This window comes from Gambusia affinis, linkage group LG15, assembly GCF_019740435.1.
Source record: "Gambusia affinis linkage group LG15, SWU_Gaff_1.0, whole genome shotgun sequence".
NCBI classification, from domain to species: Eukaryota; Metazoa; Chordata; class Actinopteri; order Cyprinodontiformes; family Poeciliidae; genus Gambusia; species Gambusia affinis.
Window position 1 is genome coordinate 17,980,277 of NC_057882.1, and position 569,311 is coordinate 18,549,587.

General features: G+C 40.0%; 10 protein-coding genes across 37 annotated transcripts; 3 read left to right on the top strand and 7 right to left on the bottom strand.

The window, feature by feature from the left end:
* The first annotated feature begins 44,839 nt into the window (after window positions 1-44,839).
* On the top strand, window positions 44,840-381,135 carry auts2a (activator of transcription and developmental regulator AUTS2 a). 19 transcript variants are annotated; one of them, XM_044141275.1, is made up of 19 exons: window positions 44,840-45,077; window positions 48,203-48,876; window positions 105,957-106,169; window positions 174,542-174,643; window positions 254,504-254,533; window positions 341,207-341,255; window positions 365,583-366,132; window positions 367,653-367,936; window positions 370,443-370,675; window positions 371,612-371,656; window positions 372,941-373,036; window positions 374,007-374,078; window positions 374,173-374,202; window positions 374,860-374,931; window positions 376,236-376,377; window positions 376,499-376,600; window positions 376,676-376,759; window positions 376,892-377,129; window positions 378,053-381,135. In XM_044141275.1, exons 2-19 carry the CDS (start codon window positions 48,589-48,591, stop codon window positions 379,281-379,283), a joined length of 3,861 nt encoding a protein of 1,286 aa, XP_043997210.1. In that variant the 5' UTR covers window positions 44,840-45,077; window positions 48,203-48,588; the 3' UTR covers window positions 379,284-381,135. The 19 variants fall into 19 exon arrangements, with proteins under 19 accessions (XP_043997210.1, XP_043997209.1, XP_043997215.1 ...); XM_044141274.1 differs by having other exon boundaries at window positions 376,239-376,377; window positions 376,880-377,129; XM_044141280.1 differs by having other exon boundaries at window positions 376,239-376,377; window positions 376,499-376,579.
* Window positions 381,136-396,712: 15,577 nt separating this feature from the next.
* On the bottom strand, window positions 396,713-446,117 carry cxadr (CXADR Ig-like cell adhesion molecule). The gene is made up of 7 exons (XM_044141288.1): window positions 445,912-446,117; window positions 415,822-415,991; window positions 408,754-408,958; window positions 403,550-403,705; window positions 403,329-403,451; window positions 402,036-402,174; window positions 396,713-399,549 (listed from the first exon to the last, which is right to left on the bottom strand). Exons 1-7 carry the CDS (start codon window positions 445,961-445,963, stop codon window positions 399,246-399,248), a joined length of 1,149 nt encoding a protein of 382 aa, XP_043997223.1. The 5' UTR covers window positions 445,964-446,117; the 3' UTR covers window positions 396,713-399,245.
* Window positions 446,118-448,734: 2,617 nt separating this feature from the next.
* btg3 (B-cell translocation gene 3) lies at window positions 448,735-453,558 on the bottom strand. Of its 3 annotated transcripts, none has more exons than XM_044140427.1 (5): window positions 453,439-453,558; window positions 451,615-451,820; window positions 451,368-451,505; window positions 450,466-450,658; window positions 448,735-449,278 (listed from the first exon to the last, which is right to left on the bottom strand). In XM_044140427.1, the coding sequence occupies exons 2-5, from the start codon at window positions 451,785-451,787 to the stop codon at window positions 449,075-449,077; spliced, it is 708 nt and encodes a 235-aa protein (XP_043996362.1). In that variant the 5' UTR covers window positions 451,788-451,820; window positions 453,439-453,558; the 3' UTR covers window positions 448,735-449,074. The 3 variants fall into 3 exon arrangements, with proteins under 3 accessions (XP_043996362.1, XP_043996365.1, XP_043996364.1); XM_044140430.1 differs by lacking the exon at window positions 453,439-453,558 and adding an exon at window positions 453,291-453,380; XM_044140429.1 differs by lacking the exon at window positions 453,439-453,558 and adding an exon at window positions 452,850-453,163.
* A 2,286-nt stretch (window positions 453,559-455,844) lies between these two features.
* On the bottom strand, window positions 455,845-470,861 carry lg15h21orf91 (linkage group 15 C21orf91 homolog). The gene is made up of 5 exons (XM_044140790.1): window positions 470,714-470,861; window positions 468,957-469,093; window positions 459,471-459,971; window positions 459,179-459,241; window positions 455,845-458,181 (listed from the first exon to the last, which is right to left on the bottom strand). The coding sequence occupies exons 2-5, from the start codon at window positions 469,081-469,083 to the stop codon at window positions 458,009-458,011; spliced, it is 864 nt and encodes a 287-aa protein (XP_043996725.1). The 5' UTR covers window positions 469,084-469,093; window positions 470,714-470,861; the 3' UTR covers window positions 455,845-458,008.
* A 7,602-nt stretch (window positions 470,862-478,463) lies between these two features.
* ripk4 (receptor-interacting serine-threonine kinase 4) lies at window positions 478,464-490,806 on the bottom strand. Its single transcript, XM_044140825.1, is given in 9 exon segments — window positions 478,464-480,520; window positions 480,613-480,853; window positions 483,068-483,186; window positions 483,335-483,493; window positions 484,169-484,218; window positions 485,464-485,612; window positions 486,176-486,467; window positions 490,323-490,588; window positions 490,591-490,806. Coding segments are annotated over 9 exon segments (2,691 nt in total). The 5' UTR covers window positions 490,708-490,806; the 3' UTR covers window positions 478,464-479,222.
* A 2,650-nt stretch (window positions 490,807-493,456) lies between these two features.
* Window positions 493,457-507,186, bottom strand: prdm15 (PR domain containing 15). 4 transcript variants are annotated; one of them, XM_044141207.1, is made up of 24 exons: window positions 507,151-507,186; window positions 505,533-505,572; window positions 505,355-505,448; window positions 503,455-503,608; window positions 503,200-503,352; window positions 503,016-503,118; window positions 501,669-501,743; window positions 501,304-501,477; window positions 500,745-500,951; window positions 500,535-500,629; window positions 500,370-500,457; window positions 500,099-500,266; window positions 499,085-499,182; window positions 498,831-498,962; window positions 498,596-498,736; window positions 498,257-498,420; window positions 498,079-498,158; window positions 497,365-497,484; window positions 497,135-497,266; window positions 496,965-497,048; window positions 495,919-496,094; window positions 494,977-495,057; window positions 494,624-494,845; window positions 493,457-494,407 (listed from the first exon to the last, which is right to left on the bottom strand). In XM_044141207.1, the coding sequence occupies exons 2-24, from the start codon at window positions 505,561-505,563 to the stop codon at window positions 493,883-493,885; spliced, it is 3,297 nt and encodes a 1,098-aa protein (XP_043997142.1). In that variant the 5' UTR covers window positions 505,564-505,572; window positions 507,151-507,186; the 3' UTR covers window positions 493,457-493,882. The 4 variants fall into 4 exon arrangements, with proteins under 4 accessions (XP_043997142.1, XP_043997140.1, XP_043997138.1 ...); XM_044141205.1 differs by lacking the exon at window positions 507,151-507,186 and adding an exon at window positions 506,122-506,579; XM_044141203.1 differs by lacking the exon at window positions 507,151-507,186 and adding an exon at window positions 505,663-505,854.
* A 1,104-nt stretch (window positions 507,187-508,290) lies between these two features.
* On the bottom strand, window positions 508,291-534,173 carry LOC122844606 (C2 domain-containing protein 2). 2 transcript variants are annotated; one of them, XR_006372900.1, is made up of 14 exons: window positions 533,369-534,065; window positions 532,996-533,091; window positions 528,960-529,073; window positions 525,191-525,292; window positions 523,895-524,011; window positions 522,467-522,575; window positions 515,137-515,245; window positions 514,957-515,021; window positions 514,749-514,864; window positions 514,501-514,666; window positions 513,782-514,023; window positions 513,296-513,563; window positions 510,737-511,440; window positions 508,291-508,953 (listed from the first exon to the last, which is right to left on the bottom strand). XR_006372900.1 is itself a non-coding variant. In XM_044140238.1 (13 exons), exons 1-13 carry the CDS (start codon window positions 533,669-533,671, stop codon window positions 511,211-511,213), a joined length of 2,037 nt encoding a protein of 678 aa, XP_043996173.1. In that variant the 5' UTR covers window positions 533,672-534,173; the 3' UTR covers window positions 508,291-511,210. The 2 variants fall into 2 exon arrangements, 1 of the variants encoding a protein (XP_043996173.1); XM_044140238.1 differs by having other exon boundaries at window positions 508,291-511,440; window positions 533,369-534,173.
* A 1,139-nt stretch (window positions 534,174-535,312) lies between these two features.
* atg101 (autophagy related 101) lies at window positions 535,313-536,848 on the top strand. The gene is made up of 3 exons (XM_044140239.1): window positions 535,313-535,331; window positions 535,549-535,861; window positions 535,967-536,848. Exons 2-3 carry the CDS (start codon window positions 535,610-535,612, stop codon window positions 536,360-536,362), a joined length of 648 nt encoding a protein of 215 aa, XP_043996174.1. The 5' UTR covers window positions 535,313-535,331; window positions 535,549-535,609; the 3' UTR covers window positions 536,363-536,848.
* Window positions 536,849-537,158: 310 nt separating this feature from the next.
* On the bottom strand, window positions 537,159-567,062 carry zbtb21 (zinc finger and BTB domain containing 21). 4 transcript variants are annotated; one of them, XR_006372899.1, is made up of 4 exons: window positions 566,953-567,043; window positions 566,746-566,885; window positions 561,280-561,391; window positions 557,057-557,142 (listed from the first exon to the last, which is right to left on the bottom strand). XR_006372899.1 is itself a non-coding variant. In XM_044140237.1 (3 exons), the coding sequence occupies exon 3, from the start codon at window positions 542,207-542,209 to the stop codon at window positions 539,165-539,167; it is 3,045 nt and encodes a 1,014-aa protein (XP_043996172.1). In that variant the 5' UTR covers window positions 542,210-542,211; window positions 561,280-561,391; window positions 566,746-566,758; the 3' UTR covers window positions 537,159-539,164. The 4 variants fall into 4 exon arrangements, 2 of the variants coding, with proteins under 2 accessions (XP_043996172.1, XP_043996171.1); XM_044140237.1 differs by lacking the exons at window positions 557,057-557,142; window positions 566,953-567,043 and adding an exon at window positions 537,159-542,211 and having other exon boundaries at window positions 566,746-566,758; XR_006372898.1 differs by lacking the exons at window positions 557,057-557,142; window positions 561,280-561,391 and adding an exon at window positions 564,628-564,736 and having other exon boundaries at window positions 566,953-567,062.
* Window positions 548,075-566,979, top strand: umodl1 (uromodulin-like 1). Its single transcript, XM_044140240.1, has 17 exons — window positions 548,075-548,387; window positions 548,778-549,020; window positions 549,291-549,449; window positions 550,567-550,694; window positions 551,520-551,703; window positions 552,395-552,535; window positions 556,849-557,094; window positions 559,979-560,236; window positions 560,518-560,630; window positions 561,202-561,421; window positions 561,949-562,086; window positions 562,181-562,908; window positions 563,001-563,161; window positions 564,604-564,840; window positions 565,774-565,930; window positions 566,080-566,164; window positions 566,783-566,979. The coding sequence occupies exons 1-17, from the start codon at window positions 548,312-548,314 to the stop codon at window positions 566,968-566,970; spliced, it is 3,462 nt and encodes a 1,153-aa protein (XP_043996175.1). The 5' UTR covers window positions 548,075-548,311; the 3' UTR covers window positions 566,971-566,979.
* Window positions 567,063-569,311: the final 2,249 nt, after the last annotated feature.

Below are 569,311 nucleotides of genomic sequence, written 5' to 3' on the forward strand. Positions count from 1 at the left end.
AGCAGTAAAACTCCTGCAGGCGAGCTCCACCGGTTGTAATGTGGCTCAGTCAAATCAGGGGAAACTGAGAAATCTGCAGGCGAGGCCTCTGATTAATGACTGATACTCTGGGCCGCAGAGTGCTCTGTCCTATGTGGTGCGTTACGGTGGCGTAAGGAAAATGATGTGTAGGGAATCGATTTGTTTTTAGGAACAAGGACAAAAAGTATTTCCAGTAGAAGTTTATAAAAACATATTACCCTCCTTAATAATTCATTCTACTTAAATATTTTAGATTATCAGTTTTTTTTTTAAGTATCAGACAAATGTAACCTATATGGCAGTATTTTGTATTTTCCAGGCATACTGTGGTGTTTAATTGCACAATAATATAACTATGTGAGCTTCAGTTGCTATAAAAATGCTGAATAAATCAAATGTGATTAAAATTACAAAGTCAAATTTCTTTTAACACCTTGAAATTGGGCCAATGTCTCTTTAAGAAATTTGCTCTAGCACTCAGACTTCAGGAAGTCATCATAACATCACACCTCTATTAACCCTTTAACAATGTTTTACCAACTTTGCACTGAGAAGTAGCTTGTACAATGAGCTCAGCAGATGCACAGTTTCACAAGGTGTTTGCTAATTGCTGCTGGCTAGTCTGAAGGAGCTGAGTGGGGAGTCGCAGGGTGAGGCAGAAGCTTGGAAACTGCAGCTGAAAGGAGGAGGAATTTCCTTAAAGACATCACTCGGTCCACTCAGGCGTTTTGCACAGCTGACTGGTTGCCATGGGAGATTAAAGGATTTCTCAAACATGCATGAAAGAATCAATTCCCCAACTCATCAGGAAAAGTAGAAGTTTTCTGCATCCTTCTAATAAAAATGATGCATGACATCCAGACAAGCACATTATTACTTATATATATATAAATAATAATAATAATTCCCTTCTCACCCACAGCGGGTGCTGTTCTCTCTTTCTTCCTCTGAGTTCGGGTCCTCTACCAGAGGCCTGGGAGGTTGAAGGTTCTGCGCAGTATCTTGGCTGTGCCTAGACTACACATTTCTGGACTGAGATGTCTGATGTTGTTCCTGGGATCTGTTGCAGCCACCTCTCCAGTTTGGGGGTGACTTCCCTGAGGACCCCGATGACCACAGGCACCACTGTGGTCTTCACCTTCCAGGCCCTCTCCAGTTCCTCCATTAGGCCCTGGTATCTCTCCAGTTTCTCATGCTCCTTTTTCCTGATGTTGAAGTCACTTGGTATTGCTACATCCACCACAACGGCTTTCCTCCGTTGTTTATCCACTACGACAATGTCCGGTTGGTTCGCCCTTACCCTATATATATATATGTATATATATATATATATATATATATATATATATATATAAACATTCAGACTCGTTCGCTTTTTGCGGCAGCTTGACCATTTTATCCCTCGACTATCTCAGCTTTCCTGAATGGCAATGCATCGCTCTGCACTTCTCTAATTTAAAACAACTCCTTCTGCCTAATGTCGTGACACGGCTGCTCTGAATTAGCAGACAGAGAGCATTTTCATGTATACAAGTGTGACGACAGGAGGAGCGTCACCCTCGGCGGCACAAGTCTGAAATATTCCTCCCTGCTCTGTTGACTCGGTAAGATTGGTTATTTCCATTTACATATATTGTGAGGATATGCAAGCAAATGAGGTAGGCAAATTGGAAGAAAGGAAAAGCCAAAGTGGTTCCAGGTGGTGCTCTGTGATTTTAACAGGAGTGGAATAATTGGATGTATTATAAAGTCATAAAAGATTCATTACAGCAGCTATACAGGAAATGGGATGAGAGTGGAGGGAGGAGGTGGGCTGTTTGTTCTGTGCAGAGGAAACGTAAAAATCGGTGGCATGGACAGGAGGATGTGGAATTTAAATGAAAGAGCATAAAGTGTTTATGAGATAGTTTATCTTAAACAAAAACATTGTTCATATCCTTGTAATGTTGCTCTTTTTATGTGCAACTCTTTTTATGAGGTTTAGGCCCAAAACTAGCAAGAGAGAGGAAGTCGGAAATAATCCATTTGTGTTTCTTGTCGTGCAGATTTTGAGATGAACCGCTTCAGTTTTTAATTTTTTTTAAAGAACAAAAATGACATGCTAAAAACTCAAAAGTGACCAAAGTCGTGCCAGCAGGTGTTCAGGGGAGTGGCAGTAGATGGGAATGTGCAGGGAGTCAGCAGCTCTGACCAACAGACACACCAGATTTCAGTCTCTGTATGTCAGCAATCGAGGATGGAAAAACAGAAGTCATTGACACAGATGTGGTACTGAGTGAAGAGTTGCTGAAGTATAGAACTGTTTGGATATTGTAAACAACCAAATGTATGTGTTTAAATATGAATAACCCACAACCCTGATAAAATGAAATGTTAGAGGAGGGCAGATAGGTACAAAAATATTGATATCAATACCAATCGGAATCAGTTTCAGATTGACACCAGCATGGAAAGATCAACACTTTAGCTTCAGATTCCTTCTTGAAATTTGATTTTATTTCAGTACTGTAGATTCTCACATCTACCTCATAAAATATTTTGCTTTGATTTGCTTCATATTACATATTTTTTGTACTTCGTTAATTCAGGAAAAAACGCAGACAAATTTGTTTTGTTTCTCTGTTTATCATGCTCAAATTTGATTATTTTTATTTTTATCAAGAGTTTTGAAAACACTTATAAAGTCTGTAAATTCTGTCCTGGATTTTAACAAAATACTTATAATGACAAAAAAACACCTAAAGGTCAGAAGTCAGATGACATATTAAACTAAAATAATAAAAAGTATTGGTATCGGTATCAGTATCGGCGATACCAGCCCTGTGCTTACTTGGTATCAGATCGATACCAAAAGAGACGTTTTATTTGACAGTGTGTTTAGTTTTCTACTGTACTTCAGTTTGGGACCTTCGGATCTATTCAATAATTTAGAATATTATCAAAAAGCCCATTATTTCAGAAACCTTATCATTTAATGAAACATGCTTTATTGATTCATTAAACATAAATGAGTGTTTGAAGGCTTTTGTTTTTGTTAATTATGATAATTTTAAGATTACAGTTCATAAAAACATAACATTTTAAATTAGTATATAAAACCCTATTTTTTAAAACCAGAAATGTCAAAAATTATGTTTAATACCTGCTTAAATGTACTTTAAACCAAAAAAAATTATTAAATATTGCTATACTTCTTGAAAAGTGCTACATAAATAAACTTTTGACTTCACTTGTCATCACACATCCTCTCCCCTAAATGTGACGGTTTCCATTTGCTGTGGTTACACAGAAAAATAGGTACAGTAATATATAAATACCCAGCATCTGTGAGTGGTGAAGAATTTATGAACGCTAATTAAGTCTTGTCGGTTTAATAGGCATGGGGTATGTTCATCATTAGTGGACTCATCACATATTAATTATCAACCTAATTGTGTGTCTTCCTTCCAGCCCTCGATCCAAAAAAAGCTTTTACATTGAACATTTGCTCTGCTTTTCTGCGTATAGCTCGTTATGTCTTCAGGCTACGTGTTGAAATGAATGCTTAATGGTTTCTCTATGACTACAGGCACTGAGCAGTAGGCTCTGGCTCGTTGGCACTGAAGCCTGTTTTTTCTGTTAACTGTACAGAATGTGTCCCCAAGTGAAAAGAAATATACTTTAGTATATTTCAAATATACTTACGTTTGTGTAACTACATTTTAAGTATACTAAGTATTAAGTGTACTACCTATAAATATATGCAAAGTATACTAAAAGCATGCTTGTACCAATTTTGACATTATAACTTTAAACACACTTGAATATAATTGTACCGAAATACACTTTTAAGAACTATATTAAATAAAAGTATACTTTGAGTGAACAAAATATGTAGTTGCCCAAGAGTAGATATACGCTTGCTCAAGTGTATATTTAAAAGATATTTAAAATATACACAAAATATCTGTCAAAGATATTTTGAAGATATTTTAAAATATAAGTTCAAAACAGAATTTTTTAAAATTCACTTAAAATTCTTTTAACACTTACTTAAAATGCAAATTATCTTTGTTTAATTATAAACAGTGCACTACCAATGTAGACAAACGTACGTTGGTTTCAGAAATAGTTATTTTATCAATTTTATTGTGACTTTTAGGATAATTACTATAACAATCATTCAGCTTCATGTTATAACTGTACTAAGGGAGGAGTAATATCATTATGTTTGTCTGCAGTAATACTGGAATACTGACATTGTATTTTTTTTAAAAGTGAAATATTCTTCACATTTCCTCTAAAGTGTACCTATTGTTGCATTGTGCTAATTTTCAGAAGCATGTTGTCTGTAAACTTTGAATATATTGACAATTTGTACAATTCTGTGGTAGTATGTTGGCAATGTATTCTTGAAGAATGTGGGTAAGACTATATTTGTCAGGGTGTGCAAAAGACTGACATGATACTGTCATAAACATGACATAACACCTGTTAGGAACAGGCCAACAGGTGTCATGAAGTGTTATTCAGTAAATAGTGACACGTTTAATGCAAAGTTACTTTAAAAGTTGGGTTAAAAGTCCATTAAAAGTGACAACTTTGCATTATTTTGTAAATAATGACACTTCAATGGGAAGTTGGCACTTTTAATGGACTTTTAAAGTAACTTTGCATTAAACGTGTCGCTATTTACCAAATGACACTTCATGAAAACAGTCATAGTTTATGACAGTGTCATGTCAGTCTTATGCACACCCCATCAAATAAAGTGTTACCAAAATGGTAATATATTGAAAGCACAATGTAATCAGTTTCACCGGTAAAGTGAAACTAATTACATTGTTTAATTGATCTTTCTGTGTTCTGGTAGCCTGATATGTTTGCACTTCTGTAGTGTGTATGAAGTATGTAATGCACAAAGTGGCAAAGCAGAATAATAAAAGACATTAAGTAACTAAAAAGTGTACTTCATTAGCAATTATAATAAATCAAAAGTGTAATTGTAGCATACTGTAATCACACTAATATATAAAATATGTAATGCCAATATACTTAAAATACATTCTAAGTTTATCTTAAAGGTAATTCAATCACAAAAATAGTGCACTCAAAATATACTAATCAAGCATATTTAAATTACATAAAAATCAATATACTTAAAGTAAACTAAGTTTAACTTAAGTTGTCCAAAAAAAGTACATTGAAGTACACTTAGTGCGATTTAAATTGTGCTTTAATACAATTTAAATACTATTAAGGTACACTAAGCACAAAATTAGTTGTTCCAAAATGTCATACTTTAAGTTAACTAATCCCAAGTGAACTTGAAGTACTTAGAGTATGCTCAAGTATGTTAAAATTTAACATATTTAGTATATTAAGTTTTCAGCAGGCTCTCTAACAAAACCGTCTGTAAAATACGTCCTGCAGGGAAACCAGAATGCTTTTTTTGCATTTCATTTCCAGCTGAGGTTGGCTTTTTGATGCACAGTAGTAATATCTCCTCCAGTCGATAGTCTTTCTGTCGTAGGGGAGAAAAAAAGAGGTGATTTTAAAATTCATACAGATGCTTTGTTTGAAAAACTTATTGTCCTCCCTGTCAATACAATTGACATGGAATACAAGGTCAGCTAAGGCTGTGCTCACATTGTTCATAGCAACATTAATACAAACAGTTCCGCTCACATTATTATTATCAAGTATGCTTAAGATTGCTACCCAGTAGTTACAAATGTACGGCATCATTAAGTACCGATAACCACAGCAGAATTTCGCTTTTTAAAAAGTGAAAACTAGTAAAAAGAAGAAGAAAAAAAGAATGCCGCAAAAACACAAAATCTTACTAAGGATTTTTGTCTAGTTTACAAGTAATTTTCTAGCAACATATAGGAGCTTCTTTTGAGCTCCTTTATCTCCTATATATTAGGACAGTAATTATTGACATTAAGTCAATAATTCCTTAATGTTGATAAAACAAAAGTACTAGTTCTTCTAGCAGATTATTTCACTTTTAATTTCACAAAAATACTTGGTAATAGTCTGCGTTTTCCCAGTGTAATAAACACTTCGATAGACTGGGTAAGCGACAGATTTTGAAGCGTTGAACTTATTTTGATTTCAAGAGTTTTAACCAGAATCTATAACTCTGGCTATATATTTGAGCCAGAGTTGATGGCAAAGCTGAAAGAAACACATATGATGACATTCATTATCCTCAACCTAAACTGAAATAAAATTGACAAATTCTTGTTTGAATGACTGGTTTCTTGTGAAATGCGAAAAATGGTTTATTCTTGTTTTACAATCTTAAATAAACAAGCAATTTCCACTGGCACTGCTAGCTGTCTGAGGAAGTGTATTCTTTTGAACCGTTAGGAAATGGTAGCTTTTTTTTATTATTACGTCTCTCCTCTAGTGTTGACTGATGATGGTGTAGTCTGTGCAGCAGGCAGGTCCATCCTCGCAGGATGGACTCATTATGAAGAAACATGTTCGGCTGTAGTAGAGGGTGATTCAGCAGTTCTGCAGGAAACAACATTGGGACAGCAAAAATCATTGCAGTGAAAAGCATCACCCAAAGCAAACAACTTCACTGGAATTTATCGTTTGTGATATAATCATCTGGTCTTTTACGTCTGGTTTGGTTCTCCCCACAAACCATTTCCATGGGTTTTATTAGTGCCGAGTGAATTTCTAATATTCATTCACAAATATGGCTCAGACTTTTCGCTGGAGCTGTGCAGAATGAAGAAGTTTCATCAAAAACAGGCAAAGAAAGTGAAACGTAACGAGGAAATGCAAATTGGTAAACTCAGTCAGATGTCAAGTGTCTCTAAATCTTTTCCCATGCGAGGCAAATATGTCAAGTTTAAGATACTTAATCATTAAAAGAAATAATTAAAATTGCAAAAACAGTTTAATTTACATTTCTTTTTCTGCTCAACACACTAAGCCTGAAATGTGGGAAAGGGATCTCACTGTAGATGAGAAACATAAAACAAAGGGTCTTGCATGTAATATTTTCCGGTAGATTATCATCATCTGGTTTTTAATTAACAAGAATACCATTTGGGTCACTTTTTCTTTATTTATTCAAACTGCATGCGCCCAAATCTGGTTTTCAGTCGAAGTCACCAGATATTAGTGGTCCCAAGCTTTCACCTCACTCTGCGCTCCTTCAAACTAGCAGGCAGCAATTAGCAAACACCTGGTGAAACTGCGTATCTGTTGAGCTCATTGCATGAGCGACTTCTCAGTTCAACGCTGGTGAAAAAGTTGCTAAAGGGTTAATAAAGGAGCAATGTTGGGATGACTTCCTGAAGGCGGAGTTTTTAAAGAGACAGAGGCCTAATTTCAAGGCACTAAGTGATAAAGTAAAATTTCTTTTAAGTCATATTTGTTAGCTTTTTTTTTTTTAATCAAATCGAGTTTATATAGTTACTTGATTGTGCTGTCAAGTGATAGTTACATAAAAGTTTGCCAGCTTAAGTCAAACGGAGGGCAACCAAAAGATTTGGAAGTTTTACGGTAATGTTTTATTTTACTGTTATTTCAAATAGGTAAATGCAAAAACAAATACTCAAAATTAATTGTCTTAAGCAACTATGAAGAGGTTTACCTGTTATTATCCTTCATCGATAGTTCCAGGTTTAAGCTGGTCTTTAATCATGGATGTCCAGCAAAAGCAAGCCAATTAAATCTTTTCTTATTGCCAGTAGTAGAGTATTATTGTAAACTACATCCAGCAATTTCCCCCTTCCTCCTGAGGGACAAGCCAGTGATCTACAGTCATAAAGAAAAGCCTTCACAGAATGTTATGGTCTGCAGATTTTAATAGACATGATTTTGAGATAATTAGGTTAGTTTATCATTTTTGTGCAGTTTGGGGGAACCTCACACAGTGGAGAATCAGCTCCGCTGCAGACTAATAAATTAGATCAGTCCGGTTTCGTGGCCTCCACGACGACAGCAAGATTCTAATTGTAAATGCATGTTTCTGTGGAGGAAGAGAGCGCCGGGCCCACTCGTGTTGCTCTCTGAACAGCACCTTCAGATGAGCTGCTTTGTTCTTATGAATACTGATCGAAGCAAGAACCGGTAAATCCCAGCGGCAGTTTGCAGTGCCGTTTGAGAGAAGACGAACCGTGGACGAAACACTTTCTAGTTACCAGACTGCTGGTGGGGGGTTTGATCAGAAGGAAGAGCTCACGTTTTTATTGTGTGTAAAATCTAGTAATAAAATGTTTCCTTGTGTGATGACCTGATTCTACTTGCACCGCAGAATATTTAGGACACAACGAGAAAGAACAGCTGTGGCCACATTTTTAGAACAAAATGATTGCATGTGTGACAAAAATGTGACACAACACTTTACACTAGTGTTTTACATATACATTAGCCATAAGGTTCAACTTATTTGATCAAGATTTTATTTTTGCAGACAGTAGCCATAGTTTTGGCTTAATAACTATGTTGTCTTTCAGAAATGTACCTTTTTTTGAGTCTGTATGTTCAACGATTAATCGATAACTTAATCGGTTATTTCAATAGCAAAGTCATTGTGATTAATATGATTAATCATTTGTGATGTTTGTTCTTGAATGTTCATCATCAAACAGCTAAATCACTCACATCTAGATGAGTGAGTGACTTTTTAGGTGACTTTTGGTGGCACGTTTTTTTTTTTTTTCCAGAGTAAAGAGCATTAAAAATAAATAAATTTCCCATTTTAAATATTTTTATTGGTACAAACATCCTTCCATAAGCCATCTGTTTTCCTTCAACTAAAATACACTAAATCAGTGTTTCTCAATTCCAGTCCTCACGCCCCCCTGCCCTGCATGTTTTAGGTGTTTCCCTTCTGCCACACACCTGGATTGAATATGTGGGTGATTAACAGGCTTCTGCAGCACTTGATGGTCATGCAATCATTTGAATCAGCTGCTCTGGAGTAGAGGTACATCTAAAACATACAGAGCAGGGGGGCCTGAGGACTGGAATTGAGAAGCGCTGCACTAAAGGTTTGTGGTTGCAACAAAATCAAAAACGTTGGAAATTGAAGGGCTGTTCTTCTGGATAAGAAATCTGCTTATATTCAGCTCCTAGATATACCGCCTGAAGTTGGTTTCTCAGGCAGTTTCCTTTTTAATCGCTGTAAGCACAAAACCCAGATTCTAATCAAAAGCAACCCTTTCCCCGTGAAGTCATATTCCCGAACAGCCTGACGTTAATTAGACTCCACCTACTGTACAATCATTGAGTTTGGTGTTGTCTGCTAAATGTTGTCACACACAAAACAAAACATTTGTAATGAACATCTGCTGTTTTAACAAAGATGCTGGCTCAGTGGATGCCATCGCGCTGCTGTGTGTCAACGCCAAATCGTTTGCAGCATGTAGATGTTCTGCGTGTGGAAGACATGGTGCGAATGTCACTCGCAGCAACGTTTACTGTGATTCCCACCATATGCTAAATGGCAGCAGCGGTGGAGCAACACATGAACCTTGGGCTTCATCTTGATGCCTTGCTAGATGATTTTACGGCATGATGTAAACAATGACTCTTGACGTGACGGCGCTATAAATAATTCATTTCAGGAGCGACTGCACGGGGGATCGCGAAAGGTCACGGAAAGTTTGCACGGTGATACGCGGCAGATGGAGGGGGGAAAAAATCCAAGAGTGAATAATTTAACGGGGGAAACTGACAGCGGGGTGATAGGAGGGCAACGCAGAATTAATCTGGTTTACAGTTTTTTCTGCCTAAAACAGCTGCATGTCTGTCACAAGTAAGGCTTGGTTTGGCTTAACCTTTAGTTAGCAGATAAAATCTGGATTCTCTAGTCCAGATCAGCAGTTGATTTAACCCTATAATGTCAAACAGACAGAGAAGTGAAAAGGTATTCACCTCCTAACCAATGTTTTATGAAACAAATTTTACAATAAGACAGAGATAACCTTAGTAAAACTTAAATTCTTCCAAACCAATCTAGTACTCTACAAAACCAAGACAGTTTTAAAGCATAAATTAGCTTTAATTACTTTGTTTTTTTTTGTTCAATGTCTCTAACCACACATGTAGAACTGATAGTTTTGATTCAAGAAATAACCAAAACAGAGCCTGTCTGACAACATGAACTAGGTGAAACGATTTCCAACACCAATATGTCATTCAGTTCTGCGTCTAAGTGTGTTCTGCTAAATGAACATCTCTGAAACTATTTTTAAAGGCAGGGCTCACTTGCTTCATATATAGGAAATGTGTATGAACGGACAACAAGAGAGAAACAGAGTTAACAAAATTAAATCCATTGTTGAGTTCCAAGACCAAAGCTACAGCAGACCGCAAAGGCCAGTCTCACATTTGATTAAAAAAGATTATCCCGATGGTTACTCAGGTCTTTAGGAAAATAATCTTTGGACTAAAGTGGAATCGAGTTACATCCTCCATCTTTTAGAAAAGCAAATCATATCAATATTGAAACATGGTGGCAGAACTGCAATGGTCTTGAACTGGACAACTTCCCATAACTAATGGAAGCATAAATTCTGCTTTTTAAGGGTGGTATTACGTAAAATCTTATCACGTTTGAGCCTTATATTATGTCATAACCTTATCAAACACATACCTGGAGTGTTGGTTTATTTCCACAAAGCCCACATGGGGCCTGAAGTCTCCAAACTGAGCCTTCTGGATCGGCAAGTTTACCTCTGAATATCCCTGAAAGTGGCCTATGAAGGCTGGATTTTCATGCTCAAAAACCCTCAAATGTGGCTGAATTTGTATCTTCACATAGACTTAAACCTATTGGAAAGAAATCTATCCTGATCAGAGCTGTTGTAATTTCTCAGCCACTGTTTATATGGCTATAAATATTTAGATATGTCTTCTTAAAAAGCATCTAGTAAACAGTTTGATTTTTAAAGAGCAGAATTTCCTGGCTCTCCTGTCAGGCGTTTAAAGGGTTATTACAGACGGCCTCTAAGCCAGCTTCAAACCACAGAGATCAAATCCAATATCAGTCATGGTAAAAATGATTATTGAGCCAGTCTGTCAGAACCGTTATCCGACAAGCCCAATCACAGCTTCAACTGTAACATTAGTTCCATCATGGATGTCAACAGGCGTACTTACACCCTGTAGTATGAAGAAACAAAGCTGTCTGCTGTGTTGTTAAAATCTCACGCACCTCATCGATTCGCCGTGGCGGCAGCGGCGGCTACGCAACAGTAACTGGGCCGCTTTCCGCCCTCCACAACAGCAAAAAAAGCAGCATAACGCAACCACAGCAGCACATTTCAAATGCCAATCTCTCCTAAAACGTTTTTTTTTTTTTTTTTTTTTTTTCCCGTCAGACATGTACTTTGTGACCATGCGAGCGTGTTATGAGGTTGTACCTGCATGTGTACCTGAAACTGCATTTGAGAACTCTGGACACATGTCAGGTCCTTTCATGTTTTATGAAGGTGCTAGCCTGGAGCTTGTTCACAGCGTGAGCTAAAGGCACAACAAGGGCACCTGTCACTTGATAGCACGGCTTTTGTGCACAGACTTTCTCCCAAGCCCCGTTTTAAAAAGAAGCCCTTAAGAGATGGAGGAGGAGACGGTAGGGGGATGGAGGATGATGGAAGGAAAAAAAACAAAACAAACAGAAAAACAGGCTTTTATCTCTCACCTCAGCCCACTGCTACCCCAGTAAAGACCAGAGGTTACGATAGAGAGCAACAGTTTGACTTAGCAAAGGATCCGCTGCATCTCAGTATGCTGAGGCTGAGTTCCACATTAAAACATTAAAATCCCCTGAAGAATGCGCAGAGGCATCCGGTTTTTCAACAAGCTTTGGTTATTCATCTGAGGTCATTACCGAGGTTGAATCATTACTTTTATTGTAAAACCCACATCGTCCTCCACTATTATCATGATCATTGTACGTGATTGGGTTTTAATACTGGTGTCACGTCGGGTCAGCCATTTGCTGCTGTTTGAAAATGTTTCTGGTACAGTTGAGACTCATCTGGTCTGACGGCGATGAGAAAAGCGCATCTACCTGCTGGTGTAAATATGGAGGTCAGAGGACAAATAGAATCACCTCTGAGATGTTAACATATAGCACCGTGATAAAGTATTTACAGTTTTTGACAATGAACATTTAAAGATAAATGTGGTGGATTATTCCTGTTTAAGGTCACGCCTCAGCATCTATATCAGACTCAAGCTAAACCTTAAGCTAGCCAAAAAAAAAAACTTCCTTTTTTTTTTTTAAGTCCACAGACGTTGTTTAGGCCTGGGTTGGTTTTATAATAGTTCCAGATGGCATGAAGGAAGAAATTTCAACTACATATCTAATAAGAATCCCTTACTAATCTAAAAAATATCACATGTATCACAAAAAAATTGCTTATTAGTTTCCTTTTCTTCTGTGTTCACTGCAAAGTACACCTGCCTATCCTATTAGCTCTTTTAAAATGGAAAATGTGCGAGTAAGAGCTGATTTTTCTGGAAGTGTCTAAGTTTCCCTCTGTTGCTTCAGTTAAAGCAAAGCTGAGCTGCTTCCTTAAAACAGAATGAGACCTAATGAATTAAGGTGGCCTGAAATGCTTCCGTCATAACTTTTTAAAGGGACTTACCTATGTATTTTGCAGATACACCATTTTATAGCACAACTAAGTAGCTATGATACCTGTGATAGTTATTGCAATGTTCTATATATCAAAAACAACGTTAAAGAAATTAGACTTTTCTTCATAACTGGATCTGAAGCCTTGAGATTGGTCTGTTTCTTTAAGAGCCTCATATCTTTTTCAACACACCCATTGAAAAAGGTACGAGACTCCTTAATGACTCCTTTTACAAGAGTGCTTCTCCTTAATGCTATTTATAATCGCTTCTAGGAGCAAAAAAGCAAGAACAAGAAATCAGGAAGAGTTTTTTTCCACTGCACCACTTTAAAATATATAAAATACAAGGCATTTGTAAGATCTAGTCATAATTTTTACTGCAAAATACACATTATCCTCCATCACCAGTCAGACCAATACACATGATAACTTCTTGATTTTAAATCTCTCATTGGCTCCGCTGCTATCTGCAGTTCACTGTGTTTGAAGCTCAAACTTCTGATGTAAATACAGACGTCAGCTCCATAGCCAGGCTTGAACAGTTGTTTTAAACTCTGTTTATTCCATGTGAGTGCCTGTTAATTGCATTGAGGTTGTGGAAAACCAATAAAGAAGCAGTCTGGTGGCTTGTAGCAGCTGCTGTTTTGAGTGTGTTTTCTAAATGCAGTAAATGAACCAATTTTCCGCTGTGATTTTTGGAAAAGCAAAAACAAAATAATAATAATAAAAAAAGAGACCTCTTCCAGATAAGCTGGAATAAAAACACTTTGTTCTATATTTATTTTGTAGTTATTGAAGACAGCAGAATTTGTTTTCCTTCATAATGAATAGAAGTCGTCTGTAACAAACTAGTTTTTCAGCAGAACCTTACATTTAGCAGCATTTTAATTTCCTAAAATGTAGTAGAGCATGACAAACATATCACTTGTTTGAGCAAGAGGTAGAGTCTCCACTGGGCTTTCTTCCAAACAGTAGCTACGTGTGAAAACCAGCAGCATAACCACTAATAAACCATAATGATGTCTCCCTGGAGATTATGCTTGTAACTGGGTAACTTAATAAATCACATCCAGAGAACCGCTCCCTTCCTAACAGTGTTCAGATTTGACAGTCGACAAACACTGATCAACCGCTCAGCCCAGTCCCACCAATTAAAGTATTATTTCACTCACCAAAGCTGGAGGAGGAATGAAGCACAGCTTTTCATCCTCTGGGATAACGTTGACATTAACACCATGGAGATGCAGAATGGGCCGGCACAGTCGAGTCATGGCTCCACCTGCCTGCTGTAATGATCAAAGGCATTAGGAACATGAGGTTCCCCCTTTACGCCCTGGTGAGAGCCGCAGGTTTTCAAGATGGACAAGACGGTGTCAAACCACGCATCTTTATTTTTATATTTTGAACCATGCAAATATATTTTATTTGATCTTGTTTCCTGTATCTGGCCAAAATGAGTGTAATGGAGAGTATACCATTTTAAAAAATGGCAGCCAACTTAAATTTAAATGTCTAATGGAAAATATGAAAAAACAGGAACGGAGGGGTGAGCGCTCCCATCTTATTGGTGACAGTATATCATAATAATCCCTGTACTAAAGAATTTTCCTTTATGTTGAAAACCACACGGCTGCATTGCTTCTCTTTATTTTCAGCCTAGGAAACTTAAACATGAGTTCATATGAACAACCATAGAGCTGCATGGCTTCAAAGCGTCTTTACCATTTTCCTTTAAGAAACTCTTTGTTTCCCTTATGTTTCTTTACCACATTCGTAACGACTGAGTCGATTTTAGTGCAGCGTGCCACATTACATTAACTTAATGGAAATGCCTGAAAGCATCGCTTGGAGCAGTTAAAACAGCGCCCAGCCAACGGCTCGGCAGCAGAGCTCAGGGCAGAGAAATGACACGCCGTACATCTGTTTCTGCGTATGCTCCCAGAGTCTGTGCATGCTCCCAGAGTCTGTGCAAATGAACTGACTGGTACTTATGTTCCATTTCTGAAGGACAGAGAAAGCTCCTTAGGCACAGAGCGAACACCTGATAGGAACAGAACAAGATGGCATTAATAGGACTTTTTAAAAGAAACCCTCGCAGGGGATTTTAAAATCCCCTGACATGTGTTCTTGTTCACGCTTTAATCTGCAGCAGCAACTCTGACGATATGAGACAATGTGACAGTTCATCACAAAAGACTGACATTTATTTTTTAAGAAATGCAGCTGGCTTTTGTTTCTCTTGTTAAAACGAAAACTGTTCCCAATTGTAATTATTTAATATGCTTTAGAGCATTTATTGTGACTAATTTGCTCTCTGTTTGGCTCGGTCATAACTGTGGATTTATGGTTCATAAACACTGTGTTGCTTAACACTTTAATGGGTTTAATACACTGTGAACACAGAGTGCCAGACGATTTCTGGCCACAGCACAGTAGCAACAGTAATTATTTCATCAGCAGGGTTAGTTTAGGGTCTGGCAGGCTGGCATAGGACAATCCACAGTCATGGCCAGAATGTTTGGCAGCAACACAATAGTTGCATTTTGCAAACCTTGAGGCTTGGGTTCGACTTGATTTTAGATTTTGTACAAATTAGTCATTGCAAAAGGAGTTTATTGACAACCATGCAAAAACAGCATTTACCCCACCAGAGCAAATGGGCAGCAATCTTTTTTTCAACATAGTTAAATCATGAAAACAGGAAAAGCTACAAAAGCAACCAGCATTAACCTAATTAGCAAACTGACTACTGTATCAAATGGGCAGATGTAACTAATTATCTAGAAGTCGTTACTTCTGAAGAAAAGGATGAAGCCATGAATGCTTAGGATGAAATGTGCCACATTTTCTGTATTCCCTATTATTAGAGGGGGGGTATTATGTAAAAGCTATTTTGGAGACCTCTATAAGATATCTGGAAATCAAAGTTACTTTGATTCTATTATTTCAGAAATCCTTCAGTCTCCCATGGCAACTGTTTTAGGGGCAACGAAACGAAAGTTTTACCCAAACTCCGCCTTGGTGCTCAAGTCCCCAGCTGACCCCCCCCCGCTCACACACACACACACACACACGCGCACACACACACGCACAACTCCCCCAGATTTGTGGCAAGGACCTTCTTAAAGAGACAGAGGCCAATTTTAAGGCGTCAAACATTTAAGTCTAATTTTGTTATTCTAAGTTATTTCTAACATATATAGCATTTTCACAATAACTGAAGACAACAGAATCCACAGTAATTTTCTCCTGCGAAGTGCACTGTGGGATTGCGTTTCCACCAGTGTAGAGATTGTTTAACGTTGGCAGCCAGAGTGGATTTGGAAGCACAGTGAGATGAACCCTTTTGGACTGCATCCTTCTGACAAGGAGGGCAGCCAAAAACAGTTTTTTTTTTCCCAAAAGAAAAACATCCAGAACAGACAGTAAATCTCTGGGAAAAGCAAGGATGAGCAAAGACTACTGCAAAGTCATTTTCTCTGATGAATATCCCTTCCAGTTGTATGTAATGTAAGTCATTTGTCTGGTGAGGACAAGGCATACGTTACCTTGAGTGCTGCACTCTGCAAGCTATGATACATCGGTCCATGTGTCAGACTGCTTCTCAAAACTAAACAAAACGATCAGCTCAGAACACATAGTAGTAATTTTATTTTTTTTAAAAAAAAGAACAAAACAGGTTGCACTGTAAATAACTCACAAAGCAGTTCTGCTATGAACCCTTTGGCTGTTTCTAAACTCAACAATCAAGACAGCAATGTCTCACGCCAGTGCTTTTAGAAATTCTTCAAATATTCTGAGAACTTAAGGAGACGGGGAGTGAAACGATGCAGTTCGATTTATGGTCTGGTGTCAAAAGTTTTTCTACTCTCTTGCATAATTTACTGAATATTAAAGAAAGCACCCTTGACTGACGTCAAGCGTGGTTCTGTTTCAGTAGTGTGATCCATCCCATGAGAAGCTTGACCTACCCGTTTTCCACGATCCTGGTGTTTTTATTAATACGCAACAGAAACCGCCTCAGGACCAATAAAACACACAGCTTGGCACCGGGTGAATTCAGAGCAGTCAATTTTATTCATACCCTTAGGTAGATTTGGCTACAGTAGACACAATAAATAACAGGGTTAAAAATGGCCCACTCCTCAACACTTTAAAACCATTTGTGGAATAACTAAATGTATGTCTTTACCTCACATCCCCTTCTTCCTCAAGGATCAAGTATTATGCCAGAAGCATGTGATTTTTAAATTGAATTATCTCCGTTTCAATGGAACCGTTGGTAAAATACATTATCTTTGTAGAACTCTGCCTGTTCATGTGGATTTTTTAACCTGCAGCGTTTTGTTTTTTTTAATTTTGTTGGGTAATAGTTGAACAACCAGTACAGTATCCTCATTAGGACAAGATAAAAAAAAAAGAATTAAACCTATGCCAAATTTGGAAACTTATGGCAACAGGAACAAAATGAGTTTTATACTGCTTAGCTTTACATCTGGGAATCAAATATCTGCATCCAGACTTCCTCTTGCGTCTGTGTCATATTACATCTTTTTGCTACTGGATTCTGCAGGAGTTTATATAGGCAACAGCACAGGTGAGAGCAATCAGCAATCAGCAGCTAGCAGGAGGCACAGGTGGAAGCTATGAGCTAATCAGTGAGTGAGGGAGGGTCTGTGTGCAGAGGACGGCATGAATCATGGCTGGACACATAAGAAATAGGAAGGGTAAGTCTTGGTACTTTTAATGGTTTGAGGCACTGTTTAATAAGGTAGTATAATAACAAATAAAAAGGTTATTTGACACACACTCATATTCATTAAATCACAATATGTGCCCCCTTGTGGCTTGTTAGTCAGATTAAAAGTTCCATTTTAAAATTACTTCATAAGCCCATATTTTTGTATCTAAATGTTTTTTTTATTATTGCTTTGGCATAATATTATAATCATAAATGTCATATTTTCATTAGCTACAAGCAGAGAATCATCATAATTAACTGAAAGCGTGAAGAAGAGAGCTTGAACATATTAGTCTGTGTGAAATTAATCTGTATAAAGTGTTTCACATAAGATAAATGAACTTTTCATTCATACTCTCATGAATTAAATTGGAATGCATGTTTTGTACATTAGTAATTAATTTTTCAGACAACTTCACATGATTTTCAATAGTGATTGATTTAAGCAACAAGAACATCTAAAGAGCCACTTTTGAGTGTAAAGAAAGCTTTTTTTACTTTTTTTTTTTACTGAACCTTACTGCTACATACGTCAGTTGATAAGGAGCTGTGAGTCTAACTCGCTTGATATAAAAAGGTAAAAATGTGTCCAGCTTTCAGTGTTACTTCAAAGTACTTTTGAAACTTAATGCAATGTTGATGTATGATTTTGATTTAAGTACTAAATGTCTCTAAAAATGTTTAAATTAATATTTTTTCTAGTTTTTTTGATTGCCACAATTTATTTTTGTAGTTTCAATTTGTGCAATTTTATGGTTAATGGGAACGCAGCTATACTGTGTCCAGTTCGAAACATCTTTCTTGCTGAAAGGAAATCCTCCCGTTTGCTTTTGGTAAAAATAAAAATTCTTCTTTGCCAGTTTCGTGTGTGTTTTGAGCGATGTGTCTCAGTCGGCGTCCACTGAGAGCCATCTCCTTAATAGACGCCATCAAGCAGAAGTTAAAGAAATCAGTTAAACACACTTCACTTGATCAAACGGCATCCTTCAGCCAATTGAAGCCCAGCTGTCAGTCAGTCTGCCAGGCGGAGCGTGTGCGGCTTGCCTGGATCCCTGACAGCTGTGACACCGGCTCTCTTTAGCTTAATGCTTAACCCAGTGGGGGAACTCCAGCAGAGAGCATTGCGCATGAATTATTTTCCCCGCGACTTATCAACATAACACAAGTGCACTACTTTCAAGTTGAAGAGACACAAATTAGACGAGCCAAATGGGCTCTTTCACCGTGCAGTTTTGCTTGCAGACGTAGGGGCGCGTCTCATTTTTTCTCAGCTTTGCACCGACGGCTCGGTCGCCATTTTGTGTGGCAAGACCTGGTGGTGACGGGACGCGTGCGAAGCTTCTCGAGACTCAACGGGGAGATCGTCTGGAAGAGAGGTTAAAACTCTGAGCCGGGTAAAAACGCGTCTAGGGAGGCAGAAGCTTGGGGCCCTGTCTTTTTCTCCGGAGGATAGCGCCTGAAATGAGAGTTAGGGCTGAGGTTTCTGTGACTCTTCAGAATATAACCTGGGAGATTGAAACCATCAAACTGATTCAGCCTTGTAGTATTCACACGGCATTGGCCGAAAGCAACATAGTAAAGATTTATACTCCTCAGCTTCTCTTTGAGCCATTTCCTCCCCATTAAGCTCCTTTCATCCAGGAACTACGACACATCTAAGGGTATGAACATGTTCTTTAGGACATGAAAACTGTGGGATGGAAACAGCTAAAACAAACAAAAGTGGTGGAGTTCATCTATAATTCATGGATAGTTCCCATAAGCAGAAAGTAATCAATATTACTCCCTGTCTGTGTGTTAATTTCATTGCAGTCCAGTCAGCATGCTTAAACAAGACACAAAGCATCTTCATGCAGCGATAAGTAAATTGATAGATTGATAAAGAAAAAGTGTCCGCAGAAGACATGAATGTTTAAATCAAAAGTTTATAATGCAAGTAAAATCAGTCTGCATGTAGGACATGAATGTACAGAAATATGAAAACGTAATCCCTCTGTATCTCCCGTTAGAGGTTTCTTCAATTTTTTGCTTTTTTTGTCTTCCTCAAATGTTTCAGATGATAAAAACCCAATTTAGGATAAATATCATTTTTGTAAATACAAAAGGTACTTTCCAAACAATGATTTAATTTAATATGTCAAGTTTACTCACATATCACCGATCAGCAACAAGGTAGTTGAAAGTGCTTTGCACTATAAAATATAATACAGTAACCAGTCAAAGCACGGATTGTGAAAGAGGAATTAGATGTCTGTAGATGTTTTAACTGAGGAACCTTTTAAGTAATTTATTTGTCATGGTGTTAAACTTTTCTGTTTGTTCTGTAAACTGTTCACTTCTGCCAAGATTTGGCCAGGATTCTCTTGCAAAATAGATTTTTAATCTTAATGGGATTATTCTGGTGAAATAGCTAATAATGAGAATTGTGAAATAAGCAAGAAACATGACATTTTGTCAAATACCATTATCAAAATCTTCAAGCAAACACACTTCAAATATATTGATCAGTGTTCTAGTTAATAGATTTTAACTCTGAAGATATTTGGATATTATGAGTTATAACATTTAGTAGAACTTTTCAGGATAGATTAAGAATTTTAAATCAAAGCGGTTTTTTAAAGAGCCATTAGTGAACATGAAGACAGAGGAGCACAAAAGGGAGAAAGTTGTGGAGAAGTTAATTTGAGGTTAGGTTGTAGTTTTTTTCCACCGCTTCTGTATTTGAACGCAAAATAGTGACTTTTGTGGAGTGTCAGTGACGTTCAGGTTAGATGAATGCAACCTAGCTGTACAGACACATGTTGCTTTTGAAAAAACTCAGATATGTATCGGATTCAGAACAATAAATCTAAATGGTCTGGATTGCATTTCTAAAAATGTGATCTGTGTTGTTCAAAAATCGGAATAATATCGGCAAAAAACCCCAAAACAATCGGATTTGGGTCTTTTCAGGTTGCTGTTTGAATACAAAGGAGCACAGAACAACGAATGTACAAACCTACAAACACAGAAAAAACCCTGACAGGTGTAAAGTAACAAAACATGAGTCAGTATGAATACTTTTACAAGATGGTGTAAAGTAATTTCATGCTTCATGTTCTTATTCTGTAAGAATCAGTTTCTAATGTCTCATCCAACGCCTCTAACTTCAGGCATAATCAACCCTGGTGTATTTTACAGGAAATAACTTATCGACACACTTACAGTTGTAAGTCAGGTATGGTTTACTTTCAGCCTCTCCATCCCCACATCTCTCCACCGTTGAAACACATACACTGTCTCATTGGGTCACCTTCTCCTCTCATTACTGTCACCAACTGCTCCTCTTCGCTCTCTGCCGTCTCAGAACTGTTGCGTTCCGATGGCGACCGCTTTCCCCGGCCACCTAATATGAAACGAGGGACGGCGTCAAAGCCGCACGACTTCAGAAGCCAAACGCACAGCCGTCCAGATTAGTATGCATGAGCTCACAGTGGAAGACTGATAGATGTCTGCTGCGAGCCTTCTGCTGCCTCCATCCCCTGCATGTCCCTATCAGGCCTAATGACTCACTCAGGACCTGATCTGAAAATCAAATCCCGCTGGATGGTTTGGAATATGCCATTAAACAAGCAACAGCACATTATGCTCCGGGTCAGTCAGAGCCATTAGAGGAATTGCATTAGTTTTTAGGTTCATTACCTCTGCGAGGGCCGGACTCTCAGCAGCCTCGCTGGAACATTTCGGTCCTGTTTGGGGGCCAGGTCACATACGTTCTTTGCCCTGTTAAGCACATAATACCGAGCTAATGCTTAAAATGAAGAGTGCGCTTTGGAGAATCGCGGGAATTTAATAAAGCGGTGCTCTTTCTGTTCTGGAAGGCCACTAAACAGAATTATCTGTGTAACTATTAAGAGTGAATACTGTTAGAAAAGGCTCTAATACATGGTTAAAAAGCATTTTACCACATTTTTTTTAAACTAGCTTAAATAACAACTATCAATTAAGATCAGATTAGACTTGAAATTGGATAAAAGAGTGAAACCAACCAAATGTTTTTTCGTGTGTGTGTGTGTGTTTCATCTGATAGCTTTGATGCAAATCTATTAGTGTATAGTTGTGAAATCCAAGGTTAATTTTTCACTTTTGATGGAAACATTTCATTTTTCAAAAATAGCTAAGTCACAAAGAATGGAGGGAATTTTCAATTCTCATCCCAGAATTTGGTCTGGACTTTGACTGGACCTTCCGCACTGATTTAATGCAGCCCACGACTGCAATTCAAGAATTATACAAATTCCAGCATGTTTTGATTCACACCAGATCTGCTTTTAATGGTTTTAGTAAACCTACCTACAGACTCTTAATTAAAAGTGACCTATTTTTATTGTCACTCTTGTTTTTATTGTTCAGGCGAAAAAATTTTTACATTGTTTTCAGTCGAGATGTAAGAACAAAATCCACAAAGTGGACGCTTTTCTTTTAATTAAACATCAACGTTTTTCGACGTCGTGCATCTGTAATTTCTCTCACAAATAGACAACTAACTAAATTATTGCAGCTTAGATTAGTTTTGAGCAGGTTGAAAAAAAAAATCACAGCAATTAGTATATTTTCTTCTTCTTTTTTGTCCTTTTTTTTCACCTTATGGTTTCGCACATATTCCAACATGTCGCTTTCCCGTCTCTTCTTGCCATGCTTCCAGAAAGCCCTGATTTGTTAAGCGCATAATGACAGTTGAATCCTTTTACCACATGCTAGATCTGTGATGTCACAGCTTTGATGCTTTCCAGGCAATGTTAAAAAAAATAAATAAAACATTCCATTCGCCTATAAAGCAGCTGTCAGAAATATGACTCAGCTCAAATGGGAGTACTTCTGTTGTAGAGTGGTTTCAGTGTTCAGATGTTTGGAGTTCCTGAGTGTTTCATCTTTTTTTCATAAAGCCAGTTCAAACACGAGCGGTATTTTTCTCTCTCTGTCACTAATGCCATGTACAGACATTAAAACCAGATACAGCAAAGCTTTGATGCGAGCATTTTGGATATTTACAAGATTTTTGACGAATGGCTTGAAAGTTCAAACCACGACAGAAGCACTCCTTCATCCAGGTTGAAGTCTTTATAAAGCAACAAGATGGAATATTGCAGTTATCCACAGCAAAAGGAACAGACGCCCACTCTGCAGAAAATATATTCTCCGACAGACAAACCTTCTGGGGCCCATGATCTTGCATGTTGTTTCTTCTTCAGGTTTCTCAATCTGCTTATTTCAGGCCTCTTGCATCACATGTGCCAAATATCACAGAGATTTCTTTCCTTTAGACACGCTCGCTTCTGCTGTTGATCGACGCAGTCTTCTGTTGGGAGAAGGAGCTGGGGAGAAAGTTAAACAGGCTGCTAAAAGCGAACTTCAACAGAAATTACCTCCCAACCCAAATCTAAGATGAAGTTGTGAAGTCTTTTGCAGAAAAGACCGTTGTATTCTTGTACATGTTGTATTTTATGTTGCAAATATTTTCAAGGGTTTTATTCATCTCTATGTGGAGTTAAAGACTGAGAGAAGCATTTTATTATCACAGGAAATGTATGCCATGCTATTCCTGTGTGGCAGCTCCACTGATCCATTTACATTCTTAAAGGGACGGTGTTGTCTATTTTCCAGGAACATAGTCACTATGTTCCCTTCAGTTCTTATAAAAATACTGTGTATATCAAATATGACTTAAAAGAAATTTGATGCCTTGAAATTGGTTTCTGCCTCTTTAAGAAGCTCCTACTCTTTCTGAAACGCCGCCTTCAGGACGTCATAACAACAATGCCTTTACAACCGTTCTTAGCAACTGTGGACTGAGAAGTAGTTGCTATGATGAGGTCAGTAAATGTGCCGTTTCAGTAGGTTTATGCTAATTCCTAACTCATCTTTTTCTAACACAGAAAAAGATGAGTCCTTACACAGAATTCAGATTCTGTGTAAAGACATAATCTGAATGGATTTAGTACTTTTAAAAGATATGTTATCATTTACATAGATTTTTATAGACATTTTATGGACACGTGATGTTTGTAATAAATATTGCGTCATTTGTAAACTTTAAGAGAATCTCTACACGTGAAAAAAACAAGTGTTTTCTATAACATATTTGGATTTAACATAAGAGATCCATTTGAATGGCTGTGTGAAATAAAAGTAAAATTATTTAACAAGAAAATCAAAGAAAAGACCTGTTCAACTGTTGTGCAAAATGGAAGAAAACAATACAAATCCTGGTGCGGAATAAATTAGGAGTAAATCACACATCATCTCCATTGCACGATACAAAAATATATACAAACAAATTTCTGGAGTAATGTTTTATTGACAGATGAGTCTACATTTGAATCATTAGGCCAGATTAACAATTTGTTAGGTTTAAAACAAATATAATGTTCCATTTAATAAATTTTAAAAAATTGTACAGAACCATAAGTAACAGTTTGTAGATGCTTTGTTGCAGTAAAATTAGGCCGGCTCACTATCATAGAGAATTCATAATAGATGTATCAGAGTCCTTGAGGAAAATGTGAAACCATCTGCTGAGAGAAAAAAAGATCAATTCTAAATCAGAACTGGGACCCTCGACATAAAAATGATCTAAAATATGTCAGGAAAGGGAATTCAGACATGGGAAGTCTGAATGGAAGTGGAATTCAAACAGGACGAGTCTAATTTCACATCTTGATTAAGTTTTGTTGAACTACTTTGTTTAAATAGTAAACCAAGGTTAATTTTAGGTGTTTACCTGCAGTGCAAAAAAACTTTCCCTACCAGAGATGGTAGATATTGGCTGATATTGGATGCAATGTTGATATTTGAACATTTCAACTACAGTTCCAAACTGAGTAAATTCAGGATGAAAGTGTTGCTTTCTGCAGACTGCCTGGTTTCTTTGGCCTCCAGCAAGCTCTGGTGCAGCTTACAGCCAAGTCACAGGCCAGGCTCCTCAAGATGGTGAAAGCACCGAATGCCAATTCCACACTGGGACCCAAATGCTGCCTTATTGGGATGACTCCTAATCTGCAGCTTCCTCTGTGACCAAAGCAGTGAAAGGTTTTGTTCGTCGTAGCAGCATTGATGTCGAGCATGTTTTAGAGTGATTTGCCTTAAATTGCTGATTTTTGCGGTTTGTAAATTGAAAGAAGTCAAAATGCACAACTTGAAAGATGTATGAAAACTAGAAATGACAAGGAGACAAAATGACCAGGATAGTGAACAACAGGAGTCTCCATTAAAGAGAAAAAAAAAGTGATTACTGGAGCAAGAAAGAGTTGAATATAATAATAATAACAAAAAAATACTAGTAGCCTATGCATTAGTGTGTATTATGTTGATTTTATAAGATTGTAGTTAGTTATCACTTGCATTTTGCTTATTTCATTATAAATACTATCAGTGCAAAAATACTGAGTAGAATTGACTTTTTACTTAAAACTGAAGTTCTGAAAATGTGTTCAGTTTTCTTGTCTTTTTGTTGCCATATTGATTTTTAAGTAGACATTTATTACACGTTTCTGAGTGCATAAGAAAGATGTGGGTGAAATAAAAAAAATTAACCAAGATAGTAACAAATTCCACACAACTGGTTCTAATGTCCGAACACTATTCACAAAGGGATAACGTCACACTGATTTCTGAAAACACCACCATCCACGGTCAAGTGGGAAACAGTAACTGCTGCTTTAGAATGATGGAACTGATTGGAGAAGATACATCAGACGACATTTACTCAATTAAACCCAAATGAAATGCCTCCAATAGTAAAACTTATTTAACCTTGAGTATTTAAGTGATCAGGAGTGTTATCGACTGATCATCCTGCTTGTTTCTCCACAGGAGAAAACAGGCAAAAATTAAAGGATGTAATGAGCCGTCATGCTGCGTGCTTGTGCGTGTACCGCACAGCAGTATGCTGGTCTTTTACTCCACTTTTCTCATCTGTATTGTTGACATTCATCTGCAGTTTACCTTTCATTCTCACAGTGATTGCATTGTTAGTGGTCAGCATGTTTCACTATTGAAAAAAGTGGTTCTGGCTTCAAACTAATCAAACCACAGGCGAGAACACAGACAAGACAAAGGGAACATTAACCTTTTCATTCAGAACCCAGCAGGTTGGTAGCAGGGATCGGAGCACAGCTGAACAAAAACTGTAGCGTATTCTGACAAGTGGCTTTGGGAGGATCTGTGTGCATCCATTCCTGGTACTTCCCAGATGTGTTTATAAAAATAAAAAAAATAGAGTCTTAGATTGTGAAACTGACACGCTGTCAAACACTCATTAAGTAAACAGTTATACTCAAAATACGGTAAAGGAACAGTTTTACTTATTTTGAGTTTTACACCATTTTATGTTATTCCCTCACCAAAAGCGTACATGTAGTTTTGCCTTCATGTTTGAGAAATACTTTCATCTCCCGTGGCAATCATTCAGCTGTGCAAAATGACTTGGTGGGATCTAGTCTTTGAGACCCACCCCAGAAAACTTTTCAAGCTTTCGAGTTTCCACGTGACAAAGCAGCCCTCTGCTGAAACGTTCCCACTCCACTCCTTCAGACTAGCCAGAAGCAATTAGCAAATATCTGGTGGAACTGATCTGCTGAGCTCATTATGTGAGCTACTTCTCAGTGCAGCTCTGGTAAAAATGTTAAAGGGTTGTGATGACTTCCTGAAGGCGGAGCTTCAGATAGAAAAGAAGTTTTTAAAGAGACACAGACTCTAAATTGCAAAGTCAATTTTCCTTTAAGCCGTATTTTATATATATATATATATATATATATATATATATATATATATCAAACCACAGGCTTGATAAATATATATATATATATATATATATATATATATATATATAGTTTCTGTAAGAACTTAAGGTAACATGGCGATTTGCTGGTGCAATAAAATGGCTCTATGTGCTTGGAAAATACATAGTACTTCCTTTTTAAATAATTTTTTGAGCTTAAATTCCTTAGGTGTAATGCGTGTAGGAAATATATATATATTGCTTCATTTGCCAAACAGCACTCTAGCTTTGACATCCCCAGACTTTTCTGTTTTCTATTCCTCTGCAATGATGCAACATTCACCAACATCACGTAGGGCTTTGGTTAGGCTGAGGGACCTGGCCTCCTTCCTCCTGCCTCTTTGTCTCCTCCTCCGTCATTCTTCCTCACCATTCTGCTGCTATCTTTTCCTGACATGTCTCATTACACACACACACACACACACACACACGCACACTCACATGCACGCAGCCAGTTCATTGGACTGAAGCCATGTTTCTTTCACAGATAAGGAGGGGTAGAGAGCAAAGGTTTGACAAGAGACCGCAGGCTGCTGCTTGACAGACTGAGTGGTGAAATGCAGGCAGTGTAATTGCAATGAAGGGATAATTTGACAGGTGCTTGGTTATGATAGCTGGCAATTCTCCTGTTCTCTGAAAGTCCTGACACTGACACATGTGTGCACACAGACACAGTAAGTGCCTACATGCATAAAGCATGAAGCAGCCCCTTAACAGCACTGTTCATGTCTGTCATGTTTTCTCCTCTTTAAACTGTTACAATATCTATACAATAGATGTGAGACATGAGATGTTGCATAAACGACAAGCTGTGTGTAATTTTTAAGTGGAAGCAGAAGGATTCGCACCTTTAGGATTTTGGTTTTGGTTGTTTTTACATAAATTGCACTTTCTGTGTTTGCACATCAAGAGACCAAATAAGACCATGTAGCATAATGCTAGTTGGTGCAAATGTTTTCAATTTATTTTTCCTTTTCCTTCAGCACTATATTAAAATGTGGATATGAATACTTATAAGTGAGTTTAAATATTATTTTTCAAGGTTTTCAGTTCTTATTTTACCTCCTCTGATGGCAAAATTCATCACTTTCAGGTCTCCTCGAAGACATCCTTTGAACAACGTCTGCACATCATCGCTCAAGGACTAAAGGAATGAGCACTGCATTCCAGCCAAACATTTCGTCTACTTCCCTTTCTCTGTTTTCTGGAGGGAGAAAAATGAAGCCGTCTCGTTCGGCTTTCTGTCTGCCCCCGCTCAAGGACACGGATGGAACTAAATAAAACATTACAAACATCCTGTCGCCGCAAAGGATGGGCCGAGAATGAGAGTGGAAATAGAAAAATCTCACCTTTGCCTCGCCCGTCATTAGTCCAATCAAAAGTGTGGCGTGTTTAAATTTTTATTCCACGCTCGGCTGTTACAAAAAAGAAGAGTTCCCAATCTGTCTGCTTTTATCAGAGCAGTCAGTGACATCTTTAGCTCATGAATTATAACTGTAGATTCATTGATTATTCAGGCAATTTCCCAGGCTTGTCGTGGCTCTGTTAATAGTTATGCTTTATGTCTCAGTAATCACAATCGTCTTCTGATCTTAATCAAACACTGATCTTATCCCTTATTGAACATTCTCCTTCCACCCTCGGTGCTGCTGGCTCTTTTACTGCACTTGCTCACTTCATTTGTTCTTCCGCGTGAGACTGTCACCAACTCAGACCCCACACACTCAATGCTAAAGCATCACTGTGTGAAAATTCTGCAGTGAGAATAAAACCTTTCTGTAGATGCATTGCATTACAAGGCATCAATGAATTGGGGGTCAATTACAGTTTTACATGGCGTCAGGTTGGCCAGGATAGTTTCTTTGTAAATAAAGTAAACTATTATTTGTCTGATTTCATCATTTGTTTGATGATCTCTAACACTTAGATGTCACAAAAACACACAGATTGAACAAATGTTTTGTCACATAAACCAAAATGTTTTCAAACTCAATCACTGAAAATTTCAGGATCTTTGTTGATGATTTTGCAGTCTTCTAAACCAAAGATGTTGACTTTTTTTCCCCGATGCTGATAACTGCAGTTAGGAGGATTATAATGCCATCCTCCTAACTTATGCAGAGCTTTGTGACCTGACTCCATCCCCCATTTTTGATCGGTTGCTTAATGACCCGTGCTGTGGTGAATCTGTCTGGACAGACCCAGGGATGCTGCTCACAGTTCAAATGATTCTGTCGTGGTGTTACAGCATGTCAAATGGACATGCAGACTTTCACCTTGCAGCGTATTACACTATATCCCTGGATGATGTTAAACTGGGTGTCATTCCATTCAAATCTTCAGCCTCAACAGACTTATGGCAATGGATTTAAAAAGTACTTGCAACCTTGAACTATTTCACATTTTGCCATGTTCCCAGCAACAAACCTCTGTTTTCTTCATTGGAATTGTATGTGAGAGATAAACATGAGGAATGATGTGATCCACACTGAGCTTTTTTTGGCCAATATGTGAAATGATGAGGGATGGTTTTTTTTTGTTTTTTTCATCAGCAGTAGATGGCTGGTCAGAGTTGATGGGAAGATGGATGAAGCTCAAAACTGTCATAATGTGTAGTCGAGGTAGAACCAAGGTGCAGACAGATGCTCAAATTAGGCCTTTTATTTTTTTAAAAAAGCTACTAACTGGTCTTTGAATGTGAAAATGTAGAGCATGGATGGAGAAACAAATGAACCCACTGGAGAACAACAAAAAATCAGGAGCTTAAATTCTGAAAATGGTGAGACAACCGAATGAGCTAATAGGGGGAGATGTGTAACAGCTGTGGCAGGGAGAATAGCAGGGAAACTGAGGCAGGGAACTAATTAACCCACAGGAGGCTCGAAGAACTAAAATGAGAAAAGGCCTTACAATAATAGAGCTAAATAAATTCAACAAGAACAGATGACAAAAATAAACTCAGAAACTAAGCCTAGTTTGGCAACAACCTTAACATCAGTAATAAACACGGAGAAAAGAACTGAATATGGGAAGACCTGTACAACCCAAACAAATAAACAAAATGTGACAAAAACAGAAGAACTATGGAAGAAAGCACTCCTCTTCCAGTGCTCTCCATCCAGTCTGACATGGGTTGATCCACTTTAATAACAAGAATTGCTATAAATATCCATCTTCATATGGACAATTTGGTCAGAGACACTCCCCAAATGACAGCAGACCCTAGGGCACCTGACAGTCTCTAACATCCCAGTCTGCCACTCCTCTGACTTTGTCCTGGAGACCCAACAAGACATCCCTACTACTACCCAGCTTTAGTTACAATAAAGCTGGGTATATAAATAAATGCTCTCACCTTGCTTCAGTTCTTAATGTTCCATGTGGGCCCATTGGAGCCTTTCAGGACCGCCCCATTACCTGTGGAGCTGTGAGATCATGCATGTCACTACAAGCTGTGATGACAACCCTCACCTCGGGGACAAAGAGTACAAAAATCGCCCCCTGTGGCAATCCCACTGTGTTTTTATGTGTCACAGCTGGCTAACAGATCCCAATTTATCTTTGAGACACAATTACCAAATTGTCTGTGTACACACTCAAAAAGCAGGTGATTATGCAACACCTTGCTCCTGCAGCTGTCATGCCAGTCTCTTGTATGGAGGCAGTGTATTGTTGGATAAACTCTCTGCTTGCATTGCTTCATTATTTTTGCAATGGCTTTGAAAGGAAACAATGGGTCTCTACAAAGATGAACAACTAATGTTAAGACTGGAACGGAGACAAGTCTTTGTGCTGTTTGCTGCGGTTTCATTTTGATCTATAAATTGCTGGTTTCTAAGAGCACAGTTGTTTCTAGCCGAGTGGTTTGGGTTTAAACAAAAACAGCAGCAGATCATGCCGCAGTTGATGATGGGTTTGGCTTTTTGCTTTGACTAAACTCAAAAACAACAAAATTAGAAGTCTTTTCTTTCCTCCCTCTTTTACACTTTCCTTGAACTCGTGTGAACACCCGTACCTGCAGCGTTTACCCACAGTGCCTCTAGACACTCATCTCTGGCATGAATGGCTTCCAAAACCAATTACAATGTTTGTTTGGGATGATTATCCCAGTTCTGTTCAAGGTTTCAACAATGTTGATTTCCTGTGAGGAGTTTGGAGATTGTCCTCAGTCTTTAGTATTTACATTCATTCACTCTCTGCACCCGTACTTCTGGCAGTAATTCAAACTCTGTTCATGATGCTACGGTTACCATGTTTTATAGTTGTGCAGTTTTGAAAGCCTCGTCTTTACATTCATCCTGTTATTGTGACCAAACCACTGAATCTTTGTGTTAACCAAGAATTCCAGTCTTTTCACTTCTGCTTCAAAAAAGTGCTGAGTTTGAAGCTGGTGTTTCTTTCTTGGTCCAGTTTGTGAGAGTGTTGAAGGTTGGTGAATACTGGATTCTGATTAGCAAATTCAATTCATTTCTTTTCTTTTTTTGGAGGTCAGATAATTGAAATTTAGACATGACTAGGTGTTTTGACATAGACAATGCTCCTGAACAAACATCAAAACTAGTTTGGCAATGAAAAAAAACAAGCTAACATTTAGCTGTTGAAAAAGACCCAACCACATCTCTATTGAGAATATGTGGATTAATCTTAAAAAGTCTGGTCTGTGCTATGAACCCAACCAATTTCAAACAGCTCTACCAATTCTGGTAAGAACAGAGAAACTACTAATATTAGGTTAAAGTGACTTCAACCTAATATTAGCAGAAGGTACGTATATATTTGGCATCATATGGTAGAAACAAAATTTTTAAAACCAATTGAAGCTCTATGCTGAGTGATGATTCTACGCTCAGAATAAAAACTGTTGAAATATATAATTTAATGCCCAAAATGAATATAACATTCATACTAATGATACATTCATGTAAACTTTTGACTGGTTCTGTAAGTGTTTTATGTCTCTGACATCTCATGAATAATAACCAAATGGAATCAGTCTGGTCTGCTGAACATGTTGAAAGAATCTAGCAAATGGAGGATTTTGCACTAACTGCCATGTAAATAGATTTAATAATCCCTTTTCGCGCTCCTGCTGTTAAGATGGTTCATTTGGTTCAAAATGCATATTGCATTTTTAATTGGCAGCAATATGCTGCTGAGAGAAATATTGATTTAAAAAAAGAAAGAAAATATCAACAAACATCCTTGTATGACTTCAGTAGGCTTCAGCAGCATAGATATTTTTTCTTGAGTTCATACAAATTTCCTGAAACGGCGTCTCCCAGGAAAATAAGCGAGCTGAGTGAGAGTGTGCACCTGCATCATCGGCCATTTTGCCTCATGTGCAGATGCTGTGAGGTTACGGGGGAATTTCTTTTTCATCTGATTTGAGAATTCTGCGTATGGTTCAGTGCGCGGTGGGGCCAGGTCGGTTTTTGAACCGTTATATTGACTACTAAGCCAGCGGACACAGAACCTGTGAAGCATGTACCGGTTTACTCAGACGGACAGCAAGGTCAAAAGAAGCCCGGCTCCCTTACAGCGGCGACACGAAGCCTCCTCTACCCTCAGAGTAAACAGCTGGGGTGCCATACACAGGCTGGATGGAAGCAGGTTTTCCAGCCAATTTCTCCTAGTGTGATCCTGGTGAGTGGAAAACCACTAAAATTACAACTTTTAATATCAATTGAAACTAATTCTTCTAGAGTTGTGAGAGTGGCACAGCTCATAGCCATGATTTGAACACAGTACTTCTTTTTCTCCTGCTAAATAACAGTGGCAACACCAATGCCAGTCCCTGAGTGCAGTCTGTGAATTTAACAATTGTACAAATTTGGAATGTTATTGACTATTTCCTTTTTTCCCCAAATCTGGTCAAATGTTGACCATATTTCTCACACTGTTTTGTTGTGGCCCCCCTTTAGTTTCTATCCAATTACCGTTCGTGTCTTTCTTGTCCAGAAATATTTGGAGACATTGAGAAATTTTCTGTTTTGTGAGCAAGCAGAAAATACAGTAATGCACTTTTTGACACAGCGGTGTGTGGCAATAGGTTGGGGAGGGGATGACTCCAATTGCACACTTTTTTAAAACTGAGTATGTTCTTTTTATTACACTATATAATAGTGTAATATTTAAAAAAACATATAAAACTGTACAATGTCTCCTATGTTGAAAATTTGCCACTACGTTACAGTAGTAGTGACTTTTTTCATTTACCTTTATATAAATATGGATTCTTCCACTTACCTTTAGCTTGCTGCTGGTACACTTGAATTTCCCAGCTGTGGGACAGTAAGAAATATTTAAATTATTTCATATTTAAATATTTCACATTTTTTCCCACTTAAGCTTTCAACTTTTTGGGAACTTCAAATTTGGTTAAACAAACTTTCAAATTTGTCACCTTCTTGTTCTGCGTCAGGGTTTAAGACTAAATATTTCAGGACAAACTAATTTCCAATGAGTAACTGTCCTCCACAGAACATATTTACATATTCAGTAATGTAAATTATGAATTCTGATGAGACTGGTTTGTCAGATTAAATGTACATTTTGAAAATAAAAACTTTTAAGCAGATAGTACACATACTTATAAATAAACACTTTTATATTATTATAATTATAATTTTAAATGTCATGTTCTTAATAGTTAAGTGGAAAATTGTCATCATTTGCAGAAATAAAGGATTGAAAACATCAATCTGAGTTTAATTAATCCATATAATGTGAATAGACTTACTGAAATAAATGGAGCTTTCAATAACATTCTCATTTATTAATTTATTTATCACTGTATATTTTAGTGAATTTAGTTGCTGCTTCCGTCCTTTCTATGATGTTTACTTACATGTTTTGAAGTTGCTCCTCCTCCATAAATTCACTGAAACAGAAATAATAATTCAATTCAAATCAAATTAGAATAATTACAAGCCAACGCTGCACTTCATCACACTTCTCAACTAGGACTGTCGCACATTGATGCACTTGATTTAATTTAAATCTTTTTACACTTGATGTTTCTTAATTGCAGACTACATCAAATTGAGGCTAAGTAAAATCCTCTTCTCTTTTTACAGAACGAGCACTCCAGAAACAGATAATCCTTCTGATCCTTTTAATCTTTCTAGATTAAAAGGATCAGAATTCTTCTCTGTTATGAAAAATAGAAACCATAAACACCACCACTTTTTTCCCCTCCCCCCTCTTCCCTCAGGCTTTCTTGCAACTGCGTGATATCCTCTGATCCACAATTATTGCACAGTCCAGTGTTTGTTGTTTGTTTTTGTTTTTTAAAATCTCTACAAACTGTTTCCTTATTTCTATTACAGGTTGTTTATGTGCACGTAGTGAAACACGCAGTAAAACCACCAGTTGCCCCTGTGGTTCTGTTCTGATGACGGCAGCTCCCTCCATAATGGGCTGCTTCGCAAGGTGGGCCACTAAATTAATGACTGTAAAACGACTCATCTCCAGTAATGCAAGCCGGCAACTTATTACAGCGAGGAGAGAAACGGGGATGAAATGGAGCGGCAGTGCATTCACCACAGTCATTTCACCATTTCTGCTCCCTGCAGGACATTTTTCCTTTCCTGGAGTGGGAGAGGAAACAAAAAGGAAAAAAAAAAAAAAAAGGAAGAAAAACAAACCTTCTCATGTCACTTACAATCCACTTCACCTGCAGGTTTACAAATTCTATTAGAATGATCTTCTGCATTGCTTGAAAATGCTGCAGCGGGATGAAAGGGGAGGGCTGCCTGTTGGGGGGGATAAGTGAACTCCACTTGCCTCCTCTTCAGAGGCTGGGCGATGGGTAGAGTAAGTGGAAAACATCACAGCAGATAGACCCCCCACCTATACTTTCATACACAAGCCCCCATCCTCTCTCTCTCTCTCTCTCTCTCTCGCCATTGCTCAGTGAAGCGCAATTTCTTCTCTGTGATGTGAGTGCAAGATAAATACAAATGTAGGCTATCAACTGGATCAGAACCAGGATTGACCGCCGGTGGTCAGCAACAGTGTCATGAAGCTGTCTTCGCCCCTTTATACAGTTTATGTTTAAATGTGTCAGGAACAAAATGGAAACAGTTGTATTTGTTGTTGATGAACAAAGCTGTCCAAATCAACCCGACTTTATGTGACAAAGTAATTCTTCGCTAAACCTATAAACCTGGTTGTGGCAACCGTGACAACGACTCCCATCAAGTACCGTACTTTTTCAAGCAGAGTTGCTATAATTCTGGGTTTTTGAGAGCAACAGTCTGCTAAAGGTCAAGTTCAAGACTTAAGTCTTCAATAGGCTTTTCAGAAATGTTGATTTTTATCTTTTTGGACCATTCCATTGTTTGGATCTTTGTCCCTCTGCATAACCCTTAACTGTTAAATCAAAATCAAATCAAATCAAATAAAATAAAATTTTATTTGTGTAGCACATTTCAGCAGCAAGGCATTTCAAAGTGCTTTGCATCTGGTTCTGGTCAGAGCAGACCAGAACCAGAAGACCTGAGAGGTCTGGGATGTTGATACAACAACAGCAGATCTTTAATGTATTGTGGTGCTAAGCTGTTCAGTAATTAGTAAACTAACAACAGTATTTTAAAGTCTATTCTTTGAGCTATAGGGAGCCAGTGGAGGGGCTTTAAAACTGGTGTTATGTGCTCTATCTTCCTGGTTTTAGTGAGAACGCAGCAGCATTCTGGATCAGCTGCAGCTGTTTGATTGATTTTTTGGACAGACCTGTGAAGACGCCGTTACAATAATCAATACGACTGAAGATAAACGCATGGATGAGTTTCTCTAGATCTGGCTCAGACATTAGTCCTTTAATCCTGGAAATGTTCTTCAGGTGATAGAAGGCTGACTTTTTAATTGTCTTTATGTGGCTCTGGAAGTTCAGGTCAGAGTCCATCCCTACTTAAGGTCACAAATTGATTATTGAATTTCCCAGAATTCTTCCAAAATGAAATTAGACTGGAAAAGAAAAAGAAACATGAACCAGGTCCAAAAGGTATTTGACACACATCTGTTGTAGCTGCATGAAAATCCAGCTTTAATTTCAAGCCGTCATTATTTGTGAATTCAACAATGCCAAAATACTGAATTCCAGACCTCGCGGTCCCTCCGAAGGCTCCCCATGACTTCATTATATTGGAATTGAGAACACATGTTCCTATCTGGCCTCAGTTATTTTAACATGAGCAACACAGACCTGATTCTCCCTCTTTCGCTTCTTGGGGCTGAACTAGATGTTGGATCGCTCATGAATTAGTAAATGCTGAATGTTTCTGTGATTGAGCTGTGCTGCTTACTTGAAGCGGTCAAAGCTTTGTGTTGGTTTAATACTCACACTGTTATTGTAGGAAGGAATTTACAGATTTGTCTTTTGTTTCACATTGATCAAGGTACCATGTAAGGTTTGTTATTTTCTGTTTCCATCCCCTTTCTCTATCTCTCTGTGAGGCTATATTTGGAAACTCTTTTATCGGCACAGATGTCAAATAGAAAATTGCTGTGCAGGAGTACAAGGATAAAAGAATACTACTGATATTCAGAGGGAGAAGGAAAAAAATGCATATAGTCATCTTCTGAAACGATGGCAATAAAGGTCTATGATTACATTTTGGAGTTGAAATGTGCACTGAAAGGTCATCCGTGCAATGTGAAATGGGAGGACTTGCACAAAATGGCCTTAAGGACAACACATATCAGAAGCTGTTGTAAAAAAAAATCTAAAAAAAAACTTTGATTCATCCAGAATGAACCCTGTGCACCAGAACGCCCATGTGCCGTTTTTTCATTGTATTTTCTGGGGGTAAGGGATAAGGTTTTAAACTCTGCTAGTGTCCATTACGATGCTTTTATATGGCAAGATAGAGCCGGTCTCGATTGACACCGCATTCGACCAAGAATGTTGTGAAATGGCTTTTTCCGAGCCAATAATATCCAGGGGGCGACTTGAGCTCATTTTGACATGCCTGTATTCTTTCTGGAATATTTCTGACTGGTCAACTCTGAGACTAAATCTAAAGCCACCGATGTGTAGCCAACACGTCTTCTGTCACATGGATTTAAGGCATTTTGTTTCGACATGAATCCACTAGCTGCATGCGTTACCATGCACATCATGGAGAGGGGAAAGTCAGGCTCTGTGCACCTGAAATTTAGCTTGTCATCTTCTGTAAGGGACCAACCTTTTGCATGTATTCCAAAATGTTCAAGAACAGCAGCTGATTTCATTGAGGTATTACTTTTCAGGTGTTTTTGGTGATTTCAGGGGAGAGAGTCAAGGGGTTAAAGCTGCAGTATGTAACTATTATAAAAAGATTTTTTTTTCTTTTACATATTTGTTTAAGCTGTTAGCATATTGTGACAGTATGAGGCAGATAATCTGTGAAAAGTTTGGTCTCCTCCACCTCAATCCTGAGCTACTGTTGTCATGTAAGAAAATGCACCACATCTGACCTTAAACAGCCAATCAGAGCCTGGGGGAGGGTTTTGCTGCTAAATGCTAAATGTGCTAATGGTGGAGAAACAACTCATGATTATCCACCATCATTTGAGGCCATGCTATCTTGCCTGAGCATTCATAACAGGCTCAGCTGATGAAGAAAAGCTGAAATTGACTTGATTGACAGCGCTAAGGCCCTCCTCCTGGCTCTGATTGGTTGTTTCTATTTAGCAATAGAAGCACTGGGAAAAGGCAACTTCACAGATTAGCTGTATCACACTATACTGTCACGACACAGTGACCGTTTCAACAAATATGTCAAAAATATATTTTATATATATGTATATATATATAAGTTACATACTGCAGCTTTAAGGAGTACCAAAAAAAAAAATCATGTGAAGTAAATCTCCTTTCCCTCCTTCCTGCAGTGGTGAATGTAGGTCTCACTCTATCCAAATCCTAAAGAGTCAACAGTGATTGATTGTGTAAGCCAGCAGAGGAACCACGAGCTAAGAGGAATTTGACAGTCCCTATATATTAAGACCAGAGAGCTTTTTCAGTCCCGGCTGTCATCATTACAAGAACAAGCCTCACTCAAACTGATCTTCCAGCCTATAATAAATCACTCTAATTTAACTTTTGGTTGTAAGAACAATTCAGTCTCGGTGCTGCTGCCTTATTTTTAATCTGACGATGGAGACACACTAACATTATTCATAATTCAGGTCAGCTTTTGAACAGCAGTTCATGTGTCGCAATTTAGTGGTGAATATGTCATGAGCTTGTCGTGTATTACAGGCACGTTAAGGGCATTAAGCACTTGTAGGGCCTTCAGGGACAAGTCATTAGTGATGAATATTAAACCTCCCACATGTGGCGCGTTAGAGACACTTGCGTCCCCACTATACCTTTGATGAATAGCATCATCTAATCATATTTGCCACTGGAACATAACAGGGGAAGAACAAAGCTTCGTCTCCTGTAACTCTGCACGGCTACAGAGGAGAACATTCAAGCATTATTGTTCTGCACTCGAAGTGTAAGTAATAGGGGCTATTATAGAGCTCATAGACAGACCTGTAGGAGGAGGATATTAGAATCTGAGATTACCTAGAAAACCTTTGTTTCTACAAGTACTCAGCAATGCAATGTGCATTATGCCCTTAGTGCCATTACATGCCACTTGAGTCTCCCTCCTGACAAGCAGAGATAATAAGGATGAAGACACCCAAATAAGATAAAGGTAAAAGCTACAAACAAGCAGGTGAGAATGTTTTTATTTTGCAAATCAGATCCTCTAATTACCACCATCTGTTGTCTGAAGAGTGGTGGGGATGGGGGAGTGGATGAAGTGTTGCGTTCTGAATTGGCAATTAAAGATAAATAAGCAGTGCAACAGAAGGAATCTATTATTTTTCCTATGAGGGTAACACATGCAGATTAGGTGCATTTGACACATTTTGGTTTCTTTAAGCAATATTCTCTCTTGTACTTTTGTTCTTTTTTCATTCATGTGGTCTCTGTTAAATACATGATGATAAAAGCTTTTAATTTATACATAGCTTCTGATGTAATAATAATGGTTCAAATAATGTAATCCTTACAGAACACGTAAAATAAAATAAAATAAAATGTAAAAATCCTTCGACTGTGGACACGGACATTATTGTTGGGAACGTCTGTGCTACACACACACACACACACACACATATATATATATATATATATATATATATATATATATATATATATATATATATATATATATATATATATATATATATATATATATATATATATATATATATATATATATATTTTTTTTTCACTCCCAGAAGGAACAATAGCAGACATAGAGGAAGGTTACAAATACCTGGGAATATCACAAGCAAATGGCAACCTTGATGAGATCACAAGAAAAAGAGCCACAACCAAATACCTCCAACGAATAAGACAAGTCCTGAGAAGCCAGCTCAATGGCAAGAACAAGATCCGTGCTATGCCCTACCAGTAATCAGATACCCTGCAGGAATAATTAGCTGGCCAAAGGAGGAGATACAGGCCACAGATGTTAAGACCCGAAACTACTAACAATGCACGGAGGGTTCCACCCCAAATCCAGCACACTGAGACTATACACGAACCGCAAAGAAGGAGGCAGAGGACTAGTGAGTGTGAGAACCACTATCCAAGACGAGACATCCAAGATCCATAGATACATCAGGGACAAAGCCTCAACAGACAATGTGCTCAGTGAATGTCTCAAACAATGGGGAACAGAACCTGAGGTGCCGGAGGAACCATCATGGGAGGACAAGCCCTGCATGGGATGTACCACCGCAACAAATAAGTGGCTGACATCAGAAAATCCTACCAATGGCTGGAAAAAGCTGGACTGAAGGACAGCACAGAGGCCCTCATCATGGCCGCCCAGGAACAGGCCCTAAACACCAGAGCAATTGAGGCCCAGATCTACCACACCAGACAAGACCCAAGGTGTAGGTTGTGCAAGGAGGCCCCTGAGACAGTCCAACACATAACAGCAGGGTGCAAGATACTGGCAGGGAAAGAATACATGGAACGACACAACCAAGTGGCAGGCATAGTGTACAGAAACATCTGTGCAGAATATGGACTGGAATCCACAAGATCAAAGTGGGAAACACCTCAAGGTAGTGGAGAATGACCGAGCTAAGATCCTGTGGGACTTCCAGATCCAGACAGACAAAATGGTGAGGGCGAACCAACCAGACATAGTCGGTGGATAAACAACAGAGGAAAGCCGTTGTGGTGGATGTGGCAATACCAAGTGACTGCAACATCAGGAAAAGGAGCATGAGAAACTAGAGAAATACCAGGGCCTAAGGGAGGAACTGGAGAGGGCCTGGAAGGTGAAGACCACAGTGGTGCCTGTGGTCATCGGGACCCTCAGGGCAGTCACCCCAAACTGGAACAGTGGCTACAACAGATCCCAGGAACAACATCAGACATCTCAGTCCAGAAATGTGCAGTCCTAGGCACAGCCAAGATACTGCAGAACCCTCAAGCTCCCAGGCCTCTGGTAGAGGACCCGAGCTAAGAGGAAGAAGAATCACCACCGGTGGGTGAGAAGGGAATTTTATATATATATATCTATATATATATATCTATATATCTATATATATATATATATATATATATATATATATATATATATATAGATATATATATATGTAAGTTTGTGGTGCTGTCAATTGATTAAAAGACTTACTCTGGTTAGTCACACACTTGCACTGTGATTAATCATTATTAATCACTATGTTTAGCTTTGTAAGATCAAAATGTATAAAATGCACTCTTTCAAAAAATGTTTAAGAAAATGTTTCATTCTCTTAAACCAAACATCTTGGTTTTCCAAGTTTTTATACTCAGGTTTAAAACAAGTAATTTTTTTAACATTAGTTTACAAATGTTAACTATAAATTGATTGTTTTTTATTTGAACAATAATTTACCATTGTAATAAGTAGGCTACATACTTCCCTGGTCTTATCCAGACATCTGTCGTAGTGGTTTTTTTCGCAAATCTTTTCACTCCCGTTTGAAACTCTGTGTCATTGACCACAGTATAAGATTGTGTAACACATTGCTGTTAACTACGTAACCCTCTGCGGGTGAAAGGCCTTCAGGTAACCTCTTAGATTAATCACATGTATTCATCCATTAACTTTGGCATCGCATATATATTGCATAGATGTTGGAGGATGTTAAACATTTTCGGTGTGACAAAACAAAAGTCAAAACCGAACCAATCCGCTAAGACCTAAAGTGTTTTTCACAGCACTGATTTCCATCTGTACGGACTTCAATCCCCTGGATGGAGATAGTTGTGTGGCAGTTAGTGGAGCTGTGGAGGCAGATGAAGTTTAGGCGAAGGTGTAATTAAAGCTGATTATAGCAAGGCAGACGGGAGGGGAGAGCAGCACATTTGTCTTCCCCACAAATGAGCTGAGTCTAGGGGGAGCTAAGAATTAGCTGCCTCTCTGTCGCCTGGTCCCCGCCACACCACTTTGTCACAAGGACACTCTTCCAAGAAGATCAGACAGGGTCAAGTGCATGTGTATCACTTGGCATTATTCTTTCGGATAGGCGGGCGGACTCACCGCTGCACCAAGCACAGCGGACTGAGGCAGTTTAAGCAAGCTCAGAGCTGTACCACTTGGCCCCTATTTAAAAATCTGGGTTGAGAATCACTGGACTCTCAGTGCACATTGAAGCTTTTTAATCAGGAGATGTACAACACCTCATATTTAGTACGGAATACACGACACAGTGCACAAATTTTCCGATTTGTTATTATCAAACCAAATTCAGAGATGTGTTTACAATGTTATTATTATTCACAAGTTAGGATGTCAACATGGCTAACATGTGTGTCCCGTAGCAGTTTTTGATTATGGGCAATCTGGCTTTCTACCTAGAGCAGAAGATATGAACAAACAACTAACTGTAATTTCCTCCCTGAATATGTTCTCTATTACTAAATATTCTTGTGTCCAGTCAATGAGAATGAGCGCCTCTTGTGGTCTGCAATATAAAAAATATTTTTACACACCAACATAAGTGGCTGACGACAACAAAGTTGTTGTGAGAATTGAAGCGTATAATTTGATGATAAATCGTAGTGCTATTACAGTATTTTTAAAGTAGTTTGTAGTTCAAAATCAGACGCATTTACAAGAGAGCTTCATGCAAGAATCAAGAGTCATCAGAGCTTAAGTGAATATGTTGCAACTCATAATTCTAGAATTTACATTTCTTTCTAACATTTTCATCTGCTAGTGTAATTATGTTTAATTCAAGGTTGTTCCATTAAAACATTACGAAGAAAAAAGATACTCTGTCACATTCCAAAACCTGATTAACTCTCAGGGGTTTTTTTTAAATTTCTTTATAGATCAAGTGTGGAAAAAAAAAAAAGCATTTAGCACAACAATATTAAGTAAACAGTTACTGCTCATCATTGATACTGAAACAAAAAACCCTACGCAAAGTAACCTCTTTAAAGAAACCAGACTAAAGTGGGAATATGGATTTGTTCCGGGCAAACGATGCATTTTATGGATTTTAAATAACCGCTCTCTTACATAATCATGTTTGTCTCTCTCATTCTCTCAAGGGCAACATCAATACAACATCAACTGCAACATCAATACAACACAACTCAGACCCTTTACTTTCCAACAACTGTATTACCTATCGGTTAAATATTCCCAGTCAGCCCCTCTAGAATACAACAGAGAAAACCATCCCTCTAAGGTAAATGCTTTCTTTAAATGTTGAAAGGAGACTCTAAAAGTATTTGGTGCTTATTGTGATACATTATTTACCGCTGCATTTCCCTTAGAACAGACTTCAGTGGGCGTTTGTTACATGAGGTGCTGAAGTTAGCTTGGCCCCAGGTGTCCCTGCAGCAAGAAGCTTAGGGGTGCTTTCATTGCACAAATCATGAGCTGACAACTCAGCTGCAGTATTAATCCTACAGAGAAATTCCCCAGCCATATGTTGGCAATGTCAGAAAGATGCATCCATCAGGCTTTTCCAAGCATATATCGCCAATTGTAAATCTGGTGTGCCGATTCCAGTTTTGACAGATTCTGATTTTTTTTTTTTTTTTAAGGACTAGAATTCATAAAGGAGAGAAACTGGGCTAGAGATACTTTGAAATAGGGAACTGAACTGAATTACAAGAAATCTCTATGTGATTTCTAGAGTTTAAGAAAATGCGAGAAATTTCAGTTTTGAAGCATTCTACTAGAAAAAAGTCTGCAACACATTGCTGAAAATGCTAAAAGACCTACGCTGCCACAAGTAGGCGAGACATAAAAAAATGACAGCTCTGTCCCGTCAATTTACCTGTTTCATCTCCAGTCTGGTCTGTTGTGCAGGTGGCACCGAGGTATTGATTCTCCCCCCTTTGCCTCCACTTCTTCTGTCATGATGAAAACATTCTTCGACATATTCCTGCTTCTCCTATGATCCATAACAGCATCAGTTGTCTCATTCACATTCAAGATATGATTGTTTCCACTTTGTTTTGCGCTGGAAGTATGATGTGTGCAGAGTAAAAAACAAAACTGTGGTGCTCCACCTGGTTAGACACGTGACTCTTCACACTCCAAAATATTAGTTCTGTTTGGTAGTGATTGATCCAGGGGATTGTTGAGGCCTCCTCCTGTGTATTCTGGAGTTTCTGACAAAGGAAATCAGGTTGAATTGTGTTAAATGCACTGGAGAAATAATAATAATAATAATAATAATAACATATTCCCTACAGTGCTGCCTGCTTTGTCCAGACTCAGGTGCATGACATCATCTTCAACTCTAACTCCTGCAAGGTGGCTGTTTGCTTACTCAAGTGGTTTTAGTCAGCAATGAGAGACGGCGTTCATCGAACCAGCCAGGTAGTTTTCTGCAACTCTGAGGACTTCTTTACTTTTCTACAAAGTGACAGCATTTGTCTTCTACGGGTCAGAGAACTATTACATAGACATGAAGAGACTTTATTGTTGTTCGAATTTACCTTTAAAATGTATATATTGAAGAACATTCCATTGCAAGGGTCCAATGTTAATAATAAATGAACAATAATATAAATTTGTACAATAAAAATCTTTATGGGAGTCTAGTAGTCTTATTGTTGTTATGAGGTTTGCTTATTCTGTGTTCTTTACTCTCTTTTTTTATTAGATCAGACTTGTTTTTGTTTTACTTTATTAGCTCAGTCCTTTGTAATTCTAGTTTATGTTTATTTCTCGTGTCTTGTTATTCTTTGTTACTCTAGCTTAATTATGTTTCTTAGTTCCAGTTATTCTTAAGTGTTAGATTTATTTTCTTGTGTACTCTCCATCGCCCTCCATGCCACATTTTCTCCCTCCTCTCACACCTGCAACTCATTTCTAATCAGCCATCTGGTCCTTGATCAGTTATCAACCTCCCCAGTACTCATTCTCAGTTCCTCCCGGTATACTCTGCTATTTTTCCTGTTTGTTTTGTTGTCGTCTCTACTGGCTTTTCACTCCTGGATTATTGTTTTTGTTCTGCTCTGGCTCCCTGTGTTCCCTGCGATTTTTGTTGTCGTTGTTCATAATTTTTTAATAAACATCCTTTATCTACTAGCTGCCTTTCTGCATCTGGGTCCACTTTAAAAGAACACACCATGACACTTATAGTTTGATGGATGAAGGTGTTGTCGAATCTGGTTGATCTGCATTTGAAACAGTTTAACCTTCTATTTGCATTCTTTTAACACTTATTGGCTGGTTCAAACTTTATAAAAAGCTTACAGGGGTGGTATCCCAAAGCCCCAAATTGTGGAAAACCCAAAGATTATTTTTGTATTGAATGCATACTTTCCAACCACTGTAAATTAAATAAAATCCACAGATTGACATCATGTGAGTTGTATTATTTTTGGATTTTTATGAACTTGAATGACACTAAAGAGCTATAACATTTTGAAAATACATATTTGCAGGAAAAATATGCATCCCATGGCCAAGTTATTCATTTAACCAAACCTATATAGAGCCTACAGGCTGTTATTTGATGTGTATGTAGTTCTTTGTTCTACCAGCTTTAATAAATAGGGGGAAACATTTAAGATTTTTGGTTTTTGATTTAACCAGATGATCCAAAGTCATTACTCGTCACTGGAAAAGAGGTTGATTCTGGTTTCTCACCAGTTGATTGGTGCATCGGTGCAACATCATGAATTTCTCAATACCAGTGATATTATGAACAGGCCAGATGTTCATTATGTAGGATGATTTACTCATATTGCACAGATTTTCATTTTTTCTCGATGAAAATAAAACGTATCCTTGTGTACATAAAAGGCTACATGCACATCTCTTAAAAAGTGAAAGAGAGGTTCACAAAGTAATTGTAAAAGAAATACTATTATTCTACTATAGCAAAATAAATTATTTCCATACACATTATTACAAACCTTTATTGTTTTATTCACAATTACTTCTACCTATTTTTCATTTTTGACAGATTCAGATAATAAATACACATTTCTCCGACGCTACACAGCCTTGTATCTACTACATCTCATTAGAAACTCTGTCTGTGCCCCCAGGTACACGGTGTTGTCGGCGTTCTCTTCTAAATAATGACCCGACGTGTGTCCAGAGGCAGCACTATTTGCGCCGAGGAGGAAGCGCTCAGCCTGTAAAGCGGCACTGCGGCATCGCCAGTATCACTGCGCCCCGGTCTCCCTTCTCCGGGATCCTGAAGCTCGGATCTGGGGAGAGGAGGAGGAGGAGGAGGTGCCCTCTGATTTTCCTTTGCGGGGATTTATTTCGCCAGCTCCAAACCTTCTTGTGCGTTATCTATTTTTTCCCCCCTCCTCTTCTGACCAAGAGGCCTTCAACTTGTCCGGACGGTCCCTTCCTCACTCGCAAGGGTTTGCATTTCTTGGTTTTGCATGACGTGTCTTGGAGCTCTTAAAGAAAAAAAAAAAAGAAAAAAAGAGGCTTGCTTTTGTTGTGGGTTCTTATAGTGGAAAATGAGGCTTGAAGAGGGGGAGAGAAAGAGAGAGAGGGAGCGCGAGCCGGAGCAGGAGGCAGTGCCAGTCCGCTGCTGCTGCCGCTGCTGTGGGCTGGACTGTGTTCCAGAGCCAGAGATCTGTACTGACAGCACAGGCGGACAAAAAGGGACTGTGAGCGAAGACGAGGCAAAGAGTCTTCACTGAGGAGGAAAAGCCAGGGAGAGTGCTGGAACACAGTTTGTTTCAAATAAGCAATAGCATGGGAGCTGTGTGTGCAGTGCGCGCGTGTCACCAGATGAGTGTCGGCACGAGGCTTCAGGGTTAAATGCATAGTTTAAGAAAAAGAAAAAAAAGACAAAACGCAGACGGTGACGTTACAGTAAAGGTGTTTTTTTTTTATGTTTTTTTTTTCTTCAGATTGGCATAACTGCATGAACTGTGTCCTGAAATGATCCCTGCATCTATAAATGCTTGCATGGTGGCTTAGTAGATGTGCCTTTGTTTTGGATTTTTGTTTTTGTTTAATGTTAAAACTGAACATTTTCCACTTTGCAGGGTGTAGCAGAGTGTGTGCATGTGCTGCAGAATTCCAGATGAGCTCCATGGCATTGTCTCCTTGGACACACTGGCTGTCATGTAAAGTTGGGAATGATGGTTGACTGAGACAAATCAGTTCTGGTTTGTCTGGTGATGCAGAAAGACGTGTCTCCTCTTTGTTCCTACCTATTGCTTTGAGGGACTCTTCAGAAAAAGCTTTAAGTTTGTGGGTTAAGTTTTCTTGAGTGATGTAATGGGTCAGAATTGTTATTTTTGGATGTGTTACAGGACAATGTCAGAATGATTTTCTGGGGATTTGTTACTACCCTCTTGGCTAAATTCTTGAGATGGATGCAAAATAGGCCTGCAAGCTGTTGAATGTTGCAGAGTAATCTTATAAAGCACCCAAATGCCTTCAGTGTCAGAGACTGGAGGTATGCACTGGTGAGTGGTGTGGTTCAGTGCAGAATGACATCACTAAAGAGTCACGGCATTTGTCTGGATTTCCATTCTCTTTGGTAGTTTTTTTTTTTCATTGCTAGATGACAGAAATGTAGCAAAAGTGTTCATTTGGTGTGTGCTTTCTGTATTTTGTTTTGGTTTTTGGTCAACACCAATGCAGATGTGATTTCAAACTGCTGATAAGTTAATGTTTTCGGTGGAGGCGCACCGATCACCAATCTTTAAAAATACCTGACTGGCCGATTCCGATTCTCGTATCGATTTTCCTGTCTGAAAAAAGAACAGTGGGGTGACTATTGTTTCACAAGTAGATGAGATTGGTGGATATTATTGGTTTCTCATGCAAGTATCATCTGATCCGATCGTGGATCACCTAAAATTAAGAAAATTTGGGCTAATTTATTAATTTATTGATGAGGAACAGGAATTCTTGAGGTTTACCTTTGATACTAAAAAGCTTATTTTTAGAAATTTTTTTGGAAATTTCAAAGCCTTCATGGCACTATACAGAACACTGATCCAAATAATGCATAGAAAGATACAAAATTTAACTCCAAGTGTTCTAGTTCTGCATCTAATTTAGGAACCTCTGCCAGTATACTTGTATAGTATGCTATGTTAGTTAATTAATCAACCTGTCCCATCAGATAGTGAGTCTGCAGTCAGGCTTCTTAACAGACATCCGGCTTGCAGCTTTCCAATAGCAATTTTTAGCAGCTTTATTTTACTTGGAGTCACTGGTGCTGCTTGTTATTTCTTTCACATCTTCCAGAACCAAATTAATCTTTCGGCCACCAAACGTGCGGCCATCTCACCAGCAATGAGCAGCAACAGGTTGGGGAGGGAGCAGTACTCGGTTTTTGTATGGTCCACAGAGCAGGAGAGAGTTCACAGTCGCATAATCCTTTATTTAGGGTTTAATTAAAAAGGTTTTTAATCATAGTTATATTTTTAGCAGTTTTGAATCCATTAGTCTTCCTACATAAGACTAATCACTAATGCTCCTCCATAGCATTTCACACCTGCAGAGGAGCATCTAAATCTTTTTCCTTTTTAACAATGTTCTTCATCAGAAATACAAAACTCTTTCACAAAATGCTTAGAGCCTAGATGTAGTCTTAGTATCTTTTTTGAAAAGATAAAAGGCACTGGTGGATTAAAGTCAACCTGTGGCTGCTGCGCATCTAAGACTTCAAGTAAGATCCAACTTTTCTAGCTTATTCGATTCAGTTAATCTTAAAAGTAAATCCTAAATGGAAACTAAATGTTCTAGTAACTCACTAATACATGTCTGTATTGACAGGTAAATGCTAGAAGTTATTCACACACAATTACCATATTTATTCCTGTTTTTTAAATGCGTATTTGGAGATGCCTTACACATTTTATGAGTACCACTCCACAGGAAAAAAGAGCCAAACTTATGTAGCATCTTTCTAGTCCTACTGACCTCACAAAACACTTATGTTCTATGACACTCATCCACCAAGCCAATCTTTCAAGCCTTCATACACCGAATTGTTGCCTTTAAATGCCATGCCTTTCAAGAAGACATGTACATGTGGCGCAGAACCCTAGAATCAAACCCCCAACCTTCTGACTGCCATACAGCTACTCTCCTGACTCTACCAAGTATCGCTCCACGCTTCCTTTTGTTCTGCCGGCTTGGTCTTCGAAAGCTTGTGTGTGTGTGCAGGATATCGATGGGCTGATTAGTGATTTATGAATGACCAGAGGCAGCTTCCATCTCATCTTTGTGTGTATATAAGCAGAGTGTTCTGTTAAAGAGGCAACAGTTTAGCATCCAGTTTGGTAAAGGTTGCAGACAGTTACAATCTCTATTCCGAGCTCAAAGACCCGGTTGTTTAAGAACCCAGAGTTTACTCACCAGATGTGATTCTAGCTGTCCTCATAAAACATTCATACCGAGTTGTGCACAGTAGCATGCAGCATCCTCTACAACAGTAATTGTTGACCTTTGCAGAGTGAACATGTGCAAATGCATGCTCTCTCTCTCACTTTTTCTGTCTTGATTTTTGCAGGTGTGCGGTTGCCGTCCCTAGGCCAGAGGTGTCAGTCGGGGAAGAAAAATGTGGCAGCACTTGTTCACCTTACTCTGGAGGGATAAGTTCACTGAACAGACATTTGCTTTAACTTGAAGAGGCGCTCCTTTGATGGAATTGGGAGCTTGGTGATGGCATGATGGATTTGATGGACTGCCTTTGGGAATCTTCAAGTGGAACCCAGCTTGATTGAGTGACTTAATGCAGTTTGGAATTTCCTCTAAAAGTTTTTATCTCTTGGATATTATCCATTTGCATTGGATCTAACCGACTGACAACACCTTCTAGGATATTGTGGAAGTTCTCCTTCAGAGGCTTTTCACTCAAAGGTTTGAGTCTTTCTAGGGTGGTGGGTTTTTACTTGGATGTTCGCCATGAAGGATGTGGACGGACCTCGATCTAGCAACCAGCGGAAAAAGAGGAAGTCAAGGTCGGAGAGGAATCGGGAGAGGAGATCGAACGGGATAAGGAGCAACCACGTCAAAGGCTCGGTGTTTCGCCTCTCTTCCGACTCCGAGCGAGAGGCGGAGCGGGAGCCCTCCTCATCCCGGCCTCGACCTCCGCGGAGGAAGCGAAAGGAGTCTACTTCGGCTGAGGAGGACATCATTGATGGATTCTCCATCACGGGCTTTGTCACCCTTGAGGCTCTAGAGGTGAGTCACTGACTTTTTAAAATTTGTTTTTATCTTTGCCTTTAAATTGAACCCAGGACCCTTTAATTTTCAAGATAAGGTTTGGCTGTGTACTTGGAAGTCCAAGCGTGTTGGCTTCTCTCTGCATATTTGGCTGCTCTGTGAGCTGGTGTTGAGCAGATGTTGCTTTAAATGCACTGCTGTAGCCAGAGATTACTATCTGTGTCACAAAAAAGGGCTGCTATTGTTGCTGAATGTACTGCTCTGGTTATGCTTTCACAACTTCTCCAGCAGATAAGGAGCTGTGCAGCTATGGCAGCAGTGAGTCTTTGTGCACTTCGAAGAGAAAAAGCAATTTGATCCACGCTACGACAATTTATTCTGAGAGGGAGTGATTTATTGTATGCTGGCTATCCATTTTCCTCGATATCCAAACGCAGCCAAGGCTGTGTTCCAGAGGTCTGAATTATGACTTGTAAAGCACAACTGTTACATTTTTCTATTATAAATATGTGATGGCCAAGGGAGCAATGTTTTATTAAGACACCGGGACTCCAAAAGCCACTAGAGCATCTTGAGTGTCTCTTTGGGTGTGGAATCTGAAAATTGTACAAGATATTTTCAAATATATCGGTTGTTTTGGTGATTAACTATTAACCATCATATATATCAGACTTGTTAATCTGCTCACTGCACAGGTAAATTACATCTGGAGACTGTAGAGGAGGGATAGTATTTTTAGCCCTCTATGTGTGTCAGTTCTTGCTGTGATAGTACCAGTAAGACTTTTCGTGGGTGATACGGTGTTATTGTAAATTATGATATGATTTTCCTGATTAAAAAAATTAAAGATTATTCTAATTTAACTATTTCTAGATTAATTATGCAGATTTTTATGGGGACATGTTTACTAGAAGACACATGGGGAGCATTCACACCAGCCCTGTTTAGTCCGCTTTAATCGTATTCTAGTTTGTTTGACCAGAAAGTCTGGTTTGTTTGTGGAGGTGTGAATGTGTAATCAAACTCTGATGTCGACCGAAAAAATTATCTCAGGTCTGCCTGCAAACTTTAGGTCTTGACTCGGTTGACGTGAACTCTGGTGCAGTTTGAATGCATATGTCAATAGCAAGCGGGCCGGAGAGCACTTCAAAAGCATGAAGTGGACCATAGCACAGGGCATTCTGGGTAAATACAACTAAAACAAATGCGCATCTCTTGGGCTAGCGCTTGTCCTCCGCTCATATTCAGCCGAGTACTGAAGAGTGTTTGCTTGGCGCATTTGCTAAAGGCAAAGAGCAATCCTACAACTGCTAAAAATCTGACTGCACTCCATTTTTGTTTATGTTTTGTGAAGAAGAAAGTTGCTCACAGTTTCTTGATGACAAGTTTTCTTATCATTTTCTTCAGTGGTTCTTGGTGCAGCGCCACCAGAGGCAAGGTGCTCAAGGGGTTTGGTTCTTTTACTAAAGTAAGCACAAAATGAAAGCAAATAAGCTGGTAAGCCTTTAAATTGTTTACAATAAGTGATTTCTTTCTGTTCCAGTTGTGTTAGAACCTAATTACTTCTTTCAAAATTTAGATGAACAGATGTTGAACCAGACATCTTCAGTCTGCAGGTCAGACTAGCATGAGCCACCTGGGTTTGTGAAGTACGTTCTTAGTTTAGCAAGTGACTTGTTAAAGAAAGAAAAAGACAAAACCAATGGTTACTTGGTAACATGTTCAGTGGAGCTGAAACTAAACAGACATAAAGGGGAGATGGTGGATGAACTTGTTCATATTTGTAGTTATGTTCCATGTTTTGTTAAAGGGAAATTTGGTTGCAAAAAGAAGCCAATTGAACTGTACCGGTGTGTGTCTGTGATCATGTGTTGGAGGCTGAGAGCTTTCATTAGGATGTATTAAATTCAGAGTAAGATAATCTGTAACTGGATGTTGTCCCAGAAACCTTGACATCTTGCCCTAATCTTATGCTTGAAGGGGCACCAGGTGGCCGTACCCCGTCTCCTGATTTGTTCTTCAGTTGAAAAGGTTTCTTTAGTCTATTTTTAGATACTGTCTGAGGTTTTTACGGTTTCACCGTTCTCAGTAGCATATTACGATTATGCCTCTTTTTTTTTTATTATTCATACTTAGCACAAAGGCTATATATCTTTTGTTGTTTGTGTTACATAAGCAGATAGACCATCAGCACTTGTGACTACAATATGAAGTAGTCACCCTGGTTGTCTGTTATTGTCATACTCACTACCTGCTTCAGCTTGAATCTCTCCCTGCTGCAGAAAATGGAGCAGGGAGGAACAGCAACGGTGTCATCGTGACCCAGCTCAGAGGTTCATGATAAACCGGGAGATACACCATGTGCAAGAGACTTTAAAAACACATTTAATCAAGTTAAGGTTAAAGCAAAAGTTTCTAATATGAAGTGTAAAATTAGATGGATCTGGCCAGGAGTGACTGAGGAAGAACTGGTTAGAATGGGCTTTAGAGCGGCAGCTTTTGAAAAAAGAAGCTCACATCCTGGACCAATAACACATCAGATGATTTGACTGGTCCAATGTCTCATTAGACTGCAAATGAAAAAATAAAAAGAATTCTCCCCAAGAACTGTGCTTAAATTTGAATAGAGAGTATGATGATGAAAATTATCATGATAAATTTCTTATGACAAGAATTTTGATTTATTGTTGGCTCAATAAATTCCAATTATTTCTATAATATGATTATATGCAGTTACTGTGAGCAATTAATGATACAAATCAGACTTATTTATGTGAAAATAACTAATGGTTTTTAATTATAATTTTTATTATCATCACCATAGCATCACAAAATATCAGGATAAAACTTTATGTTCATGTCATCCGCCCACTATAAAGAGTAGAAAATAAAACTTTTTGTGGACAATGTCTTTAGCTGAAAACAGCCTCTTCTAATTCCCACTGTGGTCATTTATTCTGAGATTATCACTTCATTCATCCCTTAAAGATGAGTAATAATAAATGAGCTAAGGATTATTTCAAAAGCCCTACGCTAGAAAAAAACAATCGATGTATCTAAACAACCTGCTTTTTAATCATAACTCTAAAGAAAACGCTGCATTTTTGAAGATCACAAGAATATCATTTGTGGATAAAGAGATAATTTCAGATCAACATAAAGTAATGATGAAGGCCATTTAAATAAAACCTTTGTAGAAGTAATTGAAATGTTGAAGAAAAGTCAGAATTGAGTTTTCATACACAGACTAAATAAATGGATAACAGAAAATGTGGAGTATGGGTTAATGGACAATTTCGTCTTTCAACTGAGATCAAAAACGGGGAACAGTGACGAGTGTCTTTTTGTTATTCCTTTGCAGAAACATTTTCATCACCTTAAAACACCTTAGCAGCAGCTCATATGAGCATTTGTATCTCCCTGGTGTGTGTTCAGCTGAGAGATTTCCACTCCTCTGTATTAATGGATATTGAGGCACATTTAGAGACAGGCTCAAATATTTGGATTTTAGCTATCTACTCTAAACTGTTTGAATTACATTTACTTTGTAAAATACAGAATTCTGATTGAATTTGAAGCAAAAGAAAAGAGAAATTTGGGGAAAAATTATATTTCATATCTGAATACTGGATACTCTGACAAAAAGTCAATTAAATGGATCATTAAAAATTGTGTCTGAAGGAAGAGAAATGTTTATTATTATTATTATTATTATTATTATTATTATTATTATTATTATTATTATTATTATTATTATTATTATTATAAGGTTGTGAAAATCCTCCACTTGTATTTTTCTGTTCTTGACATTTTTGTTTTCCTTCCTCTGACACACAGCCAGGATTTGGTGTATTCTATTTACCTTCCAGCTTCGATCTAATGTCTGCTGCCCCAAACAATTATTAGGCTTTATGAGGATTCCACCTGAAATAAGGTGGAGATTACTGGGGTTATGTTGAGTGTGTGTGCGTGGGGAGGATTTTGATGACTCAAGATGTGAAATTAATTGATAACTTGCTATACCTGATTGGCTCTTCACACTGAGAATTAACACCGGTTAGAGATCCACCAATCAATTGTGGAGAGACCAAGTGATACATTTTTTGCTGATTTCCTGTGACTGGGGATCGTTAGGGGTGTAACGATACATAAAACTTACAAGACGAGATGAAAAGCCATATGGAGTTCACGAAAACAAGATGGGACAAGATTGTAATAATTCTTGTAGAGAAAAATTAAAAGATAAAATTTATGCTGCTAAAAACGTCTTTGCATTTTTAAAGGTTTTGCCACAAGCTCAACAACCTGATATCTTTGTATTTCTGATTTCTTGAAACTCTTCAGGCCATAGGACAGTTCAAACAACATTCCCCAGTTGAAACTGAAAGTGAACGCTGTGATTGTGACGTATTTGAATGTACCCTGTTCAATGTACATCGTTATAGTGATGCTATCGACTTCCACTATCGTCTGAACAACAAATAATTTAGAAGTTGTTGGGGTAGCGTCTTTACAACTTCACCAGGAAAATTGTAACCTTGTGCTTTCTCGCAAACTAATACTCGCGAGACAGCGGTCGCCTCCATGAGAAATATGGCGTTGTCTCTGTACGACAAGCTATTGCTACAATCCGCACGATCTGTACTTCAAATGTTGAAAAATTTGATTTTTTTTTTCTGCTTTTCAGTAAGTACATGAAAACAAAGAAGTCCTAACATTGTGGATGTAGTATGTTGCATTTTTGAGTTTAGCAAAAACTGAAAGGTCAGTGACGAGGGCTTTGATGGATTGATGGAGATAAATCTCTATTTTCTTTTAGTTTATAAACTAAGACCTTGACCAAAGAAGATAGCAATTTCTTTGTCTGCATTCCTAAAAGAAAAGTAAAAGGAATCAATCTAAGTCAGAAGCCCCATGTCAGAACTGAAAGTAGACCGGAAATCACTATCGAGTAAATAAAGAGTGTTGCTCTCACACAGTCCTGTACGGACGATTGGTTTCCACTTAATAATGTGGCATTTTCTGCTCTGTTCTGTTCATGGGATGATTCTGTCAGCATGCCAGCTTTTTCGAAACAATTGACATGTCTGGCACAGGCCCAGAAGTCTGCTGGTTGGAGGTTCTAAAGACAGGTAGTGGGAAACACACCGATTAATAATGAACAGCAAGAAACAAGCTAATGGTAAATCAAATGCATCAGCAGAATAGAAAAACAAAACTGGACAATTCAGAGACAGACACTTTGTTAAGCTTTGTTTCACAAATCAAAGCAGGTTAGACAAGAACTTGATCATGGAGCCGGTTTTATAGAACAGTTCTTGTTGGACCATGCTGCCTTGACAGATGCTTGTGTCTGCTTAATAGATCCACTCTTTCAGCCTTTTTATTTTTCCATCTTCTAGAGACTTGTGTGTTCGGAAAAGACGCATAATTTGTTTGTGCATGTTCCCTTTTAAGTCCAGCAACGGGTTTGCTATAAATTTTATATGACCTCAAAGAAACAAACGTATTGCTGTGTCTCCTGGCTGTAAAAACGTCATCACTCCTTGATGAAGCAGATCGACGTGTTCTGGTGCTGTTCCCTCTCGGTGTGCAGTAGTTTAACAGGCTCAGGATGTCTTTTATTGGGAAATGAGCTGACTCGGGGGTTCTTTATAAACTCTGTACATTCAGCATTCTGTTTGTGGATTGGATCTCTTTGGCTGATAGTGTACCACGGTGTTACTCAGCTGACTGAGAACTTTGTTGGCTCAAATGCGGTGGATATACTGTATGTATTCCACGTGACGGAGCTTTGTCCTACATAATCAGATGAAACACAAGACAAAGAAATGTCCTGTTGCTTTATGACTCTGCTTAAATTAATTGACTTTTAAGTAGAACAGACTCAAACAAACACTTAGTTTTAAAAGGGGAAATTATTTCAAGCGCCACTTTGTTGCCTAATTAGCATGGTCTGGTTTTTTAATTAGTGAACATGTTGTCCCATTTTTCTCAGCACTGCTTGCTCATCAGGCGTTTTATGTGACCTTGTGTAATTTTTGATATACAGTAGCTAAAAAAACTTTCCCTACATGTTCCCCTTCATTCAAATTTGCATCCTAGTCTTTACATTTAAGTGAGAGATTTGGTAATAAAGCTGATGCTAAAAAAAAAAATTCATGAAAAAAATTCATGAAAAAAAATCATGAATTTATTCATGATGAATGAATAAATTCATCATGTTCTGGATGCCAGATCCTAGTTCCCATGTTTTTATCTCAAAGTGGAATCAGAACATTGAATTTACTGGTTACTTGTGGTCACGAGCTGCATTTCCATTGCAAATGTGCTTGAAAGTTTGTCAAAACACGATTTTGTAATTGCTCTGTTTCCAGTTCAGAAATAAACAAATCTCAAATTGCTAAAAAACCCACTTTATACAAGTGCCAAAATGTTCTATTGAATCACAAGACCTTTTTTTTTTCAAAGGTGGCCAACTTTCTCACAAAACAGGTGGTTTATATGTAGTTTAACAATATAAAAATAATTCAAAGAGGATTAAATATTAACTTCTGCACTAGCATCATAATGGCTTACAGAATGAACTACAGCATATTGTGGTACATTTGGTTTATGTAAACTTACAAAATGGCCAATTTTAATCATTTTTAGAGGGAGTCTTATGAATCTGCAGCCATCTATTCATAGGAATTGAAATTTGCCGACATAAAGACCTGGTTTGGTCAAGCTCTCTTTCTCCATCCCAGTAGAAGAATAAAACTGTAATATTCTAAAATAGCAGAATAAAATGAGAAGGGGGAGTCCTCTCTACTTTATTTTGATGATGCTTTTAAAGTTTTTGGTGGTGTAAAATATAGTTCTGCACTTCAGTTCCGCACAGAAATGTACAAATAACAGAAAACAGTTCTGTTAACAATAACAGAAAACAGGATCGTTTTCGATCGGTACCCATACATAGTGACGTTTTCAATACAAATGCATGTACCATTATTACTGTGCAGATTTAGATATTTTAACCTCAGTTAAGAAATTTATTCTTCCAGTATGAATGCCAATAGCAGTCATTGAGTCCAGGGCATTTTGTTTCATATTTCTTTTGGCAGGTTCTTTCACACTAAATATTTGATGAATATGAATATTTGTCGAGGCTGAATGTGAAGTGGTCTTCTTGAAGTAGAGCCATAGCTGGTGTCGGACTCAGCTTTTTCTTGATTAATTTATCCCATTGTTAAACATTTTGAGAAGTATTTTTCCTCCAGGGTAGAGCTGTTGCCTTGCAGCAAGAAGGTCCTGGGTTCGATTCCCAGTCTGGGGTCTTTCTGCATGGAGTTTGCATGTTCTCCCTGTGCATGCGTGGGTTCTCTCCGGGTTCTCCGGCTTCCTCCCACAGTCCAAAAACATGACTGTCAGGTTAATTGGTTTCTCTAAATTCTCCCTGTGTGTGAGTGTGTTGTTTGTCTTGTATGTCTTTGTGTTGCCCTGCGACAGACTGGCGACCTGTCCAGGGTGAACCCCGCCTCTCGCCCGGGACGCAGCTGGAGATAGGCACCAGCAACCCTCCTGACCCCATTAGGGAAGAAGGGTGTTCAGATAATGGATGGATGGATTTTTCCTCCATTTTTATTTATTTTTTCTTCATTGCTTAACTGCACATCTCGTAATGATGCAGCATCACCGCCATGATCCTTGCAGACTTGTGGCAACACATCACACTTTGAGTCACCATCTGCTTCTAGTCAATGTTTTATATTTTCTTTAGGTATTTCTTATTAGAATATGTGACAGGCAAGCTTTCTGGACATTAGATAAGTGGTCAAGCTATTTTCCAGAAGAAGTCAAAATTTATTTCTTTATATTTTTTGTTTAGCTAGAAAGTTGCACTGTTGCATAGATTTGCAGAACTACTTCACTTTGAATATACATCCCTAAGGAACATTGAAAGTAAAGCTGCTTTTTTCCATGTGGTTCTTCGTGGAGATGCACTGATCAGACATTTCATGTTCTGGATTCAAATTATGGGGTTTATAAGGAGGTTTCTGCCTTTCATCAAATAACCATTAGAAATGGACAACCCCCCCGCTCCTGTGACAGTTACAGACAATGGAGACATGGATTCTCTGTAAGAGCTACAAATAACAGAACTCTTCTTTGCTGCCCTCTGGATAAATGTAATATTTAACCGTCTCAACAATAAAATGTTACAACAGTGATTTCTTAAATAAAAACAGCCCACAGTACGGAGCTGTCAGACAACAGAACTGAAAAAATTATATAAAATAAAATTCTCCAGGTCATTGGGCAGAGGGGTCCAAAAAGGAAACCCAATGGACAAGAAGTAAAATATTTCTCCTTTTTCTGTTTTACAAAAAACAGAAAAAGTATATATTTTTTAAACATGTGAAAACAAAACCTGTGCCACATGATGAGATCTTTTGACTTCCTTCAACAGCTTCAAAATTGGACACATTTGGGGTATAAAAAAAGCTTCAATTTGCTGCTGTGTGAAACTGCTAAACTATTTATTAATTTATTATAACTATACAGGAGCCATAAGGAACCTTTCTGTGATGGATCATTAGCTTTATGGTAATAATTTATATCAGAACCAGAGGCAGCATTGCACACAGTGTGGGTTATAGTGCGAGGGAGAGAGAGAGAGAGAGAAGAATTGGTGATAAACAGGAACATTGTGCAACTCGCAACCTGGCAGTTATAAAGCACGGTGCAGCTGCTGATCGGAAATGCATCGGACTTGTAGCTTCTGACCATCCAGTCACCGCTTGGGGCCTGTGAAGCATTAAAAGAGTCTGCTTCTGATCACCATAAACCACAGACAACTATCAGACGCTGGAGGAGAAGTCCTGACACCGAGGCTTTCGGCTGGAGCTTGTCAGTATCCCCAAACCTGCTCAGCACCTCTCCCCCTGAGCAATCCCACAGCTGGAAGGAATGTAGTTGCAGTCCAAGTTGTGTTCAGTGTTTGGAAGTACTGAAAGTTAAATAATGTGTTCTATACACGCCATTGTGCACCTCTGTACCAGAGAATGTTTTTATGTACGTTGTCATTTGAGTGCGACATCTTGTACTGCTGATAAAGGGGATGCCTAATATAAGTGGCACTCTTTTATAGAAGTAGGAATGAGAGAATTTTGATTGCTTGAACATGTGTAGTGCCTCAAAGTAATAGAAGTGTGTAATAACTTAGTGTGTGTTTGTGTTTGCTGAAGGATTTTGTGACTATTTATATGAAAGTTATTCTTGTTTGACGCGATAGGCCAATGTGAATTGACAAGGCAGGATCTGAAAGTTTATATGGCGGGGTAATGGATGAGTTTCCATTTCGGAAGCTGCTGCTTTGTGTGAAGACTTGAGGAAAATAAACGTATAGATGTCGGTTCAGTCAAGTTAAAGTGGCCTCTCATCTTTTCCACAAGACACCTCTCCATCCATCCATCCATCGATTATCCAACACTTTTGTTCCTTGTGGAGTCACGATGGGTGCTGGTGCCTATCTCCAGTGGTTATGTAACAACTAGTCAGGTCTAATTCTATCTACGGTAATTTGTGTCCCTCAACTTCATATACCAGAGATCCTTCTTGAGGTGACATTTCAAACCCCCAAAACCAACAAAGCCTCTGGGATTAAAAGGCTTCTCAGGCCTCTGTTCAGGTCGAGGTGGTGGGACCACAAAGGGGACAATTAATAGAAGTTATTTTAAGCTGAATTTGATTTAAGTATTGTTGATGTGAACAATCTAATATGACTTTCTTTGCTTTAGAGCTCGAGCATGCTCCGATTTTTGAGACTTGAGTCTGTTGGTTGTGTGTTTCATTAAGTGTGTTTTGTAAATGGGAGGTTTGCACAGCGAATCAAAAGGTGCTCTTATGTAAATGCCAGCAGGATCTTTGTTGATTTAGCACTTCTCATTGTGTGTTATGTGAAGGACACACACACACATTTTCCCTTGCTTGAATTACCACACTCTCTCTAGCAAAGCCGGGTCTTACGATGGATTTAGTTTTGCCAGTTAATAGCAAGGTATCAGCCGTAGAGTAGAGGCAGTATGAGGAAGCAACCCACAGGCTGTCCATATGGGTCTTATCACTCTGCAAGCAGACCCAATGATAAGCTATTATGTTTTTCCACAATAGTCTGCTCTGTTTTCTCCTCTTTGTCTAGTTACCCCGCAGCACATGCTTGAACAACCCAAGGCTCCCAATTAAATAGACTGACTGTGTTAGTGATGTTTAAGACTCTGCTAGGATGTACACAACATTTTGAAGCTTGCTAGTAGTTGAGTACTTGGAGTGTTTCTCTGTATGGGTGTTCTCTGGTATTTTTTTCCACACAAAAAAATAAATTGTTTGTCATTTTTACAGTTAAGGCTAGAATCATCTTGTGTACATTATCCACACAGCAAGGTGATTGTTGGCAACAAGAGAAAATGAAAACCGTGATTTTTTTTTTTTCTCTCCGTCTCTCCCCGTCTGCATTTGCTTAGATGTGCGACGTTACCAAACGACTTCATTCTGAGAGGAAATGACTCCTGCTTCACTCGCAGGCACATACGCTAATGTATTTAAACAAAAGTGTTGCTAAAACCCACAGTGGAGAGGTTAGAATAGAGTATTTAATTCAAAGTAATTTGTTTTCTGCTGTAAATCTCTGACCAAAGATGTAACAATCAGCTCTCTGTATTGCAGTTTTCTGCTGTATTGAAATGTTTGCATGTTTACAGTCGACCTGCCATGCAGAAATATGACGGTAGAAAATGTCATATCTTTTATATTCGTTGTTTATACAGATACTTTGACTTCAGCTCATAACTGATAGCTCTGAGTGATATTGTAAGCTTAGTCAAAGTGAAAATTTCTGTTCCTTCACAACAACCAACTGACTTAGATTAAATCTGTTTTAATACTGATATAAGAAACGCTAGATTTTATTTGATCACTTTCTTTGTTGAAACAAAGAATAATTATTTAGGGAATTAATCAGTTAAGGCCATATCCAGTCAGAGATTATGCGGCTCATAAACAGTGTTTGATTTTGTAAACTTCTAATCCATCGGCACCAATTGTAGCCAATTTTAGTTTCCATTTAGAAATAATAGTGTTCTAATAAATAGGTTATTTTATGCTTTCTGGGTTCCTTAAAAAATTTAACATTCTTTTTTCAATGTTTAAAATCAGATAAAACTATGGATTCTGAGCACCATCTGTTCATCTAAATATTTATTTCATATCTATGGAAGGATGGATGAGAGGAGAAGAAAACCCTCACTGTGATCTGCCAATATTAATTTATTCTGGCCAGAGACAGACTCATTCTTTTAGTTACAGAGTCGTTCAGATTACTCAGCTCTGCAGAGGAAGTGGATTCCATTATTAATGCAAAATAAAGATTAAAGGATTGCCCAATTCATACTCCACACATTATGTAGTGTTTATTTCATGCAATTAGTGGAGCTTTAAATATGCTGATAGAACTGGACTGCTAAAATGAATGAAACGGTACCGAATTGGTGGAATCTGTTCACCTTTTCCTATATCTGCTAGTCCAGGTGCTTCTTTAAAAGTCACCACTTGAATTAGCCACCAACCATTCAGTTATGCTAAAAATGGCCTACTTTGAGTGTTTTTCTGCTTCTGTAACAACTTCCACACCAAAGTGTGTTGAGAGACCTTCCAGAACTCTCAGGTCTTCTGGTTCTGGTCTGCTCTGCATTCCCAGAACCAGAACCAAATGAGGAGAAGCGGCATTCAGCATCTATGCACCAAAAATCTGGAACAAACTTCCAGAAAACTGCAAAACAGCTGAAACACTGACTTCCTTTAAATCTCAACTAAAAATCCACTTGTTTAGAGTTGTATTTGAAACGTAATCAATTGCAAATTTATTGACGGAATCTGACTTGATGTTGTGTTTTTATTGTTGATTCTGTGTTGCATTGTTTTTTTGTGTTTGATTTGATGTAAAGCACTTTGAAATGCCTTGCTGCTGAAATGTGCTATACAAATAAAGTTTGTTTGATTGATTGATTGATTGTTTGCTTAGGTGTGCTTTGTTCACAGATCAGACAAAAAAGATTACTTTTGGAGTTTGACTGGCTGATCATCAATCAGAGCCTATCAAACATACTAAACTCCAATGATTAGCCAAATATTTTAACTATTTTCCTCTATTTCATTGATACAACATTTAAAAAACAAATCACATTTCTTTGGTCTTTTAGACAGAATAGTCTACCATGGATTCCCAGCTTTCAGGCCTTCACCTCTGGATAAATGGGCCTGTAAATGCAGCTCTTAGAAAAGAGAGCTTTCTGTTGATATTGCTGGCTCTTGCAGCTGTTTGTCAACTGCTCTTCAGTGTCTGCAGGGCTATCATCATTGCGATTCCCCCTCAGGGACTCGAGCTTCAGTCTGGCCCTTGAGTCTGTGTATTTTTAAGATGGTCGATCCCCATCTCTTTTCCTCCTCTGAGTGGCCTTTCCCCCAGTAGGACTCCTGTGAAATGAAGCATTGATTGCCCCTGTGCAGACAGAGCATAATACATAATGATATTGCCCTGCTTCCCACCTTTCTCTTTTAAAGGTTAGAGAAACCATCATGGCCAATTTAGCTGGCATTAGACACTTAGATTGCCTCAGAAAATAACAGTTTTCCTCAAATATATATATTTATATATATTCTTTGCTCCGGTAGTAAAGTTTTAAGATGGTCACAGCACACTGAGATCTGTACAAGATCTGGATTTTGAATCGGCCTTCCCATTTTTAGGTTGTCTCCTCATCCCTGGTGAATTTACTGTTATATTTGGTGTAATCACGTTTTAATGTCATTTTCCTTAACCACCTTTGATGCATATTACAATTTATGTTGGAATCTATGATGGTGAGCTGATCCTCACCATCATAAAGTCCAAACAAAAAGCATTACCACACCATTACACTTCCACCTCCATGCTTCATAGATGGTGTGTTTTTTTTTCTTTCTGGAATGTTATATTTTGATTATGCCAAATACTAATGTCCACATTATTTAATTCTAATCTCCAAAATATTTTTTTTTTCAAGAATTTCCCTGAAAGAAATTCACGACTACTTGTGTAATATTAATATAATAATAGACTTTATTTGAGAAATATTTCTTTCAGATGTGAAAACTATACATCTGAGTAGATGATGAATGCTAGGTGTAACAAAGCTAGCTGCTTCCTGCCAGAACTGTGAGTTTTGCGCATTGAGTAACGTTTAGCCATTTAAACTTGAAACGCAGAGTGTTGAAATAGCAGCCAATGCAAAAGTGACGAGGGGAAATGGAACTGAGGGCAACCAAATGGAGGAAAATGTAGTGTTTGTTGTGTTGTTGCTTAGAAATGCTGCAAAGAGCGCTAGGTTCTAACTGAAGCTGTTTATGGTAAGCATCTGAATCAAAATATTTTCAGAAATATGTTGTAATGGTGTCTTAGAAAGCCTTAAAGATGCACCTTAAAAACTAACTTATTATACTCCAATTTCTCTTTGTTTCATGTTAGCTCCTGCTAAAGGTACTAGCTTTAGCTATTATAGTAAACAGTAGTTAACAAGTCTATCAGATCTGTTTCAACAGATATCTCGTGTGTAATGGCAAATGAAAACTTTGAGGCAGCTTTCCTCAGTCAACATTATGTTTTTGGAAGCCCTCATTGTCCTTACTAACATAATCCTTCTTGTGTTTTGCTTATAGACTCAACTCCACTGTTAGCTTGCCACTTTATCAGTCTTACATGTGAAAAATACTGACCTCTGTAAGTTAAAAACAAATCTAATCAAGACATACTACAATCATGTCCAGTCTGCTTTGTCAGATCCATTGCTGATTGGGAATCTCCTGCTTCTGCTTCTAAATTACTGAATCTCTGTGGTAACCTCAGGCAGTCATTGATATCTGTTCAACCTGTTCCCCATCATCATTGCATCATCTGCTGTAGTGCACCACATGAAGTGTGCTGATTAAAATGAATTTGAAAGTAGTGACTTTGTCCTGGAGCTCCAGCAGTCATTATTGGGTCAAGTGGAAGGTTTTTAAGTGAGGGATATAATTTATTTTAGCCTGAATTGATGCCATTTGTGGGGTTTTTTTTGTTGTTTTTTTTTGTTTGCTAAGAGTCAGCTGCCATCCAGCAAGATAATAATCTTTATTATTGTTTTTGCATTAAATACTTATGGTAGTCCTATTTGCTGTTCCATTCATTAGGGACATACTGTGTGTTGAAGTGCAGTGGTGCCTGCTAGAAATCAGCTTGCCTATAAAAATCTTACTTCTACTGATCTGTCAGATCAGCAGGTGAGGGTGAAACTATAGATTGGAGAAATTTTTTTTTATGTCTTTGTCGCCCTGCTACTTTATTATTTTTATTATTACATTTAATATAACTTCAAATATTTGTGTAATTTTTGGTCCGTTGACTTAAAAATTTGTTACTTTTGTTACAGGTTGGTTTGTGAAGCTACAGAAAAGTAATTGTTGAGGATTCACAATTTGGACCAATATTGACGTTCAATATTCGTACTGCTGTCATGACAGTTTAACAATATTTTATTTAATTAATTTTTTTATTTGATTAATCAATTAATTGTCACAATAATCAACAGATTACTTGATTACTAAAATTATAATTTACGGTGGTATCTTTTTAAAATATCATTTTGTGTTATAGAGCGATCCACACCACACACGTTTCAACAGTCTAAATATCGTTTGGATTTAAGTTGGTTCGAATGCCAAGACAAGCTTCAGAAATTATCCTCCGATTTATAAAATACAGGGTACCATAAAACTCAATTTTAAATAATCTCTGTTCAGGGCAGCTATCACACTTAGAAAGGCTGTGATGCAGGAACTTACTACAAACCTGTAGAGCTGGATTTTGTTAAGCAAAAAAAGGAGGGAAAAAAAACTAATGAGGTGATTTGATCAAAGAGGAACAGCTTTGGAGCTCAGGGGACTGGGTTTTGTTTCTGCCAGAGAGCAGAGGAGTGTTGGTGAGTGATCCAAAACGTTTATGATAATTATCGCACAAAGAATTTAGGACGGTGTTGGAGAGGAATTGCAGATTGCCAGGCAGCTACAGATCAAAGTAGTGGAGGCAGAGGAATAGTGACGCATGCGACTGCCAAATGACTGGCTGGTGACTGGGATGGAGCAAACAGACCAGTAAATGATGGCTTAAAGGAGATCCATGTGAGTGGTTGACTTGGGGGGTCGAGGGGGGCCTGGTCTTACTCCTGATCATAACCTTAGAAAAATGTACTATAAAATATTACTTGATTGAAATGTGTTTATTTTCCCTTTTACTTTGCATTGTGAGTTGGTTGTTTGAACACCTACCAAACCTCATAAACAGTAACCGAAACTAAAAAAAAACTGTTATTTGCTGATAATCAGGTTGTGTCTCGACTTGCTAATTTTGGCATAAATGACACATTTTGTTTATAACTGCCTTCAGTGCTTATTAATCGCTATTTGTAGTCAATGCGTACACAACATTGTGTATGTTAGCATTTGTCTAATACTCTTTTCCATCTCTTCATGGACACAATAATGCATTTGGCTCGTCAAGACGTTCATTTCCAGAGTGTTGAGTACAATCTCTGGCAAAGTCCTGATGCACAACAGTGTCGATCATTGTTCTGTCTGCCTCCAACCTGTAAGATTTAATGTTCTGACCGAAATCAGTCCAGCAAAGCACTTAGTAGGGCTCTCTTCTCTACAGTGTCTTGATCAGAACCTTGTTCTTCTTTGCTGTGTCAGGCACTGAAGGACGGCTTTCCCTTTCAGTAGAAAAGGAGGAAATAGCAGGGTACAACACGTTGATACAAATCAAATTCTTGTCTGGGTGATTGAAGCCAAACAAGAAGTCTTTCCGTGAACGTGTTCAGACTTTGTCAGTCTTCGTTGTTATGTGTTGGTCGAGTCTGGTGTCCTGTTGTCGACAGGAAAGTCATCTGAATGTTTTTGATATTAACTGATAAAAAAAAAGAATACTTTTTTATAATTTTTTTAACCCTCCCTTTCTTCTAGAAAACGCAGCAAAAAAAAAAAGAAATGGTGGTTTATTTTCAGTCCAGTTGAAGTTTCTTATTGGGGTCAAGCTATAAAGCCTGACTGTCAAGTGAAGTAACAGTTACAGATTAGATGAGACTGATTTATGTTCAGATAATAGCGTCACCTGTACATGTCTGCTAATCAGAGGTTCTTGTAAAACACTGCTTAATGCAACGAGACTGACAGGATGCGCCATTTACTAGTTTATCTGAGCGTTGCACCCTCTCAGAGCAAAAACACAGACGGGACTTCTAAACTGCAGACCTTGTATCTGATCTGTAAGCTTGACAATTATTATAAAACTTGTTTTAGAAGGATTTGTGCTACCTTTACCATCTTCTTTGTCCTAAACTTAATCCTCTCATCTGGCTGTCTGATGAGGGTTTGTAGTTTGCATGCTGATGAGGCTGGGGAGGGACGGAGACCGAGGGTGTTTGTAAGAGGAATTACAACTGGGTGCAAGTATTCGTAGATTAAAAACCCCACCGAGCAATTAGCTCAACGCTGAGCAACGCTGTTAGACAATCTTCATTAGCTGTCAAGAAATGAATAAGAACCAAATTGACTGTCAATTATAGACCAAAAAACGGCACAGAGATTATCTGTAAGCCATTACTCCCAATTTATCAAACGGGAAATGTGCAGGCAGATGGTAATGATGTGGTACGAGTGCAGAAGTGTCATAATGTTGAAAGAAAAAGTGAGCTGTAATTCAATGAGGGGAACTGCAGGCAGCATTTTCCCCTGAGCCAGATGATTAAGATGATGTTAATGCTGTTGTCAGGACACATGAGGGTGCGCAGCGGTGCATGTATGACCCACCGGGCGACAACAAAGCTGGGAGAAGTTCTTTTAAAACATTTTTGGACTGGTTGTGTTACGGTGTTATGTTTGTGGAAGTGAATGTGAATAAATGAAAAAAATCCGCCGATCCTGGTAGTTTTGGATCAATCTTTTCTAAAGCTCAATGCTGATTTACTGGCTGATCCTCTAACTTTCATTCTTAATCTTAATCTAAGCCTCAACACGAACAAAGTTGCTAAAGTTGCATTTGTCTTTCCATGGCTAAAAGGATCTGAACCCTCAATTGTGAATAATGACAGGCCAATCTCAAAACTCTGTATTCAGGCAAGTGTATTTGGAAAAGTGGCCTGTGATAAACAGAATGAATTTTAAGAATCAAATATTATTTAAAACCCTCTTCGGTCAGGCTTTAGGTTTTTGCGTTGCTCTGTTTATTGACTTATCCCAGGTATGTGATAATTTGCTAGAGATCCTTCTCCATGTCGCCAAACAAGCTTCCTGTTGATTTGCAGATTATGTGGCAAGTAGGACACGATGCAGAGTTAGTGCCACATTTCTCGAGATCACAAATGGTGTAGTCCAAGGTTCAGTCCTGGGACCCATTATACTCACAGTCAATATTTCTGATATGTGTGCCAGCTTGTCAAATGCCTCCTATAACTTTCATGCAGATAAATGTGTAATTTAGTGTTGTTCGCATGCAAGTGCTCAAGCGTTTCAATTTTTCCAGGCCGCTTTTGATGCAGTGCAGATTTGCAAAAACTGGTTGTATGTACTGAAAAATTCAAAAATAATGTGTCTTTCAAATTCATCCATCTCTTCAGAAAATATTCACTAATTAAAAGGCCAAAATAAAGTTCTTGAGCCGGTCACTAGTTAAAACTACCTTGGGATAATTGTGAAGTGTATGCTGAAGCTGGATGACTCTGGTGTGCAAAGCTCTTATTGGCGTACTTTCTATTTATTTCTGCACTTTTCTTCGGAGATCCGAAAGCTGTTATTCCTCACGCGGTAATAGCAGTTTGTATCTCTGTGATCACACTGAAAAAGGGGAAGAAGGCTTTCCATTTTCTGCCTCCCTCTGCTTGGAACACCCTGCGATCTGAACTGAAATGCTCCATTTCAAGAAACCAACAATGGTCCCAAACAGTGCCTGTGTTTCAAAACACTTCCATGCAAGTCGATAGGCCCATGAAAACACCGGTGTTGTCATGAGAATATTAAATTGTCACTGTTTTTTTTTTTAAATACTCCAATGAAGTAGTTAATAGAGGTACTAACTTAAATTCAGATGGATGAATGAACTTGAAATACAAAGTTTGACATTATGGAATTACCAACTCAACAGGTCATTTTTTTTCTTTTTTTTTTTGTTTTAAATCCTTAAGTTTTGGCAGTCATGAGGTTACATTTTCATACTTTCATATACTTCAAACAATATTATTGTCGGGTGTTGTCTTCCTGTGCTGGCAGGAAGTCTTTGAGTTTATTAAACTCAATCGTGAGACGTCAACTCTTCCTGTGTCTGACGATAAATGAAGTTATCGTTCATCGTCTCAGTTTTTTTAAAGATAGCTACGACAGCTGCCCTGATACATTCCTGTAGATCTTCAGACTCCTTGACCATTTATCATTGCTAATGTCCATAATTCATCATCACTGTTTCGTATTAGACACAATCTCTTCTTTGGCGAGAAGAGGGACCTTGTCTATCGTCTTCCTCGTAGTTAAAAGTCGACCATATTCCAACCGCTAAACATCCTGTTGAAAAATCCTACTCTGACGGGAACATACACGCATTTAATGCAGTTCCAAGCAGCGGGCGCATAAGAAGGTTATTGCTTAAATAAATTGTGTGGAGACATTGTTGGCTATATAAATGTGTGGTAAATCTTTTTCTCCTTTCCCTAAATAGCAGCAGTAATTGATATTGATGTCTGCTACGAGCAGCGCTCCTAAATCAGAGTCAGACCCGGGGGGTGTGCATTTAGCAGTTCCAAAGTAGTGTGAGTAATGTGTGAATTAACCAACTTTGTCAATGATATGTTGTTGCTCTGTACGGCAGCTGTGGAGCCCTGACAAGCCTGATGGATGAACTGGACTGCACGGGCCCTCATGAAGTCACCAAGGTGCTTTTCATCAATAGTCTATTAGAACCTCTGACCATGCTGACGGTGGGGGAAAAACTATTTACGCTTGATTTTTTATTTTTTTTTTGTATTTAATGCATAAATACACACAATTATATATGCGCTATTTATCAAGTGGGCTGACACTTTGTCTAAGTTATAATTATCTATATGAGTATCTGTGTGTTTTTGTAAAATGTCATGTAAGCTGCTATGAATCTCCAGGAGAATTCAGCAGACAGCGATGAAAAGCGTTTTTTGTTTCGTCAGCGTGTCGGAGCAACATTTGGGCTGTTTGCAGTTGCAGTATTTGCTCACCCATCTGTTCTTATGGAGTCTGCGTCATGAATCACATAAAAACACTGAATGTGTGGTTCTGTTGTGACTTTTTCGAATTATCCTGAAACAAAAGCCATCAGGTTGAGGTTAATTGAGTCGCGTCTTTGTCGGCTTTCGGATTCACTGAAACTAAATCATTAGCTGTGTTTCCATTACAAGCGTGCGCAAAACTTTGTCAATTTGTCGACTGTTTTTGCATTTGCAGTGTTGCTATTAAACAAGAAACACAATCAAAATCACACTCGAATAAGTTTGTTCACACAATAAGTCATTGACACACTGACAAAATGTTTTAGCGAAAAACAAGAGTTTTGTTTTTTTTTCCCTGAAATTGCCGTGCTGTCAATAACAAAATATCAAATTGCACAATTATATGGTCATTGGGAACGCAGCTATTGGACAGAAGGAAACACATACATAGTAATAATTATAGTTATATAGCATACATTGTCATAGATTTTTCAACTACACACTATTCAGTAGCTTAAAGAAGCACATTTAGCCGGAATGACAAAGAAATCGGCATGATTTTGTTTTCTTACTTTGTGGTATTGATATTTTATTAGTGCTGGAACTATTGAAATTATTATTTTACTTTTATGATTACTTAGAGCTAAATTTGAAAACAGTGTAAACTACAAAAACACAATGCTTACTGATTATCTTTTCTATATTCTGCTTTGCAGATACAATCATTTTTGCTCCTGATTCCATTTTAAGCAGCAAGGATAATTTATTTATTTATTTTTTTAACTAACTTTTCCCTGTTACCTAATGGTCAGAAGCTGCTTGTCTCAGACTTTTGCACTATTTTTATTTTTTTATAACGTGTTGCATAGTTATAATGGATAGTTGTGGGGGTGGGAGCTGGCAGATGAAGGAACGGAGTTGCCAGCACAGAACATCATTTGTTTTGTTGAAGTGCTCCTGGGGACTTTCATCACGAGAGGAGCAAAGAGAGAGGAAAAAATGGATGTTTGTTTTACAAGAAGACTTTGTTGTGTGGGTGTGTGTGTGTGTGTGTGTTGTGGAGAAGCCAGGAGGGAGAGGCAGACATTAGAGTGGCAGGAAACAGACAGGCAAAGGTGTACGGACAAGAGGAGGTAGATTGGACGGAGCTGACTGACAAGCAAACATCTAGAGAGATAAAGGCAAGCGAACTAACAGACACCCTGACAGTTGGAGGATATGTGGGCTCAGGCACTGCTGGCGAAGATGGGCAGCTCCTCCGCGCTGCTACCTGCATGGAACACAAACATGGCAGAGAAGAGAGAAACACGGCTACAAGCGATCGAGGCAGAAATCATTTCTCTTCACAATATCTGTTTTACATTTCGTAGGCCTTCATCTACTGGAGGAACCCCCCGCCCCCGACATCCAGCCTCCCTTCATTTAGACTGCCGCACAAAAACCCTAAAGCCGAGGAAAAGCTCTACGGTCACTCAATTTCATCAAACTCTAACGTGACTCAGCAGAATAAAAATAAAAGTTTCGGTGCAAGATTTTATTTACGTTTTTTCAGTTTTAGACAAATAGTATTGATGTGTTTTTTTGTGCATTTGAAAGAGGTCCTTATTTTCATTTAATTTAATAAAGGTATAATTCTGCTCCAGAAATTTAGGACTGATTGTTACAGACTGTTAAAATTAAGAGTAAATTCAAGCGGAAGAAACTCTTGCTTGCTGTTAATTTCATTTATTGTAACCATAACATAGCCTGAAGCAGTCGGCGTGTCGTGATGGATTATTAAACATGTCTGATGAACAGAGGCATTTCTATGCTATAGGTGAGAGAGGGCAAATTATCATTTTAATTAACTTTTTATAAATTGTTCACTGTTTTCTCCATCAGAGCTGCAATACATTCCAATATGAAAGCCAACAAACAATATATATCAGGCATCAGAGAAGTGCTTGTGTTTCCCATATTATTTATTGCCTAAAAAGACCTCTGTAGATATTTAAGTATTGATTATCATAACTATTATCATCAACCCAACAAATGGAAAATAAATAACGTGATATCAAATACTATGTCCTGGATTCGTAGGTCTCACATTTAATTTCACTTGGGATAAATAAAATATTTCTGAATCGAACTGAATAGGCCTGGAGAACAAAAGGGTTTCTCTATTGTGTATTTAGAACTGTCTTTAACTGATGACGATACAAGAAAAATCTGAAATATCGGCCCAAAATATTGCCTGGCTGATGTCTGCGTTGACCTCTAGTAAGTTCAAACAACTGCTACCTTCAGTTGTTATCAAAATGCAAAATGAATATGAATCAATTAATTTAGCATCTTAAAGTTGGGCGTCTTTCTCTTTAAGAAAGTCTTGCCCTTTCCAACACTCTGCCCTCATTAAGTCGTCACAACATCGCTCCTCTATTGACCCTTTAACGTTTTTACCAGCATTACACTGAGACTCAGCTCCTATTAAGAGCTCAGCAGAGGCGCGGTTCCACCAGCTGTTTGCTAATTGCTGCTGACTAGTCTGAAGGAGCTGAGTGGAGGAGTCACGAGGGAGAACTACTCTGTGGATGGTGAGCTTGGAAACTGCAGCTCAGAGGAGGAACTTTGTCTCGAAGGCGGAGCTAATTCCACCCAGAAATTTTACACAGCTCAACGGTTGCCACGGGAGATTAGGAGATTTCTCAGACATCCATGGAAAAAACCCCTGGTATGTTTTGATGACAGAATAACATTACATAATGCAAAGCTGGAAAAAAGTTGATTTTACACAACAGTGGCCCATTAAAGCATGTCCAGTTATCTTGGCTACCATGACATATATGTAAAAGATTCATACATAAAATATTCAAGGTTGTATATAAGAAATTCTGAATAGCAAATTATTTGTTCATTAGTTTTTTTTTCCCCCCAGTAAAACTTTATTTACACCGGCACTGACATTTATTTATTTAATTTCTTCTGGAGTTTTATTCCACTTATGTGTGAATAGCGGTGGACTCCACCGAGGCAACACGCATGAGTCCTCGCTCCCACGCTTAACACACAGCATCTGATTTTCTGTTACTGGCAGAGCACCAAGGAAACCCTGCAGTGAAGTTTTCTGTGGCGACCAGGTAATTGCAGTATCTGTTTCACCTGAGCGTTAGTCATTCCGGGGAGCTCTGAACTGTGTGTGGGCGTGTGTATATGTGTGTGAAAGTTCAGCTTGCCTTGTAAAAGTTGATGGCAAGCCAAGCAGCATGGCGAGACGTACTTCATCTCCCCCCCGCTGAGCGTTTTGATTAGAATTTCAGATGTGTCATTCATTGCATTCTTCGCCCTGTGTCCCTGCGTCTACTTTTCTTTTTTTTCCTTCGCCCACCTTCAGCGTCTCACCAGAAAATTATGGCGCCTGGTGAGAAGTGACAGCAGAGGGGCGTACACGTGTTGTTGGCTGTTAACATGTGCAATGAGGAGCAATTAGCCCACATATTGTTTCACTGCATTGACGTCCGATAAGTAACAGATGGTTTTTATTACACCGACCGTACTGAAGGCCGAGCATATGTGTGGCGTTCCATATCTGCCAGACAGCTTTCCTCTCACCTAGAACTCTGCAGAGGATTGAGGCAGAAAGGAGCTTAATGTATCCCTTTGTGTAATGGCTCCTGAAAATGGGTCAGTAAAGTTTTAAATTCAGCAGATAACATTTGATTTATACTGTGTGCTAATATGTGATGTAAGGACCGGATCGCTTGAGGAAAAGCAGTTGACCTCAATTATGTCTGATCCACTGAGGATATACTTTTTTCATGTCTCCTATTTATAAAGAGTGTGATTTTAAAGCTCTGCGTCTCTTTAGGTAGCTCAGTTTACTTTGTATTGACTTCGGTGTTAGCATACTTAAGAAACCAATTTTAACGACCGCCACCTGGCCACGTCTGCATGTGTGCGTTTATTAAGTCACTCCACTCTTGCCAACTTAGCAACTTTTGTGCCTTTAACATTCCAAAACAATTTTTGGAAAATCGGAATCGGCATGTCAAGCTTCTTAAAGATCAGTGAGTGGCCAGAAAGCTGCATTCGGTGCACCCCCAATTTTTATTACTCCTCTGCTCATTTGTGTGTCTGATAAAGCCAATTTCCTGTTCATGCTGCTGAGAATAGACTACACTTTTTTCTTGGCCAAGTGAACGGAGAGCAATTAAAGAATCATCCTGTGCTTCTAAAAATAGATTTCATCTCCCACCCGATCACAGTAACCAATTAACCAATTAAAGGCATGAAAATTAAAATGAATTCTGTAATTTCCAATCTGATGATTAATATATTTTTTAACGTCAGTTTTGTTTAGCGACGTCATAATCCACTGTATTTATGGTTTCAGTTGTTTGTGATTTTTATTTCCTTTTTTAAAATTGATTTGGTAGTTGTGTTTTATTTTGGTCATTTAAAACATCTTCCAGTTCTGGTGTAGCATGTTCTATACAAAATTAGAGTTTATTAGTCTTTCAAATGGCGAACCTCCATTATTTTGCCTCTATATTAATTGAAAAATAGCGTCAAGACGACGATAATACCATTAATCGCCATAATTTCTGGGACAATTTATCATCCAGCAAAATTTATCATTGAGACACTTCCACTTCCCAACCCTCTGTGGAAATCTCTCTTCTCCTGTCGTATCCTCTCAACCTGTTGTGCTTCCTCTGACTTCTTCTCCCTGATTTTACACTAGCTGACTGACTCTTGCTCACTTAGTGAGATCTGTCACACAAAGCTCTTGCACTGTAATTAATTCAGTGTCTCACATCCTACATTCTTAGTGTGCAGGAGTGTGTAAAGTCATGCATAATGCATCCACCGTAAAAAAATTCAAGTCCTGACAAATATACTCAGTTCACAGTGTACTCATTAGTTGTGTTGTCCTTAATTGAACTTTAATATGCATTTGTTCCTTTTATATTTTCTTGTGTATATTGATTCTAAATGGAGTTGCAACTAACAATTATTAGTTAGTGATTGATTCTTCTGACAATAAATTAGATCATTTCTGCTTGACTTAACATCAATGCCGGGCAGGGCTGATCTGTTGATTATTTTTTGGATTAACTAATTTATACTTGGATTGCAAAAGTCTTTTTTTTTTGTTTTTTGTTTTTTTTTTACAGAATTTGAACCAGGTGAGTCTAAAACTATGGCATTTTTTTTTATCTGAATTGCAAAGTGTGTGCTATTTGTACAGTTTTGGCTTAATTACTGCTCTGATAATGTTTATCTTTCAATAATTGGCTTTTTTTTTTACTTTGAATACTCCAGTTAATAATTAAACGATTACTAAATTAGTTGACGATTCTTTCTTCTTTTTTTATAATATAGTGACAAAAAGCAAAAAGAAGTAATGATCTCCAAAATAATTAACCAGATAATAGAATGAATAACAGCAATAGAAATCAAATATCCAAACAAAAAGAACAAAAAAACTAAACAAAAAAAAAAACCGTAAAAAAAGGAAGTATACACTGACGATTATTTCAACAATCGATTCATCGCAATTAATCGTTCTAAAAATAGGTTAGCTGTCACAGGAGGAGAAAATAGTGTCTTCTTATCTTCAATACCTCGCTGGATCGTCTTTAAGTTCGATCAAAATAAGCAGGTTTACCGTTTTTACTCCATGTTGTGCTGACAGTAATGCTTCTAATTATCCTTCCCAGTGTGTTTTTATAACTGGGACAACATGAGGTGTTGATTCATTTGCAGATAAAGTGTGTAAATGACTAATGACTTCCTTTATTTTGGCACCGGCGCTGACCCAGTCCAGTTCATAATGACGAGCAACATCTTCAGGAATCTGGTTGGATTGTTGTCGGTTGAGCTCAAGCAGACTACAAATAAAGTCCTTTGATTAGAAGTAACTTCTAACTGATTCACAATCACTTGTTAAACTTGGCTTCTCGTTCATGTTATTTTGCCTTTTTGTGTCTTTTTGACTGCTGTGCTCCCTGCCAGCCTGCCGCTGCACCGTCCTCAGCATTCACTTCACACGTTCTCAAGGACGGCCCTGCCTTGTCAACTCTCTAAGACGTCTTTGTCTTTTTTTTTTTTATTCACTTTTGTTATTTGCCTTTCACGGTATTTCTGTCGTTTTTGTTCAGCTGTCAGTTCAAATGGGCTTCTTGGAGTGCATTATAATAATTGGGATCAGTGTGATCATTAAGAGCTCATAATCCCAGATTAGCCATTTCTGTTTACAGTGCTAGCCTTGTTATATTATTGCTTTGTGCACTCTAAGCAAACTGCACAGAGAGGAGGATTTATGTACAAGCAGTTCTTCAATGTGTTGTGATTCTTAGTTGTTAATTAGGAGTACTCTATTGGACTATCGCTAAGGAGTTAGCCATGGTCGCTAACTGTAGGAAAATTGATGCGTTTACTGCATATTTGATGGTACTGCTTCAAAAGATGAAATGGTTGCGAGTTTGAATGTGCAGATGATTTATTTATTTATTTTTGCATATTTGGTCCAACTGTATGTAATATGAAGACAGAAAGGTTGCCAATGTTTCTTTTTTCATCTAAAATTGGAAAAATGGATGTGGTGTTCTCATTTAGGCTTTATATGGAGTTCTGACACGGGTGTGGTTCTAACTAGGGATGCACCGATCCACTTTTTCTAGTGGCACTTTTTCTATTGTGCGTGTGAGTCTTTTGTTTCCATCTTTGTGGAAGATGTTGATGTCATCTGGAAGATGACCAGAAAAGCTGTTTGTGGTTTTAGAAGACTTCTTCTAAAACCACAAACAGCTTTTCTCACTCACTGGGGCGTCTTCGTATCTGCAGAGCACATATCCATCCCATTCGACGTGTCGCCTTCAGACAGGTTTGACGATGGGGGCGCGGTGTGAATGGTGGGCTGTTTGCCTTTAGTGGGTGTGCGAGGAAACGGGCAGTCTGGATGGATTTTTCTCATTCCTGAGCTCTTCACCCTTGACTGTCACAAGAGAGCGTTTCATCTTCCTTTTCATTCATCTTGGACACAAGGAGCTGCGAAGGGCATAAATAATGCACTTTATTCCTCTGGCTGCCTCAGACGCTCCAACAATGCACATGGGCTATATATTGGTGCCGTTTATGGCTGGCCTGCACACATTGTTGCATGATATAAGGATATGAGATAAAGGCCCATGAGGTGCAGCGATGTCTGTGTTTTAGCGGGGCTGCCCTGCTGAGTTGAGCCAGTGAGGTAGCTTAATAGTGCGCCGTTATGCTCTTTAAGGAAAGAGCTTCTTATCCCAACTGAACAGTTAAAACTGGATCTGTGTGTTCATGGAATATAAACCTTTATTTGAAATGCCGCCATTGAGCTCCCTGCATCCCAATGAGATGCAGGAAGGTCTTCCCTGGTGTGGGAAGGTTCACCAGATTGGATTTCCATCCATCCATCCATTTTCTGTTCACCCTTGTCCCTAATGGGGTCAGGAGGGTTGCTGGTTCCTATCTCCAGCTACATTCCGGGCGAGAGGCGGGGTTCACTCTGGACAGGTCGCCAGTCTGTCGCAGGGCAACACAGAGACAGACAGGACACACAACCATTCACACTCACACCTAAGGAGAATTTAGAGAGACCAATTAACCTAACATGTTTTCGGACTGTGGGAAGAAGCCGGAGAACCCGGAGAGAACCCACACATGCACAGGAAGAACCTGCAAACTCCATGCAGAAAGACCCGGGGCCAGGAATCGAACCCAGGACCTCCTTGCTGCTAGGCAACAGCTCTACCAACTGTGCCACTGTGCAGCCCTATTTATTTATTTATTTATTTATTTATTTTTGATGAGGAGAGAGAATAAATCAAGTTTCCATTGTTCAACTGACAGCTTCATTGTGCTGAATGAATAGCACTCAGGTAGCGATGATTGAGATGGACAGGCCAATTCAGAAATGGCATGGGTAGATTAGAGAGAAGTATATTAATTTGCCTTGGTTCTAGTGCATAATCTTTCAACTTTTACTGCAGTTCCAACACATGCATAGGGATTTCAGCAGGTTTCTTGCATTTTTCATAATGAATATATCAGCTTTAATTGATATAGCTGATATGTACCATTTGCATAAACTTCAGTTGAAGATACAGTCACAAAAATAATAGCAGTCTAACACCACTCACCGGATCGAAGGAACCGTATCTTGAATCAACTCAATGAGGAATTAATGTCCTCAATGATTTAAAAATATAATATTATTTGTTTGTTCCATGCTTCTTATACATTGTCCCCTGTGTAGTAAATGATGAACCATAAATATTTTTCATGCTCCATATGTCCTTTGAGGTATTTTAGGTAGCCAAAAGTAACACGTCTCTAAACAGACTTTCTGCCAGCTCTCCTTCCTCCTCTTATCTAAGTTCCTTCTAAGTGTTTCCCAGATAATACTGGATCCCTGTTCTCAGTTGTTTGAAGTCAGCATAGCTGCACTGGCTGTCTCACATTGTTCTGCGGTGACTGTTTGTATTTACCTTGGCAGCCGGTTCCCTGCTGCAGGCTGATGGAACCTGACTGTTTGGATTTAAGACGGGGCTTTGGCTGTTGCGTTTGTTTTCATCAGGGACTGAGCCCACATAATGAGAGGGGATTGCTGCATCAGAAGCTGAATCGGTCGGATTCGAATGGCAATCTTCCTGTCTCATCCCAGACAGTTTTACCTATTAATTTGCCGTTGAGTTGACTTGAAGGCTTTATTGAGTTTTTAATATTTCCAGGTAAGTTCCAGTCATTGTAAGCTCAGAGAAAGTGGGCAGTAGCGGTGCCTCACATCAAGATGTTGTCCAGTTTGAATCCCAACTTAGTCTTAAGTCTCCGAAATACTTCATCCGAACTGCCAAAATTGGCTCTTGTTGACGTAGACATGTTACAAAAATCGCATCGTTTGTTCACACAGTGCAAAAAGAATATGTGCGGACTAGTTCAACCCGGGCCAGGTGTTGATGAGGGGGGTGTTGCATACACATAAACGTCAATGCTACGTTTATGCTGCTTGGAATGAAGCATGGGAGAGCCAGAGTCTAAATAGACTTCAGAGTGAGAGTCTTCAGACTGAGTATTCTTAAATGTTTTTTCCGGTTTACCTCTGCAGTATGTTGACCCTACGATGCACTCACAGCCTTTATGTACCTCACTTCTACAGTCTTCCTGGTCATTGATTGCATGAAAGCTACCATGCTGAGTCAGTGTCTCCAAAAAGGTCCAGTCATCTAGAAAACCTTTACATGAAGGATTCATTTTATCCATGTTTAACCATGTTTTCAGTTAAGATCTGAAGGATTTTTAGACGATATCCTTACAGGTGAAAGAATGTCATAAACTTGAACATTTGTATATTTTAACGCTTTGGGAGTTTACATTTTCTTTGTCTTGATATGAGCTTGTTGTCTCTGACACCAATCAGTCATTTAAGATTGGACATTATTAATACTGAGTCCCAGTACAATGCTATATGAAAGTCAATAAATCAAAGCTCTGTATACGCCTGAAATGTTGCGCAAAAAAAAGACACACTACTGTGTTTTTCATCACTGTAATATAAAAAATATTTTTATTAGCTGGTTGTTGCAATTTATCCTGCTTGTTTTTCATGATGGCAACATGCACTTTTTTTTCTGGCAGGACAGTCTTAAACCTGGACAGAAAAGCTAACAATGTTCAGAATTTACTGCTAACAAACCAGCTCTTTAGTGAAGTCGTGTGTGTAAGTGTTCCCAAATTTCCAAATGGTCCCACATTTTAATCCCTGTCAGTCACAAATCTGGTCCTGGATTCGTCATATTTACCGAGACATGACTTCTCCTTACATACTGCAATACACTACAAATACAGGGAGAATTATGTTGAAGCAAATTGAGAAGAAAAACGTGGCGTACACCAGTATCACAAATAATATTGATTTTTCAAATTAAACCTTAAAAATATTATCAATTTTTTATTGTCCTTTTTATATATATTTATTGAAGCGGCGCTTCTGAACATCTTGTTTTTTTCTGGCTTCCTCTTGTGTCTTCAGTTGACTTTGGTTGCAGTACTCTGCTAAACGGATCATAAAAAGCGCACTATAAAAAAAAAGCATTATAAAAACTTACTAAGATACAAAAGATTAATAGGTTGCCTTGTCTGAAAGTTGCCGTCTACATTAATCATGAGTTGTGTCAGATATTTTAAAGGCCCTCCTGTGTACAAATCTTCATGCTCTGGTTTTGACCCACAAACTGCATCAAACTATGTAGCCATTCCGGGTTATTGAAAGTGCACATTTGCTCTGCCGGTCGTTTCATCAAGAGCTCTGTCGATGTAAATTGTTCCAGTAAAAATGTCTCCTTTTTGTATTTGTTTCTGCCGGCTCCGGCGGGTGACCCCTTACACTGTCGAGGTTCAAGTGATTTTACAGTCCTGGCAGGATGTAAATTGCACTCCGTTCCAAGACAAACACAGGTAATGAGCTAGATCCAGCTGAAAGGAGAGACATAGCCTGTGTTCCCCCACCACCACCCGCCACCCCACACACCCTTTGTGAGTGCACTCAGAGCTTGCTTTAGTGTGTGAATGAGTCCAGATGATAGGGGTGTTCTCCATTTAATCTACCCTTGAGACATCGATCAGTCTATCACGGGGCAGAGGGGAAATTATTACAAATGGAAATGGCTTCTGGCTCCATCTCGCTGTCTCTCTTTCTTCTCCTCGTCTTTCTCGTCATTGTTCGTGGCCGCCTTAGTAAAGTCGGCGATTCATTGTCGAGCGTACACATGCACAGAGAGATTTCTCCTCTGCTTTCATTCTTCCTCACAGTGTAGTGCGGCTTCTCCAAAATCCATCTGTTCATTTAATAGTGTCTTGGAGAATATAGGGCCTTTTTTCTTTGTGCAGAAAGTATTCTTTTCTTACGATATCATTCAAATGCTGTTTTTTTTTTTTTGGGAGGGATTTTTTTATGGGCGACTCGTGACTTACCACAGCTGTTTTTTGTACAGGGTAGAGCAGCTTCACCGTATACAGAGGATGCAGTTTTTCCTTGTTTGATTCCTCACCCCGGACCATTTGGTGCATGTTATCCCTATTCTCTCTGCTCTTCTTCCTGTCCATTTACTGTTGAATAAAGTGCTCTAGTGCAACAAAAAAACCTTAAAAAAGTGTGTATGTCAGCTGTAAAAGACGAACCTAAAGCTTATAGAAAACTAAATTTCTCCTATTTTGTTTGACCAAAAGTTATATACAAAGTAAAAGTTTTCATACTATATATTAGTAGTGTAGAAACCAGAATAAATATACAAAAAAAAAACAATAAATGGGATTAAAAAAGGATAACATTCTTAAGGTTTAATTTGAAAAATCTAACTTATTTTTAATACTGGTGTAAACCAAGGCTCAGTTCTAGGGTCACTTCTTTCTTCTGAATTGGTTTCCAACATGAATCTCACTTTATTTATTTAGTCTATTGCAGTATGTACGGCGAAATCATGTCTCCGTAAATATTAGAAATCCAGGACCAGATTTGTGATTGACAGTGATTAAAATCTATATAGCAAATAATCAAACAGATCTCAGAAATACGATGTCTTCAGGTTGTTTACATGAGACAGTTCTGTGGAAACTGCCAGTATGTTTGAATGTTGATTGGGGAAATTTCAATGTGTAGACATCACTGTGTCACTGTTCAGAAGAGGGAAATTACAGATTGTGCCTACCCTTACAATGTAACCTTTTATGCTAAAAGTATTTTTCATGCATTTAGCAAATTCTTTTTCACATTCAAATGATTATGTGACCCTTTTTTCATAAGAAGCTACAGCATATAAAATCAGACACTACAGATCTGTGACAGGAAGCCCATCAGACCACAACAGTCAAAACGGTGGCTGAAAATTTCACAAACCTCAAACTTATTTTTAGATGCTTAAATGGAAAGGCTCGACGGCCTTTTGTTTCCACTGACAGTTTTTGGTTCAGTGAGTCTTGGACCGTCCAGTGGGAGTTAAAAGGTGGAGTTTACGGAAAACTCCTCGGGGACAAACGGCTCTCTCTGTACAAAGAGTCAGCATCAGGAATTCCTTATCTGCCGAAGAAAAACCGAACTCAGATTAAAGCAAAATAAGTGCTGGCAATCCTTTTCTTAGATATTTTGTTGGTGTTGTGTTTTAGAGATAATTCTAATGTTGGGTAATATGTTTTTATTCTGTTCTAGATCTGCACTTTAAACCTCATACAAAATGTTTTTATGTAGTTAGAACACTACCTAGATAGACATGTTGCAAATTAGCTTAATTATAAAGGCTATATAAACTTGTCTGTATGTAAATAAACCAAACTAAAAGAAGTTGCCACATTTTCTTCTGAAAAGTGTATCTTTCTGCAACGTTGTTAGCTCTTTAAATATTTCCAACGTTTCTTCCTAAGGCAAAGAAAGTTCTGTAAGCTGGTGCTATTTTGGATAAAATGTGAATTATTTTCTTAGCCAAACCTCTTTCCTATACTCAGTGGTCACTTTCTTCAGTAAAGCTGTTCAAATGATTGTAATCATAAACGGATAATTAGCCAATCACAAAGTGGGAACTCATTGAATTTAGGTTGTTGAAACGGAGAAAGGGAATCCAAGGGGTAGTATTATGTAAAATTGTCTCTTTTGAGCTTTACATTATGTTATAAGGATATTTCCGCATCCAAAACGTACAAAAAATGTTGCCTTCATTCTTTCAAGCATGTTTGAGAAATCCGTTAATCTCCCGTAGCAACCATCCAGCTGTAAAAAACGCCTTGGAGACGCAGTTTCCAAGCTTCTGCCTCACAGAAGCTTGGACTTCACCCCTCAGCTCCTGCAGACTAACCAGCAGCAATTAGCAAACACCTGGTGGAACTGCTCATTATATGAACTGCTTCTCAGTGAAAGGCTGGTAATAACGTTGTTAAAGGGTTTATAGAGGAGTGATGTTGTGATGACTAGCTGAAGGCGGAGTTTCAGAAAGCCCAGAATATTACAAAGGAGTGAAATTACAAAGTCAAATGTATATGTAAATGCATAGCATTTTTATAACAACTAAAAGTAGCACAGTTACTTGATTATGCTATGAAATGGTCTCATGTGCCTGGAAAACACATAATATCTGTTTAAGGACATTATTATGAACCCTTTTATCCTCTGCAGAGCTCTGCAGAGGATAGTGAAGGGAACTGAGGAGGACATTTGAACTCATGCCATCAAGTAGATGGTTGCACAAATTTAATGGCTGGATCAGCAGACGGCTGCACAGCTTTCTGTAACAAGCTGTTCAAATTCTGAACTTCTGTTAAGATTGTGAACTTTATGATATTGCTCTTATTTTAGGTTTCATAATAGTGTTAAGTCAAACCTTGTTTTATTTCAATCAATCAAGCAAGCAATCAGTTTTAGCTGTAAAGCGCCTTTCATGTTGGAGGCAGCTCCCTGGAAACACATGATAAAGGGTATTTCTGAACTGGGTCTGAACTATCCAGGGTCACAGTCTACAGGTGCAAATACCAGAGTTGTGAAGTAAACTGAAACTGGTGGGATACTCCCTTTTGCTCCAATCTTTGTAAGAGGGCTGGTTTATATTAAAAGCGATGTGCCTTCGTCTTTTCTTCACTTCTCTGGACTAGCCAAGGGAGTCATTGCTATATTTTTTGCTTAATTTCATAATGAAATAATAATCAAATGCATTCTTGATTGACTCAGTGTTTCACCTTAGGTAAAACTGATTTATTTCCTTAACAATAGTCATTGTATGAAAGTCTTCATTCTATTGGCAATAAAGTTATCTGAATTTGAATGAATATCATTTTGTTCATTCTGTAAGTGTACACCCTTTATTGTCAGGGTGATATAGTAGTTTTCAAGGGAAGAAAAATCAAAACGAATGCTTAAAAAGATTTTGCCAATAAGTATGTGTTGTAGCTCACTTTTGACAGCTGTTTTTTGGACAGTCAAGGACAAATACTCCATTTGTGCATGTTGCTGCGCGACTTGTCACATGCCCTTGTCCACTTCTGTCATCAAAAACAGTTTCTCTGAATAAACTGACTGAGTGTCTGAAACGGAGCCAGACCCAATGAATCGCCTCAGATCTTCTTATATTTTTTCTTGTTTTAGATTCCGCTCGTCCCTTTTTGTGCAGCATGGATGTGTGTTACTTATTCTCAGATAGCGCTTGTGTGTTTCAAACGATTGGTGCTCATCCTGTCATTCTTGACATTCGGCAACATCGTTTGCTTTTTCTTTTATTACATGAAACACTTGGTGCTACTTGGTTTTCGATTGTTTCGAGCTCCAAAAGCCTCCTACAAACACATCTGTCTACTCTTCCATGTTATCTGCCTTCACAGTTGTTCTCTTGCTTTGATCACGCTGCTGCCGCCTCATGCTGTCTGTGTATGCTGCTTGGAAGGCTCCATCATCGATCCCTCTGCAGGTCTCCTCTTCCAAAATGTTAGATATGGCTGCCTTCTTTGAAATTTTACTTGCGTCTCTGAGAGACGGCATCTTTTTTTTTTCTTTTTTCTTTTAAAGATGGTCTTGTATTTCTTCAAGCAACCCTTGTGACTACGGTCGACATTACTGTGGATACTCTGTTGGTGAGTTGGTCGGGCTCAACACATCGCTACACTGTGAAACTTCCCCCTCCATGACTTGCAATTGGCATGCATTTTCTTTCTTGAAATGCAAAGCATGTCCTCTGTTCAGGTGTCTAACAGCTTTCTGGCACATCAACTCCCAAGATCAAAGATTGGTGGAGATGAAGACTCCAGCAACACTTAAAGTAATAAGAAACAACTCTTTTTGCAGACCAAAGTGTTTCAGCTTGTGGCCTTCAGCGTGGTCATGTTCAGGTGTCCAAACCATTCCATTCTCACCTGTTCAAAGAACATCATTCATGAAGTTTGGGTCTTTGTGCTCTCTGAGGTAAACTTAAACTCCATTGTGCCCCAGAAAGTCCGGTGGCTGTTGGATGTTGGTGACGTCTTTGTATTGTTTGTTTTTCTCTGTTAAGAATAGCCCACAAACTATCGGCATTGCTTCTTCCCAGTTAGCCACGTTTGTTTTACTCTGAACTTACGTTTGGTATTGAGAAGCCTGGCCAATGCCTACCTATGCAGTTCTGCTGTTTTTAAATCTCACTTGAGTGCTCTGCCTGGACTTTCTCCCATTGAGCCGGATTTCTACATTTTCCAATGGACCAATCGGCGAACAGAAGGAGAGGTTATGTATGATGATATCGATTTTTGCACTGTTTTAGAATTGTAGTCTTCCTGTGGTTTTAGGAATGGCATCAGAGGACGTGAACTAAGCCATTCAGTCAGTGTTGGCCGTGCTTATAAATATTGATTTATCATGTTCAGCCTATTTATTTTTATTGGCACTTTTTTCTTTGCAGTGTAGAATAGTTGTTTACAGTGCAACTTCCGGTAAGCTTCATAGCGTTGAACTGGCGCCTTGCATACATCACAGCCAATCATTATTGCCTGGGTCAAATTCAAAACTTCAACACAGTCCACGCCTCCAGAAAGCAATCTTTTCTCAACAGCTGAGAGTCCAGACCCTCTGGACGAAGCAAAGCGTATGACAAGGGGATAGTTTGAAAGACTAGGTCTTGAGAGATTTTGAATATCAGCTGACATTTATAAAAATCTAGCTGTGTCGACCATGGAATTACCACCCTCAGATAATGCTGCTTTCTGCTTTCTGAAGGCATCGGCCTCGTCTTTGGTGCTAACTTTCACATCAAGTGGCAGGATCACCTCACTGAATGTCTAATGTTCATTGAAGGATAAACATTAGACATCACAACAGAGATGTCTAATGTTTATATACATTCTTCTTATATATACATCACAACAGGGGTGGAAAATGTTTCACAAAAAAACTAATATTGTGTCAGCAGTTCATGCTTTCAGTACTCACTGAGGTGTTTCTTATGATTCCTACTCTTTTCTCTGCACAGGCAAGGAGTATTTTGTGTTTTCCTGCCAATACTTATTGCTCTCTTTGATTCTGTGCATATTGTTGATTGACAGAAAATAGAAGATGCCAAAAATAATTAGCCCATCAAGCAGGAAATGGAGGTGATACCTTCTTTCTGGCAGCAGTGGCAACCAAAAGATACTGTGCATTTTCTCTCTTTCTGATCTCATTAGTTCTTTTGAGCATGAAATGTCAAGTGCCTGCAGAGGCACTGAATGCTTCTGGGACTTACTGTCAGTCCATCTGTGGCTGTTTTTAGTCCTGCTTTCTCACACTCCTCCTCATAAATGCACTTAGTCATCTTAACATTTTCCTCTCCAAACATCAGTAATCTCACATGTGATAGAGAGGACTAGAAGTGACCAATGTCTGCATTGGTTTGCAGGCTATTTTACCTGTTTCCTCCTACCTTACAGCTCCTCTCTCCATTACGAGGTGAATAAAAGCCAAATCCTCTTTCACGGCTCCACATTAGTCACTGTTTACTTACTGTTTTATTTAAAGTTTAGAGTTTTTCCTCGTCTTGTACTCACACCTCCAAGGTTTACGATATTCCAGCCATTTATTTCCCCTCTGCTCTGGCCTGTCCTGTTTCCTCTACTAACTGCGTCCCTATCTCTCGCTCACTCATAGACTAATGACTTGTTCATATTGCAAGCGTCATTTGTTACACATAATTACAGCTGAATTAAAATTTACTGCAGCTTATAAACCTGCTCCCACTGCTTACAAATGATTAAACATCCAAATATAGGTTTACGCTGTTCTGGAGTGAATCTGACTCTTAGAGGAGACGGATAAAGCTGATGTATGCTCATCCGTGCAATTATAATATCATATGTAGAGACTTTAAATTGTATCTAAACACAAGTTGTGTTTTTTGATGAGGGTTTTTTCTAGAGCATATTTAATATATTTGAAATAAAACGTAGATTGGCATACTATTGGCTGGTGTTTGTAAAGCCCCCCATCCAGCCTGCTTTACAATTTTCCTTGACACTGATTGGTTGTACTCTCATGTATGGCATTAGGCCTGCATATATTAGCCTCTGAGGTAGTGCTAAGACAGTTTCCACTGTTTTTATTGACACAATTATATTTTGTGTTTTATTGCGTATTTATACTCGTATTTGTCTCCCCCAGATGGAACAGCCAAAGAAATCACTGATGATTAGTTTGTTTTTTATTTGTTTTCGGGTTGGATTTTAGCTCACTTTTAGTAATTAAAGTCATTCTTACTTATCTTTACCTTATCCTAAATACATTTTATTGCGCTTTAGTTTTTTTTTTATATTCATTTCTTTAAATGATTATGTTTACTATGCTTATTTCTTTTTTTTCTTTGTTTTCTTGTAATTAGACATTTTACATCAGTTGTATGAACTGAATGTAAATTCTAATTCACTTGTCTATATGTATTATTTTTTTCTGTATTATCTGTACTTATTATTCCTTCTTTTTGTTATTTGTCACCGTTTGCTTTAAGCACATTTTAGAGTCAATTGTTCTTTGAATATTTATGTCTACCTCAAGTATTTTCTTTGGTCCTTCAATCAATGTCATTTTTGGAGCTACTCACATTAGTACATTTCTGGAAAGCACTTTATATTGACTTCATGAATGAGAGTTCTCATTGATCGATTAATTGATTAATCTAAACCTTAGTGTAGGTGTTGAGTTGTTGTCCTAGGGCTTCATGGGGGAAGCTGAACCCGTGATGTTTCACTGCTGAAAGGAATTTTTCACTGGACATTTTTTATTGGACTCAGATCAAAATGGAGGCGTCACTTTTAAAGCTAAATACTTGTGCATACTTTTTAAATCAAAACCACAGTCGCCGTTATCTGCAGTTTATCTTCCACGCAACTTTTCCCAAATGTTCTGACAGCTGCCACCGCGTGGAACCTCTTCGCCTGAGTAATGTTTGACAGGTGACACAGATTTCACCGGGACCGGCAGTGTTTCTTGCAACGTGCCCCGATGAGGCCTCAGTCACTCTCGCCGTAAATGCCAGCGAGGTCAGCCCGGATGTAGTCGCTTTGATTCTGATGTGTAAGGAGGGCAAGTGAAGCACTGCAGCTCTTCCCGTCTGTCACCGCTTGTGGAAACTGTCATATTTCACTGGAGCTGCCACCTACGAGACGCCTGGACAACAGGTGCAGATGCATGGGGGGCAGAGTGGACTGCCACCAAGGTCGCAGAGCCTTTTTGGTTTTGGTCTGGAAGCGTTTTGCCTCCCTGGAGACCACCCTGCCACAAAGAGAGGGCAGTGCTGCGGGGCGACCCAAAAAGTACAAAGTGACAGTTCCTTAAAAATGCCCCAGATTCCACTTCCCCGCGCAAGCGGAGGCATAACCCACGGGTTATTAGTCGTAAAAAAGGAAGAAAAAAAAATAGCATGAGCCATATTTCCTGCCAGTGTGCTGCGTGTCAGGCATGTAGTGCATTTTCCAGCACTTCCATACAGGCTGTAAAAGCTGTCACTTCCTTGGTGCCGCTCAGCTTGCTTTATCCTGTGAGCACATCAACACTAATGCTTTGAGGCAGGCAGGCTGCCAGATATACGAACGCGGTGAAGCTGGAGCACACTGTGTTCCAAGCTGGGATGCGGTGGCCTATTCAGCACCCACAAGCATCTATTGTGTATAAAACGTAAAGATCAATCTCAAATACGACCGCAGAACCAGATGATGATGGAGATGTTCATTTAATTTGCTCTTAAAGATGAGAGTTGTTACAATAGTTTGAGGACGTCACCAGCTGAAACAGAGAAATCCAACTTATTTTGCTAAAATAAAGTCAAAAAATTTATTTTTTATCTACTGGCGATCATATAAGGTTTTTTTTAAAGGACTATTATTGAGCATCTCTTGTGGGAACAGCATAAAGGAGCCATCTCTTCTAACTCCACTCCTTAATCCAAGTCCAATTTGTCAGGTTTCTGGATCTGTTCCCAGGCTGCCATATTTCATCTGTGCAGGATACGGTATGTGTTGCCGTGCAAATGACTAATAATTCTTCGCATTTTGTCACATTATATTCAACAACTATTACCAACAGGTTTCATGCATCTTCAGGGTACTTTTCTCCACGTAAGATTTTGTATTGAGGGCAAGTGGTTTAATTTTGATCTCTTTTGACCGGAGTGCCTTACTGTACATCTGTTCAAATTAGAACCAGAAGACCTGAGTGCTCTGGAAGGTTGATACAATAACAACAAGTCTTTAATGTATGTGGGTGCTAAGCATTCAGGGATATATAAAGTGATAAAAGTATTTTAAAGTCTATTCTCTGAGCTACTGGGAGCCAATGTAGGGATTTTAGAAGTGGGTGTTATATCTCTGGTTTTAGTGAGGATGCAAGCAGCAGCGTTCTGGATCAGCTGCAGCCGTCCGATTGACTTTTTAGGCAGAGCTGTGAAGACACTGTTGCAGTCAGTAGTTTGAGTAAAGATAAATATATATATACGAGTGTTTATCTCGTACATTAGTCCTATAATCACGACAATGTTCTTCAAGCAATAGAAGGCCGACTTTGTTACTGTCTTTATTTTACTCTGAATGTTCGTGGAAGCGTCCATTATTACACCCTGATTTCGGGTCTGGTTACTAGTTTCTACTTGTAACTGAAGCCAAATTTCTACTCTAAATCATTCCTCTTTCAGTTCAAGGATGATAACTTCAGTTTTGTTTCTGAAGAAAGTTACGGCATATCAATGCAATTTTTTGTTCCACGCAGTGACTCAACATTTAATGTGTTCATAGCCAACTGGTGACATTGAGCTGTCTATCGTCTTTATGGTAGTTAAATTGTAATTTGGTATAATCTGAGCTAGCAGGTAACTGTAGATATTACACGGAGATGCAACTTAAGAGAAACGTATGGATGTGTTTCTCAACATCTTGCTGTGACATTAGGACTTTAATCCTAGAAACATTAGGCAGGTGATAGAAGGACGACTTTGTAACTGTCTTTATATGTTTCTGAATGTTTAAAGACATATGAACCTCTGAAAATTGAATAAAAGGAACAAATGTTTCAAAACCACTACCTATATTCCTAAACATGAACTACATTTTTTTCAGTTTGTGTTAACTTCATTGTACTAATACATCGGAATCGGTAACGATCTGAATCGGCAGGTGAGACGTTCAAAAAAACTGGAAATCACTGGTTAGGAAACTCTCTGCCATCTCTTACTTTGCTACAGAAATCCAACTAACTCACAATACATTTCACATTTAATGCCGTAGGAGGCACAACAACGGATCAGGTGATCACAGAAGCCGCATGCTTTGCCTTTTCAAATAGTTGTATATGAGAGCAGCATCCGTCCTTCTCTGTGGTTTATTTTCACACTTCCAGAGCATTTGAGCACCATCCACTCCGTCTGATTATGTGTCTGTATTTTCAGTTGCTGCCAACCACTGCTGTTTACTTAACAGCAGCGCTGCAGTGTTTGTTGGCTTCAGATCTTTCTTGTTTTGTTTTTTTAGTGGCTAGAGAATACTGTTGGGAGTTTTTTGAGTTGCTTCTCATCTGACGAACAGCGGTGATCACACAGAGACGGAGGCACAGTGTATTTGGGCTGACAGCTAAATTACTTTAGTGCTCTTAAACTCTCACGGACTGTTTGATGAGCTTTGAAAAGAAGCGATGGTGAAGTTTTTATCTTGCTGTCATCTGTTTCTAACGAACTCTGCAAACTTGTTTTCCTATGATTGGCCACTGAAATATTTCTTAATGTCAGAAAAGTGACTGTTTGAGGAGTTAAAAGATCATTCACTTCAAATCCTGGGCAGATGATGCAGGAATACATTTTAACAGCTTGTTTTCATCTGTTGACAGGAGGTGAGGCCTTACGATTAGAAATGCTTTCGCTAATCATAATGCGGTGCTGATGCCGGGCTGAGTCATAGCTGGTGGTGAAGTAAAGCTAACAGAAGTTGCTGCTTCGGTTTTAGGGGAATTTGTTATTTAAAATTAAATTACATAAAAGGCAGAAGACGTGTGGGAAAATGCACCGAGAGATGATCTAGTGACCAGAACTAGAAGATTTACAGATAATCAGTCGTGACTGCCTTGTCAGGAATTCAATTATTTTTCAGCACAACGTATCTGCCGGTTCAGGTTTTTGTTTTTCTTTCTTTGTTTCTATCTGAAGGTGAATGGAGGCTAAGTGGAAAAAAGTTTTCTTCCATCCGAAATTAAAAAAAGAAAAAAAATCTGTTGACAGTAACACCATTTCATCCGTCCTCTCTCTCATTCTGCCAAAGTGTTTGGATAGTTTTTAAAGAATGCTCTCTAGTAATTAATGCAGGGCATTTAATGAGGTCTCTAACTGAAGTAGCATAGAAAAAATTAAAAAATAACCTTATTTTGTATCGGTTAGTTGGTTTTTTTTCCCCTACAAAGGGAAATTATTTAATAGTTGTTCTTAATTAATTCTTGGCTTCAGTCGCTAAATAAGAACATTCTCATTCCCATTATTTGCCCTTAAATTGTCTTTAAACACCCTTAATGAAGCAGCTTTTACTCAAACTGAAGCCACATTTTGCGCTTCAGTTTTATTTCTCCCACGTATTTAAAGCCCAATCAACTGAAGTAGAGACAAGGTTGGAATTAGTTTGACTTCGCAGACGAACCACAGCCTCTATAAGAAGTTCCTCTTTTCTCTCTTTGGGTGATTTAGTTAAAAAAAGATAAAAAATAAAAAATAGAATGTGTCTTAACTTTTCTGCACTCTCATTTGAACTGTAATTAAGCCAGTCAGACAGAGTTCATCCTTTAAAAAAACGATTTAAAAACAGAAAAGTGGGAGAGATATTTTTAGGTAGTTGTTGGGAATTTCAAACCAGATATTGTGGACAGAGGGGAAGGCTGCTGGTTGGAAATCGTCTTGTTAGCCTGCAGGAGCGCCTCGCTCTGTTTTCCTTCCTCTGCTGTGAACTAATTAGTTCTCAGTGGCCTGAAATGATTGCTGTGTCATTCAACTTGACTGGCACACAGAACTGTTTATTTATCCCTTTGTTTCCCCTGCTGCTGCCTGTAGACACCGTGAACGTCACTGCTAACGGTTATTGTGTGTAGACTCTTTGTTCTTTGTCACTGCAATAACAATGTGTGTGTGATTTTTATTCTCATAATTAGTGCAAAAACAAATTAGAAGTAAGCAATTCGGCAACCATGTAGTTTAAAATACCTTAACATTTTTTTGTTTTCCTATAAATAAAACAGTCAATTCCGCATTTTTTTTTTTTTCTCATTTGGTGCAACTATAACAGCAGCGGGTTCTGACTAGTTTTGGGTAAACAATTTTTTTAGTTTTTGTCTGGATTTAGAATAAATGAAAAATAAAACAAGTCAAAACTGTTTGAAGATTCTAGGGGATCTTAAAAAAAACCTAGCAAGTGAATATTTGAAAATGAACTTAACTCTGCTGTTGTTGACTGATTGATTTTGACGTTATGGAGATGAGAGGCATGCAGCGTTTTTATTTAATGCAACAAAACTCTGATGCTGTGTGATTGGTGTTCAGTCACTGCTGAGTGAATGTTTGCCTGTTTTTATAGCAGCTATAAAATAAACAGAAAGGTGTACTTTTTTCTGTTGAAATCCCTTAGAAATAAACACTGGATAATGTACTTCTGAAAAATAGAAAAAAAAAATAAAAATGTTCCTGGGTTTCTGACACTCAGCACATCTCGGCTCACTGAGGGAGCCACTAACTAAAGCTTTTATTGTATCTGCAGCTTTCATTTTCTTCTCAAGGGACAATGAAAGTCATTTTTCTGCTCCTGCTTTGCCCAAATTCGTCCTGCCTGCAGTCCAGCGTCCTCTGTCTGAAAAAGCAAAGGTTTCCTCGTTACAAAACACATCGTCTCGCAGACACTTGGGCCATAAAAGGAGCAGGCTGCTTAAACAGGTGTGAAATGTATAAAATTATTCTCCACACAACAATCTGTTCCCACTGTGCTTATTAATGCATATTAAGGTATATTGAAGCAGGAGGTTGTAGTATTTTTACAGATGGTGTCAAGTATTCAAGAGTTTAGCAGTTTGGAGTTCCTAAAAAAGACAAAAAAGAAAAAAACAACAACCTGAAATTAATGTGATGACATTTAAGGTAGGTCTCAGGCAGAACAAGTAAAGGAAGAACAGAACCGAGTATTGATCTGTGGGGAACTCTGGCTATTCATTTATCTCCATATAGCTGTAGTATGATCTATACTACTTTAACCCTTTATGACCTAAGTTTCAAATGTCCGCCTGGATATTCTTGCTTATTTTAATTGTATGCAGTTCTTTAAATGTCCTGCGAGTAAATGTATATTTCCCCATCTATCCATAACAACTGGAACTTTCAATATCTAGTGAGTTATTTTTGCAATTTACCGACTATTTAAAGAGTGCCCCTCAGACTGATTTCACTCCCTGCTACGGTGGGGAGTGAAATTACCGTAATAAACCGATATTGGCTGGCAAGCGCAACGTCTCCACTTTTGGAAAAGGGGAATTTTTCAGATGGCGCAATGTGTGACAGATTTACTGTACTGCAAATTTGGCTTTATCGTTGCCGCTTCTATTTGTCTGGAAGGGTTAAAGATCAGCGATCGGCCAGAAAACTGCAATCGGTGCAGTTTTCTTTAAATGCAGCTCGCAGGATGAAATGTGTATGTTTCATCCTATATATCGACTCTAGTTGCTCATGGCATTGTAAGGGATAGACTACAGTTAGGGTGCTTTCTCTAATTGAGGGAATCTCATGAAAAACAACTGAGAAATATGATTTCTTCCTGGTGGTCTGCTTGGGCAGTGTTGACAACATAGTTTCCTGTGTCAAAAAACCCCCAAAAAAAACACATGCATTTTTTATCTTTACAAAACCAGAAAGATTGTTAATTTTGTTTGTTTTTTTCCCATTAAACAACTCTGTGATAGATGTGCAGTCTGTCCTCAAGGATTTCCTAAGAGACACAGAGATGTTGCATTCAAGTGCCATTTTGGAATAAAAAGAATATAATAAAGCATCAGCCATTGAACTATAAGACAAACACTTCGACACTCTCATGATTCAAGAAGCTTCAAGGAGAACGTGGAAAGGAGGCCATTTATTTGTGCTACAAACTGACTCAGGCTCTTAGGAGTTTACAGTTTATTATCAGCCTCTTACCTTCAATAATTCATGTGGTTATGTGCTGAGCAGAAAGGAATTGGCAGAGTTCTTTGATTTTTATTTGTACAATATACCTTAATTTAACTAAAGTTCTTAATGAATCACTCTCTTGATGTCATGTTGAATTGTGAACTGTTGAATTTGTACGTCCCGCGCATAGCTAAAATCCAACAATTTGTATTTCTTTTTAATAAAAAAAGGGGAATTGTGAGTGAAACGTCGCTGAAGTCTTCCTGCAGCCTCGCTGTGAATCATCCTGCATCTCCTCATCTGATCACCGTGTCAGCAGAGTGTCAGCAGCTACAGTGCAGCCTCTCCTACTGCATGTAAAAATGCACCATCAAAAAAGTCAGCTATGTTCTTAAAAATGGCTCGCTTTCAGTCATTTGATCTCGGAATGCTTAGGTGCGAGGAAGTCGCGGCAATTACATCAACTCGCCGGCATAGCAACAGCTCGTTATTCTGAAAACTTCATTATTTGAATTGAAGTCATGTTTTTTTTTTTTCCTTTGACACAAACCTCCTCCTCCATTGTGGGAGATGGAGATTTTTTTTACAGGGATTCTTGTTACCTGTGGAGCGGCATGTCTGCCTCTCATCTTCCACTGTAAGCTTTAACATCTGCAGGCTATAAATAAGGCAGGAATCTGCAGCCTTGAGTCTTTAGTCTTTATAAAAGCAGGAAACGGAGTTTTGCGCGCACAGCCGGTTCTTCCTTCATTGATTTAGCGTAACAGTAACTGAAATGAGATAATCTGTTAAGCTCTTATGGGAAAACTAAATAGCTTTTTTTTTGCTGTAACAGTAACAGGGAAAAAGATTTACGCTTTGTTTACATTCATATTAATATCCGGTATCATTGTATGTCTTATGCTTACATCCTAATATTTTTAAGGATCTTTTGTTTGTTTTATTTTTTTATCAATGTAAATAGACCCAGAAAACTTGCTATGTTTATTGATTTCCAAGGGTAGTCCAACAGCGGCCCACCATGTCCTTTTGTGTTTAAAAAATGTTAAAGTTTACAGGAAATATGACCCTGTAATGATGTGGGAGGACATAATTGACAGTACTTGCAAATCAGCTAAAGAGTATTAAAAAAATAAATGCAATTGAAATAAATATATATTTTTATATTTAGCTAATCAGAGAGTAGAGTGTAGAACAGGCTATGTGATGCTGGTCACATACATGTAAAGGTAGCATAAATTAAAATGGACAACATAGAGAGAGCACATTTTTAGGCTTTATTAAACTTTCTTACGATACAATATTCAAGTCTGAGGTTTTCTTGTGTTTTCCTAAATGCTTCCAGTTTGTTTGGTTAAGCTCTGCTGGTTGTGATTAGTTATTTACGCAAATGAATTCAGTATTTGCAAGGAATACTCTGGATAAAAAAAACACCAGTTTTCCTTTTGTTGTCATAAGTTTGTTTTTCCTCTGAAGAAATCTGGACTTTTTTTCCCCCCTTAGTTATTTTTACTTTTAACAGTTGGGGATATCTTCCACTGCTCAGTAAAAGTCAATCCAAATATGTCGTGCAAGAACACAGAACCAAAGGCGTTTGGATGAGTGGATGAGGAATGCGACCCAAGAATGACATCAGCATCAGGTCACTATTGGATCAGATTGAGTCTTAAATGATATTAGTGGCAGAGTTTGCCTAACCAGCTTGAAATGATGAATACAGTTACTTTAAAAGAACATGTCACAAGTTGTTTTAACTTCATAAATCACTCCCATCATTCAGACGCTCGGCTTCGTCTAACAGCATATCTGCATTCATTGCGCTCAGGGACAGCTGCACAGACGCTAACAAAGAACTCAGTGAGGGTTGGTCCAATTTAATGATCTCTCCCTCGCTTTTTTGTACCCAGTTGCTTAGCAACATGGATCAGGACGTCTGAAGCCTTGGCGTCCTGACTGAAACTTTGCGTCGTTGATCTGAGGAGGTCTGGAGTAAGAAGTGGTGCCACACAAAAGACGTGTGGAATCAAACTTCTTCTTCTTTCTCTTCTCGGCTGTCCCAGGATACTGACCCGACCTGACGCGTTTTCAGCACCACCTCTGAACGAATGACAGCAGAAAGTTAAGAGGATGTCTGATTAGTTTTGGGCTTGACGGAGACATCAGATTGATTGAATCCCACCTCCTCCTGTTAGCTACTGTAGTTAATAGTTTATTAAACTATTTGGTGTGACTTTTTCTTTTCTGTCTGTAAATTGCAGCTTCAGTTTCTGACAGCGTGTTGGAGGAAAACTCTTAGGACAAGAAGACTAAAGCACTACCTGCTATTCTCTCCCCTTTGAGTCAATTTTCTGCTGTAAATCATAGTGGCAGAGGAGGGAAAAGAAGAGGAATAAGAGGGAATGGGAGCTCTTACTACAAAGACACAGCTTGAATAAAATCAAGTATTTCTGTTTCACCTGACTCCAAATCTCAGGAGGGAGCTGGTTTTTTTCTTTTTTTCTTTTTACTGACAGTGACGGTTTCATTCAAGTCTCTCACAGAGCAGAACTGACTCTATTACAACACAGTGAGATGAAAGGAAGCCTAGTTACATTTACCGATGGTCATAACAGATTTCAGCTTAAACATTGATGTTTTAATTAATGTTTAAGTTCATTAAAATATCAACTTAAAAAAAATATATTTTTTAAAATGATTGTTATACTGCTTCTGTTTATTACATTAATATTTCTCATCATTCCAGTTGTTTGACTTGCTGAATTCAGATCATAAAGGCTTTATTGATCGCAAAGAGAAAATAAATGTCGTGGTAATCATTATTATTCAAGAATAGAGAGTAAGCTGTCATCTCAGGACGGCTGAACAAAGGGACAGAACCTCCTCATTTGTCATCACATCTGTCAGCAATTAGGTGCAATTATCTTGACCGTGGAAGACAGCTTGTAAGGAGATTCACTTTCACACGCTAGTTCTTGTTTATCCTGAGTGGATTAGAAAACCGGGCACCTGAAACATGCATATTTAACAAACTTTACCTGTGTATCCCGCTGAAATAATAAAGGAGAGCGGCGTTGGAGGCTGTGCTGGTCTCCGTGTTTCCACAACCAGTGACAAGCCACTCTGTCTGCTTTGCTTACTCAGTGATTACCATGAAAAAAAAAGCCAAATGATGACAGTGTGTCTGCTCCTCATCTTTATTTCATCAGGGTAAATGTTGTGGCTTCTCATCGCCCGTACTGAATACGTTTGTTTTTCATTAAGTCCCGCGCTCGGCAGAAGGAATTGCAGACTCGCCGTTCTGCTGCAAACAGATTTATTTATTTATTTTTTTTGTACCCAAACATAACGCTGTGTCATCAACACAAACGTACAGAAGCACATTTCTTCACTTTGCTTTCGCCAACTCAGAGTAAATTTAGAAAGCAAAAGCATCATTTTTCAGAATGATTCACTTTGACAGGCCTGGTCGTTACTTTGTCACTCTGTGCGCAACCTCCCATTTGCCGCCCATTTGTTCTGGCCACGTTGTTGACGTCTTTGATACAGAAAGTGTTTGCCAGTGTCACTTTGCTTTATTTCGACAAGTCAGTTGTGTTTTCCTCCTTTGCTGCCATACCTCCAGTCAGCCTTAATCATGTGTGCACTCAGAAAGCGGAGCGGTGCCAAAACACAACAGATGTTTGTAGGCAGGATAACCCGTTGTGTTCAAGTGCTGTCAGTACAACGGAAACTACAGCCAAGAAAACAGTACAGATTTTTTTTTATATATATATATATATATATATATATATATATATATATATATATATATATATATATATATATATATATGTGTGTGTGTGTGTGTGTGTGTGTATACACCAACCAATGAAAGTGTTCAAGTAAACATTTATGAAGCAGAAAGGATGTAATTGCTGTTTGGTTTGGATTTCTTAAACAAATCCCTATGCAAGTGTAAATACTCTGATGAATGCCGTATTTTCATGGGTGAAGCAGTCCTTAGGGAAACGGCTGTGTTGGTTTATTTAACAAACGTACTGTAAAGTGAAGTCTCCCCTGGATGAATATCATAGTAACACATAATGAGGAATAGAATAAAGTAGTACGACATGGTCCTGCAGTAGCAAACAATATGATAAAACACGTAAAGAATTGAACAGATATTACGTTCTTCATGTACAGTAGAAATATTTTCTGTTTGACAAAGATTCTCTGTGTAGGGTGAGATGGTTAAAAGTAGATCTGCCTTCTCCAAGCTCTCCCAGTGCTAACTAACAACAACTAATCAGAGCAAGGAGGATGGTCTTAGTGCTGTCAATCATGGCCATGTGCACGCTGCTCACCTTTTTCCTTGCCTCTGCTACGATGCAGGCAGAGAGCAAAGGGCTCTCTGGAGATCAACCTTTTCACAAATTATCTGTCTCATCATGACAATTCTGAGACTCAGTTAGGAGATGCACTATCATGCAGAAATTAGACTTTATTGTCACTAAACCTATTTTAGATTGATGGAATAAATAACTTATATATTGAGTTATTTTCTAATCTGTTTAGCATAAAACATGATTTTAAATAGAGTTGGAGTTTTTCAGTTCCCAGGAGAACTCCTTGAACTAAGTCTGGAAAGTTGTCTCCCGATCATTTAATTAATTTGCTTTTTTTTTCTTTCTTTCTTTACCTCGTTTAATTCCTGTTTCATCTACAAGTGCAGAGAGAGATGCTACTTAGCACCAATGTTTGTTTTTTTGGACAGATGTCACTTTGATGTTTAAAATAAGTTAATGAGCTCTCACTCAGGGCTCATAATTATGCATCTATCCTGAAAAAGGCGGGCTTGTGTACGCCATCAGCCGTTCCTCGGTTACAGGAAACAAGATTGAAGTGTTAAACTAAGATGATATGAACACACTGTGAGTGTAATCCAACAATTAAGTATTTAACCTCAGGTTACCTACTAATCTGTGTGTGAGTGCATGAATAAAATGCTGCTCTAGGATAAAACACTTGTAGGGCTGTATATGCTTAAAGTACTATAAATAAATTCCATTCATTTTCCATTGAAACGACCAACCTTGTGGCATCTAGACATACCGGTACATGTCTCCAATGTACTTTAATAAAAAGGAAGAGCAAAATAAAGCTACACATGGACATATAACTGTAGCTGCGCTACCTAATGGAAACACACCCGTTTATATATAAAAAAGTTTTTCAATAAAATGTTTTGGCGCTAAAAGGAGGTAATTATTTTTTTTTTGGTCATGTTGAAATTGGTTTATTTTGCAAAACTGCAGTTGTAACACTATTTTGCATCAATCGAGTCACCTGATCAACAACTGGATGTTGCCACTGGCACAAATCATGAAGAAGACGACAACAGGAAGTGGGTGGAGGATCAAGTTTTTTAATGACTTTTCGCATGAACATACTTATTCACGCGAATAAGTAATTGGGTTTCTTATTTAATGGAAAATTGCAAAGTTGGAAAATTGCAGTTGGAAAGTTGCAAAATTGACAAAATACTATGACAGTAGTAGTAGTAGTATTCTTGTAGTAGTAATAGTAGTATTCTTCATTGTATCAGATTCTGAAAATCTGTGTGTGCAGTGGAGGGGAAATTGGACCCATAAAGTCAGTATGAACTCACCAGTCCTGACTCTGCCTGTTACGTTAAATACACAGTTTCTACTTACACAGTTCATCACTAGTTTTAACATGAAACATCCTTTAACATAATGGGATCTTTTTTTTTTTTTTTTAAAAAGGGTGAAAACATTGACTAACTGAGTCTAATTTGAGTTCAAATTAGAGGCAGGACCACCAATATGGTTGGTTGGAGTAAGGTGGAGTCACTAATCCTGTTGAGCTTAAAGAATCTTGACGTTTATACTGTTCTAAGCCCTTTTTCTACCCACTGACTTTATTATGTTTTCTAAACCTTTAATCTGTCAACCACACAAAATTGTAAAAATAAAAAGATTTTCATCCTCTATATTGGTAGCTAAAAGTCAATCCTACACACCTGCAATCAAGACTTGGGTTTAAGGGGCTACAAGAGACGGAGTCTGTGTTTCCCTGCTCAGTGAGGTGTTCATTTTCCATTGAAACGACCAACCTTGTGGCATCCAGACATACCGGTACATGTCTCCAATGTACTTTAATAAAAAGGAAGAGCAAAATAAAGCTACACATGGACATATAACTGTAGCTGCGCTACCTAATGGAAACACACCCGTTTATATATAAAAAAGTTTTTCAACAAAAGGTTTTGGTGCTAAAATGAGGTAAATTATTATTTTTTTGGTCATGTTGAAATTGGTTTATTTTGCAAAACTGCAGTCGAAACACTATTTTGCATCAATCGAGTCACGTGATCAACAACTGGATGTTGCCACTGGCGCAAATCATGAAGAAGACGACAACAGGAAGTGGTTGGAGGATCAAGTTTTTTAATGACTTTTTACTTATTCACGCGAATAAGTAATTGGGTTTCTTATTTAATGGAAGCAGTTGCAAAATTGACAAAATACTATGACAGTAGTAGTAGTATTCTTGTAGTAGTAATAGTAGTATTCTTCATTGTATCAGATTCTGAGAATCTGTGTGTGCAGTGGAGGGGAAATTGGACCCATAAAGTCAGTATGAACTCACCAGTCCTGACTCTGCCTGTTACGTTAAATACACAGTTTCTACTTACACAGTTCATCACTAGTTTTAACATGAAACCTCCTTTAACATAATGGGATTTTTTTTTTTTTTTTTTTTAAAGGGTGAAAACATTGACTAACTGAGTCTAATTTGAGTTCAAATTAGAGGCAGGACCACCCATATGGTTGGTTGGAGTAAGTTGTAGTCACTGATCCTGTTGAGCTTAAAGAATCTTGACGTTTATACTGTTCTAAGCCCTTTTTCTACCCACTGACTTTATTATGTTTTCTAAACCTTTAATCTGTCAACCACACAAAATTGTAAAAATAAAAAGATTTTCATCCTCTATATTGGTAGCTAAAAGTCAATCCTACACACGTGCAATCAAGACTTGGGTTTAAGGGGCTACAAGAGACGGAGTCTGTGTTTCCTGCTCAGTGAGGTGTGAACCCTTACACATACAGATGCAGTAGTTCAGCACCCCAAACCGAACTTCTAACTAATTGCATCATGGGAAACAATTCTGGTGAATTTTCTGATAATGTGTTTGACTCACCACTTAGAGTGGGCTTAATGCTCTTAACCACGGGCTGGAAATGTGATAATCAGGCAGGGACTCTGAGGCATTAGAGACAATTCACTGCTCAACAAGATGGTCGAAGTTAACATACTCCGCTCTCCACTAGGGTCTGCCACATTTATCCACCTTTATCAGTGTATTTATCTTTGATTAGACAAGCGCATGTGGGTTTTTTTGTTTTAGTTCAACCACAATAAGAATACCTCAAAATGGTTAGCTTTGTATCTCCTTCTGTAGCTTCATCAGGCAATGTCCTTAGGCCAATAACATATTGGTTTGGTGTTAAAATTTAGATTCACAAGCTAGCATACATTACAGAGGCGCTATTACGTGTCGTTTTAAATTGTAGGATTGCAATACCAAGCGCAAGCGTTTCTGACCATCTCTATAAAATGTTGAATGTTAATGATGACAGTTCCTTCCAGATGTAAATTTAAAATAATTTTTTATATCCTATCAGTTTACATCACACGTCTTATTCACTTTGCTCCCAACCAACTCTACATCATCTGATTCTCTAAACACGCAAAGTGGAAATGCCAGAAGCTAGACATGCTACGCTTCCAGCTATAGTGGATTATGAAAAAAACAAAACAAAAAAAGAGTGACTCCATTTAAAAGCAGTTAATCATGGTGGCATTGATTGAATTCAAAGTGCGCAGCGAGATCTGACCTGGGGATCTTTGAGCCTCCGAAACAAAACTGCATGGAAGCCTTGTGATCGATGACAGACTAATACCAATACACGATGAAGATATAATGCAAAAAAATCTGGTAACCAATCACCTATGTGTGTGTTTGAGATTTTAGTGTCTTCAACATGTTTCTTATTGTATCAGATTCTAACGTATAACACAGACTCAACACAGAGTGCTTTATTTTTGTTCTTATTTTCCTTTTCATTTGTACTTTCAATGTTTTCAATTATAGACATGCTGGGTGTTTTTTTGTTTTTTGTTGGGGGTTTTTTCCTGAGAGGCAATAATTCACTCGACACCTGGACACACAGTCGCCGTGGGCATGTCTGCTGACCTTAAATGTAATTACATTTATCTTAATTTAGCTTCATAGAAAAGATAATTAAAAATCCATCTGTTCTGGCTTTGTAAATTGTTGAAGTTACCAGTAGGTAAACATTCAGACTAAATGCCTCCAAATATAGTCTTTGTGCATGGCTTCTGCAGCCAGTGTTGGTACTGAGTCATTCTTTCTTAGTCCCATCATAAGTTTTCTCTTATTTTCTGTTCCGACAATGGATGTCATGTTGCATTATTTGCCTCGGATGAGAGTGGGCGGAAAGGCAAACGAGATTAGTTGATGCATGCACTTGTTTTTCTATCAGTGAATTGAGGCTTTCAGAAATGATTTCATGAGTCAGTGTTTGTAGCACGCCTTTCAAACTCGCTTCTGTTCCATGTTTTCTTTTTTTCTTTCTTGACAACAGTAATGCTGGTGAAATAATGCTCTGCAGAGACACAAAGCATACTTCAGGGTGGTCTGTCAGTGAGCAACTGCTTGTTTTAGAGTAGTGGAGGATTTATTCTTAGCTGTGTATAATGGAAAGTTGGCTGTGATTTCATTCCTTATATGTACCGTCTGCCAACTCTGAAGTTCACTTTGGGCTATGTGGTATAATTGCTGGCTAAAGGTAGGATTTGATGGGACTCTGGCTCATCTTTGTGTTTTTCCTTTTTTTTTTTGCTTGTCCAATAAACACAAAGAGAATCTGTGTAAGGAATGGTATTGAGGTGTAAAACGGAAACAAAACTCCCTTGCAAAAAGTCAAGTTTTAGAAATATTTTAAGAAATAACTGAGTATTGAAATCAAAGCATAAAAACCAAAACTAAAAACCATTAGTAGTAGTATTGCAATGCTCTAATTATCATGTTAAATCTTTCCATATGATGTTAAAAAGAGGTGGTCAAAGTCAATTGTCATTAAACTTGCTATGGAATCATTGTTAATCCAAGATAGAAGTATAGATTGTATGAGAAGATTGCATCTAAAAATATGTTAAAAGTTGATTAAAACATGAAGAAATATGTTTTTAAAAATATTAGCTCTATAGAGTATTTGCGTCACTTACTATTGTGTAGTATCATATTTATGTTTATTTAACCACTTCACTCTAAATGCATGAAGTTGTTAAATAGATGTGAACAGAATTATGTGGTTCTCAGTTGGAGCCACTCCACACATTTGACATGCTGAGGCGAGTGACTCTGCATAATGTAGAATAAGATGAAATAATTTTTGGGAGTAACTTGAAATAAATTGAGTTTGTTACGGGATCATAGGTTTAGGAAGGTGCAAAATAATAACATTCTGTGTCGTGTTTGATCAGGTTATTGATATTTTCTTGCCGCCACCGGCTCCCTGAATCAGATTCAAGTCATGCTGTGACTGAGGTCTGAATGCAGTCGTCTAAATTAAGTCAGATTGCTTTGTGCTTCTTCTCTAGCACAGTGCTCCACTCAGTAACATTGCTGCTTCCACAAGTCGGTTCCTGGTCTTCTGACAGTCCATCAAACCTGCACTGTACAAATGTGTTTATCAAAACCGTTTCATCTACTGCTGGATAAAAGGGGCTTTGAGTGACAGAATGTAAACGTGGCAGTTTCTACATTCACAGGCATTCTGTGATCTCATTCCCCCCCCCCAAATTCAGATCCATTTGTCTTTGATTTCCTATGAGACAAAGGAAGGTGGCACTAAAATGTAGCATTTATTTCCCACATCTAAGTTTAGTTCATTAGTTTAGAAAAATAGAACAATTAAACAAAATTGTCAGACCACAACTATTCATGAAATTAAATGTGCCAAAACACAGGGGGACAAAATCCTTAGTTTGCAACTACTTCTACTATTCTTTTCTAAAATAGAGAAGTAGTTGCTCTCTTTGCTCTTTTGTTCATGCGTTCATCTGCGGTAGTTTTTGCATAAAGGTGACTAAGTTACAAGCTATGCCAGCTAAGGTCTGGGTGCTGTCACTAGGCTCAACAGCTGTGCCGTTTTATTTATATTTCAAAAAGGTTGACATTTTTAAAATCTGTTTAAGTGAAATCTACACTATTTAGAGAATACACACAAAAGATTGTTGCAATAATTGCTAACGTCAGTTGCCACAGATGGGTTAAAATATAAACTCTGTCAATCTTTAAAGCTGGCGGTAACATATCATCACAACTCTACTGCATGATGACTTCTTTATATCAGAGTGGCATGATGTCGCCTCTGCTTCTAATATAGATAATGACTTCTCATGGAGGGAGGGTCTGGAATCCTTTCAATGCTGTTATTGTACCTTCTTATCATTCTCAGTTCTGATTGGTCCAACTCTCCTCCTCTCATACTGATTTTAAGAATATTTTTCCACTGATATTCTTTTTACTGCAGTTGTACGTTCATACCCTTTAAATGAATTTCAGCTCAAAGCTATCTTATCACTGACTCCCGTGTCGGTGGCTATAGTAAAACGGCTAGTCCTTTACTCTGTAGTCAGTGTTATGAGCCTGTTCATACAGGTTTTAGACCTTAAATAACTTCAGCGTCTACAGATCACTGATTTTTATTCGTTTGCTAGCAGCTCAAAGGCAATAAAGCTGTATTTCTTACAGAGTTGCCTGGCCATCTGTGCTAATTAAAAATGGTGTGGAAGTGGCTAAGTGTGCCTGCTGTCAGGGCTTGATGTTGGCTCACCACTGTGATGCCTGTCAGCCATCGACTTAAGATGTTGGCATCATCTGCTGGTTTAGACCACCGACTACTATTGTACATGTTACTCAAGTGAAGAAAACTCGACAAGTACTCCTGATGAACTACTTTGACAACAAAATCTGATGTCTGTTGTGAAATTACCTTAAAACAAAAGCTTCTTTTGTGCTTCCTTTTTGTTATACTGGTATGTCTGACAAAAGTTTACCAGATTTCACTCCAGAAAGTGAATTTCAACCCTACAAAACTAATACCCAGATCATCTGAGGTAATAAAAAAATCTCCCAGCAGGGATTATCATCTGCACTCCTTTCAGGAAAGTTTGTGCAATAAAATGTGATTTATGAAACTAAACATGTACAATTTATGGCTGATTTTTCTTTAATTATTGGTGTTAAAATTGATTTTTTTCTACATTTTCTGCCATGAGTGCTCATAAATTACTTTTTGGAGATAGAGTCACAGTGAACGTTGGAAAGCATTCACAGTAAAACAGAATTATAGTGATATATTAAAACAAAATTACTACAGTGCACATTTGAAATTGTATTTAGCATCTTTTTTTGAGAATTAGAATAATGAGGGTGATCTGTTCCTTAGATGTGGCTGAAAATGTGCAAAGGTTTCACATGTAAAGGCAATCAGAAAGGCTAAGTTCTCTGTTTTCTTTTCTTTTATGGATTGTGTCATTTGGCTGAAAACTGTGTGCTTTATATCTGTTCATTTTTCTCATTTTCAATAAATAAAAAACATTAATCCATGTATTCTATATACTATGCATTATATGTTTCTTTTTCTCATGTAAGTCGAGTGGACTTTGTGATTGTAAACAAGCCTTGTTTAGTAGGAACAATGGCTAAAATGGTTCTTTAGATTCTAAAGGTTGCTGAGCTCTGACCTTTACCTCAACTCGGAGGTTTCCACGAAGCTGCCTGCATTTCAATTTCAACACGTTCCATTATAGAGGTCAAACATTCAAAAGAATAAAATAGAACATCTTTCCTATAATGCATCCAGCCTTCGCTACAGTTGGCTATAAAGTCAGAAATACAGCTTCCTTTTAACCCTCCCGCAGCTTTTAAGAGACGCTGCAGGGCTAAAAGTCATTTAGATCATACAAATGTTTTACTTTGTGTTTTCTGGCGGTACGGCACTGACCCTGCGTGCGCTTGTTTTGCGCACGTGTTTTGGAAACTGACGGGTCTGACGGGACAACTTTCAGATGTTTAATATTGCGAACTTCGTCTTTTGTGTTGTTTTTACAACACAGTGGTTCTCAATTATTTTCTGTAATGCCCCCTTAGAGAACATACATTTTGAATATCATTGAGAAGCTGATAATATTTAATTATTTATCTGTACAAACCTTTGTATACATTTCTGGCACCAGCATTCTGGATACAAACAGAGCAATAAAATGAGCTGCAATAACGTAGAAATGAAGGTACTGCCCCTCATTTAATTGTTTTAAAGTCTTAAAACAATTCTGAAATTCAGCTTATTATTTTTGATTTATAACATTTAATCAAGACTGCTCAGTCTGTGTGATTCTCAAAGGAGAAAAAGTACAAATGATTCACCGGAATATGCATTTTGCAATTAAACACAGTAATATTTAAAACTTCCCTTGACTGTAAACATTGTTTGCTGTCCTTATTCACTTATTCCTCTTCAAAAAGGTAAATAACTGCTTAACAATTTTGTGTAAAATATGCAACAATATTACTTATGTTTTAGCTTATCTTTAGCTCATCAGACTAGACAAAAAGTGAATAACGTTTTACATTCACAGTGAACCCTCCTCAGTCACCTCCGCCGTTTTTCATTTCACAAATTTTTTCATGTCTCCTCCTCCGTCAGCTGTGGTGTGCCTGGCATCATAGGTTACTTCTTCTACTGGGCTAAATACTGTTGATTAGTGTGAGCACTGCTGCCACCTAGTGACCTGAGGCCTGCTTAAAGTTCAACCACTAAAAACGACTGCTACAAATACAAACAAAATTAATAAATAATTCCACTGACTCCTAAGTTCCACTATTCGAGATATACTGAGTTAGCATAACATGGTACGTAGGTATAAGGCATTCATCATTTTGGATTTTTGAGCGCCAGTCGAGCTGAATCCTGGCCAATTCTGGTCAGCATCCAATGTCAGTTTTGTCTGCATGGACAGTTGTGGACAGGAAGTGATTTCCACTGCAGCTAAACAAGCTCAGGAATCCCTTGTGTATCGTTAGAATCAGATTTTATGCTCAGTCGCTCTGGTTTAAATGCAGCTGGAGTCTCTTTTTCCTCTCTTTCTTTGTACAACCAAAGAAAAACTGAGGGAAAATTGATGAAGGACATTTTTGTTGCTCCCATTCTCTGCAGGAGAATGTCCTCCACTCTGGATCTAAATCTTTTCTGCACCATAAATATATTTTAGAACAAATTTTATGACGCTCATTGGAGACATTGGATTTATTGTCAAAATTGATTTTTACGAGTTTTCCTCTGTCTGCCAACAGGTTTCTCTGATATAGAGAAACAAATCACCAATTACTGCAGAGTCTTTTAAGGCCACCGTTATGACTGATTCATGCTGTCACACGCATTGTTTTTGTGGAGAATAAAATGTCTTTCTTTTTCTTCTTTTTAACTTAGCTCCCTGCTCTTGTTTTTCTTTATAGAAGAACATGACATTGGTGCCCCAGGAGAGCAGAAACAGTCAAGCCGGTCCCCTACAGAAGAAGAAACCTCCCAAACTGCCCAACGGCTTAAGCCTGGAGTCATGCAGGAACAACCACCACCAGCACCAGTCGTCAGACCAGGAGAACAATCCCCGCCTGGCACACACACAGGGGAAGAGGAAGAAGAAACGCCTGAAGAAGAAGCGCACGACGGTGAGCTAAGTGCATTGATGCGTAAACATATTTCCATGTGGATTATAGTCTAGAAATGAGAGCCGTCAATTACTTTTATGGGTAGCTATAAATAAGAGGACGACTCACCTTGTCAGGCAATGTGTAAAGTCAGATTAGCGGTTGAGTTTCAGAAGAACTTTTCACAAGTTGGCTCGTGTTCTGGCAGAACTTTCTTTTCGGCATCATCTGTTCCACAACTACAAGTTTAAGTTGCATGTTTCACGTCACTTTATTTGACCTGGTGTTTCCTAAGTAACAGTGAGCAGTTTTGGCTCATAATCAGGGCTGTTAGCATTCAAACGTGTTGGCAGTGAATGTAGTTAATGACGAGGTAAAGCCAGTGATTAATCTGAACATTTCAAAGCCTTAATGTTACATAATGCAGATTATTTGAACTGCCTATTTTGACCTAAAAGATGCACGTTATGGACTCGACACACAGGGAGCGACAAACGACAGTGAAAGGTGAAAGGTGAATGCTGTTCGTGACGGCAGACGGCAACAAAAGTTGGACATTTTGCAACTTTCTTGTGTTGTCGCAACACATTATCTTGAAATTTTACGTGCATAAATTTCGACGGTCGCTCATTTTGCATTTTAATTGGTTGGAGGGAGACAGAAAGAGGGACGTGCATATTTATATTTCAGGCTTATAAAGTTGGGCATAGGGATTTATCACATTGCCAGTGTGTTATTAATGTGATTAAATATTTTAATCAGTTGACAGCACTGCTGATATTTCAACAGTCTTCCATATGGATACGACAATATTAATATTCCTGTTGCAGCCGGGAGCTGACATATATAACCTTACTCTTATTTATTTATTTTTTTACAGCCACATTGCTGACATTGCGTCTCTACTTATGTCATGCGTTGCTATTTTTCAGACAAAATCTTGTGATTTATTCATAAAAGCTCTTCAGATATCGGGGAGAGGGGGAGAGGGGAGTATTTCTTCAGCAGAGGCGATGGTTGCTGTTTTGACTCCATAATCATAAGCTGTTTTAAGAACCTGCTGTGTTGATTGCACTGAAGCCATGTTGCACATACACTTTAGGTTATTTCACCCTCAGGAGCATTTTGTGTGCTGACAGCGAACAGTTTTTCTTCACATATACAGCAAAAAAATAAATAAAAACTCAAATTTCATTAATGTGTAAAGTATTGGCACCTCTTTTTCACTTTTTTTGTCACATCATAACCACAAATAAATGTTTCATTTGGGTGTTATGTGATAGATCAACCGATAACATCAGATAATCATTGTAGTGATTTTTTTTCAAAAAGCATTTTTGTTTACAGAGACATTTTATTCCATTTTATTTATGGTTTCAGTTGTGTGTGGCTTTTATTTCAGATTTATTGATTGTTTTTGGTTGCTTGGGGATTTTTACTGCTAAAAAAGGACAATCATGAATCACTTTCCTTACAATTTACAATAATGATCCACTTTGTGTTGGTGTATGATAACACAGTTAATCAAGCAATCAATCAGTCAGGTTTATTCGTTTAGCACAATTCAGCAACAAGGCAGTTCAAAGTGTTTTACATCTTAAAAATACAACAAGAAGTCATAAAAAAAGCACCATATTAAATAAGAGGGGTCCTAAGATTGAGCCTTGGGGTACCCCACATGTCACTTCCGTCCACTTCCATGAGAAGTTACCAATTAAAACAAAGAAATTCCTGTTCTTTACGTAAGATTCAAACCAACTGCGTACTGGGCCGGAGAGTCCTGCCCAATTCTCCAGTGGTTTCAATGATGTATCATGGTCAGCAGTGTAAAAAGCTGCTCTGAGGTCCAGCAGAACCAGAACTTGTGGTTTTTCCGCAGTCTGTATTCAAGTGGATGTCATTGAACACTTTGATGAGTCTCAGCGCTATGGTGAGTACAGAAACCATGCAAAGTTGATGCCTCTGTAAGGATTAACTTTCCATGCTTGTGGTGCTAACAGCAATGTGTCTGAACCACTGTAGTCCTGCGTAGCAATAGAAACAACATAATATCCTATTCAGTCACTTCAAGTGGCAAAAATAATACAATGAATTATTTCTGTCATCACTTTGTCTTGCATTCCTTTATTTCCCAAACACTGCCATAACATGAACCTATCATACCTTATTAAAGTAGAAAGCACCAGTTAAATCAACATAGACAAAGCGATCTCCATGTGAAATATACCTTCTTGGTGATGAGAGTATACAAACGAGTCTGTTGAAGCAGATTTTTTATGAGCATCAAAGTAGCAAGGTCACAAATGAATATTTATGTTAGCCTGACGCAGCGGTAAATTTCTGCCAGCAACGACTTTTACAGACCTTCCTATGCTTCCATACAGTAAGTGCACACAGTCCCACATGCACAGAGAGAGCCTCTGAGGTTAAGCTCTGTTATCTCCCTGGACGAGGGTCACTCTATTTCAGCTGTGAATACAAGAGCTGCCTGAGTTCCAGCAGAGAGAACAGGAACAGTCACCTACACACATGTGCTACTCAAATTTTAGAGCAAAGACCGGATAACAACATGACTGTATTTCATGCTGGACTGTACAGTAAGAGTCTCTTCCTTGGGTATGCTGAAAGATTGAAGTGGCTCCAACTGAAGGCAGCCTGACCTACATTTTGCCTATTTGGGCTTGTGTGATCTCTTGCAGGACTAATAGACACATATAGAACAGTCTACAGGTGCTATGATTATTAAAACCTAAAACAAGACCAGAAAAACTACCATATGAATGACAATATATGTGCAATATACAAAATTTATGCATCAAAGGAAGCATAAATACTTAAAGACTTAATGTTTCATAAAATTAACCCTAATTTGTTCGCTGATCGACCCGGTAGAAAATCTACTGGGCAAAATCCAAGTGAAAGGGAGAAAGCCTTTGCTTATCCAGTCCATGTTTGTTTTGTAGATTCCTATAGTCTATAATAGAGTTATGATTGTGTCGCTTTAGGGATTTTGTAGGGAGGAGTAAGGAAAGCTTTTAAGCACTAGCCTAACCGAAGCAAGAGGCCATTTTGTTGGATGGTACAGTAGGATGGTACAGTAGGATGGACCTCATACTCTGGTCAGAGAGTATGAGGACTCAACAAGTATTTTCTAAGTTCAGATTTTTGACAGATGGAACTTTGTTCTTTTAAACTCTTAGTGGCCATCACAGATGAAGAAGTCTTCAAATAAAAACGTACATTTAAAAATTCCTTTTGTGTTTCTTCCGCTTGTATCAAATATGGTTTTGATGACCTAATGAGGCGCACTGCTGCTGCAAGTACTCAGACTGTTAGAACAATGTTTTTTGTTCCTTTCAACATGCAGATTGATCCTCGAACCTTCATGCGCACTGCAGAATTTCTCTGTCACACTTAATGACATTTGCATAATTGAAAAGCTCATCGTCTTTGCCTCCTGCCACCTCCTTTTTTGTTCTCGGAGCTAGCCAGCAGAGCTATAATCTCCTCATTGGCTCTGCTGAAAATAAATCTTAAACTATTGTCCTAATTCAAGGTTACATTATAAATATCAGAAGTCTCTATCAAGGTTTAATTCTCCATTTTTGGAAAGCCTACAGTCGGAAGGCACAGTGGCTGTTATCAGCATTGTCACCAGCTCTGAAGCACAATGACAGAACAAAAAAGGAAAAAAAGAACATTTCCTGTTGAATAAAGGAAGAATTATATTTCCCTCATTTTTATTCCTCTCCCAGCATAGCTCAGATATTTCCGTTTTCTTTTTCGTTTGATTTTTCTCTTTGACATTGACCCAGTGTGCTGATCTATGGGATGTTGTAAGCTGCAAATGTTGCCTCCCCTCTGAGTTTACAGCCAACTCTGAAAATTTAGCCCATGTAGGGGTTAAACCTGAATATACATAAGGTGGATAGTGATAACAAATAAATCAAAAGCATCCCCAGTCTCTCTCTGCTATTGATGTCATTTCATTAGTTTCTTGTCTCCAGTGTCATATGAAGTTACAGATTGGTTTTCTTGAGATGCCTGAAAAGTCAACGAGTGTTGCATTAAATTAACTTTGCTCAACTTTTTAGACAAGCTCTACAGTTATATTGTGTTGATTTTGGGGTGACTTATGACATGTCTGTCCTTACAAAAACAAGAAGACACATTAAAATACAGTGAGCTGTTAGATATTGTGGCAAACTTGACCTGTTATGTCATGGACTTCAATAGATCCTGGAGGGCATGCTGTGGAATTTGGCACCAAGCAGCTAGCTAGCAGCAGATTCTTTAACTAATTCAAGTTGTGAGATGGGGCCTGCACAAATTTGACTTGTTTTTCCAGCACATCCCACAGATACAGTCCATCTGGAAATTTGCCTTAAACAAAAAGTTTTAAACTCAAACTCCTGCCACAAATGTGACAGTGTGAAGAACCAAGGCATAACATTTATGTAGGTATTCACTGAATTTGTTTAATACGTTGTTGATCCACCTTTGACAGCAATTTGAGCCTCAAGTCTTTTTGAACGTGATGCCACCAGCTCAGCTCACGTATCTTTGGGCAGTTTGACCCATTCTTCTTTGCAGTTCTTCTCAAGCTGTCAGGCTGGATGGAGACGTTCAACAGCCACTTTTTAGACCTTTCCAGAGATGTTCAATCAAGTTTAGGTCCAGGCTCTGGATTGACCACTCCAGGAAATTCAGAGTGATTCTGAAGCTTCTCCTTTGAGATCTTGTCCATGTGCTTTGGGTTGTGGTGCTATTGAACTCTGAGATCCTGAGCAGGTTTTCCTCTAGGGTGTCTCTGGACATTGGTGGAATCATCTTCCCCTTTATCATTGACTAGTGTGGCAGTCTCTACCAGAGTCCTTCAGGTGCCTTTTGCTAAACGCCAAACAGGCTGCCATGTTCTTCTTATTAAGGAGTGACTGCTCTACCATCCAGGCCTGATTGCTGGATTGCTGAAGAGACGGTTGTCCTTCTAGAAGGATCTCCTCTCTTCACAGAGAAACCCTGGAGTTCTGACAGTACGATCACTGGGTTTTTGGTCCCCTCTCTGACTAAGGCCCTCCCTCTCATTGCTCAGTTTTGATGGCCGGCCAGCTTTAGAAAGAGACCTGCTGGTTCCAAGCTTTGACCAATGATGGAGGCCAGTGAGCTCATTGGACAGCCTTTGCTTAATACTTTGTTAATAAACCTCAAAATTCAGTTTCCACTAATCATCTTCCTGTCTCTGCAGCTTATATGGAGTCCACTTGTGGTAAATTCAGTTATAAGCTCATTGGAACTGCTTTCAATACTTATGTGAATCTGATGTTTTTGGATTTCTATTTTTAAGAAACTTGCAAGACACTAAAACAAAAGTTTCCACATTTGTGTGTAGAATTTTGAGAAAAACAATATAAGTTTAATGTAATTGAGAATAACAACAAAATGTGGAAAAAGTGAAGGTCTGTGATTACTTTCTGGATGCGTTGCAAGTTGAATATATGGACACTGTAGCCGTGGTAACAACATCAAATTCTGCTACAGTGTCAGAAACAAATACAGCAAGTTTGCGCTCTCACTCTCATTCCTTATCCATTATGTAAATAGTTGTTTCCAGCATTTTGTCTCTTAGGTTGTCATGTTTTCCTGAGGAAGCTTTGTTCTGCTCACTGACGGAGTGGGAGCCTGTGGTGGTTGCTGCTTTGTACAGTCGCTCTGGTAAACAGAACAGCGTGCTGTGAGGCCCATCTGCTCTCTGGGGTGATGATGAGAAAAGGGTAGGTTAGCTCTCCCTCCTCAAAACCCCTCATGTCTCAGAACAACCACCTTCCTGTCTGTCTGCTGGTCTGTCTTCTTGTTTGTCAGCCGTTGAGGAACAATAATATAAAAAATAACATTTAAAAAATCAGTTTGTTTTCAATGCGAGAGTCCCTTAATAATCTCACTGAGAAACAACATAGCAGAGCTTCAGAATCAGTTCATTTGAGTTCGCTGGTTTTCTGCCATGGACCCATCTTTCAAACAGTTTTTAAGGTCGTAGCTTTGAGTTAGCCTCCTTTGTTCACTGGAACACCAGTGTGATTACATCTGTGTTTCTATTACCCATAAAACTGTGCGAACTTGAAATAAAGAAATTAATAAATGTGTTTGAACGTGCCAATTTCGAGAAAAATAAAAATCCTGTTTTTTGATAAACCGTTTTTGTGCTAGAATGTGGTGTTTTTTCAGCCGTATCCTAATGCATATAATCAGCAAAACTGCAATGGAACCACTTTTTTTGCATCACACGAGTCACGCCATCAACAGCCGGATGTTAATGCTCTTATCCTATTTCACATTTGCATTTCCAGAAATGTCATCAGGCAAGTCAAATTTATTTATCCATCCATCCATTTTCTGTACATCCTAGTGGGGTTGGAAGGGTTGCTGGTGCCTATCTCCAGCTAACGCTCTGGGCAAGAGGCGGGGTCACCCTGGACAGGTCACCAGTCTGTCGCAGGGCAACACAGAGACAGACAGGACAAACAACCACCTGTTTTTGGACTGTGGGAGGAAGCCGGAGAACCCGGAGAGAACCCACACATGCACAGGGAGAACATGCAAACCCCTTGCAGAAAGACCCCGGGCCGGGAATCGAACCCAGGACCTTCTTGCTGCAAAGTACCAGTACTACCAACTGCACCACTGTCCAAATTTATTTAATAATGTAAAAGCAGATTAATTCATAAATATATAGTAGCACTATGTATTTGTTTATTGGAAAACATTCATGCTCTTTCTGTATGGTATGACTCAACAACTTTATCTAATGCCAAATGAAACATGTCCAGTGCTGAAAATGATTGTTTCTGAGGCGCTCAAAGTGTTGTCCAGCTCTGGGATTCGAAAAAGCCTTCAAAGAGAGGTTTAAAGCAGGCCAGCTAGTCAACTGAAGGGCTCTGAACTGTGGCTCTCTGGATATTTTCACTGGCTGGGTTCTCCCTCTGCCTGCCCTGATGGGGAAGTTCTGCCTTAGGACTGCCAGCGGCTGTGTTATTATCCAGCGTCAGTCTCTTACCTACACTGAACTTTCACTTCAACCTGCTGGAGGCCACATGTAATAAGATCAAGCTAAGAGCACTAATGGCAACTCTCAAGGGGTTGGTTTATTTATATATATGTGTGTGTGTGTGTGTGTGTGTTTTGTTGTCTCCTGTGTCCTTGTCTAAATATTTGGACTGAAGCCCTTATTGTGTCAAGATGGAGGCAAACTTGCATGGTTGTCAATCTCTATTGAAGATGTAATGCAATGTTCAGCTCTTTCAGCTTTGTGGGTCACCCTTAATAAGCTTATCCTTTAAGCCAGTAGGAGATTTGAAGAAAAACATTGTCCTGATTGTCAGATAAGATGCAAAATCCATCCTGTGGGGGATGATAACCGTCACTGTCACTGCGGCTCTTCATGCAGTGGCGTTGGATCAAATCAAATCATTACGGCTTATTCTGAGACACATGCCCATTATGTGTGAACATGTTGATGCTGCTCTGTGTTTCACAATGGCCTGTGGATTTACTGAAGGGAATATGCGATTCAAGGTCGCTCTGCGATGGGTTTTTGTACGATATATCAAATCACCCATTATCATCACAATTGGAGCAACTTCCAATATTATTTCAGGATTTTCATTTTCAATGTAACGGTTCAATTAGTTGGACTCAAACGGCCCTTCTTGCAAAACCATGATGTGTAGCTCAAAGACCAAGAGTGTTTTCACACCTGATAGTCCGGTAGACTGGGTTTAAACGGGGAGCAAAATGGGAGCGTTTGTTGCACTTTTAGCTGCTTACATACTGCAGCTTGTAATAGTGGGATACATTGCGACCGGACCGTGCCTGAGCGCAATATATGGGCTAGTCAAACCTGAGATGACACATTCACTTCTCAATAACAGATTTTCAAAAGCACTAATGGTGAGCTATTGGAGCAAACAAGGAAACTGGATTTTGACTTTTTGCAAAAATATATTTCTAAAACATTATCTCTTGTCATCGTTTTAAACCCAATATCGCGTATCATTTTGTGCTGGACGTTCTGCCACACCCTTTGACCTGACCTGTGAGATCCTTCCTCAGCAGCGTACTCATGTCGGTTCCTTTGTAAATCTCTGAATCTTCGTGTTTGTGCGTGTCTCTGGGATCATACATATGTATCGTAGGCACTGATGCTTCATACACTGGTCCCTCAGACTTTCCACACTGTCATTCTTTCCTCTGTGCTCGAGCTCTTCTGACAGCACATTCACACCTCAGTATCAGTAACTTCATGCTTCCACCCACTCCGGCTGCATCTCTTACGGATGACTCGTGTGTCTGTGTTGTTCCTACTTCCAAAGGCCTGTCTGTAGCAGGAGCCCCCTGATGCTGTTTGACAAGTCCAGGCCAGCATGTCTTTGAAAATGGTTTAATGGTTTTTTTTTTCTCTCTTTCTGCTTGCCTTGCATTAAAAGAACATTCTCCTTTGAAGTGTCACTCCTCTAAGAGAGGACAGCAAAGAGAGGGATAGGGGACCTGCTTCACGACTGACTCTTTTCCATAGCTCTCTCTGCATCTGCTGAGTAAAGACAGGCAACATTTGCTCTTACTGGTCACCATCCAGCCTTGTGCTGGATCTCTCTCCTGACAGCCCCCACTATCAGCTCATGAAAAATTAAGTGGCTGTACTTAAAGTGTCAGCCACTTTAAGCCCAGACCCATTCCAGCTGCCAGTCAATGCTGGCCAGTGGGTTGTAAGTGTTTGAAGAAGCTTTTATCGTGGTTGTCCAGCCCTGTCGCAGTCAAACGGGCTTCAAACCCAGCCTGCTCAAGCTCAGTGACGGAAGCTCAGGATAGTTTGAGTCATTCTGGACGGAAAAGAAATTGTTTTTTCCCCCAAAAAATTTACTCCTGCTAAAGGAAACACAAAGCAGTGTGACTATGTTGCCAGTGCAACTTCAATACTTTGTCCTTTTTCCTTATATCCAGCCTGTTGGAAGGGCAACGCATAATATTGGTGTGAAATTAATTCTTCAATATAGAACAGACTTTTATTTATAATAGGGGTTATTACACAACAAATATTGTTGTAAAAAATTAAAACCCTTTTTAAAATTTTATTAGGGATCCAACTAGAGTTTATATAAATACCATCTTCTGTCTTTAATTTATCACCTCAGATAGCAGTGTGGTCTGCTGTCAATTTACATTTTGACTCGTCAAACCTGAGCCGTGTTTTTGTTAGGGATGCACAATACCTCATCACTAATATCGGTATCAATATCGGTCAATAGTAGTCGTTTTTTTTAAAAACATATTGGTATTGAGGTGAGGTAAAGTGCCTTTATTTATATAGGACATTTTCAGCAACAAGAGAATTCAAAGTGCTTTACATGAGTTAGAGGAAATATAAACAAAGTAGCAAAAGAAAAGCAAGAGAAAAATATAAAAAGTTTACAAAAAGTAAAGTATAGCACTACATATTGGTTCTCCATGTTTAATAAGAATAAGAATTTATAAACTAGTAGGGATTTCTCTGGATTCTCAATCTGATAAAACCAAATGTTGGTTCTCCATTTTTGATTCTATAAAGTAGATGGTCCTAAATGTTGATCTAAGGTAAATGGGTTTCTCTTGATTCTACGTTTGTTCTAGTTCCTGCTCTGGGTTGAGTGAGATCCTCTGGATCTTTTTGTTCTAACTACTTCTGTAATCCTATAAAAAGTCCTACAAAAAAATTGGGCCAATATTTGTAATCAAATTTTTGCCGTTTGTTTTTGGAGGGCCAGGGAGAAAGTTGGTCATGTGGTTTTTGTTTGGTCATGTGACGGTGACTGACATCCAGGATTGAAGGGAGTTTAATGGAAGTAGTGGTGAGGTCAGTGAGTTATTTATTAATTTTCAATGTGTCGGAAGGCTAGTGAAATTCATTTACAAAATGTAAGTACATACCGGCCATAACAGCAATATTTATTTGGGATATTGACATCTGCCAAAGTTTTATTATCAAAGCATCCTGAGTTTTCAAGTTTGTCTGGATATGTATTAAAGAACTGGAAATCTCACAAAAGTATTCACTCGTTGGTTTCTCATTTTAGATTGTCTTCCTGTTTATTGGGATTTGAATGGACCAAATCCCAATAAAGACAAAGTAGTGTAAAATGTGTGGACTAAGTTTGCATTCTTTTTTACCCTATGTGAAATCCAGTACATCCAAATACATGATATAAAAATTTAAGAACACTCGTATTACCTAATCCACATAAATTCACCTTCTTCATTTTTGAGTCAGGCTAAAATCTATTTTCACTTTAAAGTGAGTGGTAACATAATAATTATAACTGGTGAAGGAGAAATGACAGATTCTTAAAGTCTCTCTAATCGTCATGTTGTTAAAGTGGAACTTCACAGAACGTAGATAAAACTGCAGAAGCTTCATCCTTTAAAAAGATTATGAACTCAGTGGCTTTATTTTTCTGTTTGAGCTATCATTTATTTTACAAATCTAACGGCTCTGTTCTTTAATCTTGAAGCTTCCCCTGAGGATTTTTTTTTTCTCCTTTAATCATCCATCCAAAGAAAATCCTCAATGTGTGACAAGCGCTATAAATAGATGCTAAACTTGGAAAATGAGCTCATGACGAGCACTTGAGGTTAGCAAAAGCGGTACTACTTCATGGCATGAAATGAGAGAAAGTCTTAAATGGTCAAAAGAGAAAGAATATCTGAAGCCTCATATTTGCACGAGTTGAGTCAGAACTGGAAAATCCTCTTTATTTGCTTTTCATCAGATGCAAAAAAGAACATTTCTATTATACTTTTCCTCCATTTCCATCTTTTTAGTGCACAGTAGACTATTTCCTCTGAGCAATTTGTCCATGTAGGAGTTATTTCCAGTCAGTTCTCTGATATTTGATTACTATCAACCCAGTGGAGATGTAGCTTTCTGTAGCTCAGTGAAGGTGTGTAGAATAACAAGGGCTAATGTTCATATAATGGCTTCCATGTTGCATTTGAAAAGGACTTTGTTGTGACTATTGTATATAATTAGCACATTTTCCAGCTGATTTTGTGTGTGAAATATTTTGTTTCCCTTGTCACATGACAATAGATGAAAAATTTAGCTGGAGAAAGAAGACTTTCCGATATTCAAAACCCATAATAGTATATGTTTTTTGGTTCAAATAAAAATCTGTTAAGTTGGTGAGAATTTATATTCAACCCCTTTTATTCGGAGACCTTTCAAAAACAATCCGGTGCAGTCTAATGCGGATTCAAATGCCATCAAAAAACCCTGGATAAATAGATGATACTGGCGTGTGTGTAATTTATTTTAATTCCAGGTGATCTATGAAGGTATCAGAGGTTTATTGTAGAACATTAGTGTTGTGGCTCAGAAGGGTCAAGAAAATGCTAAAGCCACAACACAATAACAAAAGCACACAACAAAAGCCACAAAAGACGTTATGCTAAAACAAAAATGAGGTAAAACGGAAGTATTGCCACAATGGAAATTTTGCTATGGAAGTTATGTCAAAATGAAAATTATGCTAAAGCAAAAGTTATGATAGAACAGAGCTTATGCTAAAACATAAATTAGCCTAAGCTAAAATGGAAGTCATGCTAAAATGGAATTTAGGCTAAAACAAAAGTTAGCCCATCCTAAAACAGAAATTATGCTAAAATTTAATATTTGCTAAAATTGAAGTTATGTTATAGAAGTTAAGTCAAAATAAAAATTATGCCAAAACAAAAGTTATGTTAAAATGGAGTTTATGCTGAAACAAAAGTTAGCCTAAGCTAAAACAGAAGTTATGCTAATATGGAAATTTTGCTAACAGAGAAATTATGCTAAAACAAAAGTTAGCCTATCCTAAAACAGAAGTTATGCTAAAATATAGTTTTTGCTAAAATGGAAGTTATGTTAAAACGAAAATTATGCCACAGAAAAAGAAAAAAAAGACCGTTTTTTTTGCTTCCATGTTATGGGTTGTACTGTTATGTTGTGGCTTTTGCATTTGTTGGCCTTTCTGACCCACCGTACAGAAGAGAACAAACTACCTCATGAACACAACAGACAGGTCAGATAGGAAGAAGAAGATCCCATCGGATGAGATTTGATTTACGTTGCTGTGTTATAACTTGTAGTTTTCAGAATATGATGAGATACTGACATTTCTTCTCACGTTAGATCCGTGTTACACGGTGCATAAGTTAAGTTGATGCAGATGTAATGTTTCACATTTGTGGAAGAGAACTGTGAGCCTCAGCTTTATGCAGCGATTTAAACCATGGAGAAACAGCCTTGGACTGGAGGCCGGGCCAGATTCTACTGCATGAAATTTGAATTAGAAATCAGTTCGTGTGTACTAGTGACAGAAACAAGGACTCACTGTTGTTGCTGGTCCAAAAATAACACCCAAAATAACAGACTGCTTGTCAGGAAAAACAGTATCGTACATCTTGGATCACAACTGGCCTGTATGAGTGTTTAGACAGGCACTGACATGGAGGAGATCGGATGAAGTTTTTATTTCCACCAGAGGAAATATAATGTGCAGTATTCACAAGAGAGCAGCAATATAAGGTTGATTATGTTGATTTACTCAACTGTATTAAAAGCTTTACCTATTTGAACTTGTAGGATTCTTCTGCTACTACATATACGTTTTTTCTGATTAGCAGCCTGTTAATACTGCAGGATGCCACAAAAAAAGCACAGAGACTCCAAATTAATGGCATTTCAGTAGATTTTCTGTCAATGAATACAAAGTGGCTTCAAATTAACATCTTGCTACCATGCAGGTTTTTTTTAACGGCAATGTGAATATGCCATCAGTACCTTTAAACTGTGAGTGCCTTGGAGATAAAATGCTTCTCCAGTTGCTATTTAGGCTGCAAAGCAAAATGAATCAATTTGCAGATACATTATTCATAAAACTCGTCGTCTGAATGTGTATAGAGGAGTTGCTGATGTGAGAAACATCGCTGACAAGATGTTCATTTTATAGATGAACACCTCTCAGATGCTTATAATTTCTCACTGAACTCCTGCTTAGCGGAGCATGAATGTTTGCAGACCTAAAGGAATTCCCTCTCTTGCTCGCCGACTGATTTTTTTTTTTCTATTTCTTTTTTTCCTGGACTGCATTTCCATTCTTGAATGATGATCAGAGCTGCCTGGCAATACACCAATGTACTGGCAAGGGGCTGATATTGTTCTCTCTGTGCACTGGTTGGATTTCACGGTGCGGTTGAACAAGCGGATACATTATTGAGTTTTAAGCTAGAAAGAATCTGATCGCATTCCTTCTGTTTTACTGTTTTATTTGTTCTCAGAATGAAAACAGCTGGCAGTAAATTGTCTTTTTTGTTTGTTTTAGCTTTTTTTTTTATTAGCTTCATATGTTTTCAGCTGTCTTATGTCACTTTAATTCATGCAGATGCAAAATAAAAATTAAATCATTGTGTCTGATCTTCACATCTGCAGTAGAAAAAAAAAATTCCTCTATGAAATTCAACAAACTGAAAAATGTATAGTTTACCATTTACCTACTAATTTTCAAGCAAAAGACAGAACATCAATTCTCAGACTAACTTTGTTTTTATTCTTAAATTACTATGAATCAGAACATGATGTGTTGCTTTTGGGGATTTTTTTTTTCTGCTACTTTGTGTCGTCTAAGACAGTCCCATCAATTATTAGGATTAACATTTAAAAAATGTCACATTGATGCTTCACAGAAGAACTAAAATCACATCTGAAAATATTGATGCTGCATTAATATTATTTAGCACTTCCAGACAAGATTGCAGAGACCTATTTCTATGGCCTGAAACATGAACAACTTGTTTTGTGGGTTTTTTGTCAGTAAATGCTTTTGGAGAAAATGCCAGAAGACTCTATGAGAGCAAGTGATATATAATCATAACAGTATGAACCTGAACTGTTTATACAACAAGCATATTTCTATGACCTTCTTTCACCTGATGTTAGCTTAAAAGCACTTTAAAGCTTTCCTTTGATAGCTTCGCTGGAGTATTCATAAATGGATTCATTTGTATGCATACCTGCTGTTTTTTATGGCCAGCTTTCTTCCTGCCTCCACATTGCAATATGTCCTTTTTATTTCAACTCCACCTGTTTAAGATGAAGAAGAAAACATCCAGAGTCCAGAAACCCTGAGCTGACTTATTAAGTCATTAACCAGCATCGTGGCACTGTGGGTGAATGGCAAAGTGCGGAGGCAGGAGGTAAGAGGCATGCACGGGAAAATAAAAAAATTTCTGAAAAAGAAAAGAAAAGAAAAAAAGAAAAAAATTTTCAAATCTGACAAAGAAGGATTTACAGTAGGATTTACTGGAATGCTAGACAGGTGAGTTAATGAGTGGAGAAGAGATAGATGGGGAATGAATGGAGCTGCCACACCGAGGGAAGGTAATTAATTATCACAGACAATACAGTATAGAGATGATTATTGTTATTACTATCTACAAACAAAAGGGAAAAATCCCTTTCGCTTGGACAAAAACAAACATGAAGGACTAAACCCGGATCCACAAAGAAAATAAACAACATAAACTAAAGAAATACTCAGCGCAATATGGCAGGATAATAATTAACAACCCAGGAATGAACAGAAGGAACGCGAAGAGTGTTGGATCCCCAAATAAAGAAAAACAAAACCCAGAGGTCATGGAATATTAATTTTCAAATTTTTTTTTCTTCTTCTTACTTTTGAAATGTTCTCTTTTTATGCTTCTTCAAGCGCAATTAACATCATTTTTATTTAAAGGGGCAGTATTATGTAAAACCTGCTTTTTTGAGCTTTACATCATGTTATAAAGTTATTCTTTTAACAAAAACATATATGGAGTGTTGCCTTGAAACTTTCATGCATGTTTGAGAAATCCTTTTATCTCCCATGGCAGCCATTCAGCTGTGCAAAACGCCTGAGTGGACCTAGCACCGCCTTTGAGACATAGCTCCTCCTCTGAAACACAATTTCCAAGTTTCCGCCTCACAGCGCAGCCCTCCAATGCTAGACCACCACTGAGCTCCTTCAGACTAGCCAGCAGCATTTAGCAACCACCTGGTGGAACTGAGCTCAGTATACGAGTTACGTCTCAGTGCAACACTGGTAAAAACGTTGTTAAAGGGTTACTAGTGGAGCAACATTGTAATGACTTCCTGAGGGTGGAGTTTCTTAAAGAGACAGAAGCCCAATTTCAAGGTGTTAAATTATGAAGTCAAATTTCTTTTAAGTCATATTTGATACATAAATAATTTTTATAAGAACTGACGGTAACATAGTTACTTGATTGTTGTATTAAATTGCAATATGTGCCTGGAAAATACACAATACTGCCCCTTTAAACTCACTTAGATAAAAAACAGAGATGTTTCCTAGCTATGAAGCGGCCCTAATCATACGCATGACAAGTACCAGAAGAAAGTCATAGTAAACTGAGGAAAAACTAGATGTTGTGAACGAAACACACTACGCATAATTGATAAAGCTTTCTAAGAGTTTGGATAAAAAATCATAGGGGATTAAAAATGATTAAACATGTTATTTACAGTTGTGTTTACAGTAAAATCTGAAACGAAAGAGTTTTTTTTTGTTTTTTTGTCAGAATTGTTGAGCAGACAGTTTCTTTGGGGAACCCGCTGCGAGGGGCCAAGCTCTCCCCTTGGCCTGTCCTCCCAATGGTGCCAGCTCTCTGCCACTGCGTGCCGATAAGGTGGCGCTCCCATCCTGGGCTTTCCCCATCACCACAGGGCGGAAAAACAGAAAGAGCCATCTGCGATGTACCCAGACGCTGGGCCTCATCTGGCCCTGTCAGCAGGCCGAAAGAGTCAAACTAAATCTGCCGTACACATCTCAAACCCGGGTGCATCCCACAATGCAAAGGGACAGTAATAACTGAAATACTGACATATTTTTCACCCTGACATCATTTCCGCTAAATGAGACGGTTTCCTGGAATAACTACGGCATTTCCACCCTCACCTGCTGTCTGCAAAAGTTAGAATCAGTTTGGAAAAGTCAAAACCACCACACTTCTTCTTCTCCATCTTTAGTTCTGATTTCTCTCAGCTGGACTTTAGGCTCTGGTATGAGCATCCTGCTTGTGGTGCTTCTATGATGTGCTGGCACCCTCTGCTGCCAGCTGGAGAGAATGCCTTCTGCTCTTCCTTTTTCTCTTTTTTGGAGCGAGCTCATTAAACGAGTGCTGCTTTCCTCCTGCAGCTGTTCCGAAACAATACGATGCACAGATTGCGATGCCTGGAGTGGCCCCTCTTTCTCTTTTACAAGCCGCCTCACAGCAGAGTTAATGTGTTTTATAAGTCCACAGGGCAAAAGCAGTCGGTGGTGTAAAGAAAAAGAGTAACTGTTGCTGTATCTGCTGTAAGCGATGCACATTTTACACACAAAGGGTTATTTCTTTTAGAGCAACGCGGTTGAGGAAACGTATTTTTTATTTAGCAGCTTGGTTTTAACCCCCATAGCCAATCAGATTTTTCCGTTTTCCGTATTTAATTTTGGCCCTTTCTGACAGACAGCCTCGCACGCGATCTCTGCCTCGCTTCCCTATTACAGTCCATCTTAGAGCCAATTTGCTGTGATATTTCGAAATGCAGAGGAACCAGCTGACAATAATGAAGCCAAAATAAGTCGAGCTTATTATACGGTGCAGCAGGCGACCCGTCCTGGGTTTTCTCCACACAACAGTCATTTCTCAGGTAAAAATATGCCAATCTTCATGGATTGACTTGCTGGAATACATCCTTGTTAGTGCAGCAGGGTGAGGCACGGTGTGTGTGTGTGTGTGTGTGTGCTGCTGAAGATTCCCGTAGCTCATGTGTCTGAATGTCACACAAAGAGCTAACACAATATAATAAGCAAAAGAAAAAAGTTTGGTGGGAAACCTTTTTACAACTTTATTATTGACACAAGGCTTTAAATTAAGAGGTCATTTCAAAGTTTTAACATATTATTAAGAGATATATGGGTGTTAAAAAAAATTTCAGTTTGAACATTTTTTTTAAAATGTGTCCAACTAATGGTGGACTAGATGGATTCATGATTAGTTGAACATGTTGACCTAAATACATTGTAATTTTCCCATTGTCTAAAAAATGTCCACGGTACGTGAAAACTCATAATTACTTTCAAAATTATTTGGAAAATGCACAAGTATGGCTTTTTCAAGTCAATTACCAAAATCAGTAAAATGTTTGATAATTTCCTAGTTTCCTGAGAAGCGCCTGTGCATGCAGGTGATGCTGGAATCCTCAACATGCACTCGCTCCACTCTGTGCTGAGTTAAAGACAAATGATAAAATCACACATCGCCCTTTCTCTCATAAGGGTTAGGAACAGTGTTGGCTATATTTGAAATACGGACTTGTCTTTGCACAGAATGTGAGGTTTCCAGAGGTCAACTACGGTAGTTCCAGGAGGATCTTTCTTTATTCCTTTTTACTGTGCTTTGGATCACTTTGGTAACGTCCACCCCTGCCCCCAGGCTGCAGTTAACCTCGATTCAAGAGTCTTTGAGTTGACCTGCAATAAGAACTGCAGTGGAAATGGTTCTTTGATGTCTTTATGCCTCTTCTGGTCCTTCTCGACTTGCCTCTATCTGTATGGTGTATGCCGACAAAAGGTGGCCTTAGAGTCAGCAGTCGTTCTCAGCAGATGTCTTAATATCATCACTTAATATCATCATTACCCAGCATCCTTTGATGCATCTTTCCCGTCAGTGCTGCACATTGAGTTCATATGTTGTAATCAATATCTGTGCCACTCAGAAAGGAGGGAAACTTTGGAACATAATACAGCAGAATAGTCCAACAGTAGTTGTTCTCTTTCTGGTCTTTCTATGGTTGTGAATGTAAAATTGACGCATTATATGGGTTGAAATGTGAAAAAATGAACTTGTGGAACATCTACTCGTGTCATATATATATAAAGTATAGTGTTTACTGATGTGCTCAAGTTTTGTGTATGTGTGCATTGGGTGAAATTTGGTATTCAGCTGCATTAGGAGCACTTTTGATTTCTCGTTTGCGTTTTTTTCTGTACTTAATGCTTGTTTGATCATCTGAGGATAACACTTTAGTGCTTTAGTTAATGTGTGTGCCTAACACGTCAAATAATTATGGCATGAACTGATCAGAAAGTAGGTCATACTGCCTTTAGTTGGAGCCAATTAATACTAATCGCCAAGTTGAGGTGAGTCACTTCATCAGCAATGAGTGGGTTACTGCGTAGAGTATCTTGTAATTAAATACTAGTGCTACAGTCTCCAACACAGCTCTGAAGAATGTTGCCTGGATGCTGGTAGTTGGGGATGTGAAACACGAACAGCAGTTTGTGTTTCACGAACCCTGTGGCAGAGATCATCAGAGGTGTGTATTGAGCTAAATTCAATTGTTAGTGGTGGTTTTCCAGAAAATTGCGAGTTATTTTGCTTTTTCTGAGTTTACTGAGGCTGGCTCTCAGTAAACATCCAGCCAGCCTGAACAATTGACTTACAAGCTCCCTTGCACACAACCAGCCCTGTGCTTAGTAACTTCGGTCTGTGAGCAATTAGTCTGTGTTTATCTCCATTTCCTGCTTTCATTTGATCCATGCTCAGAGAGAGACGGGGACAGCTGGGGTTTGTAGGTTGCTTCCTTTTGTGAACAGACAAAAAGGTTGAATGCGTGCAAAGGCATATAGAAGAGAAGGAGGTGAGCTGAAACACTGTGCCACAGGCTCGCACATCTGAAAGTCATTGGAACAGGAACATATTCCCTCCTCAAAATCTCCCTGGAGCTCAGTTCCCCTCTTAAACCGTAGCCTGCTGACTTGTATGTGGAAATTAGTTCCAAATGAAACCCTGGTTAAGAACTGAGACAATACGGCTGGGTCTGTTTTTTGGGTGCTTTGCACATTATTATCCAGTTTTTGCCATCATCGAATAATATTTGAAGACAATAATGTGTACACTCAACGTACATGACACTATGATAACTTACAGGCCAAATATCTTGATATTCAAGCAGCTCAAGTAATCAGCTTGGCTTTAGCAAGGCCTCTATCACAGCCTGCAGTCAGTCTCCATGGTTACCAACTGCTTTCCTCGCTTCTAGAGGGTTGTTTTTGTTTGTGAACACAGTAGATCCACACACAACCTGACTACAGAGAGTCACCGGTTGCCATGGTTACGTGCATTTGTCTTTTTGCTTTACCATTAGATTTTCAATTTGTTGTTTTATGTTGGTATGTACATAAAAGTAGAGAAGTAAAAAAAAAACTGCTGTTTAACAGAAAGTGAGGCTTAATTTAAAATGTAAAAAAAAAAAGAAACAGCATTTCATAAAAAATATATATATTTATGATTTTCATCCTTCCTGTGAACAGACGCCCTAAAAGACAGAATTCACATTATCGCAGCTCCTCGAGGATGTTAATTGAAGTCGCCCAGACGGATTGGAGCAGAATGTACTCCGTGTGCGCCTTGTTTAGTTCTATGTTTCCCTGTATCAGCAGGCAGAGAAGCTCTGGATAACTTGATTTCCTGGCTGAGGCCAAGATGGGACTCAGGTCTCTATTATCTGACAATCAGAGACGGAGCTACAAGTCTAATATTTGTGTGGAGAGCAGGAAATGACCTTTGTGTTGCTGCACTATACAGCCTGGGGAAAGAAAGAAAGGAGCATGCATTGTGTTGTGTCGTGTCAGGCCATTGGCTCCTGCTGCTTCCAGCAGAGTGAGAAAGAAGTGAACAAATAGTTTACCAGAAAAACATTTAAGGCAACTCGATCCTTCTATCGTCAGCTTTCCTCTTAAGAGCAAAGCAATATTTAACAGTTTTGAAATTAAGCTTTTCTTTACTTTAGTCAGATTACCATCTCTCTATTAGGCATCAGTGACATACAAATGCACCACCTTAGGTAAATTATTTTCCATTATTCCATCCTAAACATCCTATTGCAGCATAAACCCTAACCTAGTCAGAATACCACAGATTTTTGGACAAGCTGAGAGATTCTGTGACATAAAAGTCGCAACTCGGAGACTTTATACATACAGAACATATACACCACTACTACAGAATTAATGCAAGCACTATTCAGCAGTGACCCAAAAATATTACTTTATTCCTCTGTCTGCACTGATGAAGATTTAATCGTTGTTGCATCCTAAACGCTTACAGTCTGTATAGATTTGTATAGATATCTGTAAGAGGGATAGCTTTACTGTTGGTTATCAGTGCTATTTCAGCCCAACCTCAGGAACAAAACAACCTTTAAATGCATACAAGAACATAGACCTATTACTTGATGTCACAAATGTCCTATGTTTGTATCTTGTTATAAAAGATTGCCTTTCACATTGAGGCAAAATGTGAAAGTCACAGAAAATATACACTGACTGTTGCAACATTATACCAGTGGTAGTTGACACCATTTAGTGTCTTCTAATGACTTTTAGAACAGCCAACAGCTACTTTCCTTACTCAGTGAAAACTGAGACCTGATCTAGCAACAAATAATAGTTCATTTATTACAATATGTTTGAATAGCAAGCTGTCTACATGCAATATTTTGTTTTTAGATTGTTCTTGGCACAGATATCACGGTGATCCATTTTCTGCCAACCAGTTCAGTGCACATGTGCGGACAATCGGAATGTAAACCTCGACTGTTGCAGAAAGTGGAAGGTTTCCATGTTTCTCTTGGCATGCCCGGCATACTTTTTTCTTTTTTTTTCTTTTTTGAAACTGAGCGCTTTGGAGGTGTTCCCTGGCATCGGGCGCATGCACTGATGTAGTCAGTAGGAGAGCTGTTGAGCTAACACTCAAACATTTGTCTTTCACTCAGACATCCTTGAAAGAACATCCACGACGGGCACTGTCGTTTTACAGGCAGAGGCATGTCCACTCTGAGCAGACCCACTCGGGTCTGTCTTTAGCCTCGAGAGCGATGCTACCTCCACTCTTGGAGCTTCGGTGCAGTCAGGCAACTCCCGGGCCTCCGTGGGCGTCTTCTGCTCCTACTCTGTTTGATCCTGCGGGAAAGTGGTTTTGAAGAAGAAAGAAATCAGAGACTGCAGGAGTCTTCAAACACAATGCTACATCATTTTTCTGTCCAAAAAAACTGGAGGACTTTTTATCCTCCAGTTTTTATTTATCCACCTTTTTTTTGTTCTGGAAGCAATTCTCCTTAAACAAAGTTATCTTAAATAAATACCTTTCGTAGAACGGTCATCTATTCTGCCTGATTGAGAGTAGCGGTTCAAAAGCTACTCTTACACCTGCCTGCTGTTTTATAGTCCTTAATGGTATTATCAGTAGGCCACTAACTTAGCCTTTTCAGTTGTGCTCAAGTCTGTGTGTTGTGTATAAATACACTCCAGGCGGTGATTTGATACCCCAAACTACTTGTTTCAGTTTAGTTGGATTTGGTCCCTGTAAGCTCTTGAAACTCTGCTGTCTGGGCAAAGCGATGGCCATCGGGGACATGGCCAGGCGTAGGCATGTGTGTGGGAAGTGAGCAAGGCAGGCAAGCTGTCACTTAGCATTACAGCACCACAGGCTCCCCGTAGGTGATATGAGGAGAGAGGGAAGTGATAAGACAAGAGAGAAAGAAGGCTGTGAAGGAGAAAACAGGAGTGAGGCAAAGCAAATACAGCAGCCCACACAACATACACACACACACACACACACACACACCCTGCCCCCAGCAACAAAGAGTCTAGGAAACCTGCTGTTTGTTTTTCTTCTGATTAGACCAACCACAGAGGATAAGCCCACCTGACAAGACCTGACTGCTGGCCCTCTGGAAGAAATATCTAAAGAAACCATACACAAAACAAAGGGTTAAAGACTTCTGGCTTATGCAGGGAGATCGCCACCACTCAATTACATTTTCTGTTTATATAATTATTAGCTTCTTTGTAGATGTTCATATATGACAACAATTTGTTTCCATAATGACATTTTTTGAGATTGAACTTGCTTTAGGAACTTAGAAGTATTCTTTGCTCTTGGACATTAGCTTTAGCCTCACTTCATTGCAGCTTTGGTTAAATAATCTAATTGGTCTAAAATTGGCCTTGCTGGCCAACGTTGGCTCTTCACTTGCAACAGTTCTTTTGAAACATTGCTTTTTACCTTATAGTAGACGATGAAATTGAATTTAATGTTTTACGTAATGTGCTTTTACTGAATTTTCAGTTGATATTCTGTCTGTTCACATAAAAAAAAATCTACCATAAAAATTAGATCATGACTCAGAAGGAGCACAGCAACACTGGAGTTGTTTTCAGTAATTAGTTCTTAAGTTGGCCCGGTTCTGTTGGACTGTTTCCCTGACTCCCCTGTCGTCAGCTTCAGGTATCTGCAGACTAAGATTAACACTACCCATTTCAGGCTGACTACTAAGAATTTCAATTTTACTCCATAAACACAAAAAAGTAAACAAGTTTAACATAGCTGCAGCCATAGCAGACACCAATCAATCCACTGGAAACGTCTGCTCTAAAAACAAGCATGTTTTGTGTGGCGTCCTCCCTGTTGTTGCAGTATGGCAGTGCATTCTGCCAGACCTTATTCTGCACTGGCACTGGCTTGGGGCTAAAAGTGTTGCTAAGCCAATTATGTCTTCATGGATGCTAACACAGTGGCACTACTGAGAGCAATTGCCTTTGTTTATAAGCCTCTGCTATGCTATGATAGAAAGGTTACCTCTGTTTAACTCTGGAGCTGCCAAATTTGGTTAAATACTGCGGGGTACAGGAGCCCATTTTAGTTGGCAGCCTTCTTAAGCCATTGTGAGATGTGACATAATTATATACACACAAGTGTTTTCTGTTTGGACTTCGGGTCCTCTGTGCTGAGGGGAGTGGCAGAATGTAAACATTGGCTGGGTGGCCCTCTCTTTGTGCTGGGCTCTAGCCTTTTTAGTCTGTAAGCATTCACACTTGGTGTTTAAAGGTCCATTTCATTCTGTTCACTTTCTCCTGCAGAAACCTTTCAAACATTTAGTTGCTTGCTTTGCTCATTTATTCAACGTTGAACTGAAATGCTTTGAGGTCAGTCTTAATAAATATACTACATTGTGGCAAAACTGAGTGCTCTTCTCGGGCCATTGATATGGTTCACTGAGAAGTAGTTAGTATATTGAGGTGTTGGCTAATTGCTGCTGGCTAGTCTGAAGGAGCTGAGTGGGGGGATTTTCTGGGAGGGCTGCTTTGTAATGCAGATGCTCAGAAGTTAAGAAACTGCAGTTCAGAGGAGGAACTTCATCCTCCTAGCGTTTTGCATAGCTGAATGGTTGCCATGGGAGACTAAAAGAGTTTTCAAACATTCATAAAATAATCAAAGCAACACTACAAGTATGTTTTTGATGGTTTGTATCATTGTAACATGATGCAAAGCTCAAAAAAGCTGATTTTATATAATTCTGCCCCTTTAAATTGGAAACAAGTAGACTACTAATTAGATGACTTGTGAAAGAAATTGGCAGAACCACATTTTTTTTGTTGTGGAATCGAATCGTAGAGGACTGGATTCAAATGTAGATCACACTTTTTAGATTTTTGTCAGTAACAAGTTGAAAAGCATGCATCATTCTCCGTCCTCTCCACAGTCGTGTGCTGCTTGTGTTGGCGTACCACATACTGTACGTTCTCAGTAAAATAAATAGAATTTTGTAGGTGTGATGGAACAAAGTGTGAAAAAGGCCAAAAAGAAAACACAATTCTTGTAGAATATTAGATCACTGATTCCCTTTAAGATTTTAATAATGAGTTAAATAGCTTTTTCACACACTTATTCAATCATATGTTTTACTTGATGAAAATTAGTCATTAGATGTTTATTCGGGTTTCAGAATTGTCTGTACAATATGAAGTGAGCCACCTACAGTACTTCTCCTTTTTTTTCTTTTTCACCAATGAAGTGCTGTCTTGTGTTTTGGTGCATAATGGTAAAATGTAAGAAAAAAAAAACAACAAACGTAATTATACGGGTCACTCTAACTGTTGGGCTTTAAAAACTTGCTGAATATCTTTCATAAATATCCAATCTTCTCCTGCCCATCAGTCTGTCCATCTGGCATCTATAGTCTGTGTTTTTTTAAACTATTTTCTACACAAATTCCAAATTCCAGACTTTTCCATGCAGTTTACTCTATTTTCAATAATAAGAATAAAACTTCAATGCAGATTTATGTAAGATATTTTTGCAGTAGTGGGCACAGTGGTGCAGTTGGTAGCACTGTTGCCTTGCAGCAAGAAGCATCTCGTCTCAACCACTGCCCTAACGCTCTCTGACTCTGGTTGCTATGGTAACATTTACATATCCCTTCAAAACAAGATAAAGATGGGCCACAAAAAAACGAACATTTTACTTTTGTGAAAATTTTAACTCACAATAAAGACTAATGGGAGCCCTGAGCTTGTTTCGCTGCAAAAAGACGGTCCCATCTGGGAGTGATGAGGTGGGCTCAATGTTGGCGTGCAAGACGTAACCGAGAGAATCCGGTTAAAGGATTTTCAAAATAAAAGACCCTCCAGACTCAAATAATACATAAAACGGAAATATTTAATTATTTCTTGCACCGGTAATAATTGGTCCACGGACTGGGGGTTGGACACCACTGCTCTAAGGGACAAGGGTGTTAGAAAATGGATGGATGGGTGAATCTTTGCAGTAATAAGAATGTTCATATTCTCATTTCTGAAAAAAAAAATAATGGAACATAAGTACTCATTACTTCAAAATATCTTGCATCAATATGCATTGAAGTTTTGTTTTTATTTTTTCAAATAGAGTAAAAGGCATGGCAATTTGACTTGATTTTTTTAGCTAACTTCATTGTGGAAAATGGTCATCAAATGCAGAGCTTTTCAAAAGGGAAGTGTTCATCTTTTTGCTTTGTTAAAACTTAGTTTGGACCCCTGACAGCTAAAATGACATGAATGCTAAATTAAATCAAATATTATGTGGGTCAGGTTAGGTTCAGTTCAACATCCTATGTTGAATTGTATGAGACAGCCAGAATGCTCCACAGCTTTTCCCTAGAACGGCGCCTCACCTGATCTCAAGAAATCCTAATTTAGTCAAACATTTTAGAGACAAATTTATTCAGCAGTTAGAACACGTCGAGTCTGTGGCATCTTTGAGGCCAGACCGGCATCAGGACGCTTTCTGTGCGAGTCACAACGCAGGCAGCCAAACTTTAGAGGGCAAAGAAACTGACTGAAACAGATAGAGAGCGGGGTTGAATGGGGTCAGGCTGAAAGAGCTTACCGATGCATAAAATGGAGCGATAAGAAGCAACCAAGAGGACTCATTGACTGGACAAAGGACTTAAAGGGGGAAATGTTTTTAAAAAAAAAACAGCCAAAGAGGCAGAAGGAGGAAGCCCGGAGAGAACAGGGAGAAAATAAACTTTGAACAAGAGAAGAGGGAGAGAGGTGAGGTTGCTCGAGTCTTAAGAGTTTGCCTTTCTGAAGAAAAACATCTCTGTTCTGCTTCTCTGCTGGCATCTGCCAACACCGCTGAACACAGCTGAAGCCCATCTGAGTAACTCTGTTGTCAGCCTTCCAACCCTGCCACACACACACTCTCACACCAACGCACGCAGACACACCACCCGACTGCACACTACCCTACACCACTAAGTCGAGGGAGTGAAACAAACAGTACAGTAGCAGGCTCAGAGGCTTGAAGTCAGAGACGGAGCGAGAAGGAACCCACACAAAGACCTGCAGGATAAAGAAAGCTGAAACATCTCAGTGCCACAGCACAGATCATTAACCATCTGCCGTGTTTGGAGGAGACTTTGACATTCTTTGCTTACCGGAGCTTTCACAAACTGACGGCAGGAGGATGATCAAGTCAAGTTGGTTTTATGTCAAGTTCAAGTACAACGAGAAGGTGAGTTCTGTGCGGTTCTTTTTTCTGTATGCAACAACATGCCATGGCGAATACCTGTGCATATGACCATTGGACATGCTGCACACACTCTCTGCAGCTATGTTTGTTGAAAACCTTTGTTTTTCTTGGCAGTTTAGCCAATGGACAATATTAATGTCTTGCTGTTTAGCTTGCTCAGTGTACAGGTACTAATTTAGTGTGGTTGTATTGATGTATAGTGTTTGTATTAAATGTGTTACTTCATGACATTTTAACCATCCTAATTTAGTGATGAAGTAAATGAACGGAAAACCTTTAGTTTTATTAATGTAATATTTCGTCCACATTGACCCCCCTAATCCAGTTTAGTCATGACACGTCGTAATGTAGCACAGCGATAAACTTTGAGTGCTCACAGTGATGTCATTGTCTGGACATTAGATCCTGTGTCATGTACTGTGACGAAAACATCTACAGTTTCTGCAGCCAGACATCTTCTGAATCAGCCAGTAGAAACCACCTGGACTCTTTTCCTTGTTTTGTCTCTCAAACGGTTTTGACGCTAACTGATCAAGTTCTGCATTTAGCATCAGGTGTCTGACCCGTTGGCATTGTTAAAGCTATCTCATTACATCAAACACAGCCAAACAGCACCCCAGCTCAGTGCTAGTGCAACTGTACCTCTTTAAAGCCAGTTGAAACATGCGTCATTAAAAAAAAACAAAACAAAAAAAAAAAAACCTTATGAGATGCCATGTGGCCACATGGGAGCATCTGTTGGTGCCCGAGGTGCTTTCTTTCCATCTGGTCTTCCATTTTGTACTTAAGCAGCTTTGAGATACAGAAGTGAGAAGATGGATGACCGTTATGTTTTTACAACTCTGATCTGTTTCAGTGCTCTCTATGATGCTTAAAAAGTGTTACAAAAATCATGATACCTGCACCACCATTAGGCCATGGTGTGTTCAGAGTCATGTGCATTGTAAGTTTACTACCACACACAGAACTTTGTACGTTGGCCAGAAAGTTGAGTGTGTTGGATTTTTTCCCTGGCAATCTTCATTAAGGTCAGATTTGTGAAGTACGTAACCACAGGCCACCTCAACATCACCTATGGATCTCTGCAACTCCAGTCTTTGCTACTTTTATAATATGTTGAGTACTTATATACTTTCAGACCAACATTTAAAACAGAAAACTGTTTAGTTTATTACTTGTAGAAATTGTGGGGTGTACTCATTACCTTAGATCAACATTTAGCTCCTTCTATACGCTGTGGAGTACTTTTTACTTTAGACCAACATTTAACTTTATACTTTTAATGTCGGAGCAAAACATAGAGAAACTCTTGTTAGCTTACAAATCTAGAACAAACTTAGAATGTACCGTCTACTTTATAGAATCAAACACGGAGAACCAACATCTGCTTTTATCAAAACAAGAATTCAGATAAACCTCTATTAGTTTATAAATTATGGATTACTTATTCTTATTAAACATGGGGAACCAATATGTAGTTTTATACTTTTACCTTTTTATCTTTCTTTTAGTTTTGTTGTTTTGTTTGTATTTCTTTCTAGCTCATGTAAAGCAATTTGAACTGAACTGCATTCCTGCTGAAAACATGCTATTTAAATAAAATTGCTAGGGATGCACAATATTATCAGTATGGTATCAGACAATATTTGTAGTAAAATTTAATATTGGACATCAACCATTCTGTCAAAAATAATTCACTGATATAAAAGTGTTTATAAAACCAATGGCAATCAATCAATTAATCAAATTTTATTTGTATAGCACATTTCAGCAACAAGAAATTTCAACAAACACTAAAACACAAAGTCATGCAACAAAGAATCAACAATCAAAACATGACAGTAAGTCAAATGTCATCGTTAAGTTTGTAATTGATTACGTTTCAAGTGCAACTCAATGATTCCTGCAGCACAGCACAAGGCCATAAGAAACTGTTAAGTGTTATGCACGACTGATGTGCTTTTCACTTGTGGCTTGTGAACGAGTTGAGTTTTGCATTTGGTAGCAGGCTTAACAAAGATAATGCAGTAGAGGAAGCCGTATAGTTGCCGTAAGTAGCTATACGAAAAAAAATATTGATATTGATATTGGTTATCAGCCAAATGAGTTTTAGTTAATCTGCATATCGGATATAGACCAAAAATCCAATATCATGCATCCCTAAAAAGCACCTTAACTTACGTTGAGTGCCACTTCTAACTTGTAGATGCATCACTGCTCCAGCACGCCTGAATCAAATGAACGGTTTGATTCAGAAACCTTACTGACTCATCAAGAAGTTGATTCAGTCTGTTGATTCAGTTTTGTTGTTCCAACCTGTGATAAGACGCTGTAAGCAATCCTGCACATCATAGCCCTTACATGAAAAGATTTTTATTCATCTTCCATCAGCAACAACATTTTGCTTTAAAAATTAGATACTTACTGCAAAAGTTGAGGAGAAGTTGTTTTTGAAAACAATTCACAGTATCTGTGCAAAACCTTCATAAAGGTTTTGCACAGATACTGTGAATTGCATTGTTTAATCTTTTATGAAACGCTGAACATGTAATTGCTATTTCTTTAGTTTTAGAGTTTGCTAAACCGAAAACAGGATCATGTGAAAGACAAATACCTCTTTAAAACAGAAACAACAGTGGAGACAAGTTTAAGCGAGCATGGGTGTTTTCTGGCTGTGTCTAGTGTAAAAATGAAAGAAAAGAGGTTCGTGTTATACCCAATACGCCCTGCAAAACAGGTGAGAACATTTTCTTTTCACATTTGATTAAAGGGAGGAGGAGGAGAATAATGGAGGGAATTGAAATCAAAGAAGGTGAGAAAGGATGGTTTGGGGGATTTTTTTTCTGTGCAATTTTAGGTGTGAAGAAAAAAAAGAATGGTCATGTTGAGATATAATGATATTTGTTGAGCACTAATTGGCACCTTTTGGATCAATTGCAGGTGCTTGAGAATGCACCGACAGCGCTGTGAAAAAGTCTTTGGACCCCTTGCAGAGTTCTTATGTCTGGCTTTTATCTGTCCCACTTAAATGTTTCACTTGATCAAACAAATTTTAATACCAGGGTAAAACATATCCAAACCAATTACGTCTTTAGTTTACCTCATGTTGTCAGACATGTTCTAATTTAAGTGATTTCTTGATTCTGTAGATCTGGATATATTCAGAACTGGGTGTTTGTAGTAAAAATGATCCAAATAACAGCAAATTTATGATCTAACAAAGTGGGTACGTCTTCGTCCTGTTGCGATTCTTAAAGATGTGCTGTTGATCCGAACCTTTTAAATTTGACAGAAGAGCAAAACCAGAACGTGGTTAGAGGAACGGTACGAGGGTGTGTCAGCGCAGGGAAAACTGTGTCAGAATATGCAGTGGTCTGCTTCCCTGCTCCCAGCTGTACTGCCTCAGGAGCAACCAGCCACTGTGCGATTACGTCTGATTGACAGGCTTGCTCTCAACAGAATGAGAATAGGAAGTGACCTTAAACAAGCACTGCCATTTTTGAGTGCCTGCTGCCCCATCAGCTCCCTGGCTCTCTCGAGCCATGAGGAGGGGCACGGAGCTTTGTTGCCTCTGGGTCAAGAACACAGGGTCATCCAACTATGGGGTAAGGGTAATTGCTACCCCTGTGTGTGGGCTTGTGTCCTGAAGTGAGAGTGGGTTGCAACGGCTGGTGGGAGGCTGGAGGTGGATTTTATTTCTCTCAGTGGAAAGAGAACACAGCACCGAGGTCCTGCTCTGTGCTTCTGTTCACTGCTCTTTGTCTGCTTAGACAGTGCCAGGAACCCCAATGGGCCAACTCTGGGGCCACAAAGGGCAAACAGTGACCTGTCTCACTCTGGACTAATTCAATTTAGCACACACTGTTGTGTTATTGAAGTGGTAACTCTGGCCTTTCTCTTGGCCAGATGGCTTCTGAAATAAAGCTTTTTATTGTAAGCCTCTTTGTTGATGGTTGATCTAAAGTACATTGGCGAAAGTAGTACATCTAAACTGCATAATAGCTTTATTTAAAGTGGATGAAAAGTAAGATAAATGATACATATGGTCTTTTCATGTCTTATAGAGATATTTAATCAGTAATCACTGATCAAAGGTTTAGCATGTAACTATTACAAAGATGTGTTTTTTCATGTTTGTTAAAACTGTTGCCATGTGACAGTATATTAAGAGACAGATAACCTGTGAAAATAAGCTCTTACAGCTCCACCTAGTGTTGCCTTTACAAAAATGCACCACTCCTGTTCAAAAACAACCAATCAGAGCCAGGACGAAGATCGAAGATCGTTTTCACAGATTATACTGTCACGACATAATGAAGATCTTAAATATGTAAAAAAAAAATACAATAAAAAAACTTTTTTGCAAAATTTACATGCTGCAGCTTTAAGGCATTGATGTGGCTACACTTGCATCACAATTAGGTTAAAAAACATGAATACCAGGATAGTTTCTCAGGAAGAGGTTTTTGATGCAATCAAAATTGAAAAGCACGCACTGAGAGTTTTCTGGTTTCAAAAAAAGAACATTTTCTTTACTTATAAAAATAGGAGAAATATTCTCTGAGTCAACTTCATACAAAAATTCAAATATAAATGTTAATTTTGTGTTGGAAAAACTGTTTCACTCCTTCACCAAACAATTAGATGAACCACGGCAGCTGCTGCTTTTGCTTGTTAATCATAGCAGGAGGCTGACCTGGCGAGGAGGGGGGCCCAAAAAAATAAAGAAATAACAATAGATCTACCATTACCACAACTTTGGATCAATAACAATAATAATTTAGCAAATAATACATCAATTTAATTCTTAATAGGCTCTAACAGGCATATAATTACATAAAACTGTTGTGTTTAAATGTAAAATAGTTTCAGCAACTCACCTATCCTCAAACCTAATATCAATATTCTTGCACAAACACCTTATCTGAAAACCGTCTGCAACTTCGAGGCAGCCATACGATCCTTCAGAAACAGCTGAATAAGACATCTAGCATAAACACAGCAGAGGGCTTGATTAGATTATGTCGTGTGTTTTTCTTCTTCCCATGCCGACAAAAGGATTGTGCATTGACTTTCTATTTACTCTAGTTACATCCAGGGCTTGGCTTGTTGAATATAGCGGGTGAATATAATGACCATAATGACTGTGAACGATAGGGAGAGGGTTGAGGACTGTCATTAAGAGGTTTGTTGCAGTGAGGGATGATGCCACAGTATGCAATGATATAAAATAGATGCCCTGTTCAAATTCCTCCTGGGTGGTATCATCTGTCTCAGACATAAACCCGGAGAGTTTAAACCACAGATATACATTCCTGTGGGTCTTTTGGCAAAGAAAATAAAACTCTTTAGGTTCTGTGGGAGTGTGCTGTTGGGTGGTTTGCCTCCGTCTGTAGTTTGTAGTTGAGCGCTTCAGAGCATTTCTAATATGCTGCCATCCCAACTGAAAGAGCCTTTCCCATTTTCTCAAATAATTTATGAGGTAATCTGCATGAAAGTTTTATCCCCCTGCCTATTCATTCATGCTTAGAGGATTTTAATGAGAGTTTATTGGAGTCATCTCAGCCAAACCAGTTTAACTTATTTATGCTTAGAAGCTAAAGCACTAAGAAGCTTACAGAACTTTCGACCTCTGCGACACTTGACGCAAAGCGGCCTGTTTTGGGTTTTTTTCTCCTTCTTTCTACTTGTGTCACAGAAAAGCATTCCTGCTACACACACTCATTGAAATTCTAAGAAAGTACCCCACAGCTTGGTGAGGGGATTACTGGTAAATCCTCACAAACTCCAGATGTTTTCCCATACAGTGCAGAGCAAGAAAACACCTCCCATCCCCTGTAAACATCTGTCAGACAAAAGCCTCCACCACAGAGTAGACAACAGAAGCTTAGAGCGAGTAGTCAGATTTTTACTGCATTAAATCTATTGTAATTCCTAATGAGATGAGTGACTTTGAACAACATGTTGTTTGCCCATTCATGCCTGGCTTCAAAGTGTGAAGTATACACACTATAGATGAAAAGCTAAATGGGCGAGAAAGCTCAGGCCGATTGTTAAGCCTTAGAGTCAGTGTGGCTTTTGTTCTTGCCATGGAACAGTGGATCGGATCTTTATCCCATCTGATTTGCTCAGGGGGGTCTTTGGAGTTTGGTTGTCTGCTGTGCAGTTCTTTAGAGACTCTGGAGAAGGCTTATGTCTGCATTCCCTCAGGCATTTTGTGTGGGATGCTACAGGAGTACAGGCACAGAGATGGTCTCAAGGGCAATCAGATCTGTGAATTACCAAAGAAGGAGCTGCCTCAACATTCATGGCAGTAAGTCGAAGTTATTCCCATTGTGTGTTTATCTCCACCAGCCCTGACCCTTGCCGAAGAGAAGACCTCCAGGAGTAGCCATGGAACAGAAAACCTTGGAGTCTTGTCTTCGCTTTTGTTTGTTTTTTTCCAAATTATGTGGTTCTGTTGAAGTATTTCAGGCAATTATCTTCAGCATTTATGTCTTCACAGTCAACTGTGAAATAGCCGGGATGAGACTTAGTTCCTCTAAATCTGAGACCATTCTTCACAGCTAGAAAAGCCCAGACTGCTCTTTCCAGATGGGGCATAAGTCTTCCTCAAGTGACGCACTTGGTGTCTTGTCCATGAGTGATGGTAGGATGGCCAGGGAAATGGATGAACAATGGATCGTGAATAAAAGAACCTTCCCTTGTTATCTTTATCATTGCGGAAGAACTCCTGCTGCTTTGAATAAGGAGTGAGTCGATGTGGCTCAAGAATCTTATCGGTATTTTTGAGGAAGCTGTGCCTCCCCTTTGGAGGTTTTCCAGGCATGGCAAACTGGGAGAAGACATCGGGGCGGACCTGGAACTTGCTGGAGAGAATATTTATATTCCTTCTGGCCTATGAATGCTTGAGATCTCACCAGAATGAGCTGGAGTGGGTCATTGGTATTTTAGATGGGAAATTTGGTTTCCCCTTCCCTCGGCGATCCTTTCTTTAATAAGTGGAAAACAGCGGATAGACAGATGAAAAGACAGGTATAAATTCATTAAGTATCCCTGAATTCATAACTGTTCTTGGCAAATCTATTGCAGAAATACATTCAAAATGTTACTTGGTAGGGTTTTAGTCTAAAGAATCCTCAACAGTGACAAACAACTGTATCTTTCACTCCTTGATTTGTGTAGTGTGTGGGGGTGTGTGTGCGTGTGTGAACGCGGGTGGGCGTGCGTGTGTGTGTGCGTGTGATGTAAGTGGCAGTCTTCCCTGGGGTCAGGCACTGGGCAGGATCTCATATTCCCCCACTATGTTTGTGTTAATTTGCTGGATGTAAACACTGTGAGTGGGCTGTAATAAGGCACTGCCTGCCTCTGTGTCTCTGGTCTCCTCAGCGGGACACAGAATAGACAGAGGGAGCGACTGACCACCGTCTGGATCACTGAACAATCGCAGTCCAGAGAGAAAGCAGGGGAGAGCGTGGGCCCTCAGCGCAGCCGCTGGGGACGTGCCTGACAGATGGACGGAGCGAATGAGTGGATGCTTAGCCAACTGGAAACACAACTTTAACCCACACATGTTGGATGCCTTTGCCTGTCACCTTTTATCTCTATCTTTAATACATAACCTGAAGGAAGAAAACAGTGATGGTTTATACGTCAGTGACTCAAGCATGGACATAAACCAACTTTTAAAAAAAAGAAAACAGTGGTTCTTAGTAAAGTGTAAGGCCACCTGCCAACACAGCAGCCTTGCTGTAAATTGACATGTTTCTGAAATGTTACTGCAAGCTGTATAAGCTGGAAGGAACAGATGACATCAAAATATCATAACGTTAATGTCTAGGGGTTTCTACTTCCCTTAAAAGACAGTGTAACATTGTTTAATGGGTGATGCTGTTTAAGGAGTGGTTCAGTTTGGGCTGATCCAATTTTTGTTCAATAGGTCCATATTTTCCACTATTATAATACATTAGTTATTAAAACAAAGCTGTTAGAGATCAGTTTTCTCACAATTTCTGATTTACATTTTTGCAAATTTCTGACCTGTAAAAAGTGAAATAAACTGATTCCAACCTCCTAAAGTACCATAAAATAACAGAAATATAGGTAAAAATGGATTTATCTATTCACCAATCATCAATGTAAAACAGGATTTTACTGCTACATTTAAACAGTGCAAAAAAGAAAATTTGCTGTACTCTGTAAAGCCTTAGTGTCATGTCCTGAGTATCTTGTCTAAACATGTTGTAAAACATATATATTTATTTTAAATACCTTTGTGTTGCCACCGATCTCCTTCTATAACTCCTTGCCTAGTTATATTGACATTATCAGGAATGCCTTGCAACAAGTCTGAAGATTTTCTGAAGATTGTAGACTTCTGCTGTATGACAGTCTCATGACTGTCCTGACATGCTAGCAGTTTCATTTCGAGGCAGCAGAGTTGATATTCCACAGTAACATGTCCTGGATGACACCATCAGTTCCTGGCAGCACTGCTAATCCACCTCATTTACTTTTGCCACTCCTCTTTAAATCTCTGTGTAGATTGATAGTTAAAAAACTAGGTAGAAGATATAGTCAGGGATGTGCAGCACCTTCTCAGGAAAGGTTCATGCTAGCCAGTAAATCATCATTTTTGTGCTCATAGACTTCATTAGCTTTACTTTTCCCCCCGTTGGAATGCTAACTGCTCCAGAGCAGCTCTGGTTTCGGCCTTCTGGATGACTGGGCACATCGGTGGTTCCCACAGTTCACTCGTCTGAGCTACATGGGCAGACCCTGGTACTTTGCCTCAAAGAGCCTTCTGTTGCTTAATGCACGCTCCAGTGCCAGGCCGGGTCACTTCACACAAACATACACATACAGGGGAGGCGGCCAGGCAACGTGAGCTGTGGGAATGTCACAGATTTATGGAAGGACGGATCACATGCTGCCCGTTGTGAGAAAGCCGAGGCCAACAAAAGCGTTTTGTCTGAATGTAAACTCGTGTAAGTGTCTGGCAGTGCTGCTCTGCCCTGACATTGTCCGCGGACACGGTGTGGTGGTCTCTTCTGTGCCAACCCATCCACTTAACCTGGATTTCACTCGTAATTCAACATTAACACTGCTGAAATTCAGATTTTTTTCTGCCTTCTTTTCTCTGGACCTCTTAAAAATTTGGTATTCCTCTAACTTTGTTTTTAAAGACCTCGCTAACACTCAAATGTACCGTCTTTCAGTAGCTACTTCCATAACAATCAGTGTTGTTCTGCAAGTGATGGGGGTATTGTTGGTTCACTGATCGGAAAAATTCCCTGAGATTTTTACAATTCTGATTGGCTGATCAGTGCCATTCAAGCGTAAGACAGGCTAACTCTAGTTAGCTAGTGTTTTCTAGTGCCTTTTTGTAAGTTTTTTTTGTTCAAGGAGTCATGGAAGATCTGTTACCCCTCACCTTATTTCGAAAACAAAGGATGTTTTCTACATGTAACAACCTAAGTTTCTCTTTTTGCCAAATCTTCACCCTTAGCAGCAATTTTCCCCCCCTCAGAAAACTTCCACCCTGCAAGATGGGGAGTGTGGGCATGTGTGCGTGCGTGTGGGTGTGTGCGGGTGTGTTTGCGTGGACCAGACGAGAGTGCATATCAAAGAGAAGGTGCCATCTGTCAGCACAGGCAGCAAACAGCTGGTAAAACGGATGCAAGATGTCTGAACAAAGACTGACAAGATGGAAGATGACAGGAAACAGATTTGCCTCCCTTTCTAGCCCTCCTGCATGAGAAAAGGTTGACCATCAGGGCTCTGAAGTCGAGCAGTCTCCAGCTGCTGACTCCGTTTCCTCTCCTTTCCCTCTCATCTTCTTCCCTTCCTTCTCTCCGTCTTCTCCTCTCCCTCTCTGTGACTTATTAGCGAATAATTATTATTATTATTTTTTTCTTTTTGTCAGCGTCTTCTGCGGAATTAGTTAATTTGTGTCTCTCTCAAGAGCGGGAATTTAAAGCAAAATTAAACCATTGCTTGTTTTAGTGCCTCTGAAATGATCCTATAATAATTAATACATGGTGTGCTTTTAATGCTAATTACGATAGCATTCACTGTAAAAGTGTTTTCAGAACAGGGTTTTCTTTTTTGTCAGACCTAAATATTACATTTCGTGAATTATTAACGTCAGTAATTGACCTGCTGGAGCTTAAGTAGATACACATCTCACTGCTCATTTGCTCGGATAAATGAAGCGGTGTGAATTGTGTTAAATAAATTTTTGGGAAATGAGCACGGGGCCTTGTGTTAATTAGTGTTGCGGCGTAAGCCTCGTTACATCAGGTCTTCCTCTTTCTCTCTCTCTGCCTCTCTCGCTCTCTGCTTAGCACAGCCTATTCCCCTTTGTGCCTTTATCCCCTGCACTGTTAATTTGAAAGAAAATGTAGTCTGTTTCTAAATAGAGCGCTGGTGCACACTCGCTGAAATCATTAAGTCCATTTTCTGTCAGCTTAAAGCCATTGAAATGCCTGAAATGGAGAGGAAGCGGGAGTGTTTTTGCCTGTTCTCTCCAACCACAGTGTGATGGCTGACATTGGCCAGTGTAATACATTAATGGCTCTAATTGTCTAATTGCTTTAATATGTGCCCGTTGCTCTTAGAAATGATGAGTGGGGCAAAGTGAGCTAATAAACTGCGATTACTGTCACTTCAAATGAGCACGAGGAACAAAGGTGGAAATGTGACAGTGGTGTGAGGGGAAATAAAAAGTATTTTACCGCTAGCAGATTTCTTCTGTTTCCATTAAATCTAAAACATCAGGTGTTCGGATTCAGGTGTTTTTCAGATGAACTCTACGTTGGGCCATGGTTGCCACTAAATATTCATTATCTTGTACTGTGTACTCATTTAGTGTCGTCATCTTTTTTATTATGTATGCATATGTTTGTTGCTATGGCTTGTGTGTTTTTTTGTTTTGTTTTTTTCTCGCTTTCTGCAGGTGTAAAAGAAGACTTCTAGCTTCTTTCTCTCTTATCTACTCTTATTTCCTTCTTTCCCTTTAGATGTTTTCCCCAACATTCTCCCTTTCTTTTCCACTAGGGTTCATTATATTAAACAATATGTCCAAAACAATTTCTAATAAAGTTTCATATATATATATATCAGCATCATCATGTGACATCTGTAATAGAAACAAGTGATATTTTTAAATAGGGACCCAATAGGATTTTATAAAATGTCTCCAGAGAATTTCTCACCAGAGGTGATTTTTTAAAATTTTTTAATCTTTTTTTCTTTTTACTGCTAGGTTTATTCAATAGTGTGCAACTTAAACATTTCATGTGGGTGGTTTCAGTTTTTATAAATTTTCTGAAGTAGGAAAATGACTCACTTAGCCTCAGAAAAACAATAGATTTTTTTTTTTTTTAGCTCATTTAAAAACTTTTAAGTATTTCTTTGTACTAAAATCCAAAAACAGAAATGAGCATTGTGTTTTATAGCATTTGTAATAAAATGAACTCAGCAGGAAATGTTGTAAAGCTCTGCAGGGTATCCGTTTTCCGCAGGCCCAGAAGGTTTTACGGCACCTGACGGATTCAGTTTAGAGGGAGCAGGACCAAAAATGGCTCAGTGGACTTTAAAGGTTCTTGACCAAGAGGCCTTAGACAAACACCTCCTTATGGCACCGCTGGCTACGACAACTGACTTAAAATATTTGGATTGAATCTTTTACGCCGCTGTGGGGTTTCCAGTTTAAAAAGCCTGTTTACTAAATTAGATTTAATTCTTTACTTTGACTTGCCTTTCCTTTGATTTTTGATTATTTATTTATTTTTACCATGCATTTAGCTGTATTTGTTCATTTTCCATAGATTTGTGTTCCTGCTTCTTTGCCCAAGTGAACTGAGCTTGGGGTTACAAACTGGTGACGTTTTACTTGCCTCAAGCTTTTTCTGCTATGGAGTTGAATCAGCTGCAACAAGTTGCACAAATCCTCAGGCAGCAAAGCAGTCTCAGAATATCATATTACTACTACTACTAGTATGGCTATTAACATGATTTTTTTTCTTCTATTTATTGCAGAATCATGAACTTTGACCCTAACAGATGTAGCCCTCGGTTGTATTGTGATCTCCTGGTTGTTGATGTGCTATTGGAATGATTTTGGTTAGCTGGTCACTCCTGGACTTCTGTTCCAGGCTTTCTCCTTCAGTGCATAATGGTTCACTTTGGTTCGGCAGAGCATCTCTGCAATTATTTCAATTATTTGAAAATTATAAGCCCTTAGTACATTTATGATGTTTTCAAACCATTATTTCTATTGATTATGATAATTTTCCACTTGGAGATAATGAAAACATATTCAAAATTAGAATATTACATCAGACAGATAAAAAAAAAACAAATAATGAAAAAAATGTAGGTTTAAGGAAAAGTATGTTTAATTTCTGCTTAAAGGTTTTTAAGGTACTTTTAATCTGACAAACTAAACTCATCTGAAAGCATATTTTACTTTATTGAATATGACTGTATACCTTTTTGATATACTATAATTTTGATTAGGAAAGACATTTTTTCTTTAGTGGATGAGGCACGTAAACTAACCGCAGACCATAGGCTCTTGTCCTACCACATCCGGTCCAGTGTGTATTTGTGTGTGTGTGTGTTTTATGTTTTTATTTTTTATATTAACTCCACACTTTCTTTGACATCCAGCAAAAATAGAATCAGTTCTAATTTTGACAGATAGCAACGCGGAGATATTGTATTTTAGTTTATTTCTACAACACAAACTGGGTTTTAGTAATGGGTTTGTCATCATTTCCAGATGGATTGATGTGTTTGAGTTTGCCATTCTACCGATTAAGTCAAAATGTGTTGACTTTATCATTGACAGTTCTTCAGGTCTGGTAGGAGTCAGGCCTGGGTGTGGATAGAGAAATTTGAACTTTTTATTTAAAGAGAAAAAAGGTAAAGTTATGACTTAAGAAGGGTAATTAAGTTTTTATATTAGAATTGTTCTTGCTTTCGTTCCTTTGTAAAGTACATATATTTACTCACAGTATAGTTAGGAAAACAAACACTTTGATCCGATACATTTAGACGCAAAAACAGCAGAAATCTATCGTCACAGTTTTGCCGCTACATGGGATGAACACTGATGTTGTTCCTTCAAGCTTGACTGACGGGGGGAGGCTGGGTGGCGGTGGAAGGTCAGCTACTGCTTGCCCACAAGTGATGGAATGACAGGGAGAGAAACATAAAAGCAGGGGAAACGGAGAGAGAAGGAGCTGTCATCTCCAGATCTTGTCCCTCTTCGGTCGGTTAGATTGACAAGCTGCCAGCCCGGCCGGCTCGCTCTCGGCGGAACAAAAAATAGACACGGTGGAGCTTTCACTTTCCCCAGCCATCTGCCTCCTCCTTGCTTCTCTTTGAGAATAACAGATCTGATATGGAATTTGACGTATACACGCCCTTGTTGAGAACTGTAAGAGTGGGTGTGAATGCCTCTGCTGACTCGCGATGCATCTGTCCACACACAGATGGGAAAGGTCGAGGGTCACTGAACAGGAGGAGGTATAAAAACGTTCATGAGACATTTTCACACCCCTCTGAAATGTGTTTGATTGGGATTTCATCTGATATACACAGAGTTGTGCAAAATTGTGAAATGTTTTCAGAAACTTTTACTAATAAAAAGCTGGACATCTTGACAGGGATATTTATTTAACTCCCTTTACTCTGTTGTGGCTAAATCAGAGGTGTCCAAAGTTTGGTCTGGTGGCCAATTTGTGACCCCTAACGTGATTCTTGTTTGGCCTCTGGCCACAAGTCAAGAATGGAAAAAAAATTTGACCAACAAAATAGAAATACATGACATGAAAAAATTTGAAATTGTCTGGGTTTTTTTTAATGAGGACAAAGCCATTTCTATATTTGGGATTTTTAATGATGTACAGATTTCACAAAAACTTATTTCTTGTTGAGCAAGTAAAACTCACTGAATTTTAATAATGTAGATCACAAAACCCATCAGCTCATCGTATGAAAACAAAACTGCAAAACAGTCGATACATAGCTGTCCAGCATTAACTATTGTATCTAGCTAGCTTCTTCACTGGTTATGTCTGCTAAGTCTTAAACAGATGAATATGTCAGTTGAAGGGAGAGTTGAAGGGGCTTGTTGCTCTGAGGTCCGAATAACATTAATTAATATTAAATGAAGCAGATGTTACTCATTATTGGTGAAGCATTTCAAACAGTGCTGGGGGGGGGAACACTTTTTATCATCTTGTGAAAACAAAAACTACTGTGGTTCATTGAAACACAGTAGTTTGTTTCACTTGTGATTCAGATACTATCAATAATTGTCGACCTTCTAGCTATTGATTTATTTTTCATCACATATTTATTAACTTTTTGGGTTAATAAATGTAGTGAAAATGGAATTCATAAAAATCCAAAGTGGAATTGGGGGGGGAAAAATACAATGGAATTTGGAAAATAATAAAACAAATTTTATCAGGTCTTTGACAAAGTGGTTCAGTTTCTGTTCACCACTTATTTCTGATTCACGTACTTTCAATAGTTGGCTATAGTGCTTAAATTTAAACATTATTTTGCAACGTTGCTTCACTTACTATCCCGGGTTTGTTTGTGTTAGCAATATGTTGGAGTTTCCATCTATCTATATGTTTAGGTTAAAGCTACTACTTCTGGACTGTTGGTTGAATTTGTTAATTTTGTTTCAAAGTATATTTATGGTATTTGTTTTCCTTTTTACTCACCATTGTTTGTCCCCTGTTGATGTATGGGAGGGGCCGGCCAAGTATTTCCTGCTTAAATGGCTGGATGATGTCATTGATTATCTTGCTGGTTTCTACTAATTAGAGGGTTTTCTTTTGAGAATTGCTTTGTTTGTTTTTCTTTAAAGTAACTTTTTGAGTTATATTGTATTACTTGGTGTACTTTGCAGATCATTAGATGAGTTTGTAAGAAAGTAATAATTTTATTCTTGTTTCTCTGTTTAGATTTAGTTGTTTTTTTTACCTGTTTAATTGTGTCTTGGTCAAGTGCAGGTGTGTTGCCAACAGTGAGTTCTTGGTGGCTCAGGATGGTTGTCAGAGTCAAAGGTAACAGATAAAAGTCATCAGAAGAATCTGGAACCGGTGGCTGATGCTGTTTTTTTGTTCACCTTGCTGATCCTTGACCACACTACTTTACAGGGTGCTGGTAGAGGGTTTGCTTCCAGCCTTTCCTTGCTCTCCATTGCATCTGGACATAAGGACAGAGAACTTTTCCTTTTGAGTCGTTTTGTATGTTCCAACTTGAATGCACGTGCATGGGGGGTTTGTTTTTGGTCTTTTTTTTATGTTTTATGTTCCGTCCCGACTCCTCGCTTCACGGTTCCTCAGAGACCGGGTAACTCCCTCATTTCCTCTCCGCGGAGCATCCAATAAGGTCCACATGTGTGCCTGCACATGTGTGGGAGCCCCTCGCCATATCTTGTGTGGAGCAGACTTTGTCTACAGTAGTCTGACACTCTGATAGCCTCCATTTATTATTCAGTGCTACTCCAGCTGCACCACGCCCCCGAGCAGCCCAGAAATAAAACAAGGTTAAGAACTGGCATGAAATGTGTCTCGGAGGATCAAGTGTTGGGGTGGGAGGTGGAGGTGTGGGGGGGTTTCTCCAGACAGCGGGGTGGGGGGAGGCATTGGGCTTTTATATGTGCCATCTTTTATTAATTGCCCTGGTGCTTAGAATGTGTTTCTCAGTGATCATTAATGCATGCTCGGAATAACGTATTTACATGTTCTCATGTTTTAAACATGGGGAGAGGGGAGACTCCGCCTTGTGGAAGACCCTCAGTTGCACCGGACCCCCAGTCCCTCCACCCCGGCTGTCTTTCAGCTAATTTGCATTCACCTACCTTGTAAAATCCATTGGCAGCCAGACTTCCAGGGAAAGCTATGGAGCATGGACAGCAAACACTCACCACAACCCCAGACAAGCTGCTGGAGGTGTCAGAGGCCGACAGTTGTCACGGTTACAAAGGACCTGCACCCAGGTCAGTTTGCCAGACAGCGGATAAATGTATGGTGTATTTGCCCCAGGACTTCTTTCATCTGTTTTCAGATCATCAAATATATTGTAATCAACCCGACTGAGTACAAAATGTAGTGAGAAAAGCCATCCAAAGCAGCCTGGCCCTACCGCTATGGTTATATACAATATTTTATCAGTTGTAATGAAAATATTGTATGTATCAAACACAACTTAAAAGTAATTTGGCTTTGCATCATCTGATACCTTGAAATTGGACTCTGTTCCCTTAAGAACCTCCTAGTCTTTCCGACACAACCTCTTCAGAGCGTCATCAAAACAAAGCTTCTCCATGGCTTCCATTGATGGTGTTTGCTCTTAGGACTGTTGTAGTTTGTATGTTAAGCTCAGCAGAAACACGGTGTTTGCTAATGGCTGCTGCTGCTAGTCTGGTGGAACTGAGTGGGAGAGATGTGGAGGGGAATTGCTGTATGGGGACTGAAGTTTCTAGGAGGAGCTTTGGGAAATAGCTAGCACATATTAGGGCACCCCGAATGACTGCCACAGGAGATTCAAGGATTTCTCAAAGCAACACTCTGAGAATGTTCTTGATGTGGGAAGGACATCATAACAGGATGTAAAGCTAAAAAAATTACATTTTGCAAAATATCCACCCTTTAAAAACCTTGATAAGACAAGACACAGAAAAACAGTTGCATGCTTCCATTGTCTATAAGCCATATCGTTGTCATAGTTTACCAAACTCATTCTTTATACCTTTTTAAATCACAACAGAGCCTCACTGTTTCTTGCTTTTTATGTAATGCCTAAATTTTACTATTATTCACTTTCTTCACACATTCACAGATTTCCTTACCATTGTTTCATCGTTTTTCAGTCATAAACACTCAATGTTTATGACTAGCACAATACAAATTGCCTTTCCAAACGTTTCTTCACCCTTGACTTTTCCGTTGACTGGAGTTAATAAAGCGGGCAATTCTGCAACGCTTTTCAACTACTGAGCAAAATGAAAGCAAACGGTCTTGCCCCCATGAAAATCACTAGAGAGCGATCAGAAGTTTTGGAAACCAGTACATATTAAAATACAATTAAATACAAACACTATTCTGCAGATGGAGTTCACACTTCCCTATGTCACACTTTACCTGAACACATGTTAAAAATGCATGTAAATGCCTTTATTTTAAGAATCACTAATATTTTATGCAAACAGTTTTCATTTTCCCTCATTGTGCCAAAGCAGGGGTGTCAAAGTCAAATGGACGGAGGGCCAAATAAAAAATTTAGCTACAAGCCGAGGGCCGGACTGATCGAATGTTCATTGAGATTTTTTTAAATGACGCATTTGGTCTAGTGCAGCGGACCGGCCCAAGCCTTCAGAATTTCCTGCGGACCGTGCGCTGCCAGAGGATCGAACGGGGTCGGGGGCGCGTTGCCAGAGGATCGGTGCGCGTTGTGAGGATCGAACGGGGTGCGCGCAGAGGATCGAACGGGGTGCATCTCGCATTTTTTCAGACGGGGTGCCGGCTTGCTGCGGGCCGGTTCTAATAATAAGTCAAGATCATCCCAGGGGCCGTAGAAAATCTTCTCGCGGGCCGGATGTGGCCCGCGGGCCTTGACTCTGACATATGTGTGCCAAAGAGTCCCACAAACACACACAGCGGTAACTGAGAGCCGGCAGTCACAAAGCAGATTTAACAGTGTGATTAATTAAATTTGAGCTAAATCGATTCTAATTATCCAGCGGGGTTGCCTCTGATGCAAGGTGGCAGCCGGCACAGTGACCGGCCACAGGGGCAATTATAGGATAAAAATCATGACTAGCAACGCGTCGCAATCAGCATGCACGAAACATAACCAACAAACCCACTTAAGTTAAGGGAGAGCAGTCGGAAGCAGTCAGCAATCAATGTCTTGAGTCATAACTCGTCTTAACGCAGACAGAAAGCACAGGTCAAGTCAACAAATAAATGAACAAAAGTGATGAGAAGCATCTCCAGTTCAGAGAGTTAGCTCTGTGAGCCACAGGTCGGACGAGTGTCTCCGAGTCGCTCGGTGATCGATCACAGAGATTAATAGGTCAATGGGGAGCTGCGCTCTGACACGATCAATCAGAGCACCTGCAGGCAACAAGATGGGAAAATGTTTGGGCTAAAGCAAGTAAAGACAGCTTTACATTGTCTTTTACATCATGTCTCTATCAATACTCTGCTTTCTTTTTAAAGCTTGAAGAAGACAGGCACAGTGATGTAGGTTTCTTCCGTCATCATTAAATGTGTCAAATCGTCCGTCACATGTTATTGTCAGACAAAGACAACTTAAGTAAATGTGGAACAGTTTGCAAACAATGATTTTATTAATTGGGGAGTTAAAATCTATTCAAACCATCTTGACACAGAGTGGAAAAACTAACTGCTAAAATAACTCTAATAAATCACAAATTAACCCAGACCTGTAGAATCAAGAACTTACAAAGAAGGACCTGACTGACATCATAAAGTAGACTATAAATATTTAGGACATCTTGCCCTAACCTAAATAAATATATGTACAATACTAATGACTTTGCCTTGTTTCAGTCTGGAAAGGGTTATAAAAAATTTCTAAAGCTTTTGAACTCCAGAGACTCACAGTGAGACGCTTTACAAATAAGGAAACTTGTAACAATGGTTAAGTAATGTACTTTGTCTCTTACTGATCTGATACCATAACTACATGTTGGTTTCTTGCATCGTTTCTGGAGTTTAGATGTGTAGATGATCGCTACGTCCTGCTCTTTTCATTTTTGGGTAACAAATGTTGACTTACGTCATTGTTGTTTTAAGTTGGGTGAAATTCTAATGCATCTACTTCCTGATATTGTGGACACATTTGGTCAAACCATGATAGACCGTCAGAAAAGTGTTTTTTGTTGTTCCCAAAAACTCTTTTGGTGAAAAATAACTTTGGCCATTATCTTAGGAAGGTAACAAAATGTAGTTTATCTGCATCAGCATAGTAGGAGATGATGTAGTCCTCCTTAATCTAAACTAGTGGAAGGTGTAGATGTAAAGTAATAGTGGCACAAGAAATTAGCCTTGAGGAACCCCATGTCACAGGTTTGTTCAGATTTATGTCATTTACCAGATGAAAGAAAGTTTTCTCGCTCTACCAAGTAAAACCTGTTTGAAATGTTTTAAGCTGTCAGGATTAAAACTAAAGATGTTGGCTGGTGCTGTCTCACTCGTGTCTGGGTGGCATGTAGAATAGATGCAGAAGACATGAGGAATTCTGCTTCCTGCTGCTCTATTCAGAATTATTTACTATACAGAAACACTTGAATTCGGTTCAGGGTCTGCATCTCAACATGAAAGAAAACAAAAAGGTCCTTGATGTTGCTGCTTCTCACTGCAGCCATTAAGATGCATAGGCGCTCCCGGTATGATGGGGCCTCTCCTCAAGGGGATTCAGTTTGCATGGCTCTACCGCTTGCCTGTTTTTAATAACAATTATCTGAAATCACTGCAATAAGCCCGAAGCTGGAAGGAGACTGAGAGCCAAAGATGGAGGGGCGGCGGTGGAGGGATTCTGGCTCCTGTTCGGTGAACCTTTTGAATGTCAGCTCCTCTTTCACATGGAAAATTCAAGAGGGCCTTTGTGTTCATCGGTTATTAGTCATAAAAGTTCAAAAAAAGAACATCCATTGTGTAATTCAAGCAGATATTTATTAGGAATGTTTGATCTGACTTGGCTGGGGAATTACCCAACGTTACCTCTGATACCTGAAAGGAACCACCCACCAACATCTGAGCAGCTTGAATGTAGGTTACATTATGCAGCAATGAAAGGAGTTGAGACCTAGCAACACGTTAAAAACTTCAAGTGTAGTTTGGAAAGTAAAGAAAAATAGTATGAGAGAGTAAACTGACTTGAATGATAACCAGCCTGTTGAAACAGAACAGCTTTACCATTCAAACAGGACAGTACAGCGGGAACCCAGTAACCACAAATTATGAGTTCCTCTAAAAATGCTTGTAACTGCTTGTTTAAATAGTTAAACACCAAATTTGCCTTAACATGCTGTAGATAGCATGTTTAATACAATCTTAGCACTACCACAGAAGGTCATTTCTACAATCTTCTGCACAAAGGAAGATAAATGCAAGCGCAACCCAGAAACATGTCAAATACCAGTTCGCCCAGGTATTTCAGCTTCCTAAACAACTTTTTAAAGAAATCTCAATAATTATTTATTAGTATTTTTGATTTGAATGTCTGAAATAGTGCTGAACTGCTGCCGTGATCTTTCCTGTGTTATCTACAGTTTTCACTCCACGTCTTTCTTTATTTTTCACGGTGGCAAAACCTGAAGCTGCTGCTGCACAAACTACTCAACAGATTGTTGCTAGGTAACCATAGAGTGAGTAAGTTAGAGGATGCCACCAACTTTGGTTAGCTCTGTGTGAGAGTTTGAGAGCCTACATCTCCCAGAATGCTGTGCTGTTCTGGCTCTGTGCTCAATGAATATTCTATATTCTATATGTATTATCTATTAGTATTGATCATATGTCTATTGCACTATGTTTTTATTGCTTTAAGGCCATATTGTAACATAAACTGTCCAGACACATACGTCCTTCACTGATGCTCAGGTTAATTCTGTATCAGAGCTGCTTGGTTTTTCAACTTCGGACATAAATGTAGTCGTCATACTGATGGTGGAGGAGAAAATAGTCAAATTAGCACTACAGGAGTCTCCTTCATACTTGATGTTTAGTTTGATAATTAAAAGAGGCGGATGGCTACATGATGCAGAAGACAGGATTGTTGTTTTGACGTTGTCTCTCCTTTTATTGAATGCTACTTTAAGGACACATCTGGTTTTCATGTCTTTTCCTTTTAACCCAAACTCTGTTCTCGTAGTTTCTACACTCTTGTTACTATCCGGGATATTGTTTTCCATTTGTTAATGCCTCCATTGCCTTTCCACTCTGCGTCCTCCTGATGTGCTGTCATGTAGCACCACCCACAGGTCAACGGAGGGGTGACAGCCTGGTGTTCTGTGTCTTTGTTTGAGGGAAGAAAGGCAAAAGCTCCTGACTGAAGCAGAAGCAGCAACTCTGAATACAGCTTCAAAATGTTCTCTCTCTGTCTTCTCCAAAATAACAGTAATAATAATAAAACAGGAGAGTATCAGAATCTTTCCAGCCGCAGACGGAGAGCAGAAGTGCCCCCGACTTGTTGTTGCTTCTTGTGGGACATAGAAAGAAAGTGCAACGTTCACCAGAGAAGCCGGTACACTCTGTTAGATTCAGGCGTTTGTTCTGGCTGTGTTGAATTATTTAGCCTCGTGTTTTAAGAGGCAGCTCTGGGGAATTTTCCACGTAACGTTCTGTCGAGGTTGCGCTCACTTCATTCCAACACACACACACACAAAAGAAGAAGAAGAAGAAGTTGGCAGCCTTTCATGTAGTTTATATAGGCAGCTGTAAATGAGGAGTTATCAGGAAACAATCGAGAGAAGAAGTGGTGAAAAAATGCAGACTTGAAAGTGAGCTTTTGAAGGCAGCGGATGCTTGTTTTACCCTCGTTCTCTGGCTCTCTCTGTACTCTCTGGTGAGACCACACAGAGGCAAAAAGCACTTCTCACCCAAACCCCCTGTGCTCTGCATGCTTTTTTTACTGCTTCACTTCTTACTTTTTTGGAGGGGGAAGCGAGGATATTAATAACAAAAATACTTCGTACAGTTCATATTTACATTTTCAGAGCTGCTCTATAATTTATGATGAATTACCTTGATGCCTTGATGTTTGTTTTACATTCTCCCTTAGTATCGCAGTAATTTAGTATGTAATCAGAAAGTTCACTCATTTTTATACTTCAGTTCGTACTCATAGATCATGTTGGCAAAAATTATTTTGGAAAAGAAATCACCAATTTTTCTTCCAAAAACAATTTTTAAGCATAAAAAAGTCACGTTTGACAAAAGAATTATTTAATCCATGATTTTAGGAAGACAAATTTCAATCTCAAATTTAAGTTTTTCTGAAAATTGGAATATTCCATATCATAATATTCCATATTAGCAATGTCATAGGAGAAACACTCCACCAACACTATATGGTCATTGCTAAAAAAAAAAGAAAAAAAAAAGCTGGCTGTTCATAGAGAGTTCATAGAACCAAGCATGTCGCTGGAAAGTTCAGTGGAAAGAAAAACTGTTATTAAGGACATTTCTTTTTAGGTCTTTTTAAATAAATGTGTGGGGGTTTTTTATTGGAAATTAATGTCCCTGGATGGGAATCCAACGTTTCCAGCGGGAAGTTTCTAGAGTCAGCGATGATTTGCGGGAAGCCATGTGATCTGCTGCTGTTGTGTTTTGTCGAGACAAAGGTCAGCACACAGCGCTTCTTGGTTTCCTATGCTGACGAGCTTTACGAAATTGCTGATTAAAATTTCCACCTTCGTTTGGCGTCACACTGAAGCTCCATAGAGAATCTATGGATTATTGTCAAAATAAATAATTGAGACACCAGAGCCAACAATGTCAATGGCAAGTTCACTTATATCGCACTTTTAAAACCAGGCTGATACTACACCAAAGGACACATGAAAGAGAATAAAAATGAGAATAGGACAAAATGACAGAAAGTGAACAACACTGAAACATCACAACAGAAACCTCAGCTGAATGCCAATGAATAACAATAAGTTCTCCGGCACGTTTAAGATTACAGACAAATATTTTTTGACTTTCAAAACAACACGAGCTTCTGTTCTACCTCAGCTGAGCCACTGGTCGATCTCCATGTCACTCTGCATTGATCCAGGAATACATGCAGAAGAAATATTGACAACATAAACTGTGCAGTGCAACAATCCTTTTTCATTTTTATTGATCAATTAACAAACAAAAGCTATAATTGAATATCTAAAATAAGTTTTTTGTGATATAAGAAGGTGAGATGCACCTTTATTTTGAAAGGATGAGCTCTGCTATCATAAAGAACCCTCATTGAAACGTTTCTCAATTTACTTAATTGAAACATTGCAATTTTGAAAAAAACTTCTAGATTTTTGATAAAACGTTTTGGCGATGAGATGGTGTGTTTTTTCTTTTGTTTTTATTAAAATAGGTTTATTTCGCTAAACTGCAATGAAAACACTTTTTTCGCATCACACAGGTCATGCAGTCAACAAACAGATGTTGCCTTTGGTGCAAAACACAAAGAAAATGACAGAAAGTCATTGGAGGGTTTTTAATTATTAAACGTGTGAACAAACTTATTCACATGTAACTTTGAAATTGTTTTTGTCGACATTAATGGAACATTGATGAAGTTTTGCACGCATTTGTAATGTAAACGCAGCTCTCGATGCTCTGATTTAGATTGAATTCACAAGGTTTTGTTTCTGTTTCATTTTGAATTTTATCTTTAAAAAAAAAAAGAAAGTCCGGATTAGTTTTCAATGCAGGTCACCTCATTACAAAGCAGAAATACTCATTAATCACCCCGGAAAAGTAAACTAAAATTCCACACTGTTACCAGTGAGACGCGCACTCTCACATCTGTTTCATTATAAAGTCATACTCAGCCTTATCAGATGGCATGGGGTTCAGCTTATTGGGTTCAGAATTGCAGTTCTGTAATATGCTTTGTATTTTTCCCCCCCGAATCGCTTTCTGCAGGTCGTCGTTGACAGCGTATGTAGTTCAAAGCCATTTTGACTGAGAAACTTTCACAGTAGGAACCAGCAAACATTCAAAGTACATTTTAGTTTGTTCTGTATCTCTTTAATTAGACCTCTACGGATGTTTTTTATGGGGCGTTTTTGTGGTATGGATAAAGTCATCTTCTGGTCTATTTGAAACGATTACACCAGTTTTGTTCCAGTAAACATCTGAAGTTTTCTGTCATAAACCCGCAGACTGAAAACCCCCATTTTTTTTCCCCCCCAGTATTCTCAGAAAGCCTTAGGCAGACTCCCACTCCCGCAGAGACAGCCTTTTAAATTGTTTTATTCAATTTTTTCAGTGCCATTCACTGAAATTTCCACACCGAGGGTAACAAAAATAATTTCCAATGTTTCCTCAGGCGGGAGGGAGGAAAAAAAAAAAAAAAGTCGTAGTCTGATTTTTTATTTTTTGTATTTCTTTCTTCCACGGCGCAACCAAGGGGTAAGCACAAAAAGCTAGACAAAACGCCTCGGTATCAGCCGTGATTTCCTGAATAGCCCAGTGGGAGTGCGGGAAGTCGGGGCGCACGCAGCAGATCGGCGCTGCCCTGAAACAGCGGCCATGCTGTGAGCGAGATGGCTTTTCTCTTCAACAAGCCCGGCTGTGATGAGCGGCTCTGCAAATGAAACAGGGTGGGGAGGCGGAGAAGGAGGAGGAGGAGGAATGGCTGGATGGAGAGAGTCTTTATAGTTTCAAGGCCTCTGTTTCCTTGCCGGGCATGTCTGCTGCTGCTGCTGCTGCTGCTGCTGCTGCTGCTGGTGCTGCTGCTGCTGGTGGTGCTGCTGTGGCGGCGGCAGCGGCGTGGCTGAGGGAAATAAAACAAGCAGCGGATAAACAAAGAGCTGCTGATAATTCCGCTGGAAATACGAGGATGCCGCTTCCCGCTGTTTTCGAATTCATTAGGCCCCACGCTGGGCCACTGGTGATTTCTAAATATATGCAGCTCATCCGATGTGGATGTGTAAACTGTGCGTAGAAAATGGATGGCTGTGCAGACAGACTGTTTGCTTGAAGCCCTCTGTGGTCCTGGTGGGTGGGAGCTGTCAGCAACCATCTTACATTACTTTCCACATGAGCTTTATAGAGTTCCCCCAATCACGATGGTCCTTCTGTCTTGGGCTCGTCGCTGCTGTGGCTGAATTGACCTTGTGATTTTTTTTCTTCCTTGTTTTTTTTTTTTTTGCAAGGAAATTCTGTTGTGTATTCAAGCCAGCAGGCAGTAAGGCAGACTGACTACCTTATATTTACCCCACTCTCAAGACCCCGCTTACCAGGCATCAGGATTACGCTCAGGGAGAGGAGAGCCAGCGTAGGTTTTAGCTCTTTTCGCAGCTGACATTGTATCAGGCTGTTAGATGAGGCCAAAGTGCTGCACTCTTATTAGCCTGGTGTTGATTTGCTCTCCTTGAGTCTGCCACCGTCGCTGAATGGGGAAAATAAAAAAACATTGGAAATGAAAATGGCAAACTCACAGGCTGTTTTTTTGTTGTTGCCTTTTTTCATCTCGGATGTAAATGAAAATAGTCTTTTTGACAACACAAAGTATACTGATTCTCAAGACCCAGGGCTTGTGCCACAATCTAATGAAATTTAACATCAGATAAGACAGTCAGTAGCTGAGTTTCCTTTACAAACATGGGGAAAAACATTCTCAATATTTCGCTAATTTGCAATTGCGGCGTTTCCATCAAATAAGAAACGGAACTAATCTCACATGTGAATTAGATGGGTCATTTGATAAATCGTTAAATAAGCCACAGCACCATCCTCCTACCATCTCCAACATTGGTGACTCATGTGATGTGAAAAAAAAAAGTTTCCATTGCAGTTTTGCAAAATACACATATTTTAATATGGCCGAAAAACCAAATCATACGAGCACAAAAACGTAATTCCAATGTACACAAGCTACAAGCTACTGACATCTACTGGCTATTTATGATGTCATGTTGAAGGCTTTGAGACACCAGGAAACCACAGCGAGAGCTAATGTCCATCAGTCGCTTTCAAGATTGGCAGATCTACAAAAATTTCTCCAAGAATGCATTGAAGGCAAATCCAGGAGGTCACAAATAAATTCAAAACCACATCTAAAGCTCTTTAAGTTGTCACTTAACATCTAGCCTGGAGAAAACCAGCCTCTTGCACTATGTTCATCTTTGTACAGAAGGCCTGGAGGCTTGGCTATTGAAAAGTAATTGCTTCCTGAAGGCGTAGACTGTTGAAATTTGAAACAATTTGATACAATTTTACCCAATCACTAATGTTGGGTTGTGAGGAGTGTAATGTGATGTTCAATAAAGCTTACTGGGAATTGTGTGCGCTGTAGTAGGGCCAGCAATAAAATGTCTTAGCCATTGCTGTTGTTTCGCATTTACTAGCGCAATATTTGGAAGCTCGGCCAACAGGCACTCTTCTGCCTTTGCCAAAGTACAATAGGTAGACGATGATACTAAAACAGCGCAAAAAATGTGACCCAACTCAGTCTTACACTCACTGACTGGCCCAGTTGAACTTCAACCAGAAAAATGTAGCTCAATGGGAGAAATCCCAAATGGAGCACTGAAGGGAGATGAGAATCAAGCATGCTGCTTTCATCAGTTTGAAACCTTATGTTCAAGCAGTCTTGGGTTATTCACCAGTATGTCCGCCTCTGAACGGCTCAAAATGAAGGTCTTAGAATGACCTTGTCAAAGTTTTAAATCTGACTGAGATGTTATGATGTAGCAATAACAGTTATTAGGTTAAGGAGGCCATTTGTTTTCACATTGGATCCAGTAGCATATTTTTCTCCCTTTAAAAAATGAAATTATCATTTGAAAACTGCTTTTATTTTTTACTTATAGATCTGACATAAAAAAAAGTGACAAATAAGCAAAAGGAAGGGGGAAAATAATCTGTTTGGGTACTAATACTTTTTCACTGCACTGAGCTCGACCGTCTGCCTGAGCAGCTGAGGACAGGGTGCAGAGAAGGCGCTTGCAGTAGGTGGAGCTCTTGTGTTGGGTTTTGATATCGGAGCCCGATTCACCTGTTTGTGAAGGACACCACAGCACTCCGTGTGCTGCCGTGTTTGTGCATGCAAATTTCTCTTTCAGAAGTGGCCTATCCAAAATCCATACGTGTTATGTAGCATTTACGAGCCTGCCCCTCTCCCCAGCGCCAGAAACATAAACCCTTAAAGTGCATTTTTAGTGCCAGGCTAACTGACAGCTTATTATAGGTGGTACGACTCAGCCAACTGTTTGTGTTTACGTTAGAGCTTATTAGAAATTTTAATGTTCTCCTATGTGTTGGGCTTGTAATACTATACGATAGTGTGCCAGCGATTTGCCTAATTTACACATATCTTACTGTCCTGGCTCGACGTCACACGTGGCAGAACAGGCGGAACCCAACCCCCATCCTCCCTCCTCCGACTCCCCCAACACTCCTGTCCTCTGCTTGCATTCCCTCCCCCCTTTCCCTCCTTCTCCATCTTCTCTCTCCCTCGCGCGCCACTGCAATCTACCGCAGGCCCTCCATCTCTCCGGCCTGTCAGCATGCTTTTTCATTTGGCTTGTTGCTACAGGGGGCTCGACGCTGGCAGATTACAACTCGGCAGCCAGTCATTTTCGATTTATCAGAGGCACCCTCCCAACCCCGTATTTCCCACTCCCCCCCAGCCCTTCCACACTTACTACCCTCACCAGAGTCAGTCCAGACACACAGCACAATTCCTCATCACTTCCAACGCCCTCCCCTACTTCCCTCCAAACCCCGCCTTATCTTTCTGCTTTCAATTGGTGCGGAACATTTTGGTCACAAGACACAAAAAACATAGAGTTAAAAAAAAAATATATTTTTAAAAAATTTTACATATATAAAGAGAGAGGGAAAGAGAAGGAGAGTGACAGTGGAAGGATTTAAGTTAGAGAGGCAGCTAGCGCTGTATTATTACTTAGGCCTCTGTCACTGGTGATGACCCCGGAGAGTGGAGAATATCGATTGCGTGTCACTCAAGGCATTCAGCAGATTGCATTGACAAAGCTTGTCGGGCCTTTAATAGCAAGGTTAGCAACCCCGGTTGGGACCCATGAGAAAACTCTAACTGCGCCTTATTTCATGGTGGCTTTTAACCATTCTCCGGGTCCAGGGAGTGGATTGATAACAGTCGGGAAGTAATTTTACTCTTATAATAGCTTTCCTGTGGTTGACATTTGTGGCCTTTAGTCCCCGCAAAAGTGCTTCTCCAAATGCAAGCTGAGAGACGGCCGGCATTGTCTGGCCGCCTTTGTGTTTTTTGGGGGGGGGTTTTTGCCAACAAAGATGTGGTACTTTCACCAAAGCATGGAGAGGAAGAAAGAAGCTGAGGTGGGAGGGGGTGAGGGGTAGAAAAATAAATCAAAAGGAGTGTACAAGTATGATTTATGAGAAGAAGGAAGTCCATTACGCGCTAGAGGAAGCTCAGACCAAAACACAAACAGAGCGAGGGCATGGCTTGCAAAAGAGGGTCATGGTGCAATTCATTTGCCATCACAAGATCACTGATAACTGCTGAAAACATTACTCGACAGAAAAGTCGAATAACGGCGCGGAGGAATCTGACAGCATTTCAATCTCGCTGTAATTCTCAACATAAATAAGCACCTTAAACAACCTTAATAGTCTCTCTTTAAGTCAAGTCATGTGAAACTTGGCTGAAATGTAACGGGTCCCCTGTGCGTTGTAATTTGCCTTCCACACATGAGGGAAAGCTATTTCTTCAACTACTAAAGTCATTGCTTGATGCTGGAAGGTCTTGTGTGGTGGAAGGTCTGTAGTTGGCATTAAGAACATGACTCCTATGTAGACCATGGCAACAGTGGAGACGTCCGATTCCTATCGCCCTCTTTGGTTTTAAAGCTTCACCACAGCTACTGGCCTTCATCACACATCTCAACCGGTGTCCCACTTCGTTACTCCCCTCTCCTGCTGTAAGATGAAATAGTTATTATCACTGCTCTGGGGGACAAAATCATAACATCAAAAAAATAAAATTAAAATGGTTTTGTTCTGGTTTTTCGGTCAATATACAAAATTAGAGAGACTCTTGTTGTACGTTTATCAAAGAAAATCAAAGAAAAACAGTTGTGTTTTGTCTTGACAGTCCGTTTAGAGTATGCTTTCTCTTAATTTTATCTCATAGAATTGTGAATTCTAAAACATTCTGAAGCAAAACTGTTTTTAATTAATGTGCAGCGTTGATGTGCATCACCAGGTCAAGCTTCAAGGTTTAGAAGCTGATGGAGAACAATAAAAGCATGATTATGATGAATAGAAGCGTAATCAGACATCAGGGGAGAGACAAGGCAGTACAAGCCGTATTGACTTTATCAGAACAAGACAATATTTTATCTCTTAATTTCCATTATATTGTTTTCCTCAATAAGGAAAGGAATTTTAAAGATAATGTTGAACAATCTAATCCAGGTTTGAGTAGCTGTACATTGATTGCATCACTTCATGCTTGTCTAAGGGTGTTTTCACACTTGATAGTCTCGTAGACTCTCTTTGATTGGGGACAAAAGTGCAACTATTACAATTTCAGTCCATTTGACACACTGCATTGTGGCAAATGAACCAAACCTGTCCCTGCCTCGCCTGTGGTGGCGCTACACCAGGAATCACTGAAGGAAACAACATGAATACCTCTGAAGAAGACACTGAGCAGCACAACTTCCTTCTTCAACAAAAATGTAGGGGGATAAAAGCTTAGCGATTATAATCTCTCTCTTTTGTCTTTGGCAAAAGACATCGAGCCATTTCTCCTTCTACTGCTAAACTCGCCCGTTTGATTTGGTCTTATTTACCCAGAATGCCCTGGGCTATAGTCCTTTCCTGCTGTTGCAGTGGTCTGCTTATATTCACATATTCATTCAAGCTGCACCAGAGCTCTCTTTAACCGAACTGAGACTAAGGTTTTTAGGTGGACCAGAGTTCACTTTTTTGGTCCGCATCAGAATTTGATTTCGCGTTGACACCTCCTCAACAAACCAGATTAAAACAAACTAAATACTCCTTCCTAGTGTGAATGCAGCCTAAATCTAAGGTGATCCTAATAACAAAAAGACTTTGGAAATGCATCCTTCACATCTTAACAATAAACGGTTGTTAAGGAATTTTGTGCAAAGTTAACTTTGTAGATTGCATTCTTGTTCCAGAATAACACGGGCTGCACATTAAGCAGAATTATCAACAGCAGATGTTCTATTCTTGCTTACTTTTTTTTTTCTTTTTACCCAAAAAAACATAGTGATAAGGAGACATTGATGCGTATAATGCCTTGGGCAGGTCTCACTATCCAATCCACTGCGTTTATAAAGTCTGGCCAGATTTTCTGCTTTGTTTGGCAGCTGGAAAGGAAACATAGGTTGGCAAATTTTAATTGCTTTAAAGAACTTATCTCATTGTGCCGTAGGAACAAACTCAAGTCCAGGCAGTGGTGTTTTAATGGCCACAGCCAGCGAGACGTCTGTAACATTAGATAATAAATGAAAAGCTGTTCCACTAATCTTAATGGGTGGTATTGTGCTGTTGTTATGCGTTTACATCAGCCGAGCTGTTATATTGCACCAGGGGAATTTCTGTTCTCTAAAATCCTAATGTTTGCATCTCCGGTTATGTTATTTGGCTTTATTCTGGTTGCCCTTGGCTGTTTTTTTTGTTTGTTTGTTTATTTGTTGTTGTTTTTTTTACTCCCATTATCAATCTGTTGAAGTCTTCGGAGCAGATGTTTGGCAGACTCTATGCAAGCTGAACAAACTGCTGCTATTAATATAGTGGGACCGCTGCACTGTCTTGTTTTATGACTTGATAACGATACACGTGCATTTTAGAAAGGCGGGTAAATGAGGACCTTTACAGCAGCAGCAGAAGCCGACGCGGGTGATAACAGTGCTGGCTTTAGGCAGACATCTTGGGTCTGCCAAATAGAAACTGTATATCTTGCCGTTGAATTTTACTGCCACTTCTAATCCCCAAGTTACAGCACAGATGGAGCTGAATGCTGTTAAAGTTAGGTGCTAGTCGCCTTATCCCAACATACAACACCAATGGATTGGCAATGATAAATGGAAACACCTGCCTTATCCCTTAAACTCTTTTTTCTTTTGGGGTTTTTTCATTTTCAGTTTATTTTTAAATTCTGGAACAATCTCCACTGATTAGATGTAAAATCATGACCACCTGCCTAATAGAGTTTTACGTTCCCCATTACTGCATGGACTCCAGTTGACCCATGAAGGTATGCTGTGGTATCTGGCACTAAGATGTGTGCAACATATCCTTTAAAGGTTTGGCTTGACTACTCTGAAGTACGGTTCTGTACGGTTTAGTAATAGTTTGCTTACATATAGCAGGAAGATGTCATGTCATCCTGAGTTTTTTGAAAAGTAGTCAAAGGTCAAAACATTTTCGATGGTTTAAAGTTACTATAGTGGTACTTTGATATTGTACCACTATATCAAAGTACTATATGTTGCTGTATCTCTATATTAACAATGGTGTGTTTTTCAGGCAACTGACATCTGTGTTACTATGTGGAGCTACATTGACTGAACCTCCTAGTTGTATTGGTCTGTCTTGGACAACAAAATGAAGGAGAGTGTATCCCAGTGTTAAAAACACAAGCAAGAATGAATATTAATTGAATATCTTATTCTACAATGATATTAAAAAGTATAAATAAACAGATTACATGTCTTAATCTAAAATAATATTTAAAAAGTAATAAAGTTAAAAATAAGTTCATAAATATGTTCATAAATATGTTCATAAATATACGGATAATTGCTAAAAAATCTTTAAAATCTGTGCAATAAGCCTTTAGTGATCGCTTTCAGTGATGGCTAAAACAACCAATAGCTGGCGAAATCTGAATTCATATCAGCCAATTAGGTTGATTGTCCCGCCCCTTTGCTAAGATTGCGTCAGACATGAGAGCTCAGAGATGATGGTTGCTCCTGCTAATATCTCGGAAGATCTTGTAAAATTCGCTGAAGAATCTTGAAACTGGTAATAAAAGCAATGCTAAAACACCTCTGCTGAATATATAATTCAAAATAGTAAATTCGTTTTTATTAAATCCCAGAAAGCGTCCGTTGTGAGTGGCTGAAGCCCGGTGAGCATCGGTGAGTGATTACACATGCTCTTTTAGCATTTGGCTCAATAAATATACTGAAAAGTGGCTAAAATCCCTAGTAACTGATCAAATTAAATAAAAATAAAATAGTATTGTAAGGTTTTCTATTATTAATGCTGTGTGTATTGTATGTTTTTCAATGTAATTGCACTTATTTTTCTATTAGCACATGTTTTAATAGTTCAATGGTACTAATTAAGTCCATGGTGCTGTAATGTGCAGGTCAGAGCCATTGTGTGCTTCCAATCCACATTCTGATGTTAAATCATTATAGGATTGTAGATGTACTTCATGAGCACTTTTAGATTGAAATATAGTTTTGTATTATTACCACATATAAGCTAATTACTTTAGTTTTACTGATATGTTGGTGATATTTATCTGTGATAACTTAAATAACATTGTTGTTTAACATGGGAAAACCTGAGAAATGATGAAAGGTCCCTTTAAATTTTAGTGATGACTTCCTGAAGGTGGAGTTTCAGAAAGAGCAGGAGACAGAGGCCCAATTTCAAGATGTTAAATTACAAAGTCAAATTTCTTTTAAGTCAAATTTGACATATATAGCATTTTCATAACAACTGAAGGTACAATGGCTACTTGATGGTGCTATAAAATGATATGATGTGGCTGGTAAACACAAAATACTGCCCCTTTAAAGTATATTTAGTGTTTGAACTATTCAAATAGAAGCGTTTTTGTGGGGATTTCAAATGTTTGCAGAACTTAGCTCTTTGCGAGTGGATACTGGACATCCACTGCATTCGCTTTGCACTATATACAATCAGCATATGTGAAGTAATAATAAAAGTAAAATTAAGAACAGCATATTTGAGCTAATGTTTTTCTTTTAAAGAACATTTTGCTTGCCGGAGATGATGTGTTTTGATTGCAGAAATACTGAACATCAATTGCTTTCACATGCTTCAATCTCCAGTTGTTGTCCGTGTCGTCATGACAGCTGAATGGAGTCTGAAGTATGTCCTTGCAGCCAGGTCTCAGAGAAACACAAAATACGGCCTTTCTAATATTACCCCTGCAGACTTATCTGTGCCACATTTCCATCAATTTCTATTTCCTCGACAGCTCACACCACTGTGACGGAGAGAAAAAGTGGTTTGAACGTCCCCGTCGACCAATCTCCAATTTTTGTTTTTATTTTCTTTCCCCTGCCACATCACCAACCAATGTACAGAATTCGCCATTTTGCAGGAGTATCTATCTTCCCCTTCCAATGAACACTTCCCAGTTTATATTTTTTCTCTGCAAGGAGTGTCAGGGAGAGCACATTACCGCTACTCCTGTAACACAAATAGAGCCCTCTTTCCCTAAACTGGAAGCACTTGTCTATCATATTACCACATGAGCCTCACACACAGCTTGACCCAGTGTTAAGTGTCCGCGCTAAATTTCATTGCCTCCATCTCCTGGAAGGCCTGCCAATATACTGGCAGTGAATTCCTGGAGGAAAATAAATGGCAATAAAAAAGAGAAATGATAGCCCCTGCAAGCCGATAGGAGAGGAGCTTATTTTCACTGACGCCTTTTTTCCATACCGCTCTTTATCGAGGCAGTCCGGTCAGCGTTGGGAGCTGTGATTTTGGCACGCCGTCGGGCCTCTTTAGTTGGCTCGGAGTTTAAAAGCCAATATGGAAGGAACTACACCAAAGCCTATATGGGAAGAGCGGGGGATTCATATAATTAATAGAATGCAGATTTTCTCTGTGCGGTTATGCGTTGATGAGCGCTCAGCTGGGGCAGCCATAAGTGTGATCACTCTCAGATTTTGGCGCCCTTCTGGGAAGACGTCATGTAACAATATCCGGTTGGTCTAGTTTTTTCCTGGCCCACACTGGGAACGTTGGGAAACGTCACCTGGGGAATTAGCAGCATGTAAAGTGGGCTGCAAGGTTATTTTACTGCCACGCTGGGCTACTATAACAAGTTGTTCGGATATGATCTGAGAGAGTAGAAGTCCCCCACTGCTCTTATATTCTCCCCCCATCCCACCACCGCACATTCTTTTCCTTTCCACCTGCTCAGTTCATTATTAAATCAGGGAATTGTCCCCATAACTCAATCCACTCCACTACTACATTATATGACCATTTGTGAGGAGGGTGATTGCGACGCGGGGCGCAGGATGGATGTTAAAAGCATATTGATTTGTCTGTAATGTCGTCATAGATCAGAGATTTATGGCGATGTATAAATGCAGCTGCAAGCTTTAGTAGCCTCCAGCTTGGGGTTGGAGGAAATGGAGTCCTTAGTATGACTGATGAGATAAAGACAGTGCTCTCAACCGCATTTACCCCCCTCTCTCTTTCTATCCCCTCCCACTTCCCACCCTCATGAGCCTCCATTTCCCCAACGCCTCCTGCTTTTCAGGATGCTTTCACCCCGCCACTGTGGGTCTGCTCCTCATCGGGTCCATATCTTTGGCTCCAAATTCCAGCACAGTCCTCGTGAGAGCCTCTTCATTGGCTTGAGAAGGGTTGAAGTGGGTGCATGTTAGCAAGTCGTCACTCGTAAAACATTTAGCAAACGCTAGCTCGACGCAGCTCGACCATTTGTTTTGGTTGTTTTTACCCACATTTATTGTGATTGCCAAAAAAGAAAATTCACATTAAATGTGGAATTTATTTTGGTCATTATGGGAAATTTGATCTGTCATCATGATAAATTTCACAATTTATAATGTAAAAAATGTAAACAAAAATAAAAAACAAGTCTGACGGTATGAAATGGAAATGTTTCTCAAGAACTATGAATGATCTGTCATACAGTCACAGCCATACAGTTGCCTAAACAATGAGTAATAAATAGTTTTTCTTTTAATCAAACCTTTCACAGTAATAACACAAAATATCGCAAAAGAATGTCCATATCGCCCACTCCTAGTGCTAGTACCAATACCCCAGGCTAAGAGCAGGTCCTAAGTCTTTTAAATTGGCATTTTGACTCTGATAGCAGCCCACGTGACATCCATGGTTCAAGTACAGAAATGAAACAAGCTAAATTGGGGTTATAATCACAATCGGAGCTCTGTGACCTCTTTGCCGCACTAAGGGAACAGCAAACAAATCTGTAACAGTGCGAGTGGAGCACTGATGCTCACTGACAGGCTGTGAGCGAGGGTGGCAGAAAGGGTTATGGGTGACAAGAGCGTCAGGCGGTGCGCCTGTCTGTGGAAGTTAAAGCAACTGGGCCTTGGGGGCCCATGGAGGGAGGGGCAAAGTGCAGGGTCACCATTGGGCCATGCTGTTAGGCTCACCCACGCAGCCACTGTCAGAAAGATGACATAGGGCCCAATGTCAACCCCGTGCAGGCCCTGACTGTCCCGCGGCCCCCATTTTCACATTAGTCTTGTCAGATAAGGCCGGCTGTGAGATAAACAGGCCCAGCAGATTCCAACTGCTGTTGTCAACCAGCCTAAGGTGGTGTTGGTGGATGAGGCTCACTGTGAGGCTGATGTGATGTGGAGGCTGGCAGGGACATAATTAGCAAAGCTTAATGCGGTCCTAATGTTTCGCCTTGCTCTGTCCTCAGGCCGAGGGAGAACATCTGCAGAAAGTCGAAAGAAATTCTTTAAGTTCGTTTTTAACTGTTCGCTCATTAAGCTCTCATCCGCTGGTGTGCAAGACCTCTGAAGACGGCATGAGGGAAAATAGTCATGGTGTGGTATGGTAGAAGCTGAGGGGATCTGACAGTTCTGCTGGAAACACAATTTATTAGCAGCAGCAGAGCTTCAGCAGTGGATTATCTATAAAACTTTCATGGTTTTCCCTTAGTGGCAAGCAGCCATAAAACTTCCCAAATGAGGGACTTGTTAATTTACTTGTTAGAGCAAATTAAAAATTTATAAGCGCTTTTAGGTAAATGAGATCCTCTTTCATTGCTGCCCTAGTGGGGATTCTTCCTGCCAGATCCTGCGAGGACAGGTTAGCTGTTGTGAAAGCCGCAGAAGAACAATAAAAGCCGTTAAATTGTTCCAGGTTTTATTACCGCCGAGCTCCGCAGCTGCTGTTGCGCGTAACTAAGGGAAACCAGGAGCTGATGGCAGCAGAATCCCACTGAGGAGAGTAGAAAACATGAGGCCAGTTCTCTCCCCCTTTTTTTTTTCTCTGTGGGATGAAGGCGAGAGGCGGAGGAGGGGTAGGGCGGGGTATCCGCTGTAGATTGGTTGTGTACGACTCCATTTAAAAAGGCCTTTGTGGTTCGAAATGTTAGCAGGCCTACTTTTGTGCTTGATTGCATTGGGGCTGTAGTGCAGCCCTTGAGAATAGGTCAATACACTTGTAAAATTCCACTATGGCAATGGTGAGCACTTTTCAGTAAGTGAGAAAATAATTGACTCCACATGCTCAGGAATATGTTGTAATAGCTGTTTTACAGCATCTCTCAAGGTAACGCTGCTAAATTAGATATTTCATTTTGCCTTTCGTCTCAGAACATACAACTATGATCATTTGGGACAAACATTATTGCCTTTTTTGACTTTTATTTTACCTGCGTTGCAACAATGTGGCTAAAAAACTCACATCAGTTTAGCGATTACTATTGATATTGATAATTACTGATTTTTTTGTTGTTTTTACAAATATCTTAAATACTGCTAAGCTTATGGTGTGACATTTCCTGTTTTATCCACAATTTCACTCTGCGCCATTATTTATTTTTAAGCAGCCATGAGGCACGGTGGCAAAACCTGAAACTGCTGCTGCGCAAGTTACTCAACAGGTTGACGCTAGGTAAACAGTGAGTTCATGGGTTTTAATATCTGAAAACGTAAGCTTAACTTAAATGACTTAAAGGTGTAGTATTATGTAAAATTGACTTTTTTGGTCTTTATAGCTTGTTATAATATTATTCCTTTATCAAAAACATACCTGAATTGATTCTTTCATGCATGTTTGGGAAACCCTTTAGTCTCTCATGGCAACCATTTAGCTGCGCAAAACACCTGGGTGGACCTACTGCTGCCTTCAAGGCGCAGCTCCCCAGCTTCAGAGCTTCTGCCCTTACAGAGTAGCCCTCCCCTGTGGCTCTCTCACTGAGCATCTTCAGACTAGCCAGCAGCAATTAGCAAACATCTGGTGGAAATAGGGATCTGCTGAGCTCATTACACGAGTTATAGAAAGCACAGGAGTTTTTAAAGAGACAGAGGACCAGTTTCAGGGCATTAAATTATTAATTTTTTTAAGTCATATTTCTTGTACAGTCTTTTTATAACAGCTGAAGATTGTGATTGTGCTATAATTGTTTTTCTGCAATTACACAGGGGTTGTTATATTTATTTTTTCATTTACTTAAGTGTTGCTAACCAGATCCAAATATGATAAATACATAAGTATTGGATTGACAAAACTACAAGGCATTATGGGCTTGTAGTCACGACCTGTGAGGTTGTCATGACTACAACCTCATATGTTGTATCTTTAAAGTAAAATTGCACCGACAAATTGGTCTGTTTTCAGCTCTGACCAAAGTGGGTATTGTGATATAAATGACATTAATAGGTCTTTTCAGCAGCAGTGAGGTGTTTTAAATGATAAAGGTCAATATGTTGAGGCATGTTCATTTAAGCCATAAAATACTTTTAGCAGATAATAAGAAGGTTGTTAAATTCAGACAGTTTTAAAACTTGGAACGCTGTGAAAAATGTGAACTCGGGCAAAAAGTATTTTTATTTCTTTTCTTATTTCTTCTTGTACTGCAGCACTCAATGAGAAACTGGAGAAAAGTAGAGTCATAATTTGTAGATCTAACCTTGAGAAATCCAATGATTACAAATCAGCTACTTGAATCTTGAAGAAAATATTACCAGAATGTTTTCCATTATCATTTTTTGACCTAGTCAATGTATCTGCTTGAAATACTCAACTTTGTTAACTGGATAGAAGAATTACAACTGGAAGTTTACCATGCACTTAATAGTAAATTAAACACATCATTGTATTTAATTAGTATAAAATTAAACTATTATTTTCAACTGTATTATTTCTAATTTCATCTAATATTAAGAATACACAGGTAAAGTTTCCCTTTAAATGCAATAACCTACTACTTGATTTCCTTTGCGTTACTTCTTGTGCACAGCGTCCCTACACACACATCTCATCTCTCCACCGTAATTTACCTCGGTGAAGTGCACTGGTGTTCATTACAGAAGGTTTAAAACTGAAACTAAGTTTAAAAGGCCGTAAAAAGTATGCCTTCCATGCTGTTTCAAGTGGGAGTGATCAAATGATTCCAGATCAGGTCACAGAGACGGCCCCCCAAGGCCCCACATGGGGGTTTCTCATTTAGATTTATCACCAGGCAGCAGGTCATTAAATTTCAGCTTCCCCGTTTGATCGTACTGACCAGCACCATTCCCTCCATTTGCTTAAGACATCCATTAATCACACCGTAAAAAGAAATGAATCCATCAGCTGAAGTTAAAAAAGAGAGCGAGAGCAGATGAGGTGTGGGGGGGGGGGGACACATGCACACACACGCACACAATTCTCTGAAGTAATTTAAAGGAGCTCAGGGGGAAATTAAAGGGAACAAGCTAGGGGATACGTTTTCAAATAGCTGTGTAATCAGGTCCTGAGCTATGTAATAGCCCCGAAAGATGAGCCGCTCTTTATTGGAATGTCTTTATTAGACATGTTCTTCAGACATTACATACAGCTGAATAAATGCGAGATTTCTGATTTCATGGACTCCTTTCCCACTGATAAACCAAGACGCAGATGGTGTGATTATGTGGTTTTTCTGCAGCAGAGCCTAGTCTGATTCCACATTGATTAATAAAACACAAATGTCTATATCTCTCCCTTTCCCTCTCCACCCCCCACCTCCACACTTACTTGATTATATGTTTTATAAGCCCAGCACATATGAGTTCAGTTCCTGGCAGAGAATATTTGATGGAACAGTCGGTAGCAGCTTTTCTTTGTCTGCGCGCATTCATAAATGCATGAGTCTGCTGGCGCGCACTACTCATTGTTGTCAACAGGGACACCGGTTGGTTAATAAATATTATAGGTCAATGTGTTTTGATGAAGGAGCCTGAGACTGGGGGCGCAGGCAGCATCCCTCGTGCTTTCTTCACGGATCAGTTCAGAGGCCAGGCTGGATGAGATATTGTTCCTGTTTTCCCCTCGAAGAATTTTCTCCTTTCCCTTTGGACAAAATGGCATTTACACCCCTGTCGCACTATTTGTCTGCCTGTCCTTTCATTGACGTTGTAAGGCACGTTGTTGTAGAAAAATAACTCTCTTGCACATTAGTACACGTTCGACATTGTCGCATACACAAGTGGATAACCACATAAGTGATATTTGTGACGTCATGACAAAAATTCACCTTAGCACACACTACGCTACCCTGCTAAAAAAAAACCAGTCCCTTGTTCTACGCTTTGCTTTGTATGGAAGTTCTGGACTCTCGGCTTTTGAGAAACGAATGCTTCCTGAAGATGTGGACTCTGATGAAGTAATCGCTAACGCTTACCTGTGACGGATGTAGTGCGACAGTTTGATGCTATGAAGCTTACCGGAAATTGCCTGCATTGTAAACAACCATCGCCCTCTGCAAAGAGAGAAGTGCTGAGCTGAACAAGATGGCTGTTGGGGTTAATTCAGTGTTTTGAAGCATGACTGACCTAGACTGAACAACTTTGTTAACTTCTTCTGCTGCCATTGCTAAAACTACAGATAGACTACAATTTATTGGAGCAATAAATGCCGGTCGTAGGAGTTTGCCCTGCAATCAGTGGGTCGCTGCTTTGAGGCTCCGCCCCATCTTTGTATCATCTTGTGACACAAGATAGCGACACTCGGAGAATTAAAATGTCAATTTCCATCAATCAGCTGTTCCTGAAATAAAGAAAAACTGTTGAGATGGAGATGTCACTACAAAAGTAATAATGTTCCCCTTCATGACAGTAGAATGATCAGAATATCACTGCCTTGATTCCAACATGCATGCACTATTCACATCAGAATCACATCATAAGGATACACATACTTAAAGCTTGTTAAAATTTGATCCTCCACAATATCAGAAAAAGGGAAAGTGTGAAGCAGTTTTACAAGTCCAAATATGTCTTATATTGGAGCTACTTAGTGCTTCTGAAGCTTAGAACAATGCTTGACATCCCTTTCTGCATGGACTCTTTTGTCTTAAAGCGCACCTTCCAAGCTTTTTGCACCACGTGGAGGCCTGATCATAAGCCTTCTCAAACTTTCACACACATTAAAACAGGCCCGTCAGGCATTCCCAGTGCTGAGATTCTCTTATCACATTCGACACTCTGGTGAATCCACCAGTCCTGTACCCATCATGCAGTTCTCCCAAGGAATGGGATTTCTTTCACACCACTAATGGCTACAGAAAAGGGAACATTTTCATTTTAATTATCTGCTCAGCTCAAGGGTTCCTTTGGTATTCCCCTGCCTTGTGCCCTTTCATCATGTTAAATTATTGCTGATACCTGGAAGGAGACTAGTGAAGGAGAGGTGAAAACACACATCCGTCCAAACGCACACACTCTAGACTAGAGCTTTCACCGTTTTATGCAGAAGACGGAAAGGGAAGTTCTACTGTTCCACGTGAGTAGCATTGCACTCTAGATTCCCAATATTAGAGTGCTTTGCAATGCAATTTATATCCATTGAACCTATTTACATTTACAGCCATAAACCAACACTGAGTGGTGATTGTTTGTAAAGTGGACGGAAAATAATATAGTTCACAACATTTTTACAAATAAAAATCTGGAAAACTCTGGCTGTCATTGGGATTTATTCCCATTTTGTTCTATACTGCTAAATAAAATCCAATGTAATTGCCTCCAAATGTTACCTATCTGGTTAAAAGAACCCGTCTGAGTTTAATTTAATCTCATAAACTATGAGGAGAAGAAGGGGGTCTGGTCAGATAAGACCAAAACTGAACTTTTTTGGCCCACATCCCAATATTTGTGATGTAGAACTAACACTACATCACCGTGTACATCACTATGAAACATGGTGGTGGCAACATCATGCTGAGGGGATGCACAAGAAAGTAGATCAGAGACAACAGAAGATGGAAAGTAGGAAATAGAGGATAATTCTGGAGGATAATATATTAGAGCCTGTAGCACACAAGGCATGTCCATGTTCACTATAAAACGGTCCAGTCAAAGTAGTACAGATTTAAATCCAATCAAAAATGCATGGTAAGATTTGTAATTTCTGTAGTTTACAGAAGCTCTCTGTGCATTTTGACTGAGATTGGGCTATTTTGTAAAGGAGATGGGCAAAAACCGCAGCCTCCAGATGTGCAAATGAAAGGTGATTGAAGACAAACCGACAGCCATTATTCACTGCTTCTTGTTTGCAAATAACAAAATGTCTATTAAACTTTTAGCAGTTTGTAGTTTAACATGAATCGTTTGTAGTTGTGAAAAAGCTCAGAGGTATCCATAGCAACATTCAATACATTATGACATACGTCCCAATGAATTTACGTTTCCTACTTAAAAGTGCCTTTTCAAAATAAGTTATTAAACCTACTTTTCATAAAGCCCACATTTGTGTTTTTCTAAAAAAAAAAATTAAAAAACTTATGATATTGAATCTATATAAAATTCTAATTTTAAATGTCATATTTTCCATTTACTATAAGTGGAAGATGATCATAGTTCACAGAAATAAAGGCTTTCAAACATCCATGTATTTAATCTATAGAAAGTTTCACTTGGTGATGCACATTATATGGATTTTAGCACCATGCGGCGTCGTAATTTCAGTACATATTTTATTATATGTAAAAAAAATTACTGAAAGAATATTGTTTTCAATAGTATTTGAAAATTATTCATTATATATGGAAATTAATATTATTTTTATTTATTGACTGAGTCTGTAGTCTGTAGTTTTTCGAGCACTAAAGCCAACTCAAGAACCAGGAATTTGGCTCGTCTTTAAGAAGCAGCGTGGACATCAGTTGTCGTCCAGTCCCCACGTCCTCCTGCTGAACCCTGCACTCCCAAGAGTTTGCCGTCGTTCCTCAGACTGTGTGAGGCCGCAGACGCTGCCAGATTGGCCGGTCCTTCCCTTTTTTTTTTCTTCCCTTCTCATCATTCAGCCACATCTCGAGCAGCGTGCGACGATGATGGCACTCGCTGGGCTCCTGCTGCCTCAGCATGTGGTGTCTGCTCGGGAAGGAGAGTGGCTCCGTTTGAAGGTTCCAGAGGGGTCTTTGTCCCCGTTCCCTTTTCCGTGGGCCGAGAAGAGTCGCATACTGAGAGATCAGATGGCGTCAATCGTTGGCAAGCGCGGCGACGTCTACTGAACAGGCTCAGGAAACATGACAGATTTACAGAGACAGCGCTGCAGATCCTGCCAGTTCTCCCATATTCATGAGCTGACTTCTGTGGGACGTCTTGCTGAGCCAGAGCTGTGCATGTAGATAATTCAGAATGCAATATTAACAATTTTAACCCTTGATTGCCTTGTGTGTATTTTTTTTTTTTGTCTTTGTAGCTGAAACCTGGGCAGAACAACGGCAAGGACAGCGACAGTGAGAGTGCGAGCGGCGAGTCCAAGCCTTCCATCAGGAGCAGCTCCAGAGACAGACTGACAGATGTGAGTACCTGAGCCGACACACTGCCAGAAAATCACAACCTCACGCATATGTAAGCGTGTACGACGGATGTATATGTGGATCAAAGGAAAAAATAAATAATGTGGCCATGGAGGAGTTCATTTCTCTAGATTAATTTCACATAGGGCTGGACAATAAATCAATAACAATATATATCGTGATGCAGGGTTTCCTTCAGAAACCCTGGTGGTGAGGGCGGAAAGGCAGTCATCCAGAGGCCCATCGTTTTTTTTCATATAAAACATGTTTAATGTTGGCAGGAAATTTAAAAATATACCTAATAATTGTTATTTGAAGACATTATTAACAATACCTTAACACAAACTATGACAAAGGCAAACATTGAAAAGCACAATTAAAGTAAATATCAATTTTTTACACTTAAGTTGTTTCATCCTTAAAAAAGCGTTCAAAATTTTTTACTCTTTTAACCACGACTCTGTTTTTGACGTAAGCATATTCCTGCATAGCCACATCATTAGATTTCTTTTATCTACAAAGAAATCTAAATTAAAATAGCTTAGAAGCTACATGTTCCTGTAAAAACAGCAACACATATTTATTCTAAAATGTAGGTTTGGAAAAAAAATTTTCCACACTCCATGTGACAACACATCAGCCTGCAAATGATCAACAGTAATAGGCAGACGGCTGTTACAAATTCTGCTACACTTTTATAAAACTGTAATGTCTGTTGCCGTTCTCCCATGTTGCACAGAAAAGAAGGTAAGTTGTATCTTTTTCATCTCTCACTGGAAATGGTACAACTGTGTAACAAAGCCATCATACTTTTCCACATTTCTATCCTGGGAAAAGGGATTTCTGGTTACGATATGACCACGAGATCCGATGTGTATATACAGAACATTTTTTAGTTGTGGTTCTTGTGAGGCCAGATCATCATTTCCTCAGACATACGAAAAGGCTGAAGACTCTTGGTGATGTTTCTTTCTTGTTTACCCACACTTGGTACGTTTTTATTAGAGAAACTGACTTTTTTTCTCCCTTTATTTTGTAGGAAAATTTACCAGTTTATGTTGCAATGAAACCATCTAAGATCTTAGTTTATCACCTAAATTTCAGTGAAAGCTTGAGTGATGGATATTTTTCTAATTTGTTTTTTCAACTATTGAAATCTTTTTAAATGTTTGGTAGAATTACCTTTAGTTTCCTTCCACAAACCTTTTACAATAGTTGTTTGGCCCGTTCTTCTCTCTGAAACACATTTTATGCTCTTCCCCACAACCTCTGTAAGTGGTGGCCACCCCACAACATTTACCTTGGTGACCTCAACCACTGCTGGTATATTTTGGATCATTGTCAGTTTGTACCCAAGTTTTAACTTTGTGGCTGATCTTGGGATGTTCTTTTTAGTTTCCTACAAATTAATTTCTGTTTATGAGTGGATTTGCAAACCGTAATCTGGCTTTTTTTTATCCATTTCACTTTTGAAGTTATGCCATCTTCCTTACTGAATGGCCTTTCAGCCTATAGGCTGTGGTTTTACTATCGATAATAACACCCTTATACCAGCGTTAGCCAACATCTTCACAATGCGATTATATCGTTATCTAGGATTTCCCAAGTTATTACATCAAAATTCTTAATGGATGAATTTTAAGAAGTTTATTAGAAAAATTTTCTAAAGCATCAGTAAAAATCATTTCTTTAAATCCTAACTAAACTGGAAAACAGAAAAGTTCAGTTTAATGTCATACAAGGGAAACAGTTTTTTTGCTTTTTATTAGGGGTACATAAATTACTGATTTCACCTTTATAGCACAAAAGCAAACATATATTCATGAATTCCTTATGAGTATGCAGAAGGATAACAATGAGGAGAATAGAGCAGCTGTGTGTCCCTACACCAGATTCTGAGATTTAAGGCCAGCGGACTCCTGGGACTTTGGGAGCTGGCCTTGTGTTTCTACTCCTGAATTTGCGTGGAAAACACAGCGAAGAGATCAGATATCTGGCCATAATTAAAGCTGCCAGTCGGAAACCGAGCTTGGCTTTGAGGAAGACGTGGCCGAACAACTGAAGCAAAACGGATTCTGCGTGTAGCTTTACAGTGCTTGACTGGGCATGAAATGAAATAAGTAATTTGATGTTGACAACAGAAATTGAAATGATACTTGCTGATTTTTGTGGCAATGGTGCTGCTGCATTCCAATACGAGTCGAGCGTGAAGCATATCTTTTGCAGAATGCTCGTAATAATCTGAGCCTGAGAATGATGAAGCGTTTACTGTCAGTTCTATGTAACTGAAAACTTCTTCAGCCAGAATTATTATCACTGTTTTTCCTCTGTGGACATGTTGATTTAATTTAGTTTAATACAGTACATAGTTTGTCCTCCTACAATTACTGGAGATTGGTTACAGTGATTAATAATATTAATAACTAGATTTTTAGGAGGCAGCATTTAGCTTTAATTTGCTCTGAGTTGATGCTAGCTCTATAGATTATATCCAGATATATTTTAACTGGTTAAACATTGATGTTTTCATCCTGTTCTAGTTTCCTCTCAGTCTCTGGTTACGTTCATGTTAATATTCAATAAATTACTTCACTTCAAATCACATCTTAAAAGGAACAGGCTGCCAAATGGATTAGCAAAAACAATTAGCTTACTTTAGCTGACATGGTCATGTTTACATGGTATATGTTGAGATACGTTCACTAACCCTTGACAAATTAATATGTAAAATGATATGAAATATGTATACAATGATGTATACAATACCTTTCAGTACTACTTTTTCACACTTTTTTATATTACAACTACAAACCATAGTTTGTCATGTCACACATTTACGTATTTATTTTTTTTTCCCCTAAATCACTTTTACCTAATCTGACATCTACTCCACTCTGGAGACTCAGGAGAAAGGAGGAGTTTCTTCCTGGTTTCCTCTTCTTCCTCTGGTCAAGACAGCCCACATGAGAATGGCCGAACCTTCAGACGAGCTGCTGAAAGCCGCTTGGGATGCAGAAAGACTTTTAGACTCGCATGTCACTTTAGACAGTCTCACTGTATGAGGATTCGGCTCTGGTCCCTACAGGTTTTTCGAACAAGTCCCCTCCAGCCATTCTGTAAAAACCCACTTAACACATCACAAGAGGTGCAAGCTGGTGCATTCGAGCAGCGCTCTGTTCCCATGGCTTATAGGAGAACATGGTGAAATCTGAAAAAGGATCAAATCTTCCTGCTGCGCATAAGAACTGCTCCATTTCTTTCATGTATTATGGTGATTTGCAAAAGGATTCACAATCTTAACTTATTTACATTTTGTCATATTTGCGTCAATTTAGTTCACGTGAGAAAACAGCACAAACCTTTGAAGTGGAACAACATCAGACATAAATCTTCACTTAAAAAAAAAGGTCTGGAAAGTGCGACATGCATTTCTTTTAGTGCAACCAGCCTGTGTCCTGAGTTGATGCTAGCTCTATAAACTATAGAGCTAATTTTAACTCGGTTAAAATTTTAGTTAGTTGCAGTCTGTTATTAATGAACTGCAATTACGTTTTCAATTCAAAAATTTTTTTCAGTTAAATGATTGACTAAATAGACTAAATAACTCAAAAACAAATATATGCATTGTTTTTAATTTTATTTAGGTCACAGGTGTCAAACTCCTGTCCTCAAGGTCCGCTGTCCTGCAGTTTTTAGATGTGCCACAGGTACAAAACACTGGAATGAAATGGATTAATGACCTCCTTCTTGTCTAGATAAGTTCTCCAGGTGTGGTGCAGCAGAGGCACATCTAAAAGTTGCAGGACAGCGGCCCTCCAGGACTGGAGTTTGAGACCCCTGGTTTAGGTTATTCAACCATCAGATTGATGTACAGTGCTACTTTACCCATTTAGTTTTAAATTGTTTTATGTACTACTAATAATTCATGGAACTACTTTGAGAAAATGTAGGCTGTGGATGCTACGGCAGGTTTAGCATTGAGATGCTATTTATGCTGGAGTGTTGCCTTGATTCTTTTGTGGATCTTTCTGAAATCCTTTAGTTTCCCGTGGCCACTATTCAGCCATGCTACATGCCTGAGTGGCGTTAGCGCCGCCTTTAAGGCATAGCCACTCCTCGGAGCTGCATTTTTCAAGCTTCTGCCTCACAGATCACTCTTCCTTCCCTCAGCTCCTTCTGAATATCCAGCAGTAATTAGCAAACACTTGGTGGAACAGCACATCTGTTGAACTGATATGTGCTGCATCTTTGTAGAATGCTGGTAAAAACTTTGTCACTGAGCTAGCATTAGATTGCTGTTATGATGACTTCCTGAAGGCAGAATTTCCAAAAGAGCGAGACAAAGACCCAATTTCAAAGCATTTAATTATGAAGTCAAACTTCTTCTAAGGCATATTTGATGTAAACAGCATTTTTATAACAACTGAAAGTAGCATATTTACTTCATTGTGCTCTAAAATGTTATGTCCTATATGTTAAATTCTATGTAATTAATTAAATGAAATTAACATGTTAGAGTCTGGGCCCCAATATAAATATAAGTATGACACAATACCAAACCTGAAAGGACATGGCTGCACATCTAATCTGAGTGAAGAAGCAGCAGCAGAACCACCCATGGTATCACTGAAGGAGCTGCAGAGATCCACAACTCATGTATCAGAAACTATTCGTCATGTGCTCCACAATTTCTGTACAAGAATGGCAAGTATAAAGGAATTTAAAAAATCTAGTTTGAAATGTGCCACAACTTATGTACCCGCCATGGATAACTACAAGTTTTTGCCATCAGATAAAAAAAAACTGACTTTATTAGCTACTAGAAAAAAAAACAAATAGCTAATAGCTAGCAAAAAGCTAGTAGCTATTAAGGGACAGAAAAGGAAATGTACTTATTCTACTCCAAAAACAAACAACAACTCACATTGCATTTGTTACATTCATGTAATTCTGCAGCACAGGGGAGCTCCCATGCAGCCAGAAAACAAAGAAGAAACATCAAAGTCACTCGTTAGTAATGGGGAGAGATGTGACACAGGAGCCGTCTGTGACCCACTCTGTTCATTAGACCAACAGTCCGCTAATGGCATTTGCGCTCAGGACTCCCCTCCTCCTCTGGTCTGACTGCACTCCAACGAAGCAGATGAAGTGAGTTTGCTGACCTGGCTTTGGCTAGCGGCGGGGAGACGGGGGCCAGAGGAGGTCAGTGCCTGGCAGACCCCTCCTCTCTCCTTCCCCTCCTCTCTCCGTCCTGCCAGCTCATTAAGGCCTACAAATGGCACATCAGCTCGCCAGTGTTTGCCTCAACCCCAGACCCCAGCTAAATTGGCAGGCTTAGCTGTATTTGCTAGCAGCTCAGGGTTCCCTTTTGGATTTGTTTGAAGCCGACATGGCAGAAATCCCCCGCACCCCCACCTTCACACTCCCGTCACCCCACCCCTTCAGTTGGGGTGGCAGGCATTCAGGCAGTCCTGAGCAGAGGGAGTCTGCTGGATCGGGGAGGGCATGGAGCTCTGGATGAATCACTCCCGTTTAGTCTCTGCGGCAAGGGGTGAAATGCCATCATTACCCGGCTGCCTATCAAATAAATTGGCAATTACGGGCCTGGGATTGCAAGTAAACAGCATGTTACTCTTTTTTTTTCTCTCTCTCTCTTCCCCGCTCCCCACCCAAGGCTCTTGATGAGAGGCGGGTGCAATAGCGAGAAGCTCTGCAGTGCTGGGTCAGAGCCCGCCAGTTTCTGTTATCCAACCTGATGAGAGGCGCAAGAGGCAAGCTATAATGAATTCACCCCCGTATATCAGTGGCCATTTTTATTTTGAGCCAAAGCTTCCTGTCGGAGCCGGCTTCAGCTGGACTCCCGAGTAAATTCTGCCTGATATATTGAGTCAGAGGCAATGTTGTTCCGAACACGTTTTTACACAGTCAAAACCAGGTATTTGAGTACGCTGCGTAAAAAGACGCAGTGTTTTTCTTTGACTAAGATGAATCAGGCAAAAATGTTTTCTGTCCGTGTCGGTTGGTGAACAAAACTGTTTTTCAAAATGTGAGAATAAAAACAGAGAGATTTTGTTTTTACTTTCTTCAAATTTTGAAGATTACATACTTTTGGTTGTATTTTGTAAAATTGCCTCTTAAACTATATTTACACAAAATCAACAGATCCCTAGAACGTATGACTAATCTAGAATTGTGAGGGTTTTTATTTTGTTGTTTTTGTTTTTAAAAATGTTTCGCAAAAAGGCTCAAAAACATTGGGTTTAAGCGACTGCAACTCTGTCCTGCAGGTGGCAGTATTTCTTACTGCGACTATACTGATACTGTCTCAGCTTTAAATGACATCAAGTCATAACCTGTGATTGATATGGCGAATCATAAAAATCGAGCTATTTAAGTACTTGAAAGAATAAATATGTTAGTGTCCAATTTTTTTTTTCTTCATATGTAGATTTTGAAGGTGGTTTAAACAAGAAATTTTGGGAAATCCTTGCAAATATTTGTAAAATCACACTAATTTTGTTCCAAAATATATTAAAGCTGTTGCAAAATCGTAGAGGGACTGATTGGAATGTATTCTAGAAACTTCTTACAATAGATTGCTGGAATTTTCACTCATTCCTCCCAATAGAGCCGAAGTAACTGAGTCAGGTTTGTAGGCCATCAGGACTTATTGGCAGCATCCAAAACACAGACTTTGTCGTCCTTTAGCCATTTTGTGGCCAATTGATGAGTTATGTTGTGGATCATTATCCAGCCTTAAACCCCCTGGCTGATGTAATCAGATTAGCTGTTTCAATATTTTTCATTTTTTGTGAACCACAATAGTCTCACTTACAGCAAAACACCCCATAGCATGCCACTGTCACCACCGTACTTAACAGTTGAGATGGTGTTGGAAATGTATTCCTATTTTTACAGTAAGACTGACTTTCTTCATGAATAACCTAATTCACAAGATATTCTTTCTTTCCTTATCTGGGGTGATATCACACATTTTGCACTATAAACCCTTCCTCTCTAGGACACAGAATCCTACTATGATGTTCCCATAGTGTTTATATTTCCTGTAATTGTTTGAACAGATGAAGGTGACACTATAAGGCATCTGGAAATTATGCCCTGACTTGGTGGGGCATCAAGTTATTTTCTGTGTTAAACCAGAAAGCAGTATGCTTGAGGTGTTGTCTTACATTACTTCCACATGTGTGTCTCCAGTTTGCTCAAACGTTGTGAATGCATAGTAATCTTGGTGAATGTAAACTTTGAGATTTGATAAAAATACAATTTCTCATTAGTCTATAATTTTACAAATACAAACAATGAGCTTAAACAGTGGAAGCTTAGTTGGATTTAGCAGTGAGGTAGGTAAACATCCGTATCCAACCATATGTGGTGTGAACTGCCTTGCTGTAAGGTAGAAGAAAGACTGCCAAACTAGCAGGAAGTCCAGACGATTTTGTGTTCCACACTGAAATCTAAAGTTTTCCTGAAATCTAACCTTGTGTGTCCTGGATTCCCTCAGACGATATGTATTTTCCCCCCCAGTGAATGTTGTTTTGTAATAAAACATCTGGAAGTGATATTGTTAAAAAGTCAAGCACACACAGTCTCCCAGGCTCTTTGAAGTGGTTACAGCCCAAACATAGCTCAAGTCTCTCTTACGGCTTGTAAAACTGAACTCTGTTATTACTGGCTTTCTGATGAAAACACGATGGCCCACTCGGAATCCTGTGTGCATGTGGTAAAAACCCTTTCCAACCCTTTCCAAACCCCTCAAATTACAACTTTTGGAAACTGACTAATGTCATAATGTGCACTCGTTTTTATGAATACCATCATTATGATTCGATTTTCTGGCCCATACCAGTTTACGCGTAGCATTATGTCCTTGACCTTAAAGCGTTGTGTGTTCCCATAAGCTCCTCGTGCGATCTGAATCTCACCGTCCAAGAGAACCGCTCGTGAAAAATGTCGCCACTGCTGGTGTCCATCCCACCTCCTAAGTACATTCTCCAATTATTTCCTGACACTCTCATGTAAATGAGGTCACAGTTCCCCTACATGTCCAGATATGCTGTCCAATTTGTTCCGACACCAAACGTGTAATTGCTTGCATCAATTATCTGTCTTTCTCTCTCTCTCTCTCTGCCTCTCGATAATTTGAAATATTTCTTATTAGAGACAAGCATTTAGATATGGAAGTAGGAATGCTGTACCTATAATTAGCTCATTATCACGGGACTCTCTGAGGCCTCAGCGTATGCGTCTCCACTCGGTGAAATGAGCGGCAGATGTGTTACTTGATGCAGGGTTTTTTTTTTGTTTGGTCTTTTTTTTCTATTTTAATGGGTTTTTAAAACATCCGGGACAAAGCTCGGCACACTTATTTGTGTATTTCACATATCTGGAAGAAACGAAACATTAAATGAGTCAGTGCTCTGAGTTTCATGTTGGACTTTTACTAAAGTTAGCTAACCCGATTGCAGTTTTCTGACTTATAGCCGATTGCCAATCATTAAAAAGTATTGCATTATTGTTAAAAAAAGTGTTTTCATATAATATTCTGAAAAGTGTGGCTTACATTTCTATTCAGCTTTGCCCCTGAATGAGTCACCTGTAGAACCACATTACATTACAAGTCATTTCAAATCTCTCATAGATTGGCACAGCTAAAGACTGACACTGTCAACCCAAACATAGATTACATAGAGAGCATCAGCTAGCAGACGTTTTCATGTTTGGCATCAGATTCTCAGTTGTATTTATGTCCGGACTTTAACTGGACCTTTCTTACAAAATTTTGAGTGTGGTCTCTTGCAGCTTCTAAAAGTCTTTCCTCAACTGGATTTCTTTCAAACACGGCTTTCTTCTCAACACTGAGCATCCCTTATAGCGGGGTCTCTATTCAGACCGTACCCCTTAAAATCCCCTCACCGAAGCCAAAATTAAAAAAAAAAAAACAACAAACAGCTCACATATAAGATTTGTGTCCTTTCAACATATTCACCTATCTAAACTGTGAATCTCAGTTTTTCCTCCAGTCACCATAGGCCTCTTGACTGATTAATACTCTCATTGGCCAGTCTGCCAGATTAGGTGGTGGTCTAGTTTTATACTTGTTCACTAATGCCTAGTTCACATGGCAGAACTTTTGTCCTGATTTCCCCTCCACCGTCGATATTGAGGACAGCCTAATTTTTGTGATGGCTTTTAAGATAATCTTAGGGGATATTCCTGCCGTCTGTTGTGCATTAAGAGTGATCTGGTCCGGTCAGTAGAACATGGGGACCGCTCGGATCTAAAATCTGGAATATTCTTGACCTATGACTTAATTTAGTTTGTGTTGATTTCCCCAAGGACAAATTAAAATTCAACCGGTGGAATGTGATGTGTAGCCAATCGGAATGTGACTGCTATGGCACACCAGAAACTCCTTTGGACATCGGTAACGTCTTCGTATCGTTTTTTTTTCTTAGATAAATATGGTCCACAAACTATCGCCATTGCTTCTTCCCAGTTGGCCATATTTGTTTACAGTGAACTCACGTTTGGTCTCAAGAGTTTTTGTGAGATTGCAGGAATGTTGGTGAGTAAAATCTGTGTGAGTACAGACCACACATTGTACGACCAAAACTTTCTATACCTATGATTTTTTTCTCATTGTGTGTGTGGTCTGTCAGGTTTTGAAAATTGCTCGACAACTTTACAGTTTTTCTGTGTCAACCAGGCATTAGGCTGACTCTAACTCCATTTAATGTCCAAATTGGATCTAGAGGTTGAGTTTTCATATAATGGTGTGTATATGAAGGGCTGCTTATAATCAACGGTCACAATTTTTAGCAGGTGTACTCCAAAATATGAAAAACAACTGTCCAGGGGGTGACAGTTTTTTTTAATGCTGATATTTTTAACAGCGTACCTTTTCCATTAAAATAAAAAGCCGAATTCTCGCCACTGTAACCTTTCTCTTTATTTCCTTGATTCCTTTCAGCCGTTACACTTACAGTACAGCCAGCATCCTGAAGGATCCGAGCATGAGACCACTTGACTTACCCCCCTACCTACATCAGCTTGATGAATAGGCTGTCTCCCAGGAAGTGGCCAGACATGCTTATTACCGTCTCTTACACGCCAAATCAAGTCCTCTTCTCTTCTCTTTGTCTTTTTTATCGTTCCTTCCCATTTCCTTTCTCACTGCCTGCAGCTTACATGTCACGAGCAGAATATGACACTTTGTGATATGGCAGTCGGACAAAATTCCACTTTGCCTCCATCGCCCTGCCAGCACCCAACAACCGAAGGTCCGTCAGGGACCCCTGAGAGGTCCCGCTGGATATCTTGTCTCTGTGAATGCCGGGGGCACTAACCAGTCTTTATATTCTCAAGAGGTCAGCTTAGTTTTCAGTAACTCAGTCTCCATTTCTAATGTCTGGAAATCTTTGTCAATATTCTGGTCATGTCGCAAAAATCCAATTTCACAATATGGGGTATTTCTATTAAATAAGAAATTAAATTAAAATCACACGTTAATAAGCTTGTTCACAAAATAAGTCATTTAAAATCATGGCGGACATGGATGTAACTAGTTAGATGAGACAGATTCATATTTCAGCCACAGTGCTGTCGCTCATCATCTATCGGAGAATCAGAGGAGTCGTCAGCGTCTACATGTGTGCCATTTTAGGGAAATTGTAGTCTGCAATTTTTAGCAAACAGCTATGGATTCAACTCTTTCAAATGACACAGATTTTTCAGTTGTTTTTTTTGTTTTACATAAATTCTACAGTAAAACGCCAGCAGCTGTGTTTGCCAGAATTCCACCGTAAAATTACAAGTATTTTTCTTTTAAGGTTAAAAGGCATCGCCGTTGTTGAAATTAAGGCTAAAGATGCCTTAATTTTTAGGCATTTTTAATATCTGGCTTTTGATCATGGGATTTGCGAAATGCGTGTCTCAGTACGGTTGAAAAAGCATCTCATTGTAGCTCAAAATTTTTTGCGAAAAGTTTGAATTTTTTCGACAGTGGTGTGTTTCCGTTAAGCAAAATTATTTTCGGAATTTTCAATTTACTCAATTTTAAGGTTAATGGAAATGCAGCAACTTCATCTCCAGAAGATAAAAATCAATTGAAAGGGGAAGGGACTTGTCAGAAAGAAACGGCACTCTCGTACCTGATCGCTCTTGACCACGGTTGTTGTTAAATCACCGACAAGTAGATTGATCAGTCCATCAGTGGGTCGCTGCGCCACTGATGTTTCTGTATTCCTGCTGACGCAGCAAGAAAACGCGGGTTTTAATTGTCGAAACCGATACAGAGGGCCTGTCGGTGTGGCTTAGAACCGTTGGCTGATCCCGACTGAATTTAGCCCCTCGCTGCTGCGGATGAAAAATCTATTCTCATGGAAGATTAATGGACTGGAGAAGTGGTGTTGAATGTCATTGTTGAAGGTTGAAAGTATCGAGCGCCCGAATCCTATCCATATGTTTTCAGGAATGACATAAATAGGCTCAGCCGGAATCCATTTTGACTTATCAAGCTTAAACCACTGCCAGAGCCATGTGACACTTGCCAAGTATTCGGGCTCCAAGGCTTCCAATAACAAATCCTATTCCATATAATTTCCACTCAAATTGGCTATGGTTATGCACCGTCACCTTTTTTTTTTATTATTTGCTTTTGTAGAGCTCCCCGCTCTCAGATGCTTATTACTTCCACATTCTTTGTAACCCGAACCCAAAGCCCGCATTTTTGATGTCATGCCACGTTTTGGCGAAGGAGCTTCTCCTCTCTTTTGTTCCAGGCTTTTCAGCATGGAGGCTGTTCCGGTGGGGTAAGTTGAATAAGCGGAGCCCGAAGGAATCTCTACAAAGGTCTCACTCTGATTGGATGCATAGAGAGCCCAAGGAGAGAGAACCGGTTGCCATAGCAATAAGAGCAATGTGGGAACAGGCTGCATGAAGAAGAAGGGGAAATGCTTGTTTCTTTTGTGATAGGAGGTCTCCATAAACTGACTTTCTCTTTATGAATAGATTCCTGTCTTTATGAGCGTAAATATATGACGGGCCTTTGCATGCTCGCAAACTAAAGCCATGCAGAAGTGTTTTTATGAACCACTATACTGTGATAAGTGTACTAATAACCAAATTGCTGACCGAAAAACTCAAATTTGTAAGAAGAGTCTGTGGCATTAACATGGATCCTGGCTGATTCAGATAAAAGTAGATAAAAGTTGTCAAGGATGGTCATTCATGCCTGGTTTGAAAGTGAATACCATAGTGCATTTTGGGTACTTGGTGGCCATTTAAAGGTGGTGATCATCACAAGAAAAGGGAGAGAATGTCATGGAGAGAAGGGGGAAAAAGAATGGAAAACGGACATAAAACGTAGAATTCCTTTTCCCAGAACTGTCATTTAACCCAGCGATGTACATTTCCAAGCATTTCCACTCCATAACAGCCGCTGAACAGTTCAGCCGTCTCAGCAGGGGCTTTGAAAGCCGTGCATTTGCAGACATAAAACTATAAACAATGATTGCGTCCCACCAGCCACACTTCATAGCTTGCAGAGAGCAGAAAGTCTATGAAAAGATGTATCTCTAACAATCTTTGAAAGAAATCTTGTGTACATGTGCTTTAGCACTTCCACTTAGCAGCAGAAACAGTTTCTTAGGCCCCGTTTACTACGGTAATGTTTTTTTTTTCCCCTAAAATGGCAACGTTTTTAACCATTTGTGTCCCACATCCACACAAAAACAACATTTTTGGGAACGCAGAAAGTTTTTTTTGTGTGTTCCTGTGCTAGACAATATGACTGAAAAACATATGATGACACAGATGTATTTTATCAGATGATATTGATAATTATTAATCACTTTCTTGTTTATAGACGTTTGTAGAGGAGTTCTCAAGTATTGTTGAATTTCAGCTATTCATGAACGGTTATGGTCCCCAAATAATCAAATCAAAACAGGTTCTTTCTCATGAACATCTCCCTGTTTCACTTATGTGTTTCTGCCTTGTGCTTCACCAAAGAAAGATATAGAAATGGCACATGCATGATTTGATCACCAGCTAGACGAGGCTGACACAGACATTTTGGACTCCATCTATATAGCACATACACTCCACCGCTTCCCAATTTACCTAAGCGATGAAAACTTTGCAGCACTGAGACAATGATGATGATGGAACTCAGTACGCTGAAGGTAAGTGTTATACTGCTTTGTGATCAAAATATAAACTACAGTGGTGATTAATACTATGAGAACTGCTAGCTGAGATTAGTTGCTTTATCGTTGCAACCGCTACCATTAGTCTAATCGATCTACCATGTGCCTTGTAGAAAGTGTCATCCCAAAGATGCCTTAATGGCATAGTCAAATTCCACTTTCATCTTTCTGTTAAGCCCAACTTTAAATTTGAGGAGGAGATGTGAAACAGTAGACGGTAACTCAAAGAGCCATGTCACACGGAGAACAAAGGAATAATCCTGCACAATTTGAGATCATTTTGTTAATGTTTCACAAAAGCTTTCAGAACATCTTTTTTCCCGGAGCTCTGTCCGGCGCAGCTGGTTGGATGGCTGTCAAGAATTGGATCTGCACCGTTTTTATTTCGAAAACCAGAGCAATTTACCCGAACCACAAAGCAACAGCACCAAGGATAAATGAGTAGACATCCGGCAACAGACAGACCCACTGACGGACAGATAGACCGGGAAAGGGAGAGATCGTGCTGCTGGAATTACAGTCGGAGAAGATTATTCCAGAGACATTATTTCCCTCAAGTCGTGGGCTTAAGTCAAATTTGGAAAAGAAATGAAATTGCCAGCAGTGAAAAACCAGACTAGGTAGGAGTTCATGAGTAGAGAAATAACATTTTCATTTGTTTCTGCCCCAGTGGGAGATGAGCAGCCTTTCAGTAAATACAGACAGCTATGAGGAATGATTTTTTTCTGTCTGTCTGTAGGATATTGTTTTAATGTGCACTTATCTATCTGCAGACTGGAGGTCAGGACTCGGGAATCCGCTTGATGGCTATTGTGCTAGTTTATGACACACAAGTGTTGGCCTCGTCACACCTCTAATTGGGTTTTTTTTTTTTTAAATCCACTCCCAGATGTCCTCTGCTGTTTTTATTTTTTTTTATTTTCACACCGTCCTTGTACGGTGTATCCAGCTGATGCTCGTCTTTAAAATCCAGCCTTACGCTTTGAGCTCTGTTTTGAATAGAGCTCCAAAATTTAGTTCTGGTTTGTGAGCTTGTCAATCTACAATTCAATATGAATCTCTCCCCTGCTTTGATACGAAATCTAGTCCAATAAATCACTGCAGAGACCGAGTTAAAATAGGTTTTAATAAAGCCTTCTCTGTATTGCACTTTATTACTTTGATATTTGTGCAGTTTACTATTTTCTTTTTCCTTACCAGCTTTATTTATTTTATGGACTTATTCTATAGGTGTGCGACTTTGCAAAGATGTATCATAGTTTCTCATTTTAAATAAAAATTAAATTGACAGTAATATGATAATATAATTTTAACAAGATTCGTCTTCTTGAGCATAGCTATTGAAGTAAAACAAAATAGAATAATTAGGCCAGAAATGAGGTTTTATGTTTAACATGTGAAGACAAGTGTATGAAGCAAAAATGAAACTGATCCATCTGGGCATTAGCATTAGCATAGCACTGTAATGTTTGCCAAAGAAGAGAAATTATAATCTCTTCCAATCCTTCACATGCTAAAATTGTCATACTGTTCACTCCTCGCATTATTATCATCTACTTTTGTCCACTTCAATAAAATATTCGAAAAATAATTATCTTTTGGTCAGCGTTTGAACACAACAGTGTGCATTTGCCAAGTTTTGAAAGCTGTCTAAATATTGTTTTGCAATTCACAATTAATTTGCAGCAGAACAGCTTTGCTCTGAAGCTGTCAGCGGCGATGTTCTCCCAAGCGATTACGTCTACTTCCTGTCATCCACAATCAGCCAACACATAAAGCACTTGTCACACGGCCCGCTCTGATTAAGGCTGATATTGACACTGGAATTGAATAAATGTGCGTATTAAGAAGATTAGTATTTCCCGTGAGGCGCGCGTCCCCCCTGCCGCATTCTCTCCCACGAATGAGGCGCGGTGATCCTTTTGAGAGACTCAATTTCCACACAGGCAGATCCAGTCTCTGACTACAATACGTGTAAATAGAACACAGAGATGAAGATTAATCTGGTGGCTATCTTTAATGGGAAAGTATTCACTGTACAGTGAATGAGAGGCAAAAACTGCATTAACTTTAGAATATATATATATTTTTTTTATTCTGGCAAATTGGCTCCACATTGCATTTATATTCATTTGATTTGAACATGGGTGTCATTTCAATGAACATTTTTAGCAACAAGTTTGGTTGTGTGTGCTTAGTTTCATTGTATGTATGCAACTTTTAAAAATATATTTTTTACATATTTGTTGAAACGGTCTCTTTGTCATGACAGTATGTCAAGAGACGGATAATCTGTGAAAAATTTGAGCTCCCCTTCCTTCTCCCAGTGCTAACTAGAAACAGCCAATCAGATCCAGGAGGAGGGTCTTAGCACTGTCCTGTCAATCACTCCTCCATGTTTCCCTTTAGTCTCTGCTGTGGTGCAGCTAAATCAGCCTGTCGTGACTGCTAAGGCTAGTGAGCATGGTTACCGATGATGGCGGATAAACAATTTTTTTTCTGTAATTGTAAGTTGTTTTTCTGACATTAGCACATTCAGCAGCGCATACATGAGGTTTATTCACAGCTCTAAGACGGATAGGTTGTTTTTGGTCAGGAGCGGTGGGTGCATTTCTTCAGACGGCAATAGCAGCTCTTGGAGGAGGTGATCGATCTTTTCACAGATTATCTGTCTCATATCCTCTCATTAAATAGTAACACTTTTAAGAAATATGTAGGAAAGTGACGTACTGCACCTTTAATAATTATATGGAGACAACAGTTTGCAGTGTTTGAGTGTGAAACTTCCGCTAAGCTAATTAGATAATTCGGCTCCCACTCCTGAAGTAGCATCAGCTGCACTACCTGTCAGGGCAAAGCGTGGCGCAGGGGCCACCTGGAACAGGGGGACTGAATAGTATTAACCTTGCCGTGCCCCTGTTGGCCCCAGGCCCAGGCGGCCCAGGAAGAGTGGAATTAGCTAAGCCAGGCAGGGCCATCTGATTCCAAGCTCCATCCAATTACAGCCTTATCTCTTGGCCAAATGAGATCAATTCATAGAGGGCAGGCAGGCCTGGCAGCCTGGCCAAGGTGCGATAATCAGCAGTTGGGAGCATGTCACTTAACGCCCCTGTGTCCCTGAAAGAGCCAGAGCATGTGTTAGGAGCAACACTTGCTGCCATTAGCTCTTGACGCCTGCTGGAGCTTCATCTGCACTCTGCATGAGGGCAACCTGCTGTAGCGCATTTAGACATCTTTTTGTGTTTGAGTGCAGCAGTCAGGAGGAGGTCAATAATGTGCATAGTTACAATTTAGACACTCTTCGCTTGAGATGACACTAGCCAAAAATGCAGGTTAGAAAAATAAGGCTGCTTTTTATATTGTGGCAATGTTTAAAAGCTGTTCTGGGTGTCTGTGAAAAGGTCTTATGGGCTTTCTGGGCTGGGATGCAAAACAAATGTCGGACAGCGGACCAAAAAAGCAAACTCTGACCTACAAACATAGGTCTTGGTTCGGTTGAAGTGAACTCTGATGTGGTTCGAATGCTAAGTGAATGCCAAGCAGACTGGAGACCCCGCTCAGGAAGCAGACTACAGTGCCAGGGATTCTGGGTAAATGGAACCAAAACAAACATTTGAGGATAGTGCTACCAGGAGAAATGGTGCCTGGTCATTTGCCAAAGACAAAAGAGAAATCCCACAACCACCAAAGTCTGATGCTACTCCATTTTTGTTTACATTTCATTAAGAAGGAAGTTGTCTATGTCTTCTTCAGAGGTTAATTAAGCTTCCCCAGAACATTCACAACTGCCAGGTTGTGAATGTTCTGTCCTTGGTAGCTTTACATTTGTGTAATAGATTTTAATTTTGGATGATAGATTGTTTTAAAACCTGCCCCTGCTTTGAGCTTCTACTTGTCTGCTGTGTTCCTTGGTCTTCCTGATGCTGTTATGATGTTCTGTAACAAACATCTGAGACCTTCACCAGAGGGCCTTTGATTATACCATTTAGAATATTTTTGTTGCTTTTATTCTCTATGCAATAACTATTACATTCATTTAGCTTAAATGCTGACTCATTCCTTTTGATGTTGGCTAGCTATTCTATGCCAGCTTGATAAATTTGACTGGCAGCCAATCAAATATATGCAGATGGTAAATATCATTTCAATATATTATTTTTAAATCGAGTTAAGTTTATTTGTTTAGCACATTTCAGAAAAATGGAAGTTCAAAATACTTTTCAACATAAAAACATATTGTAGTAACCAATTATGAAACAAGCAATACATTTTTATTTTTTTTACAAATTTTGTCAAATACCATAATCAAAATCATCAAGCAAATATACAGCAAGAATTTTGATCAATGCTTCACTTACTGCTAATAAAAGAAACTTTAAACAAATCAGTGTTTTAGTTGTTTTCTAAAAGTTTTTCTTTACCTCTTGATTTTATAATAATGATTGAAAAATAGTTTTGATTTTATGATAAAGATAAGATTTTCTGATTAGAACATGTTTCAGATTTTTTTTTTCCCTCCAGTTATCTGAGGATCAGTGGCCTCCACCTTGAAAAACATCAGTCTAGTGCATTTTAATAAAACACTAAGCTGTCTATGGAGGAAACTATGGAGTAAAAAATGTCAAAGATTTTCTCCCACTAATTGGTAACACAGCTATTACCTGGGTATTGATAATAAGAAACTGCAATAGAGGAATGGAATTACTGGTCATCAAAATGGAAGATTTTGCTGAGACCAAAAAAACAACCTAAAGCTCTTTATATTTATTCCTGCTCCTTCTGCCATACTAGTGATTGTATTGCACCACTGGTGTGTCCCACAACCATCTGGATGACTGTTCTGTGCCCACAATATGACTGGAATGGGAGCCATTTTGGGGAATTTATGTTTGCCTATTTCTTCTCATTCTTGTGTTCTGGGCACAAGTATCCATTGGAGAGCAATAGGTAGCCGTGAAAGAGTGGCCGTCCTCAGCTGCGGCTCCTGCGATTGCACATCCAGGACTGGCCGACACACTCCCTCCTCCCACCTGTCCCCGGTGCTGCGGCGTCTGCATCCTTCCTCGGCCCAGTTAGATTAAAGCCCTCTTAAATTCACTGCAGCAGGCCTGCCACACAGGGAGAGCCAGCATCGCAGGGGCCCTCTGACAATCAGTACTTGGCTGGGAAGCACTAATGACCACTGGGAGGGGAGGAGAGGGGTGATGTTGGCTTGCATAAAGATAGCAGCAGCAACAGCAGTATGTTGGATTGTAGGGGGCTGGGGGTTGTTTGGGACAACCTGGCACGTCGCTGGGATGGGGTCCGGCACGACACCGACTAGATTAGCTTCCAAGGGGCAGAGCTGCAGTCGGTTTGGGGGAAAATATCACAGCCCATTAGTTAGACGCAATGAAATGGAGTCAACTTCTGGGACTCCATTAGGCACGCTGCGCTTAGGCAGACAGCGTCCCTCGGTGTGATGTTACTATTCTGGAAGGATTGAGCACAGAGATATAATTGGACTGGGGAAATCAAGCAAGTTTCAGTGGTCCTGGTGGGGCTCTCAGACACAAAATGAGAACACCGGCGTTTGTATTTTTTTATTATTTTTTTTCCTCTTCGTCTCCCCGTTAGTTTTGCATTGTTATGGGAAAAACAAGAAGAGTAAAAGCAGCCAGTGTACCTGCATTTTTTTTTTTTTTACTTTCTCTCTTTCACTGCATTCTACATCTCAGCTTCCAGCTTCCTCTTCTGTTTTATTTTTTATTTTTTGCCATCTGACTCAAATCCATTTTCTATTTGTAGCTTCAGCTCTGGCTAACTCCAAACTAAACAATATGCATTTATTCACCCAATTCTTTCTCTAGGCATTGATGAGACCAAGGCTTGTGCTTGATAAAAAAACATGGATTAGTCTAACACGGGCTGCTTGCTTAAGCCTTGTAAGCCTGCTTACTGCAGATGAGCGCCAACTAACTTCATTCTTCTGGAAAACACTTTACATTCACGTAGGTATTGCCAAAGCACAGACTCACTGACGTTTTTGCCCTTCCTGAAACGGGATCTTTCTGAGTAGACGGCTGATGTTTTGGCTCCATTTTTTGAAGTGGAAGCCTGATGTAGATGGAGCGGACAGGCATCAGTGCTCCGGGTAATTGATGTGCAGTTTTTAGCACCATCATGGGACCTCTACATCCCCGCTTGGTCCTAACAGGCACGTCTCACTTGGTTTCCTCAGAATTCTTGATGTACTTGCGCTTAAATAAAGGACGTTTTGCCAATTCTCCAAGTTAATGTTCTTCCCAGTCGCTCCCCCCGTTGTGCCCTTCTCATGTTGACAGTCATATACGCAGTTTGACTATCTGACAGCGACAAGGTTTCCTGCTTTACCAAGCTCATTTTGGAGCTGTTGGTCGGTGAAACGCTTGCCAAGGTGAAAGGGGAGAGCTTGGTTTAAATATAGGATGTCACTCTTAAGTAAGCCATTTTCTAATATTTTTCTGCCCAGTTTTGTAAGGGATTTCTGAGAGATCAATTAAGAGTTATCCACTTAGGGTAATTGGTTTTGTGAGGGATTGATGAGTGGAATTAGATTATAAGGTCAGAAGAATATCTTGTCATTGAAAGAAGGAGGCAGTTTGTTCAGTGCAAATGGCCACCGCTTAAAAAAAACAAAAGTGTTTGTCCTTTATAGGTTTTCTCAGTTTTTGCTGGGTTTTTTTTAAAATCACACTTAAATTAGGGGAGGGACTTTAACATGTTAAGAATTTTAACGCAATCAGTCACATATTGATATGGGTGTGGAAAGGGAAGTTGAATTAAAATGTAATCATAAGTTGTGTTTCCATTAACCATAAATTGTTCAAATTGAAATTACAAAAATAAATTTGCTTAATACAAACATTCCGATTGCAAAAACAAAAATTTTTTGATAAGGTTTTTCAGCTAGAAAACTTGTAAATATGTATTTTGCAGTACTGTATTTGAAACACCTTTTTTACATCACATGAGTCACGTGATCAACAACTCGATGTTACTACGGGCAAAACACACAAAGAAGAAGAAGGCAAGAAGTAATGGGAAGATGATGAACTGTATTTTTATTCAGTCAATGTGCAGCTGGCTCCACCGAAGCTCTCACAGCATCGCACAGCTCATAAATGTTGAGTTTGTTAAGCTAATGTGTTGAATCCATAGCTCTTCTGCTTAATCAGCGACTACAATTTCCCCAAAATGCATCATATGTAGTCGAGGCTCATCACTTCAATACCTGAATAAAACTCCAACGTCTTTTCTCATGACTGATAGATGATGAGCTCTAGGGTAGTGACTGAAACATGAATATATATTATATAACTGTTTACATTCGTTGCTGCCATGATTTTTAGTGACTTGTGGCTTATTCACATGTGATTTTCATTTCATTTCGTATTTAATGGAAATACTGCTATTGTCTTTTATTTTTTACATTATCAGAATATAGACAAAAGATTTGTGTAGATTTGTAATGACAATGCAGCTACAGTGAATTCAATCAGATTCAACAAAGGGGGAAACATTCGGTTGCTTTGAATGACGTTTTCTTCCCTTCATAGATAAAAACATGGATATGGTATGTACTCGTGTTAAATTTGTGATCTGAACCATGTAAGGGTGAAAATTAGGCAAAAAGTGAAGACATCTGCGTTGGGGGCAAATGCTTTTCAATCAAAAATAAATATCAACATGTTTCCACAGTGTTTTTAGAAGACAAAACTGGGCTTTCACTGCCTGTGAACCGAAACACTATACACAAGCCTGTCTGACAAAAAGCACTGTGCTGCATCTCTCTCGCCTTTCCTCTTTGTCCTTTCTATTCATAGAATTATACGCCCATAGCAGGAGAGTGTTGACATTTGTGCACCTCTTGGGAACACATCAGCGTGAATGTTATCAGCACCTTAAAGACAGCCTTCAGCCCCCATAAATCCGTAGTAGGTGCTTTCAGCCCCCGCCTCAAAGGGCAAAGCCCACCCCAACCTTCCACCCCTGACCTGACTGCCAGCCTGAAGAAAGAGCCCCTGACAGCTCCTTTGACAGTGCAAGGAGGGGGGGCGGCTTGTAAAGAATAGGTGAAATGGAGGGTAAAAAAGGGGGCCAGCCATTTAAAATGTCTGTGCTGAGATCTAATCAGGTTGCAGTGCCTGTGAGCCTTTCCAAAGTAGCACTGAGACATTGCAGCTAGCCACTTCTTCTGGCACCAGGGGTCTTATATCTGCTACCCCACCCCTCGTGGAAGAAGACTTGCGGCATTTCTCTTTGGTATCCATCTTTGTCAGTCTCCATCTGTCCAGAGTGAGGTATCGTGGTTTAAGAAAACAAAGAAAAAAAATCAAAGCAGCCAGACGTCCTGTTTCCTGTCTTGCTGTGTGTTTTGGTCTAACAACATTTGTTCAGTTGTCTCTAAAGAATAAAATATTAAGTGTGTTTTGTTGAATATCAAGTCCTCTCACTTCTTTGAGTCGTGTGCCTCTATTCGTATGATGCACGTGTATCAGGATGAAGGGTTTAAAACAACAGAAAACAAGGGACATTACTCTTACCATGGCGATAATTTCTTTCCATATTTGAAACACAACACGTAATTGCAATAGTCTTATAGGTGTATAATGATGAATAGCTCTCAGGGTATTGCAACACAAGCAACTGCTGATTTATTTAAAATCAGTCCTAAAGTCAGAATTCTGAGATTAAGTCAGAATTCTTTATTTTTTCGGTGGCCCTAATCCTCTTCCATAGCAACTGATTTCATGATCCATCCATCCATCCATTTTCTTTACACCCTTCTTCCCTAAATGGGGTCGGGAGGGTTGCTGGTGCCTATCTCCAGCTGCGTCCCGGGCGAGAGGCGAGGTTCACCCTGGACAGGTCGCCAGTCTGTCACAGGGCAACACAAAGACATACAAGACAAACAACACACTCACACACACACTCACACCTAGGGAGAATTTAGAGAAACCAATCAACCTGACAGTCATGTTTTTGGACTGTGGGAGGAAGCCGGAGAACCCGGAGAGAACCCACGCATGCACAGGGAGAACATGCAAACTCCATGCAGAAAGATCCCGGACCGGGAATCGAACCCAGGACCTTCTTGCTGCAAGGCAACAGCTCTACCAACTGCGCCACTGTGCAACCCTGATTTCATGATGAAGAGCATAAAAGCTGAAAGTAACTTACATGATGTCAGTGGTAATAAAAACAAGAGAACAGCTGTGCTTCACAATCCTTATTGTTTTATTTCCTAGTTTCGCTCTAGTTTAGGCTCAAAGCTGGGGCACAAACACAGACATCAAGCTTTGCCCACGTCGGTCCAGAGATTTAAGATAACCTCCAAGTGGCGACGATGAACCATAACGCGTTACCTTGCAGAGCTGCAGAGTCAACGCAGAACACATCCGATCTTTAGCTCTTTGGCGCACACACCTGGACTGTCTCCCCTAACAACCCCCTCTATGAAAAACGCGCCTCGACGTTTTCTTATCTGCTCCCTCTGTTGGCAAGCCATGGAGAGTGGCAGCACAGGCAGGGCAAGTAAATGTCAAGTGAACCACCAAGGATGGATATTATAGCTTCTGGGCCCCACAGACAGACAGACAGACAGACAGACAGACAGCGAACGACTGTGGGTGGAGGAGAAAAGAGGAGGGTTTCATCTGTCTGTTTTAAAGACAAATGCTCAAGATGGCTGCATTTTCTGAATTCTCTCTTATCAATTTCCAGACTTTAAAGATGCTTTATGTGTGAGGAGGTGACTGCTATGAGACTTCAAAGCATGTTCCACACCACAATAACACTCTGTCACAAAAATCTCACTCATATTCATACTTTATACATATATATTTTCTATGGTAGAGATGTTCACTTCTTCCTCCATTAAAATAAATTGCTAAACAAATCTTTCATATACAACATACCTGCGAGCATATTAGTATATTCATAAACTTGAATGCGACCCAAATGAACTGATGCTGAGAGATTCGGCTCCACTTAACATAAAAATGTTATTATAGCTCACATATGCATATATATGTATGTTTTTTAACATCACATATACAGAATTTGTCTGAAGCAGATTTTCCAGCAGCTCTTCTTGCATGATTCTAAAATAAATGAACCATCAAACATCTGATGAACAGCAGTCCCATTTTATGAGTTTGGAACCATAAGGTCCTGAGTGGGTGGCATCGTGCTCTGAGATACTGCACAGCTAAGATTTAATTTAAAAAGGCTTCCTTGCTTTTTTTTTTCCAGACTCTTCCTTTTACTCAGAGTCTTTTGTTTTTGTGCATTTTCACTATAAAATGCAGCTCAGGGAACAACAAAATTAAAGTCTCTGCAAAAAGTGGTTTTGAGGTTTCTTTGTAAAATTAATCTGCAAAAATTTTTAGATTTTATTGCCAACTCTGAATTAATTGTAAATATCTGTTTAACTGGTATGTTTATTTAAAAAAATTGAATGAATAGAACATTTACATTTTTTAAAGTCTGTTTTCTTCTTTTAAAATTTAAGTTCTGGATATTTAAAACCACTGCTATATGGAGAAATGTCTGGCAAACACATACATACATAAATAACTTCTAATATTAAGCTAGCAACAGAATATATGAAGCGGTAGATGCATTCCTAGGTACATATCTGGTCCAGCCCTTTATGGTTTAATATGCACAATGCAGTGTTAGTAGTGCAACTTTAAAAAGTGACCCCAAAACAAAACAGAAAGGAATCGCTAAGCTCTGCTGTTTGGGGAACATGAAGGTTTGTCATACATTACAGAAGGAAACGTAAACGGATCCAAAACAACAATCAGGTATGTAGCTCGCTCTGCACGTAGCTGAGTCACTCACCTGAAACCTAAAGCTGTGAACGTAAAAATGACTGGCGCTGGAGAAAAATCAGTTGAAGTTCAAATCCAGCAGCTTGCTGCAATCAACCAGCCAGAGATGCGACAACACTCTGTTGCTGTGGTGACGATTCTTTCTGACGTTGCGATTTTTTTTGGTGTAAGTTCTACTGGGAATTTAAAGAACAAGTCCACCTTTCTGTTAGCATCTTGCTGCTGACTGGGCTAATGCAGTAGGTACATCTGCCTAGTACTGGGCTGGACCTTCTTTTTACTTTTTACAACCATGTTAATTCGTAATGCTGTGGATTCAACAAAACGTCAAAAACATTCCTATTTCGATTTGTATTGATATAAACCGCACCTATTTGAATACCATCATTCATGTTGCACATTAATTAGGCTACGGTTCTTCATGGGTCTTTTCCCCTCTCCACCCTGTCTCTGCCCCCTTCTTGTTGGATTACTGTTTTGAAGAAATTCTTTTTAAAAAAAAATAAATTCCTTTGGAAATCTTTAGTTTGGACCCTGACAGAATAGTAGCCTTCCATTCACACAGACCCGGCTAGGGATGAGCAACTCCAGTAGAAGTTTTGAGGACTGCATTTTTTAGATGACTGCACCGCTACGAGGTTCCTGTAGCAATTTGGAGTCTGACCGAGATAAACCAATGATTTAATGAAGTCTTGGATCTGGGATATGTCTAAAACCAGACATCAGCTTTGCAAACATAAGAACTGATGACTCTCAAGAACTCTTGCCCCTGATTGGTTCTTTATAAAAGTTGATTGACAAGAACTACTATAATTTAGTAGAACCTTAAAGAACTGGTTTAAAGATTAAATTGGCCCATTCCTGCGTTGCACTTTATCAAATTCTGTCCTTAAACACTGCCCCTAAACATTGAAAACCTCTGTCAAAGCTGCTGCTGGGTAATGTACAGTTATGTTGTTCCGCCTGCCTAAAACTCTCATATCCCTCTTTGACCACAAAAACATATAAAGACGCAACCTTACATGTGATTTAGGAAACTACTATTTTTCTAATAAATTTGGTTTTATTAACCTTCCTAACTTGTAAGACTTGTACCAGTTTTTACAACTCTTGTTTATTTTCTAGTGCCAGACAACCAGGTCTGATTTGAAGTCTTAACCTCGTATGTTTACTACTTGTATATTTTTGATGGGTTTTGTTCCCCACAGGTGAAAAAAAAACAAAAAAACAGAGTCCTTCACTTGTTTGTTGTCTGCTCACAGAGGAGAATTGGATCTAAATTGTTCGATAATTTCTCTGCCCTTAATTGCATGGCTTCAGTGAAAGCTTTGCTCCTCTCTCCAATCCTTTTAGAACTACTTAAACGTTCCGCTTGGGTGTGGATTAGTGGATAATGGTCCCAGCAGCAGGCCAGGTACAAGCTATTGAAGTGTTCCTTAGATAGCCTCGGTGGGCCTGAGGGGGGGTGAGGGAGGGCGTTCATTGTTGGTGTGACAGTTTGCCTGAGTGGATTACATGCAGTTTAGGGGACTGTATTGGATTGGGGTTGTGCTCAATTATCCTCTTGGATTGGATTGCAAGTGAGTAACCTCCTATCCCAATTTCCAGTGCACCATATGAAGCCTATAGGAGCCCGCTGTTCCACATTCTAAGAAAGCATTAAGCCACTGAGCCCTGAGATAAAGTAGTCATGTTCACAGCATGATGTGACGGCTAAAATTTCACTTCTTTCCCTGACACGATTTCTCTTCCAACTGCAAGCATATGTTGCCAAACTAATTTCCCTGTCAGTCTTTGGTATATTTTACTCAGAACTGTTTTACATTTGCATTTCCTAAAGTCAGCAAAATGTATTAGGAAGTAAGTGATAGATTGGATTAAAGAAACGTCCAGCAACCAAAAGTAAAGATTAGATTGCTTGTGCCAATAACTACTCATTCTATGAAAATGTTGCTATTGTCTTTTTGGCAGTTAAGGATTTTACTGTGATGAGCCTAATAAAACTACTATAAACAAGTTTATATTTATGGCCACAGAAGCATGAGCCTGATCCGACAATCAAGCAAATAATTTTCACCTGACCTGGCTCAAATATCAAGTTGGGTTTGTTTTATTTAATAAGCCTGCATTACAGGGAAAACAGCACTAGAATGCACAAGTTGTGATAATATATTTATCATAATATAAATAGAGGAGCAGAAAGTTTAACCTGTTGAGACAATAAAGAAAGTTAGTCGGATTGGGCTTGGACACAATGCCTATTGGCCCAGATCAGGCTGTTTTATTTTTATTTTTAGGACCAATCTAAACTCTAATATTCATCTTGTAAACAGTGTTTATGTTTGTTTTTAGATCAACTTAGCACACGCTAAAATTGAAATGGATCAGTGACAAAACAAAACAAAAGCTATATTAGCTGTAAATGTGCCCAGATCTTGAGACAACTAGCAGGGAAAAATCCTAAAGTCCAAACACCTAGGTTTGATCCACAAAGCAAGTAAACAACCAGAGCAAGAACAGAAAATATCTGTAAAATCAGACGCAAAGGTTAACATGAGCAGCCGTCACACTGATGTCCTGGAAATGAGGCTGGGATGCAAATGAGTTTGAATCCAAACACAGCTTCAGTTCACTTTACTTTTAAAGATGTCTCCATCCCAACAATTTAAGTTGCAGGAACATTTTTGGATTAAGTTTAATGATGCACTTAATGCTTAAATAAAATGTTAAAATTACACCATTGTTACCCCTGTAGAAATTACAGAAGCTGTTTCAAAGTTTTATTTCAGCATCCCTTGCAGTTAATTAATGTATGATTATTTTTACCTGCATAACTGAAGTGCCCGCGTTAGTTCCCCCACTCCATCTCCCACCTGACACCGATTCTCATATGCAAAACTGCAAGCGCCTGCTGTCACATTCTCTTTCCCTTTTTCATTTTCGTACTTTTTCCTGGAGACTTGCAAGTGGATAACAATGAGTCCCCTGGCTGTACTCATCTGATTCCGTCAGGAAGAGGAGGAAAAAGCACTACAGTGCCTTGGGAATATTGGGCCCGAAAATGGTAATTTACCAGCTCCAGCAAACCCTGGGAGAGCATGGAAGATGAAGAGTAGACAGATTTTGCTTGCTTTATTTATTAAATTTGATAACCAGTCCTGGCGTCCAGAGACGGAAACATTCTTCCATGTGTCATTCTAGACAGAGGGAGAGAATACAGTGGAGATCCATCAAAGACTCCCAGTCATTCAGTTTGATGTGAAGCTGCTGTCTCACAATTGTCCTCTGCTACACATATCTCACAAACACAACACTCAATGTATTCATTGGGAATTTGAACCCCCAACACTCCGTCCCAGCTGGTCAGAGGGAAGGCTGGATGGAGCGAAATACAAGGCGATGCAAGCAGAAAACCTGCTATGGTAGGGCTAACCAGCTGACACACCTGAATCAACTGGTTAAGTTACTTCCTCTACATCAAGTTCTGAGATTGCCTCTTGCTCTGCTTTGTCCAGAAGGTCTGGAAAAACAATTATTTGCTAGAGGTTTGGACTCTGTTGAAGTTTTAAATTATTGGATCTGATTTCACCCAATCACTAATATTTGTCCGCGCTAGCTTAGTTATGAAGAAAGCTACGCTAGGACTCTAACAAATGCCTAGCCATGACTTCCAGCTGTGGCCGGGCAATGATCCCCAATGACCGCTTATGCCGGCCGTTTGGTACCAACTTTGGAAATCACTCCGCTGTTTGCCCTTAGTTTGAAACTAAGGCAAGTTCACCTTTTAGTGGGATAGTCAACCTAAAGATATAGCCAGAGCTACTGTGGAATCCCTTGGATCAAAGCACATTTAAGCGTAATAATGCCTTAAACATTTTCTGAACTGAAATTTAATGGTGTATAGTTTCTGCAGCTCCCCTGACCTTGCCTTACGGTAAGAAGGAAACAAGCTAATTGATCAGCTGACTGGCACTTTTTGGTGTCAAGCAAGCAAACAGTCAAGCTCATATCTTCACTCCCTCTGGCTATTACTTAATACACTGGGGTGTGCTCGGTTTCCTCCCTTTGTCCGGGAAAAGCTCGCTGCCCTCCTCAGTCCTCAGAAGGCTCCTCTGGGACACTTCACTCAATTCAGAAAAGAGGTGGAAGAGCCCAACATAGCCACAAAGCCTTACCGAAGAGGTATCACTTTGCAATCTGCCCGTCTCCCAGCTCTGGCGTCTCATTTGTTCTGTGTGCCGATGTGCATCAGGACTTCAGGGCAAGGTGATAGTCTCTAGGGACGAGTTGCAAAAGGAAAGTTACCTGAGGAGATAAAACGATAAAGAGAAAGATGGGGGGGGGCTTTTCTGAGCTTTGTGTTTCTGCAAAAAAAATCTGCAGCATCAGTTAAGCAGTACCCATGCAGAAACTTGACTGCAGAGCCAAATAGCCCTTGAATGGTTTGCCTTTGAATGACGGAGGCCTTTTGAATGTACTCTGCTTGAAGAAGAGGTCTTTGACAAGTGAGGCTTTGTGATTTTCCCTTTTGCTCCCGAGTTATCAGCGCAGCTGACTCTACCTGCTGCCGGAGTTACAGCTCTCATAGCCATGATCCTCTGACAGTTCCTTTTCTTCAGGGTTTCTGCAGAACCTTAAAATGTCATCAAAAGCCTCCAGATTTAATAAGCTAAATTTATTCTTTAGAAAGTCTTTAATACCTCCAGATCTAGACTACTAGATACAGTTGAAATCAGAATAGACTTCTGGTTTCAACTGTATCTGATCTGGAATAAAAAGACTCATAAACCTTTGTTCCCTCAATGTCTGAAGTTAAATCAAAACAAACTTTTCTTGTTTTAATTTAGTTGGAATTACCTAAATTGTTACGAAGAATATGTCAGAGATTTATTCACTAATGACTTGAAAATTGGGGGAAAACAGCCCAAAATTCCTTCTACAAACTTCTCACAAGGGTTTGCTGGAATTCTGCCCCGTCCCTTCTGATAGAGCTGAGTCAGGTTTGTAGGCCGATTTTTCAGACCTATGCAGACATTTTCTATAGGACTGAGATCAGGAGTTTGTGATGATCATGCTAAGACATTGACTGAGTTTGTTAGAGCTGGTAAATTATCATGTTGTCCTTAAACCACTTTGGTTGTTGGCTTAGCGTCATTGTCAGTTTGAAAGACCCATTTGATCCTGAACTTTCTGACTGATGTCTTTAGATGTTGCTCTAGTATTTCCACATAATGTTTTTTCCTCATGTTGGCATGTATTTTATGAAATGCACCAGTTCTTTCTGCTGCAATACAGCCTCACAACATGATTCTGTCACCCCCATAAGTCACTATTGTGATGATATTTCCAAGCTAAGCATCTCTCCAAATGTAACAATGGTCATCATGTCCAAACAGTTCTACTTCAGTTTCATCAAACCACAAGACATGTCTCCACAAATGAAGATCTTTGTCCTTGAGTTCATTTACAAATTACAGTCTGGTGTTTTCTATTTCTTTTGGATTGATAGCTTCTTCTTTGCTGAGTGGCCTTTCAGCCCATGTCAGTTCAGGACACATTTCATTGTGGCTGTCTTTCCAGCTTCAGCCAGCATCTGCACAAGGTGTTTGGCTTTCTAGATGTTCTGGGGTCGATTTGGACATTTTGGATCAAAACACATTCATCTTTGTGGCAATCTCCTTTCTGAGAGGCATGGTCTTTGGAAATACCAATCATGTCTGTACTTGCATATTATTGTTTGAGCAGATGGATGAGGGACCTTCAGGCATGTGAACATTGTTCCCAAGGACAAACCAGACTTGTTCAGCTTCACATTTCTCTTCCTGACATCCTGGATGAATTGTTTCCCAAAAGGAAGCAATGTGTTTCAGGTGTTACTTTAAAATACAGGCTCAGGTGAGCCTCCAATTAACTCATATTAGCCAAGTTTATGAAATAAACTAAAAGCAAATTTGGTTGCACCAAAGACTTCCTTCAAGTAAAAATTAGAGGATAGATGTTTACTATGAATTTAAAGAGAATTTAAAATGTCTTTATTAAATGACAAGTACTTTGTTGTTCCGAACATTTTCCATTGTGCAATTTTAATTTCTCTTTAATAAATAACTAACATTGTTTGAGATTCTTTAACGCATAATTTGAAACCCATGAAAACCTTTCCTTTTGTTTTTTTCCCCTCTTGATTTTTTTTTATTTATTTTTTTTTTATTTTTATTTTTTTAAATCTTTATTCATTTCATTCAATACAAAGAAAAAAATTCAATACAAAGAAAAAAAAAAATATCAATAATATCAATAAAATCTAAATTCTTCTCATCCTCTTGACCCCAGTATTGCACCTCATCTTGTTCATGAGTTGAAAATATTGTTACCCACTTTACTTCCTGTTTCACAGTCACCTCAAATAAAAATGTAGGAGTCTACATACATAAATGCCATGCTGGGGGGGGACAAGAAACAAAATTTGGAAAACATAATCATGCTTCATATTTTTTTTAACTTACAGGCATTCATATAGCTTTTGTAATTAACAAATCACAACTTACTCCACAGTGCATTACAAATCAATTTGCCTCCCTTCCAGCCTCGCCACCCGCCACTCTGCCTTTCTGTGTGTGAAAAACCGGAGAGCGGGTGTGTGTGTTGGGGGGGGGAGAGGATAATATAGTCGAATGTATTAATTCAACATGATGAATCCTGTATTCAAGTCAGTGGAGTGAATAATTAAAATTAGCTGATAAAACTTTCAGTAGAATTACTTTGCTGAAATTGCTGAACAGATGTGTCATTTTAATGAAAATCCACAGCCAAGCTCCTTTCCCCTTCCCCTCTGTCGAGTAAAAATATTATTCCCACGGCACATTCTTAATTTGGTGGTAAATACACTCGCAGCCGTCTCTGGGAGGGAGCGAGGGAGGGTGGGTGGATAGAGAGGAAGAGCAACTTGTCACACTTACTAACTTGATTTCTCCCTCTGCATGCAGTTAAAGCTATCTACAGTAATTCACAGCACTCCATTGTTTCGGCAAATCCCAAGGAGGACTTATTAAAATGCAATAATCTCCCTATTTAAACAGAAACAATAACCATTAGAATTCCCGCAGATCTAAAACAGAGCGTAAGCCCCCATCTGCTGTGAATGATTAGAGTCTTGACGAGGGAATTTAATTTGCAACATTCAAAGATTGGAATCGGAGCAGATCTCTCCTCAGAGGCTCTCGCCCTCGTACTCATTTGCCTCGCGCTTTATTTGTCTTTTTAATTATTTATTTAGCTGCCAATAAAGTTGCTCTAGTGTAGGGGGGCATTTAATGCATCCTGGCGAGGTGACAGCGTCCATTACAGAGAGGCTGCTTATTCTAAAGCCTCTCCTCAGTATTTTTATTTAAGGTGGGTCCATTAACTAAACAGTGTTTCAAATAAAGCTTTGACCGTCTATCAAATGTGATTTATTATTCAATTACAGCTAGAATTAAATATGTGACCAAAGCAGTCATGTTAAGCCTTACCATGAATCTTTACATTTTTTTTAAAATTTGCCCTCTTGCTGAAATTCTGGCAGTTTCCCATCGGAGGTAGAATCTTGTGCAGATTTGGAAACGGTTTCAAATTCTGTGTGTGAAGCAGTTTCATATCGGATCCATTGTGTGACTTCCAAGCCAGGTCACGCTCCGCTTCTCATTTTTAGAAAGTAAAGGCCTCAGTCCATTTATGCACAGTAGGTTCTTCATCATCTCCAACCACTTCTGAAACGGAGAGCAGCAGTGTCCTTTCAGCGCCTCTCAGCAGGTGCATTCCTAAATTTATATTAAAAAGTGCTTTATTCTGCAAGTTGCTGTACTCCCAGGGGCTTTGTGTGCTGCTGATCTCTGTCTACCGCTATCATCCATTTCTGGTCGTGAGTGTTCCGAGCAAATCCTAATTCCTGTCTGTGGTTAGCGGTTTGCCCTGGAGACTTCTGATAATGAGCTCGGAGGTTAGGAAAAGTGAAGTGCCAGTCCCGGAAGGTGTTGTTGAGTTATGGATGGGAGGCGTGGGTCCGGGGAGCCTCCAGAGACACAGTTAGGGCCAAAAGCCTTGGCAGAAGGCGTATTATTTCTCTGTTTGAAAAGAAAAATCTGTGCTATGTTGAATTGCAGCTAATTGGAGTTGGAAAGCAAACCTTTTAAAATTAATGTAATTACTGTTGCAGTTAAACGGTAATGAAATGATGTTCAATTTCTTCTACAACAGAGTTTGATTAAAAAAAACAAAACATTTTAATTTATTGGGTAAAGTTCTCTTGAACTCCCCACTCACCTTTCAATATGTGGACTCTTCAGTGGATACAGTTGGCATTGTTTTCAAACTGTCTCAGTTGTGTTCTACAAAGTGAAGTTTATCCCCAAGAAAGTCATATAAAGCAAGTATTAAGTGTCAAGAATTTTTATGTCTTTAGACGACTGGATACATGTTGATCACCTACACTTGAGAAGACATTGAAATAGAAATACCAATCAACAAGATGTTGGAAAAAATGGGTAAACTACATGGAGAACCTCAGGACAGATCTCAGAACGTAATATGACGCCAACACACAGTGGCGTAGGTAGTGTACTTCACACATACCCAGTTCAATGCGTCAACTATAAATAAAGCTTTTAAAAAGGTAGCAAATCAATCAAATCTATCCCAGATATTTCTCAGACCACCATTTGTTGCTGACAGGTTGGCGATGTATTGATTTTATATCTTGTTCAATAGCTGATAGTTTTAAGTTTTTTAAGTGAGAATCTGTGAAGTTATTACCACGTACAGCTCCCAAACCTGCAGAAGACAGATGCCATCATCTTTATTTTGTTGAAAAGTTAGTGAATCCTCCAGGGAAAACAAAGAGCTAGCCAAACCAACCCTCCACCCTATAGAGTTTTAGCTGATTTTACCAATTTCAAACAACCCAGCTTGAAGCTTTTTCAGATTGAGATTATTTTTTAGCAGACATAAAACACTTTCAAAAGATAGCCTTAAGTTTAGTTACTGTTGGAGGCTACTCGTCCTTGATATAAACATCTGGGGTTCGATTCCTGACCATGGGATGTACCTTTGCTGCACATCTTCCAACCTTCTCTCTCTTTCCATATATTGTCTAATATACTGTAAGTAAACACCAGAAAATAGGGTTGTTGGTTCCTCAGTCATACATCGTCTTTGTAAGAATGCTACTTTCCTAGCGGTTGAGGAAGCAGCTGCAGTAATCTGTGTAATTAGTAGTGACCAGTCAGTTGAATCTAAACCCTACAAGACAGGAGTGGACCTTTGGATTTTGCAACACACAAACATAATTTTAGCTTAGTAACATTAATGTTATTCCACTGTGCACAACACCATCAAATTTAGTCATGGTCTCTTATGGGAATGTAGCCTTTGTTAATAGCTAATGCTGTTTTCTATCCCATTTCAGTTAAAGTTCTTTCATATAACTAAAATCAGTTAAAGATTAGAGAACTGTTAATAGCTGCTTTTCCATTGACCATATAACTGAGCAAGTTGACATTTGAAACATAAATTTGCCTAATGGAAACATGCCAACTTCCAGAAAACTTGTCTTTTGACAAAATGTTTTGGCACTAAGATGAGATGGTTTTTTCTGTCGTATCAAAATTGGTTTATTTCACAAAATTGCAACGGAAACACTTTTTTTCACATTAAATGAGTCACATGATCAACAACAGGATGTTGCCACTGTTGGAAACCACAAAGAAGAAGACAGGAAGTGGTTGTAGGATGATGGTTTGTTTTTGTTTTTAATGACTCATTGCGTCAATAACGTATTCATGTGTGATTTTAATTGCATTTCTTATATAATAATAAATAAAAACAAATCACAATTGCAAAATTGTGCTTTTTGATATTAACATAAGTTTACATTAATAAAGTCTTGCAAACATTTGTTATGGAAACGAAGCTACTGATAGAGGCTTCTGTGAGTCTATGTACAATAGATTCCAAACATTCTTTTAAGCCAAGTTTGACTCATTCAAATCGATTACTTATGCCAAGCAAGGGCCTGTATTTTATGCATCAGATGAATAATGAAGAAATAAAAATATTTAATAGAGGACCTAAAACTTGGATGGATTTTGCACTTGTTATGTTATTTTTTTATTATGGTGCTTGAAGTGTAATTTCAGAATTTAGTATGCTTGAAATTCAATTTGGCTTCCTTTTACAGCCTCTCATCGAAGTGACTACCAATGGAGCTTTTAGTTGGAAATGTATAGGTTGGCCTGGCACAGACCAAAGTGTGTATTTGGAAAAAGGTTTTCTTGCTTCCTTTCTTTTTCTTGTAAATTAGAAAAAGTGTGTATTTAAGCATTTCTCACCAATTTTTCCAACTCTTATTAGTTTGTGAAGACTACTTCTGCTTATGGGGGCCATAAGAAGAAGACATGTTTTTGTGATAAGGGCTATGATTAGGACTAAGGTGTGAAGTGATTTTAGGCTAGGTTTAGGGTTTAATTTAAAATCAGTTTAAAAATAAACATTACTTACAATGTACAAGGACAATAAACAAATGTTTTATGATAAGTTTCTTCCTTCTCTGCGTGTTACAATTACCATTATTGATAGATTATCATGTTATTTTACTATCATTGTTATAGTCATGCTAGTTTTTTTAGCTAACATGGTTTAGGCTCAATAAATGAATGAAAAATGAATGGAAATCAATGCAAAGTCCTTGTGATGATAGAAAGATGCAATATGTGTGCATATCTATCTGTGTGTTCTTCAGCAACCTTTTAGCTGACCCTCGTGGCACGTTCCATGTGTGTTAGGTACTCTGAGGAGTTTCTAATGCTCTCCTCAAAGCTGTTTACTGTCTTCAGTGGTTTTAATGTTTCGCCTTAAAGAGGTTTCAGAATTCCAGCTGAAGCAATCATAGAGAAGATGAAAGGCTTCTTCGCTCTCCTGTGCTTGGTGATTTTTTTTCTCAGTGGGCCGTTGTCATCAAGAGGTGTACAGCGCATTTCCAGCAGCACTGAAAACATTTCCCAAACATGGCGGAGTTGAGTACAGTCTCATCCATCATGTCAGCATCAAATTCTGTTTCATGCCGAACAAACGGTCTTTATCTGTTTTTATTAGAGCATCCAGAGGTTGTTTTGCTCTATCTACTCTCGTATAATAAAATTGTCACTTTTGGTCATTTTTCATTCCTCAATTGGGTTGAGCCACCTCTGAACTTCAAGTGGCTTTGCCTTCATTGTAGTAATTTTTCCCACTGATGATTTCCTTTTTGCTGGGTTGCTCTAAGGAATTGCTCAGTTTTATTATTCTTGTATTACCTGAATTGAAACATCTTAGTTCTGGTCCTTCTGTAGAAGGACTAGTTCATTGAAGTCACAAAGGAACCAAAGTACGTTTAAAAATATAGATGGGCTTGATTACTATGATGTCAATCAAGATTTTTCCAATTGATTTTTTGAGAAGGGCATCGATGGTTTTCAAAAATTTTCACTAAAGTATGAATAAAAACAGAGCTGGAGGCAGGGATCGAAACTCTTATGAGACACTCAAGTTGCAAAAACAAAGACTCACCTTAAACCTGCGCCCTCAAGATTTGAGACTCGACTTGAACTCTTGGTCTGAGACTCTGGCCTTATTACTGGTCTCTATTTCCTTAATGAAGAGTGAACAGAAGCCGGTATGTGAGCTACAGATTGCTGCTGCTGCTGCATATGTTTCACTGTGAAAGGATGAACTTGATTATAAACCAGTGATGTTGGTGGATTATGGCTATTTAATGGCTCATAACCTCATCAAGCTAGCTGTAGCTTCATAATAATGACCACATGAACATCTCTCCAAATTAATGCTCTCTTAAATGACTTTGGCCCATTTAGAAAACAAATAATCGTAGCTTATAACCTTAACTACCTCTGACATTTTCTTGCTGTTAAGCTAACAGTGTTATTGTATTTTGGGTTGTAAATACTAACAAACACATATTTTTGTGACATCATTCAGATTTTTGGCAGTGTTTCAATTCCCCTATGCATGGTGATTTGTTCATTAGACTGTAATTTACACCTCAAATTTGAAAATTTTTACTAATGTTTTCCAATTAAAGAAAACATTATGCCATTTTTTTGAACGATTTTCTTTATTCTGAGCAAATCAATAAAAAAAATGTGTAATAGAAAGTCTCAGTGAGTGATATAAAATCAAATAAACGCGTGTTAAATTAGTTATTACCACACAATAAACACCTGATTTATTAAAGAAAATCCATTTTAACAGCTTTTAATCTCTATTTTATCTTAGGGCATAATTGTCTATATTTTTAGGAGTAAGTATTAAAATTGATCAATATTCAGAATAAAATAAGGCAGACTTTATCAAGAAAATTTTTGTTTCAGTCACTGATAACTACAAACTTGACTCTGACTTGAGTTGGAGAAAATGATTTAGAAACCTCCCTGAATTGATGATAAGTCCTTGCTCGTCATTACATATCATAGAGCAGGTTATGATTTCACAGCATTTGCAGTGGCAGCTGATTAAATTGTTTCACAAGATACGGTGCACATCCTCAAGTCTGACTAAGGGAAAAACTAGAAGAAATCTGTGAAAATTATCCATGTGGACATGTTTCAATGCCCATTCGACTCCAAATCCTTGTGAAAAAGTTGTGATGAAGACACCAAATGAAGTGGGGAAATGTGCTGAATAATACTGAGAGGTATAGTGAGAGATAGGAGGTTGTGACAAAGTGACTAATGCTCTGTCACAGGCCATTGAGCAGCGTTGTGGCTAAACTGGTGCTGTTACAACACTTTCTAAAGCCTAAACCTCTGCTCATTCTCTAACGTGGAAAATAATAGTTTTAATTTCTCATTGATTCACAGGAGAGATGAAATTTGGCCTTGTAATTTTTTTTCATCTGTCATTTTATTAAAGATTCCCATAATCCAGCCTTTACATGATTCACTGGGAATTACTTCCACCATATCCCTTCTGCCATTTCTCCAGTTTTTTTTTTTTTTTTTGTATGGACACTCTGACTGTGAGACCTAGTGATGCTTATACCCAGACGTATTGCCATGGTTATCTTTAATGACTTTGAAATGTATTGGCCTCGTTAATAAGCGGCAAGGTTATCAATCCCTCTAATTAGGCGGCATGCTCCCCGAAGAAATTTCACATTAAAGAGCCAAAAGATGAGTCGCGCAAGGGCCGCTTTCTTGCTGGCGTTGGGGGTGGGGGAGGAGCTGTGGAGGGGCTGCGCAGTGGGGCGAGGTGGTTGTTTGGCGCTTCAAACTCAGTTCGTCTTACCCGTGTGGGAGGATTAGCATTAAATCACTGTACCCCACCACCACCACCACCACCACTAGAACTCCCACCAGTACAACAGCACCTTCTTCATCTCCCATTGAAAACGACTGTTTCACTTTCGCATTACGGCTATCAGTGAGGAGGGGGGAGAGCAGGGTGTTGGATGCGGGAGGGGTAATCGCTGCCAGCCAGGTCTGGGTGGCGGTAATGGGACATGAGCACTGCTGAGGTGTGTAATGCGATCAGGAGTTACTGTCACAGAGCACTGATGTGCATATCTCAGGCTGACATGTTGCGGCCGCAGCGAGGCCATTTGGGTAAGCTTTATGTGGCGTTCCAGGGGAGCTTCAGTCAGCTGTCTGTAAGGAATCCAGGCGTTTTGAGATGAAACGGATGCCTGACTTCTGTCACTCACTTCACCGTGGCTGTCTACTTCTTGGCAGCTATTAGTTTGGTCACAGGAAAGCTAATCTCCCAGATTTTCTTTTTCTGAGAGAAAGTGACTTTATATATTATTATTGTTTTAAGTCTAAACATATTAAGATAATTGCAGTTATAAATGTCCACAGTTTAGATATGTAAGATATCCTCAGCAGCTCAATATTAAAGCAGTAGAGTCTATGTCCTGTTGTTGGCTATCAATGCTAATTCACCTCATCTGCTTTTGCCACTCAAACTGTCTGGCTGTATATGATAGAGAGAGACAATGGAGTCGGAATTATGATCATTTCCTGTTATGATTCATGGAAGAAGTACTTTGAACTTCCTCGTTCTCTCCATCCATGAACCCTTCCTTTCAAATCCCCTGGGATTTTGGCTCAAAGTTCAGGTATTGTTGGAGTTTTGTGGATTCCAATCAGTTCCAAGTTGCTAAACAAACAAAAAAAGAGAAGAAGATGGAAACCAAGAAATCACTTAGAGACTGGAATCAGAAAATTCCATCTCTGTCTTTTTTTGGGCCAGTGATCCCACCACCACTAAACCCTACAAGGTCACATTAAACAATACCCCTTGATGTGAAAGTTGTCTCTGGGGGAAGAAGACTTGAAGGTAGCTGTTTTCTCTACAGGGACAGAAAATCTCCCTGTAGAGAAAACAGCTGCAGTAACAGACAACTAGGCTTTGGCGGATGCCGCCCAATTTACTCCTTCACCATGACAAACTATTGCAGCATTGTTCTTTTTGCTCCTGGTTGTTTAAGGAAAGACTTGTCAACATCAGTTTCTTAAATTAGCGTTGTAGTCAGCTGTGATGACGGTACTTGAGGAAAAAAATGCAGTGAAGTAAAACATCAGAAAATGCTTTAGAAAAATATAAGACTGCAAATCTAAATCTCAAGAAAAGTGTCTATGTCCTGAAATGCTGTATATTCATTTAGTGGCGCATCAATAAATTGGCCCCAATTTCTTCCATTTTGGAGGATCAGCAGTTGGCTGATACTGACTGACCGACTCGCCCACCAACTCAAGTCTACATGTGCACTGTTGTCAATAGTCACCCCATTGTTGCCAACTTAGCAACTTTGTTGATACATTCATCGACTTTTCAAATATCGACCAAAATTGGAATCGGCAGATCAGGCTTTTTAAAGATTGACAATTGGCCAGAAAACCACCAATAAATCCACCCATATAATTTTTTATATTCTCTCTCACTCCAGCTCCATTAAAATATACTCTTGGATGTGAATGCCCATAACAGTTTGTACACATCATTTGACGTTGTGTGGCTTCACATATAAGTGAAACAGAGATTAGCTGTAAATGCCTGTGATTTATTTGCGCCATGACCCCGGCAGCCAGACTAAGCTTCCTTCACATTTATAACCAAATGTCACTTTTGCATGATGGGTTTGTAACAAATATCTGCTGCATATTGTTAAATTAATCTTCCATTTAAAATTAATGGAGTTAGACTCCCCTGGTTCAATGTAATTTGGTGTTCATGGGCAGCGAGCGGCGCGGTGTGAATACGGAATGAGCCGAGGCCAAACGGCCTAATCTTCCATCACCTTGAACCTGAGAGGAGAGGACGCCTCATCCAGCAGTGGTTAATGAGATTGTGCTCACCTCCAGGGAGAATGAGAGACGGGGAGGGAGGCGGGCATCGGTGGGAGGGGAGGGCAAGTTGGAAGGATGGTGGGGGGAACAAGGATAGATGCAGGGAAGCATGCTACAGCAAAAAGCAAGAAGAGGATATGAGGCGAGAGAATGATAGCCGCGTTCGAAGAGAGGGACGTAAAAAAAGGGAAGGTGGTGGAGATATATGGAGCGGCTCGTGGTTTTCCACCGTGCCTCACCACTTGTCTTGTTTTCCTCCGCTCTTAAGAGCTGCTGCAGGACGCGGCTGATGTATGTATGAGAAAGCCGGGGCCGTGTACAGACCAAATGAATTCTATATCATTATTTCACAGACCTCACCCGGCCATGACAGAGACAGAGGACATATATCACGGTTAAGGATGCAGTACTCAGCGGGGATGTCTGTCTCACCATAATTCATAAAAGGAGAAAAGATTCCCCTGTGCAAGCCGTGCCGTATTATTGTCAAAGAAACGGGAGGGAAAGGTTTTCTGTTGCCTCACAGAGAGCTCTCTGGTGTTTTCCGGTTGGACTAAAATCATCTAAGCCAGGGGTTTCAAACTCCAGTCCTCGAGGGCCGCTGTCCTGCAGTTTTTAGATGTGCCACAGGTACAAAACACTGAAATGAAATGGCTTATTTACCTCCACCTTGTGTAGCTCAGTTCTCCAGAGTCTTGCTAATGACCTAATTATTGTATTCAGGTGTGGTGCAGCAGAGGCACATCTAAAGTTGCAGGACTGCGGCCCTCAAGGACTGGACTTTGAGACGTCTGATCTAAGCACTCGAGATTATTAGGTAGAAGTACATTTTAATTATACTACACTTTTTGGAAAGTGTAGTTTCAAAATGGCATTTTTTGCATTTAGGTTTTTATTTTGAAAACAAAATATTTTTAGAATACATAATGTAATTTCATCTTGTATTTCTTCATGTCTGTATGCTATGACGGTTTGAAGCCAAATCCAAAGCTTAAACATTTTAAAAGTGTTCTGTTTTTTCCAGCCACATATTGCTATTTTATAGTACAATCAAGTACCTATGTTATGTTCAGCTGTTAGAAAAAGCATGAGCTTCTTAAAGCAACAGAGACCAGTTTCAAGGTGTGAAACTGCAAAGTTATGTTTGATGTACGCAGCATTTTTCTGACACTTCAGCACGTTGTGCCTTCAGCATGTCATCACAACAATGCTCCTCCATTATGCCACTTACAATTGTTCTTATGACCATGGAACTGAGCAGACTCACAGTTCCACCAGGTGTTTGCTACTGCTAGTCTGAAGGAGCTGAGTGTCGGAGTCGCAGGGCAGGGCTGCTCTGTGAGCTTGGAAACTGCTGGTCTAATGAGGAGCTGTTTCTCAAAGGTAGTGCTAGGTCCATCTAGGTGTTTGCACAGCTGAATGGTTGCCAGGGAACTTTAAAGTATTTCTCAAACATGCATGAAAGAATCAACGCAACACTCCAGCATATGCTTTTTATGAGAGGATAATTACATAACAATGTAAAGCTCAAAAAGTTGATTATAAATAATACTGCCTCTTTAATATCACAAGCCGACTCAATTTCTGCAAAAAATATATGTACAGAGATGGTTTTGGATGATTAGCCATGCTGTTTACCTTAATGTCTCTCTTTTTTCTAATCACTAAACTACAAATTTGCCAAAAATCGTCATCGTCATTAAAGCATTTTCATGGGTTTATTGATTGACTCATAATCAACTCCTCATTCCATCACACCTTCAGCACTTTGTCCATCTACTCCCACTTACTGAGCTGATACTAATTTATACAAGTAGACACTCATTTGTTGGTTCATTCATTTCCAGATTCCATCGATCAGCTCCATTGATCCCTGGCTCTCATTCTTCTAATGTCCTTATTTAATCAATGAGCCCCCGAGTTTCCTGATGTTCCGTCGACGCTAATCAGCATGTTAGCATCGTAAAGTTGTTGAACGTTAGCCAAAGACAAGTGATGCTCCATAGCTGCGATGGTGAGGAGAGATGTATTATTTATGTACACAGCAGCATCTAATGGCCCTCACTGTTTTCCATCGCTCCCATCTGGATGTTATGACGATCCCCTGTTCCTTTGAGGCACCATTTGCCTCTCCATCACACCTATCATATCTGACTTATGTAGTGTCTTAATGTCTCACTCCGCGGTGCTATAAATATCAGCAGCACCCAGAACTCAATAAGTGCTAATTCATTACTAAATAAGTTTCTGCTTAGCAGTTTTAAAAGATGAAAAGGTTTTTTGCACTGGTGTTTAAAAGCTGATCTGCTGCTGATTATCATTTCCTCCCGCCAACTGCGTTTTCCTTTTCCTTTTTTGGACCCAAATGATATTGAGTGGGCTGTGGGGTTAGAAAGTTCCAGCTGGCAACATTTGTTTAATTACTTAATTCTGTTCGATCAAAGCTTTTCAGGCAATTATGTCAGTGCTTTCAAGGTTCTAAAGCAGCAATAAATGGATTAATTCAGTTAGACTCGCACACTGCTAAACATTTCCCTTTACAGGGGCAAATCAGGGTGAGTAAGAAGTGAGCTCGGTACGGCTGTGTTCTATTGAGTATATCCCTGAAAGTGCATTTTAAATACAAAGTGGGCTCCAGCCTCTGCAAATGAGGCAGAAATGTAACTTTGAGCTTTTTTAAAATAATTTTTACCTGAGGTTATGTTTGGGTTAGGAAATCGAAGAAAGGGAAATGATATTATCTAAAAGCTTTAGAATTACCACCCAGCGCAATTAATATTTGAAGAAGAGAACTATGAAATGAGCAGAAAGCTGCTTTTCAAACTAGAAAGTGGAGGAAAATATTGAGTGGAGATTGGCAAGCATGGACTAGACTGAGTGTATCATGACCAAATAAGTGTTTCAAAGCCCATTGGGGAACTTGGGTGTTTTACATCAATCTGTCCATCCATCCATCTGAGATTGGATTACAGTTGTAACCTAAGCAACCCTTTCCAACTATTCTGAGAGATACCAAGACATTCTCAAACTTGAACAAATATATAGTCTCTCTCATCTCTATGCAGTCTTTCATTACCAGGATATTCTACAGGGTTGCCTTTCAATGCCAGAGAACCTTACAGGTGAAGCGTACAGTAGGTTTTCTCATAAGATTCTTGAACTGCTTCAGATGAATCCTTTCCGAAAAGCATCAATTGTACTCAGAGATCCTCCTGAATGACATAGCTCCTCATGACATCTCTAAAGATCAGCCCAGTCACCCATCAGAACTATCTTCCATAGTTCTGCAGAGAACAGCAGAAAGAATATGCATTTTGTATTCAGTAATTAGCACAATTACCGTAATTTCCGGACTATAAGCCGCGACTTTTGTCTCACGCTTTCGACCCTGCGGCTTATACAACGATGCGGCTTATTTATGAATTTTTTCAACGGCCAGTAGGGGCGCTGGAGCAGAAAAGGTAAGCGTGAGACAGCTGGAATATATCTGTAGAGGAAGACTAATGTAATATCTGCTTTGTGCATGAATAAAATTAGCTTGAACAGACCCTCATCATGGAGAATGCAAGAAGAAATACATATGATGCAGCTTTCAGGTTAAAAGCAATCGAGCTGGCCGATAAAGAAGGAAACAGAGCTGCTCCACATAAACTGAAGACTTCCATGGTTTCAGTGCACAGGAGAAAGAGGATGACGGCTCTCCGTGACTTTTAACCGTATGTTATTTAAACCAACCCTGTTAGTGCTGTTTTGCTATATTGCTGCTGTTCAGAAAAAAAATCTACAGCATATTATTAAAACTTTAAAAACATTTTCTGTGTACCGTCTTTCTTTGTAAATATCTCATGTTTCAATGTAGGCACGTGCGGCTTATACACCGGTGCGGCTTATGTATGTACAAAATGTGTTTCCTTTAAAAATGTAGGGGGTGCGGCTTATAATCAGGTGCACTCTATAGTCCGGAAATTACGGTAGCATGGTTAGCATTACTAGCTGTTAGTATCAGACTGTAGAGGTACCAGACAAATTTCTTCTGATTTCACCATCCTCTAAACACCGTTAAAAAATGGCAGCCTGACGGGCGCCATGCTTCTGTAGAGTTGTTTTCTTGCAAACTTCTTTCACATTAATTGCTTCTTCTAACTTTACAACCTTGAAACTAAAAATAGCTGACTAAACTGTTTCTGCAGTGATAACTTCCACACTTTGTCTGAAAAACGATATAGAATCTTTGGCTCATTGGCTAATTACTAACCCATTTTTCAGTGCATCACTGAAATGCATCCTCATCAGCTGCGTTTCCATTACAAATGTTTGCAAAACTTTGTCAATATTTCACCAATGTCAAAAAAATAATTGCAGTGTTGACTTTATGTTAGGAACGTAATTAAAATCACATATGAATTAGTTTGTTCACGTGATGAGTCATCATAAAGCATACTTCAGTTACTTCCTGTTGCCTTCTTTTTTGTCGCAAACGACTATATAGGACACAGGAACATCTCATTGTTGTGCCAAAACTTTTGTCGAATATTTCATAAATTACCGTGTTTCCATTGAGCTAATTTAGTTTCACAATGTCAAATTGTGCAATTATATGGTCAATGGAAACACAGCTATTGTCATGTCATTAAAATTCTTTATCAGAATAACATTTGATAGTTGCCGAGTAAGATCACAAAAATATTTAATCATCAGATCATCCCAAACTCTAGTCGGTGCCACAACTGCTAGAAAACAATTTCATATCCTTCCTGGAAGCCCCCACACTTCATTTCTAGTTCATCCAACACAAATTAGGGAACCTGAGAAACAGTATCTCTTCATTCACTGAACATCAGCTGCTATGAATATTAACCACATCTTCTCATTTTATTCAGCTTTTTCTTTCTTTTCCAAGCCTCTTCAGTTTTTGATTCAATGACCTGCTTAATGATCGGTTCTTGAGGGAGTTTCCAAAGACAAAGTGCAGATTCTCTTTCCAAACTGCAGGCTTAGCAGTGGCAGTCATCCCAGCCAAGAATGGATTTTCCCTTGTGCCCTGATGGTGATGTAGTTAAGCTTCCCATTGTAGCTCTTCCAAGTTTGTCGCTCTGCACTGCATTTCTCTTTCTTATTCTGCCTTTCTCGTTGCAATAAAATTACCCAAAAGACTTGCAAAGTCTTATGTCTTACCAGCTGGTTTTCTCATTCCCTCTAGCTGCAGAGTTGGAAACTTAAACCTTGATGATTTTTGAGGATATATCCTGACCTGGTGAGGAAAACTTGCAGGTTTTTAAAGCCACACTAAACGTGAACTCTCTCCCACAGTGGAAGCAGGAATTGAAAGCAGGTTATGTGAATAAATTCCCCTCATCGTACACAAGGATGAGTAGAAACATGAGGTAGAGGCCTTGAAACATTTATGAGCTGTGACTGATCTGACCTGGGGGAAAAACATCCCTGATCTGATTGTCGAACTTGGAGTGGATCTGCCGTGTCCCAAGGTGTTTGGAAAGGCTAAGTTTAGACCGCAGGCCGCCGTGGCTTTCTTAATTTATCCCCCTTGTTGCTGACACATGCCTCTGTCCAGGGGAAAATGAATGCAACCTCCCCCAAGGGAATAGCTTGCGGTGACAAATAGCTCCTGCTTTACACTCCATTTGTTCTCCGGCAGCTCACACCCTCCTCCTTCTCGTCTTCTTTCCCCTCCGCTTCCACCCTAGAGCCTCCATCAACCCCTCCGCCCCTCCTGTTTCCTCGGCAGGCACTGACCTTTCAGATGATGCCTTTCCTGGCCTCCCTGGCCAGCAGCTCCCCTGGGAGCTATAATGGACTCTGTGTTAATTGCCTGTTGAAGGACAGAGGCAGTTCTGCGCCGGCTGATTGTCGACTCCCCTGAGAGTGCAGCTGTCTGTTTGTGATTGTTGTAATGCAGCACCACTGGAAAGTCCACCGCACGTATACCGACACACGACAAAAAGAGACAGTGTGAGAAGTACCTTTCTTAACATATTGATTACTTGCTGTTGTGACGTACAGCTCCATGGGTTACCGGAGAGACCTGCCTTGATATTTTAATATGTTCTTGAGTCTCACCCAGTGTTTTTTTGTTTTTTTATTAGAGAAAACTTTTTTCAATGACTATTCTTAGGGGTTATTAACACTGATGTAAGGTTAACTCCTTCAGATAAAGAGATGCATCGACCGAAACCCTGGGGCCAATTTCCGACTTCAAGCAGCAAAGCTTCAGCCTGTCAATACCAATTTGGGCTAATTCTGATTTCTCCATTGGAGTTACAGCATAGGTAAATATACGAAAAACATTTCATATATTATGCGTAAGATATTTACATCAATAAAGAGCAGTGTGATTTTTAAATTGTCCTTCTTGTAAAATTTAAAAATTAGCACAGGTAGCATGAGTAAAGCTGCACCCGGGTGCTAGTTTGGTCAAAAACCAGCCCAGATGAAGGACTGAAGGGGGAGGAGAAAGCAATGGCCAGGCTAGTCTTGTGGATAGTTTCCTTTTTGAACTAATTTGAAACCATAAAATTCCAAAAGGTTTCCAAACAGCATGTTCAATAACAGATAAAAGTTTAAAGCGCGACAAAACAGAACCAGATTGCATTCCATTTAGCCTTCCTGTTATCTGTTGAAAGACTCACTCTTTCTCGCTTTCCTGCAGCCAAACAGGTCTTGACTTATTTGGGGGGGTTTTTAAGAAAGGAAGTAAGTCATACCAATTCTAAAATATTCAAATGGGAACAATTTTTTTTATTATTTGTTTGTTAGAATATTTGTATTTTTGTATGAAACCATGCAACCTTAACGAGCTCTGGAGAAGAGAGGGCACCCATGTGAACCTCACTGCTCATCATCCTCACTCTTAAAGGAACAGCCTGTGTTTGCATGGCCTGTGGCTGGACCTTGATGTCCACGGTTTGAAGTTCAAAGTGGGTCCTCTGGCCCCGGTGGCCAGTAAGCGATTACTGCTAGATAAGGACCACCTTTCATCCTGCATCCATCTCTGAGCTGCACTGTCACGGTGAGCTTGATTTGCATGAACAGCGGAGCAGGCTGTGAGATGAAGATGCTGGGGATTTATTTTGACATGCTGCCAAATTCTTGCTGCATGTCAGTGTTGGATTTTAGTAGAGTTCAGGGAAATTAACGTTGACCATGACAACCGGGGATTTTTTGCCATAGCACTGAATTAAGTGATGTCTGGATTCCCATATTGAATATATTTTGGTATTCATTTCCCATGGCAATACAGCACTTGGTAGTATAAACATACAGTTTACTAAATGAGAATATATTTGAAAAGGTCATTTATTTCAGTAATTACTAAGGATGCATCGATCCACTTTTTTCCAGTACAGATATCTGAGGCTTTGCGTCAGCTGATACTGATCGGATACAGAAAAACTGTGCTGAATTGATTTGAAAAGTTTCTTGTTTTAAACACAGACATAAATGTATTAAATTACATTTTTTTGATAACTCTGCACAGAAATATGATAATTATAATAGATAGATATAATGAAATACATAGATATAGATGATAGATAAAGCATAGAATTAGACTGAATAGATAGATAGATGTAGATAAAAGATAGATAATAGAAAACAGATGATAGATGGGCAAGATAGTAGGCAGATAGTGATAGATAGATAATAGATAGATTTGATAGAATTTAGATAGATAGATAGATAGATAGATAGATAGATAGATAGATAGATAGATAGATAGATAGATAGATAGATAGATAGATAGATAGATAGATAGATAGATAGATAGATAGATAGATAGATAGATAGATAGATAGATAGATAGATAGATAGATAGATAGATAGATAGATAGATAGATAGATAGATAGATAGATAGATAGATAGATAGATAGATAGATAGATAGATAGATAGATAGATAGATAGATAGATAGATAGATAGATAGATAGATAGATAGATGATAGATAGATAGATAGATATAGATAGATAGATAGATAGATAGATGGATAGATAGATAGATAGATAGATAGATAGATAGATATAGATAGATAGATAGATAGATAGATAGATAGATAGATAGATAGATAGATAGATAGATAGATAGATAGATAGATAGATAGATAGATAGATAGATAGATAGATAGATAGATAGATAGATAGATAGATAGAATTTTCTAAGCCAAGTTTAATTTGTATATTTTCATTAGCAGGAAACCATAATCATAATGAATAAAAATAAACACCAGTGAACCTTTATGATATGAGTTTGACTTTTGGAATTAAATTACTAAAATGTTTGACTGGAGCCTTTGATTTATTGATGGGAGTATTTAGGCAAAAACAGCAAGAAAAAAATAAAACATTAGCTGAAGATATAATATCCAAAATTTTATACTTCAGCAAAAACTGACACTATTTTAATTTTCTAAACTTAAAAGCCCTGCACTTTGAAGTTTACAAATTGTGCTGCTAATACTTCCCATTCCTACATTATTCATAATGTCCTCCATTCAATGTCACCATTTTCAAAATACCTGCTGGACGGAGGAGAAAACGGTCGCTTGTCCCATAAAAACAAGCTTGAGGCTTGATGCTTAATGTTTTCAAAATCCGTTTTGGTTAAGTAGACATGATAAATCATTTCCATTACACACATGACTAATTTTTTTTAATTTAGCCATGGATTCAATTTGCCGGTGTCTGATGGGATGGCTGAGAGAGGAAGAAAGGTGCACTGTGCGACGTACAGCGGCATAATCACATTAAAAAGCCATGAAGAGGCCCTTGTTAAGGCCAAGGAATCACCTTGAGTTAGGAAAAGAATAATTTAAAACCTCATGGGTAAATAGTAACCACACGCTAGATTAGATAGACTTTTAAGATGTTTACCCTGAGGAATTACATATTTTACAAATCATATGCAATCATAACACAGATAAGGAGATGACTGTATAATTTTTTAAAGAAAGAAATACACTCTTATGCTGCTACAGTATAAGAGTGAGCCAAGGGAATATAATAAAAATCACTACATTATTAAACCCCCTCTGAAACTAAAAACTCTGCTAATATATATTACCACCAGGATAACTGCTTATTAGGCAATGAACTCCACAAGTCTAACAGTTATAGCAGAATGGCATGAAAACAGATGAAAACTAATATTCACAACTTTAAGCAAGCCATACAGGAGACGTGGAAGGTAAGGCCAAAGTGAAACTGTTTCATTCTACATTAAAGATGCAGTCGGGCATTTCCCTGAAGATTCATGGTGGTGGCAGCATCATGCAAAACTTGAAAATTGATGCTCAGCGATGTAATCTATCCAGCATGTCAGAACTCGGGTAAGCTCCTATTGAAGAATGGGTGAAAACAACAGCAAGAAGGGACCAAAGAATATTCCTTATGATCAGAAATTGGCCCCAATAACATGATTTCAGACTGGATTGGAATTGGACATTTCATCCCAATGATGGATTGGATTACCACCATAATCCAAAATCTATGTTTATTCTAAATGCAAATGGGAAAAATAACAATTAGTATCTACCGCTATGTGGTGCTAGCCTCGAAGTAACACAAAGCGAAGCAGAACACGGCATCGGTGATGCTGTCGCTAAGCTGTTGCCAACATAGCGACGACGTAGCTGGAAGTGATGACTTTTCAGATCCCTCCAGTGACTTTTTTTCAAAAAAGCAAATGGTGGTAAATCTAACTACTTCCTCTGGTTTATTGGAGACTTTTGGAAAGCAACAATAGATTAAATATGGTGTAATAGTTTTTCATGTCGCCCAATGTGGTTTTTCTTAACCAAAACTGTCCCACCAAAAAAAAAAAAAAAAGTAGACCTGCATTTTATTTACACAGTCTCAGTGTTCTGCTAATGAGTTCAGGATATCCTTGATCTGTTTCTCATTCTTCGTTTTTTGAGTGGATTTGTGATTGTATCAGATCTGGACACTGTATCAGCCTCTACTAAAAAAATCAAAGGACTACTGATTAGGACATCCCTTGAGCTAAACAAGTTTCCTTTATTTAAGCTTGTCAAAGCAAAAGCAGTATAGATACAAATGTTTGCACACTTTGAAAACTTTGAAAAACGTCCAACATTTTCCTTTCACATCTACCCGAAACAATTTTTCTCACATTGCACAGATAATTCCTCATCCTCTGTGCATCTCTCGCTGAATGAACATCGTTGTGCCTAAAATCAGATTTATTTTCCTTTCTCAGAGTTCTTTTTTTTTGTTCTATTCACAGAGCTAATTGCACTTACGGTTGTCAATCAGCAGAAATCAGGAATGGTTTTGGAGGCCTATAGCTTTTTGTCTCTCAGATAGCATTAGCATGCCTGTTTTCTTTTTTTGTTCCTAGCTGTGGAATCCAAAAGCATTCTTTTTGAAGGGCTTTAAGAGAACTGGTAGCAGGTGGCAGTAGGTGTGAAATGGGCCTATGGACCGGGCCGCCACAGAGAGGATAATGCAGCCTTTCAGCCTCTCTGTAGCCGGGGCCCCCTTTGTGCCCGGAGCCGACATGCTACTTCAGCGAGGCGTCTGAAAGGTTCCATTTTGTTCAATTTGTTCTAAAGCTGCTGACTTATGTGACAATTTAAAGACTGTGGATGTTAAGGTTTCCTTGTCCCACTGACTAGTGAATACTTTTTCCCCCTCTGTGATCTGTCATTCCCCACATGATTATAGTAGAAAGAAGTCGACAAAGGGGGGGAAAAAGCTAAAAAGGCGCAGTAAAAGCACCGTGTCGGGAGCTCTTCATAGATTTACAGGGCACTCTGACAAGACCCAGGTGACTTTAATTCAGCTGAAAAGCATGGAAACTAAGAAGAAGAAAAAAGAGTGTAAGGATGAATGAGGCTCTGGGTTACTCTGACAAATGTTTCCTCTGCTACATAAGGGATGAATTATTCAGCACTGCTTGCTGGACACAAGCTTGACACTTGGAGCTTCGAAGGTTTTAGTTTGCAGCTGAGGTGTCATAACTCTGGATTTCATCTGGTTATTTGGCGTCTTAGAACCAGGACGGTCAAATCGGACTTCAGCAGTTCTCTATGGTACTTATTGGTTTAGCTGTTTGGGTCTCAGGAAAAGTGCCTCTGTTAAACCATCTATCCGTGTGTCCATGAAGTATTTGATCATCCATCCATCTATCCGTCAGTCCATTCATCTGTGTCTATTGTATACATAATCATCCATCCATCTGTGTGTCTATTATATATTTGCTCACCCATCATCCTTCCCTCCATCCATTGGTGTGTCTATTATATACAGGGTCATCTGTCTATCCATCGATTCATTTATTAATTCATTCATTCATTCATCCGTCCATCCATTATCCATCCATCTGTTCATTTACCCATTCATCAAGCAACTGATGTTTTTTTTTGATAGTTTATTTAGCTAAAGTCCTTGGTTGGAACTTTAGAAAAAAAAGGAAATCCATCATTCCATCCTCCCATTGACCCTTCATCCATCCATCCATCTAGCGACCCAAAATTCCTCTGAAGCATCAGGATCACTTTTCCTCTCATCAACAGCTTATCAAGTGCATAAATAATTTCTGAAAGTATTTGTGCATTCAGGTGCTGAGACACAGATACCACAGCTACTGACATTTGAAATGTCAATAATTTCCACAGAGCTGTGTCCTTCTCTCTGGCTTTTGATTAATCATTACTGGCTTAGTACAAAAATGTCCCAGATGCACGCGCAGAACAGGAGCCACACAATGAAGGTGCAGTGAACTGTTCAAAGCTATTATTTCTTTGAATTGAAATTAACATGAAGTCAAAATAAGGAACCATCCTGAGAAACCATTTAGGAGTTCAAGGTTGGAGTCACACAGAGCACTCTGGGGTTATTTCCAGCAATGAAGGAAGAACAACAAAAGACCAAAGTGCTTATTCTAAGTACAATACAATAAATGGCTGAAGAGGCATTTTCAGAATAAATAAAGACAGACAGTTTTAACTGCTAAGAAATATAAGTTAAAAAGATATATTTTAATGGATATGTGACCACCTCAGACCAACATGATTTGAAACTCCTGCTTTTATTCCTTTCTTACCAAATCCAAGAAATATCACCAGGTAAATCAGACTTCCACTGTAGTTGATGATTTCTGCTTTGAACTTGTAAACGGGGCTCCCAGAGTGCTGAAAGTTTGAAATAATGTAGATTTGAATTAAGAAATTTCCACCTCTGAATGTATTTTCAGATTTTATTTCTGGTTTTATCGTCATTTTGATAGACATATTATTTTCTAACCTCTGAAGAGGTGGACCAGAGTTCACTTTTTGGTCCACGTTCACACCTCCCCAAATGACCCAGACTTCCTAGACAAGCAAAATAAGTTTAAAGCGGACTAAACATGACTGGTGTAAATTCACCCTCAAACAGTGTTTTGGATATTATAGACCTTCAGCATCTTAAATTTACATTTGTCCTGCCTGATGGAGTTAGCTGCCTCTACACATTAATTTTAATGTATATGCCCTATAGAGAACACGTCATTATTTCCAAATCCAGAAACTGAGGCTGAAAACCTCAAGGGATTAAAACAAAAATAAAATATCCTGTAGTACAGTCAACCTTCCTGTTATCTGCTGTAGCTTGTTTCTGGTCCCTTCTCTCCTGTTCCATCCCAGAGAGTGTAGCTATTACTTTAGCTTGATAATGTTTCTGGGTATTTGCTGGGAAATTGAGTGGATGTCTTAGACCCAGACTGTCAGGTCACCAGTTAGAACTAGCTAAGCTGAAAAATTGGCCAGTTCTATTAAGGAGCCAGTTTCTCTGTGCATTTCCTAGATGTAGTTAAAGCAAAAGTATCTAATCAGAATGACTGTAGAGGCCAAGACCTATCACTGTTGTTCCCCGGATATCATGATCCATCTGAGGCGAGGAGCAGTTCATGTGGTAATTAAAATTTGTAGGTCAAGTCTCCCTTGATTCTTATTTTTGCTGATATGGAGGCAAAGCGGCGGCGTCTATCTTTAATCCGGCTCCTTCAGCCAGCTGAGAATTAAAGGATGAAGGATGACATTTTCCCCCCATTTTCTAAATTAATCCAGTTGATCTCCCTAACAAGAGCAAAGTTAGTTTTCCAAATAGTGCATGATAAAGAGATTAAGGCCTTAAATGCCTTTCTAAAGGCAAGCCCTAACGCAAGGGCATTGAACTTTCAATTAGAATTTCTAATAAGGTATCGACTGGATTGCGTTAAATGTTTCAGCACAGCTCCATGGCTCCTAGGAGGGGATTTTTTCTCAATCCAGGGTACATGACCCTGAATTTCTTCGGAGTAAAAAACACAAACGTTTTTACCTCAGTCGCCTAACGCGCACATTGTCCATACAGTCGCTGTAGTAAATTACTGAGGCATCAGAGTTGTTTTCTTTGAATGTCAACATTACCCATCTAATCTACGGCAATTTCAGCAAACTCCTTTTCTCCTCATATCCGTAAAACAAATTTTTTTATTTTTTTATTTTTTGCTCACGTCTGCTTAGATCGCCACCGAAGCTTTGATGTCGTTCCAAGAACTCGCGAGGTACTTTGTCTTTGATGTGAGCTGTTTCTAATTTTCCAATGAATGATTGTCGGGTTCTGTCCATTTCTAATTGACTCTAATTCCAAGCTAACTGCAGTCAAAATATTTGCTCATGTCATTCCTATATTGCAACTCTGAGAGCGGCAGGTTCACAGAATGCTACATGTGTTCTCCATTGTCTCCACATCCTGCTACACCTCTCACTTTTTCCATTTCCTAGCTTTAATTTTCTCTTTGTTTTCGTCCCCTCCGCCCCTCCATGCCACCCCCTGACTTGTCTTTCTGCTCCACAGACATCGTAGCTGCAGGTGATTATAAGCTTTGAGAAAGCTGCATCAGGATACAATTTGTCAGCGCCTAACAGCCCATTCTTTTCTGAAGGGTTAACATTCTGTTTGTGTTACAGTGCATTCAAACTCTAATTAAAACAACATTACATTCCCCATCTGCCAATCTCCCATAATCTTCTTTAATTGCTGTAATTAAAGTATATTTACATGTGCAAAATACTTGTAATTTAGCAAATTGCACTCTACACTCTGCACATTTAATCAGCAGCGCTGCAGTGGAATGACTGATTCCAGTGTTTTCATTTCAGGCTGTGGGCTGGTTCTGACAGGGTAAGTGGACCTCTGCCTGAGGTCTCGCAGAGGTTAGGAAAACAAGCCATTGGAGAAGTATTGTCATTGGGCTCTGATTGTGGCTAATTATAAGCTCGGGCTTTCCCAATGAAGCCAGGCAGAGCCTAAGGTACGCTAAGTGTTTGTGTTCAGACTAGCATCTGTAGCGCTTCTGCTTTACTGGCTCCTGGCTTTTTGTCCCACAATGGACACCTGTCAATATCTCAGCAGAATGGAAGACTTAAAGGGGCAGTATTTTGTATTTTCTGGGCACATAGTGTGATTTTGTAGCACAGTCTAGTAACTATGTTTGCTTTAGTTGTTTTAAAAAATGCTGTATATCAAAAATTACTTAAATGAGATTTGACGTTGTAATTTAACACATTGAAATTGGGTTTGATCTGTGCTTCGACTATTATATCCAAATTAAAATATGTGGTTGTTTTTTTGTTTTTTAACATGTAGCGATACCAAAAATGAGAACACAGCACTTAAAAACAGTTGTAACATTTTTAGTTTCTTTTTTCGATGCCATACTCAAGTCACTGCATCCTGAGAACAACTTCCTTTATTTCTTCATAATAACAGTCTTCATAATGAGAAGATATAGGACTGAACGTACGCATCGTCTTATTCTGGGTTCAAATCAAGATGTTGCAGACCCACATTATGACACCATTTTTTTAGTGTTTTGCAGTAAGACATCAATCTGACACTTGAACAATTTGGAGCTTATTCTCACTCTCACTTTCACAGGTGTGCTCCATTCACATATAGGTTTTCATCTTTTTGGTTAGCGTCATTCCTGTCCTCTTAGTCGAATTACATTTCTGTGTATTTGGAAGGGAAGAAAAAGCCTCAGTCGGGTCAGATGGAAGCAGTTGTAACAGCTCAGCAGTTTTGAGCTGGGACCCCAGTCTGGCTCGACTTCTCCGACCTCCAGATATAATCAGTTAGAAGCAGCTGGTGGAAGACCTGGCAGGAGGAACTGCCACCACAGCCTAGATAATTGCCATTTTCCCTGTCCTGCTGGAGCTGTCTAATAGCTTCACACCAGCAGCACAGATATTATTTAGACGTCCCACTGAGGCGAATGAGAGAATTGAAGGAAGTCTGTTCTCAAATATGCCGCTCTCTTCATTTAGTTGAAAACTCTTCCCTTGGGAATCATCATGAATCGCATTTTCCTGTTCAACTAGCCGAGCTTTTAATTGCTCGGCCTATTACGTTTGTGCCCGATACATAAATCGCACTTACGTCTCTTTGTATGTGCGCTAGATGTTTGTTGCCCTGACTGGTTATGCATACATTATGGAGGAGCTAACTGGTGAGTGTTGCCTCGCAAATGATGATATAAGATGGACAATGCCCCAAATCCTCTTTAGCTGACACATAGTTTCTCTTAATTAGTTTCCATTCATTGTAATTAGTATGGAAGAAGCTAATCATCCGGTGTGAAAGCAATCTAACGCTTGGATACAACGTCCTTGATCTAACTTTCATGTCTTTTCAGGTTCTTAGACGTTTTTGTTTTTTTTTTCTTCAGTGACTATCAAGAGAGAAAGCCCATTGAGGGTTTGTTTTACCAGTTTTTCTACCATAAATGCTGAAAGTTATGGTTATACCTTGTGTATATTTGGGAATATGTGCATAAATTAAATGTAAATTTCATATTATGCCAAAGAGGATCTAGAACAACAACCTGTTTCTTATCAATAATAAAGCAAACAATAAACAGTTCCACAGAGAGATAAGCATAATTTGGATAAGTATCAGTCTGTTTTGTTTTTAAAAAAAATATATATTTCTATATATCTATATATCTATCCATATCTATATATATATATATATATATATATTATTATTATTCTTTAGTTTTGGGGGGGCGGAGTATTTTACACAGTCTTCAACCACTTTGATAGATATGCCATACCAGAAGGTGTTGATATTGATCACTTGAAGCCACAGTGGCCAATTGGGAAAATTAGTTGTCTTGCAATCAAAAAGCTGTAGGTTTGATTCCAGCTTCCTTCTGCCACACCTCGGTGTGTCCCAAACCAACCTCTTATTCTACGGTTTGCTTCGTACAGAGGGTCTGGACCTCGGCTATTACAAAACAATTTATTCAAATGAATTTTCAGCACCATGAAATTTGCCGAAAGATTGCCTGCGATGTCAACAACTATCCTCCAATTGTGTAGGAAGACATTGACCAGGCTATGTGCCCCCGGGTAACGCACTTAACCTCAAGTTGCCTTCAAATCTGCATATCAGTGTGTGAGTGTGATTGGGTGAATTAGGCTTTAGAGTAAAACACTTTGAAATGTCCTTGTGACTAGAAATTCCCTCAGAACAATTGTACTTTGCTTTATTTGATGTTATGATATGTTTAGATTAACATGGACAAAAAAACAAGTCAGATAACGGTAGAAAAGACCAGGTTAGCTTAGCACAATAGCACAATTTCAATAAGAACTTTGCAGACAGATCCATTTCTGATTTTTAAGCTGTTAGTGCTGACTAACACAGAAAACGAGGATGCAGCAAAATATAATTTCTATAATGCACAAACTGGAGTACAGATGTGAGTTATAAAACTTCTAATGAGAAACTGTAATGATGTATTTCCTGCAGTGGAACAGTCGGATGTGCACAGATTGTCAACCGTCTCCAAGAGGAAAATAAGTCCTATTTTAGAGATGCTGAGTGGTTCCTTGTAAATGAGTCACGACTTGTTGGCTTTCTCCATTTTCAGAATAACAAACTCACATGCTTTCAAACTGATCATCCAAGGTGACTGTTGACTTCTTATAGAGAGAATAACCTGGAAAGAGTTTCTAACAGAACAACTAAATTATTTGTAAATGGTGAGCTGGAAAATTAATAATGCAGTTCAAGTCTGTTCTCTCATTGTAGATGTAAGTTGTGGGTGGCTAATAAAAAAAATCACCTCTGAATTCTTGAAGAATTTTATTTTTTGGATTAATTGCTAAGTTGCTAAAATATCATTGTTCCTACATCATTGTTTCCAATAATTACCACAACGTAGCTAAAATGGAGGTAGTCATAAACTTGCTAGTATAACTTCTACTGTGGCCTCTTTTTTGAGGTGTTGTTGAGATGTTTTATTGTTGCGTTGCAGCATTTGAATTTATTGACCCTTCTGGTTCACTGTAGGATTTGATTAAAAACAGGCAAATAAAGCAGGAAAAAAACAAAAAAACAAGACTGTGCGCCTTTTGTGATGTCACCAGAGGCAGCCCTCTGTGGAAGCTTTTTTTTGGAAGGGTTTGGATTTGTCCTCATCAGGTATCAATTTACAAGAATTAATAGAAAAACTCACCATGACTTGTTGATTTCTGGCTTAAAATTTGCACGTAAAATGTGTTGTAGTAGTGTTACAATAAGTGTGGCCAGTGGCTTAAAATTTTCAGCACTGTGGAGATACCGAGAGTTTTTTTTATTTTTGATCCATTGATTATTATTTTTTTTTAACATGGAAGGAAACAGAACATTATACATATTTAATTGAATAAACCAAAAAGAAGTAATGGCAATCTAAAAAAAAAAAAGTAATAACAGAACACCTCTGGAAGAAAGTAGAAAGAAGCAAGTTCTTATTTAATCCTACTCTGTATATCTATTAGTATATGACTATTTACATTAAAAAAAGAGAAACATAAATAAATAAACAAATAAATAACCAATGCTAAAGAACTCTTGTATGTGTATCCACTCATGAAATGTCAGAACAATCAAGTTTTGGTGAAATGAAAAAATATATATAGTTCACTCTATCAAACCTAAATTGAAATTAGAGCCTTGTTTGCCTGTTTCACTCTGTTATTATTGTAAAATAATATTCAGAACTGAAGCAAAATGAGGAAGTGGTATGTGTATAGATGCTCTCAGTATTATATGAGATTCACTGGTTTCTGCCTTACTTTGTATGTATGTGTTCCGACAAGCTGTGTTTTTGTTGTTGTTTTTAAACCGAGTGTTTGGTATTAACATTCTCCGTGTACTCGAAGATTGGCCAAGAAGATATTCAACGCAGCTCTTTTCTCGTGCCAAGTACTTGGCCATCTGCTTAAGTCTATAACCAGGAGCATCCAGGGACTTCATCAAGCTTGAACTGTGAAGTCAAATGGGTTTCTTCGGCTCCCAAATCATGCTAGGCACCGCTGTGCATATTTACTGCGCTTGGCGAGTCCAATTCCACACGTATATTTTACTATTCAGCTCATAGTCACATTTATGGCTCCTGCACTTAGTCACACCAAGTTTTCTCTGGGGCTGTCTTTAGGTCGTTAAATTTAAAATACAGATCCGTTTCGACAAAGTAGGCATTTCTGAGTCCTTTTAAATCACCTCTCGAAATAACATTTAACAGACAGGAAATCTGTTTGTGTTCATTTGGACGGTGTTAAGCATCTGCAAATGAGGGTGCAGACAAATGGCTGAAGCACCTGCAGAAGTACTTTCCCAAATAGGTTTTATCTTTTGCCGTGACTCCAGAGTTTACGGCGGCGCTGAGTTGTAAAGCGAGGGGTTTCTGCCGAAGAACATGCTGCTTGTCAAAGCGGCGGTAGAGATAGCTTCTCTGTGTGGGTGGGGGTTCATTATGCAGCGCATAGGATGCCATTATTAGCCCCATTACACACACTGACAAGCACACATTCATTCTCCTGTACCTACTTTTTAAAGCCTCCCATAAATAATGAGGGCTTCAGCCGGCCACGTCTTGGAGGACGAGGGGGAAAAAAAGGTCATTATAGATCAGGCCTCCATTTGTCAAAATTATTTCATAATTTCAGGTCATGAGAAGGGTTTTTGCTTTAGTTAATTGTGAATCAGTCCAATGACATAAATTTCCATTAGCAATCAATTTCCTACTCTCTGCACATTATAACCCTGCCTGTAACCTTTTTGCTATGGCTATCAATAATATCTTTAGGGACAAGTAAATTATAAAGATTTTTAGAAAAACAACAATTTCTTCACTTTTCAGGATTAAAGTTGCAGTACAAAACTTTTACAAAAATAGGTTTTCTCGATATTTATTAAAACTGTCACCATGTCGTGACAGTATGGTATGAGACAGATAACCTGTGAAAAATTTTTGCTCCTCCCACCTCCTCCCAGTGCCACTATTGCGGTCTGCAAAAATGCACCGATCAAAAGCAACCAATCAGAATCAGGAGGAGATCACCCTCCGGTATGCACTGCTTAATGTGCTAATGGCAAAGAAACAACTTAACATTTCAGGAAAACAGTTGATCCGCCATCATTGGTGGCTTACTAGCCTTAGCAATTGTGGCAGGCATTGTTGTAGTAAACCAGGGGTGAACTCTAGAGTGATTGACCGCCGCCTCGACTTGATTCCTTATCGATTCTCTATGTGACTCCCAATAAGTTAGGAAATAAACTCTTTCATTTAAAATATGCATCATGTTATATTTGCTTAAAAATGACAGTCCCTTTGTCAAATGAGCATTTTAATATGAATTGCAACCTACTTTTGCACATCAGCAGTTTTTGTGCAGTCATATTTGCTTTTTTGCCTTTTCAAGAAGGGTCTTTCATGACTTAAGGTGTCTCCAGATGTGGAAAACACCCTCTCAGATGTCACTTATTTTTATTTATTTATTTTTTTTGTTTCTGTCACTTTACTCTTCCCTGCTTCAATGAAAGGATTAGCTAAAAGTGTGCGAGAGCTTACCTCTGGGCCAGCATCTTTCTGGAGGTCCTTGTCAACCAAAGACTCATTATGGTCAGTGTTGACGGGAAGATTGATGTAGCAAAATACAATTCTGCAAGACTTGAGACTTGGGCTGAGGTTCACCTTGCATCAGAACGACCATAAACGGATCCGGAGGTATAAAGTAATAATATAGATCACATTTCCTTGTTAAATGGCCCAGTCAAAGTCAAGATCTTAATCCAGTTAGTAGCGAGACCTTTGAATCGATGCTCACAGTCACTATGCATCCAGTGCTGAGACTGAACTATTCTGACAAAAGGATTTGGTAAAAACCTTTTTTTTAAAAAGATCAACTGTAATTGCAGCAATAGTAGTTCTAAATAGTATTCACTCACATTTAGTTAAATAAGCTGAAATTTGTGACGACAAAAACAAAAGTTGGAAAGAGTTCTGGGGGTGTGAATACTTTTTGGCAGGGACTGTACACATGTCCCTATAGATCTACACTGATGGTCTTTGGACTTCAGCTACGTACCTTTATCCCAGTGCAGAGGCCATGATACTGGACTGATTAAATGTGCTCTGAGTAGTAATCAGTGTGGTATAAGTGCTCCGGCTTCTATCAGAATAACTTGTGTTACAAGCTGCCATGGTGGAAGGAGACACCTGAGAGCTTCCACACTTCCTATCTGGCCTTGTTTTCTCCAAAAGGCCCCGTCAGAAAGGATAATAGAGCCCCTGTTCTCCCAACAGACGGATAATGGAGGGTGGAGTGACCCTCCTTGGCAGACCGCTGCCTCTTCCCTGAACTAGAGAAACCAATATCTGCCCTATCGGCTGATATATGACACTAATACACAGCCTGACTGGGGCCCTAAACAGAAAAGAGGGATTGTTCTGACTTTCGACTGGGCTGTAGGATCCATGACTCTCAGGTACCGCACTGTCTGGCCCGTGAGACCACTCTAATTGCTTTACATCTGTACAAAGGTTTCTTGTAATCGGGCCTTCTGCCTCCATTTGTCTTCCTTTCAGTCTCCTAGTGAAGGCCTTAATTGGTCTTAGTGGGGCTTTTCTTCCACTTAGCTCCTGGGTTTGAGCGAGTGGAAGACGTTACCTCTGGGGGCGGTGCGGTTTGCCGGTTGCTGGTGGAAGGAGAGGTTGCAGAGTAAAAGGAAGTCAATACTTCTTTTACCTTTAACACTTTAATTAATGCTCTCCTGACAAGCAGTTTTTTCCCATAGCTTCACGTGGGGGGATGGGGAGGTGGAAGGGGAGGCTGAGCTGCTGGGATCAACACAGGAATCAGGACTTGTAGAGCTTTTTAGAAAACCTCACATGGAGTCTTGAGGGGCCAATTGACATTTTCTGAGAATCCAACTCTTTCTTTCTCAAGTTGCTGGGGCAAAATTCTTGTGTGCCTGTTCTACTGAAAGATAAAACTCTGTTTTAGCTGCAAGCTTCTTTTCATTTTGAAGCACCTTTCAGACTGGAGCCACAGGCTCTGATCTCGCTGAAATGATTTCTTTTCTTCTGGTTTGTTTTTTCTTCCCTTTGTTTGGAGCTTTGCATATTTTTTGGTGCAAACATGATGATGATGATGATTGGTTTTCTCACGGCTGATTTTCAGACAGATGATATAATTTTCTCACAATGTATGTATCTCATATCAAAAGGCTTCCCAGTAGTCTGACTGGATATATACAGCATTCTTTGTCAACATGGATGTGAGTGGATTGGGGTGCAACTTTGGTGATTTTTTTTAGAAACATATAAACAGATTTAATTATATATTATACATTTATTTTTGCTAAATATTTGGATCCACTTTTATTAACAAAATGAAGAGGCATTTTTTGTTTTCATCTCTCCTGCTGGGACCAGTTCTTAATAGAAATATTATAGCTCATTGGTTATCTTCCATGAACTTGACATTAAAACAGTCCATTGAAGAAGCTTTGATTTTGGGGTCATTCTGGAAACTGAAGGTGCATTCACACCAGCCCTCTTTGGTCCACTTTAATCAAATTGTAGTTTGTTTCCCCAGAAAGTTTTGGAAGGTGCAAATAAGCAATTGAACTGGTCCGCCAACAAACCTGGGTCTCTGTTTGGTTGAAATGAACTCCGGTGCAGTCCGGATGCATATGTGGATGCAAGCAGACCAGAGACGGTGCCAAAAGCGGGAAGTGGTCTGTAGCATAGGGCATTCTGGGTAAACCAAAACAACCAAAACAAACGTGCGAGCTAGCGCAACAAATGGCTTGTGTTTGGTATATTTACCAAAGGCAAAGGAGATTTCCTACAATACCCAAAATCTGACACCACTCAATTTTTGCTTACATTTTGTGAAGAAAGTAGTTGTTTCAATTTCCTTCTATTTGGTTCTTGGTGCAGTGCCACCACATGTGTGAGGAGGAATAGGTTCTTTAAGGGTCGTGGTTCATTGACACGATGCAAGCAAACCTCACCAGCTGATAATGTAACAAATGTTCCCAGTTTACTCCCCAACTCAACCGAGTCTACTGGACTATTAGTTGTGAAAACACCCTTAATTTTAGCCTGCTTTATCCATTCCAAAAGCAGCATTAATAGGTTTTTGGGATCATTGTCCTGCCTGACACCAAACTGTGTCCAAGTTTCAGCTATTTAACTTACTATTATTATCGTCTTTTAATACCCTCTGTGCAGTGCAATACCACTGGCAGCAAAACAGGTAGCTGACGTTCATAGGTCATAGAAAGCCCCACTTTGGCTTCCACAAATAAATTTCACAGAGATCATTCTTTTATTCTTCTGATCACTACACTTTTCACCAAGGTACCTTTTTATTGACCATAGATGTAGGTACATATTGTATTTTAGCTTGAAAATCGTGAAATTGAGTCCAAAAGCTTCTTTCTTAGTAAGCTTGGTAGAGATTGCAAAACCGGTACTCAACAATATTCAAGCTATGGATTGGCTTTACCTTTGGTGGTTTCTGATTTCTCCTGATTAACTTGACAAGGTTTCCTTTCATCAGGGCTGTAAATTATGTTCAACAGTGTAACTGATTTGGGGTTTCCACTGGACAAAATGTTAAACCGGTCTGAATAATAAAGGACGCTAACTTTGAACTCATTACTTACTTACTTTCTGCTAAGATGTCGCTTGTGGATACAAGCAACATCTTAGCAGCCAAGATCTATATGAGGTGTTGGCATCAATGTCAGTTAAAGTCCATCCAACTAGCCGTATTATTAAAACTCTGAGACGATGAGTAACATTTGAAATATACCTACTTACCAAATAAGTATTCCTTTTCAGCTGCCCTTTGGACATATTGATGTTGTGGTGGAAAAGCATTAAACTCTCCCAGTCTCTAGTTTGTTTTCATTGAACCACACAAGATTATTTACTTTTAATAGAGAGGTGCTGTTATCCAAGCCTGATTTGCAGAGTAATGTGACCTACCTCTCTGTCTGACTCTGATCACACTTGTCTCTATGTTTTAGATACTATTTCATGTACATTTTTCCACAAACCACATTTCACGTCTTTAATCTAAGACAGGCCGGAGCATTCCTGGCTTTGTACCTGTACCCTTCTCTTCACCAGAGTGGAGCGGGACTTGTGTGGACTGTTTGGTTCTGCTCGGCTGTCTCCCATGTTTCCTGCAGACTGACTGATAGGGAGCTCTGCTGCCAGGGCTTAAATAGCAGCTGTAAGCGTCCAGCTGCTCCCCGCCACGCTCCACTTCTCCCCAGATGGCTCAGAGACATTCCAGCAGCCCTCCGGAGGAGCGCTCATGAGGAAAGTGTTATGGAGTGGCTCTGTGAACCACCGGGGAGCATCTCTCGGCGCACCACAGCCACCCTCCTCCTACTTCAACCCCGCGGGCCGAACGCCCAAATCAGAGGCAGGATTCTTCTGCCTCCTTTGCCAGTTTACCAACGGGAGGGGGGGAGCACAGATGGTGGTATCCTCAGAGAAAGCCCAGCGTGGAGCGGGGCCTGGGATGGGATGGTGGGTGGAGAGGGGGGCGACTTGGAGAGAGTACACGCTATGCCCGGCCCAGGATGCCATTGATATCCCCCAGCAGATAATCAGGAAAAGTTGGACAATTGGACCCAACTGCTGGGGTAAAATGTGTCTCTTTGCTCACAGGGGCATCTTTGATAAGTAGCTTTTTTTTTTTTTTGTGAGATCGCCTGTTCTCCCAACAGGGGACACGCTGGGTTAAAATGAGCTTGTTCAAAGTCATTCTAATTTTCTTCGAACACTTGCTGTTAATGTATGATGCAGCATGATGTCCTCCAGGGAGCGGTCTCTGACCTTGGCTGCGTGCTTAAGTGATGAATGGTCTATCAACTTCATCACAGCACATCGTCACACCGAGGTAAACTGTGGCATTGTCCACATGAAACAATAGCACGCCAAAAAGATCCCAGAGCAGCATATTTCAGAGCAGATTGATGCTGCTATGAAATATCTTCCCCAAACCTTATGGCGCTTTGCTGAAATAAACTGTGCATATCTCTAAACGTTGAAGAATTTGTTTGGATATGCAGTTTACAGTTGTCACAATGTACATTTCATATATATATATATATATATATATATATATATATATATATATATATATGACCCTAATTCCATTTTCTACTGGAGTCTACAGAGTAAACATGGGAATGCTAACTTTTCCCAAGTAGTTGTTTATCATATTGCGTTTGACTGGTGTAATTATAGATAATGCCACCCTGTGTCACTATTGGTTGTAATTTTTAAAAAATTAATAAAAATTGAGGGGAATCTGGATAATTTCCCACATGAAAGAAAGAAAAGTGCAGTGCAGTGCGAGAACCGGAGTGGAACACATCGAAGGACCTAATCTGAACCCCAGACATTTCTCCAGAACACTTTCAGTCATTTGAACCAGCAAAACTAACAAAGGTTCTATAACAGGTGATCGTTACCTTAACGAGCTAAAAATAAATACCTAATTTTGCCAACTCCAATAATAAGCTCATAAGCTCATATTTCTTGCTGGTAACTTGGCAATTGATAGAATGAAGCAGTCAAATCCTTTTTATCACTTTTATTCTGGTCGCCAGAGCGTTCACCTCTCTCTGCTGTTTTAACTGTCAACTCAGTTCTCTGTCTTCTCCATGCCTTGGCTTGCAGTGACCAGAGAGACAAGAGGAGACATCAGCGATGGATGTTAGGTCACTATTGCTCCCCAGGATGGGGGAGGGGATGTGTGGTTCGTGGTCTGTTGACCTCACTGTTATCCTTGTCATGACAAGAAGCATACATCATTGCAGGGCCTCTAATTCAAACCACATTCTGCCTCAGCTTGATCAAAGCCAGACTGTCTGGACAACAAAATGGCCTGTTATGTCATATTTGACCATATAATCGGAGAGCAATTACAGCTGACAAAATACTCCAGTGATTTTGACTTTCTCTTCTGGTTCTTCCATGTGGGAAGCTAATAGAAGGGCTTTTCTTAAACTATGTTGGAAGCCATGCACTCTGTTGGCCTGGGCGCTCCGGAGTGGAGGTGACGAAAGCTCGGTTTTTATTGGAACACGGCTGCGTCTTCAGAAAGATTGCTCACAAGATAGCAGTGTGGATGCAACCAGTGGCCTAGAAAAATGTTGCTGCGCCACATGATGGCTAACCTCACACACCCACAAGAGGCCGGACTTCCAAAGAGTTTCTGTTCTCTTTGGGCGTTTCATCGTCTCCTCTATAGCAGATGCTAGATTGTGAAGAGTTGTTTCATAAAGTGCAGGTCTCTGATTCTCACCAATAGTTTAATTTATGTCCGTGGGAAATTAATTCAGATTTCATGCTAAGTTGTTTGTACTTCTTTGTATGGCATGCATTTTTCACCACAAGTTGGGGTGAGTTTTGGTCTTATAGGTCCCGGATATGAATGTGCATGTTTTTGGTTGACTCCTTGTGTCTCTGATAGGGACTGATTTTGAAGATAAAAGGTAAGTAGTTCTTGAGTTGTTTGGGTGATTGGCAGGCACCAACTGGTGAAGTTAGCATCCCTTTCAAAGCTTTTTGGTGGAGCTACAGGGCAACTTCAGTGAGTTTTTTTAAATTAATCTTGAGTGCATTCTTCTCTGGTTAAAAATCTAACCCATTGAAACTTTTTTTGAAGAATTTTTGTTCACCCAAATTTTATTACACCCCAAATATTCTGATTTGATACATTGAAATAAGCCAAAAATACAGCTTTCAAAGAACCCAGTTCTGTTCCAAATAAGCACACATCTTGCTTTAATCATAACATTAAGCAAAGTGAGCTGTTCCTTCTCTGTCCTCAAGCTTGGTCAGCGCCGAGAGATCCTTCACTTAAGGCTGAGGTTAGCCACGATTCTGGCTTTCATCCTGTAATAACTTGGTATGCTTCTCCTGCTGACAGTTTACTGCTGAACAGCAACAGACAAAAAACACATTATTTCAAAAAGTGTAATTTAGGACCCTGTTGTAATGTCAACAAAGCTTTTCATGCTTATTTCTGTCGCAATTTTCTCAACAATACTGGTGTGCGTAAAACATGTTGGAAGCTGCACACTTTCCTCTAAAATGCTTCGATTACACACTTGCAAGCCTTTGTGCAGAGAATAAATAGTCTGAACACCGTATGAGGTTGTCCTGGTTAGTACCTTTGTGGTGCTGATATTGTGAGCTGATAGATGTTAAATGTCGGGTCTGTAGCTTTCAGCTCCCTATCATCCTGTACTACTTAACATGCTAATTAATCCTAACCAAAAGACCATGTCAGTCACCTCACGCCCCACCAGGGATGCTCCCACTGGGCTCATCCCGCTTTAATTGAGCACATTTTTCAGGAGCCCGCTGTCCGTGGGATTACATTAGATCCATCTGCTTCAGCCGGCCTACCACCGGCGTGGGCAAAAAGAACCAGGGAGTAGAGGGGTGGAGGGGCTGGATGAGGAGAGAAAAGCTGGAAAATGTATAAATAAACCAAACAAACAAACCAAAAAAAAAAAAAAACACAAACAGACTGAGTGTTTATTAACACCCCTGGGATGAAAAAGGAGGTGAGTGCAGGAAATCATTAGCGCAGGAGAGTCAAACTAGGCTCGTTTGATCTCGCTGATGGAAGAGCAAATGTAATTTAGCGTGCTGTGTGTAATTTGTTTTTTTAGCAGTTAGCATGGGTTCCTTTTAATTTCATTTTGCCTCGCAACAGTCTTTCAGATTAAATATTTTTATTTTGTACAAAGCGGATCTTCGCGAGCCTGGCGGCTCAAAGACCAGCCCTCGACAACAGCTAATGTTTATTCATCTTCGCTTGTTTGCATGTGTGGCAGACAGAATCTTGACAAGAGTGTGCCGTGTCGGCTTTTTATTTGACTACTTTCTGTATAATGAGGCGACTCAGATGTACGCGGTGACAGCTAGCAAATCATAGCAGGAGGATAACAAAGTGTTTTTGTCACTGCAGCTCTAATTATTTGGGAGACGGTGCTGAAGAGGCTGCATCTGTTTTAGCATCTCGCCTCATGTCCTCATTCTACTCAAAACTTGTCAACTACGCAATCCGTCCAAGACCCAATTTTCACACCCAGGTAACCAAACACTTCCCAAACAAACACTTCCAACGTCAGAAGAAAATATCACGTGAAACCTAAGTGACCTTTCAGGGTAAACACCCCCACCTGTAACTGAATGCAGGGTGTGGTCCCACTTATTAGCTCTAGAAATTATATATTTCAGTTGCAGATATCATTTTCTTGGTTTATTTGCATTCAAACTCAGCTTGAGCTTATCTCTCAGATACTTTTTCGCCTTCTGTGGAAAGTGACTCTGCGGTACGTGTGCTTGTCAGGGCGTTACCAGTTTCCGATATACCCTAAGTCGGCTGATCAGTTTCTTTCTGGGCTGCTGAAATTGTAGAAGAAAATGTCAGTCTTATTAGCAGTACTTGTCTGGGACAATACTGTAGGGAAGCAACTTATTGGGTGCTTTCATGTGTTACTGCTATGGTAACACACAAGAGGATTGTCATTGTAATATGTGCCAACATAAGCAATCACTGTGGAACCCTAAGGTGCATTTCCTTCGAGTCCCAACTGATTTCTTTTATAAAATAATATTGACTACACATTTGGTTGGACCAAATTGGACCCTCCAGAACTGCCTTCTTTTTTCTGCCACTGTCACAAAGTAATTTTTAATGACATACTGTGTGAACAAACTAATCCATGTGTGACTTTAATTGTGTTATTTAATGGAAATTGTGAAAATTAGTTTTTTAATATTAGCTCAAAATTGACAGTTTTGTCTTGCTATTATTTTTTAACCATTGTCAGTCAATCTGAGATGCTTTTATATGTATATATAATTTTTCGTTTCACTATTTGTGTTAAGCCATTGAACAAATCGAACTTGCTAATCCTGAGCCATTCTTGAAGGTACACACAGCACGGTGTTTAATTTTACCTACTTTGTGATCCATCCGGTGAGATGGGAAAGTAAAATCTTTGATCTCTAACTGAAGCCATGCCTGATTTCCAGATACGCCTTCGTCCTGTGCAAGATTTCTGACCACTTCAAAGCGACACTTTCCTTGCTACCAGACTCTTAAACAGAATGTTCTTTAATGTAAGAGCAAAGGGAGCTTTGCATATATCAGCTGTGTACCTGGCAGAGCCTGCAGGGGTTGTTAGCTCCAACGGTGCCGCCGGTATAGGCATTACTCTCGGGCAGATTGTTGGCAGAGAACCACTTTCTCTCAGACAGTTGCTAGCTGGCTATAAGCCGCACAGCATTCTTCCTCCACCTTGCTCTCCGTCTCATCATGGCGGCATGAGAAGAAGAAGAAGGAGGAGGAAAAAAAACTCTATGGAGCTCTGTAATGATACGTGGCGAATGTGCAGCACTGCGTTGATTGTCAACGGCAGCAGCTGCGCAGATAGCCTGGATGATGGAAAATCAGTGGGACCTCATTTTGGTTTGCCAGTATGAATATTAATGGCTCGTTTCCAGGCCATGGCTAATGATGAGGAAAATTCCCTAATAAAAACTTGATGTGATGGGCAACGACCCGCGGGGTCACTGGAGACAGTCAAAGTTAATAGTGTGCCATCAGGTGTGAGGAGTTAAGTGATTAGAGGCACAGAACCTAATCCTGATGTTTTTCTCCCCCCTCAGCTATGAGTCAGAGCGGAGAGAGCAGGGAGGGGAGGAGAGGGAGCAGCAGCAGTAGTGGAGGTTTATGTTTTTTGACAGCAGAGGGTCGTAGCCTTTACAGGGCATACTTCCAGTGAAAATAAACCACAAATGTTGTAGCTAATGGTAGATGTAAGAGGTAGTTGTGTTTTGTTTTTTTTGTGTGTGGTTTTCGTACAGTTTCCAACCGTATTAGTAATGTGCCACAAGGGATCATTGAAAATAATAGGAGCATTGATGATAATCCCATGCAATTGGATCATTTTAGTGCCAGTATTGCAACAATATCTTATGATACCCCACCCTCACTTAAGGGGATGAATCTGGGGGTGCTGTGGTGGCGCAGGGGTTAAGTACAACCCACATAAGGAAGACCTTAGTCTTTGACGCGGCCGTCGCAGGTTCAATTCCTGACCTGTTGACCTTGGCCGCATGTCTTCCCTCTCTCATTACCCTACTTTCCTGATATAGCTCTTTCAAATAAAGGCTACTAGAGCCAAAAAAACCCTAAAAAACAAAAAGGGGATAAATCTGAGCAAGCATTCAGAGACATTTACTGTTATCGGCCATATTTCACTCTTGTGCTTCTTGCATAGGTCTTAAATTAGAATGTTTTTATTTTTTCACATTTACTCAGTTACCTTCCTAAGTCATAAAAGGAGATGAACAGGACAATATTTTATCATTATTTTTTGGGGAAAACTAAGATTTGTTCTCCCCAAAGAAGTGAAGGTTTTACAAATTACTGTAGGTTAACTCAGTCCAAGTTTGACAGATCTCTATGTTGTGCTTTTTTGCTTTTGTCTCTGTCTAAGGTGGTTTTAAGTGTCAAAAAGCATTGAAAATACAATCTGTTATTTTTCACCTGTTGAATAAAGATTTCATACTGGGTATGAAAGAATTTATGTTCATTGAAGGTTTGCCTTGAAAAGTATTTCAGATTTTGAGCTGGTTAATTTGAGTCCACATTTCTTTAAAAAAAATAGTAAAACATAAGCTACAAAACAAATTCTAACTTTAGACTCATTAGCCAGAGATGGTTTTCTTTGGTTTCTTTGGCTGCTTATTTCATCGCTTATTTCATCGGATCACTTAAATTTAGGTTTGTCGCTTTATGTACTCAACTCGTACAACTGCACCGACCATCTTTGGAGGTTCTGGCCACGTTATGTGTCCACCAACATCAAGTCCTGCCTTTTGCAGTGTGGATTGTCAGTACTTTGCTTGGTTATTTGTGAAGTTGCAGATTTGTTGCCAATCACTTTTTTGGGATCTAGATCATTCAAAAACATTGTGACATGCGGATTCCCATATTTGTGGATTTTTCTGTGGAACGTAACTCCCAAATATTTGTGGATGTTTTTCATAAAGCATATCAAAAAATATTCAAAAGAAAATGCATCTGTGACATAACTTGGCACAATGATACTTGGCATACTATTGGTTGAGCTCCATTTGTTATCGCCAAGAGCAGAGATAAATGTCACATCGTCCTATTTATTAAAACCACATCAGTCCAGTTCTAATGAAGCAGTCTTAGACTCAAAAGTATTTTTTTCATCCCAGCTTTAAAAACCATTTTGAAATTCTTGCTTCTTTTGGCTGAGGTCTCTTAGAAATTTATTTTGCATGACTTATACATTATACATTATTATACATGATTGAAGACACATTAAACAGTTATAAAAATTGCATTTTGGAGGAATTTGGGCTCAGAGGAAGAAAGCCATTCATTGAAAATGATCTGGAAAACATTCAGAGTTGATTTAGCCCCCTTTGTAGTTAACTCGGACATTTGAGTGTTTAAGACTATAGAAACCAGAGGCCACAGACCATGAATGTATTATTCGACAGAAGGTTTTGTTTCTTGCTTCTTTTCTCCTACGTTTGTACTTAGGTTAGATATGTTCTGGATAAAGATTTACATTTGAAAGGAAATTATAGCCAGATGTTGGCCTGCTTAGTGGTCTTAGCAAGTTGTATTCAGGCAGAAGTCTGCTTAGACCCAATGAAGCATTTTGGCTTGTAGAGAAACGTTAACCATAAGGGACTCTGTCAGTGTGAACCTCTGAAACACTCAAGGTGTGTTTGGTATTTCTTTTAAGATCTACACTTTCCTACCATTGCAAGATGTTTAGTGTCAGCCCCACAAAATCTTCCTTACTTTAAGGTTTCCTTGGTGTCATGTTGAATTTGCTTCCACTCCCTGAACGTAGACATCAGTAACCATTTATGGCACATTTATTTTCACCTTTCCTGAAGACATGCAACAAGAAAACAGCTGGTAATCATCTGTTAACTTTAAAACCCCAATCTTTTTCTAGTCGGTGAACACACTATTCGATCTGATAGGCCACGCAGACCACTATTTGGTACTTAAGTAGTTACTGAGTGAAGAAGACATTTTGCAAAACTGCAACAGAAACACTTTTTTTCGTATCACACGAGTCAGAAGACGCCAGCGTTTCCTCTGATGGATTATGAGCGCTAGCGCCATTAATCAATCAATCAAATTTTATTTGTATAGCACATTTCAGCAGCAAGGCATTTCAAAGTGCTTTACATCATATCAAACACAGAAACACAATGCAACATAGAATCAACAATCAGCATTACATTAAGTCAATGTATGATTGAATTATAAATATGTATACCTCATATAAGTGCTTTCATACATCAAAGCAATGATTTTTAATGGCTTATGATGTGAATAAGCTTATTCACATGTGATTTTAATTTTATTTCTTATTTATTGTGAATACTGAAATTGCAAGTTTGTGTTTTTTTCGTCCTTAGAAGAATGTAAACAAAGACTTGCGCTAATTTGTAATGGAAACGCAGCTATTGTTATTAGCACCTCTTTGGTAGACATCTGGGTGCTTACAACCCTACTTTCATTGGACCACATCCTGAATGTGAAATTTTTTCATAATAATTAAATAATCTGAATACATTTAAGTGACATAATTTTGTTCTAAGTTCTTGTTTTTGGGGGCAAATTCAATCCAGTGTACCTTAAGCTCACCCGTCTTTTCCCTCTCAGCTCTATGTGTTGTTCCTTAATTCACACTGGTGGGGCTGACAGACTGAGGTGTGCGAGTGTGAAAGAGGGAGTGAGTTAGGAGAGGAGAGATGGATGTGGGAGGTGTGAGTGGGGGGAATTTGGGAAACATGCATGGCACAGATCTCCATTTTACCATCCTCTCTCTCTATTCCCCATGAATAATGTGGCAGACCTCTTCACCCAGCGGTAGGCCAGGCACGGCGCCATATCAAGCCATGCTGGAGGAAGAGGTTTCCAACTTGGCAGGTCTGGGCTCGGATGCATCCTAGGCCCCCGCAAACCATCCCCGCACTCATCCCCAACCTGCAGAGAGGAGCGCTGGGCTCCAAGATGGCAATCAAGGCTTGATTTGCCAACACATTTCCAATGATTAAAATGTAATTAGCACAAGCGAGCGCCTCCTCCCCAGCTAATTTCCACGCACGCTGTGACAGGCAGGCGTTCGGCGGCGCCCAAGCCCCAGCAGCAGATGGATGGAAGAAGCACTGGTAGGAGGAGGAGGAAAGACGGGGGAGAAGCATTTTGCCACGCGACTGTTTGCATCAGAAAACCATCAGGACGCTCAGCTATATCAGGAAGGAGGGAATGAGGGGGCTCTTCACGACAGCACATCAAATTGGCGCCGTCAGAGCTGACCCCGGCGGTGGCTGCCATCCTTCATGCTGTCTGTCCCACTCTTCAGGCACAGAGGCAGATTGGTGTCTATATAGGCGTTAGCCCCTATATCCATCCTGCAGGACAACCTGGCTCAGGTTGATAAACACAAATCACACTTTGTGGACTGGTGGCACCTTAACGAAGCCCCCCATCAGCCATAATTAATTCTAAGGCTGCGGTGAGCCAGCAACAATAACCCAGGGCTAATGTCCTTTAATGCAACCACTGCACATTCACTTCTTTAATGGACAGTATCATGTTAAAATCGACTCTTTGGAGCTTTACATTATGTTATAATGTTTTTTTCTCATCAAAAATATACCTGCCTTGATTCTTTCATTCATGTTTGAGAAATCCTTTTATCTCCCGTGGCAACCATTCAGCTGTGCAAAACGCCAGGGTGGACCAAGCATTGCCTTCCTGGCAGATGCAGTTTCCAAGCTCCCTCTGACTCCCCTATTCAGCTCCTTCAGACTAGCCAGCAGCAATTAGCAAACATCAGGTGGATCTGTGCATCTGCTGAGTTTTTATACAAGCTACTTTTTTAGTGCAACAATGATAAAAAAAAACGTTGATAGAGGAGCGATGTTGTGATGACTGCCTGGAGGTGGAGGTGGCGCAATTTCAACTAATTTAATTCCAGAGTCAAATTTTCTATTTGACCTTTAGCATTTTTATAACCGAAGGTCTGTATTTGCCTGAAAAATACATAATTCTGCCCCTTTAAGAAAATAATCCATTACAGACATCTGATAAGGATGCAAACAACAGATAGAGAATTATAAGTCTCGCTCTTTTGACATTAAAAATTTCCGCTGTAACATCATGTTCCCCCCCCCCCCAAATTGCTAAACATCTGTTAGCATTTGTGAAGCGGTAGATTTCCAAAGGCCTATGTTGGCCAAGAGAGCATGGCATGCTTTGCCTTGCACGCATGCCTGTGTGATGTGGTTACCTCTTTAGTACAAACATTTTTCTGCGGGCAACTATGCCAGACTTTGGCAAGCTCCGTTGCTCACTGCGGCTGCGCCATTTAGGATTCAGCCCGTGGCTCCTTGGGTTCCCTCTCTCACCTCCCAACCCGCTCGTTTCCCCTCTACTGGGCCAGTATTACACTCAGCTGGAGAGGATTTAGTGCAAGAATAATTTACTCCTACTTTCAGACCAATATAAACAAAAGGCTCTCTGCTTGGACAGAGTGTAGGGAAATTTGTAAGAGCCCTCAGCCAAAAGAGAGGCCTGAGTGAAAGCAGAGGAGCAATCAGAAGTGTTCCGGATGTGAGCCAACATCAACAGCTCTTAGAGCTGAAGCTAATGTTTGACATTCCTGTGTTACTTAAACTAAACACTTGGGTTTTAGTTGTACGGTGTGCAAATAGCGGCAGGCCTGGATAGAGTATCATTTTTCCTTGTCGGCCGTCTCCTGGGACTGGTGGGTTCCTTACTGTACATCACTGCTGCTTTGATGAGTCCCCGGTTACAGAGAAGTAATGATTCCCCTTAAACTTTTTAAAATTTGTGATATTGCAAGTGCAAATTTCAACGCTTGTAATTGTGGCCTTATGCGATAGACCGACACAAAGTACTGCATAATTGTGAAGTGGAAGAAAAATGATACATGGTATTTAGCAGTAAACCACTGTCTATACCCACAAGTCCATTTAGCGTCTTGGGCAACACAACCAACCATCCACACACTCATGCCTAAAGCCAATTTAGAGACCAACTAAAATAATGTTTTTGGACTGTTGGAGGAAACCAGAGTCCTCAGCATGCATAGGGAGCACCTGCAAATTATGCTACCAACTGTACCACTATGCAGTACTTCAGTTGTACTTTGATGCCTCTAAATAAAATCTTTGGGTGCACCGATTGCAGATTGCTAGCCAATCACCGCTGTTTAAAAACCCTGACCTGCCGATTCCAATTTCGGTCAATGCTGTTTTTGTTTTGTCTGAAAAGACACTAATATAGATACAAAGTTACTAAATTAGCAAAAGTGGGCCGAGTATTGTTAACACGTAGATATGACCTGGGCGCTGGGTTTGTTGATCTCCTCTCACAGGAGATCAATTTTTCCAATCTCCCAAAATTAAGACAGAACAATAGTCTTCAGACACTACATAGTAAGAAAGTCTACTTGAATGTAATTTAGTTTTTTGTATAAAACCAGCTGTTCCACCATGACAAAGGCATAGGAACACGTCACAAAGGGGTCAATAGAGGTCAACAGCAATGTTATTGTCAATGTCCAATGTATTTGTTTGGCACATTTAAAACGGCAACGGTCGACCAAAATGCTTCACAAATTACACTAGGCATCACATTAAACAAAGATTAAAGCAATCTAAAATAAAACACAGACATGAACAAGTAACAAAAAGCAGGTTGAGTAAAAGAGCACTTAAACCTAACATTTAACAAACCAACGATTCTACATGAGTGAAAGAGAAGGAATGAGGCACTATAGTCCCTCACTTTATCTCTCTCTCTCTCTCGCTCTCTCTCTCTCTCTCTCTATATATATATATATATATATATATGTATATATATATATATATATATATATATATATAGATAGATAGATAGATATTTTTATAGTTCTGGTCAGGTAATATCCAACTGTTACCCTTTCTCTCAAAAAACTGTTTAACATCAAATATTCATCACAAACTATGGCAATCTTTTAAATCATATCCAACTTCTAAGTTACTTTTGCATGTTACGCCGATAACTTCTGCTAGTCTTCAATCTGTTTCTTGTGAAAGAATTGCTAAGAAGTAGAAAAAACATTTTAAAAAATCCCACATATGCAGAGCTTCTGCTCCTGCCTGCCTAAGGCTACGTTTTGCATGGGGGATCGCATTAGTTCACTCTGATCACTTATCAGTGAGTGACAGCTCTGACTCGCTTATGCGCCCGAAATGTGTTTTTATCTTTTTAGAGGTATTATTATTTGTTGCTTTCCGCCCTCCGCTTGAGCGGTGAGTTCAAGGCGGCTTTGCTGTGCGCGGTGAAAGGACGATCGAATTGCCTGCCCTCGCCTGTCAGGTCTGATCTCAGGATTTTTTACTTTCCTCGTTATAAAGGTATTTCCATTTTATTAAGTTTTTCTTTTCTTTTTTTTTTTTTTTGCCACCCTTTGTCGCTCTGGAAAATTTGCATACCTCTATTCGCAGGGAAGAAAGTAATGACAGCAATTTCTTTTTTCTTTTCTCTCCCCCCACTAGCCGTGTGAGTGCTTCGTTTAGTGGCACCTGCGAAAGCGACAGGCGCGGGGATGAGAAGTGAAAGAGAGCAGTTGATTAAATCATCATCAAGTCGCAGCACAGAAAGTCAATTCTGCTCGCCGTCTACAATGATATCCTTTTATCTTAAAGTAATGAGCTATGGCACTTTTGCATCGGGTAATACGATGAGTTCCATTAGCATGTTCCATTTGCTTCACAAGCAAGGGCAAGTCATTCCAGCCGGCTTCTATCTTGGCAATCAAAGCAATTGGCTGCACAGCGAGAGAGCAGAGAAAGGAAGGATGGGGAAAAAAAACATGATAGAAAAACAGAAGACATGTTTTTGTGGATCACAACGCAGTGGAAGAAACTAAAATGATGTCCATTATTTAAACCCTTTTGCTCGCCGGGTGTTTTCAGTTTGTGTGTTGTACGGAGAAAAAGAAAGAGCTAATGAGCGCATTCTCACACTACTGATGTCACATACAGGAAGATCTGATGGGAACTAATTTTGACTGCTGCTGCATTAGTTAGCCCTGCATGGGAGGCGATGTAAAAGACACGGTAAGGAGACACACCTATTTGTTGCCAAGCACCGAATCCATCAATGGAAGTTTTTTTCCAGATTTGTGGCACATAGAAGCTGAATGCTGCTTCCCCATGTTTGGTTGTAGTTCTGGAGATGCAGACAGACCAGAACCAGAGGACCTGAGTGGTGTGGAAGTTTGATACATTCAGTAGTTTATTAACTACAATGAGTATTTTAAAGTAAGTTCTCTGACCTACAGAGAGCCAGGCAGACCTGTGAAGGTACTGTTGCATTAATCAATCCAACTAAGTACATAGATGAGTTTCTCTAGACCTTGCTGTGACATTAGTCTTCTAGTGCTAGAAATGTTGTCAAGTGGTAGAAGGCCAGCTTTTTAACTCTCTTTATGTGACTCTGAATGTTCAGGTCAGAGTCCATCACTACACCCAGATTCGGGGACTGATCATTAGTTTCTAGATGTAATAACTGAAGCTGCCTCTAGATTGTTCCTTAAAAGGTAACATCTACAGTCTTCCTTATCTTGACTTTTGGGGGTGTGGCCAATCAGCTCCAAAGAAAGTGAATGGCGCTCCAGGATTGGCTGCTTTGTGATGTCAAGTAGGTGAGGCATTTAAGCTACCTAGTAGTATTTGCTTTCAAATGTTTCAGATAAGCTCTCCAAAAGAAATCAGCAAATAGGCAGAATTTTCTCAAATAGTTGGGAGTCACATTCTGTATAAAAATTTGCAAATAGGTGAATCATTGAATACTGAACTGTGACTAGGCAGGGAAAGTGGGTTAGAGGGTCCACTGTAAACTGCTGTTGAATCTTTTCAACTTGATACATGACTTTGAATAATAAAACAGTGAGCAGGTGCTTGGAGGATAAAATTCCCATAATGTGATAGCTACAGCCTGAGAAAAGACTTTGTTTAAAGCAGCCAGGGCAAAAGGATTGTTCTGAGGTATTTTGCCTACGGAGCAGCCATAGTTAAAAAGAACCAAAAAACTTTTAATGGGGTTTTTTCAGCTGTGATAACAATGTGCAAAGATAGAATGAAGTATGATGTGTGAAGATCTTAACTTGAGAGAAAATTTGAGAAAAGTGTTAAATATGGTGAGATATTTGCATATCTATACTGTGCCAGTGAAGGGAAAACAAGACACATATTTCTTTAAGTTGTTCTTAAACATTTCAGGTGTGGGAATATCCTATACCTAGGACAGGGTGAAAAAGCACAAAGGGTTTTTTTTTATGAAAAAAATGGCAATAATTGAGCAAGAACTGCAACATGGAAATCAGAATTTCTACTGTCATACCATGGGAGTCATTGATTTCATAGCGACAACTACACTGTCCAAATGTGCAGACATGTAGTTCATCTGGCAAAGATGTCTTGTCAGAAATTGCCAGAGTTTCAGTCCAGCTTTTACCACTCTTCCTTTAATGTTTGCCAGTCTTCACTTAAAAAACTAGAATGTTTAGTCCTAAAAAAGTACTTCTAAACTATAAATGAGTAATGGACTTTGATTTAAGCACTTTGTGTTGCCTTGCTGCTGAAAATGTGCTGTATAAATAAAATTACCTTTACCTTTTACCTTTAATTTTTTAATCGTGTTAATTACATAGTCTGTAATTCATTAATCAAAATTTAATCAAAACCATATATTAACAAATAAGCAATATTCTTAACTCCAAAACCATTTGTGTTGCTATGGCTCCTTCTCTGTGTTGTATGATTTGTTGTTATGAAATAGCCAGCAGCCGAGAGATGCTCAGATTAAAAAATAATGCTAAAATATGAAATCACTAATCTCTAATGAAAAATAAATTTGTGATGATGCCCGGTATTGCTTGTTTACACCTACGAAATATTTTTTCCAACTAATTGAAAAACTGAATTAAGTTAATAGCCTTCAAGGTCATTAGTGGATCCTATTATGAGCTTCATTATATAATGCTATTGCCTCATCAAAAACATACCTGGAATGTTGCTTTGACTCTTTCATGCATGTTTGAGAAATCCTATAATCTCCCATAGCAACCATTCAGCTGTGCTTGGGTGGAATGACCTCTGCCTTCGAGGCGTGGCTCCTCCTCAAAGCTGCCGTTTCCTAGTTTCCAACTCACAGAGCAACCCTCTCCTACTCTGCTCCTTCAGACTAGCCAACAGCAATTAGCAAACACTTGGATGAACTGAGCTGAGCTCATCATGCTTAGTGAAGCGCTGGTGAAAATGTTGAGAGGAAAGAGAAGGACCTTTTAAAGAGACAGAGACCCAATTCCAAGGTGTGAAATTCCAAAGTCAAATTTCTTTTAAGTTATATTTGATAGATATAGCATTTTTCTAACAAGTGAAGGTAGCATACTTACTTAATTGTGCCACTATGTGTGAGGAAAATACATAATCTTGCCCCTTTAATGTTCACTGATGTTTATTTTTCAACAGTAAAACAACACTTTCAAGGTCATTTTTATCTAAATTTCTGCTGACTTATCTGCTACTCATTACAGCGATTAGCACAGTGGAAATATTTCTATGCTCTCGATAACATTTGTTGTTGTTTTTTTTATCTTTATTAGAAACAGCTGAGTGTGTTCAGAAAATCTGAGCATGTTATGAACCATCAAGTTTTGTGCTTGTTATCAGTATCAGGTCAGAATCTCTCGGATCATGACAACCCTGCTAACACGTAATGATGATCTGCACTTAGCTGTCATTATCCACATTTATTCCGTCAGCTCTGACAGGCCGCGGGGGCTGCAGGTCCTCTGCATGCCTCTTTAAAAAAATGTGGGGTGGGGAGAATGCTGTGGGAGATAGCAAAAGAGCGAGACAGAAATGGAGCAGGAGAGCGTCTGTGGAGTGTTTGCCCAGTGCGTTTATTGCCTCTGCATAATTTATGAGCTGCTGGAGCTGACCATCATGGCAGTGTGCCGCGGGCGGCCCCTGGGGCCGTGTGGGACAGGCCTGTAAATTGGATGCAATGCTCCTGCTGAGCTCACAGGGTTTCCCCCCCTCCACCACCTCCTGCCTATTTTTTTTCTTCTTCTTCACCATCCAGCCTGAGAAACAGATCAGCCTCAGAGCCAGCCAGCTACCTTTTGAGTTAAAGGAGATAAAGGGGGAAAAAAATAACAGGCAGGGCCTTCTGTTGCTCACTCCCTAGGCTGTCAGTCATATCTCCCTCCTTCTCCTTCCTTCCTTCCTTCACTCCTGCTTTAATCGCCACCCAACAATCCCCTCTTCCCCCGCTTAACCCCACCAGTTCACTCCTACCCACACACTGTGCCAGGCCCCCTACCCACAATCCCTCCATCCCCAGTGCCTTCTTCATTACCGACTCCAGTGCTTCTGTGCGCCTCAGCCATATGCACAGCGTTGAGGGCCGCCAGTCACCCAGCATCGCGCTAATTAGTTGATAAAGAATTAAGTGGACCTTGAAATTGAAATTGGAACGAAAAAATGAAATCCAGCCACCTTTTTTTTTCTTTCTCCTTCCCTCCGTCGCAAAGTTCCTTCCTCCTCTTTGTCGTCGTGCCATTCCCGGCCTCGAGCAGCAAGTCTTCTTGTGGAAGTGGTATTGGACTTGTCTGAATCTCGCAGTACGCGGGGTTTGGCGTTAACGAGGACGCAGCCGCTCACGGCGAACGTGCTCTCGCGTGTTCTAATGAACTGGTCTGATAATATTTGTTTACTGTGGCTGTGAATGTGCAATAAGTTGCTTTTGAATTAAAATCTGGCACTCATTTTATGAGCAGGTTTTATATAAACAAAGAGCCTGAAAGCATTTCTCCTAATTTCTTCCTTGTCTTTTTTTCTTTTTCTTTTCTTTTTTTTGCAGTGTGACACAGAGAGTGACCAGGAAGACAAGGTAAGCCTGTTATTCTCTTCATACACCAGTGACTGCGCTGCAGGCTTCAAGATATTCAGCAATATTCAAAATGAGACCATCTTTAAGACTGAGGATTTCATGTAATTAGAATTAAACGTCAACTTAATAAGTACTCGACGGCCTTAATTACTTATACATTAATTATGAATGACTTAATGAGAAGCAAAATCTAAATCTATTTGGGTTTTAGGGTTTGGGGATGATTTAAATTAGACTGTTGTAACTGTCTTGAGTGGTGATTTTTGCTTAAATCAAGCCATCAATGAGGTATTTTTAGTCTGAGATCCAGTTCCTGAAACCTTACCCCGTACCTTGTCTATGCTTCTCTCACTTTTTAATTAAATGGAAATTATTGTGTATTTTTATTCCTGTAATGTTAAAGCTTCTCTCACACAGTTTTTCTTTTATCAATGAAGACTTCAATTTTGTGAAATATCAAATCTGCTTCTATGAGTCACTTATGACAGTTAGCTCATATTTTGTGCATTTAATTTTTTGTTTAATGGAAATTGTGTTTTTTCGACATTAGTGTAAAAATAGACTGGAAACACTGCTAGTGTCCCAATGATTTGTTCTTTCTTTAAGACTATCTGATCATGGTCTACTAATTGTTAGCTTAGAACTCCTTCAGCAGTGTATTTGTTGCCCCAAGTGGTCAGTTATAAGCTGATATGATCAGGAAATTAGGTCAGACTGCCATTCGTTGGAGCCACTTCAGGTATTCAGCAGGCCTGAATCTTCATCAGTGCAGACAAAGTGTCTGCATGAAACCAAGTAATGTTGGTTTTGAAATATTTCAGCAGCACTTAGCTACATTCCATATTTTACACCATCTGCTATGATGCTCATACCATACAATTTTTTCAAATGTCTCAGGTTGTTAAGTTAGCAGTTTGCAAAATAGATTGTGTTATGTTTATTTGAAATTCAAACACCATCAAGACTGTCATATGTTAATGGGAAGGATAATTTTTTTAGAGAAGTTTGTATTACTTTTTCCAAACTCAGTGCAGCTGATGTAGTCATGGTTTGTAAGCTTCTGATTAATTGAGTTAAATGGAAGCACGCCTGTGGATATTTTGTAAGGCAGCACTTTGACCTCCACAGTGTAATTCAAATAAACGGGTAGAATTTCCAGTAGCACAAGGTGCCACATAGCTGTTCAAACAACTATAGGAGAGTAAAAACAACATCGCAATGTTCTGGAATCATGCTATTCAAGGAGGAGACAAGTTCTGTGTGTTTGTGAGATGTGTTTTGGTGTGAGATGTGCAAATCAACACTTGAAAAAAGCAAAAGACCTTGTGAAGAAGAATGCTAAAATTGGTGAGAAAGTGTCATTGTCTACGGTGTTGAGTCCTGTACTGACATGAAAAATACGTTTTGTAAATACAGTTAGAAAAAATTATTTATTTATTTTCTTTTAAAAAATGGCCCCTGTTTTGACAAAATCTTAACTGTCATCTCAGTCCAATGGAAAACTATTGAGAATAGCTGAAAAAGGTGTGTATGATGACAGTGCCCCACAAACTGGGTAGTTTTGGCAGTTCTGTCTGTGAGGAATGGGCCAAAAATCCAGCAAACCCAAAACGTCAAAGTCACTACTCGCGCTACTCACACTAGCTGCATATCCATTAACCACAAATTGCGCAAATTTAAATTACAAAAAGAAATTCTTTTTATGGAAACAAGCTAATTTAAACTGAAGAAAAGATAAATAAATACATTTTGGTGCTAGGATGAGGTGATTCTTCAGCCGTAGCATAATAGATTCTTTTGCCAAACTGCAAAGTAAACATTTTTCACATCATACGAGTCACATGACCAACAGCCAAATGTTACTACTGGCGAAAACAACAAAGAAGACGACAGGAAGTAGTAGGAGGACGATGGTTTGTTTTTGCCTTTTCAGATAATGTGCAGCTGGCTCCACCAAAGCTCTCACTGCATCGCACAGTTCATTGTGCGATGCATCATGTGTCATTCAAACGTGTTGAGTTTTCTGCTTGTCTGTAAAAACGCAAATTGCAATTTCCCCAAAACGCTGCATATGTATCTGCTCTTAAGTATAAGGGGTTTGTCACTCCAACGCCTGAAAAAGACGATGGCTGGTAGATGATGAGCACTGGTGCCATGGCTGAATTATAAATACAAATCATATGAGTGTTTGCATCCATCTTTGCCATGATTTTGAATGACTTATGAATAAATTTATTGCTGTGCGATTTTAACTTCATTTCTTATTCAGTAGAAACACCACAATTGCAAAAAAAATGTTTTAAACACAGCCTGATACAGATAACGATCTACGCTCATTTGCAATGGAAACGCAGCTAATGAGCAGCTTAAACAATTTCTTTTTACAGCTATTTCCACCGGGTTGCTATTCATGATATTTAATTTGAAATTAACTGACTGACTGGATGCCACTCCTAAAATAGTTCAGTATCACATAAACACCTTATTTTCATTCAGAATTTCAAACTCTCTCTGGTTTGTTTTAAAGTAGGATTTTACCACCACTTTATTCTACCCATACCCAGCATACTCCACTTCTCTGGACCGAGCAAGACAAATAAACACGGTAATGAATTCCTTGAATTTTTATTGCAGTTTTGGTATTTACAAGATCCCGGTAATGGTAAGCATTAATAAAAGCTTGATCCAAATGTTTTGTAAGGTTTTGAGTGCACCCTAAAGATTCTAAAAGCAGCTTTATCATCCACTAACTTCTAACTAGAGCTCTGGATGCTCTCTAATGATTTAGTAATGCCATTTGCTTGTTGTGTTTAGACTGTGCAGCAAATTGAGTCATTACTCAGTGTTGTCGATTTAAATTGCTCCTGTCTCGGTGGCAATTCCTTTTTGTTTCAGGAAGAGAGCGAGAAAGAGAGAGAGAGCGTGGTAAGCTGTAATCCCCACAGTGACTGTATTAATTCACCCTGGCTCACGTTACGTGTCTGATGAACAGCCCCGACTACACCTTCCTGTCATTGATTAATTGTGTATTAAAGTAATAGAGGAGTGAATTAGTAAATAGGAGACCCCAACGACTAGGGTTGACTCGCCCGGCCTTGTGGGGTAATTGGAGCTCCCTCTCAACACTTTTACCCCCTCCTGAGTCCCCGGCACCTCTTGCCCCCTATCTGCTCCTGCCAGCCACCTAGAACATTTGCATTCTGCGGGCAACACGGTCCGCTTTGCAAAACCATACCGGGGAAACACACGGGAGAGCCGAGTCATTTTTTAATGGGTCAAATGTATTCAGATGAGAACAAACGTGGCTTATTTAGTTTCCCTTCAAAAGCAGAAAATGGGAAAAGCGTCCCCGGGAGAAATCACGTCCTGCCTGGTGTAGAAGGCCTCTCTCCCTGTGCCAGAGGGAGCTGCCAGGCTCCGATAAGAGACAGCTATTCACATCTCAGACGATCACGTCCGTGTGTGTTTGCCCTCATGTGCGTGCGTGTGTGTGTCTGAACGAGCTGGAAACAGCCAGAGCATTTGCTCATTATAAAGTGACCTGTAGGATGGGCCCCCTTTCCAACGTGACATGTTAATAGCATTCTGGGAGACAGGTGGGTGGAAGGCTCAGTGCAGCTACTCGTCACACACCACCGGCGTTATTAGCTCTTTGTGCATTATCATTAGCATTTCAGTTATAGGGGTTCCTAACCAGTGGTTTTGCAAAGGGAAGAACAGTCTATAATGGAGAGCCAAGTTTCTGTTTTAATGCTCTTAGAGGAAACATGACAAAATAATTCTGTGTTTCAACATCACATAGATTGGGTTTCTAGGTCCTTGGCCACTATCGTGAAGCGAAAACCCTAATTTCCTTCTGGAAGATGCACTTTAGTGTCTGCAGTTTGTAATTACAGAATAATTTATAGGCTGAAATTGAATGTATATTTCACACACTCTTGGTTGGATAACGCACTAAAAAGTGACGCATTCATGCTTAAGCTAGGGATGCACCGATTCGCATTTTTTCCTACCGATACCAATATCTGAACTTTAGTATCGATCGATACCAATCCGATACAGAAAAACGGCACTGGATTGACTGATAACGTGTCTATTTGTAAACACAGACATAAATGTACTGAACTACAAATGTTTTTGATAACTCTGTACCATTACAGCACACTTAAATACACCAATAGCTTCAAAGGCTTAGTCAGACGTGAAGATAATACACATGTCTCTCTTTAATTTGTCCAGTCAGTGCAATTAAGAGTATAACAACCAATAAAGAAACTGAAATTGACAAATACAATATTTTGTCTATCTTGGTAAAACATTTAAAAAATAATCTGCAGCAAGCCTTCTTGCAAATGGTTCAGGAAATGCAATTAGGAATTCTAAAATTAATGTAAAATAAATGATAAAGCATGATGCCACTCAAAGCACATAGTATAGAATTAGACTGAATAGATCTGCCCTTTGGATTAGGCAAACTGTCTAGTACCCACCCTTAAAAAATTTTTCATATCAGGACAAATACCGATATTAATATTGGATCGGTTCATCTTTAGTTTAAGGTCCAATTAAATGCCCCATTAAGAGTGGTTAACCAGAACTGCTACAATCACTCAATGCAGTCAACAACTCTGGCTGCTAAGAACAGTCAGTGCATAGCTTCATTGTCAACTCATTATAACTGATTGTGTTTTATAGCTGATTGTGCAAAGCAGAGCTGTGCTTCCATGGTAGCATGACTGGAATGCATGGACATTTACAATGCAAGCACAACGGAGCTGGGTGTTGATTTTGGAACGGTAAAACATGCTGTGGTTAATTTATAACCACAGTTCCCATCATTAATACGCATTGGAAGATTTTCAGAGAATTCTCTGTGACAGAGATCAATGCTTCTCAAACTGCGGCACAAGTACTCGTAGTGGTCCTTGTTGGGGTTTTTTAGCATCAACCATTTGCTCTGTAAGGGTAATTACTATATTCATCAGCCAAAACAGTCTCTCTTCACTGCGAGACTCTAGATTGTTGGGACAAATCCAAACTTCTTATACAGAGGGTAAGATAAGTATTGAAAACATCACAATTTTCCATAGTGAAAATACATCTAAAGGTGCTGCTGACATGACATTTTTACCAGGCGCTGGTAACATAGAAACCAGAAATTAGGTTATGTGTTGTAACTTTCTCAATATGTTTCTTGTATGAAGGATTATTAGGGGAATTGTAGATAGAAAAAAAGAAGTAAATTCAACCAAAAAAAAAAAAAACCTCACCTTACCTTTGAGAGATTTTAAGTAATTTTTGATTTTTCTGAATTTTGTGTATTTTGTTTTTTCTGGCATATTTAGACAAACAGAATGAGCTCCTGATAATTATGCACACCTTGGTAGAAGGTGTTCCTTAGGCCACACCCTTCCTCATTAAACAGATACACATCACCCGTTATGATTAAAACTATTAAGTATTTAAGTTTATCCACTTTGGAGTTTGAAAATTTGCCCAAATGATGATAAAATGCTCATGTATCTAAGTGTTCACATAGTTTAGAAGAAATATTGTAATTTTTATGCATTTTTCTGCACTTGAGCTCTTTTATTTTAAAATACATACAGTGGATTATAAATTGTTTTAACAGTTTCTCACCTTTGTAATATCATCAAGAGCTCTCAGACCCTCTTTGTCTATACTTGTTATTCCTCAAGTGACTTTTTCCTCCTCTCTTAAGTGGCACCTCGAAAATGTCAGTCAGATGTTTCGGTCTGAACTCGCGCCAAGTAGCTGAGCCGCCGACTCGCTCTTCCTCATCTCGGTTTTATTTCGCACGATATTAAACCGCACCTTCCATAGCACTGTTTACCTTCTATATCAGCAGTCACTAGCTAGCTGTAAATTGCGTTTTGGAAATGTTCTGCATCTTATTAATGACTGCGCGCGCAGGGGGCGCCGTAATTTGCCGCACTCTGCCCTCATTGAAACCAAGGTGCTCTTAGAGCGGCGCAAGAAATCTGTTTGTCCTTGACATAAAATAAAGATCTGAACTGGTAATATATTTGCTGTTTCTCTTCCTTTATTGTTTTGCTGTGTTTGCCCTCAGGCAATTACACCAGACGAGTTGTGTTTCTCAATCACTCAGTAGCACTGTACATAAAACCGTTTTATCTCCTCCTCCCACCTTCCCTACACCCCCCAAAAGCCCTCCCACTTTTCACCGCAGTGGGAAGGATGAGTAATAAAAAGGAGAGAGCAACTTGTCAGCGTTAAAAGATTATGTGTTTTGCCCCCCTCCAAAGGAAGAGAGTAGTGTTTACAGGCTTGAGTGGGTGCTCGCTAGGCCGAGGCTGAGGCTGATTGCACTAGAGTACCCTGTCAGCCAGTGATTTGTCATGTACTTTATCATCCTTGTCACTCTGCAGAGCGTTGTCATAGGTAACGTTCCCGCCTGCCCACCCCTCTCCCACTCCCCTCTTTGTGCTTTGTACCCAGTCAGTGCAGGAAATTTGTATTTACTTTGGGGGAGTGTAATTTGTTCCTCATGGATAATATGACCCTTAGCGGAGCCGGATCACGGGTTAGTTGAAGTGATATTTTCCGGTAATGGTAGTCGTACATCATGGCTGTCAGGCCGGGTTAGGAGGCAAGCACATTACAGCTCCATTTTAGCACTGCAGGCATCTGGGATTATTTTCCATAACCAAGTATGACATGACCGCTCTGCGGAGTGCATTAAATTTTTACTAGCTTTTTTCTTCCTCTCCTCCCTCCCCCCGCCAACTTCTGTGGGGGGGGTTTCTCCTCCCCCACCCCTTCCAGTCTAGGTCTAGGGGCTGCCATGTTGATGGATGCCCCCAGAGTCTCAGTAGTCCTGGCCAAGGTTAGCGGGTGTCACAGACCTACACTGCTCCCCTCCATCCAATAACCAGCAAATCCCTGCTCCCTCTGAGGCGCACGCCGTCGAGTCCGAGCCCCGGTTCACGTCTACACCCACATACAAAGAAGTAATTCAAAGACAAATAGGAAACGGGAATGTTCCTTCGTAATATTCCACTTTAAAGGGGCAGTTTAATGTGTTTTCCAGGCACATGGTGCTATTTTCTAGCACAATCAAGTAACTGTGCTACCTTGAGTTGTTATTAAAATGCACTATACTGTCAAAGCCCTGAAGGTTTGACCCTATTCATGCATTTTAAAAGACAGTTATCCCTCACACTCATTATCATAATGTATGTAAACATTTGAATTTGAGAAGAGTTGAAAAAAAAAATTCTAAAAAAATGTTCTCTGCAAGTTTTCTTGCATTTGGCAAATAGAAATAATTTTGGTAATTCTAATTTACCTAAAACAGGAGAGTTTTGGACAAATTTAACTTCAGACAGTGAAGAAAAAAATGTGTTTCCATCTTTTTATCCAGTGTATGTAAATATCAACTGAAACCAGATATGTCTTAAAAGATATTTGACTTTGTATGTTATCTCTTTGAAATTGGGCCTCTGTCTCTTTAAGAAACACCTGCTCTTTTTGAACCTCCGCCTTCAGGGAGTCATCACAACATCGCTCCTCTGTTAACCCTTTAATGAGGGTTATGCTTGTAGAAGCTTGTATAATGATGGACAGTTCCACCAGGTGTTTGCTAATTGCTTCTGGCTAGTCTGAAGGAGCTGAGTGGGGGACTTGAGAAGGAGGGGTGGTGTGTGAGGCCAAAGCTTGGAAAGTGCAACTCCTGGGAGGAGCTGCACCTCGAAGGCAGCGCTCAGTCCCACCACGTATTTTACACACCTGAATGGTTGCCATGCGAGACTATAACATGATGTAAAGCTCAAAAAGTTGTTTTATATACCTCCACTCAATTTCGTGTGTCAAAAGAAGAAAAATGCACCTTAAATTTTTTTTCCGTGTTACGTTTTCAAAAGAACGATGAACTAAAAGAGATAGATGGGCTTTGAGGAAGTATTTACATCTTCATGAATAAAACTGTGTTCACGTTGAAGGGTTTGTGTTGCTTCCCTTAGTTTGTAATTGTTCTCATGTTCTTTCCTCATCTGTCCTGGTCACCTCTCCTGCATTTTGATTCCCCTTCTCCTTGGCAGCAAGGTCAGCAGTGTAAATGCCATCTCTTGCCATTGACAAATGGCCACCCTCCTGTCTGATAATCACTAAGGTCTCAGAGGTGGGCGAGCAGGCGGAGCTCATTAGGGCGCCACAGATGAGAAATTAATGTGGAGATTCCGGGCCTGGCAGAGATCCACACTCACAGGCCTCGGTGGGGGAAGCAGGTGAGCAGGGGGGAGGGTGGATGGATGGACCCTGTCTGATGGATGAGCAGGTCAGCTGGCAGTGGCGCTCCCTAGACAGTCCCACACATACACCGATGTATGCCAACCTTGTCCACCGATTAGAATCTCTCTTCCTTCGCAGCACGGCACGTCAGGTGATGCGCCGCGCTGACACTGTTCCAGGTCACGAGTGAGGGTCGGAGCAGAAGTATTTTACCCCTGAAGTGACACGCCCATAATTAAATGGAACAAAGTCTAAGCCTTCCAGAGGGGTCAGGACCTTGCCGGTGGTGGCAAATGTACAAATGAGGCTGCAAGGCTTGCTTCTCGAATCAAGTACAAAAAATAAATTAAATTTGTAAAAGTATATATATATATATACATATATATATATATATATATATATATATATATATATATGTGTATATATATATACACACACACATTAGGGATATCAACGTTCCCACATTATAGCATGTGATTAATCTGAAAAGTTTAATCTGTCAATATTACATAATGCAGATTGATCGCATTACCATGAATTATGTGTCCACCGGACCACCAACAGTTTGTAGTGAACAATTTTACATTAAAGACGGAAACAAAATGCCTAATTTTAATCTGAATATGAAGACCTGGAAAATGAACATGTTTGCATGTTTACAAACATGTGCACGCTTTTGGAAACATTTCGAGCTTACAAAGTTGAGCATAGTGATTAATCGTGATTAATTTCCTCAGTATTTAGTAAGATTTAACTTATTTGATTAGGACAAGTAATTAAATAATTAATTACAACAATCAATTGCTATTACTCGTGGTAATTAATCAATATTGCCACGATTCATGGCAGGGTAAATATGTCGGAATTGGAACTATAGCTACATTTCAACCTTTGTCCTAGTTTGATGGAGTTCTGACCCATTCCTCTTGACAGAGCTGCTGGGACTCAGTGAGGTTTCTAGGTTCCTCACTCATCCACTTCTTCAAATCCGTCCACACTTTCTCTCTAAGACTGAAATCAGGACTTTGTGATGGCCCCACAAAAACATTAACCTTTTTGTCCTTAAACCGCTTTGGTATTCCTTTGGCTGTATTCTTCAGGTCATTGTCCATTTGGAAGACCCATATGAACCCCAGCTTTAACTTCCTGGCTAATGTCAGAACATCATGTTCATTTCTCGTAATGCCATCTATTTTCTGAAGTGCACCAGTTCATCCTACCAAAACAGCATTCACAATATGATGTGAAACGAAGAAAAACAGATCCCTATTTTTTCTCTAAATGTACAGTTGGGCATCATTGCCCAACCGTTTCATCAGACCACAGGACATGTCTGTGGTCTGATTTCAGTTGTGTTAAGTACAGGGCATAGAACAATTACCTTAATAATTTTCGGTAGTTATTTCTCATAACTTATGTAGGTGTTAAAATAAATGATACTGACCATAAAAATATCATACAAAGTCTTATGATGAACCTTCTAAAACCTTAAACTGTTTCCATATCTCTCAAACTCAGATATCGCAACAGATTAATAGTTAATCTTGTATAATATTTGTTTGACTACTTACTATTCCAGTCTTTGAATTTAGTACGTCTGAAAAGTAAAATGGTGCTGTAATATTTAACTAATGACCAGTCACCACTGACATCGAGCACAACAAGCTAATATTAGCAGCTCAATTAGTTGGGCTGTCTGCTCCGGTAGCCAACTCAGTTTGTAGCATACCAACAAAACAGCAATACTTTAATAAATGTGACAAAAATTTTGAAATTTTGTGACATCTACCCTCCTGTAACATCATGGATAAAAATACTGTAATCAGGGACAGTCAAAGTTTTTTTACATTGTTAGGGAGATAGCTAGGTTTTTGAAAGTTTAGCATACCTTGAAACCACTAACCAACCGATGCCTAAAACAGTCCTCCGTACATTACTGCCATAATTCTCACGTGGCAAAACCTGATCAGTTCTGTTTCTTCTAATGTACCACTATTACATCCATTTATTTATGTAAAATCTTTTAAAAAATAGGTACAAATACAGCGGCAGCTGGAAGGGAGCCGAGCAAATGTTTCCGCCTCTATAAAAAGCATCACCATTGCCTTTTAGATTGCCTCCCGATTCTTTGTGATAGCTTGCAGAATAGCTGTTGGTGGTGAAACACAGCGTTGTCGGGGGTATGGCTTTTACCTTGAGACGTGATATTATACAGGCCCTAATGCGTTACACTTGCCTCTGGAGTGCTCTACCTCCCCATTCATTTATGGCCAACAATAAAATGTAATAATGCACATGTTTGAATAGGACAAGGGTGCCAAGTCCTTGAAATTGAATGGATGGGGGAAAAAACAGTCACAGCAGTGAATCATGCTTCTAAGGCAGTGATTCAATTCCCAGAGCAAGCTGAGAACAGAGGGAATGGAAAATAATTCCATCAGCAACAAAAGCCATACATATGCTCTTTGACGGATATGTGGAAAGGAGAGAAAAAAAAAAGGAAGCTTTTCTTTCTATTTTTCTGACTTGGACGTCTAAAGAAAATGTTTCCATGCACATTACATCAAATCATATATAAAACTGTCACTAAACAGAAGCCTCTCATAAAATAAATAAGCCATTTATTTTAAATGGCTTAAGGTATAACTAGACATTTAGGCAGCAATAACACAGTAAGTAAGAGTTAAACACCAAGTGCTTTACATCAAAGTATAATACTTTTTTCCAGTTGCTGTTAGCTTATGACGTTGAGACTCTTATTTTGAAGTGAGAAGTAGGTCTTCTATCGGCCTGTTTGGTAGACAGAGTCCGATTAATTAACCATAGCTAAGCACTAGGAAACAAAGAAATCCCCCTTACGCCTTTTAAAGTGATTATTTTCAGCATCTTGGATTCTAGTAGAAAAATGATAAGTGACAGACAATACAGGAACCAATGAATACTACGACTGGCTAACTGTTAGCAACTAATGAGGCTAACGTTAGCGCCTGCCTTGCAGCTTCCTGTTAGCACACAACACAGTTAGCACTTGTTCCACAGCTTTTAACCGCTGGACTCAAAATAACAGTAAAATAGTCTTTTGACCTTATTGGTCAACTATGCAAACGTTTAAACCGGGTATAATGTCAACACAAACTGCCTCTGTTTGTTGTTTTTATGTGTTTTGAGGTACAGATATTTAAAAGGATTAAAATGTCATTATATTTATTGTTTTTGTTAATTGTTTAGTTCATAAAAAGGATTCCAAAGTAAACAATTTGCTATCTGCATTGGCGTCTTGATGTCAGCTTAGGAAACCTGTGTTCTAAAGCCCATTTCTTTAGTAGTCTGGTTTCATTTGTTCATCTCCACTCTAAAACAAAAATACATAGACTATAACTCTTTAAGGGGCGTGGCTAAAAACTCCTCAGTGTTCATCTATGTTATATGCATGAGGTAGGTATGTGAGATACGCCGCTGTCTTTATTTTGCATCATATCACTACATCACACTCATCCTGTATTACGCCTTAGAGGAAACGCACATCAGCAACTTGAGATACAAAGGATAAAAATGGGCTCTCCTGGGTGCAGCGATCCTTTTCCTATCTGCTCTGTTTAGAAGCATTAACGCTGCTGATAAAACCATCCAAGTCTTGAAATCACTAATCTATCCTGTCTCTTGGTCTATTGTGCACTGAAGATACCCAATCAATTGGTATTGCATATGATTTGGGATGATGATTATCTTATCATAATGCCAATATGGACGTAATATTAGCAAGTCAACTTCGACCCTCCTATTCCATGTCTGGACCTTTTAGCTAATTGCAAGGTATAGAACACTTAAAAACAAAGAAACTGTCTTTTTGTAGTTTTATTTTTCTATTTTTGCCTTGCTCCTGTGAACCAAATGTTGTATATCATCTCATTAGCTCAATGTATCCTGTGAAGTTTATTCTTCTGATCCTTTTTGGTAATTAATACAAGAACCTACTTAGCTATGCTTTTAATTTCGCCCTGTTACTAGTACTGGTCCAGCAGCTTGTGGAAAGCAATCCTCAAACATGCTGACTCAGATTTAATTACAAATTTCAATATCATTGACCTGCAAAACTTAAGAACCGACCTCGGACTGCGTGGTTTGCCAGGTGCACTAGTGATAACCGAGCTGAGAGCTGCTGGCCGGAGGAGTGTGAAGCAACGCATTGTGTAAGCAGAAGCCTTTGGGTCGTGTTCTGGTCGCTGTGTCTGTGACCGATCAAAAGTAAGCAGCACCCCGGCTGCTCGGGTGTCTGTCCTCATCTCTATTTATGAGACAGCGTCGCCAGTTACGAGTCTTTAATAATGCATTGACTAAGACCTCAGGTTCAAACCTGTGTCTTAGGAAACAGGACACTCGGAAAGAAAAAAAATACTAATATCCCTTGTTGCTATGCAGGAAGCCCTTCGCAGCCAGCTATGTCGGTTCTCTCCCACTCTGTCTTCATCCCTCATTGTTTCTCTGTCTCCCCCTCTCTCTCCCCTGCTGAGAAAGGTTAAATTTTCTGACTGCGCTCGCTGAATGTCAGTCAAGGCCCGCCTCACCTGCACCAGCCCTCTGCCCCTTCATTGCCCTTTTGTCAAGCTGATGATTTTTGCAGGCGGGCTGCCTCTGAAATGACTGCCTCTCTGCAGCCTTAGCTCACAGATAATGTCTTTATAAACATACTCAAGTCTAGACTTCTTTAGCTTTTTGTCAAGGTGGCAAACCCAGAGTTCTTGTGTTTAGTGAAAAGTGAAAAGGCTTCCAGTGATGCGCTGGTATTTATTCTAGAGACAATACACAAGAAAATTAACAAGTGAAAGGACTGTTTAGTAGTAGTTTATTTGGTTAGTTTAGTTGTAGTAGTAGATATTGTAGTATTTTTGATTGATATACTACAATTAATTCTGGAAATCATTATACAAATAGTCAAAAATTAATTGGCTGCGTGTTTGAAACTAAATTTTAAAATCTGAGATTATAATTTAATGACTATAATACACAGGGAGGATGTATAGATTTGCGATCAGAAGTTTACATACACCAATCAAAGACATGCGTATCATTTTTATTTTGAGTTGTTACAAATGATGACGCATATAAATCTTTCTCTTTTTTCCAATTTGGAGAGATGAAACTTGCCTATGTTTTGGTTATTATGAGTTGTGGGAATCAATAAAAATTTCCAGGCATAGGTAAAGTTTTTGATCATAATCCCTAAATTGGTTTAATTAGTCAAACATCCTTCATTCTTCTATTCACTTTGTGTAACTCTAGGGGTACCACAAGCAGTCACAGACCCTCAGTGACCGCCACCAAGTTTTGAGTTGCGTCATCATTCCACCCTTAAAAAAGAATCTTTCAAATACATCACCAAAAAAAAATAAATAAATAAATAATGTAAACTTCTCACTGGCACTGTAGCTGAACTGTTTATCAAATAACTCTAATATCTTGCTGTGTTAAGCACCAGAGGCTTTAGGTTAACTCACAGGATGATGTTGAGTTTGATGTCGCCACATCCATGGCAACGGCCACAAAACAGCTCTAATGATATCAGGAGCCCTGCAGAGGCTCTGCATACTGGTGGCTCCTGGGCTTAGACCCAGTCCCCTAACCCCTCCCACTTCCTCTCCTTTCAACCACCACATCCACCGCTCGTTAGAGCGAGTGTAATTAGGTGGCTGAGCTTGTTGCAGGTAGCCCAGGTCACAGAGGCATGTCCAACCCTTGTCCTGATTGCTCCTTGGGGGATTATTGACAAAACACAAGGAGCATTGCGTGTTGGACTCTAATTATGTGTACAAGACATAGATGGCCCCGGGGAAATTAAATGAAATTCCCCATCCTGATGGGTCCTCCACTCGGGGGATCCATTCTGGCTCTTATTAAGCTCAGCCATTGTCTGCCTTTATGAGGCTGTTGTGTGGAGCTAGGCACCAGCTAAATGCTTTTAAGTGTCTCTCCTTTCACAGCAGCAATACATCAGTGACTCATGGTGGAAAATTGCCTGTCGATTTTGATCTACGCTGAAAGGAGTGTAAGCAATAAAGCTGCAAATATATTTAACTAATGCTTGCTAATGTTTTAAATATAGTGTGTGAAATGGAACAGCTGCATGGCATTTCATTGTAGTCTTTCTCTCTCTTTCTCTGTGGCTCAGTCTGAAACACCTCTGTTGGGATCTCCCGGAGCCCAGATGCTGGGCTGGAAACGGGTGGCCTCCCGCCTGTTCAAATGAAGTGATAAGGGGTCTCACTCAGATCACACAAGGTCTAAGTGGCACAGAGAAAGCTTATGGAGATGAATGAATTAATGAGGCAGGCTGACAGATTCTTATGAAGGATGTAATAAGGGACAAATCAAAAAGCAAGCATTTTGCCATTTAATGATTTCAAATTAAACCAAAAGAATGTGGCGAAACCTCACAGGAGAGGGCACACATTGATATATATATATATATATATATATATATATATATATGTACTCTTTCCCTTTCAGAAATATATACATATATATCATTAAAGCACTGCAATTCCTCCTGTAAAAAATATCAACATGTGCAGTTAATTGATTCTCCACAGCAGGATGTTTGAAATCTAGTCTTTGATGTTTTAAGCTAGAGGGAACAGACAGGCCAGATCCAAGGGCCTAGCCACCATATTAGAAGCTTTAAAGAGGAAGTATTATGTAAAATTGACTTTTGGGGGGCTTTACATCATGTTACAATGTTATTCCCTTATCTAAAACATACCTGGAGTGTTGCCCTGATTTTTTTTGATGCATGTTTTAGAAATCCTTTAATCTCCATGGCAACCAGTCAGCTGTACAAAACACGTGGTGGAACTGAGGGTCGCCTTCCAGACGCAGCTCCTCCTCTGAGCTTCACTTTCCAGGCTTCCAAACTGAGGAGCTCACAGAGCAGCCCAAATAACTCCCCCACTTAGCTCCTTCAGACTAGCCAGCAGCAATTAGCAAACACCTGGTGGAACTGTGCAACTGCTGAGATCATTATCCAAAAGGCAGAGTTTCAGAAAGAACAGCAGAAAGAGAAAAAAAGCCCAATTTCAAGGTGTGAAATTACAAAGTCAAATTTCCTTTAAGTCATATTTCATATATAAGATTTTTCTAACAATTGGAGGTGGCATAGTTATTTGATTGTGGTACAAATTGGCTCTATGTGCCTGGACAATACATAAGACTTCCCCTTTCATAAATAACTAAATTGTAAAGTAAAGGTGGGGACCCTGGACTGACGTTTTGCAGCCTCTATGGTGTAATGATACAAATTCGTCCCACCAGCGCAGGTGGTTCAAGTTAGATGGAAACTTTTCTCAATTAGGACAAAGATATGTCCCACCAATTAAAATCTTCTCACAAAAATGTTACAAACAACGCAAAGTTTTCATCTTTTATTAACCAAGTTTTCTGGTTTCCTTTTAATTTATGGTCAATAAAAGTATTTGTGATTTTAGTTACAATTTTTGGCCCATGAACTCTCGAGTGGATGATTTTGACCTATGTTACAAAAAGCTTCGACACCCCTGTTTTACATAATTTAATTATCTATTGAGAGATGCTTGTCTCAATTCTCGTTGAGAAAACTTTTTGATCATTGCATAATGTGGTATAAGGATTTTGAGTGAAAATAAAGGGCACAGGAAACTTTTCTTGTAAGCATTTAGAAAACCTGCTTGTTGCTCCAACCAGCGGCTTTCTGTAATCCCAGATCTTCCTCTCCTATCATCTGGGGATGAGTGTGGCCGCGTCCTCCTCCATCTATTGCCCATATGAATGTTTGTACAAGCAGACACCAAAGAGATCAGGCAAACAAAGCCTCCATAAAGCCAGAAGCATGCATGACAATGCCTCGTTGATATGACCCGAATTACAACAGTACAACAGCCTTCAGGTCAAATTAGGCATAAGCGAAGACTGCGTCAGCTCGTTCCACCCAGACCCAGATGCCCCGCGGCTAAGCGGACAGCCAGCTCACTAGTGAAGAGAGTGCACGTAATCTAAAAAAAACTGTTTCCGAGAGTGACATTCAGAGAATAATTGGCAGAAGATGCAGATGTGCTGGCTGCTGCAGTCTAAGGCCGGAGGAGAGATTGTGACGTGTCTTGAATGGCAAGCGGAGGTGAGTCATGCTGACATCACTGGGCCTAATGATATTTCTGCTCAGAAAAACTAGGCAAACCATGGTAGGGAGAAAAAATTCAACATGCAGACTAATGTGTGGCTGACATTTGGTGTTAGTTGTCGTGTGCTGGCTCAAGCAATGCGATTTAACGTCGACAGTTGAAGCCAAGACACCAACTTAGCGATGTTAATCGGTGCCAGGCTCCGTTTTGTTTCTAAATCTTCTCCCTACATCTTCATCATAGAAACATGCCATAACAGTCTGTGACGCAACAAAAAGCCATATCCAGTCGTAGGGATGCATTTCCAAACAACAAAGCAGAAGACGTGCCCTTTGGGTGGTGAGATAGCTCATTACCTATGAGCGACCTTCCATCTGCACTCATGGCTGCTCTGGGAGCCATTATGATTATGATGGAAATCTCACAAGCCATTACTGGGAGACAGCGCAGGGCTCACTGCAGACACACTAATGGACTCATTTGTAATTGGGAGAGAGGGAAATGACTCTGTGAGCTAGCAGTGGCTTTGTTTGATAGAGTATGTGGGAGCGCATACTAGATTTGACAAATGAGACGGGTTAGTTTTCTGTGTGAACTAAACTCCCATGCCTCCCTCATCACAAACACTATCCTCCCTCTGACTTCTGCTGCGACTTGCCTCCCAGGTGCATGTTCAGGCTTTGTATCCGTAGATGAATTTGCAGAACCTGGAGAAAGAAAATGGGAAGCTGGGCAATATCGTTTCTTTTAAATTTGAGATTTTAATTCTAAAACCGATTTGCAGTGACATCACATTATTTGACAGTTGTTGTATTTTATGTAAGACACCTCAGAATGGAAGTGAAGAGTAGATTCTGCTTTAGTTGTCAAAAACCGATCCAGAAACAAACAGTTGATCCAAATGGGCCCATTTTACATTTGATCAGTGCATTGGATTCTTAAGTCCCATCATTATGCTTACTACCAGCCACTCCAACCACTTTATAGTAGAGTAACAGGTAGGCATCATGGAGTTAAGTGCCCTGCCCAGGGGCACATCAACAAATGACTGAAGGAAGTTGAAATCAAACCTTTTTTCTTTCTATATAGGGACTATGGATTGCTTTAGTAGCATTAACTATGATAATTTAGCTCATTCCTGGCCTAAAATGTCAAACATCAAGCCTATAAACATCATTAGTTTGTAGAAATCAAACAGTGAAGTTTCTTTAATTACAGAGCTGTTAAATGCCAAGGCCTGCTTCATCTGACGATTGAACCAATAAATGTATTGGTCCATTCATCGATCAAACACCTATTGATCGACGGTATTGAGAGCTGCAGATAATTTATGTAAAAAGTACTGAAACATTCACTTGTTTAGAGAAGGTCACCTGCGACTGTTATAGTACACATCCTGACTTTTCACCCAAGACTGAATATTCCTAACGTTTTCTGTGAGTTCAAAAACTTTTCCCACGCACCCTCCATTTCATTGGTTAGATGCCTCTCTAGCTCCATTTTTATACTAGAGGCTTGGGAGCTTGAGGGTTCTTCTCAGTGTCTTAACCGTTCCTAGGACTGAGATGTCTGATGTTTTTCCAGGCATTTGTTGGAACCTCTTCTCCAGAATGGGGGCTCACTACCCCAGTTGCCTTATAGCCTCTCAGCTTCTCTAGTAGGACATCAATTGCAGTGGTCTTTTGGTCCCAAGATGGTTCCTTCAATTCATTCTCTTCCATTTTCCATTGTCTGAGATTCCTGATGTATTCTTAGTGCTTTAATGTTTAATTTTGTTCATCCATTAAGGTATTGTCATCTACCCAATCTTGGGTGGCAAGGTTATGTTAGCTCCCAACCAGTATCCCAGTATGTCTGAACCAGGTTGTATCTCTTGGGTCTGTGGCTGAGAAAGTAACTGCTGTTTGTGGATGTTGTAACACCGAGTTAGATGTTTTGATGTCAGTTTTGACTGTGGGTATCGAAGCATCCATTTTCCCCACAGTTTTTTTCATGTAGCCCTGCTGCCTGGGGTTACTGGAGAAGCAGCATTCCAGTGGCCATGTCCATTGCCGACATTTCACAGTTAGAGTTAGGGTTACGTGTTCTGGTTCCTCGACACCGATTGGGCGACATCTGAGCCAGTACGGCCTCTGTTTATTTGCCTTCATGGTATGAAACAGGCAGGTAGAGTTTATCTGTATATAGTCTCTGATCAGTGCATTTTGGTTAACATCCCCCCTATGAAACCAGTGGCCCGTTTCAGTTTATGTTTATGCATTGTATCTCCCTCAGCAGGAACCTGATGGGGACAAATCAGAGCGAGATAGCGATAGGAAGCTAGGGAGGGAGCCTAATAACTTTGCCCTGACCTGGGTGATTTATAGATTCATTTGTGTGCTTGTTTAGAAACCTGATCTGCATTATTCATGTCCACAGAGGAGCTGTACCGGGGACATTAGCTGGTTAACCTCTGCTCAGGTTGGGCCACATTATTTTAATGGCTATTGCGAGGGCAGGCCTCTCATCGCCATTGTCAGAGCCGGCGAAGGGAGGAACGGGGAAAATGAGAGAGAGGACAGCTCATTTATCCCAACCAAAGTGCTGTCTCCCCTACACAGTGAACAGGTGGGACGAGGGTTTATTATTCAATTACGTCTGTTAACGGTAAACAATACACAGTGCTTTAATGCTCACAAGAGAAGGATAATTGGTAACCAAATGCCCGGCGACTTTTGACTGCCTCGCGTTCTATTATTTATATGCCGCATGCCACCTGTCATGCATATGATGCCACGGCAGCATTCCATGTTAACTGTGCATGTAATTACCTTTCATCTCTGTAATGATCATGCTTTGCAGTCATAAAATATGATGCGCGAGCTTTGACTCAAGGCCACATTTGTCTTCATCTCTGCAGATTGTTGTGACAGTTATTAGCAGTGAAGCAGTCTGCTAATGGCTGCAGGAGAGGGGGAAAAAATATGAACGGCAACAAAGCAGCATCAGTTTGACTCTTAACCGATGTGTGATCATTGTGGGTTTGCTGCTTCACAACGTTGCTTTTTATCTGTTTCTTTGAGATGTTGTTTGACAAATTTGAGGATGCAGTTCTGTATTAGTTCAGAAGGTTTGTAGAATTGACAGGTACTTTCTGAAATCCTTTCATTATCGGCTACTTGAGCTTTTCTGCGTAGAGTTCTATTCAAAAGCAGACCAACCCAAAATAGTCCAATTTGAAGGAAAATTATGTTATTTTCACTGTTAAGAATGTGAGAAGTGGGGCAAACCTTTTTTCCTCACCCACCCCATGTCTCCCTATCAGTATTACAAATTAAGGGCCTGTTTGCACTTTTCCATAACTAGAGCTCAGACAGACCTCTGAGGCGCACACAGAACATCTGTACTTCTAAAGAAATTAAAGTACTCACAGATTTAGGTGAAGTTTGGAGGCAGCCAGTTGGATTTTATTCTAGGGTGTCACAGGAAAGTGGGCTGATTACTGATTTATGTCAGGCTTTTTACTGTTGACAGGACTCGATAAAAAATTTTTATCAAGTTAATTGCATTTTAATCTAAAACTGCAAAATAAGCAAAATTTTTGTTTCAAAAACAATTTTTGCTGTTATGTTGTTGAATAAGTATACATGAGATCAACAACAAAGATATTTCTTGCTTTTTAATGCCATTTAGGTTATTCAAACATCAGACAGAAAGTACTATTCTATTAAGTTTCTAAGTGTTTCAGGAACCCTTGATCATTCGTGGGACTTCTGTTCACATTTAGAAATGTGAACTGTGGACGCTGACATTAGCGTTGGGGACATCGGTACTGTAGCAACATGTTTGGCATTGAGATGCTATGTTAGGTTTATATGGCTTTGCTGATTGGCTAATTCTCTTTAGCACAACTTGAGCATCACAATAGTCATTTCCAACATCCAATCAGATTGTTTTTTTTGAAGCAAAAATTTATTCTTCGTGAGCCAAGAGAAGCGGCTTTGTTTTCTGTCGCTGTTGCTTGCAGATGTCGCTTGTACTTCAGATTTACTGCCGTACCAGAAACGCGCAAATGGAAAGGTTCCCGCCGTATCCTTTGCATGCACAAAAAAAAAAAATGCAGTTGATTTTGTTAACATTTTAACACATTAAAACTGGTGTATTTAATGGATCAAAATTAACTTTAAAGTCTAGTTTTTACTTAAAAAAAAGACATAGAACAAAACATTTTCTTTACCTTCAGCTTTCCAAGTATTCATCACTGTGAGTTGATCTATAACACATAATTCAGATGAAATAGGTCTGCAGTTGTTGACGGGGGCGTGAATACTTTTGCGAGGCACTGTATCATTACCTCTGCCCTGTGATATTCTGGAAACAGCTTTCAAAATGTGATAAATGCCTGTGATAAATGAGACGCAACAAACACACCCCGGTCCTTGTGAGGATGAGATGTGATTATTTCTCCTCCATCTTCCTCGTCGGGATGATCCACCCCTCTCCGTGCTTTTCTTCTCTGCTCTCTCTGGGGAGAGTGGCATCATGCATAAAGACAGACAGAGAGCAGCAGCATATGTCTGTGGCAGAGGATGCGGCTCTGACAGGCCAGGCTTATCTTCTCTGCAGCTCTTCACTACAAATGTGATTACCGCTGACAGCTCCGACTGCTGATAAAAGCGGGAACATTAAAGAAAACAGAAGAGCCGCGCAGTCGACGTACCCGTGTTTCTTCTCATCAAGCCCCCCGCCTCTCCTCCTCCCTCACAAGCCCCCCCCTCGCACCTCGTTGGGATGAGGTGCTCCATCAGCAAGCAGCTACTTCTTTTCCTCGTCTTCCCAGAACCCCGTGCCGGGGTGTCAGAGCTGTCGAGAGGGGGCTGGGGGGAGGGGAAGTGACATCACAGGAATGTGCCAGCAGTCTCGAGGCTCATCACGTCAGCGGCAGCCTGTCTTGTGTCAGGCTTCCCCCAGGCAAGCTGTGATCCAGCCCTCGTCTCGGCACATCAAGATTCCTCGCCAAGGAGGGGAGGGAAGGAGGGAGAGAAGAAATTAACAGAATGTTTTTCCATCTTGTTAAGTGACAGCATCGTTTGTTAGAGCGCTGTCTCAGCAAGCAGAAGGGCTTCAGATTGGCAGGGGGGGAAGAGTTGGCAAGTAAAGGCACGGTGAATTATTGACTTTGGATGAGGTGTCGGAGCTTCCACGTTGCTCTGCGTGGGTTTTCCAGAATGCATCTTAGATGTGACTGAACAAGTGTGAGGGAGTGCTTAAGTGACACAGAAGTGGGCCTGAATTTTCTGAAACCGGTCAGAAAAAGTGTCCAAAGTTCTAACTTGATATTTTCATCTGCTGTATAAGAAGAGAGGAGAGTCAGGTATAACAGCAGCATCAGATATATAGGCTAACTAGCTGATGTCACACTAGCACTAGTTTTTTTTAACCTAATATTCTAAGTAGTTTTAGAACAAAAGGTTCCAAAAGTGTTCAAACATATATAAACGTATATAGAAACACGATACAACAATAATCACCATAATAATATACTATACAAGATTATAACAGAAAGATGCTGTGCAGCTATTAGAATAGCAGTATCATATTCACGACCCAATGGATGCAACTGAATTGGGTGACATTTTTCAGATGTACTTAATGTGTATGTGTGTTGAACTTAAAAAACGAACAACAGACTATTTACATTGCAGTATATCTGTCTAGAAACAAATGTACAACAGCAGCAGAAATGTTTTTAACAATGTCTTTAAAAAAAAACCCAGTGTGATGATTATAAAGTCTTACAGCTGTTGAGAGGAATTTCGAAAATACATTTGTTTAACAGAAACTCTGTAATTTTGTAAAAACTCTTGCTTTCCGAATTGATTTATTTCACAAAACTGCAACAGAAACACTTTTTTTCTCATCACACGAGTCACATGGTCATAAACCGGATGCTGCTACTGGCGCAAACCACGAAGAATATGACGACAGGAAGTAGTTGAAGGATCACGTCGTGACGTGTTTTAATGCCACATTAACAAGCTTATTCACACGTCTTACTTATTTATTGGAAACAGAGCAATTGCAAAATTGTGTTTTTTTGACATAAGCACAAAATAAACAAGAATTAGCGCCGATTTATAATGAAAACGCAGCTGCATAGAAAAAAAACAGTTATGTGTCTTTAAATACAAGGTATGTAAATATCTGGTTTCAGCTGTGCTTGAACATTTTGAATGAAAGTCCATGCGACGCTTGCTGCTTCCAGTTTTAATTTCAAGTCTGACAGGGTTTCAGGAATCATGGAAAATCTGCTCCATCTCCCGGGTAAATCTCCATCTCACAGATCTGGCCCTTCGTCAGCTCATTTGGACGGGGAGAGGGGCTGCCTCGGCAAAGAATGCGTTTGATTCTCTTTTCATTTATTTGAACTGATCTGCTGTGATTAAGAGCTCCGTGTCTCATTATTCTCTCTTGGAGAGGAGCGGGGTATTGCCTTTTGCCAAAATATTTGAATGATTAGGGCCCAGGCACGGGCCATGCCAAAGCGACGGGAAGCATTCACTCTGCTTATTAGATTCACTTAAATGCTGTTGTAAATCATGGCTGCCAGTGCACGGTGCCAGACTCGGGCTCCACTTCGAGAATCTTCCAGTGCCGCTGCCAGGGCACATTACAGAACCACTAGACGCAGCTGAGACCGCTGATCTGTGCTGATGTTTGTTTTTAGCCCAGGCTTGTTAATGCAGTGAAAAACGCTTGTTTGTTTGACCACTTTCGCATTTGGTTCCCATAAAAACGCAATCAATCAAGCGAGCTGTAAAACATGGCTGAATTTGAGAAAAACGATCCGACTCGGAAAGCAGCTGGAGACGATTTTTCGTCTTGATGGTGTCATTTTTAAGAGAAGAAAAGCGAGTAACGAGCCGTGGAAAACATTTCTTAATACTAGGACGCCATTTTTACTTTTTTTTTTTCCCTCCACTCTTCTTATTCCGATCTGTCTTTCTGAAAACAATGGAAGCACGCTATCCGGTTGTTGCAGATGAGCGCCGGCATGATTGCAGCCCCGAGACTGAACAAGTGTGATTAGCGCTGGAGTTAAACCTTAGTGTTACCCCGTTGTTCTGGCAATTTTAAGATTGCAGGGTGAGAGAAAAGCAGGAAAATGGCAGCTTGCTGAGCACTCAGGGAAAAATACTGGCTTTGGTCTTTCAAAGTACCCGTGGAAGCTCAATCATGCCTTCCATTTTGGCACATTGTCAAGAAGCAAATGCTACAAATCAGAACATATTGTTCCTCAGGGGGTGAAATAAGCGCCTTTGACTCATGAGCTCCATGGCTCCGCTCTGTCCCTCTCAGTGACAAACTGACTCTATCGGCTTTTTCATTTTTATTATTATTCATATTCCCCCTCAGTCGTAATCTGCAACAAAAAACCCCATCTGTGCCGATATGGCCTCCTTATTTGTCATTTGGTCACTTCCCTCACAAGTAGCTTGAAGGATGTGCCATCTCCCCGGCTGTGGCAGTAAAGGTCAGTACAAGAGAAACGTGAGAAGGATTTCCTCAGTCCCGGATGCTCTATAAACACTCAGGACCGGGGTTTGGCTCCGGCGCAGCACGCTTTTCGATAAATGCTTTGGTGTAAAAGAGGACAGATGAGGATCATGAGCTGTGACTGCAGCTGTGGATGCAGGGGGGCAGAAAGAAGAGGACTGGAAGGGATAGGCAATTTACCAGTGGTGGTGACTTGGAAGGAGGAGGGGAGAGATGTATGGCCCCCGGCCAGCGGAGCAGTGGAAAACAGTGGTCCGGACTAATGATCCACAGCGTGATCGTTATGGCTCCCACAGAAAGGATGGGCACAAGGCAGCGCTCCCTGGAAATCAATTCCCAGGAAGCGTGAGTACCAGTTGTAAATCACAGTGGTGGGGATGGATGGAGGTGAAGGGAAAAGGTGGTTCTGGAAGAGGCGAATGAGTGGAAGCAGAGCTTTCCAGGGGGCGTGGAGCATGAAGGAAGAACTCTCTCGATCATAAACCCCAAAGGCAAAATTACCCCCACCCAACACCTCCCTCTGTGCACCGCGCACACCTCTCACCCCGAGCAAAACCAAACGACTAATGTGGCTGTTCCGGACTCCCACCTCTCAGCTAACCCCTTGTGCTTGATGGCTCCATCGCAGGTTGAGGCTGAGGTTTAGGAAAGTGTTCTCAAATTGATTTATGTCCCACAGAAGAGTCCCATCAATCCTAATATGGAGCTAATGAAATCACTGGGTGTTGCGGGGAGAAGGCCAGATGCATGAGCAGGCGTTTTCTGTGTGTGTTGTGTTGTTTGTGGTGGCGGGGGTAGAAGTCACTTTAGAAACATATCATGATAAAGAAGGCATTGATCGAGCAGCGTCCAACGATGACAAATGCATCAGCTCTTTAGACCAACCTGCGAAAAGCGACAGTCATAGTAGAACATAGTCATAGTACTGTCATCCTTTGAGACTTCTCTATTCTGCTTTAACAAAATCTGCTCTATATTGGGTTTCATAAACTCCAGAAAACAGATTTGAATTTACAACCAATCACTGGGAATCTTTTGTAGCAATTTAAATGATAAAGATTTGTTCCTAAATGACTGCTAATGTGCTTGAGACAAGGGGCGCGATGAACGACAGCAACAGACGAAAGTTTCTGCCACCCGGCAGTCCCGCGTGATGCGATAGCGATGACATTCTGATCTGTCATTGATTAAGGTTGAATGTTTTTTTGTGTTGCATCGAAAGCTTGCGTGTGCACATCCACGTGTCTGATCTAGAAATTTCATACTCATAAACTTCGCCAGTCACTTGACTGGAGGAGGGAAAGCAATTATTGTTTATCTTGCAAAATCCATAGAAAATGAAAGGAGACTGAGTGAAGCCATTAAGACCATATTGTGTTTTAGAGATTCACCACTCGGGTTTTTGTTAAACTCTGAACTGATGATACTACTTGACCTATAATATAAAAAGACATCAGATCAGCATATATGAGAGGACAGTAAGTTGAGGACATAGTTTCATTATTGATTTTCTTAACCATCTTGTATTATCAATTAGCACAGTTAGCAATAGTAAAACTGCTGTATTCATGTGTATTCTGTAGAAAATATGCTGCGCTCTGGAAAGTATTTGCTACCTTACCAATTTCTGCAAACACATACAAATAACCAGAGTAGACAGAAAAAGTAGCTGTCAAATGATAATTTTGTAAGTCAAGGGAAAGAAGCAGTCCCAACTAACCTCCCCTTATGTGAAAATGTAAATGTAATCCCTTGCTAAATATTGAATTAACTGACAAAAACAAAGGTTTTTTTGACTGTTGAGTTAATTTTTGGCCAACCACACCCAGGCCTAATATGTGGAATAATTTTCTTTTTGTTAATATTGGATGTCAGAATATTTAGCGACGTGATGAGTAACGCCGAACAGCTGTTGGTGTGGCCTCGTAACAGGGAAAGCTCGCTCTGGATTAGATTATAACTGTGTGGCTTTGTAGTGATGGTCCCAATGCTGTATGAGACAGCTGGGTCATCATAGTCAAAAAATAGCAAAAGAAAATAAAAAAAGTGTCTGTCCTCTGTTAATTGGCCAGTCTCTAACTGAAATGTCCTTTGAGGTTGAGGCTTCTGCTGCCTTTCTGATTGTTGTTGAGCTGCTTTAAAAGTAAAATCCATTTCCCCTTTCTGTCTTCAGGTTCTTTATTTGTTTTATTTATCCATTGTGGACATCCTAACTCCATTATGCCGGCACCCTGATACTGTTTGACAGAATCTGCTATCTTCAGCCCCCAGCTGTGTTACCCCGCCTCTCACTATCGTTGCATCTCTGGCAGCTTTCTCTGCTGCCTGCCACAGAGAAGAAGAAGTGCTGAAACGCTGCCGTCTGAGGAGACCGAGAGGAAAGACAGATGGGGCACAAAGTGCCTGTTTTGATGTTAGCCTGTGAAGTATAACAGGGTTTACTGGAGTTCACCCATACCGTTTTGCACCGATCACCCACCCAGTGATGATTATGTTTCCTGTTTGCTGCAGGGACAGCGCTCACCCATAGAGGTAAACTTCTGAAGGCGTGCTGGTGGATTTGCTGCAAAGCAATTTGCTGCAGATATTTTAAGATTTTTGAATTGGGGTTCTGTTGAGATTTTATCTGCTGTTATCTGCATCCTAACTGCAGTAAATATGCTATTTAGTGTCTTCATTTTGAGTAAATACTGCTATAAACTGAACGTATTCCACCAGCTGCCAGGTATAACCAGATGATGAGTCTCATTAGTGTTAATCACTGTTGCTAGGTTGATTGGTGTTTATATTCTGAGTTCTTCCCATTGCTGTTCCTCAAGCCTGTAGGGAACAGAGGCAATAGAATGCCACTGTTCAACAGAAATCCTGTACATCACCCTGGACACACCGTCCCACCCATGAAGCATGGTGACAGAAGCATCATAATAGGGATTTGCAAAGAGAAATGGACAGTTTATAAGTATATGGATGGAACAAAATGAAGGACAGTATCAGAAGAAATTCTGTTATGCCTTGTTTCCTCTGAGCGGCATGGGTTGGTATAGTACTGTGTGTGTTTTTTTGTCTGTTGTTAAAACCTCTCCCATACAGCTAACCTATACCACACCATTCCTGGGCCCTCTTTAAGTTGGAGGTCCATGGGACAATGGTACAGTATGGTCATGACGGAGCTATTGGCGTCACACAACACAGTCCACTGACTGGCAGACAGAAAAACATCACAGTTGAGATTTCACAGTCGAACGTAACGATTTGCAACAAATTCCTTCGTTTGACACAATCCTAGTGGATGCTAGTTTTGCTGAGCTAGATGGGCGCCTAGTACCACTTCTTTTTCCCCAGGGCAGCCACCACACACCTGTCAGCGGTGCACAGAGATGCAGTCAGGTTTCGATTCCTTGCCCTGTGTCGCATACCAAATGGTTCGATGCTCGGTTCGAGAAGCTTACTGCGAGTACACGATCATAAAAACCTGGCTGTAGGTTTGCCTTCATACAACACAACCACAGAGCACGGGTGTGAGTAGGAACAAATTGCAAAAGACTGATTGGTTGCCATATTTGATGTTAATATTGTCTACTATGAAAGCAGTTTCAGCGATGAAATCATAAATTAGTTCAAATTGTGGTGGAAAATTACTACAAGTTAACATCTGCTGATCATGTTATATGAAATGCTTGTGAACTCTCACAAAAATAACTATTTGGGTTACATGTACAAGACTGGAAGTTGTTTTCTACAGCTGCATCAGAACCAGACTGTCTCACCCCTTGTTTTGAAATCCTTAGCCTTGGTATAAAACTCATGTGTTGTTTCTGCCTGAGAGCTTTTCATCCAGACCTGCTTCATTATTGATTGTCCTACAGGCTCACTAAATTGTTCACTATATATGAATACACCTGATTGATTCACCTGATTCACCTGACAGTGCTTGGTAAAATTGGTTTTTTTTCCACAAGATCAAAGGATCTTCATGTGTTAGAATGTCCCAGTCAAAGTCCAGGCCTAAAAGAAACGTTTTTTTTAACATGACACAATGTGAGAAAGTTTAAGGGGTATGAATATTTCAACGCATTGTAAAAGAGCTTGTTTCATTGAAGACTACTGAGAATGATGTGAAGAAACGGACAATTCCAGATATATTCAGCTACCAAAGGAACAAAAAGCACAGTTTCTTGTTAAAGCTTGGCAACCTAAACAAGAAAACATCATGAATTTTCTGGTATTGCTGTTTTTCCCCCACATTGAGCTCATGTTGCACTCACAAAGCTCGGTGTATGTAGGTCAGATTTATCAGCATTTTGTCTGACTCCCAAACAAATCCCTGCAACAAAACAGCATCAGCCGCTGGAGAATTGTAAATGAGCTTAATGAAGATAGGAACAAGCAGTTTTTTTAGGGTTTTTTTTTTTTTAGGAGGAACACTAGAAAGCTGCAGGTCTGGAAAGCTTCTAATTTGTAGATCCAGGTGAGACAAGGATGGTTTCCAGGTCATCGTCTGCACCCAGTAATGAGATGTGCACATGCAGCACCGGGACGACGTCTGCAGAGGTCTGTGTCTGGCATCTGAATAACAGTAAATATTATATATTAAACACTTAATATTGTGCCCTATGTAAGAAAAATTGTGCTTACTCGGCAGGAAGAACTGCCATCATCCATTCCTCATTTGTGTTGCCAGTAACTGTTGCCAGTAATGCCACATCACTGTGGAGGAATTTGGGCCTACTGTGTCGCTTCATTCTGTTGCATTAGAGGATCAAGTCAAGTCCAGAAGTCACAGCATCTAGACTGGATGCTGTGAGTACTAACCCATTCCAAATCCTTCTTTTCTTTCAGGAGACATGACAACTTCTACCTATTTAGCTGGCTTGCTATCATTTACCAGCTTGCTAGCAAGCTATCGTTTAGCAGCTAGCTACATAGCTAGAAGTTGTCATGTCTTCCAAAAGAAAAGAAGGATTTGATAGGTAGCTAACCAGCTACCTATCATTTAGCAGACAGCAAAATGATAAGTTGTCATCTGATAGCCTATCAATTATCATTTTTCATCTGATATCATTTATCAGATGATAAATGATAGCTTATGTTGATAGCTAGCTAGCTAGCTATCATTTTTAATTGTTTCTCATAAGTAACTTATTAAAATGTTTTTTGTTTGATTTTTTTGGGATAATTGGGGTTTGTGGTTGAGTGGGTTTGTGAGTGGCTGTGTGTAGGGCAGCAGAAAGAAAACCTACACTCTTCATGGAACGGCAATGATTACTGGAAAGTCCTCTTCGAGATTTTCCACTGTTGAGCAGAATTCATGGTTTCATCATGTCAAATCAGTCCAACATCATAAGACCACAACCAGAATCTTTTACTATAAGCATTGTGTTCTTTTTATGAAATTCTGAATTATATCTTCTCTTGTTCACCCTGCAAAAATGGCAAAACATTTTGACACGAGACTCGCATCAGACAGAAACTGCAACAGTCGGATTTCATTAATATGTATTCAGAAGTTTAACGATGAATGTAGGTGGGAAATGCCCCAATCACATCTGAGTACTGTTTATTGTAGGATGTTGCTAACAGAAAAGCTATGTGAATTATAAAGCATCGAGTTGGCTGTTGCATTATGGGTAGTTTCATAATAAGCCTGGTCTGAGGTTTGCCAGTGGTCGGTCCTCATTGGCTGTTCTCTGGCTCTGCTCTGTCTCTTCCAATGCGTGTTAAATGTCAGGTGTTGAGAGCCAGACTTGCAGTTGAAGTTTTTTTTTTTTTTCCAGGCTGTCTGCTTTTGATTTCTTTTCCCGGGGGTGTTTAAAAAAGCGGCTCGATTGTTAGTGACAATCAGCCGCTCTGGCCCTTTTGAACAGAAGGTTTGATTTAATCGCGTGGCTGTCGTTTATTATTCCGACGCGGCAGACGCCCCTGTGAAGGGGGCTGCGGGGGGCGCCCTGATCAAGCACCGCGGAGCCGTCCCCGAGATCTCACTCTTCTTCTCCCCCCACTGTTACGTCTAAATCCTCAATACAAATCGCAATGTTTCGCCTCTCCCAGTGGGGCCTATTACTGCCTGTGGGGCATTAAAGATCATTAATAGTGCTGTCAGAGAAAGCGAGGGAGAAAAGGCAGCGAGGGGGAAGGAGAGTGGGGAGCAGCATGGAGTTGCTTAGCTGCTCATAAATGGGAAATTAATACATCTGCTTCATTAATGCTGCCTCGTGTTTGATGTTTGTTAGCTGGCAACTTTAATGATGTAGGTTTGAGCCGACGGGGCGCTTGACTAAATTTGATTCCTCCAATTAAGTAGTCAGGCTTCTTTTCTTTTGGGAAAATGGTTAGAGAGGAAAAACTGCTGCCTAATTATGGACTCCAAACCATCAGTTTTGTGGTTCCTGCTCTCCCTCTCTCTCTTCCCCTCCCCCCTTCTCCTTCTGTTTCTCTCTCTTACTCTCAATCTTCATCTGTCAGCAACTGATTGGTGCAACAAATTCATCAGGAACACACCACACTCGGCTATCTATCATTCACTAATTAAGCTCAACTTTTTTAATCAGTCCGTTCAACTTTCCTAATCATTCTCATTAGCATACAGTGTATGTCGGAGGATGGAGAGGGCAAGGTGAGGAGTCTACCTTTACTGTAAACAATAGAAATACTAATATGAAGAATGCAGATGTGCACAGCTGCATCCTAATTGCGGCCTTGGAAATTGAACATGCAGAAAACATGAAAGAGTCTGAGATCTTTTTTATGCATGCGTTTTTCCCAGCCATGCAGTTGAAAGCAAAAATAAAAAAAAGAAAAGAAAACAAGAAACCACATTTGGCTTGCTGTCTGGTGCTCAGAATGAGATCACTCTTTCATGTTGTTGGTGCTTGATGTGGAGCTCAGTGAACAAAAATTAGCTTTTCAGTTCAAAATAAAATTCCAGATAGTGGCTGTGCTCTTTTCAGAGTGATTGGTTGGAAAGGTTAGAGAGGGTAACCGGACAGTGGACTGCAGGAACGACGCAACAGCAAAATTTATCAAATCAACAGGCAAATTTTGATATTAGACAAAAAAAAAGACTAAATGCAAGATACAGTTTTCAAGTTATTTTATTTTATGAATTGAATTAGATCTAAAATCTAAATATTGTGCCTTATTTGAAAAAAATGGTTATAACTGGTTATGCCTCCATTGGTAGCAACAACTGCCAACTGTCATCATGCACCACTGATAACTGGCTACATCACTATGAACAAATATTAGAAACAACATCACCTAGACTGGATTTAATCAGACTTCGACTACTAGGCCATTCCAAAACATTTTATTTTTTTGGATGAAGATGTCCATTTCTTTGAGGGAATATCCCAAATAGATTGATAAAATTATCTAACTATCTACCTACCTAGTTAACTACCTAGCTAGCTAGAATCTACCCAGCTAGGTAGATAACTAATTATGTAGTTAATTATCTACCTGGTAATTAGGTAGCTAACTATCTACCCGTCTCTACGTAGCCAGCTATTACTAGCTAGCTATAATTGTTTATACTGTTTATCATAAGTAAGACTTAAAACAAGATTTTCTGGTTGCTGTTTTTTTTTAATTATAATTAGGATTTTAATATAATTTGGCAGAAAGACAACTTCATAGAGTTCTGGACATTGTTCTTCAGGATTTTCAGCTGGAGAGCAGAATTCATTGTTTCACCTCAGCATCAACATCGTCTCACTACCACCAGGATGTTTGACTCAACCTAGCATTGTGTTCTTTTCATGAAATACTGTGTTAGATTTTTGTTCCTGGTTGCACATATTCTAAAAACATTTCCAGTTTTGTTTCTCCTTCAGGTGATTGTCTTTTGCTTTTGTTCTCTCCCATGGGCGCCATTTTTTCCCCCAATCTCTTTCCTATTGATGAATCATGAACATTGAGCATGCTGTACTGCAGTGCATTTGGCCACTTCCAAACCAACCAGTCACAAGTTACAGCCAGTGAAGTTTAAAGCAGTTTGAGTCAGACAGTTTCTTAGAGTAAATTATAAAGATAGGAAACAAACTAAAAAGAAATCCACATAATCTTGAATTCTTGAGAATTGATCTTTGAGTGAACTGAGAGAAATATCAGAAAAAAACGCTGATATTTCTCAACCACACTGGGTACAGTTGGCGTTATTGGAGCTGGAGCTAAAGATATTTATAATAGATCAAATATAGTCCTGTTTTTCCTTTCTTCCTTTGCACTCAAGTGTTTGTGATGTAAAATTAAACATACTACGTCGACATTTCGTTGACTTTTCATCACTTGCTTGCATATCCCTTTACCACGGCTTACCCCTTGTATTTATTTGTTGTTTGCGCTACCGTTAATGTGGAACAGAAGTGTAAAACCATGTTAATTCAGATTTCTTGCTGATGTATAACCAACATCTATTCTCAATGCAAATGAGCCACCAAGTTTGCTATTTAAATGGGAGCAAAATGGAATGTGTGCTCGCAGGCATGCTGAGGGAAGACGTGGAGAGCAAAGAGGGAAATGAGAGCAGCATACAAACAAGCCATTATTAAACACATTTCTTCTTTAAGCTGCTTTTTGAAGAGCATCGAGCCTAGAGCACTTTAAATTGCCAAAAAAACAAAGCGCTTTTTCTTGCGCTTTGAAATCAGGAGGTAAGATCTGCGCGGGATAAAAAAAATTAAAAAAAGCTCTGCACACAGGAAAGCAGAAGGATGCTCTATTTGTTTACCATGCGGCAGGCCGAGGGCGATGGTGGGGCTCCTCTTCATCCACAGGAGAGCTCCTGTTTGGCGGCGGCGCCGATGCAGCGCACCGCCTCCCACCAGCGTCGCACACAGCGCCATCTGCTAGGACCTGTTGGCTTGTTTGTTTTCCAGAGCAAACAGCAAATCACTTCTTTCCTGTTCCTTCTTTTTACCATATGCCACAGCCTGCGTATCAGAGCGAGGCATGTATATTAATGAAGTTAATCAAAGATGCGCACACAAGCACATCTGCCAGGGGAATTTTTTTCGAATGATTGCACCCGCTGGTTGATTCATCACATCGCCACCTTGATATGCCACCGAAACCACCTTTTGGTACAGGTGTGAGTACTGGAAATGTATATATGTATATATATATATATATATATATGTACATATATATAGTTCCATACTTCAGCCTAATGTTTGTTATAAACATTATGTACTAGAGAGAATAAACGTTTAGTGTGTAAGTCAGAAGTACAGCTGTGTGGAACGGCGATCAGCAGTGTAACAAGATGAACATCAGTGCCTGTTGTAAGCTTGAGTTTCCGGTGTCAGTGTAATTAGTGTCTATGTTAAACAGCAGGAATCACATCCCTGTGCAGATGGTAAATGATCCTGCTGTCTCAAACCTTCAGAGCTTGTCAGGTACACACAGAGGGCTGTCATTTCAAAAATATCCACCCCTCCCAACCTTGGTTACAGCGTTTAATTACATCTCTTGATGAGACGCGTAGTTAATTAATTAACTGGCCTGTAAGTAACTTCTGCCATGCTTCAGCCATTAAAAAAAAAAAAACCTGCCCTGTCCAGCAGTCTGGCACTCAGAATTGTTGGCTTAGTGCCAAAGTGGGACAGTGAGGCTCAGAAAATTTGCTGTCACAAGCTGAGCATTACGGCTTTCATCATGATGCTCCACTTAATGTACACCTCTGGAAAAAATTAAGAGACCACTTTAAACAATAAGTTTCTCAGATTTTACTTTTTTTATAGGTATATAAAAATGTTTGAGTACAATGAACATTGTTCAAGGTTTCCCCCTAAGCCCGGTGGTTTGGGCGCTTGGCAGTCATTCATCCAGCAGCCTGCCGTGTTTCTGAGTTAAAAAATGTTTAAAGTTGACACAAAATTTGAAAATATCACTTGATATTTATGTCTTTTTGGATAATTAATATCTGAATACCAACTATAAAGTCTTAAAAAATGCAAACATTAAGAAAATAAATAAATGGGCACTTTTAAATCTGGTGGGGGCACAAGTAAAGCTTGGTGTCCTGCCTGGCTTATAATACACTGGGGGAACCCTGTTGTTCTTTTATTCTGTGAATAAAAGACATGTCTCTGAAATTCCTAGCAAAAATTTTACGTTTATCTGCAGAAAAGAGAAATGGTCAAAATAACAGAAAGATGCAGTGCTTTCAGACCTCAAATAATGCAAAGATAGCAAGTTCATATTCCTTTAGAAACAATGATAGCCTACTACTGTTTTAAATCTGGAAGAGTTCAGAAAACAATATTTAGTGGAATAACCATCAGGTTTTAAACGGGATTCAGTGCAGTGGTCTATTAATATACATACTGTATATAGGAAACTTTATTGTAAATTGCTTTAGATTTTTCTCTAATGTAACACAAAGATAATATCAACATTATTAAAATAGCTCATCAGCCTTTTGCAACCAATTTTAAATCTATGACATAATATAAATCCAGTTTAAGAACAGTAATATAGAGGAAAAATAGCACCTTCTTGCATAAAGCATTTCACACAGCAAATAATTCGCAAACATAAAACAGGATTCATTGGAAAAATTGGAAATAATTTGCTCCTGAAATTTCACTACAGACACTGCCCTGTTTATTTTCACTTCAGAGATTTTCTGGTCTTCTTTTCAATAGTAGATCTGTTTACTAAAGTACTTTAAAGTAACAGCGAACATATAACTGTTTCAGTCGCCGTCTGTTCCCCACTCTCTTCATAAACTGTGTCGTCGTTCCTTGACGGCTGCCCTGCGTGTGTTGATTTGTTTCTACTTAGTGCATAATTACACTTGTGGCTTTTCTGAGAGGAATGTAATTTGATTGTTCTGCCTGTCACTCAGTATTAAAAGAGACAAATATGAAATGACGTGTTTGAGGTTGCTTGATTACTGGCCTTGGTTTGACATAATTGAGGACATATTTTATGAAACTTGGCTCTGTGGCTTTTGATCCCTACCTTGCCAGCTTCTCCACCACATAATACGTCTCCGAGCGAGTGGTTGGTCTGGCTTTGGACTCGTGTTTTGTTTTCATGCAGCGTCAGTGTTTTGCTTTTTTTTTTTCTTGATATTTCTAACAAGGCTGTTCCTGTCCTGTCCGCTTCAATAAAACTCTGTTCAAATACAGACATGGATTTAGAGGGCTTACGGCTCAGTGCTGGACCCACGTGTATGCGCCTCGGGCTGTGTCATGCATCATTGCCAACATGATGCCTACAGGAGACAGAGAAAAGAAAAAGAACCCACTGTAGATGAGCCTATCAAGGCCTAACCCCACTCCTAGGTATATCAGAGGCATGAAAGGATGTACTTTCTGCGTATCTGGAGGTGTCCTCCTGGGCTCTTGTTGATGAGTCAGTCGAAGGGTTGGCAGGTGTTCAGGAGGCAGTTTTAGCAGCCCTCAAGCCCCACAAAGAAACAAACTGATCTCCTCCCACCACCACGGGTGGCTCCGGCCAGCAGTTTAGCTGAAGGCGATGCCCCGATCAAGCATGGTTGTGGGCTAACATCCTCCACTCATGCAGGGATGTTCTGTGTGCTGCAGCCTGGAATACTGACCTTTCAACACCTTCACTGATGGGTTTCTACTTTGACAGCACGTTATTTTAGCAACAACTCTATCCATTTCCCCGAGCCATGATCGACAAGTGTCTGCGGGTTGCTTCTCTGTTGTGTTTTATCTTCAAGTTATCACAATTTTCTGAGTTAACTGCATTGGAAAAGAAGTTTTACTGTGACAGAACACTTGGAGCTGTGATGGACGCAGAGAGGTTGTACTTGTTTATTACTTAAAGCTCACTGGAAGCAAAGAAATGTGTACAAATGCAGTTTTGTGAAAAGGCATCTGCTCCCTGTAAAGCCACATTCTGTGCTTGGGCTTAAGTTCACAACCGAATGTCCGCACTGTGTCCTTTGAGATTTTTTTGTACAAAGCAGAATTAATGATTTTAGCAGTTTCTGCAAGTTATCCAGGGTCTGAAGCATAAAAAAGGCCAACATCATCAGTTGACCATGATGTTCTTTGAGGTTCCACTTTAGTCTCGTCAATCTACCAATATTTTCCCAAAAGTCTTTAGGATGGTCAAGACTTTTTCTGGAAAACATGAGATGGGGGCTGTGCAGTGAAGCATTTGGTAGCACTGTTGCCTTGCAGCATCAATGTTTCAGGTTTGAATCTTAGTCTGGGGTCTTTCTGCATGTGAGTTTGCATGCCGGTGTGGGTTCTCTCCAGGTACTCCAGCTTTCTGCCTCGGACCAAAATCACAATTTTTTGACAGTTTGACTGATTACTCTAAATTGTTTTATGTTAGAGTGTGTGTGTGTGTGTGCACCAGAGTGACTGGTGACATCCCCAGGGTGTACCCTACTTCTCACCCAAAGACCACTGGAGATAGGCACCAAATGCTACAGGGATAGAGGAATAGAGGGATGGATGGATGCGAAATGGGTCTCTGTGTTCTGGGTTATTTTTGGCGGTTTTGGCCGTGGAACTCAGAAGCTGTTTTTGCTCAGACTGTTGAGGTAGACTATTCCTAGGAAGGTTCACCACTATTCCATGTTTTCTCCTTTTATAGAAAGTGGTTCTCACCATGGTTCATGAAAGTCCCAGAGCCTTAGAAATAGTTTCTGGATTGATGTCAGTAACTTTATTTCTCGATTTTTCTTTAATTTCTTTACACTGAGGAATGATGTGCTTCTTATAAGAGCCCTTATCCTACTACCTGTTGTTGGACAGGTTCTGTTTACGGGATTCCTTAATTCTTTAGGCTACAAATTACCATGTTAACAATAGTCTGATGTTCTGAAACAAAAGTAGGAGAAATTTATAACATTTTCTGCAAACATACATACACACATTGTTTAAAATGTATCACTTTCAATCATCCATCTATACTCAATATGAACAAGCTTATTCAGTTAACCATTCAGTATGATTGATGCCTGAAATCACCTTACCAAGCTGTCTGACCCCTGTTGAACTCGCCTGCTTGATAAAAGCCTGAAGGCAAGAGGCGGATGACATAAACCCCACACCTTTGCCCTCATGCTGTCCCTTAGTGCTGACCTCCACCCCCATGATCAGCATCTTAGCCCAGTTTGTCTGCAGCATCTCTGCACCGCTTCAGGCCAACCTGCACACCAAATGAACCAGCTTGGAGAAATCCAAGGCCAGGCCATGGGTCACCATGAGGGAGTCCGTTCCACATTTCCAGGATCCTCACTAGCAAGATCACGGCTGTAGTTTAGCTGTACATTATTGGCTCCTGAGGCTTCTACAAGATGATGCTAAGGAAAGAGTTTAGTTCGTATGGAGTATTCAAGTGTAGTTGGCTTCTTGCTGACTATGAATAATCAGCAAGTAACTTCACAAAAGTATAAATATGATAGTATTATTATCATTAGGGGTGCACCAATGCATTTGCAGGCCCTGATTTCCTTATTTTTGGATGATCTGCGGCCAGCTGATATTTAAGGGTACAACACACGGGAGGCAACATCGCCCTTTCTTAATTTATTTCAAATGGACCTTGCACGATGAGTAGACAATTGCTGACCCTTTCATGCATGTGACATTTTGAGCTCGTACATGTGTATATGCACATTTGAGTAAAGTACATATTTTCATCACTCCTGCTTCCATATCCTGGACTGGCAGCCTGTTCAGGGTGTACCCCACACCTCACACCAATAACCGCCGGACACAGGTGCTAGCTTTCCCACGACCCTGCGAAGTCTAGCACGTATAGGCAATGGATGGGTGCTTCCATCTCCTAAAAACAAAAGTTGCACATCTGTGTTTCTTCATAAGATAAAAGCAACAGGTTGCTACATTTTCCGATTCTGCCAAATTCTTTGTGCTCCATTATTGTTCAGCAATTTTGGTTTACAACCTGATCGTCTTTTATAAGCATATTGTTTCAGGAAATTAACTCGAGGCTCTTTTTAACACGGTGGTTAAGGCTCATTAAGCAGCCCAGATGGTGCTTTCTGGTGTCATGCTAATAATAGCTCAGTGTTTTTCGCCTCGATCGCCCTGAAGGCCTTTGTCCCTCTCTCCTCAAATCTTCTCTCTGTCGCACACGCTGGAGCTCACACCCTTCTGCCCCCTTTGCTTTGACAAGATGAGCTGAACAATAACCACGCGCCAGCTGATGCATGATCCATGGGTTTGACCCACTAACCCCCACGCACATTGTTACAACCTGTTTACACTGTGGAAATTGACAAATGTTTTCATGAGCCCTTTCCACCGGCCTCATATTTCTGACCCGGCGCGCTTCATTGTGCACCTTCTCGCGTAACTACTCCATCCTTTCTACCTTGTTAGCTGCGAATTGCACGGAAGGGCTGCAGATGAGGACAAGCAAGAGATCGCAGGCGGCGGAAAGAGCACATTGGTATTCTTCCCACGCTCTTAGACATTACGAGGGCATCAAGGTGCAAATATGAGTCAGACAGCTCTCATAATGAAAGAATCGAGACGCATTATGAAATAAGTGGAAGTGACCAATGAAGAGAGACGCCGCGCTAGCTGCTTTGAATTCCAATTATGCCAACCCTGCAGAGAGCAAGGCGCCTTTTAATGTCTCATGAGCCGCTGTGGGGCTTAGATACGAGACCAGAGTCTCACAAAGAGTCGACATTGCAGAGGTTGGCTGGCGGGGTCACAGCGAGTAGACTTTACCCTCTCTGCAGCATCAAAACGGCGGAGACGAACCTGACACTTGTCCAATAGATGAACGCACAGCAGCTATTCAGCTATGACGCCCCTAGATACCCGCGGCAACCCCACGGAGGGGCAGCGGGAGGGGGTGAAAGGAAGCGATGAGGACCTCCGTGGACGGGAAAGTGGATTATCTCATGAAGGGAAATCAATTAGAACGTTCTGCCGGACTGTGAACATTTATTCATTTAGCTTGACCGCTATTGAATTTCCATGATGAGCTTTGACTGTTCAGGGGGTACAGGGGGAAGGGATCAGAGTTAATGGCGATTGTTCTGCACTCCTCCAAATGTATTATCTGCCTCATTCAGAGGGAGACACTTCATCAAACCGGAGAGAACCCTGCGGCCCATTGATGGATGGGCTTTGTGTGGGGTTTGAAGAAAAAAAAGATGAGGCATGGACCGTTTGGGTTGGGGTTGAGGGAGGGGGGGATTGGTGTATAGGGATTGGGGTGGGAGAGGGGGTGTCACAGATGTCCAGTCCTTTGAAAGAAAATTAAACAAGTACCTCATTAGCCAACGCTTCAGTGCTCCCTGGAGGTGGCCACTGAGCCAGGGTTTTTAATGAGCTGGGAACTTAAACGCTGCCAAAGTTTACCCCGGCCTCGCCTTTCTCTGTTAGGCCACTGGGAAGAGACCTAACCCCCACCCCTCCAACACACACACCATCAACCCCTGGACTCCCTTTTACCCCCTCCCTTCTCGCCCCAGCCCTCCTCCTCTCCTATTGAGGGCCGCTCATGCAGAGGAGAGAGAGGCACCACGCTGATTCCCTGCCTTTCAGCTCCGGAGAGAGGGGGATAATGCTGTTTTTGTACCACGCATCCAGAGGAATTATGTGCGCTAATTTGATTAGGGGAAGATTTGATTAACTGGAAAATGAGGGCTTTGCTTAGACTTTCACACGCTTAATTTATCCCCTTGCAAAGCAGACGCAACATTGTGTCATGAAACTCAGAAGGCATGCGAGAGAGCCCATTCACTGGCTAGATGGCCCTTTCAGACGCAACAATATCTAGGACCGCCACGGTTCAAATTGGGATAATCAGTTTAGGGCTTTTCGCCTGGCCTCAGAATACAAATTGCATTTGGCATTAACGGTGAAAAGGTTCAAAGGATAATGAGATTAATGTAGCAGGGAATTGAGCTAAGGCAGAAATTTTCTATAGAAGAAAATGCTAACGTAATGGCGTTGTTGCACAAGGTGGAGCACTTCTTTTTTTTCTTTTTTCTTCTTATGACTTATGTTTATGTGTGGCTGTGGTTGCTAGGAGATTATGATAATGCTCTTGCTGCAAATGTCAGTCAAAGATACAGTGTGTCAAACACTGTGTAAAAATACTAGAGATTGTTGCAGCTTTTGCCACTTATGCACTCTAGACACATTTACATGTCTTTGCAAAGCAAAAAGGCTTTATATATTTATATATATATATATATATATATATATATATATATATATATATATATATATATATATTATTCGGCGCTGCTTTGAATTCATTTGGTGGTTTTCACTTGTGCCTGTGATCCCTTTGTACACTCTGAAATGGCCAGAGGGACTGAAGGAGGTGGATGCTTTGCTTTCACTCTTTTTACCATACAGCCATGAAGGTCATATTACTGTGCGGTGATGATTATATTTGAATGAAAAGCGACTTCTTCTGGGAGAGAGGAGGGGGAAAAAAGAGCCACAGGCAGGCTTGATCTGTTTCTCTGATCTCAAACCCCGACACTGTGTGACCTTCCCCTCTGTCTGCCTCCATCTTTGCTTTGCTCTCCTCTATTTTAAACAAATAGCTCTGTTATTTTACACAAGGATTGCCTGGATTACCTTTTAATAAGAGCTTAGCCACTCTTCGGCAGCACATCATCCCCGTCCCAGAGCACTGTTAGCCAATAGTGGCCCCGCCCTGAATTATCCGCAGCTAACGAAAGGCTTGCGTTCCTTTGAAAGTTTAGAAACGACTTCAATTTTTATTTATTTTTGTCACAGTTCCAGTGTGGAAGCTTTGACTGTCTGAAAGCCAAGAATTTATCTTAAAAAAAAAAGAAGCAAAACGAGGGGAGAGCGAGATGGGAAGAGAGAAGCGGAAGCCCAAACAGATGAGCTGTCTCCTGTTGGACTTAACTCCATCTTCCCCATCTGTTCACCCCCGTTTTAATTAAATCTACAGAGATGAAGATTTTTTCTCTCTCGTGCCACCTTCTCGGCTTCCTTCCTCGCTCCCATGCCCGTACTTGAGCGAAGGTGGAGTGACGCCAGCGTCCACTCCATCTCCCAACCTTGCTGCCAGCTGCTAATGAGACCAAGCCAAGGTGGCATGACAATGTTGCCAGCCATTATGAGCTGATAATGAGGAGCATTGGAGTGAAGGCCCCAGCTCGGGCTTCCTGCCATCAGCGACAGCAGCCTTCATCTCGTCCACACAGGGACATGAAGGTTCTTTGGTGAACACATACAGCGCACTGCAAAAGTATTTGCACTGATTTTTGTCATGTTACAACCACAGACCTTAACGATTTTCTTTCTTTTCTTTTCTTTAATGGTGATTAATGGTAAACTGGAGGAATAAAGGATAATGGTTTTCAGTATTTTTTTTTTATTAATAAAAATATGAAAAGTTTGGCATGCATTTGTCTTCAGCATTCCTAAGTGTAATCACAAGCTGCGTTTCTGTTGCTCGTGAAATTGCACAATTTGACATTTTGAAAGTACATTTTGCTTAATGGAGACACATGAATTTCAATAAAACTTGTTTTTCATTAAAAAGTTTTGTCAGGGGGCGTGCTGTGGTGGCGAAGGGGACAGGCTTTCAGTCCTCGATGCGGCGGTCGCGGGTTCGATTCCCGGACCCGGCCGACGTTTGCCGCATGTTTTCCCCCCTCTGATTCCCCCTTTCCTGTCAGCCTACTTTCGAATAAGAGACACTAGAGCCCACAAAAGACCCCCTGGTGGGGGGGAAATTAAAAAAAAATAGTTTTGTCAGTATGATTAGAGGTGTTTTTCCGGCCGTATCAAAATTGGTTTATTTTTGCAAAATTGCAATGGGAACGCTTTTATCGCATCACACGAGTCAGATGATCAACCACAGGATGCTACCGCTGGTGCAAACCACGAAGAAGAAAACAGGAAGTAGTTGTGGGAGCATGGCATGTTTTTCAATGAATTATTCTGTGAACAAAACTTACTCATATATGGTTGTAATTGTGTTTCTTATTTAATAGAATCACCACAATGGCTAACTTGTGTGTGTGTTGTGCGGTTTTTTGTTTTTTTTGGCATTACTAGGATATTGACAAACATTTGCAGACATTTGTAATTTGAAATACAGCTACCTTCTTTCTTGGCTTTGGACAACTAGGGACATTTTTTTTTCTCATTCTTTGTGAAACAGTTGAAGTTCTGTCAGATTGGACGAAAGGTGTCTGTGAACATGAGTTTAATCTCAGCACAGATTCTTTAAATCCAGAATAACGTACATTACGGTTTATGATTGTAACATCACAACATGTGAAATAAGAGAAAAATATCATCTTTAATTCAACCTAAAACGAGACATAAATCCACAAATATTCAGGAAAAATAATAATGATAACTGTACTGGAGTCTCCACCCTAATACTATACAAAAAATATAACATAATCCAGCAATACAATCCTTCATCAATTGGTCATAACTTTATGAAATACAAAATAAAAACAAATCTACAAAGTGTTAATGGGAATTTAAATAGAATATGTAACAATGAAAAAAGTGACAATCACAATTTTTCAACAACAGTTTTTGTTGTTGAAGACAACAAAAACTGTTGTTTTCTCTAAAAGCGCAACTTGTAGCATAACACAAAATAACCACATTTACAGAGCTATCTTCATACAAGTGTTCAATGTACAACTTTTTATTATTTCCCTCCCACCTCCTTCATCTTCCTTTGTGACCCGCACTCCCTCTGAACCCAGTACCTGTTCCTGAACTCGCCCACTGAAACGAGGTGATGCCGACCAAAACCAGCTCAACTCTGAGTGTGGCCTTTCATTTCAGTTTCTTCCAAGATGCTCGCTTCCACACCCACTCTTTTTTTTTTTTTTTTGTGTGTGTGTTTGCTACCGTCAAATAGCATTACTTTCATTTGATAATGCACCTAACACCCACCCACTCACAAGAGCAAATAGCCACCTCGTGCATCTCGGTGCTCTTCAGCGCCTCGTCCTCCATTTAGTATCATTTTCTCTTCCTGTCCGTGGTCTTAGCTTTTAAAGTGGACCTCTCATCCTCCCTGGCTCTGAAGTGCAGTCATCTGCCTTTTTTTCCCCTGTTGTCTCACCAGCCTACGCCAAACAGCTCTTTGCGCCGTGGAGAGGCTGACGCTCACTTAGCACCGGAGCTGCTATCACTTCATTTGCATGGTAGGAGAGTGTGGCGCCACTTTAAGCGGAGTAAACGCTCCAACAGCTTGCCGTTAGCGGCGCTGATACCAGAAGGGCCGGCAGTTTTTAGCAGCGCCTCAGGTTATGAACAATAACGTCACACCTCTCGAGCTGAGGCCACACTTTTCACTCAGGCTGAGAAAGCAAACGCGGCAACATTATGAGGTGTGTGTAAAGACAGAACTCTTTTTTGTTGTTGTTGTTTGTTTTATTTTCCCTCCAGGCTGTGATTTGAAGTGCTTTGTTTCACAACTAGTGTAACCAGTCATTTACAGTTTAAAAAAGAAAAAGAAAAACTGCATCACAAAAATAGTTTGATGTTTAATTAAAAGGAGGCAAAAAATATAACCATGAGACATTTGTGTTTGTGTCTTGTCCTCTTTCCATTCTTTCTGCTCTTTGCTAAATCTAATCTAATACAAGCATTCATTGATATTGATATTCACATGAGTTCAACAGATTTCTTCTGCTTTCTTTCTCACACTAAAATGCTTCAGATCATCAAACAAATCAGACTAAGATATAAATAAATACAAAATGAATGCGCTTTGAAACAATGATTCAAATCATTGGGGCTCTTTGAGGAATCGTTGCAGCTCTATCTTCCACACTTCAGTGAAAAGGTGCAGCTGCAATCCATCCATCAATCCATCTTCTGCACCCGTCACAAAGAGACCAAGATATTAAAAGGCTATGTTATTTTTTTATCAAGTCTGTCTGAAGCTCTACAAAGGTGCTGTCAGCCTGTAACTTTATCTGTTGAACCATGTCTTAGCTGGATATGAAAGTAAACAGTTTAAAGAAAAAAGACAGACAAGATTCAAACCATTTGTAAACACAATATGAATGTTGTGACTGGCTAACCGTTAGCCGCTAACTAAGCTAAAGTTAGCGTTTGGTTAGGAGCTCTATGCGTGTTAACTGAGGGGGTTTCTCACATGTTTAATCAATTGTTCTTTTTAATTTATTATTATTTTTCCCTCCAGGGGGTCTTTTGTGGGCTCTAGTGTCTCTTATTCAAAAGTAGGCTGACAGGAAGGGGGAAGGAGAGGGGGGAAGATATGCGGCAAATGTCAGCCAGGTCCAGGAATCGAACCCATGACCGCCGCGTCGAGGACTGAAGGCCTCCAAATGTGGGTCGTGCTGTCCCCTACGCCACCACAGCACGCCCTAATCAATTGTTCTTAACCTAAATTATCTACTTTCAGTTTGACGACTGAACTTTAAATAATTTTACAATGAACAGAGATTCTCTACATGAAGCATGAAAATGCCCTGATTGTATTTGTGAACACACATAAACGGAGTTCTAGCATTGTGGGGGTTTTTTTCAATGTTTTGGTATTTGGACCATAGATTGAGACAAGCATAGAAACCACAACAGCTAACCCAAAGCTATGGAAGCGATAGCTTTTGACCAGCCTTTTGCAATAATACCTACCACTGCCCCCAAAATGGCCTCTTTTGGGGAAAACACACACACTACAGTTAAAGCAGTAGTCAGCGTAACGTAACACTGGGTCATTTTCACCATTATACCAAAAATATAGTGAACCAACACTGCAGCGACTCCTCGCTGTAAACAGCCCTACTGAGAGGTTGAAGCTGTAGCTGCACGCCTACTGTTGTCTCTTTGATCCACCTGCAGGGCAGGATATTCTGTGTTTATGCTGAGGATATGCTGGCACTCTGAGCTTTATGGAGGCTCTGCTTTGGGTGAAAAAGGGGAAGTTGAGGGCAGCATTGTTTTATATCGAGGGAGACTGTGTTTGTTTTTGAGTCTATAGTCAGTCCTTTCTATATTCCTAACTTTATCACTTTAAGAGATATAAAATCTGAAAGTATCACTGGTGTCTGTCTTGAATTTCCCAACCTTCATGAATTTCAAAGGAATTATTGTGGGGGAGCTTATACAGTTGTAGTCAACAGATCATTGCTTATGTGAGGCTCGTTTTAGAGTTTTAGTGCACAGTTTGTATCGTTTTGCTGTGCTGGGTTTAACATGTGGAAGAAGAAAAGAATAATGGAAACATTGTGTTAAACTGTGCTCCTAAATTGTTAAATTGTTGAGATTTTCTGTATAAAAGTTCACCTCATGGGAATGTCTGGAGCACATTTCCTGTAAGTCTGCTGTTCTCAGTTCTAGAGAGAAACTAATCAATCAGTCTGGGATTTGAATAGGCCAAGTTTCCCTTGATCAGAAGGTCAGATAGAAAATAAATTGTAATGGCTTTTTCCTTTACTTGTTTGTAAAGCAGTTAATTTAAAGCAACAAAGCTAGAAACTCCCACCACGTTTGGCCTGTAAAAGCTTCAGATAACAAACTGCTTTGACGCATAGCTGGTGATTCATCAAATTTCTGTTGGATTCAAAAGTAGTGCCTCTATCAGCGTTTTGGTTTTCTCTGTTACAATCAGTAGAAGTAAAACAACTTGGTATCAGTCCAGATTGGAATCAACAGGTCAGACTTTAAAGAAAACTGCAGCCTAATCAGTGCATCTTCACTCAAATCAGTTTTGTTTTCCAGTCATTAATGTTTCACACCACTCCCCTCCCTCTGATGTCTTATCCAAAGTGGATAATTGACAACAGCAGCAGCGTGAAGTCCAAACCCAAAGCCTTCTTCTTGCTTTAAATCTTTCCCCGTGTAGAAAGAAGCCCAGATTTAAAGCAAACACTCTGCGTCCAAGCAGCTTCCACACACATCGGGAATCATTTAATCTTTAGTCGACTGTTCTAGTCTAGTCATCAGTAAAAGGCCTTGGCTGGGATTCGGGGAGTGCAGCTGCACTTGTGTGTGCGTGTGTTCCTCTGTGTAAATGAGTTCCAGATAGCTTTAGAGAAGGGTTTTACTTGTAGGCGAGGCTGAGCCCATGGCACAGCCAGAACAGGTTGAGTTTCAAAGGGGCTTATCAGAGGAATTAGGCAAGTCTTTGGAGTTTGTGCAGGGCCTAATTCCCGCTGACCTTTCCCTGGCTCGAGTTTGACTTTTTGTGGTGATCAGCAAGTGCTCTAACAAGCTTTTCCGTCTGTGTGGCTGGGGATTACTGTGGAACTGCCGTGCCCTCCCCTGCACTCACAAGAAGCCATCTGTGGTAAAGGGAGATTAGGTGAGGGAGTGAGAACAGACAAGAGAGAGGGAGAGAGAGAGACTGAACAGAAGTAGGCAATAGCCTGAAGGGGCATTGTCATGCCTGTCTGTGTGCTGGGGAGGATTCTGCGCTTGTCAGAGTCTTCCTTTGTCACAAATTGGTATGTTTTGTTCTGATATTTTAACCTGCCAAGAATGGGCAACCCTGTGGGTCAGTAATGTTCCAGTCATCATGGACATTTTAGGGGTTTTTTCACGTATTTTTTAAATTATTGTTAAATGGAAGTATCTTATTTAGTGGAATATTTCCTTTGGATTAAACTCACTGTCTCTTCAATGCCAAGGCGAGAAATTAGCATTGGATAACAAAGGCTCTTGATGGTGTCTGAGGTAAGGCTGCACTTTCTTTCATCGCTGATTTCAATCATTTTTCATAGTAGCTGCTGAAAGTAAATTCAGGCGGTAGAACTTCTCCCTGATGGCTTTCTGACTTCTGTTCTATGACTTACCGTTGTTTTTTGACTATCACATTATTAAGCGATAGTCCTTTTAATTTTAAAACAGGAAGATAAGGCAATTCAAAGAAAAAGCGTGTTCTTTATTCAGGTTTATTATTCCTTTTTGTGCTCCATCACAACAAAATGCAAATGAGACGTCATCTGATTGCATTAATTATATTTCCGGAGATGATCTCCGTTCAGCAACCCCTGCTGTGCTAACAATTGAAATGATTGCATTTAATCAGTGCACTTTTGAATTAATTATGGAAACAGAGAATGTCACATCAGTTATAATTAGGCAGTAGATGGCTTGTTGACTAAATGGAAAAAGATAGGTGTGCCTGTTTTGCTCATTATGCGCGGATTTAAAGTACTTAAAAATATTAGCACTTCTCCTGAGGTCGTGTTTAATTGGGATTGTAGTCAAAGTTAATTGTCAGTTGGCTGCTTTTGCCAACAGCTGCTGCTACTACCTAAATATATATATATATATATATATATATATATATATATATATATATATATATATATATATATATATATATATATATATATATATATATATATATATATATATATATATATATATATATATATATATATATATATATATATATAAGAAAACTGTATCTCTGTTACACTTTTCTTATATCCTCACTGGACTTGTGTTTTTAAATGTCAGATCTTTTTTAGTCTGCTACTCAGTTAGGTCAGAGTGACTAGACAATTTCTAAAAGAGACTGTTTGCTGTTGCATTAAGAGAGCAGCTGAGGTGTTAGCCATGACATTGTATGACATTGGAAACAAAGTTCTAAGTTTATAGACAGAAAGAGAACTATTATTGTAAGGCTTTTCTGCATATGAACAACTTGACACACATTGAAATGCTGTAAATTATGGCCTGATTTATCAACAAGTCATATCAAAACTGAGAACAAACATGATAACGTAAATGTGGTGCTATATTAGAAAAACACTTTCCGTGGGAGCAAAACCGAGTTTGTTGAATGCTTTAGTTGTGTTGAGACCATATCTTTAGAAACAAATTATAAAAGCTGTGATGTCATCTGATACAATTATCAGATTATAGCAGCGTTTCTAATTAAGTTACTTAAACAACGTGGCAAGGTTGATACTGAACGTCATTGGTAAAAGAATTAAACAGGAAACAACCTATGATGGGCAATTCTTACTGAGCTTCAACTTTGTAGACGTTACTTATTCTGTTAGAATGTGCCAAGACAAAATTTGTATCAGCCAAAAGGGTACCAGCAGTTGAGGCCTTTTAAAGATTGGTGGTTGGCCAGAAAACTCTGGCCGATCACCAATCTAAACACAAATTGAACTGAATTGCAATGAAATGAAACAATGTTTTAATTTTGCTTATCCATTTCTTATTTGTAGATGTATATCTGTGGTTCTCTAGTTGTACTATTGATGACATTAGCTGCATTTATATGAGCAGATAAATACGCACTTTGGGATTTTGAAAATAATTTAACTTAATGGAAGTGTTAAAAAATTCACTTTTGGATAAAAAGTTTTGGTGTAGGATGAGGTGTTGTTTTTTTTAAAAAAAAATTGTTTTATTTCTCAAAACTGCAATGGAAACAATTTTGATCACATGATCAACAACCAGATGTTGCCACTGGTGCAAACCGCGACAACAGGAAGTAACTGGAGGATGATGTATTTTAATGACTTTTTGCGTGGACAAAGTCATTCACATGTAAAAATGGCGCTTCTCCCACTATTGCAACATTGTGCTTTTTTGACATTAGCAGAAAATAGAGAACGATATCTGGTGTCAGGACCCAGAAAAAGAGAAGCTCTGTCCCTTTAAGAACGGGCACAAGACTAGAAAGAAAAGAGCCTGATCAGGATCATCATGCAGGAGTCATCCTGGTAGCCTCTCCTCCCTCTCCACTGCATTATCATAAAAAGTGATTTAGGCCTGATTGATGCAAATGGCCCTCTGTTCTTTTTCTATCATTAACGGGTCCTTCGCCGTGGCCACAGGCGGTGATTAAAGCTGTCATTTCCAGCTACTCATTAAAGGAGAGCACTGGGCCGTGGGAGGGATTCAAGGCGGGGGAGGAAGGGTGGGAGACGGATAAAGAAGGTGGAGGAATAGGGCTTTTTTTTATTCCTGAAGAATTGGTATTTAGCAGAACAACCATTAAAAAAAGAGAGAAAAAAGTCACATCTATTTATTTATTTATTTACGTGGTATGTACAGATGGCAAAAATAAATAAATAAATAAAATCTTCATTACAGCATCCTTTATGATTCCCTGAATGGCATTTAATTTGCATGCCAGTAAAGCTGCTCATTTCAAGGTAAAGAAAAAATAAAGAAAACAAAGCTAGGGTAGGGCTTAAATGGGAGATACTATACAGTTTGTATTCAGTCTCAGATTTAGGGTTGAATTAGAAAAAGTTGTGATGCAGAGATTGTATGGGAAAAAAATCAATATAACTTTATTTCATATTTTAATGTTGCTCCAGGCGTGGGGATTATGAACAGTTCTCTCAAATAAAAAGGAAAGTGTTGAGGAACAATCCCAGACACTGAAGTGCGTCTCCAGCCTCCCCTCAGCTTCTGGCAAAAGACATTACTGTGTGACTCACACTTACACTTGAACATGATCGGGAGTGTGTTTGTGTGCTGATAGCCCCCTATTCCACTCTAATGGGGGGATGTTCTTGCCTGTGAGGTAGTGAGATGTGAAGCTCCAGCTGAGCTGTCCTCTGCAGGGGTCTATGCTACCACCATGTCCTGGAGCCCTGCACTAATGGCCATAGGTGCCCTCGCTGTTACTGTGACCAGCAGGCACGTCTCTCCACGGACACACACCACCCCAAACCTCCATCTGCTCCACATAAACCCCGACACCGCCTTAATCTTTCACTACAACTCCAGATAGCATGCTGGGATTCTGGTCAGGGGTGCACATGGCTTAGAGCAATAGGACTGGGGATTTGGGGGATTGGAGACCACAATAGGTTGGAGAAGATATGCTTTCTAAGTGGCTCAGGTCTGAGGCACTAAGCTTCAATCAGATGTGTCCATCGGGGATCAGAATTGTGCAGAAAATGCTTCCTGGCATTAAGATGTGATATTTTCCAGGCCAAAGGAAAACACGATGGTGTTAGCTTCTTTGTTTAGCAGGTGTTGAAGTCTCTTACTGCTGCCACAGTATGTGCTGCTAATGTTCATACTGTAGAGATTTCACCTGGGAAAAACTGGTTGAAGCAAAATGAGCATGGAGGTCACATTTCAAACTACCTTTGGTGTGTTGCACTGTAAGCTGTAGCGCAGCTAGCTTTAGCGCAATTAGCTGCTGTTCACATACGGCAAATAAAAAGACACACACCTTTTTTTCCTCAATGTCTGAAGTGTAAATGAGGTCAAACTTCTCTTGTTTTAGGTCAATTAGAATTACAAAAAAAATCTATTTGCTAAATGAAACAATAATGAGAAAGGGAATATATGTCAGGGATTTATTATTGTCTGCAAAATCAGAAGTGTATGCAGAGAATGATTACTGCCTAGCATTTACTGCATGACTTGGGTCAAACGTTTTGGGTTTCCTTCCACAAGCTTCTCTCAACAGTTTGCTGTAATTCTGGCCCATTCCTCGGGACAGAAATTGAACCTCTGTGAGGTTTGTCGGCTGCCTTGCTAACACACACATTTTTAGATATACCCACAAATTCTTTCTAGGCTTGAAATCAAGTCTTTGTGATGGCCGTACCAAAACATTAGCCTTGACCTTAAATCACTTTGTAACCTCTTTGTATGCTTAGTCATTGATCTGTCTCGATGTCTCTCAGCCACAATGCCTCAACGTATTGAAAAAGTTGAGGCATTGTGACTCAATACTGAACACGGTTCATTTTGAGTCGTCTTCCCTGAGGAACACACTCCACTGTGTTGTTGTATCTATTCGTTTTGGCCTCTTATCATACATTCAGCAATAGGGGGAGGTGTTGCATTCCTTTTACTCCTGTTGTATCCGACTATCAGGACAGAAAACGTGAATTCACTTGTTCATTCTTAGACATCCCGAAGAACAAGGTGACTTTACTCTTCAGTCTCTTGTAAATATCCATTAGAAGCAATTAGCTTCCAGATGAAACGTCTGATAATTACTTGTCTAATGGGGACATATTTCACCTTATTATACACCTAGAATTAGTGGGTTTTTGTAACAACGCCATCCGCTCTGTGGCAAACAGCAAATTTAGCTTTTCCATATTAATTGTTGTTAGTTGACAACCACGCTCCTTCCTTGTAACTGTAAAGAGTAAAGGTCCATTCTGTTCGTTGTAGCTCTCACAAAATTGGATCAATTTTTAAAAAAAGCATCATACAAAACTAATTTTGAAACAAAGCCCACCATCTCTGTGCTCAGACCTAACACAGTCTCCTACCTGCATTTATTAGCCATTAAAATAAACATTTACTTATATGGAGAGTGATGCCATAATTGCCTGTTCATGAGCAATTTGTGGGCACATGTGCATTTATGAAGAAAAAGCCCATCACTATTGTCTATTGGGGGCCTAATGGTGCAATTAATTCTGTTCCTTCTGTTCAGAAGACTTAAGAAAAATTGATGTTCTCTTTTTTTCATCCCCCCTTTCCCGCTTGCGCACTAAAGTGGTTCTAATGAAGAAGACAAAGTGGTTCCTGGGGTGTCTCCTCGGCTCCCAGCAGTCAGCTCGGATGACATTATTCTTGTGCAGCTGGATGGAGCCAGCGGTCTACCTTCTCCATGGCTCCATGTTGACAAGCCTGGAGCTCCCTCCCAGGGCCGCTGTAATGAGGAGGACTTTTTTTTTCTTTTTTCTGTCCCAGAAGGCCTAGAACTGGCTTTACCATAGATAAACGAGGAAATGGAAGGATAGAAATAAGCACGCCGTTGTCCGTCTGCAGCTTGGACCCCACCTAAGCACGGATTATGTCATACGTCACATCATCCCACCGCTGCCGCTCCGGCCTCCTCTGCAGCTGGCCTAAGCCCTCCAGGTGCCCAGACGGCTGACAGTGGCATTATCGCTGTAGAATACGCCTATGGGGCTCGTCTCCCCCGGGAACGCTGCGCCTGCAGATTGCGATGCCAGTCGAGGGGAGGAGCTGACAGGGTCTTTATGACTAGACACTCTCCCTAAGGAGCACTAGGGAATAAATTAGCGTGGCCACAACCCTTTTGGCATAATGTGATTGGACATGAGGGAGGCAGCCCCACCCCGGCATTCCTCCCAGAGGACAGATACTCTCAGTTCTCCACCTTATCTTTGTTGAGCATTAAAATACATGATTGCACCTCCAGGGCACGCAGCAAAAAAAAAAAAAAAAAAACACGTCCTTTGTGTGCGCTCCTCTCAGCATCCACTGGGTAATCATAGATCATAAAGTCCGCCACTGAGCCACTGTGACCTGAAAGGAGACAATCGCTTTTATTGTCTTTGTAGGCGACAGAGTACTACAATCATTGTACATAGAGAACAAAAAAAGGAAGGAGAAAATTTTATGGGAATTTTATGGGAGCACCGATCGCAATTTTCTGGTCGATTGTCGATTATCAATCTTTAAAGTGGCTGACCTGCCGATTTTGATTTTAGCCAATACTGTTTTTTATTTTTATAGTTATAGCAAGAAAGCTGCTGAGTTGACACCAGTGACTGCAAACGTTAACTGCAAACGTGACCTATCAGTCAAACCTTTTTCAAAATGAGGACATTAGTTGATTTTTAGACCTTTGCCGATGTAGATAAGACAAATACATACTTTGGTGGATACAATCAGCTTCACATGCAAGCATAGGTCAATCAGGGATCTTCCAAAATTAAGAAAATCAGGGCAGATTTATCGGCCGATCGATTTATCAGCCGTTGATTTATCCGCGCATGCCTAGTAAATTTCCATCAAAATATTTCCAGAATTTCCTAGAAAAACATTTGAGTTTCAAAAGTTTCAAATTAGCTAGAAAACACTAAAAAAATGTAGATTAATCTCAGAAATTTTCTAAAAAAAGTTTGAAAAGTGAAAAATTTTCCACTTTTGAAACTCAGAAATTTCCACGTTCTTGTCTTGAAACTTTCTGAGATTAAACTCAAAATTTCTGAGCGTTTTTGTGTGAAAATTTATTCTCTTTTTCTACCTACTGTGCCGTCGTATTTTTGGGAGCCAAATGAGATCTTACAGAGAGAGGGAGGAGCGGTGGATGAGAGTGGCTTAGTGGAAGATGCGCAGCCCTCAGGAGGTGCAGCTTCTTAACCTCGGCCTGCATGGTCTGATAAGAATGTTTCTTTATTGTCGGCTGGAGAGCAATGCAGACTTGCTAAAGGCTATTAAAACGAGCTTTGCCGCTCGGTCCTTATCGAGGGATTTCATCACCCTGTTAGGTCTTAGGGGCTGAAGCAAAGTCTCTTATGGCTATGAAAGCTCTGAACAGTGCTCAACCATCAAACAATCCAATAAATGCACATCTTTGTTTTTGTGCTTTTACGTCGTAACATAGCTACCCAACAGTATGTCCTTTTTTTTCTTTTAATCAATACAAATCCCTTCCAGGATGATACTGTCTGTGACCTCCACCTAATATTACAGAAACAGTTTCGCAGGAATTCGCCACAGTCTCCTCCAGCTGGTTCTAATAGAAGTCAAGCTGCCATCTGCCAGCGATTACCGCCACGGACCGTACCCGGACCTTTGCCGACAGTCGCTTTTTGATTAGCAATTATCCTGGAAAAAAAAAAAAAAAAAGGCAAGTGGAGGGAAAACGCAGACACTCAGGAGAACTCGGTTCCAACCTGTTTTTCTACTGAGCAAAAATTCTGTCAGGGCAGGCAGAGGTTGCTGCGGTTCACCGGGGTCCTCGGCACCAGTTGACTTTGATTCTGCCGTTCCGCCCAGATGTTCGGATCTGGCTCTGCGTTGGCCCATATGGTTCTACTTACTCTCCGGGGGAGGAAAATAAATGGTTTGTTTTTCTATTGTGGCCTCTCTCATTATGCACTTATAAAACCAGCTTTTGAAGATTAGAAACTTGTGCCTGAGTTGAGCCAGATATAAGCTGGCATGTTAGCCTGGAATGTGTGGCTTTTCCTTCAGCCTCCTTTTCCTGGATTCTGTTTTTGTGCAAACAGGAAAACGGATTAGCAGCTCTGGAGATCATTGTGTATTCACTCCGGCTGGACTTTTACAGTGGCTTGCGAAAGTATTGGCACCCTGTGTGTGTGGGTTTTGTTTTTTTTGTTTAACATTTTGTCATATTACAGTTATTTCCAATTTTTTATTTTTACTAATAAAATATCTGAAAAGTGTGGCATGTAGTTGCGGTGTAATGGTAGTTTCTTTCACACATACCATCATACTGAATTTTTCTATTATGATTTCTGACAAAGCCCATATTTAATAAATTGAAGTTGATGGCTGTAATGCAGGGGTGTCCAAGGTACGGCTCGGGGACCATTTGTGGCCCTTGGACTGACTTTGAGCGGCCCCTAACTGCAATTTAAGATTTTGGTCCATCTAGCACAGACAGTTGATCCAGATCAAAACTTTTTGCTTCTAATCAAGGTAATATTATGTTAAGTACAACACAAAGTGTTAGTTGTTTATAGATAAACTTTTAGAATAATTAGATCCAAGCCAAATTTGTCACCTTTTATTTAATTTATTGAACATGGCTAAATATTCCACTCATAATTCAGAGTAAATTTGTTCAGTCGTGCCCAAAATAATTTGAAACTAGAGTTGTGGATCAGCAATAACCAACACCCCTTTCCTACAAAAAATACTACTTTATTTGCTTGATTACATGACAAAAAGTTTAGACACCCCTGTTGTAATGTAGCAAATTGCAACATTCAGCTTCAATCTTTTGTCACATACAACTACAGTATATTTTGGTATAGTAAAATCAATAATAAATATGGTTAACCTTCACTTACTACCAAATATGAGCTTTCCTAAGTTGGTACAGTGTAAAAATCAATATTTCTTAGCAGCTGAATGTAACACTTAAGAACTGTTTAGAAAATATTTCTGTTCTATTTGTTTACTTTACTGGATTACTATCAAAACACCTGAACTACACCAGACCTTGGTTTCTGTTTCTCCCCGTTGACCCCTTGACCTCCCCTGGTCTCGTCTCCCACTCACTGAGTCAAAGAATTTCACCTCTGTTTTCCTTCTAGACTAAAGCGTTCAAGTTCCTCATCACTGACAACAGTTTTGTTTTACTCCCAAGTTTTCCTGCCCGTGTCCGATAACTGGACCCCGGCTCCCGCTGCTCTCTGGAGCTCTAAGAGAGGAGTTAGTCTTGGACAGCAGGTGTTCCCCAGCCGGGCCGGCCCTGACCTTTCAGGGGTTAGTCATCTGTCAGTGGATGTCAGGCCCAGAAGTGAGACTGGGGTCAGCCTTCTAACCAAGAGGTCACCCACCATGCCTGAATGAAAGGAAGAAGTGACGCGCTAAAGATGAGGTTTTTGCTCACCTTGAACTTTCTTGTACGTTCTTTTTTTTTTGGCAACAACAGCACATGCGGCTGCTTTTCTTTGGGTTTTTGTCACAGTTGTCCTTCACTTGTGAAAGAAATTGCCTGAGAGAAGAAGAAAAAAAACGGTAAAAAAAACAAGCCAGTGTTATTCTTCACACTTTTTGTCTGACAACACAACAGGACTCCACGGATTGTGGGTGTTTCCTGGAGTACTGCTGCAGGCAATGTTGTGCAAATCAATAAAACTCTACATCCACACAGCATGGGAATCCAAGACAATGTGTTGCAAATTTGAAGAAAAACAAAACCAAACAAAGAAGAAAAGACAAACTCTGATAGTTTCTGTTTCGCAAACTTGACCACTCCGCTCTCAGACTGGATCGCCTTGTCGGAAGCAGCGGCGGCAGCGGATGCATGCAGCCCATCTTCATTATACGTTCTTTAATTGGCTTGGAAGGGAATAATCTTTCCATCTTTCCGAGCTCCGACGTTGGCAGACGGGCAAACGTAGCGGCGTTGTCGATCTGTCAAAACGTCAGCGGGATCTCAGGAATGAAAGCGACACATGCCGGCAAGTTGTTCGACACAACGTACAAATACTCCACATCACACCTCGGCGAAAAGCCCTGTCAGAAAACTGTTTGAAGGAAATTAGAGTTTAGGTAAACACAACTGTCATGTGTGGCGTTCCTTCGAACACTTTCTTCCTTTCTTGTGTTGTTTAAAAGACCCAGAGCACCGGATTCAGGCACGCTTCCATTCATCACTTGGCCCGTCTGCCACTGTTGGCGCAACGCTGACAGTATCTTCAAACATTAAAACCCCAGAGCGTCGGCGTTGTCAAATTGAAATGTTGTAAGCAGAATTGCTGCCCACCTGCGCGGCTCCTAAAACGCTCCAGGGTCTTACCTTGATGTGTGACAGAAGCGAGGCGCCTCTGAACCAAACAAAACAATCAGCACGCCCTCCTCTGATTAGCAGACAGCAGCGTGATCTTCCATGTCCTTCATAGAGTTTACACAGCCACTCTGAGGCCTCGGTGAAATAACAATGAGCGACTCGCCGGCTTGTCAATCTATTTGCTCCATATCCTGCCTCCATTTCTCTCTAAGCCGCGGCGTATCCTGGAGCTTAATAGAGTGTAGAGGTCTCATTTGAAAATATAAATTCGCCCATCAGAATCTGTAACCTTGCCCGCCTCTGTGTGTTTAATGCAAGACTTCTGAAGGCAGTGGCTTAACTCAAGCACAACAGGGTTGAATGAAAAGCCATTACTGAGGATATGCCTTTGTGTACTTGCGTGCACACATGCGTCGGCACGCCCCAGGCCAACCCTTCCGATTCCCTCCATCCGCGTCAGTCCAAGCGGCGGTGACATGTGAAGGCGTTCACTGTTTTATCTTCTCCGGGGCCGCGCTCTTCGTGTCTCTTCGTGTCGCTGTCACTCGTGCAGAAAAGCACCGGAGGAGTCAGAGGAACCTGGTACTGAAACAGTGAAGATGCGTTGTTGTTTTTTTTTTTCCCCGAGACGGTCCCGGCTCTCCGGGCGACGGTGTCTGTACGTTCATGAAACATGACAGCTGTTTAGAAGGGGGAAGAAAGAAGAAGAGATCCAGCCATCGCAGACGCTACCAAACAACTCGAGCCTTAATCGTCTGTAGATGCAACGCTGTTTTCATTTTACGCTCGTCTGGCATTAAAGTCTACATGTACGGCTGTTGACTGTGGTGGATCCTGTTGACCCGGTACCTCTGATGTAAATAAAGCACTGGAATATAAGACAGGAGTTAGTGGATGTGGCAGTCGGTGTAAAAATGTGAGAATTAGCTAGTGCATAAATCTGGTGCAGAGTATCTTCACTCTTGAGGTAACAATGTTTCTGTTCATGGCTCTGAATACATAAACTCAAACTAACTTGCACAAAGTTTCAATAACAAAATATTTTTTTTTACTATTAATGCTTTAAGTTTACTAGATTGATAAAGGAGTCTTTGAACTTATAATTACTATCCCACAACCTGAACCATTCTTTCTGTTTGTTTGGTTTTTTTTTTGCAGAGTGGAACAATGATGGGAATGACTTAGCCTTTGTATTAGTTTTTGCATTTGCTTTGGATTTATTGTGGATTTTCTGCAATCCTCACAGGGTGAAACATTTATACACAGACTCAAATATATACGTCCAGTACTCTCAAACTAACATATGGCAAAATATCCCAGAGAAACCACATGCTAAATGGAAATTTGCTCAGTGTGTGGTTTTACATACTGGCCAGTAGCTGCTGCCAAGTATAATATATCTCATGTAACTGTTGACATCCGCCACTGTCATAACCTTTAATGACTTCTTAACAAGCTTCTCCACATGTGATTTCAGCTAATTTTCCTATTTAATGGAAACACTGCAATTGCAAAGTTGTGATTATTTTTTTTACATTAACAAAATATGGGCACAGATTTTAATGGAAACGCAGCTAGTTCTGCCACTGTGCAGCCCGGCTGTTACCAGCTACTGTTAGAAGTACTGTAGGCCAACACTGGCAGTCATGAAGTTGCAGCGATGAATAAATGTTGCTGGATGTAGCATGCATGGACACGTTGCTTTGTTCCAGACATCATTAGCCGTTCATAAGCTCTGTGTTAATGTCCAAACAGAGGACTGATACATCAAGCAGCCTGACTCAGGAGGCCTTCTGTGATTTGTTATTAGTCACTTTAAACGTGGCCTTGCTTTCAGCGCGGCATTACGCAGGGCGCCGCGCGTTTCCGGTGGCGGGCGTCCCCAGGGCACTCCGCATTCGGAGTCACACAGGAGGGAATGAGGCCACAGCAGCACTTTGCTTTTAATGAGGATAGCAGCGAGCACATGCGTTCCCCTGTCATTGCTCTAAAGAGCTTGATTGCAGATGCTTCCGATAACAAAAAAAAAAAACGACATCTGCCAACATCTGCTTTGGAAATTGAAGCTGGCCTTGGAACGGAACATTGACTTTGTTTTCCGTCTTTGTGGACCAATTAAGGCTAACAGATTTACACAGCCAGATCAATCTGAAAACAATAATGGGTTTGCTGTTATTTCTCATTTAATAGCTCTGTGGCTCCTTTGTGCCCATTAGCATTACAGAACAGCAAGTGCCCTGACCTCCAAAATCTTCCCTCCATCTTGCACACCTCCCTGGAGACGCTTTTTTCCCTTTAATCTGGAGAACACACGAGGCCATGCGCGGCTGTGTGGAAGAGAGTGCATCTATCTCCTCCCTTTGCTTCCCACTCTCCGGTATCCTTGCTACAGTTAATTAACAGTTATTAGTGTTCGCGCAGAGCACCGGATAAGATGTCACAAATCATCAAGTCTCTAGGTGCAGTTCCAGCAATTAAGAGCTCTGTCGCACCTTCCCTCTCTGCAGTCATTTGGTACGCATCCAGGTTCCTTTTTAGACCTGAACGCACTAATCAAATAATTTCTACTCAAAGACTTTGTCGTCATTATTTCAAGACCTAACGACGTGAGACTCTCAACTGAGCACCTCTCCCAGGCTCAACTAGTGTTTGCCAAACAGTGCAGCGCCACACTTTCCTCAGACCGGATGACAGGGAATAAATCACCTGAACTGCTTTGTTTCTCTTCCTGAAGGCAAAGGATCTATTTATACAAAGTGGGCTTTTCTGTACCCGGAGACACTGACTGCACCGTGAGCAGGTGCCCTTATTGAGGACCTGTTGTAAAAACAGGTGCACCTCTATAAATGTTATCAAAAAGTGACATTATTGCAGTGATTCTGTTCAAGAACTGAAAGTCATATTATACAGTATGTAGTCATTAAACACCGAATGATACATTTGACAACTATGACTTAGGGCAAAAAAAGTGCCAAAATTCAGAAAATATGAATATTATAGACATGCATTTTACATTAACGGTAAAAAAGGATTTTGATACACAATGTCAGCTCACTGAAATATGTATCTGTATCCATGTACTGTCTATTACATGTATATAGTTAGGGTCTGAACAGTTTTATGGCTAATTCGGTACAGTGATACATTATCATTAACGCAGGGATTTTTCAAATTATGTTTTAATTTTTTACTATTTTTGACTTTTTCCATCCTAAATTCAAATATTTTTTTTAAATGACATTTATTAACCCAAAAAGTATGAATAAAAACATACAAATAACAAAGGAGGTCCACATCTAGTGTTAGTCAAGTTTCAGAAAATATAACAAAGTGCTGTGATTCAGCAGATCATTGAAGTCTTTTACAAGGTATTTCAAAGTATTTCACCATGATGATGATGACAAAAATGTTTTTTATGCATAAAGCAAAGAATTTTATGTTTTTCACATTTAAAAGATGAAAATTTCCCTTTTAAAAATGCTTTAGAGTTCAACTAATCAGTAAACACTTGTGCGCTCTTTCACAATGACTAATTGTTATTTCTTCCATCTGCCACAGACTGCACATGACTATTCTTGTGGTTAGCTCTTGGTTTCCTAGCTTGCTTCTTCTCTCCATGTTTCTGATCTGAAACATGGAGAAATGATGCATCCTTATGGCTCCAGTAAAAGTTACAGTGAAGTTATTCAGAAAATTTGCTAACCAGTTTTAAATTTTTTTTGGAGAATGTCTGTGTTTTTGTTCCTCATCCTGGTATTTGTAGACAGTCAGTGACTAGATGTTAGTGTCTAGCTAGCAGCTAGTCAGACATATTCCACCTAATTTAGCTGACTGGAATTTAAAGGGTCGTGCCCTCTTCAACTCGAGATAAAAATATTGTGGGATATAATTCTGTGTTAGCAGATATTAGCAGTAATTTCACAACAGACTGTTGTTAGGTTTGGCCCTGTTTTGTTTAGCTGAACGACGTCCATGTCTCTACATGAAGCTAGCCAGCTGTATTGATTTGCCAGAGCAGCAATGACTCGCCCGTTCGCCCTAGCTTTGCCAAGAACAGAGTAAACCTTTGGATCTGTGTGTTGTCCAGCAACAACATGGTGTGCTCCTGTGCTTTTCATCTGTCATACTTTGAAATTTATCCCAGTGGAGAATCACCAAATCGGTTCATGAGGCAGATTGATACAGGATACATCTGGCTAGCTTCTTATTATCCAGCACATTCTGTCATACTTATCTTGCTGACAAGCTTATAGTGATATCCATTTTTTACTACCACATCTAGTGGAACTATTAGGGATAATAACTTCACAGAACCCAAACTATCCATTTAACAAAAGAAATCCAACAGGCTTTGGAATCACTAAATCCAGCACACTCCGCCTCCTGAATGTTTTTTTGCATTTCATTCTGTAATTACTGCTGTTGCTTGTGATGTTTGTTTTCCACCACACTTTTTCCTTCCACTGAACTGTCAATTAGAGCACTTGGGATACAGCGTGGATTTGCTTACATGTAAAACTGAGGAAAGATTTCTATATTAGGCGTACAAAGCCAGCAATGACCTTTTCTGACTTTCCCTCCTTTTGGAGTCTATCAGACTTTCTGCTGGGCAACTATCAAGTCACCAATCTTCCACACCATTTTACAGGCCATAATCTAACATTCCTGTATTAAATATTTTCCTTTGTGGTTCAGTTGGTAATGCAGGTGCACCATGTGCAGAGTCCTTGATGCTGCTGCCCTGGGGTCCATTCTGGGGTCGTCGGATGGATGTCATTCAAAGCCACTCTGCAAAAAAAGAAGAAGAAAAAAACCCCCACTTTTAGCAAAAATAGCAGGAGCAAACACTCGACATACTTGAAATTCATCCCACTGTGTAATCTTTCACTATTTGAATTGAATTACGGAAAAAATAAAATAAGTTGTCCGTGGGATTCATAACTTACTGAAATGCAAATGTAGACGGATAGGTGAAAGGAGGAGAAATGTGGAGCATCGGTGTTTACCTGCTGATTGCGATGCAGACGGTGACTCCTCTGGTCTGATCAGCCTGCCATCCCTTTAAATTAGAACTTAATTGCATCTGTCTGTTGAAAGGGGACCTTCAGCGGAGCCTCTTGTTGTTTTCAATATTGAATCCTTGATAGAGCTTTGCTCCAGTTGCTGTTTCTTTTGTGGCTGAACTAAGCTGGAGCCTCTTAATGCTCTTGGCTCAGACGTGAAGTGTTGTGGAGTGAACTGAAGAGGTGCTTGATGGTGGCAAAGAGGACTTCTGCTGAATGAGCAGCAGTTGGTAGACAACTTTGATTCATTGAGTGAGAATCACCAATCCTCAGAACTTATGATTAGTCTACAGCTATTCATATCAAAATTTGTAGAAATTTTCATTTGTAAGCGTCTTTAAGTTTCAGTCATAGCAGGTTGTTTTAGAGTGGAATTTTGAAAGTCTGTGTAGTGTTTTTTTAATTGTTCCTGTTTATAATGGCAATAGCATCCTAATATAAAAATTAAGGGTACACTGATAAATCAGCTCTTGATTTACATAATTTTGGGAAATCAGTGATTGGCCGATACTTGCATCTAAAGCCAATCGTATCCACCGGTCTAAGAATCAACCACTGCCCACTTTCATTATGCTGTGTGGAGAATTATCCGTTCTCCATGCTGAGTTCTTGATGGTTAAAGAAGAGTCAGTGAGTTGAATTCATGATTCCATTTATTAATAACAAAATACATCTGGTCCATTTCACATGCTATCTTTAAGAGCTAGCAAGACAAAACGGCACCCAAGAACAATTTGTGATCTGCTTTGTTAGCCTCTGTGTAAGCTATGCCCCAAAGAGGCTGTTCCGTAATGTGTCGTCCTTTACCCCTAGCTCTCATTTGTATTTCCTAACATGTCATTTCCTTTAGGTTTAGCTTAGCAACTAGCTAACAATTCATAATCACTGAATAATTTATTCTCAGCAGCTATGAAAAAGGTTAGACTAACAGACCCACCCACAAGGTCAGGTCTGCATGTTTGCAGTTAATAGCCACCCCACTGTTGCCAACTTAGTGACTTTCCTTCAATATTTGGCAACATTTCAAACAAAAAAATGGTATTGGCCAAAATCAAAATCGGCAGGTCAGGCTTCTTAAAGATCTGTAATTGGTGATCAGACAGAAAGCTGCAGTCGGTGCACCTCTAATAAAAATGTTTCCTACAGCTCAGTTTAAATGAAGAACGGATGATTTACAAGGATGTGTGCTCTCACGGCCCTGGCATTTTTGGCCATTGCAACCCACCGTTATTATTTTTATGATATACGAAAGCACACAACTTACCGCGGGATAGATATATGCTTTTTGTTTAAAAAATTTAAAAGAAGAGGAACAGCCTATATAGGAAGAGAGTAACAATGTTAAATCAATCTATCAGGTTTATTTGTGTAGCACATTTCAGCAACAAGGCAGTTCAAAGTGCTTTACGTCATTCCAACATCATACAGTCACCAATATGCTGATGAAAGGATCAGTTTCCATCAACCCTTTTTTATGCACATTTTAAAGGACTGCATTGGAAAATGTTGATGGAAGCAGCAACATCCAAAACAACTTGTCACAAAAAGTATTTACGCTCATTGAGGTGTTTTTTGTTAGGTTTTTTTTTTGCTCTTCTGAAAGAGTTAATCATCAAGAATAGACTATGTTCATTCTACATGACTACTTCCAGCAGGATAATACATCATGTCTCAAAGCTCAAATCATCTGAAACTGGTTTCTTGAACATGTGTTCAAGTGTACTTCCACAGCCCTTCATAGCCCCCTTCATTGTCCCATCAAGGATGCTCAGGCCAAAAGTCAACCACAATTGTGTGATGAAGCTAAATCTCTAAAGAATATTCCCTTTGTCTTGATAAATATAGACTACAGAGAATTAAGGCAGTTCTTAAGGCAAAATTGGATCCAACCCTCTAACTTCAAGCTGTACCTCATAAACTGCAATTTTATTAACTGACCACCCAACTGCTACTCAGTTCTGTTTATTAGAAGTGAAATACTGAACATTTTATTGTGCTTTTACAAATACCACCGACTTTTTGTTTCCTATATCAGTGCTGATACAATTCATGCTCAGTACAGAGGCTTTGATTAGGATTTTGCAGTATGAACACCCCACCTTGCAGTAGCGTATAGCAGTTTTCTTCTGGCACCACATGTATAATTCATTTTTTTTCCCTGATTGCAAAGTGTCAAAACAGTGAATCATAGTAATAAAGAAAAAGGTGTAATAAAGCGAGGGCAGCGAAGGTGGGGAGGTTGGAGGGGGGGAATTACACGAGCAATGCAACATGTTAATTTGTGCAGCTAAGAAACAGCCGCGGGGAAGATAAAAACATGTCATCTCCAAAACAAAGCAAAACAAAGCCAAAAAAACACATGTAGCCGAGAAAAGACCGATTTACATAACTGAATTTAAAAGACATGGAGATATTTGAGGAAAGCTGTGAAAATCTTGTGAGTCTATGAGATGGCAGCAGAAAATGAACATGATCTGTGAGCAGTCTGCTGTTTGGAAAGGAACAAGACTTGGTGTGATGGATGCAGTGTTGTTCTGCATGTCATCTGTGCACTGTAAAAGTATCATCTATTAGGATTCGGCGTGAATGTGTTGAGCTGCTGACATTTAGGTTTGTTTCGATTGGGAAAACTGTGCGACTTAAACTGGGATTTCATCAAAGGAGCAGGAACCTTTTTCTGTATGTCTACGGAGGATTGATGATGCATGTGAGGAGATTCAGCTTCCAAGACTGATATTATTCTTTTTGGGGTTTTCTAATTATGTTATTTTATTATCTGTTATTTTTAGATTTCTGAGAAATATTCAGTAGTGTGAATCAGAACATTCTGGTATCCTATTTGGAACATGTTGGTGTGAAAAGCTCACCCCTTTACAAGTTAGACTTACAGATTTTGCCTTTTCTGAATACGTTGCATATCCAAAACAATTAGAGTTCACACACCAATGGCATGAAAAGCTAAATATCACTGTAAATGATGTAGTGTGCATGACAGGCCTGTAGGAGGCAGTGAGGATATGTCAGCTTTCTAATCCAGAGGTGTGTTTAACACATTATCTGTTGCATGTAATCTATGCATAAATCTTTGCATAAATGCTTTATATAAACAACAGATTTTGCTTTAACGCATCAAATAAAATCTGAAGAAGTGTAGCAGCACAGACAGCCTTGATTCATGCATTTCTAAAACGTTTCACTCTGGAGCCGGTTCCCAAATCTTTGCATTTTGTGCTACCCAAAATGCTTTTGCCATGGAAACAAGAAGCCAAAACACAACTAAACATGCATTATACGGTGCTAGTATTGCTGCGTAAACAGGACCTCTCGGTTATTCCTCTTTGACTGTGCCTTTCTACTTTGGTGTCCCACCGGGATGCATATTGGGCCCACTTTTGTTAATCTTGTTTTGTTTTGGGGTTTTTTGCATCTGAGGGCTGTCTTTAGGAAGCACAACATCCCATTTTATCGTTATACTGATGACATTCCTGTCACTTGGACAAACTTGGACAAAGTTAAACTTTCTGAACCTAAATGAAAACAAGACAGAAGTCATTAGGTTTAGAAGTGAATCTAATCCTCAGTGATCACTGCTCTTAAAAGTACAGTTTTTCCAACTAGAAGTTATTGCTAAAGTCAAACTCTACCTTCGTACAGGGTCTTTAGAAGGTTTTTAATGCTTTCATCACCTCTTTTCTACACATTTTAGTGTTTTTTTATGCTAATCTAGGTCAAACATCCCTGCAGCATTTACAAGCTGTTCGCAATGTTACATCTTTTCTTTTAACTGTAATAAAAAAAGCACCAACACACACCATCGACCCTGAAATCTTTCCCTGGGCTTTCTGTCTATTTTCACATTAATTTCTAAACTTTATATTCTTACTTTTAAAGTCCTTGAGGGCCTAACTTACCTTATTTATGTGTTCAATCAACCATTTTCTTCCAGATATTCCACAACCCAAACTGGAATGTAGATGTGATAGACCCAACATCATGGAATGCAATAGACTTTTAAATGTCTAATAACATCTGATTTTCTTTTAAATGCTTGAGTGAAATCATTTTTAGTCATTATATTGTATTCTAACTTTGTTCTGTTTTCATTATACTTTTTGTTTGGCAAAAATATAAGGACTTTATGGCTGTATAAAAATTGTGATATCTATACCTTTGTGTACGTCTCAGTTATTCCTTACAGTACTGAGACAAACGTTCCTCCACACTGCAACAAACACATGAAGTTCAGGATCAAATACGGGATCCTCTTGTTCTCCAAACTGTTCATCAGTGGGGTCGACTCCTGTCAGATTTCACCAACATCTTCACACATAAGAAGCCGTTAAGGGATGACACGTCGACCAGCAGCCATGAAACAGCAGACAGGCACATAGACATTCGGTCTGTTGATCCAGGAAGTAAGACTGGCACAGGGTCGTAGCTCAGGGCAAAAGGTCGCTGTGCTGACTGGATTGGTCTGCCAGTTTTTCATTCCAGTAGAAGATGAGATCAGGGGAAGTGCATGCTGCATCTGTCTTCAGATTGTGTGTTGTATTCTGTGTGTATCGGTGTGTGTGTGTGTGAGGTGTCATCCTGGGAGGCTGTATTAGCAACAATGATAGCTATCACTGCTGTGGAAGGGTGAAAGCAAGAGATGCTCTGCAGAGATCTGGACCAAGGGGTCTCTCACACACACACACACACACACACACACACACGCAAAAACAGAGATTGTATTTCTATCCATGTTAGAACTTTGAATTGAGTTCCATTAATTTTAGTAACTTCATTTATGCCTAACCCAGACCTTTCCCCTAACTCTTACTGGTCTATTCCAAACCTTAACCAAAATGTAATTCACACCTTAAATCTGACCCCTGATCCTAAGCAAAGCCGGGCTTTCGTCCCTATGAGGCCCATTGGTCTTCATAAGATTATTAAATATGCCAGAAATTGTCCTAAATAGGATATCTAAACAAGGACACATAAACACACAGAGCAAGCAATTACAGAAAAGGAAAGTAGGGACAGAGCTCTACAACATAACAACAAAACTCAGCTTTTCAAGTTCATATTCCATAACTGATTGGCTTCCACACCCAAATGTGGTGCCATGTGCCCAGTAGAACTGTTCTGCCCCTTCATTCTGTCTGGATTCACATGTGAAGATGGGTGAGTTTATTGGACTTCCCTTTCTCCAGCTGATGGAAACCCTGTCAGCGTGTCAGTCAGACTGAGGGAGTGGTTTCATTTTCCTCTCATTATGGCAGGCACTGGAGAATCACTGAGCTTCAAAGCTGCTTGATTGGTGTAGCACAGGCAGTAATCTGTGCCATGTGAACTAACTGAAGTCAAATTATGAAATTATTCAATGATAGTGACATTTTTTTGGTAAAATTTTTATTTGGTGTCACTAGAAGGCTGTAAAAGGGGCTGAATACTGATGCTTGCCACACTTTTCAGAATTCTTCTTTTCTTTTTTTTTTTTTGCACCTAAAAGACCAGACTGTATCTACTAAAGGCGACAGTAAGACGTTTGTCTCATCCTGCAGCGCTTTGTTGGGTTAGTGCTTTCAAAGGTCAAATGCTGACAATCACTGTTTATCACTCCAACAGTCATTATCAAGATTGTCTCCAGATAAAGAGCTATAAAAGAATTGTAATTATTGCCATTTTGGAAGCTGTAATTAAGGGCATCATTAGCATCCATCATCATGTTTGAGTGGGTCCACGGTCCACTAAATGAATGTTCATCCCGCTCGTTCCTCTGCCCTCCTCCAGCGCTCTCTCACTACACTGAGAGGAAACATTAAAGGACATTTTGGAATCAGAGCCAATTTCAACAGGAGCGTTTAGTCGGGCTTTTCCCACAGGCTCACAGCTCTCTTGTTTTTTTTTTTTTCTTTTTTTCAAGTCTGAACAAAAGGATCCAACCTACTGGGGTGGTTAAAATGGTTTTGAGAAGAGATCAGTGATGTCACATTAAAGTGTGAGTGGTCTCATTCCACCGAGCACGAATCTGCAGACGTAGGAGTGTGGATTTGTTGAACGACGTTTTACAAGGACAGCTTGTCTAGTGGAGCTTTAATAAACCGAAAGATGACTGATGAAATAATGTTATATTTAACACTTTCCACCTGATGGATATCCGCCGCCACACGCAATTATCCAAAGACACACGGAAGTGCTCCGTGCAAGCGTACTCAGCCGTGGAGTCGTGAATATCTCGAGCACAACTTTCCTCCGGATGAATTAGTAATGCTGAAAGATTCCATTTCATCTGTCTAAATGCTGTGTGCGGCGCTCAACCTGGTTAATATAAGGAGCCACTCAATTTTTCATGCCCACACCAAGTGTAGCCTTCAATTTAACATGCGCTTTTAATCCTGCGAGTGCTAAATTGCTTTTTAATGTCGAGGAACATGGTGTTTTCAGAGTAACTCGTGAAAAATGCATCAGCAATCTGCAGAGAAAATCACATCCTCTGTTTGTTTGTTTTTTTTGTTTTTTTTTCTTGGGGTGAAGGAACAAAGCAACACTTCAGCAATAGGGAGCGAAACCAATATGTTGTTTTGACACATCTGTCACCTCGGGGGTCTCTGGAGGACTCCTCCGGCACTCAGCGACTTTGTGTGTGATGGCGTGATTAATTGTGTCTGTTTTCGCACGCATCTGTTGTGGATATTTGGAACCATGTATGCACATCAGCAGTATCGGGCTCCGCGTCAGGACGTGGCGGTCGGTCATTTTGTCGTGTGTGTGAATTCACGAGTGGTGTCAGGTGTTGCCGTGCCTGAAGCGCTGCTGGATGACAGGTGTTCGCAGGCCTCCCCGGCCCGGTTGGATTCCCCCGCACACCAAAGGCTGTACAGGAGTCAGAGCCTGGACTCGGTCGAGCATGGCTAAAAGACCTTCCTTTATAAAGATACAGAGAAATGGCCTGGTTTTATCTGCTGCATGGGAAGCAAAGAAAAAAAAAAAACAAAGCAGAAAAGACTAGACAGCAGCTGCAGGTTGCAGGTGTTGTGCATGTTAGATCGCATCCCACATATGCAAAACTAATGCAAACTAGTGTAGCTCCACTTGCAGCAGTTTGTTGCTTAATGCAAAGTTCTAATTCCTTAGTAAAATAGTATTTGGCTAAAACCTGTGTCCATTTTGAACTAGGTTCATTCGTTCACAGATTGGCAGGAGTTTCTCACGGTAGGAGTGAAAACCAACAAATGAATTGGTTTTATTTAAAACAGAAAAGCAACAAATAATCATTTTTTTCTAATAAATTATTTAAGGTATTCTTGAAAGTGAGACCCTGCTTCATTGACGCTGATTGGCCAAAAGACCAGAGATAAGGAAGACTGTAGATGTTAGCTGTACATGCCAATATGTATTAATGTATATACTAAAATATGCAGTTATAAGTGGTATTAAAGGGGGTCGCCAGTATTCTCAGATTCAAGGTAATCACAGTCAGCTGTGAACCACTACGAATACCGGGGGTCCAGAGTAAACATTTTTATTTTTCTCCTTCTCACTGAGTAACAGAAGTAACCCATAACCAGTTGATATCAGCTGGTTAATTGTTCAGGTTTTCTGCTCTGGTACCCAGCCTGGTTTCAGCTGCTGTACAAACAACCTGCTTGTTGTTTCCCAGCTGTAGCTTTAAAACAATGTGAGCTTCCAAAAGAGGCAAGTTTTTTATTGTAGCTTCCACACCATGTTTGTGTTTTTAGTAACCAGAAATTGGTCCAAATAGCTGATATTTTATGAATCCAATCAAAAGTTGCATATACCTCGACTTTGTTTTAAAGAATCTTCTGTCAATGTAGAAAAATCCAGCACAGGTTTGAGTATTTTAGATCGTAATCTGAAAATGATCAGTCGCAGTCCATACTTCACAAAACATCGCCGATATGAGGCTACAGAGCAAATGCCAACTTTAGCATTTCTATCATGGTATTTTCAGAATTTAGATATTTTCTTTATATATCTTTATATATCTTGTCCATCACTCTGTTTTTTTTTTTCACCAAGTACCCACAATGTTACCATACAGTTTGTATATGTAACCCAGTGTTATTGTTCCAGATGTCCTTATTTGCTGAATTCATCTTCAGGCGAAGTCCTTTGCAAGATTTCACCAATTTCAGAAAAGCTCGGGAAAGTTATCAAAATTTTGAAATTGTAACGATTTGAAACCTGAGTACCAGTAACAATTTCAGGTTAAAATAAACTGTGAATTCCTTGTCCAAAGCGTAGCGTTCTGGTGTTGTGTTTCTGGATCTTTAGCTGTGTGTCCAGGCATGTGTGAGTTGGTCCAAGCTGTTTGCGGTTTCTTGGCTTGCTCTGCAGATAAGTGACACTGCCTTTCCCTGATGCCAGAGCAAATCCTCTTATGTGTGTGTGTCAGAGAGAGAGAGAGAGAGAGAGAGAGGTAGACAGCGAGCTGTCCCAGATCATCTTGTTGAAGCTGGTGTTGGTAAACATAGTCCACAGTAAGCCCAGCTAAGACAGACACTGATGATTGGGCTTACCGCTGGTCATGTCCCTAGTGACCCATAGCACCGGTGGTCCCTAGTTGCCCTTAGCGACGCTAGGCAGCAAGCGAAAACAACAGAGCTGAAGACAACATCAGATCCTAGACCATAACAGCTCATGTTGTCCTCCCTTTACTGCCCATCTGTGTATCACTTATGCATCAAAAGCAAACTCTGGGGGTTTTCTGTTTGACACAATCACATGTAAAAGAAAGACACCAATTTGGAAAAAATCACATTAGTTTTAAGGCAGAGAGCATGCTCTGTGTGCACCCTGGGATCTTGTGTCCACTCAAATAACCCCATGGTGAATGTGCTGCTGTCAGGCAGCCAGTGGGGCAGCCTGACAATGTGCACATTTAGGACGTAGAGCTTGATGGCGGCTCAGAGTTTGTGGAGGAAAGCTTGGAATGTGTCCTGTGGCTAGACGCAGGCTGCTCTCAAAGGCATCTCTATTACAAGCAGACAAGCAGGGCCTTATGGAACGATCGAAAGTGCTACAGATACACATCTGGAGTGATGTCCCACACTGAGCGGCCATGCACTCCTGTGGAAATCTACTGGCTTAAGCCAAGCTCCACTTCATTGCTTAATAGCATAATTCCTGTTTCTGGATGTAGAAGCGAGTGCAGAAGCAGGGCCACAGGCATGGTTTCTGCTGTTTCTGACAAGGAATGTTTGAAAACTGTTGATATTATATTTTATATGACATTTAGTAAAGCCGTTTATCAAACTGAGGCAGAGTTGCTTCGATCAGCTAACAACGATTTTATTCTAAAATATCTGTCTCTAGAATAAAACAAGAGTCTTTCTTCATAATTTACCTTAACAGGTTTAGTGCCTGGGCGACCAGTGATTAACTGGTTAAAGATATGATGTTCGAATTCCCGAAGTAGCGGTCACTAGTCATTGCCGATTTAGCTGAAAATCTTCTCACTATGGCTACCAGCCAATTTCCCCTGCATATCTTTCCAGAAGAGAACTCGTGGTAAACATGACAGCTCCGCTCTGGTCCGTCTTCAGCTGGTGGCCCTTTATCGATACTGACAGATAAAGAGCCCTGTGATCTCGTGAAACACCAGGCACATGAGCCTTGATTACCATCCCTGCTGATAACGCTGCATGCTAATCATTGTAAACATCATGTGTCTTTGACACACTAAAGCTTATCTGTAATTGGTGTAATTGTTACTAGCATTTAACAAGATCGTCTTGCAGATATCTTGAGTGCCAAAAGGCCCTGGTGATGGGAGAGGCTCCCTCAGATCTGCCTTGCTGATGGGGCATTAGATTGTTACTAACCCCTCTCTTGCTGTGCTGTTTTTTTTTTTTTTTTTTTTTTTTTTTTTTTATGAATTATGTTTATTAGGTATTTTTGAACGTTTATACAAAAACAAAAAAGAAAATAACATTAACAGGGCAATACTTATACAGCACAGATACAGAAAACAAGACAAAATCAAGAACGGAGGCATGTACATAAATTACAGCTTCATATGAAAAGCAACCAATTTATACATACATGTCATTCAGATTCACATTACTGGTTTTTAATTTTTGAAATTTTGAAGTATTCAAGAATACGTTCCCATCTTTTTTTGAAAGCATAAAATTTCCCTTTCATACAATATCTCAATCTTTCTAATACAATAACTTCAGAAAGCAAATTTTTCCATAGCTGGATCGAAGGGGCATCAGAACCAACCCATTTAAGCATTATTGATTTTCTGGCCAACATCAATAGAAATTGCACAGTTTCTTTGTGAGTGTCCAGATGACTGGGTATGAACCCAAGGAGACACAAGACTGGACTAGGGAGAAGTGTTTGTCCTATAGCGGAGCTAATTTCTCCACATACTGCTCGCCAGAATGCCTCTATAATTTTACACTCCCATAAACAGTGAATTCTAGTCCCTGTAATTGTTTTACATTTGGGACAATTTGGAGAACTTCCTGGTGTGTACTTGCTATATATATATGGAGATATGTATACATTGTGTAAAATATTATACTGCATTTCTTTGTAACGGTTGCATACTGAGATTCTAGAAGGCAGAGTCAAAATGTCTTCCCATGCCTCTGAATCAATTGGACTTTTCAGAGTTGTGTTCCAGGTTGATCTCAAATTCTCCAAATTATCTTTCCTTAGGGTTTGTAGTTTAGCATAGAATCTTGACACAAATCTCCCACGTTTATGACAATCAAGAATACTGTTTTCAAGTAAATAATAATCCCCTGGGAACTCAAGTGAGTCCATTTTGGCCTTAACATAATGCCTTACTTGAAGATATTTATAAAAGTCCCTGGAGACAATGTCATATTGTGTTCTTAAGTCCTCAAATGTCTTGAAGTGTCCATTATTCCATAGATCGTGTATTCTGGTAATGCCAGCCTCTTGCCAAGACCTGAGATCAGGTCCAGCGCCCTCTACTGTCAGATCCGGATTGTCTACCAGTGTTGTCAGAGATGAAAAATTTTTGTTCTGACCAAACATTTTCCTCAAAATGCCCCATGCCTTAATTGTATTAGTAATTAAAAAATTATCTTTGACCATGAGTGGGAGTTCTCTGTTTTGTTTATTTAACATATTTATAGGGCGACAAGGTTTACAAACACTTTCCTCGATCTCAAGCCATGGATTAGTGTGTTTTTGGGTAGCCCACAGTGAAATAATTCTTGCATGTATAGACAATACATAGTTCTCAACCTTGGGCAGACCCCATCCACCCGAGGTTGGTGGAAGTTGTAAAACCTCCATTTTAATTTTAGGTTTCCTGCCTGCCCAGATAAATTCTGATATTGCTTTATTGATTCCAGCTAAGTCTTTAGGGTCAATAAACAAAAACAGCATAGACACTGGATAGATTAACTTAGGGAGAATTATCATCTTAATGAGGTTAACTCTACCCAAAAAAGATATGGGGAGCTTCTTCCATCTCAGCAACCTATCTTTAATATGAATAATGATAGGATTGATGTTTTCAGTGTACAGCTGGCTGGTTCTAGGTGTAATGTGTATTCCTAGATATTTTAGTCCTGTAGGAGCCCATCGAAATGGTTTGATGAACGTTGGTTCTCCCTGGTCAATAGTATTTAAAGGCATTATTTCTGATTTTCCGTAATTTACCTTATACCCAGATATCTTACCAAATTTGTTGACGCATTCAATTAGAGCCGGGATAGATTTCAAAGGGTCTGTTAGAGTTAACAGTATATCATCAGCATACAATAATATTTTATACACTTTTTTTCCTATTAATATACCTTTAATATCATTGCTTTGTCTAATTGCAATTGCAAGAGGCTCTATAGCCAAGGAGAAAAGTAGCGGAGAGAGAGGGCTTCCCTGTGCCGTCCCCCTACTCAATCCAAAGGGTGCAGATAAGAGGCCATTTGTCAAAACCGATGCCGTGGGTTTTTTATAAAGAAGTTTTACCCAATTTATAAAATTTTCTCCAAGTCCAAATCTACTCAACACTTCAAACATATACTCCAATTCGACACGGTCGAAGGCCTTTTCAGCATCCATTGATACAATGATGCCTGGAGTTTGTGTCTGGTTAAGGTGTTGGATGATATTGATAAGTCTTCTAGTATTATTTGATGACAGACGCTCCTTTATAAAGCCAGCTTGGTCTATATTGACTATGTTGGAGACTACATTTTCCAATCTAGTGGCCAAAATCTTGGATAAAATTTTCATGTCTACACCAAGCAGGCTAATTGGTCGATATGACGAACATTGTTCTGGGTCTTTATCTTTTTTTGGGATTACAATAATATTTGCCATATACATGGTATCGGGTAATTTAGATTTTTCTAGAGATGTATTAAAGACTCGTTGTAGTAATGAGCTGATTTTGCCTTTTAAGGTTTTAAAAAATTCAACAGGATATCCATCAGCACCTGGACATTTCCCAGATTGTAGTGAAGAAATGGCCTTTTCGATTTCTACAGTTGTTATAGGTCCTTCTAATATGTTTGCCTGTTCTGGTGTCAATTGTGGTATATTTAAATTATCCAGCAGTTCATGTTCTAGTGCACCTTTTTTAACTTCGGAACAATATAATTTTTCATAAAACTGTTTGAAGCATTCATTTATGCTTCTATTATCCATATGACGATGACCGTTTTCGTCCTGAATTGAGGATATAAAGTTTGTGCCAGGTGATTTGTTTACTAATCTTGACAAATATTTATTTGGTTTGTTACCGTGTTCGAAGAACTTTTGCTGTGCAAATAATATATCCTTTTCAGCTTTCTTTGTTATTATATCAGACAATGAGGCCCGGGCTGTTTTGAGTTCCCCTAGAATTTTACCTGATTTGAATAAAATATATTCCTCTTCCAGTTTTTTAATTTTGTTTTCAATTTTATTTTGTTCTGCTAATTGTTCTTTCCTCTTACGACTGGAATATGATATTATTATACCCCGCATATATGCCTTATAAGCATCCCATACCACTCTGGGGTCAGTATTATTATTGTCATTGAATTCTAAAAAGAAGTCTGTCTGCTCTTCTAGCAATTTTGTAAAATCTTCATTTAGCAGCAGCAATCTATTTAACCTCCATGAAGCTGTGCGATCCAATGGTCTGGGCGGATGCATTGCCAGCCTAACGGGAGCATGGTCAGAGAGGGAAATAGTTCCTATCTCTGTTTCTTCCACGAGTTGGACCAAGTGATTTGACATAAACAAATAATCGATGCGTGTCATCGTTGAATGTGGCAACGAGTGAAAAGTAAAACTTTTTATAGAGGGGTTAAAATGCCTCCATATGTCTATTAAATCCAGTTCCTCAAGAATATTTTTAACAGCCCTGGAATTTTTAGACTGGGTGTTTTGGGAGGGGCACCTATCCATATGAGGGCATAAAGAACAATTAAAGTCACCGCCGATAAGTATGTTTGGGCAATCCATCTCAGCAATTTGACTGAGGAGGACCGCAAAGAAATCCTCATCATTCATATTTGGGCCATATACACTGCCAAGCAAAAACCTCTCTCCATATAAAATACCCTTAATCAAGATGATTCTTCCTTCTGTGTCTTTAAATGTGTCTAAAACTGTGAAAGGGAGATTTTTATGTATTAAGATTATGACCCCCCTTTTATTTGTAGAGTATGATGAGAAATAAACTTGTCCTACCCATTCTCTTAAATATTTTTTATGTTCCTCATCCGTGAGATGAGTTTCTTGTAGAAACGCTACTTGGTTCCTGTCTTTTTTTAAACTATTTAGGATAGACTTCCTTTTTATTGGATTATTAGAGCCTTTTACATTCCATGTGCAAACCTTAATGCTCATCTTCAGAGTATATCAATGTTACTTTATGCTGTCTTTTAAAAAGACATCAATAGAATAGTTACACTGCAACATGCCTGCCTTAAATTGTGTACTGTGCTGACAAACCAACAAAAAAGTTCCAAGCAAAAACCCGAACATTACACAAAGCTTGGACCAGATTCTAAAGAAATAGTATCCATAACAAACTACATGAAAAAATAACAATAACAATAACGAACTTGTCATACCCTAACTCTAAGGTACAGCAGATGGGGGGGGATCAGAAAAAGAAAAAAGAATGAAGCATCCTGCCCTCTCTGGGTCTGAATATTAAGCCCCCATGGATATATGAATGTGAAATATAATGAAGATGTTTCATCTCAACAAACCGTTCTTATTTGTAAAACAATATAAGCAGAACTGATTTAAGATTATGAATAATGTTATTAATGTATTTATCTTACGAGTGTTCAGTGTTTACCTCTCAACAGTATTCAGTCTTTTATGCCACTCGAACGTGTGGAAAGATCCATGTGAAGTCATTTATGAAGCGTCTTGATGAATTCGTTAATTTCTTTCATATCAGTTAGGGATGTGGTCGTCCCGTTCTGGTTGAAGATCTTGATAACCGCTGGGAACAGGAACGCGTACTTGACACCAGCCTCTCGCAGCTGTCGCCGAGCGCCTGAGGACTCCTGTCTCTTTCTGACAATTTCCGCAGAAAAATCCTGGTAAAAGGAGACTCTGCGATCTTCTACTTGAATTATTCCTTTATTCCTTGCAGCGTTGAGAATCTTTTGTTTATCGATGTAGTTGTGGAGTCTCACCAGGACTGCCCGTGGATGGTCTCGGTCACCTCGTCCGGCCGGGGGTCCTGTGCGGTGGGCTCTTTCGATTTTTATCTGTGTCTGCTGCAGTCCCAGGACTTTAGGAATCCACTCCTCGAAAAAAACCGCCGGTTCTCTGCCTTCGATGCCTTCTTTTAGTCCCATAATCTTAATGTTCTGGCGCCTGCTTTGGTTTTCGAGGCTGTCCAGTCTTTCCAGTGTTCTTCCAATAGTTTTCTCCATACCGTCCATTCTAGGTGAGCTTCTTGTTGTTACGTCTTCCAGATCAGAAATGCGCTGTTCAGCAGCAGCCATTCGCCGCGTCATGCTATCAAATTTTTCTGCAAGTTCAGAGACTGGTTTAAGAATTGCAGCTACTTTTCTGTCCAGTATTTCTTCGATATTCTTGGTAACTCGCTCTACTATAATGTCTTCTTTTAGAGTGTTAGCTTCTTCCACGTCACTCACAATGCAGCTCTGCTCCATGTCTTCAGCCACATCGTCTTGGTCGTTTTGGCTAGCTGCGGCTATGCTAGCATTAGCCCCACCTTTCCGACCTCCTTTCTTCTTTTTGCTCGATGCAGCAGGTGCAAAAAAATTATCTAGAGACATGTCGAAGCTTACCACAACTATTGTTTCAGTTCACACGGTGGGTTGTTGTCTTAAATTGTAGATTCACGTCGACCCAGAGAGGAGACGAAAAACACACGACTATTCCGCAGCGTGCATCACGTGATCCCCCCTTGCTGTGCTGTTAATGAAAGGCAGCCTCAAGCCAGAGCATAAATCATAAAAGGGGCTGGAGATGAAGGGGTCATGAAATATTTAAATATACAGGGCTTCAAAGTGGAAAGGGCCTCCCTGTTCTTGTCAACACACAGACCCCCTGCAGCCCGACTATGGCCCCGGTCTTTGCCCTGAAACCAGCTTCGCATGTAAGTCTAAAAAACATCAGCTCACTTTTCCACTGCTGAGGCACCACCCAGGGAAAGTAAGAGATCAACTGATCAAACTGCTCTACACACAGTTTTTGCCTTGTTGAACCCATCTTCCCTTGCAGAGAGGAGGCTTCCAGGTCAGGGAGAACATCTAGGTGTTATGCTAGTGGTATGTTTAAGCCAGTGGCTTTACAGCAGACAATATGAAACTCTAAGTGTAGGAAAAACATCCTTTTTGTCTAGTTGAATCAGCGGAGGGAAGAGTTTTAAAGAGCTGAGTGGTAATCCTTTGAGGAGATCTTAAAGACAGCACAGAATACCTGATGTGTCTTGAGTCCTAAGACTAAAAGTTCTTGGCTACATTTTCATTCTGATGTCCCAGATATCTTTCCCTCTGTGAGCCATAAAAAGGATCTCAACTTCAGGTTTCTCTGCTTCCCATCATCAGGTCCCCCTAGAAGGGAGGCTACTATGGAGGGAACAACAGTCTTATTTAGCTCAGGCCCTGTGTTACGGCCCTGGGCCTTATGGGCCAGTCGTAACACCCTGCAAAAACGCAGCCAGGTCCCCCTCAGCGGTCGGTACTGGAGGTGGGCGGTGGACACACTGAGACGAGATAGACAGAAAGGACATCGGTGAAAGAAGGGCTGTGGGAGGATGGGCAGGGACCTCCCTGCTGTCTGTCACCCTGCTGCCTTTTGAAGTCCAGGGCCCATCTTGTATCCTCCAGAGAGCCTATCATCGGCCCCCACTCTGGCGCTGTAGAGTACAGAGAGAGCCTTGAAGAGGCTTGTTTGAGAGGAGCATAGGGATTGCGCTGGGGGTGGCTGAGACTGCCTCCATTGGTGCCTGACAGAATGGTCTTGACAGAGCGTTTCACAGAGCCTAATCCCTCTGACCGTAGTCTCCCAGCCGGGCTTGGGGGGGGAGGCAGCACAGACTTGGAAGATTTTACCCCAGTACCTTAGCAGTGATTTCCTTAGTGTTTTCTTGTAGTCATTTCCTTTTAAAAAAGACCCAGCAGGCTGTTTCTTTCCCCTCTGTTTCCTCCCTGCTTGGCTCCTTCTCTCTCTCCATCTAGTCTGTCTCTCCTCGTCTCCTCCTGTTGTGTTTTCTTCTGTTCTCCCTTCCTCTTTAGTTCCTCCTCCTTTATTTTTCTGCCCTCCCTAGTCTGCATGCTCCCACTGGATTGCTGTGAAGAAAAGAAACAAGAAAGGAAAATATTATCCCTGCCAGCACAGTTGCTCTTGGTTAGTATTAAATCGAGGCCTCATGGGGGGCTTTTGGGTTCCCGCACCACAGTTCTTTGGTTGGATATGTCTGGTGGGTCTCTGCGAATATAAAGACATGCAGATTATAGAGAAAAATTAAAGCCGAGGCTATGCAGCGATGCGTTTTATCTGTTAGGAATATTTCTGTCTGGAATGAGGCTCCACTTAACTTTTCAGAGAAAACTGGGTTCACATTGAAGGATGCTGACAGTGATTCTATCCTCGTCTTAAAACTAAAATGACATCTGGATTTCATTCTAGTGGCTAAAAAGATCCTCTAATACACGACAAGCAGAACTAACTCTTAGTCATCCCTTTTTTTTTTTTTGATATTCAAAATGTAGGATGGGACAACAAAAAGGATTGTTAGTCAGATTTGAAGATTTCCAATTTGATTGGTGTCTAGACCATAGATCTCCAAATCCATGCCTCGATGGCCAGTGTCCTGCAGGTTTTAGATCCGTCTCTGCTGCAGCACACCTTAGTCAAATAATCTGGTTTCTAGCAAAACTCTGGAGAACTTGACTGCAGTGAGGCGGTAAATCAGTCATTTGATTGAGGTGTGTTAAACCAAACACACATCTAAAAGCTGCAGGACACTGGTCCTCGAGGCCTGGATTTGAGGACCTCTGCTTTAGACTTTGACTAGGCTATTCTAGTGGATGCATATGTTTTGATCTAAATCAAGGGTGGTCCTGAAGTTCTTAGGTCCTACCCTGCTCCAATACACCTGGCCTTTGCCAAACTTGGTGGCATCCTGAAGAGGTAGTCGTACAATTCAGCTGGGTTGGAGCAAGTTTGCATCTAAACCTGTAGGACAGTAAATCTTAAGGACCTGGGTTGGAGACGCCTGATCTAGACCAATCCATTGTTTCTTGGCTGTATTATTAGGGTCATTGTTCTGCTAGATGATGACTTTAAGTGGTTAAGCTGGATTTTATTGAGCTGTAATAGAGTAAAGTGTATTGAATCCTCCCATTTTACAAAAAGGTGTTACTTTGTGTTGATCTATAGCATTAAGTTGTGATAAAATCAGTTGAGTTATCCAGGTATAATGTTAAAAAAAAAACACAAAAAAACTGTCCAAGCTTTATATATACTTCAAAGTACTATACAGTATACAGTGTGCTTAAGAGGGTTGTGTAAGTATAGCATGGTTAGCCTCCTAAATGATTTAGCTTGAATCTTAGAATCAAAAATGACCATAACATGAAATGCAAACAGCTTTTGATGTAAGTCATACTTAAAAAATAAAAACAGGCCGCATGTGCTCTGAGGCAGACAGCCCACACTCCCTCTTTGTGTAAAAAGCACATGGAGTGACTGACTGGTCTGAAATTATCCACAGCATCGTAGCCCACAGCCTGCATTCCTCAGCAACGTCTGTAATTTAGGCAAAAAGGTCTCCCATTTTTCTTTTGACTGGGCAAAGTGCTGGCGAAGGAGTTGCTGGGCCGTTCGGGATGAAACCGGAGCTTTTTAGTCAGGAAAGGTTAAACCAATTTTCTTGTCTGCATTGTTTTTGCAAAGTGAGTCCTACAGCGGCGACGTTAGACTGATGGCCTGTGCGGCCGGTTTGTTCCCCGCTGACAGGCCGCTCCTTTCTATGCCCACAATGTCAACTGGATCTGATTATTGCCTTCTAGATACAGATAATGTCTGCCATTGATCAGGCCATTTATCTTGAACTCCTGCGGCCTCGGCTTGCTTTCAGAGGCCACGGGGAGATAAGCAGATCCACATAAGCAGATAACATAGTCTCTACAGGCTTTTAACAACCGGAAGAAATACTTCTCCGCAGCTGCAACTGTCTGACGTAATTTGAGTTGTATATCTCTGGAAGCTTTAATGTAACAAAGGATCTGCTTTTAGAGGCACAACCAACGGATCCCATCGACATTCCCCTCCCTGCGTCCGTCAGTCTTAATGTTCCCAGAATGCAGGTCGCCTCTTTTAAGGCTTCTCAGATTTCTCTTTCTCTCTTGTCAGGACGGTTGATTGATGATTCCTTACCGAAAAGGCTGTCAACTTTTCCAAAAGCCCGTCTCCCATCCTCCCTGCTCCACGCTCTACTGTCCCAGTTTGTGTTACAGTTTGTCAGTGTGTGTGTTTGTGTGCGGAGCGGTGTGTCATCCGCCACATTAATACTGCCGATGAGTGACAGATTAATTTATGTCTGACTATGTGTCTGAGGAACCGGGAAGAAAGGGCCTGTCAGTGCTGCTTGTCAGGAGGGGGGGAGAGATTAGAGCCAGTTGTCATTGACAAACCGCTGAAGGTTCGAGGAGATAAGGTCGGATGGGACGAGTTTGGGTGAGAGAGAGAGAAAAAAAACAAAAACGTGTGAATATAACACAATAAGATTAATAGAAATAAACACAACAGTCACACAACGCCTTCAAATGACTGGGAGAGGAGGATTTGCTGGCAAGTGGAAGCGTGTGGGTTTGTAGGCGTGCAATTAGCGATATTTCACAGCTCTCTGCTGCGGACTACATTAGTCGTCTGATGTTAAGCAACAAGCGGGGTATGATTTAACCCCACCTCCTTCTCTGAGAGGTGGAGGATTAATTTAACACATCCTTGTAAAGCAGGTTTTATTCTCTTTTCAGCAGTATATGCCGTCATTTATTATTCTGATAATTCCAGTAGTCAGAACGCTGGATTCCAGCAGCCCCTGAAACAATGAATTCTGGGCCTCACGCTGTTTGGCTGTTACATGTTATAATCCTCAGGGTTTTTTTAGTGAATAAATAGCTTTTGTAAATACGCTGTGATAAAAAACAGATTAGTTAGCTCTTTGTGGTGTGGAATATGTGTTTTTGCTTGCTCTCGTTGTGTCGTGTTGCTAGAATGAATGGTAGCATTATTAACAAAACCAGCGATCCAATCGCAGAATCCGCAGGATTACAGACTCAGCCTGTCAGAATGGGTTTTGTCAGCTTCTTTCTAACTCCCTCCACTAACCTCATTTTACGCCCGATTGATGGATTCCAGAAAAAAAACTCTTCACACTCCCGTGTCTGCAACAGGATCAGCTGTGAGAAGGTTCTGTTCAGTAACATCGATTTAACATGAGTTGTTTTTCCATAAGCCGTAACACTGAGCAAATTGGAATTGCCAAAAAAAATTTGCTTAGTGGAAACAATTTTTAAAAACTGTAGTTTTTTTGATAAAACGTTAGGTTGGCGTGGGTTTTTCGGCCATATCGACATCGATGTATTCCATTTTTTCTGCAATGGAAATACTTTTTTGGCGTCACGCGAATCACGTGATCAACAACCAGATGTTACGACTGGCGAAAAAGACAAATAAGATTACAGGAAGTAGTTGGAGTTTCACGGTGCTAGATATTTTTTAATGACTTAGCATGTGAACTAACCAATTACAAAAGTGTGTTTTTCGACATTAGCAGAATATCGACAATGTTTTGCACACATCTGTAATGGAAACACAACTACTTCCATCTTCCTATACTTCAGTGTGTTAGCATTGAAAACCAGACGGAATAATTGTCCAAACCTGCAACGCCTCAGCCAAAAAAAGGTATAAACTTAAGTCCACAAACGGAACAAATCAGAATTAAAGTAATAGAGATACTCCAACATACTGCCACCACAATTGGCACAATGCTTTTCTTTCCCCTTCACAATTACGACATTATATCCCTATCCAATGCGTTTTTACAGTTCCCTAAAACAAAAAGTCTGGAGTCAGCAGACAAAACGTACCAAAAGCTTTTAACCTATCACACTGCCAGCACTCATGTTACACTTATCAGGAATATTTCAATGGAGGGGGAGATTTGTCATAATGGCAGGCAGCCTCACAAAGCCAAACCAGTCCCCTGCGATTGTAATCTCAGAGAGTTCCTGTAAAATTAAACCCTGGTAGCGGGTGGAGTGGGTGGGGGGAGCCAAACATGAGTCTGGTTTCTTTGAAGTTGGGAACCAACATCCCAAAAAACAGAATAAAAGATGACAAAATGTCAGTGTGAAGCCGATGGTCTATAGATAGAACTTGCATGCCCAGACAGCAATTATGGGGATTCATAGCACAAATGCAGAGATTGTGTTTGATCTCAGTCCTTCTCTCCCTTCCACAGATACTGTTTTTTGTGTTTTTTCTCCTCGATGTGAAACTGTGCAGGCTTCTGGTTTGTTCAGTGAGAGCGTGCTCCTCTTTGTCAGCATTTCATTTGAATTAAAACTAATGCGCTGTGTGAGAGCCGGACGCCAATTGTTTGGCAGTGTGGCTGTAATCACAGACTTGTGGTCGCTCTCAAATCTGATAATGACCGTGTAAAATGGAGAACAGCAGCTCATTCCTTACTGCACTGAAACCCCGAGAAGGAGTGGTAGCCATTTTCTGTCAGCAGCAGTCATATAAATACATATTAGCAAGACACTGTTGTCATCTTTTTGAAGCCAAACCACGGCGTGCTCTTGATATGTCGTCTTAATCACAACCTCAAACATAGGAATCGACGTGGTCTAATTACATGGAAGTGCTGTTAGTGCATTTGCAAATTGTGTAGAAAATGATTTAGAGCATTTAGAGGCATAAATCCTTAGTGGAGAACTCCAACATCTTTGGAGTTTTCAAAGATGTTTCCACAGTCCATCACCAGCATCAAGAAGAATGGTTAAGAACAAAATGACGTAATTTTCGTCCCTCAATTACGACAGTGAGATCTGATTTCAGCAGTTCAGCTTGACCACGTAAAGCCCTTTAGTGTCTCTGTTACCAAGAAATCCATTCGAGTCGTGGCTCTGAGTTCAGTTGGTTTCTGCTCCGGAGTTGTTCAAGAAGTCCTCTGCGGTGTGGATCTATTGGAAATTTTATTGACCTCCCAGCCACCCAGTTGATTCTCATTAGACAAGCCATGACATGTAAGGATTTGCGCCATGAAGATTTTCCAGCACAGTCTGCTATTAGACTGCAAAAAGGAAAAGGGCAGAAAATAAGAACCTTTAAAGCTGTAAATCTACCAAACTCCCAAATGTTGATGGAGCTTGGAGGTCAGAATAATTTAAGACAAGTTAACACACCGCACCCTCGATAGATTTGCCACGCTGCTTTCTAAGTTGCATCAAAGATTCTGTGGTTTTTAGACAGTGTGGCTCAAGTTAGAAACGCCGGTTTCCTCCACAACCCAAAAACATGCATGATAGGCTAATCATGATTGCATGTCTGTGTGTGTGTGAGAGAATGAAAGTTTATCTTGCCCACGTTATCTTATGAATTTTTGAACATTGTTATGATCCCTGAACGGCTGGCTTTAAATGTTTTCTGACAAAAGTGCAGATTACACCTGTGAGCAGCAGAAACAAAATACTGGGAATAATCAACCATTAGGAAATGTTTTTCAACCGTCCATCACAAAACCCCATCTATAGTTCAAGGTCTTTCCAACAATTACCTCACTGCCGCCATGCCAGGGCAGATTCCAACCCTGGTAATCTGATTTGGCCGTGGCTCCCTATTTCCAGTGGAAACAACAGGGGCAAAAGAAAGACCCCACATCCTCCAGAAACCATCCTGCTTCTTGTAGTGGAATTACCTTGAGAAAACCCAAATCTCCAGGATTTGGCAAAGTTACCAAGTAATCACCAGCTCTCCAAGGCAGGTCTGGGTCTGCTGTTTTCCGAGCTGGAGGTTTTTGTTACAGTGGGCCGTGGAGAGCTTAAATCTGGGAAGGCTGAATGACTCAGAGGCTCTTGTATTTTCCCGCTGACCTGCCTCCAGGCCACAGCACTGGGAGCTGATACAACTGGAAGACAGCGCCTGTGGGCTGCAAGGAGGTGGAAGCTGCTCATAAAGGAGCGTTTTGTTTTTCCTCCTCTCACGGTAGCAGCACCCTGCTGGGGAATTCATTAGCGGCTGACATCATCTCACTCTGTACGAAGTGAAAGAATATCTTTCTACCCCAGCTCTCCCCTCCCTCTCCACTCTCTCAGCCCCCCTCCTCTCACTTTCTCTCCTTCCTTCTCTCTCTCTCTCTCTCTTTGCGTCCTTATGTACCTTTGGAGCGCTGCTGTCTCTCCTTTTGCGCGCCATATACGCAAAAGATCACCGTGCGCCTCCAGCCACAGCTTTTCGGAAGCCCAGACACACGAGTGTGTTTATCCTCTGAAGGAGTGCTACCGAGGCTGTACCCGAGTCCGCCTGAAAATCAGGAAGTGGGAGGACCCGGGCGGGCAGGCAGGCAGGCGTCAGGAGCAGCCACTCACTGGATGAATGGGAGTTTGTCAGCTTCTTGGAAACGGATGGGGAGAGGCTGCTTTGCGCCCATGATCGTCGGGAACCCTTTTTAGTCAGAACACACAGCTTCAACTGGGCTTGTGAGGTTTTTAGTTTTTATTTTCTCACCACCTCTTTGATTCGCCTCACCTCTGCTGAAGGGAACCGACCGTGCGCTTTGTTGGATCGCTTTGCTCCGCTCCCTTCGCTGCGCTGAGAGCCTCCCGGATCCTGATTGTTACCGCTCACGGATACTTCCCGACAGGAGAATAAACGGGAACAGGCACGTTTAAAGGAAAAGAAGTCGGGAAGCAAAGGGTTTTTATTTTTCGTCTTTCCGAAGCTCTGCCGAGCGGGACGCATGGTTCCCTTTGTCCAAAAGGCGCAGTAGCTGAGAGCGGCTGTGGATTCCTTTCTTTTTCTGTATCTCTCGCTCTCTTTTTCTGCATGGCTGTGGTCCGTTTTAAGGGAATAGACGTCGCCGCCTCCTGTGTGGATTATATTCTTTAAAAAGCAGAATGTGAAGCGGAACAAAGTAGAAAGCCTCACTTTTCTGCTTTTTGCTAATCTCCCCAAAATCAAAGGTATGAGCGCTGTTTGTTTGTTTTTTTTTTGTTTTGTTTTTGTTTTTTTTAACCTGGAAATTATTGTCTCTTGGTGGCCAAAAATGGGCTGAACGCGTTTTTGTTTCCCGCAGCTTTTATTGTTTGCATCGAGATTATTTTTTGTGTGAATTAACGCCTGACTCGTGTTTAAGAATAAAGCAGGACAGTGCATGTGTTGTTTGTTTTATTTTTAATTTGGAGCAACACTTTGCGGCTGACGCCGCCTGAGCCGCAGCACAGTGCGCATCCAGCTGTCACTGGACGCAGCATCGCGCTGCACTTAAATCGGGTGTGTTTGACATTTTCGCTTTAATCCTGCGGCGCATCTTCCCTCCCAGACAGTTATTAGAAATGCATTACATCCTCAGAATGAACTCGGGTCAGTTTTCCTCTCAGACGAAGCGTGCTTGTTCCGCTGCTTTCATTTCTCTCCAACTATCTAATCTGTAACTTAGTTTTCCTGTGGCGTTTCGGTGTAGACACTGTTATTCTTTGCGCTTTTACAAACACGCGAAGCTTTTATTGTTTAATTCTGGTTTAAATCCCGTCTCTGCTCATTTCTCTCTAACACGCCGTCCCTGCTGGTGCTCAGCCGGGAAGCCGTGCGCGCGGATCGGCTTGTTTTGTCACGGGGCAACAGTGCCACCAAGTGGTGGGAATGGGAACTACAGCGTGTTTTGTTTACGAATATGTTTTCCTGGATGGCCTGAAAATGATTAAAAACCAAGCGTTATAGACAGTCTCATCCTGTGGAGTTGAGTAATTTAATTTGCTCTAAAACCGGGCAAAGTGTTTATTTAGACCAGATTTAGACTGATTCCCATTTCAACCCTTAACCCCCACTTTTAGCACTCAAACCTATATTAAAAAAAAAAAAAACTACAGCTTTCCAACTGTTCAAAACTGATTTTTAGGGCATACCTTATGCCTCAGCAAATACAATAGCATTGTAATCTTGTTGTAATCTATTGCTATTGTATTTGTTTTATTGACAGGATGACTACTGTGAAGTCTTCCAATTTAGTATCACTGTTAAATATTGCTAATCAATATTAAATATTGAAAAAGAAAATGGAATAAGTGAAAATGTTCAATTGAAATTATGTTAGTATCACAAAATAATTATAATATGAAGTTTGATGTGTGTTACAATGTATTTAGTTTGATGCCATTTTCAGTTATCAACAATAAAATAGAAACACTAAAAAAAATTACAAATCTTTTGAAATATATTGCCACAAGAACACAAAGACAGAAAAAAAAACTTTTTGTTTGTCTTGTGATTAATTACACTGAAAAAATAAATGCACCAAATGTGAAATACTAACATTTTCAGGTACTTTAAGTAATTAATGGAATCAAGTGTTTAATATTTGAGCACCTGTATAGCACATATTTTGTACAAAAAACATTTAAAATACATTAAAGATGTTGTATTTGTCATTAGGCTGCAGCTGTTCTGCCTTAACTAGCAAAAAGTAACGTCTGCAGCAGGTTTGCTAACTGTTTACGTGACACATAGAAGCAGATTTAAGGATGTTTTGTTTAGAACTGATGAACGTCTTGAACAAATGTTCAATATTTTTGTGTAAAATTTTAGTCACTACCTGCATTAAGTGTCAAAAGGATAGAAGGGATAATCCTGTGAAATGGGATTCATCCCTGATGTTTCCTCTGAAGGAGCACAGCTCCACACAGGAAGAATAGATTTGAAGTTGTTAAGTTGGAAAAATGATTCTGTGCTTTACGTAATGTTTTTGTTAATTTCCTTTTTATCTTTTCCAGGTTTCTGATGCCAGTTCAGAGAAATTTTTCAGCACAGCAACAGCTAAAGGTACAGACTCTCGCTCTCTTTTGCTTTTTTGCTCCTTTTTATTAAATGTGTCTGCAGAGCTGCAGGTGCATCATCATCCTCATCATCTTGCTGACATTGTTGAATATAGATTCTGAAAGTGTGCCATGTTTTAGAGATGCACCAATCAGCAGGCCAAAAATCTAAATCTGCCCATTTCGCTCAACTCTGGCTTTTCTTTTTCCTATTTATTAGATATATCAGAACTACTTATTGCCACCATTTTAAGTCTTTCAACGCATTAACACACATTGTGGATTTAAAACATTGTTGTGTTTAATAAAAACCAGATTTAGGTTGGGAACACATGCTTTGGTTTATAAATCAGGATAATCTTGGCATTCCATTTTGTTTTTCTACTGGATTCAAAATTACTGCCTCCATCAGTGAACCTGCTGTACATTTTTGCTGTTTTGCGTATTAGATTTGGAAAAAATTAGAATTGGGAAGGCAAACATCTAAAGAAATTGGCCTGAAAAAGCCCAATCTGTGCATCTCTACTTCATGAGGCTGTATTGTCACTTTAAACAGATGCCACACACATACTCCAATTAAACCCAGGCTGAGCTGAGCTGGGACGCAGGTTGGCATTTTGACCCGGGCTCTGACAGTTATCATCCATGAAGAGTCTGAGGCCTGGCGCTGTATACGTGCTGGTCTATAACGTTAGCGTGTAGCGGCTAACATTCAGCGACTAGCGGCGTCGGTGGCCTTTTGTTGCAGACGGCGCAGGAAACGGAGGATTTTTCGGATCCTGCCGGGGAGCAGAGCGAGGGCAGGGAGAGCATATGTTTACGGTGTCAGTGTGCCAACACCGCATGTGACCTCATTATCAAGTCACTAATTTGCTGTTAAAAGCAGCCCTATTTTCTCCGGCTCGCGGATAATGGTGGGGTGCCTCGTATGAATGGACATTCCTCCGTAATGCGGGGGTGGGGGGATCACCGTTTCAGGGCGGGAGGGACACTCTGAAACCAGGGTCACGACCTCTCCGCCGCTGTGGTTGGAATGGGACCGATTGCCGATGACAGCGGACCTCCACGCTCATTTCCCACATTCTGGCGTCGGGTTTCCTTTGGCGCTTGATTTTTTATTTTTTTTTTGCCGGCTCAATCACTGCCGCTGAACAGGGAGGTTTTCCTTTTGAACGTGCTCCTCTGTGGACTGATTTGGATCCCCTGAAAGGATTAAGACCTCTTTTGTGCGGCCTAAACCAACAGAGGGCCACTCTCTCTACCCCCCTCTCTATGAAAGGACCTCAGTCGGGAAACAGTTCACAAAATCTGCTTTCTCCCTCCTCTGTGATAGAACGCTCTCCTGGCCTCCATTTGCATTTAAATATCCCGTCTTTTCTTCCCTTCCTACCATGGCCGTCTCCTCCCTTCTGCCGTATGCTAATGCGTGTCGAGTAAAAGAATCCAGGTGCACGAGGAGCAAAGAGCTCTGGTATTTTTATGGAGGCTGGTGTTGGGATTAAAAGAGTCGGGGTGGTTTTTGTTGGAAGGGATTACCAGCGCTCTAATGCAACCCAAACTCGGGATAAGCGGCAGCTCCGACAAAAATAGCGACAGAGAGTTTGTTTGCGGCGTGTTTAATGTCAATATTTGCCCAAAGGCAGGTGCAAAAAGTCTCAGTTTGTTTGCTGGATTGAACTCTTTTTTTAATAAATTTTATTTTGTTTGCTTGTACAATTACATTTTTTTTTATTTCTCTATGCCTCATCATGGGAAATTAAATAAGAGGGAAAGCAGCATCCAGACAAAACTATATTAGAACAATTGACTGGTTTGGTTACATTATTAGTAGTAATAACCTCAACAGCAGCAGAACAGGTTGGTAAAGAAGTTATATATTTGTCTTCTGCTAAAACCTCTTATTCCTGGAAGCCAAAAACATATTTAAGATACAAAACTGACATTACAGTAAAACCACGATGATTGGGACAAAGTACCGTAACATGAGGGTCTCTAGGTTGCTGGTATTTAGCTCATGACTTTTATCCCTTTAGCTGTGAGACTGAAAATGAGCCTCGAGCCATCGGAGGTGTGATGGGGTTCTCTAATCTTTCAACTTTCTCACCTGCTCCAGGTGATTGTTTTTGCTCCTTCACCAATTTGTATGTTTGCTCTTTTGGACCATTCATACCCGACGTTTCTGGGTTTAAGAAAAAAGCATATTTTATTCATACATTTGAAATATTTTGTACCCACTTTTCACATAGCTCAGTATTTTGTTAGACTTTGATGTTTAAAATATATATAATGAATGTCTGACTGTATTAAATAATATATACCAGTAGGAATATTTTTAGACTTATCTCATGGAGATGCACCAATCAGGTTTAGCACGGCCAATTTCCATTTTTCTTTGATACCAATTTTTAGTAATTGCAATTCTTCTTCCCTTCTAAGCTCTATTCCTCTACTTAGTTTTGATGCATTTAATGAATAAAGGCAAAAAAGATCAGTTCAGATCCAAACCAGGGAAAATAGTCAAATTCCTATTGATGGCTCTGATTGATTGGTGCCGTTTTGCTCTTTTGGGCGTTCAGAATGTGCTGCATTTCATCAGAGTCCAACAGTCCTAACATGGATCAGAGCTGCAATCAGTGAGGGCAGGGTGCAAAGCAGTGCAGTGTGTAACATTTATAAAAATATATGTTTTTTACATATTTGTTAAAACTACCATCAAGCTCCTCTGCCTTCTCCCAGTTCAAACTACTCAGTCCAAACCAACCAATCAGAGCCAGGGGGAGGGTGTTAGCGCTGTCAATCACTACACTGCAGCTGGTTCACCACAACACAGCATGCTACAAATGCTAAGGCTCGTTAGCTGATGGCAGACTATAAGGACTATAAGTTGTTTCTCCACCATTCGCATTTGGGAGCAGCGTACATGATGGTGATTGACGGCACTAAGACCCTCCTCCTGCCTCTGATTGGTTGTTTCTGACCAGCTGCTGTATTTCTGTAGTAAGTACTGGGAGTGGTGGGAGAAAGCAGAGGATCTTGAGTTTTCACATATTACCTGTCTCATATTGTACTTGTCATAATATGGTGACAGTTTTAACAAATGTGGGGAAAGAAAACATAATTTTGTAAAAGTTACATTCTGCAGCTTTAAAAAAATAATATACTACTTATCACATTAGTTTCCTGAGTTATAGAGATTTTGTGTATTTGCGTAACTCGGGAAAACTACAAAGTAAAATAATATGACATGCAGGGGTTTACATGGATGAACATGGAATGGTTTGTTTACAAGTACGAAATGGAAGTAGCCCTTGTCATTTTACCCCTTCACCAATCTGTCCTTTGGCGTTTTGGTTCTTTTGGGTTTGAAGCAGAGGTGTTTACACTGACTATGCATCAGTTCATCAATTCATTCCTGATTTAAAGTATATATGTGTAATCATTCAGCCGTCTTGTGTAAGGATGTGACGTTAACCTCCATCCACCCCCACTAACACATAAACAATGAAGGTGCTGTGTACGTGATGCATTTTCAGCAGATAATCTAGCTTGTTTTCCTCACATCTGCTCAGAAGTGCTGTCTAATGTGGAGCCCATCAGCCTTCGAATGGCCTCTGTGTTTTTCCTCCTTCCTTCCTGCTCACTCTGGCTTCCCTTTGCCCAGGAATGGATTTCATTAGCTCCAAGTCATTAAATGTTATCTCTAATTACCACAGTTGTCGATGCACCTGCAGGTGTCAGCTAGCCAACCTGATTCATTTACTCTGCCTGAGAGCGAGCGGCAGTCACGAAGTCTATCGGCCGCTGGAGAAATAAACAGCTATTCTGAAATCTGGGCCGCTCCCAAGCTGCCGTGGGTGCAATTCAGAGAGAGAGAACCTTGTTAGCGCGGCGAATGTCGTCCAGGGAGAAGATGGTGACTCTGACAAAGCAGCGCTGCTCGTCACCTCAAAGGTCTGCAGACACGTCTAGCGGATGATTAAAGCCGCGTCGAAAGGACAAAAATATCTTCCATCCGTCAATCCACACGCTGTCAGAGGGACTGAGTCACCTGAGCTCACTCTGCAGTCTTCTGTTCCCTCCGTGTAGTCCAGCAACAGGATTAATGTAACAGGATGAAAATCAAAATGGTGTCCAGTGGGGTTTATTTAATATGTGAAGCTCTTCCTGTGTGTGAGCTGTAGAGGTCACATAGATTACCTTAAAATGTATGAATTATGAGTCGCTGAACATGGAAAATTAACTCCAAAAAAGCTTTAATTTAGAACATTCCAGTCCAAATGAAGAGTGTATATACATTGTAAAAACACAAAATCTTATCATGTATTTTTGGTCTAGTTTTTAGTGCAAATATTAAGACTAAATTGTACCAGAAGCGCACAAATACAGAGAATGCATGTAAAAAAAATTTATATAAACATAAGACGTTAACCTGTCAAAATATATGTGCTGAATTAACCGAAAATGATGCGTTAATGTTTTGGCTCTAATGCAGATAGTTTTGCGAAGCAAAAATTTGTCATCAGTCGCTGTTGTTTGTGGATGTCGCATGTGCGTCAAATTTACGGGCATACCAGAAACGCTTAAATACAAAAGTTCTGGCTGGACCTTTTGTATGTAAAAAAAACAAAAAAACAAAACAAACAAAAAAAAACAAAAGCAATTAATTGCATTAAAACATATGTAATGAATAAATTGAAATTAATGCACTACTGTTCTGGCTCTAATACAGATCGCTTCTTGAAGCAAAAGTAGGTCGTCCATTGCTGTTGCTTGTGTGTCGGATTTACAGCTTGGAAGTACAACATACAAACACTCCTAATGTATATACAAATACACACTACTACTTCTATTGAAAGTGTTCGTCGAAAAGAAGACACAAATTGATCAAAATGACAATCAGCAGATCAGCTGCTAATGAAACCTGAGAATCAGCATCCGCCAGGAAACGCCTGATTGATGCGGCTGTAGTAAGCACTCGCGCTGTGTCTTTTAAAAATTCATCTGGTGGATGTATCGCAGAGTGATGTCCCTCATGAGACGTCTCCTGCAGCAGCTGCGTCTTCGATGTGAGACAATGAAGAGTTGAATGCGGGGGTGAATTAAAGTGCACGATGCACCGATTCCCCCCCCTCCAAACCCCCATATCAGCACAGGGCTGATTTCAGCATGCTTTGCTGGAGTTAATGTGAAAATGAAGCTGCGCTGCAGTGAGACCCCAGGCTAACGCCGGTGTGAAGAGCGCCACTAGTGAAGTGTGTCAGGCTTGAGTACGCCCGTCACCGGGGGGAGAGAGTAATGTGCCATGTGGAAGGTGTAATTTGCAGCGCTGATGGCATTGTTTAAAAAAAATAAAAAATCATGGAAATGGAGAAGCAGAGGTGAACTTTCGTGGCACGTATCGGAGCTGAAGAGCTCCCTGGATCGTCGTAGAGAGCTCCACTGGCAGCAAAATTGCCTGTGAGCGTATCACTCCCGCGTGGGAGGGAGCCGAGGGCTTGTTTTTCTCCCTTTCCTGAGAGGGAGGACCGCTGATAGAGCCGTATGCGCTTCCAGGCTGCGGGGCCGCCACCTGCTGTAATCTCAAGTGATATAGAGAGCAACAATCACGCCACAAATCACCCTGGCAGCTTCCTAACTCACTCAGTGGACTGGAAAGAGAGGGCTGGCCTTTCGCAGCACCAGTGTTGGTTTACTGCCCCCCGGGCTCCCCGCTCTGCCCTCACGCTGACCTCTGCCGTCTGTGTGGGTTTGAGTGTCGAGAAATCAAGGCTGCCTGTGGAACTTGACCGGATGCACGGTGGAAAGACGACCCGACTGCTATTGGCCTTTTGTGCAGTCAGGGGAAACGGCAGCAGTCAGAGACCGCCTCTGTGAGGTCACGGCCATGGAACTGCTGGTATAATGTAATATTTTTACTGAATAAAGAAGCTTGATGGAAAGAAGAAGAGCTGCTTGACTGGGCTTGTAGGAGAACTGAACCGAATCCAGCAGTTTTGGGCATGGCAGTGGAGCTGGGGTAAAACTTACAATATATGTACGAGTTGTACTGTTGACCTTTGCCGCATGTCAATACACTGACATGCAGCAAAGGTCAATGCCAAAAACATTTTTTTAAAGTGGCAATATTGTGTAAATGGACTTTTTTGTTGTTTTACATCATGTTATAATGTTATTTCCTCAACACAAACACCACCTGGTGTGTTCCCATGAGTCTTTCATAAGTTTTTGAGAAACCCTTTAATCTCCCATGGCAACCATTCAACTGTACAAAACACCTGGTTGGACCAAGCGCCACCTTTGTGGTGCAGCCCCTCCTCATAGCTGCAGTTTCCAAGCTGAGGTTCCAACTCACAGAGCACCTCTCCCTGTAAGTCCCCCTTACAGGGACTTACAGGCTCCTTCAGACTAGCTTGCAGCAATTAGCAGCGGCACATCTGCTGAGCTCATTGTACAAGTTACCACTCAGTGCAACGCTGTTAAAAATGTTGATTAAGGGTTAATAGAGGAGCAATGTTCCCAGTTTCAGAAAGAGTAGGAATTATTAATGGCCAATTTTAAGGCCTTAAATTATGAATTCCAATTTCTTTTAAGTCATATTTGATATATACAGCTTTTGTAACAACTGACGTTAACATAATTACCTGAGAAGGCTAAAAAATGGCACTATGTGCCTGAAAAACACACAATGCTACCCCTTTGAAAAACAAACAAAAACAAGAATCCAGCCTTTTCTCCTGGGGAGGCTCAATATTGTGTGTTGGTACTTTGTGCTTCGTCCTTCCTCTCTCCCCAGGCTGTGGGGGGGCAACTATAGAGACAGAAGATGTATTTCATGGCAGTGGGGGATGAGGGGCGGTGTTCTCTCCAGCCATACCTCATTGCTGACACAGCCAGACAAAGGTTAACAAATCAAGGGAAGCTCCGGCTGATTTACTGCCTCGCTGGCGCAAACAATAGACCCAGCCTCCATGGAAAAATGAAATAACTGCAACATTTTCCAGCTGTACGTGGTTCAAAATCACATCTAAAAGCCCGTATTGATTGGAGGTCATTACTCCGGCTTCTCTTGTTTGGTTTCAAAATGAATCTGGCTTAGGTTTTATGAGCCAACCCTTTTTTTCCCCCTCCCCCAATACTTCTGCAGAGAAATGTCTCTTATACAAATGTTTGGCTTGCTAAATGCAACCAGGAAGATGTACAAATTTCTGCTGAATATCTGAGGGAATGAATGAGTGCGTTTGGGAGAGCGGTTGGTGAGAGGATGCTTTGAAAGGCTCTGCAGTGTGTGCCAGATTCCCTCTGTCCTCTCCTGGAGAACAAAGAGGTCGTTCAGAGTTTGTTCCCTCGGTCCCTGAGGTTAGAGACTAAGTAAATCCATCCATCTTAATGCACTTATTTCAGCACCAGGAGAGCTGCAGGGAGACTGTGTAAACACGCCTATATCCGACATGCCAGGCTAAACCCGAAGAGCCTGGAACCCATCAGGCCAAAATTAAAGGTCTACATCTCAAACACAAACATTTGAATGGGCTCAGCTCCAGAGATCAAAGTGAAAGGCCTTAGATTTCCTGCTGAAGCCCCCCCTGTTCCCCTCCCCTGCCCTCCGCCACGCTGAGAAATGTGGCTGTTTAGCAGGCAGCCAGGGCTGAATGGTGAGCAGCTTTATGCTGTACGCACCTCTGTGGGTGACTCTGCAGCCGTCCAGGCAACGCAGAAGGATTAATGGTAGTTTACTTTGAAATGTGGATTGATTTCAGGGGAAATGTAACGAACCGTAAGAACATAATTCTCCTTATTTAGGTCCAACCTCACCCTTGGTGGGGGTGTTTTAAGTGATAGTTTGTGTTTTGTGTAATGGGGCTTTGAATGAAATTCAGATTAGCTAGCAGCTAATTTCAGTGGGAACAAAACTAAAGCCGAATTACCATCTTATTATGTAACGTCGTAAAATAAACCTTCTTTGGAGCTTGATGTCATATTGTAAAGTCATTCCCTCATCTAAAATGTATCTGGAGTTTTTCTTTGATTCCTTAGTGCTATAAAATGGCACTATGTGTGTGGAAAATACACATATAGCCCCTTTAAAAATAACTGTAGTCTCAAAAATTTTGATTTACAAAACTTTACCTCTGTAACATTTTCATCAACTTCTATTTACACAGAAGCTGCAGATTTTTTTTTTACATAGAAAACGGAAGTAGGAGGCGGTGCGCCACCAGTAATCTTCCTGTGTGAAACGTGTACTGAGAATCTTTATTTTATTTTAGCCGCCATGTTTTTTGTTCCATGTCACCACCTCATGTGTTGACATGAAGATGCCCCCAACTAGAAAAAGTGAGGAAAGAGTTGGAGGTGTTGAAAGCAGCACTCTCCTTGCCCCAGGGGACGTCCCCTCCGTTCACCAGCAGCATTCACTGATCCAATGTGGCATTAGCCAGATTGGATCTCCTGCCAACTGTGCAGCATTAACAGGGTCAAAGCACCAAACACAGACACACACACACCAGGACTGAGCCATTCCCAGCTCGCTGTTGGCACGTTCAGGCCAATTATGCCTGTATCGCTCTTTGGTCCCTGTGGCTAAGGTGACATTGCCAAAGAGCGAGAGAGAGCCGACCACCTTAATGAGGCCACATGGTACCTCGGAGGTGTGTGTGTGAATGCATAAGAGGAGGAGTGGCAGCCTGAAATGAGCCTTTTATTGTGAATCCACCATGTGTGTCTGACAGCACTCTGTCGCTCCTCACTGCTTTTTCTATCTGTCCCCATGTTTTCTGCAAAAAATAATAGTTCGACTGAATAACTTGAAGCATCTGAAGGACTGGAATAAACATGAGAAATGGACTTAAATTGTTTAACCTTTAAGAAAATGTTTGAAGTTTGACAATTAAGGTGAGGTGCTCACCTTTATAAGGTAAGACATGAAGGTAGATGAAAACAAAGCAGAACAGAGAACAATGACTGAAATGATTGCTCGGATCGATCCTGACGAATCAGTTATTCAATTTTTTAGAATGTTCATTGTTAACTGGAGTATACAGCCTCAAATTGGTAAAAGAACTGCATTTTTGAGAGCAGTAATTAAGCTAAAACGGTATAAAAACATGTACAATTAGCATTTAACATTTAAAACAAACATTGTCTGTAAATTCTACCCAGTGCTCCTCAAGTGGCACAGTTTTAGTTACACTTGGGTCAAATTCTGCAAAAATAATAAATAAAGCTAAACCCATTATACTACCCATTTATTAATCGGTTAATTGAAGTAATAAGGTCAGGCCTACACTGCGTTGATGTTAAGTCGAGCAGAAAGAGATGACTTTTTTCACATGTTGATTTTAGAAGTAGTTTTTTAGCTCCACATGCATCTTATGTTAATAAACGATGCATGGGGAATTTTTATAACGTGGCCTTTGCAATGATGCTCAATTCTCATCTCCCTCCACTGCCTGATCTGGGATTTCTCCCATCGAAGTGGATTTCTCAGGTAGATTTTCAACTAGGCCAATCACCAAATAGAAGGAAAAGTTGTGAACGGTGATGTTGATTTTCTTCGTTGTTTTAGAACTGGGTAAAATTGCTAACCAAAACAATTGTTTCTCAACAAGAAGTGAAATGTTTTTACCAGGCTGCAACTCTTTTTTTTTTTTTTATTCTGACTGTTTTGTACCTGACTTTTTTTGGGTGCAGTGAGGATGTAACATTGGTGTACCATACCAATCCTACATTAAGTTGTACCAAACTCTACATCAAATCTGATTACTCACTCAAAACTGCATCATCCAAAAATAAGCATAACTGATTCACAGTCAATAACAGGGGCAAACCCAGACTGCTGTAGCAAACAGCCAGTCGGTATCAGTTCAAATTCAAACCAAATGTTACAGTAGACCTTCCAGCAGCAGATGCCCATGCTTTTCCATTTGTGATCACCTCAGAAATCCCCAGGTTTGCTCTCTGCTGCATGTTAGCAGGCTAATTAGAGCAGCTTTATGTGAACCCCCCTCACTACTGATGGTGATGCTGATCTGAACAGCATTACCATCATTTACAATAATTTTATGTTGTAAGTGAATTATACATTCTGTGCCTGTAATAGGTTTGCGACACTTAGTGTTTATTGCAGAATAAAAGTTGTTCCACTGAAGCAACCTCATTATTTGGAGTCTGTTTACTGTGAACAGAAGGATCACATATAACCTCCTCATACAGACCTACTCAATAAATTTAAGTATTGTTGAAAAGTATATTTATTCAGGAACTTTATAACTAAGTGAAACATTTTATATAGATAATTTACAAACAGATGGATATTTGAAAGACTTTATTCCTGTTATTTATGATGATTTTAGTTGATTATTTGAAAGTGATTTTGGCAAAAAAAAAAAACACAAAAAAAAACTTTTAGTTTCAAAAAGTTACTTATAATCAGACAAGCGACACTCATCGAAACATATGTATTTATTCTAATTTATTAAATTAGTTCACAGATAACCATATATATATGGAAATATTTCCCTAAAACATAGCAATGATTTCAGTGTTATTACATTCCTAGCACAAAGCAGCACTCCCCCTTCCAAACCAGTGGCGCTGTCTGTTTGTTGTAAGGGAAGATGTTCGGTGGAGGGCTTTTCCTGCTCACTCCTCTGATGCCAGAAGAAAGCAGTGAAAGTCTAAAGACAGAAAAGCTCAGACAGAGCAAGAGCAAAGAGACTCTGATCAGGTTTGATGAAAGCACGGCTTTAATTGCTCCCACTAGAAAAGAGGTTAGCTTATTTTTTTTTCTTCCCCCTTCTCACCCCTTCTCTGATTCTCATAAATATGCAGTGCAGAAATACAGCCCTGATGAGCCTCGGGGCAGATTAGAGACGGCTGCAGAGCAGGATCGTGGTTTGTTAGCAGAATTCTGTAGATCCCTTGCATGTGTTTCTGCCCAGCGCACACACACACACACACACACACACGCACACGCACAGAGGCATGGCTTTCATCCTGCTCAACCCACATTTCATTATTTGGCCACAGACTACTGTCTCTGCTCAATCAGCCATTAGGTGAGCTGGGAAGCCGTAACTGGCAAATCACGGCTCAACATCTCCCCCTTGTGTCGGGTTTGCTCTTGTCGCCGCCCCACCCCACCTGGAGCAGATTGGCTGGAGACGACATGTTTAAATTGTGTTGGGTGTTTTGTGTGTGTGAGTGTGTAAAGTTAGAGCTTGTATCCTGGAAAACAATTGTTAAAGCATATGTATTTGATCTAAACACAGCAGAATTTTCCATTTTATCACCATCTTTTTCGTACGTCGTCACAGGCTTTTGGCCTCCGTTCTTAGAAGCCTGCCCAGATCTATCAACATCCCTCAGACTGTCACCATCTGTTACAGATTAGGATGCTTCTGGAGGGAGCTATTTGATTTCAGAGCTCTAGCATCCCCTCCTTCTTCCACATGTCAGATTTTACTGTAAACAGTGTCAAACAAAAAACCAAAATCCCAAAAGTGGAAGGCCGGGAGGGGGGGGGTGATTGTTGCTTCAGCATGGACGGCACGTCTGGTTTAGCTCTCAACTTGCTCAGATTGGGTGGGGTGGGGGTGAGAAGTTATGCCTGGCCGTTTAGAGGGAAAGCTAGGAAGTCATGTTCTCTAAAGCCGGAGCTCAAACAGTTTGCTGAGCGCCGTTGTGATGCATGAATCCCCCACTCGCTCCGTTTGACACTAGCTAGCCTGTCTGAGCCCATGTCTTCACTGAGGAGGCTGCGAACAGAGCCCACATTGTCCCCCCCCTCCAAACCAAAGTAACCCAAGCTCAGGGTTCCCTCTGCCCAAAGGGGGATATCAAGTTGTTCTCTCCCCACCAACACCGCAATCCTAGCTTAAGCTCCGGGGCTTTAAGAGGGAGCAGAGAGGCAGCTGACTGTTTGGACGACGGCGCAGTTCAAATAAACAGCTCAAATCCCCCCACCAACACCAGCCCTCCCTCGCCAAGTGTCCCAGTCCCACAGCCGTAGCTCATCGCCGTAGAGCCTGCCAACAGCTCTCAGCGTGTTTGTGGTGTTCTGCTGAAAAGCCCGGTTGATGTGGCCATTCCGATGGTTTCTTGAGAGAGCAGCCCGGGAGTGTCATACAGGACGGCGAGAGCTCGGGGCCTGCTCGGCCTTAACGAGCGACGCTTTCGTCACCACCTCGACGACGCCGTACGCAGCAGCTCCGAGCTAAAAACAAAGCAAAAGCTGCTCAGAGAAGAGATGGTTAGTAGCACCTTGGGTTCAGCCAACCTCCCTCCCCAAGAGTCTCACTAATCTGGCTGCAGCGTAACCCGAGTGGGGAAGGGGGTAATGAGACGGCACTTGACAAACATGCACATAGACACACTGGCTGCCTCTGTAATGTCAGCAAGGGTTTAGGAAGAGAAAGGCCTACATGCAAATTGATACTTGGCCAGATTTGCAGCCATTCGATCCTCGTGTCCGAGCTATTACCCCTGAGGAATGGGTATTTCTGAAATCGTTTTAACATCGAGTACAAGCTGAGATGAACCCGATCTCTGGAGGCTGCCTGACAGCGCTGGTACAGATGTGTGTAAAATCAGTTGGCCCATCTGAGAGTGAAAAAGAAAGAGGCCCAGATTGATGACACTCTGGGGACAGATTTCTCTTTCCAACCCCTCCGTCTCTCGCACTCCCCAGTTGGAAGGGTGATGCTGTGGATGTGTGATCTCTCTCTGGTTCTAGGTACAGAGGTGACAACAGAAAGTGGTAGAATAAGACAAGCAGAAATGTTATTTACTTAATACTTAAGTCAATTGATTTCATGGATAATCAAATTTTTGGTTTTGGATACAATTTTTGGAAAATTGCGATTATTTTTGGTTTCCATGGACCAGTCTAGTGATGTCGACTTGCTTGACAAGTGTATTTTACAGGTTCTACTTTGAATTCAGGTAGACTCTACAACAACATATATGGGTCAGGCAGATTTCTTTTTTACAAGAATAAAACATGATGTTACAAAAATACAGTCATCTGAGAATAAAGTCAAAATAATATGACAATAATGCCTCATTACCATAATAATGTTGTAATGTCAGGAGAATAATTAAAAAATTCTTCATTCAAACAACTTTTTAAAATAATTTTAAGATGTTCTTCTGATAAAATTGCATCTTTATTAATACTATATCCATATTCTTGTAATTAAATAAAAAATCTTGTAGACGGGCCCTAATGCTCTAGTGTACACCTCGTAGGCGGGATGACTGAAATAATATTTGAAAATATTTCCTGTCATTTCCTTTTAAGAATAGAAAGCAAAAAAACTGAATAAAATTGGACATTTTATTTTTAAGCAATATCAATCAGCCCTAAGTCGAACAATATCCAAATGCCCAATAAATGTCTTGACTGAACTGGGTACATATTTGGTATAAAATCTAACATTGTTTATATTTTGGTATAAAAATCTAACGTTGTTTTGACCTCTGTCTCTTCCACTGATCATAATGGTCAGAGATCAAACCCCGGACTCCATCGTCTTTCTGCTCTGGTTTCTAACCAAAGACTTTAAAAAGGAGTGGCAAAAACAAATTATGTTGAAAGCAGTTGTTGCTTGTCAACAAGTGTTAGTGTCATCCTGGTCATGTTACTGTAGAATATCATTTCTCCTGGCTGGAAACTGAGCTGTTAGCATATCGTGAGCATACAGCAAACGTTTGCGGATAGAGGCTTCTTGCAATTTGTTGCAATCCTCACTCTTGGATGGGGCATCCCGTGGCACAGTGGGTGCAACGCGGCCTCTTCACCGATATCTTGGGTTTACATTTACTGCATGTCTTCCCCCTTCTCTCTGCTCTCTTCCCTGTCTATTTAATGTTGGAAAATTTGGAAAAAGGCCACTTTCGCCAGCCAAAACCAGACTATTAAAAAAAAAGAAAGAAAAATACAAAATTTTGGATGGCATTTTTCTGGAGAATAAAGTATTTTGGAACTGAATTTAGGCACTTATTCAAAATTTCAAAACAGATCTGTTTTAGATTGATGAGCATGATTGACAGCGCCAAGACCCTCCTCCTAGCTCTGATTGGTTGTTTCTGACATCAGTGTATTTCTGCAGATAGCTGTAGGACCTCAGGGAGAAGGAAGAGGACATTGAATTTTTTGTCTTGACTAACACATGGTGACAAATATGTAAAACATCATATTGTTTATAAAAGAAGAATGACGCCTACTGGTTGTCAAGTACTAATAAAACATCTTTACTATGTTAGCTACACATCAACACATGTTGTTTTACATATTCAGACTTTGGAAGTCCACCCAGGGTGGCATTGGCACTGATGATTGCTCGACCACTGAGGCTGTACAGATGTGGGTGGGGGACAAAGGGGTGGCTGTTTGTAACTAGCTGTGGGTTTTTATGAGCATGTGGCTGTAATTGAGACTAGGCAGTTGTTTGTTTGAAGTCTGTTGGTTCTGCTAACGACTGGCTATTGTTTCACCAGACTGCCAGAATGCCTGACAAGAAACACGTGTTGCAGCGCCAGTCGGTGCGTGGCGAAACGCTTGGCTTCAGCTTCACACACTTCTGAAAATTCCTTTATTCCAGAAAGTCCAGTTGCTGTTTTCAGGATGTCTTTACTTTCGTCCTGTGATAACTTTACCCCATGCATGGATTAAGAGGGTATTTTAATCTATGTGTTACTTTAATTACATAAACATGTCTATAATGTGTTTGTAGAGCAGCTTTAACACAAATTCAATGGAGAAAGAGGAGCTGGGGAAGGACAGAAAAGTTGGGCGCAGTTGCAATTATGGCAGGTGTACTTCACTACCTTTGAATAAATCTGTGTACCATCAATATCAGATCTCAATGTTGCTGTTACAGCAGATAACTGATATTTATTAATAATATATATATATATATGTAGATATATATGTATAATTCTCTAACCATTTAACGTGACCACACTATTGCCTCTCTGCTTCAGGCATCACTCTCACTGTTACTGTACATAGCTAAATAAACACCACATGACCAACCCCATCCCTCTCCTGAAAGACATACACAAATTGTTTTGAGATGGAAATAAACATCAGCTATTAATTTCAACATATTTTTACTAGCCAATATGCTAAAAAATAATTAACGTCCGATACTGGCCGATGACAATGTTAATGCTGATGTATATCGTGCATCCTTAATATTTTAAGTATATTTCGTTACAATGGGAACAGGCTCGTCGACTAAGTGAGACAGAAGGACTCTGATATCTTTATTTTGGGAGAAGTTTCTCTCCTCGCTGTCAGTGACACGAGACCAGGAGAGGGTTTCCATCTGCTGGCTAATGTACAAGTGACATGTAGGGGGTTAAATGGTCTGGTCTACTCCACAGCTGCCTTGTCTTTCAGGGCAGCTTTACACCACTCTGACAGGGTTTGTGTGTACTGACCCATTGCTGTGAGCTGGATGGATCTCACACATTACATGCTACTGTTATTTCAAAGCCTCAGTGAGCCTGGACATGACAGCCAAACCTGCAGAGAATCTGTCAGCTGCCAGCTTCAAGCATCCCCCCCGAGAGCTGCCCTGCGCAGACCCCTGCCGGGAGATGTCTGGTCAGCTTTCCACTCTGGCCCCTCCGCCGGTCACCTGTGCCAGCATGCCCATCATCGAGTCCCTGTCCCGGCTCTTCTCCATTTACGCTCCCTCCAGCCTGACCTCACACCCTAAGGGATATATAAAGATTTGTTCTCAAAAAGGACAGCTAGAAATGGGACACCTCTGATCCTACAGCTACATTCTCATGTCCACGAAAAGACGGCGTTGTTGGGGGGTGAGAGGCAAGGGGTGGAAAGATTTTGGGAAAGGTGATCAAACATTAAGGCCCTAAGAGAATGCTTGAGGTGGCGAGAGTCTCCTTGTGGTGTTGGGGTCCGAAGCTAAGAGTGAGGATGAGAAACAGAGGCTGTTAGGAGCCATTACAGGAACAGCTGTAATCAGAGCCACTGTGGGTGGAAGAATATGTTCGCCGCGGCTCTCTGTTAGCAAATGTGTTCTTTATGACTCGAGAGAGCGGAGACAAAAGAATGTTCCGTCTTACCAGGCCGTATGAATGGAGCACAGATGGATACTAGCAAAGGTAGGAGGCAGAACAGAGCAAGTTTCTTCCCCTTTTTTTTCTGCTCCTTTCTGTCACTCGTGCATTTTCCTTCCCTCTGTGGCCCTTTCACTCTGTCATACAGAAAATGTGTGTAAGTGCTTGTTCTTTGTGGTCTGGCAGCTGCTCTTCTATGGCTTTTACATTTGTCAGGGAAGCTCAGAACATTCAGTGGCTTATGGAGACCAATTACCCAAAATTGCACCCATTTCACGGAGGATAACACTCCCAGACGGTGTATCTACCTCAAATCATGCATTTGTGTGTTGGTTAACCACCCACTCTGTGCTCCGTGACATCACAGCATTTACAGGCGCTATTTTTACATGGATGTGCACTTGCTTCGGCTTCCCAGCTTGTTATACAAAATTCATAACCCAAATGAGAAAGGCATGAAATATAAATGTTGAGAGTGTAAGCCTAACCTCCCCACTCCTCTTCCCCCATGCTTTTGGCCTTTTGAGCAATCACAGCTTGTTAAAGCAGCAGTTTGTGTTACCGCCAGGCGATATCAACATGCTGTGGTATTCTCGCTGAAAAACTACACATGTCATGCTCTCGCAGCCAGAATAGTTGCTCTACTTAACTACCACATCCCTCTCATAACGCCAACTTTATTTCTGTTTAGCTTTCCACTCTCCTTACCTAACCACCCCTGGGAGTCACTAATAAAACAGCTCCAGTCTAAGACCCTCCACATGGCAGGATGTCCAGGCTGTGTAACCCTGCACCCCCCCTGGCTCTAGCTGTCTAGAGCTGCTGACGTGACACAGTCTGGAGCCTGCGCCCCAAGAACCCTGAACTCCTATTTGGAAATGGACGGACTGCATGTTTCGAATGACGCCTCGCCGAGGGGTTCTCTGATACTCTAGAGATGAGGGAGAAGTATTGCTAAGAACTATGTTGCTACTCTTTTAAATTTAAAGGTGTTAATGTCTTCAGAGCTGAAGAGGAAAGGGATAAGGAGCTAATAAATTGGATATTCTCTTAGGGCTTTGGCTAGGAGAGCACAGGGAAAGCTTCCAGATAAAGTTACCGGCCAAGAACTGCAGTTCCTCGGTTATATCACGGGCTGACAGTGGGCCTGTACTTTTCTACTTTAAATGTTTTGTTAGCTCGTCACTTTCAGCATAGCTGTTCAAATGAGGCGAAGTTGGTTTTTCAGCAAAATCCCATGTAGCGTCTTTACAGAGAACTTAGTTGACGCACATACTTTCTACTTATCAGAAAATCCATTTCTGCATTATTATGTTTTCTTATTGCTACATTTCCATCAAATCTGGTCTCTAACACACTAATGACCTGTCTGCAGAAATACTGCTGCAGTTTATTTAGTCGGTAAACATTCTCTAAAGATCTTGTTGCTACACAGAAGAGCAAAAAAATTCCCATTAGTGTCATGTATGTTGCATGGAGGCTGTATGACATCATATTTTCCATAAATAAGGGCAAAAATTTTAAATCTGTAATAATTCAGATTTTTATAGCACTTTTTCAGACACTACTACGTGTAGGAGCAGGTGTTGTAGTTTTTTGTTCTTATTTATATTTATCTCGCTTAAAACTCTGCTGCAAAAATGTATTTTTCTTGGACTTATGGGGAAGAAAAATCCACTTTCTTGCTCATGAGTGGATTTTTGTGTTTAGATATTCACACTCCGCTTTGCGTTACTGTAGAAGTAAAATCAGGTCTCAAACTTGTATTTTCTCAGCTTATTATTTTTTCTTCAAACCAAGTGGGAAATCTTCCTGGTAACAATTCCAGGTAGCAGAATGACAGCGTGACTTTGACATCACTGCTGTTTATGAATGATATCAATGTGCTTCTGAAATTAAGTCCAGAGAAACCAGTGACCAAAGAACTGGTTTCATATCCCCTAGCAGAAGAAGGTGGAGCAAAAAGAGCAGGTTTACACTGGACAATATTAATGGAAGAACATAGCGAAGCATTTTAAGCAAACGCAACTTTTCTTTTTAAATAAATAGTAAATAAATACATGTTTTACTTTTTGTTTACATTTCTAATGCAAATACTCTGGTCCTGTAAAAGCAGAGTAATTGTGTGTTTATTATAGCTCCTCAATCCCAGTCCCATATTTACTTTCGTCACCTCTTATGTAACAGTTGCAGTCTTGGCTGATGGTGGAACAAGACAAACTACCGCCTAGACCTCACCGAATCAGTCCACTTGCATTTTGGCCCAAAATGTATAGAAGATGATCCTGTATTTTTGAGGACAAAGTCATAAATACAGGACAACCTCATTCGGCGCTGATATAAAACAGGATGTAAAGTTTATTGTGAAATGTTCCGATTAACTCAAGAAAGCTCAACTAAGTTGCATTAGTCGAAGGAAACGTCACAGCAATCCTGTGTGTGTGTACCTAATAAGCCGGGCACATTTCTGCAAACAGTGGCACAAACATATGTTGAGGAACGCCAAGCAGGCTGTGTTGTGTATTGTCTATCTTGGCAAGCTGTGACAGAAAGCGGTGGCGTGTCGTTTATTGTTTTCTTCTGTGTGGGAGGCAGGGAGTTCTGTTAAAGACGTCTGCCATTAATGCAACTGCAGGCTTCATTAGGAAGAAACAGGAGCACTGCACCTCATCAAGGAGCTCTGGGGGAACATACACTATATAAACCTCTCCCGAGGTCACACTACCATCTACACTTGCTGCTCAATTACAACCCTAATGTTGTCGTCAGACAAAATATGGAGGAAGTGGACGAGCAGGTTTCAGGAGTGTTTTCGCCCCTCAGAAAATGAATTCAGAAACTTGTGGACAAAACATCTTCAAGCATTCTGCAATATTAGAGACAATGAAACCATTCAGCCAGATTTTATGGAACCAGTTTCTGAAAGCCCAGCACAGAGGGGAGTCCTGATTGTAATTACTGTTTACCGAGACACACTGATGGAACATGAATTCTTATTCAGTGCGGCGGATATTTAAATTGATTCAACCTGAGCAAACCGTGTGTGTCTGTTTGTTTCTCAGCTTCCTGCAGAAAGTGGGTGTGTGTGTGTGTGTGATGCGACGGGACCGTGCAGCCTCACGGCCGCCCGTTGTTTATCTCCTTTAAATCCTGCTACACTTGGTATAAGCAAAAATGAATCGATTTGGGATCAATATTAAATCTGAGGGGTATGGGCCGGATTCTGCTGATGCTCACAAAAAAGGAAGTGAGATGGAGAATCGCAGAAATGTTTCTTGTGACAGTGAACAATTGGACCTTTGGAGGCTTCTGACAGCTGACGGACAGCTCTGGTGTCTGTAGATGTCAGCACTTTCTTTTTAAAAGGCATTTTTATGCTGTACGGTGTCATACCCTAAATTACTGTCTGGCAACCTGGGGGCGTTATTTCCCCTTGGCTTTCGTTTTGGCTGAAGGAAACAGAAAGTTACACTGACATGCTAGTTATGCTAAATGAATTATATCCTGTATTTTAGATGCTGTCTGCTTTATATAATCAGTGATACCTGCTACATATATTTGATGGTTAGTTATTGAGTGAATTACAGTGGACCCCCACCTATTTGCAGTCCAGGATTCATGGATTCACTCATTTGCAGCTTTTTCTATGAATATTAACGGCAAGAATTAGCCTATTTGTGGTTTATTTCTGAAATATTCAATAGAAAATGCAGCTGGGGAAGCTGAAAAACCTTTGCACAATGCTGCTTGACTCGCTATTGGCTGGTGTTTGCAAAGCAACCAATCCAGGAGCATCATTCATTTTCCTTGACACCAACTGGCTGTACACTCAGAAGTAGCGATGGCTTCTGTGGTACATTTGGTGTTTGTACCAAATGTAACTGAATAGTTAAATTGCAAGTGGCTATCTACCACAAAAACCTGGGGTCCACTGTACTGTCAATCCTTTACCCTGCTGTTTAATCATGGTTGAAAACAGGAAACATGTCTTTAATTGTAAGCTTCAATATCCCAAAAACCAAAAGACTGAAGCAGGCTGTGAAAACCTTTACCACTCATATGTAAGTTAGGAATGTAAGCTGGAGCCATGTGGTACTAATTAGATGAATTGATTAACTGAATACCAAGCATTAGCCTCACCTTTACCTATCTACAAAATTCCACTCAATTCTCAGGATGCCTTTCATCCTGGCCAATCAGCGAAAAGGAGGATTTGTAAATGGTGATGTTGAGTTCCTGCGCTGTTTTTTGAATTGTAGTCTGTCTGTAGTTGTAGCATGACAATGAAGGCGGAGGAAGTGAACGAAGCCATTCAGTCCGTGTTAGCCACACTTCCAAATATTGAACAATTAATGTTGAGCAATATTGAGGAATGTTGAAGACGTTTTATTGCTGGCTAAGATGTCGTTCAGCTTGCCACTTCTCTCTTCCCACAGAGAGATGGTAGCAGATTTTTCCTTCATTGAGCTGGTAAGATAAGGACCACAGGCCCCAGCGCTAACTCCATATCTGTGACATAGACACACAGTAGTCAGGACTTGGTTGCCAGTCCTGTCCCTCCTGTGGTATGTGTTAGGTTGTTGGTTTTGCATGACTTAAGCTATGTGACCCCTGCTCGGTTGAAATTCCATAGTCGAGTACGCGGCCCCGGAATGTGTGGAGGTGCTATTTCAAGGTGAAACGGACGGAAGGAGTGACGGCCAGGACAGGAGGCTTGGCGTGTCACAGAGGTCTCTGCAGCCATCAATTTGTCAGAACGTCACCAGACTGAGCTGGTTGTAATAACCCCGCAGATAAACACACATTGAATCCCATTGCTAAGCAAAGCGGTTTTGGCTCTAGCTTAACACTAATGTATTTTGTAGCGAGACAGGTGCTTGGCTGAAAGCTGTTGGTGTTATTGGAAGCTGTCTATTAATTATTTATATAAGATTGTCTGTTTCCAGTGATGACACAAATGCAGTATGCAAAATATTTAGCTGTTCTCATTATTACCACAGTGCACGCCGAACTCGGGCTGGCATGCACTGCCTCTTGTTGCTCTGTGGCACTTTGTGCAATGAGGGTTTAAAATGTGTCTCTCATGTGGCAGCTTGCTAATGAAGCTCTGTAAACTGATCAATATACAGACAGGTCTTTTAACCCTGAAGACTCAATATAACGTCAGCAGTAGCTAAATGAATTACTAGACCCTATTGGTATATGCAGTAGGATGGGAATCTTTAGCTGAAGTCCTGGATCTATAAAAGACTGTCAGGTTTTCCAAATCCTGAATGTTCCACAGCAGGCAGATGTTGAAAACTCAAAAAGATGCAACACAGATACTTTTCTGTTCTCCGTTCAGCTTTACTGTCATCTTCTGCAAGTTTGACTCTCACACTTGCTCCTTTGCTCCCTGAATGAACAGTAGTCCTGGCTGGAAAATAGCTTTTAAATGGCTTGCTACATCTCTGTGTTTCCTTTGGTGTCATTTATGCACCTCACTAGGTATGTTTCCATCCAACTGTTATGGATGTTTAGCAAACTTTTACAATTTTCTAAAAGGAAATTAGGAATTAAGCGTGTTTCCATCTACTGGTTTGGAGCAAACCAACCAGGATATGCGAACCGTGATTATGTCCGATGTTGACGCTACAACGTGGTAGTTGCACAATGATAGCTGCCAACAAGGTCAATGTTGGCAACATCACCCCTTCTACTGAAGAGTGTTGTCAACATAGTCTACTTAAAGATCAGAAAACAAGTGGACTTTTGAGTTTCGAATATAATGGAGACCAGTCTGGGATGATCAAGTTGAAAGTCGGGCAAGTTAAATTTTAACCTGACATTAAAAAACATCCTAAGGAAGAGGTAAGAAGTCTCCGTGCCTGTTCGATGCCACAGTTTAAAAAGGTTTTATTTTTCTATCTTTCAGGCATATTGATTAAGCTGCTGTGTACCTTTGAGTACATAGGGAGGTACAGCTAATAGTGAACTGTTGGGCATGGCTTACTCTCAGATAATGACTCATAACCCCAAGTCTATCACTGTGTCCCATGACATCCACCCCTAATGAAGGGCTTTCCTGTTCATCACACAACCCCAACTGACCGTCCTAAAGTCCTCCTGTATCTCCTTTACTTCTAAAGTCAGGCTTTTCTCTCTCTGACCACACACACAAAGTACACACAGGCCTCATTTTCCCGACTAGGCTCTGCCAAGCGACGTGAACTAGTTAGAAACCGCATTACCACTGAAACACCGAGAAACAGCAAGGGCTCTCTACGTTCTGAGGATCCCAAGTGGGAATTGCACTTATTTGTTTTCAGGGATGAAGAAGACTGACAAATGAACCCCCGTGGGAGGGAAGCTGGCGGATACTACTCCTTTCTTTCCCGCTCTGCGCGGCCCTGGAGTGTTCATTATGACCAGAATAGACACCTTCTTTTTAGCGTGTTAGCACATTCTCAAAACAAGCCGTGGACCTCAGGGACGCCGGGGTGCAGCGGGAGAGTTGGGAATTCCTCCTCTCCCCCGTCTGCCGCGGTGAAGTTGTTTGCCAGCAGCAGTCTCTCTTGACCGATAATAACATTTGTAAGTGGAGAAGATTGACGTGGATTAGGGAGACTGCTGCTGGGCTTACTTGGTTGCTCATGCACATGAGGGCCGAGTGGATGGTTTCGTGCTGAGATGGTGCACATGACAGGAAAGAAAAAAAGACTATGGGTAACTTTGAAGCTCAGGATGTGCATTTTGAGCAGTTGTTTGCACAACTAACCAAGCCTGATGCAAGAGACAGTGTGTCCTGATTGGGATCTAACAACAATGGCCTTCTCTGACCGTTACAAACAAACCAACTTTCTTTGAGCTTTACATCATGTTATGTTACTTCCTCATTATTGACTTGATTCTTTCATGCGTGTCTGAGGAATCTTTTAATTTTTTCAACCGCCTGGGTGGACCTAGCACTGCCTTCGTGATGAAGCTCCTCTTCTGAGCTGCAGTATTCAAGCTTTCCAGCTTCTGCCTAACAGAGGAGTCCTCCAATCCAACTCCCGCAGTCTGCTCCTTCAGACTAGCCAGCAGCAATTAGCAAACACCTGGTAGAACTGTGCATCTGCTGAGCTCATCATATGAGCTAAAACATTGCTGAAGGGTTAATGGAGGAGCAGTGCTGTGATGACTTCCTAAAAGCAGTTTCAGAGAGAACATCAGTTTTTAAACAGACCAATTTTGAGCTGTTAATTTACAAAATCAAAGTCATATTTGATATATATAGCATTTTTATTGCAACTGAAGGTGGTATAGTTACTTGATTGTGCTCTAAAATGGCACCATGTGTCAGGAAAATACATACTGCCCTTTTTTAATAACATCACCACCTGTACATGGAGCTGTGAGTCCTTGCTGTGCGTTTCTTTGCTAATGACGGAGCCCGCTCCCGGTGGAGTTGGGCTGATGGGAGAGGTTTGTCAGGGAGATGGAAGCCCCCAGTGACAGCAGGCTGCTGTCTCCACCCAGGGGACCTGGGGCCCATATACACCTTTTTGGCAGGTAAAGGATTTAGTTGGCTTCAGGAAGTGGTGGGGGAGGAGGAGCCCCTTGCCAGAACCCCAAGAGGCCCCAGGAGCGTTAATTACAGTTTATGTATGCGCTGTCATCCCCCATGAGCCTCTCTGCCTCTAGAGCTGACTGCTGATGTCTGAGCACTTTGTTCTGTTGGATGAGGTCCCTGCAGAGGAATACCCTGGATGGAGCTTATTATCTATTGTTCTGTGTGGTTTCAACAGCACAGCCGTTATTACTCTTTCTCTGGATTAATTTGCATGTTAGTGTTTTTAATAGCATGTTTGCTGCAATTACTGAAGTTTTACGAAACAAAATCTCACCAGACTGACTACAATCTTCATACATAATCAGTTACTTCATAGTCAGTGTTTTTAACCTAACCTTAATTTAACCATTGCTTTCTAAAGTTGGTGATGATGATGATGATTTTAAAATGATCACCTGTTACTTTAGTTATTTTTTTATAAAAAACGAATTGTACAGATTGTAAGGGAGGTAACAGTGAGTAAAGTTTAAACTAAAACTATACTTGCTTCCAATGTTTATCAGAACTGTGTAAGGGAACATTTCCATTTCATCTCAATTATGTATTTATTCTAGTTCTTGTTCCCTGTTTATATCAGTTTTGGTCCAATCCTTGTTACTGAAGGTGTTTTGTTTTTTTTCTGCTTTGTCTCCTCTCCTTTTTTCATAGGTCCAGATTTTGGCATCAATGCTCTCTCCACCAATGGCAGCCAGGAGCCTCACGGCCCGGGCCTCCTCAAGGTGTCAGGCCTAGAGCGGAGTCAGGAACGGAGCCAGGAGAGCTGCAGGGACCCTCAGCCTCCTGAATCCAGCACCTTAAGTCCAGCTCTCGCCCTGCCGCAGCCCGAGGTCTCCATCGCCCAGACCCCAGCCCCTCTTCAGACCCCAACAAACAGCTCTGCCCAGGCTCAGACTCCGGCCCTGCCTCTTCCACGCTCCGAGGCTCTACCTGCCCCTCGGGCCCCTGCAGCCCTGCCTCTTGCCCAGAGCCAGGAGAGCTCACCACCTCCTCTTCCCCGACCGCAGCCACAGCCAGAACACCCTACCCACACTAGGCCTCAACCAACACCGAGTCTTCACCCGCACCCTCCGTCCCCCGCCCTTCCGACCCACAACCCCCACCAGCAGCACCCCAATCAGGCGGGGCCTCATCGGCCCCCATCACGTTGCCACCCCAGGCCCCTTTCTGCTTACAACGGCCTCAACCTTAACGGCCACAGGTAATGCATCAAAACATCAAGAACTCAACATTTCCACAAACGCTGAGCCGAAAGCCTGTCAGGCCCCGGCTGGTTTAAGCTGGTGGTGTCCAAACTTTTTGGACTTTGTCTAAAATCTCTGAGTTGAATGCACTTTTTTTTGCCACTGCTAAGAAAAATGCTAAGAAATTGTAAGTGTTTAATTTTTGTGATTTAAACATGCATTATTTTTCAAAAAGCAGAGAAATTAACAGTTTAGTGTCTTTTTAAACTTGATAGTCCGATAGACTTGGTACAATAGGGGACCAAAGTTGCAACATTTGTTACATTTTGGTGCGGTTCGCTTTCTCACTGCGTTGTGTCAAACAAACAACACAGTTGTGTTTCCTTACCTCTGAACAAGACATGAATTCAACTTCCTTCTTCACAAAATATGGAGTGGCGTCAGATTTTAGCGGTTGTAGGATTTCTGATTTGTCTTTGGCTCATGGTATCTTTGGCTAATACCCAGAATCGTGATCGGCCAAAATCAGATTCGGCAGGTCAGGCTCTTTGAAGGTCAGTAATTGGTGATCAGCCAGAAAACTGCGATTAGTGCACCCCTACTTTGGACACCCCTGATTTAAGCTCTCCCTTGGTTAAGTTTGACATTCCTCAGCTGTGATTTATTAGAATTACAGTGTTATTTGTGGTATATGTTTCTGAATGGGAACAGAATTGAAATAGCCATATGGTCTAAATATCAAAATCCTTCACTATAAGGATTTACATAAAGCCTATTGTAGCATTCCAATTTATCTGTTCAGACAAAGCATAATCAAGCTTGATTTATTGTCCATTCTAGTCCACTGGGTCCTTTACGGCTGTTGGTAATCTAAGACTTCTTCAGAACCAACTCTGTCCCATCATCAGCTTTGCCTCACGGGCTCCTGGGACTTGGCTTTGCCCGCTCCTCGCTGCGCCAGCTCCAAAAGCTTGCCAGCACGGCAACACGGCCTGGCACCCGCTGTGAATAATCACGGCCGGGGCCCACCGAGAGGAGTGAGCGCTGCAAATGAGCTTTTAGGCTTAAAGCAGGGAGCTGTGGAGACGCAGGCTCTGTGACTGCCCCTGGGGAGAACCCACACATACCACAAAAGACTGTTTGCTAACATGCTTGCGCACGCTTCTCTATCCCTCTCATCCCATTTCTGATGCACATGTTCCCTACCTGGCTCTGGAGGAAGTGCTTTAGCAGGAGCTGTTCAAAGACAGATGCTCAGTCTGTTGTTTGCCAGCGGCGGTTTATTTGCATCCGAGGGTGTTGCGAATTTGGTGTTTTCACAGATCCGGTTAGCCCTGGATTCTGTGAAAACACCAGAGTGAGGCAGGGAGGAGATTGTAAATGGAAGGCAGTGGAGGTGTGAAAACAGCGTACTGGGAATTGAATGTGGAAACAGATGGAGGCGCGGGGATGTGCAGTAACAAGTGTTAAATTTGACTAATCGTGCCTGGCTTAACTTTGGCTTCCTTCTTCCTGCTTTTTCCATTTCCACCACCAGCAGCAGCAGCAGGAGCAGCACCCCAGGCGCCAAGCTGCACGGATCCTCCGCTCCTGCCTTGCATCTTCCCAACCAGCCGCCTGCTCCGGCAGCTGCCACCTTCCCTCTTTCTCTGGCGGCCAACCAGAGCGCCCCCCACAGCTTCCCCTCTGCGCTGCAGCCCTCGCCACATCCTCATCACCCCAATATGTTTGCGACTCCAGCAGCATTGCCTCCACCACCACCACTGACATCGAGCACCCTGCCGGTACCTGGACATCCCGCTGCTGGGAGTGCCTATTCAGGTAGGCCACAACCTACTTTGGAAACAATGTCGCCCCCAAGTGGTGTGTCAGGGAACTTTCCCATAAAAAAAAACAAAAACAAAAAAACATTGCATGACATTTGAAATGTTTTCAGATTTTAAAGCATCGGATCTAGAGATATTAATATCTGTATCGCTCCAGATATTGGGGAAAAATAAGGATAGATCTATTCAGTGTAATTCTATGCATCTGCTCTTGCAGATGGCATAGAATTACACTGAATAGATCTATAGATAGATCTGCTCTTGCAGATGGCATAGACCACCGTTGTGTTTTTTTAAGGAATCTAGTTTGCTTTGAGTCATCTCTAGTGGAATATCTAAAATGTTAAGATTGATTCAGACAAGCTGGGTTGTTGTACACTGCTCAGAAATGACTTAAAACAAATTTTGAAATAAGAGAGGTATTTATTACGTCTTTAAAAACATAAAGAGAAGGAGACATAAAAGGTAGGGGCTTGCCCACGGTGCTATAAAACCAAGAACCACCACTGTACAAACTGACAGCCAGGGGACTTTATAACAGTCAGGTCAAATTGAAGAGTGTTTATTTCCATTTTCACCAGAAAAAAAATGTTCATGAGGAAGAAGCCAATTTATTCAACACAGAATAAATGGATTTGGATTTTGCTAAAAAAATACCCATGAAGTGTTTATGAGGAGAAAATTCAACCAAATAAAGTTCGAAATGAAAATATGTATCGCAACAATTCACAGAGGAACAGAAGTGAACAGGTTGCCCTGGAGGAGACACTCTCTCATGTCAGAGTTTGTTGAATTCAGGGGAAAAGCTGTTGATTACTTGGACACCCATTCGTTCTCCACAGGCTGCATAAAGATTATTAGAACAGCAGATGCTGCTGCCTCAGAGGGGCCCCGGTGTGTCCAATCACAGCGTCTGACTGGTCCTGCTGTCAGACAAACCGCATCAACTTGAGCTTTGCTTAAATTCAGCAAGACATGCTGATGATGATCCTGTTCATTTCCTGCTTCTTCCTTTAGTTGATTTTTTTTCATGGTTTTATGGCTTCCTGTGTAATGCAATGATGTTTTTACATGTAATATCATTCAAGCCATAGGGAAAATGCAGAAATGATGACACTGAAGCAGTGTTAATAATCTAATATATCCTTAAGTGAAAGCAACATATAATATAAGGATTGGACTCCTTCCAATATTGCTGCAATATATCTGTGAAACCAGCAGGTTACAATATTAACCAAAGTTAATCCTAGGTGCAACTGAAGACTTTTCTAAAATGAAAGTTATATCTTATTAATTTCTTCAGCTCACATTTGAAGTGTAACAGAAAAAAGGTTGGAACAAAGTGAGAGAGATAAATAACATAAAATCACATAAGTTAATGTATGCACTGTTCCAAAGCACTGACAGGTTGCAGTAAAAACAACCTTCAGTGTGGTTGTTGTTATTTAGAGACCAGCTTCACACTAGCTATTATTAGCACCAGTGGGGTTTGAAAAATCGAAGAAAGGCAGCGTCATAAGAGGTTTCCAGAACTAAAATTGTATTTTATACCACATGTCACAACATGTTTGTAGTTCATTCAATTCAAAGCCAGAGAGACTTTTAGCAGTTAGCTAGAAGACTAAATGTAATGGAACATCCTGGACTTGGAAGCAGCTTTAGTAATGCTGGCTGCTCTAAACTCAGTCATTGCTAAATAAATTTGTTGGAGACAGTTTCAACTTCTACTCTTTTATCATTCTTTGTTTTACAGTTAGTACACTTTCTCTCACACACACAGTGTGACGTCACCTCTGCTCCTAGCGTAAATAGTTAATGATCGTATCATTCCACAGTCTGTCTGGAAAGCACGATCCGCACCATTAACTTATTTGCGTATCTTTTGAAGGTGATATTCCCAGAAGGATATTTTAATTTCTTTTTTTCTGTTTGTGTTTCATTGCGTTCGCAAAAATAAAGTACGAGTTAAAGAGAGAGGCAACAAATATAAATTAAAAAAACAGCAATAATGGCGGAGTGATACATTTGCTCCCCATGAACAAATGGGATACAATTTTGTACAGTCTGATGATAATAAGTTTCATTAAAAAATGTGTGCATTATAAAAGTAGAGGTCGACTTTTGGTGGGTGAATACAGTCCAGCGAGTCCAATACACAATTTTCCACTGAAGTATAATATTTAAATTGTGACAACCATTATCCATTAATTCAATAGGTATTTTTATAGCAAGTAGTATGTTATTTATTTAATAACAGAAATCAAAGCATGATTTTACAAATATTGTATAAATCTGGCTTGAAATTCGGAACTTTGCATCTTTAAATAATAACGTTTGATTGTTCTTTGGTGAGTTTGTGTTTATTATGGATCATAGGTCTGAATAAAACGTTTTGATCGATTAATATTCAAATATCAAGCCAATACCAAGTGTGTGTCCGTTTTCCTCTAGAAACCTCTGATTAACAAACCGGCTCTTCCTCTCGACTCCCTCGTTTCTAGAACAAGACCTTCTCCGTCAGGAGCTCAACACCCGATTCCTGGCCTCTCAGAGCGCAGACCGCGGCGCCTCGCTGGGCCCACCGCCCTACCTGCGAACAGAGTTCCACCAGCACCAACATCAGCATCAGCACCAACACACCCACCAGCACACGCACCAGCACACGTTCACGCCCTTCCCCCACGCCATCATGCCCACCCCAGCACCACCTATGGTGCGTACCCCAACCAGAAATGTGAGGATAAGTAGAACACACTGTTGTTGGGTTCAAGGGTTTTCATGCCTGTGTTTTAATGATCACTGTTATAAAGGGAGGAGGGTGAGGGCGGTTTGTGGTTGTGAGAGCAAAGATTTTACACCATCTGGACATGGTGTGCCAGCAGCATGCTGCGGTGAGCTGAGGGGAACTGAGGGTTCCGTGTCGGTTTCTTCTATGATGACCATGTGTTCCCTACAGCAGCTCCTTTATTCTCCCAGAAAATCTCTTTTCTCTCTTTCTTTTCTTTTTTTCATGTTTTCTCTGGCAAACTCTAAAACTCCAGGCTTTGAATGCTGTTATTTTCTAAATTGGAAATAAGTTGCCCAAAGCATGTTAAGTTCAGAGCCAGCTTTCAGAACATAATACTCTTAATTCATTCTGAATTTAATGACATCATTTGGTCCCGTTTGGGGGTTTTCATTACTGGCAAATGTGCTGCATTAGAACCGCTGCTGTCTGTTAGGGACGACCACAGGCAATGGGTGCCTGACATAAATACTCACGCATTCATAACTGCGTGGCCCACAGAGCATGGGCTTGGCTCTAAAGATACCTCAAAGGCATCATGGCGAAGCCTCTGACAGCTAATGAGGCCATAAAAAGCCTCTTTATGGCCACAGTGTTTAGTCTCGACTGTGGAAATGTCCGCCCTGAGCCTGCAACCAAACGAGAGCCAGCCCACACTGGTTTACAAGGTCTTCACATGATCACAAGCAGGGAAAATAAAAACAGGCTGGCGTTGGGGGCGGTTTAACTCGAATCTTATTTCCCGTCTTCGATCTTGTTTTGTTTGCATCTCCTTAGTTCTCGAATGTAGTTTGTGATGTCTGGAGTCCTGGTAACACACACGTGAACCGTTTGACCTCTCCTCTTTACACGTCTGTACTCAGCTCTCTTTCGTTTCTCCTACAGTTTGACAAATACCCAACAAAAGTCGATCCTTTCTACAGACACAGTGTGAGTTTCCCTACTGCCTGCTATCTCAGTGTGAAGCTAATTATTGCTTTCCTGTCATGCCACTGCTGGTGTTGTCCCTCTGTGTGTGTGTTTGTAGCTGCATTTCCACTGACTATTTAATTGTGCAATTTGACTTTTCAGGCATATAATCACTTATTGAACTTATTTTATGGGTTAAAAACGTCTACCATTAGGTGTGGTTTATTTTATTTTTTTGGCCTATCAAAATTGGTTTATTTTGCAAAACTGCGATGTAGACCCTTGTCGCATCACACGAGTCACATGATTAACAACCGAATGTTGCTACTGGCTCAAACTATGAAGACGACAATGACAGGAAGTAGCACCATGACTTATTCACGTGGTTTTTATTTTTATTGCATTTCTTATGTTTGTTCACATGATAAGTCATTAAAAAATGTGCCAACATCCCCCGTTTTTGCCAATGGCAGCATTCAGCTGTGGCTCATGTGATTCATATGATGCTACAAAAGTGTTTCCAATTTCGATACGACCTTAAAAACCACCTCATCCTAGTTCCGAAACTTTTCATTGAAAAACAAGTTTTTTCTAAATTGTTGTGTTCCTATTAAGCAAGTTCATTTTCAAAATGTCATATTGCGCAGAGGAAACTCAACTACTGACTGCAACATTTCATCCTTCAACATCGCCTGTAGTTGCAGCTTGTGAAGCAACTGCAGGAACCAGCGCATGAGATTTTCTATCTCTGCAAGTTGTGAATTATTTCAGGCATTCCTCTACCCTTGTGTTTTAACGCCGTTTGTCAGAGCTTCATGTTTTTCAATGCACTGTTTTTACAGCTAACAAATACTTTGAAACTTCCCTTGATGTAACTGCTTGCTTTGAAAATCGCTCAAATCCGTACCTCTGCTGCATCTCTTACGGTTAAAAAACGCAAACTGAAAAGTGATGTTTGACCAGAGCGGGGTGTAGTAAGTGGTCGATTAAACATCCATTGCTAAAAGATATTATATGTAAGCCTTTGGCACTTGTTTGGTTTGCATGAGATTTGCTTGTATTGCAGCATTCTAATTTCCATATCAAAGGGATGTTTTCCTCCAATTTATTAAATCTAATGTAAACAAGCAGAGAAGAGTGTTTTTAAATCAGTTGGTGAAACATGTCAGCAATCGCGTTGAACCGTTTAAAACAGTAGAACTCCTGAGTTAATGTCAGTACGCTGAATCTATCTGAATATTAACTGTTTGTTCCATCTGGTGGACACGTCTATGAACTTTCTTTTTGTCTTGGTTTTGTCTCCAGCTCTTCCACTCATACCCTCCAGCCATGTCTGGTCTCCCACCTGTCATTCCTCCAACCGGGCCCTTCAGCTCCCTGCAGGGAGCCTTCCAACCCAAGGTAAATCACCAACATGAGATATTGCCAGTAAGACCAATCGTCGCACCTCAAATTTGTAAAAATGTCAAAATTTTTCTATTTGTTTGCTTCCTAATATTTTTCTAGTCACTCAAATTTGTAGAGATGCACCCATCAGAATTTTATGGTCCATATCTCATCTTCTTTGGCCAAACAATACCAATATTTCTATTCCTCTTTAGGAACTCACACATAAGAAGACATAATAATGGTATTCCAAAATATTTTTCTACACTGGGGGCAGAGGTGACGTCATGTTACTTGTGTGGGAACAGAGATAAGAAAATTGTAAATATTAGCTTCTACAGCTAAAGTGTATTTAGTGTTAGAACTTAAGATAAGAAGTTAAAGGTGTTTTTACTGGGGTTTAACTATTTACTATTTTGGTCAGTAACTTTGTAATTACCAGGTGTCGCCTGTGATGCTTTGAGTGAATTTACCATTACTCTAAGATTCCCAAAAGCCTGCTAACATCTCCAAATTTGTTACATGACATGCAAAGAGGTCTGAAGCTCAAAATAATAAAATGTGGCAAATTAGCTATGATCCATTCAGCCTTCCTATTACCTGTTGGAAGTCTTGCTTGCTCTCTTAATCTCTTGTAGTTTGAATGAACCACAGAAATGTCTTGGCATCCATCCTACATTTACCACAAAAACTACATCTTCGTTTTGAAAAAAACCTCTTACATCTTTCTGATTTCATTTTTAAACATATTTCTGATACAAACAAAAGCTAAGTCTTTCGCATAACCTAAAAAATGTCATCAGTGCAATTAGCACTTAGGTATGGGCACCAATTCTGATCACCAGTCACCATTTCTCAATGCATCTCTAAAACTTTCAAACTGTCAGGGTTTTTGTGTCCGTTTCCTATAAATTTGTCCCAGCCTACCACAAATTACAGACAATCAAAACTCTTAACCAATCAATCCGCATCTTTTGCATTGTAGACCTCTAACCCATTGGACGTGTCCACCAGACCAGGGGCGGTCCCTCACACGTTCTTACAAAAGGACCCCAGGGTGAGAAAGTGTGCTGCGGTCAGAATTATGTTTCAACACTAAATAATGTCACTATGGAGTCAGTTTGCATCTTTTTTCTCTGTCTGTCCTGTAGTTAACGGATCCATTTCGGCCCATTCTGAGGGTGAGTCATCTCAGTCCTTGCATTGTTGCAAACACACCAACAGCCGTTATACTTTAAAAGAGTTTTCTGATTAAATTCAGACTGAGTGGTGGGTGGTATTAATATCAGATGTGTTTGGAGGTAAATGTAGAATCAGGGTTTAGAAATCTTTTTATTTGTTTTCCAATAATATGTTCAACACAAGGCCATGAAAAAAAGCCATAATTTGTTGTAATTGCCCCACCACCTTTGTTTTATAACCAATCATTGTAATTTTCTTTCACGGCATCCAGTCTACAAAATGTGCATGGACTAAACAAGTGTTGCTCTTCCTTTGGAATGTTGTGTGCAACGAGTCAAACATAAAAAGAGTCCTTATTCAAGCAACTCTGAGTTGTGATTAAAGTCTCAATTTGGAATATCTGTCCTGTGACAAAGGAAAGCTGCATCCATGCAAGTAAAAATTGAAAAGAAAGACTTACATGTCAATTTATTCCTAAATTGTTCAACTCTTTATCAAAGCTACTAATTTTAATTCCATACATTGAGATTAGAAATATTCTATTCTTACAAAATAAAATCCCCAGAAAGGACTACTTTAAGTTTTCTGCTGGATGTTCTGTGTGTTGTGGTTGTTTATTTGAAGGGTTAGTGATTGTGTTTGTCTCGTGGTTACAGAAACCTGGGAAGTGGTGCGCCATGCATGTCCATATTGCCTGGCAGACGTATCACCACCAACAGAAAGTGAAGGTGAGAGCTCGTCTAACTGTGTCTGAATAGTTTCAAACCACAGCTTTGATAGTCGTTGATCATTCTGACCTTTCTGCGAACTGAAGTCAAATTCATGCTATGAAAGTTATCCTAAATGCTAGGAGAGGGATATCGGCTCTTTGCCACATTGGGTTTTGCCTGGGACTGGACCTTTAAATGTTGGGTGGGCTGGCAATACAACAAACAACTTCATACAACACAAACAGGGTTCAATTTTTAAACAACAGGCTTGACTTTTATATGTCGTCAGAACTTACTTTTACTTTCGGTGCCTTAAGTCCGAACTGAACTTGGAAAGAAATCTTTTCAGTTTTCTGTTCCGTCTTCTTGGAACCAGTTGCAGCAACATATGACTCTAAAGGCGACGTCGTCACCAGATGGTTTTTAATGCTGTTCTTACTGATTTTGAGAAGGAATCCTCTGTCTGTAGTTGTTTTAACTCAGCAATCTTTTTACTCATTTATTAATGACTATGTTAAGTTTTTTCTGTTTTGCTGTGGATGTTCTGTAAACACTGTGCTGCTGCCAGGCTGTAAAATAGATTTTTAATATAATGGGATTTTCCTGGTGAAATAAAGGTTAATAATAATAGTATTATTAGTAATAATAGTCCCTTGGGAAGCTGAACTTCGAAGCACCTTTTGTATCCATTAGTGAGGTCTTGGCATAAATGCTGGGTATTTGACTACTTTGCTAATCAGAAATAATAAAGCTCAATTATGTTGGTTGGGTTTCCTGCCACGGACTTGACTTTTATAGTCTTGCTTAAATGTTTCCAGTTTTAATGTGTTTGGGATTATTGCTCTGTTAGAACACCTAATTGTGAAGTTTGAACTAGCTGTTGATTTGAGGTGAAGTTGAAGAGTTTTTGTTACCCCCTGCCAGCATGATGGTGCCACCCCCATGGTTAGCAGCTGCTACAGCTGAGTAGGGTGTTGTATCCTCTCCTTACATGACAATATAAAACTGGAAACTGTATTTGTTTCCTGTCTTGAACAACAACATCATTTGCTCTGACAGTTGAAACTTGGACACGGTTAGGTATTCCGGTTATGTCACAAGCACACCACAAGTGGTTTTGGGCTTATGAAAGCCTCATTTATCATCAGCCCTGTTGAAGATATGCAGAGTGAGGTTACAAACCAGGTTCATGGCAAGAAAACAACCAACTTACATTAAGTCTACCATTTCTAAAGATAAGAGTGGTCATATATTCAGCCAGAAAGAAAACAGAGAAAAGTCCAATCTAACATGTGTTTCTGTGTCGATCTGGCGTCTTCCAGCAGCAGATGCAGGTCGACCCTCACAAGCTAGACTTCGGCCTCAAGCCCGAGTTCCTCAGTCGACATCCGGGCCCCAGCCTGTTTGGTGCCATCCATCACCCAAGTGACTTGGCACGGCCTGCTACGCTCTTCTCTGCTGCAGGTCGGTCGTATATGTCATGTTTAACAGTAGAAAGCAGATTTCCTATTGCTTCAACTATTATTAACAACCATCAGCTCTAAGTTGGTAACATCACGGTCTTTGGTCGTCTCGCCCTCCTCAGGTCCTACCCACCCTTCAGCTGGTCCCTTCGGCCACCCTCCCCCTCATCCAGGAAACTTCCTCACCCCAGCATCACACTTAGGCAAGAGGACTCTCCCCTTTGGTTTGTTCCAGGAAATGAAACATTCCCCTGTTAATTAAATGTGAAGTAAAATGTTATTTCTGTCCCTCGTCACAGAGCCTTTCAATAGGCCGTCATCGTTTGGAGGACTGGGGTCTCTCAGTTCATCGGCCTTTGGGGGGCTTGGAAATCCAGCACTCAGTGAGTTTCAGCCTCGTGATGAGCAGTTCGCTACGACGCGACGTATCAGATACCGACAGAGGAGGGAATTATCAAGATACGCATTTAACTTGCGTCCTGTTGTGTTTTTTCCACGTGTTGAATCCCTAACAGCGGCCAACTCCATGTTCGGCCACAAGGAGGGCCCCAATGCACCGCAGCACTTAAACAGCAGCAGCAACAACAATCACCAGGAGCCGTGGAACCGCCTCCACCGCACGCCACCCTCCTTCCCCACGCCGCCCCCCTGGCTGAAGCCCGGAGATTCAGAGAGGAGCGCCTCAGTCAGCTCGCATGAGAGGGATCGGGACTTGGAAAAGCGGGACTCCGTCGGTAAAGACGACAAAGACAGGTGAGAGCTCCAGAGATGTCCAACTAGTCTCCATTTCTTTATATTTTGGAGCACAAAAAGGCTGCAGCAAGAGCTAAATGGAGCAATACTCATCAGTGAGTCTCATATTTCCTTAGAAATCACTAATAAACTCTACAAATGATCCAACACTTTGCCATAGTCATCGTCTCATGTCTTCAGATTTAGCTCTTCTCCACTGATCTCAGTCTGAGTAGCCATATGAGGTATTTAAAGTTGGGGTGCGCCGATAAATCAGCCATGATCTCCTTGATTTTTTGATGATTGTCATTTTACCGATACTGAAAGGTCTGTTCATCCAAAGCTGAACAGTTGATGTGCAATCACGTGGTTGTGGATCGAACATATTCAGACACATCTTTGAACAGCACAGACCATCTTGGGGGACACTCCTCCCGCTTCTGCTTATTCTGTTTTGCTTTTATGAAACGGTCACGGAAAGAGTGCCACACATTTTTTAGACAGCATCCTCCATGGACAACAGCGGTGCAATTTCCATTATCCATTTGTCAGGCTTATTATTATCGTAGATCTCGTGAAGAACCAATTCTTCATTATGTCGCAATGACAAACCCATTGGGTCACAGTGGAGTGTGCTTAACAATAGTGCCAACTTAGCAACTTTATATTTAGGGACTTTTCAGTAAAAATACAAAGGAGGAAAAAAAAATGTATCAATCAAAATCAGAACTGGCTGATCAGGTTTTCTAAAGATTAGTGCATCCCTAGTTTAAAGTGAACTGGAGAAAAACTGTCAAAGTTCCCTTTTGAGAAGTGTTGGCTTTTGCTACAGATGAGACAAGAGGAATTTATCTAACTTTTTTAAAACAAATAAGTGGAGATGTAATTATTCTGGGTTACTGTGCTGCAAGCTTATGAGGACGGCTTGCTTTGTGTTCTTCTAGGGACTCGGTAGAGAAGCGCCAGCCAAGCCATCCATCCCCAGTCCCCGTCCATCCAATCAACCTCCTCGGCCATACCCGGCCCCCTGAGCACCACAGAAACCACCTGCCTCCCGCTTCTGGGGACCCTCAGAGGGACAAGGAAACGAAGGCCAAAGACAGAGAAAGGGAGCACCAAGACTCTTGGAAAGACAACGCAGATGACCACAAGCTCAAGGACAACCAGCACAGCGACAAGGACGCACCAGTCATCCACGATGGCCGAGTGTCAGAGGACAAGGTGCCCAACAGGGGAACCACGTCGCCCTACGTTCGCCAGACCAGCCTAGAGCGTCCTAATGGTGGTCTGAGCAGGGAAGTCCTGGAGAAGAAGGCGGAGCTAACATACGAGCAGCAGAAGAAGAACAGTGAGATCAAAGTGAAGGAGGAGAGGAAGGAGGAGCAGGATGGGGCAGCAGAGAGGATCAGTGAACCCCCGTCACAGGCACCCTCCACTCCAACGCTCCACCCACCCTCCTCGGTGCCCGTTCCAATGGGAATGCCAGGGGTCCACCCCATCAACAGCATCAGCGGTCTGGAGAGAACTCGTGTTGTGGCCCCCTTCATGGGTGCCAGCCCCCTTCCTGGGGCTGAGAGGTTCCCCTATCCCGCTTTCCACTGGGACCCAATGAGGGACCCTTACCGGGGTCTGGATATCCACAGACGGGACCCTTTGGCCAGAGACCTTCTGCTGAGGAACGACTCCCTGCACCGGCTTGCGGTTCCACGCCTTTACGAGGCCGAGCGCTCCTACCGGGACCGGGAGCCTCACGACTTCAACCGCGACCACGTCCATTCTCTGGCCCTGGAGCAGCGGAGAGAGCAGGAGCGCGCACACCTGGAGGAACGTGACCGCCTCAACATGCTCAGAGAGGACTACGAGCACGGCCGCCTCCATCCCCCCATGCACCACCCGGTCCTGGACGGACACCTTCCCCACCCCGCCTCGGGCCTTATGGCCCCGGGACTCCCAGGCATGCACTACTCCAGGGTGAGCCCATCAGCCGCAGCAGCAGCTGCTGCCGCGGCACATCAGAACAGCATCTTAAACAAAACGCCACCCACAGCGTCACTGAGCGCTCCCCCGCCTCTCATCCCGACCCTGGGTGCCCGGCCTGGTTCCCCCAGACGGACTACTCCGCTGGCCACAGACATCAGGGACAGACCGACTCACAAAGACATCGAAGCGCGATGAGTTGCGTCGGCCTTCCCGTCAGCCCCGTGCCTCACCGTCACTAAACTCACACCCAGCACTTAGCTTTGGACAAAGCAAGACTGTAATATAGCTGTGAATAATTTATGTAGGCTGACATGTCTACAAATGTTTTTGTATAAAACTAAAATGAAAAGAACCTTTGTTTTTTTTAAGTTTGCTCCATGGTTTTGTGTGTTCATCCTGTATAGCAAAAGTGATGTGGAGTAAGACTAAACTTTGGAATGTACAGCTACTTTAGCACTGACAGTCATGTAGATAATGTACAGTCGCTGTTGCTCACTCTGTATGAATTGAAAAATCATGGTACAAATATGCAAAAGAGTGTTTCGAAAGCTTTACTTTGACTAAATGTAAATATAGGAGTATTAAGGCTTTGATTCAGAATGTGCTTTTTGCTATTTGTTTTCTTTTCAGCATGTTCCAGAGATACACCCCCACATACAACTATGCAACAAATGTCTGGGCTCCTGTTCTGAAAGCTGGCCTTCTCAGCACTGCTGACCGTGTACCAATAAAGGAAAACATGGCTGAATTCTCTTCACCACACAAAATTCGGAGTGAAACACACAAGCTTTAAATGAGACCTATTATGCTTCCTTGATCAGGTTACGATAGGTCAGAGCATGTTCATTACAAAATCATTCCTAGATAAGGAGATTTTAGTCTTTCAAAATGAGCTGTTTTAGGGACTTGGCACTTTAAATCCAAATAAGCTGCTGTTGGCCACGCCCCCTAACTCAATGTTTACACTCACGAGAGAACATGATTACAGACTGATGCGCAATTATACAACCATTTGTCTTTGAAAAGCAGAAATGGAGCCTCCTGCACAAGCAACAATAGTACACCAAGTGGTTTTGAGATTGTAAGTCAAAAACACTTGTCTTTTTCAGCAGCCATTGCACAGCCCATACTGTGGTAAAACCTCCTGACCAAACATGATGGAGATCAGCTTGGGTTTAGGTGAGGGGGTTCAACTGCTGATTTGTGGCATTACATTCGGGTTTTTGGGGTTTTTGAAAGAGATCCTTTTCAAGACACCAAAAAAACATTGACTTATAGCCAAAACCCGGCTGGATGTTTTCTTCTTTAAGCACTTGGGCTGTACAGAAAAAATAAAGAATGCTTGCAAAATGTGAAGTTGGCATAATAGGTCCCCTTTAACTGCTCTACATTCTCGGATTCAACTAAATGATCGTATTTAAGAATGATTCTATCATTGTAGTGACAATCTACATTCCTGTACTGAATCCTAAAGTATTTTCTTAAATGTAGCTTCTCAATTAATAGTTTATTTTGTTTCCCGTCGTTCTGGTTCTGGGGGGAATGCAGCCCAGTCAACACCAGGAAGGCACATTAGCCCAGCTGATGGTGTGTAAAGTACATGTTTTGGGAATGAAGTTCTGTTGGTCGGACAATGTAATAAAGTGCTTTCCTAAGTTGTTGTACCTACAAATACAAAAAGACAAAAAAAGCAAGTCTGAGCTATGGGCCGTTCGTTTCTAACTCGCAGAGATCTATTTTAGTAGTTCCTGAAGGTTTTAGTTGTGCGCTTCAAAAAAAAAAAATCTGTGATATCATGTTGTGCAGTGGATTTTTTTTTTTAATCTATTGATAAAAATGTCCACCAGAGCCATAGTGGTTAGTTAATGCGTAATGCAAAAAGATTGTTACCTGAGAAACTCTTTTGCTGTTTACCGTGTACAGAGGGAGAAAAAAAAAACTTTCTAGCTCATGTACAAAAAAATGACGCGACTGAATCTTCAGCATGTTCCTCATTTAAACTTGTGATATGTAAATTGTGCCATGTTATTAAAAAATGTGTACTTTAGCCGTCTTTGAGCCATTTTGTCATGTTACAACTGTAACAAAAGAAATCACATTTGTGTAAGTATTCGCAGCCACAAAGCTCAAAACTTCACTGTTTCCACCGATTATACTCAAGTTGTTTCTACAACGTAAATGGAGTCCACTTGTAGGAAATTGCATCTAATTTAGAGAGACGCACACCTGTCAATATCTCGGCTCCCATCATCATGAAATCAAAGGGTATTGCCTGTAGACCTCTGAGACAGGATTGTCTTGAGGCACAAATCTGGGGAAGAATCCAGAAACATTTTTGCTGCCTCCATCATCATCGGTCGATAAAAGAAGGTTGAAACCAGCAGGATTCTTCCTGCGCTGGCAACTGAGCAACTGTGTAAGAAAGTCCTCAGTCAGAGAGGAGACTCAATGGTCACTCTGTCAGAACGCCGGTGCAGAAAGAGGAGAATCTTCCGGAAAGGCAATCGTCTCTACAGCAATCCACCAATCAGGCCAGAATAGAGCAGCCAATTGAAATACACTCCTTACATTATATCATTGAAATACTTTTTTATAGAGATGGAGCAAATTTTTCCAATTTCTATCCTCATCCTTTCAATTCATTATCACACATTTAGTCTGTCACTTAAAATCTGAATTGAATTCAAAAGTTTTGCGTTTCTAACATCAAAGAGTTGGAAGAGGTATACATACTTAAAGATGTAATTTGATGATATGATTAAACACCTTTTCACATGCTCTGTATTCCACAGAGGAAGCCTGAGAACAGCACTCATCTGAAAAATAATTCATTGCTTTTAAAGGAATTTAATCCAATCCAGAGTACCTTTCACTGTGCTACAGCAGAAGGAGCTGGCACAATCCAAAATGACTTGACACTTGCTACTCTGACAAGTGACTGCTGGTGCTTGGTTCAATAACGGTGCTCTGAAAACATCAGCAGCCTTCACCGATGAATCATGGTACAGTGATTGTGTATCCATCAGAGGATGCAAGAGTTATTGACATTCCCATTACACTTAATAACCACAGCATTCATGCACCCTTCTCTGACTAATGTTTAGCACTGAGTCAGGCATCCATCAAAAGCAGACTCTATCCATTACTGCAGGGAAATGTCAGTTGCTTTTATTCCCTCCAAGTAAATACCTCCTGCCTCTGAGACCGACTCTAATTTTCATTTTTACAGACATAAAAGACTCTAGAGGGTTTTTTTAAGTGGGAGGTGTGCTGTAAATAGTTCAGCTTAATTAATAGATGTGAAGAAATGCAATAGCTGTCAGCTTTCTCCAATAAAATGAATGTGTCAGCTTTGAGAGTCTGTTATTGGAGTCTGATCTTAACCTGGTAAAAAGACCCTATTTGCTTTGTATAGAGGGTCTGGGCTCTTGGCCGTTGAAAAACAATTGCTTCCTGGAAGCGTGGACTGTGTAAGCTTTAAATGTAACCCAATCACTAGCGAGTGGCCATGAATGCACCAATTCGAAGCTATGAAGCTTACCAGAAATTGCTTGTGGTGTAAACAACCCTCCTGTACTGGAAAGAGAGAAGTACAGAGCTGAACAACATGGATGCTAATGCTAATTCAGTATCTGGAGGCATAACTAATGCATCCCAAAAAGATTGGCTCACTTCCTCCGCTACATTGCTAAAACTACAAGCAGACAACAATTATAAAAAAACGCAAAAAAACAATGTCATTATTTACAACTTCTATTCTTGTTCGCTGATTGGCCCAGTAGAAATTCTAGCAGAGTGAATCCATGTAAATGGGAGAAAGATCAAACTGCCTGTGAAGCGATATTTTGATCAACCAAAATATCGATATTTTGGGTCGAACCAAAGATGGCCCTTTTGGTCTGGCCAGTGATGTGCACGATTAAGAGGTATCTTGTAAATTTGAGGATTCAAAATTAGCTCTCACTCAATCCTGCTAAAGGAAGAGTCATAAGCAACAGAAAATTGATAAACATTTCTGACCTAAAAATTAAGAAGAAGAAAAAATGTGACCAATTTGGCTTTTTATCTAGCATGATCCACTGACTCTGTTGAGAGAGGTGGACTGTATTCCTTGTTTCTGATTCGTCCCATCCAGAAGGAACCACAAATCCGGTAAGGAATCATCTGGCTTCACTGGCTAGCCTTTGCTTGAAGGAAGTGTTTTGTAAGAAGTGGAAGTACGTTTATAAAATTATTTTGAGTCCATAATCAAACATAAACAGGTCTAATTGGGTTACTTTTAGTAATACCAACCCAGAATCTCAGACAAAGGAGACATTACTGATCCAACCTCCGAACCAGAAAAAAAAATAAAAGCAACATGTTAGACAATGTATTGGCTCTTGATGCTGAATGTGTTTTCATTGTACTACATTTTAACCGACTGTAAAAAAAGAATGTGTTGGTATCATAAGACTATTACATTTATTTTGTTTCAGTTCAGCCAGAAACCAGGCTCTCCAATACGGAACGCTGTAGTTCGAGATGCTCACCAGTAGAGGGTGACAAACCACAAGAAGTTAGTCTCCAGCAGCTCTTCCGTTCCCAAGAACTTTATAGATATTAAAATCAGCGAACCTACTATTTTCTGAGCATATCCACTTTTCAAAATAAGCAATCAGGAGAATAATAACATCTAATTCACGTGAAGCTATGGATTTAATGTTTCCCTCTGCTTTGGTTTTACACTGTAAACAGAGAAGGAATTAATTCAACATGTCCACCCTGCTACTAAAATGTCAAAACCTTGATAAATTACTTCCACCTATATTATGACACATATCCTGAGCAATTCAACCAAATATAAACATATTTTGGTGCATAATAAATAGAAATATACACTCATGTTCGCAGCCATATTCAAGTGATCTAACACATCAAGCTACTAGTTCTAGAAACTGACCAAAGTATTTATCAGATGGGAATCTTTGGAAATTATGTATGAGAGTCTTAAAAACATGGAATCTTTACAAGGTTGTCGACACGTTTCAGACCCGTTTCATTAAAGCACAGGGTTACGCAAATGTGTTGGTATATTGCAAATCCTTAAGTTTTTGCAATATGCCGGCTGGTTATCGTTTCCTCACTGGAAAATACAAAAGAAGATTCTTCTTGCAGTAATACCAAACATAATCCAGAATCAAAGCCATAGAAAATCCTTTCAGCCCTTTTGAATGTGGCACTTTCTTGAAGTGAGATAAATATATTCAGGATATTAACCCATAGTGATGTGATCCTTAAGTCACTCTAATTGCAGCTCCACGTTGTCTTTTATAATTAGCAGCTGTCTCAAAGCAGTGATTCCTTCCCCCTGTCCTGATTCCATCCCTGCTGTTCTGCAGGTTCAGTCAAACAGATACTCAGGACACCGCAGCAGCATTTTGCTCCAGACTAATACAGACTGCTGAAAACTAAAACTATTTTATCTGACAGGTGGCAAAACTGTGCAAAAAGGCTAAACAAAACCCAGCACATTAAACACTTACTGGCACTCTTAATATCTCTAATAAAACTAAATTGTAGCTGGGTTTTTTCGTCATGTATCCTATTCTTTTTAGGTTTAAGTGAGTTTCCAGGACGTTCCTATTGATAACCGATGGCTTCCCGTTTCCCTGGGGTATGAATAAGACACGACACAGAGACTCGTTTTTTTTTTTCTAACAAAGAAAAAAACATCAGATTTAAGTAAAGTAATTGTGTGTTGAAAAGCGGAAATGGCAGCAAGATAAAAGCAGCAGTTAAGCCTAAAACTGTTTATGTTACTGGCAGATTTTGGTTTAGGGTAGCCATTTACCTTTACCAACATGTTTCTTGTGACTGTAGGAATCATTACCGTTTTGAGGCCCAGCCAGAGTCCCAACTTAAAGGTGAAAAAGCTTAGGGTGATGGTAAGGAGGCCTTTCCAGCCATAAATATTTGGACTTCATCACCAAAGATAATTTACCAGTGAAAACATGAAAAAACTGGACAGAATTTTTAAAAAGGGTTTGATTCTTGAAATGCCAAAGAAGACACTGCCAAACCTTTTTTTTGTGATAAATTGTAAACAAAAATAACCACTATACCTTAAAAGTACATGGCATCCTAATATCACATAAATACTCTACATAAATAACATATCTGTAATGTATCCAAGTAAATAACATGATGCACTTTCTTAATGATTAAACATTATATTGCTCTGATAATAGTTTGGAACTGCTGCTGATTATGATGGCAGGAGAATTAGGGGGTTAAATGACTGGTTTAACAAAAATAAATCAAAGCTAAGCTATGACAAATAAGTAATATTATATTAAAAAAAAACAAGTAAAATTGTGTTAAGCTTATAATAAACAACATTAAAGTAAAAAGAGTGCCTGAAATCAGACTTTTTCGGAGTAATTCTGGACAACAACTTACTTTGGAAAGCTCATATTAACAAAATAAAAGCTAAAATGTCAAAACAATTGCAATGTTAAATTTTGTAAATAAAAAAATTATTGCACATACTTCCAACGTGAATTACTGTGTGGAGATCTGAGGAAATGCAAACACAAAACCTGCTTCAGAAGGAAGATGTGACCAAACAGGCCGGTTACAATAACTAATTTCGCATGACGATAAATTATCACAGAAGTTATTGCAATAAGTGATAATATTGTAGCTTTGACACCATCTTTAAATAAAATATTGTTAATAGGATAATAATGCAAGAACACATCCTAAAAAATCAATCACTGGAACAGGAAGACACTTTAAATATCCAAACATAAATAAACAAAACGACAAATAAAATGGACGCTGAAGTTTCTCAAAACAAAATTGTCCATCAGAAAAAAGGGCTAACTGAGACCAAAACACCAGACAGAAAACTTTTGTCATCCAGATTTTGGTAGAAAGAGAAAATGAGCTCATTTTAATTTATTATGCGATTAATCAATTTATTGCTTATTACTCTATAACCAAATAAACACAGGAACCAAAACAGACCCCAGATCTAAACCCTAGAAATCCTGAGTTTAAGACAGGCACCAAGACTCCCATAAGCTGAGAAACCTTGAGGTTTTTCCTCAGTATTAGATTATGCTACTTCAACACATATGAGTTCGACTTAAGGGCTTTTACACATCTTTACAAAGAGTGCCAATAAATGCGGAGAGCTCTGCAGTAATCCCCGAGAATCTGACATCTGAAGCGTCAACAGAGACAGCATGGAGCCGCGTTCAGAAACCACACAAAACACCAGCACTGCTAACCTACAATCAGCCTACGTTGTCATTAAAATTAAACAATGCTTCCTGCAAAACCCACCGAATAACTGATCCTTTATGAGCATTTGAAAAAAAGACCAGCGACAATAAATCAGCAGTGCATCATGCTATGGATTATTAACTGAGGATTGTTGCTTTCTGAGAAAGTACGACCTCTGAATGCGAAAGTTTTTGTCAAACAACAAATTGGCTCAATCTACGATCTACAGATTTAGATGGAATATAATACTAAATGCTTGCCATTTTTCCCTTGGGCATTTGTTTTTGGGGTGGGATCCAGAACCGGTAGATCAGAGATAATCCTAAAAAAGTTTAAATTAAATAAAATTAAAATCAATTTCTTCTCAGAGGTTTGAAAGGAATTCTTGAGGCTTTCATAGATATTTAAAAAAATAATAATAAAAATCCCATCAAGTCCTGAAAACCTCCCAGCGGTTTCTGCCTTGTGAACACAAGGTGGCAGCAGAGTACACCTTAAGTAAGGCAGACAGAAAAAGGCAGGGAAGACTTGAACTGTCGTCATGTGCTCTACGGCAGGTGGAGGCCACCTGAAATAGGAGAAGAACCGGTTTGACGGCTTCACTTCCTCTGACCAGCACCGCTACGGTATTTGAACGTCACCCATGCTGTCAAACTGGAAGAACGACACGGTGTGTCGAAAGGACACTCCTTGTGTTTCCTGTGTCTATTGTGTGTGAACCACAGATCTCACCCAGCACCACAAAGCTCCACTATTCCTCCTGACTTTCTGCCAGATGACACGCAGCCCACCTGCTTCTACGTCTGAGCCGGCATCGCACCAGCAAACAGAAACATCCGACGCTTCGCCGCCACTGTAAACAGAACCTGCCTCCAGGAAATGCCTGGTTTCTCAGTAATCCAAAACACAAGATCATGTTCAGCGGGATAAACAAAGCTATCTCCAAACCTATTGTGGCAGCACACAATTCACAAGCCCCACATCACTTTTATACCTTCTGGGGCATAAAAAAATAATTTGTCCCAGGTGAAAAAAATACCCACGGTATTTTTATTTATCTATATATATATATATATATATCTCCTCTGCTGACAACAATTATAATTGCAAAACAAACATGTTAAGCTCGCCTATAAATACAAGCAGAAATGGGAAGACATCCCAGTTCTCAGCAGTTCCATTTCCCGTGGTGGTTCCCCCATCCTGAGGCGTAAAAAGTAAAGGCCCAGCGGCGCTGCTGTCAGGTTGGGATTAAGTTGACGTTCAGCCTTTCCAACAGCTCATTTGCTCGTCATTAGCTGAGTAGTGTAAATGGGAACGAGTATCTGGGTGGCAGGGGGGAGCCTGGTGTTTGAAAAGGATCAAAAGAGGACGACTCGGCCTCAGAACTAAACGTCTTCAAAAGGAGCAAAGTCGTCTAATGGAGCCACGAAACGGATCTGCATCATATATCCACACCAACTCTACAGCTGGACTGGCTGCTGTGTCGAGATAAAGTCTTTCAATTTTTGATTGCTTTTGGGTATAAGGCGTAGCATGGGATTATTACAGACGTAATTTTGAGGAAAAATATCAACCCTTCTTTGATTTAGCACAAAAAGTGTAAAACATTTGACATCATCTGATTATTTTATATTTAAAACAGGAAAGCAGCAGTTAGTTCTAATAATTTTATATGTTTCTGCATCCAAAATCATATAATCTGGCAGATTTAGTCTTTTTTTTATTTATTTCTAATAGGAATAGACACAGGCACCTCCCATGGGATGCAGGCAATGTCATCATTTTTTTTAAAAAATACGTCTCTTTTTAAATCTATACATCAATTTGCATAAATTACAATTTTAATGTATTTTTTTTATAGTAGAATCTTATCATTGTTGAGCAGATGGGGCAAATATTAGCCAGACTGGGGATTCTGACTGTTTCCTACTGTAGCTTTAAGAACAGCATCACCGTTTCAGCACAATGGCCAGCCATCTTCTTCTTGACCAGAAATGTTTTTATCCTATCAGTTACCCGCAAAGCAGCTAACTTTGTCTTTCTCGTAAGCAAGGGAAAGGTTTTGTTGCTTTCTTTTAGTCAGCTGACTGACAGAGAGCATCAATAAGCAGGACGGGGGAAGCACTGTGATACAACAGGAAAACTCCAACCACTGAAAGACGTTCTCTTTTCACTGGTTCAGAAGAACCAAGACACATAAAACATGAAACTACCAGTAAAAATGAATCAACATTCAAAGGATTATTGAGAAAAACAATCACAGTTGTATGTATAAACTAAAACACAGTACAATCCCTAAGATTCAGCTGCTTCCGGCTTGGTTCTAAGATTATTAAGCTAACCCTGAGTCTGCTATCCTGAAGCTCATGCATGCTGGGAAGCCTTGGGATGACTAGGAGCACATTCCTGAGTAAACTGAGATTCCCGGCAGAGATTGAGATAAATCCGTTTAGCTCAGACGAATGTCAGCAAATTTTAGCATGCACCTGGCCAGAACTGGTGCAGAGAATGCCAACGTCCCTGACAAGTGAAGCTCGGGGGGCAAAGGTGTTGGGGTAGGAACATTTATAGACGCATCATGGATGCCTGTGGATGCACTGATGTACAGACTGGCTGCATACCAGCTGCTAAACTGTCAATATTATGAAATTAACAGTGGGATACGCCATACAGCAATCTGTAAAGTTACATAAATAAAATGTTTCCTGTGGTTTAGTAGATTTAGAAGTTCCTCATGCAACATCCAAACATCAATAAAGGTGAAAATCCCACACGGACCGTAAATAAAAAAAATGTAAATACATGAAATCCATCCAGTCTTATGATCTTTGATCCATGTCAGATACGAGGACTAAAACTGCATACTTCTGATTTAGATGGCCGAGTCGTCTCTTATGGTTTGTGGCGACAAACTTTGTCCTTTGGCTTTCTTATTAGAAATGGGAACTTAAGAAAAGATTATTTTTGAGAAGTTGTTTTTATTGTCTTGAACTTTTGTTGAACTGTTGAGTTCATAGGTCACAACAGTTCAAAAGAATAAAACTATCTTCTTTTTTGTACGCTGATGTTTGAGATGGAAAGTTCTTAAAGGGAATTGGCCCAATGCTCAATGTCCAAATATACACTGGAATCTCCTAATATTTCACTTTCTCTGTCAAGGGATCCATCTTTTTGTTCTATATGTAATCATTGCCTATCATTTAGTCACAAAACTCTGCTAGTATCTTGTTTTAAAAAATAATATGACACTCTAATCCTGTTATACCATGTTATGCTAAAATAAAAATGAACCAATTTACTGATAATGATGTCTGGAAGTGTGTCAGGAACAGGACAAACAATCTTAGACAGACATGTTGAGGAATACTAAGAAGGGAAACCAAACAAGACCATAAAAACGATGACTTGCTGCTTATATGTCGTCTTCTGAGCTTGAGCTGCCAAATGCTAACACTGACAGGCTCAGTTCATTTTCAATTAGCTTGTCTTAATCTTTAGCTAGCCTGATGTTAGCCTAATTTTCGCTTAGCTTAACATTCAAATGTTAATCATCAGATTAACAGTCTCACAAACAGAATGTTAGTCTAATCATCACTTAAACTAACATTCTGTAATCCTAAGGCTCAGTTAGCCTAATCTTCGGTTAGCTTAACATTCAAATAGCCTAACAGTCAGTTAGCATGATCCTTGGTCAGCCTATTGTTATGTTGGCCTATAAAACATTTGTGGACATTTCCACTAACAGCAAAGTTTATTGTGGGCTTCATACACTTTTTAGGTGACATCTGGCTACATTATTGAATTTGAGAAAAATTCAATAAATTAGCAAAAATAGAGGGTTATGGGTAGCCTGGTAGAGATTAAGGCCAAACCACATGTATGCAAATTTTAGATCTCAAACCACTGGTGTCAAACTTCAATACTTGAAGACCAGTGTCCTACAGAATGCGTTTGCTTCAACAAAATAAATAAAATCTAATCTAATAAGCGTTATTCAAAAGGCATGTTAAATGCAACAGCCCTGATCAATGCGCTGTACAATAAACTGCCAAAAAATTAAAGGAACAAATTATAACAGAAATAGATTATAATGGCACAAACAGGAAGAGAGAGGAGACAATGCCCAAACACTTGTAACACAGCTGAATCAAATGGTTATTAGCAGAACCCAGTCAAACTGACCTGCATGCAAGGGATGCAGTTCAATCATTTGATCCAGGTGTGCACAAATGTAAAAGTTGCAGGACAGCACTTACACCAGTCCATTAACCTGTAGGATGGATGGATGAACATCAACGCCAAGTTGCTGAGCTGATGGAAAGCTGGCAGATATCAACAAGGAAGTGATATCTGAGCCTGTCTGAGGGCTGGAATGAAAACAGGCGTGTTCTCGCACAGCCTTGACCTTCAAGGGAAACCCACAGCAGCACAGCAGCAAAGGACATCACAGCTGTTGAAGGAAGATTACCCATCAACTCAACAGCTCTCTGGGGTCTCTTTGAACATCTTGCATTTTAGTACTTGTAATGTATTATGCCTCACGTGATGTCATTCTGGAATAGCCAAGCAACGTAATCATACTGGGCTTTTCACTTTTACTGCCAGCAGGAGAGTTGCAGACATCCTTCACACCCCTGATGCAGAGTTTTGTGCCAACAATGAGCGGATGTAACCTTCTGCCCAGCACCATGACGACAGATGAGGCCAGATATTTACACACGCTGTTGAAAACCATGTTTATTTCTCACTGTCTGGTTTTATATCAGACTACATATTTCCTGATTCACTGAATTCCCAAAATTGGCTAAGTTGTAGAATGACGTGCAAGATAATTTGTATTGCTTGGTTCAACATGGGACGTTTGCATACAATAAAGGTTACTGTCCCTTTAAACAATCTGTAAAACTCCAGTTCACATCGTGGCTCTGTAAGCTATTTTTGAACACAACATTTGCATGTATTTAAATACAAAAACTGCAAACACACCAGGTGCTTGTGTGACATCATGAGAAACTCAAAGGAAATCAGCCAAGACGTCAGCAAGAGAACAGTGGACCTTCACAGAGCCTGGTTCATCCTTGGGTACAAGTCGCAAACATTTATATGCAAGTATAATATAAAGGCCAGGAAGGAAAGTGGTTCTGTTTATTAAAGATTAATGTGTTTTGGGGGCGTGCTGTGGTGGTGCAGGGGGTTTGCACGCCCCACGTTTGGAGGCCTTAGTCCTCGACGCCGACATCGTGGGTTCGACTCCCGGTCCCGGTGACCTTTGCCGCATGTCTTCCTTCCTGTCTGCCTACAGTCGCAAAAAATACGAGCAACTAGCGCCGCAAAAACTCTTTGGAGAAGAAAAAAGATAAATGTGTTTTGGCGAAGTCGTCGCTTCAAGAGCGATATAAAAATCAAATTACGATTAGTTTTTCAACAGATGCCCCGTGACCTAATGGAACTAAAAGTAAAAGACATGAAATTAGAGTGTGAATAATGTTTAACATAGCTAAATAAATTTGGTTAAATCCAATGGTCAGAATTCTACGTAGACACTGTCATTACAAACCCAGAGTAATGATAACTAGAAGCCACCTTTTAGCCTCATCCCTAGTTTCGGTCCTCTGACTGAAGGAAGGGATGGATATTGTTTGCAATGCTTGCCGGAGCTACGTGTCCAGCATGGAGAGAGGATTTAATCTCTGCAAACAGCCTGAGGTGAGGCGAGTTCTCCATGGGCTGGTGGACAGGGAAAAGGGATGGCCCCCAATCTGTTAAATCACCACCCTGACCTTTGACCCGGCTGTGGCCACTCTGGGTGATGACTCTACACGTACAAACCACTCCCCCAGCAGTGTGCATTAATACATGCACAGGCACGGCTCAGAGGCACACCTGTGATATATCGCCGTTGGCAATAAGGAGGATGACCCCAATCATCAGAGGGAGAGGAAATGGAAACAGAGGTGTGTAGATGCACCAACGATACATTTTACTGTGCGCTCTGTTACGGCATTGAAGTTTCATCACATCGCCTGTAATGGAGTCCAGCAGAAGTTCAGATTAAAAGTGCAAATCACATATAAAAATAAAAAAAAAACAGCTGATCTCAGTAACTCCTATTTCAGACGGCAGAGCTATCCTGAATTCAATCTCTGCCTGACTCTAAGGAAGATGCGTGGTAACAGCACAAGGTGGATGAAAGCGTCAAAGATGTGATGAGAGAGGAAATTAAAGCAGGAGTCCCATCCCCAAACTCGAGAAACACAGGCAACATTCATTTCCCTGCACACGGGGCACCGCCGCGTTCTTCACGACACGCAATGTTCCCGCTGCCAGTGAGCAAAATGTCAAACCTGCAGATGAGCATCACCTCACGGATCCATGAAACCACCCAGAGAGAACAAGAGAGAGAGAGAGAGAGAGAGAAAAAGAGAAAGAGAGGGGAATCTTGGGGAGAAAAATATGACTAAACGAATCTCCCCCCGGAGCACCGAGGGGAAGGTCACTCATTAAAAGCCACGTTTTGGTCAGCCAAACGTGGTTAAAGTGACTCAACGTGGTGATGTGAAGCTGCGACAGGAGTACAGCTTGACCTCTGACAGATGATTCCTTACTGAGCGAATGGGAGTGACGGGGGCAGCTGGACGAGCCCCATGAGGAAAGCAGCAGACAGACGTACGGCCGAGCACCGTGAATGTTTGCATGGTGACACGTTGATGCAACGTCTCCTTCCTCCCGATCCCTTTTCATTTGACATGGCACAGTGACTGTACATTTAAAGTTCCGACTGTCAGCTTTAATTTCAACAGTGTACTCACTTCTGAGAAACTGAGTTTATTTACTGTGGGGACAGTAAAATTACTCACACTTATGCATGACAGAAATTAACTTCAAAACATTGTGCAAAAGGGAAACGATGAGTGTGCAGCACTCTGTGAATGACTACAGGCATCTTCCCACTTCCGGGAGTGCCTTTGGATCTCGATTATACTCTCAGAAACACTAAAGGGACCAAAGGAAGAAAGAAAAAAAAAAAGAAAAAATCAAAGGCCATGTCCGAAAATTGCTTCAACTCCTCAGTCATTCAACCACGGCAGCTGTAAAAGCCTCCATTCATTTTGTAATCTTTGTCATTTTACATCCAGAGTGCTGCGAGCGCCGAGCCAAAACTGTTAATGCACCGCCGCGCAGATAGGACTAATTGAGCTCGGTCTTCATTCAAATGCACGTTCCACTGTTCGAGCAGAATTCCCTCTTCAGCTCACTCCCAACCTGGCTGAGGTTTCTAAAAACGGCAGGAAAGCTTAGCGCCTGTGACAGCAGACGTCACGCCGGAGGAGAGCAACTTTGATGAAACCCGTGCTTTTAGAGGCCTCCTTTGTGAGCGGGGAGCGATTCCCGCCTTACAAGATAAATCATCCCGCCGGCAGCCGGCTTAGACTGTGTACAAGCAGATAAGGTTGCCAAGGAAACCCTCGTGGAGAACCTTGTTTTTTTATTTTTTCCCCCCTCCTCTCTATCAGTGCAAACAATTAATACCCTATCCCTGCAGAGAGGAGAGAGACAGAAGTAGGAGGCAGACATAAATCCCCAGGTGCTTAGCACAAGAGCACCACTCTGTCCCTTCCGCTGGCAGGATGAGGACGAGGTAAAAATAATAAAAAAAAAGAAGTCACAAATGGATATTGGGCAGAAGGACACAGAGGGATGATGTATGACTCACTGTACATTAACTCAATGAGGGAACAGCATTTTAGTCCATAAATGTAATGTGCACGCATGCAGGGAAACACGTCACTAATGTCTTTTTAATGAATGTAATGAATGTGTAATCATTAAAATACTATCTGCTGGTGTATTATTTCCCACTGACAAGCATATACAGATGATAAAAAACAGCAGGATTTCACACAATTTAAAGTTTAGTTTGTTTTTTACATGCACTGAATAAGAACAACTAATACTTATTCAGCTTTGTTTGTGTAACATCAGAAGAACTGAGATCTGTCAAGCATTTTAGTTACTTTTGAATATGTACAACCTGTTAAATGTCATATTATGCAGGATGCATAATATGACATGCTGCAGAGTATGTAGCACTGCATACAGGCAGATCTCCAACTACAATAAAATTAACTATTGCTATTGACTGGAATAATGCCATCGCATGCAAGGAAAAATTCTTGGGATTTTTAAAAAATTATTGTAAAGCTGCAGCATATCAGGAAATTGTGTTAAAATTGCAGTGAGCATTATCCTTTTCCTGACACTTTTCTCTCTTTATCATTATGTCCCCACCGATCTACGAGTTTTTGTATCTGAGAAACCACCAGTATATATCAGGGGGGGGGGCATTAATAAGTGCATTTACAGCCCATCATCCAACTGGGTAAACATGATATCAATATGCGGAGGGTGAATTATAACAGCCTACCCAACCACATATTACATCTCAGCAACTTTCCAATTATATCGGTCATGGGCCGAATTCTGCCTAGCAACATACCATGACGATTGATTGATCTGATCAATTATGGCAGCTCTAATCTTGGTGGAACAAATAGTTCTGAAACAACTTGGCTCAAAAGGATTGTTGTAGCTATTGGATGAAGAAATCCAGGCAACCTGGTCTACACTGGCTGTATTCATGATCTGCTTCCATGCTGCTAGATCTTTCTGGAATCCACGGGGTGAGAGTTCTCATAAGGTTCAAATGTTTTGTTGCAGAAAAAGAGAAGGTACATTTACTTTCAAAGCGCAGTTTGTGTACAAGACAATTCAAAGTGATTTACAAAAAAATCTAGAGTAAAAGATTAGCTAAAGGCACACTCGTTTGAAGAAGTGGTGCCCCCAGAAAATTTAACAACCGCACGTCAAACATAAAATACATATATAAATATATATTTGCTCATTCATATGTGTAGTTGTTAGGTTTTATATTTATGTATTGACTGAAAAAGATGACTGTGCGGTTTGTGTGACCTTAATTTATTACAGAGCGGAAGCTTATCTGGAGGGCCCATGGCCCCCCTTGGCCACCCTTTGGGGTTGCCCCCGATTTGAAGAAATAACTTGATTAAAAGATCTAATCTGTATTTGACACTAATCAGTTTCATTATCTGACAGACATCACCGTCTGCAGATGGGATCATTTCTGTCTTGATTAAATATTTCATAACAGAATAATAAACAGAAGTGGTCATGACATGTTTTTTTTTTTTTTTTTAAATAATTAAAATCTGTTTAAAGTTTGTTCACATCCATTAGTGGGATCTCAGACCAGGACCACAGATGAGCCGACCTGCTATGGAGCCAGCAGAGACTTCGACCAGTGACAGATCAATGCTCCAGGGCCCTATCCATTACTGACACCCAATTATAGCAATGGACGTCCGCTTAGCACTGCTACTAAATGCTTTAGTCTTTTTATTGACTAGCTGTCAACGGGCTACACATAGTGAAGCCACCGGCTAATAATCAGGCATTGATCTATTCCCCATTGTCAACGTCAACAGTGAGAGGCCGGTGCCAGAGCCAAACAACGAGCCCACCGCACTGCTAAGGTGCAGCGTGTCCCCTCAGCCGTCAACCAGGCGCTACGTTTCCCCGTCATTCTGCTCAGTTAATTAGGAAACTCATTTTGTACAACTTTGATTAGTGCTGAACCGCAATGAAAGTAATTACCCAGCACATTAACCAAGGAAGGAAATTAGCTTCGATTGTTTAAAAAAAAAAAAAAAAAAGCTAAGCAAATACTGAAACAAATGATCAACTCTAAAGCGACAAAAGAAACGGGTCACAAAGCTATGGGAGTTTACTCTGAGCTTAAACCGAGGCGCTGTGGCGATTGTGTATGCCCCCGAGATATTGATTAATTACGATCGTTAAGTGGTTAGAAAGTCACCTCATCTCACCTGGTGGAAGGGCTGAAACCGGCTGGCTGATTAAAATCAATCAGAGTCGAAGAGCTGCAGGAGGCCGCGCTTCCCGCCGGAGCTGAGAATGCTAACGAGCTTCAGTGAACTGCAAATTGTTCTGTCGCGGTGGTGACGATGACCCATGAACGGAGGCCTTCAGTACTCGACGTGACCGTCACAGGTTTGAGTCCTCCCCCTCTCACAAACCGCTTTACTTTAGATAAAGGCCAGTAGAGCATACCTATCAAGACTCCTGTTTTGGCCGGGACTCTAAATATCGTGTCCCCTCCACTTTCACGTCAGTTCCGTCAACCTCCCCTCTCTTCCGGTATTCAACCGCCACGCTCTTACGTTTGTGTCCCGTATTCTCCCGTCCAGAACTTGACAGGTATGCAGTAGAGCCAAAAAAATCCTTAAAACAACAACAAAAAAACGTAAGGCAACTGTTTCTTCATTTCAATGACTTTTATTATTCCAAAATACAGCACAAAAATACATAGAGAGAAAATATGATTTTAACACAGTGTGCACCTCGATGGAGTCTTCATACAGTATTAGTACAGATTTCAAAGCTACTGTTAGTATTGTTAGTAATTGTTTACATTAAAGTTACAAGCATGGAGGAGCAATAGGATCGCCTCTAATATAGCTCTGTACACTTCACCAGCAGATTTTTACGTGGGCCGCATCCTGCCTAGCAACAAGTATTAAATACATCTGCTCACACACACATCAAAAACAAAACAAAAAAAACCGACAGATATATGTATAGCTTTCTATAGCTCAGTCAAGGTCTCACCTTTGCTGCTGTTTGGGAATAAGTAATATAAAACTCCTTACACTGGCACCAGAACACAAACAGCCAGAAAACATAGCAAAGATGACATACACTGAGCTCTTCTGTTTTACACATAGATCTGCAGTGTCATACACACACACACACACATATATTTATAAACAGGATATTTGATGCTTTGTTCATTCAGTTTTGTTGGTACTTCAATGGGTAACTTCAATATGGAGCCAGAATCTATTTGTGTTTTTTAATAGAAAGTACATACATTTTTTAAATTATCTTTGCTGTAATTCATTCAAAAGAAAAATTAGCAACTAAAAACAAAGAATCAAAGCATAAAAAGCTGAAAACAGACAGTCTGAGATCTCAATAAAAGACGAGAGCCAATCGAGGAAAGAGGAATCAGTGTGTGTTGCACAGGCAAGGGCTGCTTCCTGCTATTGTCAATTAAAATTCTGTCATACTGTTCAAATAATTTAATTTATACCAAGAGGCCAGGGTGACTGACATTTCCTCTAGAAACATCAATTGTTTTCTGTTTTGTTGGCCAAATTTTTAACCATTCGTGACTTGTTGTCAGGGGCCGAACAAAATCGTTTTGAGGGCCACACTTTGGACACCGCTGTATTAAAACTATCAGAATATTTTTAGTTTAAAATCTTGTGTAACAACCAGGGAACTGTGCCGTTTGTCCCAGCCCATGTCTACAGCAATGATTATAGTCCTCGGAAAGCAACGGCCATAAAGAACGCACAAAACACAGTCTGAACATTTCAACTAAGGCAACAAAGTAAGAAAAAATGGGATCAAAAAGAGGTTAACCGAAGGGAAGAGTGTAAGGCAAAAACAAAAAAGGACAGAATAAGGCATCAAAGAAGAAAACAACCAGAAGTTTGTACTGTTTGTCCAAAAAGGTGGAATCCAGATGAGAAGTTAGGCTTTTAGAGAACGGAAGATAGGAGTAGAAAGGACTCGGTTATGTAGGTTAAACTGACTGATTGTGCCCTGAGATTGGAAACGAAGGTCAGTTTTTAATGTAGAGTGAAACAGTGTGCCGCATTCCGCTCTGTGGGAAACTCCTTCATCCAGCCGTGATTACCATCCTTCATTAAAATCTCAAATTAATGCTACATCAGCCCTGATCGGTTTCGTATCGACCGCAGGGAGAAGGTTAATCAAGGTTCGGCCTCCTTGTGGCGCAACAACAAATACATGGGATTACACATGCAGCACAGCCAGATAAACCAAGGGTTGCTCCTTTTGTCTTGTTAATTTGGTGTGTATGGAAGTAAAAAGGGGTTGTGGTGGGGGTGGCAGGGCTTATATAGTCAAACACAATCAAAGCTGATTGCTCAGTGAACCTTGTTGTCTAGCTGTTACCCGTACTCCCCTAAGAGCCTCAAAGGGAGAATGGAGAATGGACATTTTTTTTTTTTTAGAGTTGGGTCAAGTACCAATCATCCATCCAATCACGATTCATGGAAACCAAAACCACTCCTTCCCCCATCAGCCAATCCGGACCCTTTAAAGCCCCCCTACTTAAGGTCAAAGAAACACAACGGTTCATTAGCAAACAGCTGACTTGTAGAGTCTCTTTAGGGATGAAGTCAGTTTGTTCTCAGAGAACTGAAAAACAAAAAATAGTTCTATTAAATTATATCCAATCAGAAAGCCACAACCAGTCAAAACTGAACAGGTAAAGAAAGAGTTAGGCTTTGATTTAAAGCAATGGTAAGTTTCCAGACGTCTGTTTACACACACACAGAGGCATGCACACAGCTGTACAGGGTGCCGACTAAGGGGATGGTTGTGTTTTAAACAGTATATCTACAGCAAGAGAAATCAATGTAAAAAAAAAAAGAAAAACAAAACATGCATTCAGTTATGTACAATAAAATTTGTATATTGACCATTCTTGCTTTTATATATCCACGCCGATTCATTTCCTGGGAGAAAATCCAGGACATTAAATGCATAAGCGTTTTTCTTTTTTGTTGTCGTCGTTTTGTATTTGATAAAAAGTTAATGTGCTCTATTTCCAGTACAGCACATCACCAACACAGCAGAGCCATGTTTTCACAAGAGGACCTTCTCGTTTCGTAGATGCTGTCGAGTGAAACCGCTTCATTTTTTTGTTTGTTTTTTTGTATAACGGGCATTTTGTCCAGGGTTCCTTCTCTAGACGATGGAGCCGTCCCTGTTCTGGGCCGGGGTCATGACGGGAATGGCCCCCATGCGGCTGAGGTTGGGGCCGGCCATTCTGGCGGCGGTCGGCGGGGGCTGCAGGGCCTGACTCGGCGGGCGCTCGTACTCTTCAGTGGACGGGATCTTGTCGTACTGGGACTTCATGGAGTACTGGGATTTCAGTGTGTACTCGTGCAGGTTGGATGGCGACATGGACCCCAGGGACGAGCGCTGGCTGCCCATCTGGCTGAAGGTGCGCGTGCTCGAAACGCGGCTCTTCGGTGGGGGGACGTCCTCTCTGGGAGGAAGCACAGACAAAATATTTCATGGCGTTTACAAGTTAGACAAAATTAATACTTATATGCTGTAAGTGTTGCACTATTTTTAAAGGACAAATATTATTCATGGTTCCATCAAATATGGCAAACCTAAAGCAGGAAAGGAAATTCAGATCCCCACCACCACCTTATTTGACTGCTGATGTTCATTTTCTAACCAGATGTAACGGGACATGCATCTTCCACCAAAGTTCCATTTTTTTCTTGTTAGCCCACAGAATATTCTCCTAAAAGTCTTTAGGAAGTTCTTTCTGGTTAGCAGTCGTTCTGGCCTTTGAAATCTCACATAAATGGCATATTTAGCCAGGCTGTTTCTGACTGCCTTTGACCTTAAAGCTGTAGTAACTTTTGTGAAATAATGTTTTTTTCCATATATATATTGATATTGGCGAAATCCGTCACCATTTGTAAGAGTATGATCATGACTGAAAAATCTGAAAAAAACCCACCAGTCAGAAATAACCAATCAGAGTCAAGGGGAGGGTTTTAGCGCTGCCAATCATTTTTGTGTTACAGAACGCTCACACCCCTTTGATCTCTGCTATGCTACAGATTCTACCCGATAGCAGAATGCTTATGCTAATTAGCAAGTCCACCAATGACTATAGAACTCCACCATCAGCCCATTTAGCAGCAAGTATACGACCATGATTGACACCGCTAAGATCCTTCTCCTGGCTCTGGTAGTTTTTGGTCAAAAGCGGTGAATTTTTTCAGATGGCAATAGCAGCTCAGAGAGGCGGATTGGATGGATCTTTTCACAAATCATGAATCATGCATGGTGAAATTTTTAACAAATATGAAAAATATTTGTTTTTGTAAAAGATATATACTGCATCTTTAAAGAATTCCTCTTGATTTTTTTTAAGGTGATACGGTATTTTTTTTTCTTTAGAGTGCAGGAACCCTGCCATATAGCCTGGTTTTACTCATTTCAAGAGTAAAACAAGGCTGGACTCAATAAAAAGGAGACAGATAATTGGACAGGGCGAATCTAACTGATGGAGCTGTGTCTGCACTGCTAAGTCACAAACAATGTGTAACAGCCTGCAGCTGTGGCGCACAGAATCCAAGTACAACTATGCCCTCTCCTCCCTCTGCCACCACATTAACAACTAATAAGCAGCAATAATCCAGTTAAATGCTCAATCAAACAGAGCCTCAGGGGCCACAGCTTGTTTAGTCCGTTAGCGTGGCGCAGCAACGTGTTGGCGAATGTGTGGAAGAGAGACGGGTCCAGAGGTCTAATCCTCTTTGTCCTCCACTGTGAGCAGTGTCACATCGTGGTGGTTCAGTCCGTGGCGGAGTGATAGCAGGAGAGCCCACGGGCCGGATGGAGCCGTGGACGAGCCGGAGGAGGAGAGAGCTTGATCTGCGGTGGGTGGTGGGGAGGCAGCCACAGGCTGACATGACACAGGATCCACAGAGCAAACAAAGCTTTCAAACTGATTACCACAGCTGTTTATTTGAGGAGAGGTGGGAAAAAAAAAAAAAAAACGCTGATGGAGAAAAGCTTTTTGCATGGATGCTGGAGACCTGCTTTACATTTCTTATGTATAAAATACAAAATTCAGTTGCTTTTATTCGACAGACCAACTTAATGTTTTCAATGGTTTTTGCAAATTACAATCTGAAAAGTGTTTTGTTATGATGACCCTAAATAAAGTCAATTGGCTTCACAAGTCACCTAATGCCTGATTCACAGCAACTCTTCACACACCAACCCATTTCATCCACCAACATTCAGATGTCTGGAGGCTCTCGAAACCAAACGTGAGTTCAGAGCAAACAAACATGGCCGACTGGGAGGAAGCAATGGCAATAGTTTATCCACCGAACTTTCTGGTGCGCCATAGAAGTGGTTTTGTTATTTGTGTATTTTTGGATTCCTCTCCGTATTTCCATCACATTCAACAGGCTGTGTAGTCGTTTGTTGTCCAGGACAAACCACATACGCTGCCACATTGGGTTAAGTCGAGCAAACTTGTTGAATATCCCAGATTTTAGACAGGACCAGATCAGACTTAACACACCACACACACACAACAGGAATATCTCTTAATATTATCTTTAGTCATCTCAATAATTGGAAGTACTTAAGGTTGTCAGAAGTGGGAAATCAGGATAAAAATAGGAATAAAACCTGTCCATTGTTAGCTAGGCTTAACTTTTAGCTAGGCCTACATAGCAAAAAGAGTCAAACTGTGTGTTATTTATTTTAAGTGGAAACACAATTGTTGTGGTAAGAACTCAGGTTTGTTTGAGATGTTTTCTAAAACCCACATATCCTCTCCCTTCCACAGTTACATGCCGATTTGTGGTGGCCTATCACTTTAAATCCCTGTGGAATACACTAAACTTCACTTTTACAAGGAACTGGGCAGTTCCCCCAGTCAAATTAAACTCCATTTGGGAGCCAACCTCCTGGGCGTTTTGGATGCCGTACCTGATCTCGTTGCAGATTTCCTTCTCGTACTTCTTGTTCTTGCGAGCGCGGCAGAAACAGTAGAGGATGATGGCGAGAAGGAGCAGGATCAGGAGAATGGCTATGATGGATCCTGCAATGATGCCTCCAATGTTGCGTGCTGGGAGACACAAGACGAAAAAAAAAAAGTCATGTACAAGTAAGTTGGTAAAAAAATTATTACTTTTTTTAAAGTATGTTGTGCTCTTCAAATTAAAAAGAAAAAATTACAAAATTGATGTTTGAACTTCGAGTGAATGAGTGGGTAAAAACGTTGAGCTCAATACAAATACATTTTTCATATATTGCTTTCCAATATTGGCATTCTAGTTTTAATAAAACATCAATGCTTAGTGATCTATTGCAACAAATCATTAAATTTCAATGTGGGAGTCCTTCCACTGAGAGTAAGTACCATTAGAGGTACGCAATTATTTTTGTACCGACATCGTTTTCTGAACATGAACTTCTGGATCTCATGTGCATTAAGTTTTAAATTAAGGTAAAACTCTCCAAGTACACGCCAACCTTTCACCACAGAATTTATATTTGATTTCCTTGATTTAAAAGAAAGTGCACTTTCTTATTATTAGCAGGTCAAGGCTCAGATAAACCTTTTGCCTTATTGAAAGAGAAATCCTTCGTAAAGAAGCTTAAAACGCCCAGCCAGCCTTCATACGATTTGTCAAAGTGCTTTCTCCTCTGCTGCCTTTTGTTATGGTTCACTGTTGTGAAGTGGAAGAAAAAAAAGCATGAAAGATTTATAGATTTTAAATACAAATGTACTAAAATTCAGAAAAGTGTGGCGTACATTCGTGTTTAAACCCCTTTACTCTGATGTTCCTAAATAAAATCCAAAGCAACTAATACATTCAGAAGAATCTCAAATGGTAGAGTCCTCAGTTTATCTGTGGAACATCTGAAAACTATTTAATCCTGTGCTTCCACTTATAACTCCTCTCATTGCTTTATGTTAGTTTAGTACAAAGAGCCATTTTTTCCTCACTCCAGCTAAATAAACTAGAGCCAAAAATGTTTCATGATCTTTTAAAAAAGACTGCTTGACAAAATATAATTCATGCTTCCATTTGTTAAAAGAATAAGCTAATAGAACTAAGACAGTCTAATGTTAAAATATAATTGTCCTGGTCATACACTGTGAATTAAATGTGATCTAAACAATCAATACTCCGTGGACAGATAAGAAGACGTTTAAGGAGTGTAAAAACTTTGCTGAGCCACTGTCTGTGGATGCAAAGTTAATGGGGAACCTACGTGGGGTCACTTGGAGGTAGAGGACGCACTCCTCTGAGCCAACGCGGTTGCTAGCCACGCAGCGGTAGCTACCAGATGCACTGGCAGAAACGTTCCTCACATTGATGGTTCCTTCCACGGGGTCTGATTAGGAAGCAAAAGCACAACATCCAACCGATTACAGATGAAAATCTAAGCGGAGCGGTGGTGACTGATGGTCGGCTGGTGAAAACGTGAAATACCCATCACAGCATTAGAAGGCAGCAGCTTGTTGTCACTGGTTTTCTCCCATTTGTACTGCATCGGCTTGGTTCCCTCGGTAGTTGAGCATCTCAGCACAATGTTTTTGCCTTCCTCTAGGGTACCTTCAGCAGAACACTTTGGCTTTGATGGCCGCACTGCAAAAAAGAAGAAAAACCAACAGATTAGAATGAGATAAGTCGTTTCTGCGTTTTCCAGGCTTTGTGTGCGCTGCAAAAACGCTAAATCTTAAGTCATCTTTGTGTTGTTTATAGCGCAAATATCTTAGGACGGTTGTAATAAGTCAAAACTAACTTACAAGTAACCTTTCAGTAAGATATAGGAGAGATGTTTTTTTTAGAGGTATGAAAACACAAAACTCCATTCTTTCATCTGTTTTTAAAAGAGCCCTGCTTAATTATTTTATTACATAAAGAGTTATAATCGTATATTTATCATATGCTATGCTACTAATGTTATATTAAGTGTGTGTAACTACTTTTATAATAAATGTTTGTTTTTTTGTGGACTCCAGGAAGAGTAATGGCTAATGGGGATCCAAAGAAGCAAAACTAAGCAATCAAAATAAAATAATTCCTTAATACTGATGAAAAAGTACAAGTTCCACTGGCAGATTATTTTAGTTGTAACATGGGTAAAATGTCTTATAAATAAATAAAAACCTGCCAGTGGAACAAATACTTTTTCATGAATATTAAGGAATTATTGATCTAAAACAAGCTCCAATATCTTGCTGAAGTTACTTGTAAGCCAACTTTGTCTTATTTCAAAAATACCAAGATATTTGCGCTAGACAACCAGAAACGCTTGGTGAGATTTTGTGTTTTTACACTGCGCGAAATGTGTATGAGCTCCTTGCGGTTTTAAAACTCAACTCCCCCTTCTGGCTCAAACAGCAGTCATCCGCTGAACGAAAGCAGTAATCAGAGAAATTGATACAGCTGCCGTCGTTACAGGGAGCCGTCACTCAGGATAATCGCCCCAAACGAGTGGCGAGGGAGCTGTGAACGCCTGGGAGTCCAGACGCACGTGAATATGCCGCTCGGCAGAAACGATACAGGACTGCCGTTGTGTGTGTGAAATCAGTGCAGAAGAATGCGAGCAGTCGGGTCACAGTGTAGCCAGGATATGAGACGGGGGAGGTCTAAAGCAAACACAGCTCCAAATTAAAAACAGGCAGGCAAGAGGGGAGGTACGTGGGCCAGCAAAGCAAAGAAAGGGACTCTGATGTTGTTTGGATAGAGTGAATCTGAGGCTGAGGTCTGCGCTCGACGAACACTGACAGAACAGTGACATCATGGCATCAGGAACAAAAACCCCGTTTAGCAGTGGGGGCTGCTGGGAGGGCAGCCAGGTGCCAGTCGGGAGGGGCCAGCTTAGCAGACATAAGCATAAGGATTAACAGGACGCTGACAGCACTGACTGCTCTTATCAATCTAATAAACACAAGCAGGGTGAAGGACACAGGCCGACAGTTCAGAAATGAGGTGAGCGGCCACGGGCACATGGCAACAGAGCTACGCGTCTCCTCGCTGCGTGCGGCTGCCGTGTTCCGCCCACGTGTGCATTCGCGCATCGCGCCGTAAATGTCAGGGAGCTATGACATTTTGAACGCGTCTTTTAAAGGTGAAAGTCAACCCAACACATCTGTGGGGCCGTGGCTCCTTATGTTAGGTCAGCTGTCCGAGGAGCAGATTTATTTGTTGGGGAGATGAGGTCAAAGAGGAAGGTTGACGGAGTCGGCAGCGGCGGGTGGCGACACGGGCGACCCAGCTCTGAGGAAATTTATGAGATGCCCATCAAGATAAGAGATGCGTTACTGCTGAGAAGAACAGGGCGACAAACGGCTGAATAGAAAAATAAAATGTGAGGAACTAACAGGTTTGCATGTAGACTGACATTCTTTGAACCGGAATTTCTTTGTTTTAATAGATAACTTATCAGAGTGGATAGAAATCACATGTAGTGTACCACAAGGCTCAAGCCTTGGACCCCTCCAATTTAATATCAACAGTAGCTCAGGTTATAACAATAAATGTAATTAGTTACCATACCTACGCAGATGATACACAACTCTACATTACAATATCACAAGGTGACTCTAAACAGATAAATGTGTGAAGGTGCCATAACTTTTTCCAGCTGAACAGGAGCAAAACTGAAGTTATTATCTTTGGACCTAACGCGGCAAACACCTTCAGTTACTACAACTAGAAACTAGAGATCAGGCCCAAAATCTGGGTGTGGTGATGAACTCAGCCCTGTTCCTTAAGAGCCACTTAAAGACAGCTCAGGAGATGGCTTGCTTGTGTCTTTTCAGCAACGAGAATAGGATATGTTGTATTGTGCCATGTTTATTAAATGGGTGTGCATTTGATTTTAGTAAAAGTCACTGAATGTTTTTTTGGTCCCCTGTTACTAAAAAATGGAATTAAACTGAAAACAAAAACCTCAGTGAACATTCGGTGTTGCGCCTTGCACTTTCCAATTTAAGATTTTAAATTGGATCTTTTTTTTTGAATGGCCTGGAATCAGTGAAAATGTTTAGATTCAGGGTATTTTTGAATTCTGATGAATGCTAGCATGTAAAAGTAATGAGAATTGATGCGACTGAATGGAACGTAGGTGGTCACAAATTGTTTGGGGAGCTGCTGACATGCAGACCTGGGCCGCTGCTGGAAGCTCTCCTTCTGTTAACTTCAACGTCCTGCACAACAGGAAACACTGCCCCCTTTACCTGGCTTACACAGCGTGGACTACAGTGTGTGTGTGTCTGGTGTGTGTGTGTGTGTGTTAAAGAGATGAACATCAAATGAACTTGAGGAGTGTTTACCTGTGTGTACACTTTTACATGCTTGACTCCTCTCCTCTTAAGGAGACGAGCTCAAGGTAAAAATGAAGAGCAAGCAACATGTCCCCACCTCTGCTTGTCAATGTTTCTTTGACCCTGAGGTCAACAGCTAGCAGTCTGTACGCTGCCATGGCCTCCAGCTGACACCCATTATTGTGCAGCTCAGCAGCCCCAGGCATAGATGTGCCTTATTTAGTTTAATTTAGTGCTTTTTATTTTAATACGTGTGGGTTTTACCCCCATTTGAATCTATTTGTACATGCTCTGAACCATGAAAGGAGGGGGGGTTATAATTTTTCAAGTTTACATTAAAGAAGTTGAATATATATTTTTGTTTCATTTCAGAAAGTGAAACACATATCATATTGGTTTATTAAACACACACAGTGGAATGTTTCAAGACTGTTTTTCTTGTCGTTTTGCTGAAAAAGTCTGGAGTATAAAACCTCATTTTCAACCAATAAAAGGCCAAGAACATTAGGACAATAGAAGAATCATTAAAAGAAAAAAATCCATTCACTGGGAATAACAATGTGTGCTTATTGTTAACATAAGGCATAAATAAAGATTAGTGGTTATAATTGTTGGGGTGTGTGTAATCTAGGATTGAAATCCTGCATCTGTGTTTAAAACTCTAATTTTCAAGTAAGAATTTTTATTTTTTTTCTTTAGCTGCCATCTTGTGCTTAGAGTCAAGTAATAAAAGCTTCTTGCTGGGCTGATGGCAACACTCTTAAAAGAGCCATAAACATAACGTACATCAGCATTTTAAGGTTAATTCAAACTACCAACAACTCAAAGTTCCCAATGTTTCCATGTTCTTTCTGTTCGGGTCTGCCTTTAAATGTCCATGAGTCATAAAATGCTGTGTTAATGGTTTCTGAGTCAGCTGTAGCCACAATAAATGCTGAGATCACTTGTTGACTTTCAGCTCTGTCATTACTGATGAGCTTAGTGCCATAACAACATCTGACAAACCTGTTTGTGTTCTCGCCACTCCCAGTTTTTTTTTTTTTTATACACGTGTTATTTTAAGAGGAACAGCAGCCATTTTCTAAAGCTTGTATTATATTTTAAGCGGAGGAAGTTCTCTTCTACCTGAGTATTTCATAATTACAGCAGCTCGAGTCACAACAGAGATTAGAGTTTCATGTGTTGGCTGTTTGTCCCGTATGCAAATGGAGCGCGAGTTTCGGGAGGCGATTCACTTTCGACATCATTTAACTGGTTGACTGATCAGCAAGGCCACAGAGTGTGAGTGTGTGTCAGTGTGTTTGCCTAGGGACTAAATCATCTGACTTATACAACTATGATGTGTCATCTAGTTCCGTCTGTGGATGAAAAGCAGAGCGCATAGTCTTTACTTCCTTTTGGCTGCCCAGTGAAAAACAAAATGAGTCTGCATACAGAAAATGATCAGTCTTATTGAAGAAAAACAATACAATAATTTTCGATTAAAGCTTCAGATTTTATATATATATACATATATATATATATATGTATTTAAGAATATATAAAAAACAGCAAATGTGTTTTGCGTGGTGTGATTGGTGAATAATGTCTGAGGTTTGTTAATGCCAGGTAAGAAGACATAAGAGTTTGTTCTTAGTTCACCTGGTTAAATAACAGTTAAATAATAATAATAATAGCACATAATAGCAATAACATAAACTCTGTGCATTCTCATTGGTTTTGATGATTCGACACAGAGCAGAGAGTGGGTGGAGAAATCTTTTTTAATGGTACTTTGACTCTTATTTTGTTCCCAAAACAATTAGCTGGAATGACTATAAGTGGAGAAAAAAAAGAATCTGTGCCAAAATTGCTAATTTGGCAGGTTTGATTGGGTTTTAATCAACTGGTACCTCTCCAAACCTTCTTAGCTTCACTGTTTTTCCATGGATTTTGGCACAATAAATTGTCAGTTTGTTTGCTAAATGTTCTGCATAGCAACTGCATGCTTTCAGAGGAATATTCACATCACAAAGTGCATTTTCTTCTAAAGAAAATTGTTTTTTACATTTGTCACTCTGTGCCATTTTCATATGCTGTCACTGAGTAACATGAGTGTTGAATTTTAGTTCTCTAAAACCTGAACCTCATTTTGAAAGCAGAACAATTACACTTTTGGTGGAAAAGTGATTAGATATCCAGCTTGCTAACACAAAACCCATTTGAAGGTCCCACTATAAATAAAAACTTGTCTATTCAGTTTTCGTTTTAAAGAAATAAAATAGTTTGTTGTGTTATGATTCCACCACATAGAAAGAATGACGACATTCCTGGCCATGATGAACGGTTGTGGACCTCTGGAGGTGTTCGTATTGTTCTCACCCATGACAATCAGCTGCATTTTCTTGCTGCTGATTCCAGGAGCCTTCTTAACTTTACACTGGTAGGTGCCCGTGTCTGTCGACTTCAGTCCGGTCAAGTTGATGGAGGCGTCGCCGCTCTTCGGGTCGGGTGTGTTGAAGTGGACTCGACCCTTCATGGGCACGTGATAATCCTCGTACACCCGGTCGCCCGAGTACAGAATCACCTGGACGCAGAAAAAAAAAAAAAATCAGCAATTAATGGCCGTAAGCTTTGTTATCCCTTATAATTTATTTTACGTTAAATTTAGAATTCCTCATTGCATTTTCTGAACTGTTTTAAAGGCTTGTTACAGTTTATTTTTACCATGTTCCCATCAAATTTTCTTTTATTTATTTTACATTTGCTGTTATGCTCCTACTTACACCGACTGAACAAATTAAAGTCGTGTGGTTTTTACATGTTTGACCAAGGTTGTGAAGATCTTGGTGTATTTAAGTGTGAAGAACTGGTGCAGAGTTGGCAAATACATTTGAAATTTAGTACAAAAAAGTAAAAAAAAGAAAAGAAAAGTCAATTCAGTACCGTTTTTTGTATTGGATCATAGTGAACGATATTAAGTTATCCGTGTCGGAAGTGAAAAAAGTGGATCACGCATCCCTACTTCTAATTTAGAAAAAAAAGAAATAAAAAAATCTGAATTTATGAATTAGAATTCCTTTATTGTCATTGTGCAAGGAAGCACAACAACATTTTTAATTTATGCAACAAATTTCTTGCTTATTACAGCAGCCAAACACAAATGAAACAGACAGAGATTAACCTCAGAGTGGTTCTCCACCCGGCACTGTGTCATTATGTTCTTTCTCTGCTCAAGTAAAGTGAAGGTGGAACAAACAAAGCCACCACAGCGGAGAAAAACCAACACCCACAGAGTCAACAAAGCACACACACAGTCAGGTGGAGCTAATAAGAATCCTGCTACAGAGATGGTAGAGGAGGAAGACATCACCATCAAAATGAGGGAAAAGGAGAGCACATAATGAAAAGAGTTCCTATTCTCCTTTCCAGACACCAATATATTCTTGCAAATCTCCATGGAGACGGTGATCAACAAGGTTTTCTGTGCCACTATCGACAGAACAGCAACACCCCTGAGTGAGGAGCATGAAGAAGCAGGATGATGAATCTATAATGGAAGTCTGAACCAAACAAGGACAGAAAACATTCCACTACGTAAACACAGAGTGAGACAAACAACGCTCCGGTAATAACTAGAACTTAAACACACACACCACCACATATATATCTATATTTATATACATATAGATATATATTATATGTGTGTGTAGAAACTCATTTGCAGCAGAATCGGGAACAACAGCACTGCCTTTGTTTCCTCAGGTTGGCAACTTCACACAGACAGACAAGCAGCATCTGCTGAATACAGGAGCAGGTAGTGATGTTCACTACCCTGAGCTGCTTTCAGCACCATCAAACTAGCCGTGTGTGTGCGTGTGTGTTGTACGACTGAGATAAAGTGGAGAGTTTCCTCGAATCTCTCTCCTTGAAAACAACTCTGCGCTGCCTGTCCTCTCAGTAAGGAGCTTACTGTATCACTCACTTCTCTTCCTTCTCAACTCTTTCAAACATAATTCAGTTTCTCTTAAAGATCAGAATCTAAACTCTTAGCAGGCCAGAGTTTATAACCTGCATCTTCAGAAGGTAGGGTTTGTTTTATGGGTGCAAAGAAAAGAGAACAACTAAAGTACCACAAGGCATGCTGGGTAGTATATATATGATATTATAATCCATGGATGATCCAAAATGTCCTTTGCTGACTGAAAGATTAATTTTAATCAAGAGACACTTATTAAGCACATCCAATAAGAGACAATGTCCTGGAACTTCTTCTGTAGCTGGGAATCACTTTGCTAAGAAAAAAAAAGGGGGGTTGCAGTGATATTAAATCTCAGAAATGATTTTGCACCAACATAGTAACTTCAATGTTCCCACATTTCAGATCCAAAATGCCACACTTATCCACATGAAGGTTTACAGGGTTTTTTTCTGGGGTTATTAAGAACACAAAATATCAACTTCTTTGAATAGTAATTTACATTACATGTCCAACAACCGGATCTTAGTACTGGTGAAAAAGACAAAGTGATAGCAGGATAATCGCGTAGCTTTTTTGTTTATTTGTTTGTTTTGACAATTTAGAGCTGGCATCACATGAGGTTTCACAGCAACACAAAGTTCAGAAAAAATTGTGTCATCCAAATGTGTTGCAGTCTACATTTCACCTAAATGATGGGCGCTGAAAAATGAATATATCTCAGGTAACTTTTCACATCAGTTACTGTCATGTTTCTTTTCAAAAACTTATTGCATAAAGAAACTTATTTACGTGATTTTCTTTGTACTTTTGGATTAATCAAAAGGGTGCGATTGCAAAATTGTGTTTGTTTTTTTTGGACATTAGCAAAATGTCGACAAAGATTTGCACACCTTTTTAATAGAAACGCATCTTTAAAAATATTCATAAATCCAAATAATCAAAAACTGGTATCGGAAGATGAAAGCTTTATAAAACGAGCGTTTTTACGTCAATGTGTCTTTCATTAAATAGAGTAGCTTAACTAAATCATTACTTTGCTCTGTATTCTGATACTGTTAATAGAAACTTGGTTTGATCCTTGTGTAACTGGGTTTATATTGTTAGTTATATATTTCCACAAAATGTTTTCTTTATTTGTCCTCTTATATTTGTCTATCCTTGTGTTCCTCTGTGTCTGCTATAAGGGGTTTGGTCCTCCAGCTCCGCCCTTCTTTCTTCTTCTTTTGTTCGGGGTCCTCCAGGACCATTATATATACTCTGTTATTAATTTCCTCTTCCCTTTTGTTATTTGTTCCACTGGGGAGAGGCAAGTTTTATAATCCGTTGTATTCCTTTCATTTATATTGTTCGAATGTTTACTTTTCCGCCTGTATTAATAGCAACTATTTTCAGTTGAGTTGCTATTACGCCTTTATAACATCTGATGCATGTTAATACTGTTGTTTTGTATAGATCGGGTTGGCGAACTAGAGCACATGCTATGTGCTAATGCTAATGTCTCCCGATTGACAGGTATGTTAGCGCGCCCTTTTGTTATTTGTTCCACTGGGGAGAGATCGGGTTGGCGAACTAGAGCACATGCTATGTGCTAATGCTAATGTCTCCCGATTGACAGGCTGAATAAACGGAGACCGCCTCCAAACCCTGATTCGGAGTTTTGTGGTTTGTCTGATCACCACACACAACGCAGAAGTGCACCGGTCACACTTGTCTATGTAAAAAGAAATTATTTCTCATCTTCCATTTCTTAAAACTATTGCAGAAATTTTGTTTTTAAGTTGGAATTTCCACTGGTGACAACTGCTTACCTGGAACAGCAACACTAGTTTCCAAAGTATCAGGCCAGCAGCTCTTAGAATGAGCATGACTCATCTTGTACACTTCAACCATTAAAGCAGGTAATTCTGTTAAAATCTCACACTGGGAAAGGAAAGCAGATCCCAGTAACTTTACTGGGACAGCAAACCCAGCAGGAATAACAGTTATGCGAGACAAGAGCACATAAGAAAGGAAATGGAAACGCCCCAAGGTGAGTTGGATGAGGTCTCCCTCCAGATTATCCCCTTCGTGAGCAAACAGATGGGAGCGCTTACACACGCAGACACCTCGAGCTCCTAAAACTGCACAGTAACCTTGAGAGTCTGGGAAAACGGAATATGAAACGGGCCAATGAGAAGGCAAGCGAGCCAAGTCAGGGTCAGGACGGCAGAGCAACGCAGCCAGCGCTGCGCTCATTATCGGTGGCAACCGACTGCCGGTCAACGCCATCCTTCCCTATCAACAGACAACACGGCAGAGTGTTATTAGTTCAACCTTGGTTTCATCGGATATGCTTTAGGATGACATCACCGTCATGTGACGCATCTGCCACCAGAGTTAAAGGTGGAGGCGGTGCTTATTTGAGAGGCAAAGCAGAGAGCCGCGTTACCTGTGTACTGCAAACACGCTCAGGGAGAGCAACGTTTCATTATCTCTCCCCCCACTGAGGCTCTTCGTTTGAATGAGTCAGGCTGCAGGCCTGGACGTTCACATCTCTGCTTCTGATTAGACTCAAGGTTAACAGATTAACTTCTATGAAAAAAAAAAAAAGACATTGCCACAGGCATGCGCAAACAATGTCCTTTTCCCCCCTAAACTCCTAAAATCCTTCAACTCTTCCACCATTTCCCACCAGCAAACAAAAAACTCTGACTACATTTCATAAATATAAGGCCTGGGTCAGTTCTTGGTACCAATATGTGTGATTTTTTTTTTTAACAAGTCAACGTTTCAAAAAAATGCTAACAGTATTCATATAATTTTAATTTATTCTATGGGATTAAGACAAAGTAATAAAGTATTGTCTCCTGTATCGAGCACATGGTGACATAACTTCATTAGGGGTGAACTGATTGTAGTTTCCTACTGATTTTGACTTTATTTTTGCCTGAAAAGTCACCACATGTTGGATTGTGAATCTTTCACCATCTCGATTCGATTCTGATTTTTGAGTCCATGATTTGATTCAAAAGTCAATTTTCAATTCACAACAATTATTCATAATGATTTCTGCTTTAATCTATAGGTGTACAAAGGATCCTGTGGATCTACCCTGGTCTGCTGTGCAAGGCAGAATGACAAATGGAGACGTCAAAGTGTCTTTTTCCACATTAATTCCATTTAAATGGAATTTGTGCTTAGATTACTCTCTCCCCGCATTCTCCATTTTGCTTTTATGAAGCAGTCAGGTAGAGAGCGCCACACATTTCTGCAGACATCTTCCTTTGTGCACAGCGACGTAGTAATTTCCACACATGAGGTTTTAAAGCCATTTGGTATCTTTGTAGTCATCTGGTGAAGAGTCGTAAAAAAAGAATAAATGTACATTTCCTCACTACATCAAATAAATGCATCTGAATGTTTCGTAAAAGTATTCATGTCGCCTGTGGATACAAAAACCTGGAGGCGTGGACTGGAGTTTTAAATTTTACCCAATCACTACTGTTTGTCCGTGTCGCAATGTGCCAGTTGGACGTTGTTAATCTTCTTTCTCAACAGCCAAGGGCCCAGACCCTCTGTATGAAGCAAAGCGTAGGGCGAGGGGCTGGTTTTTACCAGACTAGCTACATTGCAGAGACTATTGTGAACTGCCCTTGTGCAGACGTGACTTGGTGAGCGGGTGTGTCGGTGAAAGCTCTGTCATGGCAGTGAGAAAGGAGACGGTGGCTAATTTTTATAGCTTTATGGAGGAAGATAAGATCAGTGGATCAGATTGGTTCACTATTGTCCAATCTCCCAAAATTAAGGAAATCTGAGCCGATTTATTGGCGCACCCTTACACTTCACCCCTCCCTCATTTTTCCTCAACTTAAAAAAAACACAAATTAGATTTTATTCAGACATTGCCATCCCGTATGGTGCCCAACTAAATTTTGCTTTTGCCTGACCTTTTTATTTACATTATCATATTATTTATCAAATTATTTATTCTGTCATTAATACCCATTGATGCACCTTTTTCTTAAATCCCCCCTTTTTTTTGTTTTTGTTTTTGTTTTTTGTTTTCTCTCACTATTAATCTTATTCCTCTGGATTTTATTTGGGAAGGCTTATCCATGTGTACTGCACGACATGTTCGGTTCTGTTATAAAAAAAGTCTACATATCTTATCCATATATTTTTCCCCTTTTTGTATTTTGACGTTAAAACCTAATAAAAAAAAAATAAATAAAAAAATTAAAAATTAAAAAAAAAAAAAAAAACACAAATTAGATCATATGTATATTTCAGGGAACTGCATCAGTCTGCATATCAAACTCAAAAGTAAAATAAATGTTCAGAAATACAATTAGAACAATGATTATCCTACATTATTTGCACAGCAGACCTGGAAACCACGGCAACTTTATTCAAAGTTGCAATGATAGTTGCCCATGTGTAGCTGTCAGCATGGTGGGAAACATTCAGGACAGACCCCCCCTTTAGCGAGTCCGCGGCCAGGCAGTGAGAAAAAAATGCAAATGACTGTTGGTTCCAGAATCCCAGGCATCTCTCACTCCACCCGACAAAAGCACCATGAATTAGCTCCGGCTCACCAGCCACAAAAAGATATTGATATACGAGATATTGTAGGCAAGCCCACATGTTGTAGCAAACTGCCTTGCTGAGTCCAGCCTGGATTTACTCGCCTTAATGTGAGCAAAGGTCCATCATGGTTCCTGAGCATCTGGGAGCCGCTGGCTATAAACTTTCACTCTCCTTTCATTGTCTGACACAGCAGCACATTGGCCTAATTCTACAGATCCCTGTCACATATACTAAAACAGCCACTTGGAATTAATGTGCCACTAATTGCCAAGAATTTAGTCCGTGCGTGACTATGTGTTGGTTAAAGGCTACTAGAACGTGTGGGGATCTAACAGGTCAAGGAGAACAAATGTGTTCCCTGAGAGATGTCGGAAATATTTAAATTCTCAGGAACATACACCGCGTGGAACCAAAACGCATGAAACGATACTTAAAAACAATAAGCCTTAGTATCGTCGAGGAAAAAAAAGAAGGTAAATCCTTACTGGAAAGGATCAGTTCAAATCAGAAACCAGTGAGCAGAGGAGGATTTAGGTCTCTTTAGTTAGAGTGGGGCTTGTTGGGTCAGCGGACAGAGAGGGCTGTGTTATTAACAGAGGTACCTAATGACGATGTACTGACCCATTTCTGACTAACGAGAATTAAAGAATTTTGGAGGGGAAAACAGTCACTAAAGCCACAGAAGAAAGAAAGAGAAGAAAGGGCTTAGAGAAAATAAAAACCTCAGCCATAGCTACACACAATCTCCATGTCCTATTGGTATGTAATGGTTTAAACACAGTGAAGAACTGTTAAATAAATTGTGCTCTATTTTATTCAAGTAAGAAATGATGACAGAAATATCAAGAATTCCATCAAAGAAAAATTAAGAGCTCAAAATATAAAAAAACATGGTCACATACCACTTGGTCGTTGACTTGGTTGTCGGAAGCCAGCAAACTCCATTCTATGTCCAGAGGTCCAGTGTCTGAGGAGCTCAGGGAGAACTGGCAGTCCAGCTTCACACTCTGCCCACTGGCCTTCTCCAGCGGTGCCGTCGGACTGGATGTGATCTCTAAAGGTGAGACCAAGGCTGGACAGAGAGGGATAAAGAACATCAAGTCACAGCTGGAGCATGTCTAGCAATAAACTTAGCAATATTTCACCTGAAACATGTGAAACCTGCTGCTACTCTCCTCTGCACAGGATGAATTTTGTCTTATACCATAGTGGGGTAGTAGTGATGGAGACTCCATAAAACATTATATATCTCTGTATCATTGCAAACAGATGCCTTGTTGACATCAGCTTGATTTATTAATGTTACTATAAACACAGTTTATGAGCCATTCATGGTCATAATCAGTGGATCACTGATCCACAGCACTGGAAAAGAGGACTCACACTTAACGTTTAGGGTGAGATTTATTCATTACTATTCAGAGTAAAAGAAGGACATTGTTTCACAACGGAGTCGGAAATGGAGTTTACAGATTGAGGGTGTTTTCACGACTGATGGGCCGGTACAGTTTGATTGGGACCAAAAATTGCAACAGGCTACATTTTCTGCTGGTGAGGTTTGCTTTCAAACTGCATTGTGTCAAACAAACCGAACCCTTTGAGGAACCTCGCTTTAGTTTGGATTCATTATGGTTTCCCTTTCAGGAGCAGAAAGCAAATCCTGTGCTGAAAGTGAAAGAATTAGAAAGTTTTCCCCATTATTAAAGTCTACGCCCCCAAACCTTTTCTGACTTGTATAAATGATAGTCAAACTATTAATTTATAGTCAGAAGATGAGAGGTCCTCATTTTGATGCATACAAAAATAGATTTTTATGGAATTTAATCTGCTGATTAAGGGAAAATGATAAGGCTCTCATCTCTGGCTGAGTAATAGGTACATATTCTCTGCAATTACATCCACGTGTTTTCAGAAAATAAATAACTACGCAGTAAAAAAAACAAAAAAAACAGGGATAAATGATAACACAATGACGAACTGGTCCATTAAAAATGACAAGAAGCTGCTGATATTCTTCTCCACATACAAAACGGGTTAAAATATCTCGTTCTATAGGAGAATTCAGCTGCGACAGAAACGCAGCCCATAGAGAATAGAGCTGTCACACTCTGTCATAATGTGTTAAGATCCTTTTGACAACCTCCCACATACTAATAAATAAATAGGGTCGGGGGGATTTCTTTAAGTACATATCTATAATAAAACCATTCTGTTGATACGAAAAGCTCTATGTGTAATAAAAAACATGGGATTTTCCTTTGGCCACATCAGAGTTACATTTAGGTGCTTCTCCGCTAACAGAAAGAGTCTACTGTCGGGTGAAAAGACAATCCGCGAAACAGAGAGAGGAGAATGTGTTTTTGTCTTTTTATGGGAGTTACATCAGTTGCATATGGTCTCAAAATGACAATATTACCATTTATTGCAATAATTTGTTGGACAATTTCTTGTCCAACAAACTTGTTTATTGCGACAATAAATCGTCATAGTTTTTGGTAACAATTTGTGTGACGATGGTCTAAGCTTTCATAAGAATGGCCAATGAAAAGCCGTGCTTTTAACAAGCTCTTTGTGTTTGCATATGAAAAGCATGATCATGCTATTCATAGGCAAACAAATGCCACACGATTTACATTTTAAATATGTACTCAATAGAGATGCACGATCAAATACTAGTATCTGCATCAGATATTCTACACCGGGTATCGGTTATAATGTCCCTGATCCATAAGACCAGATCTGTTTAGTCCAATTCTATGCTTCATGCTCAGAGCAATGTAATGCTTTATTGTTTATTTTACATTATATTTAGAATTCCTTGTTGCACTTTCTAAACCATTTGAAAGAAAGTTTGCTGCAGTTTATTTTTACATGTTTGACCAAGATCGTCAATCTATTTTGGTTTCTTTTTCTTACATTGGCTCTTACCAAGCTTGTGAAGTTATTGGTGTATTACAGTGTGCTTTACTGGTGAGAGTTATCAAATGAATTTGTAATTCAGATAATATAAAAAAAAATAATACATGTTTTAAGTCAATTCAGCGTTGTTTTTCTGTATTGAATTGATATGGATTAACACCAAACCTCGGTATCGTATCGGAAGTGAAAAATAAGTACTCCACTATTTTTTACCACAATCCTAAACTGTAAGTCAATCCATCATTTCTGGATGAAGAAGCTGAAAGGATAAGGATCATTCTACTGATGAAAATTTGGGCTCACAGGAAACAAGAGTAGCAGATTTATCTCGATTTGCTCCATTTCAACTTCAGAACCGTACCCACCCTCTGATCATTGACACACAACTAAATGAGATGCACAACATGAAGCAATCCCAGTCACATCCACTAAAGCTGAATTTCAGAGCCTGTAAGCGTGTGACACGGTGGTTTCATTTTCCGACTGCCGGAGCTGCAGCTGGTCGTTTGAGCCCACAGATTCTGACAGACGCCCTTGACTGGGGAGTGATACATCGCCTTCAGCGGGGGCTAGGGAATGGAGGAGTAAAATGGAGAGGAAAAAAAAACAGATATGTGTCTATCAATGTCAAAACGGATATTCGGCTTGTCATCCGCATGAAGGAAAGCTGTGTCAATTCATCACGCGCTACGAGGAGCTGGAGAGTTATTCACAGTTGCTTCGAAAGCGGAGAAGATTGTATTGTGAGGGAAGAAGAAGAACGCGTTCAGCTGGAACAGTTGACTATAGTGATTGATTTCTGGCAGGTAATAAAGGGCACAGTCTGATGTATCTGTTAAATCTATGACAACCGGGTTCATAAACTATTTGTCTAGGGTGCAGCTCAGCTTCATTCAGAAACTAAAAACTGAAAAAGTCTGCAGCTTTAAGCCTATACACATCAAAAATAAAATTTTGGTAACTTAAAAGCTTAAATAACTACATTACCTTGAAAAAGTATGCATGTCCCTTTTTTTAAATTAAATTACATGTGACGGACCAGCATAAAGTACCATAGAAGATGAAGCAAGCCTTGTAGAATCACTGTCACTATAATTACTCTTATGGTGATCACCTGCTCCATATTTATGCACATCGGAGAAAAATCTTACCACTTTTTCTTTCCAAAATAGCTAAACTTCAGTCAGATTGGATGGCCAGTGCCTCAGTCACTGATTCCTAATCGGATTAAGGTCTGGACTTTACCTAGGCCATTCAAGCACATGAATATACTTTAATCTAAACATTTCCACTGTAGCTTAAGCTGTATGTTTAGAATGTCTTTTTTCACGTTTACTCTCTGTTCAGTTACCTCGAATCCAGCCTCATACCTTGTGATTTTACTTAGCCATACGTTCTTAAGGTTTTTATTGCAGTAGTTTCTTCCCCAGCAGAGAGGCTGGATGATTTCTTCAGCCTCTTTCTTGACAGAAACCTTTCCCATTTCATTCTTGCTACACTGGCTTGAGAAGCAAAGCAGTTTGCTAAATGTGACTCAAAGATGAGCATGGCAAATAAGACTTCAATAAGTTATTTTAGCATAATGTACAATATGATTGAAAAACATTAAATCTTGCGACTTAAGAAATTTGTTAAACATTTATAATTATGAAATGTGCAATATTAATTCAACAGGTGGACAACTAATAATTGGATGATAACACTTATTTCCCCCAAAAAATGCTACTGAGGTTTATTCCAGCATTCACACATAAGTACACATGTAAAGAAAATGTTTAAAAAATATATATATATATATAAGTGGAACATAAAAAAATCTGAATTAATTCCAATTTGTATTCTCCCGTCTTTAAAAATCAAACACAATATCAAAGCAACTACAGAAATCCAAACCAAAACATTATTGTTTTAATCATCTAATCTACCACTGAGATCTTCTGGTAAAAAAAAAAAAAAGCCATAATCCAAAGCCAAACCTGTTGACATGCAATCAGAAAGTGGTTCAGGGTGTTAATCAGTAACTATCAGCAGCACTTTCTCTGTACAGTGTGTGAACCCTGCAGGATGTTCCTCAGAGGCATCAGTGATAAATGAAGTATGCAGCGGTGTGAGGCTGCTACATGTAATCATTAGTTTATTTAGGGTGAAAGCGATCATTATTTAGAGTAATGGCACCGGGGCAAAAGTAAACTGGCCTTCGAGCTTTAAGTGAATATAATGGATTGATAAGGGAGGCCATCATCTTAGTCCAAGGAAAACAAGGAAATTAAATGAAAAATGGATTGCTGGTAAACGCAGCCATGCAGGCAAAGCAGACACTCATTTATTTCTGTGAGCCTAGTGTCTGTAGTTAAATCAAGAGGCATGCCAGTGTGTGTGTTTGCGCGTCTTTACTCTGCAGAGCAGGAGCCGGGCGGTGAGGTTGCAGGGCAGCGGGGGAGGAGCCGCGTTGCCTAATTAAAAAGTTCGTTATAATAACTAATCCGGTCTGGCTGGGTTTCTGCGAGTCGCCCACTGCCTCCAATCTCCATCCTACCGTGACACAGCACACCCAGCGCGATTACTGGGAGATCTGGAGTAAGCTCGAGGAATTCGGGGTCACGGGGGGTTGTCAGCATTGCTCTAGTCTGCGTTCACTCAATCAGTGGCCTCTTCATCCCCTTCCTGCCAGTCCTCCTCCTCTTTAACACAATCGTGATTGTGGAGTGCGAGAGTCCCCTGGCCTCCGACTCTCCGCGGGCCTGCTGATTGTAACCCCGTCACCCACCCCATCCACCTTTTTGTCGGCATACAATGGGGCGAGAAGCCTGTCTCCTGGCAACCGATCCCTCAGAGAAGGTTGCTGTGGTGCTCAAGGGGCAGCGTGACGCAGGGAGGGAAAGACAGAGACAGGCGGCGAAGGAGTTGAGGAGCAACAGAGAGAAGTTAAGTAGGAGAACTGATGAAAAGGCTCTGCTAGTCAATGTTATGTGTGTCACACACATAACATAAGGTGTGTGTGTGACGATACCAAATGTTGCTGGACAAAAAGTTGCTACAGAAATTCTTGCCATAAGTTATAATAGTGTAATTTTGAGTAAACTTTCAGCTAATATAAGAATAATAATGGTATATTAGTGCAAGTACACTCTCAAAGATTTAAAAAATCTTTTTTATTTCTAAAAAAAAAAAACATTTAACAGTGGAAGACATTTTAAATATCCAAAATAAATTAACGAAACAACCGAGACAGAAAATGAAGTTTCTGTGACCAAAAATTTAAACGATCGCACTTATTTTAATTCATCATGCGACTAATTGATTTATTGTTTGTTGAGACCGGCACACAGTTACTTTTGTTTTACGGTTCCACATTGGTCTGAGTAATGTGGTTATTACTGGACAATATCAACCTCAATGTTTTCTACAAATTTTCTGTTTTAATGTAGTTGTGGTATTTCTAAACATCCCCCAATCAGTTTGCTTTTACAGAGAAGGTTTGTTTCCATTTGCAGATCGTAGCTCCAGTTGAGTCGCAGCTGGTTTCCAGAGGTAATGATGAAAACCTACAGATGAGATGAGATGCTGAGATAACTGGTCTGCATTTCTCATCTGTCTTTCAGTACTTGAAAGTAGCTCAGTTTTTCCACTGATGTGTACACAAATTCCAGAGGTCGATTTCATCAGATGCAGATGAAGCCAGGAGTTTACAGACAGCGAATAAAAAATACCTTTTCTTCCCCCTCACTGTCTGAAGATAAATCAGACCAAGTTTCTCTTGCTTTAGGTCAGTCGGAATTACCAACATTATTTCTGTTAGCTAAATACCACAATAATGAGAGAGAGGATATGTCAGATTGTTTTGCTAATGTTTTCAAAATCAGAAGTTCACATACGTTTCCTCAGTATTTGATAGCATTACAGATTCTCTCTAGGAATGAGATCACAACTTTGTGGAGGCCAAAACATTGACTTTGTTGTCCTGAGACAACTTTGGCTGTATGTTTAGGGTCATTGTCCCATTGGAAGACCCATCTGAGCCCAAGCTTCAACTTCCTGGCTGATGTCTTTAGATGTTCTTTCCTCATGAAGCCCATCAGTTCCTCTTGCTGCAAAACAGCCCAGGAACAAGACACTGTAATCCCCATACTTCATGGTTCGGATGGTATGAGAATCCCAGTTTTTCCTCCAAATGTTGCAATGCCGGTCGTTACGACCAAACAGTTCCACTTTAGTTTCATTACACATCTCCAACATGTCTCCAAAAGTGTAAGTTTTTGTCCTCGTGTGCATTTTTAAACTGCAATTTTACTTTTTGTTTGTTTTTGAGTCATGACTTCCTCTTCACTGAGTGACCTTTCAGCCCATGTTGATACAGAACAAACAGTGACATTATCTTTTTTATTTCCTCCAGTATCTTCACAAGGTCTTTGGCTTCTGTTGTATTATATATATACATATTTTGTTATTGAGCATATGGAAATTTCTGGTTTCAACCATCAGTTTTAACTTTAAATGTTCCACAGACAAAGCAAAATCATGTGCTTCAAGGAGCGGCATCAGCTTGTACTATTAATAAGCCTTACAGTCTGACAAGCCGACCTCTGTTAACCCAACGCCCAAGACCCTCAAAGCCCTGGCAGAGACCATAGTGGATGATAAGCTTCTCCTGAAGCTCAGAAAACCAACTCTTACCACCAGGAGATAAAGCCAGCAGCTATTTCAGGCTCACAAGGCAACAACAGTGACAGAAGAAGCTTGGCTAAGTGAAAGAGGTGAATTACACTGCGCTGGGATTTGCTTCTATTTACCTTCTTCATGCTTTGCATCGCCTTAATCCTGTTAAAACTACGCATTTGGTCTACAGCGTGTTTCAGAGCCTCTGACAGCTTTAGTTCACAATCAGTCAACTTTGAAGTATTGCAGCCAATCAGCTGAAAATAGGGAAATGTATTATGACTGTAATGGAGGAGACGGTTCCAAATAAAGAGATAGGCACACATTGAGGGCCATCTTTTATTTATTACCCAGCGAGAGTAATATTCTTTCTAGGGTCTCCAACAGTTTCACCTATTCAAATCTAAGACATTTCAGGACCGTTTTTAAGACAATTATGGATGAAATTGAAGGCCTGCATCGCAACAATTGTAGATATTTTAAATTTGTGTTGCACCAAATGATCCTGATCCATGATCGCCAAACTCTTGGCAGCAGCTTTTGCTTCTCATACTCTCTACATCCATGTATATTGTATGGGTTGGCAACAGAAGTGAGCCAATTGCGAAGACAAACATTGCCCAGTCAACTGACAACAAAGTTTCATTTACCCATAAAAAAAGCTGGCCTGCTAGCTAGTGCAACTGACAGTAAATTTGCACTTATCCACAATGGACCCAAAAAGCTAGCTTGTTAGCTGATTTGTTAGGAAGGGGACATTAGCTGCTAGTTACTGTTAGCTGCAACCACTTCAAGTCACTGAAGATGTTGCCATAAGACTCAAACATTTGCATGACAAAAAAGTTCAGAGAGAAAAAGAGATACATAGAATGTAAGCAACTAGGTAGTCCTATCATGACAAAATTCAAATGTAACATGTGTTTAACATATTTAAGACCAAACTACATTTTTATAGTTAATTTAGATCATTTTAAGGAATGTGTGTGAACCCCTGTCTTCAGTCTGTAAAACAAAAATCCTGAATAAATCTTGAAAAATAAAGTGCAGAGGAGAAACAAAAACTCAGTCGAAACATAAACCGCAGTGACAGAGTTTTGGATGAGCGACTTGCATTTTTCTGGATCTGCAGCAATGTTGGAATGAACATTAGTGATTTATTACAGTAACTCTGCAGTCCATGGGGCTGTGGAACGAGCAAATAACCCAGCACAGCCAAACTCCAAATCAAACCTGGGCGAGCTAATCCCTCTCACCAATGCTGAGGCACATCAATTATTTCCGGCAGAACAAAGACCATCTCCTTAACTCCATTGCAATGAACGAACGCTCTGAACGGCAGCCACGGTACTCCCGCTGGAACCGTTCAATTTGAAGCGGGGTGGGTGCCCAGAGAGGGAGCTTGGCTGCCGTTTATTTAATGTAGCAGAGAACTGGGACTGTTGAACCATACTGATTGTGTTATAATGCAGCCTGAAAGCTCCACTTGCCACACAGAGCAGCCATCAATCCCCCAGTGCCGAGGACCTAAAGGCTGTTTTGACATAATTGAACATTAAATGATGGCGGGAATGATGAATGACTGGCACTTTACACCGTTGCCTGAGTGTTTGACAGCTTTTAGTGCAGCCCCCCGGAGGATGTGGTTATTGCATGTCTGCAACATCCAATTTGAATTTGTAAACATCAATTCTAGAAGTAAAGCTAATGTCATTACTTAAAGGCTAATGAAATGCCTTGCTTGCCAGAAAACCCTTCTAGAAAGAAAGCCACTATGAGATCAATTTTAGTTCATCTGGAATCCTGCCACAGCAGTAGAAAAAAAATCTAAAGTCATTAAACAACTGTGGGAATACAGAGAAGGAAGTAGAGGCAGAGGGAAGCTAAGTTATTTTATGATGAGTGATTCAGTTTTAATTACTGACCTCAGACCTGACACGCTAAGCTACATTAAAAAATATACAGCAGAATTTAATCAGTTATGGATTGCTATAAAGATTTAAAAACCAATAAAAGTTAAAGACACGGGTGTACGTTTCATGCTTCTTTAGGCATGAGTACATGAGGGCAGGATCCTGAAATCCAACACCAAGTCTTGGGTACAATTAACCAAACTTTTGGTCCAAACTAACAAGAAATGATAAATACTTTAATTGGTATGTTGATTACATCTTAGCTTTTACTATTCATTTTCTTTATTGATTAAATTACTGTGAAGGGTAGAGGCTGACATATTGTAGCACAGACTGGACGTAGTGTAGCCTAAACACTCTGGCAGGCTTTAAAGTTGTAATCCTGTCAAATAAGTTCTAACATATTTGACAGAACTGAGAATGATGGGGAAAAACTTTCAGCTTCTGAAAGAGGAAATATTTCAACCAGCGGTTTAAAGATATCAGTTTTCATGTTGTTATGGGTCTGGATTCTGAGTAATTAGAGGAAAACATGTACAAGTCACAGGAACTTATAGAACTGTGGGGGAAAAAGTGACTTAGTCCAGAAAATACAGTAAATGGTGGTCTCAGATTGGCTGCTTTGCAAACACCAACCAATTGTGCGTCAGGTGGCATTGAGCAAAGATATTTCAGCTTCCTGAGATGGATTTTCTTTAGAATACTGCAGATATGTTTTATAACGAAAGAAAATACAATCATTTGTGCCATCACCTCTCGATGACCCACATGGATGCAGAATATTATTCACTATTGACTTTTTTTTCGAGATCCATAACAGGGGCTCATTCTTGAAAACAGAACTTTGTTGGATCTATTTGAAAACAAATGAGTGCATTTTGTTTTCCATCATTACCTAAATGCTCCAAAAATTTATTTTTTGAAACACCCAAGATTTGTTTGCTAACAAATTAGCTCTTACTCTTATTATTTTATTGGCAAAAACTACATTCTAGAATAATGAAGTGACATTTTTGCAGAAAAACAGAACAACTGCAAGTCAAAACCATCCAATAACCCACATGCATTATTTTAATATCATTTTACCAACAGCCAGCTAAGGCACAGGCCTATGGTTGTCATTGATGGGTAATTAGTGTTCGAAATTAAGACAATATATTCATCAGGAAAATGGAAATAAAATAGTGATATTTATTTTGTCAGTAAAAGACCACTACACCCAAACTCTGCCAGTTTTTGACGAATCCCTATCTCACCACTGTCCCCACCACCATCCCTAAAACGAAGACCAAGCTTCTCTAAAGCCGTTTTAACAGTTTGATAACAATTCTACATCTCAAATGTGAGCTAACCTAAGCACATTACCATAAAAAGCTCCTTTCCTCCAGGAATCCGCTGAAGCCAATGGACAGAGCTGGTGACAATGCGAGGGCTGGCTCTGCCACAGAGCTGATAGGCAAGGCGCCAGAGCTGCTAGCAGCTCCCAGATAACACGCTGATATCATCCTCAGGGGAAACAATGCTAAATGTGCCATTATTATCATAGGAGGAGGAACTAATTAAAACAGGACAAACTGTACATACTGAATATGAGGTGTGTGAGAGAGACAGCAGAATGTCATGTTTCTAAAAATGTCAATGAAGATGTCACACAGAAATGTTTTTGGTAATGCTAACGGGGGAATTGGAAACTAAAAACAGGCATGAAATGCTAAAGCAGAATGAAAGGCTGGAGAAATGGTCCAAATGAGACAGCAAGTGATTTGTTTGTGATCTTAAAAGTAGAGATGCACCAATCCGATTTTAATATATAAAAAAATTTTACATCAGGTACCAGTGAGAATGTGGCCGATTCATAAAGGCAAATATATTTAGTTCTATATTATATTTAATTCTTTTTTTTCCTTTATTTTTGTGATCGATGTCATGCTTTGTTGTTTACTTTACAGTTTCTTTATTATTTATTTTACATTGGTTGTTATACTCCTATTTGCACTGACTGAACTAATTAAAGTTGTGCTGTTTTTACACGTTTGACCAAGCTTGCGAAGATATTGGTGTATTTAAGTGTGCCGTACTGGTGCAGAGTCAGCAAATAAATTTTTTATTTAGTACACTTATCGCTTATCCGTCTTAAAGGAAAAAGTAAAGTTTAAAGTCACTGACTTCCTTTAAATCTCAACTAAAAACCCACTTGTTTAGAGTTGTATTTGAAACGTAATCATTTGCAAATTTATTGACGGAATCTGACTTGATTTTGTGTTTTTATTGTTGATTCTATGTCGCATTGTGTTTTTGTGTTTGATTTGATGTAAAGCACTTTGAAATGTCTTGGTACTGAAATGTGCCATACAAATAAAATTTGATTTGATTTGATTTTTAGCACTTTTTTTCAGGATCGGATCTTATCGGCTCTTATCGGATCTTATCAGATATTTGTATTGTAAATAAGTTAAAAAAATAATATCTAAAAAGTCATGTTTTGAAAAAAACAACTATTAAGCATGAATTAGACGTACTTTTCATTAAGCCCACATTTATGTTTTAAAATGATTTTTTATTGGTCCGATGTAATATTGTCATGTTTTCATTCGCTATAAGCAGAAAATCGCATTCATTAACAGAAACAAAGGCTTCAAAACATCAGTGTGTGTTTCGCTTAGTGAAATAAATTAACTTTTCAATAATAATAATCGAATGTATTGAATATGGCCGTAAAACAACTTGAATATTTCTGGAACCAACGAATCTGCAGCCATGAAAGTGGAGAAAGTAGAATAAAAAGGGGCTAAAAACCCTTCAACCCAAACCGTTCATACTGTTGCCCTTTCATTAAATACCACACAGGGATTTAGTGAGCCTGTTAAACAAACAATGTCTAATAAATGCAGGTATTTGTCTTGTGAGCTTCCAGCAGTTTACTGTGAAGCAAAGAAGAAATGGAAACCACATGTCTCAGTGGGGTATAACAATGGGGCGTCTCTGTTGCAACAAGGCAGCAATGTTGAAACCTAGTCTGTCTCCCCCCACCCCAAACCAACCAACCCCTAAAACAAATAAAGCATCTGGATACAACCCAGACTCCCATCGGCGCCCCGGCCTTTGTGTGAGCCCCGGGGCAGAAAGCCAACCGTGATCCGGAGGCAACTTCACTGATCAAACACCGAAACGCACCGCAGCTACTTCATTCACACTCCTGGGTGTGAGGAATCCTGAAAAACTATTCTGAAAATGGTCAACAATTAGGCACAAATATCATAGTAGAAGGTTTCTCCTTAAGACTATAAATTAATGACTATTCTAGCTGGGAGAGCAAGTTCATCTTTTCAGTTTGGTAAGGCTTAAATATTTGACTGAAGTGTGCGTCCTGAAACCTGTGAGAATGAACAGACTCTGGTCTGACTTGCTTTTCGCTGCGATAAGAAAATACTTCCTCATACCAGCTTTTCTGCCAGGCTGATCTGCTCAACCGAAAGCGCTCATTTAGCTCCAAACATGCCCGAGATATCACCGAGACATGATGACTGAGGGTTCACCGCCGGACCACTAAAAGGATTAAGCTGCCAGTTGATCCTGCAGATGCAGCACAGATTCAAGTGAATACTCGGGGAGAAAGGGCTCCAGCTGGATTCCTGGGTTCCTCCCTTGTTCTTCCAGGCATTTATTCTCTGAACATTACTAAACCCACTGCATGACCGCATTCCCTTCCACATTGTTTCCTCCACTGAATCAGAAAAGAAAATGTTTTCTAAAAACCACAAACATCAATATGTCTACTTGGATTTTCAGTAGCAAATCAGTACAAAACAGCACAATTATAAAGTGGGAGGAAGATGATTGAAGGTTTTCTATGTGTTCTTAGAATTAGAATATGTTGCATGCATATTTATCAAGATAGCCTTTACTTTAATGCTAACAAATTAAATCCAGCACAACAAATTGATACTTCACTTGAATAATATTTTTTAGCTGTGATCTACTTGGAAGCTGGTCAGAGTAGATTGGAAGATAAAAGGTAAGGATGTCCCAATCAGATATTGATATCGGAAATAAAGTGCATCTACAATCTTAGATACAAATAGGCCTGTCACGATAGCAAATTTTGCTGAACGATTAATTGTCTCAAAAAAACTATTGTGATAGACGATAGTATTGTTTGAAAACCTTTTTACACTGATTTAATGGAAATGACATAATACATGCGATTTCCTGCCAAAGATAGATACACTTTATTTTAAAAAGAACACTTAACACTGGAACTGATAAACAAAATAAACAAAACAACCAAAAATAAAAATAAAATTGATTCCCAGTCTCCATTAACAAAAATGTACTTGAATAAAACACCAAAGTGTAAATAAATACTGCATTCAACCAAAAGAGTGCAGATTATAAAGTCTGTATACCATATTGCCCTTCAGTAATCATTAGATTTAAATAGAGAAGATGGGCACATCGACTACCTGATGCAATAGTTGACACTACACGTTAGTTCACACCTACATTTTCCCCTTATGACAATCTTAGAACTTTTATCGTACTAAGATTGTTTCTTGTTATCATCCTGTAGTGTGTGGTGTGTTACGCTAGATCGTTGTGGCCCCTCCGATCTAAATCAGGGGTTTTCCCCACTGGGATTGTTAACGCAGTCTGTCGAATGTGACAGGTAGCCAATCAGAAAGCTGGATTCTGCTCCGAGCTTTCTGAGGGGAAATTACAGAGGGGAATCCCAAACAGCTGACACGGCGCAACCTGAAGTCCAGCGGACATTGGAGATGATATGTGGAAACAACAGTAATGTTTATAAAACATTTCGTACAAAGAATATAGAAATGACGAGGGGAGGAGTTAGAGCGAAATCGCTACGTTGATGTTGCAGCCATTATGTTGTGCCCACTGTTGGACGCCACACGGCACATCGAACCCGATGGAACCATTATACCTAGGATTTCTGTCGGCTAATGTGTGGTCTTAGGTTTTGAAAATGGGCCGACAATCGACTGACAGCACTAAGATGGTGTAGTGTGCGGTGGGCATTACACTAAGGAAATGAGGAAGAGAGGGTCAGTGGAGAGCACCGGAGTTGAGCCTTTTTTCATTTAGCGTCATCAACAGAAAGAGAAAAAGGCTGGAAGAGACGATAACGGCGATAATTAAAATGACGTAGATAGTTTTAATTTATCGTACGATTAATCAATTTCTCGTTTATCGCGACAGGCCTAGATACAAACATGCTGATAGAAATACTCCGCTCCAGCATTTAGTCCACCCCCGCATTTCTATCCAGCAACACTCACATCATTGGTTAATAATTAATGAGTAATTTCTCACACTTATTGTTGTGCTGTGTTTGAATAACAGTTCTTCAAGCCTTTTCTAACGTTGCACACTACAAATTCAGTACAAAAATGTATGCTTTGTGGTAATATTGTAAAGGGCCAATATCCATATCGGTCTGATTTTGCTGGTTGATAAATTGTTTTTATGAAGTTTATGTGTTGGGTTGAGATAGTTGCAGCCCAGACCTAAACCCAAAACTTAAAAATCGATCTTTCCAGAGACTCTCCATCTAATTTGACTTTGCTGGAGCTTTGTTACACACTCTGTTGTGTTGATACATCAAAATATCCCAGTAAAAAACATTAAATTGGAATTTGCAAAAATGTAGAAGTGTTCAAAAGGTTTTCATACCTTTGCAAGGCGCTGTGCGTTTCATTCACAACTTCCCTTAAAGCTGTTTATCTTAATGAAGTGGTAAAGTGATTTGAAGAACTTAATAACTTGAAAAGGTCAACTCTATTAAGACATTACCAATGCTTATGCTACATTTGCACAGTAACCCACTTTCCATGTAGTGCAGAGACAATTATGGCTATCGGCCGAACTGGCCAGCAGGCAGACAATGACTCTGCTTTGCTCATGCCATTTTCTCTAGGTTCCAAGCTAAAATTAGACTCTCTGCCCTTAAGGACATTGCATAATGGCAGACCTCTGGACACTGGAGGAATAAAGTCCTCTGTATGTTTTACTCCCAGAGCGTGCCATCAATAGTTGCCAACCAGTCAAACATTGTGCATTTCATCAAATAAAATGTGATCGAATTTTGCCTCGGGACTCGAGCAAAACTGAAACATCGCCAAAGCACTTTGGAATAACCGCTGAAGAGTCAATATCTTTTTAAATGCATTTTTAAAAAAATACATAAAATCGACAGCAGTCAGAGGAGTCCAAATGAGGAGTTTGTGAAAGAGCAACAACACAGAGCATGCCGTCCTGTCCTCCCAGACTCTATACCAGGACATCAAGATAAGGCTGTTGTTAGAAGATAACAGCATGGGTAATCCTTCTTCTTTGTAAACCGAGCCGGGGCTGGAACAGGCCAAATATTTATTTTCAAGGCTGCAGTTTCTTCTTCTCTCAAAGCTCGGCGAATCCAGGTGGAGTAAAACGCACCTCTGCAGCGAAGCTCCGTGGAAAAGCAACAGGGCAAAGCTTGTCAGTTGTTGTTACAGCTTAACCGAGACTGCTGGAGTTTTTTTATTCACGCCTCGGCAGGAGGAGGGAGCTCCAAACACCCGGGCTTGTCGACATCCAACTCTGACAAGACGCAATTGGGAATGTTAAAAATAACTCCGCTGCATGAGCAGAGTCATCCTGCACGATGGTGATGCCACAATTTGTGACCTGACTAAACCAGCAGGGATTTTTTTTTTTTTTCCCCCCCTTGACATGTTTTCAAACTTTTCATGACAGAGGGCAATTTTTGTTTCAGTTTTCTGCACGGATTGCCACAAACAGTTAACAAATGCTTCAAAAAAATTTTAAATTACCAGAATTCAACTCTGGATTCCAGTATCTGAAAAACAGAAAAAAAGTGGTTGCATTATTTTGCAACCAAAGAGAATCTAATTTATCAGCATTTCTCTCAATGCTTTCCCTCCTTTAATGATGATGTTTATAAATAAATCAAATCTGAAATCTCTGCCTAATTATCCCCAAATATTAGTGTAATTCTCACTGGGTATTATTCACTCAGTGCCTAAAAAGACACTGAGGAACCAAATCAGCGCTGCTTGTTTTAGATTCCTCGCAAACTGATTTGGGTTTAAGCATAGTTACCGTGGTAACAGCAGGTAGTGTTTAATGTTACAGCAAAATCCTTTGAATCCATCTAACGATAATAATAATAATACAACAGTGCAGCCAAAATCTGGTTGACTGTTTACAGTCGGTGCTTCTCATCAGGTCAACTTCATACATTGTTTCTCTTATATGTGTTTTAATTGAGATGTTTAAAAAGCATCAAGTAATGTGGCTGATGTGTGGGGAAAAAAAAAAATTTTTGTTTCCTTTGATGCAGTTAAAAGAGAAGTGTCAGCAGAAATGATGAGCTTGCGTTACCACTAAGGTAAAACGCCAATGACAGCATGACAACACAATGCTGGGATAATTGTGCTTGATTATCCATTGGCTCTATTATTAGACTTCCTTGCTCAAAAGCAAATGCAATAATATCAGAATTTACTACAGAAACTTTATAAAGAAGGTTAACATACTGAGGTTTTTGTGTTGAAGCACAAACCTCAACATACTACACTGGGATTTTGTGTGACATAAGAATTGCAAAGAGGAAAAATAAAAAAATTATGAATTGCTCTGAACTATTTATGAGCTTTAAAGAAAAGTTAGGCTATTTAACTATAACCACAGCTTTTTAATGCACCTTCCTAAATGGAACGAGTGTGTAACGACTCCAAATCTACCAAAATATTTGGAGGATCTATGGAAGAAACAGAGGACAACTCCAGAAATACAGCCTCCACTGGGATCCTTTAGATCAAAGTTTATTCGGACATTAGAAGGGTCCAGATAAAATCCAAACTTAAATCCAATTAGCAATCAGCTGCAAAACTTTAGTAAACTAGTAAGTTGTATCTACCTAGGTCCAAAACGGAACAAATTCTACTAAAAACTAACAAATCACAAGCAGTCAAAAGAAAAATAGCACCTAGAAAAGCTTCTGCAAGGTCATCTGAGTGCTGAGGGTGTTGTACCTGAAGTAAAGTGCTTTTGCCTGAAACCTTCTGTTCAAACCGCCAACTCCCTGATGACTCTAATGACATCTAAAAAGGTCTGACCGACAGTAGCCCAGACAGCCAGCCAAACGCTGCTTATAGCACATCTTGGATCAACAACAAGATAATCTCTCTGAGGTGCAGCACTGTGGCTTTTCCCCTGCTGATATGTTGGCTTTGACATACAATATCAACCAAGTGCTTTACAAACAATTGTAAAGATTTAAAAAATGATATAGATTAGACCAGTATCCAGGAACTTGATCTACTGTTTCAGTTGCTGCCAGAAAAATGTCAGACAACAAAGAAGAGGATCTTCCCATATTCTCGAAGGTCGTTCATTGACAGCTGGAGCGCTGAGGTGTGTTATGGCTCGAGCGTTCGCAGATGAATAATTTCTTAACGCTCATCTGACTCAGAGCGATTAAATATGAAGGCAATGCCCTCGCACACCTTGTAAAAAAAAGCTGCGTCGTTGGAAGCGGCTCAGTGACTGGGCGGTAGATTTACTATTTTTCTAATTATTGGCCCCTTGGAGAAAGCCAGTCATCCAACAAAGCTCTGTGTGTGTGCATGTGTGTGCCTATGAATTATACATGGGCTCTATTAAGACACTTAACAGCTGCTTCTTGGGGAACTTAGCGGCAGCAGCTCTGCTGCCTGTCTGTGGGCTTACTTATTCAAACCTGAACACTTGTCCATCAGGCATTACATTATGGAGAGCCGGATTGGTTTGTGGCTACAAAGCAGACTGTACTGCATATTTCAATCGCAAACAGAAGAAATTTTTTGAACTGACCCACAAGGAGCAGCTGTCACTCTATGAATCAATGAGACCTGAAGCCGCTCACCAATACTCTTTTCTCAAACTACTTTTGATAGATATATTGGCTACTGTCAAATTCCTAAATCTGTAGTTAATAACAGAGCATGAACTCTGGCCCATAGAAATCATGATCCAAAACTCCTGGTACAGACTAAAACCTGAACTTAGTTAAACACATGCAACCAGTCTTAAATTTTCAAGTATGACGACCAGGTAACAATAGCCAGGTAAACCCATGCCATCAATGTAAATGTAGCTAGAATTTAAAATAAATGCAGCTGAAGATCACAGTGGTATCAGCAGGGTCAAAAGTGGGTTGCCTATCTCCAAAAATTCAAGGAAATGAGGGCTGATTTATCGGGTGCACCCCAACTTTTGATCTGGATGTCAAAGCAGAATCTGGGTGCCATAAAAATGCTTTGGCAGCAACCTTTAAACCAGTTTTAGGTCTCTGCCTGAAAAGAAGAAATGAGATCTTAATAAAGTATGTGTATACAGCCCAAAAGACCAAATACATCAACTCTGAAGAGCTCCAATGGTCATAATCAGGGTTTCCCTCAGTGTATTATAAGCCTGGCAGTTTACTTACACTCCCACCAGGCTATCAGTCGTTTGTTTATTTTAAATAGAGGGGTTCTTTTAATACACCAGTAACAGTGACAGTAAAGACCAGCTAAACTAGGTTTATAGATAACACACTGCTTTGGTGCAAGAGGGTGCGCACCAATTGGGATTCCCCTGCAGCTGCCCTTTGGTGTCACACGCTATCATTTCCACATGTCTGCTCGATTTTTTTTAACTTTTAACATTTTTTTATACATAAACACGGTGGGCCGTTGGTGGACTGACCCATCGCCCCTAACACCGGCCTTTGAAAGTTTTCAGGGGGGAAAACCCAGACTGCTGCAAATCCACCTTCTAATAACATTTGATCACCTAGGGAATCTGAAAATTTCGACACTGCTTTTACGACTAGAGTGAAAATAATTCTATCTAGAAAGTTGCAATGTTACCTGGAATGTTGTGGTCACATTTTTCAATCACAAATACCACAATGCTTCTTCTACTCTGAGCTCACATTTACAAAAAGAATCAAAAGCATTTTAGCTACTTTCTAACCCACACCATCCCTTGAGGTATTCAAAAAATGTTAACTGTTCAAAACAAGATAGATGTGCTACATGTTACAGAAATAAGAACATCTTGTTGCAGTTAAAGGCTTCAGTTCAGCACTGATTTTCTTATAAAGGCAAGAAATGACGTGGTTATATGGTCATGGCCACTGGTTATATTTATTCTCATTGTATATGAGTATAGTGACAAATTCATTCATTCGTGTGATCAATGATGAAACAATTTTTTTATTGTTCCTAATATAATTCAGACTACATTAGAAAATATTTTGCACATAAATTATTAAATCTAATTTTAAAACCAATTTATGTGTAAATATTTTATAAGAAATCACTAAGTTTATATCAGCAGCCATTATTTACAGCCAACATTAATTTAATGTAGATAATATAATACTATTAAACCTAAAAGTATAATGTGCAGTCTTGCAATACATCCAAAATGCCAAGTGAAAACAAATCAATAACGAATTTACACACACACACAATTATTGTATTCCTTCCTCACCATGCCTGCGGTTTACTATATGTAATGTTTTTCAATGAGAGGAAGTGCTAAAAATGGGTACTTCAACAGCTGCTTCACCCCCACCTGCTATTCCCTCCAATTCACCTCACCTTCTGCTCATTCTGCTGGAGGACAGAACAACAGAACAACAGAACCCTGCCCTGCGCCACTCTGCTCTGAGTAAACCCATTCCGTGACAGCAGCTGATAAAATGTGATACACACCATAAATTGCACAATGCCAACCTCTCAAAAAACTATGCTTGCTGGAAAAAAAAAATAAAATTTAAAAGAAAACGTAGCGTTACAATAAATTGTGGAGCCTGTTTTTCTTGATAAAGGGATTTTTTTTTTTTTTTTTTTTTCCACTCGCTCTCCATGACGCTGTGCAGAAAAACACCGCACAACAGATAATTTACCAGAGGCTGAGGGATGTGGAGAGCTGAGCTGACACCTACCCAGCAGGTATGCAGAGAGGAAGCAGCACACCAGCAACTGCAGCTGCAGCACCCTGAGGGGCTGCCAGCCACACTGAGTATCTTCACACCGAGACGTCTAGCCCAGAGAACTGAAGACATGAGGATAGTTCAGGTTCGGTACGAGGTTAGGGAGTTTCTACACATTCATGTCGTTACGCTTACATCTTGTCAAACACTGTTTTAGATTGATTTCAACTTCCCTAAAGAATTTTGTTGTTGTTTCTGAACTTCAAATCTAGTCTCCTCCCTGAGCTGAACTCTCGTTTTCACTCTGGTTTAATGTATTAATGTTATCATAAATGTTAAAGCAAGCAGAAGCCATTGGTTACGTAAGCGGGTTGTCATGTCAACTACTATTTATGATTTGCATTGCAACCAGGGTTTATCATCACCAACTAAAACCTGTTACAACATCAAAGTGTATTTATGTACACAGTCACAAAAGCTGCTTAAAGGCCCACCCATGCTCAGCTTATGAGCATCATTAAAGCACAGGGGAAAAACTAGCTGCTTCCAATGGTTGTAAATGTTTACTTCTGTCTGCAGGTCTAAACCCAGACACCTTGTTCTGTCTGTGGACTCTGATCATCCGTTCCACTCAGAGACACTGAAGTGGCACTGCATCAAGATCCATTGAAGGAAATGACACGAAAACGTCCAAAGTCGAAACAAAAATAGAGTTGTGTTGGATTTTAGTGGGAGTAGGATTTCTCTTTTATCTTTGGCAAAGACCATGAGTCATTTCTCCAGCTAACGATAGACCTTTGCGTTTGTTTTGGTAGAATGCCCTGTGCTATAGTCCACTTCCTGCTTTTGGAGCAATCTCCGGTCTGCTTGGCATTCATGTGCGCATTCAAACCGCACAGAGTTCACTTCAACCAAAACGAGATCTGGGTTTGTAGGCAGACCAGAGTTTGCTGCTTTGGTCTGCATCATAGTTCGATTATGCGTTCCTAGCTGTGCTCAGAGTTGGTAGTAGCTCAACTCAGAAGGTTCTGCCGTTGGGGAAAAAAAAAAATCTCTTGATTGAGACTATTGCACAAACGTGGGAATACAGACATTTGCTTTAATTAAATCTGCAAAAACACATTGTTAAAAACAACAGTAGAGAACATCCTCTCTGTTAAAAGCTGATTAAAATGACTGACTACTCACAGCTGTTGGGCTTGAAAGAATATTTTGGATGGTTTTGCAGATAAAGTAAAACTGGTCAAACGTCACAAACACTAAAAATATAAAATCAGTCATAAATCTCTGATCAGCGGATCTCTGAGATAAACAGCACATCAACCATGCATTTTGATGAGTCCTATTATATGGAAAATATGCAATATGCCATATTGTTAGTGAATGTTACAACAAGACTTGTGATAAATTAGTAACCACTTAAATCTGCTTTGGGAGACACAAACCCAAGAGAAAGAGTAACATCATGTGCATAATTAGCCAATATTTACAGGAATCCCAGAACTTCTTCACATCAATACTGCAATGACGATAAACCTTCCATATACAAGTAAAGGGGCAGTGTTGTGTGGTTTCAAGGCACATAACACAATAAAGTAAATATGTTACCTTCAGTTGTTATCAAATATGACTGAAAAGAAATTTGAAATTGATATTTAATGCCTTGAAATTGGGCCTCTGTCTCTTTAAGAAACTACAGCTTTAGGAAGTCATCACAATGTCTCTCCTTTGTTAACCAACACCATCTTCACCAGCATTGCACTGAGAAGTAACTCATATAACGAGTTCAGCAAATGTGCAGTTCCACCAGGTGTTTGCTAATTGCTGCTGGCTAGTCTGAAGGAGCAGAAGCTCAGAAGTCAACAATACTAATACATAATGCTACCTCTTTAAAAACAAAAAGTCAGATTTTGTACAATAAAGACTTCTTAAAGTTCCAAAACTTAAGAAATATATTTAGTATTATGTAGTAGTACTTTTTTTATGAAACACATAGAAAAGAAGCAGCCAATTTATAAGTATTTTAGATATAAAACCAGCATATATAAAAAAAAAAATACTTCCCCCAGAGAGAAGCATATTTGCCACAAGGCCTATTATTCCTCATTAGGAGCAGAGGGCATTGTGGGAGCTTCAGAGTTGGGAATGTAGTGGCTAAGTGATGAATGTGCTGGGGGGGTGTTTATCACCCTCACAGTGCCACACAGTGATGATGACCGATGGACTCAGGAGAGCGGGGCAGGGGGAGCGGCCGTGGTTTGACCTTGTTTCAAATGACAGACAATCCCTCTGCAATCCTTAGATCCCATCTTTCTGCCCCTTCCTTGCTAGACTCGGATTCTAACAGCTCCTGCTGTCAGATTACGCTTCTGAGGAATCTCGTACCTGCAACTGGTCTTTGTTTTCCACCAGGCATCAGCCAATTAAATCTCTCTCCGCTTAAAACGCTGTAAAAGGTGACCATATAATTCATGATTTATTATCTCTTTTTGTCTTAGAAGGTGCTGCAGGTTAAAACAACCTTTGAAGGCTGTGGTGTTTATCACACATTGCGGATACAATATCTTATATTGTATCTTATTACTCATTAAAGACAGAACCGTTACACACACACTCTCTATGCTGCCTTAAGTAGGCCACTGAACAAAAGCTAGAAAGCAGATTCAGACAAACATGTCTGAATGTTTGTATGATGAGAAAACAGATTTCTCTTAAAGGATGAACACTTAAAGCTAACATTAATATATTTTTATCATTTTTTTCATCATATTTTTTCATATAATAGTTGAGTGTTTCAACAACTTTTTTAAATTTATTGCTTTAGATTTTTGTTAGATACAAGGATCCAACATATTCTGGTTCTCATAATTATTTTGTTTTTCCAATCACCAATTTCCAGAGTTCTTAGTCCTTCTTTTCCTAACTGGTACAAGGAAAAAAGCCAAAAACTGTTATTAACATCTCTGGAGCTCAGGGAACGCCAACAAACATGGGCGGATGGAAGATTTGCGCAAACAGTTATCGGAAAGTATGCAAGTATATTTATTCCCTAACAGGCCTGTCACAATACATTTTGCTAGACAATAAATTCTCCTAGAAGATACTGCGATAAGCGACATTACAGTTGTTTTGAGACCATTTAATCAGTAATATCAAAGTAATGGCTTAATAATGCAAGTATGCCCTCTCAAAGATGAATGAGCTTTCATTAATAACAAACATTTAACTCTGGAACTAGAGGAGATTTTAAACATCCAAAATATTTCATCAAGGCAACAAATAAAATGGATACTCAAGTCTCTGGAAACAAAATTGACCTTCAAAAAACGGGCCAGTTGAGATCGACGCAGCTGACTAAAGCATTTTGTCATCCAGTTATTAGTAGAAACAGTCAGAGACACGACAAAAGTAACCATGAAAATGGAAATTATAGAGTCCATTTGAATTTATAATGCAATTAATTGAATTATTGTTAAAAAGCTTATGCCCTACAAAATAATTTTTGCTATGCTACCCAAGAAACTCCAAGTACATAATGTCTCTTTTCATGTGAGATAAAAAAAACACTTCAGTCTCATGGAACAACTAGACTTTTTAATGGTGTTAAACACAAAGTTAGACCAACATATAAAGTATTAAAAGCCAAAAAACGGAAACAAAGCTCTGTTTTGTTTGATTTAATTGGACTCTAGTTTTTTTTTTGCCTGGAATATCAAGTGAGTTTGGGGAGGTGAGAAGGCACAGACAAACTCTAGTCCGCCTACAAACATAGGTCTTGATTAGACCAAAATGAACTCTGGTGCTTTTCGAATGCATATGTGAACGCCAAGTTGACGAAGACTGTACTAAAATCGGGAAGCGTACTATGGCGCAGAGCATTCTGGGTGTACAATAAAAACAAACATACAATTCTAGCGCTAGTGGGAGTAATGGTTCATGGTCTCTTACCAAAGACAAAAGAGAAATCCTACAACCTCCAAATTATAAACTGTCACTTCACTCCAGTTTTGTTCACATTTTAGATACGCTCAGTGTCTTCAGAGATTTCCTTCAGTGGTTCTTGGTGCAGCGCCACCACAGGTGAGGAGGAGAAACAGGTTCTTCTAAGGGTTTGATTTGTTTGGCATCGTGGAGTGTCAAAGCAAAACGCACCACCTGGAAATGTAAAAACATTGTAACTTTGGTCCCAAATCAAACTGAGAGTTCCAGATGCAAAAACACCCTAAAGAAGTAGGTCACAGTCAAAATGTGCCACTGTATTAATGAACCAAGTAGAACGTATCAGAAAATGTGATTATCCACCTTAGCAGAAGAACAGATGAGTTATAACAAAGGTCGGATATTGTAGAACCCCATTTATCAATTTCTAAAGCGAATCATCTGTTTTTCTTTGAATTATTGGAAAGTAAATACCACCAAGCCTCAGGAAAGCAGGTGAATAAAATAAACCAGCTGGTTGGGGGAGCCAGTAAAAAAACCATGGTGGATAACTAACTCGTGATGCATGGAGGCTCAAATACCTGGCAGAACATGGATGCAGCTAAACGTATAAAGGCTTGACCGATCAGTCATTCTGACAACAACTTTAAGACGGTGAGCTGAATCAAAGCATACCACAAAAAGCTTCAGCAGTCCTGGAAAGCTGTTTTCCTGTCTACCTGTAAGGAAGGAATGAGCACTGAATACAAAGTGGCTGCACTTCAAAACAAGCGGCGCTATTAATCACCTTCCCTAAAGCTCCAGAAGGCAGTAATTTGTCCATTCAGTAATCCAGATATGAAATGGAGGGAGGAAGAGAGAGAGGAAGAGAGAGAGCTGAGGGTAATGTAGCAAAGTGAGGGTGCGATCTGCTCTCAGCGCTTCCACACAGGTGAACAGGACAAGCCTGGCATGCTAAAATATTAACGTCTGAGGCTGTGAATATTCATGTGCGCTTGTCCCTCCTCATCAGATCGTAGAGGACGGGCCGCTGTCCCTGGAGTGTAATCCGATTCTGAGCGTCCCCGTTTGGCTCTCAAGGACAAGGGGCTTCTGGGTGGAAAGGGCGTTTGGCAGTTTGCAGCAGCAACATGTTTCAGCCAACAGGAGACGAGCAGCGGATAATGGAAGGTGAACCTGACCTCCGGTTGTTATCATCATCTGCATGAGGCCAAACGACAAGGGCTCAAATTCACTGCTTTGCGTTTCCACCGAATGTCTTTATGAGTTATTCCGTCATGGAAACATTGCAGCAGATTGTAAAAGGGGACAAAAGCAGAGTTATGAAGTAAATGCATCCAATTGTTTAAAATAATATAAGCGCTTCATCTTCTGTGCAACAAACACCAACAGTCGAACAAGGGGGAGGGTAGATTTCTTAGGCAATTGGAGCACACTCAAGTACACTCCCTGGATGTGCATGTCTTGTTTTTTTGTAGCAGTAACCAGGCAACCAGTTAGCTGGCCAGAGCCTTTGGTTTTAGGCTCATCACATAACATTGTTACAACTTCACCTGCGGTCCACTTTAAAGGGATTTAATCTTCCCCAAAATGTTACATGGTTCACATGAACTCCAACTCCGAACTGCTCCAACTTGTGGTGTTTCATGGAAAGTGAATCTAAAAGGAGGATGTTAGGGAGCGGGACTATTCCAGTTCTTTCCATGCAGAAAACTGCTGACAGGGCAGATCTTCATCAGTGAAGCAAGTCTGTGCTACAAAGCCCGCAATTTGCTTTGCAGATTGCCCAAGCATAAAAACGCAATCACTGTCAACATACCAGCTCTGCAAACATGTATCTATGAACTGTCTTTTCTTTTTTCTATGTGCAGAATATTTTGGTGTGCAGCAACACAAAAGGCTTGCGTTGCTTGGAACAGAGAGCAAACCACTGACAGAGATAGAAACACGGGGTTGGTGTAATCCAGACCAGGTTTTTACAGCTCTAATGCATCTGCAGGTCATCTGCTCCCAGCTGATCTCAACAACTGAGATTTTACTCACCGGAACCAGTAGGTTTCATCTTTGTTAGTAGGAGAAACTGCTGTACGCCTTCATGTAGAATGGGTTGTGTTAGCACAAGATTACCAATTACATCACAATCGTGCATTTGGTTTTAATAAAAACAAACCCAATATGCACCAAAACATTTACATGTATAAAAAGATTTGAATTTTCTTCCAGAAGATTAAAAACAATAAAACTGTTTGCTCCCAGAGCATTAAGTAAAACAGGAACAAAATGAGTAAACTGATAAATACCAAAGTGAGCAGTGTTAAGACACAAGCAGATGTGGCCTTTTGTGGTGGTATTTCACTCACTAATGTGTTGCTGATGTGTCCATTCTTTCTGTTTTTGAAGAATTTATTTTTTGGAAAATGTTAAAGAAAAAAAAAAAATTCGCTCCAAAGCTCTCCTTTGGTTTCAGAGAGCTGTCAGCTAGCTCAAGGCTTTAATCTCTTTTCTTTGACATTTTACAGCCTCTGATAAAAAGAAAAAACTGACATTTTGTAATTTTTTTAATCGAAAATGGTATGAAACATAAAAATAAAAACTCATCCGAGATTTTATTTTTAAGTCATATAGCCCAGGCCCAGCTGAAAGTATTGACTTGAACATCAAGTTGGCTCTTGAAACACCAGAGGTGCCTCCTGCAGGATGTTCTTTTTGAGATGGATTTCGGTCTTCATCCAGTTCTTGACCAGCACACCAACTAAAATAGACAAATATGAAAAAGAAGAAAACTCTCTCTCTCCACAGCAGACATGTGCTCTTCGCTCATAGGAGGCAATAAAAAAATAGCAGTGAGGATTTGAATTTAACATGTGGAAAAAGCTATTTTTCATATGTTTTCCACTAAACATCCCATCCACTGATGCTTTGCTGTAGGAACTCAGTTAAAATCCGGAGTATGACAAATTTTTCTGTTTCGTTAAGCAGGAAGACAAACTATTTGCTGGTGCTATTATATATCTATTGTTTACATGCAGCTAATGAGAGGAAAGAAACCATTTCTGGTTGTTTCAGTAAATTCACTTTTTTGCCCGCCATTTTGCCTCATTTCTTCTGTCAACATCTTGCATCGAATAAACAAATCGACAGAAAAAAATGGAGCATACATATCCCACTTTCTGTTTAGCCATTAAAGAGAGCTTTGCACATTACCATTCATTTCAAAGCCAAGTCAGAAGAATGCCACGAGTCCTGCAGTTACTGTTCTTGTCTGCCGAAGTGGAACGGAGCTCCCATAACGAGACCATGGCGCTATTAAGATGGTAATGAGGCCAAACTAGCGTGGACACAACAATATGAATCATGGGACAAAGACAGACTCAAAGCAACACTATGTTGGCCTTATATTACACACAATAACCGGAATCAGTACATGCAGTGATGCGCTCAAAGATCCGTAACAAAGAACTTCTGCATTTCATTTGATTCTGCAACGAGTCAGACCGCTGGAATGTAACTCCCTTGTCTGTAGCTTGTTGGGTAACCCACCAAAAGTCTCCTGTAGTTCAATATGCACCATGACACATCACTGACTAAAGCCAAAAGACAACTGGGTGGCTAATGTTTCACTCTATTCTTCACAGAGGGAGGAGTGATTGTGAGGTTTCAGTTCAAATTCCAGCAGCCTAAATGCCACACCCTTACTAATGAGATCAAGCTGTGTATTTGCTCATTTTAAAAACAAAGACTGGGCTAACTGTGCTAAACATTAAAGATACCAGTCGAGTTTGTTTTGGTTTTTTTACACTAACAAATGCACACTATCAATAAAAACAACCGAGCTGCATAACGGTTTATAAATTTCAACTATCACATTTTACACAATGTGAAGTTTCTTAAAAGCATACCGAAGAAAAATTTTCATGTGCATTTGCATCAATGACATCACACGAGGCATTGACCAGGTGGCATTAGTAAACACTACCACAGATGAGCTACTTTTGACAAATTTAAACCAATTCTGAAGCATTTATAATCTAATCTAGTCTGACGTCTTAACACGTCCTCCAGGGGTTTTGACTGGTGCTAAATGTTCCCGAAATATGAATAGTGTACGTCACGTGTGTCAAACTCAAGGCCCGTGGGCCAAATCTGGCCAGCCATAGCTTTTTATGTGGCCCTTTAGATTTTAGGCTAAACACTAAGAGTGCTTAAATATTATGTAATCAATCAAATGAATCTAGTTTTTATCTGTTTACTGCCAAATTATATCAATCTGTCCCTCCAGTTTCTTGACAATTATTTTGGAAATAGACGCAAAATCAGCAAACTGCGCTAATAACTGGGAGTTTATTGCATATTTTTCTCAAAAATAGTCAGAAACATTTTTACTTGTACTAAACAGCTGCCTCAGCCTTAAGTGATATCAGATTATAGTCCATGATCTATACAGAGGGTCATAAAAAGTCGCATTTACTGTTGTAAATAAGCACAAATATTTCCAAATTAGTACCACAAATACTTTGATTGCAAAAAATCACTAAATGAATCACAAAATCTTGGAGGGACTGATAAGATGTTCAAAAATATTATTTAACTTTAAGAATTCATTGATATTTTAACTGTTTGTGAAAAGGTTTTATCAATACATTTTGGCACAACCAACCCTGTAAGAGCATTCATGATCTTGATTTGGCCCAAAACAAAAATGAGTTAGACGCCCCTGGTGTACGCAATTCCACTAGATTCTCATCTCCTTTCAAGGCTTTGTCTGAGATTTCTCCCATTGAATTTGATTCCTCAGAACGCATTTCATCCTATCCAATGAGCAGACAAAAGGAGTTGTGAAAGATGACATCAATTTTGTGCACTGTTTAAGAATTGTAGCCTGCCTCTATAGGGCTGGAGTTTGGCAGAGGACAAAGTGAATGACAATATTCAGTCAGAGTTGGCCACGTTCAAAATATTGAACAATTAAAATCAGAATAAGACAAATGTTTAAAGACACTCTAGAAGTTGGCTAAGATGTAGTCTGGCTCTGCATGTCTCTTTTTGCAGTGGGGAATGATTGTTTACAGCCCACGCAATTTCAGGGAAGCTTCTTAGCATAGCTTCCTTCATGGTAGAGCCGGCGCATTACATATGTCACAGCCAAACGTTAGCAATTGGGTAAAATCAAATCAACTCCAAAGGCTAGTAGCGTACTAAGATACAGCTCAAACGTTTTGCTGCATGAAGTCACAACCTTTGCAGGAACTTGAAGAAAAACAGCACTAGATGACTTGCATAGAACGCTGATTAGTTTTATGTTGTGATCTCACCAAAGGCAAATGGATAACGGTTTAAAACACAAAAACGAAAGAATGATAAAATGTGACAATAAAATATTACTCCTTTGGTGACAAACTTTACCGAAAGCTTGTTTGATTTACATAAAAGCCAGACAAAAGTAGTTTGAATGATGACTAGAAACTCAAAGTAAAACTCTATGTGTCTTTAAAATAAAACGTGAAAAGGATCTGATTTGATTGATTAAAACATATATTCTTGACTAGAAACTGGCAAAATTGCAGCTAAACCCCCAGGGGACAAGAGAAAAGAAAATAATAACTCATCCAATCAGATGTTTTACACAAACACAATGCACTTCCAGAAACGCCAGGAGCCAACAAAAATCCCTTTACGGTGCGGATCCCTTCATTAAACTTTAAATAGCTGACTTTCTTCCTCTGAATCATTTAAACCAGCAGAGAAAATAAATCTGCCAACATGAGCAAACGTGTATTTAAGTTGATATGAAAGCCGGGATTTCAGACTGGATAAGGGGGTAGAGACGGAGGTGGGGTGGAGGGGTGGGTTAAAACTGCTGGCAGATGGCAGACTAAAAAAGCAGCACTTTGAAGTCCTCCAGCCACAGGTTTAAAAGCGGATCAAGCTTTTGTGTTCACCAGCGAACGATAAACCAAAAGACATCGCACAGATGCAGACGTTTCTGACATTGAATTAAAAAAAAAGCCCTGGCATTTTACCTGCTATCATAAATCAATACATTTTAAACTAATCGGTAGAAGGCAGCCACCAAAAGAAACTGATCAAATTAATAATTCAAATCCCTGTAACTTTACATGCCGGCTGCTTAGGATAAAGCGGAGAAATGTAAATAATTGCCGAATTTCTATTTCGTTCTGTTATTTTCTATAGTACGGCTAGAAATTAGTGGAAAAATAAATAGCATACCTATTAAAAATCAAACTTTAAAACAGTTATTTTAATTAAACCTCACTTTGATAGCACGCTTGTTCGAGCTTACTAGCTAACTAATCGACCTTTGACTCCCAGTTTCTCCCTTCGGAGTCATTTAACTAGTGTACATTTTATATGTCCTTTAGTTAACCTCAACAATCAACTTCGACTGGTACAAAACCCTCCAAAAATTAAGCACTTGCTCAAAGCTCGACGAAAGCAGTTAACCGTCAGAGGCTAACGACTGACCATTCTGTTGGACTGCCCTGTTTTTTTGCTTCGTTGTCGTTTTTACTGGAAAAATTCATCAAAGTACTCAGCGTTCGTGTGGTCGTCTGGGAACTTACCTGGGAGGAGGCTCAACAGCATAAAGCAAAGTCGGGTATTCGAAAGCTCCATCCTTGTGTGAAATATCCCAACAGTTCTTTGAAGAAACTTGCTGAAAGAAGTTGTACCGATACCGACTGGAAAACGTCAGCCTCGCTCTGTTCCACCAAAGCATCCAAACTCCACTGCGCCTCCTCCGCTGCTCTCAGTGCAGGTGCACAGCGGAGCGCGCTGTAGGCTGTCACGTGACACCCAGAGGACGCGCACATAGGCAGTTTAGGGACGCCCCCTGCTGGCGAGAAAGAAAACGGACATGGTTGTGTAAATACGTTCGTCCTCAATCCAGTTCAATTCAACGTTTTTTGTTTTTTTTTTCATCAATCATCGAGAAATACATTGTATCAGAGCAGAGTTTTGTTTTTAGTAATTATCCTATAAATTTGACGGATTTAACGCTCTTAATACACGCAGTGGTTCTAAGATTCAGGTCGGGAATAATTCACAATGCTTTTTGATGGCTGAACGTATGGAAAAAGAGGTGACACGTTCAGTACCCATCTTAAAAAGTTCCTTATAAAACAGAATTGGAGTCCGTGGCAGGAGAACTTTCAGCAGGGCTAGCAGTGCTACCAGAAAATATTCACAGCCTTTGCTTCCATACTTCTTCCTCCTCACCCGAGGTAATTGTAGAAGAATGCACTTCTGGAATGGCACAGATTTTGTTTTATTCAAAATCATGGCTGATTTTGAATAAAACAAAACAATGAAGACCAAAGAATTCTCTTCAGACCTCTGAAATTGAAAATGAATTGTCGCAGTCCAAATCTGCATGTGAGATACAGTTGTTTTTGTATGCATGTGCAAGCATGCACAGACTGTAATGAAGTTTTCATCCTGTCCAGGCCCTTCTTTTTCTGCCTTTTCTTTATCTGGAAAGCTAACACTTGTTGAATTTTCATCTTGCACATAGCAAATGCATTTTGCTCTAGGCTCTTTATGCAACAGATCTTATATGTGGCTGTTGTTTTTTTTCTGTAATAATTGGTACTTCTTATATGTTCTCCGTTGAGGGACTGCAGATGAAAATTAGCTGCCCTAGCATCAAAACAATACTTACACAGCTGGGGTGGGGGGAGTACGGGAGGATCGGGAGGGGTTCAGGGGGGAAAATGTTAAAAACTCAAATCCTTCTCTGTATAACTACTTAAGGTTGTTTACTTCACAGTAGTGATATTGTTAACGTTGGTTTCACTGTATGTTTAATTGTTGAAGGATTTAATAAAGATTGAGAATTGAAAAAAAAAAAGAATACTTACACATATGCATTTCTTACTGATATTCAATGGTGTGCGCATACATTGTGGGGGCCAGGTGCTTGAGAATAAAAATAGGGCATCTGTGTGGCACATGCAACCTGACTGCACTGTCAGAGCCACACACTGCACTGTAAAAAACAGAAGAAAAAAAAAGATTGATGGAGGGTTCTCTATCATCATCTAATGTCTATCTGTGCATGGGCCTGTTGATATTCATCAATATACTTATCCTTTTGGCATTTGAAATAAAGTATTCATAATGAAAGATACAGAGATAGTCTTTAATATGGGCACTATGACTTTCATGGTCAGAAGAAGCAGTAAGGACAAAAAATAGGAAGTGGCTGTTTATTAAGGAGGTTGGTCTTCATTTTGCTTCAAAATCTTATACCGATACTTTTCAGTGACTTAACTCACTAAGTAAAACAGTACACACAAACTGATGTTACCAAGGTTTTATCTACGTCAATTACGATTATCTGCTTACAGCTAATTAAAATATATTGAAGATCAGAAGATTACGTCAGACCAATGAAAAAAAACATTGACACAAAAATGTGATCTTAATGGAAATTGTGCAATACCTGCTCAGAACATGTGTTCTAATTTAGTTGATGGCGTTAAAAGGATTAAAACCAACAACAAAAATAGCTTTAAAGATAGCAATAAAAAAGATATCAGGTTGTCTACTTTAAATCCTCTTCTGAGCAGTTTAAGTGTTGCAGCCAGATGTTAAGGCATATGTTGGTCATATTTAGGATTTTAAATTCACACCAAGATAAATTCAATATTTATTTTCCTTTAGAAGACTCATAACAAACACATCTTCAGAAAAGAACGTGTACTGAAATGGTTGCTTGTTGGTGCAAAACAAAGTAAACCTTGCATTTAATTGGTAAATTAACATCTAGGTGAAAATCGCAGAGGCACAGAACACACGTTGCTTGCAGTTTCCAGTCAGTGATTGTTTGGGGTGTTGTGTCTTCTGGTGCTCATCCACTGGATTTTTTTAAATCCTCAGTCAGCGCAACCATCGACAGGGAAGTTTTAGAGCACTTCGTACTCAATTCTATGGAGGGGTTTTGATCTTCATGCAGGACTTGGTATCGGAACGAACTGCCGAAGATACCAAAAGCTGGTTCATTGTTACTGTGCTTGATTGCCCAGCAAACGAACCTGATCGCCATGTCACCTTGTACTGCAAACAAGAACCCCCAGTCAAGTACCGAGTGCATAGAACTGAACATGCGGTACTTTACAGAAGCCTGAAATTTCTATTTAAAGTGTTGGGCTTTTTTTTTAAATTATAGGTCGTTTTCCAAAACACAAATTTAGGGGCTACCTGTTAGCCATCGATGTCAAAAGAAAAGAACATGTAGCATGTAAATAAAAGTCTTGAAATATTTCACTCCATCATGAATAAATATAATTGAGCTTCACTTTCTGGCAAAAACTAACTTCCTGAAGGCATTCTAATTTTTTTAAAGTACATACTTTGAACAAAACACCAGAGGAATAAACAAGGTGTGATGCTTGGAAATGTTTAATAAAAGTTTATAACATTAAGCCTATACATATGAAAATCTTTGCTTAATAAATAAAACATTTCATCACAAAGGACATTAAGCTGCATACATGAACGTCTCCTGTAGTAAAAATACAGTAATTCACAAAATTACACATGTAGTATTCCAATTTTATTGCCTAATTTCATACAAGTTATTCCAACTGTAACAAAAACATCTAAAGTGCAAAAAGACTGAAAAACAATACTTGTGTTATAAAAATTCATGTTTAAAAAAAAAAAATCTCAGTCAAAGTTTTTTCTAGGTTTAATGTCCAGTGTGAACAACAAGCACCATGGTCCCTAACTGTAACTATGTGCCACGTTTTGGTGCGTGTCCCAGTATTCGGGGCCCGCTCTGTAGACAGGAGGGATCCAAACGTTACTCCTCAACGTGTGGGAGGCTCTGCTGTGAGGCCTGTAGCCGTAGTGAGGCCGTGGAAGGATGTGACCCTTACCTGGCACCATCTTTTTGGGGTGCCAAGAAGGAGCTCCAGGATTCATGGTCTAAAATGAGAGGAAAGGTGATGCTTTACTTCTGGTTCACTGAACAAAAACAATGGAGCATCATAATTGTCAAGCAAAGATGGTAATGTTTTATTACATTTCCGGTTCAAACTACCCAAGAGTTCTCACTGTACAACTATTGGAAATTCAAAATACACAAAAGAAAAAGTGCCCTTAAGAAGAAATTAGAGGGGGAGCATTATGTTGTCTTGCAACATAGTGCCATTTTATATCACAATCAGGTAAATATGCTTCCTTCAGTTGTTATATATATATAAAAAATCAAAAAGAAATGCTATTTCATAATTTAATGCTTTGAAATTGGACCTCTGTCTCTTTAAAAACTCCTATTTCTGAAACTCCATTTCCAGGAAGCCATCACATTGGTCCTCCATCAACCCTTTATAGATGTTTTTACCAGTTTCACTGAGAAACGGCTCATCTAACGAGCATATGCACGGTTCCACGAGGTGTTTGCTAATTGCTGCTGGCTAGTCTGAAGGACCTGAATGGGGGAGTCACGGGAGATGGTGCGCTGTAATTCAGAAACTGCAGCTTTGATTAGGAGAAGTGCCTTGAAGGCAGCACTAGTTCCAACCAGGTATTTTGCACTGCTAAATGGTTGCCATGGGAGACTAAAGGATTTCTCAAACACACATGACAGAATCAAAGGAAGACACAAGGCGTGGGTACATTATAAAAGTTGATTTTCCATAATACTATCTTCTAACAAACGATAATGCTACTAACTAGCTGCGTTTCCATTTTCCATATTACTGTGCAAATAAGAAGTCTGAAAATAAATTGGCGTAATGGGAACAATGCAATATTGGAAAATCTCATGTCTTTCCATAAAGTTTTTTGCCCTAGGATGAGGTGGTTTTTGGGCTGTATTGACATTACTGTAGTTCTCAAAAACTGCAATGGAAACACTTTTTGCACGAGTCACATGATTAACATGTTACTACTGGCAGAAAAGATGAAGACGACAAAAGGAAGTGGTAGGAGGACAATGGCGTCGCATGATTTTTAATGACTTATCAGGTAAACAAACATTCACGCGGGATTTTAATTACGTTCCTTATTTAATGGAAACATCGCAATTACAAAAATGTGTTTTTCTGACATTAGTAGATTAGGATTATAGGATTATAAAATCCTACACAGATTAGCATAGAGCACAGTACCTGGTGGGTCCAGCGGCTGTTGGAGACAGTGAGGGGAGAACTATGGGTGCTTTCCTCGTCAGAAGAAGAACCCGAATGGTAGTCTGATGTCACTCTCTCCAGAGCGCTAGTCACCTTCTTTGCAACATCTTTATCATCCTCATCATCACTCCTGAAAGTGGCGACTGAGAAGCAAGGATTTTGCTCTCCATACCTGGCAAATGGAGAAAATAAGGAAAAAAAAAATATCAACTACAGATCATTCTGTTGGAGAAGAAAAGCATCTAGATCTCTATGCTGGACATGATACTTGTTTATTTTGAATGAATCTTTGCAAAAAAAGAAATCTTATCTGGGGTTGAGATGATTAATCGATTATTGAAATAATCGTAAACAAATTTAGTAATTGGCTAATTGTTAACTAGAGCATACAGAGTATGCAAGACAACATATTCAGAACAGTAATTAAGCCAAAGGTGTGCATAAAATATACACATATTGCATTTAAGATAAAAGCAACATTGTCTGTAAATATGTTTCTGCCAAAATTCATCAGGTAGGAAATAGTTTTAATTCACTCGGTTCAGCTTTGCTGAGTAGGTAACATTTTATTACATTCTAGGCAATATTTATTTTCTTATTTAAATAAGGAATTACATTATTTCTTTATTTGCATCTATTAAGATGTTTCTAATGTTGAATAAAAAAGGCTCAAGTAGTTAAATGCACACAAAAAATGCAGAATATGCCTTTTTTTTCTTTTATCAACTGAATAATAGATTAATCAATTATTAAAATAATTAGTTGCGTCAAGAAGGTTTGACAATTCTTTTTTGTTATATTTATTAGAGGAAAATAATATTAACCACCCTGTAAAACATATGGCAAAAACAAAAAATGAAGAAATGTTGACCAAGTCTCACCTGCAACAAACTTCTCCAGGATCCACCCACAGTGTGAGCTCACGAGGAAGTCCCAGGTCACTATATTTTATCCCGCTCTCCCGGCAAGCCCGAAGGAGATCCGGATCCTGCCTATGGAATCTGTTTATTCGGATGCACCTGAAAAATCACCCAAAAAAGAAACAAAACCATGTTTTGTTTAACAACTAAAAGCTTATTCTCAGTACAAACTTATTTAACAGTCAGTGCTATTAAATATCATCAGTACCTGTATGCCTGGCCTTTGCTGGGGCTTTCAGGGTACCAGTGACCCTTAAACTTCTCCTGTAGTGCAACAGCCAGCCTCTCAATAAACAGCTCAATCTTGTCAGATTCCAGCTTCTCCCCTTTCTTCACGAGTCTCTTAAGAAAGAAAACCACTGCTGCTATCTCTCGCATCATGTTTCACATGTGGTCATTACGACTCGTGAGCTTCTGCAAGAAAATTGGAATTGAATGAGACACACGGAACTAGAAAAGTGGCTCATGTCTTCAAGGTTTCTTTAGACAAATTATTAGCCTACATAACATAATCAGTTTGTCAAATCATGTGAAACTGAACTTATCTACCTCTGGAAAGGTCTGAAAATCAGACACTGTCCTGTGATGCTCTTCTGTGAGAGCCAGACCCCTCTGTTGCTAACTTAGTCACTATATTTACAGATTTTTCAGAGGAAAGAAAATTTGGAATCTGCACTTTTAAAGATCAGTGATCATTCAGAATACTGCAATCGGTGCGCCCCTACAACACAATGCTCACCTGTCCAAAATGAAATCAAAAGTCCATAGAAAATACAGAAGACAACAATTTTGAGAGCTATCAAATTTTCCAATTTCTTTTAGGTTAGCAGACAAAGTGTCAAGTGAAGCTCTTCTGTCCCCCCTCCCAGATAAACAGGTTTACTGAAAATGAATAACATGAATATAAAATACTGAGGCCACACCAAAAATTCATTCTAGTGTTTGTAAACTTTTCTCCAAGTTACACATGCAAGCAAATCTTCCATCTGGAAATGTAAAGTTTACATGTGCACAGATGGCAAATTGGCCCATGCAGATGGCTGTTTTTTTGTTTTGTTTTTTGTTTTATGGAGCTCACTAGTGTTTTAATTACGGTAAAGTCAATATTCTAAATAATCAGGGTGAAATCGGAAGCTTGACTAGTATTTTCATAATTTCTAAAAAAAAATTATAAAATAAAACAAAAAACATTGAATGATGGTTATGATCGCGCTGCATTTCTATGTGAAGTTTACACAAATTGCATTCGATAGTTTATCATCTGATGTTTACTATATCTTACATAACTACTATATACTGCTGGGCCAGTGTCTGAAATAAAAGGTCGAGAAAACTGTTGAATTTCTTCTTCGTCTTTTTTTTTTTTTTTTACAAACTACCGATTTAAAGTTTTTGAGAGAAAACATTTAGAAGCTCAGTGAAAACTGAAGAAAAGTTTACTACCCTGGTTAATGTCCACTCTTAGCGCTTCCGTTACACTGTGGTTTTTTCATGTTCGGGTGTATCCCGCTTACTATAAACTCCAACACAATGAGGGAAAGACATCACAAAAGGTGAAAGGCTACTTTCAAAAGCTACGAGGAGACAGACCCACTCGTGTTTAACGGTCTGTTGATTAAATAGGTCCTGGAAAGGCGGGCTGTGACGCAGAAGTTCCGTTTGTTCAAGCACAGCACGCTCTATAACAAAGCTAACCCAGGCTAGCTGAAGCTAACGGCTGTGGACGAAACAGCTGGCTGGCTTCGCTCATAAATGAACTCAAAACTAAAAAGGAGCCGATGTAAGCCTTTTAGCCTTTTAGTTGTAATTCCAAGTCGTTTAGATCGTATAGAAAACAATTATTCTCTTGTTATAAACCAAACCAAGCACAAGCTACATAATTACCACGCTATGTTACAGCTGACATCTTGCTAACAGCCCAGGTAAGTTGCCACGGCTACAGAGGAAAAATACAACAGCACAATGTAACAGAAAAACAACACGGTCCCATTCTAATTAAATCATAGCCCCCAAACGTTTGAACACAGACTACCTCATATATATCAACGACGTCCCTCGCAACATGGACTAAAAATGAATGGTCAGAAGTGTGTGGGTAACGGAAAACTCTTGACTCTTCATGGTGACTCCGCCCATTAGTTTCAGCCCCGCCTACTCATTTTCTCATTGGTTAAAATTGAGCGCTGCATCGCATTCATTGGTCGAATATATGCCTATCAATGGTTGAGTCATTTTTGTGACTCATATCGTTAGCTATGTGGGTTGCAATCACGGGTGTAACATTGCGATACCCAGTGGCGATTCATGCTATAGCCCCTGTACCTCAGAACCTCTGAGTAGGATTACCACCCCTCCGTAAAATATCGTTAAATGTCACATCTGGTATTTAACCGATAAATAATTGTCCGATAGACACGCCTGTCACACACATATCAACACTAAATGTAACAATAATGACCAAAATAAAACAGAAAATTGTTGTGGCGGGAGCTAAACAGGACCCCCAGAACGTGCTGCTGTCACGGTTGCCTAGAGACGGACACTACGCAGCCCGGCGAGCTTCTATCAACCCGCGTCTTTTTAAATTACCACCCATCAAACTCCACTGTCTACGGAAGAGGATTAGGGCCACCGAAAAAAAAATCTGACTTTAAAGTCAAAATTCTGAGATTAAAATCAGAAAGTCAGAATTCTGACTTTAAAGTCAGAATTTTTTTTTTTCGGTGGCCCTCTTCCGTAACTGTCCTTAGAAGCATAAACTAGCAAAAATACAGACGTAAGGAGGAAGACGCACATTCCAGGCTGAACAATGTCAGTGAGGATGGATAATGTGTCCACCGATGGACAAAAAAGTGTCCGACGTGGCGCAATGTGCTGCTGTGTGATAGACAGAATGGATCAGGAGAGGAACACTGCAGATCCGTCAGAACCTAAAGAACCAGACATCAGAGTCTCTTTATCCTCAATCATCTCTTGAGGCTGATATCGTACAGAACATTTTTATGATTGATCAGTTTTTTTATTGAGCTTTTAGTAGACTATAATGGTTTGATTATTTGCTTAGAACGCTGAGTTTGGATGGTACTTTATTTAATATGTAATAGCATTAGCCAAAATAACATGGCCAGAACAAATAATGCTTATAAGTTACATACGTACATATTTCCAACATTAAAAAAGTTTCTTCGATACCCATATTTTAAATTGTATTCAACTGGAAGGTAGCGTTGAATTAAGAACATTAAGGTTTATTTTTATAAAGTATTGTAAAGCTTTATGCGCTTTTTTGTCCTCAGGGTGGCGCTCTTTATGTGTTTATCCCATGAGGGCTGTGGGCAGGAAGGCTTTCCTGTATTGCAGTGTATCTGACGGAGGCTGACTAAAGACATTCGATGTAGGACAGTCTGTAATCTTCTTTTCAGTGGAACCTTCTCCTGAGTCAGGTTAAGACTCCCACAGAGCTGCTCTGCACAAGCCTGTAGGACTCGGGGGCAGACAGCATCTGGGCCTGTTCTGGTTCAGTAAATATGAAGATAACAGTATCACGTTGCACGTGTAACTGCAGGGGGCAGTGTCAAGCCACAGAGTGAAATATTGGGACAGAGATGTGCTTTGTGCAAGCAACCAGTGATTTGGCAATACATAAAAAACAAAAACAAAACATAATCTTCGCCTCATAGAGATCACTTGCTTCATTGTTGTGAGTTTGGAAAATACTTTGGATTATCTGTAGAATCATGATTATAGACATTTCCATACATGCTAAGTATAGTTCCCTTCTTTTTATTCTAAGGTTTTACTAATGAAAACTAGTCTGATGTTAAAAACTGTTTTAATGTGACCTCAGCACTTGCTTTCATTTGTCCAAGATACATTCTTCCTAAACTGTAATGCAATTTTCTACAGCCGGGACAGGAAAGTTAGCCTGAGTTTTATGGGAAGCAGAATGAAGTTACATAATGGAGGAGGAAAAAAACTTGCTAGAGGCTGTAAAAGACTGGAAACTGGGGAAGAGCTTCAGCTTTTCATCCACAAACGGCATGAAACATACAGAGATGAAATTATCTGGATTATATCTTTGAAGATTGTGGAGGAAAAAAAGAACATTCACAGATGCTATTAAGATTAAATTGCAAGTTAGAATTTATCTACATTTCAGTCTCTAGATGTGTAAAACTGGACTGTAATTGCAGCAAAAAGTAGCAGTGGTTTCATAAAGTATTGTCTTATTGGGGGAATAAAAGTGCACAGAAAACTTTCCAGAACTCACATTTGTAGAACTTTTTTTCCCCTTTTCAAAATTATTTAAAAATCCTGATAAATGACATTGAAATATGAGGATGTAGCATGACAAAATGAGGCAAATTGGGTGTGAATACTTTAAATGCACTACTTAAAAAAAAAAGTTTGTAATTGGTATTAAAAAAACAGCATGTCAGATAATGTAAAAATACCTGCATTTTTATTTTTATTGGAAAAACAAGTTATTTAAGTTAAGCACAATTCAAAAGACAAATTATTCCACACAGAATAAATATAATGCAAATACATTAAAGACAGATTCAGCCATGAACAAAAAAAAAAAAAACAATTTTAAGGAAATGAACAGTTAGGCTACAACTAATGTAGAAGTGTAACAGATACACCTCCATTTTCAGTTGGAGATAATGGAACCACAGTAAAATGGGACTGGTTCTCCCACCGAGCAGGGAGAAAGTCCCAGACATGTTCTAACAGCACACAAAAGCAACTCAAAAACAAATGTACAACCAAAGATTTAAAAGGGTTTAAAAAAACACAAAAAACCACCAAGCAAAAACGCACTTAAGCAGATGGCAAATAACCATCTAAAATAAAACCCATGGGGAAAAAAAGCTTAAAACTGAGCTAAAACCTTTTCTTTAGACCCTAAGAAGGGTCAAAAACATCTAATCTCTTACAAAGAGAGCAAAATACACATAATGCTGAGTTTTTCTACACATCAAGCTTAGAAACTCTTAAAATCGGCGACCTCGCCCTCTGAAGAAAAGTCAAACCAATACTCTCTCGATAAGGCCGTATGTATTTTAGTCTGTAGCTTGCATAGGATTCATATACCTTTGTCTTCCTTTGTTTAAAAGTTAGGGACATCCATAGGCACTGAAGACCAAACCGCCCTGTTTGTATTGCTATGTGGACACTTTGCTCCGACACATTTAAACAGGACAGAAAGAAAGCAACTTGAGAACGAATCAATAAAGTACACTCTGAACACATGAAAGCAAGTAAGGATAAGTCACATGGGTTATCAAATCTGTTTGGTGTTGCATCATCATCATATTTTTTAGAAATAAAATGCAGAACAGACTTTGGTATTGCAACTGGGTTTGCTTTTCAGAAGCTCCATCTTTTTTGAATAAGTGTATAACCATCCATGGTGCTTTGTGCTCGACAGCTACACGATGGACATCGCACTGTTTTGTATGAAATGGGAAACTGATTACACCAGAAGTAACAGAATGGACATAGACTGAAGGGAAGTTTCATATAACACGTCTCCTTAGGCAACAGAGTGTAAAACGTCATGATTAAAACATAATTAGAAACCAAACTAACAGAAATCTAGTGTGTACATTGTTCCCAAATACTGAATTGGTGTAAATTAATGCTTTTTGGTATCTTTTGGAGGACTTTAAGGTGTAAAGTTACTCATAACTAATTTCCTCAAGGTTGACTATAAGTCATTTTTAAACTACTGATGCTTAGATCTAGGACCATAATCATCTGACCCAAACAAGGACCAGAGACAATAAATGGACGAAAGGTAGAAAATAAAGCTTTCAGAAAATAACTATTAGATTATTTTATGACCATTTTTTATCCATAATTTATGATGATACTTAACTATAAAGAAATATAAATGGACAAGCAGTGGTTTACTGATATCAGACAGTCAGTTCTCATATCCAAACAGAGCAGTTTCAGGACAATCTCACATCCCATTTCATTACCTGTTTTAGGTAATTATTGTGCAGCTAGGAAGCTTGACTGAATAAAATACTTTCATTTTTCAAAGACCAAAATACTGATTCTCATATCTTAACTGAAAACAAATTGAAGAAATACTAAAAAACTGAATGTCCGTAGCTACTTTGTTCGAGAGAACCAAGGTGAAATTGTGCCGAGCACAATGAAATTGATTAATTATCGAACAGCGTACAAAATAAAACTCACAGTAAAAAAAAAAACATCACCAGCAAATATTAAAAGTCAATTCAAACAAAAAACGTTTTTCCTTAAGGATCTGCAGCACGTTAAAACGCCGAGGTTCCCTTCCAGTTCTACGCTGGAACTCGCTGTTCTCAACATGCATCCTGGGTAATCAGCAGGTGGCAATTCAAGCTGCAACAAGCCAAGCACTGAAAACCCTCGCATCGTTTCTGTGCCCGCAGAACAACCGAGCCCTTGGTAACTTGTGCGGATGCAGAGCCGGTGGCTTAATGGCGGCATAGTGTAAAAGTCTAGTGGAATCCAGAGGCTTCCTCCATGCTGAGGCAGTCCACTTCGTCATCATCATCATCTTCAGAGAATCCACCTTTGGGGCTGTGCCGTCTTCCAGCCCTTCATTCCACAGCGGCTCCACTGGTGCTGGCCTTCACGCCGGCCCTGCTGATGTGCAACCAGGGCAGTTTGGTGCAGTTTTTAAAGAGCTGCTCGATGGCGACGTGACGGACGTGCAGCTCCGACGCCAAGGCGTCCTTCTCCTGCACGGCGGCCGTCAGCTCCTCAAAGACCTCTGTGGAGACGGGCAGCACACACACACACGTATGAAACGATTAAATCTCTATAAGAACTTGAAGCAACGTGAGCAAACAAACAAACAAAAAAAAGTTTCCTCACAAACTAAAATAGAGAGGCTTCGCTAAGTTCTGCTTCTTATCAGATCTGACTTTTGGAATACCACAGCTGTATCCGTTAATCAACCCTCATCTCTTCAAAGTTACATATTTGTTTACTTTAATAAAAAAGAAAAAAATTCCAGCCTGAAAATTACAATTTAGTATTACGGCCAAGCAAGGGAAGAAATAAGTAAAAATTATGAGAAAAAAGTCATACAAGAATTAAGTCATATTACAAAAATAAAGTCAGTATTAACGAGAATTAATTTAAGATAAAAAGTCATAGTATTGGAATAAAGTCGCAATAATGCGAGGGGGAAAACAGTAGTATTTCTACGTGAATAATTTTACCAGAATAAAGTCGGAACATTAGCTGAATTAAGTAGTAACTTTATGAGAACTCCAATATGAAAAGCAATATAGTATTAAAATGAGGAATGTTTAGCATCTAGTGAAGTTACTTTGATATCAGTTTAACAAATAAGAAAAAAGACAAACAATCTTTTAACACATTCACATCAAATTATTATTAGAATAACTGGAAACGATTTTCCAAGCTTCTGCATATATTTTGTAAAAGGACAAAAAAAAAATCACAGAGTATAGCTGGTCATGTCTGTTCTTGATCTCATTAAAACCACTCTTATGACTTTCTTCTGGTGTTTTTGTGTCTTTTTTTTGTAATATTCTAACTTTATTCTTGTAAATTAAAAATTATAAATTTCTTCATCTGGCTCAAGTTTTCAATGATATAAAATATTGAGATTTAGAATATGTTGCAGTCCTGAGATAAAGATTAACTATGAATAATCTGGATTAATTTAAATAATCTTAAAACCTGAATATAGGACAGCTAAAAGAATCCCATCATCTTGGTAGGAAACCAAGACTTACTTTCAATCTGCTTCAGCATTTGGCTGTTCAGCTGATGGAGCTCATCCACACTCATTTTAGTCACTGAAAGAGACACATTGGTTTATTATTATTATTATTAGAGGGACATATATTAAATTCTTGTACAGAAAAAACTATGCCGGGTGGAATGAGATGCAAAGATGGGGAAAAAAAACATCAAATTTCTTCTACCTTACCTCCTCCAAATAATCTATTCTGACTTAATAACAAATAAATAAAAGATTGAAAATCCACACTAATTACTACAAAAAAGGGAATTATTATAGCGTACATTCGTCCCTGCTGTGCCCCTGGTTTCTGTGCTGCTTCTGTCCCGATGACTGCTTCCAGCTGTGCAGATCCTTCCGTCCATCCCTGCTCCAACCATCGGCCTGCGACTCGCGCAGCAGCTCCACCTCCTCGGTTGTTTGACTCTCCAGCATCCCCGCTGCGTACGCCGGCAGCCCCGTCGCCCCGGACCTGTCCCAGCAGGGGGCGTAGCGGGGCACCTGGGCGTCAGACTGGGGCAGCAGCTTGCGCTCGCCCTGCTGGCTGTAACAAAGGAGCTTTGCTCCCCGTCTGGTGCAGCCGCTGGAGGAGAGCGAGTCTTTGTTCTGGGCGAACTGGATGATGCGGTTCAGCTTCTGGCTGAGGGCCAGCTTCATACCCTCATAGGCACTTCTGGAGACCTTGGAATGGGACAACTTCTGATTGGCAATGAGGTGGCATTTCTCAAAGCAGTCTCTGTGGCCACGCAGCGACTTCGAGTGCAATAAGGAGGCTGAGGAGACGCCTGCGTTAGAAACGGATAAAAACAAAGAGAGTTAGCACCATAGCTAAAAAAAATAATAGGGTTTTTCTACAGATTTTTGGTTTATAACTTTTAAATGTGTCTAAACATCTAAACTGTGTGTTGATAACCGCACACAATTAATGATTTTTAGACCTTTGAGGAGGTAGATAAGATTTGTGTATATGATCAGTTTCTCATTCAAGTATCATCCAATCAACAATCTCCGAAGATTAAGGAAATCAGGGCCAAACAATTGGCTCCCAATTGTTCTGGGGAAAAAATATTATTTAAATTTATCCAATAAATGCCCCAGTGAAGTTCTACATCCCTCAGACAGGAAGTAGAGCACCTGTAAAACAAACTGGAAGTAAAATGGGTCGCCTTTAGAAACCGAGGGAAGTTGAAGGTGAAAATCACTTGTGTGTGTGTTTGAATCTACAGAGAGGAGTGTGTGACAAACAGCAGAGCGAGTGGTGGCTTTCTTTGCATGGCCTACATTTCTCAGCAGGTAGAGGTACATGATGTAGCCCGACTTGAGGAGATTAGTCACTGATCTTTAAACTGTTACAGGAGATCACCGCGGCACGCTTAGCTAGCACTTCAAATGGCCATCGCCGCTTTTGCACCACAAAACAAAATACAGTCAAAACTGGAGCACAGCACCGTTCAAAATTACACCTCAAACAGGTTCAAAACATGACAATCTGCCACCAGATACAGTGTAGAAATGTCCCTTGATGTTTTAATGTACTGTTTCATTAACAGTAGAGTGTCTCAAAAACACCCATAAAATGTTTACCAATGAGCTAAAATAATATTATAGACCTGAATCTGCTTCATTTCTACTTACAGCTACAGGACAGTGTCAAACTAGATTAAGCAAATTAGGTTCAAGTCTCTCCTGGTCATCTGTCTCCACCAGCTAGAGCTGCCAAGGATTAGACTGTTTCCTTTCTGGACTGTCTTAGGAAATGCAGACATCATAAGTAAAATTACATGCAATTACATTCATGTTTCTCCTCTTCCCAGTTTAAATGTTGCATTTAAAACTGGAGTAACTGTAGTCCAATCTCAGGGTTCTTGAAACTCACCAATCGTTTTTATAGTATTCAGGAACCTATTTTCTAGTAATAAATAGTGATGCACCGATCTGATATTAATATCTGCGTCGGTCCTGATATTTAAAATAAATTCTAGACCGGGTGTCATGACAATGTGCTCAATCCATACAGGCAGATCTATTGAGTCCAAATCTATACTTCACTATTTATTTTACAGTTAATTTAGAATTTCTAATTGGACTTTCTGAACCATTTGTAAGAAAGTTTGTTTTTACAATGCCTGTTATGCTCCTAATTGCACTCACAGCACAAATTAAATTTGTGGTTTCACCTGTTTGACCAACCCTGTGAAATTATTGGTGTATTTAAGTATGCTGTACGCAAAGTTATCAAATAAATTTGTAATTCAGCACATTTATGTCCGTGTTTAAGAAAAAAAGAAACATTTAAAATCAATTCAGGACTTTTCTTCTGTATCGGTTCGGTATCAGACGATACTGAACCTCAGATATCTGTATCATATTGGTAGTGAAAAGAAGGAAATTGGTTCAACTCTAGTAATAACTAGCTAAAGGGTCTAAAACCAGACAGTAAATGTTTCAGTTTTTCCTTAATTTTCTTAAGTAGTTTTTAAGTAGATGCAAATAGATTCAAAATGGGGTTTTTGTTTGGACCATTAGCTTTAATGACTCTCTTCCACAGCAGAGAATTAGACCATTACACAACCGTGTGTTTGGAAATCTATTCTTAGCTTCTGCATATTTGTGCTTGGCCCAGAGTGCCTTGAAAGACAGATTTTTATTCTGTGGATTAGCCTTGTGAGGAAACCACGTTACGTAATCCAAGTTGGTTGCAACTCTGGTCAAAGGACCTATAATAACGGCTGCAAAAGCTTTCAGTCAAACAGCGATACTAAGCTCATCAGTCACTAAAGCACATTTCCTACCACTGGCTTCGTAACAGAAAATCCTAACAATAATATAAAAAAAAAAAACATTGGCCCAAAACCAGGGCAGTGTGAAGCCAGCCAAAGACCTCACTCAGCCTAAGCAGCTTAGCATTGCTGCCTTTCATGGGCGCACACATTAAGCACAAACACACACAGACTATTCAGTGGAGGTGAAGTCAACATTGTTGAGCTGTGACAAGTAGCGATGATACACACCACAGACCAATACGCTTGGGGTTTCTTTTCTCTGCTCTCTTGAGGGAGGAGTCAGACTTGCCAGAAGAGAAAGATGGAAAACATGCTTGGTTAAGTCTGACAGAAACCTCTGAAATGTAAACAGCTGGTGTTATTGATCTGTTTCAGTCTGTAGGCAGCTGTGGCTGCGAGCCGAGTTAATTATTCTACAGCACTGGGATCAGTCAAGCAAGAACTGAACGAGCAAAGTTTATAAGAAAAAAAAAAATGCCTAAATCCCCACTCCTATTCTTAAAGCTTAAATATTACAGTTTCAAAGTCTTTACACAAAGATTTAAAACTGTATTTCAATAGGCTCTACTTGCTTCTATTTAAAAATAGAACAGCAGCAATCATTCACACTCTCGCTCATCTAATATAACACTGATTATTGCTTTTACATCCTCTAATATATAATTAGATACTGAAAGGAGGCTAAATTTAGCAGTAAGTTCTAATTTCTGGAATTATTACAACTTTTATTGTTCTGCTCTTTGTAGATAAACTCAAATGAGTTGTTATTAACTGGTTCATTAGTCAAGCTGTTTGGGTAAAGGAAAGGCATAGGCGTTTTCAGCCAACTGAGTGGCAGCAACAAGTGGGGGAGGGGGACCTACTCTATGTTTCATATAGCAACAGGAACCCCTGGCCACTCTGGAACTTTACTGAGTATTTCCTTAAACTTACATAACATGTCTTTAGTTTTGAGGATGCAGTTATTAAAAGACAGACAGTTTGGTTTTAGGGGAGCCCAACTTTTTCACTTCTGCAATACAGATATCTCAGTGTGTGGGATACAAGCACTACTGGAGAGAAATTCTGGGGCCGACTAAATGCTAGATGCAGGCCGATTGAATCGCTGTTTTTGGCTGATATCAAACCAGTTACTGATATTGATATTGGATGGGGACAGCCCCTATTTGGTCTATGCTCCATAATGCAATCATGAGCCTTAGGCATTTTAGATAAGAAAAAATGATCTGAAAGGGTTTAAAAAATGAAAAGTAGCAAATAAAAAGCACCATCTTTGATGCATGGAATTTAAGAATTAACTTGTATTCAAAGTGATATCATACTGTAGCCTTCTCCCCACTTAAAAATACTAAACATATTCACTGTATTGTGGTTTCTTATGAAGAAACGCACAGTGGCCCTGCACGTCGTTAGTTTTCAAAACATTCACTTTGAACAATCTGTTTACCTTAAGAAAAACAAATTTTAGTTGAATATTTGAGTCACTGTGTAAAGGGCCGAATTCAGTCATTTACAATTTCAAATAAAAAAGAACCTGTTGTGCCGTTTTTCTGCTATTCAAGCATGTTTCATATCGAGACAAACGGATATTTTGCTTAGCGCCTGAGAGCAATAACCAAGACTAGCACACAGTGTGGCTAGCAGCAACCATATACAATCATGTGGTTTTGCTCTGAGTGGAAGAGCTGGGGTAGGACACCCGATCCTTGACACACTTCAGAGTAGTGAACGGTTAAAAGTTGGTAATGAGAACAAGTGGGACAGAGGTCATCGGAGGTTTTCTGCAGCTCAATAGAATTTGTTAGCAGCAGCTGCTGCTACAGTATGGAAGCAGGGCGGCTTCCATATCAACTCTGAGATAATATGAAAAGCAGCGAGCTCCAGAAAAACGGTTCAAACACCTGTCAACCACTGCAAACTCCACAACGCTTCCTTCCACTGTAACTGCAGGAAATCACACTTTTACTAAACTGTCACCAAACTCCTCCACAGTTCGGTTTACAATAAACTTCTGGAAACCTGAAGATTACTGGGATTACTCAATCTCAAACTGTCTTTAACTTCCAATTAAAAGTGTTGCTCGGTCAAAAGAGGATTTTCAAGAGTCTACATGATAGAAATATTTTGCCTTCTGACCAAAGCTTGTTATAAAAGACTTAATGAAACAAAGACCAAACTCAATAGTGACACATTTATTTGCAGTTGTCAGGTTAACAGAGACTAAATCTTTTTGAAGGATTTATTTATTAAAAAGCCCTGGAGCATTATGACAAATGCTCCAGGGCTCTGGAGCATTCGTCATAATAGCTTCTGTGTTCGATTATATAGCTGCAACAGGGAGCGATATTACCATATTATCTCCATAGCTGGTGGGGTGAAGAGTTGAGCCTCGGTAAATTAGTTGTTTATAAGAGCGCGTAACAATAGACCCTGTAGAGCTGCAACAATTGACACCATCTGTGTTTCGCCAGGCGCCTGCTGAGGGATTTTTCTGTTTATTCGATCTGAAAACAGGCTCGTTGTGTTACGAGGTCTCAGCGAATATCGGCATCTGCATTATGTAAGCACATATAGGAATGCAGCTGAATTCGACACCTTGCTCTTAACAGGCGGCCGGAGATGACCAAAAGACCAATGAAAGGAGAGAATTGTGGTTACCCTAAACACATTTCACACACGCAGGATGGTACGTGCGAGGTGTCAGACTGGAACGACCCTGCTGATGCTGTTGTGTGACAAAAATATACTAGGGACGGCTCAAATAACACATACACATTATTTTCAACAAAGAACAACAGACTAACTTCAGCAGCCTAATTATGGGACTAACAGGCTCGGTACCAGTAAGTTAACTTGGGCTTTTACAGGCCATTTAGGGAATCTGACAGATGGTCTAATTAAATAAATATGTTATCCAAGCAGAGTCTTCATTATTTATAATAAGCTGAAGTGAAGATCTGATTTAGTTTTCTTACAGGACCATATGGATTTATATTAAAATCAGATCAAAATTTGCTCTTTGGGTTACATTTTTAGCATAAAATTTATTTTAATTCACTGGATACCAGTAGAGGAAAGTCTGCCGATGGGTTTTATCCAAAGCTTCGTATGATTTATTAGCACAAATACTTTCTTTATGTTTGAACTAATAACAGTCAAACAACAGGAGGCCTGCTCTCCAGTTAGCATGACAGGAAGCTACCAAAAAAAAAAGTAGAAAAGCTATCAAATGTTTTGTGTGGAATCATGCGCTTTCACCACAACAAATTATGACTTGGATTATGTTCAAAATTTAACTCTCTTTCACCCAACAGCTGATATAAACTACTAACTTAATAATTGAGGTTTGGTAGTTTGTGGTTTAGGTTAGCCAATATCAAATTCCCAACAAAGTCGCAAAAGCTCTGGATCACATGTTAGTTCAGGTTCACGCAGCGTTTTCCGTTAAATAAAAACAACAACCAGCTAAACTGGCTTCAACTGTTCTGCTTCTGAACAAGAGACTGACTGTGTTGATGCTCAGGGCTATGTGAAGGACCCAACTGAGATGGAGAAGCAAGAGAAAAGAAAAGAAACATCTCCAAGTGAAAGAATATTAAGTCAAAGGTTGAGCAACCTTTGACTTAGCCAAGTGATGTCTATTTTGAAGAAACCGGCACACGGATAGGCATATGGGGTTTCCTCAGATACAACAATGCCTTCACTTCCTGTGTAAAACTGTTCCCCAAAGTCTTATTGAAGTTAATGTTTTTCTCATCACTGTGAAGGGATTACTTGTTGATAATCAGTTCCGTACATGGACAGCATTAAAGCTTTGCTTTATGTTTATGCATTTCATGATTCTTGGAACTCTCGGGAGGACAAATTGTTAAAGATAAAGTTGCTTGTAGATAATCTGACTAAACAGTAAGCCAGCAGCAAACATTCTTACAGGCAAGTCTCAACATCTGTCTTCCGCGCAAACATCCAAACAACGACCAGGAGGCCGTGGGCGGAAATGAATACAAAGGTCATGTCGCGTCGCACTATATCGCATCTGATTTCTGCTGTGACTATACAGTCTCTTAATTATTTTATCCATATTATAGAGCAACTGATTTTCTGTAAATGCAGTTTTAATGCTCTCTAAGTGGCCACAAGTACTCAAATAATTATCAGCGGAAAAAAAAACCTTTTCAGACAAAAGAATTAAATAAAAATTCTGTATTGGCCAATATCAGAATCGCCATGTTAGGCTTTTTTTAAAGATCAGTGATTGAACACCGGTAGGGTTTAAACTCCACGAAGAAGATGCTAGCTGGAGCCGCAGACGGTTTTTGTCGTTTAGGCTGCGCGTCCACATGGAAATCAGACATGCTGAGCAGAAGAAATCAGAAAGGATCATTCCTGAAATCAGGTTCCAAACTGGATACATTTTAGGATGCCAGTTTCATGTTTCCGTCTGTGTATGAGAGCCACATCTTTTATTGAACAATGGCGTCAGTGTCACCGTTCTGTGTTTCTGTGTTGTTCTATGGCAGTGTTACAGCACCACCAATTGGCCCGGCAGACCCAACATTTTCTGTCAAACTTCATCAGAAAACTTTTTTGAAAATACATTTCTCTGTGCGAAACTGATAATAAAATGTATCTTTAAAAATCTACAATGAAGAATTCTGTGTCCACTGTCTGTTACATGACAGAATCCATTTAATTCGCTGAAATGGAGCAGAATTATCTGAGCATAGCACTGATGAGTCCATGTTTCTGTATTCATTCTTTAGCAATTACGATTCCAAGTCCTGCTGTGACTCCACACATCAGCACTGGGAACTTCACTACCACTGTATTCCAACAAAATGAGGCGACAGATGAAGACACACTCTGCTAAAAATGTATTTGGGGAAATAACAGATGCCCGATGGAGAGGTTTCTCACAGAGTGCATCTGTCCGTGTGAGAAAAACAATGCCAACTTGGCAGTCCATTTCAACAAGCGATTACACGCAAAGAAAAGCCATTAAGTCTACATGAGCAATCAGCAAACACACGGTTCGGCCTTTGTTGTCACTCACTCACGCTAAAAGTTGCCAAAAGAAATGTGGCAGCCTCTTGTTTCAGTAATAAAATGCAGAGCTACATCAGAAACATGCACTTGTCTGCAAAACCCCTGACTACTGGTCAACTACTGGTCACTGGTCATTACGAAGGCTGTGTTCAACGGCCAGGAAAAAGGCTGGATTTTTGAGTTTCTCACCTGATAAAACTACAAACCGGAATGATTCCTTGGTGCAACTGCAGGAAAATATAACAGTGACAGCCATCAATAACTGCCAGCTGCTGAGGTAACAGTGTGTCACAGTGTGAAACTGAAACATTAATGTACGCTGAATGACATATGAATTATTTTCTTCACGTCGGCTTTTGTATTGAGTTATATAGGTTGCTGGCATCTCTCTTGCGTATGTATGGTTACTATTCTTGTTGCCCGTATGATGATTAATGGGCGTACAAACATTACTGCGCTGTGAACAATTCCTTAGTACCCACACAACGTCTCCTTCCACCGTAAGGGGAACGACCGCAGCGGCTGCTACAGCTGCGGACGAGAAAATGACGAGATCTCTGTCAGCATCTGGAACGGCACGCTAACAAGTAGCTGACAGTCATATTGTGCACAGAAAAAAAAGCCTTTGTATATGTATGAGATGAGCACTAGATGAGGGGTACCCGTCCCCTTCTGATTCCCCATTCTTCTTCAAATAGGCCACTCAGTAATTAAAAGATGAAAAGAAAAAACCTTCAAACACACACTTGAGCTGGAGTGGCACATCAAACAGGAGGGGGGATCATTGTAGTCTGCCAAAATAAACGCTTTGGTCATAAAAAGCTTTTATTCTTATATAAGGCTTATAAATTGTTCATGGAGAGAGGATAACACTTGTTTATGAAAAATATTTTTGGGAAATAAAAGTGGAAGCAGTGTGAATTTGAAAGGCTTGGAGGAAGAGTTCTTCTAATCTGGATATTCCTCCAAATGCTACAGACCTGCAGCAGCTGAAACCATCTGGATTGTATATAAAAATTCACAAGTACTTGAGGAGCCACTCCAAAAATGCATGGAGGTGCTTATTTTAAGAGTTGCACAAGGTATTTCGGCTTCCCAAGCTGCATTTCCTTTCAAATGTTTTTAGTAAAAAAATCCACACACCGGCAAATTTTTCAGGAATAATTTAATGCTGCGTTCTACAAATCAATCCAGGAAAACGTGAATCTGCGAATACTGAAAGGTTAGGGGGTCCACTGTGTATGTGTATAAGATAAAAGGTTAAACTTTTACGATGACTACACCTATCACAAGAAGTCATAAATCAATTAATCGTGTGATAAATTAAAATGAGCGCAATAATTTCCACTTGGGCAGCAGTCGTTACGGAGATGCTTCCCTTTAATATCGTTGAAAATCCGGCGTCTCAGGAAAACGCTGCCAACATTTGACACAGGAGTTAGTTTGCGCTACCTGCCACTTTTGCCTGTTTTCCCTGTGTAAACTGAATGATTATTATTTGTTTAAATGCAATTTTGATTACTGAGACTTCATAATCTATTTTAATTATTGTTGTTTCAGTTGTTTTGGTTCTTTACTATAAGCATGTAAAATGTTTTCCAGTTCCAGGGATACATTTTCTGTAGAAATTTTTTTATTCTCTGAGAGGATGTACATGCACCATAATTATATGAGTAGTAAATGGTCTCAAAATGACAGTATTACTCTAAGGCTTTATTACCTCATTTCTGCTGTTACATAATCACACTTTTAAAATCATTAAAGTTGAGAACGAGTGTCCGGTGGCTAAATGCACTATTAATTCCTATGGGAGAAGAGGGATAATCTATCGCCACCAAGTTCAGTTCTAAAAGTAAATAACTCTTGGGTCCACAATATAAAAAGTTGTTTGCTCTCCACAATCAAACAACTCACTTCCTCTTCTCCAGTTGTGTTTCTTACCCTCGATGCTGAGTTCAAAGCAGACATGGCAGAAGGACAGGGTCCCCGTTTCAGTCTCTAATTTGCAGACGCTGCAGATATTGTCGTCATTCAGATCGATATTCACAAACTGCTCCTCTTCATCCATTGTGCCTCTTCTGAAACGCAACCATTAAAAGATGGTGATTGCATCCCCAAATCAATCAATCAAATTTTATTTGTATAGCACATTTCAGCAGCAAGGCATTTCAAAGTGCTTTTCATCATATCAGACACAAAAACACAATGCAACATAGAATCAACAATCAAAACACAACATTTCATCAGGTCCTCAAAGGGTAGGACTGACTTTTTAATTCAAGTCGTCAACAGCTTTCAGAATTGCTTCTACTTTGTGTCAATTTACAAAACAATGCAGCAAAGACACAGAGCCCTCCACACAGTGATACAATAAAAAGGATGCTAATATCGACCCCGTTCACACCTGGCACAAACATCTGTCTTGAGTGATCTCATTATGTATGGATAGTTTGAAAACACTCACGACACATTGAGGATGGTTTCCATTAAATTAAAGAGCCACAGATGAAAAGAAAAAGCCCTCTCTAGTCAATATTTTTGTCTGTTTTATCTAAAAGATAAAAACAAAAAAGCGTGATTCATATGTTAGCAGTCATAAACATCAAACCCCAGAGTTATGGAATAGTTAGGACATTGAAATTTGTGTGTTTAATGAGTATCCTCTAACAACTACTGCTCAGTTGAACTCAGACTAACCAATCACACTGACCTTTAACTGACAAAGGCACAAGTATTAAGGTGGGTTTTAAATAAAGTGAAGTAGCTCAACTTATTTTGTCGTACAAGAGAGAATAAAATAAATGAAAAATAACCCATTTATATTCTTGGAAATAAAAAAGGGAAATTTGCACTGACGGACACAGGCAAAATTAACATCGTTGTCTAAATTGGGGGACATTTAGTCAGTAAAAAACCATCACAGACCAATTATGATCCAAAACTCTACATTACAGACAGTTTGCATAATGATGTCTGTAATCAATTTTTGATTGAGGTTGAATCCAAATTAAAATGTAAACGCAACTGAAGCACCTATTGTTACAGACTAGACGTGAAAACAAATTAGCTTCTAGCACCACTTTAACAGTCTAACTCAACAGAGCGTCACATCTTTTGCTTCCATTTTCTCTTCACCGATAAAAGAAATAATGTCCCCGCTTCTTCCAGACCGGTTCAGACCGGGAAACAGTTTTAAGTCATATCGAAAGTTCTGTTTCGCTTTGTTCTTTTGACAACACACTGTCAAAATAATGAATACATTATGAACATAGCCCCTAGTATCCTAAACCGAGCATGCAAAATTCCAGGTGAAACCAAAAGACATGGTTACCGACACTATAACAACAAAGAGACTCGGTTATTTGATAAACTTTCCACCACGTCGGTGGAAACGCATACATGTATGACCTTCAGAACCAATTCTCCCCCCCAACTTGTCGATACTTTAATATCTAAAAGCACACGGACTATGAGCTTAACACTTTACATTTTAGAGGAACTGAGTGTCCCACAAAGTGTTACATCTCAAAGCGTTAAATAAACGAGTGCTAACAAGAAGTTATGCTAGCAGCACACTCGCATTCTCAGAGCACTCAGTCTGCTTCGTGACCGTTATTCTGGGGAGCTAAACAGAAAGGGCTTCAGGAAAAATGGGTTTTATTTCCTAGAATCGAACACACCACATCTGGCAAACTCACCTCTCAGCCGATGGCTCTTTTCGGACAGCTTTGAGCGGACACCTCGGTAGTTCACGGTCTCAGAAGGATCTCACACATTAAACAAGACTGCGTGTCACGGTAAATCCGAGGAAGCCACAGGAACCTCAGTAGCCTCTAAGCGGAAAGAACCACTTTTCGGAGTGAGGGGACAAAAAGTAATTATACGCTTAAATATATGACATTTTGCCGGCAACATAAATATCTGAACAACAAAATGATACTTAACACACTTCACTCACAAAACTTTCCTCTTCCAATGCAGAACTTTATTAAATAAACAGCCCAAAGTCAACAATGGCCGCCAGTGCACCCCTACGATTTAAACAAGTCTTTTCTTCCACGCGTCATGAAAACACGCGCATGTTTAGAAAGAACCAAAAACAAAAGTCACAAGTCACAAAATATGGGAAACAATTTCACGATTAGAAATATACAACATCAAATATTAATATCCTTTTTTCGAACAAATCTTTCGTTTTTACTACTTTCTGTTGACATTCACGGGAACATGGCAGGGCTGGCGGGGAACTGCCGCGAAACACCCAGAGCTGTAGTTGCTATTATAAAGGATTAGGTGATTTAAGTGTAGCACGGCGGCTGTAAATCACTTTCACCCAACATGTCTGGAAAGCCACAACATAAAAGACCCTCTCTGCCCCAAAACACTAAACAGAAACAAATGTTAAACAATATTTTTTTATAGAAATTTCGTTTAAATTATTACATATACTTTATTATTATTATTTATTATTATTATTATTTATTATTATTATTATTATTATTATTATTATTATTATTATTATTATTATTTCTGAGATATTATTTTTGACATTTAAAGTGCTATCACGTTAGATAACGCAGTTATTGCTTTGCAGCATTTTGAAGTTTATATCTCTTCATGTTCCGGTCATAATACTTTGTATATTGATAATATATTTGGCTTGTTGGCTGGACTATACCTGTCCTTAAATTGATGGATGTTTTCTGTGGCATATAACTCATAAAAAGTATAGTATATAATGAAAAGTATCAGGAACATGTCGGTTAATCATAATATTGTCTTCACAATATGTTAAATTTAGCATACGTCTGATTTCAACATGTTCCCCGTTCACGTTGACATGACTAATTTTAGAGACTTAATTAATCATTTTATTTGTTTCCTCTTTAAAATTCACATTTATAAACTTTTCCTTTGAGTCCTTTCTCATTTTTTTGTTACAAACAGGATGTCATAAAACCAAGCTTTGAACATTTCTCAGCACACTGCTTAATGTATTATTTGAAAGCAAAAAGAGTTCAAACCAAGAAGAGATACAACGTTCTGCCTAAGCCAACAGGAGAGTTTTAATGCACCGATGGTAACTCTGGAGGAGCTGCAGGGATTCACATCAGTGGGAAAATTTCTTGACAGAAAAACTAATAGTTGCATACAAGCCACGTAGGAGACAGAGCAAACTTGGAAGAAGGCGCTCTGGTCAGATCACACCTGAACACAACATATCCACTGTGACACAGTGACAGCATCCTGCTGTTGGGATGCTTTTCTTGAACAGGCACAAAAATGCTGGTATGGGCTGACAGGGTGATGGATGGAGCTAAATACAGGTCAATACTAGAAGAAAACTTGTTTAATGTGTTAAAAGACTTGAGACTGGGGTGGAAGTTCAACCCTACGCAAGATGACTAACCTAAACATGAACTCGGAATAATGTAGGCCAGTGCATAACCTGCATATGGTTGTGCTAGAATGGCCCAGTCAAAGTAGAGACCTAAATCTAATGGAGATTTTGTGGCATGGATAGTTGTGGCGTATCAGTGATATTTTAGACTTATTTGGCCCGTCATTCTTCAGCTGCTGTTGTATCTGGGAATATACACAAGAACATGGCTACATCAAAATGAACTGTCTTCATTTTTTAATTTAGTTTCAGACAGTTTTCTGAAATTCTGAGCCCAGGAGTCATTGATGTGGGGAGAGAGGGAGTTAGGGTTTGGGTGTTAGTGGGCTACAGAGAATAGCTTTCATTCACCAGGGCTCCTCTCCAGAGGAACAACTTTGGATTCTCCACAATGGCTCCAAATAACTTTGGCAGAAAGTGATCAACGTTTTAGACGTAGTAGCAAATTCTTAGCATAAGATTAGAAATTATGTCCTCCCTCCACTCGTCTTCATTTTCCACAAATATCAACATCCCAAATATCCAATATCAACTGATCCTTGTATGGGGTCAATGGGATAAAAGTTATTCTTTCTTATTATTTTAAAACCTACAAAGGGAAATAAAATGGCAGCCCTTTACAAATGACAAATTTCCTTATTTAGTAGCTGGATAGTTGAGTTTTCTTTTCTCAACAAGTCACGTATCATTTGCAACTGTAAGGGGGTTCATTTATTTATTTTTGATTTATTTAATTTCCCTCTGGGATTAATAAAGTATTTTTTAAATGAATCTATCTGGACTGAGGGCAAACATAGTTCCTAGGCTAGGATTGTAAATATTTCAGTAGTATTTCAGACCCCTGATATAGACGGTACTAGAATGTGACCAAGTGACTTTTCAGCAATGACTCAGGCGCCCCCTCCTGGAGAAACTTGAGCAATTCAAGCAAAACTAAAACTGGGCTCAGTTACACTTTAGAGATGCAAGGAGGACCCAGAACGTCCTCCTGCCTTCTGTTAACATAGCTCTGCTACGCAAAGTTACATTTTCTTGAGCACGGAGGTGACTTGGAGCTAACAAGTGAAGTTCTGGAAAAATTGGTTGGGGAAAAGCTAAAAATGTTTTTAGATTAAACCGTTCCAGTCAATTCTTCCTCTTTTATTTTTTGTAAAAACCACAATTCAACATCAGCTTCTCTTAAAGTGGTAAATGACAACACAGATGCTAAATATTGTGCAGCTTCTTTTTAATAGACTCATCTGAAGCTTTTGATACTGTTGATCACATCTTGATGAATCGACTCTACAAAATTGTGTTACCTCTTCTTCAAGTTGTAGCTGGTTCTCAAACTATTTACACAGCAGAACACACGATGTCCAGGCTGCGGGGTCTTTTTCCTCCCTCCTTCCTGTTCCACAGGGAGTGCCTCAAGGCTCAAGTAAGGAGTGCCTCAAGGCTACTTACTCAGGCCATTGTTGTTCATAATTCATGTCAACAACCTGTGATAAATTGCCTGATGCTAAATCCCATCTTTATGCTGATGATGCAGTTATTTATTATTCATCTTCTTCAGTTTCTCAATCATTTAAACTTTTTGCGCTATGCATTTGTTCAGTGCTGTCTGATGAAGCTTAAGCTGGTTTTAATGCAAATAAATCAAAAGCACTGTGGTAAACAGCGCCCACTACTCCTCCCTAGCTTGCTAACTGTTTCAAAGGTTGAAATTGTATTTGTCAGACGTTATGTATATTTAGGTATTCTGAGAGATAAATCTTATTGAGATCTTGTCAAGAGAGAAAAAGTGGCACAGGGGGCAAGAGAGAATACACAAGGTGACTAGAAAATGAATCTAACACTAAAAATGACTGAACATAATGAACACAATAGAACTCGAGTAACTTTAAATGACTAGACACAAAAAGTAACATAAACAAGAATCACTAAGAAAGAACTGAACTAAAGTAAAACATAAACAGACTAAGGAACACAGAATAATAATGAAACTAGAATTAATAAATTAAACTACAAAACAACTCAACACAACCCAAGATACAGGCTAAAAAACTAAAATAAAAAAAATATTGTTAGTCTTCTTAAACATTAAACTGGTGAGAATTGATTGAAGGTGGGTGAAGCTAAATACAGACACATTCAGGTAGAAAACCGGATAGATGCTGCAAAAAAGTGAGACCAGGTTCACTTCCCAACAGGATAACAACCCTAAACATACAGTTAGTTCAAATCAAAGTGTACAGTGGCCTAGTCAAAGTTTCAACCTAAACTCAATCTCAATCGAGAGTGTTGCTCACTCCGTTACATAAATCCCAATAAAACACATTTGTTGTGAAGAACAAAATGTGCCAAAGGTGAAAAGGGATCCGAATATTTTGGCAGGGACCTCCATTACTCACACACTCGCGGATTTATGTGTCGTTTGCAGGGACACGTGAATGGAGGACTCTTTGTGAGCCAGTGTCATAAGAACAAGTCTGCGAATCAGACTTTGTGATCGCAAATGTGTTCGTTTGCCTCATCGCTTGCAACAAATACTGCCAAGACTGATGTCACGCTGAAAACAAATCCCGACACGTCTCTCTGGGTTCCTCCATGAACAAACAGGAGGGCCACATGTTGAGGAGGTGGCAGAGCGCTGATTACAGCACCGGGCCCGTTTTCTGCCTCACAGATGCTTTGTCCTCCACAGATGTTGGACTTTAACATGTTCAAGTAATCATACGCTCACCCGCAGACTTTCCAGGAAACTTTTATTTCCTGTTTCTTTGCTGTAATCAAACATTTAGGAGGTGAGCAATGCACCAGAGCTTTTTGTTCAGCACGGAGTTAAATCGAAGCCAACGTAACATTTGATTCTAATACTTTCGGTTACCACCGAGTGCTTTAGATTGCTTAGTCGTAAATCTCATAGCTCTTCGCAGCAGATTTGCGTTCACATCCCCGAAGCTTTTATCAGCGTGTCTCACCTTGCCTCGCCGCTCAGACAAGCGATCTCTTGGATCCTGCTGAGCGAGTTCTGTGAGATTAAAAACGAAAGAGGGGAAACACAAGGCCCCAAAGCAGTCAAAGCAACTCTGATTAGAGTTTTCTTTTCAAGTAATCTGCTGCTAAAAAAGTCTTTAAAATTTTTGTTGTTGTTGTTATGTTTTGAGTAAACACACTCTCATGAATGTTGCCGGTGTATCGCGATAAGGGCCAATTGGCTCACATGTTGAGCACACCTTGATTCATGAGGGCTCTCTGCTCTCCGTCTGCCAGTCTGACAGAGCCCTGACTCACCTGAGTGGAAAAGTTCGTGGTACTGCTACACAAAGAAAGTGTACAAAGAATTCATACAAAAATGAAGCTATGCAATCCCTGAGACGCTGTTTAATCACACAGCAGGTCCTGTTAGAAAAGTTAGCTACAAACCGGGGTTGTCACATAATGATCGTAACCCTCTGTGTGCTTTATTGGGATTTTATGTGATGAACCAACAAAACATATAATTGTGAAAAGAAGGAAAATTATGCTGTTTAAGTAGTTCTACACTGAAGAAGAATCTGAAACACTTAGAATCACCCTTTGCTGCAGCCACAGTTGATATTTTTGCCTGTTTGTCTTTACAGAACAGCTATAGGTCGGTTAGATGGAAAGTAGCATATCTGTGAAAATCACTTTTCCAGTGTTGCCATACACTGGATTTAGTTCTTGACTCTGACTGAACCATTCTGACACACGAACATGTTTTGGCCTCTGGATGCAATTTTAAGGCCGTTAACTTGTTGGAAAGTTAGCTGCAGTCTTAGTCTCAAGTCCTCTAGGTTTTGGTGGGAATGGTGTGTTCTGGAATGTAACATTTCAGTGTTATCGGTCCTATGTGGTCTGTGGTCTTTAATTAGCACTTCTGATGGCTTGTGGTTCCCAGAAGTGATTAATTCAGTTGTCAGATTGTAGCTGCAATGTGTAGAAGCAAACTTCATCCTTTGGATCCCATCCATTTTTAAAATCCTTTACGTAAGGTTTTTGTTTTTGTTTCCTAGAAGAAATCCTGACAGAACAGGTTCTTTGTAGTCCTTACTCCACAAGATATGAATGGCATGGCTTTGTGACGGCTTGGACAGCATGTTCCGTCCATTACTACGAGTGTCCAGTAACACTACAAAGGAGTGTTTGCCCCAAAGGAGGATTCTTTCAACAACAGAAACGTGACAAACGAGGAAGTCTTTATTCAGGGTTAGAACAGATGTGACAGTGGCTGAACGACAGATCAACTCAAATATGTTTGTATGTCCTGAAACAAAAACTCATTAAGGCCTTTAGTTTTACTGTTTCCAGGATTGAATACAGGAAGTTTCATTTTTCAATGCGTAGAGTTTCAAAAATCCAGCTTTTAAACACAATCCAAGAGCGAGAAAGAGAAACCCTTTTTTAGAACACAAGATGTTTTTTGCAAAACACTTTTCATACAATCATGTGGCACTAAATAACTTCACTGTTCACCTCGACTCCAGAAAAGTTTGAGGTGTCAAAGACTATAAAATGATTACAAGACTCCATGTTGCTCTGCGGTGGACTGGGAAAAGGGGTAACATCTATGAAGTTAAAGTTTTCCACAGTTTTCATCACCAGTATAATAACAAAATACTTTTTTTTTTTTTTTTTTTTTTAGAATTTATGTGACAAACCAACTTAAAATATGAGTAACCTCAATAGGTGTAACAGTATGGACCAAAACGTACAATTAAAAGGAGAAATATCTATTTTTTTGTTTTTACTTATTCATGTAGTTAGATTTGTCTAAAAAGATATATTTCTTGTTTTCTTCCTTTTCCTTGTAGATACTTATATAACGCACATATAGATGCATTTTTGTGTGGTTGGTTTTCCACAGATCAGCGCACAGGAGGAGGAATATTAATGCCCGCTGCAATTATTCAGATTTTATTTGTAAGCCATAGTAATGACAAAATGACAAAATGTAGAGTTGATTGCATGAATTCCTTTAGCAGGCGCTCTACGTGGTTTACTAGCGTGGCAATGGCCTTGATATGAGATGAGAACTGAGATTGGCCAACAAGTTCACATTGTTCTTCCCTAATGGAATATGAGACGCGTCACCAGGCAACAGGCAGAACAGACAGAGTCTACTGTACGCACGACGGAGGCGTTAAATTACACACATCTTCTGGGCCCTTAGCAAACACGAGGTAAGAAAATAGCCCCAATCTCCAGCATCTGCCACCCGTACGGACTTTCTCCGGTTGCAAAAAGCCGAGCCCTCGAGGCGTCAGGCGGCGAAGGGAGGAGGTGGTGGTGGTGGTGGTGGTGGTGGGGGCTGGTGTGTTATTTTAAGAGTGATGAAAAGTTAAAGTGGTCTGAGGAATTAGCCAACAGGGTGGAATTGCAGGTCGTACATCAGCGCCCCTTCTCAATCATCCATTTTCATACAGCCTGAGATCCCCCTCAGGGGCAGTTCCCATGGTCCGTGCCAACCTGAGCATGCTCCTGAGCACAAGCAGAAAGATAATAATAATAACACTGCAGGTGAGGCTGCAGATGCAGACATGCCAACTCTCGTCAGGATCAAGGCTTAAAGGTCCTGCACACACGTGTAGGCGGAGCAGTGGCAAATTGACTCTGAAACAAAAGACTTTCTCCTCCGAGCCTGCAGGGACATGAGGGGCTGGCTTTTCCTACATTTTTTCTTAAGAACCATTAATATTAAGAAAAAGGGAAGAAACAAGCTTAAGATTATGTATGTAACAATAAAAAAAAAAACAATTTCAGGCTTTTCTTGGCTACTATGTCTGACTGGCTGATTCTGTTTTGTAACACACTAAATATAGTGGAGGTTCTTTTACAGTTTGTAGCTTGAATACAATAGAAAAAGAACGAAAATACATCAGAATCAGAAAGAAAATTATATCTAATTTTCAGGATTTGACCAATCAAGTGTCTGATTCCACTGTCTGGGCGACTGATTGGCACATCTTCCATTCTGCAATCCTAAAAAAATCTGATATCTTACTCATTCCCATGTTTAATGATTATCAAAAATTAAAACAGAGTTAATTGAAAAAGGTTCAAAGGCTTTTAATACATCACATCCTTGTTCTTTACAGGCTGAGCTCCTAAACATATATCTGAACAATCAGGTGTAGTACAGTCGGCGTTCCATAACCCTTACCTACAAATTGCAGCGGTTTGCGATGTCAACAAATAACATATCCCAATTTTAACAGCTCAAGATTCCTAACATTGTCTTCCAACAACGAGTTGCAGAACAGTGTCAATGTTACCATTGGGGCTGTGGTAACATTGACACTGTTAGCAACGTTACCTGAGGTGACATTGTGACCTGAGCAATGTCACCTCAGGTAACATTGCTACCTGAGGTGGCTGTGCAGCTCAGCCACCTCAGGTAGCAAAAAGTCAATAAAAATCATATTCCAATTTTAACAGCTTCCAGATCAATGTCTCTTTTCCAAATAGCGAGGTGCAAATACAGTTGGTGTTATTGCTATCTACAGGCAGCAGTAACTAATCCTGGACTGATCCTTCTGGACAGTGAAGGATCAGCTATTCGAGCAGAGCAGGTACTCAAAAAGACAACAAAGAAGGTATGTTAGCTTCTCCAAAAACAGTCAAACAAGAAGGTTTATACATTCTATTTACAGTGCACACACTACATTTAGCTTTCATCACAATTAGAAGATATCTACACGGGTCCAAGCGTAAAAAAAAATACAAATGCCCCACCAATGTGTGAGGCAGCTGGTAAGTACGCAAGACAGTTCTGTACAAAGTCCACAGTGCGTTTGTTCCTGTTAGCATGACACAGAGGTACACTGTGGGCCGGGGGACTGAGGGCCGGGGGACTGTGGGCCGGGGGACTGTGGGCCGGGGGACTGTGGGCAGTCTTTGTCCTTGTGCTCCGTCAATTTGAGAATAACAATCTTCCTTTGGAGCCGCTTGACCTCCGCTGCAGGGGGTTCCTCAGCCACTGGTTGGACTGCGCTCTCTGTTAAGTCCTGGCAGACCTGCGGCGGCGGCAGCAGCATGGTAATGACGTTCGAGTGTCCGCCCTGCACTGCTAGGTGCAGCGGGCTGAGTCCCTGCTGGTCTGACAGGCCACCGCCGTCTGGACAGTGAAGGATTAGCTCTTTGAGAACTTCATTGTGTCCGTTCTCTGCTGCCAAGTGGCAGGGGATACGCTGAGCGCGGTCAGACAAGTAGGGGTCGGCCCCCTCTGCAATCAGCATCTTGACTGTGGCCAGGTGGCCCCGCTGAGACGCTAGGTGGAGTGGTGTGAGTCCTTGGGCGTTTTGGATGTTTACGTTTGCCTGGTGTTTGATGAGCAGGCGGGAGGTGCTGGTGTGGCCCGTTTCTGCCGCCACGTGTAGTGCTGTGTTTAGCTCAGACGACGTTACGTGGACGTCCGCCCCTAGTTCGATCAGGATCCGCGCCACTCTGTAGTGCCCCCTTTGGGATGCAAGATGCAGCGCCGTACGGCCGTCTGTTGTCTGGCTGTCCACGTTCACGCCGGCCTGCTTGACCAGCAGCTTGACAATGCCCAGGTGCCCTTGCCAGGAGGCAAAATGAAGCGCCGTCCAGTTGTTCTTGCCCTTGACCTGAACATCGGCATTGCGGCTCAGCAGCACCCGGATCACGTTCTCTTGGCCGTGTTGGCACGCCACATGGGCCGGTGTGCGTCCCTGGCCATCAGTCTCATTGATGGTCGCCCCGCGGTCCAGCAGCAGTCGCGCCATGGCCTCATCTCCGTTCTGGGCCGCCCAGTGCAAGGGCGTGTACTGGTCCTCGTCTTTGGCGTTCACATTAGTCCTGCGCCGACCGAGCAGAAGTTCGGCCAGTAGCTTCTGGTGCTTTTCTGTGGCCAGATGGAGAGGCGTGGAACCGCGGACGTTCGGCAGGTTTGGATTGGCGTCATTCAGAAGGAGGAACTTGACGGCCTCCTCGTTACCCAAAGTGATGGCATAGTGAAGGAGGCTGTCTCCTCCATCAAGAGGAAGGTCAACATCCTGAGGCTGGAGGATTTTCATTAGCTTAGCAGTATCTTTGGTCCGGATGGCGTCACATAGCTTCCGCTTCTGGACTTCAGCGGAATCTAGATAGTATGAAAGGACCAAAATGGACTTTAGAAGACTGATTACTCATTTGGGCTACACCTCCACCTGTAGGTCTTTAATTATCTCTTACCAAATGTGGTTTCCTTTTCAAAGGACAGGGTGATGGAGTCTTGGGATGAGAAGGCTGAATCTGCGGAGGAGATGCCCGAGAGTCTCTTACAGGTGTTCTCTTTGCTGTGGATGCTGTCCTCCTTCACTTGATCGAAGCTCCTTGAGATCCCAGAATCCACCTGGTTCAGCAGCTCTGACAGGCTGTAGTCTTTTTCCGGCAGCATGGCTGACTTTGGACGCACCGGTTTGCTGGCATTACTCTGTGGAAAAATCTTTCGGTTAGCGTCCAACCTTCGGACAAACAGTTCCTTGACATTCTGCACATGCCATTACATCGACACTCCAACATGCCACTGGGACTCGTTTCATATTTCACTTTCAATGGCAGCTCAATGGAAAACCTGTGATTATTTTCATCTTAAATGCAGCTGGAAACTTTAAACAACTTCCTTTTTGTTCTTACGGACGTCGCTGCCTATCGGCTTTCACCAAGCCGGAGCTTCATGTTTGCTTCTAGTCACGTACAGAACACCTGAACAGGCCGGAAACCATAGTGCAACACTCAGGTTGGTCCACATTCCTCTCCCATGACAAAATGCTTGTTCTGGACCAAACATCTGACTTAAAGTCATAACCTCATCTTATACACTGGAGAGACATAACCTCCTGGGTTACATATTAATAAGCGAAGCAGTGTGCCGATTCAACGAAAGCAAGAAGCTGCCAAGCATAAAAACGAGGACTTCAGTGGCTTTTCAAAACATTCTGTTAAACTGTTACGGTCAGATCTTTAATAATTAAACATCTACATCTAATGATAACAAGAGAGTTCAGCTCGAGTTCATCATTTCAAACTCAGTATTCCAGCCTGTCACGGGCGGTGATTGGGTAATTGTTTGAAAAGTGCAATCTACAGATCTCAGTAGCCAGAGGCTCCCATAACAGGTCAGAGAGTTTGAGACGTATTTATGTGCGAAGCCTTTTAACGGCTTCAATGTCAGGAGTTAAACTTTACAGTCTCAAATAAAATTGGACAGACAGGCAGGACAGAGAAGTTACATGTGGTAGGGCGGATCTCTTCATGCTTTTCTAATCAGCCTAGCTGGAGTCTTTTTAAACCATGTGCACACTCAATAGATAATCCTGACTAAGACCTGATAATAATCTAGGCTATTACGCAAAAAGCAGACAAATGCTTCTACTGTGTTTTTTTAAAGTGGGCTCTTAAAATACCTGTACAGAACACATGTTTAACCTAAGCATCCAGAGTGAAGTAATTAGGAGTCCTGTGATCTATGGAGGAATTCTCAAGGTGTTTGATTTATTTTCAAATCCACAGAATGCCACAACTCAAGTGGCTTAATGAGAACTACAGCTTAAAGAAAATGTCCTATTGGACTGATGTTGGTTTTAGATTGTTCAACGAGAAGGACAATGTGATTTGTGATGTACGATTCTGATCCAATGCAGGAATTATTTGGCTAAATGTCAAAATCAAGTGATTTTTCATTGATTATCTAATTGTTATTGGCAGATGATATATAACAAAGATTTGAGTCTTTTTTTTCCTTTATTGATAAAATGCAGTAAAGTGAAGAACTCGGAACATTTTTCATCTATAAAGCAGTCCTCTGTGATTTTTGTTACCTTTTTGCAGTCAAAATCACTAACTTGGTACTGCGACTTTAGAAATATTTGCAAGGAATTTTGCAATATTTTCTCCAAATTAACCCCCTTACAAAATCTACATCTAGAAGAAAAAAAATAAGAAAAAGCTGACAGATTGGACACCTAAATATTTTTATGCCTTTGAAGAACCTAAATAGTTGGACTTTTGTTACTCGCTACATCTTTCATGGCCTGCAACTTGACATAAAGTCATTTTGAAGCAGCACCTGTGGGTGGGAGCTAAACCAACGCTTTTGACCGTTTTGGTGAAAAATTGACAATAAACACAATATTCAATTATGGTGAAAAAATGTGGGGATGTCTGGATGGACTGATAAAAGCATCAACCAACTTCTAGCAAAAACTGGCAGCACATTTTTTCCACTTTATGCAAATATACAGTACAGTATATTTGCAAATATACAGTACAGTATATTTGCATATATACAGTACAGGTGTGTCCAGTTTGGACACACTTTCTGGCCAAAAAGTGGACAGAAAGTGTCCACTTTCTAATTGAATTGAATTATAAAGTGAATTCAATTAGAAAGTGTGTCCAAACTTTTGGTCTGTATTGCAGTACATAGAACAGAATGTAATTGGACGAAGTTCAATCTGCTGGCACATTAGACCTTAAAAAGAAACAGATGTTGGTGTAGACCAACAAAAGTCTGATTGGTTGCTCAGCTTCTCTTGTTTCCATCCAACTTTTTGTCCCAATTAATAGCCTGAGCCACCTCAATCATTATTTAATAAAGATAACACCTGATCTCAAAATCAGTGTGTGTAATTCTGCCATGACTTACCTGGTCACTGGCGACTGGGTTAGGGGACAAGGGTTCTGGTTCCGATGACGTTGATAACCTCGGGGTCCTGGGCTCATCTTGAGGTTTGGAGCAAAGCTCCTCAGCTTCAGATGTAATTTCTGAGAGAAGAAAGCATTGAATCAACCGTCACTTGCAGGTGAAACTGGATCAAAAAGAAAGGAAAAAGCATCCCATACTAGCAGACATGAGACATTTTGTCTAATTGATCTTTTCCTTTAGTGCAAAGATCAAAAAGTCCACACTCACCTTGAAAGGTGGGTCTGGCATTAGGGCTGTTGACCCAGCAGCGCTGCATGAGGCTCAGGAAACCGGAGCAGGTAGAAGGTCGACTTCTTGGCACTAAACCCAGATCTGGACGAACTCCTTTAACCACTTTCACCATGATCTGCAGGATGTTGTTTTCTCCTAAGGAGGGAAATGCCAGTTTAATTATTACCCAGTCGGATATATTTCATCCTAAACTACATCAGAGTACACCATGTCCCTCTACCTACAAGAACAACCAGTGATGGGCAGTGTTATCACCATCTTTCTTAGCGCCCACACACCATGTGATCGTTTCCCACGGCAGCCTAAATGGTCTGACCCAGTTCTATCCAGCTGTGGGAATCAGCCAAGTCAAGTGATTCACAGAGAAGACGCGACAGCTTAAAGCAGATATTGTAGCCATAAGGGGGCGGCGCGGTAATCAACCTGGCAATTCCTCACTTTTTCATTTTGTCTGGTTCAATATAGGCAGCACCAAACCTGCCTAAAGTATGCGCTAGTTGTTAAAAAACAAACAGAAAACAAAAACAAGGCAACACTATACACCTGGGAAAATGAAAGAAAAAAATTCCATCCTTCCCCACTCCACCTGCCCGGTGTGGAATTTCCACAATAAACACGCTCAGGTACACGCCTTGAATACTGTGATCTGGAGGTTTGTTGGAAATTTTAAAATAAAAGGGAGGATTGATAATGAGATGGAAATAGCTGAAAAGTTGCCAAAGCAACCGGCGGTATTATTTCTCCCTAGCACGCCTCATTTGTTTTTCTTCACAAAAACCGTTATTGCTTGTGCTGTGCTGCAAGCCTTACCCTGGTAGGGTTTCTTCTGTGTGAGAATGCCCCAGATCACAATGGAGAAGCTGAAAGAGATTAAAAAATAGAGAAAGAGGCGTCATTTTCCTTGAAAACATTAAACTGCACATAATTTGGTATTTAATCTAAAGCTAAAGAAGATCAAGGTGACTGTTCCAGTGACGTTAATGCACATGTTTTTTCTATAGCAGCACATTTTGTTACTTTTACTATTTTTTCTACTCGGAATGCCCCATAAGACCAAACAGAAAATATTTCTGATGCAGAAACTTTCAGTGGTGCCTGACAAAATCACGGCAAAGACTGCTGTCCATTTCATTGTCCATTTCTGGTCCTGAAGGACCCAGTGTCCTGCTGGGTTTAAATGTCTCCCTGCTCCAACACAGCTGATGTATAAGGCATGTCCCCAAGCTCTACGGGGCCATGCTAACGAACCGTTCTGTTGATTGTGCTGTGTTCAATCAGGGTAACTAAAACATGCAGGTTACTGGTCCTTGAGGCTTTGGCCACTGTCACCTTCTAATAGGAGGGTAAGCAGGAAAACATTGCTAACGAGGTCAGGTATTCAGAGTGCTGTATCCAAGCATACTGAGGCAAAATTGAGTGGAGGAAAAAGAACGACCATTGGCAGCCTAATGAAAAAAACACCACTCAAGAGATTCACAAAGTGTGCATATATATGATGAACCTGCATATTTGATAGCTGAGGATTGCTCTCTGATGATGTTTTGTTGTATGCTAGTAACTGGGCCAGACTTTAGAAAGGGCTTAAAGGGGCAGTAGCCCAGAGCTCTGATGTATAGGGGTGGGGTGCACAGACTTTATTTTTGTACTTTTATTCATTACATGGAGTGGTAGGCTCATATCAGGTGAGTAGTACTAATATTTTGAGATTTTATGACTACATAATACTCATTTTGTGGTGGGAACAACATGGAGCTACTGGCCAGGAGTCATATTAAACTCACCATCATCAGTTGGTGTCAACAGTTCCTGCCTAATTATATATAGTTTTACCTATTGACATGCTGTAATTTTCATTAGCAAACTATTTTTTCTCTCGTGGATAGGGCACCAAAATGAATTCCAGCCCAGGGGCCAAAATCTTTTTAAATCCAGCCCTGGCTATTAAGTATAGCAGAAAATTACAAATTAGTTTGAATTACTGCCTGATTTATGACTCTAAATAAATCTACCACACTTGATCAACAACGGTACTGGATGAGAAATCGGAACAGGAACACCTGCATCTACAATCAACAAACTTTGTGTTAAGTTCTGAGGAAACCAACCTGTAGACGTCGTGCTTCGTGTCTGAGACTCTGTCCTTCTCTATGATTCTTTCTGGTGGCAGATAGGCTATGGTGCCGCAGAAGCCCTCTCTGCTGATGTCATCAGACTGGGCCAAGCCATTCCACCGGGCCAGGCCAAAATCAGATATCTGAAAGGAGATCAGAGCCTGAGTTGAATCGCATTGCCGGCGTCGGATTTGTCGTGAAATGCCACTGCAACGATGACTAATTTTGCCCATCGAGTGTGACAGGCAGCTAAGCTTTTATTATGTGCGCTGAATGGTATGATGAGGGCAATTCAGCCATGTCCCAACCTGCCGGAGAGGAGAGGCCCTGTATATTTGTGCAGAGGAGTGCACGCCCCAGCACACGCACACACACACACACACACACACACACACACACACACACACATTCAGAGAGGGAGATTTAATGGAAGCTAAATTAATCCTGTTAGGACAGGCCCAGCTGAGGTGTTTACATCCAGGTATTAAACTCTGGAAATGGTTCCCACCCATTGACAAGCTGCACGGCTGAACTGCCTAGAAGTTGCAGAGAAAAACCTCAGAAACACCTGTCAGGTGAGGGGAGACCTTCACATGTTTTATTTGAATCTGTTGCAATATTTTCACAAAACCACGTGCCGACACGCGAGAAATGAGGAATGAAATGTTTGTCCACTTCTAACTGTTTGCAAAGCAGCGTTCCGTACCTTGACATGGTAGTGGGCATCCAGCAGGATGTTGGCGGGCTTCAGGTCCAGGTGGAGAAGCGGCGGGTTCATGCAGTGTAGGAAGTTCATGCCCACCGCCGTCTCGTGGATGATGCGGAAGCGAAGCTCCCAGGGCAGTGGCTCGTTGGCCAGCAGGTTCTCCAGAGAGCCGGTCTCCATGTACTCCATGACCAGGCCCTGAGGGTCGTTGCAGATCCCGTACACCGGCAGGATGTACCTGAACTTGGCCGCCTCCATCTTCTTCGCCTCCTCGAGGAGCTCAGAGCGATCCCTTAGTTAAGGAAAAGAGTTGACTTTTAGATTGCAAAACAATTACGCCAGATCTTCCAGTATAACTCAGTCATTTTGATGTATAAAAGCAGTTTTAAGCTACTATAAAAAGACTAGGGAAATAGCCAATACATTTATTACACTGCAGGAAAACAGGTAAGACCTGCCATAAAATGAATACTTAAAAACAACCAGTTTTCTGGACGATCACCGATCTTAAAAAGTCCGCCTTGCCGATTCTGATTTTTGAAGATACCTGATTTTTTTTTTTGTCTGAAAAGTTGCAAACAATATTGTTAAGTTGGCAACAGTGACCTAATGAGCAGCTCTGTCAGACAGAAGCAGAGGTAAAAGAGATCAGTGGATAAGGCTGGTTTCACATGTAAATATTGTCTGATTGAAAAGTGTCCTAAAATGAAGAAAATCAGAGCTATTTATCAGGGCTATTTATCCAACACCAATTTGAAGAAATCAGAACAGAAGTGGCCTGTCTAAAAGTGCAAAGGAGCTGCAGAGACGCCGACCCTTCTAAGCAATGAGGAGCCGTTGATCAGGTGACTTAAGACAACAGAAGGGTGTATTATCGAGCAGCAACTCAGAAAGAAAGGACAGGGCAAGACAAGGTAGGCGACAACAAAAAAACGTTAAGATAAGTTCTAAAATATATGGGAGTGTCAGGAAGTGCAGCAAAAACAAGACAAATGTGCTCACATTATGCTACTTAACGGACTCACAGTACATGTTTTATCAATCTGTAGAAGAGCAATAGAGGATCCACTAACCCCTAACATAAAGTGTGTTAGAGTAATCTCACTGTGTTATGATGGACATGTGGACTGCTGTTTCAAAGTGCAACACAACATGTTTCCTCTGCGCAGGGCCAGGCAGGAACTAACAAAAAGCTAAACAAAGGGGGCCTAACACAGCGCCCTGTGGGACCCCACACAAAACAGAGGAAGACATTGTCAGAAAGTCTGCACAGCAAAGTGCAATCAAACTGCAGGTGAAATTTTTGCAAGTTATCCTGGTTTTGTTTCCTCATTTCTAGTTGAACACTTTTTATCCAACGTTCCCTCTTATTAAACATTAAGCTGCTTTCGTTCCAACCTGAATTTCTGCACACATCATTACTTGGTTCTAAAATAAGCTAAATGACAAGGAGCACTTTTATGGATATCTGTACTTCACTTATTTGTCCCAAATTAAAGTGAACAGCACTCTTTAAATCTCACAATAGCCCTTTCAAAGCCTAGAGAACATTCCAGTTTTCACATAGTCCAGAGGGGGTTGAACACAGCTCACGCTCTGCAGCTTTATCAGCTCACTGACCCTGCTGCAATATCTCAAACACAACTGTGCAGGTCGTGCATGACCTCGGTTCGTTTATCTCAGGGGCAGGCCGTTAGCCTGCTAAAGAGGACAGATCAAAGTAGCATAAATCCCACTCACTACGCTACCACTTAAAAGCATGAGCCTTAAAAGACAAAATGTGGTGACTGGGAATCCTGCTTCTCAAACGTGAACAAAATGAAATCAGAGACAAGTGCAGAAATACAGAAAATAGAATTTCACCCTCCCTGGAAGGAGGGTGGAGAGGGAACAAAATCTAACATTAGATGGAAAACCAGGTAAGAACTTGTTTGGTTAATGCTTCATCTAATTCAAGTCGCTCATCCAGGTCAAACAATGTCCCTTCTTAAACAGAGGTAGGCCTGGATAGACCGGTTCCGCCACTTCTTATATTGTCTGTGTCACACAGTGGCAGCCAGACAAAGGTGGCTTTCAGTACCTGCTGCTGGATGTTATGCGTGGGTCAGCGCGCAGGCTGAAGACAGATGACTGTTTATGTACCTTAGCAGATGTTGATAGAGGAGGTAACGTGTTTGGCTTCAGGTAGACGAGAAGCAACATGAGCGTGAAGGGAGCTGACAGTGAAAAGTTTCTGAATGTTTTTGTGACATCCGTCAGTCTCAACTGGTTGATTTCACCACCATCATTAAACACAACAGTCTGGGTTTAAAGCACCACCAGTGTCTTATGTAAAAAAAATTATATTGATCTCTTCATTTTTTTGTTAGTTATCTCCTTCCCACCATTTTCACATTGACATTGACATAAATATTAACACATTTTCTGTGTTTTAATCTCTTCGATGCTATTTTTTTCTGCACTTCATTTCATTTCTTGGAAAACGTCCTCCACAAAAAGTGTCTTACATGCCAAATGGATTTTTGGAGGAGGTGAGATTCTGATCAGTCTCCTTTTTTTTTGTGCAAGTAAAACGAAAAAGTTGTCCAAAACAGATTTCCTGATAGATTTACAACGAACACTTAAAATTCAAATCACAATAAACATTCACTCGTTTCTAATTTCCACTACATGGCAAAATGTCTTCACCAGGCGGCCTACAAATTATTATAAACAGTCCGTACGTTTCTCCACTCGGCATTCCAGTTCTCAGTCATTTAAATTTGTATTAGTATATAAAATATTAATGTTAAATATTAATTTATTTTATTTTTATTTTTCCTTGATTTTAAGTTTGTCTGTTCAAAATAAATAAATAAATAAATAAATAAATAAAAAGAATTTCACTACAAGGCACATATTTTTTAAAGTGAGTCTTTCAGTAAGAAACCTGCAAAATTCAAAAACTGTGATGGAAAAAGAGAGATAATAAGGATAATAAGGAAAGGAGACAAATAAATGAATAGCGAAAGAATGTAGGGCACAAGGAATAAAGGAGCATTACAAAATAACAAGGAAGACAGAAGGAGGGAAGGGAAAGAAGGGATGAAACAAGGACAAAAGGAAATAGGGAAGGAAGGAAGCAATGAAAAAAAAATAAGAAAGGAACAAGTGATTGAATAAAGTGTAGAATTATTGATATTTTTCAATAATACTCTTATTTCCTTACTCTCCATTTGTCCAGATGTACAGAAATCAAGTTTCATAGATTTCCAGAATTTTTCCTTAAAAATAAGCATTTTAAATGGAAAAAAGGGACAAAAATCTTAGAAAGAACATAGATTTATCTTTTTAGTTTAAAAGAGCAAATAGGAATAAAAAAAATATGATTAAGTAAGAGTTATTAAAAAAAATATCCAAATATTATGTCATGTAATCTATGTCAACAAAAAATGTCCAGGAGGGTTAATGGAAGGGATCTTGTTGTTTAAAGCGCAACTAGTAACAAAGCTAGCAGCAAAAGCAGCTTCCGCTCACAGGCTCTGTGACGGAACAACCTCTAATAAGGACTTGCAGGAACCTGAACTTACAGCAGCATGGCACAAACACCTGGAAGAGAAAAAAAAGTGGAAAAGGCCTCGACTGCCTTTTTCTTCCCTCTGTGGAAGAACTCAGGAGTGACAGATGTGCAAATGTTGGACTACTCTAGATGTTTGCGCAATCTCCAGGAGTGCCTGTAGGAAAGAAGACCCCTCTGCTACTCCCACACATCGACTTTAATGGGCCGCTCCCCGGGGTCAGAGTGTGATAACATCTCCGACTGGAGGCAGGAAACATTTGGGAGCTCGGGGTTGTAGCTTTGAATGACCTGGAGTCGCGTGGAGGTAGGGCTTGTTCTGTGAATAGATGAGGGTGTCGTGACTCCACACAACTCATCTGTGTTGAAATACCCTGTTCCAGGCACTCTGAGCCCAGACTATAAGTCGATGAGTCACCCGCCTCTATCAGTTCTGAATGTAAAACGGTAGGTGAGAGGTGAGAGCCATGGGTCAGGTCTGTGAATGCGGCTCTTTGACGGACAAGAACAGAAATAAGACACACCTCAGCTCTGCTGGAGGAGAGCTGAATTCCTTTAAGCCCAAGCCAAGATGTGGCTTTTATTACTCACTTTTCATCCAGATGAAGGCAGGGAGGACACTTGATGGCCAGCCATGTTTTCCACTTCACATGCCGCACTTTGTATACCTGGCCAAATCCGCCTGAGCCTATCTTCTCCCAGTTGCCAAACTCAGAGGAGTCAAACGTCTTTAGCAGCCCCATGTCCTCGTGAGGGGAGTCCGGGACGTACATATCCATGTCGAGGGACCCACCAACCGGGGGAGGATAATTCCTGTATTCCTTCGTCTCCAAGATGGAAAGTGTAGCAGCACACACACAAACACTAACCTGAACAGCCTGTGAGCTCTTCCTTGTTTTTTGCCCCAGTCTACTGCCCGGCATGACTCCTCCCACTTCTCCAGGTATGGGGGCTGGGCTAGCTGCTGTGACATCATCCGGATGTTGAAACATGGAAAAGTTCACAAAGAAAAAGTGACAGCCAGCAAGGCCCCTCGGTAGCACTGCCGATCGTTTTAAAGACACCCCGAAGGTCTTGGTTTTCCTGCCCTGGAACAATAAACAAAAAACACTGGGTCATATTAGAAAGTACACCTTGTCCCACCAAACCCAATCACTCACCTGACGCCAAGGTAAATGTCACAGTGGGATACAGACAGTGGCTCGAAAATGTGCGCTACTGCGAATTTTGTTGTCCCTACATGCAAATTAAATTAAATTACCTGAAAAAAACTGAAAAGCACAAAGAGGAATCCACTTTTTTAAAAGGACAACCTGGAACTGATGATTTACATTCACAGTCAGGCCTTTTAAAACATTTTTCTTTACTTCAGGTATGGTTTTGTATTCACACCTTGTGGCATGTTGATGAAAATAGAAACACTTCAAAGTATTTTATTTGGAGTCTATGTGAGAAAAAAAATGCACATAATGTATAAATGCTAAGAGAAATAATTAAGTTATCATTCCTATTATTATAGTATAATTAAAAATGTGAAAAGTATGACCGGCATTTTATCCAGGATTCTTTGCTCTCATACCCTTAAATAAAATCCAGTGGAACCAAATGCTTTCAAAATTTCCCTCATTAGTAAATACTGCAAAGCCCACAGACAAGCAGTGTATCTTTAACACTGTGGTCATTCTTTTTAACACCAGGGTGTTGGGAAGCTAATAATTACAAGACAATCCTGGAAGAAAAACTGTTAGGCTGAAGCTACCCTAATCATAGAGGAAATCAATGTGCTACAACAGCCCAGTCAAAGTCCAGAACTAAATCTAATTGAGAAATTGGGGCAATCATTGAACCTGACAGAGCTTAAGCTAGATCACAAATAAGAACCTGCATATATCCTGCAAAGTTGGTCAACACGTATCCCAAGGACTTGCACCTGTATTTGGAACAAAATGGGGCCTACAAAATACTGATTTGCAGAAAATGAAAATGAATAGTAAAAAGCATGCATGATTTGTCTTACAATTCTGGACTATCTCGTTATTGTCCATTGCATAAAGCCCCAGTAAACTGTACTGCCTGTTAAACTGTACAGGCAGTACAGTTTATGGTTTTATTGTGACGAAATGTGCAAAAGGTTTAAAGGGGTAGATTTCTCCAACCCAACTGAAAACTAGTTGATGTTTCTTTTAGGGACCTACATCTCAGCTGTATCAAAGCAAAATGTTTGTGTTTCTTAATTTAATCATATTTAACAGTATGATTAAGTACTTTCTGTTAAGGCACTTAACAGAAAGTATTAAAACATCTCTACATGCATGAATGTCTGCAGCTTGTTTTCCACCACCTGGATTCACTGAAGACATGATGTCACCTCCTGGAATAATGAAAAAACTGGAAGGACCAGATCAAAGGAATAAATATGTCACCAGGAAGGCTGTGGGGCTAATTACACTGTCAGAGGAGATGTTGTGTGCTTCATTCCAGGATGAATGCTGCTGGTGAGGTGAGCAGTGTTCACTCCCTGGAGGCTATAGCCCTGGAGGCCATTACCAGCATCAGGAGGCAGTTCAAAGTTGAAAGTCAAAACTGTTAATCAAGCCATTCTACAAAATGCAATACAATTAGAATTTTAAAAATAACTTTTTTGGTCTTTAGCATAAACCGGTTTCTTTGGTTTCATCTACTTGAATAAAGACGAAAGAAATCACCGCATCTTTCTTTACCGAGGCGAAGATTCATGCTCTTAACTTAAATAGTGTTAATGGCTTGGAATGTTCCAGCGAACTGTGTGAAATTTCATGCTAGGCTTTGTCGCCATCTAGCGGTCATGCATTACATGAGGTTTAACATGTTAGCTTAAGCTAACGTTTAAAAAGCTTACCTTTTTCTGAAGAAACACGTTAGTTCGTCTTCGTTCAACAACAGTTGTATCAGGAAATATATATCTGAAAAATATTCAAGGAATGTAGTTCTAAAACATGGTGTTACAGGGGAAAACCTAGTGGGGTATAACAAGCTAATCTTGGGGTTCCACGGTAAATAATTTATTTCTGCGCATGCTCAGTGAGCTTTAATCTAAAATTGATTTGTAATTCATCCAAGTTCCATCGGATTTTAATTGAATTTTCTGAAGGCATAGCTAATTTTTGGTAATAGTGTTCTAGTCTGTATGTGGCAACAATCCACCGTCTTCCATATTTATCTAAAATAAAGAGTATGGTTTTGAAATGGAAATCTTCAATAAAAAAACATTCAGACCTAGATAAAATGTCCAGATACCTTGTGGGAAAATGAGTTGTCTGCTGGGGAAATTAAAGTCCAATTTATTTTCAATTAATGGAAAAGAAAACACCAAGCTTTAAGTTTGCTTTAAGTTTAAAGTTAAAGTTAATGAAACAATTAACTGCTCCAAATACCAGTTCCTTAAAGGTAGAATTTCCAAGTTGTTCAATAAAAAGCTGAAAATCAAGAGGGATGTCAGTATTTAAAGGGTCATGCTAACAAAATCTTCATCACCTTCATAGCCTTTGTATTGACCTATTCTTTAACTACAGTTCAGGACACCTGCCACATGACCAAATTTTTACTTTTATCTTCTACATATTGATAATTGATGGGTTACTTTTGTTTCTCTTTATGAATTTGCAAAGTCACATACCAACTGCAAAGTTGTTGTGCAGTGGTATTGAATTCTGGGGTAGAAAACACACACAAACACAAAGAAAAACTGAAAAAAAAAAATCTTTTTTTTTTTTACATATGAACAAAAACAACAGTTTTACATGAATCAAAAAAATATTTCATCATTGAACTTTAACATAAAGTTCTTCCTTTGAAATTCACTTTTACAATGCAGATTCATCTGAATAACAGGCATGCTTTGAAAGGCTGGAAAAGGCAAGTGGATGTCTGAGAAATATTGCTTTGGTTTCGACTACAGGTGGTATGTCGCTGGGTTTTGGATCAACATACCATTTCTTTCATGCTTTATTTTGTTAATAGCAGCCACTTAATTCTGCCAAAATAAAAAAAGGAAAACAAGTTTGTATACTTCATCTAGTTTCAGAGGCATCTGAGGGAAATCAGTCTGGTAAGAAAAAAGATCTGCTATGTAACAATGTCTAAGTGAGGTGACCTGCACCTCCAGTAAGTACTCAGTAGCTGAACATCTCCTGGGTGGAGTTGCTCTGCTGCTGCTGTTGTTGGGTGGCTGTGGGGTTGCTCTGGGCTGGATCTGGACCCTGACTTTGGGTCTCCTGAGGGTCTCCATCCATGTGGGTAACCTGGCTGCCCTCAGCAGCTGGAACAGGCCTCCAAGCCAGAGTTGGCGCCTCCAGCTGGTGGCTAATCGGGTTGACCAGAGTGGTGAGGTTGATGAAGTGGGCCACGGACTGGGGTGCTGCACCGTTAGTCGGACCCACCGTCTCCGGGACAAGTTCAGACGGTCTGTTGTGGAGCATGGCGGAGCCGCTGACGGTATCGAAGGTGACGGTGAGGATGGAGTTATCCAAGGTGAGGGGCCGATCGGTGGCGGTCAGGTGGCCCACGGCTACCGGCTGCAGGCTGGTGAACTGGGCTTGGGAATGGCTGGTGATTGGTGTGACGGTGATGTTGGTCAGTCCGACCGAGCTGCTAGGGGAGGGAGCTGATGGAGCGTTGGGATCAGTCAGGACCACAACCTGAAACACCAGACGCCAGATTTATTCACAAAGCTAATTTACTGATTAGCAGAGAGGAAGATTACTCCAGTTTTCCTTCTGACGAATATTCAATCAACAATCTAGCTACAATATTGTTGCATCTGTTTCTTCTTAAGGAAAACCCATTGTCTCCTTCCTTCTTCTAAAAATGACAACCTCTTAAAACGGTGTCTCTTATGAAAACTTGACATCTACCTGCTGGATGCTCTGCACAGCAGAGCTCGTCTCCGTCTCCTCGCCAACAATGACGGTGTTGAATTCGGGCATGGCCGTGTGCCTCGGCTCAGTGAAATCGCTGTAGTCGTCAGACTCAGAGAGCTCCGGTTCCACTGGGACTCTCTGCTTCTTCTTGGGGTGCCGGTTAGGTCGGACAGGCTTCTCATGGGACATGCCATCTTTCTCCAAGGAGAGGATGGGCTGTCAGACCAGACCATTTACAAAAGCACAACAGCAACAGACCAAGTCAGATTTGATTTTCTGTCTCCAACCAGTGTCCCTCTATGTTCTGAGACATAATATCTCCATATAATCCTCAATGGTAAACAAACCTGCACAATACTGATGGAGGAATTAGTAACAGTTGAATTTTCTTGAAAATCATCAAACTCATCAATTCTCATTGGCGCCACCTGCAGACAGAAAAAGGGAATGATTACATCAGGGAGTCGGTGTGAGGCGGAATAATGGGTCAGGTCTGCTATCATACAGAAAAGTGTGGAGAGCAGAACAAAATTTACACGAGTAAAACTAGCACTAATTTTACTCAAATAAAACTAGAAAGAAGTAACTTTAAAAAACTACTACAGTAAAAATACTACAAAAGTCCTTGTTTTGAGTTCATAACATACGACATAATCAGGGCTGAAACGATTAATCAGACTAATCGTGATTATTGAAAAAATCATCAGCTAGAACAACACCCCTACCGGAGTAATTAAGCTACAACTGCAGATATATATACAAATATATGTTGCATTTAAGATAAAACCTTCTTTAGTTGCAGATCTTTGGTTCAGATTTAGCAAAAACTAAAATGTCTAATACTAACTACCCAGTTATTTGTCAGTTTATCCAAAAAACAATCAACATCTCAGCCCTACACTGTATTAATGTTAAGTCCAGAAGAAAAGGCTGAGCTTTTCACACATTAATATTAGAAGTATTGTTTCAGCTGCACATGCATCCTTTGCTACAAATGATCAAACATACACTGAAGGAATGTTGTCATTACATTTTAGGCAATAAAATAAAAATACATAAAAACTCTTCAGACTGGGTCAGTCGTCAGGATACCTGAAAGAATAATCAATTGCAGATATACCCGTTAGCTACAACCCTAGATTTAATTATATATTAATATTTATATATTAAATATATATACCCAAAAGTACTTTTTTTCTTCCAAAAATTGTTACTCAAGTAAATCTAAGTAGTTACTAGCCACCTCTGATCATGTAATCATCCCCCCCTGGGGGCTCGTCCGGGCTTACCTCAGGGTGTTTGCGGCGTAGATGGCGGTTCATGGAGGCTCGAGTTGACACCTTAGTCCCACAGAGGTGACACGACTGGGCTTCCACCTTTTCATGGGTCAGGTGGATGTGCTTCTGCAGCATGTACTCCGTCAGGTACTTCTTGTCGCAATGTTCACACTTCCACGTCTTACCCACTGCAGCAACAATGAAACAATGGTCAGTTCAGGACACTGTTGATCACTCTGTAAAATGCTGGCTACATAAAGTGTTTAGTACAACATTAAACTATTTTAATTAATGTTACATTTTAAAGATGCATCAATCAATCTTTCATTTTATAACAATGTAGAAAGTCTCAAAATAATACACAGTAATAAAAGCTCTTCACCTTTCTCGTTTTGTTGTACAGATACTATCTGTTAATTTTATTTATTTGTTATTATTATTTTTACCAAAAATAATTGCTTTCTTCTTAAATTTTGTGGCTTTGAAGGTGCATTCACACCAGCCCTGTTTAGTCCGCTTTAATCGAACTCTAGTTTGTTTGCCTAGAAAATCTGCTTCATTTGGGGAGGTGAGTGCAGAATTGAAATCCCTGCAAACCTAGACCTCAGTTTAATTAAAATGAACTCTGCATATGAGAACGCCAATCAACTTCCTGCTCTAATAGCAGGAAGTTGATTATAGCGCAGGGCATTCTGGGTCAAAAGAACTAAAACTAGCGCCAGTGAAAGAAATGGGTAGCAATGTTTTGCCAAAGACAAAAGAGAAATCCTACAAATGCTAAATTCTGAAGAAGGAAGTTACGCTCAGTGACTTCTTCAGAGATTTTTGAGCTGATTCCTTCAGTGGTTCTTTGTGCAGCGCCACCACAGGCAATGAGGGGAACAGGTTTCTCTCAGGGTTTGGCTCTTTTGACACAATACAGTGTGAAAAGGAACCACAGCTGCTGAAAACATAACAAATGTTGCAATTTTGCTCCCCAATCAAACAGAGTCTACTGGACTATCAGGTGTGAAAACACCTTTAATGAGAAAGAAACTCCTGGCTCATGAGAGACTGACCTGTGTGGATTAGCTTGTGCGTCTCCAGGGTTGTCCTCTCGCTGAACGTCTTCCCACACAGTTCACACATAAAGTCCTTAACACCTGCAACCAAGTTGATATGGAGGCAAATCAACAATAGTATGAACATTTTAGCTTCATGGAAAAGTTCACTGAAAATCCCAAACCACCTGTGTGTCTCTTGAAGTGCTTCAGCATGTTGACTTTTTGGGCAAACTTGCGGTTGCATTCTTTACACTCGTACTCTTTGATGCCTTTGTGAAGCTTCATGTGGTGCCTCAGAGCATGCTTGGTTTTCATGCCTGCAAAGGGAGACATTGCCAATATATAATTATAATTTGGGTATAACTTAAGAGATATAGTTTCAACTTAGTAAAAAAATGAGGGGTGTGATGCAAACCTTTCCCACACTCTGCACACAGATAGTCCCGGTTGTCATCGTGAACCCTGAGGTGCTCCTTCAGCATGTCCTTCCTTGCGAATGATTTGCCACATTTTTCACAGCAGTGGCTCTTTACCCCTGGATCATGACATAGGAGCAAACGCCTTAAAGATATGTTTTGGCATTCAAATAAACAGGAGAAGAAAATCAATTCTTTTTCTTTCTCCCCAGTTCTTTCCAGAAGGTAATCTATAATGAAAAAAAGAATTCAGCTAATACGCTGTTTCAGTGTTTTCTCAATGTCTAAATATTAATTAAAGACTATCTTAAGGACCGGGATCATTCAGACAGCAACACTGATACAACTGCCTCAACTAAAAATCTGATATTTTTGCGGTAATTGAACACATGATGCAAAAATGCAATTAGCTAAAAACAACCCTCCTCAGGTGTAAACTAAAGGAAAACTGACTCAGTTAGCCATTTTCTTTCTGCAACCAATAAAACAAAACTAAAACAGCTAGCCGACTAATGAGGTCAATTTCTGTCTGCCTTAGAAAAGAAGTGATTGACTAGTGAATGTACCCAGATAAGCAGATAACAGGAAGGCTGAACAAATCAGGCTGTTAGCATGTAGGAGTAACGAGCACAGAGCATATTGTGTCCAGCACCAAATCGACTTTAAAGTTATTCCGTTTTAAGATCCTACAGAGTTCCCAGCGTGCTGCTCACCAGTGTGGATAATCTTGTGTCTTTCCAGGTTGCCGATGCTGTTGAAGATTCGGCCGCACATTTCACACGGATGGATGTACCTGGAGGACAGAAGCAGCTGGACTTTAACTCATCTTTCCCAAGACTTCATGTAGTTTTAAGCAGCACTCGATAGCAGAGGCGCTCCCTGCTGCCTTACTTCTGCACTGCAGGGTCGGGCAGCTGCTCTCTGTGAATGACCAGGTGAGCGTTGTACGTGGCCTTCAGAGCAAAGTGGCGGTTGCAGATCGCACAGCTGTGGCCTTTCTCCTTGTGTTGCTCTGTGATGTGCTTCAGGTAATCTCTGCCCTTCGCAAACGACAACTGGGCACATGAAGCAGATGACTTGGGTCACGTACTGATCCCTGAAAACAGCCTGCTGTCCGGTTTGTACTTTTCACGGCCAAAAAGTCTGACAGCTAGCTACAGGGCTATGTGTATTCCACCTCATGAAACTGTTTCTCATCCGCTTTTTTTAAAAATCAAAAATGAAGCTTACTTGACATTTCTTGCAGTTGTATTTGTGGTGATCAGGATCATCATCTTCATCTTCTTCATCCGTTTCATCGCTGTCATCTGGCGAGATGCCGATCTTCTTGATGAAGTCTTCCCTCTCTTGCTCATCCATTAAAGCAATGTCCTGGAACCAAAACAACTCCATTATTACTTTATTTTTTTTTACAGATGTCTTTCCTAAAGTTGAAAATACAGATCGGACCAGGTCTCAAGGTCACCTTGAAATGCACGTGGATGTGGTCCCGGAGGACGTCCACGCGGAAGAACTTCCGGCCGCAGATCTCACAGGTGTATTTCTTGTCTCCGTGAGTCAACAGGTGTTTGTTCATATTGCTCCTGCAAGAAAACACCTGCGTGCACAGGCATGCAGTATGTGTGTGACGAATACAGGATCTGAGAACGCTTTTACTGCACGTCTACTTCCAACTATGTGTAAGACCGGTTGCTGGCAGCGCCTGAGACAAACCCTTACCTTGCCACAGATGGGGCAGGGAGACGGTTCCTTCCTGTACTTGGTCCCTTCCTCTCCGTTCGCCTCCAGCTCTTCTTTCTTCATCTGTTTTGGGCCTGCTTACAAGTAGAACAAGTTGAAGACGATGAGGGTGGCTCAGCTTTGCATGACATTTTTGCCCTTTCTTCTTTGCAAAGCAGCTCAGGACAAGTCAGGATGGATTCAGAGCAATTAGTCAAGAACAGGATCAAGGTTTTTCATCAGTATGTTTAGCAGTCCCTCCCAGCAAGTTGTGACGTTGTGTGTGCAACGTAATTTTACTCATTGTTCGCAAATTTTCCTGCAATTTTCACCTGTAATTGCAACTTTTCCGGAAGTCTGACCAGCTTCATAAGGATTACCGCATTTCTTTCTTTTCAGACCAATCACAGCAACTTGTCTGAATTTTGACCAATCCTTTCTAATTTAACTTCCTGTTTCACAACATCTCTTGAACGTCGAACCTGCAAGATGAAACGGTAACATTAGCAGGTTTATTTTTTTTGTGCCAAAAACACCTTGAGATGTTCTGTAGGATTTTCTTCTGCTATGTAAACAGTTCTTGTTAACTCAAGTTGCATCTTGACAACTCCTCAAAAAGTTGACTTTTCACATATTAAGACTGATACTTTAAGAAGATACTTGAAAAAGTTATTTGGACCTTAAACGTCAACTATGTAAAAAGAACAATAAAAAAAACAAACAAACGTGTTTTAGGATAATTATATGCAGTAATTCCATTTTTTTCTTTCTGTTATTGCAAAAGTAAAACGTACAAAAAAAAAAGATGCAACTCTGACCGCAAAGTTTTGAAAAAGATGCCCCAAAATGAGTAATTTTAGGCCGCAACAATCACAAGAAAACATCCCAACATCTTGTAGAGACTGTTTTAAGGTCATTGTCCAGTTGGAAGATGAACCTCCACCACAAACTAAACCCGTCTGCAGCCGCTCTCCCAGCTTTTCCTGATCCTGCTCTCCGGCTGCAGCGACTCACCCACGCTGTGCCTCCTGTGGTGCTCCTGCATCACATCTTTGCGGTAGAACATTTTGTTGCAGATCTCGCAAGAGTAGAGCTTCTCGCCGTGCTTCTTCTTATGCTTGGAGAGGTTGCTGTTGGTGGAGAAGAATCGCGAGCAGATGTCGCACTGGAACGTCTTGTCATCTGGGGATGTGAAAGACGGGCGAAATGAAAAAAAAAAAAAAAGATTCAGGTTGGACAGATAAGCGACTTGGAACATCTTAGAGGGGGAGCGGAGAAACGGCACCTGTGCGGCAGTTGTGGAACTTTAAGGCGTTTTCCAGACGAAACGATTTCTCGCATGTGTTGCACTTATATTTGTAGTCTTGGTCAGGCTGCAGAGAAACACAAAGACGTCAACACAGCGGGAGAAAGTAAAAAGCCGGAGGCGACAGTTTGGAGTGTCACTCACCATGTTCTTGCTGTGCTTGTAGGAAATGTGCTGCTTCAGACTCTCCTTACGGCTGAATAACTTATCACATTCGTCGCACTTAAACAGTTTATCACCTGAGACGGGGCACAGAGGAATCCTGTGGTGTTACACACTGCACAACCACTTTGCTCGATCGACTCCAGTTTGCTTCGTCGCATGCTGCGGTAAAAGACGACACCTGGCTCTTACCGTGAGACCGGATGTGTCTGTTCAGGTTGCTGCTGTTCTGGAAGATTTTACTGCAGAGGGAGCAGCGATAAACCCGCTTGTGCTCTCTGGTTTTGTGCCTCCTTTGGACGGCTGCGCCATCGGAGGACGTGAGCAGGCTGCTGCTCTCTGATGATGCAGCCGCATCCGAGGCCACCAGCTCCAGGCCTCCCAGCATGGGCTTTACGTCTGCACACATCAGGAGCACACAGACGCACACACATACACACACACACAGATGAGTCAACGTGAGGAGATCTGCTTTTTAGCTGCAGTATCTTGTAGGGGTGAGCCGATTTAGTATTGTGCACCAATTGAGTTGATTTTGGGAGGTTTGAGATCAGCCGATATTAACATGAGAAACTGATTTTCTCCATGTCTGCCATCCAGTTTAGTGTATCTGAAACTAATTAAAAACAATAAATGTAAAAAATTTAAGGTCAAGAAATCTAAATCCTAGTATCTGCTAATTTGTTTAAGACTGATCCAAAAGCCCGATGTTTGGTATAATCCTTAAAAGCCTGACTCTTTTCTTTCTTACCTTTGGTCCTGCTTGTGAAGGGGGCCGCTCCAGGCCTGCGTCCCCTGGCTCTCCTTCCGCGGCCCTGCCCTCTTTTACGGCAAACCTGGGCCGTGTGGGGTTTCCCTTCCTCAACACCAGGGGCTACCAAGGACTGCACTGAGGCAACCTCGCTGCTGAGACCCAGGGCTATACCTGCAATCAATAAAAGGGGAATAAATGTATTGGAGCACAAAAACATGCCTGGATCCCAATCCTATTAAGAATAAATACTGAGGACAGAAAGCGGAAAGCTAAGAGAAAATACTGCAAATTTGACTGAAATTTAAAGCTGCCATTTACAGATTTGTGAGAATTCAGGTGATTGATGCTTCAAGTTGTTTTACCTGCATTGTCGTCTTCAGCCGTGTGAAGCAGCAAGTGGGCGTCTGATATCTTTATTTTAGAAGACAATGCGACATCTGTTCAGGAAGAGAGCAGGAGGCACATTGTTTCTGCCCTGGCTCACCAGAATCTGTGCTATAAAGTCTTTGTGATGTACAGAGCTACTCAAAGGTATTCATGGACCAAAAACTTTTTCACAGTTTGTCGCATTACAACCACAACTTTCACAGGATTTTATTGGGATTTCATCAGACTCTGGGTTCACCGATTGCAGATTTCTTACTGATTTTTAAAAAAAGCCCGACCAGCCAACTCTAAATTTGGCTGATAATTAAAAAAAAAATTTTTTTTGGAAAGGTTGCTAAAAACAGTAATAAATTTGCTAGTTGGCATTAGTGGGGTGACCATTGTTGTCCACACACATGCAGATGTGACCTGGTGGGCAGGTCTGCTGAACAGCCCTTTCCCGTGGCAGAGCTTCAGGAGACGGTGGCTGATTTTTTAGACCTCTGTGGAGGTAGAAAAGATTGATCAATAAATGTTGGCTAATTGCCGATTTCCCAAATTTAAGAAAATTGAGGCTGATTTATGAGGGCACCCTTACATGCAGCAAAGCGACAAAAGTAGAGTGTAGTTGTGAAGAGGGATGGATGTTAGTCTTGTTTCAGTTTTTTGCCACTAAAAGTCTAAAAAATATGGAACGTGTTTGTATTGGAAATGGAAAAATTAAAATGAAGTCAATATTTTCCATTTGCATGATTGTTTTTCTTATGCCTCGCTCTCTTTCTACCAAAATACTTCAATCTGGTGCATTGGTCTGGACCAGCCCCGTGTTTTTGGAAGGAAAGATTTGTTTAAAGAGACTTCAGTCTATCATATTAATTGTTTAGGTTGTTTTATTTCGGGTATTTAAATTGCCTTCCAGTTCCAGTGTTAAATGTCCCTTTGAAATGAAAGTTTATCGATCTTTAACGGGGTGTACTTGCAGTGCTATTCTGTAGTCAATATTACCTTAAAATGGTCTCAAAGCAACAATATTATTATTTATCGCAATAACTTCTGGGACAATTTACATTTATTGTGACAAGCCTTGTATTCTGCCCTCTTTCCTCCGTGGTGGTGGTAGTTGATAGGAGCAAGTCAGAAGATGGATGGAGCTCATATTACAATTCGAGAATCATGAGTTAGAGTGGCCCAGTCAAAGGCCAGACTGAAATGCAACCAAGAATCTGTTGCAAGATTTGAAAATTGTTCTTCACAGATTCTGATAATAAATTACGTGCTACTTTCTTTTAATCTGTATCATAAAATCCACGTAAAACACGCTGAGGTTTGTGATTTCCAGTTACCTGGTGGAGGCAGCGGTGGTGGCAGCTTCAGCATTGGTTTCTCCATCTTCTTGGCGTAGAAGGCGCCATACCAGACCCTCAGCTCCGTTCCTGGGAGCACGTCCTGGTAAACAGCAGAAGCACATGTAGGAAGAGCGCGACACCTCTGATAGCATGATGGCACGGCCAGGCTGGGTGAGGGTACCTGAGAGGTGTTGAAGTAAACGTCGTCATCCTGCTGGTAAGCAGTCAGGTTCTGGTGCTTGTGGTCGGCCGCAGGTCGCACCAGCATCATCCAGTTGCAGTCATCCTCGCTGGTGCAGTCAAAGCACACCATGGCACCGTCCTTCTGGAAGATCTGGCCAACAGACAACGAAGTATACATGCAAGGACGAAATCTTTCTAGCACAAAGCAGGGCTTGAATCGTGTTCTAAGTCATGAGGGCTTATCTGGTGGCACCTTCAGGGGGAACACTCCTTCGTTCTCCAGAATGGGCACTCTCTTCGCTTCAAAGGGTCCAAAGCGGGTCCGCTTGACCAGTCGACGCAGGACGAACACCCCCTCCTCTCTGTTACCCACCTCTCTGATCTCCAAGCTGTTAGGGAGAGATGATCTGATGCAGGACAGAGAGCAGGAGTTTCTTTAAAAAATTAGCAAAATCCAGCAGGATTTAAGGAGCTGCACAGTAACAATACCTGCATTAGTGGGTATTGTTGGCGAAAGCTAAACAGGGCAAGTAATCAGGCTGAAATTTATTTATTTATTTGGCATGCGATTTTAGAGTGGAGTTTGGAGTCCAAATTTTTTAAGAATCTGATATTTTTAAGAAACAAGCAGAAAACAAGTTGAGGTCAGAGTTCATTATTCCACATTAAGAGACTATCCTTTAAGAGAGCTCCAAGTAATGATGGGCATTTATCACACCGTTTATGATTTACTGTGGAAAACTTCTTATTATGATCAAAATTTAGATTTATTGTTATCTTGATAAATTTAAATTAATTATGTTATTCCCTCCCCCCAAAATGCCAATTATTGGAAATGCTATGTTTGCTCTTTTCTCCACTGTTTGTTCCACAAGAGCATCAATAAACATCTGTCATTTTGAAATTATTATGCAGTTACTGTGTGCAGCAGTGTCATGGAGAAGTCATTTTTACCATGTAGTTTTATCATAATTTTTTTATTTTGTAACAATAGTACCACCAAAATACCACCAAATCACGCAGTAAATGTATAGGTCCATGTAGCCCCGTCCTTATTTCCAAAGCAAACACAACTGCAGGCCAAAATTCCTCCACAGTGATGCAAAAACTTCTCGGAAGTTTTTCAAACACTTGATGACAGATGTTGCTGCATCAACCAGTTATTAGGTTTTGGGGTGACTAGATTTTTTTTTGTTTTTGTATCTTGATAAAGACAATAATTTGAAAACAACTTCTTGTATTTACTCAGGGTACATTTGTTTTATATTAGGGTTGGGCAATAAATCAATCTATGGGGCGTGCTGTGGTGGCGTAGGGGATAGCGCGACCCACATATGGAGGCATTCAGTCCTCGACGAGGCCGTCGCGGGTTCGATTCCCGGAGCCGACGACATTTGCCGCATGTCTTCCCCCCTCTCTATCCCCCTTTCCTGTTACCCTACTGTCATATAAGGGACACTAGAGCCCACAAAAAGACCCCTGGTGGGGAAAAAAAAAAAAAAATGTAAATCAATCTATATGGCGATAGACACATCATCAATACCAATAGAAAATGCACAATGCATGTTCAATAATTTCACTGAACTCTTCTCCAGGACTGCACAGCATTCTGGGGTATGTAGGCAGAGGAAAGACTTTAGCCTCTTCTTCTCATAGCCAGCGAAAGCAAGTTTGGTGTCATCAACTAACTTACTAGCTCTTTGGTTACTTAGCAACAACCTACTGAGTAACTTGTAGTACCTTCAGGTTTCATACAAAAAAAATCATGGCGTGGAGTGAAAGGAGAAAATTAGAACAACAGCTCGAGATTAAATTGTGGATAAAAGAGGCAGCATTAAGATATTTAAAACAAATCGTTATCGATATCGACTGGTATGAAAAACAAATATCGTGATACTTTCTTCGCTATGTCGCCCAGCCTATTTTTATATACACATTTGTTTGATCTGAAGCATTGCCACAAAAAAATAATAATGTAAATCTGTGCTTCTAATTTTATAACTTCAATAACTACTCTATTATTTCAGTAGCATTAGGGATAACTGATGCTTTTAGGGATTAGGGATAACTGATGCTTTTATGGTTTGTCAGAGAGAGACTCTGACAAACCATCCAACTCCAGCTTGAACGGTGTTCCCAAGTTGCCAACTCACCGAGCTCGACTGAGGACGAAGGAGTCCTGCACGGTAACCAGGGGTCCCAGTTCAGGACACTCCGAGTCATGGTACTGACCACAGTCCTCGCACCCTGTGGAAGGGATCACATCTGTCACCACCGCCTGCTCCCACGCTGTCAGAGTCAGAATACAGTGACGGGTGGATTCATACTCACAGATGAACTCATCTGGGGTCTGCTCAGCCATTATGCCAGCCTGCGCAGAGAGGAGACGGATTTTAATTCTGTGTTTGGCCATGAAATAAGTAGGAAGCTGACAACATTCAGGTCATTTGAACACAACTACCTGTAGGAGTGAGTGTTTAAAAGAACCGAACCTGCACTTTTCGGCTGTACCTGAACACATCAGCCCCTCTGATAGACAACAATGTGTTTGAAAGCACTAACTGCGTTTTTTATTTAATGTTTGTGAGTCACTCGGAGGCTGCATTTTTTTTTCAATCTAAGGAATCCGTGTAAGAGTTGGGATCCAGGATTTGAGTGGTTCCCAAACTCTAGCCGGGTTTTAACTCCGATCTGAGCGGCTTCTCTTCTCTACAATGTAACAAAGAACAGTCGGCATGGCGGCTGGATCGGAGACGCAAACCACCAAACCGGAGTCGGTGCTGTTCAGCGCCGGGGTGAGAGCCGTGGGAGCGGCGCAGAGAAGCCCCGAGCGACCCGGACACACCGGCTGCACCTTTGCCGGCAGACTGCGTCGCCATTTTGATGGAAACGCGAGTAAATTAGTGAGGAAACACGTTACCTTTTCTGCAAAACAGCCTTCATTTAGCGAGTCCTGACTCCGGGTTCCAATCCGCTCCAGAAACGGCGCAGGACCGGAAGCGAAGCCGAGCCCATTGCATTTTGGGAGCTGTAGGCTGAGGACAGCAGTTATAGCTCAAACCAGAAAACGAGAAAAGACCTTAATTTCCACAGTTTTAGTTATTCGAGAGTTGATTTACTATAATATTACTGTTTTAAAACACTACTTCATGTGTTGTTTGTTTTACACAATATCATGATTTCAGTGACGTGCGGTGAGGTGCAATGCTGGTGAGGCACTGACTTAATCATAATCAGATATACAAATGTAGACCACCTGCACGTTATTGTTAACATAAGGAAATTTCGCGCATGAGACAAAAGCTGGAGGGCAAATCCTTCTACATGCATCCATAGCCGCGCTGCCGTGGTAGAATAATTCTGTTAACTCAATCAAACTTGGAAATGTAGGTATTATTAAATTCCTGCTGTGCTTCACAGCAAAAGCAAAAACCGTTTAAGTACGACTCAAAACAACGTCTTTCTCGCTGTCTGCATTGGCCAGGCTACGCAGACTCGTTGCGATAGAAACTGACAACAACGCCAATAAAAAACCACTGAAATATTTCCCACGCAATGAGCAGAACATTCAGACTGTTGCAGTGGTAACAGTGGTTTTAGGCTTAATGTCTGTTTTGCTATTATTATTAAGTGATTGCTGTGGTACGAGGAGAAAACTATGAATATATCGCTGCACTTGATTTTACTGTATGCCTAGTTCCCTGTTACTGTCTCTTACTCTGCAGTTGTGGAGTCACAATATCTGGGATCATGAGCGCCCCCTGCCATCAGGCAAGAGAACTGCCTGCTTCACCTCGAATCTGTTCTCTGCCGTTTCTGATCGCTCCCCAGCTCACGAAACACGTTACACACACAGTTGGTGAGAAGAAACACTGTACGTTATATGAATAAGCTAAATAATGGAATATTTGTTCATACATTTCATGTTTTTTTTTTTTTTTTTTTTTACCCATTTTACTGGCGACGTACAGACGGGAGGAGCATGCTCCCAGAATGGCAGCCAGTGCAGTTAGCGAGAGGTCGATCAATTCCAGGTGAGGCTCAGTTCGCTGCTGCCTCACTTGCTTCGCTTCCGAGCATTTCAATGGGAAAATGCGAAAATTCAGCTATTTTGAAGAAAAAATAATCCAAATTGGTTAAGCTAAATAAAAAATAAATACTTTACAGTACAAACCACAGAGTGAAAATAGCAATAATAGAAATTATTTTATCATTACATTTTCCACCGCACGTCACTAAATGATTTCATGATGAAATTTGTTTTACATAAACAAATTTCGAAGTATATTAGCTTTTTTAAAAGCTAATTTGCGCCGTCTTGCAAATGTATTCATACTGCTTTAACTTTTTCATTTTGTCATATTAGAAACGTAAATATATTTAAGTCGTCAGTTGTAGCCAAAGAAAAAATAGAATGCTTAATTGTGAAGTGAAAGAAAACTTAAATGTGAAAATTATATGAAATGGCTTTCCTATCCCGTTACTATCCAACCCTTTTGTGAATCCCACAAATTTCTGTTTAACCCAAAACTGTAGGGTGTAAATCTGAATAAACACCCTGAAAGCACCACTGGGAAACCTGGAAGTGGCAGCATTATGCTGAATGGAGGCAGCAGGAAACGTGAAGCTTGTCAAGGAGATGAATGAATGTAAATTCAGGAAACAAACCGCTAAAGGCTTGAAGCCAAGGTGGTTTGCAGTAAAAATAAAAAGAAGCAGGTAGCAACTTGAGGTCCTAGCTATTAAATCTAGTAAAGACTAAAGCAAACTTTGAGATATTAGACAAAGTATTACCTCTCTAAATATTGAGTTGAATACAAATGCACACCCTATTGATTACATTTTGAAACCACAAATAATTACAGCATATAAAAAGTTTAAGGAGTATTTCAATAAACGTATACTTTGAGAAATGATCAGCAAAAACAACTCAGAGCTGTGGTCTAAACTGGAACAAAAGTATACAAGTAAAGCTGAAGTATGTTTATACTTCAGCTGCTGGGTCCTGTAATAACTACTTGTATAGCAATGTCTGTTTAAAACAGCACACAGAAAACGTACACATCATTCAGTCAGTGTCAGCACAGCCTCATGTAGTCACTCAGTATTTATTGCTGGAAATTAAATAACTCATTGGATTTTAGTTCCAAAATCTGGCATTCTGCAGCAGGACTTCAGCCAGTGCACAGAGCAGACACCATAAAAAAAAAGAAAAAAGAAAAACATAAAAAGTTACACATTCTGATAAACATACAAAACCCTGATGCTTATTAGTGAATGAACAACAGGGAAGTTCTTGAGGACTGGAAGAGTTAAGGGTTGCGGAGCTGGAGGAGATTTGAGAAAATTGGTTTTCTCTTCGCCATCCTCAGTCGTGACTGATTCTTAAAGAAACAAAACAAAAAAAAGACAGTCGAAGACTTAAACTGCTGTCCTGTCATGAATGTACCACGATGCAGGGAAGCCAACAACCTCTGCAGACGTGTTGTCCTTAAGACAAAGAAAAACAAAACAAGTGATTTTAATCGTCCCATAATGTAAACACCCAGGAATGAGATATGTGCATAGGCTTCTAGGTTACAAACACAGCTAATGGTGCAAGAGGTTGTATGGTGGTCTCTCAGGGCAACCTTAACAACACACTCCGGTCCTTTAGTCTTGACAGATGGGGAAAGCTGAGGAACAAGCCTAAAGTGGCTGAAGTCGTTTTCAGGGGAGCTATAAGGCGATCCGTTAGCGCTGTCTCTGTCCTCTGAGCAAAGACATCACAGATAAACAGCAGTTAAAAAAAAGGACGCACAGTAACGAGAGAGAAATACAATCATTAGCTGGATTTAAACAAAGCAGCCAGTCTATTTGGTTTGCTCCAGAAATGCATTAAAAACCAACAATGAAATAAATGAATGAAATGAATAAATGAAATAAATGATGAAGGTTCATTACTGGGGCAAGTTTGGCAGATTTGTGTAGCAGGATAAAGGTTTATTCAGTTTCCTTTGGACACACCAATACACTCGCTGACTAGGCCTGTCGCGATAAACAATAAATCAATTAATCGCACGATAAATGAAAACCATCGACCTCATTTTACTTATTGCCATTATCGTCTCTTCTGGCCTTTTTCTCTTTCTGTTGACGCTGAATGAAAAAAGGCTCAACTCCGCTGCTCTCCACTGACCCTCCCTTGCTCAGATCCTTAGCATAATGCCAAGCGCACACTACACCATCTTAGAGCTGTCAGTCGATTGTCGGCCCATTTTCAAAACCTAAGACCACACATTAGCCGACAGAAATCCTAGGTATAACGGTTCCATCGGGTTCGATCTGCCATGTGGTGTCCAACAGTGGGCACCAAATAATGGCTACAAGTCCAGCTAACTAATTTAAAACCAGGCATTAATCAATGCTTTACTACAATCTATCTGCAGTGCATGTGGCTCTAGTGTCAGCGTAACGTCCTGACTGAATGAAAATCATTACAACCTATTTATGTCACGTTAACGAAGAACAGCTGAAAAGTTACCGGGTTCATCAACTGTGGTACCAAATTCACTCCAACTCCTCCCCTCGTCATTTCTATATTCTTTGCCAAAATGTTGAATAAACATCAATGTTGTTTCCACATATCATCTCCAATGTCGCTGGACTTTGGGTTGAGCTGAGTCAGCTGTTTGGGATTCCCCTCCGTGCTTTCTGATTCAACAGGCTGCGTCTGTAGTGTGAACTATTGCATCAGATAGTCGGATGTGCCCATCTTCTGTATCTGAATGTAATGATTATTGAAGGGCGAGAGAGTATATAGACGTCATAATCTGTACTCTATTGGTTGAATGTAGTTTTTATTTCCACTTCGGTTTTATGTCGTTTACCAGTCCCATTGTTAAATGTTCTTTTGAAAATAAAGTGTATTTATTTTTGGCACGATATCTCTTGGCTTATTATGTCGTTACCATTACATCAGTTTAAAATGGTCTTCAAACAATATTATCATTTATCGCAATAATTTTTGAGACAATTAATCGCTCAGCAAAATTAGTTATCGCGACAGGCCTACCACTGATACCAGTAGTGAACCGGAGGGATCTTTTAGGAAGACTAGACATGAATTATCACAACGAGCTGAAAGCAGGCTGCTGTGATAAAAGCTAGTTTTACACGGTAACACAATCTCTCTACAACCAATTCAACTGAAACAGCTAATTTTGTAAAAAGAAAACTGCTTTATAACCTTTATGCAATGCTTTCAGTGTACTTAGGTCTCACTTGTGAAACATTTTTAGGTTGCAAATTAATGTCTTACTCATGCTATACTACATTTATCATCATCATCACATTTCTTTTTCATTCAGAGAAAATAAGTTAAAAAAACAGGATGGGGGATTTGAAGAGATTTTGCATCCACTGCAAATGCATCTTAAAAGACAAATTTCATGATTTTCAACCTGTTCATATTGTAACGTTAGTGTTAAAGTCAGAATCCGATGATGCTGATCTCCCTTTGCAAACAATTTTAACTGTGTCATCACACGGTCAACTCGTGCGATTCATCCAAGCAGCGCTCTGCTCTTCATCTTTGGTGCTGCTGATCCGCCGTAGGAAACCCAGCGGAGTACAGCAGGGAGTATTTCTGCGTCGGTGAGGTAAAGACAAGACGGCCCGCATCGGTCCGTGACGGGGCCGTAAAAGCACTTAATATTCCCGACTGCAGTGCAAAAAAGAACAAAAAAATAGTTAAAAAGAAACCAAGCTAAATGATATCGGCCGATGACCCTGGACAGTATGCTTTTGTTCACGTGTAAACCCATGCAGTTTGTAAAATATCAGCTCTTTAGTACATAAGTACTTATGTTGAACGTCACAAGGAAAGGCTGTCCCAGCCTTCCTGTTCACAGTGCAGCGGCTCCCGTCTGCAGGCTAGGCGTTAGCGGGGAGAAAGGTTAGCCTTGATGTTTTGCCAGTGCATCTTTAACATGGAGAGGTGATGATGGTAGCTGTGAGAGAGGCTGAGGTCACACGTGCGGATCCCCCGAGGGAGTCGAGCCGTTAGCTTTGCTCTTGTTCTTGCTGCTCTTGCTGTGGCGGATGAGCATGCGGCTAAGCGTGGCGGTCCTGCTGGCCCGCTCCACTGCGGCCGGAGACTCCAGGTAAGCCAGGTCGTTGTGCGACTGGCTCATCCCCGGCTCTTTGCGCTGGTGGCGACGCCGGAAGAAGAGCTTGGCGCTCTTCTGAAGGAAGCTCCCTGCAGCAAAAGGAAAAAAATAAATAAATAAATGAGGTGAAGAAACAAGTTAGCATGAAATTGAAGAAAACTAGTACATGTCCAGTAACTTTAGAGAATCTGAAAGATTAAGAAACAAACGGGATCTTAAAGTGGTACAAGCTATGTGTTAGTTGGACTTTTAATGGACTCTATAACGGATAATTAGGTGAAAATGATTGTAGATATTAATGGATTTGGAGGGTTTTTATAAATGCCAGCTAACACACACATGCCGTTTGTTTGGCCATGTGACAGTGATGCAGTAAAAGATTGTGGGCTATTTAACTGAAGCAGATAAGTAATGCCAGTGGTCTGGTTGTTTTTTTCACTGTGTTGAAAGGTTGGAAAAAAAATCTATATAATATATTATAATATCAGTAATTAACCATAGTAGAAAAAAATTACAAAAAAAATTAAATTATTGAGAATTATCAGAGCCAGACTGAGCTACGCTGATCTGAGACCAGGTTTTAACCATTTCACATACTCACACACAGAACGCACCTCAAACCTGATGTGAAAATGACAGTTCAGACTTTGCCACATTTGATAAATGAGGGCCAATGTCTTACTTCGGTTCCAGTCAGATATATGATGCATGATTAGGCAAAAAAAACAACAAAAACAAACAAAAAACTATAATCGTCAGCCCCATCATACTCCTAAGTTCTAGTAGTGCTAGCAGGACTACACACTAGAATCTGAAAGATACTACAAGCTCGTGAAGTAACTTACTCATCAGGGTAAATAGTCTGCTTAGCACTGCTCTCCTCTAAGATGGCAGTGATGAAAGTTCAAAAAGGTTCACACAAATGGAAGAAAAGAGAGAAAAGAACAAAGAAAACAGACAGGATCACTGGGTTGGAACAGACAGCCATGAAAACAGGCAAAAACACAAATCTGACCGCACACAACTTTAAAGATATTACTAGTTATCCACCTGCTTATGGGAGCTCAACACTTAAAGTAAGTGCACATAAAAAAGATATATTCTTTAATATGTATTTGGTCTGTATTTAAAACCACACACAGAACATAGCTTGTGCTGAGTTTGTCAGCCAATCACATCATCTGCTGCTTTCACATCATGACACGGACATTTCAAATGCAGCACAATGACTACGGAGAAACAGGAAGGTTTAAAATGTTCTCAGCATGTCTGGCAGAAACGTCAAAACAAACCATTACTTGAGTTCATTCTTCTGAAAAACGCACAATGAAATCAGCTTTTAATCACTTAGCTTCAAAAAAGAAAACGATGGGGGTGCTGTGGTGGCGCAGGGGTTAAGCACAGCCCACATAATGAGGCCCTAGTCCTCGAAGTGGCCGTCGCAGGTTCAATTCCCGACCTGGTGACCTTTGCCACATGTCTTCCCCATCTCTCATTGCCCTACTTTCCTATCATAGCACTTTCAAATAAAGGCCACTAGAGCCAAAAAAACCTTTTGAAAGAAAATTATTTAATCCGACACGTAACAGGGAATTGTAGATTTTAGCTTGGATACCCTGGCAGTTATTCTAAAATGATCTAGAGGAAAAACATTTTTGTGATAAAACCCCTTTTGAGATGTTTAAAAAAAACAAACAAAAAAGAAACGTGTTAGTGTGCCATGATCGGTTGGAAAACAGGACAAAAGGAGACATGATATCTCTGTCCCACCACTTGAAGAGACAGTACTGCAACCCAGTCCTGTTTTTAAGAAAATCATATTCAAATTTATATTAAAAAAACTATTTTGTAATTTCCATATTTATAAATATAAATTTATGATCAGTGCATCTCTTCTACAGCCAGCCTGGGGGTCATTTCTGGACGCCTTGTGTGATTTCTCACCTCTGCTTTTCTTGCAGCTCGCCTCAGACACACACATGGACAACGACGTGTTGTCTAGCACTTCTTCAGTTTGACTCTCCCAGTCTTCTGGGGGCCGGCCGACTCCGGTGGGTCCCTCCTGGGGCTCGGACCCCTCAGGAACGCTACTGGTACCCGACGCGACTGCCGTGGTCACGTCCTGGGTGGAGCTACTCTCCGACATCGAGGCGTCCATCTGCGCCGCGTAGCCCGCCATCAGAGCGAGTTCGTCATCCTGAGACAAGGGCGTCTAAGGCAGGAAGCAGATGTTATCGCTGAGCAAAGTTTCCAGGTGTGCTTCTGGTCAAAAGCTGCTCAGTTTCATGTGGTTTCAGCAAGAAGCAAAAGAAAAACCGGTAACGTCACTCACACCTCCAGTTTTTTTTTTCCCTTTTTCTTTTTTAAAGAAACCATCACAAACACCAAAAGTAACAGCTTCAGTTAAAGATTCCTGCAGCTCATTCTTACTTTGGCGATGCCTGAGATGATGATGGTGCTCTTCTTCACCGGCGATTTGAGCTTCTGCTTGGCAGACTGATGGAGCTGTCTGATCGCTGCTTCGGCCACCGGGTCAGTCCCGTTGAGCATGAGCAGCTCCGTATCGGAGGACGATAAGGCCTTGCTCACCGGGCCGCCCAGCGGGGACACCTGCTCTGAAACCCGGCGCTCGGCTAGCTTGGCCTTGCTGTCGACCGTCTTCAGGGCGGGCTCTGACGAGACAGAAACTACGGGGTTGTACAACTTCAAATAATATGAACAAATACGCTGATCAGAAGAGATCTATTGATGACGATCCCTGCGTCGATGCACCCCAAACCTCACGAAAGTCCAGGCCAAATCAGTAAATAACTGTTAAATGTTAAACTGCAACAAAGGGAAATGTTGGAGATAAAAACAATTCTGGATCATTTGTGTGTCCTGGGAATCCGACTGATGGATGGATGATGGAGTAGCATGGAAGATAGATATATGAAAGCATAAATTGAAGGATGAAGGGATCGTAGCAGTAATGCATGGATGCAGAATATTGATGGATGGCAGGATGATATATTCCTCTTGCACTTCTACCAAATCTTTTTAAGTCTTTTTTAAAATGTGTTCTATTTAAATAACAGTGTATAATATGTCCTATCTTTAACTTTTTAGGCCTAAACAAATCCATTGTGGTCATAGTTTCCCTGTTTTACCAGTGTGGTTGAGTGGGAGAGGTCGTCCTGGCTTGCTCTTCACAGCGGTGACGGTGGTGACCACGGTGCCGCAGGGCATCACGGTCCGGTCCATCTCCACCCTCTTACTGGCAGCTGGAGTTGGAGGTTGCCAGGACCTCACCTCACTGGGCTCTAGATAGGTAAACTTTGAGATGAAAGTCAAGTTATTGGCTTTATTTACGTTTATAAAATGAGCTTTGATGATAACAGAGGGTTGTTGAAGTTACCTCAGTAGTAAGAGATCCAGTCACAGAGTCTTTGGTCTTAAGTGCAAATGTCTGCTGTCCTTTGGGTTGCTTCTTCACGAGATCAAAAGGCACATACACCTTCCCTAGTAGAGAACCTGGACATGCACAACAACCATATTTTAGTCCCTCCTCCACAACAATACATGCAGCGTTACAGCTACAGAAAATATCATCAGAGCTCCCTTACTCTCCGGAGGTTGACCATCATTCATCAACTGAACAGAAAGCGCCTTTGATCTTCCGTTCAGCTCACTGGTAAAACAAAACAAACAAACAAACAAACAAAAAAAATCAGTTTAGTTAGTGTCTTTACAGAAAATGAAAACTACTACAGGTGGTGACGGTGAGCAGGTGTTGGCAAACTTACAAGACAAATGGCTGCTCCCAGGTAGGATTGGTTGTGTTCTTCAAAACGGAGGTGCTAAACCTCTGGGGGGGATCGTCCAGCTGCAGCACACACAGAGGATTCACGCTGCCTGAAGACGCAAAAGGAAAAGCTTGGAAAACTGATAGTGTAGCAGATTACTGTATAAATCTTTCTAGTGTGAAAAAAGTATAGAAAAAATGCTCAGGTCATTTTTCCCATTAGCCACTTCATTTTCAAGACAGCAGCCTGTTTTGAACCTTTTTGGGGTTTTTTCCCCTCTCCTCCAGGGCTCTAGTGTCCCTTATATGAAAATAGGCTGACAGGAAAGGGGGAAGGAGAGGGGAGAAGACATACGGTAAATTTTGCCGGGTCCGGGAATTGAACCTGCGACGGCCGCGTTGAAGACTCAGGGCCTCCAAGCGTCCCCTACGTCACCACAGCACGCCCGTTTTGTACTTTTTAATCCCATTTTTCTGATTTCCGTGACTTGGATGAACTTCATGTCGCATTATGTTTTCAACTTTGGTCATGATATTCATCAAAAAGGAACCTATGGAAGTAAATATGTGCCATCAGAATTTGAATAAAAAATACCTCTGAAATTTGAATGTTGTATATTAGTGCTTACTTTTTCAGTATTAAAATAAATTCAGAATATATTTTTAACCTAAAAAAATTCAATGTCATTATTTTTGAAGTAAAAAAAAATTCGGTGTAATTTTTTTTACATGGTTGCAATTTTCAGTTATTAAAAAAATTCACATTCCTATTTCAAAGTGATCAAATTTTCAATATACATATTTTTCACAGTTTAAATTTTCAGTGTTAAAAAATTCAGCATATAAAAAATTCAACTTTTCAAAATTCAAATGCAATATTTTCGTTGTCCTCCAATTCAACTTGCTCAAATTCGCCGTCTCAAATTCAGCGTCTAAAAATTCGCTGTCTCAAATTCAGCGTCTAAAAATTCGCTGTAAAAATGGCCAAGGTTACTTCAGGTCACAGACATTAGCAATGGATGTCCGATTCCAACATCCACCTAATCACGTGACACAACCGTCATATTGAAGAAATACCAGCATCACCCAGGCTGGCTAATTATGGAGGCGTAACGCAAAAACCCAACGGTGAGTTTAATGCTTTCATATTTCTATAGTATATTTTATTTTGTGCATGAAGTTTGATACATTATCTTAAAGCCTGATTTAAAACACGGGTTGGGCCGTTGTTAATCTTACAAATTGTAGATTTATTTGTGTTTTATATAGTTTCTATAATTTTAATGAGAGAAGAGCACAGTAGGATTGCCATCCCTTTCAGAAATACGGAATCGCCCGTAACGAGACGCGATTTGTTCGGTATTTCTGTATGTCCGACAGTAACGCCTATCACACGCATATAAACATTTAGTGTAACAATAATTACAAAAATAAAACACAAGACATGTTAAGCTCAGCTAATGTGGCGGGAGCTAGTAAGGACCCCAGAACGCTTTGGACCATTGATGATGTCACGGTTGCCTAGAAACACTAGGGTGCAAAAGAGGGTTAGCAGTCGTGGTGAGCCGCTCTCAACCTGCGTCTTTTTAAAACGTCCTCAACCGATACTCTACCATGTCCTAGCAAAGATACAGGAGAGGGAAGACACACATGCCAGGCTGAACAGTGTCAGTGAGGATGAATGCTAGCAATTGTAAAAAAAAATTAAGAGGGAAACTGAAGAAATTATACTGTCTCTTTATTCTTTAAAACTTACGGTACTGCAGTTTTAGTTTCTCTAGTGAAATAGAATGACACTTTCCATCTGCTAGATCCTTATTTTAATTTCTGAAAGGTGGGAACCCTACAGCACAGAGCTTTCCTGAGTAAAAGTGATCATTCTAATAAAGTGTAAATTTCTTTTTAACTAATCCTTTTTCAACTGCTACTTTGTCTTGTATATATTTTGTGACTACAGGGTAGTCAGGATGCTATTGTTGAATCTGCAAGCCACTTACTTAATTTACTAACTGAAAGACCACGGAGTGGAGGAAGAGGAGACATGATGAAATTCTGGACTGGATGGGAAAATCTGCCAGCAAGTCTGTCTGTGGAGATTGTTCGTGGAAACTACACCACATGCTACAAAACACTAAGAATTCCTTGTCACTACTGGAATTACAATTCTTTCAGTGAGGATTTTGTAGCATGCATTTCCTCTACGCAGTCTGGCTTTGAGTGATCGACCTGTTAAAAAAATAAATAAAAAACAATCTACATTTAAGCTGTAGCAGTTCTTTGTTTGTGAATCAGTTTGTTAAAACAAAACAGTTTTGTTGAAATGTAGAATCAATTCAATTTTCTGATTTTGTCAGATCACAAGTTCGATACATATGTTTAAATGTGATCATATGTATTACTCATTAGAGCGACAACATTGCTGTTACTCTAATTTCTCTAGTTTTGTCAAATTCAAAACTAGAGGAACTAGAATAACACAATGTTCAGAGTAGATATTTCATTTCTCTGAGTCAGTACTGTTTGTACAGGCAGTTTTAAATATGAAACTGAAATAGTTTTTTATGCAAAATTTTATTGGATGTACTTAGATGAGTTCATATATGCTTTAAGTATTAGAAAATAAACAACAAAAGACAAAACTTTTTCTGATTCTTATAATTCAAGTAATGTAAAGCAATACAACAATGTACAAATGTACCTAATGGGTTCCTTTTGAGTAAAGAAAAAAAACAAACAAATTACAAATTTAGAACATTTTTGTTCTCTGACATGTCTACCATAAAAGCACTAAAATTCACCTCTGTGGTAACATGATCAGCATTTTGCTTTACATTTCATAAATGGTGAATTTTTAAACTGGCACGGAAGCGTATTGCTGTCACAGGAAAAAAAATTGAGCGCTATCACGTTATAACATCATATGTATCTTATTAAAATGTGATAGTTATCTTGTTAAAACATGATTGCCATCTGGTGATTTTGGTTGCTTGGTTACAAACAGCCGTTTGCCGTTATTCAGCTATTGTTATTAAATAAAAATCTGAACATAAAATGTTCAGCAAATACATCTGAGCCTCCGTTATAATCTTTATAAACTCTGTCAAGGCACCGTGGGGTTCAGGAATTGGATGATGTGTACGACCAAGAACCCAGAACAGGTTAGGAGTCATGTTGCTTCAGTTGGAAGTGGGTGATTGTCCCAGCCACTGCAGAAAGTATCCAGATCATCCTGCAGACATGGCAGGAAGACTTAATGACAACAGAAGAGGTGTGCTTCATTTGAAATGTCCAGGTATCCCTCTTCTTTAAGGTAGTGTAGCACGTCATAATAGATGCACGTTACAGCCGTCCACAGATCTCTCCACAGTCGCTCAGTCCTTCAATTATGGAGTAATAAACGATTAAAAACTGCCCTTCAAATCTCATCATATTGAAGACCACACAAAGCTAATGTTACTATAGACATTCAAAAGCATCACATATTGAAACTTGTCATTTGTACAAACCTTTGATTGTGCACACTCTTCCCAGATATAAAACTGCTTCTTCCTGCTCCAAACGATCACGGAGTCTATCAAAAATATGATTCAGCAAATGTTCCTTGAAAAGAGAAAAAAGAAAAAAAACATTTAAAAAATTGTCAGTAAAATAAAAAAGTATTTTGACATTAGTAGGTCAGCATTGAGAAGTCACAGTAATCTAAATTAAATTATGATATTTAATCTAAAATAAGTTAACAGATGTACTTACAAGCATATATTTTCTTGAAAATGAGTTAAAATCAACTGAAAAAACAAAGGCGGTTGTTTATAGTGTTGCTAGATAACAGAACGAGATTTTATGCAAAGTAAAAAGAATGTAAATTAATATTGTATATCAACAATTGTCAGATAAGAGAAGCAGTATTTTGGATGATGTTGTAATGAAGTCACCTGAACAATACGGTAGCTGATCAGAATGGGGTTGTGGTTATAATTAATGTCGGAAAGTGTTCACAGCCCCTCTTTGAAGCACACAAGGCAGCCATATTAGCGGTAGCATCTCCTGAAAAATTACGACTTTACTAAGACTGCCTGTCTCAGTCTCACCTAAGACAACATACAAACAACCCAGAATGTCGCCACCCATCAGTTCTCTTTAAAGATTCTAGACTTGACCCAAGTGGTATTTCTTTTTGAAATAAAACTGGGGAAATTGGACGTGGACAGCGGGAGGGGCTGGGGGTGCTAGGAGGTAGCGAGATGTAATATGCCGGCACTACACGGTGTAAGATTAACAACGGCCCAACCCGTGTTTTAAATCAGGCTTTAAGATAATGTATCAAACTTCATGCACAAAATAAAATATACTATAGAAATATGAAAGCATTAAACTCACCGTTGGGTTTGCGTTCGCCTCCATGGTCGCCAGCCTGGGTGATGCTGGTATTTCTTCAATATGACGGTTGTGTCACGTGATTAGGTGGATGTTGGACTCGGACATCCATTGCTAATGTCTGTGACCTGAAGTAACCTTGGCCATTTTTACAGCGAATTTTTAGACGCTGAATTTGAGACAGCGAATTTTTAGACGCTGAATTTGAGACAGCGAATTTTTAGACGCTGAATTTGAGACGGCGAATTTGAGCACGTTGAATTGGAGGACAACGAAAATATTGTATTTGAATTTTGAAAAGTTGAATTTTTTATATACTGAATTTTTTAACACTGAAAATTTAAACTGTGAAAAATATGTATATTGAAAATTTGATCACTTTGAAATAGGAATGTGAATTTTTTTAATAACTGAAAATTGCAACCATGTAAAAAAATTACACGAATTTTTTTACTGCAAAAATAATGACATTGAATTTTTTTTAGGTTAAAAATATATTCTGAATTTATTTTAATACTGAAAAAGTAAGCACTAATATACAACATTCAAATTTCAGAGGTATTTTTTATTCAAATTCTGATGGCACATATTTACTTCCATAGGAACCTTCATATCAGAAAATATATACATGTGATTTAAATGGTTTAAAATATGTAGAATATAATTTGATGCCAAACAAATTAATCTAATTAACGTTTTAGTGCGATGATAAATTGCTCATGACAACCAGGGTGGCCATCTTGAAAAATAAAAAATATTATCAGTAAATATGATTCTTATGGGTCCAGTTATGCACGATTTGATGCCAAAATTGTTCATCTGTGATAAATATAGGCACATCTAGTGCAAAAATAAATTTTCCTTCATAAGCATCTTGAATTTTTCAGTGGGTAACATTAAAAACCAAAACAACAGCAAAGCCCTGGCAAAAATCTGCACTTTGTTAGATTCTTGTGCCTGCATGTTAAAGATTTCGCTACACTATGATGAGAGACGTCCTTTAAGAAAATTTGCTAGGAGATCTTGAGCCGAAGTAAAGTGAAATCTGAAAAGCAGATGAGAAGAGATTCTGCTTTTGAACAAGTGACTTGGAGTTACAGGTTTTGTCATGGCGCTACAGTAAATCCTGTAGATTACCAAAGTCCCAACACCGCCTAACTCACTAGATAATTACTCCTGACTGGAACGGCACTATTAGCTTGTAATCTTAGCCGCCCTCCTTCCACCTGGGAGAGCTGCTCCCTCCTGACCACAGGGAATTCTCACATCCTGCTCCATCCTACTACACTGGGTGTGGCGGTGCTGATGTGGGTGTTAAATTACCTTCACACAATGCAAACAACATTTAGCTGAAGTCACAAAATGGGGCAGAAAGCACCTGCTCTCCTGCCGTCTGGACTCGATGCCCTCCTACATGAGCAGAATAAACTACACTTAAGTTGACAAGCATGTGGAGCTTCCTGGTCCTGTTGAAAGATTTGTCTCCTTCCAGTTGATTCAGGAAGCATTTCCTTCTTCACCGGATCAAATGGCTGTGCAACAAAGTGAGATTAACATCTAAAGAGGCGACGAGTTCTTGGTATCACAAAAGGTGGATTCATTTGCAAGTCGTCAAATCACCATGGTGACATGAACTCAACTAAACCTGCTCCAGAACTGGTTATGCGACGCATTGTAACTCGTAAAAATCGTGTTAAAACATGGTAATTGTTTGAACTTTGATCAATCCTTTCTAGGTTTTTCCAAGTTGTTGTTTGTTTAAATTTAAATACAAATATTTTCATTGTTTTTAACTCTCTTTTCTTACTTATGGTCATTTAAAAACTGTGTTTAAAGGAGAATTATTAGAAACCTCTCTATGTGAACCACATAGGCTCAATAAAGTGTAAGGTGATGGCAGTGACATCACAAAAAGTACCAACTGGCCATTTTGGAGAAAAAACAAGTGGTTTCCTAATAAAATTCAAAATCTAATCGTTGGATTACCACAAACCAGAAACTATGCAGCAGAAAGCTTAAACTTCAACATGTTCCCAGACTGCCCAGAAAAGAGGTCTGCAACATTTACTCTCCAAAGAGCCAGTTTGGCCCTGAGTTCAGGTCAATACAACTTGCTTAAAGCCACAAATGTTACATAATCTTTTTTTTTTTTAAAGAAACAAGTTGATTTGTGATTAGTACTGCTAAGGATCACAGGTTTCATCTCTGTGTCTCTGCTGCAGTTTTCTACAGTTCACAAACTCAATTTTCCTTTAAAAAATTAAAAAAAAACCCTCTGCAGCATCTCTCCAGAAGCAGCGTCTGCTTATCGCTCTGTTCTGCATGTCCTCCAGAGCAACGGACAGGAAGTTAACTGCCATGGTTAGATCTCAATCTGCACAGACGGTACAGATCTGACAATTTCTCTGTGCTTGTTTTAGCAGAGAAAAGAAAACAACAAAGTATTTCTAAGAATGCTGGTTTTCTTTAGAAAGCATCAATTATTTACTTTGGCAAAGAATAGGAGAACTAGTTCTCAACAACACTAGAGCCAGAAGGTAACAAACAACTGTTGACAGGGTTTGATTCGACAGGACTAAAGATTGTAAAAAAAATACAACAAAACAAAAATAAATAAATAAATTAAGCCAAATCAGTATCATCTCCCAGAATAAAAACGTCAATGACAGGATGAAAAGACAAAACATAATACCTGAGTTTAGACCTAGAAATTGGGAACTCAACTGGTTTCAAATTGGTTCTCAACTGTGTGTTGCTACCCTACAGTAATAGCAGGATAGCCTCTGACAGCTTCGAAGAGTAGCAACAATATTTGTCTACTCCTCCCAGGTATATCCTCATCATCATTTCTCTGAGTAAACATGCTTGGAGGATCCGGGCGATTTAAAGGAAGCCCGGCTGTGTTGAAAATGCTTGCATGGTACAGAACTGCAGAGCTTTGTAGCCTAGCAGCTTACCTGCAGCATCTTCCTCCTGACTGAGTGTGACCCGAGTGTTTTTCACAAGCAGCTTCCACTCGTGGGCGCGCGGCGGCTTTGGCGGCGACAGCGCTTTGTTATGAGCTTCCTGTTGGAGAAAACACAGAACAGAAAACTGTTTGTAAATAATAGTGTCCAACTCATGCAACCAATTGAGGTTAATTTAACAGTAAGTAAACTGTGAAGTTGATAGGAAATGGCATTTTTTTTTACAAGAATAAAAAAAAAGAAAAAAAAAAGTGTGATATGCATATGTATTCTCCCTCCTTTATCTAGTACCGGTAAATGAAATGTAGTAAGCAGAAGTGAAAGAAAAATATCCCAAGATTTGACCACCTTTATTGAGCAGTGGAATACAAATGCACGCCACACTTTTCAGGTTTTTGCTTGTAAAAAATGTTTTCTTATCTTTTCCTTCCACATCATATCCATGCACTATATATTTGCCTAATAAACATTAAGGTTTGTGGTGATTAAAAAAAAAAATCAAATATGAGTACTTTGTAAGCTATAATACATCTACAAACTGTTAGGTTAGAATAAAATAAGATCATGTTTAATTAAAAAAATTGGTTGCAAGTCAGTTTATGCTTTTAATCCAATTTATAATCAACTTAAATTTAAGATTAATCTTGAATCATAAATTATCTTAAAAGCCAGACAATATCATTTCCATCTTTAGATGTTTGAATGACTTTTTCATATTAGGGCTACAGCTGGTGATATTATTTTAGCAATCAATTAATGTATATATTATTCTGAAGTTTAATTTATCTGATAAAAAAAAAAATTGGTACCCGGTACAGATACTTCATTTAATCACTTAAGACTTTTTATGCAATATTAGAAATGTTTTAAAAAATGTGACTGAACAAAAAATGTAATTCCTTTTTTCAAAATATAATAAAAACCTTTTTTTAGCCCAAAATGCAGGAACACACAGTTCCTCTACTGTATGATTCATCATTTGAAGGGAAGTGTAAATCTGCAACAAAAAAATAAATAAAAAGTGAAAAACCACTCAATACAGTGTTGGTCAAATCTTTTGGGATTAACCCATTAAGAACTAAACAGCAAAAGGTGCTTAATAGGAGATTTTTTTTAAACAGAATTTGAACTAAGTGAAGCTAAACTGTGCCACTTGATGAGTTCTAGGTACATGTTTACAGACAAAAAGTTTTTATTTCTTTTTTATCTTAAATGCAAAATGTATTTAATTTTTATACACTTTGACAGCAAAAGGCCCCTTTTTGAGTCTGTAGGATCTAATTAATGATTAATCAATGACTAAATTAGCTGACAATTACTTCCAAAAATCGATTCATCACGGTTAATCTGATTTAACTGTTTCAGCCTAGATTCAGATCAACACAAAGCAACCAGCAGTAAAAAAACGCGCCGCCTCACCTTGCGCTCTGAGGCCTGAGCAGGCCTGCAGCTCAGCAGCACAGAGGGACGAGTGGCACCCAGCAGCTGCCTCAGCTGGTCCTCGACGGCCGCCGCAGTCCACGTGTTGGCAGCATCCTGGCAGACAGCGACAAATCAGTAACAGACACAGTGAATCAAAGGTTTCTTTCTTCAACTGGAAACACAGAGAACTCTTTTGGAGATTGAAACATGTTTCCACTTCTCACTGATTACTATTGATTTGTTTAATAAACAGAACTTTAGTTGGATTCCATCTTAAATTAAAGTGCCGTCCTGACCGAGGCCGTTTCGGCATCGCCGCCTCCAGTTAGCCTGCCGCGCAATTCCACTCTAAGCAAACCTCTACATCACGTTCAGGCAGGCTCACTAAAGCTCTGATGAGCTGTCTTCAATGACATGATTGAAATTTAACCTTCCGGATGGAAGTTGTAGTCACTTCCTGTTTGGGGGGTCAAAGGACTAATGAACACTTCCTGGGACATTTATTTGTCCTTAGACGAAGTTTAAACAGATAAAGTACGTTTTTCCTTAGAGAAATCCATTTTTGCACCAAATTTCAAATACCTACGTTACATTTAGGGGGCGCTGTTGAGCCAGTTGCCCACCCCCATTTCTGATTGCATTGGAATACAAAGATTTCCATGGAGATTTAATTTTTTGCAAAGTTTATTTGAGTATTTCTAGACAACCCCAAAAAGAAATTCCCTTTTTTTTCAAACCAAAATAAAAAGGTTTTAAAGTGCAATAAATCCTGATATTGTGAATCAAAATCTTTTTCAAAACTCGGCTCCTTAATACATGTAGCCTTCAAACCATTATCTGAGAAAAACCTGTGACTCAATTGAAAGAATAGACAGATTCATGTTAAGCAAAACATAAACACGTCTCACATGTTTCTAAACAACAAAATGGAGCAATTAGCTTAGAAAATTGTAGTTTTGTGGTGTGTGTACCCAAAACACAACTCAAGAAGTCTTTAAGATTTTTTTTGCAAGACATATTTTTTATCATCAACACGTTTTAGAACAAGCCATCTGCACTTTTTCATTCCCAAATCTTTGCTGCTTTCAACTCGTTATGTTTAATATTGTTTATTATGCCAGTTACCCCAAATACAGTGAAGTAGCATTAGCACAACAAGGAAAATTGTCAAATTTTCAGCCACAGCCCACCCTAAAACCAGTCTAAGAAAGATTAATTTATCAATATATCCATTAATTTTGATACAAGAACCCATTTCATACCCTATGAAGAGATCTTCACCATCAGATTTACCTGTGCGAGGTCAGGGGTCACGTGCAGGCCCTCAGTATCCAAACGGGACACTACCCAGCTCACCTTGATCTCATCTTGGACTTCCTGCATGCTTAGCTGAAGCTGAGGAGTACACAGAAAAAAATTATGATTTATATCAAAATTTCACACAAGTTGCGTATCGTATCGATACGTGACTTGTATCGATACGATACAAGTTGCGTATCGTCTGCTGATGGAAGTAGAAGGTTTGAGGCTGGGAGAAATGTTTTCCTCAGACTTTATGGCTTCAGTTTTCATTGTGGCAAAGTGAGTTGCTCCTAGGTTGTTAATTACAAAGTTTCTTCAAATAAACCTAATGACAAAACCTTCATTGAGGGCAGAATAGTTGCTTTTAAAGGGAGTGGAGCCCTGAAAAAAGCAACGCTAGGAGAAGAGAAGACGAATGCTAAGATGAGTTTGTTCACTTTTTCACCTAGTAGAGAAAGAAATCTGTGGAGAGAAAGGAAAGTGTAAAAAGAAAAGAAAAGAAAAGAAAAGAAAAGAAAAGAAAAAGAAACAGTGGGTATTCTTGCCTCAACAGGCCTGGATTCCAGTGTGGGACTGATCAGAGGCCATGTGATACCAAACAAAAGGCCTTATCAGATACAAACAGGAGTTCTTTAATGGGTCGAGAAAACACATCGCAGCCTCTGATGGAAATGGCCAGAACGCTTTATAAAAATAACCAACAATAACATCATTAATTACTTTGCAAGGGGCAAAACTGGAAGTAATCAAGGAGGAAGTGCTTGTTTTCAAAACAACGACATGGGATTGTTATTTTAGCCGTGACATCATTATGATGAGGATTCTTCCTGAGGAAAAATACTTTCTCAGAAAGTGTGTGTGTGAGAGAGGCAGAGCAACAGTCCATGCCAGAAATCAATTATTAGTGTGAACCCAGTAGTTTCAAAACTTGGAGGGAGCCAGATCAGAATGACTAAGATATTAGCAAACTTTATTACAGATGAAGCATCCGTCAGTGGTTCAACATGCTGAAATGATCCCAGTTTTTCAGTGGGACAGATCCAGTTAACTATATGGTTGTCAATCAATCATTAACAAAAGAGATGCATTACATTAGAAAGCATTGAAACACTCAACTTTACATGCAATGAATAATACAGAGTTGGCTCACCCTGTGTAGCTGTAACAGCTTCAACTCTTCTGGGAAGGCGTTCTGGATTTATTTTTTTAATAGGAATACTGGACCATTTTGTTCCAGGAGAACATTTGAGAATATCTGAACAAGAGATGCTGGTTAACGGTTCTAATTTATTCCAATGGTGCACCAAAGGGATGAGGTCAGGGCTCCGAACAAGCCAAGCAAGTTTATCTACATCCAAGTCTTTCTGGACCTTGTTTAGAGAGCACTGGTGAACAGTCCGGCAAGAACACTGGAATCAGAGTATCTGCAGATCAGCACGTCATTTTAAGAGCTTGAATAAAATGTTTTATTTCATTTTATTTAACCTTTGTGTCACTGGGAAAATCCCATTGAGATTAAAAATATATTTTGCAAGAGAATCCGGACCAAGAAGTTATAGAACATTTGCAGGAAAAATGTGGAGGTTATGAGAAAACAACCGGGGTGTGACTGGGCGGATTACTGGCATCGGGGTGTGTAAAGGTTTTAAAAAGCTCCCAAAGAAAGTTTTTACTTTTTTTAAAATCTGAATTCCAATTATATTTGAAATCTCTAATATACATACATACATACATTTATATACCTGTGTGGAATGTTACGGACTAAAGCAAGTTAACCGTAAAATATATATGGGCTTAAAATTCTTGATATTTTTTATTTTATTAAATATTTTTTATATTTAAGTCAATTTTGACTTCTATCTGAAGTCATCATCTTCTTAAGTTTACTGGAGGTTGCAAACAGCTATGTGGCGTGTATTACTGCCACCTACTGGTGAGGAGTGTGGCTCAGAATGGCAACGTTGTTTAAATATCCTTAAAATGATGTGAATTATCTCAGTTTCTACATAAAAAGAGAAAATTATCTGCAAATCTGAATGTACACACAGATTGTTTATATTGTATTTCAAAAATAAGGAATACATAAAACTGTGACAGACTGGCAACCTCTCCAGGGTGAAGCCCGCCTCTCGCCCAGAACTTTAGATGGAGACAGGAACCAGCAACCCTCCCAACCCCACTAAGAGACAAGGGTGAACAGAAAATGGATGGATGGAATACATAAAATTATCAAAAGCTAATCCCATTAATTATTTGTATACTTCTAACTACCAAATCAATTTTGAATCAAGTCAATGTGAAGAGTCAAAATTGAATTGAATTGTGAGGTTTGTGCGGGCTGCACAGTGGTGCAGTTGGTAGAGCTGTGGCCTTGCAGCAAGAAGGTCCTGGGTTCGATTCCCGGCCCGGGGTCTTTCTGCCTGGAGTTTGCATGTTCTCCCTGTGCATGGTGGGTTCTCTTTGGGTTCTCCGGCTTCCTCCCACAGTCCAAAAACATGTCAGGTTAATTGGTCTCTTTAAATTCTCCCTAGGTGTGAGTGTGTGTGTGAATGTTTGTGTGTCCTGTGTGTCTCTGTGTTGCCCTGCGACAGACTGGCGACCTGTCCAGGGTGAACCCGCCTCTCACCCGGAACGTAGCTGGAGATAAACACCAGCAACCCTCCTGACCCCATTAGGGACAAGGGTGAACAGAAAATGGATGGATGGATGTGAGGTTTGTAAAAATATCCAGCCTAACTGGAAATGGTTAAAAGTTCCTATTATTGAAATCAGCAACTATATTTACACTTTAAGGATGGATCGTAAAGACAGAGGCTGCATCACAACGTTAAAAGCCAAAGTGCTTGGCCACCTTAGTGGCCTGGCTGGATCATTTTGTCCATATGCAGCGCAGGACTTCTGTCCTACATATCCTGACCCTCATTACACAATAAGCTGAGAGTGTTCTAGCCTGGATCGCTGTCAAGCAGAAGGGAACATTTAACAGGCCTTCCGCTTTTCCAGGCTAATCCAAAGCAGTGAGAGTGACAAAGAGACGAGAGGCCTCCTTTGTTTTCCTGGATCCATGGCAGATCGGATGCGCGACCAAAACAAAAACAAGCCGGCATGCTTCCTGCCTTCAGGCTTCTAGTCGTTCACCCCTGCTCTATTAAAAGCACAATGAGCTTTGGATGGTGACAAGCACCTTATGACGCTAAAAATAGCTCTAATACAATTGGGTTACCTCATGTTGTCAGTTACTCTACATCAGTGAAGATTTAAGACTGAACGGGATAAAAGCTTAACAGGATTAATGAGCCGTAGTGACCTGATATGAATCCCAACACCTTTCAATCCCCACTCCAACCAGAGACTGGAAAATACTGACAAATATGCACTGGAAAAATTTTTGGAACAGATAAACACAATCAGCAAAAAAACCCAGAAGGTCTCAGTAGTTATTAGGGTCATAACTGGGGTTTCATCGATCGTGTGACGTAAACAGAGTGGGCCTTCTTTCCTGGAGACGGGCCTGACTCGGACGTTTAATGAGGTCTGTGGGACGTTTGCCAAGCGCAGAAACAACCTCAAACCATTTAATCTAATGCTGCTGCCAACACTGATTTAATGCATTCAATAAATTCTCTCACTAAACTAAACCACACTGGCAAGGAGGTAAATCTGTTTTCATTGTTAAAACAATAAATTAGAAAACAAAACAGCATTATTACGTGCGCTAATTTAATTGAATGTGCAGCCTGCTGAAAGTAGAATATTTTACCTGCAGCTGTAATGGAGCTATGCATGCCATGTATTTGCAAGGATCCACTCCGGCTGAGGATGCTGCGCTGACAGAGAACTGAAGCTTCTCTCCAACCACGCTGCAGGAGGCGGACTGTTGTTGGGAAGGAAAACAGAAAGCAGTTTAACTCAGGAGGGGAATTACAGGCGCAGGATTCAGAATTGAAAGAAAACAACAGCTAAAATCAAAAAAAGGATCTCGAGTTCTCTAAATCTTTGGCCACTCGTAAAAATGTTGAGTTGCGGGCCTTTGAAGGGGCAGAATTATGTGCTTTCCAGCCACATTACATCATTTTATAGCACAATCAAGTAACTGTTAGCTCAAGTTGTTATAAAATAGGAAACCCATGCTCTTTCTGACACTCCATCTTCAGGAAGTCGTCACAACACTGCTCCTCTATTAACCCCCTAATAACCATTTTTACAAGTGTTTCACTAAGAAGCAGCTCAGATAATGAGCTCAGCAGATATGTGGTTCCACCAGGTGTTTGCCAATTGTTGCTGGCTAGTCTGAAGGAGCGGAGTGGAAGAGTGGCGGGGGAGGAACCTGCCTTTGTCCCCATGATAGCAAGGGTATATTAGCTGCTAGCAAGCAACAGAATGCAATGAAGATGTTTGCGTGTGTCTGAAGCTTTTGCTTGGCAGAATGGTCACATGAGCAAACAAAGTTACATTAAATAGTCTTGCCACGACAAAATTTGACATGTGATTAACATATTTAAGGCAAGCTTGGATAAAAAACAAACAAACAAAAAGAAAACACAAGACATTTTAAGGCCTTAACTTTAGACACAAATTTAAGACTTTTTTAAAGGAGGCATGGAGGCCCTGTATATGTTTGAGCTGAAATGTATGATTTTCTCCCCCAATTTCCTCAATTTTAGGAGATTGGTGATTGTCCGATACTTGGATGAAAAAACTAATTTATCCACCAATCTTATGCCAGAAAATCAGTCACTGTCCACATTTGCTCTGCCGGACAGACCTGCCCACCAGCTCACGTCTGCTATTAACAATAGTCAACAGAATTTGAGCCCGACACCTTTTTGTGGTGCCACTGTGTAGCCCAATCATCATTTACGTTGCATAATCATTCTAAAGACAGAACCACGACCAAAGCCCAACCTCAACATGACTTTTCTGCGCACAGAGAGTGTATGTACACTCCTGAGCAGAGCTGGTGCTGCGAAACGCAGCTGACTGCATCACGAAGCAGGAAAAGCACTTCATTTGGTCGAAGCGGTTTAAATCACATTAATTATACTCCCTCAGTCAGAACAGTATAAAGCTACAGAGCGGGCCTGTGTGGCATTATGCCTTTATAAACCACAATAAAATATTTTTAATGAGGCATAAAGCCAGACAGCACTATTCATATACAAACGAGCTGGTAGTGGTTCAGGCAGCCTGTTGCTGGGTCACTCTGAGTAATTCTACTCTGTTGCAGCACAGCCACTCCTTTATCACTTGAGACAGACACGGAACAATGCAAACTCACTGCTTCACCTCCTGGTCGGTGACTTTGCAACTCTCACAACTGTATTTCTCTTATGCAGTGCAAACTGAAGAAGGAAATTCTGCAAAAACTGATTTGCACGTTAGTTGTGGAAATCTATACTTTAACCTCAAACTGTTTTCGTCTGTATTGTCTGTTCTTTTTTATTCTCTTCTCTTTCATTCACGCATAAACACAAAGCCTTCAAAGTATCTGGAGAAGAACGGTCAGAGTACTAAATGGGTATAATAACAGAACACAAATGGTGAACTAGCAATCTGTGTGACAATACTAAGATGTAATTGTGGCTCATATTGACGCTGACACCATTTTCCAACCAACCAGGATAAACATTGTTGAAATGTGGAACATATTCTACCTGTTTCAATCGCTCAAAGAGGAAACATAAACATCCCCAGTGAGTCATAACATTGTGACATTTCGCTTTATTTTTTTCACATGCTGCTAACAAAAACTAAAATGAGCGGACTTGTCAGCAAATCTGCTAAAGATGTATTTAAATAATTAAATCGTTCAAGTAAATTCATCTTTACTTGTAGCAGCACAATCTCACACCAAGAGATGAAAAATCTAATTTGAAAACAATTCAGTTTAAAATAAAAAAATAAATTACTGTAACTGATATCCTCCAAGTATCTTTGAAGGTGCATTGTGGATGAGGGTGATGATGTGGGCAGGAAGAAAATACAGTAGCAGTCAGCCTTGCAAAACAAATCTGAAGAAGCCTCTGACTGAAGACTGTTTCGTCCTGACATGCTAACAGCTCAGTTAGCAGATGATATTCTGCAGTAACATCCTGATGATGCCATCAAAAGCATCATCAGGATGTTACTGAACCTCTGTGTCGAGGAAACAAGTCAACCAAAAAGTAACATTGTTATTATTATTATTAGTATTATTATTGGCATAGCCCTGATTGGCACCACTTCTGTTAATACTGTGTACAAGCCCTTTGCCTCTGGAGCAGAACTTTTGCTTTTTTCCCCCAACTAAATTTCACAATGTTATACTATTTCTCTTTGCAAATTTTCTCTAAAACATCCAGAGTTCTCTCTGAACTCACCTTCTCTTCAGCTTTTCTACAAGATTTAGGTGTGGGAACTGAGAACTCCAGAGAAACATATCGGTTTTTACACATCTTTAGAAGCGACGCCAACAAATGTGGTCGCCACCGACAGAACCTTCATCCTGAAATGTCTGCTAGATTGGATATTGCCACAAATAAATCAATGAATTACGGGGATGTTTCTCCATGGACGGCGCTTCCACCCAATAGATGCAATCAAATCCCATCTCTGGGAAGTTTGCATGTCAGGTTGTGGCGCAAGAACACTCCTGTCTCTACGCTCCTCCCCATTGCAGAGCTTTACAGCAATATATAAGCTTCTTAAACACACACACACACACCCACACACACACACATATGTGCCGCTCACAGCAGGTGGGGAGAAATAACCCTCTGTTCATTAAAACTCTGCACATTCGACAACAAGAGCAGCTGCTAAACATCGTGTCCGTCACAAAGAAAACGGCTGAGTTTGCACCGGGAAGCGGGCCCATCCCTATCTGACCTCTCGGAAAAATAAAAGCTCCCCGGCTCCGCGTCCAAGCATTGTGGAGAAGGCTGGCGCAAAATTTGCACAGCTGATAAGAGAAGGAGTAATGTTTCACAGAGATGTGTGCGCGCTGTTTTTTCTGCAGGTCTTCATCCATTCATGGTGCATACAGTCTTTTGCAACAGCATTGATACCCTCTGAACCTTTTTACATTGTCACAAGCATGCAGCAATAAACCTCAATGTGGTGTGAATCTGAAGGGAAACGGAGACATGGTAATGATTTTTAATATAAATCTTTAAGATATGGGATCTGTTTATATTCATACACATTGAAACCCCTCCATAAAATCCAAACAGCTGACTTCAGAAGACACCCACTTAGTTAATAGACTCTATAAAATTAAGATAAATGGTCCGACATTTCAGTCCGCAGCCTTTACAATCTGAAGAACTTTTTTTTTGCCCCAAGTTCAGCTAAATAAAACTTATAGAGCTGCAAAAGTTACTTTGCCTTTTGAAAAATACAGCTTATAATTTAATGAATCAGACTCCTGCTGTAGTAGAGACCTGCTGCTGCAACAATCCAGAATGCAAATGCATGCCACACTTTCCAGATTTCTGTTTGCAAAACATTTTCCCCTTTCAATTATGCACCACTCTAACCTGTTAAAACACACTTGCAGCTTATGGTTGCAACATACAAACGGGGTCCAAAGGTCATGAATACCTATGCAGAAACGCATTCATAATACAAAAAAAAGAGAAAGAAAATATGCAGAGGCTACTTTTTAAACTTTAGATTAATGGGGAAAATCCCTGCACTAAAGCCGGCAGGTTGATGAGTCAGTGCTTGTCTGCTCCAAGATAGAAATGCATTAGTAGTTGCAGGAATGGCTCCCTTTTTCAAGGGATTCTAGGAAGGCCAGTGTTTGGGTGAGTTACCTTGTTTGTGGCTGATTTCTGAAAGCCGGACACGGCGCCGACGGCCAATTCTGGTGCCTCGACGCCATCTTCTTCAAACATCAACAGCAGATCGCCCTGATGAGAGAGAAGAGTTGACACCAACGTTGATCAACGACGGTTCATTGGCCAAGTCCTGCATGTGTTCTGACTTGACAATTCCAAGAGCCAGAAAAATAAAGTGTTGGCGTAACATGACTCATGTTAGAGTGAATGAAATTTAAAAACAACTCCAAAACTGTGGGGCGTGATTTCAGCTCCTTGTGCAACCCAGCCATATACGGTATCTATCTTTCACGTTCTTTATTGGAGTCACCTGCCCCACAACTGGCAGGTCAGCTGTCACGAGACTCACCCCACGCTTGGTTGCCTCTTCATTCAGAGCCCTGCACCACGCTCTCCTCCATTGGCTTTTCCAGCTTTGCTTTGACAGCGCCCATCCCAGCAGAGCCGCCGCTTCCTCCTCCTCCGCCGCCGCATTGTCCTCAGCTGCTGCTCTCTGCCTGCTTCCTATGAGCCCGGGATGGAAATACTGTATGAAGTACAGAGCCAGCGTAACCAGGGATGCGACGAACAGGGTGACCATGCATAGCCACTGCGGGTCCTCCAAACCGAAATATGAACTGGAACTTTCCGAGTGGGACATTCTTTGCAACATTAAAGAGTCACGGCTTAATAATACACCTGCTTCGGGAAATTTCCCGACAACCTCATAGTAGCACTTTTGGTTTCTGAAACGGCGAAATCACGAATCGCCCTTATCAGATAACAGCAGCGATATGCAAACTATGTTCTGCATATTGTTATTCATGCTGTACTACGAAGGTTCCGGTTCTGACAGAAGGAGCTGAATGTAGTCCCAGGTTGAACAGCCCAGCTGAATGGCACTTATTATCTTACTTCAATTCTCGTTAGCTTCGTTGGCTAACCTCCGCAACCGTCTGCTCAAGTAGCAATTCCCAAATTAGCAAAGAGAGCCGCCAAAAGTTTTCCCAAAGCGTGCTATTCCCAAAGTGTTCGCCTGTACTCCGCAGGCCGGCAGTCAGATATGAGGTAAGAGTCCCAGTAAAACATCCTGAAGTGGAGGAGTTCAGCCCGTCCCGCTGGACTTCGGCTTGCGTCTCTCTCTCTCTCTCTCTCTCTCTTTCTCTCTCTCTCTCTGATCTGACTGTACAAAGTTATGGAGACCGATATGTGGCACAAACTGTAACTCCCACAATGCAGCGCGAAAGGGATTGTTAGCTGCTCGAGCAAAAGCGAAACACGTTTTGATAATGGCGCTGGTGGCGTAGGCTGTAAATAAATGCTTTTATTAGTATTGAATTTTAATACTGCAACTGAAAACAAATGTGGGCAAAATTCAAATTTAGCCTTCCAAAAAATACACTAAATGTGTGTTTTGAGCTACTCGACTTTCCGTACCTAACCTTCACGTCAACAAAGACGCTGAAGTTAGTGTCCTATTTCAAACTTCAGCCAGATTTCCTCTGAAGTCAATCACTCACTTTAAATAGCGTCTGTCACTGAAAAAACAAGATGTCATAGAGCCTCAAGCATAAAGCGTGCGTGTACAAAAAAAAAAAAAGTGCGGCGTCATATTTCACGCACAAGTCGACATGCATAAAAATTAACTTTGCGTCAAAGTTTGCGTAAATATACGCACACTTTTTCGCTGGCGTGAAGATGTGCGGCAGCCGCGCAAACTTTTTCTGTGGACAATATCAAACTACAAACCGTCAAAACTCACCTAAATACACTGAAATCTGATTACATTCGGTGTTATCTAGACCAAGAAGCATCAAACCCGATGTTTTTCACAATTTTAATATTTTATTGTTTAAGCGTAAACGATTAAACTGAACCGTATTTGTACTCAGACAATAAGCTAACACGCACACAAAATAAATAAAATAAAAATAAAAGTATGTGAAAACCTTCCTCGAATGTAAATAGTACTTTTTCTCAGTTTTTTTCTAATGAAGATGTAACGCATTGGTCAATGCGCCGAAGCGCATGAAATGCATTTATGGGGTAATTCCATTCTGACTAAAAGAAGAAAACAGGGTTGGATCAGCAGATTAACTCAAACCTGCTGATTAAAAATAATCAACAGGTTTGATTATTTTTAAGGATATCAAGGTGTGTATGCAAATTTCTTCTGGAAAGTTTTTTAAAATTAATATTAGTAATTAATATTAATATCCTTAAAATGATAGATTCTAGCTGAGCTAAACTAGAGTGGTGCCGTCCCTTCAAAACAGCGGATCAGCCCTTTATTGAGTCACGGCGGAAGCATCGAATGTGAAGCCAACTTCAGGGTATTTGTTCGTCCATTCTGGTGTAGCAGCAAATATCCAGCTAGCTGTATTACGCTGATGTTTATCAGCCCTCTGTACCCATAATTCTCTAGGAAAACATTAGATTTTTTTTCAGTAGAGCACATTTGAAGCGTTTTATTGAACGGTGTAAAACAGTGCGGAAGTCTCCGCCCCTTTTTAGAGGTAAACAAAATATACCTTCGTCATCCCACTGTAGGAGCTACCGTGACTCTGGCTGCATTTGCTCAGCTGTAAATGGAAATAAGCAACTATAAAGCATGAATTGTCGCTCGGAGGTTCTGGAGGTCACGGTGGAGGCTCGCCAGGTGGAGGAGGCTATGCTCGCCTTGCTACACACCATTTTGCTCCACCGAAGTACGGGCAAGTTTCACTACAAGAAGGAGGGCACCTACTCCATCGGCACCGTGGGCACTCAGGACATCGACTGCGATTTCATCGACTTCACCTTTGTCAGGGTGTCCTCCGAGGAGCTGGACAGGGTGATCAGGAAAGCGGTGTCTGAATTCAAGGTAAATGTGCGGCTTCGGCGTATGATTATTGGACTTGTCGTGTGTGAGGAGGCCTGAAAAAATGCTCATTATGATCTGTTTTCGTCTGTGCTTTTATACCCGCAGGATGCCCTGAGCAGCGACGGCATGGGGCAGATCTCCCTGGAGTTCTACCAGAAGAAGAAGTCCCGCTGGCCCTTCTCCGACGAGTGCATCCCCTGGGAGGTGTGGAGCATCAAAGTCAGCGTGGTCAACCTGGCTAATGAGCAGGAGAGACAGATCTGCAGGGAGAAAGTGGGCGAAAAGCTCGGGGAGAAGGTGATCAACGTGGTGGAGGTCATAAACCGCCACGAATACCTGCCCAAGATGCCCACCCAGTCTGAAGTGGACAATGTTTTTGACACCAGTCTGAAAGATGTGCAGCCGTACCTGTACAAAATCACGTACCAGATCACCGATTCTCTCGGAACTTCCGTGAGCACCACCATGAGGAGGCTGATAAAAGACACTCTGGCCTTGTGAGGATCATCTTCTTAAATCACTAGTTATGTTTTTTTTTTTTTTTGCTGTTAGCAAAAAACATGTCAGCTCTTCTGCTGCAGGTTTGAAGCAGCATCTGTTATCACTGGTGTTAATGTAAGATGTGATTCTGCACCGTTTCTGTTCTTTTGTCAATTATGTACTCTTTCTTTTCAAAGATCTGAAATTGCACCTATAGTAGACACAGCATCCAACAGAGCTGTAAATAGTGTCACATTTCCTAATAAATTATTCTCATCAAACTTTGCAGACTGAAATGGACAAACAGAAAATGCTTGGTTTTGGTGCAAATGATAAAAGCTGACTTTGGGAAAAAGATTTCCTCACTGACAAGAGAGAGAGGGGGGGGGGGAAACTTCCTCTGCCTGCATTTTCATGGCGAGGATGACCTTACATGCAGGTTAGAACAGGATTTCCAGTTTGTGTTTTTTCATTTTTCCAAATTAAAGCTAACACATCCTAAGTTCACCCCCTGGTTTCCAGTCAGAATGTGTCACGGTGGCCCACAACCTGAGAAACATCCTCTGCAAGCTTAAACTGTCTGCCCACAGGAAAACAACATGTGGAACTACTTTGCTTCCGCACACGTCAACCAGGCGTCTAAAGATGTTTTCTGCCAGGTAAATATTGCGCACAGAAGTTTATATCAGCTTTAAAGAAGTTAGGTTTTTTGTCTATGTAAGAAGCAGCAGTTATGATTATAATTACATATCCAAATTTCTTTTTAAGTGAGCTACTAGATCAGTGATGAAATAATTCACAATACCACCGCTGGTCGTATCTTTACTCCACTGTTACTCTTTATTACAGAAGTGTAGCACAAAATAAACGTAGAAAACTTTAACACCAAAGTCTCCAAAAGCAACAATTATGCAACCAATGTTGATACAAATATCAATTATTGCAGTAAGAGCACAGGAAGAGTAAAAAGATCCAACTTCAAAAACAAACGAAACAAAAAAGGTACAAAATCGAGAATACAAACACTTCCATGTACACAAATCGAATCAATTCGGCAAAATCTTTTTTTTTCTCACAAGATATTAAGAGCACTAGTAGCAATACAGACTTTCTGCAGAACATCACTATGCAGCTTTTATTTCTGCTGAGAAAAAAATGAGAAACAGAAACCAATTTTGACTTCCTCCAAATGGCAGCAGTCAGGATAAATTATGACAAAGATTTAATCCACCAAGGCAGGAATATATACTAATACGAGAATACAACTGCAAAACCGCTGGAATACAATCATAATCATCTTTTTTTTTCTTTTTAAATAAATTTAATTATCTCGTTGTGGGTTACTTCATCTAAACATTAACCACCTTAAAATGCCTGAGTCACAAGTTCTCTGAAAATTTGTGCTTTTATGTGAACTAAGATAAACAATAAAACAAAAACAGCAAAAAAACCACATAAGGCCTTCAAAACAGTGTAAAGCATGAGTAAATCTATCAGCGTTTGGTTGTCTGTATGAATGGTTCTGCAGGTTTAAATGCAAAAAGAGTTGAGAAACAGAAATAGTTTGCAGAATTTTAAGGTTAGACAGTAAAAAACAGCTATATAACCATGAACTGTACTCAGCGAAGCATCATCTTTAAGTTCCAACTGGCTGCCTGTGCAGCGTATACAGATGTGCTGAAATGCATTGGCAAGCCTGGCGAAAGGTGGAAAAAGACTTAATATAAATTCATTCCTTTTGCAGCAGCATAAGTAAACTTAGAATTTAGAAAAATCTAATTTTTTAAAGTGAACACATTTATCCAGCTTGGTTTAGAACAAGCAGGAGTGCTTTGCATATCAAAATCTTATCCAAAACATAATCAACACTGAACTGGTTCACTAAATCTACCTTCTTCCCTGGACTAGAAACCTGGTTAAAAACAAAGATTTCTTAATATGGGCTATAACAGTTAAATCTTCTTAAAGGTTGTATTTTTCTATGTTCTTCAGAGAGCTGCAGCTGTAAAAGGTGAGTTTATTTAATGCCTTTTCTACATCTGTACCTCTATTGGTAAGAACATTTGATTAATGTTTGGACTGGACCACCTAATTGAACATTATTTATTGGGCCAATTATTAGAAAAATCCATTAACTATGCACTTGATCTGGTTTAATAGCACAGGAAATTGTATCCAGTGAACACATTGAATGTTGAAAAGGCATTCTGAGAAAAACATTTTTAACATTTCATTTTCATTTCATACAACTAACTGAACTGAAGCACGGTTGTCCGCGTTGTCCTATAATGGAGTTAAACTTTTTAACAAAGTGCATATTGATTACATCATTGAGGCCACCAATAGTATCTTAAGGGACGCCACTCACACCAAGAGAAAGAGCCAACATAAATGCAAAAGCATTATTATTTACTTTAACTGAAAACCTTAATGCACCTCCACACACACTCTGAAAGAACAAGGTACAAGGCCGCTTCTTCTTCTTCAGCTGCACATTTACAAATAAAGCAAAACCAGCTGAAATAAGGAGGGTAACAACTCTGTACCTTGTTTTTACAAAACACGTACTTAGGTAAATACAAACAACTAAAGATGTTGAAAAGACATATCCTTATATAAGTTTTCAAAGAATTAACTGCTTGTATAATAATCTCACAGAGGAACCTAGCAACTGATTGCACATTCATCTTTACACCTTTAATAAACATGGCCACTTTGAAATCTACAACTGGAGGCAAGCAAAGAAGCTTTACATTCAGAGTCTGGTTTGTGGATGTGCTCATCTTAACATGAAGAGTTCAGGGAAGGGCGGCGCTGACGGCTCTACATGTGGCTGTGGCTCTGCTCGTGGCTCCACAGACTGAACGCCGTCTTGAAGGTTCTGTGGCAGAGCTTACACATGTACTGCCTTTTAAACGTCAGCGCGGACAGAGACGGTGCGTGGTAGAAGAGCGTGTCTGGCTCGTGAGGGCCGCCTGGATTCTCCAAGCTGTTGGATCTGGACAGGGAGCCACCGTGGCCACTGGGTTCCACCCCAGGCCTGCTTGCCTTGCCTGCCGACGAGCCGCAGGGCTCTGGGCTGCTCGACTCCTCAGGGATGGTCGCCGCTGCTGGTGCCTGAGGGGATCTGAGCACAGAAGCTTGTGGAGAACGCCGCTCGGAGTTCTGGGGAGTCAGAGGCGGGGAGGGAGACAGGGGAGGAGCATGCATGTTCATCTCTTTGACTCCAACTTCGCTGGCAGATGACATGTGGGACTGGAAGTGGCTCCAAAGGCGAAAGTTGGTCCTGAAAGCTTTGTTGCAGATGTGGCAGATAAATGGTTTGATGTGGCACAGCAGTTCCTGGTGTCGCTCCAGGTCTTTGCGAGAACTGAAGAGGTTGCCGCACTTCTCGCAAGGCCGCACCCCGTGTTCCTCAGGCCCAGCTTTCCCAGCCTCTGAACCGTCCCTCTCACTCACCGCCTCCTCCAATGGCTCTTCCTTCACAACCAGTTTGCCGTGGTGGCCCATGCTCAGGTCCTCAGGCATATAGGGCGAGGAGTCCTCAGAGTCATACATGGGTGGACCCGATGAGTCGCTGTAACTGATGTTCTCTGGAAAATTCCCAGGCGCTGAAGGTTCATCGCTGTAAGGCTCCTCTCCCAGAGTGTCAGGCGCCTCTTCATCGTTCTCTGGTTGCTTCAGGTGAATCTGATTTTTACCAGTCATCATGTTCTGGTTGTGGACTTCCACCTGGTGGCGCCAAATGCTGAAGGAAGATTTGAAGGTGCGCATGCATTCCAGGCATGTCAGTTTCTTGTACCTGCAATGGGCCTCATGGTCCTTCTTGACAACCGGGCTCGAAAAGCGGAGGCCACAGTAAGGGCACACGGTTGCGTGTCGACAGCCTCTCTCATGGTCGCCCTGCTCTACGAGTGATGACAACTTAACATTACATAGCCTGCAGGAGTAAACACCAGAGTCTGTGTTGTTCTGTTGAAGGATCTCTTCCTGTTCCGGATAAAGGACACTCTCACTCCCTGTGTCCTGGTCGGTCTTTTCAGCAGGATGTGTCCTTAAATGCTGCCTGTACTGGGACTGGAACACAAACACTTTGCCGCAGTAGGGACACACAAAGCTGGACCTTGATCTCTTTTTTGCGAGAGAAGGAGACTGCAAACCCTGCTTATTCCTCTTCAGCTTCCAGAGCAAAGCCTTCTTTATTTCTCGCTCTCGCACAATGTCTATCAGCTTTTTCTGGAACTTCTCGTCCAGCACAGACGAGCTGGAGGACGAAGCTGGGTTCTGAACCACCCCATGCTGGGTTTGGCAGTGAGTCCACACTTTGAAATTAGTGTGGAAGCGCTTGTGGCAGATGTCACAAGCATACGGCTTCTCCGGATTGTGATACATATTGACGTGACGATGCAGTCCGGCACTGGAGCGGAAAACCTTTAGGCAGTTCCAGCATTTAAAAATCTTATTCGGAGACAGTTCTGCGTTGTTCTCACTGGGGTCGCTATTTGCATGCTGAGGTTCTGTCTCCTGTGAAGCAACGTGTTCTTTGAATACTTTACTTTTCTTAAATGGGTACCTTCTGTTGTCAGGCCGCTCCTTCCTCTTACCTGGAAGACTAAAATCTGTCCTGGAGCCCTGGCTGTAATTTGTTTGCAAGTCTTTGAGATTAACTGGCAGAGCATCTCCAACCGTGATCCGAACAATTTCCATGGGATCGGGGAGCGGACTGCTCGGCTCAGCTTTCACACTGACGTGTCCTTCTACCTGAGTTTCCTTATCATACCTGTTGAGATACTTGGACCTGAGAACCAGAGGGGACGCTCTCGTCGAGTTGCCATTGTGGGTGAATGTTTCAGTTCCTGATGCCTTTGAGGCAATTTTGACGACTGATTGTTCTCGGTTTTGGAGATCTTTGAGTTCCAGCGTTGGGGAGAAAACAGGAACAGGGCTGTCCATGGACAGTGATCTCCGGAGAAGGCTTTTTATGAGTGGGCCACTCCGGTCAGTGACCTGGCTCAGCTCTCTGGCCTGACCCTGGAAGGGAACGTTATTATGATAGTGGTGGTCGAGTTCTTCAATCTCCTCTTTGGTGTCCTGGTCAGAACCAGACTGTAGGTTGATGTGCTGCACATCAGCGTCACTAAAAGACACAGATGATGTCAGCTGAGGCCTGACTGATTTGATGTGTGATAAATTTCCTTTCAGTATGGTGGAATATGGATATCTGGACTTCCTCTCCAGGGGTTTGTTCTGCTCGGAGGATTTCCCGCTGGTCTCTGAGTTCTTGACCGACTCATGCGAGTTGTGTTCTGATGGAAGTTGAGCCGCCCCTCGAGGAGAATAAGGAGATGGAGATCTCTCTGATGTTTTTCCCTGATAATTTGAGTGAGAGGGGTGGGCTGTGTTGTTCTGGACCCGACACACAATAACGCTCCTTGTCTGGACATCGTTTTCATCCCCCTCTGAGTACGAGAGCCGTTTTCTGGACACGCAGTAGGATGCGTGAGGCCTCGTTGACACAATGTTTGTAAGAAATGGGATTCCAAGGCTGTAGCCAAGCTCTTGAATGGCTGCCAGGCTGCCTTTGTCCACAAAAAGAGAGGAGGAGTAAATGTAATTCAGAACTATCTCGAAGGCGTCGGGTTCACAGAAGTCCAGGTTCACAACTCGTAGTGAGTCTCCACCCATCCGTGTAAAAAGAGACTGGAAATACTCGCTACTGGCAGCAAGAACACTTTTATGGGCCTGGTACCTTTGGTCTGCCACATTCAGGACCACGTCGCACATCTGGCCCCGCAGCCGCTGCTCATTGAGAACCCCCAACACTGACAGGGCATGGGAGGGGTTACTGTAATGCACAAGGCTCTCCATGGCTGAAAGAGAATACAGATGCACATTAATTCATAGGCTTTAATATTGGGTTTTCATTACAAATGAGCAAAAAGCATAGCATAAACAAAATTAAAGATAATGATTGACTTATTTCTGTCTCTTCAACTGAATATGATGTTAAACAGATTAATTCATTTTATCAGTTATTGCAAATATCTACCTCCAGATTATTCTTCTAAACTTTACGCAGAGAGATTAAACAAAAGCCAAACATTCTCAGAAATCTACCAGATATAAGATGCCATCTAATGGCAAACGGTGGAAATTATAGAAGTAATAAAACTGATTTCATTTTTCACTTTTCATCCTTTTCTTTATAGGGTTATAAATGTTTCCACAATACATTTTTTCAGGAGGGGTTGGAAATAAAACAAGTCACTTGAAATAAACATATACATTTCCATAATCCAAATAGGGCAACATATTTCCCCACAAAATCAAATATATAAATATTTATCCTTTACAAATATTTGTTTAAATGTCCTTCAGTAATCTGCAGAGAAACCCCCAGCTTTTTGTAGCCATGAAGAAGGTCCAAGTAAAATAAAATAGTGGCTTTGATTTGTTTTTAAGAATTTCCACACAATTTCAGTAAAGAGGAGGTCTGGTCCATTCTAAAAGCTTCATGTTAACATACTTTATCCTTTTCCAAAATGTATTATATGTGGGTTTGGGAGTGCTGTTTGCCTTTTGGAACACCCAGTTATGGTCCAGTTATGGTCACTGTTCCATCGCCAGTACAACCAGCAGCTGGAAGTACTTCATCATGATACTACCACCACTATATTTGAAGCATTGTTAGGTTTAAAAGCAACACCTTGACTTTTCCGAACATTCCTCTTCTCATTATGGCCGAGTAGCTCAAACTTTCTCTTTTCGGACTACAGAGCTTAAAGAGCTGATTTCAATAAAACTGATAAATTCAGTCTAACTCTGACTTACCCCAGGGCCGTGCCGAAGCTGCAAAAAGTGTGTGGCTTCAACCAAATATTAGTATGCATCTGCTTGAGCCTCTATGTGTATATGGATTAAAAGGAAATCCTCAATGAATTCAAAAGCAAGGGCCAAATTCTTACTTTTAAAAGTCATGGAGGTTTAATGCTGCCATTTTTTTTGACTGTTCATGGACATCTGTAGCAATTTATCCAAAGCATTTTTCAAGAAATGACATATAAAATAGATGATACAATTCTAAGTTATCATTTCACAGGAAGTTGGACTGCTCTCAAAAAACACCTATAAAAGAATCAGTTACGTTGGCTTGTTCAAAGCTAATATTCACAAGAATTCAAACAAAAACAAAACAAACAAAAAAAAAAAAACTTCCCAACTGACAAACGTAGCTATTAATATGCCTGCAGTTTAACCCAGAGACATGTTTACTGACTGAGCTACAGAGAGCAGAAGATTTTATTTTTAAACACAGTGAAACAAGTTCTAACCATGGACAATCACTGGTAATTATGGGGCATTACATCATTTTATCACAGGAAAACGCTGTTTTGTCAAGTTGCTGTCAGGCACCAGTCAATGCAGGAAGTATAAAAAAACACCCTTCAATTAAAGAGCAACACGACATCAACCTGTGCAGACAATTATCTCTAATCATATAATAATAATAATAATAATAATAATAATAATAATAATAATAATAATAATAATAATAATAATAATAATAAAATAACATGGCGCTTCAGGAGAGGCAAAGCCAACAACTCAGTGTGCTGAGGCCATCCTGCAAAGAGCAGATCAAATTTCCTCAACAGAGAGGATAAAAGGAGGCTTCATTTAGAACAAGCAGTTTTTAGATTGCTGTATCACAAAAATACAGCAGAGTCAATAAATTATTAATGATAAAAATATATACATGTCTAAATGAATCACTATTCCATGTTAGTACCACTTAGATCATAGTATCCTAAATTTCTGTGCAGTTACTGTGATGCAGAATTTCTTTGGAAGGCTGTCGGACTTTCAGAATCTCGTACTGACACACCATTTATGAAGCCAAGCTCAGAATTATGCTTTGGTTTGGTGCTGCAACTTGTTCAGAAATACAAACAGACAAACATAAAAAGTGACACCAAATATATGGTCAATGCAGTAAAAGCATACCTGCTTACACTAATGAAAATGATTAGTTTACAGTACATAAAGGAGTATGTTTTTAGTAGCTAGTTCAGATGTAAATAACAGCTCTGGATATAATGTAGTACTCCAGAAGATATATCTGAGTACCATAATACATAAAGAAATGTAAAGAATTTTTAGAAAAGTAAAGTTGCTATAGAAAATGCTAATTTTAAGTTAGAAGTGGTGTAACCTTAAATAAAATACAAGCATTTCATTGAACTTTAAATCTGCAAATACTGGTTGCAAGATAAACTGTCTATAAATAATCTGGATATAACATAATCTGTAAACTCTGCAACTTCAACCGTGACTTGGACTGATATTTCCTCTGTTTACTAGCATTTATTCTTGTCATACTGTTTTTAAATTTTATGTAATTTTATTCTTTTTGGTTTTAATTGTTATACTTTTTATACAGTGTATGCAGTGGCACGACATTATTTGCATTTAGCGATATTTCGAGTTATATGCTACTGAGTCAAAATCATTTATTAAAGATATATCTCCAGTCTAATCCATTGTTCAAAATAATTGTTCACGTGATTTATTGACATTTACTTTGAAAATTTCCAACGGAAAAGAAATTTTCTTCTGTGTTGCACATTGACACTATACATTCATACATTCAATAAATGTTGATGGGGAAAAGCTCCATTCATTCATTAAAAACCAGACAACGCCAGGTCGATTCTAACCTTAAGCTTATCGGGAATCTTAAGGGGGAAACAGAAAATGCCGCCGTAGCAGTTTTTTTTTTTTTTTTTTTTTTTTAAAGAGGAAGCTAAATGACGCTGTCAGCACTAGAGCGCTTATTAGACTTGGCTTTTAGTTTCTCCTGTCAGAACTTCTCGGACAGAAACGACTCGTTCAGTTTAGGACGCACTCGGTGGCTTCCTGCGTGTCCGTGGACGCTGTGTGACACGGCAGCGGAGCTCCGACGGCTCGGCTCCCCCTGCAGCTCCGTCACTCCGGGAGAGAGCGGAAAAGTTGAGCGCGTTTCTCTGGACGCCGCTGTTAATCCCAGAAAGCGGGTTGCTGGAGTGAGTTAGGAGCGAATAAGAGCCGTTATGTTCAGTAGAAGTGGCGTTTTCTTCTTTTAGCCACTCAAAAGGAGGGAAAACACACACCTGCCCGTCCTGACACAGCGCAGTCTGCCACACGGGCTCGAAGCTGCTCGGCTTTTACAGCAGCTCAATCCCCCCGTTTAGAGTTACGTCAGCGCGGAAAAGGAAAACAGCCTCTCCTCAACAGCACTCCAGCAACTCTGTGTTTGGCTCATTGTGTCCAACGAGGAATACTGTAGTCTGGCCACACTTACCCATCCCGTCTTGAAAACGGTCTCGCCTCCACGCAGCCAGGACTTTCTTCAGTGTTGTGTAGCTTTCAGCCTGCTTGTCGTGATTCCATCCATCTTGAATTTGACGTCATCCCACACCAGGGATGAGGTCATCGCAAAGACCGCTCGTCACGTGCGCTGGGCGCTGATAGGCTGATTAAGTGACAGAAGGCGGGTTCAACGGAGGACCTCACAGTGGGGCTAATTTAAAGAGATACGCCATGTTTTTTGCTCTGAAGTTCAAATTGTTCGTTTTTAGACCATGATTTTACGACTGCTTGTAGGAAGCTAACAGAATTTAAACCTGTTAGACTGACCGGAGTAGTAAGTTAGCTGCTGATAACATAAACTGTTGCAGGTTTGTTGACACGCTGGATTAAGAAACAAGGGCTGTAAAAGGTGACATATACTGTACGTAGTGATCCCTCACACAATTTACAAGATATAATTGCCAAAACGTTTTCTATTTGCTAAATGCCACGGTAATTTTAGAAAGAATGCCAATTATTTCTTAATGTCTTCAAATTCAGAAGTGTGCATCCAGAATGATTATTGTCTCTAACTGGATTGTCATGTGAAGATGCAGGCTGAAATGTGAAATGTGTTGTGTCAAAGTGGGTTGAAAGGCCAACCAGCAAGGAGGAATTCACTTCTCTAAAACAAACATAAAATAGCCAAACTGAAGTCTGCTAACACTTGAACAACAAACTTTATTTTTGGAGACATATCTTGTGGTCTGATGAACAAGTCTAGCTTTTAATCACACACATTTCAATTGATCTAATTTGTCAGACAGTGCATATACTACAGTTCATTATTCAAGTTTGTTAAATAAAAAAGAAATATATGTACACACACACACATATATATATATATATATATATATATATATATATATATATATATATATATATATATATATATATATATATATATATATATATATATATGGTTTGTACTGTATATATATAAGGAAACCCAGCGGATTGCGAATGGGTCTTCCAAATGGCCAATGACCTCAGCATTAGCCATTTGACTTCCTCTCGAAGTCGCTTAAGGGCAGCAAAGTCAATGTTTTGGCATGCATACACACTGCATATACCATACATGTGGAAAAAGTTGGCATGGCCTAATTATTTACATCACAAATATCAAGCATTTAATCAGGAGTGTGGAAACCTGAGGGAGCTCCTGTATAACGTTCATGCAATGACATGTTTGCTGCTAACCCCAAGGAAACTAATTAGACCTGCAAATAAAAGGAGCCGGGTCATTATAGTGCAGCCCTGTGGTTGTGTCAGTAGTTTCACCCTGTAGGGACGTGTTGCCAGGTCTGCAGGCCTCTTCCTGGAAAGCTAAGATCAGGTGCAGCACTGAAGATGAAAACTTTATAATTGCCTACGTTGTCTGCTTTTAGTAAAAACACATCCTCGATATACTATAGCGATTATTGTTGCTTTGCGATATGAATACTTGCGTGGATAGGGAATTCTGTTGAGCCGGGATGCATCGTGGCAAACCAGCAAGTCGCCATGTACCCAGTAATTACTGCTTAATGACTCAAGTAGCCTAAGTTTAATCAGGGTAATTTTAACGCCTCATTACAGTGAAATGATTGCATTAAATAAAGAGGCCTTCACGTGTAGAGAGCCAGCAGAAATCTTGTGACATCAGACCTGAAGAGATGTCCCATTTAAACTATGAAAACATCAGTAGCCAAGTTTTTTCTTCTTCTTCTTCTTTGCAGCCATAGGGCTCTGAACAGGACATAAAATGTCAGGGAAGTTCTCCCTCCTCCGTAAATGACATTAACGGTTGACACAACTAGCTGTTAATGCCAGCAGCATAGAAAGCACTTCCATGGTTACCTGTATGCAAACTGACTCATTAGGGACTTTAACTCCTCCTATTAAACATCTCTTTCTTTCTTGTACAGTAAACATGTTTACTTGTACTCTCCAACAATAAGTAAATGGACAACTTCTTTAACTTATATTAAAAAGAGAAAATAGCACAATCCAGTTTTACCCTGTGAATTATTTTCCTTTCTCTGTGGAACCATTCAACAAGTTGTTGCAATCTATCTTTAAAAATACATTTAAAGACTAAATAGCTTTGCACATATACCTGAGATTACTTGTAGAACCTGTCACTGACTGATCGGAGCTAATATAATTTATTCTGTAAATTGCATGTAAGAGGAATGAATGATGTGCTGTTGTTATTTTACTATCTAAAAAAATAATTAAAATATATAAACTGGATATACCCAGGCTGCCTCAATAAGCTTTCAATAGCTTCTTCAGAGACCTGATATTTTTGTGCGAGTGTGAATAAATAAATAAATCAGAATCATACTATATTTTCTAATAAGCGCTAATATTTTAATCTCATCCACGAATGGATTTCTGAAGCGTTGTTATCCAGCATTTCACATTTACCCCTTCGCCGTGGTTATGTTTTGCGGTCCGTTGGGGACGGGATGCTGTAACGAAGGGTGGAGGAAGACAGGGCCACAGAGGGACTCGCCCCTGAGCAGTAACCTGGCATCGTCTCAAAGTCAAACATGCACTATGTGGCGGCTGAACGCTGCAGATTCTGAGCTGTGAAAGATGAGCTGGATCCTCTCGATCTGGGCGTCTGGGGCCCTGCTGGCTCTCTGTTCGGGACAAAGCGCCGAGGAGGAAGGTAGGCTCTGCATCCGCCGCCAACCAGAACCAAACACAGCAGCGGTCGGTTTTTATGCTTCTCCAATCTGGAGCAAACTTTTAGAAAACTGCAAAACTGCTGAAACACTGAGATCCTTTAAATCAAAGCTAAAAACACACCTGTTTTTGAATAACTGGGACACTGATCAATATATTCGATATACATTTTTTTTCATGAGGACATTTGATAAAATGTACTGTTTATTGCTTGTTTCGTAAGTGGTTATTGTTTGCTTGGTGTAAAGCACTTTGAACTGGCTTGTTGCGGCAATGCGCTACGCAGATTAACTTGGCCCAACAAAACTGACAAAAGACATTAGCTCAGTGACTATGAACAGACGCATTAAGGCAAATTTTGTTTCTTTGGCAGAAAATAACTTATATCCCTCCGGCTACCACCTGTGTACCCAGAATCAGAGCAGAAATGTGAGTTTCTTGGTAATTCATCCGTTCCCTTATACCGTGACGAGGCCTTGCGGCGGCTGGCTTCTCTGGACAACGTGTACCGTCACCCTTTACAAGATGATGCATCAGATTGAGTATAAGACAGTAAAGGAGCAGGTGACGAGATGCTGCCACGGCTATGAGCAAGTTGGTCGCTACTGTTCCCTGTGTAAGTACTCTGAAGAAAATCTAGATTTTGGTTTGAGCTTTAGAGGTGTCTAAGGGATTTATCTGCTGTTAAAAAGGGTAAATCCTTCTGTCTGTCTGATTGATCTGATGATGTGGTATCCTGCTCCGTGAGCCGGCTCTGCAGTCAGGCTGCCCTTTCAGTGTGTGGTGCTGTGTGCAAGACACCAGATGGGCGAGCAGAAAGTGCAGCGCTACAAATAACTCGGCGCTAATATGCGGCCTGTAACGTGTTATTTTCCTTTGAATGAAGCTGTAAACAGGAGTGATGAGTTTACCGCCAAGCCAGGATCCTGTCCAACTGCAGATGGACTGTCTCCCAGTTCTGTGGACTGCGAGTTTGATTTGGACTGTCCAGGCTGGCAGAAATGCTGCCAGAGATGTGGCCGGTTTCTCTGCAGCGATCCGACAAGTTAGTGCTCCTCCTGTTTGTGCTGTTATTAAAAACGGTAGAGATGGTGGGCTCTGTGTGTGAACGTGACTGGCGTTTTATTAAAATTACGTTTTTTAGTCGTTTTTTATTTTTATTTTCTTCTTTAAAGAGTTTTAGGTTCAAGTGAAGCCACAAGTAGCAGAGATGAGTCTAAGTAATGTCACCTAACAAGTCAGCCTAAATAAGCTGTTAGTTAAAGTATATTGTTGGCAACAATAATCTTAGCTAAATCTTTATCAATAGTGTTATACGGTTTCATAACTGAAGTTGTTTTGTTTCCCCAAATTTCCTCTTAAAAAGTCTCACTCTTTCATACTCTGTGGATTAATGACAAGGTTTAAAATATGTCAGCTGTAAAGGTGAGGGAGGAAGGCAAGAAAACAAAAAGAAAACACAAAACCCAAAGAAGAGCAGAAAGAAATATGGAGAGAAAGGACAGAAGGACATAAAAAAGGAAACAAAGAAGAAAGGAAGTAAGAAGGTAAGGTAACAGTAAAATACGAAAGAGAAGAACACAACAAAGGAAGGAAAGAAATAAACCAACAAAATGAAAAAAGGACACAATAAAAATAAAAGGAACAAACAATGAAAAACACAAAGAAGGAAGAGAGGAATGATATAAAGATGGGAAAAGGGAGAGAACTGTATAGGCAATAAAATCTGGAAGAACAAATATTTTGACTTTTTTTGCCTGTGTACTTCTCCAGGATCTGAAAACAACAGATCCTGGAGGATTTCTACCTAATCCTGGTAGAAAATAAACATGATTTTATTAGGTTAAAGCTATTATTTATCTGAACACAGCTGAGTTGGAAACACCAACTTTAGCAGCAATAACCTTAAACAACTGCCTGCTATGTGACCCCAGTGGCCTTTGACGTCATTCTGGTGGAAATTCAGCCCACTCTCCCCTCAACATGCCTTCAGTTCATTGAGGTTTGTGGGTGAAAGGGTTAACCTGTAGATTACAGATGTCAGCAGTTGCCTCTGCAGGATTGTCTTTATATTATTTAATACATTTTCCAGACCAACATAAATTCGGGGGAAAAAAACAATTCAGGTTGGCTGAAATTGATCATCTGAACTGTGCTTTTAGGATCAGAACAGGAAGTGGGGTTTCAAGGAAGCTTCTGGAACACAACGGTGACAGTGAAGATGGATCACCAGCAACTGTTGTCCAAGGAAAATGGGCTTTTGAATCTCACCAGATTATTACAAGCAATGGTAACACGTCTCCTAATTTTATTAAACCATTCCTGCCAGGAATACGAGCGACATATATATACAGTGTCTTGCAAAAATAAAAAATCCATTGGATGTATCCAAACTTTGTCATGTTACAACCACCATCTTCCAGTGAATATTGTTAGGATTTGATTTGACCAATATAAATAAAAAATAGCTGTTAATTCAAGGGAAATGAAACACCAAGTAAAAAACGAATGGCGTGGTATGCACTAAAACATGGACTGGATGCATCTCATATGTTGACTAACATTGTTACCCTTTCCTTTTGCATCTGTGGATGGAGTGTGTCTGAAAACAGCAATTCTCAGGAATTGTTGCAGATTCTCAGTTACATTTAAGGATGCACTTGGACTAAGGATGGACTAAGGATGGCACTGTAAGGCTAGCCAATCTTTTCCCTTTAAAGTTCGGAACTTTTGCAAAAAAAAAATATTTTTTTACATTAAAGTTGAAAGTGTCACTTTGTCGTGACACAGTATGACATTAGACAGATAAGCTGTTTAAAAAATATATAAATAAATCAAACTCCTCTGTCTTCTAACTGGAAACAAAGAATCCGAGCCAGGAGGAGGGTCTTAGCGCTGTCAATCATGCCTGTGTGCCTGCTGCCCACTCTAGTCCTCCTCATTCCATTCTTCCTCTCTTATAGTGATAGACATTATAGGCTATGTATTTTTTAAAATAAAAGTTACTCGCTGCAGCTTCGATATTTAAATGATGATTAATTATATCGGAAATATTTTATCTTCTGATAATAACGCATTTTGTTCTGAGTATAAACGTTTTCATTTCTCTTCAAAGATCACCGGCGCTCTGGACTCTGAGGTTTCCATCTTCTATCTGAGCTCTCGGCCTGTCCATCCCTACACAGTGTCCACATCTCTGCTCATCCGGAGCAACTCGTCCCTATCGCTGCACAGCGCTTCATCGAAGCTGCACCTTCTTCTTAAACACATACCGGAGGTGTCATCTGTAACGGTGCAAGGTGAAGTGACTCGGCGGCACTGATCTCTCTGCGAAGATACTTGAGGCGGTTTCTTTTTCTTTCTTTTTCCTTTTCTTCTTCCTACAGAGAAAAGACATTCTCGCCGAGTTTTGAGAATGATTCATGAGGCAGAGAACACGGTGTTCAGGAAAAAATGACTCAGCCGCACCACGGTTTCCTTTCTCCCACCAGTTCTGTTTGAGCGACAGTCTTCTGTGGGATGTTTCCTGCAATAGCGGAAAATAACACCAGAGCGACTGTGTGCGCAAACACACACACACACGACACACACACGCCCGCCCACTCACACAAAGCACAGGCACACGCAAGCGCGCTCTGATATTAATCATAAATCACATTTGCTATATTTTCACAAAAAGACATGAAACGAGTCGCCATCGTGCGCTCTTAGATTTTGTTAAAGATAATGACTTCTCTCCTCTGCACGGCTCGTTTGAAATCACCACTTCAGCTTAGTGTAACAACAGACTTTATTTTTAGACGCATCATCATGACTTAGCCTTTGAATTAAAGACTCAAGGATGACATATGAAGCCAGCCGAAGTCGAACGTTGTGATTAACTCTGATAACTGCTTTCTTTGATTTGTCATTTCACTTTTTAACACTATATTTCTGTATTTCTGAGAGCTTTAAACTGCCCCCCTCGTCTGCTCTCTCTCCCCACGGCAGATGTGGATGAGTGTGCGCACCCTGCTCTTCATCGATGCTCCACTCAGGCACACTGTAGCAACACGCTGGGCTCTTACCAGTGCATCTGCCAACAAGAATATTTGTTGGGTGACCCCAATGACCCTGGAGTGACCTGTACAGGTAGGACTGTGTGGAAATGATATGCAATAATCATTTATACTGTGCAAAAATGACTGAAACATATTTTAGAGGGACTTGTTGCTCTTTTTATGGTGAAATTATTTTTTTCAGATTTTGTCACAGGAAGGACCAAATGGATATGGCTCAAAATAATATATCATAAATATCATATTATATCATATCAGTCCATATTGATAATTATTAGCTTTTTTTTTGTGTATTTCAAATATCTGAAATTCTGCCATCCTGGTCCTGTTTTATCCACAGTTTCCGCTCCACCACGTTATTTTTTAAAGCAGTTTTGAGGCAAGTGGCGAAACGGGAAACTGCTACTGCACAAGTTACTCAACAATTTGTTGCTAGGTAACCAAATAGTTTAGTGAGTTAGTTGATGTCTTACTGGCTGTGAGCAGCCAGTAAGCCTTTTCTCTGCCTACAGCTCCCAGAATGCTGTGCGGTCCTGTCAATATTCTATAGATTAAGTATTGAATATTCTATCAGATCTATTGATATTGATCATGTCTACTGCAATATATATATTGTTATTGATTTATTGTACAGCTCTACAACTAAGCCTGTCACGATAAGCAATTAATCAGTTAATCACAGGATAAATTAAAACAAGCTCAATAATCTTTATTCTGATGGGTAATATTTTTGTAGGGACATTTGGGTTGCAGAGACTTCATAATAATCAAATCTATTTATGGTTTTGGTTGTGTCTGGTTTGTGTTTTACTTGTTGCGTTTTATTTTGGATAATTAAAACATCTTCCAGTTCCTGGTCTTTGAGAGAGCAAACTGACATTATTAAGCCATTATCAATACATTACGTAAAAAAAAGTCTCAAAACAGCAATATTATCATGTACCAGAATAACTACTGGAATAATTTATCATCCAGCAAAATGTGTTAATGTGACAGGCCTAATTATAACCACGAATGTTTTGAACAAAAATTGGGCCAAAAACAAGTGGCCAAAAAAACCATCAAAAAACAAAAACAGAATAGATCTGGTCTGCAGCCTGGCACAAGTCATACGGGATACAGCGTTGGTGGAAGAAGGTGCTCTGATCAGATTAGACCAAAGCTTTATGTTTACGCCAACATGTAAAACACCAAATTAACACAGCATCCGAACAGCCAAACCGTAGAACTGGCAGCATTATTTATATATCTATCTATCTATCTATCTATCTATCTATCTATATATATATATATATATATATATATATATATAGTAGAGAATCTGTTGAAATATTTAAAGATCTTCACAGATGCTCTTCATCCAGTCTGCCTGAGCTCGATCTATTTTGTAATGACGAATTTGCAAAAAATATTCTCGTTTCTAGATGTGCAAAGCTGGTCGAGCCGTTCCACAAAAGTCTTTCAGCTGGTTGTGTTTCCTCAGGGAAGAGCGAAAACGAGTGGATCCAAGACTTTTTCGATTTTGTTTTGTGTTTCTTCCCTGTCGAAACTCACTATCCTAAAAACGCATTGTTGTGAGTGCAGCGTGCTGTACGTGCTCAATCTGGAAAATATGAATATATCTTTTGCAGACTGGAGCAATTTGTTACACCTTCCACAAAGACTTCGTGGAATAATGCTGAAAGATATCAACTTATCTTACAAGTTTAAAACCTCTGTTGCATTTTGCTGCAGTGACATCTCATCGGAGAGGGTTAAACTAGTTTTATTTTACCTGAACTTGTTTTCTTTCCTCTGTAAATAGCTTTCTGTGTGTTCTGTTTTGAAATGACAATATTGTATAAATGTAACCGGGGACTTTCCAGCATCATACATAGGAAAGTCCCAAGCAGCACTCAAAATATTGCATCAGTTAACAGTTTTGCTCCAAAGTTTCTGTTTGACACTCTTGGCTATTAGGCAGTTTCATTTTCTCCTGGTTTCTAATAAATACTGATAGAGGTAAACTTGTCAGGCTGTAACTGTGGACTCATTGGCAGGAGGCTGGAAGAAGAATCAAATAAAGGAATGTTGTTGCAGATTGAATCATAATCAAATCGCGGGTCAGAGCTGCAGTGGCTCTTTGGGCCCACCGCAGGGGCTCTTATTTTGAACTGAGCAGAGTTTTCAGAAGTGTAGCAGTTTTTCCATGTGGTTTGGTTCTCCACAACTGACTGCACCTACAATAAGAAATACAGTTTCTGTTTTCTTTTTTTTCTTTTTATTTATTGCAATGTCAAACTAAAACAAAAAAACTCAACATTGTTTCACTTGGATCTTGACTTGATGTGATCATAAACAGACGAATAAGGAGTTTTATATGACAGGATCAAGATTTAAACAGCAAATTTAGGCAGGTGCTTTGTGGAAATTTGCATATTTTAGAAGTCAAATTTTTATTGTTAAAATGGAAGCTCAACTCTGGTTCTTTAACACATTTAAAGAACACATAACACAGTAATTAAATATTAAGCTAAGTTATTTTTTAAAGGAGAGAAATTTGCAAGAAACGCTGTTTTCACGAAAATGGCTCCTGGTCTAAACAGTGCAACAGAAATCCAGACAGCAGAACTATAAAATATACGAAGACGTGAGATGATGTAAACGTGTCAGAAGGAAACTAACTGCCTGCAGCTAATACGCTTTGGTAGAACCTGATGGTGGGACATGCTGTGGAGGCAACCGATTCATTTCAATTAAACGTGTAGGAACAGGAAAACAACTGAAACGTGCAAGAAAACACCAGAACAGAACCAACACCTGGAAATGCTGTTCTACAGACGGGTAGTAAAGTTAAATACGGAGCAAAGTGGAAACCGGTTTCAAAATAACTGTTTACAAAAGTCCCAAAACACAATCTGCACTTTTTTCAGTCAAAACTAGATGCTATGATGTGCATAAGGTACATTTATAACTTATAACTCTTTCGTAACTCTCTCACATGCAAAGTAATTCATACCCCATTGCAATTTTTCACCTATTGTCACACTAGCGTTAATGTATCTCAATAGGATTTCATGTATTAGACTGCATAATCATGATGTAGAAGGAAAATAAATCCAGATCTGAATCTGAAAGTTGCAGCATTCACTTTTCATATTATTACGTTATTCTGATACCCCTAAATACAATCCGTCAAATTTAATAAATGTAATATATTTACTTGGATAAACTTAATTTGATTACTTGTAACGAATTAAATATTTGTCTTTTAAGTTGGATCATCTGTTTTGTTTTGAGGGATGTGGCTAAATGCTGAGAAGTCCTGGAAGAAAACCTTTTAGAGACTGTAAAGGACTAAAACTGGGGCAGAATATCACCTTCCAGCAGGACGACCATCTTAAACATACAGAGCAACAGAATGGTTTAGATGAAAGCATGTTCATGCGTTAGAAGGGCCCAGTCAAAGTCCAGATCTAAATCTAACAGAGAATCAGAGTCAAGACTTCAAAATAACTTTTCGTAGACTGATGGCTATCACAAAGCTAAGTGGGAAATAATCTCAATCTGTAGATGTTCAGAGCTGGTACACTGAAATTTTTTTTTTCTTTAAACCAACTTAAATAGATACTCTTATATGCCACAGCAAATTTTATTTTATTTGCTCAAGCTATAATTCTCATTTGAATAATTTTGAAATCAATTGTAGTTTCAGCAAAACTCATAAAATTAGCTGAGTATGTTTTAAAGTTGGTTCAAAGAAAAAAAAATTTTCAGTGTAGAGACCTGCAGCTGTAACAGAAACAACAGCTGCTTCTATAAAGTATTGACTTTGAAGTGCAGAACACAAATGTACGCCAGGCGTCTGAGCTTTTAATTTGGAAACCAAAAAAAAGTTATCAATGCAGCATTTTTTTTTTCTTATCAGTTATGCACTATCCCAAAAATATCCAAGTTAAACTAAAGTTTTAGACAGCAATTTGAAAAAATATGAAAAAGTACAAGGGATACGAATACTTTTGCAAAGTTATGTATGTAGGGAACAACTACAGACGTATAAAAGAAAGACAAACAAAGAGTAAAAGCTTATCTCTCGCAGTGACAGTAAAACAGAAGCAAAGACTAATGGAAAATACTTTAGTGTGAATCAAATAAAGGCCACAAAAACACATCAACAACATGCATCCTATGCTACAAAAATACATCACAGCATGAGGCAAAGTAAACACACCGAAAATTGTCCAGATTTCTAATATTTTCACCATGACCTCTTCTGGGTTTCTCTGTTGTGAGTCATCTTTGAAACAACAACAACAAAAAATAAATGCAGAAAGGCACATCAATGCCCACGCAAGGTTTTCTTCAGAAGCTTCGATTCAACACGCTCTTCTTATTTTTTGCTCCCAGGCGGCACCGGGGTGGGAGCCACCGCCATGCCCCCAGTGGTGAACACAACCTTTTCCTGGATGCTCCGCAGCACAAGGGACCCTTCAGGCTATGGCACCGTCCCGCTCGGAACCGGTGTGACTACAGCTCTGACTAACACAAGTCCCGTCACTTATAATTCGTCACACGCCTCACTGGGGAGAAGCTCAGCGCCGGCTACCAGCATGAGCCAGGCCGCTGCCTCAGCTCTGCCAGCGGCTCCATGTCGTAAGAAATCTTGACCTTTCGTCCCAAGTTCCTTCTGAAAACTGGAACCTAAAAGAAAAGTTACCATCTGCTGTTCCGAATAGAAAAAACAAAAATGCAGATTTTGCTGGAAGATTGCATGCAGAATGCTCCTCTGGTGCCAAATAATCCAGGCAGTTATTGAATTACGCCTAATTTTTGTTCAGTAGTTACATTTCTGAGTTTGGTGAGGTTGCATTAAATGAGACCTTATGTTTCTAAAACTATCCATACCAGCGTCGGGGTAATCTATGGAATAACTTTTCACAGTCACTACCAAACTGAAACCAACCCCACCAATGAAAATAAAATTATTTGGTGTCTTTAAATTATTTAAAGTACATTGTTATATACTGCTGTTTACAAAAAAAAAAAGCCCTGTAGTGGTAGGAGAGTCATGGTGAGTGGTTATGTCTCATTCATGGAATCGGAGCTTTTGTTAATTTGGACAAAAATAATAATCACTGTAAAAGTCAGTTTTGACCCAAACCTTCAGGTGTGGGATAGAGAGCTGAAGCTGAAGATCAGCGACTATTTTTTTAATCATGCTGAGGCCAAATATGCATCTAAATCAACAAAGGAATAATTATTCAGAAGTTTTTATGAAGCCGAACCAGAGTTCAAAAATGAATTTGACAGAAACGTTTCTCTGAGGAGGGCTGTCTGGGTTTTTTTAAAATCATTTTCCTTGTTCATCTATTTCCTAAATGTCTTGCCACATTCAGTAAATTTTCTGTGTTCATTATTGTTAAAAAAGTGCCTCTTAGTTCATTCCTATGCTCTGTTCTTTGTGCTTTTGGATTTTGCATCAGATTAGTGTTGTCCTCTTAGTTTGTGAGAAAAACTAAGAGGAAATGTAGTTCAGTTTTCTTTGTGTCAGTTCCCCTCCCTCAGTTTTCCTGCTTTCTTCCTTTCACTGCTGTAAGTCCACCTGGTTCCTTTGTCATTTCCCACCGGCGCCTCAATATTTAACCTCCCATCTATTTTGTTGTTGTTGTTCTTGGCTGGATTCTCTGTTTCTCATTCTCTGACTCTGTGTCCTGTTCCCATCATTCTAGTTTTGTCTGTTTTTGTTTTCTTTTTGGACTGAAAGACCATGACAGACTGTGGACAAGAGACGTCCATGTAATCTGGTAAATTTGGAAGTCATTTTGACTGCAGAGTGGCCAAATAATATCAAGTCAAGATGTGCCCTGCTTATCAACTCTTGCCAAAGAAGACCAAAGGCTGAAACGGATTCAAAAGGTGCTCTAGCAGGGATGTGCTGTGGTGGCGCTTAATAATAACGTAAAGGAGGCCTTTAGTCCTCGACGTGGCCGTCGCAGGTTCGATTCCCGGCCTGGCAACCTATGCCATATGTCTTCCCCCTTCTCTCATTACCCACTTTCCTGTCAATTAACTATCAAATAAAGGCCACTAAAGCCAATAAAACCTTTAAAAAAAGCAAATTAGTTTGCTAGAGCACCTGGTGCAGCCATCTGCAACCAGATGGCTGCACGTTCTTTATCATTACTATTTTCTTCATTTGCAGAAGTTTGCTTTTAATCTCAATTGTTCACCATAAATATCACATGTTGATGTCACAAAAATGTTTGCATTCTATGACGAAGTTTCTGCATATTAATCATTAGTCATCTTAAAAATGGCAGATCTTATGCACACATGTCCCACAATGCAGTACAGATGCATGTAAGTCATACTGGCTTAATAATAAGTAAATTGAGTTTCGATTGGCTTGCTTCATACCACCATTTGAGCTCACATAACACTCAATGGCATGTTAAGATATGCAGCTAAGTAAATAATGCTCCGTCTTTGTATTTCCATGTATTGCATGGCTGCAAAATTTTAACCCAGCAAATGTCATGGGTAATAATGTTACGTCATGATAAGCGATGCTAAGTGAATGCCCTGTCTGTACTTGTGAAGGTTCACTCACCTCAGCATTCTAAATGCTTAAAACTTCTGAGATGGAGTGAATTTGGACTTATTTTCTACATACTTCTGCCTGTTTATTTGAGTGTTTATAAGCTTTTCTAAAATGTGTTTAGCTCAATGTAAATTTCACATAATTTATCCCAATATACATGTCCTATGCAAAAATGTAGCTGCGTTATAGCAGCACACATACAACATAGGAGTTTATGTTTATTAAAAAAATAATTTCTTTATGGCTATGCCCTCACAAAAGAAGCCTCTGGATACATCAACATGAGTGAGAACATAAGTAACAATATCACAGCAGGTTTACTCTTTATAGATGAGTAAAGTAAGTTTTTACATCAGCTACAATATTCTTTTAGCCCTAATCATATGTCCAGTGGAGTTTGGTGTAATCTTATGCCGACATTATTGCTTGTATTCTTCCCCTTTGTTGACAATGATAAACCAAAACATTTTGATGGAAAAAGGACACAGGAACGCAAACCACTAATCAGACAAAATGAGGAACAGCTGTGGCAGGGAGAAAGGAGTAAATCTGAGGAAAAGAGACTAAAATGTGATGCTGAAATAAGTCTCAAAAGAAACTACAAACATACCTTTTGAATAAAACCAGGACTAGAGAGGAACACATAAGAACGACCCAAACATAAACACCAATTTGTCATAACACTATCTCTAAAAGTGCAGTACTGATAACTACTGTATATGAGAATCCAACGTCTGGAAAATATATCAAGGCAAATAGTGTTGGATTTATTATTCTGACATCAAATAAAATAAATATACTCAAGTGCTTAACTTAGACTGTAAAAACATGTACAGACCTGTGATGCTATGCAAAAGCAAAAGTAACTACAGCCATTTATTTTAACAATGTGTCATGACAAATTACACTACTCTCTTTCATTAAACACCCTACCAGGTCCTCCTAGAATCAGTGGCTTATGGTCTGCTAATGTCACTGGAACGTCCATGTCTGTCCAGTGGTCAACCCAGGTTCAAAGCAACCAGACTTTCTGGGTCACTCTGAGCAAGACATCAGTGGTCACTGAGCGCTGGGAAACCAACCAGACTATGATAGAGCTGAATGGACTTCAGCCTGGGGTGCTCTACAATGTCACTGTGACACCTTGTGCTTGTGGAGGGCGAGGATCTGCTCTTCACATGATGGTCAAAACGGGTAGGAATGGAATATTGCAGCGCTTTAATACAAAGTCATTTTTGTTCACTGAAACCCACTGGAGACTTCGGTCCATTCATTCAAAGTAATAATTGTTGTCATGGGCTCAAGTGTAAAATTGTTATTATTGTGTGAATATAAGTAGTTCAACCTATCACAATGTTCTTTTTGTTCTAGTTCGCCTTCATGTCCTACATAAAGTTTGGATGGGTCTTATCTTGAAGGCCTGGGGTTAGATTGAAAAGATGGTTTATGTTGCCAAACAAGGTTTTTCTTTGCAGATTCTCAGACTCTTGATGCAACAACACGACTCACAAACATCGAGTTCAACCAAGACCTGAGAAACAGCAGCAGCCAGGCCTACAAAAACCTCACTGAGACTTTTACACAGGAGGTAAGCGTGTTAACAGAAAAATGCCACAACAAAATGCCATCTTTGAATATGAGTATGCAGTACATCCGTACAAATGTGGGCAAAACTTTTCTGTTATTATGCTTAAGTCGCTCGGCTTGTTGTGTACAGCTGGTTGTCTTTGAAGGTGCTCACTTTTGTAGCAGGTTACTGGAGGCAAAGAACAATTCAGACCTGTTGATTATTAAGATCTTGGGTTTTAAAAACCACACCCACATCTTATTTCTTGTTGCTACAGCACAGGCCGGGTATGCATAAACATGATCACTGTTCACGTACTTATCATGAGGCTTTTGGCTCAATGAAAGTTCTCATGAATTGAATATTTGTCTCATTTGGCCCCCTTGTGATCTCGCCAGAGCAATCACAACAAATAAAGATGTTTGTTTTTCTGGCAAAGCTCCTGGTTGGCTGCCAGCCACCGAGCTCAGTATATTATTCATTTGCTCAATTAAGCATCCTTGTTTGAGATTTTGCTCTCTGTAAGGGAACCTACGATGAAAAGTACACACTGTGAAGCATCATCTTTGAAATGCAAACTTTTTACCAACAGATCTACAAGTCTCTGCCTCCAGAGATCAAAGCTATGGTGGATTCAGGTCAGATGAGGATCGAGATCCAAAGCTTTTACCTGGGCAGTGTGGTGGTGAACTTCTCCATAATCTTCAACCCAAGTCCAGGACAAGCTGTGGGTAATGTGCCCTCAGCGCTGGTGCTGTCCCTGATGAACAGCTCCAAATTCACTGTGGACGGAAACAGCACAAGCATCAATGGTATATCTTACTTTGCAATACTACCTTAAACAGACTCAATTACACACAAATGGATGTTTAAAATCCTTTGTTTCCTTTAATTATGGTGATTTTACACTTAGTCGATGAAAATAGGGCATTTGAAATTTTAATATTAGGTCAGACCAATAGAAATGAACATATGCAGAAATGTGAGCTTGATGAAAGGTTAAAGGTGATTTTCAACAGCTATTTTTAGTCTCACTTGAATGCATATTCTAATTTATTGAATTTGACTTGTAACATTTGGGAGGAACAGAAGTTAGGGTCAGCATGAGATAGAGAACATGAGATGTGGAAACCCGCTATGAGAGCAACCAAAAGAGTAAGAGGAAACTATTTTAGCACATATAAAGCATGTCCATTAGATCAACAGCATCTTCTTATCCCTCACAACTACTTATTTCAATTCATGTATAATTTGATTGATGGATAAAAGGTGATACTTTATGAGTCTACAGTGTTGTCTGCATAAAAATGACAGGTCAAGAGTGACTCTTTTTCAACAGATTTTGACGAATGCGCCTCAGGAGAAAATGATTGTTCTTGGTGGGCTATATGCACAAACACATGGGCCTCCTACACTTGCATCTGCCTTGATGGATTTATAGACAACAACCCAGAAAGACCTGGACGCAACTGTCAAGGTAGAGCATTAGTGGGAAAGTTAACGCATATTGTTTACTGATATTCATGTGGATATCTTTATTTTTCCTCATGAATGCATCATGTCCCATGCAGCAAATGTTACCTTGGACACAATATCAGCACCAGAAGTTTCTACAATAAATCCTACTCCACCTGTCCCAACTTTTGCTCAAGCTACCAACAGCTCTAAAACTACCAATCCTGTATTGGCAACCAGTGCAAATGGTCCTCCCTTTAGATTTGCCATCCCCACAGCTACAGCTAATAATAATAATATCCCACCAACTACCGCTACTTCAGCAACACTCTACATTGCCCCTGTAATTACCAGTACTACTCAAACAAGCAATAATTCACCAACACTGGTCGTTAATGTTCCGACAAGCCACTCTGCAGCTCTGACCAACACCTTAAGAACTACTTCCATCCCAACAGTCCTTTCTACTAATCTGATAACAACTGCTGCTCCCAGAACAACAACCATTACTGTCGCTGAGATCAATACAACACACTCAACAACTTCTTCTAGCCAAGTAGTGTCTTCTGTTGTCCCAACAACAACCACTACACCAAGCATCACTTCTACAACCCCATCTTCTGCTCTAAGATCAGCCACTAATTCCTCTCTGTCAGGAGCCCTTTCAGTCCACTGCAGAGTGGTTGCCATTACTGTCACTCTTGCAAAAGCTTTTCTGGTGAGTGCAAAAATCCCAGAGGGTGCTCTGTACTTGGGCATGCCGGAGTGTGGAGTCAATGGAGGCAATGCCTCCCACGTTCAGATGACTGTGGCATGGAACGAGTGTGGCACCAGCCTGGTGCATGTAAGTCCGAGTACCTGGTGATGGTCATTTTCATCATTCTCATAAACCAGAATGCACAAACTCCAAGGGCGACCCTTCTGTTGTCTTTCCAGAATGAAACTACGTACACAGCATCTGTGAAGTTGTTCAACAGCATGGATCCATACACAGCCGAAGGTGGCGCAGTAGAGGTTCCAAGAATCAGGCTGGAAATCCCCATCATGTGTTCCTACATGACAAGCATGTTGATTTCTGCAGACTTTGGCTCCATGGGGTATGATTAATCTTAAAGTCATGGTTGCTTTACTAAAATTACCCAGTTTTTTGTCATTTCATCATAAATTGTCAATAAAATGAGCCAACATTTCCCAACAGATTAGGAGGGAAACAGCGACTCATGGAATAATTTAGATTAAATATATAAAATAACACCTTGTACTATCAATGAGATTGTTTCATAAACACAGTGGTGGTATAATGTGATCTGAACCCAGAAGAATTTAAATGCTAGGCACCATGTTCTCTACATATGTGCTAAGGAGTGCATGCACCGATGATCATCATTCCTGTCTTGTACACATTAACCACCAGGTTGTTGTCTTGTTGTCCTTTAGGTGTCAAATGTACTCTATACAGTGATTATTCAAAAGTACCAAGTGGAAATTAAACTAAGAATACCCAATACTTTGGTATCTGTAAAATTTTGTGATCAGGGTTTTCTCAGTGTGAAAAGCAAGGGACTGAGCACACAACCAGGAGGAGTCTCAACATGTAGCTGGATAGAGTTGGAGATCATATTTCAGATTCTGAATCCAGTGACAGTGCTGGTGATCAGGCCAAGCAGGATAAAATCCTCCATTAGTTGCAGGGGAATGGTGGAACTAGCCTCCAAGCTAGCTAAAATTATAGATATGGCAAAAGTCTCTGTTCTCTCAATAACAACAGAAACATAATAGATATATATCTATTACACCACTGGCGTGATAGATAGTAACACTATCTATTAGCAAGTCTTTTTAGTCTAAGAGACAACTTCACTGCTTGTTGACATGAAATATATGCATTTATATTCATAAATGACAATTTTAAGATGTTTATTTGAATAACTAATTGCACAAAGTGAAACAGATTAATTCCACACATTATGTTTTCAAGCATTTATTTCTGCTTACAGCTAATGAAAACACAACATTTAAAATTTGAATATTACATCTGACTAATAATGCAATATGGTAAGAACTACTTGGAAGAATTAAAACAATGTTTATTAAAAAACTGCTTTTCAACTGATTCTTGCCTGAAAGTCTCAACCATGAAAGGTGGTAGACTGTGAGATTTATGTTTTCTGGGTCTGTAGGTCATGTTCAACAATATTGCCAACAGCGCCCTCTTGAGGTTCAATGTCTTATTTAAAAATTTGCTCAAAAGTGGCTGATGGCTTTTAATTTAATTGCAAAAAAGTTTTGTTTTTATTTTTTACAAATGGAAAATAAATACATTTCTCACTACTCAGATAGTAGAAGAGCGTAGGTTAAACTTATTCCTCCCGTTTGCAGATTCTGTGTTCATCTTAGCTTCCTCACTCATTTTAATATGTGCAAACTTATTTTATTTCTCTTTTGGCAAACAATAGCATCAAGTCATCTCTCAAATAACTGCACTGCGTGCAATAAGAAGTGAAATAATTCCAGCCGTGTTCCTCCCATTTGTCTCCAGGTATAACATGATCAAAGATGTGATTACGGGTCTGGGATCGTTCCAGGTGGGGGTGCAGCTGATGAACGGTGCCGTGCCTTTGCCCCACAACTACAGCCTGTCCCCTGAGCAGGCCGTGGTGATGGAGGTCAGCCTGAACGACACATCGGAACAAATGAAAGTGGTCATCAACAAATGCTGGGCCACTCCCACCCAGAATCCGGCCGACCCAAACAGCTACACCTTCCTGGAGAGCAGGTCTGCTGCTGCACAATCACTGCTCCATCCTCATGTTGGAGAACATCTACTCTTTCCCTCCCTAAGTACTAATGCTACCTTTATTTACCTCTATTATTACAGCTTATGTTCTATATCAGGGGTGTCAAACTCCAGTCCTGGTGGGCCACAGCCCTGCAACTTTTAGATGTGCCTCTGATGCACCACACCTGAATAGAATAATTAGGTCAATAGCAAGGCTCTGGAGAACTGATCTAGACAAGGAGGAGGTAATTAAGCTATTTCATTTCAGTGTTTTCAGTATGCCACATCTAAAAACTGCAGGACAGCGGCCCTTGAGGACTGGAGTTTGATACTTGTGTTCTATATAGATGACATTTTATCCAAAAACCCAAGTTAGATTTGACTTAAGAGTTTGGTTATTTTATCCAAAAGCAAATCAGTATTTTTAAAACTCTAATAAACTGAATCCCTTCGATATTAAATGTAAAATTGACATGGCAAATATTGGCATTTGCGGCTGAAAACTGTCCACACACAATGACAGTTCTAGTTTGTAATTGCACACTTGGCGAGACTATTCTTCTGCCACCCCACACACAACCAAGTACACTGCCACCCGTCAAAGTCCATTCTGCAAAGAGAAACAAATAAATAAATCATAAAATAACTAATATTTTAAAACATGTTCTTATTTTATGAAAAGAGGCTTTCATAAGTCTAAAACTTGCCTTTTCCCCAGAATCACTAATCAGTGTTGCAGTGCTAGCTCACCATTTACCCAGGGACTAGGTGTGTAAATGAGCAACAGAAAACCAGGTTACAACCAACAACCAAATTTTTAATGAATGTTCATGTTGCAAGGTAACTAAACCATATGATTCAGATCAAACATCTAAATGAAAACCATTCATGTGAAGCCAAAGTTAATGGATCTGCTCCGCGTCTCCACAGCTGTCCTCTGAACGTTTACACCAAAGTGTTGATGAACGGAAACTCCACCACCTCCCGGGTGTCGGTGCAGATCTTCTCCTTCGTTAACCTGAACGTGATCTACCTGCACTGCAAGGTCCAGATCTGCGTCCAGGTTGGATCTGATACCTGCGTTCCAGTGAGTGCCGCCAGTTCATTTACTTTCATAAGATACAGTCTTATGGGTCCAACATAAGACTAATCACCCCTGGCTTGGACAGAAGCATGCCATGAAGCAGAATATGGGGTATTCAAAAAAACATGCCATCATCTCATGTTTTCTTGTAGGACTGTTTACAAAGAACAGCTCGGACTGGAAACACGATTGGAACAAGTGTTGGATCCTCTGGGCCTATACTTAGATTAAGTGAAGGTGAATGCTTTTATGTCGTCTATTCAATGAAACACTGTATGTAATGTTGGTACGTTAAACAACCACCATATATTGTTACCTCTGATACAGCTGTGCAGAAAAGCTTAAAATAAATTCATCTTTTCTCGCTGTAGAACAAACCACTTGTAGTTTAACATGCTGAGAGTAAATCTTTGAATTTTTCAGTGTTAAATCATGCTGCTAGTTCCCTTTTCTACAACGTACTGGGCCCATAAGAGAAAGAAAAAGGTAGTAAATATTTGCCACAAAACTCTGGATATTTTAAATTAATCTCAAATATTTAAAAAAAAAAACAAAAAAAAAAAAACTGGAACATTTCTGAGCACCTAAAGTCAAAAGACTGTGAGAGAAAAACAAACAAACAAAAAAAAAACAACTGGACATTTCTCCGTTTTAAAAGTAAAAAAAAAATAAATAAATAAATAAAAAAAAAAAGACTTTTGAAAAAGAAAATTTTACATTTTTGTATTAGAAAATTTCTGAAATGAATCTAAACAGGTTTTTTTGGCAAAAATTTACTCCTTTTTTCTATCTACGATGGCCCTAAAACCACGGTGTACCTTTCATTGAATCGTGTCGATGTAAACATCATTTCAGAGTCCCTGGAGGAGAAGCTCAACACCATCCACATAGTCGGCCTCTCCTGTCTTGGGGTCGGTGTGTGTCTCTGCTTCATCGTGGGATTCGTCTGCCTGATTTACTGTCAAAGGAACCGCATCGGACACTACAACTTCAACGTCAAACCCAAAGAGGAGAACTTCACCTACCTTGTTTTTAACACTTAGCATAGGAGTTTTGCTCCAGTCCGCAAGAACCACGGTCCTCCCGGTTTTAGTTTCACAGAATCCCGCTAATTAATCATCATTAGCTGCAGGTGTGTTGAGCCAGTATAATAGCTAAAACATGCAGGAAAGCGGCGCTTGTAAACTGACTTTGAACGCCAGTGGAGAGGCAGCAGAAAAACATGCGTAGCAATTACAAAAACCTGCCACTAGGGGTCAGTGTTGGTATTTATGTCTGAGCTCACTTTGCATTTGAACCTATTTTTGGTCACTTTCACCGGACTAAATATATTCAAGCAAGGAAAATAAATCATGTTTTAAATATTAATTATTTAAAAATAGGAACTGTGATTGAACTTAAAAATATTTAAATACAGCCTACGACTTTATTCAAGTTAACATTTGTCCTAAACAGGTTTGGAATCATAATAGGAAGACTGAAAAATTATCGGCATAAAAAATATAACGCCACATGCTTCTTAATAAAATATGAGCTCTTCGAATTAAATTATATTCTTTGCACAAACTGCTGCATTCATATTCAACCATGCTAATGACCTAAAAAGGAACTTGCAAAAATGTTAATATTAACCTATGCTTCTCGAGGTGCTTCAATAAAATCAAATCATTCTCCACGTCCGATCAATTGGTCATGGGTGAACTTTGTAGATCCTACATCTCGGTTAATCGGATCACTTGCTGAGCAGAGATGTCAAGCAGAGATTATGAGGAAGATCCAGCGTCTCTCAAGGCACACTTCCCATAATCCCTCACTGTTGAATGCCAGGTCATAAATGCGGCTCCTGGATCGACGGTTGAGGGGGTGAGTACTAAATAATAGAGGCTTTCTCCGTGAAGGGGAGGCCCCTGGAGAAAGACTTTTTTTAAAAAACCATCTGGAGGGCTCCAAATGCCCCACCTCCACATTAACCAATTCAGCCTTCCTCTCAAAAACCTGGCAACCAATCTCCATGGCAACAACTCAGAACAGGGAAAGAGGGAGACGGCCTTAACCAGTAGATGGAGGCTGAAGAATGAGTACAGAAAATTGGCAGAAATGAGCCTTTATTGCTGCAGATTCCCTTTTCTTTCTTCATCTCTGTGTCTTGGATATGCTGCAGGGATTTTGAAAACAGCAAATATTTAATAATTTAATAATTTATAATCCTCGTACACCAAAGAAGACAATCAGGAATCCCCATGTGGAAGATGGAAAACAGCTGTCCTGGGAGGATTTGCTGCGTTTCTCCGTCCGGCCCTTGGGAACAGCAGGGCGCGCTGAAGGAACAAGGCTAATTCTGAATGTTGTGAAAGGCAGCTTGCTCTGTAAGAGCTGCAACATGACCCAGTTCCACACTCTTCTTCCTGTTTTCCCACCTCCCCGCCTCCAGTCTGCCTCTATACATCCAGTTCAAGGAGGCTCAGAGACACATTCATCAGGTTTTTATTGAGCGTGGCTGTATATGTGCCTGTGTGGGGATTTTCTCTCATACAGGCCATTACTTTTTAAACATCCCCTCTGTGATTTTAATCACCTGCTGAACCACAGATCTGCAGGGACTTAAAGCTACAGGCCAGTCTTTTTTCCTCTACAATCCACCTGACACTTTAGAAAAAAATTTTCACCTATACAACATATTCTATTAGATCAAATCTATCCTGTTAAATCAAGTAGCATTGGTAAGCTAAAGTAGCATGAGTAAGCTCAAGCAGTATAGGTAACCTAAAGTAGCATCGGTAAGCTAAAATAGCATTGGTAAACTAAAATAGCAAAGGTAAGCTAAAGTAGCATGGGTAAGTTAAACCAGTATAGGTAAGCTAAAGCAGTATAGGTAAGCTAAAGTAGCATTGGTAAACTAAAGTAGCATGGGTTAGCTAAAGCAGTATAGGTAAGCTAAAAAAGCATGGGAAAGCTACAGTAGCATGGTTAAGATAAAGTAGTATCGGTAAGCTACAGTAGCATCGGTATGCTAAACTAGTATAGGTAAGCTAAAGTAGCATCATTAGCTACAGTAGCATCGGTAAGCTAAAGTAGCATAGGTATGCTAAACTAGCATAGGAAAGTTACAGTAGCATAGGTAAGCTAAAGTAGCATCAGTTAGCTACAGTAGCAACATGTCAAAATATGGAGAATAACTGGCTGTTCTGAACAATCGCAATACTTTGAGGAATGAGCAGCAACCTTTGTGCCAAATAGGAATTTTAGCCTCACGTCGAGGTTTCAGTGCAAATCAAAGAAAATTGAATAGCGACATTAGCTTTAAATTAAACAAACAAACAAACAAAAAAAGACGGAAATCTACAAAAAATCCCACGAAAATCTACAACTGGCATTGCATTGGAG

Coding starts and splice junctions, on each gene's coding strand:
- auts2a (XM_044141267.1), top strand. CDS start 48,589: ATGTTCGCCATGAAGGATGTGGACGGACCTCGATCTAGCAACCAGCGG. Junction 376,601..376,675: donor CAAGAGGACTCTCCCCTTTG/GTTTGTTCCAGG, acceptor CCCTCGTCACAG/AGCCTTTCAATAGGCCGTCA. Junction 376,760..376,879: donor GCTTGGAAATCCAGCACTCA/GTGAGTTTCAGC, acceptor TTCCACGTGTTG/AATCCCTAACAGCGGCCAAC.
- cxadr (XM_044141288.1), bottom strand. CDS start 445,963: ATGGAGCTTTCGAATACCCGACTTTGCTTTATGCTGTTGAGCCTCCTC. Junction 415,992..445,911: donor GCTGTTGAGCCTCCTCCCAG/GTAAGTTCCCAG, acceptor CTCTCTGTCCAG/CCTTGGTCTCACCTTTAGAG. Junction 399,550..402,035: donor GAAATCTGCAACGAGATCAG/GTACGGCATCCA, acceptor GCTTCCTCCCAG/AGAGGACGTCCCCCCACCGA.
- umodl1 (XM_044140240.1), top strand. CDS start 548,312: ATGAGCTGGATCCTCTCGATCTGGGCGTCTGGGGCCCTGCTGGCTCTC. Junction 549,450..550,566: donor TCTCTGCAGCGATCCGACAA/GTTAGTGCTCCT, acceptor CTGTGCTTTTAG/GATCAGAACAGGAAGTGGGG. Junction 561,422..561,948: donor AAACAGCACAAGCATCAATG/GTATATCTTACT, acceptor CTTTTTCAACAG/ATTTTGACGAATGCGCCTCA.
- LOC122844606 (XM_044140238.1), bottom strand. CDS start 533,671: ATGTTGCAAAGAATGTCCCACTCGGAAAGTTCCAGTTCATATTTCGGT. Junction 533,092..533,368: donor AAGAGGCAACCAAGCGTGGG/GTGAGTCTCGTG, acceptor CTCTCTCATCAG/GGCGATCTGCTGTTGATGTT. Junction 522,576..523,894: donor CTCAGGCCTCAGAGCGCAAG/GTGAGGCGGCGC, acceptor TTTCTCCAACAG/GAAGCTCATAACAAAGCGCT.
- atg101 (XM_044140239.1), top strand. CDS start 535,610: ATGAATTGTCGCTCGGAGGTTCTGGAGGTCACGGTGGAGGCTCGCCAG. Junction 535,862..535,966: donor AAGCGGTGTCTGAATTCAAG/GTAAATGTGCGG, acceptor TTATACCCGCAG/GATGCCCTGAGCAGCGACGG.
- prdm15 (XM_044141203.1), bottom strand. CDS start 505,722: ATGTGTTCAGGTACAGCCGAAAAGTGCAGGTTCGGTTCTTTTAAACAC. Junction 498,963..499,084: donor CCTGCCCCATCTGTGGCAAG/GTAAGGGTTTGT, acceptor CTGTGCACGCAG/GTGTTTTCTTGCAGGAGCAA. Junction 497,049..497,134: donor GCACTTCAAGAGACACACAG/GTGGTTTGGGAT, acceptor ACTTGGTTGCAG/GTGTTAAGGACTTTATGTGT.
- lg15h21orf91 (XM_044140790.1), bottom strand. CDS start 469,083: ATGGATGAAGAGGAGCAGTTTGTGAATATCGATCTGAATGACGACAAT. Junction 459,242..459,470: donor GGGGCACAGCAGGGACGAAT/GTACGCTATAAT, acceptor TGTCTCTTTCAG/TGACTAAAATGAGTGTGGAT. Junction 458,182..459,178: donor AATGCTGAAGCAGATTGAAA/GTAAGTCTTGGT, acceptor CCGTCTCCACAG/AGGTCTTTGAGGAGCTGACG.
- btg3 (XM_044140427.1), bottom strand. CDS start 451,787: ATGATGCGAGAGATAGCAGCAGTGGTTTTCTTTCTTAAGAGACTCGTG. Junction 451,506..451,614: donor AGCAAAGGCCAGGCATACAG/GTACTGATGATA, acceptor GTGATTTTTCAG/GTGCATCCGAATAAACAGAT. Junction 449,279..450,465: donor ACAGCCGCTGGACCCACCAG/GTACTGTGCTCT, acceptor CTCTCATTTTAG/ACCATGAATCCTGGAGCTCC.